We start from the raw sequence: 544,237 nt of genomic DNA, 5'->3' as shown, positions 1-544,237 counted from the left end.
CAGTGGTAGATAGAGACTGTAGCACTTTGTGTGTTCCACTGCTGCTGTACCAGAAATAACAGACTGAATTCCCAGGGTGATCCTTATACTAAAGCGACTGTGATCTCTGGGTGCTTTAACCGTGAAGCACCCAAGCAGTAAATGGGAAGTTAAACAGCGATTTGAATGCTCTCGGAAATGGTGGGGGGAAAGAAACTGAAAGGGGCTCAGAGAAGAGTCAGGGCCCGGCAGACTGACTGCCTTACAGTGATGGGCACTGGAGAACTTGGATTTTTTTGCTTTCCTCTTATCTGACCAAAGTTAAAACTGAAAATAGACCATTCATATTAACAGGGCTTTTCTTAACCTGTGACAATGACTTCTCCCTGGGACATCTCCACCAGCTGTAGTCATTGAATCAAGGCTGACAATCTTCTGGAAGATGCACTATAAATCCAACTATTTACATGGCTACAGCTATTTCAGTATCTTTTTCTGCCATTATTTGCAGGATGCTAGAATAAAGGATACTGACAACTTTCGCAAACCTGGAACTGTGTGTGCCAAATGGTCTTTTTCTCTTATTGGAGCTGTCATAAACCACTTCAAACTATGCTTTGCACTGAGTTTTCAAGTTGCATATAAAATCTTTCAAAGGGCAAGATAAATTTAATATACCAGATCATATTTGATTTGTGATATAAACAGTACCTGAAATTGGCAGTATGGTAGTTTCATGGTACCTATTGTTTATACTGCATTTTACTGTCCTATTTTGCTAAATGCTTTTAGTGAAAACTGGATAAGATTTACCTAGAGTATAAATCTATGCACATATTTGAAAAAAAAAAAGTTGTCCAAGCTTGCAAATCTGACCCAGAGCATGGCAAATATAAACAAAATAATGCTTGTAACCTTTAAAAGGTACTATTAATACAGAAGCACAGAATATGCTGAGTTGGAAGAGACCCACAAGGATTATCAAGTCCAACTCTTAGCACTCTTTGCCATGACTCCTTGATAACTGTTCAACAGATTTACAGAGGATTGTATCTCCTTTTTCCTTACAGGATACAGAATATATTTGGTTTAGAGACAGTCGAAATTCAGAGCAAAATAGAAAAAGAAATCAAATATGAAAAGTTGGGCTTCTTTAATGAAAATAAGTTTAGCATTCTGCAAAACACTGAAAATTGCAGTAGCTGAATAGGGTGAAGAATCCTGTTTTCCTGTGAAGTCTGACCACCCAGTCTCAACATGCCATTTCAGAAGGCTGCACATTAAAGGAGAAATGCCACATCCCTCCCTTCACACTGGCTGCTTGTTGGATCAGTCTTTGAAGGCATCTGGCGCTCTCTTCACTGGTAAAGTTCACTGCCAGTATTAACCAGTGGTATTTGCAGTAATTGAGGTGGCTGGCACCAAAGGTATTTGAGAGTGTCATGGGAATAAATGTTATTTCCTGGGCATTACCTTTTTTTTTTTCACTTATTCTTTCACTCTTTGTTGCTTATCATACTTAAATTTTTTAATGGACTAGAGTTTAATTAAAGCAACCTATACCACATGTTCGTGAGCTCTCTGCTTTCTATATCTGGAAGTGAAGCTCAGAGTATACTTCTGATGTACAACTATGAAATCCATTTCTGTTTATTAACTGGATTTTAATTCCTACTAAAAAACCTTTGAGATGCAAAGTATAATTAAAAGATTAAAAACATGCCAGGACATTTATATCCAAGCTCTTCATTAATGCTTTTTCCCTGTATTTCAACTTTGTTCACAGAAACAAAATCTAAAATAAAAGTTTGCTTTATTTCAGGTCTTACTTTTCAAAATAAAGTGATGGCCAATGAGATCTTTAAACACACAGATCTACCTTCATTAACTGGGTCACAGCTGGTTTCTTAGCACAGACAGGAGCTGGAGAGGGGAATAGTTCCTGCTGTTTGGAAGAAGGCAGTTTTGGTGGAAGTGCTAAACAGGCCCTTGGTACTGGGTGGAGGGGGTGTGGAGGGATCCTGATCTGCCGCCCTCAGGTACAGCAGGGCAGTCATGAGAGAACATCAGGTATTTTATGGGAAGAGGAAAACACTGGTAGTTTGGGCCTCACTATCAACATACAAGGTGAAGAGAAACAGCAAGAAGCCATTTTAGTTCCATTGAGTACAAGGTTTGTCAGTTACAGAGGTGAGGGTGGGATGATGAGACAGCCACTCAAGGGGTCTTAACAGGAAAAAGTATGTTCCATGTTGGTTGTATATGAAGGATGATGAAGAGAATGTGCATTCCAGTTTATCTTCCTGATGTTTTACCTGATCATATGAAACTGAATCACAAGAAATTACATGGGTACGAAGGTAAATCACTGCTAGGCAAGGTCCTGAAGGAAATCACGAATAAATTAGTTAATTGGTTGATGGCTTAAGCTGCATTCTCTCCAGGCCCAACTTCAGTAGTATTATACCTACTATATAAGGTTGTGTGCAACTCTTGCATGACTGAAGATGGAGGATTTGAGGATGCTGAAGCAGCCGAACAGGTTTCTTGGCACTAGGTTTGAGTCACTGATGTTGCCTGCTGGACATAGTGCTCTCTGGGACTTGCTCTCCTTCCAGATTCCTACAGGCATGGCTGTGATCCAGACTTACAACTAAAGAACAAGCGGATGCACTATTGGGATTAATAATCCAGACACATATAATTCCATTAAATGTGAAGAAATGACACTGACAGGTAAGATGTGCTAGTGAGCAGACAAGATGTTGTTGGGCTGGCTGAAGTCAGGGCTCACCATGGAAATTAATCTGAGTTATTTTTCTTAACATGTGATTTTAGTAGGCAAGATTATTTAGTAGGCAGTGAGAAAGGACACTGAGAGATGCTGATAATTGGGATGAGGTTCCCTATGGAGAGAAATGGAAAGTCACCCAACCAGTAGAAAAAAACAAGAAAGCACACCCAAAAAAAAAGAAAGAGGGAGGACTCTGCCTTTTAAATTAGTGTAACCTCAACAGCATTCAATATTTTTAGGGCACAAATTCTGAAAGTTTCTCTACTTGGCAACCAAGAGGTGCTGTAATTATGGCAGAGTTATAAGGATAGAAGGAAGGAAACCACACTAGAAACAAAGTAACGCCTCACAAAAGTGTGGTTAGATGAGCACCTGCTGTAAAAACATAACTCAAAGAAGGACGCAAAAAGACATTTTTCTTCATAGCAGCCTGGTAGGAACATTTTGCTGTTATGGCCAAACACAATTTCATCCCCCCGTGAGCCAGGGATTCAGGTGCTTGATCCTTTCCAGCAGCATTGCGCTAGTCAGTTGTTGATGCAAATAAGGTTCCTATTTTAGCACATAAAACAATTTATTGCAAGAGTTGAAGTATCCTCAGGACTAAAGGATGCCTGCACTGAACTGCTTGTGGTGATCCGCTCTCCTGACCCGGCAGCCTCTGTCCATCCTTTGTCCTTTTGGTGACAGTGGGTCATCAGTGACCAGAGGCAGGAGGTGCTGCCCAGAGGCTCCACAGCCCTGCTTGGCACAAGCCGTGGTGCTTCTTTGCCGAGGTCAGTGCGGGTGTGAGAAGCCGGATCTCAGGAATGCCATGGGCTTCAAGCTCCACCACTACATCTAAGAGGCAGAGCTGCAGTGACTGTGTGTTCCCATCGTCTTTGTTGTTGTGGCTCTGCCCCTCTCTCTCTCTTCTGAGACAGCAAGTTTTGTGCAACTGTTGAGCGTCCTGGACCAGTTAGTTTGCTTCTTGGACCAAAGCTTCTTTCATCCATGGGCTTCTGTGCATTTTGTGTGTGCCTGTTACGGTGGCTACAGACCTCTGGTTTCTGTAAGCCACCTTGAAGGGCTATACAGCCCTGCCTCAGCCCTGCTCATAGCTGCCTTGCTTATCCTGAGGAACTCCTTTTCAAAGGGCTTGTTGGACACAAATAAAATAAAATTAAAAATTTAAAAGTTCAAGTCTATTCCTTTAATTTTAGGATTATCGCTAATTCCAAAACCGGAAGGACAGACCTGTGGTAGTGCACTTGATGAATGGTGTAGAAAAACAGAGATTGTTCCCTTCATTTGAAGAATCCTGTCTGAATGGAGCACTGTATTTCACATCCTAATAACCACTTATTAGCACAGGATTTAAGGAAAGTTAGCTTTTCAGTTCTGCCTTTCTATTCATTGAGGATTCGTGAGGCTTCCAAGTGATTTTTCTACCACTGATTAATTCACAGCCACTCATTAATGAGCAAATGTTCCTCCTAAGCCTTAGCTCTCTCCTTGCACATGATGATTCACTGGAGGCACAGTGAATTTAACTTAAAACTGCACTGAATTAATTTTCCCATTCTACCACGTGCACAAGTCTTTGAATAACCCAATCTAAGCAGACCTGCTTCAACCAGATGTGCTCCAGATGCCCCTTCAGACCCAGAAGTTTCCATGATTGCAGCCAGGATTGCACCAGCTGCTCTTGGGAGCAGACTTTCAGAGGCACAGACCAGACCCCTTCAAAGCCTGAAATTTGCAACCACTAGTCAATGAGAACAGTACAGGCTTTTCATCATAATGTTTACACTATGGAAATGTCTGGGGGTGTGCTGAGTTATCCTTTATCAGTGAGCAGACTGTTCTTCCAAACATTTTTATTAAAGTTTATCTCTGTCTGACTGTCTGTGAGTGGTGTTTAGTTTAAGATATTCGGTGCTTCCATTATTATTGTAGTAACGGAGCTGTAGAGAAATGCAACTATAAGTCAACTGCTGACTTGGACAGAAAAAAACAGATCTGCCTGGAACTCCAGCAGGCAATGGAAGGAGCTGTTTCTGTAAGTTGAGCTTCCTCATACTTGACCTATGTCCTCATCTTGACTTGTTGGAGAGAATGTTAAGGATTAATCTTCATAGAAAAAATTAATATGAATAATAAAAAGCATTGATCCTCTCTCTAATGTTTTCTATTGTGCAAATATACAATGTAGCCTCTAGTAACCTTAAGAACTGCCATGTGCTTATTCAGAAGTAAAGAATTAACACTTAACTCCTGAATTTTTTCTCACACTCAAAAAATGCCATCTGCCTGTATATGGACGTAGGAATTCTCCTCAGCAGACAAGCATCTGAAGGGTGAGCACATGCTTTCCTAACAGTTCTGCCCCTCTTGGACAACTCCATTATTATGCTCTCACCTCTGCCTGTCTTTTCAGGCTGGTATTCAGATGATCAATTATTTTTTTCGTGGCTTGCATAGGGAACTGTTAGCATGACCTGAGTATCACCTGATGGTGTAGAGTCTCAACAAAGAGAATATTGATACGATTTACGCTTTTAAGCTTTTCTTACAGGCAGAAACATGACATCACTGAGTATGATAATCCACTAAAAAATTGGCCCCAAAAGAGTTTTTAAGATTCAAATGCTAATATGTATACCTGCAAAGCACTGCTGTGGCTACAATGCTTACCATTTTATGTAGAAATTACTGGATGACTTGTTTTAAGTAGGTGTATCTGTGCTGGTATAGCAATAAAACAGAGGGAGTGATGTTTTGGATTATTTTAAAATAACAGACATCCTATACTATATCATATGTTTAAATTAAGAGGTGTTAGAAGGGATCAAGGCCACAATCCCACTGATATTCATGCAGTTCCTAAGGCTTTTTGTGGAAGAAACTGGAATCTATTTCTTAAACCTGTAATAAATTACCCGATAGCTCGTTCTTTGATTTTCTTCTACAGCAGTACAGACGGCTCTTTGTCTCCTCCATCAGACAGGCAGCCTGCAAATAGCCATTCAAGAAATTCAAATTTTCTCTGATCTCAGCCTTTTACAACAACTTACAACTCACCCTAAAATATCAGTAATAGTGAACAAGATCTAAATGATGAACTCCACAATTAAAAGCACTGAGGATAGATCATCAGAGATCCCAAGTGCTGTGATGCTGAGCACTGCAGTGCTACCCCTGAGCTCTGCTACTTACCCTGGGGTGCGTACGTGCTCCCCAAAGCTATGCACAAATTGAGCTGCCAACCAAAGTCAAAATCCCCAGACACCACACTCTTATTGCACAAAGCAATAAGAGTTAAAAGCAGACAAAAGGTCCAGGTCTTGGCACTTACTTTACTGGGCCTCTTTTGGCTCAGGATCCTCAGCCTTAAACCTCAGGCAATATTTAGACCCCTAAGTCTGGTTTTCCTGGTTCCCAGCAGTTGTTTCACCCCGTGAAGACCAAGGACTGAATAACAATTATTTACTGGTTGAATTCCATCCAGTGCTCTAACAAACAGTATTCATAAACTGGAATAGTTTGCACAGGAAAAGCAGAGAGACCCAACAACCCAGTGGACAGTCCCTTGAATTTAAATATGTGAGGTGAATGGAAACATGTGTGCGTATGGGCACATCCTCCTCTCCAGACTTGTGTGTCTGGATTTTTGGGATGGTGAGAGGTTATGTGAAGGGGGAAACAGCTCAAGCTGCAATAGAGAGATTACACTCATGGCATCAGCCTTGTGGTGTAAACATCTGTTATGTGTGGTGCGCTGACAGAGCCATGGTGACCTTGTGTGAGCCTGCCTAGGCTGTGCAGGAGCAGATTGACCATCTGGGAGATTTTAGCAACATTTAAGTGGTAGAGGTAGCAACTCATAATCTTTTCTGATGTGTTTGTAAGGCCACATAAAATATAAAGTCTATATCGTATGGCAGTATGGGTAAGATGAAGGAATCACTAGTTGATGTAATATGGATTGTGGTCTGAGGATGCTCAGGCAAGTTTGTTACCACAGCTCCTTTTGTCTGGGAAATAGTTAAGGCGAAGTAGATCAATAGTTCTGATTCAATCTGAATAGCTCACCAGCATTCAGCAATGATTGGTGTCCTCAGAAGCATTTAAATATATCAAAAGCCCACAGAGCATAAACCTAGCAGATGGCAAGGCTTGCTTGGACTGAAGCAGGCTAAGGAGGATGTTGATATTTCTGTTTTCCAGATGGAAATACACGCTGTAAGTCAACTAGGAATTGCATAATGCTCTCACTGGAGCTCAAAGAAGATGTCCCACATTGTTTGCTAATACATTCTTTTACAGCACTCCTCAGTTTGCTTCCTCTGGCAAAGTCATTTTGATTTCAAAGCTTCTAACCCACACTTGAATTAATGGCTGAGCAAACCCAGGTGGGGAAATGCATGCGGATGCATGTGCAAATTTTTTTCTCTAAAATACTGAGCAACTGTCTTGCGAAGGTATGCAGTGCTGCTGTGCTGTGTGCTTCAGCTACTGCAGACTGCCTGAAGAAATTCATTCTGTAATGCATAGGTTTGGCAGCCTGTGAAGGTATATGCCTTAGCAACAGCCTGTGTTGATGCTGGGGATCCCCAGCCCTTCGTAACGATGCTTGTGTGAACACGCAGGTGCCACAGAAATCAAACATTACCACCTTCACAGTATTGCCACCAGCCCGGGCCAGAGGCAGGAGGGTTTGCTGGCAGCGACGCACGATTGCACAAGGAAGCCTCTGTGTGTGCGTGTTCATGGATGTCGACTGAGGCTGTCACTGAAGCAATTGTTGCAATTATGGATTTACACAATTTTATAAATTTTCCCAGCTGGTTTAGGGAACCATTACTATTTGCCAGCTGTTTTTTGAAGTCGGCTGGGTGTATTGTTTCCCATCTTCTCAAGAAAGGAGCACTCACCTCAGCAACGTGGCTGATGTCAGTCCCAGTTCTCAGGACACCATGTGACAGGGCTGATGACAGCAGTGTGACTGACCTGGGGTGCAAATCTCACTTCACTGCTATTGTTCCACCTGTATAGACAAGGAAAGGGAAGAAAGACAAGTAAGTGCAGAGCCACATGAAGGGGTTTAACGTACACAAAAATCTGGTTCTGTGTAGTCTATTGTGAATGACTCAACGTCTTGTGGCATTCTTTCCTGCAGGACAAATGTGTGGTTTCGTTAAATACTCCAGAAAAAAAAATATGTGTTGAAGCTTATCTCCCGCTTCTGGAAACTATACCTCTACAAATCCCACAGGGTTTGCAGCATACAGAAGCTACCCCTTAAATATATGTTATTTCTATTTTGAATGCTTGAGGTCATACAGCATTCTTTATTTTATAGTGCTTTCATTTCTGGTGTGATGAAAAGTAAAGTATAAATTTTAAATTAAAGCAAAATGAGATGGTTTACACTGAGTTGCCAAGAACTTTCCTCCTGTTATTAGATTGGCAATGTTCAGTCTGACAATACTAGGTTCTTCAATGAAGTCCAGAATCCGCTGCTGTTCAGAAGGATTTTGTGTCCTTACCTTGACTTCTGTTACAATGAAATTTGTGATCGATGCCCAGCTGCTGTTTTAACACCATTTCCCCTCACGTATATCAGGCTCTCGCTGCGGCGTTACGCGGTTTCTTACCGAAACAGCTCCTTCATCGGAACGGAGTTACCATCTGCCGAGCAAATCCCTGAAGACCTGGAATTGAGCTGCCTGGGGCTCCAGGAGAGCCGGGAGGGTCCCCGCATCCCTCCCGCCGCCTGGCGCGGAGGTCTTCAGCATCGCTCGGGGGCTCCAGCATCGCCCGGGGAAAGCTCGGCGGGGCCGGCCCGAGGGGGCGGGAGCCCCCGGCCCTGTGCCAATGGCTGCGAGGGGATGGCTCTGCCTGGCCGTCCCGCTCCGTTACAGGATGGAAATTCCCGGCCTCCCCGGGGAGGGAGCTCGGGCTGCGCGCGCTGAAAGGCTCATTTATCCCCGCGCTGCCGCCCAGAGCGGCGGACACGGGTTCCTGCCCCGCAGCCTCCCCCCGGCCCCGGTGCATCCCCGCCTCCCCTCCCACCCCGCGCCCCCCGCACGATGCCCCGCGCCCCGTTCGCCGCCGCCCCGCCGCTGCTGCTGCTGGCGCTGCTGCTGCTGCTGCTGCTGCTGGCGGCCCCGCCGCCCGCCGGCTCCGAGAGCCCCAAGGGGAAGCAGAAGGCGCTTCGCCAGCGGGAGGTGGTGGACGTGGTGAGAGCGGCGGCGCCGGGGGCTGGGAGCGGGGCCGGGAGCGGGGCCGGGATTTCGGCTGACGGAGGTGTTGGGGGCGCCGTGCGGATGGGGGGCGGCGGCCGGAGGATCCGCGCGGACGCTTTTGTTTGCTGCAAAGATGTGGGAAAAGAAGGGAAAAATCAGAGGGTTTCGAAAAATCTCGCCGCCGCTCCGGGCAGGGCAGCGCTGGTCCCGCGCCGCTGGACTTCTCTCTTGAGTTCTGTTAATTACGCCCTGGTTGTGCTGAATCAGGAAAATGCCGAGAAAGGATTAGACGGGCTTTGACAGAAACCACAGGTTTTCGGCGGCCGGGTGCGTGTCTTGGTGTTTTCTCCATCGGGCCAGGGTCGGGGGCTGCGGCTGGAGCCGGCGGAGCCCCCGCTCCCCGCCGTGCCCTGTGCCGGGGGGCATCGCGGCGGGACCCGAGGCAGCGCCGTGGTCTGGACCCTGCCCTCAGCCACTGCAGGGGAAACGTCGAAATCCTACAGCCCTTCCAACAGAAGCAGTAAATGCTGTTTAGTTCCTAAAGGGCTAGTGCATAAATAATAATGAGAGAAGTACAAAGCAAGACGAAAAAAAGTTCTGCTATTCAGCAGACACCCTGAAAACTGTATCTGCATGCTTCCCGAACCCACTTTTCCTTGGAGTTGCGTGAATGCATTACTCACTTTGGCTGTGGAGACTGCATGCGACTGTTTGAAATTCCACTGCAACTAGAAACCTGAATGCATTGGGACTATCCTATCTCAGGGATAGTTGAGAGGAGGGACATTTTCCAGTCCTTGGTATGTAGAAAGCAGATGTGAAGGTATTTCTGTGAACTGCTGGACTGCTGTTCACCTCCTATAGAAAATCAGTGGCATGGCCATTTTTTTCATGATCTTCAGAGAGATTCCCTAAAGTGATGTGCTGGAAACACCACTGATAGCAAAGCTCCTTCCCTTTCACACCACTTCATTGCCTTTTCACTTTCATTGTGGAAGTTGAATTGTATTGAGAATAAGGAGTCTGTACACATGGAGGAGCTTACATTTTTTGTTGGAGCAGTATTTGAGGGTCTCTCTCTTCTCTGGCATTGCTCCATGCTTTTGGGTGTAACAAAATGAGCAGCAAAAAGCAGGTAAATCAATGGCAGCTGACTCAGGCACCGCCCAGTTGTACAGACTGCTTCAGCTAAAACCGTGCCAGGACAGAGTGAAGGTATGCCCAAGAAGGGATCCTGCCTTCAGCAGACATTTTAAAATATGTTTTATGCATTTCCAGCTTACAAAAGCATGAAAAAGACTTTATTTGGTAAGACAGATGACTCTAATTGGAATGGAGCCCAAAGCCTGGATAATTCTTGTGCTCACATCAATTTTTTGGGGTGTGCAATGGCTGAGCTGCTTTCCGTGGAAGGCTGCTGTGCAGCTCTGGGCCGCCGCGGTGGCAGCCCCTCTGTCAGGGCAGCCCAGCCCCTTGTGGTGTCCCTGGGGATGGGAGGGATAACGGGCCTGAGCCTTGACCACTCCCCAGCTCTTGCCCATTTCCACATCCAGGACTTCTGTGGTGAGTAACCACATGCAAAAGAAGGAGCCAGTCACTGTTACAAATAGAGTCCAATGGGAAAGCAGCAGCAAAAGCAGATAACCAGTGCTGCATGAAATAGAAGTGCCGTTCCATCATTCTAATGGCCCCTGAGTCACTGTATGCTTTACCAACCAGTCTCCTCTTCAGCTAACTTTTTTAAAAAATGGCCTTCTTGATTAAAATATTCCACTGTTTCCACTGCTTTTAGCCAGCCAGCGTTCTTTGGTGAAGGTAGTAAGGGAAAGCCAGCAACCGTTAGTCCAGCTCTCGTCTTACTTCTTACTAGACCTCTCCATATAGTCACTGATTTATTTTTGCAGCTCCAGCCAAGCCTGTGATAGCTATACTGGTTTTTGCACCAAGGCCTGTAAAAAGGCACAACCTCAGAATAAGAAAGTTCACCAATATGACAAAGGAGAGAGGGCAGGGGCTGTAGTTTACAGCTCCTGCAGTGCAGACAGGGGCATGGCTGGCAGGAAGGGCAATAGTTGCAGCACTCTTTCTTTTTGAAACAGGTGAGGATTAGGTGGTTTAAAGAAAATGAAGATGAAAAAGTGTGAGAAAGTGGAAGAGTAGAGTACGGGTATCTGTGAAGATTTGGGATAAAGACTAGATCAAGCAGTCAGACACCAGATGGGAAAGAGCATTTGAAGTAGAAGCCACCACTAGATCCTGCAGGTTCCTGGTCAGCATTTCCGTGTCTGCTGACACCAGTGCTCCTCCCGCATCCCAGCACTCAGGCTGCTGGGGGAAGGAGCACAAACCTACTCTCTAAGAAGGGCAAACCCAAATTTCATAAAGTAGGAAGGCAACGTGTTAATGTGCAGTTCGGGAGAGCAACACTCGACCTTTCATAATATTGTGATGTTAGGAAGGATGTTAGTGTGCATTGTCCATCTTCCCATGTGTGCCTTCCCACTGTTATGGGGGAATCCTGACTTCAGGATTATTCCAGGGTGCAGCTTCCCACATCCCACATCTGATGTGTGTGCATTCTGGAGCCTGACTTGTGGGGCTTGACTATTGCGACGTGATTCTGTCCCAGAGGAGCAGCGACAGAGGAAAGAAAACCAGCGTTAACCTCTGCACTCTATGGAATGAAAAATTTTCTCTATTTTAAAAAAAAGGAAAAATAATAATGAAAATTTATTAGCAGAGACAATTATACAAGCAATGGTGGGTTAGGAGAAAGAATTAACATATGACTTTTTTTTTCTGTATTGAAATGTTTTGAATCTTCTGATGTGTTCCAACAGGTTATAATTCTTGGACTAGGTAAATTTTTAATTCTAGGATTTATGTATCTTTTCATAACAAAATGGTATCTTAATATAAAGCAAATTCTGCTGGTGGTGCTTATCTTTGAAAACTTATTTTTCTATTTTCCTCTTCTATGGAATCTTTTTCTTGCTGATGCAGAAGTAGCCCATTAACTTGTGGCACAGCAGGGATTTTGTGTTTTGTTGTTCATTTGCATTTTATTTGGTTTGCCCAGGGAGTCAAGGGATGGAAGCAGCAAGGTCTGTTCTGTGTTTCAGTATAATGGCATGTGCTTGCAAGGCCCCAGTGGCGTTCCTGGACGGGATGGAAACCCAGGAGCCAACGGGATCCCTGGGACACCTGGAATCCCAGGACGGGATGGGCTGAAAGGGGAGAAGGGCGAGTGCATGCGTGAGAGCATCGAGGAGTCCTGGACACCCAACTTCAAACAGTGTTCATGGAGTGCACTTAACTACGGCATCGACCTTGGGAAGATCGCGGTAAGTTCACTTTGCCCGGGATGCTGCACTGCATCAACCACAGCAGCCTGTAGGTCTGCCTCTGTGAGCTGGGCAGCACCAACCATATGGATTTCCTGTTGGAACCTTTTCCTGCATGTAAGGGTGAACTTCTCAAAGGTTTAGCTACTTCAGCTTCCTCTCAGCTGTGTTTCAATATGTGCCCGATTCATTTCTGCAATAGGATTTCAAAAGAATGATGTGGCTGGTGGAGGAGTACATTTAGAAGACCAGATATTTAACTCTAAGGCTGAAAGTCACACTACCAAAAAAGTGCCTCCAGCTTGCCCAGAACAGGGCAAGGTTTTTGCTATTTCCATCCTAAGGAAAGATGTACATCTTTAATCTGTTAATTGTACCTGTCTTTATAACTCCTGCTTCAAAATAGTTGTTCACTGAAACTCAGTTACAGGATGCTATTGCAAAGGATCAGCATTGTTCAGGAGCAGAATTGCTAATGTTACCCAGACTGACCCAAACAGTCTGTCCTCCACTGCAGCCCTGGGTGTAAAACTTTCAAACATAGTGGTTCAAGCCTAGAAGAAATCCCATCTCAATCCCAGCTATGAAGCAAAGCCCAGAGAGGTTGGAGTAATTTAACTGCTACTGCTGTGGCTAGAGGGAGAATCAACTTTTTTAGCAGACTCTTCTCACTGCCTTGTACTTTCAGAACTGTCCCTAGCTTTTTTTTTCCCCTCATGATATCCAGCACTTCGAAGACAGGATAACAACTATTTAAAAACCTGAAAATGTTTCTTTTTCAGTTGTGGAGTCTTTATCAGGGTTTAAGCCTCTCAGAAATTTTGTGATAATTGTTAAGGCCAGGATTTATGTTAGCAGAGATAGAAATTGTACTCTTCTCTCATGCAAGGATTTGGGGGTTGGACTAGGTCATCTTCAGAAGTCCCTTCCAACCCTATGATTCTGTGATTCTCTGACTTGACTGGAGCTTTCAGACAGCTCATACCCTTGACATAAACCCCAGAAGGTAACTAGGCTACCAACTTAACAGCAGGTGTTATCTAAATAAAGTTAAGAATTTCCATAATCTGCTTCGTCATTACCATCTAGGAGGTGCTGTTTCTGATTTTCATCTTTGCACTGTATGGCATTTGCCAGGCTCCAATTTTTTTTCTTATTTATTTTTTCCCCCAGAGGGGACTAAAGAGAAAAGCAAAAACATTTAGAAATAAATAGATTCCTAAATATATTTCCTAAATAAAAGCACATGGAAAATAAATAGATTCAAACCCAGAGGTTGCGACTGAAGCACTTTTGTCTCCTCTTAGGAATGTACATTTACCAAGATGCGCTCGAACAGCGCTCTCCGCGTGCTCTTCAGTGGGTCACTCCGGCTAAAGTGCAAAAACGCCTGTTGTCAGCGCTGGTACTTTACTTTTAATGGTGCAGAGTGTGCTGGGCCACTTCCTATTGAAGCCATAATATACTTAGATCAAGGAAGCCCAGAGCTGAATTCTACTATTAATATACACCGAACTTCTTCAGGTATGTATGCCGAGACCACGTGGGCAGAGATGAAGGAGAAGGCAGCAGCAGGTACCGGAGTGCTGCCTGCCTTAGGAAGTTAAGAGAACCGAAAGAAGAGGCAGAAGAGCAGCCAGTTAACACTCGGTACTTTTACTGTGCTGCCTCAGAATTGACTATCGATAGTAACAGTATTATAATTATTTATTAAGTAGTACTTTCTTGTTGTGGTATTTTTCACGGTACTTCTATCCTGAGATTTAGAAATGGAAGAGATTTCTATCCAGACAGTTCTACTGATTGCTGCCACAACATGAATACAGAGACATTCTGTGCTGTATTAGCCCATGGAGAAACAGCCTTACTGCCAAGTAGACTGTATCATCCTGGCTTACAATACTGATATTTGCAAATTATCTGTGCATAAAATGAGACTTATTCCTCCTGGAATTTCCACTCTTAATTTAAGGTGGGGCACAGAAGCAAAATATCTGTGGATATTATTCAATTGCTAAGCAAAAGGCAAATTAGTGAAGTCATTCAACATAAAAGGATGTAACACTGGGAAAAGTGAATGAAGAAGTCGGTGCTCTTTCTCCACTTTCCTCCCTGTACTGCATGACTGCAGGAAATCTAATGCCTAGAGCTATCATAGGATTTTTTCATCAAGGAATAGGACCTGTCTTCATGAACCCACCACCTAGTGGTGCTAGTGGGGCAAAAAAAAGGGCAACAGGAATGGAACTTTATACAGAAGCAGTAAATTAGGAGTGGCAAAGCTTGCAGAGTGGCAATCACCTTTACAGGGTTTAGCTGTGGAAGCCAGGTACAGCTGCACCCCCATCTCCCCTCCCCATCACTGTTAAAAAGATGGCTGGAAGGGTATGAAGCCATATTCCAGCTCCCATTTTGTAAATTTGGACGTTTAAAGCAGCAGGTGTACCTCTCATTTAGCCATCCCGTGGATTGTGATCTGCTTCAGGTACTGCAGGTACAGGTGTCAAGCAGCAGCATGCCTGTAACAGAATGCATGACTGTAACTGATGTTGCCACATCTCTACATAATAGTTTCTATTTCTAAAAATGCTGTTCAGGTTTAACTAAACAGCACAATCTTGCAATGAACTGCTGTTCTTAAGTACTTGTGTCCACTTTCAGTTGTGAAATACAAAGGAATTGTGCCTGCTGAGGTAACCTGAATTTTGTCTTTAACCAGTGGAAGGTCTGTGCGAAGGGATCAATGCCGGCTTGGTGGACATTGCCATCTGGGTTGGGACTTGCTCTGATTATCCACGGGGAGATGCTTCTACTGGATGGAATTCAGTCTCCCGAATCATCATTGAAGAACTGCCAAAATAACTTCCCCTCCCTTTTTATAATATCTCTTTCTAGTTTGTTTTTTTTTATTTTGTATTATTTTCTTCAGAATTTACTTCAGTAGACTTGGATGCAAGTACTGGACTGAAAGGCACCCAAGCCTTGCATCTGTAGCCTTTGTCTAGCCTTGTTTTGTCCATTGCAGAGGCTTTTTATAATAATCATTTTAGAATATAAATATCAAAACCAAGTTAACTTTTTAAATTCCTTGTTTGATGTAATACCACCACTGTTCTAAGAATTAACCGTAACTTTTTGTATCAAATAAATAAGACCTTTTACAAAAAAAAAAAAAAAATCCAGGCTATTTTATTGAACATTAATCTGCTTGAGGTATTTTACATGGTGTTATGGTACACAATTTTTTTAGAAGACTTTAAAGTTCTAAGAAAGTAAATTCAAGTCTTAGCTTTAGCCTTCAGAAAACACACATGACAACTATTTCTGTAAACCTGGCTGTAGAGTAACATGATCTGCTGTTACAGTCTTGTCTCAACAAACTCCTGGTGACGTAACTGTGACCTAGATGATGTGGTAAGCGTTAAATACCTTGTTCTGAATAACGAAGTAAAAATAGACCATCTAAGCTCTCCTTTCCTCTTTTGCTTCTTGATAGACCAGATTTCAGTATAAACATCTATGACTGGTCTCCATTATTAGGATGCAGACATTAAATAATTTTACAGTTATAAAACTTGATTTCATTGCTCCAGTAAAATAATTTTCCTGGATTTAGCCTTTCAGATACATAAAATCACTTCGGTATTAATTAAAAGCTAGATATACTAAATAGTATGGAAGATACAGAAAAAAGGCAGGTTGAAATGCCTTGGCCTTCAGAAAGTGTAGTGGTAAAGTGAAATGATGTCACAGCTGTTTACAAGTGAGTGACAACACCTATCATGCTGGCAGAGCATTAGCTGCAGTGTTTTAAGTATTTTCTTCCAAATTTTGCAAGTGATATACTCAAATATTTTTAAAAATTGTACACATTCTAAAGAGAAACAATAGTCATGTTTGTATTACAAAATCAATTTTACATTAATGAAATAAAAAAAACCAAAAAAGCATGTACAACATGCAGAAATCTACAGTCTTCCCAAAAATTAAAAGGAAAAAAAAATTAAATCTGAAATAATTATTTTATTTCAGCTATTTAGGATTAAATTCAAGCCTCTTTTCTGAAAAAGCTATAAGATATTCTCCAGGCATCTCTCAAATTGGTAGCTGTTGCCTGGATCTTTTGTTGGGGATGCCAGAGGAGCACACCTGCAGCAAGGGGAGCACTGGGCTTTCCCAACTGCAAGTTTATGTGTGGGATTTGCTGCAAGCCAGCAAGTTACAGAGCTGGTATTCTGCCTCTGAAGGGCTGTACTGTTTTCATTGGATTGGACGATGGGTTTTAAGGTACCTGAACACAAACAAGTTACTATGAGCTGAGCTATGGAGTGAATTTACAGAAAGTCAGTTAACATACAGTAACTGATTGTGCACATGCTTGCAGCCTGTGTTTGCAGGCATGAGTAAGCTGTTCTGGGCCTAGAGCACACTGATCCAGAGTAGTACGTCCATAGGTTTTAGTCTTTTCTTTATGATTTTTTTTCATGTCTTCACAATATTTTTTGGACCCTGGCTGGCAGAGTTAATTCAGCATTTCATTAAATTCATTCTGTGTACCAGAAAACACACAAACCCAAGTAAACACCCTCCAAAGGCAAAAGTTAGTAGCTGTTATGGATCTACATAGTAATTTGCACGGTAAACTTCCAGTAAATTTATGTTTAACTAAATACACATGGAACCTTCAGTAATAAAAACCAAATCCAGCCATAATGACCCCAAATGAGATTATTATTATTTCAGATGAGATTATCAACTGTATCAGTAGAGAGGACAGGAATGTGGAAGAGAAAGTGGAAATTATTAATAAAGTTAGTTAAACGAAAAATGTGGTATGTGGCAATAGTATCAACAGAAACAAGCAAGTGGATTGCTGAATTTAGATTTAAAATACTCAGTAGTTTCTGTAGTTTTCCAGATTTTAACTTAAAAATGAAACCAATTCCCTAATCTGTTAAATTTTTATTAAAAACCCTTCTTTCTGCTTTAAGTTAGTCGGGTAAACAGGAAACTTCTTTAATTGCCTATGCAGGATTATTCCGGTTGTTATGTAACTGATTAATTTCCCCCTACCTGTTGAATAATCTTTGCTAACTTGTTTCATAATTAAGTGATACTTTCTAGATACTTCTTAATATCTTCTTACTAACAACAGAAGGCAGATAATATGATCAGTAATGTATTTTCTTAAAGAACTACAAAAACCCCAAACCAGCAAACCCAGACTTCCAAAAAGTACATATCCTTGACATCAATTACTGGCAAGCAACCAACCATCATTATTATACAAATTTAATGAGATGTACTGTAATTTAACTTATGACTAAATTAGCAATCAATATATTCTTAACAGTCCTTTCCTTAAGCTAAATCAGAAGGCATTAAAAGATCATTCTGTTTTTTTAAAAGAAAGTCCTGTGCACCATGTTTTTTTAGACTAGTTACAGACTTTTTTTCCAGATAATATTACTGAAAGTAAGCATGGTCATATTTGTTATTTACAGTGGTTTGAACACTGCATCACTACGGATTACTAGAAAAAAATCCTCATTTTTAAAATGTAAGCCCACTTTCAAATACACATTTGCTTAGTAATATTTGGTCAGATGTATCAGTAATGGAGACAGACTCTGGTATAGAGAGACAGAGAGAGATGCAGAGAGAAGGGAAGAGAGAGAAAATGAATTAAGTAAGTGGTGAGCAATACACACAACATACATTTTGGTCTGGTGCTAAAACCAAGCCAAAACCCACAACGCAAGTCTGTCCTGGTATGAGACAAGAACTCGGTTGCATCAGATTGGCAATTATTCAAACCCAGGAATGGACAGCTGTCTTAAAAAACAATATTGCTTTCCAAACTGCACCCCACTGAGGCAGAATTTTTGTGTTGGATGAACAACAGAATCTGGAGCATTCCATATCCTAAAATCTGACAAACAACACAGAGGTGGATTCAGAAGACATTGCTCGTTCCTTCATGAGGCTCAGATTTTTAAGTTTTGACAGGCACCAGAGTTGCTTTTGTATGAAGTTTTCCACTTATGCAGGAGTAGAATCTGACCAACTGTTATCTCGAGACTTGTTGAAACAGCTTAGTCGGTTATTCCAGGCAGGCCAGGATGAACTGAGTTGCTGCACAGCTGCCTTCACCCAGTCAGTGTTATTTTTTCACAGTTGCAGACATCTGTTTCAAGCAGACACAGCTGATACAGAGAGGAAAGCAGCAACACAGGAACGTTCAACAGGAGAGATGCTGGCAGGGTTTTACTGTCTCTATATTCTTTCCTCAAAATACTAGATCAATTCAGTATCAAAAAAGACTGGTGAACTAAGTTTTTCCCAGATCATAAATATAAAAAATAAAGCATAGATTCCTTATGAACAGAAGTTTGTACTTTTAATTATTTTCTTTTCTAAAACCAAGTAAAAAGCCAGACACATTTTCGTAAACTACAAAGGTAATACAGCAGGCAGGAGTCACTCTGATCACATTGGGGATAATTCCTTTGTAAAATCCATGAATTCCTTCTTTCCTTTAAAGACAAAGAAAAACATTTGGTTTTAATTAATGTCTTTTAAGAGAAACCAGACATAAAACAAAGCCTGGCATTTTTCTTCTTGAACTCCCACTGAGAGAGGTACTTCAGGTTAGAAATAACAATTTCAGACAGTGTTAAAAGTTTATAAAATATTAACCCATCTTTTTTTTTTCTGAACATATTCTAGAGATCAGCTATCTAGCCTAGGACATGGGTGGTGTTTTGTGGGAGTTCTTTTGTATTATCTAAGTAGAAGGCAATTTACTATCTTTCTTCATGCCACAAGAACTGGTTAAAATAAGTTAAAATTTCTGCAGTCTGTTCCAAAACTCACTTACCTATTTAATCTCACTGAAACCAGCAGGGCTGAAAGGCTCGGTGGTTTTAGGTCATGTAAGAACAAGTGAGCTCAGAGTCAACACAACTAAGGAAAGACAGCATTTATTTTTTTAAAATTTAAGCACCTCCTTCAGAATTTTGATTCTACTGGCAAATAAACGAGAATCTAACTTGTCCCAATTTGAATCAGTGTTCATGTTAGGGCTGTAAGGAAGTTTCAAAGACATTTAATAATATTTTCAGGCTTCACAGAGGCCTAGGACACATGGAATGATGAGTACATTTAAGACAGATCCTGGAAAGTGCTTGGGTGTGGTTTACACTACCCTTCCTAGGGCTGTAGGTTGCATTTGTTTCATCATGAGTACAGTAGTGGCCCCAGAATGGCTGTATTACACTTTGTCAGAACTAATAAGCCTTTCTACAGACTGCAGCACTGCAGGGCACAGTGCTGAGACATCAGAGCTATTTTTGCTCTGAGCTGCCTTCAGTCGAAATGGTCGTATTGCCTCTGAGTCAGTGGTGCTCCTGAACAACACAGCCTCAGTCACTTGTTCAGCTGGCACTGCTTCATACCCCAGGACTTCATTCATATCTGTCCTGCAATATGCTGCAACCCAAAAGCATTGTCCAAAGCAAGATGGATATTGGTTGCACACTGCAGAGGTGGCCAACCTTAGTAACTATAGAAGTCTGTGTGAAAACTCTCACAGGCACTGTGGAGCTGATGGAAGGTTTGTGAGAAGATATGAATAGGTGTGAGGTCACAGTTCTCTAAAGGTCCTACAGGAAGCTGGGACAAACTACAAATGCAGTCAGCCCCCAGGGTAACCCAGGGACATCAGTATAAACAGCTCTGGCTAGCTCACTTCACCTTGCCAGGAATTTGGATTAGCCACAACTCCCATCCGCACAATGCTCCTGTCCTGTGTGATAAGCTAAAGCAGTTCAAGTGAGACTTCATTGTTTAAGAGCCCCAAATCAGCCAAGTCAATGTTATTTTTTAACCTGTAAGTGAAATTTGCTGGGGAAGAGAGAAGGGAGACAGGGTAAACAGAAACGTGCAGGCTGGCATAGACCCCCTCCTATCTCCTCCTTTGTCCTCAGCTTATAGCTATTAGTGACATACTGCACAAGATAACTTTGTACAACGTTTTGTGTGCTCTGAACTGCCCCAGTTTCACAAGTCACCACAGAAGCCAGTAAAGAACGTTCTGATTCTGTAAGACTCACTTTCCATGATATAAGCTTTTAATTCTGCATGCCTACCTCCATGTCCTGCGGATCACATCAAACACACCAGAATATGTGTTATGCTGATCTTGAAGACGAGCTCGCACAACTTGATAGGGGTATGTTGCTGACACAGCAAATATTTTGGATACAGCTGCCATCATTATGTATTCCACAGTGTTCTAGAAGCAAAAAAAATTACTGAGTTTGCCTTAAGCATGTTTTAAACTAGCTTAAATCAAATCTTATTTGATTTTAAAAAGTTGAACTAAACAGTACGCTAGATTTTTCCCCTTATAATACATATATTAAAAAAATGGCAATGTTTACTACATGCAGTGCTACAAGTAATTGATTGTAAAATGTGTTGTGCCCTCTCATTCCTATCAAAGGAAACACTTCTTCCAAAAGTAACTACCTTTGCCCAACTTGCACCTGACCAGTTTCCAGGGTTTAATACCACCATCTGTGGTTCCACAAAATAAGACAAAAAACATTCCTCCCTCTAAAATTCTCAAAACATTTGCCAAAATAAGAAGTTGATTTCCAAAAGTAGTGCTAACCAGTTGCTTGTTCCTGAAAAGTAAAAAGTATTACTTCCTTCTATATACTCTACATTCCAGTTACGTATCAATACTTTGCACATTTGGCTGCCCTATAACCTAGACAAATGGAATAAATTTCTATTTATGCACATGTTTCAACACATTTTTATTCTCAAGCATCATACCAATTTTGTATCTGATACTCTGTTTCTATACTTGTTGTATCTCTCTTTCAAATCCTCATATGCCATGAACTGAAGTGCTCCATGTGAAGTTCCAAATAGACCAGGCACAAATCCCTAAAATAGGAATAAAACAAGGTTAAAGGGTAAGGCACAAAAACTGTACAATTTGACAGAGCACAGCTTAACACACATCACATGTCCTCCCTTAATTTACAGACCGTGCCTGCATAACTGTTGCTGTGCAGTATGATCAGAGCTGACTCTGGGTTGGTATTCCTAATGGCAGGCATCACACAAACACATAAAATGTTACTTTTCTCCAAATGACATACAGGCTAAAGACACCTACTAAGTCACCAAGATAAAACAAGTGGTCCAGGGCCTCCACCTCACAGAGCACAAGCAGGTAACACGGATAAGGATTGCCAGAAGACAAATCAAGCTGCAGTCCTGCAAATGTGCTGCTCAGTGCCTGCCCCTTTTCCAGAAACTGGCACTAAGGGGTTTAATTCCCAGCTGAGACTGGTAAGGTAAGGAGAGATGCTGGCATTTCAGTGAGAAGGGTCACCAGGAGTAGAGGTACAAAAGAATTACTGTGATCAAGCCCTGGAAATAGATACGTATGTGTTTGCATGTACGTGTCTCTATATAAATATCTATCTATGATATATATACATTTCTATATTAAAAATGTGTGGGTCTATATAGAATCATAGAATCGTTTAGTTGGGAAAAAACCTTTAAGATTATCAAGTCCAAGCACAATCCTAACACTGCCATGTCCACCACTCACCCACGTCCCTGTGGGAGAAGAAAGAGAGTGAGCCACTCCAGCACTGTCTTTCTTACACACACAGACACATAAACACACACAGAGGAAAGCTGAAGGGCACAGATGAAAAGCTAACTTATACAAGGACTTATGGGTGACGTACATTAAAGAATTAAATCTAAGATTCAGATGAGTTTGACTGCATTCCTCACCCTGCTATGAACACATTTCAAGGAAGCCCAGCAGAGGTGCCCAAAGATGTGACAAAGTAGTCTGGGAAATGTTCCCCATTTCTAAGAGGCAGTACTGGATAGTAAGAGTGTAATATGGAAATATACATCAACCTTTTGTTTCAAAAAAAGTTGACATGAAGGGGGAAAACAGGTATTTTCTGAAGTGTCTCCACAAGAAAGAAAAGATAGGAGTTCCCTCAGGAACAGGACTACCTCCATTAAAATAAGCTGCCAGCTGCACGGGTTCTGAAAAGCACTAATTCTCTTTTTTAAGTGTTGGTCACTTACACTGAAAAAACACAAATAAACAGGAGATTAATCATCTTTGCCAGAAATGACTTAAGGGAGCCAAAAATTTCCTGAAAACTGTTACAAAGGGACAATTATAATGGAATTAGTGATGAAAATGTGGGTAAAAGAACTCAAAGAACCAAAGTTTCCAAAAAAAATATACTGATATTGAACAGTTTTATCTGATTTCCTATGATTCATTCAGGCAAGAAAAAGGAATTAAAAAAAAATGTGTCCAGACTCAAAACTGTGTGTTAGACTAAATGGCAAGTCCAGAATGTTGAATAAAGACAATATACTATTAAAAGCCTGAACAAGAAGAAAAACAGAAGAGAACCTGTTAGGAGTTCACTGAAATAGTGTTAACAAGACAAAATGATAAACTTCTAAATTGTAGAAAAAATCCAAAACAACTAAAACTACAACAGGCATAAAAATTGCACAGAGCTTCCATCACTTCAGAGATTAGCTCTCTGCACGCTATAGATTTCTTAAGTTTTTGATATTACAGCCATTCAGGAAGTGATTTTTTAGAATTTCTTTGACAATTGAGGATAAATTTCTTCTCAGAGCAGAAAATAATGGTCATGAACTCATCATCAGTGACCGTGAACTGATAAAACGCATTAAGGGCTTGTGAAAGTCCCTGAAAAACCACTTCCCCAAACATGGTAACAAGTGGAATTAAACCCTGTATCTGTATTTTGTCAACTGTGAGCATAACCATAGTATTTTGTGAAGCTTGAAACCAAAGGGCTGCAACAGAGGGAAATGGACAACTGTGGTTTTCACAAAACCTGATCAGAAATGAAAATAAACTAGTATTATAAAAACAGAAGGAGAAGAGAAAAAAACAAAATTATAAAAAGCACCAAAGAAAAAATTATCTAGGTCAGGAGAACAAGGAACAGAATGAAATTTATGGATAGTGACAGCAGGGAAAATCTTTGTAAATATTTATCTGTGATGAGACAATAAAACTGTTAAAAGACAGTGGAAGTAATTCCTCTCTACTTGGAAAAAATTAGAATGATGTTTTTATATCATAGGAGAATGAGATAATACTTTCCCCACCAACAAAGGAAGAATGTTAAACAATGTTTAAGAGTGCTAAACTCCAAAATCTAAGCCAGCAGATTTGGATAACTTGCTCCCAAGAGTCCTAAAGCATCTATTGATGATAAATGAGTCCCGGCACACTCTAAGTCTTGTGCTGACGAGGAAAGATTCCAAAGACTGAGGAACGTTTAATGTTGGGCCAATATTAAAAAATGCAAGAAGGGAGTGAGATAACTGTCAGCCAATGTGTCTCAGTAATAAGAGCTGACCTGGGCTTCTACTGATCATTCATAACAATGTGTTCTTATGGAAAAATGTTTGAAAGCAAAACTGTTTCTTCATGGTACTGAAATATCTTGGCTGAGGAAGTTTTCGAAACATATTCCTATTCTATTTTCTTATTCTCAGAATAATTTAATACAAAATTCTTTCTTGCCACAAAATGGATAGAATTGGGTATTTACTTTTCATCTATGTGAAGATCAATTTTAAAATAATTTCACTTTGTATTTTTTACTTTAATATTCAAAGGTATATCCTTAAAAGATTTTTGCCATGCGGGCTTGACAAGATCAATGGTTTCTCAAAGAAATCCTGTTTGAATTCTCTTTTGGGGGATTAGAACAACAGACAGAATTAAATATATAATTAGAAATTAAAATGGTAAAGCATATAATCCTGAACAGCAGACAGTGGGAATAAAAAAAGTATTTTAAAGTTGGCTTAAAGAGTTGTAAGTGCTGAAGATCCAGGACAGAAGGAAACTGTCCCATTGGTTAGTATTTCAAAGGTCATCTATCCCAATGAAAAGAAACATAGGCAAATGTATAAAGTGGAAAGCCTATGTTACTTAGTAAAGTAGGGAACAAGGTTCATTTGGTGATGTGGTACTCACATCACTGCCTGAAGTGTTTGAGAGCACTCAAGCCAAAGTAGCCCCTGCTGTAAAGCCATATGAGGAGGGGCTGAGGTCACTTGGTCTGTTCAGCCTGGGGAAGAGGAGACTGAGGGGAGACCTCATTGCAGTTACAGCTTCCTTGGGAGGGGAGAAGGAGGGGCAGGCACTGATCTCTGCTTTGTGGTGACAGTGACAGGACCTGAGGAATGGCCTGAAGTTGTGTCAGGGGAGGTTTAGGTTGGACATTAAAAAGAGGTTCTTCCCCCAGAGGGTGGTTGGGCACTGGAACAGGCTCTCCAGGGAAGCTGTCAAAGCACTAAGCCTGAAAGAGTTCAAGGAGTGTCTGGACGATACTCTCAGGCACATGGTGTGACTCTTGGGGATGGTCCTGTGCAGGGCCAGGAGTTGGACTTCATGATACTTGCAGGTCCCTTCCAACCTGGCGTATTCTGTGATTCAGAATGCAGCAAATTCCTTTTGTAATCCGCTTAGTGTTGTCTGCATTTGGGTTCTCAGTGTGCAAAAGACCTGCTCTAGCAACTTGTGTAGAAAGACACTGAAGTATGTCATTATCTTGGATCTTGATTCCTTCATGGTGAAAAATGATACCATCTTTTATATGAAAGTTACTTATGCTTATGTCTCTTTGTAGAACCTGTGACTAAATTTGAAGTCAAGATGGTCAAATCTCAATGAATTTTGCTGAGTACAATTAAAAGATGTAAAAAGTCACTTAGCCTACAAGCCTCATATTTGCAAGAAGAAGAAAAATAGTGTAAGCAAAGCATAGCAAAATAAAGAGAATTAAGTGCCTTAGACGTTAAAGGACTGGAAAAAGTACTTAATCTCAGAGCATAGAATCTTGCCTACCAAAGGTGAAATGACAACACAGAAGTGTCCAAATATATTGCACTTGGTAACAAGCACACATTACTGATAAGATTTTTTTGTTAATGCATACTGCATTAACATTCTCAGTCTTGATGATTCTGGATTTTACTTTAATATCCTTAAATTTTCTGCACTTTCTTTATATTTTACTGTTGTCTATTAAGCATTGCTCTATTTCCAGTTGCTGCTTCTACATCACTGCTAAAAGAGAATGACACTTAAAATACACATACAGAAGTACGGAGGCCAGGAAGAATTGTTAGTTGCATTCTTGATTGATGCTTTAGCAGTCAGTAGCTCTAGACTATACATCTAGCAGTTTCCCAAGAGCTCAGAGATACTTTATGTTTTCCTAAAAGTGCCAATTCCTTCCATCTTACAATTATTTTACAATGTTTGGTCTCTCCTGCCTTATGCTTGAAAAGAACAAGACAGCACTCATAACATGAAGATGGTTGCGTGACATTCAACTTCATGCCAAAGTAATTTTTAGAGCTCAGATGTCCAACAAATCCACAGATGTGTTCAAATTACATAACCCCAAACCGATTTTTAATTCAGCCTGATGGGCAGCACAGCAGCTCTGTCCCCAGTCACCTGGGGGATGGAGACCATAGGACAAAGCCTAATGGATAAAGGGTGTGGAAGATCACAGACTGGATCACTACTGGGATAATCAGTGAAGGAAAGACTTCTGCCTTTTCAAAACCAGGCCAAGTGCAAGAAAAACAGTTTACTGAGGAATGCAGATTCAGAAGACTATAGTTCAATGAATGACCAATACCCAGAAGAGCTATTACAGACAGCTTTGATCCCTGCTAAAAAGATTGATGTATCCTGACATTACTAGCCTTGTGCCTCAAACAACGGAAAGGATTTGCTCAGACCTGTGACAGCACCTGTCCAATAGAGAGCAAGATATGGAATTGCTCGTACAGAAATTCCATTCTTTAGAAGACTAATCTCCATCAGAAAGAAACCCCTTCCAGGTTTTATTTCCAACTTTCGTTGGTACTATCTAAGAACCCTTTATTTGCTATAATTTGCTGAAATTAGGATTATGAGAAAAAAGATGATGTGTGGGTACTACAGAAACTTCAGCTGTCCAATTTCAAATAGAGTAAGAAAGAGAAAAATAAAAACGTCCCCAAACACTGAAAATGGAGGAAGGCTAAAGTATGCACAAGCCAAAGAGCCACCTGAAGAAGTGCCTTTTCCCCCAGTATAGACAAGGTTCAGAGAGTCCTGACATCAAATGAAAGTTGCTCAGTGTGCACACTTATGTAGGTCAGTCAGGACCTATCTAGGTCACCTTCTTCACAGATTTAAGCAAGTAATTTGCTCTTTCAAAGGAAGTAGCTGGGTTAGTTCCTCATTTGCAGATTAACACTACAAAGAAGTGTCTAATGCCAAAGGCAACACATGTTACAAGCACGAATAATCTGAAAAGAAGGGTGGAAGGACATCTTAAAGCCTAACAGATTCAAGAAATTAGAACTTATCTACATGGAACAGAGCAGACATCCAGGCAGGCAAATCAGAAATCCTGACAATTTCAATTTAGGAATAAGTAGGGTGCCTTGTTCCTGGTGTCAGAATTTGGCATTTGTTGCCATGAAGCATATTAGTCTTTCAGCAGAGGAAAGATTATACTTTTTTCACTGAAAATAAAAGAACCTAGTGTTGTTTAATCAGGACAATTCCCAAGAGATAGTAGTCTTGTTCTGCATCCCTAGGAGTGTTAAAGGCCAGGCTTGATGGGCTCTGAGAAACCTGATCTAGTGAAAGGTGTCCCTGCCCATCACAGGGGGGTTGAAACTAGACCACCTTTAAGGTCCCTTCCAACCCAAGCCATTCTATGATTCTATGATTCTATAGCATTACTTGCAGGAGAAGAGCCAGATTGAACTAAAATAGGTTTCTTCACAACTTCCAGGCACTGATGAATGAATCTTGATGTCATGACCTGAAGGAAGGAGGAGGCAAAAAGTCCAAATCCAGTTGCCATCTGTTTCCCTACATTAAAGGGAACAAAAACCCCAGACATATGCAGACCATATTTAGAAGTCTGCAAATTTTATGCATCTAGAGATGACAGATTACAGATGTCAATAACTAGAGGGCAAATAAGCAGTTGTGAAACCATCCATTGTGGAAGAAAAAATTATCAAGTACTTTAGTCATATGTTATCTTCCACAAGATGTCAGAAAGACAGAGATAAGGGATGAAATGGAAGAAAGTACTAGCAGCAAGATAGATTACACTATTGCTGCCCTGCTTATCCACATTCTAATTATAGGAAAACTCAAAAAAAATTCAAAGCAGTTTACTCTCTATCACCCAATAGAAGATGGCTTAGTCATAAAGCTTACACTGTATTATTCAGGATTTCCTCTGTCCTCTATCTCAACAGTGTAATAGCTTTTCTTCTGATTAAGCTTTTTTGCTGCAGTTTTCCAGCGGGGATAACTCACAGAATAAAAGTAAGTGAGCTATGACAAAAAATTACTTCTCCCTCCCCTTTTTTTTTTGTGTCTCACCATGCTACTGAGTGGTGCCAGTCAATTTTGGAATTCTTCTTAAATTTTGTTACCTTATACAAGCCACGAATGCCCTCTGTCTTGTATATCTTTATAAGAGCATCAACCATTCCTCCGTATTGCCGCTTTGATGGATCAACGCCAGCGTTGTATTGCAGCACCAGTCGTGTCTTCGTTACCCATATTGGGTTTGTAATACAGAGAGTCATGGCTCCTGAGAACAGATGTAAGTCAGACTGATTGTTATGCCAGCTCCAAAGCTTGTCCCAGTTTGTTCAGTCCAATGTAACACAGGCTTCTACGATGACAAAACTACTTATCCTACAAGAGCACTCATATTACTTAAAACAAAGTTTATACTCTCCATTGTTCCCCCTCTCTGTCTTCAAAGCTCATAATAAAGTCCAACCTACTCCTGCTCGGGGTACTTCTGCAGAGCACACGGTGCATATTTCTAGTACACCCCGTTTTTTGCCTCACCTTTCCACAGTTAGTAGCATAATCATAGTAGATAGGAAATGTAAGCAATTCCTTAATGTAATCCTGATTATCAAAATTACTCTTCAGGTATACATTGCTCAAAATTTAATGGACATCTCAGTCATGAGAAATTTGCTTAATCATACTGACAGGTTAATACAAAAGCAACCCGTTATAGCATTATTGGTTGTAAAAGAACCCATTACTATTTTTCACATTAAACAATATGCCTTACATTTCAACATTAAATGAATGCTTCAACATCCTAACAGAGCCTTCTCAATTGACTAGATTAAATACAACACAGAAGCATGTGCAAGAACATATGTTAGAAAAAACATAGTAAAAGTCTTGCTGATAGAAGCAATTTTATTTCAGATCTTCAGTTTCCAAGAAGACTTGGACCTCAGAAAAAGATTTTAAAAGACCAATGACCAATTCACTTATTCTATTAACTTAATTGGGACCAGTGTTATTTAATATTTTAATTAATGACATCGACAAAGTGCACCCTCAGCAAATTTGCCAATGAGACCAAGCTGAGTGGTGCAGATGACACATCTGAAGGACGGGATGCAATTCAGAGGGACCTGGCGAAACTTGAAAAGTGGGCCCATGGGAATCTCATGAGGTTTAACAAGACCAAGTGCAAGGTGCTGCACCTGGGTCAGGGCAACCCCCACTACCAATACAGGCTGGGGCACGAACAGATCAAGAGCAGCCCTGACGAGAAGGACTTGGGGGTGTTGGTGGATGAGGGGCTGGACATGAGCCAACAATGTGCACTTGCAGCTCAGAAAGCCAAACATATCCTGGGCTGCACCAAAAGCAGTGTGGGCAGCAGGTTGAGGGAGGGGATTCTGCCCCTCTACTCAGCTCTGGTGAGACCACGCCTGGAGTGCTGTGTCCAGGTCTGGGGTCCTCAGCACAGACGGGACATTGACCTGTTGGAGCAAGTCCAGAGGAGGGCCATCAAGATGATTAGAGGGATGGAGTACCTCTCCTATGAGGAAAGGCTGAGAGAATTGGGATTGTTCAGACTGGTGAAAAGAAGGCTTCAGTGTGACCTAATTGTGGCCTTCCAGTACATGAAGGGAGCCTACACAAAAACTGGAGAGGGACTGGTAATGTTAAGGGCAGGTAATGTTAAGGCAGGGGTGGATGGCTTCAAACTGAGAGTTTAGATTAGATATTAGGTAGAAATTAGTCACTGTGAGTGTGGTGAGGCACTGGAACAGGTTGCTTATAGAAGTTAGGATGCTCTATCCATGATAGTGTTCAAGGTCAGGCTGGATGGGGCTTTGAGCAACCTGGTCTAGTGAAAGGTGTCCCTGTCAATGGCAGGTGGTTGGAACTAGATTATTTTCAAGTTACCTTCCAACTCAAACCATTCTATGAGTCTGTGATTCAAAAGGCCTTGTCTTTTTCAGGTCCAAGTGTTAAACATTTAACAAGTTAACAAGCTGATAGCAGTAGATCTATATAGTTACATTTTGGAACCCAGTATGACACTAAATATGGAAAATGCTTATGCACAATGAAAATGAGGACAAAAGATATTTTGACAACTCCTAATTCTGTGCAAAACTGAAGTGATCCAGTGATCCATCTTTTAATGTTAGACCTCACTATTTCATTTCAGACAATAAATGATTGCATTTGGGCTTGAACACTTACACTTGCCACCTGTAAGCTGCACTGACACAGAAAGGCAGATAGCAACATATGGAAAGGCTAGAGGTGAACATTAACCTTCTCTGAATTTAAACTCACCAGCCTCTGCAGCTGACACTAGGTGTTCCGTTGCACTGAGACTTTCCATCTTTCCTTCCTTCTTGTAAGCTTTGATGGCATTGTAACTGGAAAATGTAAAATATAATTTGGTAAAGGTGAAAACAGATCTACATCATAAAAAAAACAACCTCAAAAGAACAAAATGCTTCTCTCAAGATCATGGTGGCACACAGCCTTTGAAAAAAAGATACCTAAACTACTTTTGTTTAGTTGATCTCTGAGCACTTAGATCTTTAAAGTGAACTATGGTAATACATATTTAAATTGTATTATTAAACTGTCAGTATCAATGGGACTGCATCTTGAAACAGCTATCAGATCTCAAGAATTAACTTCTAAAAGAACCAATTAGATAGCCTCCTTTTTATTGAGAGCAACGCTGACAAGTAGCTATCTTCTAGCTCATAAATACACTGAGCTTTCTTCTCTTGTTCTAGTTTGTAGCCTTGTGGATTAAGAAATTGTCAACAGGAGCTGAACTGCCAACAGGAATCTATAGCAAAGCTTAAGGACTAAAGTACAAAAATAACAGAGTCTAGACAAATGACAAGTGATGTTTGCATAGCCATACCAGCTAACTATTCCCTAGTGTGCTTCAATTAATAAGGTTCAGCAGTAAATGAGGTCACAGTTACAGAGCTAATAAAGTAGAATATTAAAAAATGAGCTTTATAAGCAAATCCCATCAACTGACAAAAACAATGAAAGAACTGTCACTAAAATGATTAAAAAACAGTTAAACATTTAGTTTTAGTAGAAAATCTCATCATGTTCTCTAAGTCTTAACACATCATTTTAAGTTTTTGTTTTTCATGAGGTTTTAAACACAGTGCAGTGGCACTTTTAGAGAATTCTTCATGAATAATATCACCATTCCTTAAGTATTTTTACAGCATCGAGGTGATGCACTGTACCTGACAAAGGAACAAAGTCTCTTAAATCTGAAAACAGCAAACCATAAAAAAGGGTAACAGACCTGGACCAACTAAGAGAATCACAAGTTTGTAAGTCACTTAACACATTTTTACACCCCCCCAAAGAAGAAGCAGTGTATATCTGAACATTACATTGTGCAGGATATGACACATTTTACAGTTCTACTTACAAGAAAAAGTAAAGTCCCCAGGAAGCCCCTGCTCCCACCATGTTTGGAGTTACCCCCTGATATAAGCCTCGTAGTCCTTCATGCTTCCAGACAGTGGTCATGCAGTGGAGAATCCCATTGTATTTTGGCCTCAGCTCCAATCCATCACTTACTATGAAAAAAAGAAATTAAATTGGAAAATATTTCAGCAAACATTTTCAGCAAAATATTTCAGCTGTGTCAAAGCCACCAGAGAAGTCCACAGCCTCCAAAGCAAGCTGCAAATGAATATGACCTAACTGATCAACTGCATTTTAAAAGTTTTATTTCACAAGCAAGCAAGAGTTGGGGTTTACAGCTTCTTAAGTCTAGAGTTAAAGAACTTTAAAAAAAAATGAGGGAAAAATAAAATAAAAAAAAAAAAGAACTCTTTATCTATGTAAGAAGAAATTTCCCATCAATCTGCTCTGCTGTGTATTTACGGTGAGCAGCAGCTTCGACTTTAAGTTTCTTGTGTCTTCTTTTTAGCACCCCTCCAATTTTGTATTGTATTTCACATGATACAGGTGGAGTCCTTGACAACACATTTCTAAAAGGAGTCCCAAATAAAAATGCTTAAATTCAATCTTCCTCTTTAAAATGTTCTAAAAGGCAATGAGTCATGTCTTCCTGATGATTCCCAAGTCAGTTTTTATTAGAATACTCAGAGTTTACTTCCATCAAGAATTCCTGTGCTCTTCTATTCTCATTGAATGCATTTGCAGGGAAACAGTAGATGCATACACTTCTCCCACCTAATAACCTAACAACTGCTTGTCCAAATATTCAGAAAATATCACTACCAAAACCAGAAAAAACACACAAGTTTTTGTTTGACAGATTTCATGTAGAACACCGATGTCCACACAACTTACAGTGGTAACTACTATTGCTCCTACCATAACAGCAGGGGGGTAAGCTCCTTACTGGTGATATATGTGGTACGGTGCATGGTGAGATGACAAGAGGTAACAGACACAAGCTGTAATATAAGGAATTCTGACCAAAATTTTTTATCCAGCAGAGTGGCCAAATACTTGAACAAGTTGCCTGAAGAACATCTTTGGAGCCACTGAAAAACCCATTAATCTCAAAGTTTTACAGTCAATGTAGTTTTTGAGTCCCCATCAAGATTAAATCAGGTAAACAGTTTTCTGTTCAATGACACATTTGTTATTCATTTTCCTTGAATTTTGTTTACAGTCCGTATGTAGTGACAGACTTCATAAAATACTTTTTGAGCATATTGTGACAAGGCCTCAACACCTAGACAATCACGCAAAACTAGAAAAAAATTAAAAATCTCTTTTCTCCCCCCTGAATAAGCGCTGCTAAACCTTTCTCAAAGACATTTCTGAATTTTTTTTACCAGGTTTATAAACAAATTAAACAATGTGGAAAATCAGAGACATGAATGCAAGTCTGTCAGTCAACGATGCTACCAAGAATCTTCTCAACATTCATTTCTAATATCAGCTCTTATTCCCTGGTTGAAGATAAAACATAGGAGTTGTTATTTTCAACCCAAAAAAGCATGTGAAAGTAAGTGACCTCCAAAAGCCACCTAATCCAAACCCAACGCTCAAAACAGATCTAATTAGATCTGGTTACTTAGGGACACGACCAGTTGACTCCTAAATGTTTCCAAGGCTGAAGAGATTACAGTTTCTCTGGGTAACCTTTTCCAGTATCTGACCACTCTCACAGTAAAATAAATAAGTGTAATTTTCCACATTCATGCTTGCGCCCGTTCCTTCTTACCCTATTAACTATTCAGCTCCGAGAAGAATCTGGTTTTACCTTCTCTGAGTCCTCCAATCAGATTGTCATAGACTGCAACTATATCTCTCCTCAGCCTTTCCTGTTTGAGGCCAAACTGATCCTGTTCTCCTATGTCATGTGCTCCAGCCCCTTTATCAGTCTGGTAGTCTCCACTGGAATCACACCAGTAGGTCACTGTCTTCCTTCCTTGTACTGGTGAGCCCCAAACTGGACACAGTACTTCAAATGCAGTCTTACAAGTGGAAAATAGAGAGAAAAAAGCACCTCTGCTAGTTGCGCTTTTCGTAACACAGCCCAGGATGTGCCCACCGAGGATATGTAAGGAACTGTTTAAATCCAACTTTGTAAAAAGTCTGTTTGGAAATGTAATGCTGTAAATTTTGTAAAACCCCTCTGTGACAGTTCCCTGTTTGTTTCTGATATTCTAAAACACCTATGTGTCTAAGATAACAATCCAGAGATACAGTAAAATGTTTCAACCTCTCTAAAAGAGAATATGGTAAATGGGGGACGTGTTTGTCACATTAACAGAAAAATTAAGAGAAGCTGCCACGTTCCCCTGTGGAAAAAAAACCAAACTAGTTAAGAGTTTTCTGCAAAACAATGCCACTACTGTTAACAACCCAGGTTATTACACAACTACTGCTACACTTTGAGTGTTGAAAATCCTTGACATAGAGGTGAACTTCGAACGTGGGCTTAGGACAAATCCGCCTGTTACAAGCAGGCAGCGCTCCCGTGCCCTCTGGCACCGGTGATCACGAAAGGGAGGGAAGAGGCCGCCCAGCTCTCTGATCTGCCCGTGCTCGAGGCACACGGCACATTTTACAGCCCCTAGAACGACAGGAAGAGTGAGCTTTGGGATAGCGAGGAAGAGAACCGGAGACCGTTCCTTTCGGCTCCCGCCCAGTTCATCCCAAGCCGTGGGGCTGCCCTGCACAGGGGCTTTGGCAGCACAGCGTGGCGCGTCCCGGGCCGGGCACGGCGAGCCGGGGCACGTCCGTGCGCCTGTAGCAGGGGACGGCGGGGGGGCGGCCAGTCCGGCCTCACCTGCGAAGCGGATCTTGACGAGGTCGAGCGGGTGCAGCGCCAGGGTGGACAGGACGCCGCCGCTCATTCCCGCCGCCAGGTTCTCCAGCCGCACGTGCCGCAGCAGGGACGGCGCGCGCGGCTCCGGCGCGGGCGGCTCGCGCGCGGCGCACGCGGGACCCGGGGCGCCCATCGCCGGCGGCGCGCGGGCAGGGGGCGGGGCGGGGCTCGCGGCCTCGCGCGAGAGCGGCTCGCGCGCCGCGTCCGGTCACGTGCGCGCGAGCTTCCCGGTGGAGCCGGTTCGGGCTCGGGATCTGGGAGCGGGGGCCGAGATGCGCGTGAAGATACTGAGCCGTAACCCCGACGACTACGTGCGCGAGACCAAGTTGGACCTGCAGCGCGGTGAGCGGGACGCCCGGAGCGGGGCTCGGCTCATGTCGGTCCGGCCGGAAGGGCTGAGGCGGCGGCGGAGGGAGGGAGGGAGGGAGGGAAGGAGGAAGGACAGGAAGGATGGCAGGCGCTCGTGCGCCCGCCGGCCGCGATCCGCGCAGCCCCTGGCGGGCCGTGGGCTGCCCTCCCTCCTTCCGTCCCTCCCGTCGTAGGGAGTTTTTCTCCGCGGTGCCGGTCCCGGGCGGTGATTTCCGTGCGGTGCCCATCTGCGGAGAAGAACTTCCTTGGCCGTGCCCCGGGGCCGGGCAGCGGCCGAGTGGCATCTCGGGGTGTCGGAGCGTGGTCTGGGAACAGAGTCAGAGCCGGAGTGCGGAGTAGGGGTTTATTACCACTCTGGTACTCCGAGATTACATTCAGTATTACCGAAATTACTTTTAACAGTTTTTTGCACTCACTGCTGTTTCGGTCGCGTTGTGTTTTTTGCATATCCTTTATTAAAACTGACAAAAATCTTTAGATTTTACACACAGAATCACAGAGTCGCAACAGGCCCTGCTAAAGAGTCTCTCCCCAACTTTCTTGTAGGCCCCCTTTGAGTACTGAAAGGCCACCATAAGGTCTCCTTAGAGCCTTCTCTAGACTGAGCAGCCCCAGCTCTCACAGACTTTTCTCATAGGAGAGGTGCTTCATCCCTCTGATCATCTTTGTGTCCCTCCTCTGGACCTGCTCCAACATGAGTTTTTAATGTGTGTGTTCCTCTTCTTGCAGTTCCAAGGAACTATGACCCTGCATTGCATCCGTTTGAGGTTCCACGAGAATACACAAGAGCTCTGAATGCAACAAAGCTAGAGCGTGTGTTTGCAAAACCCTTTCTCAGCTCACTTGATGGCCACAGAGATGGAGTTAATTGCATGGCCAAACATCCAAAAAGTTTGTCTACAGTGCTGTCTGGAGCTTGTGATGGAGAGGTAAGCTTACAAACCACAACAAACAAGGTACCTTTCTTCCTTATTTTCTATTTTCTTTATCACTGGTGTTTTGTTTGGTGGGTTTTGTTCCACTTTACTCTTATGTCTTTGTTCAGCATAATTTACCTTCACTCAGGAGGTTCAAATTTCCCAGTCTGGGGCAGTGTTTCTCAAACTGCAGGTTGTAATCTTCCAGCACACCAAGGCAGAAGCTTTCAGCTGTGCATCTGTGAGCAGAGAGTGTGTCATTCAGTTCCTCAGGATGGAACAGTGAATGTTAGTTTATACATTCCATAGTGATTGCTTTTTGCTGCCCACATGATCCCCTTCCTTCCCTTGAAGAAGTTAAACTGCTGCAGATTAAGAGATTGCATGAAGTCAGATAAGCTAGGGGGAAGGGGCACACAACCAAAAACTTTTTTGAATAATATTTTATCATATTGCCTTAGAAAGATAACCTTATATTTGTTGGATTATTTTTCATAGCAAGAAAAAAAAACCCCAAGGACATTTTAGTTAGCGAAATCTGGAGTTGTAGAAAAAACTAACCTGTCTTCTCTGTCTTCTCTCACCCTTATGGTGTTCATTTGGTGGTGCTTGTATAATTTAAAGGTGTCTTCTGGGTCGCTGGTTTCTTCCTGCTTTTTATAGAAAATGCATATGTCATGCACTAGTGTAAGAGAGATTTACCTTTTTAAAGAGAAGGGGAACCAATTTATATGAAACTTTAGCCAGATTTGTTATCTCCTGATGGAGTGAATAAAGTACTGGGTGCTATAAATACATACAAATATTAAAACTGAGCTCAATTTCTTTTTCTTTTTTCTTTAATTAGCCCAAATACTTTGAAACCAAAACCTCTCTGAGAGGTGGACATCTGTATAGAATGTAGTACAGCAACTGGACTGAAAACATTCTGTTTGTTCCAAAGGCTATTTCCTTGTGCTTTTGTCTATAGAGTCTTTTTTCCCCCCTAAATTTATAATTGCTGCTTTTTTAGCAAGAATTCTAGTTCAAAAATAGGGGAATGCAAAATGCAGAAAGTATACAGCTTAGGTGGGGGAAAGGGGAAAGAAGGAGAGAACCTCACTTTTTTTTTTTTTTCCAAGAAGGGAATAATAAGTGGTTTTTTACATTATGAAGTTTGACCATTATTCAAGCCAGCTGTGTCATTTCATTACCTTGTATTTGAATTGTGAACTGCAGTGGTGAGCTGTAGAAAGCCTACAGAATATTTACCTCTCTGTTTTTAACAGGTTAAAATTTGGAACTTGACCAGGCGACAGTGCATTCGTACTATACAAGCCCATGAAGGCTTTGTTCGAGGCATGTGTGCCCGTTTCTGTGGTACATCATTCTTCACGGTAAGTACAATGTGTCTCCTTAGTACAGTGCAGCTGTACAGAGTGCCTGTTCACCATCTGTTTTCCACTGAGAAACTTGCTCCCTGCCATACAATCTTTAACTGTTGTATGAATACGCTTATTAAATTTGTCAGTGAACCCGACAGTTCTATTTATGATAAAATTGTTTCTGATGCTGTGATACGGATGTTATTCAAGACAATTGAAAGGAGAGAGATCAGAAAATAGCTAACAGATGGTTGTGTAATTAAAACTTGAATAAACTACTTCTCATTAAAGTAATAAATAGATTATGTTCATTGAAAGACATAGAAAAGTGTAAAAAAGTAACCATTTGCATGTACTATGATTAAAGATAATCTGATTGAGTCAAGATCATTCCATGTGAATTAAGCTTTATTAACTTCAATCAGTCACAACAGGTTCAGTTGGATGTAAACGGTCTGGAAATAGTATGTCCTCCTGTTTACATTAAAACAGTTCTAAGATGACACAATAAGAAGAACTGCTTTTAAAATCTAGAGTGCCTCGGGATTTTGTTTCTTTTGAACTGGGTATAGAAGAGCCATTTTCACTATATTTATCTTTTCTGAAGTGTATGCCGGGTCACAAGGATAGTAGTTAGGATATAGGGGATGTCATAGTAAAAAATTCTAAGTGGCACCAGATTAGAATCCCCTTTTGACAGTCCCTCTACCTGAAAATTGAGGGAGGGAGAGAAGAAACAGTAGTACTGCACTCAGGAAAGAAAGTTAAACTTGTAGACCTAACATTTTTTTAGGCCTTTTTGCATGATCCAGGTCACTGCACAGCCATGCAAAAGCTTGTGCTGGCATTAGTACAAGAGGTAGAATGGCATTCGAAACAGGCAGCTGAGCAACTGAGGTGGAAAGTGCCTTTTAACTGTTTACATGCTCATCAAAGTGACTTCAAGAAAGCGCTTTGCAGTTTAAGGTGCCAGTTGATTAAGAATCGTAAAATGTGTCTTTTGGAAAATAGTCACCACTCCAACTCACCTTTTGCCTATTCAACTCTGGAAATATCTGTTTTGGAAAAGCTTTGTGAATGAGGATAGACAGTTGAATAGGTGGTGGTGGGAAACAGAGACAAACTGGAAATCAGTCACCTGCTTTCACAAGCAGACAGATCCCCAGAAAATCTCTGAGCAGCAGCCACTGTGGAAGCCAGCCCCCACCTCCCCTTTCTGCTTCCACTGTCCCAGTTTTTATTGCTGAGCATGATGTTCTGTGGTGAGGAATACTCCTTTGGCCAATTCAGGACATCTGTCACACCTGTGTCCCCCCCAGTCTGTTGCCCACACTGAGCCTATTTGCTGGTGGGGGAGGCAGGGGTGATGACTGACCCAGTGAGAGCAGAGGGAAATGCTCTGTGCTGTGCAAACACTGTTCAGCAATAGCCAAGACTTTGGTGCTTTATCAGCACTGTTTTAGCCACACACCCAAACCACAGTGCCAGATGGGATACTATGAAGAATGTTAACTCCACTCCAGCCAGACCATGTACATGTTTCTAGCAAAATCTTATGACCAGGAGGGCTAATCTGCAGCTTGGAAGTATAAAACAGAACAGTGACAGGTAGGAGAAAGCACCTGTGTATATCATAGAACATTCTCTTTGAAAAGCTGCCTGTATTTAATTGCAAAGCACATCTAGCAAAATAAACAGAATATATTTACATAAAACTGTACATGCTTTCTCCAATATTTCCAGGTTGGTGATGACAAAACTGTGAAGCAGTGGAAAATGGAGAGCCCAGAATATGGAGAAGAAGAAGAACCTATTCATACAATTCTTGGAAAGGTAGTGAATCTGAGTTTTGGTTTTCCTACATCTCTTCTTTTGAATTAAGTTTGAACCAATTCTTATCTAGCTTTTGGAGGAGAGAGTTATAGTTTGATATTACCTGTTATCTTAAGAGTTGTAAGGTGATGGCATCAAATTTTTTTATTACATTTATTTTACATGTAACCAGAAAGGAATATCTCAAATGCCATCAGAGATGCTGAGCTCTGTCTCTGCTAATCATCCCTCTCCTGCAAACTGGTCAGATCTTTCTGTAGTCTCTTTCTCTTCAGAAGTGTATTGTCAGGGCTTAATCTGCATTAAATTTCTTTTCATGGCAGTACCTTGCAGCCATTCAATACAAAATACTAACTTTATGTCTTTCTTTTTGACAAAAGCAGATGAAAAATATATACTTTGGCACTTTCAATTTACAATCAGCTTATTTTAGAAAAAAATTAAATACTTTTTGTAAATAGATAGTTTGAAACTCTGTAGTTGTTGTAATGTCTATGAAATCCATTCAGGTCCCCATTGAAAATTCATAGTCGTACCCTTAACATTTCCATTTGCTTGAAAGTCAGCCAGGACTTTGTAAATGTGCTTTTAATGCCAACTCCATTGCAAATTAACAAGAAATGCATGCATGCACCTTAAATGAAAAAGAAAACTTGGCTACTGGTAGGGGCACATCTGATAAGACTTAGTTCCTTGTTTCATTGGTGGCTTGATTTTCAGTAATATAAAAGAATAAAAACATGGGAGACTTCATATGCAATGATTTGTTGATCTTTTTGGTAACAGAACATACTTGCGTATTTATACGTACAATTGGTTTTGTAAATTTTTGCTTTTTTGTTTTTTTTTCTTTAAAGACAGTGTATACAGGAATTGATCACCACTGGAAGGAACCTGTTTTTGCCACCTGTGGCCATCAAGTGGACATTTGGGATGAACAAAGGACAAGTCCCAAGTGTTCTTTGACTTGGGGTTTTGATAGCATTAGCAGTGTAAAATTTAATCCCATTGAGGTAATGTTTATGTTGTATATTGGAAATCAGTATTTTTCTTGAGCAGTATAAGATCTAAACTCTATTTACATCATCTTGATTTTTTTTTTTTCCAAATTTAGATTTTGATATATGTTTTAACAGAATATTTGTGGGGGGTATACATAGATTTTTATGGCTATACTGATTTGGAATGTAGTACTGTATGTTTTTATATTTTTGGTTTTTATCTCTCTTAGTTGGGGAGAGGAGAAACAAAAGCAGAGCAGTCTCCATTCTGCCCACAGCAATACAGATCTGGTACCTCAGTCATATAGTGTAGGAGTTAGGTGGCTGTGGAGCTGTCACCTGTTCCAGTATTGTACTACCTGTGACTGAGACTTCTCCCCCTCTCCTTGGCAAAACAATTGCATTTGATCTTTTACAGCACTTCCTGTACATCTCTTGACTGGACTGTGTTCGTAGCTTAAGTGTTTATGAGGAATTGCTTGTTAGTTCTAAAGTAGAGGGCACTGGGTGGATTCTGAACCTTACAGGGAAAGCTATTTAAAATGTTTGTGCTGGATAATCAGCTGCACAGAAAAAATAATGAATGTATTTCCTTGACTGAAAAAGAAACTGTTTGACTACCAACTATGTGAAATAGCTTAGGTATTTAATTTTAGCTGTTAACTACACTCTAGAAGCATTCAAAGACCATACACACTGGTTTTCTTTTTCTTTTTTTTTTTTTTTTAGACATACCTTTTGGGAAGCTGTGCTTCTGACAGAAATATTGTGCTATATGATATGAGAAAATCAACTCCGTTAAAGAAGGTAATATTTTTCTTTTTAAGAATAATTAATGGCACTAATGGTCATACTGGATATGTTAATAGCCTATAACTGTTGATGGCAATAGAGAAAAGGATGCTCTGAGCGGTGAGTTCATTGAGTTTTCATTGTCTGAGTCTTCTGAGTTTAAATTAATGTTGGGATTGAAACAACACAGAGTTAGAAGGGCCCTTTTCTGCACTCAGACAGGCTGTCATGCTCACTCTGTTGTAATTCTTGATCAAGTGCCTGACCTGACAGCAATTTCACAATAAGAACTTTATGTTCCTGTATTGCATTCTGTCTGTGTATGTGTGACTTTTTTAAAATTTTTTTTTCTCCTCCTTGCCAGAAGGAAGCAAGGTATCTTCTATGGCATTTCCTTTCCGCCACTGGAGAGCCTTGCTCTGCGTTTGAAAAGGTGTTTTTCCTTTGCAGGGAGATAAACTCTCCCCTATACACCTACCATAAATATTCAGAAATCCTTTGCAGTGTAATCAAAATAGTATTTATATGTGGAACATACTGATGACATGAAGATTCCTGTTTAACAGAATGTATGTATTTATTTTAAACAAGAAGCCAGTAAGTAATACACACATATTAAACCTCAATCAATTTCAGTATTATTGAGCCTCAGAACTGTTTTAACAATATTCTTCTTGAAATATGTTATTCTGGCTTGTGAATATACATTCAACATCCTTCTGTGCTGCATACTTTCTGAAATGACATTGATCACCAGAACACTGTAATGGTACTTAGTTATAAAATAGGAATATCGTTGTCATAACAGTATTTCTTTGTCTCCCTGTGCCCCAGCAATTTTTAATAAAGTATCATTTGGGTCACTGAGACAGTGTTTATAAAAACTTGTCAGTGATGCCAGTTGGAGACCTGAATGTTGACATGAACGCAGCCAATGCTGTAAAGCTGCAGTTACAAGCTCAGAGGATGCAGTTTGAGCCTTTGTGAACTAAGTTCTAATCTAACAGAATTTTACATATGTACATATGCTAAAGATATAAAACTCTACATACACATGCATAAGTGCACGTATGTATATGTGTATCTCATGTAAGCAGTGTGCTCGGGTGCATTTCCTGCTATGGGAGTAAAACACTGATGAGTACTTCTTTGCATCCATGGATACAGTAATGGGTTTTCTCCTGGAATAGAGATGATTCTCCTGTGGAGTGGAAGTGAAATGTCCATTTCTGCATTGAGAGCTAAGAGCTCTGTAACTCCTAAGAGAAGAGTGCTGCTTATTAGAGGTACCTTACTTATGTACAGGCACTTGTTTCCAGCACTGCTGTGTTCTTGGGGTTTGATCAGCAAAGCAATTGGGACTCAGTGGGAGTCCCTTCATTAATGGAAATAGGAATACAACTTCTCACATCATGAAGCAGTAGCTCTCTTGCCCATTTGTCCTGTCTATGGGTTTCAAAGCTTCAAAGAGGGAGGGATAAGATAGTGAGATGCTGCCTAAGTGCAAAGTACGAACTAGTCTAAAAAAGCTGGGAAAAGATGAAGGAAAACAATTCTGTTGAAAAACAAGAGGAAGATGTTTTACTAGGAGTTGGTACACTTTAAAAGTCATTCTTGTGCAAACTGTGGAAAGGAAAGCTTAGGATATTTTAAAGATGGACTTTTGCATTTAAACAGCTGACAGGAACTGTGCTTTCTCATGCTTGCTGTATTCTTAGCTGTTCATTTCAACCAAATACTTTGTAGGTAGTAAAAGAAGACAGATTATTTTTTTGGGTGAGCAGGTTTTGTGTTAAAGTAATCTTAACATCTCCAAGCTAATGCTCTTTGTGAGCAAGTGTTCATAGTTAAAATAAATAAACCAAGATAGCTAAATCTTCAGGGACTTCACAATTTTGACTTGTCTTAATAAGGACTTACACTTACTCATTTCATAAGAAGATCTATGGTAGATTAAAAATAGTGTCAGAAGATAGCTCCACTACAGGTTTAGATAGTTCTGAAATGCCATTATTAATGTATTTACAGCAACTTAAATCACTTCCAACCCAGGTTGCCTTACATAATCCTAGAGCTGTACAGAGAATCCGTTTCTTAGGCACTATTTTAATTCAAAAAGGCATTGCTGAAATGAACTGAACGCTTGTAAATGTCAGTGAAAAAATAGTGATGTGGAGCATGGACTGTGACCAACTTGACTCCTTTTGAAAGAACTGGATTTTTCAGCAATAGTGAAGTTATTTTGTGACATGATGAAAAATACTTACTATATATATAATGGGTTAACATTAATCGTGTGCTCATTTTGCAGTGGTTGATAAAGTTGTACAGGGAGGAATAAAGAACAATCCTTGATTAATAACTTCCCATATATGTGCAAGGTTTGTAACTAGAACAATATTGAAATCTTGAACAAATTCCAATGGTCATATTACTGTACACATGGGGCATTTCAGTGGCCACTTTTTAAACTAGACATCACTTTAGTCATCTGATGATTACATTCAGTTCTGAATGCACACAGTTTCTGAAAATGAGCAATGTTCTGCAGCACAGACTTTATAATGAACAGGGTAACGTCACCTAGGAAATGAGGACTTATGAAGAAGTGAGAATTACGAGAATATGCACACACTCATAAGCTCACAGTCTTTTGGAGGGATGTTTGGTAGAGTCATTACTGTAAGGGTTATAATTGTACAACTGTATTTTGAAATATGTATGTAAATGTATGGTGTTTGGTGTAGTAAGCCAAGAACAAAAATAAGTTTGGAGTACCATAGCATCAAACACCCAAATTTCAGGATCTTTAAGAAGGATTATAGCTGGCCTGGAGCACTGTAGAAAATCCTGTTTAGAGTTGTTCAGTGTGTTGGTAAGTTGCTCTGTAATTACACATCCACTTTGTGTCAGGCATACTGTATAGTTTTTATTTTTAAATATGGCCAAAGCTGCTGTGTATGGTGTGTCCAATGACCTCCTCCCTGCCTTCCCTTCTCCTACAGAGGCCCAGCTGTTACTGCCACAGCTGTACTCCAAGGTGGGGATGTCTGACATACAGCTTCTTAATGCCTCTTGTCTAGTCTTCTGTTAGCAAAGCAGAAGGGTCTTAGTCTGTTATTAGCTGCCCTCTTCCCACTTCAGGGCCAACTGGCCTCTTTGTGAGCCATATGCTTGCTAGCAGCAAGCAGATCTTATGAATGTGGAGCAAATGACTCAGTGCTGATACAGTGATAGTAGTGAGCAGATTTCAACACAGTAACTTCTGTATACACTGCTTGGCACTTCAACAAGAAATGGCAACTGTCCAGGAGAATTCATGAACTGCAATTTCAGAGATAAAATAAGGAAGGGATAGTAATAACTGGGAGAACATTAAAATGGTATAATTGCTTTGCAGATGCTGATTCACAACTTCAATTAATGATTACATCCCTTGAAATAACCATTTAATTAGGCATGTCTATAGATTACTTAACCAAAGGTTCCTGTAAATATGATAGAGAAGTGAAATTTTTCAGAAGTTCCAGGTTAACTTGTAGACCACTAGTGCGTTGCCATGTTCGTTGACCTCTTAGAAGAATTCTAAGGTGATTTATGAGGAAAATTTAATGTCTGTGTAGCCCAAAGCAGTGGGCATATGATGAGGGACAGGAGGTTCTTGAGTTTGGATTCTAACACTGCTGAGGCAACATTCTGGCATGTCACTGTTTCTCTGGCATGGTTGTGTATTTAGGAAGTGCTTGTCTCCAGTGGTGTATGGGAAGTTTTGAACTATAGTGAATATTTTACTGCTGTAACAAGGTAGCAATGTGTAAATATTTTTCAGGTTATCTTGAACATGAGGACAAATACACTGTGTTGGAACCCCATGGAAGCTTTCATTTTTACTGCAGCAAATGAAGATTACAAGTAAGTGTGACCTTGCTTTTCAATACTTCTGGACATGTTACATTTTTAATCTGTGTCTTGGTGATTTATGAGCATGCTAAAATGAATTTTTAAAAGACTGCTCTAAATTTGAGTCACTTAATAGCCTAGAGAATTACAGGCTTACTGATTGTAAGAAATATGAATTAATAGTAGACTATCTTTTTTTCTGCATTTCAGTACTTGAGGGATAAAAAGCAGTGTAACTTAGAAAAGTGTAGTTGAACCAATGCAAATGTAACTTGCAATGGGACCCAGAAAATAAGTACTATTGGTCCAGTCTGAGGCAATATACATGTTTATTGTCTTGCTGGCTCTTGCAAAGCTTGATATATTGTACTGATCAGCTATTTTGATAAAACCATTTCTTAAAAAAAGAATTTAATCTTCTCTGAAACAGGTCTGGAGACTGCAATATTTATCCTTTCAATGTCTCGAAGCAGTTTTTTACTTTTGAACAATACTATTCATGTGAACAGCTAATCTGATATTGAAAAAGCTGTCTCTTCAAAACTAGGCCATTGCAAATGTGCTCCATATCCTCTTTTCCAGGAAGTCGGTGATCTAACAATAGATCACTGTTTTCTTCTAGAACATAGGAATTTTATCACTTAAGGCTGTTTTTCAAAGAAAATGGAGTCTGGCTCAGACCTTGAAAGTGGGTTTTATATTCAATGTACTGTTTTTCTTGTGTTTGGGTTATGGTATGATAAAGCTACTAGGCTACCTAATCTGTTTGCAAGTTTAGAGTTTTGTTTATAAATTTGCTTTTTGGTTGGTTTTTTTTGTTTGTTTGTTTGGTTGGTTTTTTTGTTTGTTTTTTGTTTGGTTGTTTTGGGGTTTTTAAAATTTTTTTTGTCTTCCCCTTCCTAAACTGAAAACAATAGCTATTACTGTCAGGGGCAACTGTCCTCTTGCAGCCTAAAGCAGTTAATATGCAATGGCAAATGCATATATCAGCATCAACACTTGCACTTGCAAGTGTTTGCTGGTTATGTGTAACAGCAGTTTTGAATATGATGCTGCATACTTTCTCTTGAATTTAAAAGGAAAAGGCAACAGTTGCCGGTATACTATTCAGTAAGATACATTTAATTTCTGTTATGCATTCACTTGAATAAAGGAGGGTGAGAAACCTGCTGAGTTAAAAGTTGTTAATATAGTAATTCTACTGAATAGTATATCTTAAGCAGGTTTCATTAAATGCATTGTCTGTAAAGCACATATGCTTATTGGCACTAGGCAAATTAATGATCTACGCAGTGATTATGCCTTGCTGTGTATCACTGAGCTTGTTGATTCAAAGTGAGTAGAGGTGGACCTTATCTGAGCTTTGAAGTCCTTAAGAGCAAACCAGCTGTGGTCCAGCAGCTGGATGTTTATTTTTAATGTAATACTTTTCCACAGATAGTGTGCTCTGCTGAACTAGCATCTCCATGCATTGAAGGACCGGGCTTTCCTTGCAATCCTACATTGTCTGGCCTAAGATAATTAGGCAGTAGGAGAGGGTGCCAACCAAATGGAACTTTACAGTAGATTGAATTACAAGGAGTTCACAATATCAGAATATATAGAAACCTTTCAGAAGTTCCCTCTGCAATATGGATCTATCCTTAAGTGTGGTTTATGTAAAATGTTCTATTTACTTAAGGAGTTTTTATGGTATTAAGCTGTTGATGTATTTATTTTAAAGCTTATATACTTTTGATATGCGCTATCTTGAATCACCTGTGATGGTGCATATGGATCATGTGTCTGCTGTTCTTGATGTGGATTATTCACCCACTGGGAAAGAATTTGTGTCTGCCAGCTTTGACAAGTCTATCCGCATTTTTCCTGTAGACAAAGGTCACAGCAGGTGAGTGGTTTTACACCTTTCTGTCTTGCTGTCATTCATTTCAGTGACTTCCCTCCCAAGTCTTCCAAACTATTAATTCATTCACTAACATCTTCATTGGAGCGTTCGCTTCCTGTGAATGTTGAAATCTGACTCTTGATAGCTTGAAACTGACAGGCCTTGTAGTTGATCTGATTCTGGAGTCTGCATCAAAAGTAGAACCACTCCACAGGTAGCAGTACTTATGCAGTATGGAATTAAAATTACACTGGATTATTGTACTTGGATGTAGTCATTTGTATTTTACCAAGGTGAATCCCATTTTATTTCCCTCTGTGCGTCTTGAATGTTTTTAGATCACTTTGTACTCTGTCACCACTTAGGTTTGCAGTGTATTACAACATTGTAGCATTTGGTTTTCTAGGGATTGTCTTCATCCTATATGGATGATTACTAAAGACATTATGTAAATGTATTGCTGTATGAATTCCTGAGAATTAGTTTGGGATGCTTTTGTGATCTGTTTCAGTGCGCTTACTACCTTTTATTCACGTTTTGTTAACCAGGTTTTGATTCATATGGCAGTGCTTTGAATAGAATTCATTTTGATTTAGTTTTCATGTAAGATTTCATAAGGCAGTATATTAAGTATTTTGCTGAAGTTCAGATTGAATCTACTATGTCTCCATTATTTTTTATTTTTCTTTCAGCTTGATGAAAACTGAAGCAAGTTATCTGATCTGTGTGGTATCAAATGGTCTTCATAAACCTCCCTTCATTATTCTCTATTGTCAGTTCTTCCTCCTTTTTCTTTTTTCTTAACTTTATTTTACTTCTACTTATCTACCTCTCTCCAACCTCAGTGCCCCAAAAGGTTTTTACTAGGTCAGGTTCTGGGTAGTTTGAGGGTGGAAATATTGAAATATTGGTGAAGGAGTATATTTTTATTATTGATTGATGGAATTATGTATGCAATGTAACTGTGCTCCTATGCTGCATTAAAGAGAGGGGCTGTTTACATTCCCTCTATATCTAATCTACGGATAGTTTTCATCTTCTTTTTGTCTTGCAATAATATTTTAAATATAAATAGGTAGTGCAGTTCCTTTGTAGGTTTGGGTTTTTTCAAAATCTTGCATTTTTAAACAATATGGTTAGCAGCCCCTTTATATGGATTAATAATGTTCACAAAAGCTAAAGCACATCACTGAGGGGAAGTTTGCAGACCCCAGAGTGCAACAGTAAAAGGCTTTATTCCACGTTATAGCAGATTGTTACCAAGACCTGTGGAAGGAATTTTACTCTTTATCCCCACTTTTTTCCCCTTTTGTGTGGTGGCCATAAGTCTGTTGAGGAGAAGCCTTACAAATGAAGAACTTTGCCTTGTATAGGCTGACTAGAGTGTTCTGGGACACACGAAATTCCTTAGAAGATGGACTTTTTCAGAATTACACACTTGATATTAATCTCATGGAATGGAGAAAAGTCTCTAAATAGATGCGATCCTACTTGGAAAACTGAGAGGGCAGTTAAGAGTATCTGTAAATAAGGATCCTGATGGTATTCCTGTTATGACTTCTGATCTCCTGCCAATATGAAAACTCCTAACTTCAATTGCTTTCTATTTTATTTTTAAATGAAAATTTAAATAATTAAGTTCTTTAGCCCTAAGAAATAAGATTTATTATCAAGTTGATTAAATTTAATAAATGCTTGGTAAACAGAACTGTATTTCTGTGTGAACTTTTAAATGACAGATCCAGGTTATTTGGCCATGTTTTGTGTTCTCCCTGTCCCTGAAAATGATATTTAATAGCTTGTGATGACAGCAACAGGAGAGGCAAAGGTTGCAAATTCAGAGTAAGGAAGGGAAAAGTACTTAGTTCCCCAAACAGTGAAGAAAAGCTTTGTTATTGAGTCACACAGTAGAATGACAGTAAACATAGAAATGTTTGTGAAAGTGCAGATGTGCACACACACCGTTAAACTCAACATCAGTGAAAAGCTGATGTGTTGATGTTTTCTGAAGGTACTTGTGCTCAGTCTTCAACGTGGTTGTTCTTGTAGAGCATTGCTTGCTAGTGAATTACAAGAGGTGATTAAGCTTATTAAAGCTTGTTAAGCTGATATATTGATTACTTTTGTTTTTCTCACAACCTGTCCAGTTAAATTCCAGTCTAGTTTTCCCACAGCTCTTGAATAGGTGTTGTTTTCATGTTTCCTTTACAGTATTGCTTGGTTTTTCCTTATAAAAATAACTGAGTAGAAGAAAGAGAACGGTCTATAAGCTGTAGTGCGTGTCTGATGCCCTGAAGAAGTGGCTGTTGTTGGTCAATAAGTAGGCCTTATTTTTCTTCACTTTCAGAATGCTAAAAAATAGCTAAAATTACCAGAAAAGTGTACCTAGTCCTTTATTTTCATAGCAGAAATGAAAGAATAAATTTGTTTGATACATACTTAATGAAAATCAGATAAGAGTTTAATATGGGTTTAACTGTAGCATGCAGAAACATTTTTCAACAGGTGTTAGCACTTGTTGAGCAGGAGTCTGATTGGAAGAAATTAGAAAAGAAAGGAAGTCCATCTTCGGGCAAAGGAGGGAAATCACAATGAGGAGTAGCAAATCCATTGCCATATATCATAAATGGATAGGTGTTTATTTGCTGTTCTTTTTCTTATTCATAATGGTGGTGTCAGATTCTTTGGCACCTGTTTTTCTGCATTCCCATTCTGTAATATTCCCAATGCACATTAATCAAAATTATTTCAGGAACAGTATGGATATCATATTGTATACCTATGACATGTTTTGCAAAAAGAGTTATTTTTTAACTGTTGACTGTAGTTTCTATGAAAGCGTTTATTTAAAAAGCATCTTATCCGAGATGGTCCTTTATCAGTCTGTTACACTTTACTGGAATCTCTATGTATAGAGAGATGAGATCAGCACAGTGTTAAAAAAGTCAGATTTTTTTTAAAAACAACAGCAACAAAAAGTAAAAAATAAATTTGCCTTGCACAGAATGCTTTCTACTGTTTGAAAGCTAGTGTTGGTGGGAAGAGTGACAATAGCTCATTTTAAAATGTTTCTCTTTGCTTTAGGGAGGTATATCATACCAAACGAATGCAGCACGTCATCACTGTAAAATGGACTTCAGATAACAAATATATTCTGTGTGGCTCAGATGAGATGAATATTCGCCTGTGGAAAGCCAATGCTTCTGAAAAACTGGGAGTGGTAAGAGTTGCATTTTGCTTTTTGTTATCACAAGATGTTTGGGGTTTTTTGTTGTTCTTACAGCTGGTTAACCTGTTCAGCCTTAAAAATCTTATTTCTAAAGGGAAACAGTAAAATTGTAGTTTGACATTTGTGTTTAATTTGCAGACTGACATGCGCAGTACAGCTCATTGCATTTACTGTGGTCTGTAATAATAATAATAAAATTACATACCTGATTAAATAATAATAAAATTACATACCTCATTATTGTTACACAAGGTGACTTTTTTTGGTCTTATTTAACAGTAATCATCAGTTTGATCTAAACTATAGTTGAGTTTTTAACCTGTGTGCTAAAGGTTAGAATTCATCCCTTTGCATTAGAGAAAAGGCAATAAATTCTGCTTTGCCATACTTCAGTAATTCTGTTGAAGTTTTGGGTTACTACATTTAAAATTTTTGACTGGTATGTGATTGGTTCATATTTGTTCATGAAATTGGTTTGTTCAAATAAAAAAAAAGATAAAAATTTTAAAAAATCATACTGTGATAAGCCTGTGCATTGTAAAATAAACCATTGGCACTGATGCATAGGTGAGATTGTTGTTAGGTTGTATAACTCTCAGATACCAATTGGGCAAACTGGTGTGGTGTCTGAAGTCCACTGGATTCAATGTAAGTGTGTTTGGTTGAAGTGTCCCTAGTAGGAACAGACACCAGTCTAATTAAATAAGTCTTTTCAGTTACACTTGTTTAAATGTTTATGTATAGACAAAGCCAAAATATTCCTTTATGGTTCCCAACTGTATATATTCATCTGCACAGCTGGAAGTATTGAGTGACTGTGGAGAATGAATCTGACACTTTGCTGTGAGTGATCCCTTTATGTAGCTTCATATTGTTACAGTGTTTTGGAGGTGCTTACATTGCTTTTTCTGAGCCTATTGGCGCAGCTGTCAGATAATGCCTGTGGGAATTTCTACTTGATCTTGTGAAAGATTGCAGGGAGAGGAAAGGGAAGCTGTAATTCAGGGAAGAATGTTGTGCAGTTAAGGGGACATCTGTTGCATAGTTATGTCTAGGGCTGCTTGTGATTACCTGAAGCTCCATCAGCTTATAGTATCTGTAGGAGGGAAGTGGAGCAGAGCCGGGAGAGGTGGCAGGTGAATGGGAGTAGTAGAAGTACTTAGAGCTACTCTGTGCAATGGGACAGTTCATGGATTATTGTGCACTGTGAAGCACTGGATATGGAGTAGCACAGATAAAATAACATGTAAATCTTCAGCCATGACCCACCATAGGTTTTGGGAAGTCCTGTTATTCTCATTTTTGCTATAGAGCTGTAGGTAAAAAACCCACAGCTTTGTGTACTGTGCAGTAGTTGTGGTTACAAACTACTGTTTAAGTTTGTAAATATGAATTTTTTTAAACGTGATAACTTCTTCTTTTGAGGATGCTTTTTTTTTCCTCTTCTACGTTGATTCTTGGGATTTTCCCATGTGGTCAAACAGAAATATCAGTCCCATTGCTAATTCCAGGGGCTCCACAAAGCTCCTTAGAGACTTTACTTTTTGATTTAACTTTTTATGTTGAATTTGTTTAGACGGTGTGGGATTGGGCAGAAATTATTACCTCTTTTCCTTCTGTTGTATCCATATGCTCATGGCAACAACCTTTTCACCTGATTTTACAATATTAACTGAAACTTTCTCTGTTTATTCACTATATTCTTAGTGAGAGATCATGATCTCTAAGATGTTGTTCTGTAACAGAGTTGTCTGGTAATCTTGATGTGCATCTTTACTCTGTGCCCTCTGTGTGAAGGTCAAGTGGGTAAGAAAAATGTCAAAAATAACATTTTCATATAGAAGGGTTCCTGATATTTTCAGATGTGAACAAAAAAATCACTGTATTGACTACTAGATGGTAATGGCTCATTTTCTTATGAAAGACTGAGGATAATTGGCTCTGGGAAGTAATGAGCAAACCCACCTCCTTCTGCATTATAGAAATACTGTGTACCAAAAGGACAACTAAACTATTGTTTAAGTATTCAGAATGTAGACTGGTAAACAACATTCTGCTGTTTTCTGCAGTGTTTGCATCAGTGAAAACTGGCCGTGGATGTGGCTAAAAAAGACACTGCTAATTGTGACTATTGGCTGTTGGATGTGGTCTGCACATTAATACTTGTGTTCCTTGGCCTGACAGTGAATCCTACATAAAATAGCCTTTTTTGTTTTTCTGTAAGTTCAGTTTTGTTGCTTCATATGCCTCTTGGAAGCTGTTGCTACAATTTGGTTCTGCTCTTGTGGGATCAGACCAAACAAGCTTTTGTAACACTCTGTGTGTAAGGGTGTGTAAGCATTTCTGTCAAAGCGCTTTGGCTGTTGGCTCCCAAGAGAGCTAAATCAATATCTGTCTGTGACACAGGTGAAGTGGCATGTGCTTTATTATTTGATTTTTTTTTCCCCTCCTGTTTTTTGAGTTGGTTTTTTTGGGATTCTTTTTTTGTGGGTTTGTTTGGTTTTTTTTTAACTGTCAGAAGTGAAAGTCATCCCATCCTTTAGAATACAAAACTTGTTTAGGTATCTTAGAAAAAACACCCCACAACAACAAAAGACATCTTAAGAAAGCAAAATTATTTAGAAATACAGGAAGAACTTAAAAGGGACAATAGCGTATTATGTAGAAAAACTGCTCTCACTTCTCATGGAGAGCATCAATGAACTTGTAAAGAATAACATTATAATGAGAAGAGGTAATGTTTCAGATCCCCGAATCTTGTGTGGAAGTGTGTTCAAGCATGAGGTTGCTGAAGCCTTGAATTTAGCAAGACATGGAATTTGAATGTCTGAAGCTGCTATAGTTGTTAACATTTTTTCTTTAGAAGCACTAAGAAATTTTATTTTTCAAATATTTAGAGTAATTGTTGCTAATAGGACTCAGGAGTAGAATCCTCATGGCTTATCACAGTCTTGGATATACCTTGGAAGTGTCTGGGTTCAGGCAACTGTGCCGTTCCTTGTTTGATCCAGCCTGGTAGTTCCTGTGATTCTTATCATTGCAATTGTTAATGCTATTTAGCAGGTTCCACTACTTTTCTTCAGTACCTGCTTCTTCTTTTTTTATAGGATTGATGTTCTTATCTTCACAGGCATGTGCTTGCTCCTTTTATAAGTGTCCAGTTCTTCCACAGTCTGTGGCTATTTTTTGAATGTTTTGAATATTCAGAGCTGAGCATTCAGTAATTCTGTCAGAAGTGTCAGAATATGTCTTAAATGCTTAGTTGCTTGCTCTGCTGTTTTTCTTTGCTGAGAAGACTTGATTGAATGACTCATCCAAAGGTCACTGTATTTCTGATATAATGCTAAATCTTGCAATACATTGTATTTTAAGATGGATATTTTTGGGCTCAGGATGAGTGGAAACCAGCATCCTGAAAGAGAAAGAAAAATAGTAATCAAACCTTTTTTTTTCTTTGATGAGTACTTAGCCTTAGTTGTTTTTTAGTGTTGCTGGGTTCCAAGGAAGTTTTAGTGAACATACAGTACTCATGTTGTGGCTGGTGAACATTTATCCAGTTCAAAAGTTGTACTGTCTGAACCGTGGCTACCCAAGCACTCATCAGTTCTGACATGTATGTTGTCTTTTGGGTTTTAATTTATTTGGCACTGCACTCATTATTCAAAATCATTGAAACATGAAAGAAAGAATAAAAGTCTCTTGAGGAGCCAGAGGCATCTTGTGTCTCTACTCCACTGATGATTGAGCCTGCATGGGTTTTGCATAGGGGTAACAAACCCCAAATCTCTCTGTTGGAGATACTGCAGGAGTTGCTTTAAAATACTTTGCAATATTTAGTTTTTAATAAAAATTCATTAATTGACAAATATTATTAAGTTAATTGGCAAGTATTATTAAATGACTTAACAGGTGTTATTTTTAAAGCAGTAAACATCTATCTCTGCATGTCCAGAAGCAAAAGACTCAATTAAACAAGACTTTTGAGAAACTGCAGACTGTTCAAATACTGTACATAAAATATTGCTTGTTAAGTATGTTTGAGGCTTTTTTACCTGTGCTCTTGAAAAAGTTTGGGATTTCTGAAAGGTAAATGATTTAGACTTTTGATGAAAAGAGGAAAATAGAGCCTCAACTGAGTGAAAAGGCTGGAAAAGTAGCAGTAATAGAGTAGACTTCAGTTAATAGTGTACAATTAATGTAATTAATACAAAGAAAAAGATAAATTAGATAAAAGAGTAGATTAGAAAAGATATATTAGGGTTTTTTTTAATTATAGTGAAAACAATGAACCATCAGTAAAACTTTTAAAAGCTGTATTGCTCTTCAGTCTACTGACACACTAAAAAGAAATTATACCCACAGTTCTTAGCGTATAAATGCTTAGTAACGTTACTTCAGAGAGTTACAGCTGCAAAATTTGGCTGTGTTACAATTCTGAATTAAAACAGAGCGCTGGACAATTGAATAAGGTAATCTTCTGTTTGGTATTTCAGTAAAACTAGTGCTGAGCATAGTGTTAGTGGAGCGTAGGTTTGCTGCTTTCTTACAGAAATAACAGATTTGAGTAAAGTTCGAAAGAGAGGAGGAAGTGCAGTTACGAGTCTTGGTTTTGATCTAGCAAAGTGCATCAGCAGTAGCACATCAAAACTGTCTTAAGTAATTGTTTATCCTTTCGGTCTGATTCTAGTATTTCCATTTCCTGAGGTAATGCTAATAACAAGCAGTACCAGATACTGTGTGACATGGCATTCTTTTCATAGTGGTTTTGGGCTTGTGATTGATTCAGTGCACCTGTAACTTCAGCCCTTTAGCTATGATTTTGTGCTCTTAACATCCACATTGCCTTACATTACCTTTCTTTTTTATTTTTGTCATCCATTTAGATGTAAAGAAGCCAAAATTTTTTTGGTCCAGGAAACAGTGAATAATAAACTTAATGGCAGCAGATTTAGAAAGGTGTTTTCAGCAGGGCAATGGAAAAATAAATGAAGAGAAGCTATGGTTTAGAAAACTGCTGGGATATGTTTCGATTCTAAAAATATATTACATCAGTGTTCTTGCCTGCCCTAATCTAGAGGGGCAACCTGAAGAGGACTGATAAACATTAATTTCATATTCTTATGCTGAATTACGGAAGTCTAACAGCGTGGAGTTTTAAATACTGCACAGTACAAATACAGCTCTCTTGAAAAGGATAATTTTTTTTTTTAAAGGTGGTTTTAGCTCTTCAATCAGGGCTCTGGAAAAATGCTTACCTTCCATTTAGATGTGGAAAATAACCAGCCTCCATCATCAGGAGGGAGGAGAGAGACATGGGCAGTTTATTGGAGGAGGCATTTTCCTATTGCTGGCAACTTGGTTGCATTTAAAGATTTCTTTTTCTCCCTTTTTCACTCTAGGTATTCACTGTGAAGTGGCACAAATCAGCTCTCTTTCTGCCACATAATTTTTACTTTCCTCATGTAGGAAGGAAGTTGCACATTCACTTACGTATGTATGAAATTGAATGTATGGAAAAAAGAGTCATATGTCATCTTTGAGCATGTCTCATGATGTCATATAAATCCCAGTTTATTATATTATACAGTGTTCTAGTCCCTATAAACAAAATCTCTAATCCTGCTAAATCATGCTGTGCATCTTCTCCAGCCCAAAACAGAATGGGGAGTAATGCTGTTCTCTTCAGCTGTTCACGTTGACCTTTGTAAAATGACTTGCAAGAGAGAGGTTGGAATTCAGTGGATTATTGCAGTCTGCTTTCTTAGCTAGCTACTATCTCCCATAAACAGAAACTTGTCATTACTGCACAATTTTAATTTTCTTTTACCATCATGTAGATGAGGGTGCATTTAGCACAGCCTGGTGTTTTGTCCACTGGCTTTTGATAGTTGGATGGAAAGTCACCAACTGTGTTCCTTTTTGTATACCACACTGCACACAAAAATGGAGTCAGATTCAATGGAGTCAGTTCATCAATCTATATTAATTTTTAAATAAAATATCCTGGATTTATCTTTAATTTACAGATTCACCTCTTGTCTGTAGAATCATCAAGGTTATACTAAATCGGCAGCAATTTGCTCTTCTTAAATTAAAGGAAAATCATTGCATTTAATTAAAATAAAAGCTCTTTAATTTGGATTATGTTGGCAGTTTTCTGCAGAGTGGGAACACCTGGGATTTATTAAGAGTGAACCAGGTATTCAGGTTGGCTTGCTAGAAGGAATTTCAGTAGAAAGCAGAGGGTATAACTTTAGTGGGTTAGGATTGTAAAATTTACTCTGTTTCACTTAGGTCACAAATATATAAGTAAAGCAAAAAGATTTGGGTTTTCTGAACAAGAGGGTAGGGTGAAACAGAGGTTAAGAGCATTATGTATCTCTGATGCCTGAATAAGAATTTTTTGAGCAGTGAGCAACTCTGCATATGGTACCTGGTTTCTTTATTGTCCCAAATGAGAAACTCCTTTGCTATATGTTTTATCAATACTTGCTTTCAGACCATTTATGGTATTCCAAACCAAAATCTTCTGAGCATGATATTTATTTTTTCAGAATTCATTAAATATTTTAACAGAAGTCACTTGTAAAAGTGATCTCCAGAGTGGAGAATAAATAGCCAACTGCTGATTTCAAAGGAGAAACACACATTCCATTTATAATGTAGGTGGAATTTCCAAACTTTCTCTGTATAATAAAGTTGTTGGTTTTGTTACTGCTTTTTTTCTCTTAGCATCTAAAACTTGGGTTCTATCTTTTCTTGAAAATAAGAAATTAGTGAAGCTGAGTAATTTTCAAAGCTGAATAAATAAAAAGTTGTCTGAGTTTTTAGTATTTTAGGTGCAGATGGTAGTGTGTGAAATAAATGTCAGAGGGCAAAAGACTTGTTCCACAGCTAGTTTGAAAATGTGTCTGAAACACTGGAGCTATAGAGCGTATTTTGGGCAGGAGGGTAGGAAAAAAAGAGTGGGATTATCATCTGATAATATTTAATATTAACAGATTTTATGTTTATGTGAAAATTCACTAACCTGAAATGCAGCTGAAATTCCTAGAGATCTGAGCAAATCCGAAATACATAGAGGCTGATATTCCTCATGAAGCAGTGAATGCTTTAGGCAAATACACAGCATACACATATTTTTTTCCTTTCGATAAATAAGTATTAGGACCCAAGAAAAAATACCTAGTTAAAAAAAAAATAATATTCTGTAGGTTGGTTGTCAGGAGAAGGCGTTTTTTCACTTCCAGGGTTGTTAATGGTGGCTCAGACATAATTTTGAACATGGATAAAAGATTAGTCTTCTGTGGCAATACTGGCTCTCCTGAATTTCTTATGTTTGTGACACTAAGATTTTTTTAGCAGCTTGATGAAAGTGGGAACTCCCTGGTGTCATACAGTGAAGCTAATACTTGAAATATGATGTGTGCACCGTGCTTCCTAAGGGATCAAGGCGCTGGGTAAGATTTAGGCCGCCTAAAAAGATGTCGGTAAAGCTGTTCATTAAGGCAGTTCATTTACAGCATTTGTACTTGCACTGGCCAGTGATTAAAATGCCTGCAAATCTTTGTTTTACAGGTAAAGTTGATCATCTGAGGTTAGGAAAGACTGATCAATGAGCTTTTACTGTCAGCTATTTATTTTCCCTCCTGTTTTTCTACGGCACATTAAAATCTGATTTTCAGGAGTTAAATTTGGTTACTTCACTCAACTTCGAAACTGTGAATAAACTTTTGTGTTTGAGCATTGGGATATTGTTGGAATTTTAGGGTTTTTTAATATTTCCCTACCCTAACTCTGAAGATCCTGTGATTACAACCATTTGCTAGAAGGAAGCCACTTGAATTAAAAGTTAAAAAGATTGACAGTTAAATCCCTGTGTTGGTTTCGCTGTAGCTTGCACCGCGAGAGAAGGCAGCTATGAATTACAATCAGAAGCTGAAGGAGAAGTTCCAGTTTCACCCACAGATCAGGCGCATCGCTCAGCACCGTCACTTGCCCAAGAGCATATACTGCCAAATCAAGGAGCAGCGCATCATGAGAGAGGCTCGTCGGCGAAAGTATGTCATCCTCTTCTGGATTTGTTTTCATCTTAAAACGTGCATCACTGCAGTGCTGCTGTAGCAGCAGTGGATGGGAATGATAGAGATATGGCATGTGGGAGGAACAAGTATGAGCTACTTTTAACATCTGAGCGAGTGATCATGAACTACTGGATTGATTATAAGGAAAATGCTTTGTTTAGCATGACATGATGCCACATGGCAATGGAAACAGAATGGGCTGTGTTTGGTGTGGTGGGTTTTTTGGTTTTGTTTGGTTTTTTGTGGGTTTGTGTTGTTTTGGGTTTTTTATACAATGTGAGACTCCATGATGAATGTTTGCTGTCACCTAGATCATTGCCATATTGGAATTTCTAGGAACAGGAGGTGGCTGTAGCCAAAGCTAAGCTTAGAAGTGGGTTTTAGTCATCTCTATCTGATGAAAGACTCTACAGACTTGAGCAGCCAATCCTGTCACATGAAAATCAAACTGAGTTCCCAAGAAAAGGCTTGATTTGAAACTTTTCTAAATTAGCCAACTTTAAAGTTACTTTTAAAAGGAATATAGTATTTCTTCCTGAAATAGGAATATGTGGCTGCTGATTAATAAAAGAAGAGCAGTTCTTTTCTTTTTCACTTGTAGGATGTCTCCATTAATACCTTGAGGAGGAAGCTGTTATTTGTTTAACATTTGTGCTGACTACTGAATTTCATTTTTCTGTTTTTTTTTTTTTCTAGGGAACTGAATCGTCGCAAGCACAGCAAACCGGGATCTGTGCCATTTGTGTCAGAGAGGAAGAAACATATTGTGGCGGTAGTGAAATAATTGTTTTCTCATGTACAAAATGTCACAATGAAAGAAAAATGTCACTATTGAATGAATACACTGTACAAAACTTGATGGACATTGGTAAGACAGCATATGGCTCCAGGAACGTGGCTTTTCTTCAACTTTACACATCCTCTGACTTCTGAAGTCATCATCTGCTTTGGGTACTTATGAGAATTAGCACTGTAATCTTTCATTGCCATTTGTCTGTCTGACGTTACTGCCCCACCCCTGTGTATTGCAGTGGAGTTTGACCCTTTTGATACAAGCAGATAACTTGGTGGAGAATGTTTGTAGTTCCTGTCTTATTCCTTGGTCCTGTTACTACAAAAAAAGGATGAAATAGATTCTTATTTATCAAAGCAAAAAAAACCCTTGTTCCAAACAGAGTTATAAAATTGATTCTCCTTATGCTGTCTGGTTTTTAATTTTTATTCAAACAAATTTAATAAAGAAAACAAGTGACCTTAAGGCACTGGACTAGATCTTGATTATTCCAACTTAACAAATATCCTGCATTATACTTCTTACAAAAGGAATTTCACAGTTCCCAGTCCCAGGGAGTTCCCACTTTCATCAAGCTGCTAAAAAATTATGACATCTGTAAACATAATTTTGTTCTGTCTTCTTAACTATTGTTATATAACTTGACAAAACTTCAGACTGTTAAGTTCCTAAAATTGACAATGACGTAGTTGAATAATTTTTTCTCTTTAACTTACTTAAAATTTCTAAAATCTGGATGAAAGATAACATAAATTGTATAAACCACAGAAACTTCTTTAGATGAGATTTATCATAAACCTTCTATTTTAAGTTTATAGAAGAAAAACAGAAGTTTCATGCTTTCACCTGTAGCCCAAACTTCCTCTACTGTTTGTCTGGGAAATGTTCTGCTTCTCTTCCTGTGGGATAAACTTTACCTTTTACTGAAGATACTAAGGTGATCAGAAAATGATGCTGGAATTCAGCTAGGCTTTCTAGGATGAAAGCTTCTCTTTCAGACAGAGGAGATATGTAATAATAATTTTGCTTAACATCTTTTGTACAAAAGGATCTTCTTTAACCTTTGCACTGTGGTGCAGTCCGTAACAACGCTCTCCCCACCCTGAGTTTATGCACAAAAAATAATTAAAATTATAATAAACTTTATACTTTTAAACTTTTTTTTTTTTTTTTTAAGTCTGGAAATTGAGCACTTTGAGCACTTGCCTTCTCGTAGTATCCTGTTCAATGTATCTACTGACACTAATCCATATGCATTTCTCGTTCTTGCTCTTTCAGTTGTCTCTAGCAGTACTCTTTGGGCAAGATTCCTGAATCATCATAGCAAAATTACAGCTCTTTGGTGATAAGAGGCCATAATGTTTCTTTTACTCTCTGGACCACTTACCTTATGGGATGATGCAGGAAGAGAAGGAAATATGAAGAGCTATAAGTAGGATGATGAGAAGGAGTGGAACAGATCAGGGAATAGACTGATGCTGGCTGTGTGCCTGTTGTACTAATATAGTGCACTCTGTGCCAAATACAGTTTAGTTCCTTCCTAAAATACTGAAAAAATTGAGGGAGAATATGCGGTCCAAAGTATGGCTTGTGACACAGCTGTAGTCAAGTCTTGCACAATTTGCAAAACCAGACTAATCTTCTAAAATGTGATTAAAATTTTTCAGCCTTGTCAGTTTAGCTTGGGTTGAAGTAGTTGGTTCTTGATTTGTTGAGTCATGATACCTCTGGTTTGAGCAAGCCCTGTTGCTTGGAATTTATGAGCTTTGGTGCAGAACTCTGAATGTAACGAGAGCTTTCATTTCCAAAGTTTGGTTATGGTGTGATATTGGTGTGAGCAGTATGGCATGAGCTATGGCCAAAGGATCTCTTTATGCTCCAAGACCTTTTTGCACAGTTGCTTTCAGACAGGACCCAAGTGGTGCAACTCAGAGGAGCAGGGTTGGCTAAAAATTGCTGGAAAGGTTGTGACAGCATGCTGAAAAAAGGAATTTTAAAGTTAGGAGGGTACTTGGAGTCTGTGCATTTGGTTATGAATTCCTTTTCCAACTTCAGTGGGTGTAGTCATACATAGAGATCTGTCTTGGCATCAAGTGGGGTGCCCTCTTAGCATTCCAGGAAAAAGTCTGTTTTCCAAAATCAAATCTTGCTATGACTTCTAGAAACATACTAGTTGTAAAACCAATGTAGGTCTGGGTTGGGGCTTTCTAGTTGGAAATCAGTCATTTGGAATTTTGCAGGTGGCATTTGCAATCTGTCACTTCTGAGGATCTCTGGCCATGGATTTTTACACTGTTGGGCTGGCTGCAATTGCTTTATCCCTTTTGAAAACTCTTTCAGTTTGTCTCTGAAATAATCATTATATGTAAAAAGAATATGGGTACATGCATCTGCATGTGTGTGTACCCAAGTATATGCAGAATAAAATCCTTAGCATCACATAAGATACTGAAAATATAAGGAATAATTAAGGAAATAATAAAAAGGAAAAATACTAGTGTTTGCCTTCAGAATTTTGTTGTCATTTACTGAGGGGGGAAAAAAGGGAGATGATGGTTTATTTTCTAAATCAATGCAGTGTCTACAGACTTGCTGATTAAAAAAAAAGAATTTCTGTACGTATTCTTACTTTGTGAAGATACTCAAAGAGTATTTTGAAAGAGAAATAGCTTCTTTAATGCAGAAATACTTAAATCAATATTCACAGGATTAGTAAATTTTAGATGTTTTGTGATAGAGCAGCTATGGAGTCATCAGTGTTTTATTCCTGCTTTGTTGTAACCAAGCTATGTAATGAAACAGATAATTTCTTTGACCCTATGTATGTTCTAGATATTTAAAACAAGCTAAATGGCCTCTCAGGTATATGGAATATGTAAAAATTTTAGACCAACTAAAAAATTTGACAGGAGTTTTTTTTCCAGTGTTGGTGTGGGCATTCTTCACTGTGCTCATTGTAGAATTCTCTGACCTTTAGGACCAGGACCCAAGCCAAAGAACCCCAGGCTGTTGCGATTCTGTATCAGCAAGCCTGTAACAATACAAAACAATACCTGTGTGCACACCCACACACATTACAAACAACAAACACACAGCCAACCACAAATCCACAGGGGCAGAGTGCAGTGCCTGTACCTGCACCTGTGCAAACAGGGCTGTGCTCCGGTGTCGCTGCTGCGCCTTCTTCTCTCCAGCTGGCCAGGACTGAACCTCACCGTGTGCACGAATCTGCCTGTGGTACCTGTGGGGCTCTGGTACCTGCTGTGTGTGAGGCAGGAGTCAGGCAGTGGTTGCCAGTCCAGGCAGTGGTTGCCAGTCCAGGCAGTGGTTGCCAGTCCAGCCCGTGTCTCCCAGTTGCTGGCCCCTGGACCCTCAGGTCCCTCAGACATGTTGTTCTGCTCCAGTGGCTCATACTCCTATTGTCCTGCTCATGGGCTAGTCCCACTTGAAGTTTGCTAGCCTTGACAGGTACATGCACACAAGACCACTTAGAACTAGGGTGCAATGAGAATATGGGATGGACTGCAGCAGTGAAGTGCAAGACTCGTGCCATGAAGTGTAATTGGGAAGCTGTCCACATGGGACTGGCCCCCTTTATCCTCTGTCTTTGGGTTCTCCATGCCTGTTTCTCTTCAGTCTACCTTAGTCCTTCCCTTTACATACCTTTAGTTCCCTTAAACATCCCAGAGTAAATTTTGCACATTGCTGCAATACCCTAAAAAAATCTGTAATAAATTTTACATAGTCCCTAACTTCTCTCTGTTCTGTCCCAGAATTCTTATTCCCCTGTATTGTGTAAGAAGTCTTATAAGCCTTTAGGTAATCCCTCAGTCTGCTAGGGAGTTTCCTACACTTGTTTTGTGGGTTTTGCACCATGAGCAGTGATCTGGATCATTCCCCCTCCATGTTTTTAGGACTAGTGAGTCTGTGCACTCAGTTTTCACTAACTGTTCTTCTGATCCTTGCAATGGCTTTGTGTTTAACTGCTTAGCCTAGTCAGATAACATAACATGGTCTGTTATATGAAAATATCTCTGCAGTACCTTCTGATCCCAGTGAGTGGACCAAGAATGTGGTGGATGCAGTAGAATTCATCTTGCTTAACCTTAGATGTCTGCACTGCAGGCATGGTGAACAGCTTTGCACACCTGATCTATACTCGGTGGACATAAATAATTATTTCAGGAGATGTTTCTCCCATCCTTCAGACGTTTATATTATTATTTAAAACCTTGTTTTATTTTATAATTAATACCGTGATACAAAAGGTGGGTAGTTAACTTGTGAATATCTGCCAAGGCTTACACAGAATTGCACACAGAAGCAATTAGGTTTAAGACGGGCAAAACCAGTGAGAAATGAATACTTTCTGCACTTTCTGAAAGTTCTTGTCTGCTCTTCAGAACCACAAGTCTTAAAAATATTTGAAGGGAGATGAATGAGATTTTGTAACTGAGGACAAAGAAGTTTCTGGATAATGGTTTCGGGAAACAAGCTCAGTGTTGCACTAAGAGAAAGATGGAAAGGGGTTTGAAGAAGAGGGACCTTAATTAGAAAGAAAAGACTGTGATGTGCTCACCTAGGACTTCTGAGGCTTTACAAGGTATGTGAAGAATTCTAGGACAAAATCAAAGATCATAGTTCAAATACCACCAACTAAAAACTGCTGAAAGTGTCATTCCTTACTCTGTTAAATGAAAAAAATACATACTTCCTCTCAGTTGAAGATTGTGTTCTTTATATGCAGTTTGAAACAAATTTAAGGACTTATTTTCAAAGGTAATGGGTAATGACTGTTTTGTGACTTTAAGCAGAACTGCTGTTTTTCAGTGCCTTAAAAGTTTGATCTGGGATCTCTGAGGTTTTTAGAATATATAGTGGAAGATCTTGGATTTTGAAATTTTTCTTATGTTAATAAATGTTAGTATACTTAGTGATTTCATTTTATCCAAGGCTGGAGCAGTTTCAGCAGATGCAAACAATGTGTGTTCAGTGGGTAGATGGAAATGATCAGAAGTTTATAGCATGTTGCATCATGTTTTCTACTTTTAGAGCTTATGTGGGCAAAACCAAAGATCTTTCAGCAGACAAAAGAGCATTGCTGATTATTAAGAAGATAAATGGATGGAGATCATATTTTGACTGTCATTGTAAAAATGTGATTAAAAAACATAGTAGGATAGAAACCCACAGATTTAATATAGATGTAGCAGACATGTTGCACTCACGTATTTATTGCAAGACTGACATCTAAGGCTCTAACTCGTATTCAATCAGAGTGGAATTATTTGAAGATGTGGCTTTTTTCTGAGAACCTTATTGTAGAATATGACAATTTTTTTCCAGCAACTTGAGAAATGTCATTAATTTACAAAACAGTGTATGAAAACTGTCATTGCATAAGGTACAAGTGAATGGTGGGATGTAGCAAGGGATGGGGGACCTGTTGTATCTGCTAAGAGAGGCCATTGCATCAAACACCTGCATGGAACAAGTCCACTAGTTCATGACAGAGCCAAAGCTTATCAACAGCTGCAGAGTCCCAGTCTGAGTGCTCCTGCTTTTGCTCTCTAGGGCAAACATCCCTGGTTAACTAGGCAGCAGCATTTGGTCATTACTCATTTCCCTTTCACTTTGTCCTGCAAGAACAGCTGTTGGCTGTTTTTCTGCACTTTGAGATCTAGGAGAGATTGAACAGTACCTGAGGATGAAATCACTTCTTCCTATTTGTAAAACTGTTTTTATTAGAGGGTTACAGATTTTTCAGCATTATGGTTTTCATTCTCTTCTGGCTTTGTTCTCTTCACATCCCTGCTTCCCAAAATAGCTCCTTAAAAGTTCTTGCTTTCTCTATGGTCATCATTGACTCAGCTGTATCATTTAGCATTTGCTAATCAGAAAATGGAAGTACCTCTTTCTTGAGGTTATTTCTACCATATAATATCTACTGGAATATTACCCCGAATCCCTCCAAAAATGAGAATTGTTAAGCTCTTGAAGACCTACAGTTGCTTTAACCATTTGCAGATGCCTACGAACTTACGCTATGGTTTGCATAGCATTTGGGATGTATTAAGGGAAAGGAAACCTGGTCTCAAAAGTGCTTGGAGGATGAGAAGACAGGAGAACCAAAGAGGAAGGATTATTACCAGAATATAACAATGTTTTGCAAACTGGCCAAACAGGTGGAGTTTGGTGTGGCAGGAGCTGGGGGAGCTGCAAGGCACAGATGGAAAAGAAAGGAGGACGTGAACAGTTTTCTCACTCAGTTTGAGTGAAGATGATAGGGAAAATTCAATCTCTCTTATGCTATAAGAATGTAAGGTGAAATATCTAAAATGCCTATTTTTTTTCTCACAAGTGGGATAATCCAGCATTTAAGTCTGAAGGCGAAAGAATCATTGGCTCAGCTGGGTATCTAAAGGTATCATATTTATAGACCAGCTATTTCAGGAATAGAGCCTGTGGTTTTTTGCATCACTGAAGGCAAAATATAACCTTGGCAAACAAAACCACTGGCAATATTTGCAGTTGCGTCATTCTCAAGTGAGTATTTAACATCAGAAAATGTTAGGACATCCGTGATAAGCCGCTGTTTTTACATAATCCTATCAGTTATGGCTGTCCAGTGGCTGCGGTACAATATCTTGAACAGGAAATGTTTACTATCACAAGTTAAAGCAGCATGGGGTAGGTAACTGGATTATGATATTGATGTCAAACTGTGTAATAAACTTAATACAGTAATTGGGTGTCTAAATGTGGTTTGAAACTAAGGTTTAGTCAGAAGATGTTTTTTTTCCCTCCAGGAATAAAAGGAATAAAACCAGGAATCTGGCTCAGTGACAGTTCTCTAAATTATGGACAATGTGTAATAATTTGCTTCAAAAGACAAATACCTTTATGTGTTTTGTGCCTTATTCCGTGGAGGATCTTTTGTGTGAACAGCCCTAGACAGAGATTTTTGTCTGAGCTCTCTACATTGAAAAACTGTCATGGTGAATTTGGACTGAGCCAAAATTCAAATGTGTGGTCACACTAAGAGATGCAGTCATGGTAGCAGACATGGAAAAATGTGACAGAACAGATCAGAACTAAATGCTCAAAAAATCTATTAAAATAAGTTTTGTTAAAATGTTTAGTAACCAAATATTTTATTCACAAGACAGGAAAAGCTGAAATAGTGTGCAGTGGGTTGCTAAACTAACCAGTTAAGTATCAGCAAGAGATACCTGAAGGAAGAAACTACAAGTCGGTCAGGTTCTCATTTTATCTGTCTTAATTCAACCTACTTTTCCTATCACCGGAATAAGACTTCAGCCGTCTTGAAGCTGTACTATCAGAAGCCAATGTTGTCACAGTTTTCCAAATTTTCTTGCAAAACTGCTGCTTTAGTGGGTACTTTGCTGAAAATGTCTCTCTGGTTTTGTTGGCTTTGGGGATGCCAAAATTCAGGTGCCTTGGGCCACGATGTAAAGGCGTGTCCAGTCCAAGATCAGGGCCTGCTTTACTCTGTGCAGCTATGTCTCTGAGTAACCAAGGGGAATACTAATGCTGACAGGTATATGTTTAATGCATAGCTACAAAAGACTTCTAGCTTGTTATGTAGGGCGTTAGATTTCCCTGCTGGAGGCTGGCCATGGCAAAGCAAGGCTTTCCACTTGAGTCATTTACTCATAGTTGCAATCATGCGAAAGTTGCTGTTTTAGTAGGTTAGCTAATAACACTTCTCAAGACTTCCCTCACACTGGTTTTCACCACGTTTGTTTATTGACTTTCAGACTTCAGGACATTTTATTCAGTTCTGACAGTTCTTTAGCAGGACGTTTTTTATCAGTGTCTCCAGGAAGCAGATACCATCAGCAATGTCCAGACCTACATGAGCGTGACCTGACCACAGAATTTCACCGTCTTGAAGATCTGTTAACTCTAAAATACAGGAATTTCAGTATTAACTTCAAGCCAACTGGTTAGAGATCTTGGCCCCCCTAATGAAAACTGCAACATTTTCTGGGTATTGTACAGAATCTCAAAAAAATTTCGGAGATCCTCTTGAAAACTTTCTGAAAGACAACACAATCCAGACAACCACAATGTGTTTGGTATGTGTCATGTGTTGCTGCTGTGCATTGTTTGTTCAGTGACGGTGCACAGCCTGAAAATATGGTCAGCATAAGATCAGGCTGCCAGAAGTAATCTGTTCTTAAAGTACCTGAAGATGCAGTGATGTTGCAAATTCAATTCAGTGTAAGTATGTAGAAGAATTTTCTGTGGCGGGACTGTGATGCTTTGTCAGTCTTACAGTCACTAAAATTGTCTTTCAGGTCTTTTGGAGGTTTTTCTTCTATGTTCTTCTACAGTAGATTCACTCTTCTGTGCTCAGTTCAAGGTTTAGAGCATCATTTTGTGTTCCTTTTTGCTGCCTTATTTGAGCAGATCTGATCTGGTTTACCCTACTCTGTGCCTTCCAATTCTTAATTTTTAAGTTACTTTCAGCTTAATGCAAGATGATTTTCTCACAGTTATTGTCTTATTTGAATTAGCCAAATTGATTATTTTTCAGGTGATAGGACAGTTTCAGTATGAAGTGGAAGTCTCCTCTTTAATTTGGGATAGTTTGGGGGGTTTTTTGATGGTAATAGTATTTCCTCCTTTGTTTTTTATTTACATATTCTAGCTATGATTAAAATCCAGAGCCTCCTTTTTGCTGCCTGCCAATATGACTATCTTTTCTTCATAAAAATTTATTCCCTTTTTCCATATTAATGGCATTGTGTCCTGAGTGTTTGGGAGATTCTGCTTTGCTGGTCCCTCTCTCATACTTTCACTCCACAGCATTGCAGTGACCCAGCCCTCCTATTTCTAGCCATTGAAAAATACCAGGAAATTCTTAGTTCTGCTAACGTGTTTTGCTAAAGATACTCAAAATTTGTTTCTGTGAAACCTGAAAGTTATGCCTGTCAGTGGAAAAATTACTTTTTTAAGAATTGACATTTAAACCCCATACATTTGAGTGGTGATTTTCTTACTTGCTTCTTTTGCAAGTATTTGACTTAAATTTATTTTTTCCAAAGGCAGCATATATGTCATACTCATTGTTGGCACCTAAAACTTATATGCCCAAACATTCATTGAACAAACAAAAACTGTTGTGCCCATGTTTTATTACAACCGGTCTGATGTGATTTTGTGGGCAGAAGACCATGTTCTTGCCATCAAGGGATGACTTAATTAGCAAAGTTGGATAAGCTATGTGCTGCTGTGTGAACAAATTCCAGATATCCAAATCCTGTTTAGTCCATAATTAGTTCTCCCTACTTTCCCATTCATGCCCAGCCATGTCAATGAGGGCGTGCTGCTGCTAATAAGGTTCTGTAAGATGTTTTAGAAAGTGGTTTTGTATCATGGTAGCATTTGGAGGGTTTTCATCCTCACCTACTTGAACTGTGTACCTGCTGCTTTGCCACTAATTGGTTCCTCGTCTGTCTCACAGGGCTCTTTACATGGTGTCACTCACAATCACTGCAACTCTCTGTTTCCCTCCAGCTGGAGAACCTCAGTAGTTCATGATTTTATTATTGTTCTTCAATTTGATACAATCTGTTCCTGACCATCTGTACCCACTCACGCTGGGAATATCAATACTGTAATTTTCCATCTCCCTCATAACTTGAGCTGATTTTTCCTGCTTGCAGCATTGTATGTACATGCCAGAATCTTCTATATAAGATGGAGTGACTCTGGAGCAGCAGCTACTTCAAGGTTTGAGCTCCTTGCTGAGGCAGGATTGGACTGATGCTCCTTGCACATATTTGTTTGGGGCTATCCACTAATCCAAGGAACTGAGATGGAAATTGTCATGGAGACAAAGCAAAGGCTTAGCCAGTAATATTTCTAAAGAGGAAGGTGGTCAGCCTTGCATGCAGCTCCCACGCTTGAAGAATCAAGAGAGAAATTTCTGTCTTCCCTCTGTCTTTGAGGTACCCAGCCTTGATAGACCTGTCGCGAGTTTACATAATCCTGCTGACATAACTCTTTGGATCAGAGTCTCCTAAGCAACCCAACACAGCAAGGTACTAGGTTCTGTAATGGGGGGAAAGGTGGGTTTGCCTCTGTGTGGGATGTGTGTGTGTGCACGCGCATGTGTGTACTTTGCATAATTCTGGCAATTTGTATTCTACTGTACTTAGAAATAAGCAGGTTAATTTAGCTTTTCCTCTATTTGTTCATATCTGGTGCTTAGAGGATTTGGAAAATCCTATTCTCAGCCATCAGCTAATTTCATTTACATAGAAAATACTACAACTGTTATGTGTTGTCTGGTGGACTATTTTATTATTTTTTTTAATGTTTTTTTCTTCACATAATGTCTTGACGTAAAATGCTTCTAAATGTCATGTGATTAGAGATTTGATAAATTAAGTCCTTTCAGTATTGAAGTAATCCTTCAGGTCCTGCAGACTCCTATATTTGTGTGTATGTGAGAATATGAGGAAAAATAAAGACACATAATGGACTATAACAAGAGGTTCCAGTGATGTTATAAAGCACAAGAGTGAAGTTCAGACAATTTATGGTCCACAGAACAGAAACTCTCAATAGAATAATATTTCTATAAATCAAAATTCGTCCATTGCTTATTTTCTATATGTGATTCTGACTCACGAATCCATGCCCTGTAGAAATTTCTATTCCTTCTTGAGTCATGCAAATGTTGCCTCCTATCACCACAGATCTTCTTTCTCAAGTGATTAGCTCTGTTGCACCCTACTCTGTTGTCATGTATTTTTTACTTCATGTAGCATCACTATTTTGGGGGAAAAAAATATTGCGCTGATTTTCCTTCTTTTTCAAAAATAATGTAGAATTCATTGTACCAAAATTGGAGAAGCACAAGAGGCAATCAGTATATACATGATATAGAATCAAGTAGGAAAAAATATGTATACACAAACAGGGTAATTTCCGCTATTTTCTTCATGCTACCTTCACCCTGCTTCTGCGAAAGAAGGTCTGATGACAAGAAAATGTCATTTTAAGGACATGTGGACATCATCAGGTAGAGGTAATGTACTCCTTTCTATGACAGGGTTTATCTGGGGAGTGAACAGCTTTACTTTTCCCTCTTTTTAAGATGTTCTGTGAGAGAATAAAGCAAAGCTGAGGCATTTTTGCATGTCTTTCTCATCCTATGAACTGATAGAAAAGAAACATGACATAAAACAATGGAGTTAAAAGCTTGCTGGATCTGAAATCATGGACAGTAACAGTGTGGACTTCAGGGCAATAGCAGATTAATATATGAAAGCTAAAGATGCTACATCAGGTGGACGAAGTCACAGCAGGCAACTTTCTGATTCGAAATGAGAAGTAGTTCCTTGTGAGAGAAGCAAACAGCTGTATGTCCAGTACGTCCTCTTTGCTTTCAGAATATGAGTCAGCAGTGCTGTAACTGGCCTGTCATCCTCTGCTACTGCAGGTTAGGTGCTAGGCTAAAAGGCTTTAGTGAAGTCCAGGCAGACAACATCCACAGTCTTTCCCTCATCCACTAAATGGGTCACACCGCCACAGAAGGCGATCAGGTTGGTGAAGCAGGACCTGCCTTTCAAACCCATGCTGACGGGGCCTGATCCTGTCTTTATTCAAGACAGAAATATAGGAAAGAATGCACCCAGATAACTATAATTTATTTGGGTACTCACTGTTAACACATTGGTGAAAAGTAAACAAGATTATTAACCTAGCCACTGTTGTGGAGAGAAGTACAGTAATGAGACGAGCATTGTAAGGACAGGACTGCTTTACTGAAGCAACTGTAGACTTCTGAGTCTCAGTGCAGCTGGATACTTTCTTGCTATAGCTCATGCCACAGGTTTCTTGCTCGCAGTGTTAGCTCAGTGTTTTATACTTTCTTGGAGTAGTTATTGGTTCTGTTCTTTTCCTTTCCAATTCATAAACACTAGCTTTTGAAAGTTTCATCCACTAATCTTATAGTGGATGTAGTCCTTTTTATAGGAGACAAGGCAGGCTTTAACAGCTGTCTAAAGTATCGTCTCCCCAAGAGATTCCTTGCACACTGGGAAATAACTCCTTTTACATTCAAAGAAGGAATTTCACTACACTTTTGTATTATTTGATATAGTACTTTGAAATGCAAGATAAAATGTCAAAAATGAGCTCATATTTTATTACTTCTTCTTTTCCATCCCTTCCTGTGCAAGACAATTCTTTGTAGAGAGTTTTTTTCCCCCTTCCACTACAAAAACAGACAATGTATCCAAGCTGCTGCTTCTCATACCTCACTATCATCAGTAAAAGCTGGAAATAAAATTATAAAGTTATCATCCAGTAATGTTTTAAATATCTTTACTGTCTGACAGCAGTCCTAACATATTCCTTTGACATCAATTTGTAAGATACCGTAGCCTAGGGAAGATAATGGTTGTACTCAAAGGTTGCATATTTTCTTAGACTAGTATTGCTAATAAAAATAGCCAAGCTTTTGTGCATATGAATTCCTTCTCGGAATGTTTTGATTTCCTACTTACTAGGAACTAATTATGAATATAATTATATTAATGTAGCCAGTGAATTAATCTTGTTTTAATCATACTTTACTTTTAAGAATTCTGGTCTTCAGAGCAGAACACAAAGCAGCCATCATCATGTTACTGTGCATTTGCTGACTCTCATTTGGCCTAATGCAATTTCCCCCTCAGCCTAGTAAAATGCCAAAGTTGATTAATGTTGATTAAGACTGTTCATAAACTTTTTATGCTGCACAGTTTGATTTTATCTGAGATATGTCAACTGGCATCTCATGGGGAGCTTTTTAAGGGAAACAGTACTAGAAAGTGTCAAATAAGTGCTAATGATCTCTACACAATAAAGAATTTTTTTTCCGATCAGAATTCAGCTTTCGTCATTCTAGTGCCTTCTGTCTCTGAAGTATAAAAGGAACTTTCACAAAATACTAGCTCCTTTCTTCATGTACTGGAGCTAAAATTGTACTGAATGTTTACTTGAATTAAAAAAAAAAATTTAAAAAAATTGCCTGTACCCTTATGCTTTTGGGAAGAATTTTTGCAGTGCTACCACTTCTGCCTTTATGTATTATTTGAATTAACTGAATTTCCTGATCAATTTTCTGGTAATTTTGCAGATGTGAAACCTAGATAGGTAAACTTCTAGATAGAAAATAACATATACTAAACTTTAACTATCATCCCTTTCAGGTATGTTTTCATTATCAAAGCTGCTATATTCCAGGTCTGTGATAATCAACTGTGGTTGAAAATCCAAACACTTAAAGACCTACTGCCTTTGGATTTCGAGGAAAGCCAGTGCTTGCTTTCTCCTGCCAACAGATGTCAGAACTCAAATGCTTCCAGTAAAGGAAGGACCTTAGTAATGGGCTGGTTTCACATCGATGCATGTTACTTTGAGAACTTCCCACTTAAATGCTACTTTGGGAAAACCTTAAGCAGTTCTACTCCAACAATGATGCTCCACTTCCCAAACCACATCTCATTTTTCCTCAAAGATCAATTTAACACCATTTTACAATAATGTCCATGAAGAAATAGTCATCTTCCACTTCTCCACTTCTCTACCTTACTGCTGTCTTCTCATTTCAACCCACTGCATTTATCTGAGTTACCTGTGCATTGTGTTTTGTCTATGGCTCTCTGAGTTTTTGTGGCAACAGGCTGTTTTCTGTGCTATTTTTTTCTATCAATTTCTATGGCACCGGACTCTTCATATATGACTAGGCTTTCTAGGCATGACTGCAATAACATTGATAATGATGATGATGGTGATGATAATTCAGGATGTTATTACTACTTTTAATACTGAATTGGGATAGAAAATCCCATAGTACAGTCCATGGGGGAAAAAAAATAGGGCAAACAATAATTTCGATCTTGTGTAAAATCAAGAGTTGGGTCTTTGAAGATATCACTACAATAGGAATGAAATTCCTATTGTGAAGTTCCTGAGATCTGGAACAGGATATTCTGTACCGACTCTGAAGGACAGTCTTATGACTGAATGAAAAAAAACAAACCATTGCATATGACTTAAGAATGTTGGTTTTTCTTCTGAAGCAGCTTGAGTTTTGGAAATGTGGAAGGGGTCGGGAAAGAGAGATTACAAGGCAGCAAACAGGAAAGGTAATGCTGCAGCCATACCTTGCAGGAAAGTGTGATAGTGTTCGAAGCACCTACTGTGCTAATGTGAGCCTGTGCTTTATGTATTGAATAATGTCTATATACTCATTGTTTAAAACCCATACAGTATCTGACAACTCAGAACAATCAAAAAGAGACCAAAGTGCACAAGTTGTGGACAATTTTTAAAACCAGAGAGGGTATAAACACCAATGAATGGCCTATAAGTGACCAACAGGTTTTGGTAGGATTCCTGATTCTAGTATTGTTTTAGCTAAACAACTGCTACACTGTTGAAAACAAAACCCTTTACTTATTACTGTCAGGCCTGTTGGAATATAAGAATTAACTTGCTGCCCAGTTATTTAGAAACAGATACAGGTACAGGTCAAGAATCAGATAGAAATATATAACTGAAGAACTCTAAATACGCAGGAATTTTTAGCTTCTTTCAAAATTTCCTCTGAGTTTCAACCAACTAACTGAACAACAATTGAAACTGAACTGTTAAATTCAGACAGAAAATATTGAGTAAGTTTAAGATCCTGTAAAGACTTAAGCCTGCACCTTGAATTCAGCATGTTATATGTCACACTTATTTCAGACAGAGTATTTCAAACTGAGCATGTAAACAGAATTGCAGGAATGAGACATGATAAAGTTTTTAGCATTGATCATATTTACAAACTTATGAATTTTATGTCTGTGTATAACTGTTTTGGACAAAACATCCCAAGCTCTATAAACCATGTTTTTAGGTATCCCATTCATAGAATCATAGAATAGTTTGGGTCAGAAGGAACTTTTAAAGGTCATCTAGTCCACTACCTCTCTGAACAATATGTTCCAGTGTTTTACTACCCTCGTGATAAATAAAATGTCTTCCTTCTATTTAGTCTACCCTCCTTCAGCTTAAAACCATTAACCCTTGTCCTACTGCAACAGGACCTACTAAAACACCTATCCCCATCTTTCTTACAGATCCCCTTTTGGTACTGAAAGGTTATGGTAAGGTCTCCCAGAGCCTTCTCTTCTTCAGGCTGAATAAGCCCAACTCTCTCAGCCTTGAACAGGAAAACAATCTAACTGATCTGAGCTTTTCCTCAGTTTTCAGCTTACAGAAAACCTATGTGCCAGGGACTTTCCCATATTGTACTTTAAAATACAACCTGGATACCAGCTCCTTGGTCCACTGAAAGAAGGCAAATCAATCTCTTGCCACCCAAGCTGACTTAGGAATAAGGTTGAACATCCTCCATACCCTCAGCAGCTACCATGACACCCATGGTGAGCCCTCAGTCCTCTAATCCAAAAGGCTTTTGTTAATGGTACTCCCTGAGCCAGAAAAGGTTTTGGAAGTGGGTAAGGATTAAATTACACTCTTCAGCACAATTTAAGAATTTCCCCTTTCTTCTGACCATGTGAAGATACTGATCATATGCATGGAGAGGAGGAAAAAGTGGGGGCTCTAGCTGAGAGACCAATATTTTTCTGTCTACTCCAGACAGATAATTGACAGTGAAATTGGGAGAGGCTATTTCATTGAGTATAGCTGACATAGGATTATGGTCAATACTGTGTATACTACAGATAACCCTTTATTATGGGAAATGAGAATAACAAATGAAAACTAACCTCTACCGATAAATATCTAGCATTCTTCAAATCACTTGTGGGCAAGTATCCAACTAATAGAAATTTACTTGGAGCAGAAAAAAAAAAAGCATACATAGTAAGCAAAATCTTCATGAAAGAAACCAAATGGCAATGTAGGTGACATTATACAATATAATTCGCTTCCTCATGTTAGACAGGAGAAAGCTGGGACAGATCCAAGACTGCACCAGAAAACCAGTCCGTGATGGTTTGATGGCACATAGTATACGACCTGGGAATCACAAATTCCTACAGTGTAGTTTTGTCCTTCCTCAATGGCATTTTGAAGAGCTCCTTGCAAACTGCTCACAGGAAGTGTCCTACAGGATACATTTCTTGCTGGTTATACATCTGATTTGATTGAGAGTCTGAGTACTGGACATTTTCAACCAAAAATATGTCTTTAGTTTCCTCCACTCACTGGTCTATAATGGAATACTTTAAAGTTCCTTTCATGTCAGCTACATAAAGATGTTTTCCAAGTTTCAACTTGTGACAAAAATAACATAAATAATTAGTTACACTGGATTTCTCCCTTATACAAAATATAATAAAGCAGATGTTAGCATTTCCTTTTCAGGAAAGGATTATGCTTAAATTATGCTTGAATCTACCAACTCATTTGCTCTTGTAGTTGCTATGAGGAAGGAAATGGGAGTAAGTATAATGAGACCCTTAGTGAAAGACGTTTTGTGGTGATATATAAAACCAGGTTACAATGCCACTGTTTCCTTGGGAACCCCTCATGTCTAGCAGAACTGGAAAGGAGCAGATTGAAAAAAGTGTATCAGAAAACTTATATTATTAACTCTGCTGGTGTCAGTACATTTAGATGACTTAGAGAAGCCACCTAAATAAAGTATCATGTGCTTTTAATATACGACTGGAGTGAATTTTCATTTGCAGATTTTACAGCAAAGAACAATTTCAGCAGAAGACTGTAAAGCAGTTGTGGGAATCTGCTTTTTCAGAGTGTGGTAGTGAGTTCAGAATGAGAACTGAGATGAAGAGGAAGGGCAGGTACCTGCAGACATGAACATGAAGGTCAAAATTTACAGATGAGGTAATTGCAAATGAATGCTCCTTAAAAATCAGTTTTGTAAATGATCATACTACATGATAGTAAGTTTTATTGTTGGTTGATTGTAGATTATCACTGACACCATTACTCTGGAGTAGGTAGAGAAGTCTGTGCTTTGAGTATATTTTCATCAATATGTCACCTGGGTCATGTAAATAACAGTAACAACATGAGACAATTCAGTGCAGGCTGACAGGAACATGAGCAAATGATGTTTGATTTTATTTGCAGAAAAATGTGAGGAATGATAGGTGGAAATGACTGGGAGAAAGGAAGGTAGAAGCGCAGAAAGGTTGTGTTGAACCATTTTTTCATTGAGGATGTCATCTGCTCTGAATCTCTCCCTCTTTTCAAAGCCAATAGCTAAATAATATAGGGATTACAGTTCCTGTCCCTGGCTTTATTTGTTTATAATTATTCACTTACTGGTACAGGATTTAGCAGAAACAGAGCAAATACCAAGGAGAAAAGAAAGCTCTTGAAATTCTACAGTCATGCTGAGAGCAAGTATTTGTAATTTGTGGGTGAAAAATCATAGGCACAATGAAATTATTACAGAAGCAGTCACTGTAAATCCAGAAAGTTCAGAGGTAAATGTCCATCGGAAAAAAATTCAGCCTGAACTACAGCCTGAACACTGTTAGTTTTTATGGTTTAGGTGTGGCATGAAATATTTTTGAACCAACTGTGTAACTTGACAGAGTGGAGAGATTGCTTTCAAGTGGTCTGGTTATTTTTAATCATTCTTAGAAGTGATTGAGTGATTTCTCTTTTTCTCCACTTCCTCAGGATAAAATGTAGTTTCCCAAAGGGGTCAGTGCAGTTAATTCTTCCATTCAACATTCATAGATTGATAAGAACTGTACTATCTTTGGTAATCTGATGACACATGGTGCTACATTTCCTTCTCTTTTTGACTTCAATGCCAAATTTATCTAGTGCCTGGAAGAAACAAAGAATTCGGTGAGAGCCAGCTGGCTGGAATCCAGTCTGAAAGGTGAAGGTGATGTGGACCGAAAGAGCAGAATGCTTTCAGGACTGAATGAAAAATCATACAGTTTATTTTACAAGGACATCTGCATCTATATAATTTGCTCAATGTCTACACAATGGTATATGTATAATAACAAAGGATCTATTACACATATTTTTACATTAAGAAATGGAGCAGGCTCTTCAGCTAAGGATGCCAATGACATTTTTTAGACAAAATTAAATTTTGATGAATATATGTGCATGATAATAGGTATGGATTACTGTTAAGACTTGCTTTATCACAGCCAGTCTCTCATATCCTTCTGGCAATCTGTTACCCCAGAATTTGTTTCCCCAAAAGAATGGTTTTCAGCCCAATACTACACGTGGAACTTGTTAGCTAGTGGAGCTACATCCTAGAATTTATTCTCTGTGGAAATACAGCTAATGAGGACCATGATAGTTTCAGGAAGATGACTTTTTTCCCCAGGCCTTTGCACCTGGTTATAAGTTGATGTCATGATCCATTACAAATAGCACCAGCTGCAGTAATGTATGATTTTAAACTGTTCAAACTAAACCTTACAAAACCACTTTGTTATTGCTGCATATACTTAGATGTTAACCAACACTGATGTGAGTTACATCTTGTGAGAGAACAGCAAGAACTGTCACTTGTAGATTGACTTGTAGATTGAAAACCTACACATTTGGATTGAATTGTTTCTTCAGCATTCCTGGATAGGGTATTTTCCTTTTATTTGGGCTGGATGGCATTTTGGGTACTGTAGGATACTTTTTCCAAAAATAATTTCTTACCACCAAAATGACTGCTCAGGTGGGGGACTAGAAGTAGCAAAAGAGTTTTGAGAGCTTTCTTCCACCACTACCTGGTGTCCACATGAGAGGAGGGCTTGCTTCTACGGACTTCTCTCATGGGTGTCACAGTCTTGCTCTTCTGGGTAAAAGGAATCTGTCCAGACAGTTTCTGGGGCAGATTTCACACCGAAGGACACCCCAGCAGGGTGTTTGTGGGCGATGGTGGATCAGCTGCTCTGCTGGGCAGGACCCGCACGGCTGAACAGCGATGCCGCTCCCGGCTCGGGGGAGGGAGGCCGGCCCGGCGCCCATCCCGCCGCTCCCCTTGGCGTGCTCTCCCGTTCTCAGCCCGAAGTTCGGACTGCGCCGCCGGGCCTTCGAGCGGACGGGGCTATGGGGGCTCTGCTGCCCTACAGGGCCGCTTCCCCCTCGCCCTTCCCGATGCTTCCTCCTCCTCCTCGAGGGGGCCGGCGCTCCCCTCGCCAGCTCCTTCGCTCCGGTGCTGCTCTCGGGGCTGGGCTCCGCCGAGCGGGTGCCGCTCTGCCGGCGGCGGGAGCGGCGGCCGCGCAGTATCTCCCCGCCCTCCCCCTCGCCCCCCCGCCGCCGCCGCCGCCGAGCTCGGTCCTCCCAGCGCGTCGCCGGCACCTTGGCTCCTCCTTGTCCTTCCTCGCGTGATTTTTATCGCGTCCATTTTTCGTGCAGGGATAAATAAATAAATAAGGGCAGCTGCCGCCCGCCGCCCCCCGCCGCCAGCCCGCGCGGCGCCGCTAGGGGCGGCAGCCGGGCCCCGCATCGCCCCGCGCCGCTCGGCTCAGGCGGGGGAGGCGGCGGGGCGATGCGGAGCCCCCTTCCGTGACTCCGGCTCTCCGCCATGCCATGGGTTAGGCGGACTCCATCCCGCAGCCGAGAGGGCACCAGCCAAGCGAGGCGGCGGCAGGAAGCGGCGCGGCCCGGCCGAGGAGCGGCGGCGGGAGGCGGCGGCGGCGGGAGGCGGGCGCGGCGCCCCGCGGCCCCTTCCATGAACGGCGGCGAGGAATTATGAGCCGCGGCCGGCGGCCGGGACTGGCGCTCGCCCGCTGGGGCTTCCCCCGCTGCGCGCCCCGGGGCGCCGGGGCTCCGCTCCCGCACGGCACCCGCCTCGCCTCCCCCGGCAGCCGCTGCCCCCGTCTCCTGACCCCCCGCCGCTGGCTCCGTCCCCCCTGTCCCCGCCGGGCGCTCGGGGCTGCGATAATCTCGCTCGCACCCAAACCACAGCTCTCCCGCCGCTAATCCTGCCCTCTCCTCTCTCCCTCCCTACCCCGCCCCCGGCCCTTCCTCTCTCGGCGCTGCCCTTTCCCCTCCCCATTCCCCCTGCTCGCCCCCCGGGGCCCCTCCGTCCCCGTCCCCCCGCTGCCGCCGGCGGCCGGGCGGGTGGGTGCGAGGTCGGGGCTGACGGGCACCCCGCCCCTCCCCGGCGGGGCCGTCATTAGGCTGCCGGTTGATTACAGGGTATTGATTTGTATGTGCTTCTCCCGGCGCCGGCCGCTCCCGCTGGTGCTGCCGGAGTTCGGGCAGCGCTTCCCGTAGCGGCGGCAGCTCCCACCAAACATGTCGGCTCCCGCCGGGCCCCGGAGCGGCCCCGCCGCTCCTCAGCCGCCTCCGGCCCCGCAGCCCGAGATGCCGGACCTTAGCCACCTCACGGAGGAAGAGCGGAAGATCATCCTGGCCGTCATGGACCGCCAGAAGAAGGAAGAGGAGAAGGAGCAATCCGTGCTCAAGTAAGGGCGGGCGCATCCCTTCCTCGTCCTCCCGGGCCCGCGGCCGCGGAAGTCTCTGCCCCGGCCCCGGGGGGCCGCACGGCCGGGGTGGGAGAGAGGAGCCGGGCGGGCAGGGGCGGGCAGGGGTGCTCGGCTCCGGGCGAGTGTGGGGCACGGCGCGGGGGGGACCCGCGGGAGCGGCAGAGAGGGGGCCGGGCTCTCCGCCTGCCTCGGCCGCGCTCCGCGGGGCGGCTGCGGCTCCGCGCGTCCCGGCGCCGGCGGGGCCAGGCGCCCAACATGGCCGCACAGGTGCCGTCCTCACCCGGCGTGTGCCACCGGCAGGACAGGGGTGGGTCGGGGCGGCGGTCGGCGCTGCCGGAGGGGGCGGACCGGCGGCACCGAGCCCCGTCTCGGGGGCGCGGCGGGCTCCGCGCTGGCGGCGGCGGCCCTGGCGGGCGGAGCGGGGCCACCGGGGCCTGGGCTCCGGCCGCTTCGCTGGGTGGGTTTGCCACCGCCGCCATCTTCCCCCGACAACGTGTCTGCCGCCCGCCCCCGCCCCGCTGCTCTTTCCAAGCGTGAGCCACGGCGCTGGGGGAAGCGGGGCACGGCCGTGGGGGCGGCCCCGGCTCTGGCACCGGCCCCAGGAGCTGTCCACGGCCACTCGGCTCAGCACCGGGAGCTGTCCGCTGTCTCTCGTCTGGGCTCAGCACCGGGAGCTGTCCGCGGTCTCCCGGCTGGGCACGGGGCGGTGTTCGCGGAGCAGAGGGGCCGGGGACGCGCAGTCTCTCCCCGTGCGCGGTGCCCCAGCACTGGGCGGGCCGCCGGTCTCGGTGGAGCGCGGGGGTCCCGCTGCCGTGCGCGGCGTGGGTCGTGTCCTTCCCCAGCCGGGCTGGGAGGCACCGAGTAAAGTCGACAAAACTGTCCTCCCTCCGTGGCAGAGCAACCATGCTGACTTCTAATGGCTTAAAAATAAGCAAAACTACTGCTATCGTGGACGTGACTTTGATGAGTGTGAAAAAGCTGAACCACTAAGCGGTTTTTTATACCGAAATTAGTGTTGTGCCTTGGACATGTTAACTGCAGCTGGCCTTTCACACTCAGCACCTGGAAGCTGTCCTCTGGGCTTTAGTTGCTGACTTTGAAGTCTGTTTCCAAGATTCATTGCATTATTGTTAGCATCATACCAAAAACTTCAGATACCATTTATGTGACAGCTCCTAAATGTCGAGGTGATCTCCTAAAAACATTTCAAAGTCTGTTTAAAAAGGATTTTTTTGGGGTGAACATTTTGAAACATGTTCGTGTAATGTGAGCACTGGTAATAAAGAGCCATACCCTGTTTTGTCACCACCTCTTAACCTCTTGCTCTACAATTTATTTGCTATTGTAATACTTTTATTTTAAAACAATTTAGACTCATTTACATTACTAAATTGTGTGATATATCAAAATAAATTCAAATGTGTTTTCTAAAATTTCTGTACTCTTAAAAATCTTTAACAAAGAAGGAAATGGAAGTTCAAGTGCAAATTGCAGGTCTTCAAGGAATTCAAGTTGCAGTTTAAATATATATTAATAACATTACTGTTTTAAAGAAGGTTTCTGGTAACTTTTGTTGTGGACAGTAATATTTAGGATCAAATATAAAGTATGATTTCAACACGATACTTGAATCAGCTTGAACTGGTAAGCTTGCAAATGAAGAATAAACTGTTCTCAAGTAATGGCAAGGTAAAACCAACTTAAGAAATGAAACAGAACTGTTTTCATGTTTAGTTTTCAGAATCTCGGAAGCAGACAATGGACAAAAGAGAGGTCTTCAGCAACTCTAAAGATAAACTTTGTGTGGCATTCAGTTTCTCTTTATGTCTCACTAAAGTGTCCTCTTGAGTTCTGGGCAAGCTGTGGGGTAAATGGTATGGTGTAAAGTTTATACAAAAGGGATAGCCTAAAGCAACTCTCTTAGGAAAATGCTGTTGTCAGTAGAATTTGAATAGATAACCTACAATATTTTAGAGGATACTGAGGCATGGTCTGGTGTCAGATGAATAACTCACTAGTTTAATTTTTCTTAAAATGAAGTGTTTCTTTGAACCATCAGGTACATGTTTATTCTGAAAATATCTACAGATTTATTAAGAACAACTCTCCACCAAAGTAATATCAGAGATTGTTCTGCATCTTTAGGTAGATATTACTGAGTTTAATTCTCTTGATAGATGTTTTCCTTCTGTCAAGAGAAGAGAAAGAAGAAGAAAGAACCCCCCCATATTTATATGAATGAACTGCTGTTATTGCATAGAGATAAATATAGAGCTAAATCCTGCAGTCTTTGTTCAAGTGTAATTCTCCTCGAAGGCAAGCTCCTTTTGAAGTGGAAGGTATTTTTGTCTGTCTAAGCAATAAAATTGTGTCATTTAATTCCATGGAGAAATGTAGCAGGATAAAAAAAAATGCTGAAAACAAGAGTTGACATTTAGAGATATTAGCACAAGAACTGTTCAAATGTTGAAGAAAGCAACAAGCATGTCTTCTCTCTAATTTATTTTTTTTTATTTGTGGTGATTGAGTGTCAGTATGAATGGCTGGTCCCTGGGCTCTACTTCCTTTCTCAATTCTATTTCTATCTTGTGTCTTTCAAATTCTTATGCTGTGCCCATCACTGTGGTATTTGAGCATTTTCCAAAAGAGCATTAAGTAGTGTGACTCACATCTGTAATGTGGACTATTTATTCTTTTCCTTTCGCTCCCTGGGGTAAATATGTGTGGATTTAAAATAGATACATAGCTTCTCCTTATGTTTGTTTTACTGTTTTTGGGGAAAGGAAATGCAGATGGTATCGAGTTGTAGTCTGTAGCAACTAATGGTGATCAGGTCAGCATGAATTCTTGCCAGGATTTGCTGGAACATGATGGCATGGAAAGCAGAAGCTTTCCAGATTTGCTCTCTCCTTTGGCCTGGTTTGGTCTGTGAAATACGCTGAGCTACAGTTGTGCACTATGTTCCTGTGGTGGAGCTTCTGCTTTAAAAAGGATGAGTGGCAAACTCTGATGCTTTGACTATCTCTCTTCTGAAATTTTTGGGACACTTGGAGTGCATTTTGAATGTCATGTACTAAGAAGGTGTCTTTTTGACAAGGGTTTTGAATGTATAATTTGCATAATATTTGATATGCATAATGTGTGACAGAAAATTTATGTCTGTACTCTGGGTGTAAGTATTTCTCTGCTGTTTTAAGAATATTTACATATTTTCAACTTTTATCTTTGTGGGTTTTTTACTGTCTTGGATACCGCATAGAACTTTTGGTGATGACTCTTCCTTCACATTATGCACATCCTTCCTCTTATAAAATCTAGTTTTGTGTGTGTAAGCTTTGTAACAGATTTTAGACAGCACATTTCCTGCATATGGATTGATTTATGGGATCAGTCTTGTGCCTTTTTACTTTTCATTTATTCTTTGTTTCTATATCAAAGAACTGTATTGAGAGGATGCACAGAGAAAAAAAAATTAGGAGACGTTAGGATGCTGCCATTATTTATAAAGATTTCTGTTTCAGCCTGTGTGATGTGCATATACACTTTTCTACTAGCAGTATGATGAGTTTCCAGCTCCTTTGCCTAGCAATTCTAAAGATAAAATGCTCTCCTTCTAAAGTCAGACCACAGCTCTGAAAAGACATGCATTTCAACTTTTCATGGGCATGGGCAGTTTGACCCAGAAGACAAATTTTTCCAAGAGAAATTTCATTATGAAATCATCCAGCTTTTCATGTATTTGCAAAGCATCACAGGTTTACCATGATGTCTCTATAAAACACCTCTTTTAAATGTGTGTGTGGCATTGTCATCTGATTTACCCAAGGGGAGAAGACGTGTGGAAACATGGTGGGTGTGCTAGAGAATGGTGGCTCTCTGTTAGCCACCACTGTCAAGTCCAGAGTGAGTTTTAGGAAGGTACAACTGACTACAGGCCTGTGTGTGCTCAGTTGCTGTGTCACTGATTGCACAGGCATGGTAAAAATTGGGTAGCCACACTGACTGAAGCAAAATCTCTGACAAGGAAACCTTAAGGAAGCTGGGCTGTGTGTGCTCTGTATGGCACTCTGAGAAAGTGAGATGTGGGGCAGGAGACTTGCATGGGAAAGAGGAAGCAATAGATGGATGACCATGAGTCACAGCAGTGTAAATATCAGCCTCACAAAGCTATTGTGCTATTTTATAAATAATTATCCTGCTTTATAAATAATAAACTCAGATTAACACTGTTTTAAAAGTATTATATATTTAGGATTTGGATTTTAGGGCTGGAGGGATGAACTGATTTTGCTTTTTGAAAATAGATATACATATAGGAATTCCTAAGTTTATAGGGTCAGGGAAAAAGATTTGCTTTTGACTAAATAGTAAGCTAGGACTCCAGGTACTGTTAGTTATGCTTCCCTAATTTTGCACTGCCTTTTGTCTGAATTTGGAATGCTGATTAGAACAGTTTGTTGCTACACCACTCGTCATTTTGCTTTTGTTTCTATGCATTATAAAATAAAATATGTTCAAGGTGAGTTTAAAAGTAATAACTTTATGCAGTATAAAATAAATGATAGTGGAAGTTATATAAATATATACAGTCAAGGAAGATACCTACCCCTCACCCTGCCCTGGTCTGTCCTCTTCCCGTCCTACTACCTCATTCTCTGCTCCCTCCCGGTATTCTTCATCACCACTCCTTTCTTTTGTTTTAACAATTTGTACTGCTTTTGGGGCCTCTCTCAAAATTGTCATTATTCCTTGCTCTTCACTCTTATCACATGCTTAGACATTTTATAATGCAGATAATACTTGTCAGGTTGTCACACCTTGTACCATTTGCTCTTCAAGAAGACTCAGTGTTTACAACTGTTCTCTAAAGCATCTATCACTCTTTTAGGCACTGTCTACAAATGATAGCAGTAGTACTTCCTCTTAGTGACTAAGCAGAATGTATTTGGAGATTATACTGAGTGGCAGTTACACTAATTATTTGGCTTGCTAATGTTAAAGTTGAGTAAAATTTTGGAAGACGGCAATAGTGCTGATGTTCTCACATTCAAAAGGTACAATCAGGATGAGTTGGATGTAGAAAGGCTTGACATCATATGGGACTCAAAAATAGTAAAACAGACACAGGATTTAGTTAACAAAGAACCCCCAAAATGGATATTTAACACCAGGCAGTGTGTGCTTTCTGTAATCTTGTCACATAATGATTTTTCTGTGCTTCTTTGGGGAAAAAAAAAAAGAAGAAAATATTTAATTTTACATCTGAAAGAGAAGAGTGGGATCATAACTTAAGGCGCTGGGACCATATCCTAGAAAGCAGTGACTGGGTGAAATGCAGTGGTGTCTGGAGGTGAGGTTAGGGGACTGAATGGTCTGTTCTGGGTTTTGTTGGAGTGCATCTGTGAGCTGAGTAACATCTAAATAACTGAGAATGTCAAATAATTGATTTTTCCATTGAAACAACAGACTAATTAGTATATATATTGTAAATGTCAAAATACACAGAAGTGAGGCTACTGCAGAACTGGTGTAAAATGTGTTTTTACTCTGCCAATGAAGTTCTAAAATACTCGCAGGATATTGAAAGTTCCATAAAAGGGAGAAAAAAAGTAAAATAATAGTTTGAATTTTGAAATTTAATCCAGTGGAATGGGAATTTCCTTCAACTTAATGCCACTTTGCACATTTTTGCTTTAGTGGCTTTCTTAAAGTTTTACTGTCATATTCACAGTCAGAATGCTAGGGAAGTTTTGAAGACCCTTTTCCAAGAAGGAATTTTTTTGTGTGATACTATCTTTCTATTTCCCCAATATCTTCACTGATGGTGCTTTTTTTGACAGAAACTTGGGGACATAAAACACCAAGAACATGTGAAAGTGGTGAGTTACGATCTCATCTATATCTGACTGCAACAGACACGATACATTAGCAATGGGCTTTGAGGTGGGGATGATCTTTTGAGTTAAGTTTAGATGCTGTGGACTGTTAGCAAGAGTGGAACTGGTGTTTCAAGAAAGTGTTTCAAAGTTTCAAAAAAATTTAGAAAATTTGTATCTTGCTATATCACGGTTAATAGCTACAAGTTATCATAGATAACCTAATCTCTTTAAAAGAGGGTAAGAGTCTTTTAATTTAGACTCACAAGAGGGAAGAATCTCTTGGAATACTAATTGTTTAAAAATGGCATTCAAAAGCAGTTGTCTTTCAGACAAATTAATTTTATTATAAATATTAGATTCAAATCAGACCATATTGTTTTCAATGCTTACCGAGTTCAGATTTTGTCTCTTTTGCAGGACTATGTGGTGTAGCAGGAGGAACTGTTACATTCTTGAAATAACTATCTGTTGAGGGTATGTTATAGTTTATTAACCAGTTTACATCAAATCTGGTGGTGCATTTGTAAACTCAGTAAATTCCAGCAACTCAGTAAATTCCAGCAACTTGTCTCATGAGTTATTAAACTCCTGGTGACACAGTAACATTACAAAATCAGTACTGTGCTGAAAAGATGCTTCTGCATGATATTATGTTGTGACTGTGTCATGTTGTTTCTCCAAGATAGTCTTGAAACTGCAAAGGAGTCAATAAGGACTGAGACAGGAAGAGTTAATGTAACAGGACAAGATTGTATAGGGGAGTAGTGGTGCATTTAAGAAGTTAATACATGTAATTTTTTGGAGAGTAAGAGTTCAAAGCAGTTTCTACTGTTCTCTGATGTTTTCATTGAAGGTGGAAGGCAGTTCTTTTATAGTCTTGAATTTAAATATCAACTGTTATCACATTTCTCTGCCTAAACATGCTTGCAGAGTGATCTCAGTTGCATTTTGATAAAGAAATCAAATTTGTGCATTTTGATAGGGGAAGAGTAATGGTTATAACAGTTGGCTTTATGTATCTCTAGGAGTTTTGAAGGTTAGATGTGAGGCCCTAAAGAATGCCTTTGATTTAGACTTTGAACTCCTTTACTAAAAACATAGTGAGATATTCTGTTTGTTCTAACAGGAGTTAGCAAGAGTTGAACTTGTGTTTCAAGAAAGTGTTTCAAAGTTTCAAAAAAATTTGTAAGAAAGTCTTTAAACTTTTAATAAAACATAAAACCCATTATTTTTTTTTGTTTATTCTCTCTGTGGGGTTGGTTTTTCTTCTTAAATTTCATATGAAGTTGTTTAAATACTTCCTGATTACTTATTCTTTATTTGACATTAATATTTTTAAGGTGAATAGCTTCTTATAGCAAATATAATATTGTATTTGTACATAGAATATGTAACAGGTCATAGGTATTGCTAGGTATTCGATATTATGTGGCATTTTGGTTCTGTATGTTTGTCAGGGCAGACTTTCTTTAGAATGTGTACTGTCTTAAGCATATGAGGGACTTCAAATGTTTTGATCTTTAAATAAAATTGTAAGTTAGAATCAGCTGGCCTATTTTGGAAAATACTTTACAACCATCTTTCATATAACTTTTCAGAAATGGGTACTCCATTGTGTTAGCGAGAAATCTTTTTCCTTATAGTGTTTATCTAAATCTTCGTATGTTTATATATTTTTCTGTTTACAGAAAGGATGAATGAGAAGCAATGCTTTTAAAGCTGTTTAAAACCCAGAGAACACATAGAATAATAGAAAACAGGACAAGCTGGGACCTCAAGAGGTCTTCCAATTCATCCTTTGCCTCAAGGCATGACCAACTCTAAGTTTCTAATGCTTATTTGTCTAACCTAGTGGTTCCCAGTTGTGAGGGCCCACCTAAGCAGTGAAATAAATATGCTTCATGGCTGAGGCGAGGATACATAGCAGACAACACATTGAATTCAAGCTGATCATCTCTGCAAGAGCTGTACTGCCTATGTAGCAGAAGGTGAGAAGTGGGCCAAGCAGATCTCAGGGTAAAGCTCTTGGATTCAGTACGAAAATTTTGCATTTTTTCAAATGATGTTTTGCTACTGAAAGGTATGAGAACAATGACTCCAGCTACTGCCCAACCAGGGATGGAGACACCTTGAATTTGCTAGATAATTTGTCTCTGTTACTCAGTCATTATCCTTACCATTAGACTTCTCCCCCTACTGTTAAACCTAAATCTCTTTCCTGCCATTTGCTATTTACTCTGTCCTCAATGGATATGCAATGCAGTCTCTTATTTTTCTGTGTACAGCAACCTTTCATGTATTTCACAAATGTGATCATATCTCCTCCTATATATTCTCATCATCTCCTTTCCACAGACTCGACAAGTCATATTTTCTAGACTTCTGATCACTCTTGATGCTGATTTTTATATGCTTAGTAACTGATCTTTTTTGAAACAGTGTCCAAACCCAGACAGAGCATTCCAAATAAAAGTGTATAGGGAGACCATGAGGATAAGAATATGTGTCTTGCACAGAACACTTTCCTTGTACAGACAGTGTCATGGGTGTTTGATTTTCTTGTTGTAATTTAGCATTTACGGACTCATGGTCAGCTTGAGGTCTACTATACCTTCACCATGCTTTTCTGCAGAACTGTTGTTGAATCAATGGTTCTTCATTTTGTATTTTGAATTTTGTTACCTCAGCTAATGCACAGTGTTTGTCTTCTTCCCCATCGAGTTGTACTCTGTCTGTATCAGATGCCTCTTATGAATTTTGCATTGGAGTGCTTAAATAAAATGCACAAACAGCCCTTGGAGCAAGAATGAGGACTTGCCTCTAGAGGCAAATAACAGAGTTATTTAGACTTTCTCTTGCCTACCCATACAGTCACATTCCTGACTGCCCAGTTGTATGCCTTCACTGTTAGGATGCAGAATAAACTTTTCCAGTTTTGCACATAACTTGTTCATTAGGGCAGCAAGAGCTGATCTACAACACAGGTCTTGCATGTCCTTGGAAATACAGAAATCCTGCATTGTTTTAAGGGAAACAGTTGTGTCTGCTGCTATATTTATTCAGTTACTGGAAGCTTTGGTTGATACTTCAGTCTCATTAAACTGAGACAACTTAAAATTTGACAAAAATTTGAGGGCCCAAAGACACTTACTTACTAAGGGTTTAATGAAAGTGAGTAGATGGGTAGTGTAAGGGATTTTCCACACTCCTGGCTGTGAAAAAGTCTTCTTACACCATTCTACATACCAAAGAGTTCTTCTAGGGGAGAACCAACCTTAACATCAGAATAAATCAATCACAAGGTGTGAGTCCTCACAAAATCAGACTTCTTTAAGTTCAGCGCTCATAGAACTGCTTGGTTAATGAAAATTAATTGGTATTTTTTTCATTCCCATGCTACAACATTTAGAGCTTGGATTGTGCTATTGAGCCCAGAAAATCTTTGGGGTTCTTCTGACCAGATCTGAAAACCTACAGTGGAAGACATCCATGTTTGAAATCACTTAGATTCAATTTGAAGCAAATAGAAATGAAGGATGTGATCCATCTCATTTTAAATTAGACATGTCAAATAGGCCAGATGAATTACAGAGCCTATTTCTGGCTATGGACTTAAAAAGAAGATAGTATGAATATTTCAGATGTAGAAGTCTACCTTGCAGACATCTTGAGCTAGGTAAGTTGAGTCCGATCTGCAGAGTTCTGCCTTTGAGAATAACTCTTCAGTATTTGATCTTATAAGAATGCCATGGACACATTCCCTGCTGGCACTGATTTTTATGGTTCTCTAGATTACTTTAGAACCTTGTTTGTCAATCTGCATCTTTTGCTTATATGTGTATCAATGATTAATTAGGATATGCTCATTTATCCATAACTTTACTATTTGAGACTCACTGCTGGGAACCTGAGTATGTTTCCTTTCTAGTCCAAGGTTATTCTTAGGATTTGGTATATTTTTTATATTAAATTCAGAAAGCCTTTGAAGAATGAGATCTGAAAGAAGACCTTGGAATACAAAATCGTTCCAGCATGTGGGATTAAGCGTTCTTATCATCAAAAGTACATTGCAAAGAAAACCTTCCCTTGTCATTCATCAATAAGAATGATTAATGGATATTTTAAGTTTGAAGATAGAATCTCATAGATGAAGCTCGTCAGATTGCTAGATGGGGGGTTACAAACAGGATTTATCTACTACTTGTAAGCTTAAAACCATATAAGATTACAACCCAAAGAAAACTCTATAAGCTCACACACCCTCTGACTTTTACTATGTATTGTTTGAACAATATTTGTTTAGTTACTGTGTACTTACAAATTGATAGGTCACTTTTGATAGTAGTCTGTTAAAAACATACTGTTGACTTACTACGCATTCTGAATTCAGCACTTTCTTACTTTAAAAATCTGGATAAACAGGTATCTACGGAAGATATTGTGTGGTACCAATATCAAATATATTTTTGCTGAATCAGGCCCTAAGACAGTTTGGGAACATGGGTTTTGATTCAGCATGCTTCCATTAATTTGGTTAGTCATTGTGATTCTGATTCATTTCATTCTGTGTAACCAACTGCTGCACAGTAAGTGACAGCTGAACCTCGTATTTTCTAACAACTAGAAAAATAGCATCACTGTCACGTTTAGAAGGCTGAGGGTTACGCTTTTACTGAACACGTGTTTTGTACTAAAGTTAAAATGCTTCAGGAAATCTTACTTTTTTCAAAGTACTGGTATCATTACAAATATGAAATATCACAGTAAACAGTATGAACTATTTAAAAGGAACAACTTAATTTTAATTTATGAATGGAATGAAGATCCTTGTTCTGATTTTTAATAATGGCTTTTTGGGTTGGTTGTAAAATTATGTCTGTGGATGCTTTGCTGATAATCTGATTCACATATAAGTGGTAGGTTTGAGGAGATAAATTTAACTGAATGGGAAATATTTCTCAAGTATTGATATTACTTCCATGATAATTTATATCACATCAGAAGACATTTCAAGTGAAGCAGTAATTTTAATTTTTTTGCTGAACATTATCAAATAATTCCATCAGGTTGTAAAGTTAAGCAAAACTCCCATATGATTGAAAGAAAACTATTTTATCTAGTTTCCCTATTCCTTTTTAAGAACTGTATCTTCCATGTTTAAAAATATGTATCAAAAAATCAAAATATATCTTTTTCTGCCCTCTTTATGGTTTATTTGAGAAAATGCTGGAGAGGGTGCTGTGAAGGCACTGGGCCTAGAAAAGATACTTTCAAGGAAGAGTACTTGTTATTTGACACCTTGAATTCTTCTGTCTGCTTGATATCTGAACATGCAGGTGGCCAAAGCTGAATGAAGTTTGATGGGCTATAGCTGAGTACTGAATTACATTTATACATTTTGAATTTATCTACACATGGTTGGAAGATAAATGTTTTTAGCGGCTTTGTAGTGTTTACATGAACATGTCTTCTGCAGAATTTGCCAAGTGTTCTTGTCTAAAATTTTGTCTGAGTTATATACTCCAAAGCTCTTTATAACACAGATATTCTCATGTATAAATAAAGCTTTTATTTGGTGGAAGAAATTTAGTAAGATTTTTAACTGATAGTATGAATGGTCATTAGTCATATTTGTTCTGCACAAACAGGAGTGATAAAAGTTATGGAATTAGTCCATAATCACATAGACACTGGTGTCCTAACTTAACTTTCAGACATAAATAACTATTTCTTAACTCAGTGGGACATGTAAGATGTTAATTAATTGAAAGGAATATAGGTTAAAATAGTGCCTTTGTTTGATTTATAATTTTGTCTAATAACACTTTAAAATAATAATTAAAAAAATTCATTGAAACTGGAGTTCCACTATGGAAACTGAATCATAGTTCAATAGTTAATGATCACATGCTAATTATAGTAAGTAAAGGTATTGATATATATTTATTCTGGTTATTACTGAAATAATTGAAAAATATATGTCTTCTGTAAGAAAGAGCAGTTTAAAATTTGTAGCATTTTTTGTCACCCTTCATAGTGACAAGGTTTTCTTTGATAAGGGCTTAGGAGTGTTTTATTGTAGTAATCCACAAAAAATTTGTATTTCAAAGGGACTGCTGTTGCTTACATGAGTAAGACTAAGCAGTTCCTTAATAATGATGACCTATTTTAAAACAGCTCCAGCCTCCCATTGGCATTGCTGGATTTTCAGTAAAGCTGCCCACAAGAAAGATGTTGGCTTGTGTTAAAAGAGGGAAATTGCCATAAAAATCTTCTATCTTGAACATAAGTATCTTTGATTTGGTATTTATGAAGTTGCTGAATAGTAGTATTGTGATGTGGAAGGAGGTTTATACCAGAGCTCTACTGTGCCTTTCCATTGCTTAATATATTTGGTCATCATTAGTATCTTTTGTTGGGATGGTTTGAGCATTTGCATAATAGTTTTTGTAATTACATTACTGAAATGTATTCTAGCCTTAGTTTCAGTGTAATAAATTTTTTCTTCAAAAATTTCTCAGTGTGTACAGTAAAGAGTGGAAAGTAGTTATTGAACTCATGCCCATCAGCCCAATTATTCTTTGCCTTTTGAAGAAGGAGGGGGAGGAGGTGCTCCAGGCACCAGAGCAGAGATTGCCCTGCAGACCATGGTGCAGACCATGGTGAGGCAGGTTTTCCCTTGTAGCCCATGGAGGACCTCGTTCCAGAGCAGGTGGATGCACCCTGAAGGAAGCTGGGACCTCATGGAGGGCCCACACTGGAGCAGGCTCCTGGCAGGTACTGCAACCCATGGAGAGAGGAACCTGTGCTGGAGCAGGTTTTCTGGCGGGACTTGTGATTCCGCAGGGAACCGACACTGGACCAGCCTGTTCCTGAAGGACTGCACCCTGTGGAAGGGACCTATGGTGTAACAGTTCTTGAAGAACTGTAGGCTGTGAGAAGGACCCATTTTGGAGCAGTTCACTAAGGACTATGTCTCCTGAGAAAGAACCCCACACTGGAGCAGAGGACAAACATGATGAGGAGGGAGTCACAGAGATGAAGGGCTATCGACTGACCACAGTGTCCCCATCCCATCCACCTGCACTGCTCAGAGTGTGGAGGTAGAAGACTCATAAGTGAAGTTGAGCCTGGGAAGAAGGAATTGGGGAGGGAAGTTGCTTTTAGATTTGTTTTTATGTCCACTGTCCTACCCTGTTATTAAATGGCAATAATATGAATTAATCTTCCAAAAGTGGAGTCTGTTTAGCCTGTGACAGTAGCTAATGAGTGATCTCTCCCTGTCCTCATCCTGACCTATTAGATTTTCCATCTTATTCTCTGCCCTGACATGCTGAGTAAAGGGAATGATAGAGTGGTTTGGTGGGTGTCTGGTCAACCCACCACAGTATTCAGCAAGTACATTTACAAAGGCTGACTTGAGCCTAGTGACACCACTCTCTCTCCCTGCAGAATCAATACAGTGAGAAAAAGAGAGGCTTCTCCAGAAGGCAGATCTGAGAGGCTAAATTCAGCTCCAGAGTCCCAGGCAGTTCTATGCTGTAAGAGCAGCACAGGCAGCTCCACTGCCAGCCCAGCTGCTCCTTCGTTCCTCCATGATGCCATCATGGCCCCGGTGCAAGCGCCTGCTGAACTGTTTAGTGAAACTGTTTCCGGGAGGTTAAGCTAATGAAAAACATTTTCCTCCTTCATCACTTTGGCAGCGAATCTTTTTAAACTACAGAAAGGGACTGATTTGATTTACTGTACAGTCCCACAAAATGCTGAGCCAACAACACAGCTGAGGGGCTGAGAGAGATTAGCAACACTACTTTTGGAGTCTCTGGGAGCAACAGAAGTATTCCACAGTTATTTCTACAGTCTGCAAAGACTGGTCGTGTTGCAGTCATTGAAAAAGCCAGCAGTCAAACATGTACAAGCTAATCTCTTATTTTGAAGGTGGTGTTTGAGGTCAGTGCTGCCAAGATTAGTGTTCAGAGCTTTTTTGTGAAGAAAATGAAGAAAATGCTAACGAATTTTTTCTGTTGAATAACTGGAGTTGGAAAGCCATTACTGGTATTGCTTCATATAGAACCAGGTTTTGTGTCTCTGCATCAAACAGCAGGTTTTCTTGTTAAACACTTTTGAAACTGATTTTCAGACATGTTAGTTCAGCTCATAGGCTGAAGATAAAAGGGAGAGAGAGGAAGTACTTCAGATCACTGGTTAAGTGAATGGGCTCTGTAAAGCTGTCTTGATGCATTTTCCAATGTAATTTGGGATATGAATAATGAAAGTTGTGTAGCAAAGGTCCTAGTGGTAATTGCTGCACACACAAGCTCTTATATTTTTACAGGTGACTGGACACTCCTTTTGTTGTGTGAAATAACAGAAGAGCTGCTTTGCCCTTAGTATTTCAGGTTTTACATGGAGAGAAGATCTGATGGCTTACATTATGTGATGACTTTGGCTCTAAGCTTGTTTGTAATTTACTTGAAATGTAGGCTACATCAATATTTTAAAAAAGAGGATGCATAAATAATTTTGTTCTAATTTAATCTGTTACTAAGACATAATTTTAAATAGTGAATCTTGTAGATGACAAAAATTATGGTTGACTTTCAATATGCTGGGGACATGAATACATTAACTACTGAAAGTTTGTAAGATTACACAGAGGAATACAAAGTGTGAACTTACCATTGCTACTGTCTAATGCCAACACATAAAAAAAAGATAGACTTAGCATCAAAGCATTTAATTTTTTTTCTAATTGCAATAAAAGTAATTGATTCTGCTAAGTTACAGACTTGCAGACTTACTTGTGCATCTGATATGTAGCCTCATTGACTTAATTGAATTTAAAAAAAAAGTGACTCAGAAATATAGCAATTAAAAATATTGCCATGCTGGTACCAATTTTCTGAATGCCTACCTAGCAATCTTATTTTTAAGCAATGCTATATTTAGAGGGACATTTCATTCTTTCAGAAGAGAAATGAATCTATTAGGACTAGGACTATTATGTAGGAATATTAAATATTCACATATTTTGTACTACTTGGTTGCTAATATTAGCCCAGTATTCATTAGGAACTACATTCTACTATTGGTTAGAATTTTTTTTTTTGAATTGCAATAGCTGTCATCTTTGATCTGCATTGTATTGCAAAATAAAACAGCTGTCCCCGTTCTTATGCCTCCCCTCTAGAATCCTGGTAAAAATTGCTACAGAAGCAATATTTTAATATGTTAACGTGTGTTATACCCTCAAATGACTGTGATGGTCCTCCTTTCATAATCAAAGCCCACTCTTCTGGAAGGATTTGCTGCCCCCAAATCTGAATAAATTATACATTTTAAAAATGTCATATTCACTTGGAAGCCAGTGATTTTATTACAACTATCTTTGTTTTGAACAGTTTTTCTATAAATGTCAGACACTAATTTCTGGAGCTTTTACTTTTTCACAGGTTGATATTCAGACTTCTCAGTGGCTGGTTAGAAATGTCCAGTGTCTGACTGGGTTACAATGACTCTATTACTGCCTTGTACTGCTGTCTAGAATGCCTGTTTTAGTGTAAAACAAAATACTAAAAGGTCTCTCCTCCTATGTAAAGAAGAAACACTTATATTAGAGGTTCCTCTCTGTAGAAAATAGAGCTTCTACTGAGATCTATCTGAGATAATAATGGAATTATTCTGAAAAAAGAAAGATATTATGGAGGGCATGTTCATGTTAAACAAGACTTTTTTCATCCAAAAAGTTATATTTATTCCAGTGGTGCAAATATGTTTGAAATTATGTAAGTTCTAGTTTAACATTTTTAATTTTACTTGCATTTAGTTTATACAAGATAGGATTTTCCAATTTTTGTCATTTTAAATCCATTTTGTATATAAAAGTGTTCTGGGAGAAGATCATTTAAGTCTATAGATTTTAATACAAACTGATTTTAAGGTATTCACTTCCCCAACTCATTTTTTGTGGATGGAGCCTGTAAGAAAATGTATGGGTTAGACCATATCACAAGCAAATAAAACACTTTATGGCTTTTTGGTTTTGCTTTCTTAAAAATTTTGTTTCTGTAATGAAATAATTGAGCCAAATTTTGGTTTAACTTGCATTCTTTTATTCTGTTACAAGTCTGCTAATGTCATTAGATCACTTCTGATTTAATCTTATTGTGAAAGAAAAAAAATTACACCCATCGTTCCTCATCATTTATGTCGAAACTTATAAGGGCCATGTGGGAGTGAAAGACTGCAGACAGCCTCACTCCAGCCCTGTAGAATTTAAGCCAGGAATTTCTACTTCCTGAACTGTCACTGCTGCCTGCCTGTGGAAGGGTGGAGAGAGCAGCAATCTGAAGTGAAGTGTAGTGCTCCTCCTGGTGAAATCTTGAAACAAATAAAACCACATTCAGTTGCATCAGAACTGTATTCTTTGGTCTTGTCAGACTTTTTCTGTTCTCCCTTGATACAAAGGAGCCTTGTCATATTGCTATAATCACTGTACAGTCTTCCAAATTTTCTGTTAGCAGTAAATTAACATTTACTGTTACTACTACTACAGCAGGAGGTGCATGTAGTGAAAGAGTGGATTGTAGATTGACTGCTAATATTTTGCTGAAATCTTTTGTCTTTATTTTTCTTACACAGGTGTTTTCTAGTAATTTCTGTAAAGATTGATGGTGTTTTCTCTTCTAAGAAGTGGATAAACATTATAATATCTAGTGTTCCACTGGCTGTAGAAAAACAGATAAAATCTGTAAAATAAATGTTGAAAAGTGAGACATTTTGCCTGGAAATGTCCTAGCAAGGGAGTAAAATTAGTTATTTGTTGTAACTATTGAAGTTGATCCAGCTATTCATTGTACCTGTTAAAAGTGAAAAAGTCAGCAAGCCTTGTAGTGTCAGCACTTATGGTTTTCACTGTTGCTTCTAGAGTTTTTTAACCTTTTTTTTTTTAATCTTAATTACTTCATTAATCTCACAGATCTTTGGCTACTCTGCTACCTCCCAATATTTTTGTGTAACATCAGTTTGAGCAATACACAGAGTATAAAGGTGAACATTTTAATAAACGGTGAAATTAGTGTACAGTCCACAAACATGCCAAAGATTTGGGGTTAAAGTTCAAGAATAATCACATATGTAGGAAGTATTGTGCTCATAATAATAAAAAGTAAAGGAGTTGAAGGAAATTGCAAATTGATATTTTCGCTTATGACATCATCTTGTATATAGATACAGCTTTAGGTTTTTATTTGTTTGCAGTAGATAAAGGGGGACAATAGGGCTTTCAATGGTTCTTGTTCTCTCTTTACAGCTGTTAACTAGCCTTTAAGAGCATGCTCACTATTTGAGTTACTTGAATCAGTCTTTATATAACTTTTTCTGGAATCAGAAAATATTTGAAGAGTATTTCTGATTTAAAGCTAAAAGAAAGCTATTTAAATAATAAAATGCAAAGTAGAAATTATGCATGCATTTGCCTAATATTAAAAATCTGAAATGTCCTCTGTATGTGTGTTTATATGATCTTAATGGAAAATGGCAATTATTTTTGAAAAATAAGCAATAGCAAGTCAATATCCTTTGGGGTCTCATTAAGAAAATCTTTCTGATCCAAAGTTTTTTACTGTCTGTGCTATACTGTAAAACATTTTAGCACTCTTTTATCTGTAGTAGGCAACATGTAAATATAGTTGTCTTACTGTCTTGAATGATCTTTGTCCCTATGTCTTTCTTCTAGCTCTTTTTGGTGGCAAATTCCTGCATGTGCATTTCCAAAGGAATGGGTGCTAACAAAACTAACTCCAGTCCTGATAAATGTATCCAGTTTAGTCAAGTAATAATCAAAGTACAGAAATTTGAAAAGGGCATATTTAATTAATGTTATTTCTAACAATTGGCATGTGATAGCTGAAGCTTTTTTTTTGTGCTGTCAGCTGCACCATTTCAAACTGAAGTGCTGTTTTTAATTTGCTTGTGACAGACAGCCGTGCCAGTCAAAATGCGAGAGCCTGGTTCCTATCAGTTTCTGTTCATTTGCTTATTCACTTCCTTGCTTTGCTACAACCTACTTGTGCTCTCCCAATCTGTCAGACACACTTAAAGGAAGTTGTAGTCTACATTTCTACACTAGTTTTGTTTTCCCATGTTTCCTTATTTTAATAAGCTGTTTTATCCAATTTTAGTTAGAGCAGATTGATTTGCATTCTTCAGAAGATGGATAGATTGAGTCAAGGCGCTGTAAGAATGACACCAAAATGCTGAGGGTACAGTGAAATCACTCAACCCTGTTTCTGCCTGTGCTGAAGAGGGATACAAAGCCTTTTTCAGGGACAGGAAGGAGGCCTGCTACTTTCAGTCTCCAGCAGCTATGTGGGTGTTTCCTGGGCAGAGGTGGAGAGGGAGTTGACCTTAACATTTGTTAACAAGTTTTCAAATTGTCTGCACTCTCACAAAGAAGGAAGTGATTAGAAACAAGAACAAATCTGACTTAGATTATCCTTTTGCACTCCCAAAATACATTTTTACTGCCTTGAACAAATCTTGCCCCCGAAGCAGCACAAGTAGGTTTTGTTCCTTTCTCTGAGCTTTTGGTAAAAATAGAGCAAAAGCACATCATCCACGAGACTCATATCTTCGTGTGCTCATCTTTGTCTCTCTCTTTCTGCTTCTATATTTTCTGTCCTTGTGGAAGGATGTTATTGCAAAAAGTTTTCAGTGGCAAGTTTAGTAGTTGAAAATAAATACTTGACAAACTTGTGTTTCAAGTTGAGAATACAGTTCTCAATACTGAGAATCCAAGAGCTTCTCACATTTCGCAATATCTGCAGCATGGTACAGGTTGCAGTTCTCCAGATCCAGACATGCAACTCAACTTTGAGGTGTTACTCCGGAATAGCAAAAAATCTAAGTGTATATCAAGTCTCTCCAATTTCCTTGTGTCTTGGTTTCCACCAAAAGGAAGCATCACTATGAGAGTTATGGTATACTATAAAAAATAGCTGGTTTGGATGATAGAGAGCTGAGTTTATCTGGGTGCTGATGCACAACGGAAGATTTATTTAGGTTTATCCTAGGTCCCCTCCTAAACTCCATCACCTGCAGTGTGCATGGCATTATAGCATCTACGGTCCATGTAATACAGCAGTATCCACAGCAGCAAAGCCTGTAGCTTGCCCTGCAGTCATGCTTTTGACTGAAAACATGTGTGTAGTGAGGTGGGTTCTCCTAGGTTGTTCTTGTTTGTCATGTAGGTTGTTGAATTTTATACAAGTTATGTTTTCTCATCTTTGCTAGAAAAAGTTGAAGTATTCTGATTAGAAAATTATTAAAGCACAAATAAGAACAACAGTGTCCTCATTTGAAAAGAGAAAGTGTAGCCTCCTGGATACTTAAGATTTTAAAAACACTCTTTGCCATCAGTACAACTGTGCCTCCAGGAGAAACAAGGAATCCAGTATGACCCCATGACTGTGCACTTCATAATCATTTCACTCTTAATAATCTAATCCGTCCATTGTAATGAAGCAATTAGCTTGCTGTGCCCCTAGCTGTAGTCTAAGAGCGAATAATGGCATTTATTCTTATTTTAACAGTTCTTCTGGTGAATGCTAGTAGGTGAGGTTTACTTGACCTGTCCTTTCAGGTCTCGTACATACTAGGAAAAAAAATCTTTTAATAAATCAGGATATCTGTTGCAAGGACATTTATGATGGATGAATTTAGCCCCCTGCCATAAATTTCCTTGGGTCAGAAATAAAGGTAATATAACATTGGAGGTAAAAAAAGGGAAAAAAATATAAAGAAGAAAAGGGCAAGGGAAGGAGAAACCACAGTTGCTGTTAGTTCCTCAGGTTTCATTTGAAGTGATCAAAGAAGTGATCTGTGACAAAGTATTACTCATTCCTGATCTCTTCAGCGAGCCTCAGACTCCTCTCTGTATTTTTCAATTTTTTTTTAATGGTCTAACTCTCTATTTTAATATATATTATTTTTCTTGGTCTCTGTTTAAAATAGCAACAAAAATTCCTAGTATGTTTTTAAAACAGGATAAATGAGAGATTTTATTTGATATGTAATATTTAAGGATAAAGTATGTCTGTTTTGACTTTGCAAGAATTTGGTAGCACTTGTTTTCCTACTTACATCACTGTCTCTCTTTCTTTCAGACTTTTTTCACTTTCTCACTCTTTTCTTTTTTTCCTTTCCCGAGCAGTTCTCATTCCTTGTAAGAGCTTTGTATGATACAGGAAGGTTTTGTCTAGTCACAACTGTTACTCCACTCCTACAATGACTTTTTTCTTTGTAGGAATGGCATACAGCATCAGGTATGGCATTCAGGAGATGTGAGGAGAAGGAAGAAAGAAGGAAGAGTGTTTGGGTTTTGTTTGGTGTAACTGGTGAAAGGCAGATCCAGGAGGAATGTGGCATTAGGAAGTTCTTGAGAGGAGAAAGCACCTTTTATGTGTGTGCAACGTTTTCAAGGTTTTATTTAAGGTTTTATTTATTTTCAGACTCTACCAATTGAGTTTACTGCAGTGTATTATGCATATTCTTCTGGGCACCTTGAGATCTTTTCACATTCTCAGTAAGGTCTTGATGTACGTAAGGCTTTATTAGACCTTCTCAGCTTTTTTGGGGGATTTGCATGTTGACTGAGGTAATGAAAGATTATTTTCAATTTTTGCCAGGATTTTCTTTTTGACAGAACTTTTCATGTGATGCTAAAAGCCAGGCAAATTTTGATATCTGGATTCTGATGGAAGAAACTTGAATTACTGCCAGCTCTTCTCCCCAGCTCCTTGGCAGCCTCACTGGCAGGCTGGTGGAAAGCCATATTTTGCATCCTTTGAGTCGTTCAGTCTCTGGTTCTTCAGCAACAGAGACAGCTGGGGCTTCCAAGACCCTTAATTCTGGGCAGCATGTCAGGCTGCTTCTTGCAAAACCCAAACTCCCAATTAAACTGGGTCAAAAGAAGTAATTCCACTTTGTGGAAAAATTCTGAATTTTTGGTATTCATTCTTCCGTAAAACAGAATCACTGCTAGGTTTAAACCTTGTATCTTCCTTTCCATATGTGGATTTTGAATGTTCTCCTGTCTGGTTTTTTTTGATATCTCAAATGAATATAACTCTTTTCTCTCCTTTGCCTTTCTTCCATCAATTAGAGAACAATGTTTATGCCTTAAGAGTGTTTTCACGAATAACAATGAAATAATGAAATGTTAAGAATGTGTGATCTGACATGTTTCTCAGATAAGAAAAAAAAAGCGACCTAGGTAATCTGTACAGTGAGAGATTATTATTAACTTTGATTCTCTCTCTCTATACTGGGGAATGAAGTCTCCAAAATAACTACTGCAACTGCATAAACCAACCAGAATAGGTGTAAAATGTTACATTGATTTTGTTCTATTAATCTATTTGATTAAAACAACTTGTTGAACCAGTGCTTCATTATTATATTAATCTGACAGCATAGTGGGTTAAACCTCTGCTATGAAAACTTCAGTATCGTCTGTACTCCATAGTGTTTAAATATACTTTTCCGTGTATTTGACACATACAACAAAGAAAATATACTAATTATTGTTATCACTTAAAAAATAGCCTTCTGTTGTCTAATTGAGAACAAGAAACTTGTTTAACTCCTCAGGAAACTAAATTAGTCCCATGCTTACGGAATAATAGAGAACAAATTTAATTATCTACCTTTCCCTATTCTTCCTTTTCTAATTTATATTCTGAACATTTGAGGGCAGCTCACAGGAGTTTTTGTTGTTTTGGAAGTTCATGGCTACTGTGGATTATGCTAAAATTTGTGGCAACCATTTTACTTTCCTTAAGGATTTTTTTAAACATAACTGTGATAGACATTCCCCAAAGGAACTGCTCTTGAACAAACCTTTTGCTTGAGCTCATGCTGAAAATATTCAAGAGGCAAGAACAAACATTTGTAAGTGAAATAGGAGAATAGTAATAAACACTTAGAACTAGCACAGATTTTAGTCTTAAATTTCTTCGAAGGCTGCATCTTTGTTAATTATTTTCTTTAAATATTATTGGAGTAAATTACTCAGAAACATAGTGGAAATTTTTGTTTTTCCATTTATCATCAGATATTAATCAAAGAGATTAACATAAAAAGTAAGCAGAGTTTCACACTTTCATCTTTTTTTTTGGGTGGTTTCTTTTTTGTTCACTGTCACCATCAGAATTTGAAAAATTTTGGAACAGTTTTCTAAAAAAGGTTGGGGCCTGAGTGTAGCACTCTTCTGTTAACTGGTTTATAGCTTCCTCCACCATCTGAATTTCATGTTGGGCTATTCTCCCAAGACTCCTTTACTGGCTCACTTCCACAGACTCAGAGAGCTGCCCTCTTAGTCAGGGGTCAGTCTCTGAAAAAAGAATAGGTAGCTGCACAAGGAAAGCCAAGAGAATAAGGGGAAGCTCTCTGAGCTATTTACAGATAAACAGCTTGGAGAAAAATGCAATTTCTTCTATACTGTGTTTGGACTTTGTTCCAAATGATGAAGAGTGAGACTTCCAGTCAGAAAAAAACTTTGGAAGATGCTGAATTATACTAGCTGAGGTTGTGGTCTTACACCTTTTTTATGAGACTAAATTGCAGTCTACTTTCCGTTGAGGAAATTATCATGATATCCTAAGAAAAACTGAAAGATTTTATTTTCATAATTTTTTCCTGAGTTTGTTTAGCATTCCAAGTGAGAAAACTCGACTTGGGGGTGAAACAAATTGCTCATCTTCACTTGGAAGAGTATAACTACGTCCCTCTATTTTTCACCATTCTTGATTCAAGTCTGAATGACTCTATGGCATGTTCTTCTAGAATTGTCTTTATTCCCCATTTTAGGCTACATGTGCAAATCTGTGTGAAAGCATGAAGTGCTGTTGCACCATTAATAAAAAACAGCAAATAAAACCAAATTTGCCAGACTCTTACAGATAGACAGCCATTTTCTTGAAAGAAATTGTTGTTTTTTTATGAAGATCCTTGAAACTGAGGAGTAATTCTTTATTATCTTAGAGATAATTTGTGGAGTGGTGATCAGTTTTGATGTTCTGAAAATTTTTTGCTTTAGTTTCTGTGCCTGATATCCATAGCAGAGTGAAAACATTTAAAGAAATTTTGGATTAAACAGGGCTTTTCACCTTTTAGCATGATACTTAATTCCCATCTGGAACTCCTTGGTCATTCTAAATAAGACTTGGACTTTCTGGGGTGGGCTATGTGCCTGGATGGTGCCTGACCATCAGGAGCTCATTGTCCTCTAAGATGGCAAGTCTGTCAAGAAGATTTTCAGGGCTTCTTTCTGGAGTAGAATGTAGTGTTGGAACTGAAATCATGTTCTTTCTGTACTTCAGAAATTTGGATTGTCTAAATTTTTTTCTTTTCAGTTTCTGTTAGAAAATGGCAGGCCAACCAATTTAGTCTGATGGACTAAATGACAGAAGATTAGTCTGAACAAAGAGACATTTGGAGAATTTTGAATAAAGAAAACATTTGAAACTTCCTTGTGTTCTCATTTGTTGTGGTGAGGTGGGAGGTTGTTCCCCTCTTCTCCCAGGCAATGAGTGATAGGACAAGGTGAAATGGCCTCAGGTTGCACCAGGGAAGGTTCAGGTTGGATATTAGAAAAAAAATTTCCTCAGTGAAAGAGTGGTTAAGCGTTAAAACAGGCTCCCCAGGGAAGTGGTGGAGTCAACATCCCTGGGAGTGTTCAGAAAACAATTAGAAGTGGCACTTCACCGTAGGGTTTAGTGAGCATAGTGGTATTCAGACAGAGGTTGGACTGGATGATCCTGGAAGTCTTTTCCAACCTTAATGATTCTATGATTATGTGATTTTGAAAAGGAGGTCATTTTCGCTCCAGTAAAAATTAGAAGGTAAGAGAAGACCAGTGAGAAATCTCTGGCTTTTCACTAAAAAGCGTTGCATTTTTAGAGTCTAATCTCTGCCTATTTGTTCCAGGCAGAGCATGAAGAAATAGAGGATATCAGATCTTCATCAAATGTTAGCATAATAAAATTTTTAGAGACTTACTTTTTGAGAATGTCGATTGAAATCAGGATTTCTATTTAATTTTGTGTTCATCTGGTGTCTTCTATTTGGTCTACAGAACATTTAGAAAAGAGGCCGCTTAAATGGTTATATGACTACCCACCAGGAATATATTGTGCTGTGCTATGCATAATTGTTTTAAAGGACTTCTGAGCACTTTTTGAGAGAGTTTTAGAAAGGTTGGTTAGTTGTTTTTTTGGGGTTTGATTTGGTTTTTTTTTAAGTGATACAGATCAGAAAGTCTGTTGGTAACATGGCCGTGTAAAATCACCAAACGTTTTTTATATATATATATTTTATTATTTGCTATAGCTATGCCTATATTTAACCCTTGTTTCACCCTTTTCCTTTTCATTAAATTATTGATCCAAAGCTCAACACCTCTCAGGCCTTGGCAGATCATTGCCAGTCGTGTGTGAATGACTCGGTGAGTCTTTCCAAAATGCTATTCTGCCACTTCTGGGATCCCTGTGGACCTAGCTTCCCTTGTAAATTCCAGCCTTTACAGATGGGGTGCGCTGTTGTACCTCTGTCAGATTACAGAGCCAGGAAAGCCATTCTGTCTTTGCCAAATGCAAAATGTGGGATTTGGGATTACTTTTGTAGGCTTGCAATACCTGTAATAAACGAAGCTATTAATTTTTCCTCAAAAGCTAAAATAACTGTGGATTAAAAGTTTCCAATGCATGAGGCTCAAGTGTCTCAGGAACAGCAGGAATTTCAGTTTGTAATTTTTATAAGTAATCATTTTCCAAGCTAAGGGTATAAGAATAGAGAAAGCAGTTACATTTATTAGTATGCGTGCCTGAGACAACTGTCATAGCTGGGAATTTGATTAATATTGCTAGGACAGCGTTGAAGAAAATATATGAAAAGAGATAAAGCAGGATCCGAAACTGGAAAATCTAAATCTAGAGGCCTTTTTTTTGAGAAATATAACACCAAAGAAATGTTATGCCATCTCTCAAACTTTGCAGGATATGTCATGGTAAAGGCCATAGAAGAAGCTGGTGTGGATGGAACCCAAAAAATTAATAGGTAGAATAGTCACAGATGAGTAAATGCACACTGAGAAGAAGTTTTCTAATTTTAGACCACTATTTTCACTTCCTACAGGTAAATTTACAAGAAGGCTCTACAGCTAAAGGGTTTTCCTAAACCAAATATGTTTTATGCTTTGTAATACCTAACAATAGATCTGTTTACTGGGCATGAGTCATGTAGCTTGCAATAACATTTGGTATCAGGTGTGTAACATTAGGCCCTGTTGTTCCCCTAGTTGGTGAGGAATAGCATTAAAAATAATGTGAGACCTTTTGGGTGAAGCTAGGGATATAGATGTTGGATTTTTGAATTATTTTTAAAACACTTAATATCTGAATATTATTTGCTATGGAATGATATTTCATTCAAGAGAAATGTTATAGAATATAGCAGATGTATATGAGAAATTGGGGTTTTGTGAAGAATCAGATAAGACTTTGTTTTGATTTGGGGCTAAAGTGGGCTTTCACTAATTCAGTAAATGATACAATCATGTACCAAGATTGACAACCTTCAACATGTGAGTGCATCCTTAGACTTTTACTATTTTCATCACAAATTGTGGTAAAGAATAAGTAGTATTTTGTGGTTTCTAGAGGAATATGAGGTACTAAGTTTGCCATTCTCTTGAGAAAATTAAGGATGGGCATTAGTAAAATGAGGTTAAGACAGGTGTGATTTAGTATGTTGCTAAGCGTTTGCAGTTCTGTACTAATTATCGATTATTCATTGATAAATGTACTGGGAAAGAAATGTGGCACTGTGCCTTTCTCAGAGTCTTCTGATGTATAACTCGATGTACATATTGCAAAGGTCAGAGGCATCAGGAGTTGAAATAATAAGAGAAACCATAGTTTCCCTGATTTTTAATAACCTGACTTAGTAAGAACATACAGTGGAATTCAGGAACTAACCTATAAATACTAGAGGAGATGTGTCTTTCCACCTGTCTCTCCAGAGAACAGGAATAAAAATAATTTTCTTTTTCTGTGGTTTTCTAGATTTTCTGTAAGATTTGGAACAAAATCTCATCTGTTCTGTCTTGACAGTTAGTGAGGCTGATCTACACTGGTTTTACAGTCCATTGCAGAGTGGGGAGTGATGTGGATTACCTGGGCATTGCAAATCTCTTTTAATTTATTGAATAAATCCCTTGTTTTGTCTCAACTTCTCAATAATACAAAAGACAGGCAAAACAATTTTATTTGTGAATAGCAGACTAAGTGATTAAAATGTACAAACTACCAAATTGGACCCATATCTAGGCTGATATCTTTGACCGTGACCAGTCATGAATGTCTAAGAAAGAATGTCTCGACAGGCAGTTTTATAACCTGTTTTGCTGTGTATGAAAACATATATACCTTGACCACAATCATTGTGTTAAATAGAATTTTTTATATGCCTCCTCACCTGTTTGTTTTTACAGTTTAGGCATTTTCAGTTTATCTCAGTTGGATCTTGGGTTCTTAAAAGGACCATGCATAGATTTTCCAATATAGAAATCATTCCCATCACCATTACTGGTCTTCTTGTTAGTTTTTTTTAATAAATTTTCTTCTTTCTCTGGGGCAGTGTCTATAACCGAAAAGTTAAATACATGAGCATACCACATATTTATCAAGTGATATAGCAGTATATTGTCTTTCATAATAAACTCCAAAGTTATTGCTTTTGCTTTTTTGGATCACTACTATAAATTGATTTTTTATCCCTGAAACATAATAGCTAATTTGTTAAAGAGCTTTATATCTGTAGCTAGGGTTATTTTTGTCACATGCATTACTTTTTACATACACACAGTGAATATTATTTGACGTTTAGTTATAAGATTTCCGCAACTTTACACATTGGGGAATTTTGTCACCAAAGTTTATTTTTTCATATTTGCCTTGCATTTGGATGACAATATCCAAGCTTTGAGAACTGCCCTTTTAAATTGAGAATGCACTAGATAAAGGATTAAAGACATATATTTTAATTAAAACTTTCTAATGCTCCATATGAAGGTTTTCACAGATTTGTTTCATCCTAAGTACAGTATAGATGGGAAATTCCTGTAGTTTTCTAATTTTGTTAAATTGATAAGATCAGAAGTTGATTTGAATATAACTATTACTCACTTGCCTCTAATGCCCCAGTTATTGAACTTAAATCTTTTTGGACCTCAGAACTACAAGAGATATTCTTGTTTATTAGGTGTTAGACTGGAGTAGTTATGCATGCAAATGTAAGGGAAATTATGAAAAATGTGGTCTAAACATCAATATGGTTTTATGTAATAAAATTTGCTGCCTTTTTTGTTTATAATTTTTGTAAAGAATTTATTTTGCCTTAAAAGGAGTAAAGCCATAGTAACTGGAACATAGAGAATATAGACATACGTGTGTATGGTCATAGTACAAGATTTATTTACTTATCTGGAAATCTTGTTAAAATGATATATGTGACTATAATTTAGATAACAGAACAGATGGAGTGCTGTTCTTACCAGGTGTTAAGGGTTTAAATTTTATTTATTTAAACCTTTAATAGCCATTTCCATCTCTGAGTTTGTTTTATTTTTTTGGTTTGTTTTGGTAACATTTAGAAAATTTGGTGTTCAGTGTTTTCTGATAGCTTTGGGGAGCTTATAATGCACCTACTGCATTGCATTTGCATTGTGTTCTGTGAAACAGTGCTTGAAAAATGTACAAGGCTCCTAGAAGCCAGAAGATTCCACATAACACACAGAAATACTTATTGAAGACTGTTTCCTAAGTCTCACCAGTAGGTTTCAATATCCAAGGCACTTTATAGCTAACTCTTGAAAATGTAGATATTTTTATTTGTGGCACATGTGTACTTATAATTATATGGAAGTGTTTGAGGAAAAGGGGAGAAATGCCAAGTTTCAACTGGTATACACATATCTATACCAAATTAAAACTTCATTGATTCTTTTACCTTTAAGAGGAAAACTGATGATTATTCTTCATTCCTATTTTTTAGTATGTAGCTGAATAGAAGATGAGTCCTAGAAAGGATGAATGACTCTTAGGTCATCTAGTCCAAACTCTAGCTCTCAGACAAGCAGTCTTAATAATCTCTCACTTTTCTTCCTTGAAGGTGTGCTAGTATACTATTCTTTTTATAGCTGGAAGCAGTCTTCTAATTTCCTGCTTAAACCAGTCACCACCAGTTTATAACTTATCTTTAAAATTTTTCTTCTTTCTCTGATATTTGCCTGTACTTTTACTCCAAATTTTTATTTCTTATTTTACTACAATTTGGATGTCTCATCCTCTTTTATTCTGCAAATAATTCACCATTCCTAGTCATTCTGTGAATTTGGATGATTTTTGTCTATTGGCTTCTTAAATGAATGATCTTGTACTTGGCACAGCTGGCTGTAGCAGTCTTAGAAGGAACTGGGAGTGTGGAGACTCAATCAGCTTCTATACCAGCAGCACACTTAATCACAGATATATTTAACAATACCGAGTGAGGTGACCTAGGAGCAAAGCTCAGGGTCAGCATCACAGTTGCTTACATGGCCTTCTGTGAGGAGAGATCACAAAATCATAGAATGATTTGGGTTGGAAGGGACCTTAAAAATCGCCTCATTCCAACCCTCTTGCCATGAATAGGGTTGCTGCCCACTACATGAGGTTACCCCATCCAACCTGGCCTTGAACACTTCTAGGTGTGAAGCATCCACAACATCTCTGGGCAAGCTATTCCAGTGTCTGACCACCCTCACAGTAAAGAACTTCTTCCTAACATCTTATCTAAATATCTCTCCTTTCACTTTAAAACTGTTCCCCCTTGTCTTATCACTGTCTGCTTATGTAAAAAGTTGCTCTCCTTGCTTTACAAGCTCTCTTTAATACTGAAAGGCTGCAATTAGGTCTCCCTGGAGCCTTCTCTTCTCCAGGCCGAACAATCCAAACTCTCTCAGCCTGTCTTCATAGGAGAGGTGTTCCAGCCCTCAAATCATCTTTGTGGTCTGGATATGTTCCAGCATGTCTACGTCTTTCCTGTGCTGGGGACCCCAGAGCAGGACACAGTACTACAGGTGGGATCTCAAGAGAGGAGAGCAGAAGGGCAGAATCCCCTCCCTCAGCCTGCTGGCCACGCTGCTTTTGATGCAGCCCAGGATACGATTGGCTTTCTGGGCTGCAAGGGCAGATATTGGGTTGTGTCCAGCTTTTTGCCTCTGAGAACCTCCAAGTCCTTCTCCACAGAGCTGCTCTCAATGAGTTCATCTCCCAGTCTGTACTCATGTCTGGGGTTGCCTCAACCCAGGTTCAGCACCTTGTACTTGGACTTAAACCTCATAAGGTTCATGTGGGCCCACTTCTTGAACTTGTCCGGTTTCTCCTGGATGAAATCCCATCCTTCTTTTGTCAACTTTATGTTCAAGCGTCAACTCAGCTTCCTGCCGCCTGAAAACTTGCTGAGGGTGCTCTCGATCCCACTGTCCATGTCACTAATGAGTAATTCCAGAAGAAGTCAGGATGATGAGGACAGTCTGGATCCAGGGCTGCAGGGTGCCTACACCTCACCCCAGGGGCAGAGCTCTGGGAGTCTCCATTGTCCAGAGCCCTCAGTGCTTCCATTGCTACTGCTGCTGTTTCTGCCACCTACCCTGTCCCCATGCCCAGGGCTCCTCAGTGGTCCCTGGCCCTGTCCCTTTCAGGTGTGGGAGGCAGGCTGGTAGCAGCAGCACTGTGAGGCTGCATGTCCCCAGCTGCTCCCAGAGGAGTCACTGTTTCAGTGGTCCCAGGCCCATGTGGCACTGTCAGTCTGGCTCTCATCACTGTCTCTGTTGTGATTTTACCTCACGTCAGTGAATTTATCCTGCACAAAGTGTTGATCTGCCTTAGTCCTAGTGGTGTGCCTGCCTTGGCGGTGCCAGCAGGAGTGCGCATTGTGTTCTTACTGTTACAACATTAATGACAAATTTAAAAACAATAACTTCCAAGATTGATTATAGAGGAAATTTGCTATTTATCTTTCTTCAGATTAATGCTTCATGTTTCAGTAGGATACAATGACATATCTTCCGTCCAGTTCCAAAGAGGATTGATTCATTTCCCTGGGGCATAGCTGAAAATTTTGCTGAAATCTAGACAAATTTTGTTTTGTTTTGTCTCAAGAATCAAGTTTTTGAAGGAAAGGATTATTTTTGCTTACTTTTAAACTTTAATTAACCTGACTTTGTCTTACTGTTGCTAAACAGACTTAAGGCAGAGGTAGACACGAGGTAGGCTCGTCTGCTGAGTGCCTGGTAAACACGGAGTTGCTTTTCCAATCAGGAGAGGTAACTGCACAAAAGTCATCTGAGCATTTGGAAGCTCATATCACTGGGACATTTAGGTGAGATTTCTGATAGCATAATGTGGTGGTTTGACCATGGCTGGATGCCAGGTGCCCACCCATCTGCTCTATCACTTCCCTTCTCAGCCATAAAGGGGAGAGAGTAAGATGAAAACAACTCATGGGCTGGCATATAGCAGTTTATTAAGGCAAAATCAAAGAGAAAAATAACAAGATTTATTCTCTGTTTCCCATCATCAGCCATGTCTGGCCACTTTCCCGAGCAGCAGGGCTTCAGCACATGTAATGGTTTCTTAGCAGGCAGCCATTGGAGACAATGAATGCCCCCCTTCCTGCTTCTTTCCTTAGCTTTTATATCTGAGCTGACGTCATATGGCATGGTATATCCCTTTGTTTAGTTTGGGTCAGCTGGCCTACTTGTGTCCCATTCCAGAAGGAATGTTACAGTGCTGATGCTGTGCTCAGCAGTATCCAAAACACTGGTGTGTTATCAACACCCTTCTAGCTACCAATGCAAAGTGAGGGCTACTGTGGGGGAATGAACTCCATTTCAGCCAGATCCAATACACATAATTAGTGGCATGAAAGTATAATTGACAACTGACAAAACTGTGAACAGACACTCAAACTTTTTAAGCAGGATAGCATGTTTAGCAGAAAGGCCTATTTTCTTCAAGTATGCTTTTTCTTTTCTAAGAGTTTTTTATTTTTTCATGTTATTGCAGGGTCAAGTGATAGTAAAAAAGGGAAGAAGGTAGCAGTCTGCACAATTTTAGAAGCAAATAAAGGAGAAATAAAAAAAGGTATTCTTAATAAAAATATTTTGGGAATAAGAACTTATTAGTCTTTGGAGTAGTCTATTACAGGGATTACCAGAGCTCTTGTCACTTGATTCTTTTAAAACAAGTCTAAGCATTGTATCTGTAGGTATATGGTAAAGAACTATACTGATGACTGAGGAAATAGTTATTTCCTTTTAGTTTTTGATTGTGTAGTTGCTAAACCATACAAATCCATGAAGTTCAACAAGGCCGGGTGTAAGAGCCTGCACTTGGATCGGGGCAATCTGAAGCCAAGATGCAGGCTAGGCAGGGAATAGAGGAGACTTCGAAGTGTTGGTGGATGAAAAGCTTGACACAACCTGGCATTGTGCACTTGCAGCACAGAAAACCAATCATATCCTGGGCTGCATCAAAAGCAGTGTGTCCAGCAGCATGAGGGAGGTGATTATGCCCCTCTACTCCTTTCCAGTGAGACCCCACCTGGAGTGATTCAGCCAGCTCTGGAGGCCTCAGTATAACAAGGACATGGACGTGTTGGGGCAATTCCAGAGAAGGGCTGCAAAGATGATTAGAGGGCAGAAGCACCTCTCCTATGAAGACAGGCTGAGGGAGTTGGCGTAGTTCAAACTGGAGAAGAGAAGGCTCCGGGGACACCTTATAGAACCTTCAGTACCTAAAGAGAACGTACAAAAAAGAGGGAGAGGGACTTTTGCAAGGGCGTGTAGTGATAGGACAAGGGGTAATGGCTTTAAGCTGAAAAAGGGCAGCTTTAGATTGTATATTAAGAAGAAATTCTTTACTGAGAGGGTGGTGAGACACTAGAACAGGTTGCCCAGAAAAGTTGTGGATGCCCCATCCCTGAAAGTGTCCAAGGCCAGGCTGGATGGGGCTTTGAGCAACTTGCTCTAGTGGAAGGTGTCCCTGCCCGTGGGAGGAGGATTGGAACTACATGATCTCTAAAGTCCCTTCCAACCCAAATAATTCTGTGATTCTATGATTCTACTATTGACTGAGTGATTTTATAATGGTTTCAAGAACTTTGTTATCCTTAGTGATTTATGTGCAGCATACTCCTCTTCAGCCCTATACACGTTCCGCAGAAATGCAAATAAATGAGACGCATCCTGGATGCCATATGTTTAAGCTGGAACAGTTTCTCTTTGTTTTGATTGTCTTCTGTGGTTTATTTTTTTGTTTATATTGTTTGTTTCTGTATTTTCTTTCCTTACTTACATTTTATTTACTCTTTTTTCCTTTCCTGGCTGATCATATTAATCAGGAAAGTTAATTTCTTATAACATTTTCCTGGATCTTAGTTTATTTTCTTCACAAATCTGCTTCTTAAAAAATCCTCTGGCTTCAGGCCTTGCTTGGTATGCAGTTCAGCATCCTTCTGTCAGACAGCCATTCTTACCTTCTTGGATGTCTGTCTAGGAGAAGACATGTTTAGAAGAATTGCAGTGATTGCCAGACGTTTGAGCTCAGAAAGAGGAAGGAACTGCAAAAAAGTCTCAAAACTACTTGTCTGAGAGTTTCACTAGATATTTTCCAATCTGGCAGTTTAGGTCAATCTAATCAGAATGTCAGAGGGGCTTCTCTCTGGACTTATGCTTGAACAAGAAAGGAATTTTCAAACACATAGCGTGTTTCATCTGCAGAACTGGTCTTTATAACATAATTTTGACAATATTAACATGTTCCTTCCTATTGCACAGAGGGACTAGAGGACGATCTTCCTCTTCTGCTTTGGTGGCTTGACCCTGGCCAGCAGCTGAACACAGCTGCTCACTCCCTCCCCTCTCCTGTGGGATAGGGAGAAAAATAAAGGGAAGGTGAGAAGATTTGTGGATCAAGATAAAGACAGTTTAACAGGTGAAGCAAAAGCTACACTTGCAAGCAATGCAAAGGAATTTATTCCCTGCTTTCCGATGGCAGCCAGATATTTAACTAATTTCTAGTAAGCTTGGCCTCAGCACAAACATCATAACCATGACTTTCCCTGCTGCCATGTCCCTTTCTTGAGCTTTTATTGGTCAGCAAAAGATCATATGGTATGGAACATCCTTTTGATGGATGTGGATCAACTGTCCCAGCTGTGTGTCCTCCCAGTTTCTTGCCAGTGCCTGCCTACTTGTGGAGGGACAGACAGGAAAAAGCCTGTGCAAGCACTGTTCAGCAATAACCAGAACTCTGGTGTGTTATGAACACTGTTGGTCACAAATCCAAAAAAAACCCATCACCATACAGGCTGCTGTGAGGAAAATTGACTCCATCTCAGCCAAATGAGATACACCTGCAGAGATCCCATCTAAGAAACTCCGCAACAGAGATATGAGAAGAGGGGATTATTTGGAATCTAGTAATGTTGTGTAGGATGAAGTTGTGTCTTTCACTTGTGATACACAGCTATTCAGGTCATTGCGAGAGTGTAGCAGCATTCCTTTGTTCTACCTCCAGTTCCTCAAATGTTCTTTTTTCCCTATTGTACCCGGAGGTGACCTTTCTCTTCCATTCAGACATTAATAAATGACATCACTGATGGTGATGGCTGATTCATTTGGTGCCCATGTGCTCCACTGTGTTTTATTCTTTGGTTATAAAGTCATTTCTTCAACTCTGAACGAGCACATCTTTTTGTGTTGGCTGCCATTTTCGCCTAAAAAGTAGAAAGAGTCTTATGGATGATTCTCCCTAGATGTTTTTCTGAGTAAGATTTCTCTTAGAAAGGGATCCAAGATAAATTCTGAAGTGTTCTTCAAGTTAAGATAATTCTTCCCTTTTTTAAATTGTATATTGTTCCAGAACTGAAATGTTGCTTCACATCCTGGATATCACTTTCCATCCTGGTTGTATAAAATAATTTACATTTTATATATATTAAAAAAAATTATGTTGTCTTTCTGTCTCTGAATCAGAGGCAAACAAAGACTCTCACAGCAAAGGCTATAAAAATTGTTTCTTGAGTGGTATGAAATCACTAAGAAATAGCTGGGTACACTGGGGGAAAGGGAACAACTGCCCGAGGCAGTGAGGAGTGTCAGCTGCAAAGAGAACCTGCAGATCAAAAACCCTTGTTAAACATTATGTCTCAGTGACCTCCAGATGTGATGTAACATCTGCCAGACAAGTTCTGCCATAAAGCTGTGTGAAAGCAGCACGGGAAATAGTGGAATGCATGTGAACTCTCAAGCTAAAAAGCTTGAGTCTTTAAATGTGATTCTCACACTTTGTGGAAAACTGTCTGTGGATCGTATATCTTGCGAAAATTACTACTAGTGATAAATAACCCTTCTTTTTTAAAGGTTCAGATTATAGCAGCAAGAATAACTGAAAAGTCCATTGCAAATACTGAATTATGTGGTGAGAACAGGATTTGGAAAGTATACATTAAATTCAACTTGGAGTAAATGAGGAAACAAGAACACAAAATATTAAATATCTGCTACTTAGTTGAACTGTGCTGAGACATAAAATCTTTAGTAAAAACATGTGTGGTCATGTAATTATTGTAACACATGCATAGAATCCAAGTAGGCAACACAGAAATGACATTTTTCTAATTAATTTTCTAATTCTTCAGGTCATCATTTTTATCAACAGAAGTGATGATGTGCAAAGATAGCACATCGGGTTACCTTGCACTGATCCCTGTGAGGGTGGAACCTTTAGAATGACAACTTTTATCTCTATTACAGGAGCTAATAAAGTATTAGCAGTGACTGTTCCTTGATTTCTGCCTGAATGCATAGAGAAAGCATGATGGGATATGCTGCCAGTGACTGTCAGCAGTATTATCAGAGGAATGCTTGGTAGTTGTGGGTTCTGGTTTTAGCTGAGTTGGGAAATAAGTGTAATACATATTAGGATTTATAGAGGATTATAATGCCTTCCTGTAAGATGCCTGAACCCAGCAGGGAGCCCAGGAAAAAGAGCCTTTCTATTCTGATTTCAACTGTCTGGATCAAAACCTGATATGACTCACAGAAGCTCAGAGCTATCATTTTAGATATGGTTGTGTTCAGCCCAGGTTAGTAGATTCTCCTTGCAGATGAAATGTCTGGAGGATTTGGCTTCAAAAATATAGGAATTCTCTTTAGTATGTGTGATCTTAAGTTACCCTCAGAGTTGGGTTTTTTTTCTGGTTTCCATATGTCCAATGGCACATCCTTTGTCAAATATTAGGGCCTTCCTCCAAAGTGGCTCAATATGGTATCATCAGACTTTTTTAACCTTTTTTTTTGAAAATAAAGCAGTTTGTTCTCTTGCAGCTTTGTTTATGCAAATAGAGACCTATATAGAGATTTTTAAAGGAAAATAACATAAAACCTGTGATGTAGAATGTCAGGCCAAATGGTTGAAAAGTGACAAAGTTTTCTGAATTGAAAACAGTATTTTCTACTGGGAAGTGCATGATCATCCTTGTCTATTAATAAAAAAGAATATTCATTAACCTATAGCCACATGAATTCCTGTGTGCCTATATAACCTTTTTTCTTTTAAATTGTAGCATCTTAATTCATTTATTTTGATTTCTTACCATAGAAAAATATTTTATGACAAAGTACAGCACACATATTGCTAAAAATAAAATCCAAAATGTACTCTCAAAACTCAATAGGATTAACTTTACATTTGTTAGGATGTAGGAGATGATGCTCTGTGTATGAAATATTGTGTCTTTTGCATAGTAGATGAGAAAAGAAGAGGCTAAAGGCAATCCATCATGACGTTATGTTTGAAGAATGGCTAGGTGAAAATGACAGTATGGGCTTCCATGTAGGTCTGGTTGAATTTATTGCCTTTCAGAAAGCAGAAAAAAAGACAAAACAAACCCCCTGAATAAAGGTCTTGGTGCTTCATAGTTGCTAAACTTTAAATCCTGTGGAGTTTAAATTAAACTAATAGGTTTTCTTCAACTATGTTCTTCATCATATACAAATTCTTATATCAGGAAATTTCAGTAAATAATTCTCTTAAAAATGAATAGAAATTAAAAGTAACATAAAATATAGGACAGTGAAAAAATATTCAGTAAATTGAAATAAAATTTGTTTCATTCTCAGAAAAATGTTATTTTGGAGATATTAGTGGAGGTGAAAATTCATGAAAATATTAAAGCAGATATGTGACTTAAAAACACAGAGACATCATATTAGGACAGTAATTTTAACTTTTTAAAAAATTGTATATACTGTTAACAAAAATTTGCTCTTTTTATAGTCTCTGGCAGCACAGAGAGAACTCTAGAACAACTCTCAAGTGTAACAGAATATTTTTTTTCCACTGTAAATATATTTGTGGGAGAATCAGAAGGCTGTTTTCTGTGGATGTACACTTATACTACAAACATGCTATGCCTCACATATTACAAATGGATATGTAAAGTCATAAAAAGAGAATTTGAATTTGTTTTCAAGTGTGCATTGAAGACATGCTTTATTGAGAATAGGTAGGAAAGTTTCCTTAACTGTATTCAATACACAGATTGTTTATACTTTATATATATTTATATATTTATATATTTATATGTATTATTAAGGATTACAAAGCAGAGAAAAAGTGACAAATACAGTAGCAAGTTAATTATTTTTAAAATGCTAAGTGAATCAGGTATAATCAGATTTGAAGTTAAGAGAGCAACTAGCTTGATTGGTGTAAACATGTAATAAATAGTTGACTTGCTGACATATTATTTTTAGAACACATGTCAGTGTCATTCTCCACAACAGCCTGTGACTACAGAGGCTCTGTATTACTTGGCCTGTGCTTACATGCACGAGGTACTGTGGAGCTGCAATGTTCACTTCCCATTGATGGCTCCTGGTGAGGAGGGCAGTGCTGTATCTCAGCTGTGATTCACACAGCTGTTTAAAGCACAGAAATAACCTGTATTTCCCTCTATATGTATTTGTAGATTTTCTTAGATTCTAAATAATCCTAAGATTTTATTGAAAAGTATTTGCGGTATATGAAAGGATATTTTTTTCTGAGATGGAAACACTTATTTAAAAGACTTAACTTTCTGAAGTATACTTAATATTGATATAAAAATGAAATAATATTATGTATTTACTATTTACTCTGTCTTATATCAGTTTGAAAATAAATAATTTGAATACTATGTTAATATTGTAGTGGTTGGTAAAATGGAAGACTTAAATAGCTGCAGTTCATGGGCCTTTCTGTCTTTGCAGGAAACCAATAACTTTTCTTGATCACAATGTAATTGATAGGAGAAATAAATTTCAGTTCACTTATTTGTTCATTAAATGGTGTCAATTTTTCTCAAACATTATTATGAAACTAATAATTTTGCTGCTTGTTCTTGAGTTAGAAAGCTGTGCTACTGATCCCATCATGGTTACCCACCCTGTCTCTGTATGGTGTTACTAACTTGTATATTGGATTACTTTACCCTGTGTTTTTTTCTGTTTAGTGATTGAAAATTCTGATTCGGTGTAGGAGAGGTCATGCTGTCTTATACTTCATTTACACATACAACATTTAAGAATCAGGAGGCTGCCAGAGTGCAGATTAGTAGTAATAGACTGCCTGTGCTGTGATAGAGTAGTGATAATCTGTCAGTTTTGAGAGGATAAATGAGTTTAGCAAATAGTTTAACAGTACTGCTTTATATTGCTGGGCTGCTAAAAGAAATAAAAAGGTTTGAGAAGAGATACCTGGGCCAGTTTAACACTATGGAAAGGATGACCATTAAAAAATTTCTTAAAATCTCTTGTTTAAGTGACATGAAAAGAAGAAAGACAATGGAAACATTTTAAAAAGGTAAAATGCTAAATGTAATTTTTTTCTTAGCAGTACCACTGAATTTTTTCATGTTAACTAGGGAGCTTTTTAAAAAGAAAGCTCTTCTTCACAACATCTGACATTCTTTAGATGTTCCGTTAGGAAAAAGCAGAGAACTAGTCAAGATGGGCTTTACCTCTGTTAGTTTGATTCTTCTTTTACTGAAAAACACAGATTAGGGAAGGGAAAAGAAAGCAAGAAAAAGATGTAGGTTTGTGCTAATTTTTATTTACAACTCCCTGAAATGAAACAGAACAGACAGACTTTTTAGCCTGGACCATCAGTTCCTGTCGTGCTGAGCGCTGGCTCATGGGGGTGCTCCAGCCATGAGTCCCGGGCTGTGGGGGAAGTTTCTGATCTGGTGGCAGTGGGAGGTGAAACGAAAGAGGAAGTGAAAGGCGAAGAAGGGAAACACAGATTATGTGTCTTGCCTTCAAAGTTTTTTCTGTGATTTACAGGTGGCTACCTAAGATGCCTTTTATTAAAATTTTGGACTGTCTGGGATATTTCTTAGAATCAATCAAATGAATGCTTACCACTGTTGCTTTGGTTAATGGGTCACAGGAGATGAGGGGATGCAATTTGTCTAATGACTAAATAAATATTCCAACATAGCCCATTCTTCTGTTGGTATTTCCCCATCAGTTAAGGCTACTTTCTGACCTTCTGTTTGGTTTACCATGCATCACTGACACACTGTCCTTTGGGATAGAAATATTTTTTGAAATGAAAGTTTTTTTCAGCTGCTATCTCGCTTTATCTGCTTACTGTATCTTTTCCTGTCAAGATGAATTGTTCTAAGACTTTTGACATTTTTAGAGTCCTTGTAGTAATTCAACATGCAAGATTGCTGATTTATTGCAAAAGTAGGATTCCTTCTTGTTCAGCATCTTTGTGTCCTGAGTTCATTAGGAGTGAAACACAGTGACAGAAAAACTGAGACTTCAAGAAGCACATTTACACAGAAAAACTGAGACTTCAAGAAGCACATTTCCAATATAATAATCCAACTGCTTAGGTTGAAATTTAGGTCTTCGAATCTTGATTTGTTTGTAAACTAGTCTTACACCTAGAAAGTTGTAGTGTTTTTTTATTAACCCCACAGTTATCGTTGTGTCAGTTCAGATGTCACATTAACCTCCTGTTCAAGGCAGAGAAAACCACATGCTTGCATTGGTTCAAGATGACCTTTTTCAGCCTTCAGAATTCCTTCTTTTTACTTTTGTACAAATAAAGGAAGAATAAAAGAATGCATACGTTAATTATATATAGTGTAATAATTGCTTACAGAAAGTGGAGTTGTTCAGGTTTTTTTGCTGATTTCCATTTTCTTGCTATAAAAATTTTAAGGTAAAAATAAACACATTTTAGTGGAAGTAAAAACATTCGATAGAAATAAGATAATTCAACCAAATATTTAGAGGGAAATAATTGTGCTGATTTGTTTATTTATGATAACTAGTGAATATTACACTTACCAGTGTCCTTATTTCTAAGTAGTCTTCTGCATTAAATTCATAGTGAAAGATCAGTGTATTTGTATGTCATAACTAAATCATAATGAAAATTAAGAATCACTTACTATTTTAGGAGAGAATTGATTTTTTTAAATCTTATTTAAAAAAAATAATGCTGCTGAAATAGCTTCATTGTTTGACATAGTTAAAATCTTTTTTAATGTGACATTTTAGTCTCTCTCTTCAGAAAGAAACACAAAATTGCTGCTACTAGTCAGTTCTACTCAAAAAGTTTGAAACTGTCATAAACTTAATGCAGCATGGGTCATAATATTTCATAGTTAAAATGTTCAGTCATCGATTTTACAGCTATGAGAAGCTCCTCCTAAAGAGGTGTCATTATGACCATATGGTCTAACTTTTGTATAACAGATTGTAGAATTTTTGTAGTAGTCTGTGATAAAAACTTTGGCTAGGAGAACTAGTTAGAAATATATAGCTAGTCTTCTGTATCTTCCCCTTATTTTTGGATATTAAAATTTGTGGTTTGCGTACTAGCAGAATTTGTCTCCTTTTTTTGTAAAACTAAAAAGAAATACTGATAATAGCCAGTACTTCTGCTTTTATCAATACATGTCACAGGTTCTCCTGTCTTCCAAATATGTATTAGGGTATGCACACAGTTTTAGAAATTTTTGGCCAAGTGGAAAAGTCATGAAACATACCCTTTCATAAATTTTTCCCAGATGTCCTGAGCATGTTTCATTTGCCTATTTATTTTACTTCCCAGGTTTGAATGATTTTTCGTAGTGGGAGAGCTGTTGGAACTGTAAGTCTCTTGTTCTCTATTAGAAAGGAAGACATCTTTTATACATAAATTCATTGAAAGTCCTTAGATAACTTGTGTGAACTTCTGTGAACTGAAGAAGAGGAAATGCCTCTTTGATATCCATGAACCTCAGAATGATTAATTTATCCCTTTGTGCAGTATGCTTTGAATATAAAAATAATCAAAAAATGGTAGTAGCCAGTCCACTTGTTGCTGCTTCTGGTAAATCATTTGCAAAGCAAATATTAGGAATGTGGTTTAGTGGTGGACTTGACTTGTGGTTAATGCTTGGAGTGGATGATCTTAAAGGTCTTTTCCAACCTAAATGATTCTAGGAATGTTATGTTCACTTTGTTGCATAGTGACAGCTTGATGTCTATTAGACAAAGAGGGATGAATGGCATCTGTCAGAACCCACCTGTCATGTTGCTTGATAGAGTTACTTGTTAAATGTATTTTGTTTTAGGTGAGAACAATTAAATGAACTGTGTTTGCACATTTCACTACAAATATTTATTATCCTATTTAATTTTTTTACAGCTAGTACATTTTGTAATAAGTTTCAACAATCTCAAAAATGGAAAACAGGTAGATTTTGCTGTTTCAGCTTTTCAGATGACAAAGCTAAGGTGATATTTTGCCTCTTTCTTTTGGACTGTACTTACTTAAATGAAAATCATAATTAATTTTTTTACAGTAGTACTTATCTGTCATTTAGCCAAATGGCAAATCTTATCTGTCTAGAAGCTTCTTTGAATCCTCCTTCAAATGTCTGGTTTTGTAAACTGCACAGATGTGTCTTAACATGGGGAAACAGAAGACGCAGCTTGTCATAATAAAAGAAGAGTCAGAAAGTTCCTAAGCTCTGTCTGAGCATCATCAGACATACAGTAGGCTCACCTTATGAATACCTGTGGTGTTGAGTCTGTCATAAAACACATTTTTATAAGGAAATGAAAGAAGGTGGTCAGAATATAAGCCCAACAGAAGATCATTTCATATAACTTAGTGTCATAAGGTCGTGAAGGTTAAAAGGGGTCTCTTAAACTCATTTAGTGGTCCTGCTCAAAGCAAGATCAAGTAAGTGAAGTTGCTAAAGAACTTGTTGAATTCAGAACATCTCCAAGGGCTCGAGAATCTACATTCTGTCTGGGCAACCTCTTCTGGTATGTTATGCCCCCCAAAAATACAGTACACTTTATTTATGAGTAGTTGGAATTTTCCATGTTCCAAATTGTCTGCCACCTCTTGACCTATACCTGTACACCTCCAAGAACAGTCTGGTTCCATCTTGAGCTCCCCTTGGCCTTATTCTCGTTAAGCACTGCTTAGCCTGTCAGTGTCTTTTTGTACATCATGTGCTCCAGACCCGTGACCATCTTGGTGGCTCTCCGCTGCACTTACTTCAGTGTGTCAATGGTTCTCTTTCACTGGTAAGTGCCAAACTGGACACAGCACTCCAGATGTGGTTTCAAAAGTGCTGAGTAGAGGAGAAAAATCATTTCTGTCAACCTGCTGGCTAAATTACTAATATGGCTCAGGATATGGTTGGCACACTGAGGACTCCTGCTCATCTTCTTCCCTAGGGCTTCCAGGTCTTTTTTCAGCAAAGCTGCTTGCTAACTAGTTGGGCTGTGAGTTGCTTCCAAGTTGCTATACTTTCAATTTATCTTTTTTTGAAATTCATAATGTTCCTTTTAGCCATTTTTCTAGACCTTTGATATCTTCTGCATAGCAGCCCTGCCCTCCTTGACAGATATACTGACAGATTTCCCTTGATTTGGTATCATCCATAAATTATATGCTGCTGATGGACATCGTTCATGTTGTTAATAAACAGTGTTGACTTCAGGATTGATCCTGGGGAACATCACTAGTTCTGGACTACCAGTCAGACTTCAATGTCTATTCACTATGCCTTGAGCCTGGCAGTACAACCAGTTTTTCATCTGCTTGACCAGTCCATGTCTATCTAGTTTGTCTAGAAGGATGCCATGGGAGACCAGGTCATTAGTCTTTACATTTGCTTCTCCACACAACCGGTCATCTCACCAGGGGTGGCAATCAGGTAATTAAAACATGTTCACCTTTTCCTGGGCTTGGAAATAGCTTCCAGTAGGATATGTCCCATAATCTTCCTCCTAGGATGTTTGAGAGTCACACCTTCTACAAGAAGTGGGTGATGGGACATTCATTATCCCAGGTGTTGAACCTATGATGTTACACAGGCAATGAAGAAAACCTCAGAGGCTGACAGGAAAACAACCTGGAGAGCCTGGCTCTGTAGTCCTACAAGTACAAACTTCATCTGAGAGTGTAAAAAAATCTGGATTTCTACCCCATTACTTTAATTTCTAGCCAGACAAGTTATTATCTAAAAGATCAATACCATGTTTATAACATGAATGAATCTGTTCAGTTAGATATTGACTTCTCCAAGAATATTCTATGAAAAGGCAATTCATGGTAATATTGCATGTAATTTCAAACTTCAAACGTGTAGAGAGGCCTCAGCCACATGCCCAAATTCACGGAAGAGACTCAAGTTCGGAAGAGTAGTCTCCTTTTCCTTCTGTTGACTAGATCCATAACGTTTCATTGTCAGATTTTCAGGTGTCTGGATTCAGTTTTGGGGATAATTAACTTCATTAATTGTAATTAGTGCATAATTTACTTTTCTTGGGGTACTTTTTAGGCCTCATAGGAATGCAGTACAGTAGTTGCTAAATCTTGCCATTGGTCCTTGTCCATGCAGACACTTTTGTGAAGTTAGGCATGCTCATAAATATTTGCAGTCTTTGAGCATGATCTTCAAATAATTTGGAAACAGAACTCTCCAGCTCTCTCTGTAGCTATGGACTTTAACATAAAAGTGGAGGAAGGGATTTACCTGTGGCTTCTGTATGATATCATAATACAGAGAAATAATAATTCTTGCTGGAAATCTAACTCTTGTTTCCTGAAGACTGATTTAGCCTTGCCTTGTTTAAGACCTGTGTATTTGGTTGCCTGACATCCATGTCTATATTATGACCACAGCATATGGATATGTCCCTGATGTAGTAAAAAATCTCAGACATGTATAAGATAGTGCTGTTATTTTTAAATGAGAAACCTGGAAAATCTAAGGCTGTTGCAATAAGATTTTTGTCTCTGAATGCTAAAAAGCTCTAAGCTATCAATTGCATACAAGGCTAGGAATCCTGGGATATAATTCCTTCCAAGAATGATTATAGGGAATTTACCCTTCTTTCCTGGGGGATGAATGATAATGAATCTGTGTTTTGTTGGTTTTAAAAATGACTTACAGTATCCATAATCAATTGATTTATGTTTATAGATCTATACAAATTTTAAGTAGTCATTGACATTCCAACCAGAATATATTTTTGTAGAGTTATCATGGTGACAGTTTAAGATAAAATACATTAATTATAATGTGTCCTCACAGATGCTGCTGTTCTGCTCGATTTTATAGAACATACCTTACATTTCCTGTCTACTTGAAATTTTGTAACAGAAAAGGCTACACTGATATGTTTGATATCATACATTTTTTAAAAAAACTGTTAGTTGACCACCTGCTTTAGTAATTTTCTTAACTTCAAATAGTATTTAGGAGTATGGCTGGCATCTTCAAAATATTTTATTGATATTTAAACCCATTTAAAATTTAAGTGCTCTTTTTAGGGAAGTTTGTGTTGCACTCTGAGGTTTTTAAGTAACTGCCAATAAATACAATTATTGTACAAGTGTTTTAGATGTAGTTTTTAATATTTTTTTTAATTATAGCTTTTTTAAAAGCTAGTGTCAGTAATGCACAGAACAAATATCCTGTCTTGTTTAAGACAGTCTGAGTCCACAATAATTTTATTCCTTGCTGTAATAATATCTATAATTAATAATACAATGATTATAGGAATTTTTATAATCAGTAACTAGTTTATGTAATGTTTTTGATGAAGTCTCCCCATTTATGTCTTGAAACCATACACAGGAACAATACAAAACATCACAAAGAGTATTATTAGTGTCAGTAAGTTTGACCACAGTACTGTGGTGTGTGTGTCATCTGTGCCTTATTTAATGTTCATTTTGAATCATAGTCTTCTGGGGTTTTGACAGGCTTTACAGCAAATTAGAAGTCTGAGGCTTCTTTGTTGCTCATTCTATAGTTTTCAATTTAATTAAATGTGAAAAAGAATTGTCTTTGTTTTTATATTACATCATTCCCTCATTTTTAACAATAGATACTGAAGTGCTAATCCCATTCTTTTCTGCAGAGGTTCTTATGTTGTCATCATCAACATAGTATCTTTAGTCTTTCATTCATGCATTAATTGACATGGCTAACATCTGTTACATTTGGTTTGTTCTCTCACATTCTCTCCCTGGGGGAGGAATTTCACGTGCAGTTCGTGGAGTTTGTATTAACATGGAGGGTTTTTTTAAAAATCTGTATGTTTCTTAGTGTTCATATTAGAAGAGGTGAGACCAGTGCACCTTGCACCTGCAACAAAAGACAGGATGGTTTAGAAGTGTAGTGGAGGATTATTGTAGAAAAGTTGTGTCTCCATTCACGTAGATTAAAAACATTATTTTGTCTGAGGAGTGAAATTGTTGACCATGATCTTTGTCTTGGACATGTTGGACACAAGATGCTGAGCATTTTGAACATAAGAATTAAAAATCAGTACAGAGAATAGAAAACTAGGCTACAGTACTTACAGTGGAAAAATGTAGATGGGAATTTGATAATGGCTGATGACTTCTTCCTGACGACTTTTGCACTACTGTGGTTGAGATAGGTGATGGTAATGGCAGCTGATAAATACAGGCATCCATAAAGATGAAATGGAATCTCCTGACAAACTAGGAAAGGAGAAAACTGCTGTAGGTAGTGTATGGTAGACCATTGCCAGGAGGAATTCCAAGAGAACTTTTAAATATTTGACTGGTTTAACGGTTTGAGGATATATATGTTCGACAAAATAGACGTACAAACATTTTGAGTGGTCTCTTGTGCCCATTCACTTCTTGTTCAGCTTCCACCAGCTGTTCTTCATTCCTGAGGAGATCTTGCTCGAGTAGTGAAACCCTGTTATCGCTGTAAGTGATAAAAATCAGCACATCCAGATGCTAAGCTGGGCTGCGAAGCATTATAGAAAAATTAGGCAAGATTTCTAAAGCTGTGATCAGTGTAACTCTTGTGCTTATTTGCAAAGATATAAATACATTTTATTTATAGAATGCCTTTTTATTGAAATCAAAAGGGCTTGCTATTTTCTCCTGAGAACTGTGGAAGACAGCAGAGTACTTCTATCATTGCTTTCTGATCTAAGAGCATTTTGCAAGGCAGTGTTATTCTGCTGCATTGTGTTAGCAGTGAGAAGCATTATGTGTAATTAATTAGGTAGTAATTTTATGTGCTTTTTATAGGTCAGTCTAGAGTGCTTGTATTTTGTACAGAAAACAGGTGGCTTCCATACTTCCATTTTTTAAGTGTTTCTGTTCCAGGTATGGTCTCTTCTTTGAGCTGCATATAAGGCACTGTATACAAGTCCTCCAGAAAGTAAAATAATCCCTTTTCAAATAAGTTGGAAGAATCTCTTATTTTCTCCTTCTGAAGTCCAGTGATTTTGTATTTTTATGGTCTTACTGGCTTTTTTTTGCACAGTGCTACTCTTTCTTTTCAATGCAGTCAGTGAGATAATATTGCATTTTGGGGGGGGGGGAGGGGAATTGCTTGTATCACAGTTATTATCAGAGATGTTTAAACAAAGTAATTTTAGGCAAACTAAAAAACTGAATTCTATAGTTTTTAGCTATGCAAACTATAGAAATTTGTTTGATAATTCATGGACAAAATGAACACATAAAACCCCATATATTTTTAGATAATGTTATTAATTTTTACTTAAAAATCATCTATACAGCATACATTTGAAATAACTTTTTTGTGGTGGTACTGCATTAACTTAAAATATGGCTCATGCACAGAATGTAAGCTGTATTTTTTTCAGTGCATGTTGTTATTTATCTTTCTTAAAAAGCAAGTGTCTGTAAAAAGTACATTGTAATGGAATGTTACATAACAATTAACATAATGTTCATTTTAAATATATATCACTTTTCAGTTAGATGACTGTTAATAATCTATAATTAGGACACAGATGATGACATATTAGAGGGGGCGATCAATTGAAAAAGGCTGCATGTTTAGATTCACACAGAAGAAAATTTCTGAGTGCATAGTAAGAGAAGGGAAAAGTGGCTAAGTAGATTTTTAAATCAGAGGAGGGACCATTATGATCTGACTACCTCACATATGTAGTACAATCACATGGAGTAATTATTGCATCAAGCTCAAGAACATGAGATTGAAATAGAACATATTTAGAAACACATCCAATAGTAACCTAAAAGTTTTACTAGTATTATGAGTAAAGTGTTTCAATATTTAAAAAACCTCAACTTTTAAAATTTCTATTATCCTCCCCTCTACCTTCCAAACTTCTTTTCCTTGTTTTTCAGTTTATATCAATGCTATTCTTTTATATATGGTAGGAAACAAGTCCAAGCTTCCAAGCCATATGGAACTGGTATTCACTGTGCAGACCAATCTGTATTATCTTCTCATTCACAGCTGCTTTTTCTGCATCAAGATGACAGCTTGCTTCAGTCATAACAGGACTGGCTACAAACTAATATATCTACACTTTGGATGATCAAGGGGCTAGAGTGCCAAAGTGGAAGAGAAAATGAACCAATTCACAGTCAAAATGCCTTTTAAAGTGTCTAGGTCCTGTGCACGTAGAAATTGATAAGATGGAAATCAAAATATTGATTTTACCACTTTTCCAATAAGGTTAAAAAATCCTGAACTCAGCTCTCATATATCTCCAATAGTCATGTCCTTTTTTAATATCTTTTCTGAACTCTTTAATAGTGCTGGTCATTTTTCACCTCTCTTTTGCTGTACATTGTTTGGAAAGAAAGGTTTAAGTAAAGTTTTGAATTATTATATACACTTTTCATGAATTTTGGGATTCAGCTTAGCTACTTATATCCTTCTTACAACTGTTGTCTCTTAAAGGGCAAAAGAAGTGTATTATTTTCTATATGAAAAAATTGGGACTGTAAAGTAAGTCTCAGTTTCAAGATGTGTTGTTTCCACAGCTGTGACAAGCATGTCCATATCTCTGTGCATCTTCTGTTCTTCATCGGGCTCACTTCTTCAAGTAAGAATTCAGCTGGGACTAAGAACACTGAGATCTTGGGGGAATAGTTAAGTTAAAAAAAAAAGTAAAAAAAAAAAGTTAAGTAAGAAAGAATCTGGAATGTTTAATACAGGCAAGCAGTGCCACAGACAGGCCTCAAAGGGCTATGACAGATGAACCTTCTCTGTTTTTGGTGAGTAGGGATCATCTCTATTGGTAAAAAACCATTGTGCTTTCCAAGACTCTGTTGCCCAAAAGTATTAAACAGTTTTAAATTTTGTTTATTGGTTAATACAAATGTTTTTGGAAAGACCATTTGGTCTTACAGAAGACTATCGCACTTCTTTTTCAGAAATGGGAATAGAAAAATTTCAAAATTGATCACAGATAATGCTATACCTTATTTTGATCTAGAAGGTCAAGACTAGACTTTGTAATAATGGTTGTATTCAGACCAAATGATCTGAATAGACAGAGCTTTAGAAAGTAGTTTTCTGTTTCTATTGGCTGAAGTCTGATTTTAATTAACTGAGATTTTTTAAGATTGTCTGTAAAATTCTGACTTTAAGTGTATTTGTAAGTCACAAAGTAATAATAAAATTACTAATTAGTTAGGTCTCATGGATTTTATTCTAAGCTATTCTAAGAGTTCAGAAAATTTGATGGAATCTCTTTTGTGGATACACTCTTCTAGAACACTAGAAAAAAGCAAACACAGAATCTCCTTTTAAAAAGTGGGGGTGGCATGAGTGGAAGAGGAGCCAGAGTATTAGCAGTGAATCAGCCTACTCTAATTCCAAGAAAACAATGGAAGAAATAATCAAAATTCTTGCAGGTATCTAGAAGATAAAAAATGAATAGCAGTCAATGTGGATTTATCAAGAACAAATCATGCAAAAAAAAATCTAATTTAATTCTGCAATAGATATCAGCTTCTGTAGACAGAGAAGTGGCAATAGATAACATATCTTGACTTCAGGAAGGCTTTAATATCATCTTGAAAAACATATTCCTAAGCAAGCTGGGGCTCGTGATACAGAGAAAACTACTGTAGAATAGTAATGAGCCAGAAAGTTTTACTTATAATCTATGGATGGTTTTCTGTCTAAACAGAAAGATGTACCAAATGAAACTTTGCTGAAGTTGTCAAGCCCATTCATTCATGTTCAGAATGATTGAATAGAGTGCACTTACAAGCATGTTACAAGACAGTTTTAAATGATTTTGAGAAGTCAGAGATATGATCTAAAATTACTGAATGATATTCAACAAGAATGTTATTCAGTAAGTACTAAGCTTACATGTAATCATACATTTAAATTGAAATTACCTACTGACTGGGTAGCAAATCCCAAGTGCAGTATCTAGGCTCTAAACTGCTGAACGGGAACTTTAATTGCCCATTATGGAAAGAGTATTTGCCATCACAAGTTGCATAAACATTACAATGTCCTACAAAACTGTGAAGCAATTATTCAGTTCTAATGAACATCACTGAATGCCCATCTGGAAAGTATCTATTTTTGAAAATTGCAACTCAAAATAGCAGTGGATAAGTTGACAGTAGTCCAGGTGAGACCTCTAGAAAACATGCCATGAGAAGATGCTAAACACATTTGATGTGCTTTAGGACAGAATACCGGGAGGATGAGAGTGTTGGTCTTCGTGCCCCGAGTAGATGATGGGACAAGAATTATTGAGCTTAACTTCCAGTTTGGGAGATTCAGGCAAGATAGAAGTTCTAATTTATTAGACATTAAGCTATTTAATGCACTGTTGTCACATTTGCCTCTCACACAACTGAGTGTATTGAACTTGTGCTTGGGATAGACGACTAATGAGGATAACCATGACTGAAACATAGTAAACTCATCTTTCCATCATTAATTTCTGCAATTTTGAAAAGTCTACTCCTTGTGCTGATTTTGGGTAGATTTTTCATGCATGAAGTACATTTTTTTCTCTCAGTCTCTCTTTAAGCAAAAGTGCATATACCTCTTTCCTCAGAAGAAAGGTGTGAGTATATTCTTTACAAAAAAGCAGGATAAAAATTCACATTTATGAACTTGAGAATCACTTTTAAACTTGTTTTCTGTAGATTGCCTTTACCTCTCATTTATACTACTAGTGTAGGTATAAGAAAATACTGAATTTACAAAATTTTATTTTATACTCCCAATTAGAAATTGATACTGGTGTTGTAGCTCTACAAAATGTGTTAAGTAGTGAGTTTTTCAAAGATGTTTAGCATGTGCTACATTTTAAATCATAGGACTATTGTTTGAGCTGGTTTTGATGTCACTTTGTGTTTACTAATTATCATTTATATTTAGTGTCTTCATGAATGGCAGTTCAGTTCATTTTAAATGTGCCCTAATTACAAACAGACACGAATGAATGCTTGTAATTAGCTAGGAATGAGAACAATGAGTGTCTGCATTACAATAAAGACTTAGGAGTTAAATGATCATCCAAAGCTGCTATGCAGAATTTGTTATTAAACATTTAGAACTTCTGTTCAGAGAAGAGTTTGAATAACATATGTTTATGAAGAATGATGCTCACAAAGTAAGTGTTTCTATAGGTAGCATTCTATTTATGCCTCTAGTACAGGTGTAGTTGTGCTGAAGGAGGAATATGAGACCTGAGGGACCCGAAGTTTTTTTTTTCTATCTCTGTCTTCCCACACACTGCCGGTGTCTTTAACCTATTATGACCAATCCCAAACTTCTGGAATTCCAGACTGATCACTCTTACAAAGAAGTAGTGAGTGTTCCAGATAAAAAGCATCTCAGGGAGAGGGTTCTGGGTTCTTAATTGGTTCCTAAGTTTACTTCCGGGAAACAGAAAACAAAGGGGACAAACTTCAGATTCTACTTTTTAATGTCATTCAAGAGACACTGCATCCTTTCAGGAAGTTTAGGTATTGAATCAACATCAAAATGTTAATTGTTGAGAGATTACTATATTTTTAATTCAAGTATAATTTTTAATTGTACCCTTAAAATTTTCATTGTATTTGGTGAAAAGGTTTAGAGGTTACCAACCTAGACACTTGAGTTTGTGTCTGACTGTTGAAAGATTTTTTTTGCAGACTGACTAGGAAATTTAATATTAGTAAAACTATAGAAAAAAGTGAAGTTAGACAGAAAACTGTAAGATTGTTACAGTTTCAGTGATACTGTATTTGATTTTAGAAATCTATATTAAAAATAATCACACAATTGAAGTTTTCAGTCATTCTGGGAGAGCATTTTGATTTTTCAGAAATGTATGTAATACTTTCAGGAATGCCTATGATGTATTTTTGAACCAGAAGAAGGAGGAAAAAAATGTTTCAACAACTTCTATTGGTTTGTGATATAATTTATGTAAGATCTCAGGGCTTAGTTAGTTTGCTCAGAGGAATAGTTATAATTATGTGTGAGTAGTTGTCTTATGAAACCCAATAAAAGAAGTTTAAATGAACACAGAATTTATTAAAGAGCAGTACAGTTTTTGCTTGATTTTGCTCTCACATTTTTGGAGTCCAGAGTTCTTTCCTGAAGCCTATTTAGAGAGTAGATGTTTTACTTTCACTGAACAAAGGGGAAGAATAGTTACACAGATCAGATTTGTGTATAATTCTTAATTCTGGAGTGTTAAATTTAAGTCTTTTTTTCCACTGGTTATTAAACCAATTTGCTGAATAACCTGTAAAAAGACACTGAAGGAAACTAACACCCAAAGTGAAAATAAATGTATGATGTCGCTACAGTTTTGAAATTCAGTACAGCCTGATTCATCAGCCTGCATTGTACTCTGAAATGTCAAATCCAATGGACCCAAAACAACAAGATTTTTGTAGGCTCAGTAAAACCACAACTCTCTCGACCAGTAAATGTCTCAGATTCAGCCACTGGCCACTGGAGAGAATCATATGTGACAGGAGTTAATGAAAATTAATCAAAATTATTATTTTAGCTTAATGATTAATATAGTTTTAGCTTTTAAAACTATTGACATTTTCAGCCAAGACAAGATATTTTGGAGAGGCTAAGAAATTTTGATCAGAGTCCCTTACATCTTAGACTGAAAGAAATAATTTTAATTAATTATTATAGCAGATCATTGAAATGCTTTTAAGCTTCTGCTTAGTTGTGCACAAATTGTGCAATTTGTGATATGGAAACTATCTGAAAGAATTTTAATTCTGGACCAAAAAAAATAAAAAGTGTTAAAGATTAATTTCACCAACGTGTCCTGCAAAAGTGTTGTGGGTTTATGTTTTTTTTTTTTTTTTTTTTTTGTTATTTCTTTAGGTACTATTTTTTGAATATTAGTTTTAAAACCTTTAAAGCTGGAGTTTTTAAGTGTAGAGAGTGGAATGTATGCAAATTTGTCAGTAGTTTCAGATCTGGTTGTACTCATAGAATTGGATTATGTTTGTCTCTTGAGCCTAAAGCCTGCTCACCAGGGCAAGGACAACACTCCAGTTTGATTGGCATCTGCGATACAGCTCTCGAATCACTCTGGTCACTCTTTGGAAATACATCTGTACAACATAAGAAATAAAAATGTGCACAAAAAATATCAACTTAAATAAACTCCTCAAGCTAGGAGAGCCTTATTCAGGCAATGAGTACAAGGCAAGGGCATGCAGAAAAAGAATCAGAAAAAAAATCTAGAAAATATTGGTGAGTTCCAAGTATTATCTAACTTTAGTTCACTTCAAAATAAAGGTGAAAATAGCAAACAAACCTCAACGGAGTACTGATAAAAAGAGACATGTAGACAGAAATAGCAAAGCATCCTGGAAAAACGATACACTGAAATATTTTATTTCTTAGGGGAACATTGATTCAGGCTTATAAAACCAAGGGAAAAGAACATTTCTACTATTGTGAACTGTGTTACTATAGCTAGTCATGCAGACAGTTTATAATAATATTTTATAAATGGTTCTTGCTCTTCTATGCATCAAATGAATCGCGAGACAACATCTGTTTTTAGAGAAAACCACTTGTACTTTCTTTCAGTAGCATGTAAACTGAGCATTGTATTTACCTCAATTGTCCCATTTAATCAGAGATATTACATCACAAATAGATGAGATTATATCACAGCAATTTCCAGTGATTTTCAGATATAAACTAATAAATTCTGTAGAATATGTGGATAGAAATTCAAAGTGATCTAAAAGTATTCCCATTTAAACTTTTATTCAACAAAGTATATTCTCAGGAAAAAACACTATTTTATGTTTTATTCTCACAAAAGAGTTCTTATTAATAGTATAATACGATAATAATATATTATCTAATATTATATAATATATAATAAATAATATATAATAGTATAATATAGAAATTATTCCCTCAGAAAATACTAAATAAAATTTATTTAATAATATTAAACTCTCAAGATTTATGTGAACAGCAACAGGAAATCAGCAAAAATCAATGATTTCTTCATAAACTGACTATTTGAAAGCATTGTCACAAAATTTGTATGGAACAATAGACTCTTCATTACTGTTGTATTTCTCATTTATTTTTTTTTCCTGGTTTTTCATTTCCTGTTTAATTCTTAGATTCTAATCTTGTTTTTGTAGCAGAAGTTGTGTTCTTTTTTTTGTATTTTTCATGTGCTTTAGTAAGCCAGGCTGACAGAGGAAGTATTTGTATGCCAATACCCCTGTCTATTATACAATAATGATCCAGAGCTTCTTGTGTGAGGAGGTGCAGGACATAAGTCTTGCCCCAGAAAGGGGCTCTCTGTAAGGCTGCTTTTGAAGAGAACAAGAACTAATTTGTGATATTCGTGATATTTGTTGTTTGTGTTCCTGTTGTATGGTCTGTAAGTAGTCCTTCTCTTGGATTGCTGCAGTCTGGAAGAAATTTGAATTCATTTCATGCAAATAAATGTCTGAGAAAAACTAACTTATTGTCTGCTGTGTAGTTTTTAAGCACTTCACTATATATGTTTTTCACCTGGTGGATGACAATAATAGACAGATAATAATGTTATAAAATTGTTATTTAACAGGCAAAATAACATATCAAATCCAAAGTAATTACCAATGCATTTAAATTAATTACAGAGTTAAAATGAATTTTTATTTAATTCACCTGCTAGCAGATGAGCCTGAGGTTACATATTTCACTGTAGCAGCTGGTGACAGTACAAGCATCTGTGAAAGCACTTTCTGCAGGAGATGCTTGGAATGCCATCTACTGTTGGAGAAGTAAAAAACCAACCCAAAAGCAATGCAAAACCCTTAGGAAAAACTGCCTTTTTCAGTGATTTATTCTGAAATGACACTCTACTTACATTCTACATCTATACATTTATTACTTGTCAGGCCATCCTTTTTGCAGAATATTTGAAATATATTATGTAGAATTCAACTAATGTTCTGAAAAAGTCTTAATTGTGCTTGATTACAGTATCTGAGCTTTTGTATCAATTTTAAAATTAGGCTTTCTGCTTTGTTTTATTAATTCCCTGAAAATTTCAGTTTTCTGCAAAACAGTGTGAAGCATAAGTAAAAAATAAAGTCTCCTCTTTACAATACAGAATCAATATAAATTGCATTTAGTAAGGAAAGTCGTGATCCAGACAGTGAAATAAATATCCCTTAAAAATCCTTATTATTAAAATTTTCATTTAAAATATTTAAATCTTTCCCTGGAAAAAAAATTGCCTTTTTTGAATGCTTTTTAAGAAAAACAACTGTAGGACAACAACTAATATGGTATTTGATTATCTGTTACTGAAATTCATTTCGTTAAAATTGTGTTTGGAGGTTATAGATCTACTCAAGTTTGAGTAGTCTTGTACACCTGTATGTTACGTTGGGATATATTTAGGCATATGTTATTACTATAACAATGGTAAATGTTTGCATTTTGGTTATGAATAAGATGATATAATTCACAGTCATCTTGTTACAGTCATCCTCATTTCCAGAAGTAAATTATGGCTCACTGTAATGCAGCTCTTGTGGTATGTCTCACACATCCTTGTAGGCAAGACTGTAAAACCTTTTCTTTTTACACGAATGATACAAGATTACAGTGGCAGATCTAAGATCTATTTCAGCACTCCTGTGGAGAAACCTGACTTTTTAAAAAATAACATGAGCTGTAAGACTATTTTTCTTAATGATTGTATTGGAGGAAAATTTTCTTTCCAGTTGACTGTTTGTTAAACTGTTCTTAAAAGTATAGGAAAATGCACAAGCAAACCCAAGATCTGGCTAACTTTAAACTAACAACAATAAGACAGCAAAAAAATTATTGGAATGTTCTTCAGTTTTGTTTAAAAATAGATACATTCAAATGAATTCTAGCTGTCAAAAATTAATCTTTGTTAGGAGTTTGGGTTGTAGTAGTATCTGTAACTTAAACATTTTCCAACCAAATCTCACCTCAGATTTGCTATAAGGCCCCCATAATTACACAGAATTGCATTTAGTAAGAAATGTTATGCGACAATTTGACAATTTTGCCTCTGTTCCTTCTTGGAAAATGAAAGTCCAGTATTTCTTTTCTGATTTGATGCCTGCTATCTCAGATTGATTTTTTTTTTTAATTCTTCATCTGCCTGAAATGTCCACATATCTACAGGATTTGGGAGAGTAACACTTATTAAATTGGAGAGAAAAAATTAAATCCAAGTAAAACTGTTTTGTGCCCCCCCATAAACTGAAATATGCATGTGCTTAAAACTCAACCAGCTAAAATATCCTGAGTGAAGGCAGTTGCTGATTATCTGGGGGCCTTGAAGAAGTGTCAGGGTCCCATGTGAGGCTTTTCAGCCTGTGTATAGTATATATAGTATATGGTGTATATAATTTTTGTGTTTCCAAATTTTTGTACATGCCTCATTCCCTCAGCAGACACAAGTGGGAAGCAGCTGGCATATTCCACATGGCAACAAATTATAAGGTTGTTGGCTTACAAATTCTGGCTTAGAAATTCCCACTTACTCTGTGATAACCAAAATAATCTTATGTTTGCTAATTATAGAAAAAAGCTACAGTAGCCCATTTTAAACTATGTGGTAGATTTGGACAAACACTATATTTTTAATATTGAACTTTTAATATCACCTCCCTGGTCTAGACCTCCTGCTTGCAATTTTGGATAACCTTCAAAACAGAGCATTGATCCATGAGTTAATGATTGGAACTGTATGTAATATAATGGCCACCTTTCAGTGTAGTACTTATTTATTATTACAGTTGTACTGCAGTAATTTTCTCATGTGCTGATTTGTGAGTTTGACACTCATTTTTATGGTTTTACTATCAACACCATAACAAACACTAAGGAAAAAGTCTGGCCAAGTTAGGAAACGTGTGAGAAGTGAGGGAGCTTTCATTTGTAGAACACAGTATCCCTATCTCTTACTGTAGAAACAAATGATAGGAAACATTTTTACCCTGAAGAGTTCATATCCTAAGATAAGCAGTGTCTGATTTTTTTTCTGGATTTGAATTAATCAAAACATGCTGTCAATGTATTCAGTTTTAGAGTTGAAAGTACAGGGCTGTTGAGCACTATGTTCTTGGTTGCAGCGAACCACATTTTAGTATATATTTTATAGAAATATCGGTGTCAAAATTTTACTCTGAGAGCTGTTTGTCTGAAACATTAGATAAAACTATCCCACTTCTAATTATCATCTAAACGTTGGAGTAGTCTTAATCTTACAGAATTTGTTATGTTTGTGGGTGATGTTTATCTGAGGTTCATTCAGGGACCTCATTCAGCCTAGATTATTATACAGAATATATGTGCTTGTCTATGACATGTATACGGTGCTTTCTTGTTGTTTGTCTTGTATCTCTAAGATAACTTCAGTTTGGACTTCAGGGATGTTTAACCTCTTCAACTTGGAGTTAGATAGGTTTTAAATTTATTCTGTGTAACAGGTATTGTTTCTAGCCCAGGTAGCCAACTTCACTTTCTTGTTCACTAATATCAAATGTTCAATAGCGTCTCTGCTGCCGATCTTGGAGATGTTTTTGTGGAAACTGCTGGTACTTTTGTTACAAACAGAACAAAATTAGTCAGGAAAATCACTTGCATACATCTTCAGGAAAATATTCCTTTGGAAAGACATTACTTTATTGTCCAAAATATGATCATTCTCAATTCAAATACCTATACTCTCTGAATTAATGCAAAACTTGGAGCAGTCATATAAAATAAAGACTTTAATTTTGATCAAAAATAGCTAAGCTACATGTTCTAAGGTATATGTTCTTATAGCCTTGATAGGGTAATCTATGCAGAGAATCAATTCAGTTAATATGTAAATATTTTAGTCGTGCAATTGACATGGATTTATGTTTGACCTTATCTCTCTTTTCTTGGAGTTAAACATACTTACATAATTTAACTTAATTAATCTCATAGAGTTGCACTCTTTCAAGAAAATAGTTGATTGTACATGTATTGACTATATCTGTTAACTCGACTGTTTTGTCAAGAGTGGGTGCAGGCAAAGTTATATATTGTACATGTGTCACGTCTTGACTTCCAACGTGGGATTGTAGTCACTGCAGTCACTGCAACTAATCCTTTTTTTTTTTTGGCATTTGGTGCAGGGCGCATAATTGAAATACTGTTACAAAGATTTAGAAAAAGAAAAGTAAAAATCTAGGAAAATGAATCAATGGACCTTTAATTCTAAGACAGAGTGGTGGAAACCTTAGAATGTGGCTGGAGCTGATGATCTTATCCCTTTTTCAGTTCAGTCCCTCGTTTGACGAAGGGAATAGGCAACCCCACAAGGGTTTGAATATAGTTATGCACTGAATGTCATTTTTTGGTGAGAAAGAATGGGAGCCACAGTGAAGGGAGAGGGAAGGGAGGTTAGAGTTTTATCATTGTTTCTTTAAGTCCTATTTTATTTTCAGTGCCATTTTCCAGGGTGTAAGTTCAAGGGAAGGAAGTTATTCTGTGTTAAGAAATACTGGTGATGGGAAATACTTTTAGAGATTATGATGTTTGTATACTTTGAGAATGGGAATATATAAATTGCAGAGAAAGCCAGTTACATACATTCATTAAAATCTTTTCACTAGTTTTCCATTAAGAAGACAGTTGTGAATTACCAAAAGATTTTTGAATAGTTCATATCTACTTATAACTTTTTATTCCTGCATATCAGATCTCCATGTCCATGTAGGTCCATGGATGGCAAAATTGTGAATCTTGAGAGTATTGTTGCATTAGATACAGATATTAAGACGTTTATGCTTGCCAAGGATGGCTGATTCCGAAATTTGGATTTCCCCAAACTTCATTTGAGAAGAGCTAGATACCTGTTTTATTTCAGATACCCAGGAGGTGTAGAGTGTGTTTTAAGGGTCATTTTCATGGACTGAGGCACCTGAATTCTGCCCCCATGTTTTTGTGGCTGTACATCCAAGTATGTAAAAGTACACATGAGCTCTGGTAACAGAGTGCTTGTTAATTTACCTGTGTGGAACACATCTTTTGGAAAGAATGTTTTATGGTTTTGACATAGTATATTTTAGAGAGAAGCTTTTATTGATTTGAGTAGATTGAAAAATAGAAAAGTATTAGGAGTTTAATGGAATAAGAATAATTTTTTTGTTGATGTTTTCATTACTTTGTCTCCTGCTTCCATTTTTCTTGTTCTCCTCCCTCTTCTTTCTGTTCTCTTCTTCTATTCATTCTCTCTGCTGGTGGGAATAGCCTTAATCTTTGAGGAAATTTTTAGTACGTGGAGAAGATCTAACATCAAAAAATGTTCATGAGACTTGAAATCTAACTTAATGATTCTAGCTACTGGAAAAGATCAAAGGGATCTGGCACTGGCACTGCGTAGGCTTACAGCGGAACACAGGACTAATGGCGCTATGTATGTTTTGAGGGCAGAGATTCCTGATAACAAAGTGCAAGGTGTAAAAATTCCTGTTGGCAAGTAGAAAAATACTGGCTTGTTTTCAAGTGAAAGAGTGGTGTATGCAGTTATGATCTGTGCAAACAAAAAAACTGTGACAAAAGCTTCAGACTCCTCTAACATTTTAGAATAAGTGGTAAAATATTTAATATTCTGCACTGTTAGAATGCATTGTCTGTCACTGTTGATCTGACACGTTGTCTGCAGCCTCTTGTTGGTTTTAGTAAACAGATATCGATCAGAGTTTGTTTTTAGTGAATGACAAGAACTGGCATTGTTCTTGGCAGAGTTTTGAGCCAATAGAGTTGAAAAGACATAAGAAGGTAAAATGAAGACAGGTAGTCTGGAAGAAGCAGAATGTAGTCATACTACTTGGGGTCTTTCAGTTGGTCTGTTGAGAAAATGGAGGTTTGGGATTTTTCCGACCCGGCAATACATTTCTTTTAAGCAATTATTAGTTTCTGATCTTTGAAAGGAGGGGAGAAATCATTGCATAAATATGGGACTACACAGTCCAGTGAAACACAAAGTGGTTCTTGTAACCAAAGGAAATAAGCTGTATGTGTATATGTAGACAGGGTTCAAGTATCTGGAGTCTTTTCAGTCCTTTTCTGTCTGGAAAAAATATTTAAACCACAGCAGTGTTAAAAATACACTCTCTGTGTTTTATCTAATAAATCATTATTTCTATCAGTTACTACAACTTCTGATTTTATCTGAATGAAGAGTCTTTTGGAAAGAAAGCAGAAGAAATTAGTCTGTGGTTTTCTGATTTAGATTCAGAATCTCTCTCCATTCTCTGACCTTGAAAGATAAATACCTGAGCTGTACACCTGAAAGGTTCAGGCTTGTTGATCCACAAGGTCAATATTTGTTTAATTTCATATGGTAGAATCTATTAAATAGATTTTTTTGTAATTTCTTTTCAAACTGTAATTTGCCTTCCATGCTTGTTATAAAGTCAAGGAAGATCATTGCCTGATCCAGGGACTGAAGGATGTATGGAGAGTGCTCAAGGAATGCGTCACTGTTATATAATAATGGAAGCTCTTGTCCTCACGTAACTGCAGTGTTGGAAAGTGTATAGTGAATGAGACAGAGAATTGTGGGAGGAGAAAAGATTAATTTGTAAGAGAGATATTTTGAATTGTGGGGTCAAATTATATCCTGGCTTAAAACAGCATGTTCCTATAAAATGCTGAGAAAATAATTTTAAATGCAGGTTTTCAAAGTGTCTGCTTACGGACAATGTGTTTTATTTAATGGTGCAAAACTAAAAACTGATTGTAAGATTTTCAAAAATGCCAAGGGTTTGCAGCTGCATTTGAAATCATCAGATATATACTATTATGTAAAGATTCTAGATCCTGTTGGAAAAAAATACCAAAATTTCAAACTACACACTTAGAATTAGTGTAATACTACTAGTGTGTAGTATTACAATTTTGATTTTACACTATTCTGATCTCAGTTCTATGTGTGAAAAAATATTAACCATGATCAGTACCCAAAGGAAAGATGTTGGTTGTAATCTGATCATGTGAAGGGCTCAGATTTCCTTTGTTTACTTCAACAGAAAAATTCACAATGAAGAAATAACTTAAAAGTGTGCGATTAGTTTGTTTGGAAGTCATGTAGAGAGAGGAATATAAGGACTAGTGGTATATTCAGTCTTTGTCCACTTGTCAGAAAGATCAAATTTACGGTGTTTAGTTCTATGTATGTGACTTAGGAGCTTTGAATTATTGTCTGTGAGTGTTTCCTTCCCACAGCTGACCATATAGAGCTTTAAGGCTATAATTTTGGGGGATTTAAATTAAAAGTCCTGGCCTACGTAGTGGAAAAGTATGAAAATGCTTTGATTTCCTGCCCTTCCCACTCCTCCAGCTTTGAATTTCTATGTTGGAAAACTAGTATTCTCTTGGTTAAAGACAATATTATGATTAAAATGCATGGTAAAGTGGAATTGCAACTGCATGAGAAATTTTTATTTTCACATTTTTTTTTATTTCTTTGGAATATACCTGCTTGTTTTTGTGGGATTGTTTGTTTACTTATTTGTTTGCTTTGTTTTGGTACTGGAACATTTCTGTGTATAAAATTTCTAACATGCTGAAGAGGCAAAACCATGCTTGAAGACATTTTACTGTGTGTTGAATGTTCAGTTTTCCTTTTGTATAGGAAAAGTTTTGGAAAGATTTTAGTGTTTCTTATCATCCATTTATTTAGTTCTTGTTTAGTCACTGAATCCTGTTTATAGAGATATTCCCTGTGATATCATATAGTGAAGGAGATGTGGAGCTATTTTGATGAGCTTTAATTTTCTGTGCAACCCTAAGCATCCACCTAAATTACAAACCTGCACTTCCTGTTTAGTTAGGTGAGAGTATTGTCTATAGAGACATTCAGAATATCTATTTTGGAACATTTTTGGTTTTTTTTAACACACAGAGAAAGTAGATCCTAACTTAATATTTAAGACCAATACCTGCAATTAGAGGATATAAATATTTCTGTGAGTATATGTCTCTATTCTTGGGTTTGGTTTAGAACATCACCTTGATCACTCAAGTCAAAGCATGTATTTCAGATGGAATGTTTTCCTAAATGCAGTGGACAAATATTAATCAATACTGAACAGGCCTACTGTATGTATTATCTACTTATTTCTTTAAGCAAGTCCTAGTAAAGTTCAAGAGTAAAATTCCCTAGCTTTCCTTCCTTAGTTTTTAGAGTTTCATTGTCTGCAGGTCTTGATATCACTGTAGTTTAATAAATGTAGTGCAGATTTTCCTTTAATCTATTAGTTTAGGATATTTTGTTTTAAATGGCATGTTACACGTTACAAATTCACCTTGAACTATGATAGGCAGTTCAGTTGTAAATAAAAATAAAAAAATAGATCGTAGTTTACATAATCAAAGCACCTTCCTTTGCATTTATAATTGAATGTATTCCTGGAAATGTTTTAACATGATATTATGTGCAAAGAATTGAAAGTCAGTTTTAGAACATTACCAATTTAATTTTGCAACTATAAGTTTCCTATACTTGGCATTCCCAAGTTTCCTATACTTGGCATTCCCAGTTTTTAATCCTAAATGGAAACAAGTCCAGAGTACAATTTAATGTAAACATACAACAAATATTAAAGAAAATCCTTTTAACTCAAAGTGGGAACTTTCCCCAGCCCATTTAATACAGATTTTAGAACTTTAGGGTCATTGTTTTACAACATGTTGCACTCAGTTGTGCAAACTTATCTTTTTAGGGTCAAAGAAGAGCAAAAACCACAGTCGACACAGTAAGTAAAATATCTGAAAGATGCAATAGGCTTGACTTTTCTACCTTTGCCGTGTCCTGCTCTCTGCACCTTTGATGGTATTAGCTTTCACTGATACCTGATAGGCTTGCAGGTAGTTTGTCATCTGCTTCCTGACTGGCTTGTAAGAGAGCTGCCTGCAGCTTCTTACTCCATCCACATGTTAGCTGGATGTAGGTTCTTGCTGCCTGCTTGTGAACTGGTGAATTGTAAAACTTTACTTCCCTTACATCCTTAGTGGCTGACTTAGTTCTGCAGCTAACATTCCCATTGGCTCTAGCTTTTCCGCCTGTGTATTTCTAATAATGTTGGATAAGAAAACATTTAAACTAGTGTGGTTTTGTTGGTTATTCAGTCACATTATTTGCTTGTTTAAACAGGTGGTTTCCCTTTAGTGGGATCACTGAGCTGGTAAATAACGTTCTCCAACCACAGCAAAAACAGCAAAATGAAAAGGAGCCCCAGACGTAAGTAAGCTGCTCTCTGTAGACTAAGTAATGTCTGTATAGCATTAGAACATACTGGAGAGTATGTTTGAAGTAAGTGCCATTTAGAACACTCAGCTGAGGGCATTTTATAAGGTGAACACCATTTGCTTTCCAACCCTCATTTGCAAAGGGAAAACCGAAAATCAGGTTTTACTCTCCTTATCAGTAACATAAGAGATTACATTAGAGTACAATTGAAGGAATTACTGCTGCTTTGTTTGTCTTTTTTTCTGCAAATGTTCCATATATGAAACTCCCAGTGAAGTGATGTGTTTGCTGTGCATGAAGAGCTGGAATGATAAGACGTAGTATTATGTATAGCATGTCTATGCACATGCATGGTATTTGTGATATTGTTTATGCATAGAATGCTATATGAATATACATAATATGTATGAAGAAGTTTCCAAGGACCAGGAAAACGTCCTTTCATTTTTTTCATGCTTTTAAAATATCTGTAAAGTTTCAGAACTTTAGCAGATATAAGGTGAAATCTTGGGTCAGTTAAGAGGCCAGTATTTCATCCACAGACTTTTTGTGTTGTTAAGTCATTACTTTTTTTGCTATTTGAAAATTTTAAGATTTAACAGAAACTGGCAAAGCTAGGATATTCAGTCTTAGAGTAGAACTTTAAAGCACTGAGCTGAAAATATTCCTTTCATAAAGACAACCCGAAAAATATTTATTATTCTAAATTTTCAAATTCTTAAAATGTTACTTCTGATATTATTTAAGCTTTAAACAGTTAAGTTGCTGTTTTTCCTTTCTTCTAAAGGTGAATACCTTGTAAGTTCACATGATAAATGTTTGCTTTTGAACTTGTGCACAATCGGTTTAAAGCTTCCATAAAACTTGTTAATTATTTTCCAAGGAGAATCAGTTTTAGTTTGTTTTTTAATATGTATATTTAAGTGGACCTTCATACTTGTGGGTCATGAAAGCTATGATAGTGTTGTGGGTTAAAAAGGGTTTTCCCCTGGAGTTGGAAAGTGGTAAATTGGAAATTGGATTTTTGGGGCTCCCAAACCATGACAGATATGTTTTTTGAATACACAGTAAGAAATTGTCAAAAATTAAAATGGAAAAATAGGACTCAAAATTGATATTCTGTAAAACAGTGTATTATTCTGAGCTCTGTTTCTGATATTCTCATTTAAGTTATTATGAAATTGTATATAATATAGATAGTGAATATTTTCTGTATTGGTTATTGTTAGATACTGGCAATATTACATTTTGTTCACAACACCTCAGTGCCTCCTTTGTATTCCCAGTTTCCTTAACTCATCAAAGTTTGTTCTACTTGTACATATGAAGCATATGGCTTTCAAGAAACCAAAAATACTGTAAAGGCAGTGTAAACAGTTGAGTTACAGATGACAAAAACTATTTATAAATGATTACTGTTATTATGGAAGAATTTTTTTTGAACAGTGATCTCTTTGGGAACTGGCTTTTTTATTATAAAAACTGGTGTTTTTATTATGTAATTAACAAATTAACTAATTTGTGTACTCAATGAATTTGCATATAGCATAAGACTGGGAGAAGAGTAACATCTAATGGCAGGACTATATTAAAAATTATCCTTAAAAACCCGAGCTATGGTTATGATGTGATGATGCCATTCAAAAGCATAAATGCAAAGTGGTGTAGTTATGTAGGGGTGGTTTATGTGGTTGACATAGGATTAAGGAAAATGGTGTGGGGAGATGTTCTTTGGCAGAGAATCAGGGAGCCACTATAGTATGTAAGTTGAGCTGTAGCCAGTATTGTTAAAGAGATTAATGCCATACAGGAATGTGCAGACAGTAGCCAGGAAGCACCATGCAGAAGTTACCACACTGCTAAGCTTTGCTAAGATGTCACCTGGAATGGCATGCCCTTCTTTGGACAACATTCTTCAAAAATTATGTGGAGAAGATGAAATTCGGTGGAGAGTAATAAGAATGAATAATTAAATGTCTATAAACATATGTATTAGGAAAGAATCAAACACATGAGGTGATTGAGCCTCCTGAAGAGGAAATCCCAGGGGATGAAGGAGATGGACAAATCTTTAATTACGCAGAATGTTGCTGAAACATGAAAGGAAATAATCTCTTCTCCATGCCTCTGGTGGTGCAGGAGAAAGGAGTAGGCTGAAGTTGCCTTAGGGAGAATTCAGCTTGATAGGGAAAACCTTTCATGAAAAGAAAACTTAAAATGCTTGCTTAAAAAGTTTGTCTAGGACTTGTCTGGAAGCCGTGAAAATCTTAAGGAACACGTTTGGCAAATCTGCTAGAAAAGGCAAAAGTGTATCTGGTCCTATGCTAGGACAAGAGAATGGACTAAGTGACTTTTGAACGTATCTTAGAAAGACACTTTTGAAAGACAGTTTTGAAAGTGTCTTCCAGCATTGCTTATTTGTGATAATTTCATTAATTTATTAATGATCAGGATTTATTTTTGTGATTATTGTAAACTTGCAGGGAGAAAATTGAACAGAAATACTAATGGTGTAACTTTTCAATTTTATTTCTTTTTTCTGACTTTAATGACTTGCAGAGAACTGTTGTACCTGGGAACATTGTGGGACACTGGGTAGGAGAACAGATGTCTGAAGAAATTTTTATCACTATCCATACGTATCGGGGCATTTTCCACTTGAAATCACTGTCAGTATCTGAGTCTGTAATGGATTTCGAGATGTGTCTGACTGTCCACTTTTGCTGATGAAAATACTTGTCTACCGTGATTCTGGGGAGGACAAAATGTGGTGGGAGGAGGCAGAAAAGGAATCAGTAGTGTCTGAAAACATAAGGTTAAAATTTCAGTTTTGCTCTGGAGAACTTATTTTTGAAAAACCATTGACCAAGTATCCTTATGGGCAGGGGCAGGGTTAGTCTGACACTTTTGGACATGAATTCTATACCATAAAATCACAGGATAATTGAGGTTGGAAAAGACCTCTGGAGGTCATCCTGTCCAACCCACCTTCTCAGGCTGGGTCACCTAGGGCCGGTTGTTTAGATGCATTTTGAATATCTCCAGGGATGGGGACTCTTGAATCTCTGTGGGCAAGAGATACATGTGCTAGTGCTAGAGTGAAAAGTGTTTCCTTCTGTTAAGAGGGAATCTCCTGTGCTTCAGTTTGTGTCTATTGCCTCTGATCCTGTCACTGGACACTGCTGAAAAGAGCCTGATTCCATTCTCTTTGCACCCTTGCTCCAGGTATTTGTATTTACTAATATGATCCCCTCCCTGAACTTTTTCTTCTCTAGGCTAAACAGATCAAGCTCTCTGTCCTCATGTGAGAGATACTTCAGTCTCTTCACCATCTTTTTGGCCTTTTGCTGGACTGTCTCTAGTATGTCCACGTCTCTCTCAAACTGGGGAGCCCAGAAGTGGACACAGAATTCTAGGTTTGACCTCATCAGTGCTGAATAAAGGGAAGGATCTCATTGTTAGGATTTGGTGGTCTTGTGTCTAAGGATTTGACTTGGAGTTTATATTTTTTTTTTGCATGAATTTTGGAACATTATGTAATGGTGTATTAGGCTCCAATCAAAAGAAAGGGATTCCCATGCTAGGAGGCACTAAAGATTCAGCTAGTGTAATATTGTGTATTGGCAGTGCCCAGCAATGAATATCTGAGAACACACATAAGGAGAGGGTTATGCACAGACTAATTCCGATACAGGTGGCTTCCTGAGGCAATGTCTGCATGCATGTTGCTGCATTTATTTCATGGCCACTAGGAATCTAATTGCCATCACTATTTTCAGTCCCATTTTAAACCTATTTATATTTTTGGCTTCAGAACTTGGTGAAAATGAATTCTACAATTTAATTATCTGCTATATCGAGGAATTGTCACCCTTTGTTTGCTTTAAACCTACTCCCTGATATTTTCATTGGGAAGTGCTAGTCTTGTGTTATGTAATTCCTTATATACTTTGTCTATACTATGTATAATGTTTGCACATTTCTATTACATTCCGTGCAGTCTATTATATTTCATTCATTTATCCCTTCAAGCTGCAGAGTCAGCTTCTGTGAAAGCCACTCTGTGCTTTTGGTCATCCTTATTGCCTTATCTCCTTCTAAAAGCCCTAATAGATCTTTCTGAATTGAGGGTGATCAGTGTTCCTCACAGTACTAGATATGAGAGTTCTGTGAATTTATACAGTGGTTTAGGAAAGAAAGTTTCTAGAGTTTACTGCTTAAAGATATCCAACTATTGAAAAGATGGTGGTTTTTTCCCCTTTTCCCATGAACATTTTTGTTCATTTTCAGGCTGGAAGTTCAGTTACTTGTTGAAAACTGTAAGAGGTTGATCATTGACGTTGACAGCAGAAATTGAGCCTCTTTTCTTGTTTTGATAGTTATGAGCACATTATTAATAAACAGTAGAATGTTTATATCAATAGAATAGTAGAATGTCAATATCAAAAGTCATTAAGCATAATGCTTTTTGTATCTAAACTATTTCAAAATAAATAGAACAAAATATTTCATCACCTTTTTTGTTCTTTCACTAGACTAATTCTAGGAGAGATCAAAAAATGCATTGCTTAGCACAACATTGGGATTTTTGCTGCTAAAAATGTCTTTTCAATAAATAAATACTTACATGTTTTTCTGGAAGTTATGTTGTCACTACAAGGAAATGAAGATCAAAAATTATTGTAAAATGATACCAAGTAAAACCTTTTTCTGCATATTTTTTGTAAACTACATTAATTTTTCTACTGGTAGCCCACACCTGCAAAACAGTAAAATTTTCAATAGAATACCTTTTCTTCTTGAAGAGACAGATTTTTAAAGAAATTGAATTCCATAAGCAACTGTAAATAAAAGGAATCATCTTTCAAAAATGCTTGATTTTTACATTTTTACTCCTTTGCTATTTGGAATGTCAAGTAATACCAAGTTTTCACAATAGTCTCTGTGATCACACACATAGTTTTGTTAACATGCTCTGTTCTGTTGATATAAAATCACTGTAGACATAATGAAAGTTTTCAGTATTTAAATGTGTGTACTGTAAAGAACAGAGACTGTATTTACAGAGAAGACAGTGTCATTATCCCAAATCTCCTTTGAGACATTGGTGCATAAAGTTGCACAAAAGTCCAGAATAAATTTCAAAATGCGATACATACAATATTTTTTTTAATGTATGATGCAAATTCAGTCTTACTAGTCCCCAAATTCAGCATTTGATAAGTAGACTTTCTTTGGTTAGATATGTTATTTTCTTCATGAAATTAGACTTGTCTGATAAGGAAATGTTACTGGATACTTTAGTCAGTGTCTGAATTAAAGCAATCTTTGAAATAAATTGCTCCAATCTCTAATGAATTCTTGTTAAAATAGATTGCCATTTCTCAAATAGTTAACATAAATCAATGGTTTATTGTTTTTGTATTCTAAATTTACTACATAAAGAATACCTCTGCCAACCACTAGGTAGTTTTCAATGTCTTCAGATTATCTACCCCACATGTGAAGCAAGCCCACATCAACAATTATTTAATACAGTTTACACTATATATAGTCAGTGGATTTATTTGCAGTCTGTGCAATTCCTGTTCGGAATGTTTTTTAACAGAACCTGTTGAAAATAGCACACTCCACTTGAAGGTATACTTTTCTGAAAAAGAAAATAGGTCTCTGCAGCCAATAGACTTGTGAAATTGGAGTAATGAGAAGATTAACACTCTAGAGTGTTTATTTTCTTGGGCAGCAAGATAGAAAGAAATCAGAGAGTAAATGAGCTAAAAATGAAATTATAATTTGCAGTATAAAAAAAATGCAAGGAGATTGTAACTATTTTGAAGTAAAATGTAGATCCAAAAATACCTCTTAACAGTAAAACTGTTTTTGTCTCCAAGGTACCAAAACAACATCTGTTGCTTCATTCTGATGACTTATTAGGACTCTTACTGTTACCATTTGCAATATGATATTGTGGTTGTATGGTGGCTGGCCCTGGACCTTTTTCAGACATTTTCCTCAAAATATTTAATACAAGAAAACCTTATTTGTGTTGGTTGAATTGTTCACAATGTTAGTGATGTTAACACAGTAGTAATTTCTTCACTGGAAGGGTGATTAAGCATTGGAATGAGCTGCCCAGGGAAGTGATGGACTCACCATCCCTGGAAGTGTTCAAGAAACGACTGGACATGGCACATGGTGCTGTGATTCAGTTGACATGGTGGTGTTTGGTCAAAGGTTGGACTCAATGATCTTGGAGGTAATTTCCAACCTTATTGATTCTATGAATATGGCGGAGCTCGGTTCTATCAGAAGGCAAAGATAAACATTTTGGGAGCAGGTAAATATAAAGGTCATAAGAAATATACTTTTATATTTAAATTGGAATCCAACAGGTCTGTTTTAATTGTAAAACATACATGGAGTTGTAATTTGACAGAGGAACCCACAGAATATGATAGTTCAAAGATAATAGATTTCTCATTTTTGATAAATGAAGAAAGTTTATTAATAAGGAATTGAAAAAAATGTCAGGGACAGTGTGAGAAACATTGTCTCTTTGTGAAAGGAAAAAGTGAACTTTGAACCAATAATAAAGTAGTATGATACAATGAAGAATTTCTTGAGAATTTGGGGTTAAAAAGCAGACTTTCATACAGAAAGAAGAATACAACCAAAAATACTTAGCTGGCCAGCAGTTAGAATTATGGACAAGCAGAAAGTGGAAAAAAGTTCCCCTAACTGAGATAATCTATGTTTACGTATTTTACTCAAATAAGAAATTGGATAAAATAGTAATAAAGAGAAATAGTTCCACTTATTTATATGGTAGGGCTGAATTGGAGCTGTATCTGAACAATTTTGTGTACTAAATTCTCTAGATGTTTTGTTTGATGCAACATAATAAGAAGTAAAAACATGATATGACTGAAGGATGGAATGTTTCCATATGTATTTACATATAGGTGTAAATGAACCCAATGCTGTATAGAAAATACAGACAGCAATATGTTGTAATGTACAGCAGCTCCTAAAAGCTTTGTGGGAGAGTATTTTCTCTCTAATTTTTGCAATTTCTCAGAATTTGTGAATGTCACAGGCTGTGGCGCTACTAATATGCTGACAACATCCTGGTTTGAACTGCTTTCCAAAAGAAATAGACAGTACCCCTAGAGGGATGACAGGTTGTCTGAATGAGATAAGCAAATAGATTTAGAAAATGCTGGCTTAAGCTTAACTTAAACAAGACAGAAGTGATACTCTTATGAAAAGAGGAAAGCATGTTAAGCACGCAGCTGAATCGATGACCCGAGTTTCCAATGGAACCTGCCTTCAGGACAGTGACAAGAGGGGTTCTTGCAAAATATAGAGGCTATACATTCATTTTGGCATTACCTGTAACCATAATGAATGTGTTAATTTTTATGTTCTGAAGAATTGTGCATTTCATTTTGTGAAGAACTGATGATAAAGATCATGCAGTAAGTTCAATTTATATGAAGTTTATCAAATCTTGTCTTAGGAAGGTCAAAACTTCCAGAGAGGATCAAATCACAGCAGCTCCACTTTACTAGCTCTGCGTTATTCATGATGATGTAAAGTCTTTCTCCTTAAAATGACAGGGCATATTATATTTTGTGAGCAAAAGTGAGGTGAACCTTATTTTACTTGCAGTATCACTAGTTCCAAAAGTTTTATTATCAGAAATTATTCCAATTATTCCAAAAAGTGGCATAACATGGTTTTGACTTGTCGAATGAAAGTTAAACCTTGCTTTCCCTAGTGTTTGTGATCATTTTAGGCTGCAAATGATCATTTACCCTTGTAATAACATGTGGCTGTTTGAAATAGTTCCTTTCCCACCTCTGGTGCTAAGTGAGCACTTTCTCTCAAACTCCAGTTTGAAGGGTGTGAGTATCCATGCACTCCTTCAAAATGCTTCTACTTTCCCACGCAATTTTCAGTCCATTACAGATACCTCTTTGGTTTTTTGTTTGTTTGTTTTTGTTTGGTTGGTTGGTTTTGTATCTGTCAGGGACTAGGCTTGCAAAGAATGGCTCTTTTTGCTTAGGCATTCTGATGAAACTATGCTGAAAATATGAAAAAAATAAATGTAAGTAATTATTAATTGTTTCAAATACAGATGTACATTATAGAGACATCTATTTTTTTATTTTAAAGTGACTATTCAGTGCACCCAAAACTGCTGTTATGTATAGAGCTTTTTTTTCATGCATTGTGTATAAATTTTTAGCCATTCAAGGTGTAGAACCTTTTTTATCAATGTCAAGTTGAGGGAAATCCAAGTTTGCAGAAGTCACTTTTTAATAACTGTTGGATTTTTTTAACCAATGAAATATTGTCATATGCAACATATTCTTAGGTTTCTTATAGGCTTTCTATTTTGTTGAAATAATCTCTTAGTGACATTCATGAAGATGACTTGGCAAAGACTAAGAATAAGAAAAGAAAAAGATAATATCTTCTGGTACTTTTGACTTGTTTGCAGGTCGATAGAAACTATTATCAGTTTTTTAATACATTTGCCATACTCTTCAGGCAGGGAACATTTATCTTTTGATATTTGGATAAAAAATAAAGAATACAGAAGTGTTATTACACCGATCAGTACTGGCCAGGTTCATGATTCTCATTGTGAACATTACAAATACCAAAATCTGAATTTTCATGGGATTTATATTATCTGAGTCACTTTTCATAGCATGCTTGAAGTAATTTATTTGCCCTCTGCTAAATTTTTGTTATTGATTCAATATTCCCATTGGGAATATAGACCAAGCACAAAAGCTTTATCCTATGGAAATACAGTTAGGATACTTGAAACTGAAGGGAAGTTTGGGAGCTCAGCAGTTCTGCAGCCTTCCTGTATAGACAGAATCCTAGTCTGAAACCTAAAGGAGAAAACCAGATGGTACAGCCAGGCTGTGCTTGGTCTATTTTATTCTGGGCTCCAGTTAGCTGAGACAATTCCTTATAATAACACAAAAAATATTTTCATAGACCATCTTTTTCAAACTCAAGATTTCCCTTTTTCTAGTTCAAAGATTTCTGTGTCCAACTCTCTCTGGCAAGCTTTATCTCCCAATATTTTTTTTTTTTCTCTCTGGGCTTTTCCACTCTATTATCTGGGCTTTTATCCCCCACACGTTATTTTTTGTCAGTATTTTCTGTAATTCTAAACATTTTACATTTCAGTTAATACTAGTGGATTTGAAAAATAGCTCAACATATTATAGTGCTGTCTGCATTATCTAGTTTAAAAATAAGTCAAATAGATTCTTATAGGGTAGCGTTCTTGTTTTGGTTGAGTTTTCCAAGACAAAATAATGAGCTTAGCAGTCAGATTCATAAAATCAAAGGACATTGGAACTAGTTAGTGACCTCAGTGGATCTGATCTCTCTTCCCTAAAGCCATGCTTCTGCCAGTCATGCAGCTACCCTACTAGTACTGTAAATGTAAGGAGTATATTCAGGGTACACTCACACAAGACAGCAGAGTTATGAGTGTCTGTTTTCATCACTTGGGAAATATGTTTAAGGCACAGTTAATTTGGGCTTGATTTGGCACTACAGCTTCTGTTGCCACATGAAAACTGAGTTGAGCTCTCTGTTGCGTTCAACACTTGTAAGTAGGCTCTCCTGGTATTATAGGATAAGAGCTAATTTCTCCAAGGAAAGGTCTCTCTAGACCTTTTATATGAGGCTGTAGTTCAAAATAGTCCTTCAGTACTTCTCCTCAATTTTTTTCTCCTTATCACTTTCTTTCAATCTCTTTCATCCTCTCGACATTTCACATGGAAAAAGAGAATGACTTTAAGCAAAGTGGAATACCCCCCCAAAATATTGTGAATCACATGTGAGTAAGGGTAGGACTAAGGTAGGGGTGGTAACTTGTTTGGTTTTTGGACATCAGTAGCTTTCTCACACAGTAATCCCTGGTTTATTTTGGTTTTTTTCCATATAAACTGGTAGTAAGAAAGCATGAACAAAAGATACTTTCATAACTTCCTCTGTACATGTGAGTGATTGAAAAGTTTCCAAAAATAACTAGGAGATATTTTTTAATTAATGGATGAAATGGGAAGACAGCTGATGAAAAATTTGAAGTCAGAAATGTACAAAAGATTATTTAGTAGTAAAAATAATATTTCCTGAAACAATCAAACTGAGTTTACGGATGATTTTTAATTATTTATATCAAATACATTGAAATTCTTAAATCAGTAATGATTGGTATAGTAAAAAAGGTCTTCAAAGGGTAGTTTTAATGACTGGTAATTTGCTATAAAAAATTTTAAATATTTTTATTTTGAACCACAGTTAGAGATTTTAAGACAAGAAAAGAACATAATGAAAAATGTTGAATAAATATTCAAGAAAGAGGAGAGACTTAGTGATCGTGGTTGAATCAATTGTAAAACTGCAAATGCATAACTACCCTCAGGAAGTTGGATCAAATTCTTAGAAAATTAAAAATTAGGTTAATGAACCAATATGCATTTTCAGAACCAGGAAGTATGTTCTAAACCTGTTAATGCCAGTAGCTCTAGAAGTACTGGTGGATACCTTTTACCTCTACTGACTTTCTTTGGTACAGAAAGATGTTTGGAACTTCACAAAGGCTACCTGTGTGGTTTAAGCCCTACATCTTAATGTTTGCTATTGAATGCAAGTACTGAGAGTAGTTTGTACTTCTGAATTGACTTCTAGAAATGACCCAGTTGTGGGTAGTGCTGAATGTTAATATGAGATATTGAGCACTTCCAGCTGCTAATGATACCAGTGGAGACAGTGGTTGCTTTTCATGCTAAGTTTCACATAGCAGTGGGTATTTTTGCTTACTTGCAGGTTGGAAGCAGAACCGCACCTGTCAGTCACCAATATCTGGGGAATTCCTGTCCCCTGGAGTCAGGAAACACAATTAGGCTTGCTGGAAATACAATTAAGCTTCCCAGCTGCAGAGCTTTTCAGATGAAAGTTCAGTAATGCTGGTTACATGCTTTTAAAGTCCCAACTCCTTCCTATAACATTTCTGCTTAATTGATAGCTATGAGTCAGTGTTAGGTTTGTCTTTGGGAGGGTTTATTCTCTCAGCTGTATGCTTTTATTTTGAAGTATTTGCAGCGGTTGATTGTAATACAAGTTTGAATGAGTGAGGGTGAGTAAAGTGTTCTTTTCACTGTTGTCTTGTTTTATCTCTTTGATAAGGAGTAGTTGGAGCATTTTGTAAATTAGTTGGATAAAATAAAATTAAATATTCATACCTTAATTGAGAAGGTGTGGAGAGGCAACAAGGCTAGAGGAAAGAAATGTCTACTTATTCTCCCTTATTTAAGGCAGGAAAGGACTAGACTGATTTAGAAAGGCTGACTACAGGATGTGGAACTCTGCCATGTTTACCTAGGGAGGACATACTATATGAGACAATTGGCCTTTATCACCTGGAGCAAATTTTTGTGATGTGCTGGCAGTCTTCACTTTAGTTCTGGTTTTAGAGATTTGAGGATGACTGAACAGATAGTCCAAACATTCAGGTATGTTCCAAAAGGAGCATGGTCCTTAATGTATTTATATCATAAAACCCTCCATTAGCTCTTCTGTTTTACAGATGAATGTGTCTTTTTATTTTTTCAACATCATCCTTCCCATTTGCTTTTACTTGCACCCTCCTGGGTAGCTTTCTGTGATCATGGTAGAAGTAATATTGATCATACAGAAGAAGGAAATTCTCTTATCTCTTCCGAAAGATGTTTTCCAGATTATGGTCTGTATAGAGAGAAAGTTGAAGTAAATTCATAGTGATGTGTTTCCTGGAGTATCTTGGACTGAGAACAAACATAGACAGATGGTGCCAGGGTGAGTTGATCAGAAGCCTGGGGTGAGGAGGAATACTACTGGGTACAAAGTCTCATCTATGAATAATACTAACAGACGGTGAAGATTGTCACAGAGCAAAAAAAAAAGGCACTGTCACAGAAACAAAAATCCGTTTTTTATCGGGGCCTGTTGGAATTCCTATTGGAATTTGGATCTGTCACAAACGTTATTCAATGACTCCAAAATTTGAAAGCTGGTCAGTAATTTTAGTTATGCATTCTACATGTCACCTTTTTCTCATCCTTTAGGAAGCTTTGCCCCCATTTGTTTATTCCCTCGTTCCACAGCTGATTACTAGAGGTAGGTTTTTTTTAGGACATGGATTTTCTTGTTTTAGTGCAAGAATATTAAGAAGAGAGAACCTGGGTTTTGTCAGCAGGAGCACAGTCAGACTTCTCATCTCAAGTGTACTTTGTCCATGCATGCAGACTGTGTCAGAAAACAGTTTTGGAACAGTTGTGAACACCCCTATCTCCCAGTTATGTACCTAAGAGCAAAACATGTTTTATTGTTCCTAGTGCAGTGTTCACCAACAGGGTGAAACCCACTAACATTTGTATGAAAAGGATCTGATTAACAGGTAACTTCAGAAACAGCAGAATGTTGTCTGTTTCAAAATTAAATGTGAATTTAATGTAGCAAATTCACTCTAACCTTATTTCATCGTATCTAGTGATGATGCTGCATTCTCCTCTTTACAGTATCTATATTGAATCTCTTAAGAAAATATTATGCTTTCTGTTCTTTTGGACACTGTTATTTAAAAGATTTGTTGTTGGATTTGTAACTCTATTGTGTATATTTCCTAGCTATTACAATATGAATTACTTATGTACACTAAATGAATATTTTTTCTTTCCTTAGACATGCAACATTGATGAGTTGTGATAATCCTAGGATCACAACTTTATCTCCTCTGGTGATTTGTTTAAGTACTGGCTGTTATAGCCCAGCCAATGCCTTTACCTCTTTTTTGACTCTTCCTTTAGAGACCAGGGAAAGAGAGAAGTGAGATTTATATATAATAAGCTTATTTTTGGGTGTCTATATTTAAAGAAAGCTCTTGTTCCAATGTTGGAAACCTACTGTTACAAAGATCCAATTGGAACAGCTTAGTTACAAAAGCAGAAAGAATTGGAAATACATCAGTATTGATATCGTGTCTTCTTTGAATAGTGATGTCTAGTCAGTCCTAGATACAAAAGACATGTAAAATAAGAATGGCAATTGATTTTGGACATGATTTCTTTTCTATAGGTGGAATTGACCAAGTTCTGCAGTAGGAATGATAATAAAGATTTTTTTCCCCTCCAAATTGTATTCCACAATATCTATAATTAGGATAGTAAATCTGTTTATATATATTATTTTTCTAAACAGACGTACTCCAGGAGAAGGCTTTAATAAACCAATATAAGAATCTTGGCAGAGAAAAGTATTCAAGCTCTATAGGAAAACAGATATTCGCAGTGCTGTCTCTGGGATAGCTCCTGTCCTTTGAGTGACAGTGTCCTCACTCCCTCTGCTTGTTCACGGGGCCTGCTGTTACTGCATCCTTCCACTCTGCGGGGTTATGGGCAGCAGGCCCACTGGTGGCCTGACTTCATTCTCTTACAACCCTCATTTATACCCAGTAACTCTGAGCTCTTAATGGTTAACTAATAAGATTTAATTAAGAGGTTAAAGGATTTACATATAGGATTAAATTCTGATCTTCTCTCTGATACTGATTCTTTGGCATGGTTTTGTACAACTCCAATTATTAGGAAAATTCGAGCATTATCTCTCAGAAATAGTATTAGATTAACTATTAGTTATGCATTTCTGAGGCACAAATCTCTTAATTTTTCCATCATTCTCAAATATATTTTATCTTAAATGGAGAAATACTACTGCAACCTAATTCAACATTATATTTTATTTCTGAGAAGCAAAGTTTAAGTTCAGTGCACTTTTTCACTAAAGGGGAGGTACGGAGGCATGGATTTAGATATAATTAGTATGGGGAAGATTGTTACACACCTAGTTCAGACACTTACAAAACCACAGTCCTACAGCTGAGAACGTCTCCATTTGTGACTTCCTTCCTCATGAGAAAAAAAAAGAAAAATTACATTAGCACCATGAAAATAATTTGTGTTTTGGCCCTACTTCCTATTACTTTAAAAATATGAACACAGTGGAAAATTACAGGCTTCTGAGAACTGGCAAACTGTTTCAAAAGGCTCTCCCCCTATAGTGCTGCTGGCAATGTGGCTGCACTGGTACTACTTTTACAGTCAAAATACTGGCACAGTCAAAACCAAAATGCACCACAAATAGTTGCAAACACCACTTCTGGTGATTTTTCAGCATCAAACATGTTGGTGTAGTTTGCTTAGATGAAGCTGAGACAACTATGGTGAGCACAACTGAGACTTGCTTAACGCTCACTTTCCTAGCATTGCTCAAATTTATTTCCTGTTTGTTAAAAAAGGAAAATCGTCAAGATAGGAACACTCCTGTCACAGAAGTAAAAAGATAGGGGCTACTTAATAATTGAAAGTGCTCATGAATGTTGTAAACAATGTGGAATGAACTCGTTCTAATCATGATACTGTAATGTCAGGAGGTGTTACATTTCGGAGCCTAGACACTGTGACCTATTATTTAACATGTATTTATTTTGGCTGTGCGTGTAATTGTCTAACGAAAAAGTAGTTTTGGCTTTCATAGTAAGGATAAAAAAGTTTATCGCAGTAGCTTATTTATTTTTGGCATTTCTAAAACTACAGGTGTGCAGTGAATGGCTTCCTATTGTAAGTGAACCAATGATGCAAAAAAGTAACCCGAGTGACTGTGAGAAATACTATCTCTGCTGGAGATGCCCTTTATAACTGTAATAATGTTGCAATGTGCTTAATTGGCAGAACTGAATTAGCCTACCTGTAAAATGAAATTTAGAATAACATAATTAAAAGTATGATTTATGAAACAAGCCAGATATAAGATAAACTGTGAAACTTCCTATGAGTGAATAATTTGGACAGAACAGTAATTTGTATACTTTTAATAATGAAGCTGTTTAAAAAATAAAGGTCTAGTAATTAAAAGTATATAGGTGTGCCTCAGATTTCTTAAAACCGATATTTATTAGAATTCCTAACATAAACAGTGTCAGAAAAAATGCAGAAATAGTCAACATGTAGCTATATTTCTAATGTTTTCACATTAATGTAGCATTTGTGCCTCAAAACATAGCATAAAGCTCATAAAGTAATGTTATGCTGCAATGTGTTTGCTGCAATAGCTGCAAAATAATCCTAATTCTAGTTTATAGAGTGGTTTTCTGTTACCAAAAAAAAGTCATGAGATGTTATTTCCCTTCTGTTTAGCAAGGAGCTCTGACTATTCTCCCTACCTCTTTACCTGGAGATCTTTTGTGGTTGATTGGCTTACAGGTCTAAAGAAATTTATGTTTTTGTTTGGAATTTTATAATACTACTGCATGTGATGGTAGCTAAGAGTGTCATGATTCTACATGTGTACAATACTATGTCTGATGTGCCTGTTTTACAGTAATATCCAGGCTACAGATTTTTCCTGTCCTTTGTGCCTTCTCTCATAGAAATTAAAGACAGATACTGGTTATCATCAATATCATCTTCCTGAATTCAGGAAGACTTCTTGTTCCTATGACTGTTTCTGAAAACTTCATTTCCACTTGTCTAAAGTGCTTAACAGCAGCAATATGTCATGATATTATGGTATCAGTACAACTGAAGAATCAAATAGTATCATGTATTTTAAGGTGTCTCATATCCTTTCTAATATTCGGTAATCTTGAGCTCATGTTGCATCATTGCCCTTAGATGCGACAGTTCCAGAAGTTTCTTTCTGTCACTATGACTGTTTTTCCAAACTTGAAATGCAACTGTTCTTTCCTACCAGAATTTTCAGAAATTGTTTAAGTGAAGTTGAAGGTATCTGGATGTGTAAAGCACGCAGAGTGACTGCTTACATCTTATTTTGTAATGAAGTAGTTAAAAAAAATTGACCATAATTATCTGTAATTTTTAATCTATAATCCTGCCATTTCTTTACATACTATATCTAGGATGAAGTATAAATGAAATGACCCAACTTCAAAGATCCTCTTTTTGTGCTTTCTCACATACACTTCCTGGTAGCCTACTTTACTGTAAATTCAACTGCTTGGTCCTGTTCTTCATTGCCAGCTGAGGTTTAGTTCTTACAGCTTCAGCAATTTATCAAAGCAGCTCCTTTGGGATAGTGTGGAATGCAAATGCAGGGACAAGGCCCATGGAAGTGGAGGATAAAATATTTTAACTGCATGAATGCAGTTGTGGAATGAACTTGGAAATTTTCCTTGGAGAGTCAGGCACTTTTTCAGTTACAACTGGCATGGTTAATCTTACTTTAAATGAGATCTAAAATTACCTGGGAAGTGTTGGCCTTGTCACAAGGGTAAAGAGCAGAAGGAAAACTACCACTGTCTTGTATAATAGTATGGATTTAATTTACCCACTTGACGCTTAAACATTAAAAACAAAGTCCTACTGATACTTCCAGTATAGGTAGAGAAGGTACAGAAGTAGGTGACAAAATTTATTAGAAGAAAAATGAAGAATTTTTATGGAGAAAGAATTAAAAATGTAGCTAAGAAAGTTTATTTTAAAATCAAATAAGAACAACATGGTAGGAATAGACAGACTCATAATGGTTTCAGAAGTGATTTTCTAATTCTTTTTCTAGTGCATGAGGGGCTAATGAGAATGAGATAAAATTACCCCAGTGTAATCACCAAAATAAATGAAAGTTGTGGAAACTTCTGTTGTGAGATAGGGCTTTAAATAAGAGTCAGAAAAGGATAACTGAAGCCTTCTTGATTACACTGAAATAGAACACAGAGTGGTGTGAAGATATTCAAAGGTGTAAAGTAATTTCCATATGGAATTATGAAGGAACCTTCCTTAGTTACAGGAGGTTACTCTCATAACTGTCAGCTATGGAGAGATTAGGGAGCTTTGTCTGAATGATTTGGCCATTGTTAAATTCTTGGAGGAATGTGGTATTCTCTTTAATATTAAATGTCCATATTACTTATTATAGCCAAAAAAGTTTTGGAAAAGATCTAGATAAATTGGATGTTTTAGCTGTATTCTGCCTGTTTAAAACTTAGTCGTGACTTTCTAGCTTTTTGTATATTATATACTGTAAAAGTACAATAAAATATTCAGTAAGAGATTAATTTTAACAAACGAAGAACAGTTACAAAGATACTACTTCTGAATTTAATCTTGCAGTTAGTTTGAACTGTTGAGGAAAAGGTAGAAGCAAGTATCTGTTATTCTGAGGAAAACTGGAAGTAACAGGTCCAGGCAGGAGTTACCTACTTCTTTTTTCCTTGATATGCATCTTGACTAACTTTATCTTGATATCATTGAAGCTACACAGAAATATGATAACATTAATTGACTCAGCCCTTTATAGTCCATATGTTCATCTTCTCAATGTTCACTTTTTCTAGTAGCCATGCACAGGACTATTGTACTTAGCTATTGTTCGTTGCTCCCTTGTCAACAAAGAGCAGCCTTTCTGCTGCTAATAAGCAAAGTTAATAAACAAGGCTGCAGTTTTATTCAATACTGAGCATTATAACAGAAAAAAAAAAGGTAAAGTAATCCTGTCAGTCCCAGATAAGCTTTTTGTCTAGCTGGTGTGTATCTGTTGGTTCATTCACAGAGTCACATCATGCTTGTTTGTTAAATGGAGCGGCTTTTTTCCACATCCTTTCTTATATTTTTTTACTGGGTTTCTGAATGTGTTAAAATAAACTAGATTCAGTGACATGACTTTATCTGTAGTTACAAATTTATTTAGGGTCATACTAAATAAATTAATTCATTATGACATCAGGAAGAGTGCAATGGGAGAATATTTTCTATTTTGTGAGAGAGGTCAAATAAACTGAGAAAAAAATGTGGTAAAATGTGACCTGGAAGCCTCTGTGGAAAGCAAGTGGAGAAAAGAGAAAATGGAGCCAGGGCAACTTGAAGACATCATCTTGGCCATGTATTTTACTTGTTAGAATGGCTAGTATGAGGTTCCCACCAGCAGAGAATATTTGGGTTCATTTCCAAGCATGAGGCAAATGATGTTAAGGTATGACAGACATCTTTACCCTGCTCACTTGCATGGCAAAAAGAGACTGAAACCAGATCTGGATAGTTTTGGATGCCATTATCTCTGCTGTAGTTGGCTTTTCCCACTTGAGTTACAAGTGAGCAGCAGCACGGTATAAACCAAGGGCATGATCATTTAACAACCACACTCCTTTCTTCCCATTCTCTTAGCTCTTTTTCTTCTCTTCAGCATTTCAGGCACAGTCAGGTCTACCTCACTTAGATATAGAGTGTATATATTCACTTAGAATATAAATTCATGTCTTTTACAATATTCTTTCAACGAAATTATCCAAAGACATAAAGTTTGTATATGTGTGAACTTATTTTAACTGTGTCTGTGCCTTTTAACACACCTTTGGCCACATTTTTTTTTATTATTCAGTAAGAGTATTATATTGATAAGAAATACTTCTGTAATTGAGGTGCACATACTATTTTTCTTAGTGTGAACAAGATTATTTCTTTTGTATGTAAGAAAATCTTTCACTATGTTTAGGGCCTCCTTATTCTGTGACTACACAATTTCATAGGCTCTTTAAAGATGTTCTGCACATAAAATTGCATCACTTTTCCTCTGTTCTTATTTCATGTTAATGAATATCACAGAATAATTAAAGTACATATTCCTTAATAGTTTAGAGGTTGGTAAACATGAAAATCAGGATTTTTTCTAGTCAGCCCCACCTGTAAACCAACTCAAACTGTAATAGGTGAAAAAGCTAAAAATATCAGAGATTTGTTTCTACTGACAATTACAGGAGAGTCACTCTAGAAAAAAAAAATTACAGTGAAATATCTCACTATTTGACACTGCTGAACATGGCTGTCATTGTCACTGTATGGCTTATATTTAACCTTCTTGTTCTAAACAAAATACTTAAAATGCTAGGAAAAATCTCTATTTATTAATTTTTAAAGTGGGAAAAATGCATTTCCCATCTGAAAAAAATAGGGTGGAGCTCATTTTCTGTTAGATTCTTCACTTGAACAGATAAAAAAGTTTTGGGTTATTTATACAAAGTGCAACTCTCATAGTAGAGACTATGCACAGTCTTGAGATAAGCTTGTGAGTTACTGTATCTGCATAGATTTCTTGGTTTCAGGGCAAGTAGAAATTCAAATCTAGGTCTCTGCATTTCAAGGCAAACACCCAAATGAATTGGGTTTTATGGTATCTTCTATTTTCTGCATATTATATCTGAGATATAAAAGAAATTGTTAGTGAAAGTTTAGCTAAAACTGGTAACCTCTAGCAGGAAATAAAAGTGTCTCTGACTAGCTCTTTCAATATCTTAGATTTCTCCTAGGTTTTGCAAATTCCAGGCATAGATTGAAAAGTAGTATTTTACTCTACAGTCGTGTTTTTTAAGCCCTTTCAATCTGCATTCTCTGAATATATTTGGTATCTATATATTTTAATCTAAAGTCTAAGCTTAGACATTTCGCTTAGAGAGATGATTCTGAAATTAAACCTAAGAGTAGAAACTAGTTAATTTTTGAGGAAAGCAGACAGAAATAGTATGTCAATTCCAATGACACAGTAGAGATTTTACCAGCAATAAAGTTAAAGTGCTGTGAATTGAGTGAATGTTCACAGAGATCTCTGCTGACATCTACTTCCTGCTAATATTTCATTTTCACTGATATGAAAGTTGAAAACTCCATATGAATGTGAGTTCACTCTTGTGAATGGCTTCAGGACTGTAGTTGTGTTATTTGACTGGGTATGATAATCCATTAAACAGAACTGGATATGAGGTTCTTGTTTGAAGTTAGATGTGAGTCTTTAATTGCTTAGTAAGTTTTCCTTATCTGGTAGACTTAGAAGCAGAGTCATGGTCTTCTGAAGAGAAATTTGTGTGATACCCCTTCTCATTTCAGTGGAATACCGGCAAAACCATCATTTTGCAATTAAGAAAAGTTCTATTTTGCAATGCTGAACTTGGTTTGTTTTGTCTTTTTTTTTTTTTTTAAATTTTTGTTTTATAGACCACACATCCATATGAAAACATATACTCAAAATTTTGCTGCCCATTGCATTACATGAGGTTGAAAGTAAATATCAGTTCATTGATCAAACTTTGAGAAGAGTTAACTATTCTCACACTAGTTTGTAAAAAGCATGAAAAGGTTCTTTTCTTTCTGTTGGTAAAAGTGGTCACTTTTTTTTTTCAAGCACTGCTGAACCAAGTAACTGTTGTTGAATAATTTTCCTTATGATTCTACTTGACTTTATACTTCATATTTCTTGTCTGATTCCATAAAGTCATTGCCATTATATAATAATAGAAATGTTCTTTGAAAGGATCTCTGAACTGACCTCCTACTCAATGCATTGTTTTGTGAATACTAGGTTAGGGCAATTGGTGCTTTTTCTAGGTGGGTTTTGAAAACCTCCAAGAATAGCGATCCCACAGCCTCTTGGGGCAACCTGTTCCAGTGGTGCACTGCCTACCTAATGAACATGCTTCTCCTAATGCCACCCTGAACCTCCTCTTTATGTGCCATAATAGTGCCTTTTGCCCTTTTATTGGATTTTGACTACCGGAAGAATTTGGCTCTGTGATTTTTCCAGGTAATTTTTAGATTAGATAGCTATTTTCGGGCCGGTGTTAGATCACTCCTTAGTCCCTTCCTCTTCACTGGATTGAACAAACCCAGCTTCTGTATTCCCATCTTGCAGATTACATGCTCTAGGAACATGACCATTTTCTTTTTTTGTTGACAAACTGGACATCCCTCATGAACTGGCAGAGTGCAGTCTGGACACTATATTCCAGGTGCAGCCTTGCCACTGCCCATTAAAGGGAGTAAATTCCTTCCTGCTGCTTATACTCTTGCTAATTTGACCCCATGTGTAATTTGTCCAATTTGTAATGCGAGCACACACACCACTGGCTCATTGTGTGGTTTCCACCCTGTTTTCCAGAGTTTCTTATCAGCAGAGCTGCTGTTCAGCCTGTTGTTTCCCAGCCTCTACCAAAACATGAAGTTACATATGTTATATATATATATATGTAAGAATAGTATTCATTCAGAAGAGAAGTAGGTGTACTAGGTGACAGCTGGCACGATGATAAAAGCAGAAACTTTAAATGTCCTGTACAGGGAGAATGTCATATGCTACTAGATAGTCACTGCCACCAGGCAAAAAATCTTTAAAGAATGGACTTGGCAGAACCGAAAGCGCACAAACTCTTTTTGAAGCCTGGATTCCAGCCACATCCGTGCTCTCTGCCTGGGAATAGGAAATGAGGCACGGGCTACATTAGTAATAAAACTTAGAAGTGTAGCCAGGAAATAAGCAGTGGCTGTTAGACTTACAGCTGGCCTAAACATCCTGGACACTTACTGAACAGTCACTCTTCTAATGGTAGATTTTAAGCAGCTTTGGAAATTTCAGGCATATTTATGTGAACTTTTGGAAGGCAGGAATAGTTTCAGAACTTCTTGTCAATAATATTTTTTTTTGTTTTGGTAAAATGCTGGAAGTTTTATGGACATTTCTGGAGGATGGGAAAAAATAAAAACTTCTGTACAATAATAAGAAACATCAGACTGCTAAACTTGCTTTTCTTACTTGCCTTTGGCATGGATTATGAGAGTCTCACAGTTTGCTGCTTTTTGACCGATACGGAATTTCTCATTTCTGGAAAGATGTGGGGAAGCAAGAATAAGGAGAATTAAATTAACTCCCCTCCAGAAAAAAGCAAGTATTCAAATAGAAACTATTTCTTGACCTTGACAGAGCAATCCAAGCTCTGTCAAACAGTTGCCTTTGACATTGAGAAATCCTCTATGAAGCAGTCTTGGATATGATGTTTTACAGTACAAAGAAAATCTTGACTAGTCATATAAATCTCATGAACTTCACCACTGTAACTTCCAGCAGATACAAGTTCAGGGAACTTCATCAAGAGATGAAAATGAGCAGAACTTAATTAGCAATTTTTCAGCCTTACTTTTCATTATCAGTCGGTGTTTTCATAAATTCATACCACGTTCTATTTTTCCTCTAAAATTTATAACCATTATTAAAGTACATGTATTTTTGAAACAAATGTAATAAAGGAGAGAGACTTTGCATCATACAGCTAGATGGCATGCACTATTGAGGCCATTGTCAAAATACACATATATAAGGGTTATAGATATGTATGCATTGCTGAGTTTTCTACTTAAATGATTTCTTACTGTGTGGTTTGATATAGTTATCTGGGTTTACAACCAAAACAATTTCCCTATCATGCATAAGAATAAGATTTTTCATTACGGATAAGCATTTTGGCCTAAAATGCAAGTCCTGTATGGAACCCCTTTTTTTCACTGCAAGAGAGATATTGAGGTGCTGGAGTGTGTCCAGAGAAGGACAATGAAGTTGGTGAAAAATCTGGAGCACAAGTCTGATGAGGAATGGCTGAGAGAGCTGGGGATCTTTAGCCTGGAGCAAAGGAGGCTGAAGGGGAGACCTTATCACTCTCTTCAACTACCTGCAAGGAGGTTGTAGGAGGGGGTCGGCCTCTTCTCCCAGGTAACAAGGAACAGGGCAAGAGAAAATGGCCTCTAGTTGCACCAAGGGAGGTTTACATTGTATAGTAAGAAAAATTTCTTCACAGAAAGGGTTTTCAAGCATTGGAACAGGCTGTCCAGGGAAGTATTTTAGTCACCATCCCTGGAGGTATTTAGAAGACATATGGATGTGGCACCTGGGGACATGGTTTAGTAGTGGAATTGGCAGTTCTAAGTTAACAGTTGGACTTAATGATCTTAAAGGTCTATTCCAACCTAAACTATTCTATGAATCATGGATGGGTCTTGACCACTTGCATTAACAGACTAACTCACTGGATATAAAGACTGGAAATTTTAGTCTTTGGATACCCTAGTTCAGTTCCAGGCTCTGAAGTTTGCCTTGGTACTGGTTTCTTTCTTTCCCTGGTAACTGAACTCCCGAGCCCTTTCAGGCAGCAATGTTCAGAGTTAAAACATGAGTGCAGACAGCTTGAACAAAATGGAGTTTTATTTGCATTATGTTTTCTGAAAAGTATATGATAAACATTTTTTACTAAATGTGTTTCAGATACCATTCTATTCTAAACACCTAATTATTACTTCATGTTATTAGCTTAATTTCTGGCTTAAACTTGTGCAGGCTGGATAAGCAAAAAAATGATTTATCTACAAAATAAACAATTTTTTATGAACTTCCTAAAATTAATATTTGTATTTTGTTTCAAGTATGCATATTCATCTCAAGTGGTTCTGTTTAGTAAGTAGAACACATATTGTGTGTAAATGAATGTTTCATAGATTCTTCTGTGTTTAATTTCTTCTGATAGCTATCAATACATGTAATATTTTTCTTGGAACAGAAAAAGGTGTAGTAAAGAACTACTTTGGCAGATGATAAATTGTTTCCTGCTAGAACAAGGATTTTAGAAAACTACTCTGTACAACCTTGAAAAGTTTATACTTTGAGGGAAAAGTTGTGACCTTTACATAGATACTTGTGCTCAAGAGGAAACAAAAGTGAAATTATTTCAGTACATGAGGCTTAAGATTTGGCAAAAGGCTTGTGCTTTTTATGCATCAGTGAGACTGGTAAGCAAATAATCATACAAACAAAGGCTGTAGATTATAAGGAAGCCACAAAACTGAATGGAGCCTAAAAATAAACTTGGAGTTCAGCATAGTTAATATGCTTTAAATGAAGAATGCAATGTTAAGCAAAATTAAAAGGCAAGCAAGGTCTCAGAGCTTTCATGTGTTATTGATGGAAACAGGCCAGACTACCAACTACCAGTTATATACTGTTGTCAGTGTAAAACGCTGAAATGTGCGAGGTTTCCAGATTTCTAAATGTTATTTTAACTTCATTCAGCTCTTGCTTATTAGTAACTTGTGTCCTTCCCCATTCAACACTCAATAGTGAGCTCTGTTGAACCAGTGAGGAGGCAGACTGACTCCCCCAATGGCTTTTAGGACAATGACATCCCTCACATCCTTCCCGTGGATGCCTCAGACAAGACTCCTGTCCCTGGTCTGCTGCAGGTCAGGAGGCTTGGGAAGGTGGGAAGGGCTGAAAGTGAGAGGAAAAGCATGCCACTGTTATTCTGAGTCCATGCTGCTGTGCCCTGAGGCCAGCCTGTGCATTCAGAATTGATCTCAAAGTGACAGAAGCAGGTACATTAGATAAATGACACAAAAGCAAGACAAAGCAACCCTGCTTTCCCTCTGTCTGGGAAAGGGTCGGTGGCAGTTGAGAGCTCGAGGCAGCAGTTTGGGACACAGAGGAAGAGGAAAGCCTCCAGCCTCCTGTCTTACCTGATGGAGAGAGGGAGCTGCCTATTTGTTCCTACAATTCCTCTGTAGAGTAATGTGAAGTATGTTCTTAGGGGAGTTTTCCTGAAAAACAAAGCAAATCCCAAAAATTTTTGCCATATGTGTGAATATCTGTGGTCAATAACTGCTTAAGTTAATCTTTAAGTGACTCTGTGTAATATTTGTTTTCATAGGAACCTCTAACAGTTCTGATGAAATAGTTTTTCATCACTAATTTATATCTGATCTATATAAAGGATATATTTATGCTTAAGGAAGTTGGTCTTCTGTATTTAATTTTTTTTCTAGGAGGTTATTTTTTGTTCTATCCTATGCTTCATGTGTGTTTTTTAATGACCTAAACTCAAGAATCTCTAGAAGGATAATTCTAAGGGAAAATAAATGTCTTTTGCAATTTTAGTATCTTTTTTTAGGTTACGGTTTTAATGTTTCATAGAAAGTGCTTCATTCTTGGGGTTTTACTTGATCTTATCCAAGGAACTAATAATCTGCTTAAATTAGATTAATAACTTTTAATTTGCTAAAATGTGCAGACTCTATTAGCAAAATTAGTGAGTTGAATTCTGTGCTATGAATTTAAATATCACTATTCAGAGCCCTTTGAATGACAAGGATAAAAGAGAAGACAAAGTTCTTTTTGCTTTCTCTTTGTATTTGAATCTCTTATAAATTGCTATGTCACATTTTGCATCTTTTTCAGAATCTGGGAGACCTAAAAAATTATGACATTTTACAAGGAAAATTAAATTTCCCATAACATCATTTACCTTCAGAAACAGGGGTTCTGAGAAAAAGCTGCCATTATAGATCATGAAATAAATCTGTAAGTTTGGTCATAGTGAGACACGCCTAATTATCATATATGGAGATTTCATAATTGCAGACTCAGAAATATGAATGACGTAGCATGACTGAAAGATTCATTGCAATTCTGTACACACATGGCCACTGACTATGCATGTGTTTCCTGTTCTACAAATGGAAGGTAAATGTGTGTGTGTGTCTTAAACTACTATTCCTGGATTTTACACCTAAGGTAGTCTTCTACCTTACGTTTTACATAAAATGATAGTTCCTATCTAATGATATGAATGGCTTAAATGATTTATAATCACTTCTTAAGATGAGGTAACTTATTATGGGCTTGAACCTGGTGATCGAAAAGTCATTGAAAAAGCATTTTAGAATCATTATTCTATGCAGTATTGTTAGATAAATGAAGATAAGCTATATCAAGAGAAGATATCTGCATCTGTCTGGTGGAATTAGGTAAAAGAACACTTGGAAGAATAAATTTGATTTTTTTTCCCTGCTATTAACCAGTTTATTGTCTAGTGCTATGGGCTCTTTGATCACTCAACCTGTTTCTTACTGTTGTATTTTCAGCAAACAGCTGGTCACATCCTAAATCAAAGTTACTTCCCTTTGTAACAGCTGGACTGAGAGCTGAATGCTATCAGTGCTGAGCTTCCTCCTAGATTTTAGTTATAATGAAAAAGAAGTAATTCTTGAATGTAACACTTCTAGAGCATCGTAAATTAAATGTATTTGCTTTACTACAGTATTTCACTCTGATTTGTATTTTATTTGTATTTGTATGTTCTTTTCTGCAGAAAATTACATCAGCAGTTTGAAATGTATAAGGAACAAGTGAAGAAGATGGGTGAAGAATCACAGCAGCAGCAGGAGCAGAAGGGTGATGCCCCAACCTGTGGCATCTGCCACAAAACAAAATTTGCTGATGGCTGTGGCCATAACTGTTCATATTGCCAAACTAAATTCTGTGCGCGCTGTGGAGGAAGAGTGTCTTTACGGTCAAATAAGGTATGGAGTTATGAGAGTTTAACAAGCTTCTCCTAAACTCAGTATCTCTTATTCATTGCTTATGCATACAAATCACATAACTACTGAAACAGATTTCCTTTAAGGAGGTAATGAAATCTACTTCAGGGGCTTTTAAGACATCTGTCCTCATTTCATGTAATTTCCAGTTGCAGATGGATTTGTGATTACAACTTTTAAGTTAATATGTATAATTTTTCGACTAACAAGCTCATGAAAGGATAGTTCTTTGATTGGAGTGTGAGTCTCTATTTAAGACAGGGAAGTATATCTAGTGACCTACTGAGACATTGATTATTACAGGGTAGAGCAAGGCTTTGTTTCCCTCTTGCTTGCCCAGGTGCTTCTGCACAAGATTATGGTAAAATTAGTGTTAGAATATTATATATAATATACTATTGTGCTTTTAAGCCTTTCTTATCTATTATACACATGCACATATGTTATGCATATTTATTCTATACATGCACGTGCAAATGTCAAACTGTTTTTAGAAAAAAATTAAATGCATTAACATATATTGTTACAACTAGTATATACTGGTGTTTATTGTATAACAATTGGCAAAACGCATTCTGAGTTTTTTAAAAAGTTGAATGATAGAGTAAAAAATTCAGCACAACTGAAGTAATCACAGAAAACTCTTGAAATCAATTTATTCAGCATTTCAGATATAATGTTCAGATCTGATACACAGAATCTTTCTCAGATTCTGACAAATACTTGTAGAAGATTTATGACAATACTCCAGCTGTATTATGCTAGTCTTTTGTGGAAACACAATTTTTTAAAGCAATACAAGAATGCAATATTTTAATATTTATTATTAAAATATTTTTATATGATTTATTTCCATAAATCCATTTTTTTCCTGTAATATGTTCTTTGGAAATACCATGCAATCAGTAAATATAATCTTTTGGAAGCTAGGAGACAATGGTATGCCTGGTATGTATTTCTTTGTCTAATATTGAAAGGTAGGTTTAAATAATGGACTGAAGTTTTTGATTGACAAAGTATATAATAATAAAAAATATAAAAATATACAAAAAGTATAATAATATTTCCTGATTATTAATGTAAATAAGATTATATGTAAGTGTCTCAAATTGCCTTGGATTTCATTAAGATAATTTAACAATTTTGTCTTCAGTAAGTTCACATATTTTTATTTGTTTTTTATAACTAACTAAATTGTTGCCAGTAATAAGAGAGATAATAATTTCTGAAGTAATTTCATCTGATTATGAATGCCAGTGAGGACAGATATTTGAGTCATTATGCCTACATACTTGCAAACATAGAAAAAGTGCATTAGGGAGGCTGCTTCATTTGCTAATACACCTTTTAGACTTTCCTTGGGATGGAGCATGTGAACCCGGCAGATATTTGTCTGAAGTCTCTTGACAGATTTGCAATGAGATTCTTCCATGACCTCTTTGGTAATTTGCTCCACTGCTTCACAATGCTCACCGCAGAAAGATTTCTTTACCATCTAACCTAAATCTGTCTTTCTGTAAGCTGGCTTCTCTATTCAGTCTATTATGAGTCTGTTCTGAAACTCTTCTCAACTGGCATTTTTTTCTACTACTGTTGCTAATTTAGTGTGAGGCTTTTCTGTGTCTCATTCATTTTTATCCTAGATGATTTATGAATATGCTGAACAGAGTGTCTCTGGACTGATCCCTTGTGAGGCTTCACTGGTTATACCTTTCCCTCAAAAAAAGCCTGACCATTTAGTCCTGTCTTTTTCTTCTTGTCTTTTCTTTAATTGAGTTTTCTCACAGATGAATTTATTCCTATTCCATGGCAGCTGAGATTCTTTAAAAGTCTGTAATTCCAACTCAGCAGCAGGAATAAATCCCCTTTTCTCACTTTCTCTGTGACTCCTTGGAAGAATTCTAATACATGTAACAGACACAAATTCCCTCTACTAAAGCCATTCTTACTTTTCTGTATTTTGGTTTCTAGAAATCTGTCTGATGTGTCAGACTCATTTGTCTATTTTTCAGTTGATATAATGCTGAAACTACTTAAAAATTAATAAATTGGCATTTTTGCCACCTTTTATACTTCTTGTCAATGAAAGACTGTATTGCAGTTAACAATTATTTTAGACTTGAGATGTTTTACACTGAATATCATCTCACTTAAAAAATTTTTTACTGTTTTTTTTTTTGTTGATTCACTATTTACCTTCTCTTTCTGAATTATCAGTTAAAAGTATATATTCCAGTTCATTCTGCATAAAATAATATTCTAGAGTAAATATTTTTCTAATCACCATGAATATGAACATGAGAGATCTAATTCAGAAAGGCTGCAGCAGTCTCCTCTTTATGTTCTCTTTTGTGCCTATACTCAATATTCCATTAAAATTATTTAGGTCTACCAGAATTTACCAGGATTCATTCTTCTCTATTTTCCTTCATGGATACAACTTCAACGTCTTGAAAAATTGCTTCTAATAACTTTCTGTTTTAACTTTGCTGTCTTTAGTGTTTGTATACATCTTTGACAGGTTATATATATGTCTGCTTTGGACATCCTTACATAAGGAGATTCCTACATGGTCTGAAATGTTCTTTCATGGATCTGTTTCATCTGTTTGTGATCTTCATAATATCAATTTTCATCCAAACTCATGCCTTTTACACCAGATTCAGCTACTAAATAGTTTAGTACAGACCAGTATTAGCAGCATGCACCTCAGATGATGGAGTATTGGTAAGAACACTTCTCTTTCAAAGGTCAAAACGCTGACTACTGCTTACAAAGGTTCATGGTCATGAGCAGGAGCCAGCCATGGAAATGTTTTGAATGTTGTCAGAGCATTAGATTAGGATTCTCAGAATGTTTAGATAATTTATTCCTTTTTCAGTTTAGTTACAGTGCCTGAAATATATAGGCATTAGCATTCAGTTCAAGCTGTAGAAAAATTATCATCATGTGGGAGTTTCTTCTAGTTCAAACAAATAAAACTGATAATGGTGGCACTTTTGCTTCTGTACAGCTTATTAAGTTAATGAATGGACTATTCAGCCAGAATGGGGGCTGAAATTTCAAGGGAGTAAGGAACCTTGAACTGTCATGTTTTATGTTTATGAACAATTTCAGACTGATTAAAACTGAAATAATAAATCACATGGCAGCAAGAAGCAATTTTTCTTAGTGAAAAGAGTACCACTGATATATAAAATATACTACTGTTGTTTTTCTTTGTTTTGTGCTGATTTATGTAGGGAAATGCACATTGAGTGAGGCAGCTGACAGCAGAATGAGGTTTATACAGGTTAGAAATTTAAATGCTAAAATATTGGAAAAATGCAGCTTCCAGATAGATACAACACTGAATCTAAACTTCAGTAGCTCAGAATTCCAGTTCAGTAAACCAACATTTCACTTGTACAGAAAGAAAAAAAATACTTGTCTGAAGACTTAATTAAATGCATGCTGAAAACCTTCTTTCAGGGTGTTTGACAACCTGCTATCACTTGCAGCCACTGAAACATCCTTCTTTTTTTGTCTTTGAAGAACGAAAGTAAGAGATTTTCAGTTGTTTTATAGAATTCAGCAACATCATGGGAAACACATTAGGTATAAGTAGGGAACTTCTCTCAGCTCCCTCTGGTTCAGTGGAAGCTTTGCATTTTGATTATTTCTCTGGGGCTATGTTTGATTTACAGCAAAACATGAAGTTCTCTTCTAATTGCAGGACTTGTGATATGACCATCTGTCTGGAGTCACAACACAGAATTATAGCGTGCCTGTGCTAATGCATAATCCATTTCATTCTGCTGAGAATTGTCAAGCACCAAAGAATTAGTCTGTCACAATCAGGTTGTTAAAGTCACCAGGATTTGAGAAAAACTCAATGATTTGCTTACAAATAAGTTGGTCCTTAAAAGACGTGGTTTGATTCTGCATTTCTCTACAAGAGACAGGTGACATTACAAACTTGAGGAAAGGATTTCTCTAACCACGTGTGGGTTTTTTTTTCTATTCAGTTTAGTCCATGTAACGCTTCTAAAATCTGATAACCTACAACTATATTTGTCTTTCTGGAGTGTCTCAGAACAAGTATCTCTGAAAAAAAGGAAAGTCAGCTGCTAAATTATTCCAAAGACAATCTCTCATTCAGAAGTTGTAAATTCACAATTGGAGGGTGTAAAAGTTATCCCTACCCTTAGGATTAGTTTCCCATCTCAGTCTCCCCATGAATAGAATAGAGTTTGTATTATATTGAAGACTTCCAATCTGAAATTTGGTTCTGATTATATTGGAGCAATGTTAATGTAGTAGTGAATGTCTATGACTGTTAAGACATCTCTAAACAGCGATCAGCTCCATTTTATTTGAGGTGATCAATCTCTTTATTCTTTTGAAAGTTATACCCAAACTTATCAGGACCACAGTTCAGCTGGTATACCTCATGGTCCTTAGTAGCTTTCCTCACTCATTTCCTAATGGTGTTTGACTTCTCTGATGTGGTGCAGCTGTAACCTGGGGTCAGCCTTGCGGAAAGAGCTGCGTGAGGATGGTCTGCAATAAGCCCTCTTGGGAGCTCCAATCCCTTGCCTTAGAGCTGCTCAGGCACTGAGCCTTGGTCCCTGCCCGAGCCGTGCTGCTGGCCTGTCTGATTCCCCTTCTGAGCCAAAGCTGTAGGCTTGGCTTCCCGAATTGCCTCACTGGCTTCCTGAATTGCCTCAGTTCTCCCTCATCACCATGGACCTGTTGGGGACCTGGATTCTTTGCTGGCCTTAGTTACACTTGTGAGCTCTATCCTGTTTCCCTTGGATGCATTGTGTGGGACACAACCCTACAGGTTGGGAGCATGGTCTGCCTCACACCACCCTTTGTGCTCTGCTCCTGGCCCTGACCAAGCTGCTGACTCTGCTTCTGCCAAGACAGTAAAGAAGTAGTACACTGTCCCGGTATAATACTTCAGTTAAAAACTTCAAATTTAATAATAGGACAAAAAATCTTGCCACAACTACCATTTTCAGCCACGACATGTTGCTCCTTTCCAGTCTGTAAACTTTGCTTGCCAGCTGATACCTAGCAGAACTGATATTCAGAATCTGCATTTCTGTACTGATACCTCGGATTCTCTTGATTGCTCAAAAAAACCCCTGTGATTTTAATACAAACTATGTGGATACCATAATTCCCTTCAAATGACAACTGCACAAACTATTTCTGTTATTAATTTTATTTACTTGAAACTATTTACATTTGATAGCTCTTCTGAATCTCATTAAACAGCAGATGATTGTCTCAATTTCAGCAGAGGTTACGTGTGTTTTAACTCTTCACTACTTCAAAGCTTTCATAAGCCTTAGAGGTTATTATGATACTGAAACAATGAAGAACTCATAATTTCACCAAGAGTCATGATTTTAGGCACTTAAGTTGAGGAAAATACTGTCTTAAAGAGTGGCTTTGACTCATGCAGTCAGATGCCAGATTGACCTTCTAAAAGATGTTTTTTAAAAAGGATAAGTTATAGATATTGACTCATTCTAGATTTATTTTGAGTATAGAATGGAATTCCAGTAATTTTGCTAATATTTGTGTGTCTGAATACTTGTGGAGATAAGGCCTTTCTCCATAAAACCACTATTAAAATATGCTTCCACTTTCATGTGGAACAGGACAAATACCACTGAAATCTGACTGATTTGTTGCTTTTGCAGCATCAGTTCTTTGAGAACAGAATTGAATAATTTCTCTAATGTCTTTGCTATTGAAATGACTGGCTAGATTGTCTTTCATATAGTCAGATATGTCATTGTTTGGCTGGGGCTTGCTCTCACGCGGGGTCGGAGGGCATGTTGTGTGCCGGAGAGGTACAGGGGCTGGGGGGGCCGGGCTTTGGGGCTGGGGCTTGCTCTCACGGGGGGTGGGTGGGCTTGTTGTGTGCCGGAGTGGTACTGGGGCGGGGGGGGCCGGGCTTTGGGGCTGGGGCTTGCTCTCACGCGGGGTCGGAGGGCATGTTGTGTGCCGGAGAGGTACAGGGGCTGGGGGGGCCGGGCTTTGGGGCTGGGGCTTGCTCTCACGCGGGGTCGGAGGGCATGTTGTGTGCCGGAGAGGTACAGGGGCTGGGGGGGGCCGGGCTTTGGGGCTGGGGCTTGCTCTCACGCGGGGTCGGAGGGCATGTTATGTGCCGGAGAGGTACAGGGGCTGGGGGGGCCGGGCTTTGGGGCTGGGGCTTGCTCTCACGCGGGGTCGGAGGGCATGTTGTGTGCCGGAGAGGTACAGGGGCTGGGGGGGCCGGGCTTTGGGGCTGGGGGCTTGCTCTCACGCGGGGTCGGAGGGCATGTTGTGTGCCGGAGAGGTACAGGGGCTGGGGGGGCCGGGCTTTGGGGCTGGGGCTTGCTCTCACGCGGGGTCGGAGGGCATGTTGTGTGCCGGAGAGGTACAGGGGCTGGGGGGGCCGGGCTTTGGGCTGGGGCTTGCTCTCACGCGGGGTCGGAGGGCATGTTGTGTGCCGGAGAGGTACAGGGGCTGGGGGGGCCGGGCTTTGGGGCTGGGGCTTGCTCTCACGCGGGGTCGGAGGGCATGTTGTGTGCCGGAGAGGGACAGGGCCGGGGGGGCCGGGCTTTGGGGCTGGGGCTTGCTCTCACGCGGGGTCGGAGGGCATGTTGTGTGCCGGAGAGGTACAGGGGCTGGGGGGGCCGGGCTTTGGGGCTGGGGCTTGCTCTCACGCGGGGTCGGAGGGCATGTTGTGTGCCGGAGAGGTACAGGGGCTGGGGGGGGCCGGGCTTTGGGGCTGGGGCTTGCTCTCACGCGGGGTCGGAGGGCATGTTGTGTGCCGCGCGCGCTCCGCGCGCGCGGTTTAGTCTCAAGGTGCAGTCTCAACAGGAGAGGGGAGAGAGAAAGTGGGGGAGCCTTGCCAGCACTTGCTACACACCTATGGAGGAGGACAGAGCAGCCTCGGAGCACACAGAGGTTTGCCGTTTCAGGTCTGGGGGGAAGGGGGAGGGGGGGTTCCGGGGAAGGGAGTGGGGAAGAGAGGGGAGGGGTATCGAGCAGGCCATGGGGGGCTTCTAATTGACGGGGGGGGAAGCAGGGCACTCCTGTATGAAATGTAACAGATGTGCAGTGCACCTGCAAATACCTGGTAACACAGTGGAGGAAGGACATGGTCAGGGAGAATAGTGGGGTTCCTTCAGAGTGATGGGGGTCCCAGCCAAGCTGGGAACTTGAAAAGCACCTCAGACTTGGATGGGTACAAGGGCCAAAACACCTGGTCAGTTTGTTTTTCTGTTTGTTTTTGGCTCATCTGCTGCGACTGCCCAGGTTCAGCATGTTCCAGATAAGTTTGCTCTGCTCTGTTACGTCCTGTAAAGGGTGGGCAGGACAAAGGGCTGTTCCTGGGTATCTCCTTATGACTGTATATAAATAGGTGATAGTAAAACAGAAAATCAAAAACCTGCCCAAACCATTCTAACAGGAACATAGCCTGTATGTCCCTGTGTGGTTTTGGGCTATGCTGGCGATGGTACATGCCTTCGGTAGGGCCGCCCATGCCAGACAGGTCAAAACAGCAGGGCCAAATACAATAAATCTACGGGCAGGATGAGCTCGTTAGCCTCCTGGCAGTCATCCTAGGAGAAGGACAACTCTAATCTCAAACCCGGGCAGATGGAGCTCGCTTAGCCCTGTAAGGCCATCCATCTAAGAGAAGGTCACTCTAACCAAACCTACGTCCTGAGGATTTCGCTGCCACCGTCCAAGCTCGCTCGGCCCTGGTAGATGAACCTCAGGATTAAAGGGTGGGTTCAGTTCCGCGCATACTGCATCTCACCTAAAAAATCCATTGCGCAGGCTTGAAGGCTTTACCCACATGCAAAAAGTCCTGTAGCGACGGACGAGGGTCGAAACGGCAGGTGAAAGATGCACTGGGAGCCGCAGACTCAACTCCGCATGCAGGCGGTTCAGGATATTGGTCATTTGAGACTGACCGGAGATGACAGTCTCTTGGGGCAGCACCCTGAACGACCAAGCAGCCTTTTCAAGGACAGCACTGCTTGCTCCACTCGGAGAGGGGCCTAGAAAAGGTGGCCTAAACAAAGCTCATCTCCACTTTCACCCGGTTGGTTAACCGCAGACCAACGGGCATCTTCCTCAAATGCGGTCGCACAAAGAGTAAAAGACAAAGGCATGCACCTGCCTCCAAAGGTGTACCTAAATTAACTATAGCATGTTGGAACATCAGAACCATGCTTGATTCTACGGATAGTGGACGTCCTGAGCGGCGTTCTGCCCTAATTGCCCATGAGCTGGCTCGTCTCAACATCGACATAGCTGCCCTCAGTGAAGTTCGCCTTCACGAGGAAGGAAGCCTCAGAGAACATGGTGCTGGTTACACACTCTTCTGGTCAGGTAAGCCCAGAACCGAAAAACATCTCTCAGGTGTCGGCTTCATGATCAAAAACTCTATTCTTCCCAAACTCGAAAATCTGCCAACAGGTCACTCTGACCGCATTATCTCCCTACGCCTTCCACTCCACAACAACCAACACGTCGTCCTCTTTAGTATATATGCCCCAACTCTCCAAGCTGACCCTGCCGAAAAGGACAAATTTTATGCTGACCTGCGCCACCTTACCCAAAAAGTGCCCGCAGATGATAAGATCATTATCCTTGGTGATTTCAACGCCAGAGTAGGTAAGAATTTTGATGCCTGGAAAGGAATATTAGGCAAACATGGTGTTGGTAACTGCAACGATAATGGTCGACTCCTGCTAGAATTCTGTGCAGAGCAACAGCTCACCATCACTAATACTATCTTTCAGCAGAAAGATAGTCTGAAGACAACCTGGATGCACCCCAGATCTAAGCATTGGCATCTCATCGATTATGTCCTGGTGCGACGGAGAGATGTTCGCGATGTCCTCCATACCCGCGTGATGCCCAGTGCAGAATGCCAGACAGACCATCGGCTTGTGCGCTGCAAACTCAGCTTCAATCTTAAATTCAAACCCAAAATGGGCAACATCACAAGGAGAAAACTCCAAGTTAACAATCTCCAATCAGCCACAGTAAGAGAGAGATTCCAGGCAAACCTTCAAACTAGGCTTGAAGACCGTTCCACAGTTTCTGCAGATTCCTCTCCTGAAACTACCTGGCAGCATATTAAAAACAGCATTCTGCAATCCTCCGAAGAATCCTTAGGGTTCTCCCTCAAGAAGAACAAGGACTGGTTTGACGAAAACAATCAAGAAATCCAGGACTTGTTGAGGAAGAAGAGAACCGCCCACCAAGCACACCTTGCACTGCCATCCTGTCACGCAAGAAAAACAGCCTTTCGTCTCGCATGCAGCAAGCTCCAACAGAAACTCCGTGACATCCAGAACAAGTGGTGGATCGATCTAGCTGAAAAAACTCAATTATGCGCAGATATGGGTGATCACAAAGGTTTCTATGAAGCCTTGAAGACAGCATACGGGCCTACATACCAGGTTCAAAGCCCTCTACTCAGTGCTGATGGCCAAACGCTTCTAACAGATAAAACCTCCATTCTGAATCGATGGTCTGAACACTTTCAAACTCTTTTCAGTACCAACCGTGTGGTCCAAGACTCAGCAATTCAGTCCATCACACAACAACCAGTAAAGTATGAATTGGATACAGCCCCCACTTTAGAAGAAACCCTCAAGGCCATACAGCAGGTAAAAATCGGCAAGGCAGCTGGGGTTGATGGAATTCCACCTGAAGTCTGGAAACATGGGGGCCTTGCACTCCACACCAAATTTCACGAGTTTGTGGTGCGCTGCTGGGAGCTCGGTGAACTACCATCAGACCTTCGTGATGCTGTCATCATCACTTTGTATAAGAAGAAAGGTATTAAATCTGACTGCTCAAACTACCGTGGTATTACTCTGCTCTCCATTGCTGGCAAAATCCTGGCAAGAATACTCTTGAACAGACTAATACCCACTATAGCTGAAGGGATCCTACCTGAAAGTCAGTGTGGTTTCAGAGCCAACAGAAGCACCACAGACATGGTATTTGTTCTCAGACAACTGCAAGAGAAATGTAGGGAACAGAACAAAGGTCTTTATGTAACCTTTGTCGACCTCACCAAGGCTTTTGATACTGTGAGCAGAAAAGGTCTATGGCAGATTTTGGAACGTTTAGGTTGTCCCCCCAAGTTCCTTAAAATGATCATCTCACTTCATGAGGATCAGCACGGCCAAGTCAGGTATGGCAACACACTTTCTGAGCCCTTTTTAATTAAGAATGGTGTGAAACAAGGCTGCGTTCTCGCTCCTACCTTATTCACAATCTTTTTTAGCATGATGCTCCAAAGGGCCACAGCAGACCTCGACGATCAGGACGGTATCTACATTCGATATCGTACTGATGGAAGCCTGTTCAATCTAAGGCGTCTGAAGGCCCACACCAAGACCCTAAACCATCTTGTCCGGGAGCTGCTTTATGCTGATGATGCCGCCCTTGTTGCCCACACAGAAGCAGCTCTGCAACATTTAACATCCTGCTTTGCAGATGCTGCTGAGCTCTTTGGGCTGGAAGTCAGCCTAAAGAAGACAGAAGTTCTCCATCAACCTGCACCTCAGGAAGTCTTCCATCATCCCCATATCACCATTGGCGAATCAGAGCTCAAATCAGTCCAACAGTTTAATTACCTAGGTAGCCTCATCTCCTCGGATGGCAAGATTGACGGGGAGATAGACAACAGGTTGGCAAAGGCATACAGTGCTTTCGGAAAACTCCACAAAAGAGTATGGCGTAATAAACACTTGAAGAAAAGCACCAAGATCAGTGTTTACAAAGCCATAGTGCTGTCTACTCTCTTGTATGGTTCCGAATCATGGGTCATCTACCGCCACCACCTGCGTCTCCTAGAACGCTTCCATCAGCGCTGCCTCCGTACAATCTTAAACATCCACTGGTCAGATTATGTGACCAATACATCTGTTCTTGAGCAAGCAGCAGTCACAAGTGTAGAGGCCATGCTGATGAGAACACAGCTGCGTTGGGCAGGGCACGTCTCAAGGATGAAGGACCACCGCCTCCCTAAGATCTTGCTCTATGGTGAACTTGCCACTGGCTGCCGCAAGAGAGGAGCCCCGAAGAAAAGATACAAGGACTCCCTGAAACAACATCTCAGCCTTGGCCATATTGATCACCATAATTGGTCCACTCTGGCCTCAAATCGGGAGGCTTGGAGACACAGCATCTATAACGCAGCGGAAGCCTTTGAGAACACACGCAGGATCTCTCTCGAGGAGAAAAGGCAACGCAGGAAGAACCGTGTCTTGCTGAATACTTCATCTAAGGAGTCTTTCTGTTGTGCCTTTTGCAACCGGATATGTCTGTCACGTATTGGCCTCATAAGTCACCAACGTGCCTGTAACAAATGTGGATAAAGCCTTCCCAAATCTTCGTTCGCGAAGCCCAGCCATGATGATATGTCATTGTTTGCAGTGTATTGCTATGAACTCAAGAGTGTTTGACAATGTGTGGGGAGGAAGATGAGAGGCTGAAGGCGTTCTTAGATGTTTGGTAAAGTGTGATGGCTTGTCTTGAACTTCACATATCTTTATATTTTGTAGCTTGTTTCTCTAAAAAGATTCTTCATCCTGGAGGTTATTCAACGTAGGTTGGTTGTGTGAACCAAGTCTTGGTTACTGTTATGATCAAAGTGTGAATGACAGGATTATAATCCTCTTGGATAGTGGAGTATATCTCTTCAGAGGTGAGGATGAGAAACTGTGGCACTAGATGTTTCCGTGTAAAATATCTCTGAGCATTACTGCCACTCTTATTGCCCTGGGACAGGAAGTCCTGCTAGGAAAGTATTAGAGCACCTGGTGCTGAGCAGATAAATGTGTTTCTGCACACAGAGTGATAACAGGCAGTCTGTGATTTAGTTTCCAATGATATTTACTATATCATTGTAGATGATATAGTATTGTATACCTGAGAATACCATTAAACCCCATAGCTTCTTTGAAAATACTTTAATCTTTTGCCACTGTCCATAGGATGACAGAATAAATTGGGTCAGATGGGATTTATGGAGGTTACCTAGACCAATCTCCTGCTCCACACAGATTTTAAGGACTTTGTTCAACTGAATTGTAAAACCTTTCTATGATGGAGAATGTCTAACCTCTTCGGGCAACTTATTTCAGTGATTAATGACTCTTGTGATTTTCTTTTTTTTTTATGTTCAATCCAATGCCTTGATTGTTGTATTTTGTCTGTTAACTGTGCATCTTCAAGAAGATTGTCTTTGTGTTCCCTATAGCTAACCTTTAAGTAGTTAAGGAATGCAAGTAGTTCCCCTCTTCCCAAACCCTTCCCTACCCCAGCCTTCTTTAGGCTGAACAATCCTGTCTCCCTCAGCTTCTCCTTGTATACTGTATGTTTTATTGCCTGACCGTCTTGTTTGGCCTCTGTTGTATTCTCTCCTGTTTCTTTGTAACTCTAGGATTGGAGGGAACCTAAACCTTCTATAAGAATTACGTTATAAAGTTACATATCATACAGGTATCTAAACAACAAAGCTATAAAATAAGTTCTCACCCTTTCTTGGTGTATTTCCAGCAAAACCAATGCTTAATTCCATGCCCAGATTTAGTCTCTGTATTGGCATGTGAAATTAAGGTACCAGATAAAAATCACCATTACTCATTCACAAAAATGAAGTTTAGTTTTGACTGAAAACATTTTGAATATTTTTATTTTCTAAAGTATTATTTAATTTACAATTTTAGGCAGCTAAAAAGACAATTCCTTCAAGGAAAATAACTATTAGGAATGTTTTTGTTTAATATTGATGAGTATGAAAAAGAAAGTATAAATATTATAGATCTGACAGCACATGCAGTGGACACTTGTGACAAATTCTGTCTCTTTGTGCTTTAGAACTCCAGGACTTTAAAGATCTGTTGAGTGGCTAACATGCAGTTATGCCATTATGCACACCCTCTATCTGTCTGTAATAAACAAACATTTTTAATTTTGCTGAACTCTTTGCAAGGGCAAAGTGTTGATGAATGCTAATTATTTACCATACTGGGGTCCAAGGAATGTAGGGCAAAATGCTGCATCCTTTTGATTAGATGACCCACCTGTTTTATTAAGATAATTCTGATATGAATCCCAAAACTTTTTTTGTATAAATATTTTTTATATATAAGATTGTCTCAATTTCACCCATGAAAAGATTATGAAAATTATTAAAATTACTTATTTTTCACTAGATCTACTTCACCAGTGGGGAAAATAAGAAAGATATATATTAATTCTTTTGCTATTTATTTGTTTATTTTACTAATAAATACTACTGCTGGCTTTCGAAATGAAAGTGACTCTTTCCTTCTTTGTGTTTTTTTTCTTTTTTTTTTTTTTTCTGTCCTTTCTTTCTTGCTTTCGTGGATGTGAACTCCAGGAGGACAAAGTGGTTAGAGCCTTTTTTCTGTTTAAAGTTCTTTTCTTTTATGGTAGACATTTCCTGGCCTACATTTGCTTTCATTTACACAGGTGTAATTCTTACTGAAGGCAAGGGGGAATTACTGTCATTAAAATGAAAGCAATGTGTGGCATTAAAGGCTTACCTGTTTTTCAAATAGCTTACTCATAATCTGTGAGTTGTTGTGAACAGTATGCATGATATTCCTCTCTGTTTGCAGCTTTTGTGAGCATGCCTCTACTTTTCCTTTGCTTTTGCAATATGATATGTGCACAGTTTAAAAAAACTAAATGAGCATTTGTGTAATAGATGTTTTTGTGATAAAATTAATTTGTATTTTTGTAGAAGTGGCATAAAGTAATCATAATAATTTTTGCACTCTGTATCATTGATTTGTATGCACTCAACATTTTAGCCGATAATATTTTGACATGGTAGTTCAGTTCTGATTTTCAGTGACAATACAGTCATATACCAGTAAATATTAAGAAAATATGTTTCTTCTAAACATTTAGAAATATGCAAGCAACACCAGTTATCCACTGACTTAAATTATTTTCTAAACTGGTTTGTAGGCTTTCCTAAAATGTAGTGCACATATTGTGTTGAGCATAACGTTGAAATAATGTTAGATGTTATGCATGTCACTGACATTCTGTTTGTCTTGATAATATTACACCTACAGTAAATATTTTAATCTGATTTTATTTTAGCAATGTTTAGAAAAAGGTAGTATAAATCTGAATTTAAGAATAAGCCTGGATATGTTTCAATATTTTACTAAATTGTGTGATTTTTTTTAAACAACAGAACTGAGAAAACTACATAAGCTAGTGTAAATCTGTTCTTCCATGAAAATCTCTACTGTATTCTAAAGAATTGAAATTGCAAAAGCAATTTGCCCTGTAGCGTTTGGCAAATAAGTTCCTGTATTAGATGAAGTAAAGGAATTCTTTAGCATTCATATACATACATGTATACAGAGAAAGCCTTTTGCTATAATAAACGTAATTTTTTCTTGCTGATAGCAGCGTCAAGGTTCACATTTAACTTGCACGTGTGGTTCAGAAATACTTTACTTCACACAGAAGTTGTAAGCCACTTGCTGCTGTTACCATTTAGGATGTATCCTTGGTAGTGGGCAAGTGGCATTTGAGGTGGGCCACATATGGCCCAGTATGTTAGAGGGTTACATAGTTTTCTTTTGGGCTGGGCCATCAGAGTTTTTCACAATTAAAAGGCTGTGAAGCAGTGAAGTAACACCAGTTTGTAGAATACAGAGGTAGCTGAAGAGTACAAAAAGAAGATGAACAAAAGGAACAATTTTCTCCTTGAAGAATTTGTCCTTTCAGTATAATCTTGGAAGTAATTGATGTATACCAACAGTATTCCCCCAGTCAATCCAACAACTGATGTCTGCGTGGTACTCATCTATATTGGAGCAGTGTCAAATCCTAAATTCACTTGGAAAATAATAAATAAAAAAGAAAAGTGTGAAGGTCACAGTAATAAGGTTATATTATTATCTAGTTTTACCATGTATGTATGTTAAGGAGGAAAGGGACAGGAATTTCCCTACTTAGTTGACTAGATAGGTTTTTTCCATAAGTAACAACAGTGGCTCAAGTTGCTTTACATAATATCTGTTTCTGCTGATTTTGAATTAGATGTTTTAGAAGTTATGAAGGCAGAAAAAACAATAAGTATTCTAGGTCAACTTTTTCTCAACTATAAATATTATGAAGAAGGGATAGTAGTGGTATTATTCTTGATATTTTAGTGCTAACTGTAAGGTTAAAAGCCCTGGTGTATTGAATGCAGATGCCATCAAAACAGGTACTTCAATATAATCAGTATTTTTTTAATTTGGTGGGATATAGCATTTACCCTTAGATTAACTCACTTAGAGAGTCCTTAATATTACTGTTTATCCTTAATTTTCCACTGTTAGTGTAGAAGGTGTGGATTCCAGTGTTTCTTAAGGGACCTATTACATATTTTGTAACCATAGAACAGCAAGTTCAATAGAAAATGCTCCTGGATAAAGCTGTGGATCCTTTGGTGACTGTTGGTAGTATGTTGATCCAAATAAAAAACATGGATTTGGAAAATGAGATGTATTCAAAGAATCAGTTCTGTGAAGAGTTAGAAACATATTTTTGTGTGTTCCCTGTAGAAATCTTGCTACATCTTTTGATAAAGATTAAGACTGTAGGAAAAAGCTGGGACTGCACATGTGTTGAATGATTGGAACTATCATACTGGTCTACTGTTGCTATTTATGGTGGTGGGGAATGGAGTTAGAACATGAATCCTGACTATGTTGTATGTTGTAGTTGTGCTGTTAAACATGCACAGAAGGGAATTTATATTACATGTCCTTCTGCTACACTATATTTTGGAGTGCTGCATCCAGCTCTGGGGTCCTCAGCGCAAGAAGGACATGGACCTGTTGGAGCATGTCCTGAGGAGGGCCACCAAGATGATCAGAGGACTGGAGCGAGTATCTTATGAGGAAAGGCTAACAGAGTTGGGCCTGTTCAGCCTGGAGAAGAGAAGATTCTGGGGACACCTTAGGGTAGCTTTTCAGTACCTAAACGGGGCCTATAAGAAAGACGAGGACAAACATTTTAGCAGGGCCTGCTGCAATAGGACGAAGAATAATGGTTTTCAACTGAACGAGAGTTGATTTATGTTACATATAAGGGAGAAGGTTTTTACAATGAGGGAGGTAAAACACCGGAACAGGCTGCCCAGAGAGGTGATGGGCTGGGGCTCTGAGCAACAAGATCTAGTTGAAGATGTCCCTCCCCATGGCAGGGGATTGGACTAGATGAGTTTTAAAGGTCCATTCCAACCCAAACCATTCTATGATTCTTTGACACTAATACCACTTCAGGGTATACAGCTCACGGTGCCTTTTCCCACACAAAACATGGTAATGACTCATAAATATCTCACACCTTCATTAGTCAGGTATCACAGTATATAAATAAGTACTTTTGCAAAATGGAGACCCCCAATGTGCCAGAAAGGAATAATTTATGTTAAGATTAAAAGAGTAAGATCATCTCTGAGAAGGAAACAGTTGATTTTTTTTTAATTGAAATTGTTTCAATCTTCTGGAATTTTTTTTCTTTCAGAAACAAATGTACATTTTAAAGCATTTCCTGCAATTCTCTTACTATTATTCAGTCAAAATATGCCTGTGAGGTAGAGGTTTCATTGAGAAACCAGAGTCAATTAAGGCTGATAGAAATGAAGATGATTTCAAAAAATGAAGATACACAGGATCATCTTCCTTTTACTTACATTTTGACAATTAAATAAATAATCAAATGACTTTATTAAAATGAGCAACACCATTAGCTAGAGTAGTGAAATTGTATGAACATATAATTGAAAATCATGGATGGTGTGATTAGACAGATGAGGAACTAGGAAGTGTGATATAGTTTTTGCAAAAGTATATCTTCATTGCAAATAGTAGGAAATAAAAAAGTAGTAGAATATTTTAATTTTGACTGAATTTTATCCCAAATTTAAATGAGATTTAAATGAAATTATATACTTTGTACCTTTGCTTGGAGGCCATGACTTTAAAGTAACCACTGATATTCTGGAGAAAACACATAAATAAGCAACCTAGGAAGTTTTTGAAACAGGTGAGGGGAGAGAACCTGGTTCCTTCACTTACCAGTCATTGTCTTTATTGTTCAAACTGATAAAATTCCTGTACAGTGTTTTCTTATGGACATTTGAGATTTAGATACACCATTTCATGTTTTTTAATTGTTTGTTTTCAAGTGACAAGTTTTGAAATGACACGAATGCAGCAGTGGCCTGACCGTCAGAGGTTCTGATACTTTCTGTGTGCATCTCTTTTAGTGGATTCAGGAACTTGTTTTTAGCTAATCTGCTTTAAACTGCTACAGGTCAAAGCCTTCACCAGGATGGTTTATAATTCTATAAAGGATAAACCTGAGGAGCAATGCTAGGGAACTTCTTTTTTGTTCTGCCTTTATTTCTTGTGCAAGTAAATAACACATTTGACACTTTCCTTGAAGTAAGTATTCTACCTTTCTAGTGTTATGCATTTTGAAATACTTTAGATAAGGACAAATAGCTTTTTAAAAATCAATTCTCCAATCTTCACCAATTCTAAGGACTTCCAGAATATTTTGTTTTAATAAAGCCATCTCAAAAACTCCTTTAAGCAAATTCAAAATTGAATGTCCTTGCTGAATATCTTTCTAGGTTAATTTCTCTAATAAATTGACTGACTTTGGGAATTTTATTTTAATTTTAATCATTGAATCAAAGTTTAATAATTTTGGATATTCCATGACGGAGTTCAGAAAATGGCAGTTGTTTTTAGCAAATTGTCTCATAAAACAATTCTATATAAAATTACAGTAGAAGAGATAAAAAGCAATTATTCGCCATCCTTTTATCTTACTGCAGTTAAAACTTCCTATTCCCCATTTTTCCTTCACGATGTTCCAAAGTAATCAATATTATTATTCCAGTCAGGAAACACCTAGGTGTTGATGATAACGTTTCTGTCATTTTTGTGGAAAATTCACTGTTAAAAAAGAGAGAAATTTTTTCTCGTTTTTCTTTTGCCATTCTGAACAGGTCCTGGGCCCTACCAAGAGCCTTATTGTTTCTAAGCCATCTGTGTGGTAGGTCTGTACCTCCACAGTGTCTGACAGCTTTCTCACCTGAATTTTAACAAATGTGACAAGGATTTGTAGAAGCCATAGGTTACTTCTCCTACCCCTGCCTTCTTACTGTTGGAAAATGTCTCTAGACTCTTACCCTGTTCTTGAAACTTGACTCAAGCTGATTTTGTGTCTTATGAAGAAACACACTCTGAGTCTCATCAAGATTGTCATGTGCTTTACATGCTCTAAAGGATATGTGTTTTTTATTTAACAAAGAAATATGTTAATTTCCATATCACTGAAATTTGGAAAAAACCCTTTTTTATAAAAAGAGTTACAAAAACAATAGAATATTTCCTATACTTAGAATACCTCTGACAAAAGCTTCCTGTACCAGCTATTGTACAGGATTGTTTTCTGAGACATCTCTTCTCTTAGGGAAGCTTAATGATTTTCCTCAGCTCTTGAGTATTGTCTTTCAGATTGGGATCTCTAAAAGTCATTTGGAGAGTTGGCAACTTAGACCTTCCTGTCTTGGGCCACTTGTCCGAGTCTGTTCTCTGATCCTGTTTCTCATGTATCCATTTGTCTAAGCTGCTCTCCATTATCTTACTGTGTTCAAACCTCACTCTTATTTCCTTCATCACTAACAGAATGCACCTCCAGTTGCAGAAAGTGAACGAATATCTTGGTTAGAATTGGATTGCCAAACATATTTAAATACTAAGTTTCTTCTTTTCTCCTGTCAAAATTACCCTATAATCAAATCACATCCCCTACTCAAAAATGTGTTGCCTAGCTTTATTTTCAGTATTTTCAAGACTGTCATGATGTAACATAATAGAAAGTAGTCAATATATATAGGTCTTTAAATCTGTAAATAGCAGATTTAAACTTACCTGAAACCCTGATGAAGACCATACACAGTGATGGTTAAATTAGCATACAAATGTTTTCCCTAGATTGACCCCATGTACTGTTAACTTTTATGGCCTTGCTCTCATACTAAGATAACTTTGTGTTGGCCATCACAGTCAGAGAACAGGGAGGTTGCACTACGTTGTAGTCCAATTTCATATTAACTTCTGTGAGGTGTTGGAGATGTTGGAAGACAGAGAGAAGGAAGGAGAATTCATCTTACTTTCCTTTTTTTTTTTTTCTTCACCACAATGCCCATTGGCCCATTTTCTCATGCACAGATCAATGACTTACTCTCCACAGTGTTCAAGGAAAGGGGAATGTGGTCCTAGGAACTGCCAATTTCCTTTTCCAGCTTCTCTTTGAAAGTTAATTGGAAAATAAAAATCATCAACTTCTTGATATGATGTAGCTTCAGAATGGTCTTAGCTAGTTAAATCTAATGACTACATGGGGATTTTGCTTTTGATGACTACATGGGGACTTTGCTTTTGTTAGCTATGCTCCATGCTTGAAGAACACACTCAGATACATTTCTTTGTTAAGAAAGAACAGAAAACTGACTAGAAGAGTGAGTCTGAAAACCTTTTTACAATCATATATGTACTTCTGTATTAGATGAGCAAGGGTTTATATGCCCAAAAGCTTGTATTGTATTTTTTACCCATAACAGTCCATGTAAAAGACACGAGTTCCTCCTATAAACCTTGTCCTTTACCTGTACACTATGGTGTTGCAATTTTACAGTACAGAAATTAGAAGTAGTTGGTTTCATTTTAGATAGTACTGAATTTCTGAAAAGCATTAAAATTGATTTAGAGAGAGTCTGGTGGAATTAGAGGGACTAATTTTCATTTTGCTAGCTATTTTTCCTATGTCGATAGCACTAGAAATTTATATTTTAATTTCAAATTGTACAAGATAGATCCATTTTCCATTGAAATTCTTCTTCAAGCTATCCTAAAATAATCTTATCTTAAAATGTGTATGAAAACAGTGCAATAGCTACACAATAGCTACATCAATAAACTTTCCCTTTTTTTCAAATTAATAGAGCAATAGCAATTGCAAATAGCAATTCTGGAACCAGAAGATGAAACAGTTCTTGAGCAGTAAGTTATATTTGCCACCTGTTGCAATATTCAGAAACATATCATGTGCTATTAAGTTCCAGGTGTAGACCTTTATCAAAGGTAGCTAAGCAAATTCCTTATTTCAGTCCCAGGTGTGTAACAGCACACCTAGGACTCTTTGGACACAGTTAGACATTGTGGCACAGCAGGGGATGGTATAAATGTTTAATTATCTAGATTGAGCTTCAGTGGCTGGAAACCAGTGCCTATATATATAAATAATGAAGACATTGCTAGTAATAGAGTAAAGTGGCAAACCTCCCAAAGCGGTTTTTTTTTCCTCAACTGTTTACTTAGAGCTTTATTTAGCTGGGTCTTCAAGGAACAGTTTAGTAATAGATTGAGGAATTAAATGAAAAAGACCTAGCATTTGGGTTAATATCTGTTTACTGTTTAGATCTGCTGTGTGAAAAAAGGAATTTATATGGCCAGCTTCTGTTGATATCTAAAATATTGTATGCACAGACAAGACAGTTTTTCAGCATAGCAAGAGTGAATTTATATAGACAGTTGCAGCAGGTGTTGAACTTCAGTGCATTCATGGAGAAATTTAAATAAATGTGAAAAATCCTATGTTTAAACAAGATGTCACCTATGAAGTCTAAGTAGGGTATTTGAAAATTAAAACTTCCTTGGTTTGAATTATTATAAAGATGCCTTCATTCAGCATCAAGAAGATCTACGGAAAAGCCTGGATTTCAGGTAGCTAATTCAATTTTAGTCAATTCATGTGTGTTAATGTTTGTGGCTTTTTGAGAATTAGTTTCATGTAGTTCACAAGCCCTTTTTAGCATTTTAGGTCTGTAAGTAATAAAATACTGATGCTTTGTAAACCAAATACATAAATAAATTAACAGGATTTCTGTTTTATGTTGGGGATAATATGCTTTCACAAAATAAATCCCTACAGTGTTTTAATACTGATAGGATCATAGATGTACCTTTATTAATTGAAGTTGAAATCTGAGTCATTTAGTTTACTATGTATACATGTACCTCCCATTTATCTTTAAATGTTTAAACTTGGTCAGTGTTAATCACTAGTGTTCATTTAACCTGTTCATCTTTCAGTTTCAGTGTAATTGCTACATAACTTCAGAGTCATGACCTGTTTAATTAAGGTGTTCTTGCTCTCAGATACTTGGTCATGTGATTATGAAAGATGATATTGCTGTAACGATTTGGATTTCTTACAGTTCTAGGTAGGCAATATATGGTATCTTTCTAAGAGATTAGAATAGTTTTACCTCTACATTGAAGATAGGTTTCAAATGCCTATTTCTCCCAATGTGTACAATTGTCTAGTGTCTCTTTGCATTCAGTATTAGCTAATTTTTAGATTATATCACTGTTATGATTATATATTTTTTAACAAATTGTTTTTTCTCGGTACACGTGAAGCAAATTCCTCTTAATTCACTTCAAATTATTTTTTAGTTTCATCTAATCCTTGTTTGGCTTCTTTTTGTCATGGACATCATTGTGAGTGGCCAAAACTTTCACTATAGTGGATGTCTGGCCTCAGTAATTTTGGAGGACCATAATTGCTTAAATTGTTCTTAACGTTGCTGTGTAGCAAAAAGTGAACATTGGTTCAAAATTTAACCTATAGATTCAGGCAACAATCTCAAGTGCTCATTAAAAATGTCTAAAATATCTTCTATTCAAGATAAAATGCTTTATTGTTATGGACCATGTTGCAAAGAGATTTTTTTTTCCATAATCTGTGCTTCCAGAGTCCTTCTAGATTAATATTGTTTTTGTTTTATATCTTATTCATGTATTTATCTTAACTATTTATAAAAGATTTTGAAATAAAATAGCTGTGATGCTAGAACATTAGAGTTCTGTAATTTTATTGTACCAAAGCAATAAATTGCCATAGATATACTTAGTATTATGGACAGGATTCTGATACTTCTATTGTAGTTGTGTTATTTAGTAATATTTTCTCCTCATGTTTAGTACAACACTACCAGCAAAGATTATCTGTGTATTACATAAGGAAAAGGTTGTGTAAATGAAGCATGTTTTTAGTGATTTTTAGAGAGATACACTTTTATTTACTGGTTACCATTCAGATCAGCATGAGATCTGCTAATTGAAGCCTCCTAAAGAGCATAGGGGACATGATGAACAAAGAAGGCTGTAGATTAACTGGCTCCTTTAATGTTGAAGAACAGGCTTTAATCAGATATTATCTCCTGCAATATATTTTAAATCAGTCACTGTTTCAGGTATTTTGATACCTTTGTCAGAAATGCTTCTAAATAAATAAATAAATAAATGATCTAACTAGAGAAGTATGCATTTGATTTCAAAGCATACAGTGTCTAACCAACTCAGAATAACAGCACCATAAATCTGGATGTACTCTGCAGTGATGAAATTGGTAAGCATAGGAAACACAACACTAATTCCTTCAAACATGTGGAGACATGACAAGTCCAAAGCTGCTTCCCCAGTGTGCTGTCTTGATCCTGTTGCTGTGATAATGCTCTCAGTTGGTGAGCTGCCGTGTTGATTTACTTTTCTCAAGGCTGTAATAAGCCTGGAAAAGTTTTCTTCACATCTGGTGACGTGGAAAAACAGATGGATGACCTGCACATATTGTAAATGTGTAATTTACATTGTAGATGTAAAGAACGTGCAGGCTCTTGCCTGTTCTCTCGAGTGAGCAGCAGTTCTCACAGCTGAAGCTGAATTGAAAAGTGTGTCTGTAGGCCAGAAGTAGTGTTCTATGTAAATCTGTGAGTTTCCTCTTACTGACGCCCCCCCAAACCGATATTTCTCACCTCATGAAGAGCAATCCCGTTCAGTGGTTGTTTACAGAAATGCCAGAACACTTCAAAGGTTTTATTACAGCTTTCTGAAACCCTTTGCTGTTAGTGCGTTTTGGTGGTGTTGCTAACCTGGAACACAGGAAAGCCCACTAGAGGGGGTCAGAAATGTTTTGTTATCTTGCCAAGTCAGTATTTCAAATTATTTTTGTTACTACTTTTTGTCCAACTCTAGGAAAGTGTAATATAATGCCATGGCCTTTATGGCGTGTTCTAATCTGCATGCCATATAGTTGTCATAGGTAAGGGTTTATTCATGCCCCAAATCCACAGAATAAGCTGCCTGCTGTGTAAGGCAATTATTTGAGGGAGAGCATGCCACCAGTTACAAGCTTACACTTAACAGCTAGGGAAAAAAGGGATGGCTTTATCAGGGAGAAACAATCCATTTTCATTTTCCATGGAGTTAAATGTGGGTTATGTGAGGTCCAGAACTGGGAATTAAAACATATATAACTTTACTTTCTGGGAAGAATATAAATTCTTTCATGAAGAAACCATCATGTCAGGATTTAATCTCAACTGTTTAATCCCTTTTCTTTCTGAAGCCCCAGACATTTAACCTAGCCCATTTATAAAGGCTGCATGTGGTGTCTTATAGAGCTGACTCACTTCCCTAAACATTGTCCATAGTGTATACTGAAAAAATGAAGGGAGAAGCAGAAGCCATGGAGATGACAATAGTAAGATTCAGTGGCTATCAAGGAAAACTAATAAGAGCTTCCAGGGGTGAGTTGGAATGTAATAACTGCACAGCCTATTTAAAAAGAATTTCTAACAAGCCACATGGTCTTTGTTAGGCAAACTCTGTGTCCTTTCTAAGGCACAAACATAGTTTCCAGTACGTACTTCTAGAAAGCCTTTTATTCTGATGAGAGCTTCAAATATTGATGCCAAGTTTTTCAGGACAAAATTGTGTTGATAATTCAGTAATATTCTTTGAAAAGTCCACTAGTTAGTTGTTATCTGCAAACTGCAATTATAGTGTGGGCACTTTCTGAAGAGTGATTCAGTTATTGATGTTTCTCAAGTCACTTAGTCCATGATTTGTTTGCTGTTCTTACTTCATTTGGATTAACATATTAAGAATTTGGAAGGAAATGAAGGACTTACTAAGGTATGAGTGCTTTGTACTGTCAATTCCCATACACAAAATATGTATGTAAAGAGCTTTACCACATTATATTTCTCTTTCCCTGCAACAGGGAATGATGCAACAGAACGATAAAACAGCAAGTGATCGTTAAATTGTAGATACAATTATCTCAGTGAATGGGAAATATAACTAGTTTTAGAGAAGGCAGTAATCCTTATAACATTTTCAAAGCCTGCTAATTTAAACTAGCAGAGAAGGGGAAGCATTCACCTAGTAGCAGAAGGACTTTACATATGTGGAATCTGTAGATATTTTAAAGTAAGTAATAATTATGAAAGTATAGAAAAGTAGGCATTTAGCCAGATGGGCTTCCTAACAAAGGGGATTATTTGACACTGATTTATAAAAAAAACCCAACAACAAACCCCCCTTTATTTCATTGTGCATAACTTCTTTTTTTTCTTTTGTTAAATATGATTGTTCTCTTCAGCATATTGATAAGTAATATATACCTGACCTCTGCTAGGTGTCACTAAATCTGTTACTTTTCTACCCTTAGTCTCCTATTTTTTTTTTTAATTTATTAAACAGGCATACTGACCTACATATAGAATATTTTTTTAGTCTTAGATTTTCTTACTGTTCTGTCAGGGTTAACTGTGGCTGCAGCTCGTGCAGTCCTAGGATGTGTAGCTGTTGTAGTATGCAAGGCAGCGTAGGTTTCCTGGATAGCACAGCACTGCGAGCTGGTGGGAGGGGAGTGTCCCACTGTGCACTGTGCTGCTGCGGCCTCACCTCAAAGGCTCTGTGGGATGGGGGCACCACAATGTACAAAGGACATCAGACTGTTAGAGTGAGTCCAGAGGAGGGAGACAGAACTGAAGAAAGCTCTCAAGGGTAAGACTTATGAGAAGTGGCTGAGGTCACTTGCCTTGTCCCGGTTGGAGAAGAGAAGGCAGAGGGGTGACTTCATTGCAGTCTACGGCTTCCTCATGGGGACACGGCGGTGGGGTGGAGAGCTTCAGGTTGGATATTAGGAAAAGGTTCTTTCTGCAGAGAGTTGTTAGCCTGTGGAACAGACTCCCCAGGAAAGTGGTCATGGCATCGCAACTGTTCTGGGAGCATCTGGATGATTCTCATAGTCATATGGTTTAGTTTTAGGCAGTCCTACAAAGAGCAGGGAGTTGGACTTGATGCTCCTTATTGATCCTTTCCAACTTGAGGTAGTCTGTGATTCTGAATGTATTATATTTTGTCTGATCTTTGCAGCTTGCACTGAGAGCTGTGCTGCTGTGAGTGCATTGTTGGAGTCTAGGCAGCAAGTTCATGTAAAGTTGACGAATGTTTATGTGGGATTCAATACAGCAGTAACTGCGTGATAAGCATCTCAATTTTTCTATTACCATTCTCTTACATTTCATTAGAGTTGGATCTTTCATTTTTCTCAGACAATTTCAGTAATGAATGATGACACAGATGATGTAAATGGTGTAATATTATTGATTTCAATTTAATGCCATCTGCATAGAGACCCCAGGCTTATTGTGGTCCTGTCACATTTTCTCCCTTTTTGGTCTCTTGTTGGTGTTGATATTATGTCTTATATTTCTAAATAGCCTGTGAACACTTAGTACCATTCATCTTCAGACAGTTTACAAGCGTTAACTAATGAATATGCTCAGAACCTCTGAGCTGTAGATAATTTGTTAGTTTTATTAGCTGGTCCCTTAATGAGGCTATGACACTAGTACAGATTTTTAAACACAAAGAGGCCTAGATATTGAGACTTTCAGGTGACCAAAGTCTCAAAATGAAATCATTGTAAGATATTTGAATATTATTTAACAATGCCTTTGAGACTAAAAGTCTTGGTAAAATAAAACAACTTGGAAATGTCATTTGGAGGATTTCTTCTATCTTCCAAATTAATAGTTATTAAAATACCTACAAAAATAAGAAAATATTGGAATAATATTTTATTGAAAAACCTTAATATTTTCAGACATCCTCTATTTGTAGTAGAAACTGTTAACATCAATCACTTTTCTAGAAAGCTTTTGAAAATAAGTAACTCTAATTTCTATTTGTATTACCTTACTCCAGCCATAACTGCTTATTTGTATTTTTTACCAAAAATATAACTACCTTTCCTCCATCACAAATTTCTAATCCATCAGTAAAGCTGCTCTAACAACAATCTTTACAGAGAGAATTATTTTTTTAGGAATTAGGAGAACAAATAGGCAAAACCAGTTGGAATGATGAGTTCAAGGAACTCATTTTTGTGCAGAGATGGCTAAGAATTGGAGTGTAAAAATTAACTCTAACTTCTTTTTTAGAAGCTTAAATGATGCTAGACAACATAGACATTACTGGTTAAACTGAAACAGTGAGGACTAATTTAATAATGAAATGGAGGGGAAAGCTGTAAGCAACTTCCTAGCTGAGTTCCTCAAGCATTAGTACTGGGGAAGATCTTTAATATTTTCACTAGTGGCCTTGGCATAGGGAACAAGGATGCTGTAATTAAATACATCAGTAACACAAAGTTGGATACTTATCAGTACAGGAGAACAATGGGATACTGTACAATAGAGAGCCAAATGACCTTGTGAACTCCAGTAGTAAAAAAAAGAGTGAGATAAAATAGAACTAAATGTAAAATCAGGAATTTAAGAACTAATAAGAATTTCTACCCTGACCTACAGGTCAGGGACTCTTTTGGGGCTCAGTCCCGATCAACAATCCTGAATTCTGCTTTCCATAGCAGGGTAACCATGTCCAAGCTGCTTATTAGGACTAGTTCTTGCTCTGTCACTGTGTGTTGGCTTTTCTCCTTCACTGTGTGTTGGCATTGTCTGGGAGATGCTGGTTAGCAAAGGCCTGATGGTGCCAGGAAGCGTAAGAATTAGCAGGCAGTCCTGGGCCAGCACCTGGCCCTGTGACAGGGCTATGTCTTGCTAGTATAGGCATAGTCTAAAAGAGCAAAAACTATTTGTTCTTGAAAAATAAAAGCAGAGAGGGTAAGCAATTGGGTACTTTAAAAACATCAAGCAGCAACTCTGAGGAGAGAAAGGAGCTATTTAAACTTAATGACAACAGCAGCAGTACAAGAGTAAATAGCAATAAACTAGTCTGGAATATATGAGCACTGGAAATTGAAAATCACTCCTTCCATGGTAGCTGTAGGACTTGGAAAAGCATTTTTACAGATTTTGGGCTCATTATTTATAATTAATTTTAAGATAAAAGTTTATTAAATTATGAAGTTTTTTTAAAAATTATTTTCTCTGAAGCAGCAGGCAACTGTAATCAATGCATGAGGTCTTTTTCTATCTAGTATTATTATTTAGTGAGCTTTAGTTTTCTAAAAAAAGCGTAGGAGATGTATGCTCAGTTCTCTTGCTTTCCTAAGACTACTACAAATCTGGAAATTTAGTAAAGGTTTAGCTAAATTTAGTAAAGGTATATTCTATTTACTTACAGCTGGTTTACTTCATGCCAAACTCACTGTACTTAATAACCCTCATGGCCCTGTGGAGTACTTTGAAGGCTTACAAATTCCCTTATGGAAGCAATGCAGCTGTATCTGAAAACACTGACCGGTTTGTACTATGTGCAGATCACACCCAATGTCACATTAACCATTTTATCACTGGAATTCTGTCTACCATTCTAGTTCTTCATGAAATCACAAAAACTGATGAAGAAGCTGAATATGGTCAATATGGCACTGTGCAGGAATTATGAACTCTCTTCACTGGCATATGGAGTTGTACCTGTGCTGTAATGAAAAAGAGCAAATTATCACCTTCACAGATCTTAAAGAATATCAGTTTCTTGTGAAAGCATGTGAACTGCTTCTTTTTATACAGCATACTTTAGGAAGGATGTGCTCTGGCTTATATTAACCCACATTGCATAGTGTTCCAACTAACAGTTTCTAGTCCTACTGTGCACGTGGAGGCCTTTTTTCACATTTTTGGAACATAAATAATCTGTTTTCCTAGTCAAATATCTTACTTGTTAGTTGTACTCTAGGATGGAAAAAATGTATGAACAAAATTACTAGTATATGCCTTATGGATAATAAAAAAGTGATACAAGAGAGTTACTGTCTCCATTAGGAACATGAGTACAGCATTAGTACAAAAGAGTTGAGTATACCTTTCAAAAATTGTAGTCACACATATTTCTCTTATACTTGAAAGATAGAACCATGTAAACATACACTGTATACTGCAACTGCATGCACAGGAAGTGATATACTTATTTTATGCTGACTTGGTTGTTTATGGCCATTATAACTTTTCATACATAATATATTCATTCACTACAAACTCAAGAGCAAATGTGTAGTATGGTCACTCTCTCAGTGCAAAGAATTTTTCTGTGCAAATACACGTATCCCCTAAAATATATGTGGAGATGTTGGTCTCATAGCAGTATTGTAGGCTTTTCCATTTTTATGAACTGGTATTGGAATTCCTGTGGTATTTAATACAATTTTGGGGGATAGGTATCCATTTATCATTACTGACATAAGGCAAATAAACATTATAGTGGTTTTGGCATTCAGTCAAACTGATTATAACTTTATTACTTGTATGAAAGTGAAAGTCAGTACCATAGCACAGACTAGTGGCATAGCAAAATATTGAAAAAACAGGTAATCTTTATCAACTCTTATAGCAGTCACAAATTCAGGAATTATCTTTGTTCCTGTAATATACTTCCTTGAATAAATGCATCAATTTAACTGAAGGAAATTGAAAGGGGAAGGTATCCCACAGGTACAATTCAATAAATAGAGTTTAGTGGATAAATACTAAGATAAAACCTTTGTTTGCTATGGTGTAATATCAGAATGGAATGGAATGGAATGAAATGGAATGGAATGGAATAGAATAGAATATTTCAGTTGGCAAGGACTTACAATGATCATCTAGTCCAACTACCTGACCAGTCCAGGGCTTACCAAAATTTAAAGCAAGTTGTCAAGGGAATTGTCCAAATACCCCTTAAACACAGACAGGCTTGGGGCATCCATGACCTCTCTAGGAAACCTGTTCCAGGATTTGACCACCCTCTCTGTAAAGAAATGCTTCCTAATGTCCAATCTAATCCTTCACGACCTACAGTCTTCTGATTATAGATGAAGCTACCATGCAATGGTATCAAATAAAAACCTAAACTCTTTAAGGAGAATTTCACACTGCTGTAACCACTGCAAGTGTTTGTTCTCAGGTACTATCAAATAAATCCATAGTTGTTCTGTTGACAGTTATTTGGGATTTATTTTTATGTAGAAAAATAGTTACCAATGCGCAGTTACAAATGATCATAGAATCATTCAGTTTGGAAGGGAGCTGGCGTTTATCTAGTCCAACCTCCTGCTCAAAGTAGGATTGACACCACAGAAGAAAAAAACCCAAACTTCTGGGCAAGTCCTCTTGTTAACATGATGATATCTTGTCTATACAATCAGAGCAGTAAAATGATTTGGAAAAGTTTCTGTTTCATTAAAAATATAACCAGATTCTGCTGTTTACAATGTATGAGCATAAAGTAGATATGATTTATTCTATTCACTCCAAAATAATGATCTTTAAAATAGATCTTAGCAGCTACAAATAATGCATCAGTATTCTGGACCCGAACCTCTAGAATGATGTCTCTAAAGATAAATCCTACAGCCAGTGTAAAAGCCTCTGTGTTTTCCAAAAATATGAATGTTGGCTATTGATAGCAAATGCTATATTTAAGTCTTCCACAGTTATAGACAGTTGCTTTCATTAGAAAGGAATATCAAAACTAACATTTTTAAAGGAGGAACCTCATGGAAAGCAATACAAATTTTCCCTCATCAGTAGTGGAAATCAGTACTTTTAGCTGTAAGAGACAACATAGACTTCAGATGGCGGGAGCAAAATGGAATTATTGTTTTTTTAGGACAAACATGAGCCATGTTTTGGTGGCAATATAACCAAATAGATAAAATTTTATGTTTTAGCTAACTTCAAGCAGTTTCTATTCTAATTCAAGGAGCTTTGAATTCTAAATATTAAGGAGAGTACTAAAAAGTTTAACTTGTGACAGGGAAAACTAAGTGCTATTGCTATTTTGCTGGAAAACTTTGGCAGATTTTAATGTATTCTGAAACAAACCAATAACCAGAAAAGCAGTTCCATCTCATTTTCTGGGGAGATAATGTTCAAAGTGAATCTCACAGTCTCAGAACCAAGACACCAACTTATTAAATTTATAGTTCTTTGGAAACACCGTTATATTTCAAATAGGCAAAATGGGGAAAGATCAGCAGAAATTGGGACTAGAGGTAAGGAATATATACCATTGGCCCCCACTGATACTAGGGCTATATTAGCTAAAGATGCATAGATTTGCTATATAATCCTAATTTCTGTGACTGCACAGAGGAAGCTGACTCATGGTCCTGGGTGCCAGTGCTGGTTCTGCAGTGTCTATTCCACAGCAACATAGTGACTAATGGAGAGATGTCCTCCAGCCTTGAAGAAATTTCGTTGGTACAGCACGACTTCAAACAATGCTCCATGACCTAATAGAGTTGTTTTGCACCTGGAACAGACTGGAAAAAAAAAATAACCCAAAACAGGACTAGGAGCAGTGTGTTAGTAATCTTTATTATTTGCCCTGATACTGAACCCAAGCAAAGGGTTTTCCTACTCTTCCATGTGTCTCGTCTTTCCTTGCAATGTTGCATTCTTGTTACCTTGTATAATGCTTAAGGACGTGTATCCTGCATAAAATACAAGAACCAAAAAAACCCACAAAAAGATATATATATTTAAACCATGTGAAATTTGGTTAAGAATACTACCAGCAAGCACAACAGTTAATATAATGCTAATATATTAGATGTTGTTGGCAAGCAGGTGAACTCTAATAGATTTGGTAAAACAACAATACTATAGAAGCCTTCTAGTGTAATTTTTCATCTCAGCACACCTGAGTAGTATTCTGAAGGCTAATGAGAATTTGGTGTAATTATTCCTTAGGTTGTAGTGTCTAAACTAACAAACTCAAACTGATGTGTAATCAAATATATCAGATATACTGTGCCTTTTAATCTAATCTTAAATAAAGCAATATTTCCATTCTATTATTAGAAGTTAGTGATAGGCCATCTATCACTCTACTTAGGGGAACAGTGAATGGTGTTTTGTAAGGGAGCTGCCTTTTCACATTATCTAAAATGATTGTCGTATTATATTTTTATTAATTTTTTTTTCTTGAAATATCTGCAGATGTAATTTCTTGATGAATATATTTTCCATTTTATTGAATTTAAAGTGGTGTATGAAACGTGTTTTGAAAAATTTTATCTAATAGCAAAAAATTATAATGTCTTTTTAGGACAAGGCAAGGAAGAGATTATTTTGTGCATTAATTATTTCTGATGCATAGATGTGAAATGACTGATTATTGTAGGTTTTGCAGAATTTGTTTTATGGACCTATGTAAAAAAAGTGTTAATATTATGTGATAAAGCTATTAGCAGAAGTGGGAGCATAGTATGAGTAATCTTGTAAAAAATAGTGAAGAAATAAAAAATGAGATAGAATTTGTTTGTTCCTTGTATGGAGCTAACCTTTGTGAATGGAAAGCAGAAGGAAGGTTTAAAGTAAACTGTCTAATCCAAATTTGGAATACTTCTTTACAGTGTTGTATAAAAGAAAAGAAATTTGTCTTTTAAAAAAATGGATATAAGCGTTGATGGGAAAATGTCAGGCTGGATATATTTAGTGCGGCTATTTTCACACTTGAGAAGTTGATTTGAACAGAACTTCAGCAATGCCTATTACAGGCACTAGATGGTGTTTCAGCCTTTCCTACGGAAATGCACATCCCGCTCCGGTGCCACTAGCACTTGAGATTCTAGTTTTGAACTAGTACTTAGCGTTGGAGAGCAGAATTTTGTCCATATTTTCCTTTTCAACTTGGGAGTGTCCCCATGTGAAGAACTGACACCCGCAAATTGCAACAGTGATGTTTATGTACAAAATGTGTTCACAAGTGCTGAAGTCCTTAGGGTGGTGCTCAGGAGAGTTGCAAACGGGTGTAGTAGGTACTGTGCCTGCTCTGGAGTGCAGATTTCTGATGTAAGGGATTAACTCTTTTAATTACTGTTTTAGAAGGGAAAATTCTGTGGTTCTTCACAGGTTTGTAAAACGGCGTGTATTGAGCATGCAGTCCACTGGGGTAGTCTCCTCTCTGCTTCTCTGCTGTGCTGCCCTCACAGTCCCATGAAATGCTCTGTCCTGTGGGGACTTGGCAGGGACAGACCTGCTCTGCATGTGTGACCTGCTGAGTGCTCTGTTGCAGGCACCTGGGAGCAGGAGAAATCCTGTCCAGGAATATGCCACCTTCCCATCTGTGCTCTTATAATGCTACCTTACAAGCGTGTCTCATTTAATTGAGGGGTCCGCACTAAAAATTACCGGTATTTTTTAAATTGCAAGAATGTTTCCATTGCAGCAATAAGATGGAGAAGCAATTTAGCTCAGTACTATTTGAGGGCTTGTAATTTTTGCGCTCACTGAAAGCACATACATTTGTGTCTGTGTGACAGGTGCCATTCTTCTCATTGTGTGTGATTATTTGAATCACATTATGACTGTTAGGGTCAACACTATGAAATCATGCATATTGAAAGTACATTGAAAATAAGGCTTTATCAGAAATGTTAGCTGCAATTATCATTAGACAGTCTTAGAAAAGCAGAAAAGATCTGCAAAATACATAAATATATGCACTTTTCATGCAATGTGTTTGAATTTTTTTCAACCTGAAATACTCTAAGTAAATTTTTCAGGAGTCAGGTTATGTCAGGAGTACTCTTCCTGATTCTACTTTTAGATGAGGAGATATGAAATCATATTCATTCACAAGGATCTCTTATTCTGTTGAGTACAAGAGAATAATACTAATCATTCTGGAGTGCACTGTCTGGGGACAAAATATGGCTGTCAGCCAAGGACATATTGCCCAGGTGTTTTGACTATAATATCTAGTTTTGTGATATTATGACATCTACTAATAGAAATAGCACATGAAAAAATGTTGGGCATTTTATCTCATTGTCATTAAAGTTGTTACATATTTGTATACTTCAACAGTTGTTTTAGATCCGGTCTTTTTATTGTACTGACACATATGTGGAAAGTTTAGAACTTCTTTCAGCTGTGTACAAACCAAGTAGAAATACTGAAGCCTTTTAATTGCTATTAATAAAAGAGGGCAAAAATACTTTTGTCTTGGGTGCTGAACTTTCATGTTGGCGTTTTCATGTACTTTCTAACTTAACTAGTAACGGTAAAACAGGCCTGTTCTTCAGTTTGTATTTTAATGGTGGCCAGGCCTGAAGAATACACAGTTTTGACCTTTGAATGTCATCTAAGGATATCTAACCTACCTCAGGGAGCAAACCACTACTTAGAGAGTCATTCTCTTTTTTACCCTCAGTGCTTTAATGATTTATTCTGTCTTGTTGATGTAAGCAGACATGAGTTCTCATAGATGGTATCAGCCCTATACAAAATATTAGGCAGTGTACCAGGATGGGGCATATCACCACCATTAAATGGGTAAGGGATACCTGCTTTTCCTGCCCCAGCCTGACAGTTTGTGAATGAAGGAGTCAGTGAGTTTAACTTGAGTATGAATCTTGCATCCAGGTAGCCCTCTACATGAAGCTTTCATCGAAACATTTGTTGTAAAGTTTGACTAGAGAGCATGGCTGAAATTTTCTACTAGAAAACAGCCTGGAGAATAAGACACAGATTGATGCTTCTGAAACCTTTTCTGGTGGACTGAGCTAGATGTATTAGGGAGGTAGAAACTACATCTTCCATATTATTCAACCATGGAGCCAGCTACATTTAAAAGAATAATGAAGAACATTAATGTAAACCTTTGAATTTCCTGAACTGTACAACCTTGAAAAAGAAGCATCTTAGTGTAGGATTAGAGACATTATAACTACATTGAAGGTTGAGCATAGACATTCAAGGAACATGTAGTAAAAATGGTACCATTTTGTCTATGAACTTAGACAAAGATATTTAAGGAGCAGAAAAAGAAGAATAAAAATAAAAGAAAAAAAAAAGCCAAGCTAAGGCTGAAGAAAAGTGAAGATTAAGGAGTGAAGGATTAAAGTTGCAGTGAAATAATGCTATCTACAACCAAAATTTTAAGATAACACAATAATCAGTTTGAATGTACCATTGTGTTCATGACTGGTGTGTTGTATTTGATTCACTACATCCTGATTTATTCTCATATAACATAATAACTGAATATGAAATTGACTTACAGATAATTGGTGCTGTCAGTTTGCTGCACTGGTGTGTGACTAAGGTGATCAGATAAAAAAGCTTTGCAAGCAAGTAGATTTTAGATTATTAAAAAACCTCATTACTATATACAGGATCTCACAACTGGGAAGGTGTAATACTTTTAATAATTTAGTAAGCATACAATGAAAGGTAAATCTTGGCTATGAAGTAGGGAGATGCACCATCTTATACATTGCGCTACTTTATTTACAAAATGACTTTAATTTAAAATTGGTCTGAAAATTAAGTCACTTCTTGAAGTCAGCTTCTTCATATAAACATAAAAGATGCAGACCACTGTGGAAGTAAATCAGTGAGCATTTTGGAGAATTATAAAATTACTTGTTTGCAATAGCAGAGGATCTATTCCAAAGTTCCTTACTCAGTGAGAGAATGGATTAAAAGCTTAATGATTTCTTAATTCATTTTTTCTATCATCCTCAAACTATAGTCTTAATTTTTTAGAACTTACATATATTGCCATTGGAATGTCAAGATGTAGAACCTTTTCATTTATATTGCTTCTATCTGTGGTTTTTCCTTGTGTTTCAAATAATGAAACAAGAAAAGACTAAAATTATTTTTGCTTCTAATTTTTCTAAAACAATTTCCTCCAAGGTTGTACAGAGATATTTTATAATGTTGTAGCTAAGCTATTGTAATTTTAATAGAAAGAATTAAAACTGTATTCTTTCTACCTTTGGAAATGGCAACAATCAGTTGATGTGTACTTGATGAAGACGTTGTATACAGTGTTTACAAGCTAACAGATTTTACATTTAAATGTCTGAACAGGTAATGTGGGTATGTAACTTGTGCCGAAAACAACAAGAAATCCTCACAAAATCAGGAGCCTGGTTCTATAACAGTGGATCACATGCACCACAGCAGCCTGACCAAGAAGGAATTAGAGCTCTGCGGAACGAGGAAGCACCTCAAGAGAAAAAAGCAAAGCTGCAGGAGCATCCTCAATACCAAGGACCACCAGGTGACATATCCACACAAGCTTTGGACAAAAACAGATCTCAAGGGCTCACAAGACAAGACTCAATTAAGAATGGTTCAGGAGTAAAGCATCAAGTAACAAGTGACACAACATCAGACAGGTAAGAAAGTATTTAATGCTTATCCTTATAAGATCTCCTGAATTTATGCTACAAATTTTATTTTGTCTTTTAAACTTTTATCTTATTTTTATTCTGTAGCCTCTAAAATACATACTGGGCATTTTGAAGCAACAGTTGAGGAGTCTTTTGTTGGTTTCAGATGGTCATAGCCAATGTGTGGTATTCATTCCTTCTTATTGAAAAAAAACATGGAACATGGCAGTTGCAGCGTGACAGAGCTTGTCCAGGTGCTTGCAACTTTGTCAAATCATAGTCATTGTGCTATGTTAGCATATTTCTTTTGTGGTCACTAACTTTATAGCAAAAAACCTGTAATAATCCAAAATAGAACTCAAAAAGGCAGGTTAGTGGAAGATGGTGTCCGTTCAGACTACTGAATTAAAATATCTGGTCGTACTTGCAGTAAACAGTATTGAAGATGGTGAAATCTTTGTGTAATGACCTGAGCCTCTTCCTGGTTTTTTTAGTCCCTTGCTTTTAGTTACTGTCATTAGTATGAAAGTTTTTTTCTTCACTTGTTTGTGTTAATGCTACTTGGCATTGTTTGAAACTGTGACTCTATTGGCACTAATGTAGTAAGATCTGCTTTAACCAGAGGCTGGAGGTGGAATTCCCTCCCTTTTTCTTGAGGTGATTGTACCAAAAGGCACCAGAAGGCTCTCAACCTCTGCAGCTACATTTTACTGGAACATAAAAGTAAAAATTGTTTCATTGAATAAATTTAGTTTCTTCCTAAACAGGACCGTAATAGATCTTTAAATATGGTGAGAAGCAAAAGAAGAGAGCAAGCTTGCTCATGTGTTTCCATACAAATGATACCCTCACATGCACATGAGAGAGAGAGACCTCCAGCTGCCTTGGAATTTGGCCTCCAGAGCAGTGTAATCTGGCAGCATTCCTCTGCTGCCCAGCTATGACCTCATTACAGTATTTATTCTGTGAACTTGAAATAAGTTAGACAGATATAATATCTTTTACAGCTAATATAATTAAAATAGTTTTCCTTTTTCCTCACCTCTTGTATTCCACCATATTTTATTTCCTGCTTTTGGTCTTATATGGGAACAAGTTGAATGTAATTAGTCTAACCTTTTTTGTTTAACTTTTTCTGCTTGCTGCCCTTTGCTCTGGTTTCAGCTGATGGGTTCAGTACGTAGTGGCTCTGAGTGCTCCTCAGTTATATGTGTAGTCTCTGAGAAGTACAGCTGGCACCCTAACTTGATGCTAAGGAGCAGGAGGGAGAGACAGATTCTCTTGTGTTAATAATGTGATGATAAAAACCTCTTGCTCTTGATCTCAGCAACAATTTAACTCTAAAAATGTTTTTATATTATGCATGCAGAATTACAGAGTGAGACAGGGATATATGAGTAAAAAATTCATATATGCAAGATGCATTTACCCGAAGTAGAGTTTTATGATAAACAGGACAGTATAAAGTAATAATTGCCAAGAGGAAGAATGTGGACTTTATGCCTGAAATCAGAACTATTCTGCTAATTGTGATCACTTCTACTCAACACATTGTTTAAGTCCAGATCGTTTTTTCAGTCATTATCCTTTTCCTGTTTTATTTGTATAATAATACTGATGTTCCCTAATTAACATATTCAAGTGTGCTTAGAATCTGATATATATTACATGCTACTGAAGGATAGAGGGTCTGCTGAATATTTTTTTCCCTAATGCTCCTCACATAAACTCTTTTTTTTTTTTTTCTGGAGATAATGAAAAAGATTCCTCCATGATGCCTAATGAACATCTTTGAAATACTGGTCAAATGGGTTTTTAGAAGAGAACATCAATGTCTCTGAGAGAGACTATCCCAGAATTCAAAGATGGGGATAGGCCTTAAGTTTGGATCTCTGTATGCTGTTCTCAATAATACTGGAAAGACTTACTATTTGTGCTGATTTTTGGCTGGGGTAGAGTTAATTTTCTTCACAGTGGCCGGTATGGGGCTGTGTTTTGGATTTGTGCTGAACACAGGGTTGATGATATAGAGATGTTTTTGTTATTGCTGAGCAGGGCTTACAGAGCTAAGGCCTTCTCTGCTTTTTGTACTGCCACACTGGCAGTTGGAAATTGGGGTGCATGTGAGGCTGGGAGGAGACACATCTGGGACAGGTGACCCAAACTGACCAAAGGAATTTTCCATAAACATCATATTCAGTAAAGAAAATGGAGGGAATAAGAAGGAAGGGAGGATGTTTGTAGTGATGATGTTTGTCTTCCCAAGTAACCATTGCATGTGATGGGGCCCTGCTCTCCTGGGAGTGGCTGAACACCTGGCTGCCCATGGGAAGCAGCAAATTAATTCCTTGTTTTTCTTTGCTTCTGTGTGTGGCTTTTGCTTTACCTGTTAAACTGTCTTTATCTCACTCCATGAGTTTTCTACCTTCTATCCTTCCAGTTCTCTCCTCCATCCCACTGGGAGGGAGTGAGCAAGTGGCTGCATGGGGCTAAGACTTAAACCATGGCACAATTTTATTACATACAGCTGCTTGTAAGAGCAGAAGATAATATATTATTCTCTTTATACCGAAGTAATGCACAGAATATATATATCATAATTTGATATAATTTCAGTATTAAAATTTATAAACCCGTATATGTGCAGCATATTATTGTTTCAACCATTAGGCTAGTATTCTGTTCCCTTGATGTATGCAACAGTCCCATTTGCAATTGATAGATCCCAAACTGTTTAGACAGAGAGATAGGTAATTGATTATGGATTTTCTTTGAGTGATCTGAAATTTATTGCCTTAAAGAAGTCTGGGATGATTTTGGATTGCACATTCTTCAAGGACATTTTTCTCATATTGGATCCATTACAGAAATAAATAAAATGTAATTAAATGTCCAGAAGCAAGTTGTACTTAAAATCAGCAGTTTATAGAATAGAATCATAGAATGTCTTGCATTGAAAGGGGCATTAAAGGTTGTATAGATCCACCCCACCTGCTATGGACAGGGGCACCTTTCACTAGACCAGGTTGCCCATAACCCCATCTGTATCGGGGCGAAGTTGGGATGTTATTTTGCTTTTGGTCTGTGTTTGTCCCTAGCCACCTGCGAAAGTTTATGTTTTTCTCCTGCCAAGTCCGCTGATAGAGCAGTGAACTTGGCCTTGGAGAGAGAGTTTCTGTGTAAACTATTTTAATTGGTCTGTTGTGATTGGCTCATTGCTCTCCAAGGGCAGTTGGAGGACAAAGTGATGATGATGGTGCTGAAGGTCATCCCCCAGACTCAATTGATAAGACCCCCCCCCAATTCACTGCGCCTGCGTCAGGGGATTCCCAAGGTGCTCACGCATGCGCAGGAGGGGAGCACTTACATAACTGAAGGGGTGGGATTGAGAGCCCCTGACAGGGCGGTGCTGGCCACACCTCCCCGGGGCAGGTGCTCTCAGTAAACTTTAAAAGGGCAGACTGGTGTCTGGTTGGGGGTTGTTGGCTCTTCACGATGGATCAAGAGGCTTTTAGCGGGGACGCCTGCTGGACGTGGGAGCCTGCCACCCCTCCGGACCACGCAGCTGCCTTAGAGAGACTTCATTACTGGTTAGGATGGGTAAGATTATCTTATAGGTGACACATGGGTGAGTATAGGGTGTCGAGTTATCTTACTGGGGTTTTTGTGCACTTTGTCCTCCTTGGCCCTAATTCTTTTCCCTCAGGTGCCCGTTTTTATTCACCTTTTCCCTGTTTGCCACCTTTTTTCCTAATAAATAGCTATTGTTTTGCCAACTAGCAACGGTGTTTGGTTTATTCACGTACCAGGATCCCTCGAACCTGTTTTTCCCTTTGGTGTTCCACCCTTCCCTGTTACACCATCCAACCTGGCCTTGACCACTTCCAAGGATGGGGCATCCACACCTTCTATTGGCAACCTGTTCTGGTGCCTCACCACCCTCACAGTAAAGATTTTCTGCCTTATATCTAGCCTAAGTCTACCATCTTTCAGTTTAAAGTCTTTACTGTAATATTTACAGTCTGTGCTACAGCGCTTTTGCTGCTTTGTTCGTAGTGAACCCATGGATAAAGGCAGAGGCAGCAGGCACACCTTAGGACATTCCCCGAAAACTACCAAATGATGTGAATCAAAGAAATGCAAAATATTATTCTAAATAATCCATAGACTCATAAGGCCCATTCTGAGGTCTGCTTTGCACAGATGCTAGATTTATGGCTGCAGTTCTTTGATTTGTAGTATTCAATTTCACGTTAATTCTGGATTTTGCAAAAAGGTCTCATTTTATTTTATTTTCATCCAAAAATTTCATGTAGTCTATTGTTCCCAAGACCTACACTACTCGTCATTCAATACATTGTGTTTTCTCTCCAGCAGCAAAATTATTTGAGCAGATATAATCTTTTTTTCAGTCATTTTGCAGCAGGCAATCAGCTTGTGAAATGGTTGGTTTCTTCATTCCAAAGCCCAAGCCAAAGCAAATGTTTACGACATCCTATTAAAATGTGTACAATATCCTAGTAATAAAATCTGGGAATCAGGGAACCTTAATGCTGATACAAAGCTTTTTTACATGTCATTCTATTTGCCTGAATTATTAGATCTTTAGGTAGTGTTGCCATGCTTGACTCGTTAAATAATTATTTCTCTTGCTTTTAGCAGGATTCATTGTAAATCCATTTTAGTAGTTTTCCACATATGAATTCAGTGTTTTAAATTGTAAATATTTTTTGACATTCTTCCAGAAGTGTTGCTTCACAAACCTTTTTTCTATATATTAGCTATCTTAAAGTAGGAAACGACTCATGCATCTTCCGAAAGTAAGATTATAACTGAAATGATGTAATGTAGTTCAGGAAGATAAGAATTATTATTATTTTTTTTTAAATTATTATTATTTTCCCTAGTTGTATTGTATGAATCCAAAATGTTTTTCAAAATTTGAAAATGATAACTTCAGTTTTACGAATATATATTTGTCATGCATTATATTAGTGTAAGAAAAACTTTCCCAAGGATATATTTAATGAGATTCAATGAAAAAAAAGAAAGTCAACTTATTCTTGCTGCATGTATCGGAGGGTAAGCCATGTCACAAGAAGAGAATTGGTTTTTGGTATCTGTAAAGATCATGATCTGTAAGATCATGATTTGAAGCAAGACTAATGAATAAAGCTGCCTGAACCCTTTTCAGATTAACTGCAAGGATATGAGATTAAATCATAAAAACCAGAATGAAAACAACAAATTGAGAGTGAGCAGCTGCAGAGTTGCACAACAGCAGTATTTATTTTCCAGGCCAGCAGATACGGATAAAATATGTCCTCCTTCCCTCTTCCTGGGCTTCTCCTTTCAAAGCTACATTATTTTGTGGTTTATTTTCTATCAACCCTCTTATCTCAGAATAAAAAGAGGATTTCTGTGGTGGTTTCCATATGCTATAGTAGGCTTGGAGAATGCATTTTGTTCTGAGTAAGAAATGTAAACAAGAATGTTGAGGCTAGTTGGGTCTGAAGACGTAGAATTTCTGCATGTATTCCTTATGAAATATATAAATGTGCTTCCCACATATAAAGGCTTTATTCTGTTGTGTTACCAATGGCAGTAGCATTAAAGTGGTTCCCTGTGTCCCTTTGCTTCTGTTCTTGGAAGGAGTGCCAGTATGAGTTGGCAGTGTAGGGTCTGTCTTTTGGGGGCTGCAGTTTGTGATGTCAGGGATTGAACAGAGAGAAAAAAGACTGAAATATGAGAGAAGAGGAGGAGAGAGGAAAAAGCAGGCATAAGCTAGACTAGAAACATCAAAGAGCAGTATGAATTAAATAAATGAAAATTTGCGTCCATCTGTTTCATGTTATATCTTTTTCGAACGTCTCTTCTTTAATTGCTTCATCATGAACAACTGGTACTGAGGACAGCACTGATGGTAGTTTATTGCAATTTAAAATATGACAATGTAACATTAAAGAGTCAGTCAATTACATTTCTTCCTGAAAAGCTGAAAACTGGCCATTTCTCCAGATTATTGTTATTTTTCTTCTGCAACACTTGTGACACAACACTGTAGTGCAGCCTCTGATTTTGAATGGATTTTTTTTTTTTGGACAACCTAAGTTGATAGAATTTTAGGCCAGATGTGTTAAAACCCCTTTATTTGGACCTATGGAAAGTAAGCATATTTGAAAGCAATCTCAAGTAAAAGAGAGGCATTTTAACTTTTTAACCTTTTTTTTTACCTGCTGACATATTTAAAGAGAGTGAGAAATATTAAAATAATTGTATGGAGACAGTGTTTAAAATAAGGGTGTTGGTATCCAAGAGTCAGACTGATAAAGCTGTGCACAGATGGGTTCATGTCTGGAAGTATCCATTTAGGACAACAGGGTCTATAAACTTTTTCTTTATGTATGACACAAAAAATAACGTAATTTTTTTTTTTAACGTTGTTGACCACCAAAGCAGAAAACCCCCCCACAATTGTTGTGAAAGCATAATTATATTCTTTCACTTCATGAATAAATCTAATACTTCAGGCTGAGTTTAAAATTGAATCAGCATTCTTTTCCATACACAACTGCAAAGAGCTCACACTGACTTTCCATGGTGCTAGAAGAGGATGCAAAGGGCTTTAGAGTGACCCTACAGTATTTTTTAACATATTAACTAAAGATTTACGTTTTATGAGTTTTGAACTGCAACTGAATAAGCTTTTATATTCATCTTCCTACTCCTATTCTATCATTTTTTATCACTTTGGTAGTCAGCCCTTGGAGCTATAAGGTAGAACCAATGTCAATCTGAAAACTAGTCTCAGTGGTTTTGCTTTTGTTTCTTGTGCTGTCTGTCTTCCATTTCAGTTATGCTTTGTACAATTCTTGAGGTAATAGCTTAAAACAAATAAATTAGTCTGTTCTTCACAGAGCTGCTCTTTTAATTGTTTAATCTATCTACATATAGGTTTAAGGGTGTGGATCAACATTTCTTGGCTCTTCCAGTTTTCAGGTAGAAACTGAAGTTATGTTATCTACTGTCTCAATCTCGAATGACATAAAAAGCCATAACTATGGCTGGAAGAAGCAATAGAAATTTATGGGAAGGGAGCCAGAGAAATTACAGTATTTAATTATTGAAAAGAAATACCTTGGGCACAGAAAAATCAGAAATCCTTCAGTGCAGAAATTTTAATGAAATAATTAGACACTTATGACAAGGATTAAGCTACATCTGCTTATGAAGATGAGTAAGGAGTTTGATACCATCTGTAATGCAGGGTCTCTGTAAGGAGTTCCTGAATGATATTTACCTTGTCTATTAACAGTCCAGACTACCTACAGTGTGCATACTGTGTTTCTACCTGTTATTAGTAGGTTACAGTGGATTGTAGCATATCCATTCTGTTCAGATTTCTGGAAAAGAGGTGAAGCTTTTTTCCTCCATTACCTTTTGCAGAATTGTCTGTCTTCTGGGAGACAAAACTGCTTGGATAGTTCTGTTTGTTCCTTAATGTTGGTTTTATGGATCTTTTCCTCACATTAATAGTGACCACACTAACACAACGTTCAGAACGTGGAATCACATTGTGACTTCAGCGTGGTTTTTCTGAGATGTGCGTTGCTTCCCTCCCTCTACTTTTATTTTCCCTAACTGATAATGTTTTGTTAAAAGAAATACCTTTAATTAGTATTTCCAGTTGAGTCTTTATCTAGCTGTAGAACCTGTACCAAGTAGCATTGGGCCTCTGACCAATGGTAGCTACTATTTGGGATCATTTTTTTACAGAAAGCTAATCAGTTTGGAGAAGAGAGAAAGAGAAGAGGAACATTCTGTAATTGCAGCAGAACTAACCTACCTTAATAAATAGTCTAAAATATCTGTGTTCCTTTTCAAACACTGAAATATTTTAATTAAGCAAAAAACAAAGAGATTTAATTCCAGCTTTAAGTGACAGTCTGAACTCAGCTGCAATCATTCTCTGCAGTGAGCTAATCTCACATTGATTTTAAGGAATTTAATTTTCACAGTTTACTGTAGAGTGCTTTTTCAAAAATAGTTCCTTTGCAACGTGATGTTTGCATTTTGCTTACTGTTACTGATTACTTGATTTTTTTCTCAGTTATTCATATCTGTTGAATGCTGCTTACTGAAAACTATAATTTACTATTTGACTTTTCTCAGTCTTAGGCAGAATGAGCTCAGTCAGGGAAGTCTTGATATTCAGTGCTGATGTTTGGTATATTTACAGTCGAGTCTGGCTTTTCATGGTAGTGTTAGGTTTCTGTATAGCACAGCTATACACTTACCTATGCTGAAAAACAGGAAAGCAAATCTGTAAGCAAAGATATCAGCTGTATCTGAATATTGAATATTTTTTATTAAGTACTGACTGCAGCTAACATTTACGGAATTAAATGTGGTTTTGCTTTTAACTAAATTGACCCTGTAAGAAAGCAATATGAGAAAAAAACCTGAGGGTGGTAGCATTTTTAAATTATTTTTTAAGATTAATGAGGCCAATACCTTTCTGAGTTGAGCATGTCTTCTTGAAGTACAGTTTTGTTGACCTTGCACAAACATTAATGTTAGAGCTTACTCTGTGTTTATAATCCTTAGATGTGCTGTGCTGTATTTTTTGGAGGCTAAATTCTCTTCAGAAGTATAAATAACAGATTTTGTTTAAATTTCATATTTGTCAAAAAATGGTTTGTAAAGGTGAATTAGATACATCTGTGGAGTGCAGCTGAGGGAAATGTCTAACATTTAGTAAAGTCAAATTTGTTGTTTCTGGCAACAAGATGAATCTTGAATTTGCAGTTCGGTGACCAGCCTTTTATTTTCATACTTTTTACTGTAGCTGTATAGACTGAATTATAAAAAGAAAAAAAAAAAGGAGAACGCGTAGTCGTTACTGGTACAAATTCTTTCTTTCGCTCTTTGTGCTTCTAGAAGTCACAAATGATAAAGAAATTACTTCTGTAGTACAATTAAGTTGTCATTTATTTTTTACATGGCAAGATTAAAAATTTTAGTAGTTGTCAATCTATTTTATTAAGTCAGATCTGAGGAAAAAGTGTAACTAAAAATGAATGTAATAGAACCAAGGTGACCATATTTTCATAATTAAAATTTACGTTATTAAGCGATACCATTTTGTTTTCTACCTTGTTTTTAGCATGATTATTCTGTTTCTTTTTCTGCCCCTTCTTCAAACCAAATTCTTGTTTGTCCCTTTGCCTACTCTGGAATGTCCTTATGCGGTTACTTATTTATTTGTTCAATTTATTAGTTCATTTTCTTTTGTGTATCACCGTCTCTTACTCACTGGTGTGAGTTCTTACCAAACTCTGTCTAGACATTGGAAGTGCTTTCAAAGATATCCCCATGGTGTTCTTTCTCTTTAAGATAGGCATTCTTTTCTTCTCTAACCCAGTTCTTTTTCTTTCTCCCTGATGTAGCTCACCTCTTTTCCTCACTTTACAACAATCCTGCAACCATTCATAAGTGCTCTTTCAGTTTTGTGGTGGAGTAATTGGACACTTCTCTCCAAAGCTTTGAGAAATCCTAATTTTGTGCTTTTCAGTGAAAACAGACCCCTCTGCATTCTTTACTAACCAGAAGGAAGACAGTCACAGACATTTTAAGGGAATAGTTACTTGTTCCAGCAAAGTAGTGCAGATGTCATTTCAATTTAAGCAGAAAATATAGGTGACCTGAAGTCAGTAACTCTTAAAGCAGAGTTTTGAAATCCGAGGTAATACTTATATATGCAACTTGTTCTGACTTCCTGCACTGTGCAGAGCTGTGCCCTGAGATCACGCCCTGGTGTTTTTAGAAAATGACATCACGAAGTGCCCAGTTCTCCAGCCCTGATCTTCCTGGAAATGTTGTCAGGGACCTCAGTAACTGTATCATCTTCATAGAATAAATAACTAGAGGTTAAGTTGCTCCAAACACAGTTTTCCCAGTTTCTGGTCCAGTGTTTTGCCAGCTGATAATATCTGCTTGAATTGGCTCCTAGATGTAGTTTATCTGCCAAAGTAAGTTTTTATTATGCAGCGTGTAACAGAACGAGCCATGAACTTTGCTGCAGAAAACCCATTTTCTTTGGTAAAAAGAAAACACCAAGAACAGGAGTTCTTATGGTAATATCATTATAGAAAATAATGTATTTTAGCTACAAGAGATTTTATTTGTAATGGCTTTGTGATAATGCCAGACTTTAAATGATAGACTTTCTTGATGATCACTTAAAAAAAATTAAAAAATACCCGTCAAGGCAGAGGAGATTAAAACAAAAATTATCTGATTTGCTCTGTAATTCCAAATAAACTGGGAAGCTTCAGAGAGTCATTGCATTCTAAAGTTCCAAATCAGTGCACAAAACCAATTTTTTTTTTCCAGAGGTAGATTAATTTTAATTGAATTTTGTTGACTCTGGCATGAGGTGCTGGGCTGGCAAAAATTGACCTGCTTCAGTTGTATCTTTATGCTCCAGTTAGAACTGTAAAAAATGTTCAAGCTAGAAGAGGAATCAGGATTGGTTCAACAATCCCAACTCCTGAATATAAAATTTGACAACTTAACAGTTAGTTCAGCAATTCCACCTCCTCATGATGCTGAGATAATTGCATTTTACTCCTAAAATGGACATGTAATGATTAATCTTTCTGTACCATTCATTAACAGGGTCTAGAACAAAAAGGTATCCTTGAAAGAAACCAAATTTATCTTAGATATGCATTTCTGATATAACAACGTATATTTTGGATGCTCCTCATGTCTCATAGCTCAAGTAAATACAATGACTGAAGAATTTACTTTCATTTAGAAAACATGTATCAATATTAAAAGCAAGAAATTTGATCTTCTAAGTAAAATTGAAATAAAAATAATGTAATTTCTACTCAGCAGATTCTTTTTTTAATGCAGAGATTCTTTCCAAAATTGTAATATCAGTTATAAAGACCCTGAAAACCAGGGTGAAAAGGAAAAGCAGAAGATATGTCACTTAAGCAATGGAAAAGAGAAAAAAATTCTGTAGATAGGACTCACTCAGAACAAACTCTGAAGCTTTGGATATTAAGGGCCGTACTTATAGGGTGTCAGCCTCTCAACAAACTTGTTTTGGATGATCACAGACCATGGTGCAGTAATGACTGATGCACTGGCATAGATCTGGACTGTTCATTCTTACCCACTTTACTTCTTTGCTCCTCCTTCAAGTAATTAAGGGCACTTATAAAAGTGTTTGTGTTCTTTTGATAGATATTCCCAAAAGCTGTCAGTTGGTTTTGGAGTTAAGCCTGGTGAAGGTAACCAAACCGGGAGATGTTGCTCAAGACAAGGATTTTAAATTTCATTCTCTATGTGGCTTATGGGTATTTCTTTCAGAAGCATTTTTTTCCTCTGAAAATGAGATTTATTTAGAAATGTATTCTGTGGTATGCCACTGAATATCATGAAGCCTTGCAGTTACAACAATCAGTTATGAAATTAACCCTAACTCCCTTCCCAAATGGCCAACACTGCCTTTACTCCACTAAAATAGAACTCCTGTGTTCAATGCAAATCCAGGCTTCATGGCACTGTCAAAGGAAATGAATTCCAGAGGTGTGGGATCATCAGGAAAATATTCTTCTGGAATTCCAATCAGCTGAATATAGAAGCAAACCAGGAGACCATAAATCTTATAATGACATGAAAGGAAGATAAATTAGTCTCTTTGAATTCATCCCCAAGATATGGAAAGCTCAAAATTTTATCCAGTATACTGAACAGCAGAAATTAATAAACAGTCCAATGCATAGATATGTTAACCTAACTTCTGCTTCACAAAATGAAAAGACTGATCTTAACCTTATTGTTATTTGGAGAGTGATCTTTTAGTTTACATATATATTAGTCTTTCTTTCCATTGCAGATCACCTGGACATATTGAAACCCAACACAAGTTTGGAGGCCCTTTAAGGTCCAAATCAATCATCTGGAAGTGGAGACATGGCAATAAATCTCTTAAGATATTTTTCAAGTGACTAAAAGAAATTTCTAAAATTAATTAAACTCCCAAATTCACTGTGAATGAGAGCCAATTTCTGCAATGTATAACCATCATAGATTTCAAGATCAATGTAACTTCTTTACATAACAAGGAGCTTTATTATCAGCCTGCTCCCCCAAAAAGCATTTATGTAAAGGATCTCATTTAAAGAGGATAACTGTGTATTTCATTAAGAAAACATTCTCTATCTGAGTGTGTATATTGAAATCATTACTGTGGTAGCTGCATTTACATTGTTGGTAGTCATCGGTGGACTGTTGTAGAATTTTACATTTTGCTGAAAATTTTGGGCTAACCGTGTCCTTTCTTAAATTTCTATAACTTGGAGAATAAGAGATCTAAGTAGAAACTGTCAGTGAACGCTGAGGAAATCAACTTGCACCTTGAATATGTCATCCTGAGGATGAGAGGAACGACTGATACCTGAAAACTGTTAGTGCATGGATTTTCAGCTTCTGCTTTTAGTATTTTACATTATTAATCATGCATAATACTTTAGGATTTTAAATCACCTTTTGGTTTTTTTGAAAGGTGACAAACGATCACTTTTGATCAAAGTGAAGAACAGAAATCTCTTTTGTAGTAGATGAAGTTTTCAGTGCATTGTTTCAAAAATCAATCCAACCTCTGTTCTAGGCCAGCAGTTCTTGACTAGTGAGACACATCTCATTGGTGAACCATCCAGAACTGCAAATGAGGCATAAAGCAGGATTCATGTACTGTAATGAGGTGCAAAGAATATCAATTGATTGTAAGTCAGCTGGAGGTAAAATTGGTTGAAATATACTCCTCTAAAGCACGTGTTCTGCAGGGTGCAGCACCTACTGCATAGTGAGCCTTTTGTATCTGTTACACAGACTCCTTTGCTTTAACCAGTGTATAGCAGCTTTCTGTTGTTGGATAATGCAGCTATTCCTTTAGTGAGGGCAATGAATTCTCAGGGGTTTTTTTCTAACTCTGATTGCCTGATTCTTCCACCTCAGTAGTATTCCTTTAATACTTCCAGGAATATTTTTATATATTATATAGCCCATGTACGAATGTGGACAAATGTATATATTCATACTAAAATTTTAGGATGCCTAGCCATTTCAGTAAACTATCAGACACTGAGGAAAATGGAGAACTGATTATGGGATCGTCACTTGACCCAGAATATCCAGCCATTTTTTTGTGGAGAAAAACAGATTTATTTTTCCTGTAGGAAGCTGACCAGTCCCACAGACATGAAACAAAATTAGTAGCATGTATGAATTATTTTAGTACAAAATAGAATCATGCTTTTGCAGGTTGAAGAAGTAATTTGTACATTTAGTAGACAAATAGGTTGGCTTTTGGTTTGCCAAATGCAATTTCTGCCCCAGTACCTCTTCATGTAAATTATGCCTTAGATCAGGGTAGTGTTTTAAAAAATTAATATCCCTAGATTTTAGGGCTTCTTTTCTATATGTGATATCTACCATCTACAGAAATTTTGCTAGAAACCATGCAGATCCATAAAATACCTGTGTTATATGTGGGGAAAATGCATGAGTAAGAAAAAGGGAGAGAATGAGCACACCTGGATTTTTTTCTGATATGGTGTCAGAACACAACCAAGACAGGAACTGGAAAGTGTTCTCAGATCCAACAATAGAAATGCAACCACAGAGTTATATTTCTACGTACTAAATAAGGAACTTTGACAAGCATAAAACCACTTCATTAAACCTATTTTTGGGCACTCATGCAATTTTGGGTCACATGACTTTTTTCCCCCACATGTTCCTCTTTCTCTCTGTTAACTATACAGGAAGAAAAAGGGGGCTAGCCTTTTAAACTACACTCCTTAGTCATCTGTATTTAGGTGGGATGAATCTGAGAGTCTTTGTTATTAAGTTTAAACAATCGAAGTTCAACTTCTAAATTTGCCTAACATCAATAATGCCTTTATTTTTAAGCATAGACTTCCCTAAGCAAGGAATAGTTAGAAATACCCAGATCTGGCAAGTAAGGCAGAACTAGGCACTGGAGCTTTATTGCAGACCAAGCAAGTTGTACATATTGTGTAATATTCAGAAGCATGAGAAGGACAGAGATAAGAGAAACAATTAAAATTAAATATTTCATGTAATTATTTTCAACTGTTCTATGTCTTGTGATATTTAAATAAAATTTCCCATATTGCCTTTCAGCTAATATGTTAAAGAGAATTCCGCAGAGAGGTTTGAGAAGCCATATCTATATTGAGCTAAGGAAATTAACCAATAAGTCAAAGTTATTCATGTTAAAGATAGCTTAAAAATAATTATACTGGGAGGTGTACCCCATTCTGAGGCACACTTACTGATTCATTTTGAGAATTAGTGCTATTGTGGTATAGTCTATCATAATTAATAACAAAAGGTTTTTATGTTATATTTTTCCTATTTCCCTTGTCCAATTTATTTGTTTTTTCCTCTGTCTTACTCATCCCGAAATGCGCAATTTGTGTGGTCAGTGCCAGTTTCCATATGTGTTCACACCAGGCCTGACAGTAGGATTTCCCAAGTGAACATATGGCACATTTCATATTATCTGCGTAAGGAACAAAATCAGACCTACCATTGTGTTATCTGACTTTTTTATCACTAAAATTATTTATAGTAAGTCATCTGCCATTTAAATTTCACAAGTCTTCATTGTTTCCTTTCATAGATTTAGAATTTAATTAAGCAGTAACTGGTCAAAAAAAGATAAAATCTCAGTTTCCAAGTATTTAATTTGTAAAATGTATTCTTTGCAAACTAGTAAGTTTGCTGGTAAAATCTCATGTTTAACTTCCTTACCACATTTTAGAAAGTTTTAAAGCCATATTGATCCATGGGTCATGATTGTTTCTTAAATTTTCTTACACCATGATGAGATGCAGTGAAATGAGTTGTTTTGTGTCCCCACAGAACTTCAGCAGACCTAATTTAGGACAGTTGGCACTTTTCTGCTTAGAAATTCCAAAGCTGATCTGGAATTTCCCACCAAGGCTTGGCCTTTTGGGCTGATGTGCTCTGGACTCCTTGACTTTCTTGGGAATCTATACCTGTCAAGCTTAATTTTGTCTTTCATTAAAAAGTAGGCAGTTGCTTCCCTTTTCTCCCCTCTGTATTGATGACACTGCGAATTTTCAGAGAGGAGAATATCCAGATTCTAAGGTGCCAAAGGTATACTCACAGCTTATCTTTATATTTTATGTAAAGGTATACTCATAGCTTATCTTTGTATTTTATTCTCAATGTAAGTAGATTAATCAGAGCATCCTCAACCTTTTTGAGTGTTGTTGCACTTGCTGGGTGTCTTCGTGACTGAGGAATGGTGCACAGACTGCTTCCACTGGCACCAGAGCAGTTCCAGTATTTGGAAACGTGCTAGAGGCACAGTGTTGAACTGCGCTTTTGGGCCTTGATCCAGGGACTGTTGGCATGCAGTGTTATCCCTGGTTTCACTGGAATTAGGCTCCTAAACAGTTGATGCTACAAGGAATGTAGCTCAACAGACTTAGGAATGGCAAAACTCTAGCATCCTAAACACAGCAAGTAAGAGAAGGCCTTGGGGTTCACACTTCTTGTGGGGACCACTGACATTATTTTTACCTGCAACCTGAACCAGATCACTTAAGTTTCATTTCCTAAAATATTTAAGAGATAATATACCTACAAGTTTGGTGATGATTATCTGTTTTTTTGAAGCTCATTCTAAGATAAATTCTTATTATTTCATCGCTTTGTATTACTGCTGGTGGAACAGGAGATAAACTTTTGTGAGTCCTTTGTGTGTGGGATACCACTAACAGCAAGTCTAATGGAAACTGAAGAATGAGGGAGTTAAATACAACAGGGAGGTAGTTCCATGAGCTCTAGAATCAATAATGGTGTCTCATGTTTTTCTGTCCTATATCTTCTGTGATGTGGTGGTGGATCACAATAAGTTAAACACCTTTTCCTATCACTTTTGATAGTTTTGTCAAACTTTAGATGGCAATGGTGTGGCTATTTAGTGACCATATTCTGACTGTCTTTCTACTGTGAAAGTTAATGGGTAATGGCTCAGTTCTACCTCTTCTTCCTCTATGTGCACTGACTTGGGTCTTTCTTCATCTATGATGATGCTGATTTTCACACAGCTTGCTGGTATTCAACTATTTAAATATTTATGCCCTATGGAATTAACCAGTCTCATCAAGAATATTAGTCATGGTGATAGATGGTAATATGGAACAAAAAATGGATAAACAGACTGTCCAGGTTTCTAAGTCTCATATCGTTGGCTTAAAATGTGTAACTTAGGCTAAAAGGAGAGAAAGATTACTATTAAATGGCTATATGGGAGAAAAATGAAGGAGGACACTGAAAAGATTTATATGAATATGGATTGAATTCCTCAAAAATTAAAGCAAAGAAACAAAGACATTATGGAGGATACTCAGAATAAAACACAAGAAAGAAAAAACAGTATTTGATGGTCGAACTTGTGAATGAACTTTCTTTTATGTTACTATAATTTGGTAGTGGGTATTATCTGTAACAAGGTTTGGTCTCTTAGGTGGAATTTCTGTATCTTCCATTGTAGATCTGTGACCTGACTACCAGGGAATAAAATCAGTATCACTTTCCCATTCTCAATTAATATTTAACTCAGTGAATTAAATAGTTCTCTCTATATTTAATATTTTACGGGAGGGAGAACAGCATCAACAGCAAAGACAAAATCCCTTTGGAATAACCAAGAAGGTATTGATGAGGATATGCTTCATGGTCATATTTTAGGAAGCTAGAAGAGAATCTTGGGACTCAGTTTTGCATGTTCCCTGACACTGTTCTACCTGCCAAACTACCTGTAATAGAAAGAACAATGCATTTTGAATGATGCTCAGGCACCAGCTCAAGGAGAGAATTCATTATTCCAATTCTTAGACAGAGACTGATGCTTACCTGTAGCCCGGATCTAGGTATTTTTATCTTTTTTGGGTAGGGACTTTATGCCTCTCTTTATTATTTCCTATATTATATATTCAGAATGTGGGCTTCTATGTATGCTATGATTCTTATGTGATTAAATTTACAATTGTAGATTTTGCCTTAGTTGCTAAACTTCTTTTGTGAACCTAAACCTTTGAACATTGATGTAAGGAAATACAAATGAGTGTGTACTTTACTTCTAAAGAAAGTCTCGTTGCATTTCACTTGCAGTAGTGAAGTGAAATGTCCATCTTTCAGTGTAATTTGTGTTAGTCCCTTAAAATCATGTCCCACCTTGGAGCATCAGTTTGCTAATCTGAGCCAAAATGAGTAGGTCTGTAAACTGTAATAATATAACATCATCCAATGTGTGAGACCACTGTTGTTTACTTACCTGTCTGGAAATCATTTGTTCAGATGTTTTTTTCTTTTCATAATGAATATACTTCAACAGTCAAAATTTTTTCATCATCAATATTGAGCTAAATGCTTTGATGAGGGCATATTGAAGAGCAGTGGTGCTGCATTACAGGTACTTATGTGCTATTAATCACCCAATTTTATTTAATATCTCGATGAAAAAAACATAGAGGTTTGGCTTTCTGTACATTTAAAAAAATCCCACTATTATCCCCAAACTTCAAGTGACTCATCTCTACCATTTTCTTTTGCTTTTCCATCAGGCTATACTTACATACTAACCAGTAGATTAGAATGGAATTGAATCCAAGATTGTTCTTCTTTTGATTGTCAGTTCCATCCTCGTTTTGAAAAGAGGGATACTTCAGTGGGCAGAGCCTACTCTGCTCGTGCTCCTTCATTCCGTGTGCTCCAGCCTCTTTCTGTTAGGTCTCTTTACTTCCTTGATTCTTCTCAGCCAAACAATTATATTTTGGAAAAGGTGGAAATACCTAAAAAGAGGTCTTGGTAAGAAGCCTACATTAAATACAGGAAGGAATTTTCTATTGGCTAAAGGGTCTCTTGGAGAGTGTTAGAAGGGTCAGGAAAGAATGGCAATTTACTTTTTTCTGTACCATTCATTTCTTGAAATAATAATAAAAACCAGCTTTTCTGGTCAAGTCTTGATGAACATTCCAGATGTCAAAAAAAATGTGTATTTGCACCCCACCCCCCGCCATTATAGTTGAATTTTCTGCTAGTAGCAACTATGGAGTATTTGCCCTTGAATTTATTATTTTATTTTTATTTTTTTCCCTATGAAAGGTTTTATATGCATGAATATCTGCACAGTATTCTTCATTTCTTAGTCCAAAATTAAATAAAAAATTAAAAGTTTTGAATATATATCCCATTTTGTCAGTAGTTTTAGAACAATTTTACAAAAAAAAAAGAAGATTGTATGCCCCAATTTCCATTTTAAATATCTGAAAATGAAGACACAGAAGGGTGAATGTCAAATTTTCAGAACTTGGCTGCAACTACAGGAGCATTTAGGCTGTGATGACCATTTGTAAGACACAACAAAATGGTGATGCACTTGAAATCTGTGATCAAATATTGGTCTTGTATGTACTCCCATGGTCAACACTGTCTCTGAGCTGTTAAGTGTTGCATATTATACTGATTGGAATGACTTGAATCCTTTGTGACAAAATGATTCTGTTTCTTGGAGCAGATACAAAAAATTTGTCTTTTTTGATGGAATAAATGAAAAGGCAAATTTTTTTTGTATCACAAACATGAATTCTCCATAACATAAGTAATGTGTTTTCCAAGTATTATTTTTTTCATTTTATTATAGCAAGATAACCATAAATACTGATCAGTTCCTACTCCAGGATCTCAACAGTTACCAGCTTTGACATACATATAGCCTAGTACTTTTTACTGCAAATTGTAATACATTACTCAAAAACAAATGCTTCCATAATGCACAGTATGCTATAGACATAAAAACAGGTATTAAAAACTGTTTTGTTTAGTAATTTTTAGGGTTTCATGTGAGTTTTGCAAACAGCTTTATTAGTGATATTTTCACAATTAAAAAAAAAATTAAAATAGGTGTGAGTCCTATATGTCTCTTTTAGAGGGGCCTGGAGATTAATTTGCTCCTATTTCTTTTTTTTTTTTTTGAAAATAGTTGCCATCCTTCTGGCCAAAGAAACCTGGATGGCTTCTCCCTTCTGAGCACATAAATACAACACTTTAATTAGCTGAAAGGTTGCTTATTCCCACATCATCTGGGATTAAAATTGCTTTCAGTGGAAGAGCTTTAATAATGGCCCTCTTTTATGTTGGTTTATTTGGAGATTTTGTAATTAGTGCTAGATGTTAAAAGCTGTGGATAGAAAATGAGATATTATAAAGAAAACCTTTTTAATTGTTATTTTTCAATTTGACAGTGATAGAATATATTCTGTACTGTTATATAATGTCATCCTCTGGCACAAGCATTGAAAGAAAAAGAAAGGAAAAATGTTTTGTAGTCAGAGCTACTTATTTTCTGTACATTTAATGGTATTCACAGTGCATATTATGTTGCAAAATCTCTGTGTTCCATTAGATGACTGATTCTGCTTCTTGCTCTTTGACATCCTATACTTTATGTGTACTGGTACACAGGCTCCTAAGATAGTGGGTTTTCCTGGAAGTAGGCAGGTTTGGAACATCCTAAGAAGTGATCGATTTTTCTCGGTTCTATCATGGCTGATTCAGGGCAATAAACTTTTAAAAGACACTGAAGACTTCTCATTTTGAAATGCAGTGCATATGTATAATGCAGCCACTCCTTTTAGTAACGGTTCAAATTTGTGTAATAAATCATTGCCTTGATGCTGTATGTACAGCACCTGACAGAGTGGTTATGTATAGAATATATACTGTTTGCTTCAGTCATGAATTCATATTACCTTTAAATGTTTGCAGTGAAAAACCTGTTATCTCATGGGAGGTATAGTATAGCTTTTCAGATACGAGACAAAAGATCTGTTGTTACAGTCTCAGTGCTACATGTTGTTTATTATATGAATAATATTTTTAGAGTGGTCTTTCTGCCCTTTAGAGCTGCCTTTATATATAAAAAAATAAAGTAAAAATTCTACATACATGGTTACGGATATTACTCATTTTTCCAGGGGAGGGAAGGAGGAGGGGAAGATGCAGAAATCCTCCTCCTCTTAGACAGTAGTAACAGTGTGAGGATGCCTTGTCCTCATTTTTTTTTACTTCTGAGATTTTATTGCTGGCAGCCAGATGTGCTGAAACTCCTGACGACAGCATCTATTCACTGCGTGTTTTTAATAGGCTTAGAGAAATATGAGTAGAGTACATGAAAGCAGCTCAGCTTCACACTTCAGCTGGGAATGCCCAAAAAGCTTACTGCTGTTTAGAATTCTTGCTACAGTCGGGAGAAAGCCGCACGGGTGCTAAATCTTCTACGACTGAATTAGAAGAATAATGACTGTACAATTAACTATCAGCCCCTGCTCATTTAGGCACAGTTTTTACAGAGATCAGGAGAAATATGGAACTTGATTGGCATGTTTGTATTTGATGGTGTGTACAAAATAGATGACTTTTAAGACAGGTGGTGAAGAAAAATAGAAGAGAAAGAAAGAGAGAAAATGCAATTTGAGACACTGCGCCAGGTCTGCAATTCTGTTTTATCTCATTTTCATGGGGTTTTCTCATCCCCTCCAAATATTTTACAAAATGATCTTTTTGGACAAACGTTGAACAACACTAGGTGAGTAGAAATGAAACATTTTTGCTTTATCATTTCTATTCTTATGCTGATGGTAATCTATTTGCATGCTTTTCTATGGGGTACTTTTATAATTGCACTCCTAGATATTAACATTTTTATGGTAGCACTGAGTCTGTTAGTGATTTTGTGTTTTATGTAAGGATTTACATGAGAACTCAGTCTGCAGAAATAAAACCAGCAAAGATAGAATAAAATATTTAAGATGGTTATGTATCTTCCAAGTACATTAGCTGCCATTAGAAGCTAGCATTATTAGCTGTAATCCTTAAAGCATATTAAATATTCATAAACAAATTTGTCAGAGAAAATGATTTCTATGTGGATATGGCAGTGAAAAGATTAAATGCTCAGAGATGTCTGTTTAACCATACATAATTTATTGGAAGATGCAAATTAGTAGTTCTGCATACCTTTTGCAAAATAGGCAGAAAGCAGTTCCTTATTTTTAGAAGATTTAGATTCTGCTTCTGATGCTTTTCAATAATCTTTTTAACTAGTCAAATTATAGTTGATCAGTGGGCGCTTTGCAGCAGGTCAGTCAGCTCTGTAGGCTATCCTTTTGTGAATAGCTGTTGTTTTGTGGGAATTTGAAATGATAGGGCAAAGTAGTTGTTTATCCGTGTGAGACAGTTATTGAACTGGTTTCTTAGGATTTTTGAGGGGGTAAACTGAATTAATAATACCTCATTTCTGTGGCATTATTCAGTAAACATATATGGTACTGATGTTTAGAACTTTTTCATACTTCTGTTAAATATTAACAGTAAAAATTATTAATAATTTCATCTGAAAGAGTGGGAGTGCAGGTCAGGGAGAATAAGAATCCTGTAGTTTTTTGTAAAGATAGTGCACTGATGGAAACATTCTGGAAAAACAGTGGAAGTAATATTGCAGTGACTATATACAGCATTTTAATCATCTTCTCTGTATCTGTGGGAGAAATCCCTTTTAAATGGGATATTATTTCTTAAATACAGTGATATTTGCACTTAATACTTCAGAAAACTGTTATAATTTTATTTCCCAGATTTTTGTTGTAAGGATTCCCTCCCTTACTGCTGATGTTTCCTTTAAAAATATTTTAAGATTTATTTAATATTACTGTTTTCAAGTTTTGTTATCTTGTTTATGAATTTCTAATTAGGCATGCAAAATTATGGAGGTAGCAATCATAGTTACTGATATGAATTAAGATATTTTTAGATATATATGAAATCTGTATTCAAGGAGATTTTTCTTATATCCCTTTGCTGTACTGTGAAATCTTTGAAGCTCTACAAAATGGAGCAATAATTTATGTATTATCAGCTCTGATTGTAAAACTGTGCATATTTCCAAGTGCATAGTTTCAGGCCTGCAGCAACCAACAAAGCCCTTAGCAACTGTTCTAATCAGCTCCCATCCCAGTCCTGATTCTCTGCTTCTCTGGATCTGCATTTGCAGATCAAAGTGCATGCTTTTTGTAGATCAAGGTGCATGTTTTTTGTTAATTATTTTACAGATAGATGTGCATCGTGCTTTTCGGTGTGTATTTTGCTTGTAGACTCGGGTAAAAGCTGCAGCTTCAAATCAAAAGACATTAGAGAACTGTTTTATTGCATTTGATGTGCCTGAGATTAGAAGTATATTTATCCTAGGAGACTGGCAAACAAGAAAGGATTGTTAGGAAATCGAGCCTCCTACTTAGTGTGGGCTGTCTTATTTAGGATGAGAATAGTTCTGTTGTTATAAGGAGCAATATAGTGTTTTTCTAGGTATCAATGCTTTCAGCCTCAAAAAAACTGTGCAATTTTTAACAATATGCAGCAGTAATTGGGAAAGACTAAGACATGCTTTCTCTGTCTTCTGACACTAAAGTTAGGTGAAAGTTTTTTAAGTTATTGAGTAAAAAGATTCCCTCTTCTGAATAAGTAACAGTATTTTAAATTTGAGCTTGATAAAAGGATTTTGAAGGAGTCATCTATTAAGTAGTCACTAAAAAGTCTCGCTTGCATTTATTTCAGAAGCTAGTCTTTTTATTGTCTTACTGATTTAAAAAAAATCTGTTCTATTTTTGTAATTAAATCAATGTCCTGTATATTATAGTTAGATTTTTCACTTAAAGTTTTGCACAATTAATCTAATGCACTTGCTAAAAACTAATTGTTCATGCATTAAGAGTTGATGTTTCAGAACTGTGGTAAGGAAAACATAAATACCTACAGCATGGAAGAGATTCTGCTTCAATGAGGTATAATGCAGTCTGTCTCTTTGGTCTTCAGAGTTCTATATTTTGTCAGACTAAAAAGACATTATTATTTTTTTTAAGGGTTTTTTTTTCTGTTTTTTTATCTAAAAGGTACAAGTCATAGTCCAGAAAGATAACGGCTGACATTACACATGGAATGATTAACTGCTGCTTACACAAAGTAATAATGTGAAGAAAACAGGTTAATGGATACAAATAGTACAGTAATAATGGAATGTAAAACACAAACTCATAGGAAATGAGGAAGTATACATATAACTGTAACTGAATATACATTCCTCCTAATTTTCACATCGTCTGTTCTTGGAGTTCTTGTTCTTCAGTTCTTCTAAAAGTTTTAGATATGCTGAGATTCTGTTGCAGGAAAAACAGATATGTTGGGCTTCACTTTCTGATATTATACCAAACATTGTCAGGAATTAAACTGTTTTTCATAATTTCCCATAGAAACCATATATAAGTCGGATTCTTATTTGCATAGTTTTTTCATTGCAGTAGCTGATGTGGGAGGATCCAAATAATATTAAGCTCCTTGTGAATTAGATTGATTTTACCATTTAAATGGGTTTAGTTATCCTCTCCAAACAGCTTCTGTTGGAGGAATATTGCACTTGAGTTCTTTTGCCAGGTATAGGGCAGCACTGTCCTGCACGATAGTGTTGAGAGTGTAAAGGAGAGAACTGCTTTACTGGGCCTCCCTCCTGTTCTTACACAGTTCTTTCTGACATTACAGCTCCAGCCAGCTGAAGCAGTAAAAGCTATGATTTTACCTCAACATTGTATTTCACCTGTGTTGGGGACTGTGTTGCTATTTCCTGTGTCATAAGTTACTTTCTATTGAAAAATGCTTAGAATTACCTCATGTTGAGAAGCCATAAGGACTGTTTTTCATTCTTAGCAATTGGCAAATAGCTAGTTAGTGGAATAAATTTTTCATGTGTCTGGGAAAAGAAATCAGGAGACCTTTTCTGAAAACACAGTATATGCTTACATTATATCCGAGTTTCAAAGCAACATTTAAAGCAGCTTCAGGTTTTTGAAGTCTAAAATTGTCTGATAATTTTCAGTGACATACTTTTCTTTCAAATAACAAAAGACGATGAAATATAGTTTACAAAATGTTTTAAAAGCCTTTAGTAATGAAATAAGCTGGAATTTCTGATTGCCATTCTTCATTTAGTGTTTAGTGTACAAATACTTGCTGTCAGATGCTCTATTTGTAGCAGCATGCTTTGAGAAGTCACAATTGCTTTGGGCAATATTCAGATTAACACATCACTGCATAATGGCAAGTATCTTTTGTAACTAAAATTGATAAAACTGTACAGAGGAGTATCAGTCCAATTTTGCCATTGCATTATATATTAAAAGCTTTTCTCAGAGAATGGAAAACAGTGGATTTACCTAAACTTGGTTTCTCACATAACGTGTTGCTACTTTTTTTTGTTACAGCTATGTGAAAGAGAGTTTGTTGTTTAGGTTGGCCACACAGGGGCATAAGATAACTGATATATTCAGCCCAAAAACAGTACAAAGGTTCTTCAAGAATTCTATGTATAACAGAGACTCAGGAATTGTCCACGTTTTGAAATTAGACACACTTAGTTAAAAAAACCCAAATTGTACTTTCATTAAATTAAACCCCAGTATTTTTAAAGTCTCTTAAGAATTTTTATGTTTTTAATTCCTTGGTAAGCGTCTTGTATATAAATACACTGATTTTCAGCAGGTTACTAAAATACCGAGAGCCTGTTTGTGAAACCAGATATATACACTGAAAATATCATTTTAGCAGAAACATATGATTTATTTTAATCATTTAATTTTCTGCTTTCTTTTCTAAATATACCTAGTAGCTATTTACTAATGCTCCATTTTATAATGAAGCCATCACATGATATCAAGAATTACTGGCACAGGCAATTGTTTTTCGTGGTGCAAGTAATGATTACTTTGACATTGAAGGAAAAAGAAAATATTCTGTTCTTTGTTGGCAAAAAATTTTGTCAAGATATTTCTGTAGAATATATTTGAGAGGGTTTTTTTTCTGACTCTGTATTGGTTCAACAAAGCAAGAGATTTGCTAATATTCTAAGAGAATGTTTCATTTTCAAATATTACTAGCCTAGTAGCCAAGGAGAAAACACCATAATGATGTTAGAACTGGGAGTATATTGTCCATATTCTGTCATGCAAAACTGAATAATAACTGAAACTGCCTTTCCTCAGTTTCAAAAAATAGCTCATTTATAGCTACCTTTAAAAATTAGGTTTGTTGGGATTTTCATGCCTGCTCCTTTTTACCTCCATACTAGTTTCATAGTATCCCGCTTTAGTGAGTGTCTCGCTTTCTCATTAAAAACCATGCAATATTGGTAAAAAAATCCAGAAATTTTGTTTGTGTTCCTACTTTGTATTTTTCCCTTAATGACTTAAAGGCATAGCAAAGCTATTTCCTCCCCTTCTTCTTAACTGTTTGTGTCTTGCCTCAGACCCAATCAGAATTTCAAAGCTAAGCTAATTCCAGTCCTAGATCTCTATATTACTTCAGAGAGGTTGTACATGTCAGATGATCCTCTATGTTTTTTTCTTCCTAAAATTAGAGGCATAAGTCATATTCAGGTGAATCCCTATGTGGACACACATACATACATATATATATATATATATATATATATATATATAAAAACTTCCATAAAAACAAGGGGAAGATTGGCAGCTGGGACAGCAAGTTGTGTATAATGGGCAAAGGGAACTCAGACAGCTGTGCATTTGGTCTGTACACCTTTGGTATACGTCCCTCATGGAGCACTCTATGTGCTCTTCAGGCCTCACGTAAGTGCATCTAACTCTTACTTCTCTGCAGACTTGTTTCTGTGGGACAAAGTGGGACTAATAGCATGATTTTCCAAATCTTCTCATGTTTCTATTTCCATTGGAGGAAGCAACTGAACATACTAACTTGCCCCAAAGCTATTTCTTTCTGAGAAGTTCTGTATTCCATCCTGTCTTGGCAGCTCTTGGGTTTTGGGTTTGTTTTTTAAGTCCCTATTTCTAGGAAAAACCATTCCTGTAACATTCTGTTATAGATATTTTCAGAGACAGAAAAGTAGGAGATTTCCTTACAGAACCATTTCTCTTCCCATCTCTTCCAGCTCTGGAGAGAGATACCTTCTGTTACTTCCACCTCAGTTGCTACAGATTTAATAAGGTGACATATGCTTCCTCCATGAATCTCACAGAGCTGTGGATATTTGCAGCCATAACAGGTTTCTCTCTATTCTCATTGTGCATGAGCTGCTGTTATCCAATGATGGCAATAAAATCCTAGCTGGCATATGATCTTAACCTCCCACCAGGAAGAGAAAAGAGGATGGATCAGAGATGGATAATTTATCTCAATTCAGCTAGTATGTTAAATTCACAAATTTAAATAATCCTAAATTTGGAAATGATTAAACATACCTTAAAACTTGATTTTTTTTTTTCCCTCACCTGGGTGAGAGCAACAGAAATCTAAGCTATACTTGAGTACCAAGTACAACATTTTCTATCAGAACATGTAAAAATAATCTCTTTTCTGTCTTGAATAAATCAGATAATTCCTGTCATTCCACATATCATTCACATAAGGTGTGGATATTATCTTCTTTTTCTGAATAAGAAGGAAGAGGCCATGATATTAAAAATGTCTATGATTTTGTGTACTCGAAGTATTTAAGAGATTTATTGAATGAGGAGAACTCAGTATTTTATGAAACCGCATGTTCCAACATCCAGAAATCAAGGTTGCTCGTCTCAACCCTTGACTAGGTAATAGGTATATTTGAGGATAGATTGAGCTGTGGTGACTGGAATAATAACTAGCCCCAGATATCCATTTTACTCTTCTTCAGGGTGCTGTCACTCCAGTAAAACTGACATGAGTGCTAAGCAAGCCTGCTCCATACTGCCTCCACTAAGAGTTTGGTATATTGGTGTTCAACAAGTCAATACTCCAGACTGTTCACTGGAGCTGGTCAGACTCATATTCAGAAAATATTTCATTTTTCCCACCTGTGTGGTCAAAAGTTCCTGGTAAGAGTCTTCACCAGTCCTGCTTCACTCATTACCAAGGATGTGAAAAAATCATGGAATCACTGAATATTTTGAGTTAGAAGGGACCCACAAGGATCATTAAAGTCCAGCTCCTGGCCCTGCCTTAGACAGCCCCAAGAGTCACACCATGTGCCTGAGAACATTGTTCAAACACTTCTTGAACTCAGGACAGGCTTGGTGCTCTGACCACCTTCCCTGGTGAGCCTGTTCCAGTGCCAAACCAGCCCCCTGGGTGAAGAACCTTTTCCTCATATCTTACTTCAATCTACCCTGACACAACTTCATGCCATTGCCTGTCACTGGTCACCACAAGAGATCAGTGCCTGCTCATCCTCTCCCCTCACAAGGAAGTTGTAACTGCAATGAGGTCTCCCCTCAGTCTCCTCTTCTCCAGGATGAACAGATGAAGTGACCTCAGCTGCTCCTCATAGGGCTTCCCCTCCAGGCCCTTCACCATCTTCATTGCTCTTCTTAGACGCTCTCTAAGAGCTTAATATCTTCTTACATTGTGGGGCCCAAAACTGCACAGAGTAGTGGTTAACAGCACTCAGGTGGCCCTCACCTTCTTTACACTCCCTTATCTTTTAGCTCTTTGTCTTTTGGGTCAGTAATCCCATTTATGGCACAATGTGCCTACTAATGACACTATTCATTTACCAGTTCAGGAACAGTAATTAGACTGCATTGTAGAAACATGGGGCTTTGAAAAGCAGAACCTTCCTTATCAGAATCAAGATATATCTTTGCTTTGTTCCTTGATAAGAGAAGTTTTGCTGTTGTCCCTACCACAGATACTGATTCAGTGAAGCAGGGAATGGAGGAAGACCACTTCTGTTGGTGTGTTTCTTGATTATTTTGTTCCCTTTTTGATCTTTTGGGCATAGTGTAATTCTGAGTAGGAAGACTGAAAGGGAAAACAATCTTTTTAAAACCTCTACTATCACATCTACAGATGGACAGAATAACACAAATAACATTGGGATATTTGGCTGTGTAGGTCATGTTAAGTTGGGGAGATTGGAAGGAAGGAGTGTTGCAGTTACCCAGCTCCTTTCCTTTTGAGTGTGATGGGGGTGCCCTACCAATCGCTAACTGTGAACCCAGCCTCCCTTAGACTTCTCAGGAATATACTCTTGATTTTGCACTATAAAGGCAGAATGAATGTTTAGTCATAGAAAACACTATGTTTTGAAATGGTTCAAGAAAGATTGTTATCTGGGCCTCAGGGTGATTTACAGAGTTCTGTAAAAGGAATTAAAAATATAATATTGGCCTCTGAAAACTGGGAAATTCAAGATGAGTTTTGGAGGTAACAGCTTCATTTTAGCTTTATCCTGAGATAAAAGGTTTGAAGCAGAATTGGAAGTATTTCAAGTCCTTGGCTTCACTTCAGCATGTGCTTTGCAATAGGAAGGAAAAGACAGCTTTCTGAAAGTTGTTTTTTGGGTTCCCCCCCTTTTTTTTTTTAACCTTACAAGGAATAGTTATGAGATAGACAAATGAAATAAAAAGTTTTGTATTGGAAAAATTTGTCTCAAAGCTATCTAAGTTGACAGGGATTACAGATTGAAATGCTGAAACATTAATTGTATTTGTTTAATAATAAGAAATGAGTTAGATATCTTGTAATTCAGAGTGAATTTGTATGGTGTCTTTATTTAAAAGAATGAAATATATCTTGATTAATAGACTTTATGCTCCCTGCAATTTTTGAGTTATCTTTCTGATTAAGATATACTTCCAAATCCTCATCTTCTCGTATTCAAGACAATTTTTTATTATGAAACTTCACCAATATTTCGAATAAATAAGTTTTTAGCCCTTGTCTCTTAGATAGTAATAGCCACATATATCATAACAGGAGCAGTAACCTGTAATTGTTAAAAGGTGTATAAAACTAAGTTGACAAGCAAGGTAATGCAATTACAATTGCTTTAAGATAGTCTCCTTATTAACCTATAAAATGGTATATAAAGTCACAGAGAAATGGCCTAAACCACAAAATTTTGTATGTGGTTTAACTATTGTGCACCAAAGATGAGACATTTGACATGTATTATGTATGTGTATGTATTATGTACATGTATAATACATGTATTAGGTATTATTGTCAGTAAATACAACACATTTCAATATTAAATAAGCAGAAGAATAATAAATTAGAATATTTCTTGCAAATTTTAGTATTTTTTTCTCTGTGTAAGACATTCAAAATATTTTTAAAGTGATTTAAGGAGATGAAAAATAAAACATTACTAAAAGATGGAACCTCAGAATTTCAGGAAGACTTGACACTCCAAATTCAGTATTGATTTATTGTTTGGTCCAACAAAATATGTTTTCAAGTATAAATATACGCACATAACTAAAATAATATTAAAACTTTTGGCTGAAACAGGAAGTTTAAAATCTCTCCTCCCCGCTTACCCTCTCCACTTCTATACACCTCTGTTTCTCTTTACATTTTTTGATTTTCCTAGTGTTATATTTTAAGCTGTTGCTCCTGTGTCTTCAGACTGCACTCAGAACAAATGCATTTTGCATGGATGTGAGGACCTCGGGGTAGTCAATGTTTCATTCACTTAAGGACTTAATTTTTTTCACTGCTAATAGTAACATTGTTCTGCTGTAAAATTACAAGAACAATGAGTGTTTTAGAGAAGATTCAATTTTTGTAGTTCTTCTGTATCACAGTGACTCTAATATTGTTTGATCATTATTCAAATAACCTACAGTAAAAGCTTGTAAGTGCCCTGTTCTCAAGAACTCTTCCAGTAGGACGTGCTTCATCTAACTGTCATACTTTTGGAAGTTTTTGAAAAGTGTCAGGGAGGACAGAAAAGATTTCAAAACACAGAGAATTACGATAATTAAAACCAGAGCAATTCAAATAATTTATGTGCACAAAAACTTGCTTGTGCTTAACACATATCTTTAATGTTAAAGTTGCTCCTTTGTAGGGCACAGAATAATCAGGGTGTATAAGGACTACCTGCAACAGTAATTCAATCTCTTATTTTAGAATAAAGCATGAGAAGAAAGTACAGTATTGTTCAGTCAAAGAAGTGAGTGGGTACAGAGATCTGAATTCTACACCTGCCACTGTCAACATCTCTGTAGTGCCAGGAAAATCATGTAAACTTCACAGCTGGAGTTTTATGGGACATATGTCACATTTAATACCTCATGGGAGTTTAGGAATTTTAATTTATAAATGTTTGCAAAGGCCTTCATTATCTTGGGTTGTAAGTATACATAGGTTAAAGTACAAATTAAATTTTCATTCTATCTTTTGGGAATTTAAGTTTCATCTCTAGATATTAGGACATGTGTCAGAGTAACTTAAATATCTTAGAGATACACAAGATTTTGTGCCTGTCCTTACTTGCACCCTTTGTCATACCAGCTGCAAATTGCTTCATATTACTAACTGGATTGTTTCCTTACATACTGCCAGCCACACAGTTGATGTGTCCTCTCTACAGTTCTTTCAGAAGTTTTTATTCTTAATATAAGTACTGACATAATTTCTCAATTATGTATTCTATACAAATAAAGCTAATGTGTTTGTATTTGCAAAGAAATTCTTAACAAGTGTGAGGATGTGCAGTAAGCATGTTTGATAGTTGTAGACTCATAGAACGGTTTAGGTTGGAAAGACCTTTAAGATCATCAAGTGCAACTGTTAATCCAGCACTGCCTAGTCCAACACTAAACCATGTCCCTAATAGACAATGATAATAGGATAAAATTTAATAAATTACATATATTCACATATATTAATATACTAAAATATTATCTAATTATACTGTATATATAATTATACAGTAATTTATAAAAAAAAATTCGTAGCCACACAAGACTCAGACTATCTCACGAGATTGCAGTAGTGTACAGAAATACCCGTTTTCCTGTCAAGCACAAGACAAAAAACTCTGTTAAGTCTGCAGGGGGTGTTGTGTGGCCTTCTGGTAGTAAAAATGGAGAAAAAACTACAGATCTGCATTTTTGTGGATTTTATTGTTGTAGTACTTCTATGCAACTAATGCGAAGGGATTTTTACTGGATTTTGGTCTGTTGACGTAATCACTATGAATAAGTTTGTATTTTGGAGTTAAAGGATGAATATAGGCATAAACCCATTTCCTACTTACCTTTAGTTGGGGAATTTTTAAAATAAACACTGGTGTCTAAATGCTGTCTCAATAATTAATTTTTTTAATGGAAACCATGCAAGATACATTAGTCTGTATTTCATTTTGATCATATATGGGTGATATCTGAACTGTACTTGTGTCATAAAGAGAAAAGTCTGTTGTCTAATAGTCACCTTTGATTGGAGCAAGTCAATATTGAAACAAGAGTTTAGATCAGACTGAGAACTAATCTTGAATCTACTGCTGCTTCAGCTGAAGTGAGATGAGTTAACTAAAGAGAAGAGAAAGAAAAATATATCTTTCAATAGGTCTTTTGCAATACATCAGCCTTACTTGAACTCTGGGAATTTCATTATAACAATTCCAATTTGGAGTGATGTGTTATTGAGTGATATGGTTTTGTCTCCAGAAAATATGTTAACTCATATGAAAATGTGTGAAGAAGTCCACTGTAATCTAAGGAGTGCAACAGCCTGTGGTAAGATAAGAATGGAGTTTACCATATAGACCGATTCACTGAGTTGAAGTTATTTCTGCCTCTTGCTTATCTTTACTATTTCCCTTCTCCAGCTTAAGAGAAAAAATGCTGCAAATAATAGAATATTTTAGTAACTCATATGTCATGTATCCCCCATGCAATGCAAAATTAAACTATGGCAATAGAGTGGAATATTTCATTATATCCATGTACCTAAATAAGACATTGCAGAACTATTTCCTTCCTTGTTACTTTATATGGGTGAATCTCAATCTGTTGCATAAAACGCATCTTTTCTTGCTCTTATCACTAGCTAAAACCAAATAACTTATCTTTGTTTCAGATTTCCAAATGATTTGCACTGATGGCCATGGTGTTTTTTTTTTTTTTTAATTTTCAGAGGAGAATGCACTACTTTAAGTTACGTAATCAAACCCAAGAGAAAGTAACATGTTCTCAGACCAATAAAATAATTTCAGATTTTTTATCAGCACTGTACTGAATTAGTCTATGTACTGAGCAGATCTAGAAAGAAAATTTATTTTATTTGGATAGACTTGTACTTAATTACTTCTATGCAGTGTATTTTTAGAGCATGCTTTAGCAAAGACTGAACTGGCTGTGCTGAATAAATGCTACAATAGCTAATTTGGATGCCCTTTATAATGATTGCAAATTGAGTAAGGCCAGTATGAAAACTGATTTTATGTTTAATATACCTATATATGTCTATATAAAAAAGAAACAGTCATAGTAGGGACCTTTGCATATAGACCTGGACTCTGTACTCAAAACATTTCAGGAAACCCAATTTAGAAGCATTACTGAACTGGAAAAGAGGTTTCTGAGAGCTGCTGTGCTGGAGGATATTGTCAGTACAGCAGAAGTCTGTATCAATTCTGCAGTGAAAGCATAGGCTCCATTTCACATGATTATATTTTCTGTCTGTGATATACTTTGTGCTGATTAGCTGTACTTTCTGCTGCTGGGCTGCTGCATTTATTTGTGGTATATAATCATGTATAATAAATAAGACAGTTTGAATATTTAACCAGTAGTCATAGTACATTTATTCACTATCCATATATTAACATGGGTTAATTATGGTTCTATAATTACTGTAATTTTTTTTCTTTTGAGGGAGAAAATTTAACTTTGTTGCTTGTATTAAGGAAAACAATCTCAAGTATTCCTAACATTCTCTTGAGAAAGTTAGATTTGTCTATCCTGAAGGATATCTAATTCTATAAAATTATCTTTTGAATATATACATATTGGGTCTCATTTTTTTTAAACTCTGTACAAACAGTACAAGGAATAATGTACTGGTATAACTTTTCCAGTGTCTCTGTAGATATATGATCTATATAGCTATATATGATCTAACTTAAAAGACTACAACTGGCTAACATTGTTTTCCATTAATCGTTAGGGATCTTGATTAGTCAATTGAGTTTTTTACTCTGATGGTTTAATTATTTTAGTTATGTATTCAGAAATAATTTATTTGTTAAAAGAGGATTCAATACCTATTGTTATACAGTGATAGAATGGCTTGGGTTGGAAGGGACCTTAAAGATCACCTTGTTCCAACCCCCCCTGCCACAGGCAGGGGCACCTGCCACTAGACCAGTTTACTCAGTGCCCCATCCAACATGGCCTAAATGTTGCTGTCCTCAGTAAATGTAATACATTAAATAGGTATACCTTTTGCCACAAAATCCCTCCGTATTTCTCCCAAGCATCCATATATTCTTCTGTAAACCATCTTTCTATATGTTGATAAGAATTTTGGCTTCTATTGAACTAGCTGGAAAAAGGAGCTTTATATTTGAACTCTTAGTGATTAAAATGTGTTTATTGTATATCACTGAGAAACTGAGCTTGAGATAAAATAGATTTTTAGAAAATAGCAATGAACTTTAGATAAACATCATTTGTAGCATGGAAACTTAATATTTTCCACATAAAGCCCACAGGTGCCTGTTGGGGCTGAGCATGACTGGGGGATTATCAGCTAGATAAAAAGTTTTGAAGACTGTCTTAGGTTTTGTGCAGTATTTCTAACTGTTAAATACAAGAGGGAACATGCTGCACATCTCTGAGGTGTTGATCCTTGGATCACTGTGCATAATTCTGGACATACATTTTTAGCAAATCTGGAAATATGTCCGGCTTGGTTAGCTAGCATTGAAAGGAGACAGATTAGCAGCATATATATGTACTGATTACTTAAACAGCAAGAAGAAAAATTTAGGAGATTTAAAAAAAAAAAACAAACAACTATGAAGTGTGGTTTAATGAGTGCAAGACTCCAACTGAATGCCAGTGCAAATTTCTAACCTACCACATTATAAAACTAATCCCATAGGAAATGGTATAAGGCTTTAAAAACAAAAAAATTCTGAAATTAGATTGACAAAACTTTAGAAATGTACTATGGGGAAAGATCCTTCATTGTCATGGAAACTAGATAATCTAATGTTTTCCATCTCCAGCTGTGTTCTATTTCTGCCATTCACTTTCAGTGAATTTAGAAAAGGGAGGCATTTTTGATTATTTCACTGTCTGGCACTATGTATAGTGTACTAACAGCTGAGATTTAAGTACTATCTCGCAAAGTTTATATTTCATTAAGATCAACTACGAATTATTTTTTACAATACATGAATGCCTAATTAAAACTCCGTGGACTAAATCACATTATTAATAGAGAAAATACTGCTACTACTATTTCTGTTGTTTTCTGCATCATGTGAGCATCACTTCTATTATGTTTTGCTAGTTCTTCTGTCTGTCAGTCTAGTGCAACGCAAGTCAAAGAACTGACAGTAAATGAATTAATTTCATTTATATGTTATCTAAATTATCCCTTTGACAAGAAGACCTTGTTTTCAGAAAACGTGTAGGTTGTGTTTGTATATCACCTTTACATAAGATCTTATAGAGTAAATTATTTGATTGGAGGATTCTTTAAGGAATAATATTGGGGATGAAATACGTGTTTCTTCCCATGAGGTTAAAAATTATTTGACCTAGCACTGATCTAATATCCTTTCTTTCAAAGAGGCAACTGTCACCTGATATGAGAAGTTTGTAGTTAAAACATCATCGGAAGTTTCGTTTGCTTAAATCCAATTATATATTAGTCTTTCTTTACACAACTTAATTCAGAAATCAAATATCTATATAAGAATAGGAAAAAAATCCAGGGACAGAGTGTATAGGTTCTAGAGCATTCTTAATGCTTGATGCACTTACCTGCAGTTTCTAAGTTTTCAGCAGAATGGTCTTACCCTTTGCATTGCTAAAATAATTGCAGTTATGTAAACTTTATGAGTCAGACAGTGTATTTACTAACACATGAAATGGAGCTTCTATTGAAAGTTCAAATTCTAGAAGGAATATTTCGAGAGCTAACACTGCACTTAAGGATCTGGTATCAGACACAAGAAGGAAATGAGACTTTTGTCTCACCTGACTTCACATGCTGATTGGAGGCATTATAGACCTCCTGTGAAATCAGTGGAGAGACATCAATATTTTAGAGCAGAACCACCTGATGTGTTTTAGGTAGCTACATTAATTTAAGTGTATTGCTGACCAGAAGAGCTGAGGTAGTAGTAGCTTCATTGTTTTGGGGAGCTAGCGTTTACAGAGGGATGTGAGTGCAAGGGAGCAATTGCTATTCCCTGAAAATTTCCTTGTTGCCTAGATCCCTGCTTCATGCTCCTGGCTCACATTGCTGCCTAGCATTTTACATGCTGAAGATAATTACCAGTTAATGGTAATTATAATGAAACTAAGAGTATTCTGAGAAAAGCAGTGTGAGACAAATATTAATTACCTCATGTGAATAGGATTATTAGATGCACCAAGATTTTGAATCAGTTGTCTAATGAGGTTGGTGTATCCTTGTTGCAGGGATTCGAGTGGTTATTTTGGCACTATAATGTATAGAAATATTAATGATGATAAAAATTCTAAAGAAAGAGAAGTTGCTAAAGAATAAATAATTTTTTGTAACATTAATATTTCTTTATTTTTCCTTAGGCAAAGGCAGTTCCTTCTACTTAGATTCTAAGATTCATATACAGAAAAGAAATCATGTCTCAAATAGTGTGTTAGAGAAATCCTATCCTTTTCTTTTCCTTAGTAGTTGATATGTAATGTCTATTAAAAAAATATTATTCTTTAATCTAGCTACTATGGTTGTTGATAGGAGCAGCAGTGCTTCTTACAGAATAACATAAAATTTTTTTAAACGAAAGTTAAATTAAATACGTAATATAAGATTAATGAATTCATATCACCACAGCCTGAGTCTGCAAAAGTAAAATGCTGATTGAGGCTACTTAATAAATCTATTGAAATACAAAAAAATTTCTTTGAACCCTCTATTAATGGGGGGTCCAAGCCTGCAGTGACGTTTGCTTATCCTTGTGTGCTTTGACAGCAGTGGAATTTTTCAGAAAGCAAATTTGTCAGATGATTCACTGCAAAATATTTAATGTGGTTTGCAAAAAATGTGCTCCGTACTGTATCATTTGCCATAGAAGCAGCTTATTTCCAACCATACTGCATATCAATATACTGCTCTCAGAGTTATTTTTTCAAACACCTTCAGTGTTTAACACCATTCAAGTTCCTGCACTTTGCAGAGATTGAAAACTTTAAATATAATCTTACACAAAAAATTCTCAGAAAATATTGCAGACTCATAAAAAATCATCATATTCCCAAAGAGGGTGCCTTTAAAAATAATCTATTTCAGCTTGTTGAATTTCACTTAAATGTGTTTTACATCCATGACAGCCTAATGATAGCTACAGTACTGCCTACCTTTGCTTCCCTTATAGCTCTCAACAGCAGCTGTTGCAACCAAACCACTGAGACGAAAAAGAATCAGCACAAAACATAGTCACGTTTTCCAGAATATTAATTTAATGTGTGCACTGAAAGAAAAAAATAATACTAATTCATTAAAGTAATAAGCAATGCTTGTCAGATTTATTTGTCTAATAAGATGATTGCATTGATTCTGATTGTGTTTAAAGAATAGCCACAGGAGAAAAATGTAATATAAGCGTTTAAAATTAAAATTAGATTTATCATTATCTGTTTATTTCTGTTTTAACTTCATTTCTTGTGCTACAGTCTCCAGAAATTTCTTTTTTTTTTTTTTTTGTAAAGTAGAAGCCACATAAAATTTAATTGAATAGCTCTGAAATACTGTACAGAGACAATCACAATTAATTCACTCAAGTAAAAAGCATACTTCAACAAATGCTTTCAGGACAAATATCAACTGCAGTGTCAGACTGTCTGGTTCCGGATAAGTTTTCTGTTCAGTCATCCAGAGATGCAATGTTAGACTATAATTATTGTAAAAACATCAAGGATATTTTTCAGAGTATACATACACACACAGAGAGATATATTTAAAACATATTTAATAATTAACACAAATTTATGACTATCCTAAAGAAGAATTGCCTTTTTATATTTGGCTTACATTTTGAAAAATAAATCCATGTGCATCTTGTAAATTAAACAGGTCATGGAAATCTGTGGATAAGTACGTAGGTAGCTGATAAATCACGGACACCTACATTTTATGACTCAATTTGCATACTGCTTGCACTTCTCAGAATTCCTGCTAGTTCTGGAACGTCTTATCACCTAAAAAACATGTAGAACTGTATGAGATCCCTGGCGTGAGGAACTCTGGTGCAGTCGGTGTGCTCAGAGGCAGAGGACACTCAGAGAGACCCGAAGCCAGCACAAGGCACACTGACCAAAGACATGCTCACTCAGAAATACTTATAAAACACTCCTAAACAGCTTAGTTATGAGAATACACAGCTGCAGCCTGTATCAACAAAAGGGATCTTTTGTTCCTCTGTTAGTAAAAGCATAAGAACATCCTGGAAGCTGATCACAGTCAAAGGCTCAAAGCTGATCACAGAGACACCAAGCAGAGCACTCCAGGTAGTGGCCACTACTTCCTGGAGGCACCTGGGAGGTGGGGGATGCCCCAGTCAGAGATGCCATTGAATCAGTGGAAGCAGGAGATGATGGTAATGAGAATGCATACCAAAAATGCCAAAACCTCCAAGGAATTTCTCTACTGGTTGATGGGCCAGGAATTTGGTGCAGTCTCAGAGGAGGACCATCTGTTTGTTGTCTTAGGTATCCCCTATACTTCTCAGAAACATAGTGAGTCGAATTCTCAGATTGCTAAATCTTCTAATTTGCTGTATAAGAATGGTTAATTATTAACTTTGTATTTTATATCCCACGGCATGAACTACTTACTTAGGAAGCAATTGTCCTTGTTCCCATACTCAAGTTCTCACAAGGAAGCAAGTTTATCTTGTGTTCTCATCTTTGACTTTTCACCCTTAGCATAGTCAGCTACTATTTTCTGATTTTATGGTATTGTTTATTAGAGGGTGAGACAGACAGTTGCACCTTGTTTTTATTCCTTTCACTTAAAAGAATCGATGTTCTCTATTTTCACTTAGATGCTTAGTTTCTAGATTAGAAAGAAACTATATCTTGATATATTATTTAAAACACTCTGAGAACATTTAATTGTAAACATAAGTAAAGTGAAAAATTTCCATGCTACTCTCTATTTGAATAAAAGTATTTTAATGATCATAATAATAATATGTAAAACATTTTATTATTGCTTTGTCATCCACAAATAGATTACTAATTACTTAAAAATTAGTAGATTATTGTAGTATAAGCTTACCAAGCTACTGTATTTATTGTACTCTTGTACAGTACTGTAGCTGTAAGATGCTTAAATCCTGAGAGAAATAATCACTTACAGGTTTTAGAGGAGAGTAATAAAGCAGACTTTCTTCCAATACAATATACTGTGGAATTGGTTTAATGGTGTCCAGCTGGCTTCAGAACAGTTCAGTCAGTATAGTCAACATGATGTAATGAAAGGGGGTAAAAGAGGCAGGGAAGAATCAGTTGGCTCTTTCTCATGGTTTTGGTTTAGGAAGAAGCCTCTCTGTGGATAAGTGAAGTGGAAAAAATCTGTCACCTTCTCAGCAGAGTGTGACTTATTATCATCATTATGGTTATTGTGTTAAGTTATTATGGTTATTGTAATTAAATCTTATATGTGAGAAAAGAGAAAGAACTGAGAAGACTCAAGCAGGACTGGAGGTGAGGTATACTTTGGAGCAAGAACATGAGTATCTCAAAACTTGAAAGGATTACTTACATTTCAGGAACTGCTCATGGGAGTGTTGCAATTCACTCACGATAGGAATAAAATTCTAGGACAATTAGTTGAGTATAAGACTACAAAAGGAACAATAAGTTTCAAATTGCTGAGTTTGACAATAGGTAATGGCTTGACAAGACAGTAACTTTCTTGTTTTTGTTGACTTTAGGCTTGTGTTTCATGCCTTTTTTTCCATTTAGACAAAATTCTCTCTTTCAGAGAGATGTGAACATAAATCAGGTATGACCTATGTGGGAGATAAGTGTGAAAAATATTAGTAAGATCATTAACTGTAGCCAATTTTAGGTTCAGGTCTTCCAAAGTGATTTTCTCTCCTGGGAAGAACTTAAGAAAGCTTTACAGAGGAGTTCAAAGTCTAGAAAACCTGCCTTAAAGTTTAAGATGCGGCACATTTAAATAAGCTGAAATGTTCTCTTGATAATGGTTGATAGGTGCCTGCTCCCTGGCAAGTTTTCTTAGGTGCAACAAAATCCATTAGCTGCGAGGAAAACATCATCTCAGACTAGAATAGGGTGGAAGTTTTATTCTAGGATTGGGTGACTTGAAATCAAAATACTCTACAATTGAATTGAATACAATTGAATGTTTCTCAGAGGATTATTTTTCAACTCAAAAGCAATTTATGGTCTCGATGTAAGAAATCTTCTGGTCTTTGTAATCTGAGAGAGCAGATGTGTTGATAAGAATAATTCCTTTACAATTTAATTTATGAACTAACTAAAGGCAAAATGGAGCATATAAATATACAAAAAAATCTGTACCCTCAGAGATTTGTGACAAAGGGAGATAAAGAAGGTGCTAAACATAAGAAAGTAAGTGTCTGAGCAGAGACAAAATTATGTTATTTAGGAGGAGAGTATAAGTCAACATAGCAGTAATACAATGTGCTTATAGACACACAGCAGGTCAACGCTGTGAATATGTCAGTCAGCAGGGTCATTTTATAGATATTTTCCCCTCCAGATATTCTCATGTGAAATGGTTTTTAAGTTTATGTCTTGTGAATTATATTCAGAATATTGCTGTTTATCAACAGAACATGAAAAAAGCAGCAACATTAATTGTGCACAAGTAGGTGAACATTATTTCAGTTTTGAAGTAAACTTTCTGAATTAGTTTCAACAATTCATCTTGCTAATAAAATATGATACACAATGATGTTATTTAATTTTTTCCTCAGACATTTGTTTTGTATGACACTCATTTTTTTCCCAATGAACCAGATTACTGGATTTTAGAAAATTTGATTTTTTTGACATCCATTAGTAATGTCTTTTGTAGCTGCAAATGATCAAGAATAAATATTTTAATTCAAGAAAATTTTCCATAGCAAGCATTTCAAGTTTTATTGATTTTATCATTAATTTTGCTTTAAAACAAGCCTTGAAGGCTTAGCTATCTTACCTGAGCATGTAATTTTAAATCTTGTGCATGACTTAAATATGTACTACTGTATATTTGTATTGTATGCATTACATGCCTTATGTTCAATTTTAGTAGTAGGTATGGTTTCTGTGCATTTTGAGAAGCTCACTCAGGTGGTTTGTGTTGCTGTTTCACCACTCCAGCCACAGGTAGCTTTTTTCTATGGCCCTCACCAAAATATTTATAAAGATTCTCATCAGTTTGTCTGTATGGTTATCAGTTCATCTCATAAATGATAAGGCAAAATGGACTCATGGATTTAATATTATAGGACTTGCCTGTTTTGCCTAGCTGTTAAGATTTGCTGTTAAGCTGTACTGCAACATGATTTTTGAAGTTCTTCCTCCCTTTAGTCGTTCAGTTAGTGTCATCCTGACAAGTTCATGCTTACTTGGGAGATATGTAAATGTCATGTGTAAATAACCATTGGCACAAACCTCCAATGCTTCAGGGTCTAGAAGATCACTGTTAACACATCACCTTGCTCTTGGTGTAGCCCTTTTGAAGCTAACTGGATATAAACTTATAAACTCTGTATTATATAAAAATGTAAGCCAGTTATTACGAACATTAGAGATTTCCTTGGCTACTGATGGAATGGGATATATGTTAGAATGTTAGAATTCCTGTGCTCTTAATATACTTGCGAAATACCTCACAAATTTTTCTTCTAATCTCATCTAAGAAGTGATTTTCCTTATATGTTTCTGGTTTCATGGCTAGATTTTGTTAACTTCTAGCTTTACGTTAGTTATTCTCAGCTTCTCCTTCCCCCTTTTCCACTTGTTATATTTGTGTAGCTACATGCACTTAACACTCAAGTAAAGGATAGCTGCTAAAATGTTCTGAAGAATACTTGAGCAGAATTTCCACTTTTCAATCCACATTTTTTCCTCTCATTAGTTTTGGCTCCTGATTAGGAGTTGTTTTCAGCTTTGAGACACAGATTACTTTAAAACTCTCATATATACATTATAGGCTTGCACTTAACTGTCATTCATATAACATATACAAAGTAATTGTGATCATTTGTACCTAGAATGTTACTCAGATTTATTCCAGTTCTTCATCATCCTCGCAGGATGATATCTGTCTGTTGATGAAATATTTTTTTTTCTCACTATTGACAGTTTTTTAAAAAAATCTAGGGACATTTTGACATTAGTAGCTTGACATGTCCAGTAGGTATGGCATATATGCTTATTCTAATGTTTCCTAATGATTAAAAAGGTTTAATTTGGTTGCTCTATAGGTGATAGTCTCAATGAATTTGGTCATTTACTTAGCTAGTGTGACTGGATGCTTTGTAGATAGGCTGAAGCTCAACAACCAACCCTGAAAGTGGTACAGCTGATTGATGTCCTGTATATGACACAAAGAATGTGTATGATGATGCTCCTGGGTGACTTGGAAATTATAGCAAGCTTGTTGTCTGTCTTTTGGTTTTTTATATTAAACATTTGAGATAATTTCACTGGAAGTTCTTCTGAAAACAGAAGATAGGTAAAGGGAACTAAAGGGAAAGTCATTTAGTAAAGTGAATTGTCTGACCTCCATTAAGCGACATGAATGTATGAAGAAATGAGTCTTTTTAGATCCATACCTAGGCAAATGCTCACTTCCAAAATGTGATCAATAATGTCTTCAAAATTATTCATTAGTTCTTAGTGTTCTGTAATCGTATGTAACCTGCAAAGGGGTTGTATGAAAGTGTCATTAATTCTGATAGATGTCATTACCAATAGTAGAAGCCCATCAGGCAATAACTATAGCTTGTATCTTGACTTTAGAAGGCAGTATGGCATCCAGTAGTGTATCTATTTCTCATAGATTTTTTTTTTTAAAGTTTTAATTATATTCTATCAACAGAGATCATCAGAGACCGTATCGATCTCTTATTTATTGCTCTCCTTATGGACATGTTTGTTTATCTTGCTCTTTGGGCTGGGTGACCATTAAAACAAATATGTGAATAGATGTGGTTACATTCTTTGACAGTTTTCTTTGCTGACAGTTTGGACAACCATGTCTGACAGTTTAGAGACTTTCAAAATACCTTGCCTAAACTTTTCTACTAGTGAGAAAACCAGCTCCTTATTTGAAATTAAACTCAGTGGATTAAACTGCAAAGGCGAGCACCATTTTTTTCTCCAAAACTTAGTTGCTTTGCACAATTATTGCTTAAAGCTACCTTCTTATAGGTATAATAATATTTGGCAGATATTTTGCAGACTGAAGCTGCTAGCGTTTACTACTCGCTACAGGATATATAGATGAAGTGTCCCTTAGGTCACTTTTACTTCCCTACTATTTGCACACTTTCAAGTCAAAGAGCCTATTTTTCTTTCTGTCCTTTTCCTTTAGGCTGCTGTCTACTCAGGAAAAAAGCCAACAAAGCAACAAATCACCAACCTTTGCATGCCCTTAATGTGAAAAAGAATCCTTTTTTGAGCGAGAGAGAGAAGAAAGACCTTTATAAACCAAAATGAAATGTTTATGCCCTGTGGGGAAAAGTGCAAAGGTGATTCCATTTAAAGTTTTCCAAATGAATGAGATCATGTAATAAAACTTAGTAGAACACATAAATTCTTACCATATAAAAAGTTCAGTCAAGTAGGGCTATGGTCACATTTATTTGAGACACATTCGATGTTGCAGAGTATAGAAGAATTCTTTGTAGCTGAATTCACCCATTTACTAAATATGCATACTCTGACTTAATATTACAGTCTTTGTTTGGATGAAAACCCTTTGACTCTTCTTAGCTGGGTTGTGCTGCTAAATAGTGTCTTACATTCAGAAATGTAAAAAAATTCTCTAAGGAGATTATATATCCTCAAATAGAGCATAGGTTGAAAGGTACTGCAATTGAGTCCAATCCCTACATTGCTGTAAAGGATGCAACTGATACTATTCAAAAGTTTACAAAATATTGTGTGCTACAAAGTGCTGTGGTTTTGTCTGTTTGTTTGTGGTTTCTTTTCTTCTTACACTCAAAAAAATGAGATCCATAGTGTGAGACTTCAGGGAAAGAGAAGAAATTACCAAGAACTTGACCAATATCACGTATTTTAAAAAACACTCATAGGTAAGAATGACAAATGACCTTAAAAAGTAGACCAGACTTTATACTCTAGAGAAAGAGAAGATAAATCCTTGACAGTCTGACATACCTAAAATTCATTCTTGACCTCAATTACATCAGTTAGGCTATCCATGAAAGGGTAAGTAAGATACAACAATAAGACAGCTGAGATTTTTTTCATACCATCTGGAGCATGCTTGTCCTCCTCTCAAAAATCTGTTGCTAGATAGAGCCAAATTCTCACACATCAGTGAAAACTAAAGTCTAGCAAACCTAAAATCAAATCATGCTTCTGGAAAAACAAGAATGTACATGTGATCACTGAAAGTCACAAAGCACAGGACTGGTTAAATAAGATGGTAGGGCAAGCAGGATCCAGGCCTTGTTTTTCAACATTTCCTTATGTGTGTTAATCAAACAGACTTCTGTGTGCTCGTGTCTTAAATATTTATTTCTATATCTTGGTCAGATGACACCTTGTTTAAAAGTACTTTTTCTGTTGTAAACAATGCAGGTTTCATGCTTCTGCTACCATGTGGAATGCAATCATAGAAAAGTACTTCATAGATGATTAGGTAACATTTCAGTTTTCAGTCTTAGTTTATTCATGACTTATTTGTATCTATTTCATGTTGTTACAGCATTATCCTGTAGTTTAAGTTGTTCCTTTTTCTCTGTATTTATCCCTAATTACATAGAGTCCTAATATTCCCTCCTGACTTTCATTTTGCATAGCTAGAGAAGCCCAACCTTTTAATAGCCATACTTTTTAATGAAAATCTCCATTTTCTTAGTCCATTCCAGTAGGTTTTCCTTATGTTTACTTTTCTTTGAAGATAAGTTACCAAAAGTATACAAGGTATTCTAAAGGAAGTCTTACAGTGCCTCATATAATGTTACTAATATTTCTTTCTGTTGCCAAAAGTAACTTTTTTATTAGTCCTAGAACCACGATTGTCTTTTTCACTATATCACACCTTTCTATTATAGTACAGTCATGCTGTGATTGGCCACTGCATGTATCCTGAATTTGATTTAGAAATGTCTCCTTACCTCCTCTAACAGCTTCAGCCAAGGACCACATATTTTGTAGCAAAAGGGTTTGCATTTAGTAAGATTACATTTTTAATATTAAAATTTTCTGTTTCTGTTATTGTGTTTGATTTTTAATGCCTAGAAACCCTCAAATTCAGCTGATAAACATGAATGGTTCTGGACTGCACATTTCTGTGTTTAGTTCTGCTTTACACTATATAACTTTATAAAACAGCGCTTGTGCAGCCAACTTTTATGAGTAAGACAAACAAAAACTGAAGTTCAAAAGTGCAGTTCAGGCTGGTTGTAAAATCATAGGTTTGGATTTTTTTTTCTTCTGTTCCCAAGGATGGATGTTACAGATGTTCATTTTAGATTCTTTACTATTCAGCATTCTCTGTAACCAAGAGGACTAGAAACTTATTAAAAATTTTCTTTTTAAAGGAGAGAGTTGAGATTTCTTTTTTTCTGCTAAGTATGTAGATCATCTAAGTAATACTTAATTTGCATATATGTTTGTAAGAAGAAATGAATCTATCAGTGAAAAGAGGGTAAAACATGGTCAACTACATCTGACACTTTAGTGAACAAAAAATTAAAATAGATATCCTGCTGGAAAGCAAACATATTTGAAGAAAACAGAACAACTCTTTTGGCTGTATAGTTCCACTTATAACAGTGCACCTAGTCTAATGGTATAGGACTATGATGCATAATGATAAGGAAAAAGTCTGGTTCCTTCTTTGTATTTTCTTTTCTCACTCTACTGACTTTTTCATTATGTAAGTGAGGCCATACAAATCAGAGATTTGAGTACTTCAGTGTCCTGTCTCTGACAGTGATGAGCAACAGAGGTTTAGGGAGGAATATGAACAGCAATAAAAGTGTAGAACAGTTTAGCTGCCAAGAAGGATATTCAGGGAGTTTTGGAGGCAGATGGCTTGTCTCTGGTATACCTGTTCTCCCATTTTTAAGTAAATTCCTTGATTCTTTAGTGGTTTAGCATGCACAAGCTACTACTGCAACATGTGAATTATGTCCTTCATGGAAAAAAGTGTTTCCTTTTTGCTTGTTTTAAAATCTGTAATTTGACAGCCTCATCCGTATATTCAGTTTTTTGAGATGCTATGTTTCCTCTTTATCTTTTCCTTTTAATGCATGATTTTATGAACTAACATCATCATCAACATTTCAAAGCACTCATCTATGCTTTTGACCACTATTGACCACTAACTGATATTTCGGAAAAGTAACCATGATGTCTCCAGCTTTTGAGTAGAAAATAGCTTATTTATGGCCTTTTATAAGTTGTGTGCTAAGGCTTTTTTTCCCTTTTATGTTTTTTAACATATCAACCAGCTATTATCCAAGCATTACTGTAAGATCTCTGTAGCAATTCTTAGTGGTCAGTTTTCATTGTATTCTAATAACCATGAAAACTGTCATGGCAGTATTTAAGTCTGTTTAGAAGTCATCTGTAATATACTGAATATTTCAGCACACGATTGTGCTCAAGATGGAGAAATAGGAAACTTGGAACTCAGTATGTATTTCTACAATTCTACAGCCATTATTACCCATCCAAACTTCCCAGGTCACATTGTAGATTAATTTGTCATAAGGTAACTGATGCACGGTTTGATCAAAAAGCGCAATCTTTCTCTGATTCTGCTTACTTGCCTTTTCTATTACTTTAAGGACCCTTTTTCTTGAGTATTGAGTCTATCTGGTACCCTTCTCCCTACCCTACAAACACTGGCTTTAAGGATGGTATAAAACCCATGTGCATGTGATGGAAGGAGAGAGAAAGGTAGAGAAGCGCAGAGTTTTCCTGTTTTTAAAAAGGTTTTCTTCTTCCTTCAAATGTGATCCCCAGATATTAGTCCCTGGTAACATAAGTGCTGCTTGGAGGTCCATAACATTTACAATTCTATTTACTTAACTGCCTTTATGTACTTGATATCCTAATTTAACTTTTACTGACACCACAAGAAAGTCTCACACTGGCTTCACTGGGAGATCAGACCCTGTTAATTCTCTTATAAACTGTTGCCTTTCTCAACTTTATTCACTAGTTTGGCAATTTCAAATATCCAGAAGTATTCCAGCCTAATTTGCCTAGTTTCCACACCTTGGATTTGCACAGCTTTAAAAAGTTGATAAAAAACATGTAGATAAATGAGCTAGGATATGTAGTATGACTCTTCAAAACTCTGGCTTATAAACCTGACAAATTCCACCTCCTACATCCAGCTTCAATTGCTGGTGAAATAATAAAAAGATTAAGGAAGAAGTAAATCTATGTAGGGCCCTACTATGCTCTGCAGAAAAGTTCAGTGCAATCTCTTAAATTGCCGTGCTTCATTTCCCATCATCTGGGCATTAGTATAATTGCATTTATTGAAAAGAGATGGAATGACATCACACAATAGCTTAGGATAAATGGTTATGTTCAGATTTGGAGACAAATGAATAACACATGGATCTGTGTAATCTGATAATATACTATACTTTTGTTAAAGTATCTAGAATTTATATTATGTGAATTAAATACTCTAATGGTGCTAACTGAGAGTAGTTGCTAACACTTGTGTTGAAAAAAAAGGGGTAAAATATGATGAGTCCTAGAAAAATATCATCTATAATGAACGTGATGAAATAGAGCTTTAAAAATGCAAGCGACTATCTATGTGCAGGGAGACGAGGAAGTGCGTGCCTAACTTTCAATATGTGAGTCATCAATTAGTCTGCTCAGAATACAGTTTAGATGACACGTTGTCTTTAACAGCTGAAGAATTTTTTGGTCCATTCTCATCTGTCCCATATCCTGTCTCACACATTCCCACCTCTAAAGACACAATTTACCATCCCTTTGGGTAGATGTGCTGCAAGTGCTCAATCATAGCTCCTTCAGTTCAGGCAGTGCATCCTTGAGAAGCATGTTGGATTTTTAGATACTTAATAAATAAACAGTAGTTGACTCAAAGTGAAAGCATAGATCCTGGAGACCCTGTACTTTGTATTTTCTGTGCTCTCAGTAAGGGTTCTGCTGGGCCATAGCTTTCAATTCTATTATTTGTTATTGGTATTGGATCATCGTAAATGGAATATCTGAAATACATTCCTTAAGAAAGGTTACAGATAATGTGTTAGTCTGCTTATACATGACTGGACTTCAATTTATTGCAGTGAAATCGTGTTATAAACAGGATTGGTTTTACTCTGTTCTTCCTTCCTTCCATCTTAACTGTATAGTGCTTGGGAATAATTTGTTAATTATGCATCTGTACACTATGTATAATTACATATGGACAATATGTAGGAGTTTTTTTACCTTTAAAATAGTTTGGATTAGAGATACTTTACTAGTCGTTCAGATTTCTATTTTTACCCTCAATGCCCTTAAACACCTACACCAACTGTCTTTGAAGCCTGTGTAATTAGCTCCCATAGGCAGCTTGAGCTTTTGTTTGAAGCTTCATTTAGGAGAAAATCCCTTGTGAACCATTGTATTTTTTTTACTTCATTTGCCAGGCTGAATCACAAACTGCTATACATATAATGCTTACACAGCTAAAATAAGTATCTCTTACCTTTGCCTGTTACTTGTCTTCTTTTTTTTTTTTCTTTGACTAATGACAGGCTCCTCATACTTATACCTCTTAGGTAAATGTGGCAAAAGACCTTACTTGCTGAAGCATTATTTTTGGGAAGTAAATTTTTAAATGAAATCATATTGTAAATTAATTAGTTCATCATGTTTTCTGCTTGGTAAGGTATTCATGTAGCCTCTGGCTTGAATGTGGATGTTCCTACATATGAAAATATGGCTTAAAAAGAAATTTATAATTATATCTTTTCTCTTATATTTGTTAGTTTTTCCCTTGGCAAGTTCTGTTATGAAGGGCAAAAGATATTAAGCATATTATTTAAGACATTTTATTTTCCTCACATTATTTTTGAATAGCTGAATGGTTGAATAGGCTTTCTATGTGAGGCGCAAGTATGTTAAACTAAAATATTCATGTGACAGAATATAGAATGTAGTAAAGCCTAATATAGCCTAATGGTATATATTCCATTACCAAAAAGGCAGAGTTTATTCCTTAATGGTAGAAAAAGAGGAATTTTAATCAAATTTTTACTGTTTGGTTTTTTTTTTCTTCTGTAAATTGCTTTACACCAAATTAACACACTTAGCAACTTGAAAGAACAAAATGTAAATGCTAAAATTTTAGCTGAAGCTGATGTTATTTTGAGATGAATAGCTGACTAAGGTTGCAGTGAGCTGTGAAAGCACAACCGAGAATGTTGAGAATGATCAGAATGCAAATATTTTGGATTTCATTGTACTGTAACTACAAGGTTTTCATAATTTGGAGTGCCTGGATTATTTGACCAGCTAATCTGGATATACTATTTAAATTGGACTGTACTTTACTGAAACATCATTTTCCCTCTGAACAAAATTGAATTGTATTACCGGCATGTTCATGTAATATATTTGAAATTTGAAATCATGTCCCTCTTCCCAATAAATGACTTATGGACCACTGTACATTGTGCAAGTGTTACTAGGAATTGAGCCTTCATTTGCCTTTAAGGAAATAATATGCTCTTAAAACATTATTATTCCTTATTAGTGTTATCATAAAAGCCTTTTCTTTCCAACACTTGGATTTCATTTTGACACAAGGTGGTTTTTTTCCTCTCTTTCTTTTTTTTTTTTTTTAGTGGGCTTTAAATGTATATTATTCTAGATTCCACAGCTTTTTATGACAAAGGTTAAAATTGCATTTCTCTATTCTGATTTTAGCATTAAAAAAGAACTATTATGGAGTTTTAATTTTTGTTTTGGCTTTAGTTCCCATAAAACTGTGAATTACCTTTGATGCATAATATTTTTTTTTTTAAAAGTCTACAACAAATAATATTGGGCAATATTTTGACTGAGGATGAGGAAAGGAATGTTTATGTAAGCTGTTTCCCAGGTTTATGAATATTTGCTCTTCTGATCCTTGTACCTGGTGTGTGTAAAATTAGTTGCTTACATAACTTCCCATTTTCTCTTTAAAAATCTAAATAAATATTTAAATTTGGATTCTGAGGACTTGTAAGAATGCAAGTTTCAATGAAGTCCTTTTGGAACTAGAGTAGTACTGTAATTTCCTAGCTTGACAGCATGTTGAAACCAGGAAAGAAGGTGCTGCAATTTGATTGAGGGGTGAAAAGTATGTGGAAGTTTAAAAATTTTAAAACTTTGATCTAAATGATTTGTCTTGACATACATCAGGTGATAATAAAATTGGTTTTTCCTCTTAGCTGCATGACACACAGGAAGTTTGCAAATGAGTGGCATTGTTTTTCCTTAGTAAATTTTCAAGATATCTCCTCTTACTAAATAACTTGAATAAAGAAAAAAAGGTGACTGAAGATGCTTATTAAGGAGGAGATATAGCAAATTAGATAAGGGAAAATAGCTAATCTTTGATACAGCTGTGAGTCTTATCGGGTGTAATCTCGGTAAACAAAAATTACATGTGGTAATATGAAAATGGTTCCTTAATAACCATGTGTGACTTTCAAGTGTATATTTAAGCACTGCTTATTTAGGAAACATGTTTTTCTTGACTCACCAGCTGAGAATCTGTTAGGAAGTGCAGAAAGCAGTACAGCAATACAGATTCTATTGAAATGAAATTAACTCAAACAAGAATCCCTTTTTCTCTCCTGCCCTCTGTAACTATGTGTATTTAACATAACCCTGCATTTTGACCTTGTGAACATGAGCCAGTTGGTCTGTCAGCTCACATTAATGCCTAAACTCTGTAAAATATCTTAATGAAGGCATCCAAGTTCAGACCCTGTTAGGGAATGGGGTTTTCAAGATCAACTGTAAAAGATGCCTACTCAAGTCAGTGGGTAATGAGCAGTGCCTGAATGTCTCTTAGAAAAATAATAATTTATATTTCACTAGCACTTAAGAAAGTTGTTATGCTTGCCAGCATTTACCATTTTGTAAATTGGCTGGATCTGTTCTGTTGGACTGGCTATTGTGTTTGGGATAATAATATAGTACTTCAGCAAACTATTTCAAACACATATTGGCAGGAAAATCTCACATAAAACCCATTAATTTTAAAGTTTATTTCTCTGTTTTGCTTTGGCATGTCAGTTTAAGAAAACAGGGTGCAGAAGTGTTTAACAAAAATCTAGAATTTCCCATAAAATTTGTTGTAATGGGCTTAATTGTATCTAAATTAGTATCAATAAATTGTCACAGTAATCTGGATTATTTCATGAGGCACCTATACACCTTAGAAATATGTATTTGTAGTATTTGAGGCAATGTATGCTCACAGCCCAGAAAGCCAGTCCTGTTCTGGGCTGCATCACAAGGAGTGTGGTCAAGGGAGGTTTTCATGCTCTTCTGCTCTGCTCTCATGAGACCCCACGTGCAGTACTGTGTCCAGCTCTGGGGTCCTCAGTACAAAAACACACAGACCTGCTCAAGGGGAGGGCCAGAAAGAGGATCAGTGCACTGCAGCTGGTCCCTTCTGGGGACAGGCTGAGAGAGTTTGTGTTATTTAGCTTAGGAAAGAGAAGGCTCCAGGGAGAACTTATAGCACCTTCCAGTACTTAAAGGGGAGACTACAAGAAAGTTGGAGAGGAACTCTTTACGAGGGAGCGTAGTAATAGTGAGGGGCAGTAGTTCTAAACTGAAAGAGGGTAGATTAGGATAAGATAAAATGAAAAGAAAAATTATCTTGAGGGTGGTGAGGCACTGGCATAGGTTGTGCCGAGAATTTGTGGATGCTTCATCCCTGAAGGTGTTCAAGGTCAGGCTGGATGGGGCTTTGAGCAACCAGGGCTAGTGGAAGGTGTCTCTGTCCATTGTGAAGGAGTTGAAAGTAGATGGTCTTTAAGGTCTCTTCCAACCCAACTATTCTATGATTCTATGATTCACTTTCTATGTCATTTAAGGCTCTATAACATATCCAGAATGCTAATTGTGACTCAGTTAAAATAACAGTCAAATGGAATCTTTCTTATATTTGTAGGCAGAGCCTTGAGATACTCATAATTCAGGGTAGAAACTGAAAATTGAGTGAATAATGCAAAATAAATTTAATAAAATCAATTCAAAAATCAGAAACCTCCAGGAACATTTAATCATCTACGTTTTCTTTCCAGTTTACAAAATATCTTTAGGCTTAGGGCCATTTTCCAGTCAAATTTTATGAATATTTGATAAAAAAATATAAAAGATTATTTACCTACTCAGAAGTCATAAAGTCTTGTTAATATGTACTAAAAAGATATTTTTAAATTTAAAAACTTTTACTCAAGATACATCAATCCTGTAACAACTGTTTATTAGTCCTTCAGTGTTTCCTGACATTTAAATTATTCCATGAAGCCACTAATTAAAATTGATTCAAAGCTCTCTGAGTTATTTTGCAAAAATTCTTTGATACTCTTTTGGAAAATAAGCCAAAACCAGCCGAGGCATTATTAAGGAAAAAGGCCTTGCTTTCAGACCATGCTTTAAACTTGTTGATCTCTGAGTCAATCCTCTTTTTGTCTCAAAGTTCATATTGGACATTTGGAGGGCAATGTCATCATCCTGGCTCTCAGTTTTGCAGAAAGAGAAAGAACATTCATGCCAGATGGTCTCATCCTTTTTATCAGATATGTAATGGTGATAGACAGCATGTGAGTCAGGCAGCAAGAAGAGAATGAGACAGAGGCAAGGAATATAGGTGTCAAACATATCCTTTAAGTCTTCATTTTTTGCAGAATAATGGAATAGATACCAATGCAGAACAGGTACCCTTTGCATCTCAGAAAGCAATGTGTGTTAGTTCTAGGCTTTACAGCAGACAAAGGCGCAACATGAGGTGATGTAAAAATACACTATATTTCTCAACTTTAATTCTTGTTCTACAAGAGATTTTATGATTTTCTAAGACTCTAATTAATCCTGAAGGATTTCAGAGAAATATCAAAGAATGAAGAAGAGAAGCTCCAGGGAGACCTGATTGTGGCCTCCAGTGTATAAATGGGCTTATAGAAAGATGGACAAAGACTTTTTTTTCAGGGCCTATAGTGACAAGACAAAGGCAATGTTTTTAAACTGAGAGTAGATTTAGATTGGACAAAAGAAAAAAAAAAAGTGAGTGTGGTGAGGCACTGGCACAGGTTGCCCAGAGAAATTATGGATGCCCCAGCCCTGGAAGTGTTCAAGGCCAGGCTGGTTGGAGTTCTTAGCAACCTGCTCTGGTGGAAGATGTCCCTGTTCATGGTAGTACAGTTGGAATGAAATAATCTTTAATCACTTCCAACCTGAACCTTCCCATGTCTCTATGAAATGCTCTCTACCCTAGTAGTAAATAAGTTGCTTGTGCAATTCTTGTTACTTAGTGAAAACACCATCAAAAGTAGACCAAGATGCACAGGGGGCCTATTAAAAAAAATTATTTTAATATTGTTTAGTATATTTTAACTTTTCATGTTTACAAGTTGCGTAATCACTGGCAGAGTCTTAGAAATAGACATACTCTTAAACAACATCCAGATCAGGTATGATGACAGGTAGTATTACTTGTTTAGTTTTAGATCAATATACCATTGGTCTCAATTCATGATGCAGAAGCTGCATCACACATACCCCACCATAGTATGTATAATACACCATAGTATACCATAATAGTCCTGAAATTATGGACAAGTTGCTTTTTTAATCTTGTACTCTGATCCTAATAAAACTTTCTTTTCTGTCACTTATTTTACAGCTTGGACCATGGCTTTCCTATTCCTATTCCCTATTTTCCTACATGATTGGTTTGCCTTTGCCTTTGTTTCTTTGGGATTTTCTTTTTTCTTTTCCTTTTTTTTTTTTTTTTTTTTTTTTTTTTTGGGATAGTGCTTTTGGCTTTGTTTTGGGATAGTGCTTTTGGCTTCATTTTGGCTTCATTGGATTCATTTCATTTGACTTTAAAAGTGTAGAAGTTTGTATCTTAGCTGTCTAGTCTTCCTTAAGAGGGAAAGGAGAGAAATAAAGCAGTGTTAGTGAAAAAAATTAATCTCTTTCCAGGAGAGACATCTAAAATTTCTTAGATTCTCTAAGTGCCATTTCTTTATGGTTAGTTTAGGGGACTGAATGATGACTTAGGGAGCTTGCTCTCGAGTACCTAAAGTACTGGTTTTTTTAAAGGAGGTGAGATCACCCAGTCCCTTGAGTTTGTGGTTTGTTATTCCATTTGTTTTAATGAAAATGTAATATTTTTTAATGTAAAAAAGGTAGCTATTCTATTGATAAACACATTGATAATGTTTTTAGGCTGCTTTTCTCCTGGCTTTGTAATTGAATCTTAATGATGATGATGATGATTGTTAGTTTGGATATCTTAACATGTAATGTTCAGCATCAGGCAAAGTTTTGATTTCATTTAGTATTTTTGGAAACTGCCTATGTAAATGAATGATTCTTCTATTTTTTTTCACAAAGCATTGTCCAAAAGACATGTAGATGCCAGTACTTAGCCATGAGGATATGATAGTTTATTCACACTTTACACAATGCAACAAGTTCAAAAATTTTAACTTTAGTTTGAAGCTCACCTCCCTTGGCTCTGTTCATAGTCAATGGAGAGAGATGGGTTCTCTAGGCAATGATCCAGAGAACCTAAACTTAGTTTTCTGTACTGAATTGCCCACTAGAATCTTCTGCCTCTTTCCACTGACTGTAGAGTTAACCTTGGGGAGAGCTCATTCTCCGATCTGACTTACAGAGTGTTTGAATATCGCCATGTAAGTACACAGCAAATCGAAGGCTCTGGAAACACCCGTAATTCAGTGTGCACCCATTAAGGTATATGTCAAAAATGATGGTTCTTGTCCCATATTGTACAGAGGTAGTACACAATTTATTTTCTTTGCAAAGCAGCATCTTTAAAAGCAGATCACAGTGTAGCATGTTAGATCGAGTAAAATCTGTTAATTCTCGGATAAAATATGCTAATTTAATTTTTTTTATTTTAAGGTACAGAATGATGTGGTTTTGGGTACCTGTGTTATTTAGTTTTCTAGTTCTGATTTTTTCTATATATGTTGAGTTTCAGATGGGAGATTTCAAATACACATACACTCATTATGTTACAGATCAGATTTCATTGCTACTGAACACAGTAAAAATTTATTTAGTCATGAATTTTGTCCTGCTATTAATTTTATCTTTATGTACTCTTGATAATGTTAGATATAGTATTTATTCAGTTTTTGGTAGGTAAACATGATTTACTTAAATCCATTTAAATACCATTATATAGGTACCTCAGAATAAAAGAAAAAATATAATCCCTGTGTATTTCTGATGTAATTTGGCAGTAAAATAGAAATTAAATTATTTTAAACATATGGGGATAACAGGATTAATGCAATTTAAGGCTCAGTAAGAAAAATGGTATAGAAAAGCATTCTTTCTTTGCTAGCAAGACTGAAATTCAATGTCCCTTTGACAGAATTACTTTTATGTTCAAATTTACTTTTGTAGTGAATTTGAGAAGAAAGCAGGTTTGTTTGTGATGAGTCCTTTCATCACGTTTATGATGAAGGTTTATGATAGCCTAAGTTATAAGCTTGAGTCCTCACTTTCAGGACTGGATTTAGGTTTTCTTAAAAAGTCCTCTCTGGGGGTTAATAGGAACATTTGGAATATTATTCCTTTATAAGGCTTATAGGTATGCTGCTCATTTTGGCAGAATTGTATGAGTCATTTTTAGATGGACTTGGAGCATCTAGATTCTGCATATCAGGTTACTGTTTGTGAGTCAGCAAAAATGAGTTGCTGATGACCTGTCATTTGGAAAAGAAAGCGGATGTCAATACCTGTGGTTCTTTGAGGCATCCTGTCCGTGTGGAGGAATGAGACTTCCTCCGTCCTCCCCACTCAGGGATCCTGATCCTGCAGTGGCAAGAGAGCTGCAGGACCTCCCATCACCCTTTTCAAGCCTGGTAGGGAGTAGGGTATGAACAGTTAGGTACAGCCCCAACAAATATTGATGGCCTTAAGATTACATGTTGAGTGCCCGAGGTGTCTGTGCACCAAAGCGATACATCTCACACAACTCCAATTACTGTAAGGTAAGTAATTATTCTCTCTTTTTTTTTTCTCTTCTCATGATTATTCCTGCAAAAAGGCAAACTGATTAAGTCTCTATATATGAGTAGAAGGATTTATATGAGAAAGTGATGACTGCAAAAGCTACCTGTAAAGACAAATTTTGAATTTCTTTTTTTTTTTTAGCCTTTGCTCTTAAAAATAAAATACCAGAACTCTATCTGCCTCTACCTGTGAAATTTTTATGTATCTCCCTGATCTGCAGTAGCTAAACAATAAGTAGATAAATGAAATGTTTATTACATATGTAGGTGGAAGAAATAAGTATGTTTTCATATCTCCAGACTATTGCATAATATCTGGTGGGTCATAGAATAGTAAAGATAATAGTTTTCAAAAGGTTTCAGTCTCCTTTTGAGGATTTAAATTCTGTGGTCTTCCTAAATGTTCTTGGAATTTAATGCTTCTGAATAAGTGTACCAGTACCTTAATTTTGTAGACATTTCTTCTCCTTTGGTGTCTGCAGTTTAGAAAGTAAACAAAAACAGGCTACTTATGTATTACTGTATATTATCACTGGCTTTTCCTAAGAATTCTGCTGAAACCCTCAGTGCAGGGCACTGAATTCTCTGAGAAATCCATCTCTGATTAGATTCTTCTGTTGTTTCTTCACCAGTTAATTACATTTCTTGAGCATGGCCACAAAATGTAGACTGAGACATATCATTTTATTTTTTTTCAGTAGACTGCGTTGCATATTTTGAATCAGTTAGCCATGTCCTATTATTAAAAGATGCTGCAAAGGAGCATGTCTTTGTGATACTAGCGTGCAGTTATATTTGTATATTCAGTGACCCACTATTTTGTAGCATTTCATATGAGCCATAAGAGAAATGAACAAAGACTAAATGCATGAGTCATTATTTGCTGAAAGGATCTTTGTATCACATTGTTATTGTGTCCCTCAGAGTGAACATGTATGGTTTTTGTTTTGCAGGGATTGAAAGCTTTTTCTAGTGAATATCAGAATAAATGTGCAGTTGTCTTCTTTTGCTGTTCTTTCAACTGGAAAGTCAATGCAGCCCCCAGCTTGTACTCTCCAGTATGAAAGTATGAAGTTTTAGAGAATATTAACTAAATACTTCTGTTATTTTTAAAAAAACTGTCCCTTTTTGAGAAAAACCCCAACCCTTTAAATGTTCGAATAAAAATATGCATTAGTAGAATATAAACTACTTTGGGCACTAAAACTGGGTACTTTATATATTATTTCATTATATATTAATATTTGGGGAAAGAAGGTAAAATAGTTAACTACTCTATGCTAGAAGGCTGGAAATTTTAATAAAATAATTATTTATTGTAAAATAATTTTTTCTGAATGCTAGAAAAATACAATTTTATTGTATCTTGGTATAATTTTCTATTCTAAGCTGATAATAATTGGTGGTCCAACCTCATAGGTTTAGAAGTAAGGGATGCTATGGATTTAGAAATATGTGATGTGTAGAAAACTCAAATTAACGAACTCACTGAAGTATGATTTTAAGAGAGAATATATATGTAAAAATTTCCAAGGCTTTCTAAGCCTGAGGATCATACTCAGAGGCATACTGAATTTGATAATTGAGAAATTTCCATATAAATGTCTTTGGAAATGTGACAAATGGAGGTGCAGTATTCCAAACTAGATAAGGGAGCATCTTTTCTTCTCTGCCTCTCAGGTTTTTGATCCAGCAGTCATTTTATGCCCTGCTCAATGTCCTCATTAAATGCTGAGAAGAAAAACAGTTGCACTTTTTAACTACAATAGCATAACATGTTTAATTCTACCTTCATTTATTTCAAAAGTGTTTTACAAACACTGGTAAATTGTTTTCTATTTCAGAAGTAATGTAATCTGGGATTTAGGAAAAGAGATTTGAATTCTAAAGGCATTTACTTGCCATGCTTGGTTTTATGTTCATTATGAAAACATAACAGAAATATCTGTCTTACTGATCAGAATGTGGTAAAACAGCAATATTATGATTTATATAAGGGTATAAATCTTGATCTATATAAAGTGGGCCAGACAGTTCATAAACCTGCACTTATTGAGCATTTTGATGTTAGCTGTTTAAGCCCAAAAAACTGGCTTACAGAGAAACTGTCTCATGGAATTGTCAACACTCTACTGGTTAAAAGATTTGAAACTTTATTAAACTTATGGCATGATTGCCTGTTGTCTCAGCCAGCTTTCATCTCGCTGACGGATCTCTGGATGTCTTTTAAAAATTGGCGATATCTGTGGTCATACCTGGAATTGCAATTAAATTGTAATGTTTGGACATCTTGGTCCATCTAAAAATCAGGCTTCCCACCAATACTTAACTTTAACCACATAAAGTGAAGTCTGCAGTTATCCATATAGTCACTTTTTTCCCTGACATTCTGCTTTTCATTAGAAAATCTACTGTGACATTTAGCAATAAGATCTTTCTTTTTTTTTGATGAATTATTTCTTTAGATTTAAGGGTCTGGATTTCTTTAGAGGATACCACAGTGTTGTTCAGTGATATCAGGAGGAGATGACCACAGATAATAAATGTCAGATTAAGCTTTGTTATAAATGCATCATTTTGCATTTGGCCCAATACTTTTAATTTGTTTTCTTATTTTTATCATAGCAACAGCAAAGAGCAAATGAAAAGTTTTAGTAAAGTCAACTACAATGAAAAAAATCCGGTGATAGACGGAATAATTATTTCCTGTTGTCAGCTCTCCTTTTGTAAAAATCACAGTCTTAAATCTCATTGAACTCTCTTGAATTCTCTGAATATGACCGAGTATGTGGACTTGATTGCCTGATTTTCATTTTTAAAACTTACTGGCTCCTGACTGGATAACTTTGTGTTATTAACCACCACTACAAAACATGTGACAGGAACATCAGCTTTCAAGGAATGGGTGACTAGTTCTTCAAACATGAGGCAATGCATGCTCTGCAGTCACACTACAGAAAATAACTAGTATTATTAAAATAGTTTTTACTCTTTAGCATGATAAAGTCTTACAAAGAATTTTTGTTAAGGCCAAATTTTTGTTTCAACTGTTCACTTTTTGATTACATTTTCTATACTGAATATCCGAAAATAATGTTCAGACTTATTAGTGTTTTTCCATATTACAATTACGCAGAAAAAAAAGATCATACTATAGTCAGGACTTATTATTTTAAGAAATATTTATTTTAAACAGTTTTCACATAGATTTATGAAGTTCAGAGACCTCTTTGCTGGGTGTTAAGGAAAAGTTATAAAGCGGCTTTAAATCCCCTACAGCAGCATTTCTACAGAGATAAAAATAATAAGAGGAAAATAGTTTTTTCTGGTGAAGATTATCTGTCTTAAAGTAATGGTTTTGGGAAAGCCATGAAATATGGACTGAGATGTTAGACATTTTTGAGAATCTCAGACGCCTTCCTGGAGTAAATTTATTGATATCAGAACCACTAAATAGGCCTCCTAATGTAATGAAGTGAACCTCATTTACAGTAGGTGCAAATTAAGCTGCACGTGCTCTTTTGCTTCTCTTCCCATTTCTTTTCCCACAACCTTTTCTTTGAAGTTCCACAGATGTATCCTTCCCTCTTTTTCTGTCTCTCCATTCCACCTTATGCTGAAGGCATAGAGGAATAATCTGAAGGTGGTCACGTTCTGAACGCTCAGTAGCCCATCCATTGCATAACTACTTGTCTGAAATTTTCTTGAAGACTGAGTCATAAATCCCTCTCCTTCTTTGCATTATCAATCTGAATTTCAAATAAAGGTTTTATCTTTGCCATGGACTTCTTTTTCAAATTCAGAAGAATGAAGTGTTATTTCTGATCAGAGTACATACGCATTGCTCTTATATTCATCGTGAATTCCATACAAGAGAACATGAGCGATCAGCATTGGAACTTCCTCATATAGTTGCAGCACTGGAGGCTTTGCTTACGTGTTGTGATTTCACCTGAGCTTGTGTTCAAGGCTAGGCATTTTCCACTCTGCAATCTGCAACATAATATTGCATAAGAATGGTGAAGATAGCATGTTAAATCATTTTAACTGTCAAAGTAATTGTTAATAATTGTAAGTGTAATTGTACCACTATTCCTCAGTGTATTACTGACTGTAAGAAAATTGTGTGGGTCACCTCAAACCAAGAATTCTGGGAGTTTTCTAATTTTAATTGGTGTTTTCAATCTTGCTATTTACTTATCATCCAATTCTGATATCAGTATGCTTCAATTTTATCTCCCATGCTGATCTTGAATCATTACGTGAGAAAAGCCTTTGTTAAGTCTGGTTCATATGAAGAGATACTGTTCAATCCAATGCCTGTTTTTTTCGTTGCCTATCCTCGGAAGGTGTCATAAAAGATGACCCAGAAAGATAGTATAATCTCTCAGGAAAAGGCTCTGAAGATAAATTCTTTAAAAATATGCTTTATTGTAACTTCTGATGCAGATTCTCTAATGGAAGAGATCTGATTTGCAGTTGGACACAATCACAGCACTGCATCTGAAACCCTCTTGTTAAAAAGTGGTACAGGAATATAGATGGATCCCTGGTGTTGATAATGTTGTGATTTTGCCATGATCACAAGATGCTTTTGATGGCAAAGAACAGGAATATGTGTGAATTCAGGAACACTAACTAACATATGAGAAGCATTTCTATATAAGGTACATTTCTATTTATTTGCTCTTTTGCTACCTGGTATTATTGCCCTCAGTATGCCAGTCAACTATTGAACATATAAAGAATTGGAAAGTTTAAAAAATGCATAAACAGAAAAAAGGTTTTGCAATAAAATTGGTGTGCAGGTTGTGTTACTGGAAGAAATCTATGTTTGGTTTTTGGACACCAGAACAAATGAACCCTCTGTATTAGAATATTTGGAGTATTTATGTTTTACTGTGCTACTGAAACTAGTGTAATTATTGTTAGACAGCAGGTAGCTTGACAATAGAGTGGATCAGGAAAGGAAATCAAGCCTGTGTTGAAGCTCCCTTTAATAGTCAGTGAGCTTAAGAAAGAAGTCCAGAGGATTAATTGTCTCTTGATCTTTGGAAGTAATATATATTGAAAACCCCCTCTTAAGCTGGTGCTTGATCTTGGTCATGGAATCAGGCTATAAAACTGCTTTTCACATGTCCCCATTAAAACTGCTTGTGATTATTCACTTCTGCAAGCTGTTCATATGAGCATTTTTGTAGGGATTCCTAGCACTAATGTACTGACCCTAACTTTACTCGGGCTGTCGTTCCCATTTTTTGTAAGATAATCATCTCAGAGGCATTTTCAGGCACCTTCAAGCTTACCATAAACAATGAAAGATGGAGACTTGTATTGTTACTTGTTAAACTCTTTTAAGGAGACTTACTGAAAATGAAAGAATTTTGCAGTATATTTGGTAAGGTCCTTGTGATCTTGAATTCCTAATCTTGGCCACCCAATTGTTTTTTGAGAGCAAAAGTGCATTTTTTTTGGTACTTTTTTTGTGGGGTTTGTTTGTTTGTTTAGGTTTTTTTCTTTCATTTCTTTTAAGGTGAGGAGTAAATTATTATTGTCTTGTTGCTAGTCTAAGGTTGATTAGAACACAAGTTTCTCAGTTAACCCTCTCCTTTCCTTTGAGTTCATAGACAAGGAGGTATCAAGCACCCCAGGCAAGAAATGTTGTCCCATTCCAGAACGGAAGACTCTTTGGGGCAATATCCACTCTAAGAAGGAAGAATAAGGGGCAAGTTCCTAATCATATAAAGCCAGAAGAAAGTTTATGAATAAACTAACAAAATTATATTTAAAAATTTGGGAGGGTGAATGATGAGAAATATCTTGAAAGTGGGAATATTTCTGAGCACGTGTTTAGGCAACTAATAAACTGGAGTATCACAGTTTGTTTCTACCTGTATTTACATCCAGTAAATTACAGCTCCTGTACTATGTACAATACTCCCTTCTTATTTCCCACAAGCATTGTTATTATAGAAAATGTATTGACAGAAACTTAGATTAGAAATATCCTGGTTTGTATTTTATTTTCTGCCTATATATCCTAGCACTGATTTTTTTTTGTTTGATTTCTTTAGGCAGTATTTGTAAAATCAATTTACAGTTCTATTTTTTCAAATTGTTAATAAGCAAAATGTCATTATCTTTTGAGTACAAGTCCTTTAGACTCAGAATTTATCATATTGTCATTCCTTGATGAACTTCTTTGCCCAGCATATCTGCTAGTGATCAATACTGATTGCAAGACCTACAACTTCCATATAAAATAATTAACGAAAGCATTTCAGTCCACTTCACTGAATGTATATGTCTGTGTTTGCTTGCAGCTCCCCTGGATTTTAAGATTATATTAGAATAGTCCCCAACGAGTTCCCAGTCCAGGTTCTTGCAGCATTTATAAGCTCCTGTGGTAGTCTCTCTGATTATACATAATTTACTTAAAATGCCAATCATCTCACTGTCTCTATTACAATCTTTAATCATTTCATTTTATGTGATGAATAGATTCCTTATCCTTGATAATCTGGAACTGAATTGTGAGTCCGGATTGTTGTATGCCTGAAAGACTCTTTTTTAAATCCAGAATTTTGTAACTAAAAAGTACCATTTGCAGACAGTGAGATAACATGGACCTACCAGTGTTAGGTTGTCCTGACCTGAAAATGTTGAGAAAGAGAGAAAACAGAATTTTGTAGTAAGTCGAATTAGGATGAGTTGCATATTTCCGCCCCTTGCCAGCCTTGCAAAGTCCTCAAGTATTTTGCTGGACCAGCCTTTTCCTGTGAGTCTGTGTCTTTGATGATTCTTGACAAAGAGTTTTCAGAATGTCTGGCAAAATGTTGAATCTCTTGGCTATGAACATGTTTTCCATGTAAAGTTTGCTGTTTGCAGAAATGTGTGCTATTCCTAATGACTTTAGAAGTTTGACTTTTTTCTCATATTTATTCCAGTAGTGTAAAAATTTTCCACTTGACATTTCCTTTATGTCAAAGCAGAGTAGGTGAACGTAGGTTGGCACTTGTCTCTAGAGGTCTCTAGGGATTTTGCACTGGGAGGAACTATCCTCTCACAATTAGTGCTGGTGCAGTGTAACTTTCCTGTAGGTAGTTAAATGGTGTAGTGGAACAGAGCTATCACAAGGCTCAAGAGCAGACCTAGTGCAGAATAAACAATCAGGAAGCTAAGGCAGTAATACAGCATGAAGCATAAATTTGGAAAGCTGCCTGTTGAGCCTCTTTCTAGTGCATACATCTCTAAGAGATGATCAGAGACACAGTAACGGGAAGTTTTTCAGATAGTGTATCTGAAAACCCAGACAGCACAGACATGGTGGACATCCCTATCTTCTGTCTGGGATCTTAACTGAAGGAGTTCTGTCTAGGCAGCCATAACTGTTCTATCCTGCATATTTGGGCTCACCTAATGACTGCGAGTTGTGAGCTGACTGCTTAAACTACTGTGAAGAAAGTTCTTTGGCTTGGAAAACATTGTAGAATCATGTCTTACCAATACATAATATAGGATCTATAGCTTTTATAGAAATGCAGATAATTTATTCATGTGGTCTGCTTCTCTGTTGGATAGACCTGTGCTGCTTTAAAATACACACATTTAATTCTTTACCACCCGCATGTTGAGAATGACAGTTGAATAGGAAATTTAATTTTATGTACTGTGGTAATTTCCAAGAGTTATTGAATGCACCTGTCTCATTGCATAGTGGTCCAGCTGATGCTCCCTGGCATGAACATGTTTAGCCTGACAGTTTTGTCTTGGAGAAGCTGCTGCAGACAGCCTATCATTTATTGATGAGCCACCACTGATTTAATTCACAAGATTTAATAATGGGCCTCTACCTCCCATTACTGAAGAAACCGGACGCTTTCACAGCGGTTATTTTCTGCTTGCTCTTTTGTGGAGGCATCAAAACAGCTTAGTATGATCTATTTAATCTCTTCTAGACTGAAATATGAATCACAGAGATATTTTAAAACTAAAGTTCATTGTATGATATCACATATATATTGTAATTGTGGGCACAATGAAGAGGGAAGAACCGCAGAAAAGATACACTGACTCATGTTCATTAGCAAAGTTCCAGTTTTAGGAATTCAGTAGTTCAAAACACCTCCAGAGATGTTAATAGGCAAAATAATTTTCAAATGACAGTTCATGTTGCTGATATTTTCTTAGTTTGTTCATTATTGAAGTAGCTATATTTTTTATGTATTTTAGTAATAATGGAGTATTTCTTGGAAAGAAAATTCTCCTCTTCATCAGACTTATATATTTCCTTTTAAGAACTGGGATACTTTCATCTGCTGATGAAAGCGCCTACTAAACAATCCCTGCAGTAAGAAACTCATACACTTAAAAAATATTAGATTCAAAATTACATGAAATGATGAATACATGAAGTGCATTATGATATATTCTGTGTAATGGCTGAAGGAAAAAACTTTGGTGTCAGAATGCCTTTTCTAGGAGTCTGAAATCACTGTTATTGAGGTAGAGAAAATCTAGATTGCTGCAAAGTCTGTATTTTTCCCATGTCATGCTACCTTATCATGGCTTAAATTTATTACAGTGAAGTTTGGTTTGTGTATGGTGCTTTATATTAAACATTATTTGTAAGCTCGTTTGAAAAGATAGAAGATGCTGTGGAAAACTGGAAAAATGTGTTTTTAATTTATTTAATGCAAATGAGGCTTCTACACATTTGCTTTCTATTATTTTCACATTCTCACGGACATATTTCAAATATCTGTTCTGGAAATTATTACTCTATTGATTTTCACTCCATTTTTTCTTTAAAATGGTATGTAAGGAAAGGTATTTTCAATTTTACTGGATGTTCAGCACATCAGGCTGTAGTAGATGCCACAGCTATTTTAGCCTAATAGTTGAAAATTATGTCAAAATTTGACTTCTTACAAACTAAAAATAATAGATATTACATAACTTAATTTAAGACCTAGAACACAAAGCAAATGCTGGAACTAGTACCACAAAACATGAAATACTGTAACTGCACAATTTTAAAAATAGTTTAAATGAAATGCCCTGACCAGCATGTACATTTGTAGGCAATAGTACTGTAGCAAGGCACTAATCAGCTAAGTACCATAATCCTCCTTATAGGGTAAATTCTTACTTGACCTCCAGCTATATACAGCACATGGTAACAGCATTAAACTATAACACTCCTCTCATGCTCTCAATAGCTTCCCATTGGGTCAGCTCTCTGACTTGAATTGCTGTTGTTTCATATATTAGACTTTATTTTTTTCCTAGATGCCTTATATTTTGTAATTGCATTTTGAGGGAAGGGAAAAGATTGTAAAATATATCTAAAAAATTTTGGCTCAAAATTAAGAGACTGTTCATATGATTTCATCAAACCTAGAGGATTAAATGAAAGCACTAGCGAGAACAGAAATTGAGGTATTCTCATGAACCCGAGGCTTCCAACTTCCCAGATGTGCAGTGGCTGATCAAAAGGTAAAGCAGGGAAGAAAGATGCTGAATGTGTTGTGTGAAAACAATGTCTAACACTCAGCATTTTTTGTTCTTTTGGGGGATGATTAGGAAGATATTTTTTACTTTTAGCAAAAAAGGTCAATGAAAGTACTGAAAAACTTTTTCTTGTGCATCAGATATATGAGAATATTATCATTAACAAAGTCTTCTTTTAATTAAGTTTCTTAAATTGTATTCTATTTTCTGTGACAGAAATTTCTTGAAAAGTTGTATTTCTTTCAATAGAAATAGTATATTTTGAATTTTGAAATGTCCTTGTATTTTATATTATTTGTCCTTTTTAGTAACAGTTCAGTATTGTATTTACTCTTTCTTATGTTTTAATGTTTCTGTGACCTACTATTCTTTTAACACCATGGGTTTTAAACTAATTTGAATCCTGCTGTATGACAGCTGTTAATTGATTCCATCCTTCTGCAAATTATTTCTATGGTGTCAGTACTGATACAGATAATGAGAATGCACATTCTGACCAATTATGCTTGAATACAATTTAATCCATTTGCTATTGTTTTTATGACTAACTGCTTTTTTAACATGAAATTTTATTGAAATAGGTAAGATATTTCTTGTTTATCTGTAAGTGGAAACAATTAACAAAATAATTTTGAAAATGTTCAAAAGTAGAAATGAAGAAAAATCTCAGAAGTTTAACCTATTTGTAATACATCTGAATGAACACTCAGATTAGAAGATAGCTATTTTATTTACCTGTTTGCAGTTCTCTAAAATCAGATTATATGATGTAAGGGTCAGTGAATACTGAGTCAAAGTAAGAGAGGACAAAGTAATTTCTACCATTAGTCCAATTCTCCTATCTGATTTAATGAAATATCTGATTGATTTAATAAAAAAAAAGTGAAAAAAACTTATTGCCTAAATATTTGTAGAGTAGAAAGTGATACTTAAAATCACTAGTTTTGTTCATCAGTTACTTGTTTTTTTCATGTTATAACTCTTTTCCTCACACAAATGGAAATTAGCCCTGCTGCAATGTTGAATATTTGCTGAATTGCTTGTATAGAAAAGTATTGTTTTATATGTCTGTGCAATCATGTCGAGTTCAAAGCAAATTGTTGTCAGTGGTGAATTTAGTTATGTTAATATTTTGTTACTACAGGTTTCCTTTCATTCCATTGATACAAGTATTCAATGAATTAATATTTTCAGATAAAATCTAATAGAGATCAACGTCTGCACTATCAGTCTCATGCTTCAGTAAATTTTCTAATCATCATTGTAAACTTAATTCATTATTCTTTGGAGATATTTAGCTGAAAGATATTTTAAAGGCTCAAAGTATGATTGCTATAAAAAATTACAAGATATGGCTGAAATGGGGAATGAAATATTGTCTCATATGAGCTTTATGAAATGAATTGCTTAGATATCTGAGTTGTAGGTGTACTTCAGGGCAATTTGTTTAAAACTGTATTGGCCAAGAAATGCAATAAGCACCTTTTTTTTTTATCAGAGTAGGCTGTTTAAATTAATTAACTTGTGAATTGTACGTTGCTTGCTTACATTATTAATCTTATTTTGAGGGGGTGAGAAACTAAGGAGAGTGAACAGACAGATCAGAAGATTAATCTAGTATAAAACTAGACAGCATACCAAGAACTGTAAAAAGAGATCTTGGTAGGAACTGGAACTGCCCAGAAGTCAGAAAAAGCTTTTTTTCAAAGAGCTGGAGCCATAGCTGCTTCAGGGAGCAAAATGAATTCTCATGCACAATGTGACTCAGCAAAAGCAAAGCTATAAGCAGAGAATGAGAAAAGGAGTTAAATCAGTACCAGACAGATTCTTAAAAACACTGCCAAAAATAGGTAAACATTTTGCCGATTCTTCAGTATGGCAATGGAAATCTGTGGAAGTGCTTTTATAAGTGAGAGGGTAGAACCCTCCCTGGAAAAGGCAGCCAGACCTTAATTTTGCACAGCAAGTTTTCTGGGTTCATTGTAATCGTGGGAGTTTTGGTTACAAGGTCCAGAGTGTGTGCAGCTCACATTCTGGCAGCCTAGAAACCTCTTTGCAAGGCCTCATCATGGTGTTTATCTGCTCCCTGTCACTCTTGCTTTAAACCAAGTGCCTGACTGTCTGTTGAATACAACACGTAGAAATATAAAAATTTTGAATGGTAGAAGAACTATTCCTAAATAATCACTCAGGAACCAACAAATGCTGTTTCCATGACAGGAGCCCTATAGTAATGGAGAGACAAAGCTGAGCTCAGTGTATTTGATGAGATCTCTAACAGGAAGCCCTGTCTCTTGCATGGTTTTTGTGACAGAGTTCTAGTGAAAAATGCGAATTTTTTCCTTCTATGAATTATTATTTTATGTACTGAAAGATCACATTTTGAAATTGCAATATATGCAGGAGAAATGTTGTCAGTTTTAATTTTTCAGTCAATTTTATTTCTTGCTAATTTATAGGAAACAGAAAACAAAATATCAAAGTATTGTCTAGTAAATTACGATTAGGTCTTACAAGTAGATGACCAATACTCATTTTTCAAGTAGTAGATGGTGGATCAGGCCCACTATTTTTTAATTGACTCAAAGTTTCTGATTTATAGAAATTTTCAAGTTAAACACAGATTAATTCAGGTACCCATATGTTTAAACGTATCTTTAGAATGATATTTTTGTGAAAGTTTTCTCCGGTTCAAATGTGTCTTCTATTAGTCTGAGAATAGGTTAGTAGCAGGAAGGCCTGATTTCTAGTTTTGACAGTGATATAGATACTTTCCATACTACAATATTTTTGAATATCTGTGACATCTGAAATGTGATAGAAACTCAATTTTTAAAGTTTCCATTTCTACAGTACACTTGGGTTAATTTTTAAAAAATCTAAATCAAAGGAGAAGAGAATTTTCTCTTTAAGGAAGAATACAAATGAATTTTAAAGACTTTCAAGCTATTTAGTTCCATTATGGAAATCGCAACCATCAAAGCCGAATAACTGTCTTATATTCCTCTATGTCATATTTTAAGCACTTAATTCTATTGTAGTGTGGGGGAGTTGAATATTTTAACTTTATGAGCAGGAGGTCAGGTTACAGTCAAGCTATTTGCTTTTTCGTAATATTAGTGATGTCTGCAGTGCACTGTAAATAAGATTTCCATCAGTGTAAGCTTATGGGTTGTTTGTTAAAAGACCAAATGTCATGTATTGATAAATTACAGTAAAAATAAATATACAGTAATAATTAGGAAAAATTAAGTTTCAGATTCTACATCTGAAAAAATAGTATTTATAACCCGTGCCTGACAAAGAGATTTATGCGGGTTCTAGAGTTTTTTAACCATAACAGAGATTTTATTTTATGGTTGTTTCAAACAAGCAGTAATCACAATGGCCTGGAGGATTTTTCAGTGGTGTGGTAACCTTTTCAGGAAGGGTGGTAATCCTTCTGACAAGAGATACATAGTGCTTAGTTGAGCTGGCAGCTGGAGGGTGTGTGTCACACCCTTAAAGTTCTCTTAACTTTTAAAGTTCCAGGAAAGTCCTGGAAAGGCAGGAGTAGTCATTTTCCATGAGGTATCCAGCTGGGGGTACATGATGAAAGGCTTTTATTAAGGTATCTTTAGGTAGTTAATGGTGAGAAATGGTTTAGACAGAGGCTCATGAAGGTGAGTGAGAATTAGCTAGTGATCTAAAAATAACAGCAGATTTTTAATAGTAGTGACTGGCCATAAGTTTTCAAAAATACTGTTCCTCCTGCCATGATGTCATAACTGGTTTAAAATATATAGTGTACATTGTACAACTATATTTATGGCAGGTATTGTTAAAATTAAAAAATTGTTGAATGTTAAAGGGGAGCTAGTTGTGCTATGATGACCAGTAAAGAGAATGACAGGCTTGAACACTAAGTGGTGTGGTGACTGCAGGGCAGGATGAGCCCTCTCCTGACAGGAAGGTTTCTGGCTGATCAGGTGGACAGATACAGTTAATATATTTCTGATGGGCAGGATTAACTTCTGGCATTTGATCCCAGTAGTCAAAGTTGGATGCTTCAACAGGAATGAAATTAATTAGAAAGGGAGTTTGATAGTGCCAGTCAACATAGACCAGGAATTAAATGAGTTGCTTTTATCTGTCAGGCTGCTTTCTCTGAAGAAAAGCACTCCATTTTCAGGTAGGTCCTTCTTCTTGCATGTGGCCTAGCAGTTGCCACGTGTAGGGTACCTGTACAAAGCTTTTCCCTTTATGAAAGGCTGGAATAGATTGAGGATCCAGATGCTCTTTGCATTACTGTTAGCCATGGATGGTGTTCCTGTATTCGTGTCTTAGCAATAAAATGGAGGATGGAAAATGACTGTTTATGGTAAATGTAAGCACACAAGATTGGAAAATGTTTGTGTGAGTGGTGTGAAAATATAATGCTAAATTGGCACATCCTACTCTCATTAACCTAGTTCATGCTAGACAAAAAGGTGGATTTTTTGTAGATCCTGTACCAGTTCATCAGATGTTTTCCTGATAGAAATACATTTTCTTCAGCAGTACTGTTTTTACTCATACAGAAATCTCTCTCTTTAATCCTCTCAGCCTTCCCTCCATGAAATTATAGCAGTAATGTTTCCAGAAGTCATTTGTCTATTTTCTATGCATCCATATGAGGACACTGTGACATGTAGTCATATATATATATACAAAAGTATGTGGGGAGTGTGTGTGTATTTTTATAATCTATTTGTAGCTAAAACAAATCTCCTGTTGTTTTTATTACAGTCAACACAAATATGTAGATATTTAATACTGAAGCATGTGTACGCTCAGACTACTCCAAGGCACGTGTGAGATTTGTCAAACTAGATTCTGTACAGTTTTGTGTGTTACACAGTACATCGTGGAGTTGATATTATAAACAATACTTATTAGAGTGTTTTAACGATTTGGAGGATTAAATCTATGCAAAAACCTTTGGTTGTGGATGCAACTTGATCTATAGGTAATATAGACTGAGTATACGGTAGTGTATTAACTGCGTAGTATGTCAGCATTTCATGTACATGTGTATTGGTCTCAATCTTTCAATGAGATCCACATGAATGAATGCTGTATCTGCTGAGTGACATTTATTTCAACTGGGCTTGACTGGAGATGAAAAGATTTTGCCTATACACAACTGGGGAGGGGAAGTTATGCAAATTTTTATTATAGGCATGGCAGAAATTATCAGGGATTAGATAATTTATTATTGGAACAATTTATTTTGGGATGTGTCATATTTTTCATCAACTGAAGTATTTAAGTGAAAAATATTTATCTTCCTTAGAGCATTTCTGAACCTAATCTCTGTCGTCTCAATGAAAACTCCAATGTCTTTGCAAACTGTTTGCATTCTGGTAGTTCTGTTGTCCTAATTGTCCATTCCCGTTGGCCATTATGGTTTTAGACTTATGAAACTCTGTTCATGTCACGTTAGAGCGATTCAATGTGAGTCTCCAGTAGCAGAATCTGTAGAGACTTTGTTAAACTTACAGAGGTTATGATGTGTGCTGGTACTAACATAACGCTGTAATAAGACAGATAAGACATCTTAGCTTCACCATATATGCAAATAGGCATCTGCAAGATGCTTGTACTACTTATCATGCTTTGCAGGAAGAGTTTCATTTTTGTAAGATTGAGTCGGTTTTCTAATTTGTAGATGCCATTGTAAAGCTAAATTACTTTAATATTTACTAGGCAAAACTGGCCTTTCAAGCACAGTTTAATGATTCTCTGTGGTACCTAAGACAGTGCAGAATGCCAGTTTGCCAATCACCACCGCCATGCACACTCTGCTCAGACAGTTGTGGTTTTCCCTTACTGAGAAAAGACTGCATTTCCTTTCTGGCTGTGAACATTTTTTCTCCTATCAGCTAAACACAGAGCCCTTTATACTTTCTTGGACACTAAGGGAGAAGCTGTTTCTCTTTCTCCCCTTCACTAAATTAAAGGGTTTCCTTTTTTCTTCTAGGACCATTGTGGCAACAAGAAGACTGTATTTGCTCACTTTTTTTCCCATCCTTGTAAACACTGGGCAGGATCTCCTTGTTGCTGCCTGCAAGGCTGCCCATCAGGATCACTGGCCATTTTGTGAGGGTAGAAAACATTTTAAATGAGATCTTAATTATAAAAACAGAACTAAATAAATCTGTATTATTCCAGAGAAGTCCCAGCTCTCAGTGTCTTTTATCCACATCTGGGGTCTTTGCTTCAGTTTCCTGCAGGTAACTTCTTCAGACCCATCAAGGGTAAAAAACCAAGCATGAATCAGAACATATCTGGAAGTATCATTTTAAATGCTCATTACCCTGTAAGGATTGTTTTTTCCCTGTGAAGAACTACTCCTTATTTAACTGATTCTTTCTAATCACATGGCAAACAATGTTGTATCAAAAAACCAGAACACATAACATTCATGACATTTTCCAGAAACTAAAATAGTATTCCTTTACTAAAATAATACATACGAAAGAATCAAATGCTTCAATCTATCATTTGTCAGTGTCAGGAAAGAATATCTTGATAATTCTTTTTCCAACTTCCTCAGAAGCCTCAGGTGTTGTCTGTGGCCACCTGGTGCCTATGACAAAGAGTCTCTGCTTTATGTGGTACAGGAACTCCATTCTAGTATTTTGATGTGTCTTGCTCAAATCCTTGGACTAATACTGTTACCATCCCTGTAGAGATGGGAAGGATTCTTTTGTCAACTCAGAAAGCACTTTGAAGTGCTTTCTCTTCTATACAGCACAAAAAAAATGTTTTGTTTTCTGAGTTCAGGACTTCTGAGTTCATCTGATTTAGGCACATGTGGCCATTGGATCTTTGTTTGTTTTCTGCCTTTGGCACACATTATAGTTTTGTGGGAATGGAAATGTGTGGTGGTTTCAATAATGGCTGCTAAAAGAGCAAACTAACTGAATGACCCTTCTAACCTTAATTTCTATGGTGATTATAAAGCCCTATGAAATAGAAGGATATGGTCAAGTTATATCGCTGTAAAATGATTATAAAGGATTAATAAAGTGTTGGTACTTGTAAAGCTGTTATGACTACAAAGTAACATAAGTATTTGTATTCTATATTTTATAATGTTGTATTAGCATTTTTCCTTCAAAGCTGTTTTTTAGTTAAGCTGTGCACCCAGAAGCAGATTTGTAGCCTGACATGCTTTCTTTAATTTAGTACAGAAAGTGTGAGAGCACAAAGAAATGCAATGAAATCATTCTATCATTTAATTAGCATTAACTGTATATTTGTGCTGCATAAAATATTGACAGAATTCTCTTTCTACTTTCTCGTCATGATTATTTAGGAAAAGAAGCCCATCGATATCAAGAGAACAGAACAGAAGATACGACCAAAGGGACGAGCGAGACGAATATTCACAGTATGCTACATCAGACAGTGCGATGCCCAGGTCACCATCAGATTATTCAGATAGACGGTCACAGCGTGGGCCTCAGTTATATGAAGAACCTGAACTGGGTGATTATAGGGATTCCAACCGAAGGAGCCACAGACGTTCCAAGGAGTATCCGGTAGAAGAAGAAGATGCACAAAACAGGGAAGAATATGAAAGGCAGCGGAGAGAAGAGGAATACCAGGCACGATACCGAAGTGACCCTAATTTGGCTCGTTACCCAGTCAAGCCACAACCATATGAGGAACAAATGCGTATCCATGCTGAGGTGTCCCGAGCACGTCATGAACGGAGACATAGTGATGTCTCATTGGCAAATACTGAGTTGGAAGATTCTCGGATGTCTATGCTCAGGATGGAACGGCCATCAAGGCAAAGATCGGTGTCTGAGCGCAGGGCTGCCATGGAAAATCAACGTTCATACTCTATGGAAAGAACTCGAGAGGCTCAGGGGCCAAGTCCCAATCGTCAGAGGACCACAAATCATAGCCCTCCTACACCTAGGAGGAGTCCAATTCCTCTGGAAAGACCAGACATGAGGCGCTCTGATTCATTAAGGAAACAGCACCATTTGGATCCCAATTCTGCTGTACGGAAAACAAAACGTGAAAAAATGGAGACCATGTTACGGAATGATTCGCTTAGCTCAGACCAGTCTGAATCTATCAGACCTCCCCCACCAAAGCCCCATAAAACAAAAAAGGGAGGTAAAATGCGCCAGGTTTCATTAAGTAGCTCAGAAGAAGAATTGGCCTCCACTCCAGAATATACAAGTTGTGATGATGTAGAGATTGAAAGTGAAAGTGTTAGTGAAAAAGGTAAGATTTCTAATTTTTGATTTTTTCAGTATCTAGATGTGATTTAGATTTCGTTACATTGTATATTTATTTTACCTATTTAAATTAATTGCCACCACTTATATACAGCCCTTCACAGGTGACTCAAATCTTGTTGTGATGAGAGTCGGGCTTTTTTCTGATTTTATGTTTCATTTACTTAGATCTAAAGTCAATGATTTACGCGGAAAAGAACATCACAGCTACTAGAAGTATTAGGTTATTTTAAAGGAAAAAGCATATCTGTTGAAAAACCTGTCAATGAAATCTTCAAAGTAGCTAGAGCTGGTCTGTCACATAAGGCCATGGTTTCATGTCCGTTAATACCAGATTTGTGTGCTCCTGGATCACAATGAGTGCATATTTGATCTGGATCAAGCGTGGGCCCATGACCGCATTTTTATTGAATTAACTAGAGCACATGATACAGACCTTGTACCGGTTTCATGCTTGCTGCTGCAGGTTGAAGAGTATCTGATGTGCAATAAGACCTGTGTGTATAATGTTAAGCCATTCAAGTTTTGAAACAAATTTGAAATGACTGATGTGGTTTATACCAATGGAGGTTTGTTTTTCTTCTGGTACTGTGGTGCTTTTTGGCTTAGTACTTTTTAGGATTAATGTTGGAGTTACTCCATTGTCAGAAAGAAAAGCTAAGATTGATTGAAATGAATCCCAACCTATACAAAGGTAATCTATGATTTAAATATGAAAGTATTGGGGACAATCGGTTTAAACTCAATCAAATTAATATTACTAGTTTGCTTACTTTCGTGTATGTTGTTGGTCTAAAGTACATTAGTTTTAACCTTTTTTTGAGTTACAAGTCTTATGGTAGTGAACTGTTACTACTCCTCCCGAGTGGTCTTCTGCTGTTGTGGATTGGGAATAGAAGATTTGTTACTATATATTATTAATATGGCTATCAAATTGGTTCTGAAGCAAGTAATTAATTAGAGTTAGTAAAATAAGTCTGAGTTTTCACATGTCGATATCAGCAACCGTGTTCTGGTAAGTAAGGAGCAGGCTTGTGTAGAATGGAAGGAAATTTCACCCAGGTCAAAGTAGTAGACAGTTGCATGCACAAACAACTGTGCTGAAACCTTGACCTCCTTAGGCTTCCTGATGAGTAGAAAAATCTTCTACCAACTTTATGGTGTTCATGATTTTGTTCTTGGAAGCAACCTTGAGGAAAATAGGACCAATGAATATATGGGAATATATTCATTGGGAATATATGGGAAGTAGTAAAAAAGTGTTTATTTATGGCAATCCAGCATAGGAAACATAATATAAGAATAATTTACAAATTATTTTTTTTTTGTACATGTAACATACAAAACATACACATTTAGGATTACAAAGGCATGGAATTGTTTAGGTTGGAAAAGATCTGTAAGATTATTGAGTTCAACTGTTAATTTAGCACTTCCATGGTTTCTAACACATCAATAACCCTTGTGTCTTTGCTGCTGCATGGATCTCCATCCCCTACAGCAGACTGAAGGACCTCACTAGCACAATGTCCCTCAGACACTGGCGTGTTGCCCCCAGGCTTACCTGTAGCAAGCCTAGTTTTATGCCTTTTCCCCTTCAGACCTAGTTTAAAGTTCTCTTAATAAGCTCTGCTAAGGCCTGCCTAAAGATCCTTTTCCCCTTTTGAGACAGGCACTTCCCCCATTTGTTGTCAGCAGGACTGGTGTCATGTGAACTGTAAACATGATCAAAAAACCTGAAAATTCTGCTGGTGGTGCCAGGCTCAGAGTCAGGTACTGATCTGAAAGGAATCTTCCTTTCTTTCTTCATCATTCCCTAGAATTAGGATAGAGAAGATCATTTGTGCTCCTGATCCCTTAAAGAGTCATCCAAAGGCCCTGAAGACTCTCCTTAATTGCCCTTGGACTTCTTGCTGACACTTCTTCTCTTCCCACCTGAAAAATCCATAAAAGCTGAGTGCCATTCTGGGATAGGAAGTTTTCCCTTTACATCTTTGACTGTGGTCCCAGAGCTGCACCAGACTTCGCCAAGAAATGGGTCCAGTCTGCATACTGGACCTTCTGCTCCCTTCAGACAGTAGTTTAAAACATGCTATATGATGCTAGATTCTCTGTCATAATAATGATCTTAAAAAACTTATAGCTTTCACTTAATAATTTTGTGTTTTAAGTGTCAAAGAAAACACTTTTATATATAACAATAGTTAATGACAATGCTATGTCTGTGCTGATTTCTGAGGCAGTGAATGAATCTCACTAGCTGGATCCAGACTTCCCAGCTGCTATAGGTAGACACAGAAAGTCCTACCTCATTCTTTTTGTTTTCATGAATCACTCTTACTGTGTTAACCAGCCTACATTCAGAGTCCCTATAAGCAAGTGATTTATTTGTGAATACCACCCAAAGGAATCCAGCACATAAACCACCATCAGTCTTCCTTGTATGGCAGTACATTGTTTCCTTAATTAATAAAATACGATTAATTATTTTAAATACATGATATAAAAATTAGTTTCTCCTCCTCCCAGATTAGTTGCTTTCTGGCCTTTAAAAATGCCCCAGATGTGAGGATTTCTGAGATGTCCTTTTGAGTCACATACAAAGTCTGTTTGGCCGAAGATAAAATGCTAAATATAAAACATTTGGCTTTGGAGTGATGAAGGGTGGCAATGTTAGCTTGAGAATTTGGATGCAGTAATAATGAGCTCTCCAAAAAGAGCAGAATAATGTTTTCTCCATCTCTTTCTTACCCATATTTTTTCATAGACTGTGCAAATAAGTATTAACAACTGCTCTGCTGTGTAGAGCAGTCTGGGCCTGAGCTGCAGGAACAGGTGTTCAGTGATTTGCATCTGAGATTTTAGAAGGTCCTAATGCTGGTTTTAAGAAACTAGTCTGAAAATTGTGTATTTTCCAAAAATATAGGAAAAAAATATAGTCATATGCTCCTAAAAGGATGGAAAGCTTTCCTTTTAACCTTATCTTCAAAAGGAAAAGGGTCAATACATACATAGGTTGGAACATATATATGCACACAAAATGAAGACAGATATTTTGTTCTGTGAGTTCAATGGAGACAGGTACCAGCTGCTGGATTAAGAGCTCTGGGAAGAGGATCAATTATTGTTGAATGCCTGTGACTTTCAGTATTTGGGTCTGATCTCATTTCAATAGCTGTCTGCCTCAAGGTAATGTTTCCTTGATTTTTAAAAATGTAATCTAATTGTTTTCAGGGAAGGGACAAGGCAAAATTATTTTTCTGCATGTTTCTGGTGATGGCCAGAGAAACCATTGCCTTGGAATGCTCCTGCCTCCTCTGTGGGGGACAAGGGAAACTATGAGCAGAGAAAGCTGATGAATACTCTGACAGGACTTGGGTACCCCATAGACAGTCATGTGAAATACCAGCAGGTTCAACTGCAGAAAAGAAGAGCTAGATTCTTAAGATACTGGGTAGTTTTTGTAATGCAAATATATTTGGACCAGGAAATTTGGGTCATATGCCAGACTGAGAACTGGCATATTGAAATGGGAATCAGGAAGCTTCAGAAGCAGATAAGAGAAGGAAGTTTAGGAATGGCAAAACAAAAGTCATTGGTTGTCTGGAAACTGGTGGATTGATATGGAAAGTAAGGCTGTAGGAGAAGAGGGAAGAGCAAAGCTGGTAGATCTAGTAGACAAAACCTGTGACCTGTAGTTTGGGAAGAGCAGATAAAGTGAAGGAAATCAGGCTGATAGAGAAAACTGGTGAGGTGAGAACAGGAACTTCCTGAAGGGTAGGTTAGAGGATTCTGAGAAGCAGAATCAGCATTTTGGGAGAGATGGTGAGTGGCTGGGAAAAGGGCATTCAGAGAGAAGGGCAGGAGGGCTAAACTTGGCTTGGGATTTTTTGTAAAGAGGGACTGGAATGTGGACCTGGCAGCATTGACCTGAAGTGCTAGAGGGTGTTTGGTGAGATGAGAAGTGTAAGACTGTGGTGAGGAGAAAACATTGTGACAGAGCAGTTCATTCTTTAAAAGCTTAGGAAATATGTATGGCAACTGTGTTAAATGGACATAGCTGAGATTACAAATGTGTTTACCTGAAACTTAGGTTGTGTTAGAATTAGACATATTTTGCAGGCTGAATTTTGTGCAGCTCTTCATACAGTTTGAAACTGTCCCTAGTGACACAACTGAATACCAATTTACCAGCTGGCCTCTGCCTTTTTCTGTGCAGGATGAACATTTCTTGCTTATTATGCTATTCAGATTATTCTGAAGCTTCCAACATTTTTTCAACATTATCTAAGGGACCCTTCTTTACTCTTGCTGTGAATACCAGGCTTCTGAAGCTGCAAATACAGTGTCTTCATTTGTAACACTTGTTGGCAGTTCTGGTGATCAGTGTATCAGACAGTTCAACGCTGCACATCCACTGCAGGATAACCTGCCTGTCTTAAGAAATACACTTTGGAAAGAAAAAAAAACCCAGAAGGTTTGGACCAAAAACATATGTTTCAGACCAAAATATTAGGTATATTGCTATGTCCCCTACCACTGAAAGATCAAAATTGCTTAAAATGTTAGAGAAAAGCAATTCTTGAAATGCCAGTACTTTTAAGAAATTGTAAATTTTAAATAGCAGTAAAATCGATCCTCCATCAATAAACCCAGAGATCATAATGATATATTTATAAATATTCTAGACTGTTCAAGTTACTTATTCTTTCTCAAAACCATCTCAGTTTACATAGTTCAGTTCCAAGGCTCTAAGAAACATGGTTTATACAGCGAGAACAGTTGTGGTGTTAATTGCAGTAAAGTGAACATTGAGCTATGTCACCTACAGAACTCCAAAGAAAGCCGGGTTTTGTGCTGTGCGAGTTAGGCCAAGCTTTCTACAGTGCTTGTCCAATTTAAGTGTCTTCTATTGCGAGGAAACGTTAGAGTATTTTTTGTTTGTATTTTCAGTTAGATGTTTGCCAGTGCAATTGTAAGGAATAGGCCCCAGGGGAGATTTGAAAGGGCTGCTATAATTTGTCAGCCAACATGAAGCAGATGTTAAGCAGAGTGCTACAGGCTTGTTCTCTGTGTCCACAGGCTTTATAGGTAGATTTAGAAAATCAAACAGTACCACTGCCCATGTGTTCCTTGTGGCAATACTGTCACACCTGCAGTCCACCAAAGGACCAATCTGAAGAGACTTACCACAGCCTCTCAGGAAAGCTAGTGGTTCCTGGGGTTGTCATAGCCCCACTCAGCACAGGCACCAAAGAGGTGACCTGCACTGGAGCTGGGTTCCTTCTGCACCTTTCCCAAATATTTGAGGGTCTTAGATGTCCTAGAGTTCAATATAAATCTCTCAAACTCTAGGATTCTAGCAAGAGACAATCTCTACACGAGAAAAGAGAATTCATTAAAGGAAATCCAGGTGCATGATAGCTCTAAATACTGCTATAATTTGTTCTAAATATAAAGTAGGACATAGTAGATTTTCAAATGGTGGTAAACAGTTCAGGCATACACATGTACCATGCTTCCAGCCACCTTTCAGAACACCCTGTGAGCGATATCTCTTTGCACAAATGGTGGCTGACATCTGATGTGGGTGGAATCTGTGGTGGGAAAGGCAAATGTGTTTATGTTTTGTCAGAGATGCAGTTCTTAAGTTCAGTGTTTTCTTTCACTCTTCTTTTATTAAAACATGATAGCTAGATGGATGCCCATTTTTATTATCAAGGAAACTCATGTATAGAAACATAGAAACATGCAGATTGGCAAAGATCTTTGAGATAACATCCAACCATTAACTTAGCAGTGACACATTCATCACTAAACCATATCCCTTAAGTGTCACATCCACATGTCTTTCAAATATTTTCGGGAACAGTGACTCAACTAGTTCCCTGGGCAGCCTGTTCCACTGTTTGACAACCCTTTCAATCAAGATTTTTTGGATATTTTCCAAATATCCAAATTTTGGATATTTCCCTAATATCCAATCTAAACTGCCCCTGTCACAACATGAGAACATTTCCTCTCATCCTATTGCTTGTTACTTGGGAGAATAGATTGACCTTCACCTAGCAACAGCATCCTCTCAGGGAGCTGTAGAGAGCAATAAGGCCACCCCTGAGCCTCCTTTTCTCCATTCTAAACACCCTCAGCTCCCTCAGCCACTCCTCATCAGACTTGTGCTCCACACCCTTCACCAGTTTTTGGTGCCCTTCTCTGGACACGGTCCAGCACCTTAATATCTTTCTAGTAGTGATGGGCCTAAAACGAACACAGTAGTCGAAGTGCGACCTCACCAGTGCCGAGTTCAGGGGGGGACAATCACTGCTCTGGTCTTGCTGGCCACACTTTTTCTGATACCAGCCAGGATGTGACTGGCATTTTTAGTCACCTGGGCATGCTGCCAGCTCATATTCAGGCAGCTGTTGACCAACACTCCCAACACAACATATGGATAGATAGGCTCCAGTGATCTTAAAATCTTCAGCATCCTTGTGTTGTTGACTGAAAGCTGCAGAGCACAGGCTGTGTGAGCAGAAATGTGTGTATGCAGAACCAGGTGTTAATAAGTGTCACTAAGTGCACTGAAAACATAGCTATATAACCTTCCACTGGCTGTGTTATGGTCATTTACAAACATTTGCACTTTTTCACTATAGAAATTAAAATATCCTCATGTTTGGAGCAGGTTGCAGGACCCACTTGTTTATTGCAGTACAGAAACCAATCTGGTAGAGATACAGTTTGGGTTTTGACAGAGAATAAAGTCTATTTGGAAACAATATATTTGTCACAAGTTAAAAAAGTATGGTAGCTCATGGTGTGAGGAACAGGAATCACATTTCCTGAGTGCTACTGCAAGAACAGTGCATGTCTGACATGAGCAGAGATGCCAAGTGAGTGGGATTCCGTCACAGTGCTCTCACTTTTAAATTCAGAGAGATGGGAGACCTGATTTCAATCTTACTTGTGCCAGTTTCATACATCTTCAACAACTTTGGCTTCAAAGTTACACTGAGCTAAATTAGATCAGAATGAGGTCATTGTTTCTAAAATTTGCTTCATTCAGGTTAGAGAGTTCCTGAAAGTCTGACTTCTCTGGAACAAATTATACTAGAAGGCAAAAATTCAGGACTGAGCTGTAGTACTTGAACAAAAAGGCTTTGAAATTGCACACAGTTTCAGTATAGAAATACCTTAGAATTCAAATAAAATTTTGAATGGTCATAAGAAGAATAATTGATTATTTAAAATACTGAAAGGTTTGACATGTTTTATTAAAAGCCAGATTTGAATGAGTGACAAAATTTCTTTTTATTATTTCACTTAATATTGGAGTGTAGGAGACTTCCTTTTCTATTTAGAATTAAATCTTTTTTTAATGGAGATCTCTACAACTTACGTAGGACAAATGCAGCTTTAATGTATAAAGAGTTTGATTAAAAATTCAGAATTCTAATATTCTATTTTCTCCTATGAACTCCCTCCATTTTAAGTGCAAATATAAGAAATACTGAGAGATTAGAAATATTGCATTTTTGTCCTTTGTGTTAAAGCAATAGACATCACTGCTTCTGAAGTACTTACAACATTGAATGAGAAGTATCTTTAAAATATTAGTATTGGTTGTGATATCTTTTCTACAAAAATATTTTTCACGGGTGCATAGATGAGAACAGAACTAGAATGTTTCAAGTTGCAGAGAATGGTTTTTTTAATTTTTGCCAAACCTTCTTCTATCTAGATACTTCTATATTTCTTCGAATATAAATGAAAGGGGTGTGATTTTCTCCAGCATTTAGAGGAATCTACTGTATAATATTTTAAATTTGCAGTAATTTAAACTTAACACAAGACAATAATATCTGTCATAGAAAAAGCCCTGCTTTTTCCCAGTTCTTGGCTGCATATTCACATCCTTATTATCACTGCACCTGGCAGAAGCATTTGGGCAGGTACAGATTGCATCAAGCCAGGAAACTTTTGTGAGGTAGTTCTAATTAGGCAAAAGATGGTAAAATATTAACATTTGAAGCTGCTTAATAAAATTGTAATGATTGTCCTCTAAGATATGATAATTCATGCTGAAAAGATGGTGTGTAACTGATTATGCCTTATCAGAATCTGTGGATAGACAGGGATTTGCTGAAGTAAGAAAGAAGAAATATTTTTATATGATAATCAGAAAGACAGAATATTTTATCATAAGTAAATGAACATGAATAATTTCATAGTACTTTGATTCAACCAAAAAAGTCTAATATACAATTTTATTGGTTAAAACCTTTACTAAATTACAGTCTGAACCTTCTGTATACAAATGTACACAAATAATTAAAACTGTAATTCTTTAATCATGTTTCCTTTTACTCTGGGATTTTACTGGAACTATGACTATAGCAGAAATGTTGTCTGGGCACAAGATTAATTATCTCCTGATATACTGCAACAGAAGAACAATGAGTTATTATTAAAGTATTTTAGTGCAATTGTTGTAGTTATCTATGATTCCAGATGAGATTAAGTTTATTGTTAATAAGAAGACATGATTTTTAATACTTTTAACTTGGAGAAAATTTTTATCATTGAAATCTGTCTTCAGTTTATATTTCTAACTCTAACTACAAGATTTATTTTGCCTTGAAAATTGTGAAAATTTTCTATTCTGAAGGCAAAGATTTTTTTTTCCATCTAAGATATAAACCGTTGAATTATCTGGGTGACCAATCTTAAATATCATAAAAAGTATTATTGCTTTCTCTGCAAACTTTTTTTTAAAATCTTTTCCAAATTTAAATAGAAAACAAAAGAAACTCATCGTTTCAAGATAATTTCCCATTATCCTTTCATATCTTGGCAGGTGAAATATTTGCTGTATAAAATCAATAAATATTCATTAGCCTTTTAATAACAGTGAAAGAAATTCCTGTACAAACATGGCTGGAAAGGGCTTCATCCTGAGAAATGCAAGGCTTGCTATGTAGGTAATTCCTATCTTGTCCAAACTGTCCCACTTATTTCAAATTACTCTTTCAGTTTAACTAAGTTAGAAATTTGGACTTGTCAACCAAGTCTTGCATCAGGGATAAGTGCTATTAATCATGTAGGTTTGGCACAGACAGAACAAAATGAAGACCTGATGGATTCTGTGTAAAACATTTCAGTTCTTTACAATGCCATGATAGAACAAAAACCATCATGGACTTTTTCTTTGAACTTTTCAGGGTATTTATATAAATACTGCTCTACAATATATGTACTTTTCAAATTATAATTTTCTTCATACTTTGATTCTTCTAGTAATAAAAACCACTCAAACTTATCAGTCACAGATTAGACTGTCATTTTAAATTATGTTAGTGCATATTTAAATTGATTTGGCAGGTAGTTTTGTTACCCCTTCAGTTAACTATCAAAACCTGAATGAACCATTGTAAAATAATTTTATTTAATTAATTAAAAATAATTATTTAGTTGGGAGTATTCTATCAAATATATGTGGGGGTTTTTTTTGTGGTTGGGTTTTTTTTTTTTTTTTACATTTTCTTTAAAAATGTGTCTTGTTCTGTTGTTATTTTATATCTATTTCATTAAGGATAGGATAATCAGCATAGAAGAAATAGAGAAACCAAAGTGAAGGGGGAGTTAGCAGAATGGGCTGTACATATGTCATTCACCTGAAAATTGAGTTCCTGTCCTTTAGTTGAGTTCCTGTCCTTTAGCCCTGTTGTTCCAATCTCCCCTAAATGTGCCATTCAAGACTTTGAGCTAGTCACAGAAGCTACTTTACATTAAGCTGAATATTGTCAAAGGTGAGAGCTGGAAGCATATGTCAGAGCAAAACATATCTTTTTCATCTTTTCACAGTTCTCACTCCATCCAAACCTCATCCATTACAATTCACAATCTAGTCACTAAAAGAAATATTTGCCATGAATAGTCTAGGTAAAGTGGCACCAGTTCCGATGTCCTTCTGTGTCTGGCTGTAATTTCAGCTACAGCTGTTCAGGAGCTGCTATATAACATTGGAGCTGGTCCTCTGGTGAAGGCAACAGCACAAGTGTGAGTGGTGAACCTGACAGCTTAGGGCAGTCACAGCTACAGCCCTGCAGAAATCTGTCCCCACTCCCCAGTCAGAGCCCTGAGCAGATGCTGAATGATGAGTGCCTTGAAAACCAGGCCACCTGCCTAGGAGTCATATTATTGATTTAGGAACCTGATTTCACCCTATTTGTGAAACTTCTAGCTAACTTTTTTCAACAGTAATATTTTCCTGAAAGTATATTTAAAACCCTATAAATGTGTTTTTGGTGTCTTTCATTAATTTCAAAGGACGGTTAATAGATTTCTCCTCTGATGGTCCACTGTTTTGATACTAAAATCCTAATTTATGTATAACCCATCAAAGGCTTTACATTACTCAGTGGTTCTTTTTCCCTGTACTGAATTTTTAAGTTTCTCTTACAGTTTTTCTCCCTTTTCTCTTTTTTGAAGCTATGTGGCTTAGGCAATGACTTGATTGATCATGCTGCAGCACTTAACAGTCTTTCAGACTTGAAGATAACTTTTAGAACAGTTTATTTCAGTTAATATTTAACTTGCTGAATTGTCAATGTCACGTATATCTGATTACACTATTTCACCTTGTTGATTAAGTAACTTGTTGCCAAGGAAAGTTTGAGTAGTATTTATGAGGATGCAGAAGTAGATTGTGAATGAAGTGTGTGGTAATGGAGCTTCTGGTTTATATGTCATCTGCTTCAATAGAAAAGTGAACTTCGTAGCCTGTATTCATGCAACATTAGTTTCTAGTTTAAGATATTAATTTGAGATGTGTGAAAATAGATTAACTGAATAAACATGTACATAAAAAATACCTGTGTCACGCATTGAAGTTTAGACTAGATTGAAAAAAAACCACCCCAAACAAAAAACTCAGCAATTCTTATGGAAATGTACTCAGATCGATGGTATTCTAGGGAAATATTCTATAAGAAATAGTTCCAGTGTTTATACTTTCTGCTTTTCTGAACATTTAGATTGTGAATAACTTTTAGTTTCATAGTTATATAATCTGTTTACTTGGAAAATGGAAATATATGGACATTAGTTATATAATCTAAATATAATCAAATAAAAGTTTTCGTCACAAACTTCCATGACTATTTACTGTTTTGCGTATTTTTATATATGTCTATAACAACAAGGAAAGGCTTGGCTTGTGACACAGTATGTGAGATATCTAGATACTACGATATGATAATTTAGCTAAGAAGTGACTGCATGCAGTATTTTTCATTGGATTTCATAATTTCTAATAACTTTACAATTTCTTCTGCATATTATAGTTTGGATTTAATTTTTTTCTAAGCTGAGTTCTGAAAATCTGATCATACTGAGAGTTTCTAAAAGCTGACTTCCTTTGAAAAATCTTCATGTACTTTTTTCACCTTGCAATTTTAATACACTTTAAAAATAAAAATGATAACAAAAAGCATATTTTAAAGCTAGCATATTGTTGAATTGAAGGAACTGAATTTGTTCTTGAAAGCTTTTCACTGGTGAAGGCCACCAGAACTAGGTTTGAACTTTGGACTAATCTGCCAAGTACAATTTAATGGGTTGCTTTTGTCTCTTCAGTGTAGAAAGGCTGAATGTATGAGGCTGAAAGCTGCTGGGTTTTAGATGTATGTAATCCATTGTCTCAAGTGAATCACTGTAATCCTTTATAAAAGACAGGACTGGTCAGTAGTTGAAATCTTCATAGATGTAATTCAGTATAACTAAAGGTAACTGGAGCAAGTTTTCTGATATTTGCTTTGTGTGTAGTGTTGCAAAAAAAAAGATTAATCCCCTAAAAACCAGGAATTTCCTTGTAAAAGTATGAAATTATCATGGAAACTCAGGCCAATAGAGTGGCTGAACCAATTTAAAGACCTCATTAAAAGCAGAGAAGTCACCAAGTACTAGTGTCTCATTTCAAGACACTGAGAGCACAAGGTTTTGTCTTGAAGTGTGACTCAGTAAGGTGAGCTGTGGTGAGCCGGTAGCTCATTGTTATCTGAAATGAAAGCCCTATTCACGATCCTCTCATGATTGTTGATCTGGACCAAACCATTATTTACCTGACTGTTAGTGAATCCGTTTAGGTCACTACACTGGATTGAAACTCAACCACTGCAGCAAATGAACATTTTCCTTTCACCTTAGCAAGCTGTAGAATTTCTATGGCATGTTGCACCTTTACCAGAGCTGGCATAAAAGAGCACAGTCACACTGCTGGGAGCAGCATGGAGAAGAAGAATGAGACAGCCACGTCCAGTGACAAAGCTGTTAGATACTCAGCTGCCTAATGGGTCATGTTTGCACAAAGCAGTAAATAATAGTATGACTTTCAAGCAACACTGGCAACATCACAGGCAAAATTGCAAATTGTAAAGGGTGATGCATGTGACTGCTTGAGAGGTGACAGACTACGTGAGAGCCTCTTGGTACTCCTATTTTCCTAAAATTGAAACCACATATCTTATCTAAAGATAGGGCTGCATTGCAGTCCAAAGCACGATTGCAGCTCATCTTGACAGATGAGAACTGGTTTTGAGGGCAATAGTTAAAGTGCTGATAGCACTGGAGCTGCAGAGTGCTAACTGCTGAGACCCTGGGTAAATATTCACGTGATGAGTCTGTGCTGAGCTGCTATGCCTGTGTCCTTGTTACCACGGAGGCTGTACTGGTGCACAGATACTCTGTGAGATAAGCAGCTTTTCAACCCTGGCCTCTGGAAGAAGATGACTTCTCTAAGCAGTAAGCTTGTGCAAATAAGAATCCTTTATGGCACCTGTGTAAGATGAGAAAAAGCATGTATGAAATGGCAATACTTTGTGTTATTGCTGTAATTTAAGTTCACAGAATGTATGGTTGTGGAAAACTTAGTACCAGAAAAATGTATTATATGCTCAGTGCTATTGCTGTTTCCTCTAATAGTTTTGTATAAGAAAGGAAAAGTGCAGCAACAATAGATATACAAGGAGGCATCTTGACATGCTTCTCATTCGACATTCTCTGAACCTGATTTTCTGTTGTTCCCTTCTCCTTTTATCTGTACAAAGTAACTAAAACGTGGGTGTAAAACATTCCCATTCTGATTTGCTAACATTAACACTAACACCTTCCTCCTATTCACTCCATAGTAGATCAGATGACTAGACAACATGCATCGCAGGGGAAGATAAAAGCTTTACTTTTCAGAAGTGCTAAAACTCCGTGTGCCTATGAAATTTAATGAGAGTACAGAATGCTTAGTCAACAGCTTTGTTCTTTTTAAATATCTGGGAAGAGACAGTGCCCTACCTCTTTGAGCCATTTACATCTGTGTAGTGTGAGTGTGAAATCCCACCACCCTGTGAAGGCAATGACCTGCAGTGAGTCTGCACAGATACGGGTCGCTGAGCATTGTACAGAGCCGAGTGAAACTGAACTTGGCTTTTTATTGGAAAACGGTAAAAATGTGCTGTAAGAAGTACTATGAAAGTACATTGTAATTATATAATTTAGTTGCTAATTATAGATAACAGTTGCAGGTCGTAGTACTGTCTCAGACTTCCTACTTCATCTGTAGTTTCTATCTCAGTGAAAACTGGCTGTTTGTGCTGCAGTTTTCCTTGCTGGATTTGTGCTGCAGACTGAGGTGTTTTTTTTTTTTTTAAAAAAACCCTAATAACAATTCAGAAAATGTAATTCAATCATTTTGAAGGGTGAGTTCACAGGCAAATGTCTTGTTTTGTCTACGTTAAAACACTTAGGACACTAATTTGAAATGATGCATCACCTTCATTCTACAGGTGTGCATTTAATGTCACTATGAAAACTGGCACAAAGTTTATTAAAAACCTCTGAACAAAAATCACAGTTCACATGGGCTTAGGAGAGAATTGTCAGTGTTGGGTTGCTAATTTCCATGGCTCTTCTGAACTTCTTGAGGCTCCTGTGTATAACTGCAATATATAGGGACATTTCCTAAGGAATTATTAACTTGTTTTGTCCTGTGTACTCATAGCCACAAGAGTTAACTAGTCTGAACCAAGGCAGTACAGAATTGCAAAAGAAAGACTATATTTTATATTCTTGTTATATCTTCCACATCCTGCTGACCCCAGGACTCCTTATGTTGTTTGGTGAAAATTATGTTAAATAGTTTCAGATAGTACTTTCTGAAATTCAATTAAATTCATTATCATAAGTTATTTTGATTTTCAGATATATTTTTCCTTAAGTAAATTCTTACAGTCCAGACCTCTGATACATATGCACTAAAATACATTATTAAGTGATTTCTATGGCAATAACAAGCCATAGAAACTGTCTCTCCTATTCACTATGACATGGTTCTTGTTAGATTATAACAATGGGATAAACAAGCTCACAAAGCAGAACTTCAGAAACTGCATTTTGTGAAACAAACTTAAATAACTTTTTAGTTTTTAATATATTTCATCATTCTTTTAGCTGCTCTATACAGTTTTCTGAGTATTTGCTGTTGTTTAGATCTTTCTAGCTGGACGTTTTTTTCTCCAACTTCCTTTTGAAAACTCTGCTGCTGTAAGAGTAGAAGTAATTAAAGATTTATCTTTGTATGAAAACAGCTAGTACAGTTGCCAAATCTCTTCTAATCATATTTGTCAAGAGGGATTGTAAATAATTTTCAAATGGATTGTCTAATAGTAAATGACAAAAGGGAATTCAACTCAATTGTAAAAGACTGATGGATTTGAGTTTTTCCCTACATTTTAGACTTTGGATCTGTATTCATTTGTAGATCTTACCTCATCATGTTTGTTTATTTTATATGTAATTGAAGTAATATATACAACAACTCCCTAAAGCTACACTGTTCTTGGGTGACAGAGTGAATAGGGTCTCAGTGTGACTTATGGTGGACACCATAAGGTTGCAGTCTAATGTGACACGACTGTGATTGTCCTGGTGTCTGCTGGAAATGTAGACATATGCTTTGCTTCTCCGATTTATTCTTTATTAGGTAAGGGTTGCTGGGGTGTAGAAATATTTTGGTTTCACAAGTATATGCCAAATAGCTGGCATTTTCATTTCTATGCTACCCCCAAACTTTCTCACATTGCCCAGTTCATCAGATGGCTATCTAAGCTCACTGCAATGGCTTAGGAGTGCAGAGTAGGTCTTTTTCAAGGCCAGGGATCTGCCCTGTCTATTAGAGGTTTAAGTTCGGTATTATGTAGCATAATCCACCAAATGCTTTGGCTATTATATTCTCTTTAAAAATAAAGCAGATTTTGCTGAACTAGACAGCCCCATTGGATCATGTATTTGTGAACTATTTATGATAAAAACATAAACATAAAATTGTGTCTTCATTTCTATATTACAGGCTGAGGAATACTCAAGAGGGCCCTAATCCTTGACTGCTGCTTTTAGGTGCTATTGCAATAGAACCAATATATTGCTGTCTAGAGCCTAACTTGGTCAACAGACAATGTTTTATTGAGCATGAAAGCTCTGCTTTAGGGCTTGCAGAATATTTCTGCTGTTTCTTCTGAACTGTTTTTATAGCTTCACAGAATTTAGAATGAATAATTACCATTACAACATCTAATACAGCCTGCTATTTATCACAGTCCATTTGGTGACATGCTGCTAATTTGTTATTGAACTCAGTAACTTGTATGACTGAAGAACATTTCGTGTTTGATCAAAGGGCATTTCTTGAAAGGCATCCAGAATTTGTGTGAAGGAGAGGTGAGAATCTATGATGTCTTTTAATGGTTCATTTCAATAGATGTTTCTGTTGTCATTTAAGGTGAGGATTTACATTTGAAACATTCACTAGCCTTGCATGTGTTTTAAACCTTCATCTTGAAATATACAGTCTTAATTTTATGCATTCTAAATCATCCTGGTAAAGTCAGGGATATTAATCATAAAGTACAAGTTTCTGCATTTGCCTAAGACTGTGTGGGAAAAGAAACAGAGAGCTACACTCATACCTGTATGTAATCTGGGCTTCTAGGGTTGCTGCAAATGGTAAAACTTCATCTTATTAAAATTGGATGCATCTTCATAAGTAATTATGAGGACTCAGCCTAACTAAAAAAGATAAAATAGTCTTAGTTCAATCCCTAAACAGATCTCCTAACTGCTCTTCTCTGGAGCTCAGTTAGATGTCTTTTCCAACTTTTAATATGAGAAATTTTGAATTTAAAAGATGTGAAGAAATAAGCAGAGAAAATTATATTGTGTTTTAATTATAGAATTATATTTATGTTTGAGCATATGCTTTGCTGTGTGCTACATATGAACTGGCTTGTCAACCAAGCCATCTAGATGTTGTGAGCTAGCAAACATGTCAATGGATTAATACTACTTAAAGAAAGATATTAAAATTAAATAAAAATTATTGGAAGAAAATTTCAAAACCCATTGCATCTAGGTTAAGTACTTTCCTGCTTAAAAGGAGGATCCAAGAAATCAGACAATAATGGTTCTGTCCATCATTACCATTCCAGTAATAAGGGAATAAGTTATATGACATAATAATTTAACTATTAATTTTATTAGAAAAATGTACTTGGTGAATTTAAAATCAATGATGGGACGCATTTCTAAAATTATATGAGGAGAAAATAGAGATTCATAAATTAGACTCAAATTATTCATTAACTATTTGTTATATACTTGAAAATTAGAAATTTACTTGGAATTATTTAATTTATGACCGTTGAATTTCAATGCAATATTTTACTGCATCAAATATAAAAACTATAATAGTTTGATGTAACATGTTCAGGTAATATTTAAAACTGAAAAAATATTGTTTGGTATGGGGCACCCTTTTGGTCACACTGGGGCCAGCTATTTCCCCTCCCAACTTCTGGCATACCCCCAGCGTGTCCTCGCCAGTGGGATGGGGTGACAAGTGGAAAAACGGTCTCTTGCCAGCCTTTATGTGGCAAACACTGAGCTCTTGGTGGCTGAGGGGATCCTGTTGCAGACTGATACCAGGGAGGGTTTGTGCTGAATCCACATACCTTCCTGAAAGTGTGAGCAGGTAACACCAGACTGAAGGAGAACAGGTTGAAATGCTCTGTGAAGATACCCTCTATCCTAAAGTACTTGAAGTGAACCAAAGTAAAAATCACAAGTAAACTGTGACTGCCAATAAACTTGGCATCATATGCTCTGCAAGACCTTTTCATGTAGAAGTATAATATTGAGACTGTTAAATAAATGAATTATTTCATATTGGCTAAAAGGAACTAAATTTTCTTTGTCTCTAAGATTGATGTATTCTGTTACCTGGATTGTCCTGAATTTCTAACAAGGTGCAAATAGGTGAAATTAGCACTTGAATGTATCCTCAAAGCTAAGTGCCAGCCCCTTCTGTTCTCTGAACCAGAGCAGCATTTGCCAGCGGCTGTTTCTACATGTTAGTGTGTGACTGATAATAAGCTCAATACGGTGGCTGGGGTTACTAGCATGATCACAGTTTGCATAAATATAATTATGCCCTTTCCAATTGAGAGCTTGTTTGTGCATCTTTGGCAGAACTGATAGAAGAAGTAAGCATGTTGGACTTTGCAGCTGGTTGTGTAGATAGTGTCTTGGATGGGTTTCAGGACTAATCTAAGTAGGCAGCAGCTCAGAATAATTAGGGTTGGTGAAGTTGCCCAGCTGATTATTTGGCATGCTGAGCTTGCTGTTGCTGCTGCAAGAGAGGTTAGAGTTTGGTGCAGTGGTTGCTGCTGGAGACAGGGAGAGGGTAAGCTGAGCAATTGCCTCAAGCTGCAGTGGCCTGAAGGAAGCAGGAACAACAAACCTGGCCCTGAATGTACTCTCACCCTCACTTTTAGCTCCATCTCTTCTGCCTCTTTAACCCATACTATGGGACATCATCAGCCCTCAATGCAGAAAAAATTCAGTTTTCTCTGCAAAACTGAGAAAATTCACTTTGGCTCTGCACACGTCTACTAAAGGGACTGGCCTCCTGCAGAATAGATTGGATTAAAGTGCGAGTAGATGTCTCTCTAATGAAGTTTATCAGATCATAATCTAAACCAGCATGTTGACCTTGCTCTCTTTGTCTCTATAGATGATACCTAATATAGATGGAAATAATATATGTAAAGCTACCACTTTACTTTCACTGTTGCAGCAACAAAACAGCTCATTATGGTCTGTGGGACTTTGATTAAGGGTTTTCTTTCACTGAAAAATAATTTTTTAAGTTATTGCTATTGACATCTATAACACCTACAGTCAAAACCAGAAAGAGTTAAATAATTAGAATATGAACATGAAATAATGAACAACTCTTTTGTATTCTATAACATCCTCAGACAGAACCCCCCCACACACCTGTTAAAGAGACTCTCACTGGTGCTAATTGTCACTCCCGGGGAAAAGGAGAGGCAATAAAATGAGGGGTTTTGGCTAATTTGTATTTGCTAATGTTATTTCTTCAATTTAGGATCATGATACTCATAAAAAAAAGGGAAAAAAGAAATAGGGAAACTTTTTCTATTGGTGATTACTTTGTTTGGTACAATATGTACAGGAATATGTAACATATTGTTTGAGAATAGGTAGGCTTAAATCTCCAGAAATTTGTTTGGGACTATACTAGTTGTTTTGCTTTTCCCCTCCTTTTGCTTTTTTATGAGTGGACAATATTGCTTACTATGTCTGAGTTTCTCATCAAGTTATGATGATGATGATAGCATTAAGTCAATTAAAAAACTGGGCAGTTTTGGAACTGGTTATGTAAAAGTCAAGAAGATGACAGAAAAGAAAATTGAATGCGGTGAAGGGAGAAAATGTAATAATGATTGTGACCATATCCCTGAAGGCTGTTTCAGATTCACCCAGCCAACCACCTCACAGGGTTCTGGTCTGACCCATATAGATAATCAGCAAGAAGAGCTGTGCCATGGGTAGAGGTGATTAAAGCAGTCTGAAAGTAAAGGTTTTGTCACCAGGATGACAAGGTGAGAGTTGCAGATCCCTGATGGCCAGCAGTATCTCCAAATTGCTCTGCAATAGAGAAATCTAGGCTCCTCTGCAGTCAGTTGGAGTTTTGCTCCTGTCTTAGGTTTCAGTATAAATGCTGAGAGAGGCATTATCATTGATTATAAAACCATCAAAGTGTCTGATTCAAGTGTGTTTCCAACATTTTATTTTTAAATAAATTTATATTTTTAAATTTATATTTGAAGAGTTTGCTTAAAAATCTATACATTGAGATTATTTTTGGTTGAGTTCATCTGGTCAGAATATTTTTGGCTTCCCTGAATTTATTAGGAACTTTCTCATATGTATCAGTTAGAGTGAGGATCTATGTTTTAATTGCAAAAAATGAATCTTAGTTAATCTAAGCACCTTCAAGGTAACCTATTTTAACAAATGCAAAAGCTCAGACACTTTCTTGTAAAGATTAATGCTTGCAGAGTAGGTTTTTCTGTTAGATGACCCTGACGGTTTGTCTAAGTTTTAAGTGGTCATTTGACTCAGATTTCTTAAGAAATATTCTTCTCAAGTAAAACAACATAAAATTGAAGCTGTCAGAAAATTTTAATATCAGGCACAAGCATGAGTGAAAAAAGATTGTTAAGTAATAAAGAAATATTTAAATATCTGAACAGCAAGTCCACATTTATGTGGAAGATCTGTAAAATACCTGGGACTTCTTCTGCTTGGTATATCAAATACTAGAGAAATAAAGAAGAAAATATTCTGCTTGATTGTGCACTTTCAATAACAGTATATATTTTTTCTAACTTTTATTTTGAAAAAGTCTTGAAAATCAAACCTGTTTTTTCAGGGAGCCATAATGTTGAATTAAATATTTGTTGCTTTTAAGAAAACTCTAGTTATTTCCTTTAAAAGGAAAACCAAAATCTGATTAATTAATAGTAGCATAAATCTTTTTTAATCAAATGATAACAAATTGCCATACCAGATAAAGTCTGTTCCCAAATGCCTGTACAGGTGTGGCTAAGTAAAGCATTTATATATCTGCTGTGAAAGTCATCTGCACATAATTATTAATTGCGTCTGTGCCCAGACTGCAGTGTTTTTTAAAAGCTATGCCTCATCATTGAATTTATTTTCTTCTTTTCAAATACATGGATACCGTTTGCAAGAGGAAGTGTTTGAATTCCATCTATACAAGTACTCTGATATGAGGGCTGGTGAGTTATCCTTAGGATTTTTTGGACAGTTTCTTTTTGTGAGAATATTTAGAAAACAGTATCTTCATAAATGTAGCTTCAGCAGCACAAAAGAGAAGTATACTGGTGGAAGAGTATTATTTGGGCCAGGGAAATTCAAACTGATAGTGGATAGCAGATGGACTTTTGAAGTCTGGGGTTAAAATAACTCTCTGATAAGAAGGTTGTAAGGATTACATCTTTTTATAGCATCACACATATGACTAAGCAGTAAAAACGACGACATCTACATTCTTTTTTCTAAGCTATGTTATGGAAGAAAACTTGATTTATGTCATGATGGGATACAGTTGACAGTTGTGCATATGACATGTTCTGCTTTCATGATGTGCATTCCTCATGGAACAAAAGGCTCACAGTCTGAATAAATTATATAAAAAAAATATAAGTCATGTTTTGTTTTTAGCCAGACACTTCAACTAGAAAATAATAAAAAAAATGTTTTGGCACAACAAATTCTTATGTATGATAAAGGTGAGATAATGTGATTGTAGATTTTAAAGTTTTAATTCTATGTTCAGTTAAAGTGTCAATAACATACTGAGTTTAATCTAAATTAATCTCCCAGTTTGCTGTCCCAGAATTTATTTATACTCACAAGGACTTTTATTTTTCCTAATTAGTTTCGTGATTCAACCTATTAGTAAACAACCTACACATTCTTATCTTTTCTTTGACGTTACTCACATTTACAGAAAGAGTTCATTTGGGATGGGATGCTCTCCTAAGACAGTGAGGAGAATAACACAACACATTATTTGTTAAGAATGGAAAGGATGAGAGAATACAAGCATTATAATATAGTGCTCGTGTACCAAGGTGAACTTAGAAGGGCACCTTGTTAGTTGTGATCTTCTTTCTGTGCTATAATTTCCCTGAGTGTTAATGATTTTCTTGATGAATGCAACTTGTGGAGATTTGCCACACAGGACAGTTGCAGTGCAACAGTTATAAACTACGGAAAAGAGTTGGGGGATATAACTGAAAAATGAGAAATAAAACTCCTTAGTACATTTGCAAAGTCTGTAGGCAAAACAGAGTTTGTGGAGTGGTTTTGAAGACTGCCTTTATTACTAGGTGTATCTAGGATGTGGAAATCTGTAGTCAGTGAAAAATTATTCATTTTTCTCCTCTGTTTGCTGTGACATCAATAAACAAACATCTGCCCTATGGGAGCCCCATAATCCTCTAACTCAAGTCTTTGGGATTAACCACCTTTTATCTGAATGTATTTCTGTGTCTAATCTTTAGTCTTTTCCATGTTCTGTTTTTTTTTTTTTCCTGCTAGTCTTGGTTTAAGCATTGCCCTTAAGAAAAATGATTTTAATGTAACAGCTGTGTTGTGAGACCTAAGTACCACTATTAAGAATATTTTATTTTTTCTTCTATGAGTATTTATACTTCTCAGCAAACAGAGAAACTAGAGCTTTTGTTTGTTGGTTTGAGGGGAGAAAAAAGGCTATTTGTGACAATTAAATTTCAAAAAATCATTCTGACATAGGATAAGATTGGATCAAACAAAGGACTCATGTTCACACAAGACATTACATTAGGAAATTAATAACTTGGAATCTTTATTTTAAGGACAAAAAATTATGTTGGTTTGCTCACAGTTTGTTCACAATGGATTCATTCCCATGGTATTTTGGCAGTAAAACACTTAGCAAGTTATTTCCAAATGATGATGCTAGCATGGTGTGAAATTATATGAAATGATATGAAAAAAATTAATAGTGAGATAGTCAGAAAGTGTCTGACAACCTGGGGAGTCAGAGTTATACAGCAGAATCAGTCTTTGCTTTTTATGGCACCCTAGTAAAGAAAGGGGGATAAAACATTTGGAAGAGAGAACAGAGAGAAGAAAAAACTAATAGTGGTAGCAAGGAAAAGGAAGAAAAATAGAACTGTGTGCACCTGGGAAGAGGCATTTGCAACACAGAGAAATGGGACACAGGGCTGATCTAGGTCTGCGTAGTAGGATAGGAGGGCAGTAAATCCGGGCTAACACCCGAGATTTGAACGTAAGGCTACAGAGTTGCAATGCAGCAAACAGAGCGATCGTGAAGTTAATGCCTGTCATTGACATAAGTCCGGCTGCTAAAATGGCTAAAAGCAGTGCTGATACAAATCCTCCAAGTTCTCTCATGGCTGCTCACTGAGTGGCCAGTATAAAAGAAAAATTCAAGTGGTCTAATTCTGAAACTTTGAATCTTTTTTTGCAATTTCAGCTTCTTAAATACTGTTCCATTTTCCTGAAGCCCAGGGACAGTTTGCTCAACAAATAGGATAGGATGACATATATTTTTGAAGAGAAAATGAATCGTAGTGAGGGTGAGGCGTATTTTCTACTCTGAATATTTATCCTTTTGCTTCTGTGTATCAGATCAAAATAATCCCATCGCCAGCTCAGTGATTAAAATAGAGATAAAAATAAGCAGTTCTGCGTACAAAGAAAGTAAACGCATACTTCACTTCCTTCCTTCTTTCTTTTTAACATTTGAATGATCAAGTTTTGAGAGAATTTAGGAAGCAAAATTTGCAGTTTATTTCCCTCAAGACTGTTAGATTCTATACTCTTAAATAAATCTATACAAATTCCCAGTATTATGTTCTTCCTTACTTAATTATTCTCATTTGAAATATTTTGTGAATGATGTGTGGGATCGAGTGCACCCTCAGCAAGTTTGCAGATGGCATGAAACTGTGTGTTGTGGCTGACATGCCTGAGGGCCAGGATGCTATGCAGAGGGATTTGGACGAGCTTGAGAAGTGGGCTCCTGGGAATCTCATGAAGTTTACAAGACCAAGTGCAAGACTCTGCACCGGGTTTGAGGCAACCCCCGGCATCAATCCAGGCTGGGGCATGAACAGGTCGAGAGCAGCCCTGCTGAGACGGTCTCGGGGGTGCTGGTGGATGAGAGGCTGGACATGAGCCAACAATGTGCACTTGCAGCCCAGAAAACCAAACATATTCTGGGCTGCATCAAAAGTAGCGTGGCCAGCAGTCCAGGAAGTGATTCTGCCTCTCCGCTCTGCTCTTGTGAGACCCTACCTTGGAGTACTGCATCCAGCTCTGAGGCCCCCAAAGTAAGAAGGTTTGGGAGCCTGTTAGAAAAAGTCCAGAGGAGGGCCACAAAGATGATAAGAGGGCTGGGGCACCTTTCCTGTGAAGGTAGGCTGAGAGAATTGGGGCTGTTCAGCCTGGAGAAGAGAAGGTTCTGGGGAGACCTTAGAGCAACCTTCCAGTACCTAAAGGAGCCTACAAGAGAGCTAGAGGGGGACTTTTTACAAGGGCATGTAGTGAGAGGAGAAGGCAAAATGGTTTTAAAGTAGAAGGGGATGGATTTAGACTAGATCTAAGGAAGATAGTTTTTACAATAAGTGTGGTAAAACGCTGGCACGGGTTGCCCAGAGAGGTAGTAGATGCCCCATCCCTGGAAACTTTCAAGATGAGGTGTGCTGGGGCTCTGAGCAACCTGATCTAGTTGAAGATATTCCTGTCCAGAAGATATCCTAAAAATATCCCTGTGGGGGGGTTGGACTAGATGAGTTTTAAAGGTCCCTTCCAACCCCAATTATTCTGTGTTGTAATATGTTTGTATTTTTAAACTATTCTGAGATATAAGGGTGAAATTTGCTGTATTGGTGTTAGATGAAGAAAATAGGCAGGTATATAACAGTGGCGCTGATGAATCTGTAAATCCATGTTGAATGCTACCAATATTTCAAAACAATTTTTTTATATATGAAATTAGTCCATTATACCAGAGAGATTTTATCTGTTAAAGCCCTCATTGCAAACTTTGAAATTGCAATACAAATAATTTTTTTATTATTTCAGAAGGAAAAATGTAGTAAGATCAGTAAAGAACAACCAGAAAAATCCAAAGTTTTACAAATATGATAAAAACTGCTTTTTCCATTTCCTAAGCAGTCAAGTCACTAGAAAAAAGCAGATTGTATACTATGCAATAATCTAAGCTTGCTAAACACTTTGCCTAAGTGTTTTTGCTTACATCTCTACAGTCTTAGACAGAATTCACAAGCAAAGAAATAGAAAGTAGACAAGTCAGAGAACTTGACACCAACAAAGCATTTCCCATTTCTTAGTACTTTGTTTTGTGACCTTCATGATTTATAACAAAATTGTTTTCATATATAACTCATTATGTTCTGTTAGTGGTAACTACTATTATTATTTGATTTATATGTCACATAAGTAAATTAGAATATGGAGAACAGATAAACTCTGAAGTTACTTTCTCATTCAATGTAGAAATTCAGAAAAGAAGCAAAGTGTTCATAAAGCTTATGCGATTGTATTCTTAACACAATATTTTCATTTAATATCAGTTGTTTTATATCTTCTTTGGCTACAGCTGAAAGTGGTTTTTTTTTCCCTCTGAAAAATAACTTTAAAACTGGCATCTTAGTGAAAACACCTGCCATGCCTGTCAAATCTTTTTTTACTGTGCTTCTTGTAAACACCCCAGAGAACTGGGAGAAGGAAATGGTTTATTTCTCAATCCCAAATACCAGCAAAGTTCTATTTGCAGAGCAAGTTACAGTTGGAGCTGTACAAGTTTGAAGAGGCTCTTGAGGAACAAGTTGATTTTCCTGTGAAAACAGTGACAAGAACTGCCTTTTAAAATTGCAGTGTGGGCAGATTTCATCCAGAAATCACTGAGCGTTCAGTGTGGAGCACCACATTTTATAGTCCCCTTCAGCTGAGCAGTGACTGGAAATCTTAGTTCTATTTGTGATGTTCATTGGCAACGTTTGCTTTTTGTCTGGGACAGTCACCTTTGCCTTTTTTTGAGCAAAGGTGACATTCTGAAGATCTTGTTTTGGGAGTATAAGTTATATGAGTTTCTACTTATGCCAACTCCTAAGAAATTAGACGCTAGATGTCTTTTACCCAGCATCCTATTCAGGCATTTACAATACTGCAAAGAAAATGGCTGAAAAATACTACTATTGAAAGTGGAAATCCAGCATGGGAATTGAATGTGATACCTAATGCTGGCTTATTGAAAGCTCTTCATTAAAATATGGAACTTGCTTTAGGGAAAAATACTTTTTACATGTAGTTGAAAATATTTCCACTCATAGAAAAGGATACAAAAATTGAATTTGCTTTTCAACTTGAAATGTTAATGTGTACTGATATCCATTATCCTGAGTCATAATGAACAAGGCAGAGCAAAGAACAGAATATGCAAGTCACGAATTCAGAAGTCAACTGAGAATTCCTCTATTTCCTCTGGAGGCATTTGTATGGATTATGGTTATCTTTTCAACTAAGTGTAATGTTGATGTATAGTCAAAGCTAGAACTTTAGTGAACCTTTTTATACCTATAATTTACTCCATATTCTTCCAGTAGCTAACAATGTGAAATTATATGGTGACATGAAATAATAAGAAATACATTCCTGAAAATAAGAATTGAAACTGTGTGACGATATTTTAAAATGCTGACTGTTGATAGTAATGATGAAGCAGACTGATAATACTATCATTTTTCTTTATCAACTACATTGTGTTCTCCGTAGGGTGCATAAAATCATGGAGATTTTTCAGAAAGTTTTAGTGGTAAACAGGCTGGGGATTTATGTGCGTTGTGTGCAGAAGAGCTAAATAATAACATACTCGATGTAGAACTGATTAACAAAGCAGTATTCAATATCTGAAAAATATGTATTGTTTTAAAGTAAGCAGATCTTTTGCATGAAGAAGTTCTGGAACAATTCCACTAAATACAGCATTATGTGCTTACAGAAAAACCAAGAGGTTTGTGAATTTTAACATAAGGCTTTTGTAACAGTGCTACTTTGCACACTCCAGCTTAGTATAACTCGTGACACTAGTCACCAAAGGCAAATTGTTTCAAGCTACAAAAATAATTAATCTTGATAGGTGAAAGTGACATATTCTAATTTTTATTTTATTTTATGAATTAAAAAATGAGAAATTTGTATATGAAGAAACACCTTTGCCATTTCAATTCTGAAAAAAAGAATAAAGTGTTCAGTGTATTTAATGGATATACTTCTATTTGAATCATCATTATTTCTGTGATGTTAGCAGAAGACAAAACAAAAAAATCCCTGTCATATTTATTTAAAAGGACTATATCTGTATAAAACAAAGCCAAGTACTTTCCTAAGCCAGAAGAAATAAACCACTCCATAAATACAATGTGAGAAATGCTGACCAGATTTTTGCTTACATCTGTAGTTGCAATGCAATCTGACGACATTCTGGCTGATGTCAAATATGGACATGATGTTGTTAAATAGAACACAATACCTGCTAAGGTATAATGAAGCTTTTTTAATATTGAAATTATTAATATCAAAATTGAGTAAAAAAGTATGTATGTATACCCCCAAACATCATAGCTGAGTTTATTTATTTTTTATTTTATTTATACATAGGCTGAGTAATTTAATTTGCATTAATTTTATGTGAAATACCTGACCTAGGCAAACTTTTAATGTAATTTCTTTCTATTTCCCTACTTATCCTACTAAAATGTGATTTAACTCAAAAGCAAGCAAGAACTGTAAATAGGAACTGTGTAAAAAAATTGCTGGTGTGAAAAATTATGGTTAGTCTTGAAAACTAAATTCACAGTGTAACAAAATAAGATTCTGCATATCAGCCTGATGAATCTGAACCCTGAGCATTTACCTCTGAGAAGGCATTTGGTCCTTTGTGCACAGAATCAGAGCCCATCTCTCATTACTTCTTCCCTTGAACTGGAATCTGGATGCAACATTGTTGGGTTTCAGAATCATGTATAAATTTAAAAATTTAAGTAACCAGATTGCATGGTCAGATATACTTTTGCTTCCTGAAATATTTGCTTTGTACCAGTATCTTTCAGATGATTATCCCAAGGTCCTTTTTCAGCATCTGCCTTTTTCGTTGTAGGGAATGGATATTATCTGGAGAAATGAGACATATTTATTCTTATTAAAGGAGCCTGGATTGTTTTAACTGTCCAATTTTTTAATGGTCTTTTGCAGAACACTCATCACAGTAGTATTTGAATTGCTTACATTCCTTCCTTTATCTCTGTAAGTGGAAGAAATCTCTATTATACTGATTTTATGGACTGGAAATCAATGGATCACTGTCAGAACAAAGCTCAGCACTCAGATCCCTTACATTTTAAATTCTTTACTCATTTCTTTTTTGGGAAGAACTGAAGATCCACATTTCAGTTAACCTTTATAATTTTTAGATTTCAGTTGGGGGTCACTTGCCAAAATTTCAGTTCTATTCAGACACAAAGCATTTAAACAAAACAAGAGATCTAATTTTTTTTCTGCATTCAGTTAACTTTCCTCTAACTGCCGGGCTTGTTCTTTGACTTCTCAGTATGATAACCTTCTACCTTTTTCTGGGTCTTGTAAAATTTTGCAAAAATTAAAATCTTCTAAATTCTCAAACTGTGATACCCATTTCATTCTTTTCTATTAGCAGTTTTTCATTCCTGTACATTGACTGTATAACCCTTTTTCTATGTTCAAAGCTTTTCTAAATTTCATCTTTTTATGATTAATCTCTTCTGGCAGACTAAGTAACTGAGGCATTGTACAAGACCAGGGCTGGGAACAGGGCCTGAAGTCTCCAGTGTGGAATGTCTGCCTTTGTTATACAGTATTTGAGGAAGACCAATCCATACCAGTACTTTCTTGTGCCATCTGCCTGCTGGTTCTCCTGATGGGTGGGTGCCTTTAAACCGGGGAAAGGACTTTAGTCATGACATCCACCATACCCAGTTTGCTGGTTACACAACAGTTCTGAAGTGTTTATTGCTGGAACAGACAGCTTCCACAGAAGCAAAATAGTGCATGAAACTTGCAGAGTCAAATATTTTATTATGACTGTCATAGATGAGATAGCTCCTGTTCCTCAGTGTACCCAAGCTGCTAAAACGCGGTCAGTGGTCACTTTGATCTTCTGCTACACTGTGGTTGGTAACTCATAACCTATGGATTATTGTGAGATGTTGCCTGGAATGCTTCCTTGTCTTGTTCAGAGACACAAAGAATTAAGCATGAAAGCTGCATCTGGCAGTGAGAGGACTATGGCATTGCACTACCTCGGGAACTTTTCCCATGGTTTGATACAAGTCAGGACAACTGTTGTAGCTGAGTAAGATCGTATCCGGAGTTGTCTTTCTCTAGATTGCATCACCTATTCATTAGCTCCCATATCTGAATACACAATGTTGATTGCATGGGGCAGAGTTTTTAGAGACAAGTAAAAAAGGTTCCAAAGGACACTTAAGTTAAAGGCTTTGAAGGATCCTATTGAACTTTTCCTATTTTCCCCAGAAACAGGCGAACTCCTACCAAATTCTTGGTGTGTGCAATATCTGAAATTAAAGAAAAAGTGCAGTGAATTTTTTACTTTTCCGACATTGGAACAATCTTATACTTGGAAATACATGAAGGTCAGGGAGTAGAAGACTTTTTGTTACCAATGTTTGTTGCTTCTGACTTTACTTCAAGAAATAACAAATTCCTTATTATGCTTTGCTTATAAAAGAATGGATGTCGCAAAAACAAGCAAAGAAGAATTTTACAAGAAACTAATCTTAAGAACACAGTCATTTATGAAATTGGGGGTTGGAACTATATGATTTTTAAAGTCCTCTTCAATCCAAACCATTCTAGGATTCTATGAAATGTAGAAGCCATTTTCTTTTGCATAAGACCTCATTTGAAATCAAAAGGAAAAAGAAAAGTTGCTGAATTGTGGCAGAGAAGCAGTTAAAATCTATAACTGTTTTTGTTGAGATGTCTAGTTTGCCAAAGTTGTTATTCCCAAAGCGTATCATACTTGCCAGTTCTTTATCGGATTTGACAGAGGATGATCTAAAAAAAAATAGGCAGGAACAGCAATGTCACCCTAAAAAGTCATTAACTGCTTGTGTTGTTTACAGTGTGTAGCTGTGAGTACAACCAATTCCACATTTGCTAAATCCTGTGATATCTCTTTATTTCAACAAATTCATCTCTATGTTTGCAAAAACCTGTGTATTTCTTTATTTTAACAAATTCTAGAATGAAAATTACAAAATCACAGTCCATTACAAAATGTATAGTAATAAATGTTAATAGTATCATTATTTGTATTTTCAATATTACTAATCAAAGTTTCATTTAAAACTAATTTTATTTTCTTGAGATAGACACAAATAGTTCAAATTTACTTGCCTAATAGTAAGCAGCAACAGAAAAATACTGAGCTTAAAATTATTTCTAATCACAGTAAAATGTATAAAATATTATCACAGACTTTTTTTTAAAAAAAGGCAGATCCAGGCAATACAATATTCTAATCATAATACATTTATTATAGCTTATTTATGCTTTACTTTTTTATAAAATCTTCACTCTGACAAGGACTGCAATTCTTACAGTACAGCAAAGATGTTGTATGGTATTTTATCTGTGCTGAGCAGACACGGGCAGAAAAGAATGTTTTGGGGAGTCTAAGAAAAATATGCTGAGCAAAGTTCCGAGGGACTAATGGGTGCACTTCCAAGCATTCACTGCCAGATTTAAATCAGGAGAATGATCCATCTGTTGTTTACAAGTTCAGCTGGCCATATCTTTTAAGGTCATTGTGTTGACACCTGTGCCAGCTGGATCCCACACCTATTTTTTTTGCATCTGAGTCGTGTACGTAGATATCAAGAATGTGTGATGAGAAGATGCTGCCTCTTCGTTTTACTTTAAAATTAAAATCAAAACCAACCAACCAAACCTCAAAACACAATCAAACAAAAAGAAAATTATTTATATATAATTTTCCTATTTCTTGCTGTGTTTCCCCATCAAGGACTTTCAGTTTCAAACTGCACAGAGATGAATAAATAGTTCATGACTGAAGTGCATAAGTTTCTGGACAGGTGATGGAGATAACACGATGTATTTCATTTGCTGCTCGTCTTCTTTAGGTAGAGCAGGTTAGTACAATAGCAATTTATCTGAAGATGAAATTGAAGTGGAGAGTCACATGGCAAATGTAAAAAACCCTTTCTTTTGAAGGGTTGTGGTAATCTGGATAAAGTATATTGTCAGGGAAGGTGCACACCTAAGGAAATGAGAAAGGGAGAAAGTGAGAAGAGGATGGTGTAAAAATGGCTGCACCACAAGTGTCTTACACAATTCTATCTGAAGTCACTTGGTGGATTTTGAAGCGTTTTACTTTGTTATCCTCGATACATTTGTAACAAGAATAAGTTACTGGACTCACTTGGAGTGGTGTAGTCTCTGTGTTTACATTACAAATGTTCAGCTTCTATTCTATGAATGTAGCTCTTCTACCTGGAGAAGAGTGGTCCAGGCTCTGCTACACAGTTTGTTTGCTTCTGAAAATTTCTTTTGATATGAGCCACACAAGTTACACTGGCTGAAGGACTCCTTTTTACAATGAGAACCTTCATAATTTAGGACCTGATCCAATTTATGGGGTGGAATTCTCTGCTGATTTTGCAGGCATTAAGTATTATGACTTTTTTTCTCCTCTCACCACAACTTCCCAGAAATTTAAAGATGAGCAAGTATAAGATGTGAGGGAATTTTTTTTGAAAAGTAGTGGAAAACACTGACCTTTTGCTTAAACTCATTCTGGAAATATTTAGCCTCAGGAGATATATTTTTGGGCAATTGTGATCATATAAAAACAGGACGCTAAGATTAAATCCCTTATGTAACTTTTATTGCAGCTTCAACTACCATGAAGGCTATAATTATGAATGTAGTTCTTGTTGATTGTGAAAAGGTCCCTGAGCAACGTGCTTCTTTATGTATTCAGCGAAATGAAATAATTACAGAGCTAACATCAACTATTTTTCTGTGGAGCCTCTTCCATTGTTCCATATTCTTTTGAAATAATGAAGACACTGAAAATTGCAGTTAAGAAATCTGCTTTTTATCATTAGGATTCAAAATTAATTTTTGAATGTTAATTGTATATCTCTCTCTATATATATTACTTTAACAATCTTACTCTTATATCTCCACAACATTTTATTAACCATATTGGTTCATTTTGAAGAACATCCTTAGACAATTTTTGTTCAAAGGAAGTTTCCATCCAGCTTGTATACGCAGACATGAGCAGTCCTAGATGGATGTTGGGAAGATGATTTTTTGGTTTGCTTGCTTTGCTTTAATCATATAATAAAATTTAATGTTTATTTGATGAGTAGATTTTTATGAATTCCTGTCATTTACTTAGAATGAGTATAACAGAGCTAGGAAAAGGCAGAACTACAATGCAAGAAGTTATTAAAGAAAAATCAAGTCTTGTATTTCTAAAGTTTGGCGCTGAAAATTGTAACATTTCACAGTGTTTGATGCTATGTCTGTATGTCAGCAGCTCATTTTAAGAGGGTAATTATAGCATTTCCTTAATTTCATTATGCGGACAGTCCAAAAAGAACAATTCCTTGAATTTAACCCTGACTTCTGCAGAACATCTTCAGAGCACCAGAGAAATATTCTAAGGAGACAAATAATTTTGCATTTAGATCTGCATTTAGACTTTCTTCAGTAACTAATGAAAGAGGTCATTAACTAAAGAAACAAAGATATTGATTAGTTACTTATTTAATCTTTTTTTCCATGCATAGAAGATGATTGTGGAGATCGGGGGCTTTACCATCATATTATGAAAGATTACACATTCATACATTTGTATAGGGACTAAATGAATGCTTCATGGTAAGCTTAGTCTCAATCATCCTTACCTTTTAGTATTTAATTTTGCATTCTAACCTTCCTCTTAATGTAACATGTATGGGAATTTTCCTGCATGTACATTTAAACACATACATGAGCAGAATAACCTTGATGGTGTTAAGGTGTCTTAAAAAACAACCATGGTCATTGGTATTTTGGTTTTGCACATCTGTTCTTTAAACTGTTAACCAGGTGTAACAGGTCATTGCTCTGAACTAATTTGATTATATAGTATCATACTGTCAAGCCTGTGCATAGAAGATATGAAACCAAATTAGACAGTTAATTATGATTGTTACTTCTGCAATCCACTGGAATTCTATTTGCAGGTTTTCTGTTCCTCTTTAAAGAGGTATTTCCTTCAAAGAAGATGGTTTGACAAAAATGACATGTAACCAAACTCAAAACAACAGGTGTTCTTACATATGCCAAATTGCTGTCTTCATCGTGACTACTAAAGGGGAGATCAGTAATTAATGATCCAATTACTAGTTTACAAAGGCTTTTATTGCAGTGTCAAGGTGATGAAAACCCCTCTTGCACTGGTTTTTTTGCTGCCACTACAGCTTACTGAATCAGCAGATGCACAGCATGTTTTTAGACCGTTCATGGCATGTGTACTGCCAGGGACAGATGATACTTTGGATTTACTGCTGTGATTAAACTCTTGCTTCTTAAAACAAATCATATCATTTTAACAGTGAAATGAACGTATGTTGTGTTTCCTGCAGTTTAGTTTTGAGAAGGTAGCAGGTTAGAAATTACACTTGTTTAGATAATCAGAAAGTTATTCGTATTCCACATGTGAAATGTTAGATCAGGTTAGATATTGTTTTGACTATTTTACAAGATTTTTTCACTTGAAAATTTAATTTTTTTAAAATTTATTATTATCGTTTTTGTTGAACTATTCAATTAGAAAAACAGACACATTTTTTATGTATTGGTTATTTCATACTGAAAGATCACAAGATTAGTACTTGTTAATATCACTTTTTGGTAGCAAGATGTCAGTGATACTGAGTGGAATTAGTGGAGAGAAAAGAAAAAGATGCGATCAATTGAACAGCTGACCGATCCTCAGTCATAATATGGGGATGGCTGTTGGGCTGATGATGGAAATTGATTCTAGATAATGGTGTGTCTCTGATAGGAGACATCTCTATGTTAGTAATGTCTCCTTTTGTTAGGATTAGGTCTACATGACTTTGGGAATAAAATATAGAAAACTATTATGAATAAATATGTTTCTTTAAAACTAAGCTAAGAAGATTTTCTTTCCTGACATGTTCACTATTTCAGCTTTACTTATGATTGATTGTTCTCTTGATGAAATTAAGACAACTCTGTCATGAGTACAGCTGACATGTTGAGTTTATGTCCTCGTTTGTGAATTTGACATCATGCCTCATGAAGAATCCCTTCCTTTGCTGTATTTCATGGATTCCCATTGTCTTCACTTTGAATTAGTATATCTTAATTACTAAGTAAGCCTCAAATTTGCAAAGTAGCTTAGGGTTATTTTCTGTAATAATTAGTGTTGACATCAAAACAGTAAAGCTTGAAAGTAAATAAGTACACAATATAAGGTTTTTTTCAGGCGTTTTTTGTTGATTTATTTTTTCTGTTGCTAATAAATATTAGAAGGAACTATGCATGTAGAAAGCATTACTATAGACTCCCTGTCAGCAAATGTTAATTTCTAAAAGGAGTTAAAATGCACCTGCTTAAACACTGCCCCTCAAAGGCAAAGGGCTCATATGTCCGTCCAAATAGAAATATGTTCACATTCAGAATTCAGCATGTGTCCATTAAATCCTTTGGCCCTGAGACTTCCAGTTGCCAGCCTTGTTGCAGATACTCTGACAGTCATTTTACCAAAGTCACAACTTCAGGATGTAAAAAAAGTATATCTCTGTGCAAAAGCTGAGTATAGAATAAGCCAGCACAAAGTGAACTGCATAATCAAATATGTCTACTAAAGCTAAATAGAGTTGCCCTGAAGCTACTTATTTCTTCACTTTAACCAAGCCTCCTTGGGCGAGTGTGTATAAAATGGTAATGAAAAGAAAAGTCTGATGGTAATAGGTACCATGAGCACACAAGACCCAAACCTGTTTTCTAAACCGTGAGCTATTTCTCACAAATTTCCATAGTGCTCCAGTTAGGAGCCGTGTTCACTTCCAGGAGGCTATAAGGCTCGTTTCCAACTGATTTGTCAGGTTTTACTGTTACCTTGCTGTTGGCAGCAAGACAGTTGAATTTGCCTGGACTATTTTCAAAGTTTGAGAAAGGAATTCATTTTGCACATGCAGATTGGTTCCCAGTTGTGCAACAGCTCCAACACATCATAGATGCACTGGATCTTCTGTACTTCCTTAGCAGTGGTTTTCCAAGGTGACTCATTTTTCTGAGTCAGTGATTGTGGAAACGTAGGGTTTTTTCTCATCTTCCAGACACCAATTAATTCCTGTATTCATTAGATCCAAGAACTCATTAACTTTCGGTAGATTAATCTGTGAAAAGAGGTGTGTTCATTGAGCACTACCTGGGCTATCTGGTTTTAATTGACGAGAATATCATCTCAGTGTTACATAAAACGGAGCTGTTGAAACAAGGGCCAGATATGGGATTCTTTAATGAGATTAACAGGTTTTATTCTCCCCTGCATTACTAGTAGTGCTTGTTGTCTCTTTAATGGGTTCCTCATTCACATGTAGACAATCTGGTATTGCTGATGCTGGTTCCAAGCCTGAGATGGTAAAGAACTTGCATGAGGCTGTTGGTTGCAACCCTAAGGTGAAGGGATGTATGGTTATAACAGATAAACAGGGAAGGTATGTGAGGTCAGCCCACGAGCGTATATATCGTCTTTGCAGATGTGAATAAGGAAGAAAAAGAAAAGAAAAAGGCATATTGTAAAAATAATAATAAAAGAGTAGTAAATTGCTTTTGATTACTTACTACTGGGCATGATCCAGAAATACTGTCTTATCTAAGATTTCCAGTATTGTTTTCTTTTGTATTCTCCTGAAAGAATTTCCTTTTTCAGGCATAGGCTCAAAAGTTCCTACTGAAAGAAGGAAGTAAAAAAGTGAAAATGCTACAAGTAAGGTCAAAAGTAATTTGGAGTCAACATCTTCCGAAGGCAAAATCTTAAAGACAGTCACAAAAGAGAGAAATCCATAGGATATCACACTTAGTTTGTTCCAGATTTTCCTGATCTTACTAGAAATAGAGTAGCAGGGAATAAATGACAAACGTGTACAAATCTGAAAAACTTGAATAAGATAACAATTGGGACGCCAGTATAAAATTTCTGGCCATTTACCATCAATTCTTAATAGTACCAGTCCATTTTCTTGGTGGTTGAGTGTGAGTTTTTGTACTGGATCATGATAGAGGCTGTGTTGTGACATACAGGGTCATATGATACTCCAGGTATCATATGAGAGACGTGGTTGTAAGTGTATAAGGTCGTTTATTTTGTGTGCTATGCAGTGACTGGAAGCATCCCTTCCAGTGGGAGTCTGGTGAGTGTTGACTTCCATTAAGAAATTACTCCAATAGCTTTCTACAGGAAGTGGACAATTTATCATACAAATGTATTTGCCATATTGATATACTTTCTTTCAATTTATTCCAAGGAAAGACATTTATCAAAATATATTTGACTAACAGACTGAGCCTAATTTTGTTTTAGAAAATGTAATTTTGAAGAAAGTCTTTCCTGCAATTTAAATCCTTCCAGCAAAACATACTTCAAAATACTTCCAGTACATATTCTTCTATTAATAGTGATCCTAAGTCTCAGACCCAGAAAGAGAACCAGAAAGAACTAGACAAGCTGCATCCCTGTCCCCCTTTACATTAGATTAGCCTTTCTGTTAAGAATAATGTTTTCTCTTAAGCAGTACCTGTAGTAGTTGAAAGCAAGGTTATACGCTTTTTGATGGTAAACCAGGATCTTCAATTTTAGTAACGTTTTCCTCTAAACAATATCACTTATAAAAAAAAAAATTCAAGATATTTTAAAATTCTTATTGAATAACCCATGTGGACCAGAGATGTTTCTTTGGTAGCAATATCTCTGTTCAATGCCAGCATGCTCCCAATGTCATCATTCTTTCCACATGGGTATGCATTGTTTTGTGCTCCTGCCTCCCCCAGTCTATTCTCTCACGTGCCTTGTGGGATGCAGCACTCTCCTATTCACAATATTCTTCCAAGTCTGTAGATTCTTTTTTATTTTTTTCTTTCTTGGCCATTAGAAATTCAAGTGTTTATGGATGTTCACCATTAACAAGGGCAGTTATGCAAAATCACAAAAAATCACTCTTAGACCCTTTATCATGTGTAGTGGTCCTGTAAATCTGCAGATTCATATATGAGAGCTGGGATTCCATCTGATTAAATATAAACACCGACAAACTCGTGATCTACACCCAAGCTAATAATGTTGACTTATTTTACAGTCATTGAATGTGCTTCTTGAATACACTTCTTGAATTCATGTCAGGCCTAAAGTGGATATATAAAGTAGGCCTGATGAATGGAGACAAGAGTAACTGGTTTAGATATAGAAATCTAAAACTACCTGAGGTGATTGTGGGTGTCTCTATTTTTCAGGTGAGGGACACTGTCCTACTTATTGCAACAATCTGCTAGTATTCTAAGCTCCACATCAGAAGTCTCTGTTGAACTGTACATAGTGATTTTCTTAGTGCTTATGGCTGTCAAGATCCTGAGTAGAAGCATGGTTGCACTACTTCATCTTTGACTTCTTTTAAACACTGCAGCACTGAATCTCACAAGCAGGTCATAGTCTGCTTTCTCGGAGATCTGACAAAAGACCTCCCAAATCTTTTGCATTTAATTATTTGGTTGCCCTGAGACTTCCCTGCCCCTTGTAGTAAGGCTATGCAGGCCTTTACATACAGCTCCTAGCATAGTTGCTACTGATTTACATAGTCGGGGCTAAGTACAAGCATCAGAGAATGCTCTACAGTTTCCTTATCACTAGTGAAGATTGATATATTTTCCTCCTAATTGCTGCATTCCTCTGTATTGCACATATTAAAAGTCAAGACTGTATTTCATATCCTTTACATAAAGAACAGCTTCTCTTTTTTTTATTTTGGTAGGACCAGATCCTTCAGATATTTTCTTACACTGTTCCATGTTGAAAGTTGACAAATTCAGAGGAAGAATTATTTCCCAACAAGAAATGTTGAAACACATGATAGGAATTTTCAAAGCCTTCTATAAGACCTGCAAGAAGATGCTTCTTTTTTTTATCAGTGCTCAAACTGCATTAGTGACTGTGTTGAAAAATATTTCCGTACTTAACATGCACCAGACAACTTTGCATTTGTTCCTGCACCAAAAGCTAGCATGTCCCTGAAGTGTCCAGAGCTGACAAAGCAATTGTTTAAGCTCTCACATAATCACCTCCAGGCAATTCTGACTGTGTAGCTCCTCTTTGGAGTCACCCACTGTGTGGCAGTCTAGATGGATAGTACTGCAAACACAAAAAGTAACCTGCTTAAATGAAAGTTCTTTAATAGCTGTACTCCACTTTTTACTTCTCTCCAGAGCCCTTCTGGTACAGGGCTGCACTGGGAGCCTTTCAGTTAAGAGGAGGATGAAGAGGCAGTAATGTGCTCAGCTCACTCTAGTCTTATGCTGAAAATTATCTTTTGAGGGGAAATGTATTAAGTCATTTGCAAGGTTAAATTGTTTGTAGTTTTGAGTAATGATATGTGTTTACCATCATTGGCTCAACTACCCAGTATGTAGTATGTGTTCAGTATACATTATGCAGTCAGGTAAGACTTCTCAGGTTGAAGAATTTAAAGTTATATATGCCCTGTATATAGTTATATAGACCTGTATATTGGCGGTGAGATTTGAACTTGAGAAAAGGTTTTTGGTTTATTTGGTTCAAAGCAAGATGATGTTTTCAGTTTACTAAGGGAAACACTTTTCAGTTTAGATGGGTCCTGGGTTAGTTAGAAAGGGCTTGGGTCATTCTTATATCCTATGTGAAGATTTTGAGAACCCTAGAGCATCAAAATTACTCTGTATGTGTAGAATAGCCAATTAAATTGAGTGATTCATGCCTAACCTATTTGGAAAATGGGTTTGAACTTGATCATGAACTTAGACAACACTCAAAGAGTAGACACATACCATATAGATTACATACAGATTCCTTAATGTCTTATGAAAGATACTCAATTACCATATTTCTGTGTGGGAAAGTCATTCTAGGAAGGAAAAAAAAAACCAACCCAAAACATTAAAATATAGGGGAAACAGAAACTGACTGAAATTCTTTTAAAATATACACTGACATTTTAAGTTTTTGTTGCTATAGGAAGGTCCCATTGCTGTGGGTTCGTGGATATAGAAGAAGAAAACATTTTCCTCTACCTGTTTGGTTTTGTCTAAAGAAAATAAGTAAAACAAACCAAACATCAGTAAGCTTACAAAGGTTTCAGTTTAACACCATTTATACAGAACAGCTAGGCTGCTGATGTGATTTTTCTCCCAATCTGATTCGTTCATGCAAACTTTCCACATACAAATAGAGCTCATTGACATTAATAAGAGTAGATCTCACATATGTCCTTCCTTATATCCAACTGCACTCCTGGACTCATGAAGCATCTGAATGCTCATATAATGACATTGTCTCAGATTGTATCTTGCTTAGTAATATATTAGTTCCTTTTTTGTGAAAGATGGCTTTGATATTATAACATATAGTTTATCAGCGAGGTGGTATTTTTTTCCAGAGTGATTACTGCTTCATAACCTAAATGTACATATTCTTAATAATAAGGCATCTTCTATTGTGGAAGAGAAATATCTATGAGAGCAGCAAGTGCATTCTCTGGTACTCACAATTAGAACTACTATGTCTTTGTTACAGAAAGATTATGGTTTAACAATTTTTCTCGTAGGCAAAAAAGAAGAACAGGATTTCAAAAATCACTTACCTAGACAAGATTTAATATTTGTCAGACTTGTACTGAAAAATTTATGTCCAGGGATTTTATCAAGCCATTCATTGTAACTCAAAAGGTGTGGTTATACTAAGCGATACATACCTCTCATAGAAATGTATTAAGCTACAGGGCTTCCAGACAGCCATCCTTTATTAACTTCTGTACTATTTAGGCCTGTCATTTAGATCACTTCATGCAGTGTTAAGGGCAAAATCCGTAAGATCTACAAGGGCTTTGTAATTTTCTAGGACAATTTTTTTGAAACATGTGAACTACATATTTTAATAGAGAAAATAATACAGATAAACCCAAAAGTCTTTGGATAGAGTTGTTACTTATTTTCATTTAATTTTCATTTTATAGATACCAAATAATTAGTATTTACTCACACTAAATGAGACACAACTAAAATAAAAACAAAGTCAGCTTTCTGCATATTGATTGAAAAAGAGAAAGGAAAATGTTAGAGCAAGAAGTGGGAGTGCTTTGATCAGGCAACAGGTTCAACTTTGCGAGTGTTCCTCTGTGCAGGTTTAGGTTAGGGCTTATCATCTGATGAAGAGTAAATGTTTTTGCAAAATAACTGAATTTTTAAAAATTTAAGTAATCTCTATATGTTAATGCCTTGGGTATGCTGGGCTAAATGTGTCCAATCTTTAACACATATAGTATGTGGATGGACCATACATTAATACCCATGTGACAGGACTCTTGGCATAAGCAGAGATCAGTTACATCAGAAGATGAGCCTGGGACTAATGTTTAAAGGCCCCAGGTAATATGTAAAATAGGTAATACATAGACTGGAACTCTTGCTATCGTCTGGTTATCTCTAAATGTATATTTATGAGGAAGAGCTAGATCTTCATAAACTCACTGATGATTTCACTCAGTACCCCTGAAGCAATGTCTGGAGGCAGAGGTAAGACTGGAAATTCCACGGAAGAAGTACATTTAGCAAAATGTCATTAGCTTTCAGAAGAATATTTCTTTCCCCTTTAGCAGGATAGCCATGCTTTTATCTGTAATACAGTCAAGATGTTAACATGCATGGCAAAGAAGTTTTTCTATGAATTTCCCATTTTTAAATTCCTTTAAAATTCCTTTCAAGAATCAAGAAGCATAGTTAATGGATTTACAGCAGACCTAAGTATTACGTAGAAAATATAAATGAATTAGGGCTTCAAAATAATTTTATGAGGTCACTTTAATACTGTTTTTATGACAGAAAAGGCTATTTTATACACTAGAATATTTCTGCAATGCGTAATAGACAAAATGTTCAAAGTGTCTTTTTGAAAATAAAGCCTTTGTATTCTGAATATTTCCTTCTTTAAAATGAAAATGAGACTTGATTTTTTTCTTTTCATATAGCATATGCAAGTCTATATATTAGGAGAAAACAAGTGAAAAAAGATTATATTTTTTTATGGTACATATATCCCTCCAAGGGGCTATATTTTACTTTTCTAAAGACTTGTTCATTACATTTCACCACCTCACTGGTGTAGTTCCAAAGGAATAGGTTGAGTAATGTCAAAGTAGGATCTTAAGTAATGGAAATAAAAAAATATTGTTTGTGGTCTGTACTAAAAGAGCAGAGCTACTTTGCTCTAGTGTTCTTTTCCTTACAAAATTTGATAGAAAACTAAACATTTGTTTCCTGCATACAGTATTATAAAAATATTATGTAGCATATAGTAACAAAATATTTTTCATGAAACCTGTAGTAACAATGGTGAGAAAAAAAGAGAGAAGTTTAATAATGCAGAATGTGTGGGCATAATTTACAGTTGTAAGTACCTACATGAAAGAGAATGTTTTATTAAAATACATGAGTCATTCCCCAATTCTACAGACAGCAGCATTAATTTAGGCCTTTTATTTAAAACTGTTTTTCAAACTCTTCTTTCTACCATGTATCTGCCATGTAGGTTAAATTCTGATTCTATAAAATATTTATTTATTTTGTCAAAACCCTACACATTCCCAATAATAGAATTCTTCCTGATATTTAACCAGTAGACAAAGCAAAATTAATATGCTTTTTATTCTAAATATATTTTTTAGATTTATTTTTCATTTAACCTTGCTTAAAACGTCATCTACTGTACAGCGAATGCAGAGTGCCATTGCTTTAAATATTTTATTGCAGTGATTAGAATAAATACTAATTTGTGTTAGAAAAGTAAAGAAATACGTTCCTTAAGACAGAATGGTTCCTTTGATTATAATGAAAATTCATTCCATATTAAAATGCTTTCCCTTATGAATATCCCGTTAGAAATACAATACAATTTGCCTTTTCATTTAATTTACTGTAAGTAACTTTGTAGGGATAGTTAAAAACTCTGAATCAATGATGCTTTACACTGTACATAATTTTGTGCTCACATAGACACACACAAACTTGTCTCCTTCCTCAGTGTTTTTCATATTCCATGTACTCTCTTGTTGGAGCCTTAACTTTTTCTGGGAAGCCCTTTGCAAGTCCAGCTGGAAGAGTTTATGAATCAGATAGGATTATCAGAAATCTTTACAGTTTTACTGTGTCTTTGTCTGTCCTTTCTTTCACCTTTCCTTTACTGCACTATCTTGTCTGTCTGATTCTCACAGGGGACATGGATTACAACTGGTTGGACCATACGTCTTGGCATAGCAGTGAGGCCTCCCCAATGTCTTTGGTGAGACATGTGGAGCCTTACCATTTAGTTTCCTTTATCATTTCACATTGCCTTAGTTTTATTTACACCTTTGCATGTTTTCTTTTTTGTATCCTTTTTTTATCCCGCACCTATAGGGGACAGTCAAAAGGGAAAAAGAAAAACTAGTGAGCAGGCAGTTTTGTTGGATTCTAACACCTTATCCGAGAGGCAAAAGAAAATGGTGTGCTTTGGTGGCCACTCTTTGGAAGAGGACTTGGAATGGTCTGAGCCTCAGATAAAAGACTCTGGGGTAGATACGTGTAGTAGCACAACTCTAAACGAGGAACATAGCCATAGTGAGAAGGTACTGAGATTTTGGAGCCTGCATTTTAACCTGCTCATTTGGTCTTTGTTTGCTCTCTGTCACTCATTAAAATAGTGCATAAAGTAAAAGATAGGGTGTTTCTGGAGATATTATAGCATTTCTTAAGGTGCAGAAAAGAAAAACAAATGAAAAGTCTTTGCATGCTTGCAGCTTTTACTGTTTGGCAGCCTAAGAAAAAAAATTGAGAGGCATAAAGGAATGTTGTTCTTATCATTGCAAAATAGCATATCATGGTATTACCTTAAAGCATAAAGTAATTAACAATAAGGATTCTACCAATTGGCTTATTTGATTTATTATGTTCAAACTCCTGAGGCTGAAATTAAATTAATAGTTTAAAGCCCAGGTGAAAAAGGGAGAAAATTGGGTCTCTCTGCACAGAAAAGTTGTTTTTCTTTTTTCCCTTTCACTGTCATGGTTGTTCATTTGTTTTGTTGCCATGCGATTTTTGTGCAGTATTGTGCAGAATTAAAAGCTTTGCCATCTGCTTTGGTATATTTTATTTTTGCTTTCTGTTTGGTGGAGATTATGATAAATCTTTTTAGAGTTATTAGTTGTAATGGGAGCAGATTTATCTGTGCCTGCTAATTTTGCATGAAATAGAGCATGAAATAGTGTTTTTCTGTGAAAAAGTACTATGATTACACAGAAGAAAATCTTAAAAAATTATTAATTATGCCAATATACAAGTATAACTGTGCCCATATGTAGTAATGGAATAATAATGTTCACTGTAACTGTGCTTCACATGTGAAGTAATTATTCCAAGAAAGAAACAGAATGTTTAAATGAAGTAATGACTGTGCCTTTTAGTATATGTTGTAAATTTTTAAAATACGACTACTGAGAATGTAAAACACTAAATAAGTTTGTCGGTCAGATAAAAATTGACACGTTTGTAATAGTGGAAAATGAAGAAATTTTTACATCAAATTTTTGGTTTGAGTTAAACTTCTTTTCCAATATTACTCTTATACTAGACTTATACAGTTGTTTTTCTCAGACCTCAGGTGTGATTGTCACTGTGTGTAGATAACTATGTATAGTTATATCTGTCAAATCAAGATGCAAAGATCATTCTAGATATTCACAAATTGGATTTAGTAAAATAGATAATGTTATTAAATATTAGACATACATTGTAATGAACTATATGTCCAAATAAATATTTTGCAGCACAGTTTTCTCTCATCCGATTAGATTCAATATTGTTGTAATCATAATACTTTCATGGCATTTTAAAAATATATCAGGAAATGAAAAGTATTACTGAAATATTTTTCATTAAAATCCTATTCACTGTATTTTCCATTAACACCATATGATAGCATCCAGTAACTTGGCAACCATCCAAAGATGGAGATCGTCTCATTGGTCGGATTTTGTTAAATAAGCGACTAAAAGATGGAAGTGTGCCTAGAGATTCAGGAGCAATGCTTGGATTGAAGGTTGGTGATGAATAACTTTGGAACTAACTACTCTCTCGGTTAAACTAACTACCTTTGTAATAAAAATAATCTCATATTATATAGCATATGCATGAAAATAGCAATAATGTCTTGTCATTCTCAACATTTAAAGATAGACATTTTATATTTAATTACCTAGAGCAGTTTTACTGGGTCCTTGGCAGGCTCAAAAAATTGTATTTTTCTGAAAGACTAGACGTGTTTTCGCAAGTATTCTGAAAATGTGTTCTTAGCAAAGTACTAATTGCATCCTTGCTAGGCAAGCCAAGTCCTGTCTTTGCTCTTCAGTATTGAGCATTGCACCATTGTACAATGTCTATTCCCCAAAAGAGAGGAGAAAAGTGAAAAATAAATTATCACTCTTGAAGACCAGGGGGACATCTGCAAATTAATGACATTTCAATACAGATCAGAGTCTGCCAATGTAACGGCCTCTTTCTGGATTTTTCTCTCTTCTGATTGTTTGATTTGCCACATTTTAAAAACGCAAACCAGAAAGTTATTTAGTATTTATTGATTTTTATCATGAAATAATGTATTCACCTCTTTTTCCTATATTCACCTCTTTTTCATGATGCAGTGCTCTTTAAACGTTATGAAGTTATTTCTAGCACACATTTTGATCTCAGTTTTGTGTGATACTAGTATTTGCAGTTCCAGAAATACTAGTACAAGAATGAGAATGAATTATACAGAGTGAAAGAAACAAATATGTATTTATTTTGATTCCACATCCCTGTTGTGGGAAATTATTAAGAAGTTTTAATTTTCCGTTCTCTGTTTAGCACAACTCTTACTTCACTTTGGATATACAGATTAGGCTATAGTCATACCCTAATAATAGGGGTTAAATCAGTCTAGTTACTTATAACATATACTAACATGCTTTGGAAATATTTGAATTTTTTATTTAATTGACAGATATTTTTATTTGAAGTCAGTGGACAAGCCAGTTGGACATCAAATTTTGTGTTTATTTTTGTCTTAATATCAGAAAATGCAATAGAAGTGACTAACAGTGCCATTAAGAAACACTTTTTGTTTAAACATTTATATTAAAATTTCTAAAGTCTTGTATTATTAAGATGAACTCTTCACTGAGATTCATTAATAGTTCAGATTTAAGAGTACACTGCTTTTTAATCTCAATAAACATCTGAAAAGAGTGATCAGCAGTTATTCCTGACCTCTATTTTCAAATATTTACATATTGAAAGTAAACTAAACTGAATTTAATATTACAAATTTTAAATCACAATGTGAACTGTTAAGAAACTTTAAGAATTTGAAAATTATGCAGTTATGACCGATTCTGAAGTGAATCTCCTGATTCTAAGATAAAAAGGTTAAACCTCCTGAAGTTTCCCATAGAGAAATATTCAGAATGACAAGTATTTTCATCTGACTTGCCCAACCAAAGGGAATTTTAATTATTGAGACGTTTGATGCTTAGTGTGAACATTGTGAGTTCTGTTATATTAATATAACTTTTTCCAGTTAAAAAAATATTGAAGTAAGCAGTCTATTGACCAATAGCTTACAATGTTTTGGGTGGCAGTTTGTAATACAATGAAATACTATGCATGTATTTGCTAAAATTTAACAGCTTTAGCATTCTGTATTTGCATTGTTTTTAAATTGTACTAATCTCCAAATTAGCTATAAAAATAGGTTGTTGTAGCCAAAATTCTGTTGTTTTTTCTAAGTGCATCTGCCTTATCTAAGCTACATAAAACGTAAGGAAAAACTGAATTATTTTTTCTGTTGTCAGAACATTTAAGTAATTTAAAGTAATTTTCATTCTATGAAAATATTTCCTCTTTGAAACAGGTAGTAGGAGGAAAGATGACTGAATCAGGTCGACTCTGCGCATTTATCACCAAAGTTAAAAAAGGAAGCTTAGCTGATACAGTGGGGCATCTTAGACCAGGTATGTATCTACTACAGATCCATACTGCTGATTTGCTTTTCTGAAGGTGATAATAAGTGAGCAAGTTTAATTAGGTATGAAATTATGTTAAATAGGTCTGATGAAATACTGCAGAATTCAACCTGACATTCAATTACTAGACCATTGCTTTGGTGAAATATATATATATATATTGTCATGTTATTTAAAAACTATTTTAAAAATTTTGCTCATGATAATATTCCATTGATATCCTGCCCAGTCAGTGTGTGGTGTATATTTTATTTAGAGCAAACCAAGCTATTACAAATGTCTGAGCAGAACCAGCTTGGCTAGGAAGCTGCTTCTGTCCCAACATGCAAACCATAGATTGCTAGATTGGAGAATGCTCAAGAAATATTAACTATTATCATAAAAACTATTTGAAGCTTAATCTTGTAGAAGTAAATGGATCTTTAAAACAGTAAGTTGATGAGATATGCTGTTCTAAAGATGTGAATTTTCTGAAGAGCCACAGCTGTCAAAGTGAGTCCGAGCTGTATCTTACTCAAAAGGGGTCCTACTGACAATATTATTGTTTCACCAAACTTTACATATATAAAGCATAAACCTTTAATACCCAGGATTTTCCTGCATGAAGGAGTTCAAACTTGTTCTACAATATAGGTTTCCCAATCCAGAAAACTGTCAGTAGAATGGCTTAAATTGTCATTGTAAATGCATTCCATAGCAAACTTCCTAAGCACAGTGTTATTACTGAAATTTCAGGTGATGAAGTGTTAGAATGGAATGGAAGGCTACTACAAGGAGCCACTTTTGAGGAGGTATATAACATCATTTTAGAATCCAAACCTGAGCCACAAGTGGAGCTTGTAGTTTCAAGACCAATAGGGTAAGTAATGTCATGATTTTTTGGTGTTAACATGATGAAAGTACTGCTAAACTTCCCTTTTAGGGCAGAGATATCAAACATTCATAAACACTGTAAACAGTAAAACGTTTAGGCAGAATTCAGTAAACCAAGAGCACAGCTAGAATGATAGATCATATCAGTGAGTAAAAAGAGCTGGTGTGAAATCCTGTATTCTCTGAGAGAGTCCCAGACATTATCTGCTATGTTCCCTTCTGTGGCTGTTCAGGTGGTGATCCAGCCTATACGGGCTCTTTAACTGTGGTTATACTTGTTGTTGTAATTCTTGACTGTTCATTCTTATTTTTCTATTTCCATTTTTTATAATATATATATATATATAATTTTAGGATCATATTTGGTCTGTGGACTGATTATGAACTCTATTTATTGGGAGTCAGCAATGTAGAATTTTCCACAAAATACAGTATGCTAGTGGCATAATCCATATGCCTCAGAAAGTCCTATATCCAAATTTGCATCATCTTCATCTATGGAATCTATTAAATTATTTCTTGTTATCTACTACAGAACATATCTGAATGAATAGCTAAGACTGTGTGGGACTTTTTCTTTGGTGCTTTACACTGACTATTTTTCTTATCCTTCAAACCTATCTCTCAATGTCTAAACTTAATTTTTTCTTGCATAGCAATAGTGGCTTTGTTGTATTAGACTGTGAATATTTTCCCTTCTTCATCTGTTCTTTTTCTTCCAAGTTCCTACACGCTAAGGTCATATCCATCACTTTTTTACTCCATTGGAAATTCTATATCTGATCACACCAGGGCTGTGAAGAGGGGAATGTTTATCAGTGAATTTGAAGATACTTACAGTTGTTAAGAGTTTTCTTTTTTCCCCCTCAATATTTATTGTGATGTACATGACACAACTGGACAGGGTGCTAGGTAATCTCACCTAGGCTCCCTTTTCCATGTGAGGTTGGACTAGATGATCTTTCAAGATCACTTCCACCCTGGGCTGGAAGGATTCTATAATTATATTTTAATAAATATATTTATCCCTTTATTTGTACACAATGCACACAATTATCATACCTTTATATTTGAAAGCATGGGTAACATAACAACTAAAAACTGAGAAGTACTAAAAAATCTAGAACCCTATAATATGAGAATGGAATTTCAGTGAGGATAATTTGTTATTGTTTCAGCTATAGTAGGAATTTAATATGTTTGACACATCAGGAACTTAACATGTAGGGACTTAATTTGGCATGACAATTTTAAACAAACTTGATAATAACAATAACTGTTTTATCTTGTCAATGATATGAGAGATTATTTCCCACAAACATATGGAATTGCAACCCCTTTAGGGTAAAGCCTGTATCGTCTGTCCTATCCTTAAAAACCTTTGCATAATTTGGGAGTTGTAGGTATAATAGTAATGCTGAGGGACAGACTACATTACTAGAAGAATATTGTTACAGAAAAAGAGATCTCAAATTCATAGAGGTGTAAATCTTTCATAATATCTCTCAAACAGAAGACAGTAGGAAAATTTCAAGGAACCTTTCACTCATGTCTTGAAAATACTCAATTTCTTTAGCTTTCTGCATTCTCTTCATTGTGTGAAACCTCCTGCATTCTTTCCTGTGCTTTTGTATTTGCTGTCTGTTGTTTACCTTCCTTATCATCATGTCTTCTCTTATGTTACCATGTACTCCACTTGCTATCACTAGACCAGCTCCTCTGTAATTCCTTACACAAAGTGATGTGGGCTCTCAAGATGCCTTCTTCCACACTAATGGCTTTGCCTCATAATCTGAAGAACTGAGAGATCAGTGATCAAGCAGTTGTTCAGGGTATTTGATTCCCAGTGTCTTTTTGCAGTAGGTGTAAAAGAGTCTCAGTGATGAATTCTTTGCACAAATTGGTAAGGTTTTAGAATCTGGTTAGGTGTGTGTAACTATTTGGAGTCTGATATTGACAACTTCAGAAATGTCTTTCATGAGGTTTGAGCTGGTGAACTGGAAAGACCATATTCACATCTCAGTTTAGATGATTTCAGTTCATAATTGAATGGACAGTAGAAATTAATACCCTGTGCTTGCCCCATGAAACATAACATCATATGTTTGTGTTCTGCCTGAGGAAATAAAGTTTCAATGTATTTAAAATCATTAAAAGTTCATATTGCCAGGTGTCAGAAGCGATATTTATTTCAATTAGAATAATTACTACCTGATTGAAGGATTTCATTTTGCATTGAGATATATCCTATTACTTACAGAGTCTGTTGATGGTCTCATGGCAACACACTAAATCATGCCAGAAGTCTTCAGCTGCTGGCAATTAACCTAGCTGAGAACCTGTTGTCACATCCTGATATTCTGAACACAAAAAAAATTCCAGTAAACGCAATTCTTAGTTCTCTTTATTATAGGCTGAGTGCTATGAAAACTGAAAATGACAAGATAAACTGATAAAGGCAGATAAAATAGAAAGCTGTTTTACAAAAACGCAACAGCACAAAACATTCCATTTTGCCATGCAATTGACCCCTTTTTTCCATCTTAAATTGATGGCCAAGTTGCTATTGGTGTCAGCCGGCTGTTCCTTATACACAAGAACTTACATATTTTTTGCTTTCTAATTCTCAGAAATCATTAATTTGAAGTGCATGTTGTTTTCATGGTTTCTACTATTTTTAATTTGGTAGAAATGGTGCACTGTGTTTTAATAATTATGCTATACAATCTGCTTGCAGTGAAATGTATCTTGAAATGCAAGATGTCTAAAACTACTTCTGCTTCTCCTACATCTGTTTATCTCAGTGAGAGTTCCTTGTAAGAAATACCATTCACCCTATCATGAAATATTGGGATCCGTATGCTTTAGAAACAGTGTTCAAAGCTTTCAAGCTTATTGTTTCAGCTATCTATAGAAAACTCATATTCAGTCTGTTCACAACAATATTTATATGTTTTCATGGTTTCATATGATAGAAATACTTTTTTGAAATTACAAGTTAAGCTAAGGAGTGTGTTTCTGATTAAAGTAATAGGTGAGTATTGGATCCCTTTATAAATTCTACACATATCAAATACGCAAAATTAAATCTTTGCTTCTCCAATAGCCCTTGTGAGTTCTGACAAATTTTGTTTACTAAAAACAGAGGTTTATCCTTGTCTGCAGTGGGCACTTAGAGAAGTTGCCTGCCTTCTGATTTGCTTGAATTATTGGATACTGTGCATCAGCTCACTCAATCTGCTTAGTAAAGGTGTTTTTCTAGTGAGTCTGGAAAAATGTTTGGAAAAGGAAATAAAGGTATACTGGAAAAGCTATACTAAAGGAAGCAGATAAGTTTTATTTATATATCATACAGACTCTTTTTTCCATTGTATGAGACAGTAGATAGAGATCACTGCAAGCATTTTTCATTGACCTTTGTGGGGAGTTGATCTTGACTGAGCACCAAATACTCACTCTCTCCTTTCCCCTCCACAGAAGGACTCCTCAAAGGGAGGAAATAAGGTGGAAAAGAATAGGACAGTGAGAAATAAAACCAAAACTGAACCCACCTTACCCTTACCTCCCTTCTTCCCAGGCTCAAATTCACTCCTTTGTTCCTGTTTTTTCTGTCTCCTCCTCCACCCAGCAGTGCAGAGGATGGGGAATGGGAGTTGCGGCCCAGTCCTCCTCCCCCTCCTTCTTCCTTGACCTTGGTGTCTGCAGGGATGTTTCTTTCAGGCTTTTTTTCTCACTGTTTTCTCTCCCAGCTGCCACACAGCTGTTTTGCTCTTTCTTAAATATGTTGTCACAGAGGCACAGCCACCGTGGCCAAGGAGCCACTGGGGCTGGCTGTGCCTGGCACCAGCACCCAGCGCAGCCAGGAAAACCAGCTGTGCTAAAACACACCACCTGATTTTAAATATTGCTGCTGCTGAAACTCTTCATCTTGCTTGGTTTTGCTCAAGTACCTCTGAAATTATTTATTAATCATATTGATAGTTTTTATTAGCATACAGTAACATTTGCCCCTCAGAGGAAGAATATGTTCCTTGGCAGGGTTTGGGTGTGGTTGGGTGCTCATTCATTGCCACCAAATGCTTTAAAATTACATAGCTGTGCACACAATTTAATACAGGTGTTGCGACACGTCCTGTATATGCAAGTAAGCAATTCTGCCAAATGAACTTGTACATTTTATTTAGTAATGGAAAAAGTAAGATAACTCAAATTTGGGGTTCAAGGACAGTAAAAAAGGTACTAGGAAAGCCATTACTGGCAGTTGAGTATATTTGAGTGAGGGTCCAGTAATTTTCATGAATGTGTAATGTCATCATAAGATTTACTACTCACAGTTTTACTCTGTCATTAACTCTGAGATTGTTCTTTCATTTACTGAATTATTTTGTCTGTGACTGTGCAGCCTCTCTCCTGTGTTCACCAAACCAGTTGTTCTGTGGAATTTAATTTAACACTGAAATTATTTATACTGGGATAAGACATGAATCATCCCAGTGGCTGAAGACAGCCACCAGATCATACACCTTTCCTGAGGCATTCCATGTTGAATTGAGAAGTGTTATAGTGTAACTGAAATTTGAATATGCTTGTTAGATAAAGGATCAGCCTGTCTTAATTTTCCTGATTTCAGGGACATTCCCAGAATACCCGACAGCACACATGCACAGCTGGAGTCCAGTAAGTTTCAATTGTGGGGTAGGAAAATCTCTCTCTTTTATGTAAGCACAAATAGGTTGAAAAATGTCATCTGCAGTCAGTATAGTTCTTGTCTCTTTGTCTGTATTTGTCTCAATATGTCATCTTATTGTATTATCTATCTACCGTTGTTTAATAATAAGCTATCAAAAGTCAGGATATTTTGATTTAGGTTTGACAATTGGTTATAAGTTTACACTGGCTTTGATTGAACCAAAAGCATAATTCTAAGTAATATATAAGAACATTAGTAGCAATTTGTAATTTCCTGTTTTGTTGTTTTGCATTTCAAATGAATCTTATAAATTAAAAATGTGAAAGAAGTATTTCACGTAGGGAAAAATAACTTGTTCTTTGGCTTAAAACTAAGAATATGGATTTCAGCCTGAAGTTATTTTTTATCATTGGTTTAGAACTCTATTATAATAAAAACCATGGATAAATGAAGTGGCATAATCTTGATTGTAATAATATGAAAAACTCATCCAATGACTTTTTACTCATCAGCCAACTATTAAAATTCATTTTATGTTTTGTGAGATGTGGATTGTCTTTTGTATTTATAAAAATACTTTACTTTTGCTCTGTGTTTTATATGTCAAAACTTGTCCTCTGACTCTTTGCAGATCTTGTAGATTTGAAGCAAAATGCACATGAAACATTACATACATCTTAATATTTTTGTAAAAATCTAATTCAAATTCAGTCTGATTATATAAGATAATAAGTCAGAAGACTGACTTCCTTTGACCACAGTAAAGTGTTTATTATTTAGGAATTTTGGGTCTTCAACTTACTGACATAATTAGAGTCAGAAATATCTGAATAAACTATTTTCCATTCTACGAATAAAAGCTTTTGATTGCATTTGAGTACTGAAAGACTGAGTATCATTATTTGGTAATTTTAAATAGATTTTAAAAAAGTGATATTTATGTTTGGTTATATTTCTAAAATTTTTATTTAAAGAATGTTGTGAAAAATGCATAACTGCTACTATTTATAAAATATTTTTGTTTATAATTACAGGTTCAAGTTCATTCGAATCTCAAAAAATGGACCGACCTTCTATTTCAGTGACTTCTCCTATGAGTCCTGGCATGTTAAGGGATGTTCCACAGTTCTTGTCTGGACAACTTTCAGTATGTAAATATTTAATTGATATTAATGTACTTATTGCAGCATATACAACTCTAACTGTAGTGCAGACTACCTCTAACAGAAATTTTTTGTTAAACTAGCTAAATTTTTTTGTTTAATGCTATATATCTCAGTGTAGGTAGGACCATAATGCCATAAGTGTATTCCATTTTATTAGCTTTTGGAAATTTTATATAAGTTGAATTGGGTATATACATGTATAATTGTCTGGTAAGCTAGACTGGTAGAGTCAAGTTTTCAGAAAGGTCTAATTTTGGCCTCTAGTTATATTTGTACTGTTGAGCGTAAACATTTTTTCAACTACCACAGTTACATGTAGATTCAGTAGATTTTATTACCTGTGTGCTTGGACATTGATATTGCTTATTTCTTATGCACTAACTTTCATATATGCCTTCCCCAAGTAACCCTTTGATATTTTACTAATGTTGTATTCTTTGTACCAGTGTTACTCACTTTTATTCTACACTCTCATTGACAACAAAGTTCATTACATGAATGTTTCCTTTTAAAGGGTAATTTTTTGTTCTATACTGAAGAAGTTGGGTTTTGTACACCTTTCCATGTTATTTACAATTACAAAGTGTGATTTTTCAAAAGTGCTCAGTTGTGGTGCAGCTTACATTGAAAAGGAAAGTTAAATGGAATGGAAGCAGTGCAAAACTGGTGTTAAACAAGTTTGGAAATTCCACATTCATTTTACTTCCAAGTCGTATATGTTGAGTGTGCCATAAAAATATGCATAAAATCTAAGCAGACTGTTTATAGGCCTCACAGAAATATTTTTCTGTCTCTTCAGTGACCTGTGTTGGCTCCATTTTGCAGTGCATGAGACATTATTTGTTTGCTCATCAGAACAACCAATACATAATTTTTAATTTTCTGTAACTGTTGTACTTAACTACTTTGAAAAATTCAATCCTTTGGTGGAAAACTAGAAATCTTGACTGTAGAGTGCAGAATGCGTTGCACAAAACACAATGACAAGGGAACACAAACATGAACACTGAAAATAAACAGACCAAGGTTTCTAAAAACCCTTTAAGCTTTAGAAGACAGCAAAACTTTTTGGTAGTGGAGACAGGGAGGAAAGAAATTTCTTTTGTCTAAACTTTGTAAAAGATTATGCTGTCAAAAGGTTTTGGTGCCTAGTTCCCACCAAGAAATTCAAGGTCCATAGTTAGCTGCTCAGATGACCAATGCGCACACACTGTGGAACGATGGTCCAAATCTGAACCACACAGAACTGACTTTCTCACTTTCTTGGTTTCAGATAAAATCTTCATGAGTTTAAGATTAGGATTTACTAGTAAAATCAGTAAGTCTGTTGATTTAGTGGTTTGATAGGACAGTGCAGTATTGGGAAATTTGGAGGTATGTTCTGGTTTACTGAGAATAACAGAAATCCCAAGGTTTCATTTCGCAGAATGGCATATAAATTCAGTGTTTAACTCAAGAAGGCACAATTCCTGCTTCTATTTATTTTTGTTTGTTTCAATATAAAAATATCTTTACTAATAAGTTTAATTCCATCTAAGGAAACCAAATAATGTTAAGAGACATTCAAAGATCTTTCTTACATTTGTCCTCTTTGGTACTTCCTTATGAACTGTTTGCCATTACATACAATGCTTCCTACTACATATTGTCTGTGTTTCCCTCAGAGAGCAGCTGATAACTGAGAACCCACAGATCTAGCTGACTGATGCTGAAGTTAGAAATGCTCTGTAACTCTAATGTTGCAATTTAGACATCTAAGATTAGTAGACATCGACAAAACAGACATTCTTCAGTATTTTGGTTTTCTCGATTTTAATCAGTTGTTTTCTAACAGAACAATTGATGGATCACATATTCATTCCAAATAGCCGATTAAGACAGAAATGAAAGGAAATACTAAATTCCAAATGCAATTGTGAATGTGCTCTTTATGGTGAGTGCCTAGGCAGGAGAATAACTACAGAACCCTGTCAGTAAAGGGGGACAGGATGCTGTTCTTTGTGGAAGAGGCAGGTCAGTGACATTCTGGGTGATGGTGGCTGAATTCAGACAGATGTAATGAATCTGAGGGATAAGATTTTAGAAGTGTTTTCTGTATTTTCTGTTCTTTTGGACAATAGCATGTAGTCCTGAAGGGCTGTTGTTAGGGCAGCTGTGGTTAATAGGTTGCAAAATACAAGAGTTGTGGGCAGAATTGGAGATACTACAGTTCAGATGGAGATCTGAAGTAATAGAGTATTTGGATATACGCTTTCTTATTCAGACAGTGCTATAGATCCTTAAAAGATTTTTATATATTAATGGTATTTTGGAATGTGTTTCTTTATGTTCAGAATGGTTTTAGCGAGTTTAGCTGCAGTGATGCCTCTAGTATTCAAGGATGTCTTTGTCAATTCAATCTTCCATATTTTCCTCTGTATTGGCATTGGTCTGTGTACCTGTTTTCTTCTGTTGAGGTTACAGTGACGCTTACTAATAGGATTGTCAACAAAGTAAGCCATCTCACCTAGATAGGAAATTTTCTTTACATTAATAATTATTCTGCTCAAATACATATTTAATTGAACAAACAATGTGCAACTTCAGTAAACTATTGTGTGTTATAACTTACTAAGGTATAGAAATAATTTATCCATATTCTCTTCATTTTATGGCACTTTTTATCCACATTGTTCTTTCAGGGGAGTATCTGACTGTTATTGCAATTATAGTTTTATTATTATTTGCTTTGTCTGCTTCCTGTTCCTGTGTTTTTTCACTGACTTGTTTTTCCTTTAATATAATTTTGAAAAAGTCAAAAGTATTCTTTGTGTGTTGGTGCTCTTAGCTTCATTTCTGCATTTTGGCTACTTTTTCATTACTGCATGAAAAGTATAACTTGGAATGCTTTTGCAATAATGAATAATAACATAACTAGAAGACCATGTAAATTGAACCAAGTATAAAATCACAGTACTTAATTTCTGTGCTGGCAAAGATTCTAACAGAAAAAGGATGTTATTTATGAGATCAATCAAGTTTTTTGTACACCTGAACCATAGGACCACTTCAATAGATTTTCCATATATATTCAGTTTATAAAGCAATAAAAATACAGTTATAGAAATAATAGTTATAATATCTGTAGTATATTGGAAAGTGTTTATTGTACATTGTGAAGGGCATATATGTCAGCACATTGAGCGGATGAGACTAGTATGAGACAGGCTTCCCTTACTCCTTTCAACTTTTCCTCTTTCACCTTTTTTTTCCCCTCCCCTTTCTACCTCTATGCAATTAAATTGCTGTTGCTCTAACATCAAAAAGTTCTAGGTAGTGCACACAAGATGCTTATTGCTCTCCATTTCCAAGGCAGAATATGACAGCTGAGGACCCTTGATGTGTGGTGGGAGATATGTCATAAGAGATGTCCCTCTTAGGATTGCATAATTCTGGAATATCTGTTTTTCCCTTGTAAAATGGAGCAGAAGCAAGCTGAAGATCTACTTTTATTGTATGTGAGTAGGTCACATTCTAGCACCTGGACACCCGGCTCTGCAGTCCTGCCCATGCATCGTGGGGGGCACCTCACAGAGCACAGGGAGCACAGCAGACAAAACCTGTGATCCAGACTGTCAAGTTTTCTTATCTATCCTCTTACTTTGGTATAAGAACAGATTACTTCACACATTTTATGGAACAGATTTCTCCAGCATCTGTGCATGCCAAATAAGCAAGGAGGGTGGCAGAAGCATCATCACGCTGCCTGTCTCCATGCTTTGGGTACATTTCTTATGGAAGCGAATATTGAATAGTAGCTTCTTTGTGTCATTTTGAGTTAGATCAATAATCTCAGGAAAACTGAGCAGGGAGATAAAGAGATTCCAATCTGTCAGATGCTGTCCGTGCTCCTGGTCTCCCACTTGCTGGCCCTCTGAGGTATCAACGTGTGCTCTGGTTCGTGTTTACACCTCATACTTTGTACCAATTCTGTGCCACTCCATTACCTGTTGCTCTAAACAAAGGATGGAGAGCGGTTGCTTGGAATTATTATTTTGGAGTGTTTCCTGTGCTAATGTAGTCTTGAGGTAGCCACTGGAAGCCACAAGGTCGTATGTGGTCTGAATAGTTACATCACAGAAATAAGAGTTATAAATGTGTCTATCTATGCAGTTTGCTAAATGCTCTAGATGCCATTTCATGCAAGGGTTTTCTGTGTATACCATATGTCATTTCTGTCATGATTGCTAGAGAATTCAAATACATAGATTGTACCTTCCCCCAGGTAATGCTAGTACCAGAGAGCACTAACTTTCTTTTAATAGTTCTAAAATTATTTAGGAGGCTTTTTTTACAGAGATGCCTTTTAATGTTGCAGAGAAGAGAAAACTTTTTACTTTACTTGCTTTACTTTACAAAGCAACCAAAGCTATCAGTGCATGTACTGTGCTTGTTTCTCTCTGAATATGCATCTACAATCTTTCTGAAAGATGTGATTAAGCTTAAATTATGTTTCCAACCCCACTTTTAAATCACACTTTGCTGACCTGTTCTTTTTGTTACATGTTATTTCTAAATCTATTGTAAATGTGAAAAGAAATCCTTGCTCCTGGGGAATCAGTGGTAAAATTCCTGCTGACTTCCCTAAGGCAAGAATTTCCAATACAGGGTTTTGATATGATTTGGTAACAGATTTGCAGATTTAATTTATGCATTGCACTAAAATACTTTGTGTTAGATAAATATGTTGTTGGTGTAAAGCTGTGTTTAAAGTAATAGTTGTGTGTCTTTGTTTTTACTTTTGGTCTTTTAGTTTCCAGCGTGTTGTCCTTTTTGGTTTTGTTTTATTGCTTTTTCTTTAATTTTGCTTACCAGAGCCAAAGCCTTAGTAGAAGAACAACGCCTTTTGTTCCTAGGGTTCAGGTAAAGACTTCGTCTGCCTGACAGAGACTAAAGTTGTGGGTTTTTCTTTTGTTTGTTATGGAAAATGCATAGCAGGAAAACGTTACATTATAGTCCGTTTTCCCATATTTTGAGTGTGTTTCTTTAAATCATATTAACAACTTTCATGTCATCTTGTGAGCAGCCTGTAAAATTCTGCATGGGAGTGAAAATATTAAGTTAAAATTTAAAGAGACAACTAGTTTTTGTTTGATTTCTGCCCAATATTGATCTCATACAGGTTTCAATAGCGATGATGGCTATGCATCCCACATATAAAATCTGTGTACTGTTTAAGCAATAAATAATTTTGTGCTTGAGGTCATTATATAAAGATGAATGTCTCTTTAAATCATTCATTACTTAACATATACATTTTGCATTTTCCAAATAATAGTAGTGCCTCAAGTAGAAGATGGGCAAAAAATTTGTACCTTGTTTTAAGAAACAAATTTCTTGTATATGAAACTTGGTTCTTGCATTTTAAAGTACATCAAAATAAGCAAAACCTTACTTGAATAAAGAATGAATTCTCTCACTGTGCTGTTGAATTTATTTTGGTTCCATATTCTGTTTAGGTACAAGTTGTTTGCCTTTTTCGTTAGGAAGCTCCTAAGGTACTATAGATTAATGCAAAAGTAGGTTTTACTAATATATTACAATGCTTATCTTGCTTTGCTGCATGTTTTTTTGTAAATAGTATATTATCTGCTTTTCTTACAAAATATCTTTATGGAGATGTTAATCTTTTGTGTGGGAGATGTATAAATGCTTCTCTGGTTTGATCAGTTGCTCAAGGATAGATGTAAAGGATGACCTAAGCGATCAGAATGAGATGACCAAATTTCTTATTGAAATGGAAAATACATACATTTATAAAGGGATTGTAAATAAGAATCTAAATAAGATATCAAATATGAATCATATTTGGTAAAGTTCATCTTTTTTCAGAACAGTAATCCTTACAACTGCTTAAATATAAATTCAAAATAAAAAAATCTAAGGGGAAAAAAGAGATTAAAATGTAATGTCTTGATAGTATTGTTTAAGGTTAATATATTACTATATGCTATTGCCATAAACTCTCTTTGTATGAAAAATTAAAAATATCCTCTAGCATGATTAAGAAAGTTAGATTCTGCTCATGACAGTGAAATCAGAGGGGTACAATCACAAGCTGTTAAGTAGTTCATAGAGGTAAATATTGTATATGACATAAGTAGTCTTTTAATATTTATTTTCTTTTTAGATATGTGCTAAATAAATTAGGAAATGATATGACAGTTGATTGTTCAATTTAAAAAGGAAACATCTTCCTGAAACCTGCATGTTCATGAAATACTATAATGTAGAAATAACATGTAGTAGTGCCTTATTTTAATCATATTATATAAAATAAATACACATAAAAATTGTCCATTCTACTTAGACTAATGTCCTCTAATGAAAAAAAAATTACCTTGTTCAGGTGATTATGGTAGTCATTTGAGAAAATAGAAGAAATGTAATGTTTGATGGAGAATATCCAACAAGAACTGACAGTGTATGAGGCTTACTATCTCACCTCTGGTTGGATTATTTTGATATTGTAGATAAGAATTGTCTTTAGCCCCAATTTTGCTTCTACACAATGCCTGTGGAGTCCTTGTGGACCTCTCTATTTTTTTATTTTTTTTTTCAGAGCTCAGTAACAGTCAAAACTAAACATAATGTTTTTGACAAGAGTTCCTGAAAAACTCAAACTTATGACCTTGGCAATATCTTTACAACTAGATTAAAACAAAAAGTCATCCATTTGTCCACTTTTAGTAGGGATGGTAGGTAGCCTAAAAAGGATTAATGTAAGATATATTTATCATGCAGACTGCAGAGAAGAACAGGAATTCTCCAGTGGTCTTTAAACAAGCAGTCCAGCAGCAGTGCAGAATTCTGGTTACTTTTTGGCATGACAAATTCACTTACTCAGAGCTCTGAGCTGCTGTTTACAGTTGTCAGGAAGTATACATTTCATTGTGGGCTGTGGTATAGCTGTGTCTGTAGAATTGCTTACAAGAATGAGGATCTCCAAACTTTCTGTTTATACCTATTTGTTTCATCTCTCTGAACAGGATATGCACATCTTTATTCTTGCTTGTATCTTCCTTACTTGATAGTCTAAAACCGATCCTTTCTGGCAAAAGTTCCTCTCTCACATTTATCTCTGTAATTCCATTAGTTTTCTAGCTCTTGTGTAACTGGATGATTTCATAGAATCATCATTTTTTTATTGGGAAGAAAAACACTCAAATCCTTTTTTTTCCCTATCATACACCCTCCTCGTCTTTTACTAATTTCACAGTACTTGGAAAAGTGAGTATTTATTTCCTGAACATCTAGATTCAGTTTAGCGTACCAGCAATTTTCGAACTTGCAAAGTGATGCTTTGTGACATCTTTGCAGGGAACAATCTGTTCTTACATTTGTGTTGTCTATGCAGTATCTCTTGTTTACTTTTTGAGCCAGAGTTGCCATGAGACCACTGTTTTTTTTCTAACTTGAAAAATTTCAGACATCCTTTTTGCTTTAATACAGAACATCATACAAGTTTTTCCATTTGACAGCCTTTTCTTGTACTTTTTCCATCATATCAGATGGCAGCTAAAGCAGATAACAATAATAGTTTGATTTAGCAACCCTCAGTAGTCAGAATTTGTTAGAGGTATGCTTAACAACATCCAGAGCCTATCTCAGCTATGCTGTTTCCAATCTACATAAGCTTAAGTCCAGTAAAATTATTACTGTATGCATTTTTAAAAATAAACTGAGATTTCTTTTTTTTTCAACAACATGTCCTGCTGGTATATCTCATTTCAGAATAATGTGAGAAAGAAATGTAGTATCTCAGTTTCAAAATATTATACTAATAAACAACTATGTAGGTTACATGTACAATTATAATGAGCAACAGAACAAAAATATCTGGCCAGATCTCTCTCAAACTCAGTGGTGTTTGAGCAGGCTGTGGTGGTAAAAATCAAGCTGCAGGGCAGACTGTCTAATAAACTGAATTTATGTCCTTAATTTATGTAGCTTATACTAGCTTCAAATAAGTCTGAGGTGCCTTAAGGAGGATCTTTGACTTGTACAGTTAAAGAGAGGAACTAAGTACCTCAATGCCTCCATGAGTGATCAACCCAAATAAAAGGCAACTAACCCCATTAATGCTATTTGAAACTTAGGCTACTCCAGAGGGTGAGTTGATTCTCCAGAAGGAGGCATTTTCTGAGGCTACAGAGGACCAACCTTTCCTATTATGTGATTCTGTGAAAAAGGAATACTATATATACTAGATAACTGCATCCTCACTTCTCAGAATGCAATGCCAGCAGTCAGCTTTTGTATACTGTTGTATGTGTAGTAAGCTCATTCCAGAGACACAACATCTGCTGTTTAAATACTGTTTAGGCAAGAGATTGAACCTGGCTCTCAGAAGAGTGCCTTTATCATCAAGCTATTTCACATCCCTTTCTTCTCTGGAGTGTGAAGTCTCATCTGAAGCTGAGATAGTTTGGTTAGGAATATAAGTTTGTGTTGTTATCAAAGCAAGCTTAATTTTAGCATAGCGAGTTCCAGATCTGCTACCCATAATTGAGTATTGCTCTTGTATTAGACCACTATGAGTTAAGAAATGGAAAGAATCATATGAAGCTGAGACCAGACCCTCAGCTCCATTTCCCCCAATCATCTGACTGCAGAAAAGTTATTTCCTGCCTTCTGTGTGGCAGTTATTACCTGGAAGCCTGTCTCAAGGAGTGCAGCAGATGCACTGCTCTGTGAATAACAGACCATCTCACTATTTCGGAATGCACTGAATTTAGATGCCTGTTTGCCTGAATGTAGGTTACAGCAGAAGCTTTAGTGAAGCATTAAGTGCATGTCTGGCTGGCAAAGGAGCCTAGGGGAGGAAAGTATATGAGCATGTGAGTAGCAAATAAGTTTCCAGGATCTCACTGCTAAGTGGAAAGATCTTCAGAAAGCATTCAGGTTGGATCACTTTCAAAGTGCATTTTAGCTACCTACATCCTAAATAATCTAGATAGATGATGTCCTATTCAAGAAGAATTTTTACAGGTGTTAACCTCCAGATTAGCATTAGCCAGCACAATTTTTTCTGTGGCACATTTTATGTGTTGTAAGTTTAGCTTTCCCTTTCCTTCATTTAGATAAGGATTGCTTTGCTTCAGTTTCTTAGATGTTCTAAGCTTCTGAAAGTATGTATGTAAAAAATTGCTGAATTAAGGTTATGTAGATTCTGTGCTGTTGGTCAGCTACTTAAGTCTTTCACTGCTGACCATCACACCTGTACATTTTTGTGGGACTTTATGTTCTTTACTTTTTGGTGTCAGGCATCTTTTCTAGAACTTAACAAATCTATAAAACAAACAAACAAAAAAACTCTTCATCAACTTTTCTGTTATATGTATGCTATCTTGTGTTTATTTCACAATGTGAAACATTTATAGTGTACTATGAGATGTATTAGGATTGTCCTGTGTTTATAGATTAGGAATTGAGAAAATATGATCAGAGTCTGAGACAACCAGGTTCTGTCCAAACATTAGAAGCACCTCAAACTTCAATTCCAATGCTTTACTTAGCACACAAATCAGGGTCCAGGATTTCATACCAGGCTTCTAGACCCCAAAGAACATGCAATTATAAATGCTTTCCAAAATATCTTAAAGGGATGCATCCTTTGATACACAAGAGCTCTGGGAAAGTGGAAGGGATGGAATCCAGTCCTCTTGGACTGCACATGGCTGTCATAAATGGCTGTCCTTTCTCTATGAGTAGAAAGAAGAAGTTCTTGTAGGATAATACCATACCATCCAAATATTGTCATAATGTTTATACACAGGAGAGTCAGAATTAGATCAGTCATATTAAACTCATCTATCATGTTCAGTATGCTAATCTAACTCCTTACTTCTCATTTTCCTTTCCAATTTCCTGCCTTGACTTGTCAGATTTTCCTTCATCCCAGTCTCTCTTTCAATGTATTTTGTGCCAGTTACAGCATGGCTGGTTCTTTTGTCACCTCATACCATTTCTCTCTTTCAGTCTATTTTTGCCCCTCTGTTCTTCTCTGGTCCCTGACATTAATGGCTCCATTCTTCCTGTGTTTCATCAAGAAGTATTCTGTATATTTTACTTTCTCAGTAATTCTAAAGCAGTTTTTGATTTGTCCCTTCTTCCTTCTTCTAACTCTGTGAGAATGCAATCCCATCCTCCCCTCTATGGGGTTCTTTGACCACTGTCTTACAGTTTCTTCCTTTCTTCTCCTTGCACCCTAGTCAAATGACTGTTTGAGTTACAAGTGCCTGTAATGTGCATTGGAGTGCTAGAAGTGTGAATAGAGGAGAGAAAGCCTCTGGTCATAATTCTGACTCCTGACCTTTCCTGTAACAAGCCAAATTAAAGGGAAATTCAGGGAAAATTTGTCCATTATGTACAAGTGTTTCCCATTTTTTTCTTCTGAACGTGAAGAGAAAAGTAGAAGGTATAAGTCAATGCAAATTTTGAGCTCTTGTTCCAAAATACAATTTTGAGAAGATCTCAGAAAAATGGTGTGAGTTGATTTCAGTTTCTGCGTAGAGTAATTCTCTAAATATTTTGACTGAAGTTTTCATGCAAAAATTCAGTCAGAAACAAATATAGTGAAGAAATATTTGGCTTGAATATGAACACACAATTTTGGTTGTATTTTTGGCACCTATGTCTAGATTATTTCACATCCCTCAGTCACAGTTTGTGATAGTGTCTGTATCACAAATATATTGCATTCTACTTAAGCAAGCATAATTTTTCCCAAAAAAGCAAATGAAGATTATCTTCACTGCTATTCCCCTTGGGATGTGGGACTAGCCACGTCTGTCTTTTGCCTGAGGACTCCCAAGGAAAGCCTGTGGGTGGATACATTTAGTGTCAGAGAACATTTAAGTTGACTTGCACTTCAGAGGTCATTAAAGCTTTGCTTTGGATTTATACTGTTGATATGAAGCTTTCTGCTTGTAATCTGTAGTTGGGTGGAGACACCTAGATGTCCAGATAATTCACAGTTTAGAAAAAATACTGTCAAAGCCCCTTGCTTTGCAGGAATGTAGGAACAGCGTCTAAAAGTCTCTTAAATCTGACATGTTAAGGATAATTTCTCACAAAGGTTTTTGCTCTAGTAGCCACAGAACCCTTTAACTGTTGGTACCAGAAACCTATAAAGTCTGTAGTAGGGCCAATGACATGATAATAGATGACAGGTGTCCCCCTCTTTTTTAATATCCGTACAAATACTTTTGGTTGATGACTACAGGAATTACAAGATCTGAAGGAGTGGGGAGGGAAGACGTACACTCCTACCAATGATTGAGTTGGCGTGTATTAGTGTAATCTCACTTAGTGAAGTATTAGGAATGGCAGAAAGCCTAAATCAGCCCCTTCTTTGTGGGTTAGAAATCTTGAGAATTATATCAAGACCTTTCCTTAAGAGACTGAAATGCTGAAGATGAGGAGCTATGACAGCAGATGGAAATCCTGTCTCTGAGTGCACCTTCCCCTGGTTATGTCTATCTTAGCTAGGGTATATTCTTTCCCTGAAGGTGTATTGCTTGGTTAGGTGTGCAGTTGGGCATTATCTTCTTTGATTCCCTTAAGTTCAGGCAGGGTCTGTGTTTTCTTTAAACGTCCTAGTTTGTCCCCTGTCTCAGGCAAAGTCCACATGAAGAGAGCCTCCTCTGTAAGGTGTAGTTAATGACTGCAGTGCTACCACCATGTCATGGCTTCCTGGCTATTTGGAAGGCTTTGTTTTGTTCTAACTGCACCATTTCCCCCTTCTGCAGTGACTGCTCTAAAGTACGTATATTCTTTCCTTGACAGATGTATTTACAGCCATAGAATTCAAACTAAGATAGCTAAATAGCAGCTTCTAATGACTGTAGTGAAAAAGAATAGCAGATCAAGCCTAAGACTGGTTAATAGTAATTTCTACAGATGAGTAATAGTAGTTTTTACCATGTTGCTTAGTTGGACTATTAAGAGGGTTGGACTCCCTCTCTTACAATTTCTGGAGGGCTTATATGATGTCAGCATAAATCTATGCATCTTGAAAAGCATTTCGTGATATGAAATATTTTTGGTGGTATCCCATAGTCTTTTTAGCACAACAGGATGTGAAAAATTAATTCATTCATTGTGCATAAGCTCCTCAGAAATATATATATATGCATATTATACATTAGTAACGTAATACAATACAAGAGAGAATAATCCTAACCAGAGCACCATGTGAAAAACAATTAGTGTGAAATAATGCACTTATTGTACAGGGGTTTAAAAAAAAGAGTAGCTCCAGGTACATACTGAAGCTCTTATAGTATTAGCTTATTTTTATTTTTTGTTATGAATACAAAGTAGAACATAATATTTTCTGTTAAAGTAACCAACATAAATAGAAGCTTAGGAGCAAATTTATTTATAAGGACTAATATACTACTTCATTGTAGAAATGAGTTCACTAATTAATATTTTCTCCTTACAGATAAAACTGTGGTATGACAAGGTTGGTCATCAGTTAATAGTGACAATACTGGGAGCAAAGGATCTTCCTTCAAGGGAAGATGGGAGGCCAAGGAATCCTTATGTTAAAATTTACTTTCTTCCAGACAGAAGGTAGGGTGAAAACAAAGACAAGGAACATTTGAATAAGAGTTAGTCTGATACTGAGGTGGCATGCACAGCTGAGTTTATTGGCCATACATGGAAAAAATGTACAGTTTGGAGTTCCTGTATTGAACATGCTATGTAACAGCAAGATATCTTTGAACACTATACACAAACTTGCTTTCCCTGGCTATATTGTAAAATACTGAGTAGAAGAGGAAAGATAAACATATGTCTTTGAATGAGGATGTGTTATTTGCAGAGAATGTTGTTAGTATTTTATAATGCCCTTATTTCCTATGAGTGCTATTCCTGTTTAGTGCAAAGAAAATGCAAAGTTCACAGATTTCTGGACCGATGGGTCTGGCAGTTGATTTGTCTCACCTTTATACAACGAAGCAGAAACAGATTTGGCATCTGAAACCCACAGGTTTCTTATCATAGTATTAGTGATGAATGATAGGGCTGAAGGGGACTCAGTTGAGATTGCCCATGTGCACCTTGGAAACTTCCCCTAAAGCAAGGGTAAACAAATCTTAATTATAATATAAATAATTTTATTAATTTTTTTTTAACAGTGTGTCTAAAAATATTATTTCTCAGTTAATATTTTGATCCAGATTCTAAGTAACAGTTCAAAATTACAATGATTATATTACAGTTGTAAGTATTAAAAAACAGACTGTGTCTGCATTACTTATTAAAAAATCCTTTTAAATTAGTATGGCAGCTGCATTATGCAGCAATCAGCAGGTTTAAAATTAGGAATTGTTATGAGAACTTTTGTCAATATTCTCAGTAGAAGGAATGCGGGTGTTCTCCAGCAAAATTTGTTTCCATCAGAAAATATTAATTATTTCAAGTAGAAATATTCTGCAAAAGACTGCTTTCAACAACACCCTGGAGCCAGAGCCAGGACTGCCGTGGTGGCCTGCATGGAGACCTCACCTTGTAGCGGAGGTCCACCTTCGGTGTGGGTGGTTCCTTGCAGTCATCAGAAGATTTTGGGAGCTGTTTTGCGAACACTGTTCCTTGCAGTGTTGCTGTAAAAGAATATGTAACTCATTTTCAGGGCTTCTGGTTTCCCAGCTGTGTAGCTGGAGTCTTTAGTCAGGAAACCCTGCAGAGAAGGCCATGCACTGCCTCAAGCTCCCTGACCATTCCTTCGTGTGGGCCAGCTGCTCCTTCCTGCTCTGCAGTTGGAGTCAGCTGCTGTAGGACTGGAAGCTTGAGTGAACCAGCCGGCTCATTTTTCTGAAATGCAGATTTTTGCTGTGCCTGATACTGTCAGCATATATGTTCTGCTATCAGACTGTGCCTTGTGAAAATCCCCTTTACAGAAGTACATTTTGCTTTATAGAATACTGTTTTGAAAAAAAGCCACCAAAACCCAACAAAAATATTAAAACATTTCTGGTTTTCAGGGAGCTTCTTAAAATTTGAGTTGGCACATGAACTCGAAATCACCTAATCTTAGTTTTTAATAGGAAATTATGAATTATCCTCAATATACGCACTGAACTTTACAATAAAGGAAAATTCCTAATGTAGATTATAGTACCCATGATCCTACAAACTGAACTGCTGATTTAAGTATTCCTATTTTCCATGATATACTTATTACAGTATAATGGTATTTTGAACATATTTAATATTTAACTTTTTTTTTCAGTGATAAAAATAAAAGAAGAACAAAAACAGTGAAGAAAACATTGGAACCAAAGTGGAATCAGACATTTATTTATTCTCCAGTTCATCGGAGAGAGTTTAGAGAACGAATGTTAGAAATCACTCTTTGGGACCAAGCACGAGTTCGAGAGGAAGAAAGTGAATTTTTAGGAGAGGTATACAAGTATTGGTATTTACTATAGAAATACAGTTGCTCACATACTCATGTATAGATACAGTATTTTTGAAAAAGTTACTGACTATGCAAAGCAAAACTGTTTTATTGTTATATTTTTCTTTCTTTCACTTAGTAGTAAACAAATAGTGATCTTGCACTTTTCACATACTACTGATATGACATTCTTTTTGTGTTTGTTCTGTTTTAGTAACAGCATGAACATGGTTTCTCAATTCTAGTTGTTCATTAAAATCCATATTAGCCATAATTGTATTTTACCAAAATTTTGGTATGTCGCTCACTAACTTGCTACAAGATATCTGAATGCTGTAAAGGCTGTCATAAGGTAATAAAGGTTTTGTGAAAGATTTTTGTTGTATTTGATGTTGTAAAAGGCACAGGAGCTTCTTTCATATTAAATGCAAGACTTTTATATGACTTCAGACAAAGTCCTTAACAGTAAGATAATAATAGAATAACATTTATGAATATACCTACTTTAAAATATTCCATCATGTAATGCTTTCCTACTTTTAACTATTCTTTCTTTTTTAGATTCTTATTGAGTTAGAAACAGCATTACTAGATGATGAACCTCACTGGTACAAACTCCAAACACATGATGTCTCTTCATTGCCACTTCCCCATCCCTCACCATATTTGCCACGCAGACAACTCCATGGCGAGAGCCCCACACGGAGGTTACAAAGTAGGTTTTTAGTTTTACACTGTGTATAGTTAATTTGAATCAATGTGTAATGAAGTATATTAAATTCTTGCAGATGGAGAAGTGACAGAATTTTTATGTTAATTTATAACTTTTATGAATTAGGTGATATATGATTACTAATGAAAGTGTGACATGTTACAAATGGTAGTACTGACCACTGTGCAATACACCATTTTTTTCTTATGAGACAACACAGTTCAGATCCTCAGCTTGAGTAAATTATCTTGGTCTTTTGCAATGTGCTCTTTTTATCATGAAGTCCTATCTTCTATATTATAGTCATCATTTCATTGTTTAACCTAAAGTGAATGTTCAGGACCTCTCTCTTTACCTCATACTTTTTAAAATAACCTGTATATAACATCATATGTAGCTAAATTAATATCATGCATTGCTTTGAAGCTATTTTATGTTCACAAATAGAAATTCTTTTAAAATTCTATTTCGTAGATTTTGTTATACTTGATCCACAGTAGTTTGAAAGTATCAGTAGATATTTTGAAAATAGAGTATATACAATATGCTATTTAAAATAGATACATAAGAATAAGACAGTTAACGGTAAAAATCTGTTTCTTTAATATTTAATTTTTTCTCTAGTTTGACTGTTCAGTACTGTCAGTGATTTAAAACTGTTCTTCACTGAATTGACTTTATAAAATACCAGTTAGCAGTTATATAAAAAAACCCCAAGAAGCCAAATCAACCAACCAACCAAAAAAAGACCGAAACAGCAAACCAGAACAAAAAAACACACCACCATCACCAAAAAAAACCCCAAAAAACCAACACAAAACTCAACTCCCTTAAAAAAACCCCCAATCATAGAAGAATGTCAACTAACCAAAAACAGTTCCTAAGAATTGTTTGGGGTTTCTTTGAGTCATTGTATGTGAGTTTGTGTGCACTTTTCACACAAACTCACAGAAGCACATGCCTGTGCAGTCACTTAAACAAGGTTGGATATTTCGTATGTTCCATACGGGGTCTTCATTAAATAATCCATTATATATAAGTTTTTCAAGCAGTTGATCTGTTTTGCTTCTGTGCACTGGATGATGAGAAGGATTAAAATGCTCCATATCGTAATATTCTGAGATAGACACATTATCAGAGACTTACACTGCATAGCCTTGAAGTTGTAAGATTATACTTGTCCACAAAAGGAGGAAAGAAGTGATAGTTAAAAGGTAAGGAGCTCTATTGAAATTCAGTTCTCTTCAGTCTTCTTGTACACCATGACTGTTTCAGCAAAGTTTTAAAATTTTTTTACGTGGTTTCTGCCATCTTTTAAGACATTTTAGGAAGTTAAATTTTCCATGTAAAATGATTTTTACAGACCAGCTGGACATTTCTGTTTGTATGTGAAGTTAGTGAAATTCTGGTTTTCATGAAATATTCAACCCTGCAAACAAACCCTGTTTGTCTGTCATGCTTCATGTGTGCAATAAATAACTGCCATCAAGAATGAATAAAACAGTAACTGCTTTATTTTTGAACATATTTTAGTACTGCTTGACTAAAGATCTGTTCAATGATATTGATTCAAAATTTGAAAGTCACTCAGTTTTTTTTTTAAAAGTAATACTAATATATACTAATGCTAATAAATATTAATACTAATAATGTGCTCAACTGAACAATCTTATATGCCTGTCTGGAAATGCAGATGAAAGGAATTAACAAAACTTCTGGTTTGGTGAAACACTAAGGTTTGGTATAGATGTCCTGCTTTTCCATGAAGATGATTTAACCTGACTGTTTCCAGGGCACTAGTTCGACAACCTGGGGTTCTAAAAACTTCAGCCGAATATGCAATTTCAGATGTTCACTGTGATTGCTGGGGAATTTGCATTCTCTCACACTAAATTATTCTATGACCATTTGTACTGACATTGAGATTCGATAAAGGATTTTCTCTAGTGGTCTGGGAATATCATCATCATCATGGCCAGGCTTTGCAAACGAAGATTTAGGAAGGCTCTATCCACATTTGTTACAGGCGCGCTGGTGACTTATGAGGCCAATATGAAATAGACATATCCAATTGCAAAAGGCACAGCAGAAAGACTCCTTAGGTGGTGTATTCAGCAGGATATGATTCTTTCTGCATTGTCTTTTCTCCTCAAGAGTGATCCTGTGTGCATTCTCAAAGGAAACAGCAGTGTTATAGATGGTGTGTCTCCAGGCCTCCCGGTTTGCGGCCAGAGTAGACCAGTTATGATGATCAATGTGGCCGAGGCTGAGATGTTGTTTCAGGGAGTCCTTGTATCTTTTCTTCGGGGCTCCTCTCTTGCGGCAGCCAGTGGCAAGTTCACCATAGAGCAGGATCTTAGGGAGGCGGTGGTCCTTCATCCTTGAGACGTGTCCTGCCCATCGCAGCTGTGTTCTCAGCAACATGACCTCAATGCTTGTGACTGCTGCTTGTTCTAGAACAGATGTATTGGTCACATAATCTGACCAGTGGATGTTTAGGATTGTACGGAGACAGCGTTGATGGAAGCATTCTAGGAGTCACAGGTGGTGGTCTGGGAATATATTCATGTCTTAAATCCTTGTGTGTCATAAATAATTTTCAGTTTAAACAGATAGTTTTAAATGTACAAAACATGGTCTTCTGGAATTAAAATTTCTTCCTTCTGGGGACTGGAAAGACACACAATAGGAAATTTAGCATCTGGTCTGAGTTCTGCAATAGCAACAGAATCCATTTAGCAATTAAAAATACAATTTTATTTTGCTTTTTTTTATTGCTATCACACCTCTGAAATGGAAATAAAATTACTTCTTGGTGTTCAAAGAGATGGTGGAACATCCTACTGGAGAGATCCAGTGCTAAATTAGACAAGGTTCTAAGCAATTTAATGTAAGTTAGCCAAGCCTGAAACAGGCATTGCACCAGATGGCCTCCAAAAGGCTCTTCCCAATCTAAATGTCATCACCGGGGGACTGGTGAAGGGCAGACAGCATATCTTATGACTGTTTGCCTTCACTATGTAAAATATTTATACTATATTAATTACACATAGAAGTCTCATTTTTTTACTTTTTTGGGGAGGGGTTCAAAAGAGTATTAAGTTAAACAATATATTAGTTCCTCATGTCTGTAGATGTTTTTGTATCTTTAAATAACACTCTTGTATATGAGGAAACAGAAAATGTTATCCAGTGGTACATTATGACAATGCGAAAAAAATTTCCAGAATGAAGACGAGGCTTGGCTAGCATGTTTGTTTATGTTTTTCAATGCACATCTTAGAAAACATACTGGGCTGTTAATACAGTAGGCTAATTTCAATTTCTCGAGCCACAAAATCTGAGCAGTTCAGTCCTCCTACCTTTTGTTCATTTCTGTGATGCCTCTATATGTAGAATTAGTGAGTACAATATGAAGTACTTTATTGAATGCCCCCCAAAATTGTTAGTGTGAGAAATGACGAGAGATATTTTGAATTACAAGGTTGTTTGTTGTTAGTATAAATGCACATCTGAACATCTAAGGTTTCTTATCTTCATGATTGCCAAGTAGCGATAAACACATATGTTTGAAGACAATACTTAAATGTTATTCTCTAAAGGTAGTTTAAAAGAACCACCTACACTTACCGCTTACTTCTATTCTCTTTTTAATATCACTAAATTGTAGTGTTTCTGAAGAAGAGCAGACTGTCAGCCCTGAAGAGTGAAGTCCTCTTTACAGATTGCCAGTAGCAAAGTGCAAGCTTCCCACACAGCCCCATATGCCATTTTTTTTGGAACCAGCTTCTAGAGACAGTAGCTTAGTTTCTACATATATTTATCTCTCAATATCTTTGAGTGGGCAGTGTGTTGTACAGACTGATAGTCAGCCGTCCACCTTCTCTTGCTCAGTCCTCTGATCCATACGGTCCGTTAACTTCCTAGTGATGAAGGTTCATTACCGTACCTTTTCCTTTGTGTTTTTTAAGACATCTACTTAGAAACTGGAACTAATATAGAACATAGGATTATGATTTACTAGGTCTTTCAGCTAATTATATTTCAGATTTTCATAAGCTGACGATGTTTATCCAATGAGTATATTTTAAGCTTTTTCTTACATGAAATGTGCTGGACTTTTGAACTGAATTTTTAAAATTACTTCATTTTCTCTAACATTTAGTATAAAATCAGATATACATTAAGAATTCTGGACAACATTAACTAGAGTTACAAAAAAAGTGAAGTTCTTTTTATATTGCTTCTGAAAAAAGATTGTAAACAGCAAATCAAAAATAATTTTAAAGAATATTTAGGAATTCCCGTTGTTAGTAGGTTACTTTTCCATCTTACATTAGGTAAGAATCTTAATACAGACTACATGGAAAATTGAATGTGGTTTCAAAGTTATGTTCATAGTTGTTAGGATCACTGGGATAGAAGTTATTTTTAGTATTTCTATTTATTGAGAACTGATACAGAAATCAAACAGGGATTATACTATGAGTTTGCAAATTAAAAATTGCTTCCTCTCAAAGTAGCCCAGTATATAAAGTTATACATCAAATTGTATCTGAGACATTTTTATTCAGCTACGTCCATGTAATGTGAGCATTTGTGCACCATGAGCTGGTATCGAGTTATTGTCGCATACAGAGTTATTGTGTATCTTGAAGAACAACTGTTGATTTTATTTTTACATTGACTCTGAATTAGTTTTGGAAGTAGATTTCCTTTTACTTCAGTGCTTTAAGAATTTCCCAGTTACTTAGGTTTGAAAAGTAATTGCTGCTAGTTTTCTAAGTCAGATTTTGCAGCTTTAAAACCAAGCTGTCTGAATTATTGATCTGCAGACCACAGCAAGTGGGTGTGCAGTGTAGGTAACAGCTAAATGCACCAGGAGAAGAAATGTGCATATAGCAGTAAATCCAGACATTTTCAGATCTCTTGTTGCAGCGTAGGTATGTGCAGCAGTTGAAGGAGAGCTTTGAATTACAGTGAGAAGGCAAAGTATGGTTTGAAAAAGAAAAGTGAAGTTTTATATTTTGAGCATCCTCAGTAAGGGAAAAGTAATAAAACTATGGGAGATGAACTGCTGAAAACAAGATCTAAGAAATTTTAGAAATTATATATTTGGAAATCAACATATAGAAGTCCAAAATGGTGGATCAAATTTCAAGAACTGAAACCCAGCCAAATCAATCAGAATTAAAATTATGTAAATAAACAGATTGCAGAGTAGCTTTATTTTAAAGGGAATTTGACTTCCGTTACTTTTAGAATGAAATTCATCAATGATTCCATTCACTGAATTTCATGATTCTTCAGGCACATAAAATAATCTGGAGGAAGAGAAATTACAGTAATGAGTATTTAATCTCTGGGGAAAAAAAAATAAGTATATTATGTTCTACAAAAAACCTGCATACGGTGTGCAAAGTAACTATATACAACATTTATTTTCGAAATTTTATTTATTTTTTCAGATGGGAATAAAAAGAATTCTATAATGCAGAAACAAAGTGTTTTGAATCACATGGAAAATTTTGTCGTCTTCTTTCAGCTTTGTACATTCTCCCCAGTGAGATTGCAGTTTCTGGGGCAATGTTGAGACTTTAACATGATAAAAATATTACATCTAACTAGAATAAAAGCAAACTGATAGACTGAATTCACAAATAAAGAACCTCATAGCTTATTAATTTTTGAAAAACATTTTTAGATTGACCTGTCATTGCTAATGCTGAGGTGGTTTTTTAATGTTCTGTGGCTGTACCACCAAACCAAAGAGGAGTTGAGTGTTATAACTTAATTCAAGCCATCTTCCATTATTTAAATGGTAAAATTGCCAAGTCTATATTATAGAACATCAAGGTATACACTTAGTAGTACCAAAATCATGGAAGTTTAGCAATAACTAATTCCAAATATATCTGAAACATTATCCTGAGAAACCTGAGACCCTGTGAAATGATGCCCAATCTTCTTCAATGAAAGCTATTTACTTCCTTGGAGGTCTGTGGAGTCTCATTTTACTGTAGAATTGTGATTTTGCTGTCTCAGCAATTTCCTTTTAGGTTGTTGTGAGTTTGGTAAGTCAGTGTGATAATTTTCAATGTCACTGAATGTTACTTGAGGAAATTATAATTATGCTGTTTACTAGTAGGTAAGTGAATTGTACTTAATGGAAACATGCATCAGTGACTTTTTTCAAATTATAATATGGAGCATTTTATGGTCGGTGGCACAGACTATGAATGATTAATTTATTATAAGACTTTTACCCTAGAGAGCAAGAATAACACTTATTTTTCTCTTTCATGCTTCTTCTTTAAAATTTCTCTTTCTTTTATAGAGCACAGGCCTTGGGCACGTTGTCTTTGTTTGCATGCATTGATATTTTTTTGTTAACAGAATATGGATATATATATACCAGTGTTGTATTTATTTATTTATTTATTGTACCTCTATGGTTTATTAAATACTTTAATTAAAAGGTATTTAACATGATACAGGGGTGTCTAAAAAGACCTTAAACAATAAAAAATTTTTCTTTTTCTAATAAAAGAAACTCAAAGTGTTAATTTATTAAATTGTAATTAAACTGCAAAAATACTTAAAAACCTGTTTTGAAGAAGTTTAAGGGAATTTGATTATTACAATATTGCACTGATTACTTGATAGAATCGTGTTATTAAACTACTCTTCTGTCATGTAATGATGACAGAAAAATGATGTTCTTTCAACAAAGAACTCAGTCCATAAAGTAACCTTGCTAAGCAGTTAATAAATAGCAAGTTAATAATAATAATAATAATAATAATAAATAGCAAGTTAATGACCTAGTTTCCTTTTTTAGGCTAAAGGTAATTTGTATATTTTTTTATTATGAAAACATTATAAGCTATCATATAAAAATGTGATAGTTTTAATGACGTTTTCAAATGGTTTTGATGCTATTCCTACTTTTTTCTTTCTGTGCTGTAATTATATAGAAACAAACATGGCTTCCTTGGCCCTCAATCCCATTAAAACCTCAGTATTTTTGTGCTCTTCCAGAAGCTCTACCTTTTACAGAACTTTCAAGCAGTTAAATTGAGAAAGTCCATAATTTTTAACTCTGCAAATAATTTCTAGACTGTGTTAATGGATTTTTTTTGGGGTGAGTGTGGCACACTTGAAGCTTTGGTGACTTTCTAATGTTGTTGGGATAAACTAGGAAAATTCCCTAACTCCATTTTTCATCATTTTGTAGCCAAATAAGAGTCAGTTTTTAATTAAATTCATAACTGGCAGAGGTTAGTACCAAGGGATACAAATATTAAGAGAAGTTACAAGATAAAGATCACATCTAAAATTTAGATGATGCTGAAAAAACCTCCTATCATTCACTTCGAAATTATATTGCTGAATGGAATACTGGATCTGGGACATAAAAATTTATTACATTTATCAAGAAAAAAATTTGATAATACAAGAGTTAGAAATTGTAAGTAGTAGACGATTTAGTGATGTGATCCACATATTAAAATAGTTAGTACCTAGATGTCAGAAAAAGTGTGACTTACCAGAAGGTACTTAGTCATCCAGTGAATCCTTTAACAGCACCAGCTGGCAAGAAATTGAAATTTTCATTTTTCCCCAAACACTGTCATGTCTTATCATCTGAGGTGCATTATTTACTCACAGACTGTCACTCTTTTCTATTTAAGATGATGTCTGTGAGCTGTTCAACTACAAGGAATAAAAATATTCATAATGTCTTGCTAATGACAAGCTGCTATTAATGTTATTCTGACTTCCCAGCTTCTTCATATTACGTGATGAAAATCATATTTACAAAATCTGCAAATGCAAAGTAACAATTCACATTTCCATAATTGTTCAGATATTCAAATACTAGTGTTCTGTCCAGTTTAGAAAAACTGGTATGATTGTATGGAAAGCTAAAATACATAAACAGTCAGACTTAAGAAACGCAAACAATAAATCAGATGGTGCAAGTATTTAATCATTGAGAACACATCAGGACTCTTAAATTCAATGGTAACAATGGTATGTAGATAAGGTTTTTATGTATGTACATATTTACCAAATCAAGACCTAGCTGGAGAGAAAAGATTGACTTGAACAGCACTTCTGAGTCTGTTAAATTTAAAGTAGGATTCATAACTACATCTTGGGGAATTTTTGCTAATGCTGTGATGACAACAGAAGTGTGCAATAACTTTAAGGGTAGCAACTCATATTGTATGCCTAGGTAAATATACATTTTGCCCTTAAAAAGTTAAATGCTTAGAGTAAAAATGTGCAGTTGTATTTCAGAATTGGAACTTACTGAAATAGCTCTGCTAGTCCTCTGTGACTACTGAGTACAATCGGTGATCCAGAAGTGATTGACATTTTTGTGGTTTAATTTCTCTTGTATACTTGAGTTTTGTTATTTTGAAGGAATGTGGCCTAAATATCAAAATTTTCAGCATCTGGCAGCAATTATAATGAAATTTAAGGTTCTAATCATCCCTGTTACATGTATTGATTCATGCATTTTTTCCTGACGCTACTTCATTTCAATATTTGTTTTCCAGATAAAGGCTTATATTCATATAATTCAGGTAAATTTTAAGCATGCCAGAAATGCTTATTGCTTCCATATGTGTGCAAATTATGATTTGATATTTTGTTGGTGTGCTTTTGCTACCTTTTGTGCACATGCTAAATTGCTTAAAAGTTCCTTGGCTTTTCTTGTCTGCTTTTCAGTAATAGGTCTTTTGTTGGCTTTCTTTCTCTATTCTTAACATCTCAGTATTGATACTGGAGCAGTATTGTAACACCATACTTGCTTTGCTTGCCTTTGTTTTAGGTACAGCTATGGTAGGAAAACTGTAGTGAGATTTATTAACTATACTAGGAATTTTGCTATTTTGCTTAAGCTATATTAAAAGGAACACTGTTATATTACAGCTGCTTGAGAACTAGTGTAAGTATTTTTAGAATGCAGACATGGGGTAAGTTAAGAACTGGCAAAATCAGTCTTTACACAGATACAAATTTCTACACTTTCATAGTGTTTTAAATTCCCCATTACAAATCCAGCTGAGAAGTTTGCCTTAATTAAATATAATTAATAATGTGCAGTTTTCACAAACTTAAATTTTGTAGTGCATTTCATGTGGGACTTTTTGCAGATCCTGAAGTTTTAATTATTAGAATCTCTTTGAGAATTGGTTCAAGTAATTATCTTTTAGTTACGTTTAAAAAACGAAACACACATTGTTATGAAAATAGATTCATAATATGGTGGAAAGAAACAAAACCCCCACAGAGCAATGCTTTCTTGAGAACAGTAGTAATAAAATCTGGTTTCCAGTACATCTAACGTCAATCTCCCGTATTTCTTCCATTCCATTCTCTCCTGAAATTATCCCACGTTCTTCTCATTTTTTTACAATATCTTCACATGGGAAGAGACCAAGTTTGCTGTGGCATCTGTTTACTTGTGGATTAGAAACAAATTTTGGCTTGATAATATTTCTTTTTAATTAGGGAGTTCTGATTTGTATCTGTCTCTTCTATCCAGCAACCATTTTCAAAGACCTGTAGGAACTTAATAGAATTTGGTATTTAAACTCCTCTGTCAATGTAGATGAAATTGATAAAAAAAGTCCAAAACCCACTATTATGTGCAGGAGAATAAAGTGACATATTCACGTGGAGACAGCAGGACTGCATTAGAAATTAGCTGACACTAAGAACCCTCGGGCACAGGCTGGATGAATATCAGAGAGCAAATCCTTAAGACAGTTGTGAGACTGACTTTTGGGTTGCTTGTATGTCAGCTTTGTACACAGAACAATTACAGGCAATGCTAAGGGACTTTAAGTGGTTGTGAAGGCCTTCTGTGAGCTTCAGGGAAGGAACTATAAGCATGCTTCACTAGCCTTTGTTCTCCCAAGGAGTTTACACAACCTTGAAAAAAAGCTTCCTGCATTGTAAGGGACCGGATCTCCAGCTTGGGAGCTCAGTCTGCTTTCTTCTTCCTTTTAGTTTTATTTTTTTTTCCTCCACAAGGAAAAATAGAGAATTCCTGAGCCATAAATAACTGGCACTTCCTTCTGTATTTACTGACTCACCTTAATTTTATTTCTCATTCTATCCTCTGTCCTAGTCCATTCCATATTGGTTGGTCCTATGGTTTTAGCAGAGTTTTGAACCTTATGCACTGGTCTTCTCTTGAGGCCTATAACAGAAATATCAATGGACAATATATGAAGTACAGAAGGTATTATATCTTGAATTATTACCTCTGTATATTAATAATAGAATGAAGCAAAACTCTGTGCCAACTTTAGTTGTCATGTAGAAGGCACAGGGTATTTTGAAAGCCTTCACAGATTTTGGTTGCTTTGCAAGAAAATATTTGTTTGAATATTGCTTCATTCATCTGGGAGAGTTCCAGCTGTTTAGAATGTTGTTATGGATATAAATGTGACTCTGAGGAAATAGAATAGAATATTTCCTTTGGCAGGGGCCTACAATGATCATCTAGTTCAACTGCCTGACCACTCCAGTGCTGACCATATGTTAAAGCATGACATTAGATGCATTGTTTAAATTTCTGTTAGCTTTCATGGTCACCAACACTGCAGTGAAAAGTTAACACAAAAAAAATATATTTAATTCATAAAATTGAAAGAAACACCTCGTTATTTTTTTTATATTATTGCTAGCCATGAAGATGAAAAATGGAAATGTTTTTATACTAAGAAACTACTGTATTATAAATCCTTTTTCTGCCTAGAAAGTAAAAATATAAGTGGTAAAATAGTAAAAACAGAAAGTACTTGCTAAATGGAAACTGAAAATAATGGTCCTAATGGGTTTTTAGGTGGTGGGGTTTTTCCCCAGTTGTGCAATGGAAGCTACAGTGAAAGTGCTGTAAGCTTCCAGTCCTACTGTGTTCATGTTCTTGTGGAGTTGTGCTGGTGGGGATGGTGGCATGAGCAGCATTGTAGGGAAGGAGTAGGTAGGTGTGGATGGGCAGGGGGATCCTGAGCGTTTTCAAGGTCTGATGAGTCAGTTTTCCATTGCCCCTGGAAAAATTTTATTGATAGTTTAACACTATTAAACCAAAACCTCCTAAAGTGAATAAGAATATATCTTTTGATTTCACTGGGCCTGGGTTTATGCTGAATTAAGGCATTTTTATGAGGGTTACAGTAGCTAATCATACAGCATGGGGTCTATTGCCTTCAGTCTGTAACTGTAATAACTGTTAATCCTGGTGGAAGGAGTTCAGAAGTCCGTATTTACCATCTGTTACTGCCCAGCTATCAGACAAAAGGGTAATAATACCTCCAATACAGTTTCATTAATAAGCTAAATACCAGTAGAATGGCAGTGAGACTTAATTAATGCCATTTCTCATGTTTAAAATCCATCAAAGAAAAAGTTAATTATATGCAAACCATTGGCACCCATCCATTTATTTGATGCATCCAGTTTCCTGAGTGTTACATGCTTAAGATATACACTAAAATGTTAAATAAGAATTTCATTCTCTATATTAATTTGGATTAATTGTAAGATGCTTCATTGTCACATTTCCCAGAAAAAATATGAATTGCTCTTTCTCATTTTTATGATCAGTGATTCAAATTACTTAGATAAAAAAGTAGTATTTTGAAAAGACATGGCTAAGGTGGGACTGATGCCTAGATCTTCAAATTTACATTGTCAATATGTTAAAAAGAAAATTACCTTCTAAAATTAATATACAGCAGATGAAATCACTTTTGCAAAAATTATAAGAAATATTAAACTAAGCTGCCAGCAATTATATTGACATTTCAAATACTGCGTTCAATAAAAGATTCTGACCTCTGCCCATTCCTAGTTTGTTCCATTTCTGAAGTTAATGGAAGATGTTTTAAATAAATATAATTTGATTCCTTTGCAGAGCTTATATATTCCAGACAGTAGTTCTTGACATCACATATTTAATTGACATGCTTTCCTTCCTCTGTCCTTCCTAAAAACATTGATTTCCAATGATAAAACCAAGTAATTAATTCTGCTTTGAATTTTTTCTGACTTCTTTACTATCATTTAAATTTACATTTGTAAATAAATGGGAAATATTCCTTAAACATGATTATCATTTTTCGGTCGGTTTATCTGTTAGTAGTTAGAGTTGGATAAAGTAGCTTGGGGAGATAGAAGAGATGGTGTGAACGAGCTTCATATGTCATCTTACAGATAAAGTTTTCATATTTAAGCAGTGTCAGCTGTTACAAGAGACTCTCCTCTTTGCAGCAAAAAATACAATTTGGGAAAGCACTGAAATTTGATTCTTCCCTTGTTTTTATTCTTCCTCTACTCCCATCCTTTGGCACATCTCAGTCCTGGGCCATTCACTTTCCCCATGCCCCAGTTCTTCCTGAAGCTTGGATGGGACTAAAGATAGAAGTGTGTACTTAAAAAGAGAAAAGGGTCTCTATATCCTGGAAGATTATTTAGATCTGAGTATTAGGAGATTCTAGAGCAGATGGATCTCACTTGGGGAGATGTAGAGATAGAGAGAGAATGAGAGAGAGAGAGAAAGAAAGCCCTGTTTCTTAATCTCTCTTTTCTGCCAGATGTATCCTGTGACTACAACAACATAATTTTAGCTACACAGCTGGGAAGTCTATAGCCCACTGTGACAACAGCTTGCTATTTTCATCCTCAAAGATGCAAATTTTTCCTTCAGAATACAGAATATTCTAAAAATATGTTTAAGCAGATGTGCTTAGCTGTAAATATAAACATAAATAAAAAGCAACCTCAGTTGTAATTAATTAGATTCATTCATAAGAATGAAATAGATGATGAGTAAATGATATCCATTGAAATCACAGTTGATTCAGCCTTTTTACATCTTTCACGATGCAAACCTTTCCAAGCATCCACGTGATGAGCATCAGCAAACTGTTCAGTTTTCCTCAGCTTCAGGTTCCACAGTCTTCTCTCTGATAGAGCCTGAGTGTTGTTATTGGCATCTCTGCCCAGCAGCCACAGACCCACTGCCAGAGCAGTGTCAGGGGTTCCAGAGGATAAAATCACACTGCTTAGCACTCACTTTGGGGGCTTCTGCCCCCAAAGGCAGAAGCCTTTCAGACCCCAGCCAAACCCCTGCCAGCTAGTATGGCTCTTTTGCTTAGTGTTTGGTCACAAATATTGTCCTTTAATGACCTGGTTTTGAATCAGTGGCAAAGGAAAATGGAGACCAATCCTGCTTGCTCACTGGCATGTATATCAGCACACAAGTAGAAGGCTTTGCCGAAAATGGCAGCAGGAACAGCATCACAGGTGGAATGGATGCTTTCTTTGGGAAGAAAGAAGGATTTTTATTGGGCCTCTGTAATACTATAATTAAGAAAATAATCAGAGGAGGTGAAAATCTTTTCCTTCACTCCTGCTCTCATCTTCTGGGTTTTCTTGAGGGTTAATGGTCATCACTTTCTTGTTATTTTTTTACAGAAAGACTTCCTGTTATTTCTTAACTCAAAGACACCTGTCCCCCACCCATTGTAGCATGGCTATTTCTAAAATTTTTTAATAAATTGATATAATAATTCTACCATATGAGAATTGCATGACTTTCCCTGTACTTATTTTAATTTCCTATTTGTGAGGAAAGCACCAACCTTTACTGCAACTGAATAACCACAATTTACTGAAATTGCATAGTGTACTAGCAGACAAGATTGTTCTCTAAGAATTAGCACATATCACACTCATACCATTTTTTAGTTGAATAATTTTTAAACGGAGAAATTTTTCTCCCAAAGAGATAGTCTGCAATCTAGTTTATAAATTCATACACCCACATCTGAATTGCTGAAATCACTTCCTACTTCTCATAAGGGACACAGAGGAACTAGAAAACATACAAACAAATACAGCAGGAACAATCAGAAATATGGAATGGTTTGCATATTCAAAGGAACAAAACAATGTTATTTCAACTCAAAAAAAAAAAGAGATGACTATAGGAAAATACAGAATGCTGATTCAAGTTTTCAGAATACAAAGGCTTAGAGGGCATTGTCTGAAATAACCTAATGGAAATAAAATATAGGAAAGTTGATTTCACACAATGCATAATTGAACTGCAGAATTTATTGATATGACATATTACAGGGCCGATAAAATACTGTGACTCAAAAAGAAATTATATGAATTTGTGGAGAACTAGTAGATTACTTACTTATGGTAAAAAGCTTAGGAGAAGTCTCAGTTGCCAGGTTCCCTGCCTGCTAAAAGCTAGAAGGGTGCAACACAGAAATCTTTTTTCATACAGTTCTTGTAAGCACGTTCTTTCCGCTGAAGAAGGACCTTCCACTATCCCCTGGTGGGTAGACAAATGTTAGACAGTCTTACAAACAACAGCAGTTCTCCTAATTCAAATAATTTCTAACATTTCCTTAAATTGAAAACTTTTTATTTTTGTCAAAAATCCTCTTAGAGCTTGCTCTTCCAGTTTTTCATTGGGAAAAAGAGACTACAGATCCTTCTGTGCCAGTTACCCAGATAAAGCATTAGTGCTGCTTTGTCCTGGGCTTCTTCAGGTTTATTCCCAGTTTTTACTTGTATTTGTGTGTGTGTGTTTCAGAATAAATTGTGCTGTGCCAGGAATAAAAAAAATCTTGCACATGATTGAAATTGTGATGATAATTAAAGTTTCTAGCTTCTAGTCTAACCTTCGAGTTACCTATTTTTAGATGGCCAGAAAATTAGAAAGACGCACCATCTTGGTGAAGAACGGGGGTTTTTCACGTTTAAAACAAGTAAATGAATAATTAGAATTAGAATAATTAGAATTAGAATAATTAGAATTAGAATTCACATGCCAGTGCTTAATTCTAATCTCAGCAATCAAATGCTGTTTAAAAGATGCCACAGAAGACTGAAGTAAAATTAAGGTAAACACAAACTGATGTATATACTCATCCTGCATTTTGGCTCTAATTGTGGTTGTGCAACCTACTTTCTCCAACTAAGCTCTAGTTATTTTGGCAGGTGTACTTTTACAGTACACCTGTAAGCATTTAATAGTTTGCTTGTTTTTAATGGCACACTATATGCGTGAAGTTGTCTGTTCTCCTGATAATCCTTGCTAAGACCTCAAAGAAAATCCTACATCTATTAAATATTATTGCTATTATTAATTTTTCTGTTATTCAAAGACTCTAGGGAGTGATGGTGCCATTATATGAAAACTTGAAAGATGAACAGTGTGAATCCAGTGTTTATATGGAATTAATACATATAGATATGAAGTACATGAAAATATTTCATAAAAACAATGTTGTGGAGGTGTATTTCAGCATTTCATTTTATATTGCATTAAAGATTTAGCTGAGAATAGTTGGTACAAACTAACACATTTGCAATAATGTAACATGAATAATTAACCTTATATGCTGATGTTAATGGTTCATTGTCTGGGATGAAATCTGTACATATTTATGTGTTATTGTCTGAGGATAGTTTTAACTTACAGGAAGACAAATGATACATTTCTTTTTTTTTTCCCCAGGATCCAAAAGAATCAGCGACAGTGAAGTCTCTGATTATGACTGTGATGATGGAATTGGTGTTGTTTCAGGTATTACTGTCTAAATTTACCTGTCTATGTTCAGTAGAAATATAATTTATTTATAATTTATTATGAATTTTATGTTTTTCTAGTGAATAATAAGTGGGACCTAAATGTATATTTTTTCAAGAGACAAAAATAAGTATTATGGGTAATATATATTAACCTCAAAAATTGCTAACAGAGGGGAAAAAATCAGTGTGAATTTCCTTGTTGCTTTTATAAAATGAAAAAATAGCATAAAAGTACTGTTTTTAATAAATGCCTAGAAATGTTCATTTGATTAATAGGCACTAAGGCTTCCAGATTGCCTGTTCTCCCAAAAATAAGGGCTCCCATATTGCTGTTGATGAATTAAATTAGAAATGTATCAACTTAACTTTGGAGCATAATAATAGTGGTAGGGAAAAAAGGGGATTGATGGATATATTTCTAGAGTGCCTACTATGGCATCATTTTAAAGCTGTTATCTTTTTCTTGTCCTGGAAAAAGGTACTGAGTTTTGCCAGGTGCTTGAACATCAGAGAGATTCTTTTGAAACATCTAGATTTAAAATTCTATGATTTGGTAAACTCATATTTTGACAACTTGTAAAATTATGGTCTTTACAGTTCAGTGAATAAGTCTACTTCCCTTACCTGAGTTTCTGATGTACCTTTAGGATCTTTTAGCTTTTGAATTTTTGCTGACAATTCTACACCTTAGTTGCACTTTAATTCAGCCTGTCCATGTGGTAGGAAAGTTTGATGATCTTTTTGGTTTTGAAATATTAATTTACTGCCTTTCTTTTTTTTGTGCTGCTGTCTCTGTGTTTGCAAGTCTTTTGGTTCATCCTTGTCTTATCGTCCACTCTCCTTATCATCCCTCTCTCATTTGCAAACTCATCACAATCTTAGTTTAAATATATGCCTTCTTTGCATGAAGCCATTTGTCTCTCTTCGTTTTCTGTCTTTCTTATTTACCCCAGTTCTTTCATTTTGTATTTTCAAGTCTTATTTAACATGACACTTCACTTTGCTCTTTTTCTGTCTACCATATAAATACTGTATTACATGAAGTATGTTTGCTAAGATCTGTTGAGTACTCTCAGTGATCCTTTCTGTAAAACATATTCCAAGTATTGCACCCATGAACTAAACTCTAGAAACCTTAAAGAAGAACAGGAATTCTGTTTTGGCTCCTCTTTAATTTACTTTTATTCATAATGGTTGACTAGATGTCCTTTAAAGTTCCCTTCCAATTCAAACCATTTTAATATTTAATCATCTCTTTGAAAAATTATTCGCAGAAACCGTCCCTTCTTGTGGCTTGGATCAACCTGCTGAGAAAAATGAAATAAATATCAGCCTCTTATTTCTGTCAACAGGAAAGGCTTTTAAGAAAACATTGATAAATAGATTGAAAAACTTCTGTGTCTTTTTTTCTGGCTGCATGTGTATTCTACACCAGCAACTGTAACAAAGGGTTATAAGATATTACATATTTAAAAAGAAATTTTTAGAAGAATTTAAAATAACTCTCTTCAAATATAATGTACATTCATCATAGGATCAGAAACATTAGAACAGATCTATTATATTTCATCTTTGCTGGATTTAATCAGCACAGGATAGCAGAAGGAGCAGCATTAACAGTTCTGTGTTTGTCTTTAGATTGCTTATGCATAGCCCTCAAACCATTTAAAGCATTAGTTTTGGTGTCCTGAATAATAAACTTTGGCCCTCAAAGTTGTCTGTCACCAACAGCTCTATGTGGATGTACAACAGCATTTCCACATGCCCTATAGGATGCTCTTACGAGCTTACTGATAAAAGCAATACAATATTTTTATACTGATTTTTGAAAAATTCCGGAGCACTTAACAAAACATTATTTAGGTTACAACACTAAATACAATTCAGAAAAAAAGAGGGTGGCTTTTTGTTATTTTTTTTTTCTTTCTAGTGTCCAAAATTGAACATTGGGCATTATAGTTAACAAGTTCAACGAATATGGACTATAATTTCTAAATAGTTTTCTTGCCAGATACTTCATAGTTTTATGTTGAACCTGCTGTAACCTACTGTGTACAAGAAGCCCACTGAGTCTGACTTTATGAACAGAGACATGTATTGTCGAGACCATTTAATCATAAAATTCTCATCATTCTTGTAAGACTAAAATATTGAGATATTATTGTTTAAAATTCAGTTCTACAGCAATATCTCATCAGCATTACAGTGTATTATGAAATGCTATTAATCTGAGATGTTTCAACAGATGAATTGTGGGAGAATGTAAGGCAGTGAATTCTGTATAAACTGCATTGCAAGTCTCTGTAGAGAAGAACTTTACCAAGTAAAAGAATGCAGTCCACAGCCTTGAGATGAAATACATTTATAGCGATAAGTTTTTATCATTATGCAAAAGATAGCAGTATGTTTCAGGAGGAAATAAGAATACAAATAAGATATTTATTCAGAGGATAGTTAGAACCAAGTAAATTAGAAAAAACCCAGTAACAATCAGTAAAGAAATTATTATTTCTGTGTTTGAAGAAGAATGAAAAGCAATTATCCATTTTTGCTTCACTTCTCAAAACACCTGAGGAGTCCTTTTTTTCAAAAGAATTCTTTCACTGTCAAATTGCAGCCCTCCCTGCAGAGGAAACAAAAATCCTTTTCTTTACTTGCTAGTAGTGTGAGCTGAATTTTTATACTTGAATCTTGTTGATAATTGCTTCTCAAAGCAGATACAGAACACACAAACACTTTGGTTATAGCTTGAAATCAACTGCCTATACAAAGACACAGCATTAGCACATAGAGTGTGTGATTTCTATCCTTACTAAAATATGGATTTCATTGTAGATCACTAGCTAGCCTTAAATGAGAGCCTGCAGTGACCCAAAAGCCCAGTAACTACAGACATAAACACTCACAACCTTCTTCTTTTATTATATGTTGATACCCAATGTCCTGCTCTAAAATCTTTTCTTTCCAGGTTCTCCCTTGAGTTAAAAACAATAGTTTATGTGTCTCAAAAATCCCCCCCAAATTGGAAGGAAATTCAAGCTATCATAAATGGCTGACGCTTTAAGTCAATAGATCTTTAATCATTTTCCTTACTTTTAAATAAATTATGTATACGTTACTTTTATGCTTAGAGTTCTTTACACATTTTTATAATTACGACCTGTAGTTTTAATTTTATCTGTTTTAAGAGAGAATATTAATATATTTGACTTAAAGTATTTATCTACACAGTATGGATTTACTATGCAAATATTATGCTATGAAGGGTACATGTTCAAGCTTCTCCTTGCATTTTTGGTTTCATTTCTTAATGTGTACTTTTTATTTTTACGTGTTTGTTCTCTTACTCTTTGAATTTTTAACTTAGCATTTTTACTGCTAAAAAAAAATCTTTAGTATCATTTCCTCAGCTGTCATCTTCCTCTTCAAACAACTAAATTCTCTCAATGTTTTTTTAAAAACTAGTTAAAACTAGTTTTAAATGATTTTTAAATATGAGCTATATCACTCCACTATGAAAGTAAAAATGTAATTTAATCAAAGTTTTATTTTCAGATTATTAGTAATTATCAGTAGCATTCTTTTGGAGTGAAGTTAAGCAAGTATGAGCTCAGCATGTTAGTTTTTATTCTATCAGAGTCCTAATGCCTACAGAGCGACAAAGGCACATAAAAGGCAACAGAGATGTGCAATGAAGCTGCATTCCTATCAGAGATGCTCTTGATGGATACTTCTCACAGAAGGGCAAGCCTAGCTGGGGTGAATTATAATCGTGGTGATGAGCACTTCTAAGAAGGAAATGCTACATGAAAAGACTGATAAATTCTAATCAACAGTGTGAGAAGGGGGCTAATTTGACTTGCGGGACACATGAAAATATACACAGATGAGTACTTAACATCTGTGTAGTAACTGGTAGTTTGGTTCCTTTTGGTTCCTTTTGGTTCCTTTTCCCCCCCAGACTTTGCAAGTCTTACTGGGTATAGGGACAGGACTGAAAACGCAGTAAGCTCTGGTTTATTACTGTGTAGGAATGCTCTTCCATACACCTTGATGATCAAAAGAATTGTCTCAAGTGTGATGGGCCCATAAATACCATCAATGCTGTAGAGCTAAAAGTACCTCTAAGGAACTGAGTTACTACACAGGAAGTAACCAGTTGCTCCTACTGTAATATTGCTCCTTTAACTACACATTCATTCTTCCCACATTTGTAGAATAATATTATGATGCAAAAAAATTCCCCAAAGCCATGAACAATGTATCTTCAACTTATAGACTACTCAGATATTAATAATTCAATTTATTTTATCAGTTACTGTCAGCACTTGTTTTAGAGGACATCCAAATTCTTCATTTAGATGTTCAAATCACCATAGAAGCTGAGTACATTCGTATAAAAGAACTGAACTCTCTCCAAAGTGCCCATGTGTGAAATCTTGGTGTGTTAAGCATTTCTGGTAATATGATTATATAATTGCTTTTAATTAGTGCTTGTTCTAAGCACAACCGCAGTGAGTGTTAAAAAGTTAAATATCTGATATAGAGAAAGCTTGATGCCTCAATCAAGTACAGATGCTAAAGTGCAGAAAACACCACTTAGCATCAGTGTCAGAAACAAGTCAATTGTGTTGCCTGTGACAAACAAAAATTCTAGTATTGTCTTTCTAGAACAATTTTCATACAAGGAGTTTCTTTCAAGTCAAAAAAGCAACAAGGCATCTGAATTAAAATCTTCATTATTACACTTCAGGGAATTTTTTTTAGGGTTATTTTAGGGCTATTGATATGAACTTCATACTTGGAAGTTTGTAATTTTCTTCAATTTTGTGCCTGAGAGCTGCAGAATTTGGTAAGAATTCATTAATATGAGTATTTACGGAACATGTACCCTTAGTAGCATAATATTTGCGTAGTAAAGCCATGCTGTGTGGGTAAATAATTTAAGTCAAATATATTAATAGCCTCCCCTAAAACAAATAAAATTAAAACTTCAGGTCCGAATAAGCTGTATGTAGTGTGCCTCGTAATATCCCTTTTTTGATGTGAATTGGTTTTTAATGAGAACTTCCCATGAAAAGAAAAAGATGGAGGCATTGAGGATATCTTTGCCATGTGCCCATCTTTAGGTGTCTGCAGCTCAAGTTGTTTATCGCTGATTATACTGATTATCAGGTTCTGTGTGCTATGTTGATTTAAGAGGCTTGCCGTAGTTATAAAGCCTTTGATTCTATGGTAATGACTCAATATTTAGAGCTGCAAGCAGATTCCAATGTTTATCCTGTTTTTACTACTGCTATAAATAATTATCTGCTTTGCTCAATAGCAACTCGTTGGTCAAGCTGCATTTATGACCTGTTTTCTATCTATAATTTCCTTCCACAAGAATATATTTTTACCTACTTTCACTAACCTTGTTTCCAGGACATGGAATATTTTTGAAATTGAAGTTAAATCACACCTACAGTACAGGCAGTTAAATCAGCTGCATTAACTCTGGAAAACCAAAAGATGACTTTGGAATTATCTTATGTTAGTGACTTGCCCTACTGAAACTGCTACTCTTGAATGTGTGACCTGTTGCCTAAAAAGAAGTTTATAAATACAGTAATTTTTGTTTTGAGTAAATGAGTCATGAATTTTAAAGTTTATTTTCTGGCAACAAAGCATAGAAAATAATCTGTTTCTTTGAACACAGTTAAACAGGTCTAGTTTTGTTGATGCAAAATTACTGGGAATGCTGATAGTTTCTACCTTTTGATATGTCATAAGGAAGCAGAACCAGTGATAGTTACCAGAAAGAAATGCCTATCTGTTTCCAGTTTAATGTAAACCCCAGTTTTGATCAAGATTAGACTTAGCAGTTAATTACATAATCATAAACTTTTTTTTGCAACAATACTGTGCAAGTGGTCAACTACAATAACAAGTTAGAGCTGGAGGAGGCTTTTTTTCTCAAAGGAATTAATTTGTTTCTATATACTGATTTGCTTCTCTATATAGATTTAATAAATACAATAATTTTGATTTACTAGTTCTCACTTCTAGGAATTTTTCAGACAAAGAAGGTTTTTGTGTTTTGTTAACTGATTACCTTGCCTTTCATTATGTTTATTCGGGTAGAATAGTTATGCTATTGCTCATTCCCCTTGTACTTCTATGTCTGTACATGCCAAATATTACATAAACTGTTGATTTTTTTTCTAAAGGATTTTCTTATTTCTTCAGATTACTGCTCTTCATTGTTTTCAATCTCCAAATGCAACAAATTCTCCCTTTGTATCCAGAATACAAAAAACCATCTCTGCTTTTTTTATATCAATAGATACGTGTTATTAGGATAATAAGACAATATTTCTGTCTGTGTACTTGTACTGTAAATCATGTTTTTTATTTCAGTATACAGTAGTTCTTAATAACTTGCTTCTCACTTACGTGTGTGGTGGATTGACCCTGACTAGACTCCAGGTGCTCACCAAAGCCACTCCATCACTCCCCTCCTGAATGAAAAGTGTAACAGACTTGTGGGTTGAGATAAGGACAGGGAGAGATCCATCACCAGTTACTGTCATGGGCAAAACAGACAACTTCAGGAAATTAATCTAGTTTATTACCAATCAAATCAGAGTAGGATAATGAGAAAATACCACCTCCCCCCTTAAATTTTAAAACACTTTTCTCCCACCCCTTCCTTCTCTCTGGGCTCAACTTTACTCCTGATTCTCTACCTCTTCTCCCAGCAACACAGGAGGATGGGGAATGGGGGCTGCAGTCAGTCAAATCACACATCCTCCTCAGGGGGAGGACCCCTCACTCAATTCCTCTGCTCCAGTGGGGTGTTCCTATCATGGGAGACAGTTCTCAACGAAATTCTGATGTGAATCCTTCCCATGGGCTGCAGTTCTTCACGAATTGCTCCAGTGTGGGTCCCTCACATGGGATGCAGTCCTTCAGGAATGAACTGCTCCAGCATGGGTCACAAGTCCTGCCAGCAGACCTGCTCCAATGTGGGCTTCTCTTTCCACATCTTCACATGTCCTGCCAGGAGCCTGCTGCAGCGTGGGCTCTCCAGTACTGTTACTTTAGCTATTTTTCCTTTGGTTAAAGAATTACGGAATTGCAGAGTCTCTTGATTTCCAGACTGATTTGCAAAAACTTTATTTGTTTGTCTTCTCTGCTTTACTGGTGAGTGAATAATCTCAAACAGAGATAAAATTTCCCCTGTCTCTCCTTTGGTGATTTCACCCAGAACTATGTTGCGCTGTCCCTTATATGTTTTGTCAGTGCATATGCTAAGAAATGAACTTCATACAGATAAAAATCTGTAGTTCATTACTGACTCTCAACTGAGGCTACGCAGAACATCATTTAATTGCTGTGTAGTGAGGAGAGACTATCTGATCCTCAACATCATTATCTTAATGTACTGTAATGGTGATGTGCTTTTTTTTCCCCCTGGTACACACATGCCAGATACACATAAAGCAGTTTACACCTTAACATAGGAGGAAAAAGTTATTTATGAATTAGAGTGGTTCATATACATCCTTGGTCCTAAGGCCATGCAATAAATATGAATACTCAGTTGAAAGTATTGAACATTGGACTGAATTAATGAGGTTTTGCTTTGGACCTTATTGAACGTTTACCAGGAAGAAAAATAACAAGTTATGGAGTAGAAGACCAAATACTTTTGTAGTCTCAGAAGATTCTCATGGTAAAAGAATAACAGTGTTATGAGCCAGCATTTTTCCAGTGTCAGGTGGATCTTTCTAAATATTCTTTACTTGGTTACTCTCTTTAGAATAAAAGAAGACAGTTATATCAGTTGTCATAGCCACCAGGAACTCTCTGAAGACTTATTTCTGCAAAACATTGTAATCAGGTTAAGAATTGCCAACCTTCAATTCCCTATCATCGTTTTAATTTGATCTTCAAAAAATTTGTGGAAACTTATTTGAAATTGCTGTATATCTGGCATCTTTTTTCCAGAGACTGTGGCACCCTGGGACACTGAATTGAACTTTTTTGAATTAAATGCAGTCACTTTAATAAATCCAGCTTTTAAAAGAATTCTTCTTAAAAGCCTGTGTAAAATGTCCATCTGGTAGCCTTTGGAAGACTTTTGCTGAGACCATTTATGCCTTCTGTTATCCTAATTCAAGATTAGGTCCAGGATGCTTGTATATTTGTGAAGGAAATATTGTGTTTTAATTCAGAATCATGAGTGAAATCTGATATCATCGAGTTCTTGTTACTTTAATCATTTCAGATATGCAAATCTTTCTTAAACTCAAACTCTTTTTTTAACTCCATAGTAGTTTCCTACTACAAATTTTTAAACTGAACTTTAGATTAATTTTTAATTGTGGACATTTTTGTTTGAAATACATTACACACAGTGGTTGCAATATAATTTTAATTAAAAAAGTAATAATTTTGTTATACAAAGGAAAAAATCAGTTTTATTAGTTTTGTTATTAATGCATCGTATCAATCACAAAAAAATTTAAATTTGGGTATTTTTATTGTTATAAATCCCCATTTTGATGCATATGTAATTAATTTCTGTATTCTTAAAGTATAACCATAGGAACTGTATCAGTACTACAGTAAATTGTAACAACAAGAGTCAACTTTAGGTATGTATGTTTTATTATAGAACACAAGAAGACATGATAACATTCTTGATCAAATTCCATCTTTTACTGTGTTTCTCACTACTACAGTTACAGTAGGGAAATTAAAAAGTGCAACTTCAGATTCACTGAACATTTGCATTTCTTTTTAGATTATCGACATAATGGGAGAGATCTTCAAAGCTCAACATTATCAGTGCCAGAACAAGTTATGTCATCTAATCATTGTTCTCGATCAGGGTCCCCTCACCGTGGAGATAGTATAGGACGGACTAGATCGTGGTCTCCCAGTGTCCCTCCCCCACAAAGGTAAACTGTTGTTTAACTATGCAGTTATATACATTTTGGTGGTATTGATCCTGTACCAATGCTGGAAAGAATCTCCAGACTTTCAAAATGGCAAGGAACTGGTTAGATCTTAAAAAATTATATGAAGCCAATAATGTTTGTTCTTATGTTATACTGATGTGCCTAATTTATACCTAATTTTATCTTGTTTATAGTCTTTATTATTATTTTATTTTTATCATATGATTATATAATTCTATATTTTTATATATAAATATATACGATTATATAATTACTTATGCCCATTTTTGCCTAATTTTTCATCAAAAATCAGTGCAGTTCAGTCTAAGGAAAGCAAAATATTCTCCATATTTTCATTTTCTAGAGCTATTTAGAAGGTTCCATATTTTATAGTATGTGATGATTTGACATTCCCTTAACATTCATTTGACAACGGATGTTTTCAACCCTTTCAACCCTTCCCAGAGTCAAGGTTCTGGGAGAGCTGCACTTCCTGCCTGCAGTAGCTTGCTTTCTGCTAGTTTTTTCATACTTTTATCAAGCATCAAGAATAAGCTGACACACATAAAATTTTATATTGAAAAATGTCAACTCCTGGTCTTAGAAGGTCTCTAATAACTGTTTATCTTGTGAAACAAAGATCAGGAAATTTCTTCCGAAAGCTGTCCCTTTTGGGTAATGACCTCTACTTGACTGAATATACTGTTTAAGCAAGAATTAAGAAAACTCCTGCAAAATAAACTTTCTTTAGAGGAAGCAGAAGGATAGATGTAAACGGGAATGAAGCCTGTTTTCCAGCACTTTTGTTGCTATGTATGGATAGGTTTCCAAATGGTTTAATTCAGTTGGAATGAAAGGGGAAGTTATTTCTTTTGCCCATAATGTTCACAATTTCCTTTTAAGTGTTCAGATCTGGTATCCAATATTTCCTACCAGGTAAACATGTCTATCCCTTTCTGCTGCAGCCATTCTGATTCTCTTGTGCTCTGCTTCCCCTTCTGTTATCTTTGTTCTTTTTGTTAACTTTAAATTCTCTTGACTTCCTACTTTTTAATTTCATTTTTACCTCCCATTTCCTCTAACAAATGTAGACTATATGATATCCTTTTGCATTAGTGAGGTATTAGGGTCCCAAAGTATCCCATATCATCTCATACAGCTAACAGGGAGAAACTGTGTGTTTCTACTTGAAATCTACACCCATATAAAACCACACAGTCTGACTCGAAATGAGACATAAACAGTAGATACAAAGGGACCCATTCTGATTTTTACTATACTGATTTCAGCCTAAGTAATTGCCTATGCTAAATCTCCAGGGTTTATTTGTCTTGGATAAAAACGGAAATGTGAGCAAAATCTCTTTGTATGTGTATGTTTGTGTTTTCATGTGTACATGCATACTGTATGCATTTTGGGCAGAACTTTTACCCAAGTTAGTAATTAACACTTGTTTAACACCACTGAAAACACTTTTCATTTTTTTGTAGTTTTGTATTTCTCTAAGGGTTCATAATGTTTCTTGCTTTTGAATTTCCTAAAGCTAAATATTTAAATATAGTTTTGAATTTGTTGCAGCTGTTTCCTACAGTGTCAGAATCAAATGCATTATTTATGTAATATTTCCCTGCCAACACACCAAGTCTTTGAGGACTTGTTGAGCTCAAAGAATTGGGATACCAGAACTTGAGCATTTGTAGAAAAGGGGCATAATCCATGGGTTGCAGGAATGTCTTTTTAAAATCTACTGAAAATGCAGGGGTACTCAGGAAAGCTATGAGCATTATCAATCACATATGCACCCTCTTTAACTGAGTTCATTATACACATGCTGCTATACAGATGTCCTAATTGCTGTAAGCGTGCTGCACACCCAGAGATTTCTCAATTAGTGACTGACACCTCTGCAGGCAGGAGCTCTTGGGCCATAGAAGTTATATCTTAGAAGCCATTTTTCAGTCCTCAGTCCTACTGAATTTTTTTAATAAACTCCACCGAAGGCCCATTGCATAGTAGCTGACAAGAAATTGATACTGGTCTTGTAGTGTTTTCAGCTGGCACATTTAATGAACTCTTATTCTCTCTGTAGATCAGAATGGAGTTTAGACTGTGGGAGGCATGGAACAACATTGAGTTAAGCTTTTTCTAAACCTATGCATTTGAAAAAGCAAGATGAAGGTGACTATAGAAAGTAGTTATACAGAAATGGTGTGATAAATCCAGGATGTTTATTATTCTCTACCATCATCGCCTGCAATTACAACTTTTCACCTGCGTACTTGTTTTCGAGTTGCTCCCTACGTGTTCTCTCAACTGCAAGAAAGTTCCAAAGGAGTTTCACATGTTATGAAAGAAACTTTTCTTATAAAACAAGGCTCATTAGAGGAAGTATGTCACTTTCTGTTAAACAGTAAATCTGGCTGACAAAGATATCCTCAGCAGAGAGAAACAGGATTGAAATAGTATTAACACTTTGAAATAGAAGAAATACAGTACTGTAAGATGTTAAAAATCAGCATGAAGTCAGAATCTGATATAATACAGAAATTTCAAGAAAAAAATTTATTTAGAGACATAAACTCCTAACATAATCTTATGGAAAGTGATTTTAGCAGAGAGGATGGTATTCAGTTTTCAGGACTAAGTCTTATAGTCAGAGTTTTGGCAGGAGTTTTGATTCACTGGCCAGAGAGCCCAGATCTTTGGGAAGTTTTACAAAGAAATGATAGTTTGGGAAAACTTAAATATTAAGTCAAAAGAAGACATAAGTAAGATAAAATAGTTTTTTTGAAACCTGAAACAAAAGAGAGACCCTGGGGAAAAGGGTTGGACAGAAAGTAGAGTACAGAAAGGAGGAATGAGAAGCTAGTTGTTGGGAAAATAAGAGTTAACAAAAGACAGCAGAAGAACCTTGTCCATGTCCATTGTAAAGTACAAATACACATGAAAGTATTCAATGGCAGGTAAAGGCTATACTGGATTTTCTATCTTTTCAGTATAAATGGAAGGGTTAAAAGACACAGAAAAGTTCTTGAAAGAAAGAGTTTTAGACCAGAAGGTAGAAGAATTGTACTCTTAATATGGCAAATATAAAGTTCATTAACCAGAGTAAACTTTATATTTGGTTTCATGAATGCCAGAGTGGAGAAATGCTTTATAACAAATGAGGTGGAGCTGAAGGCAAAAGTTTATGTGTACTGCAACATCTTCATAGCACTTATATGCAGAAATAAACAACAGCATGGCAGCAGCAGTGAAGGATACATATACAGGTTAACACTAATCAGGAATTGGTAAATGACAAAGGATAAGGATGATGGTACCAAAAGGGCAGAGAAAGTGACAAGAAAGGACACAGGATCTGAGTGATAAAAATCAACAGCAACAAAAACCAAATCAGAGGCTTACATTAGTGCAGATAGCAGTAAAAGACAGGAGACAGAAGAATTTATTGGTCTAAAACTTGAATTGGTGTGGAGGGAAGCATGCAATCTGACATTTTCAAATCTATACAAAACACTGATGTTTTAATTATCTAATAATTATTACAATTAACTTGTCTTCTATCCTCCTATTCTTGTGGATTTTTTTTACAGAGCACAAAAAAGTGAAGTTAGTGTGTATCAGTAGGTATCAATAGTTGAACTGAGTAAAGCAATCGATAGGCAAAGCTTTGGTCTCAAATAGTACAAAACTGCAAAGGTTATTGGTGCTATTTAACAAAGCCTGCACTATGGGCACCACTTACTCTAATTAAAACAGTTCTGTCTCTTTCAGATTCTCTATGAGATTATAGAATAAATTTTTCCAGGACAAAACAAGCAACTATTTTTAATTCAGATGACGATGATTTCAACAGATTGCACTGCACCGTAACAGCCTGAAGTCCCCATTGTAACTCACTACGTTTTACATCTTTATAGTATAGCCAAATTCAAGAGCTCATGAAAAATTTTTTGCAGTGCATGTTTCAGCTAGAAGGAAATTCTCCTTGAAGGTACTAGTCTGGAAAGACTAATGAAATTTTGTCTGAAATTAACCTTTCTAATTAAAAAGAAAAGTTTTCCTCTCATTTCCAAAACAAACAAATATTGAAACAAAGGAAGAAAACTCTATCCCTATCATGGACTTGGCACCTTTTTCTAAATGAGCAAATTTTGTTGAGTTCTAAAATTATTTCAGAGTAAATTTATGCAAAAGCTATGTCAGCTAGATCTCATTGCAAACATGTTTGCTAATACTTGTCTGTACAATCCAGTGAGGGTATACAGTGCAGGCACACTCAGAACTCAGAATCTGTTGTCTTTTATCCTCAGTCGGAATGTGGATCAGGGACCACGAGGGACTCGATCTACTGCTGCGCATTACAACACCCTGAACCGAATGGACAGACACCGAGTCATAGATGACCACTACTCCCCAGACAGAGAGAGGTAAATATTGGCCTGGAATTAGGAACATGTGAGTTACTCCAGCATGGTAGCTTGATAAAGGAAATAGCAAATTTACCCAGAGATTAGCATTTCCCTATTCATTTATCCACTGGTTACATGACATACATTAAAAGATATAAAGTGCACGTAAGGCTGACAACACCGTCAAGTGAGTCTACCTTTGCCAGGAGGGAATTTGAAAAAAATATATGAGAAAATGTACAATCTAAAAGACAAATAGTTATTTGTCCTTTTTTGTAAAAATGTTTTTACGTATTAACAAATTCTTTGTGCTGAATATCTTTTTAAGAGATCGAGCGGTAGGCTTGATGATTTTTGCTGCTGAATAAAGAGGTATAAAACCAGACAATTTTAGCTCCATATTAATATAATACTCCTATTGGATGCAGTGCAGTTCACAGGTGTAACAAAAGTATATTCTAGTAGTGTTCTGTGTTTACCTTTGCTCAAACTTCTGAGCAACTTTATTAAAAAAAAAAAAGCTTAGGGCAACATGTATGAAGTCAGGGTCTTTGTGTTTAGAGGCACCTCTGACTGTGACTAACGTTACTAATGTTTTGCCTGATGGAACTTTCCAAAGAGTGAGCAGAGCTTTCTCAAGCTCTATGAATTTTAATGCTGTAAAAAAAAGCATTTCACCAATAATTGAATAATGTATTTAATTTTGCTGAATTTATTGTGGCAATGACTTTGTGACATTAAAAAAATTATTGATCTTTTCCACCTCATTGTCTTCAGGTCAGAAAATCAAAACAGAAAGCATTTATTACATTTAATTTTTAAAATCTTCCAGCTTCTTATGCACCAAGTTGAAAACCTGCATTTTATAATGAGAGAAATGATTGCCAGATATTGTCTCATTTCACAGTTGTATATAGCAAGGAGTAATATAAATATATTTTGTAATCTCAAGTGATATATGACTAATATTTGGAGTTAATACTTTTACAGATTCACATTAGAAGTTATTCCTCAGGTGACATCAAAGCACATAGTTGGGGTACCTAACTGTAATACAAAGAATTTCAGTGCCTTTTAGTGAGCTATATTGAACAGAAAAGGTTAATATTTCTTAAAAGAACAGTGATGTGGTGGACAATGATTATATGGAATGCAAGACAATATTCTTCAGAAGATTATAATAATTTTCTTATTTCAGAAGAAAAAAAATAATTATTTCTATTTTGATAAGTTTAAAAAAAAGAGTACCAGAAGGAATTAAAAAAATAAATCTATTTCAGTGATTTTTGATTTTATTTATCCAAAAAAAAAGTCAAATGAGCAAAAAATAAATATATTGAAAAAACAGTCAAGTATTTACAATCCAGGATACTGACTGTATTCCTTACAAGTATGGTAGATCGTAAATGAACCTCTTTTTTACAATATATTATTTAATATTTCTATTTAACTTATGGAAAGTACAACCTATTTAGTTGACTCATGAGACTGTCTGATTTTCACACAGAAGGCAATAAATAACTTGAAGATTCTGAGCTGTTTCCTTAAAAGAAAATTACAGAATGCATTTGGGATATAATATTATGTTGATTTTTAGAGCACTCATCCTTGAAATAGTATCTAAACTTGTCCTCAGAGCCTGCATATGTCTTATGAAATGCTGCTGGGTTTGTTCACTGTGCCAGTTCTCTTGCTGCCTCACAGATGAGTGCATAGCAGTGAAAGTTTGCTTTAAGTACAGTACCACAATATTTCCCCATCATTTCAATCAAATCATCCCTATTGGACTGACCTGATTTAGAGAAAAAGAATTTGTTTTTCTAGAATATGTTAGAAAAACAGCGTCAGAAATTTGCTGGTGATGAGATTATTGAATTTTCACATGACCATTCTAGATTAATAGGTATTTGCTTGTTAGGTGTGCTCTGAATCTCTGAACAAGTTTATATGTTGTCTGTGTTTTCCAAAACACACAGAGAAGTTCTCCTCTTCATACATGGTGAGTTGTTGCCTGTGTAATCAAATTGCTGACCAGTTATGACTCTATTGCAACATACAGTCTCTGAAATGTATTGGTTTTAGGCAACGCTGAGGAGAACAGGAAGACTGTTCCCAAACTTTATCATGCTTTATATTAGTTAGTTTGACACTGGTTTTATGAATGGAAAAATTATTAGACTTCAAATTTTGTTAGAGAATATTTGTGATACTGACTCTGTTACATAATAAAAACCCAGTGGTGTCCCAAAAGTAGCTCTTTAATGGTGCTGATCCTGAAAATTCCTGGGACTGCAAGCAGTTTGGAGAATTGGAAAAACTGAACTTTTGTATAGGTTTGTAATCTCTCTACATGTCATCCACATTTGGCTCTGAAAACAAATCACATTTTGCTTTCCCACAGCTCTGATGGTTTTCCTCTTTCCGTGGTCCATTAGGCCCCTGAAGCTGTTTGCAAAAAGGGGATTTTGAAAAAGTCCCTTCCTATAGATATGCTCAGTTGCTTACTTAAAGTATGACTGAGAATATGAGTAGGAAAATTCTTCTCTTCCTTTTCTACATAATTCAACATAGAGTTCTCTAAGGTATATGGCACTAAGGAGTTAGTTGAAACCACATACAAAATGCTTAATGACCTCAAGAATAATAAATGTCAATATTCCTTCAAAATTGAATGCGTAGTTAGAACAGAAAATAAAATAAAAATAACAGAAATTAAAAGCTCTGAAAGACATAATTTTTAAAATTTATGTGGAGACAATTTCAATTTCAGACACAAACCTTTAAATATGTCAAATGTGGCTATTAAATCATATACTTATTTTTGTTGGCAAGGTAATTTTAAAATTCAAATTTGTATCTGTTGCTGTATCATCAAAAATGTCAGAATTGTACTGTGTATACTGCTAACTCAAAGTGAGAAATCATGTTCATTTGTTCCCTGGATATTTAGTATAGACCTTCTAGTTAATTTTTGTCAAAATTTAAGGTTTTTTGCAGGTACCCACACTCCTATGAGATACCCTAAATTTTTAATGTAAAGAAATATGAATACTTATGACCTAATACAGACCCTAGTTCCTTAAGATCTTTTATCTGTAGTGGGATAACCTTGCAAACTTCAGTTTGACATTTTAATAAATTCTCAAAAACTGATTTTATGTCACTTGAAAAACTGAAACTAATCAAACTATAGAGAAAATTTTGGAAGCAGCCAGATTTAACCCGAGTTTAATATTTAAACTATCAGTACTAGCCTAGTTAGAGGAAAAATGTGAGAATCTTAACATAGTTCCAAAAAAATAATAAAAAAAAAGAAGCAACATCAGTCAAAACTTTATCTGTGTATTTCTTTCTGAAAGTTCTTTCAGCAGTTAACAACAAACATCAAGAATGTAAGGAAATTGTACTTAGGCTCTAACAAGCTTAGATACTATTTAGCAACTATTAATTTAGATATATTCTTTATCCTAAATGGGCTCTCCTAGAGGCATGGAATTGCTAATAGTGAATTCAGCATACATATAGTAAACATTCAGAGAATGACTAAAGCATAAAGGTTTTTCTACTGGACACTTAGGAGAAAACGAGACAAAATGCAAGTTAAATTGAGTCCACTATCTCTTCATGAAAGCTGTTGCACACTTTCCATTTTAAATCACAAAAGTTATTATCTGTCATTTTAGAGTAATGGGGTAACCATAGGCATGATTATTTAAAGAAATATTCTCCATTATCTTTAAATGCTTTCAAAGATGTTATCTGGGTGTGCTGGGACTAACACGACTTTCTCGCCACTATTACTGAGAGGAGATTTCATTCCCAAATTTGAACACACACTTTGTTTGTTTCATGCTGTTGAAAGGGGGTGCTTTTTTTAAACATAAAGTAGATGTCAAAATATACGCCAAAAAAATCTGTTTACTATATTTAAGCTGGTGAGTCTGCTACATGTTAGCTAAAACGCTATTTAATTACCTGCATCTATTATTTAACACAAAATTGAATGTGGGTAAAAGCAATATAAATTCTACATTTCTGTAGAATGTGTGTAATTAAATGTCATCTTACACTGTGCAGTTGCTTTATCTATGAGTAGCAGGCTCCTAATCCAATATTGTTATTACGTAGGTGCTGGATTAGGTCAAACTGGGAAAAGAGTTTTTGAGATGTTGCACCATAAAATCTGAAAAGAACAGATTATATTTTTTTTCACAGTCTTTATTAAATGCACATCTGAATAATATGTAATTAAGTAGTCATTTGTTTATTATTTACTTAATATTTTAGTGTAAAATCATTTAAGTGTACACTACGGGTACAAAGATATTGCAAAGTATAAAGGGTACCTGATGTTTTTTGTAGAAGTTCTGGGATAATGTTTTCAGGTTTTGATTCTGTGTGTCATGTGGGTACATACCCACATGTGGCTATGCAATGTCATTGCTTTGCTTCTTCAAACACCCAGTAAAGTATAAGAAATACATGGCTGAAAATTTAGTTGTAGCTATGTTATAAAACGTTTACATCAACTGGAATCTCAATAATTGGAGTGTTTAAGTTTTTCTTCTCCTTTCAAATCACTGTTAAGTTGCAGAGTTAGCTGCACCACCCACCAGCCTGGTGCCTCTACGAGTGCTGAAGAATGATTGTCTCCTACAGAAGGATGTGCAGTGGGAAGGTGGCAAGAGATGTGCAGTGTTTCAAATGTAGTTACATCTGTAAGGACTCATGATTCAGAACCTTTGTGCCAAATTAAACAAAACAACAACAACAACAAAAAGTCATAGACTCATTGCTCAGAATGAAATACACAAACAAAATTCCCCTGTTAAATATAATGCAGTTCTGATAAAAGACTTCAGTGTTACTGAAGATAAAAGACTTTAGTTGCTCCCTTTGGAGCAAGGGCTTAAAATATAATATGGGGAGCACTGTGATAATGTGATTCTGACTTATTGAAAGTCATCTTGACTGAATATGTGTCAGCTTACAAATTCTCTGCTGATAATTGTTATTGGTTCACAGATTAAGTCTTCAAACTGCCAGTTGCAATCCATTGGAATTTTTCTAGGATTTTATCTATCCAAAAGATTAGCAGGAAATTCTATACAATTGATGTAACAAAAAGCATTCATACCATTGTTGATGAAAAAATTTTTCATGTCTATAAGTAAGGGAAACTTGTTTTTTTTTCTTTTAAAACCCCAAACTATTAAATAAAAATATTCTGTTAATCTTGAAATGTACTGGGGGAAATTACATAGCCAGTGCTTTATTCTTGAATGGCATTTACTGTTTTCTAAAGGTTAGGAGCTTGACTTCACATTTTATTTACGTACTTTTTAGGTGTGATTTGCCAGGTGTTTATAAAGCAACATGGGAAGTATTGTACCACAGGGCACATTAACTCCTGCTTTATTTAGATGAGAATATAAACTTTTGGGAGAATATCACTGGACTCAATTCTTCAGAAAGAGTAACTAGTTGTAATAGTTGCTTTCCATTCTTGAAATGAGGAAGCTGCTAATAGGAAATATAGTACACCTTTTACCTGAAGCCACATCATTTTATTAGTTCTAGGCTCTTCTTCCCTTGAGCAATTCTGTGCTCAACCTCACAGCTAATTTGATCCCAGGCACAGTTTTTTACTTCATTCCTTCCCACAGCACTTTCCCTAAATTTCATGTGTCACCCCTCTCTCTTTTCCCTTCTACCACTTTCAATGGCTTTTTTCTCCCTAAATTTCCAATTAATCCAAAGAACTACCTGCAGTCTGATTAAGCTAATTCCCATTTTATTACACTGTTAGTTTTTCAGAAAATTGCACCTTGAGAAGTTTGGGAGTGTTTGATTAAAGGCAAATTCGTACCAGTAAAAAATTATATTAATTTTTTAACAATTTCAGCAGTTTTATACTTGTCATTCATTTAATTTGTTATTTCAGTCGAAAAAGTGTAAAAGAGTCTTACTAAAAATAGAGGATAATACTGTTGCCAATGATACAATATATTACTTTAATTACAATAAGATAATACACTGGAAAAAGCTGACTATTGGAATAAACAATAATAAGATGAGAGAAACTTCTTGTGTCAACTGAGTTTCATTCATGCAGGCTTTAACAGTGGAACAGAAAGTTGGGTTTTTTCATTCAGAATTATTTATGGATATTCCAATAAACACAAGACTGTCAGGAAGTAATAGTACTCCAGTACTTCATCCTTTCCACAGAAACACCTGGGAGGCAAGTTCCCCACTCTAGCAGGGAAGCTGGAATGTCAATCAAATGGTCACAGAGAATGAAAATTGAAAGGGATAGATTATCTTCTAAATGCTTCATCTTTACTATTGAATAAAATATCCAAAGCAGTAGAGAACAGGTTAAACTTCCCTTGTATACTAAGAACAGAAAGGTATTTATTCCATCAGGCTCAAGTGAGGCACCCTGTATGTGTGTGTGTGTGTGTGTTTTCAAGTGTGTTCCTCAAGACTGTTCTGATATGTCAAGTCTGTTCCTGAATACTAAGTGATTCCAATTAGGCAATCTAATCTGTTAGTGTATCTCTGATTTCTGTTTTCTTACCCTCATGGTTCATTGAATTCTAATGAATCTGTAAAGAAATGGACAAATAGGTGAGCAATATCAGAAAAATTTAATTAATTTTTTGTTCACTTTAAAAAATGGAAAGTTACTCTACCTATATATCTGGAATCTTGTCAGAACAGTGGAAATCTGTTTTCACCTCACACAGGGGTGTGGCAGGGGACTCTGTGTGTGTGTGTGTACAGTAATGATCCTATTGCAAGCCTATTGTGCTGCCTTATTAGACCAAATTCATTATTTTAATATAAATGGAATGAGTTGTTGCTGCAAATTTTCTGTCTATGCTATCTGTAACAAAATAGGTGATGTTTCACAAATCTGTGAGGATGCAGGCTAGCATGTTCATTTTACCATACTGTCATTTGACATATTTCTGCTATTGATTACTGTCATGTAGCAAGTCAGGAATGTGTGATAAGAGGCTAGAAATCTAAATCAAGGGTACCAAAAAAGAAAAAATATCTTGGAGTTCTTCTCTTACATTAAAAATCTGACATATCTAAAATTTGTCTCTACGGTCTTCTGAATATTCCCATCTACATGAGCATAGGAGATCATGATTTTTATTAACAACTTAAAAGAGATGTTGATTTTAGATGCAGATCTGGAACATTATTGAAGTTCTATTGCACATAGGTGTTGTGAAGCTTAATGTTTTTACTACATTATGATACATTTACTTTATGGTTTTAAGTATTTTACACTGGGTATTAGCCAAATGGAAGTGGTGTATGTTGCAGTGTAGGACATTAAGAATTAGATAAGTCATAGGCATTTTTTGTGTTGCTAACATATCTGTAAAAGAAAAAAGAATTTATTTTAACCTAAATACATAAAGTATTAATAATAAAGAAACAATTAGTTTAATATTGGCTAGATGCTCAGAAGAAAGATGGCATTTAAGCATCTTACTCTGCATGTTGAAATACATAAAGCTCAGGAAAATACACTGTCTCATACTGTGCATACTATCATGTTTTGACCTATGTCATGTCAGTCAGTCTGTCTTTCACACAGGGAAATATGCGTATTTTATGGAAAATATTACTGTATTTCAGTAGAAACAATTTTCAGACAGATACACATGCTTACATGAATAATATCTCTATACTTATAATGTTTTATTTTTAGAGATTATATGGAAATGCAAAAATGTTGTTAAACTATTTATTCTTGATTTATGATGAATGCCTTGTACGCTGGTGACTGTGTTAATTCATGTACAGAACTGCTTGTTTCTTCTTAATCAAGTCAGACAGACATAATCTTTTTATTTTTTATGCTGCGCTTGTAAGAATATTTTATAGTAAGTTTATTATCTACAACTACCTGATAGGAGGTTTGGGTGAGGTGGGGGTTGGCAATGCCAGGCAACTAGTAAGAGGACAAGGGGAAATGGTCTCAAGCTGCACTGAGGAGGTTTGGGTTGGATATTAGGAAAAAGTTCTTCACTGAAAGAGTGGTTAGGCATTGCAACAGGTTCCCCAGAGAAGTGGTGGAGTCACCATCCCTGGACGTGTCCAGAAAATTAGTAGACATGGCACTTTGCAATATAGTTTAGTGGGCATGGTGCTATTTGGTCAAAGGTTGGACTTGATCTTGTTGGTCTTTTCCAACCTTAATGATTCTATTATTTTATTAAAACTTAGCATGGTTAACATGGGCTCTGAAAAATAGGGAAAGGTATGAATAGCCAGTAATGCCAGAGAATCAGGTCAAGCATAAGCTAAAGCTTACCTCACTCCTCTGTATAGACAAGCAGAGTTCTGAGGAGGAAGAATATTTTAAACCTGTTAAAAATCATTACATATTAAACTGTATAAGTGATTATCTCCAAATGCTGGCATACTCTGATTCTGTAAACCTGATTGAATTTTAAAAAAAAAAAAAAGGAAAAGTTGAACTGCCTGTCTCAAAACCAAAAGTCTCATAACTTGATAAGAACACTGAGTTTCTAAAACTATTAGAACAAAACTCGATACCAGATCTTGGGCAATTAACATAGTTTGGTGGCAATATGAAAAGTAGTTAGGACTGAAATCCTGAGCAATATTAATTGATGGTGTTTCATTCACATATGTGAAGAGAACAGTCTGGGGTTTTCCTTCTTACTGACAGTGAATAATCTTCTTGCAAATACCAATTGCATTCCCATGAGATTCATGTTCTGCAACATATGTTCTGCTTGAAGTCCTAGTTTTACTTAAAGCTTTGCTTTGTAAAAAATGGTTGAATATATTGTATTTATTGATGTCTTATATTTTTTAAAGACTACCAAGTAAACTTACTATTGGAAACATAAAAGTGAAAGTGAATTGTTAAAATGTTATCTACTGTCTGGAAATGCTTAATTGTTTATTAATACTAATTTAATATTTACTAAATTATTGTGGTGTTAATTCCAGGGTTGCATCTGAATCACTTTAAGGCATATTCATATGGATGTAGCCTGGGAACGTCACCATGTAGTGGAAAGAATAAGCTGGTATTCAGTTGTTCACCACCATCTTATATATCACAGCTGCTGTGGGATAGACTCCTACATTTTTACATTGTTCTTCCTGTGGGTGTGCATATATTCTTAAGAACATTTTAAGAACATGGTGGAATTTTTTTTCATGTTTCTTGGCAACATGCTGACTGCCAGGCTGTTATAGGTAGACTGCTTTTGGTACTTAGGTTTGTGCATTAGTTTAAAAACACTAAAAGCTTTTTGCAGCCTGCAGTGTAAGCTCTATGATTATTTTCTTAATTGTTAGTCCTTCTTCAAATTTTCAGTGTACCATGTCAAATTTGGCCCTGCTGAATTGCGTACGGCTCCTCACTCGTGTAATAAACTGCAAAGTTTAAATTGCATAAAGAGGGATTAGAGTAAGAAGTTTTTTATAGTGGTGACTCTGCTTTTGCATTTATTTGACAAGAAGCGAACACAAAGATCTACTGTACTATATATAATTCACCTAATATGCTTATAAGGAAAATTTACATGTGACTGATGGTATATTTTATCCTCATGCAAAAGAAGCCAATATAATAAGTGTAGGTAATATAGCTACCTGTAACAATGGGATTACTAGAAAAATGTGATTACGAGAAAAATCATTCTATGCAACTTAAGGTATGAGAAATAAAAATGGAGGATAAACATGACGTTTTCCATGTTTCTTGTGAAATCAGTTTACACTCCCAGTGTGGACTCTCGTGATTAGACATTCCTTTGAAATATCCCAACTTCGGTGGAACTGTAGACCAGCAATTTTGCATTCCAATAATTCCTTCCTAGTGGTAAACCCTGCTATTTTCCACCCCCTTTCCCCCTGTATATATTAAAAGAGAAATAACAATCTTCTATTTTTGGTAATTAGAAAATACTGAATGTTCTAACAAATATATTTAAAATATATAAATTTAGTCATATTTTCAAAATAGAACCAAAATATAAATACCTTTGGTTTATTATTTTGCAATGCGTGTATTTGGGTTTTTTGGCATATTCTGTTACTGGTGTTATATCTCTTCATTAGTTATTTAAATAATGAAAGACTTTAATCTAAATTCACTTTTTATCACAGTCAATCAGTATTAGGAGAACTTACTCCTAGAAATGGGAAAGCTCTAGAGCTAGCTGTGTGGAGATAGATTTCCCAATGGTGATAGCCTTTCAGACAGACCAGATAAATGTCTTCATACTAAAGATAAACTTCATACTAAAGTTATAACTACCTTCAAAGAAGGGAACAGGCAATTTGACTTCATGAGTGGCTTTCAGAGAAAGATTTTTGCATCTTTTCTTCCTGACTGAAATACTGTAGAAAATCCCAAATTTTAGCTGTCTGCTTGATCCATGGTCTCCCACTGGCTTCTCAGAATAAATGTGTGAATCATCTAGATAATTTTATCTTTAGAACTGTATATCATATTATTTTGTTAATAAGTTCAGTGCTCTTTAACAATACTTTTGTAGCTCCTGTATTCTCAGATTTTAATGTTTTTAGTTTTGTGATGTGTATCATTCCTTCTCCATCTCATTGTCTCATATCTGTGTTTTTCTTTCTGCCATCAACTCAGTCATTATGTTACTTTACCTCGTTCCCGGTACACCCAGTCCACAGATCACCATTACAGAGATGTCAGGTATATGTTTTCCTCTGTGTGACTATGTGTGGATAATGCATGTACTTCTACATACCTACATGTCCACTTCTGGTTTTATTAGTCTGTGTATAATGGTAGAAAACTTAGAAGTGTAGAGTTGGTGTCAACATTAGCTTTCTTAGTACAGTGTGTACACAAACACTGGGTCATTCTTCATGTGTTTCACTTGAATATTTTTTCACTGCCAATAGTCTATAATTGGTAGTCCATGAAGACAATGCTTTATTTACATCACTCTAATGTCTTTTACAAAGTAAATAAAGGAAATTATTGAAATCAACAAACACTAATACCTGCTAATTCTGTGATTTTAATATACAGAATTTCATACACATATGTCTCTGTTAAACGTTATGATAAAACTGAAGTGTGATACCTTTCTCATAGTCTTTTAGCTCTTATAGCTATGAGCCAATACACTTTAATTTTCAAAAGTACTTTTGCAAAATTTACCAAAGTTCCAGCTGTGTTTTTTTCCAGTGTTTTGTTCTGCTGCTGACATTGCTTGCTTTTCATGTTGTTTTGTCCTCATTTCATCTTTTGGTAGCTTTTCATTGTGTTCACCCATTATGTTTTGGCAGCCAGGATCACACAATGTATCCTCTATTTTGTGAAGATGCAATCAGATTACTCCGCTCCCGTAAGATGTGCCGTACCTACTCTGAGGGTGCTTACTATGATCTTGAGAGGTACAATTGATGTGGAGTATATTGTTAGCTCTGCCACATTGACAGTACCATGTTTGATTCCAAACTGAGAATATGATCTGTGTTTTAAGTGCTAAACACATACTGTGAAGATGTTTTAATACTCTGAGTATGTATGCATGTAAAACTGACTACTCAGGGCTATGGGTAAATCCCAAGAGATGGTGAATAGCTTTATAGAAGCCAGTTTCATAAATTAGGTTATATGGATATTATATGCCTGTGTCTTTTAAAACTCTTATTTCTGCTGGAGTTTTCCAGAGTGCTCATTGCATTTATTATTCTCTTTGAAATAGTAAGGAAAAGCCTATCTACTTTAAAGTACACGGAAATAGTGTCTTCCTGAAATCTCATACTTTGCTTAAGTGAAAAATAGAGTGAAAAATAAAAGTTTATGCTTATGTAACTTTATGTTGTATGTATTTGTATACTACATATTCTGTAATTTAGGAGTACTTGTATACATTCACAATACTCGTGTGTGATTGCAGATCATAGTTCCAGTTTATACAGGAAATATATGACAGAGAGAAGTCGAGCCCATAACAATTTCTGTGAAACAATTATCCACTTGAAATATAGTGGCTTTTAAAAGGTGCTCATGTAGTCCTGTGATTAAGATATTTTCAGAAATATTGCAAACCAGGAAAAGGTCTACATAGTTGTCAGTGAATAGAAATAAAGATACCAATCAGATAAACTATGAGCCAATAAAAAGGAAGTGATGGCTTCAGATCAGATATAAAGGTTGATATGAGTATTGCTTTACAAGAGGGACCATGTAAAAATTTCCAAAGCAAAGAACTCTCTATATTAACTTCATGGCTGCCCTCTGGGTATGAGTTCCTCTGAGAAGTTCGTTAAGGTTTACTCTGGATTCAGATCATATATAACCATATTTTTAGCAAATGTAAAATTACTTTTGGATATAGAAACAAAAAAAGGATCCAAAAATTCCTTCCAAAGAAATACTGCTTTTTAAAAATTCTCCCGAAGGTATAGTATATTAGACATTATATTGTTTAGAACTCAGTTAAATATTTGTTTTGAAATTATGTTGTTTTACATGAAACCTAATATATAGAAAGTGTGTAAATAGTTCAGTCCACATGTAGAAACTTTGATAAAGGGAGGGATTTTGTGTTTGTTTTCTGAAAATATGTGATGAAATGTGTTCATATGTATACTATTTCAATAATTAATTATTTTTATATACATGTTTTGCCTTAGATATATACTCATATTTGCACTAATTTATCTGGACCTGTTTCAAATTATTGCTTATGTCTGTGACTCTTCAGATATTAGTGAAACTTGGAGCTATTCTCAAATTGTCTTACTTTGAGAATCTTGACTTGTAAATTTTAATCATTCTTTTCTACAGAAATTAATCTCTCAAACATATAGTAAAGTCAATGAAAATAAAGGGCAAAAATTACAGTACTGCATATATATGAAAAAACTGGGATTTAAGCAGAGAGATGGAGTAAATCTTTTCTGGGGCTTTATTGAACAGAAGGTTATTAAGGCTAATTCCTCCTGAGGTCAGAAAGGAAAATCCAACATGAAGTGGAATATTTCTAGCTCATTGTTAAAACAGTATCGTGAGATTCCTTGGGCCCAGGAACTGATCCTGGATTCCATGATCCTGTTGAATCCAGGCTGCCTGGGGTAATATTAGTGTCCAAGTTACTTGAGTCATCTTACCAGGTATGAACTCCTCTGAGCACCTCACAACCACAATCACATTTCCTGGTTTTTCATGCTTTTTTCTTTTCATATTCTGACAGTGATTTAAGGACTATTTATAGCATAACCTTTATCCAGTTTCCCCTTATACATTGAAACCCACTATTTTCCTCTTCCTTATTTTTATTGGAAATATAGGAAAATTTACCTTTTGTATAATATTTCCTCATTTATCTTTACATTTTCCCCCAGTTCAATGCTTACTCAAAAATATGTTATTTTGTAGGTCTAGGGAATCACTCTTTTCTTATTAATTCCATCTACTTAGTCAATGCCTTATTGATATCAAGCAACAACCTCTCTTCCTATGTTTCACTTTATTAAGCACATGAAATAACTTTCCAGTTTCCGCTATTCATTAAAATAGTGAACATTGTCTGTACAGTCCAGCATTCAGGGAAGAATCACTCATCTAGGACAGAGATTTTTATCTTATGCCACTGTGAATCCACCAGTGTGGGTGTCCTGCAGGCAAATATATAGATACATTAGTTAAAATTACTTGCCTTCTTTGTTACTCATGGCTCTTTTCATTGCTTATCTTGTATTCATTCACAACCAGCCCATTAAGGCTTGTGATTGCTTCTAGAATTTTTCTTCTTTTTTTTCCCCCCTCCACAGAGCAACTACTTGATTCTCTTTCATCTTTTCTCTACTGAAATGTGTTTCAGTTACTGTTTATCAGATATGACAGATCATTAGTTCTAGGCCACATTTAAATTATCAAACCCCTTAATTTCTGAGGTCATTCTTAGGCTGTGGCATTCATCATTTTGTCTTTCTGATAGTTCTCCCTTTTGAAGAAGTCCACCTCTTTCCCTCCCAAAAGGAATGGAGGCAGCACTGACAAGATACTTATTTCAGCGTATGCCTAAGGAAGACAACAGGCACACGAGCATCTTCAGTGACTTCACTGTCCTTTGGACTTGGGGTTTTCTCAAGAACATCCTGCTGCTCAGTACTCTGTTCCAAATTTCCTTGACTCTAATGTGATAGCACAGTGGCACTACCTGTATCAGTTCACATTGCTGCAGATACTCAGGTTGAACATACGCAAGACATCATGGCTGGACGTACTGAGCTTTATTTATGCTTTTATTTATACACCCAAATTTAGAATCCTCTAGACTTACACAGGCAGAATTTCTGTTGTTTCACTTAAGGAAATGAGATTTTGCTTCAATTTTTTTTACCCTGACATTTTATCAGTCAGAAATTTTCTGACATGTATATCCTATTTCTGGTGATTTTTCTCAGTTGCTCAAGTACTAGTGTCCTGTCAATGTAACTTTTTACTCCTATGAAATATGTGTGCATTGATCAGGTGTTCTTAATGTGTTGTTAATAATTTCTGAATATAATTTGAAAGTAGAAGGATGAAATTAACACATATATACGAAAATGTATGTTCAGAATATACTGCTGAACTGTAGATCAAAGTGCACTATCTTCATCACATCTTAATAATACAGTAAGGGAAAACATAATGAAAGAAGCACCCTTTAAATTGTCTGAAATATCTGTGCTGTTTATTCCATACTCAGGAGGACTAGACAGGAAAGAAGAGTGCCTATTTCATATTATGATGACACAGCCTATACTCCTGAAAGGTATTTTAATTTATATAGTAAAAATAGGTAAAGCTGAGTAATACATTTTTTATGAAGTGTAGCCTAAAATTTCTAATTGGCCCAGACTAATGATATCTAAATTTACAGTGCATTTTATGCCATATTTCTCTAAATACAGAACAGCTAATTTCCATAGTTTTAAGTACCTCATTTTCTTTTAGGCCCCTATTAATACGACTTTGGATTTTTTTAAGCATAATTCTTCACTTGAAAAATTTTTTATTCATTAGATGTGGGAGGAAAACTGAATAGTACAGAGGAGCTTAGGTACAACTGAAGGTTTTTTCTCCACCTAACTGCACCATAATTCTAATGGCTAACCTTTTCAGTCACTAGGAATGATTATAGGACAATTTAGAATCCTTAATTTTATTCTTTTAATAACCTGAGTCGCTTAAGAAGGTGCTCAGCTTTTAACATGTTACTGCTCATTTTGACTTAAAAAAGGACTAACCAAATGCCTTCAAATTGATTTTGGGTGTTTACTGTGCTAGGACCCAAAGTAATATTAGTCTTCCTTAATTTTGATATACATGATACAACTAAAATCTGACATGTAATCTGTAACATTTTGAAGTGTCTCTGGAAATAGTTATTTGATCATGCCTTTCATGTTTAAAGGGCTAGGCAAAGTCCAAAAAGAAGAAAATCTGAAAAACTGAGCGGATTGGTATTCCTCTCCCTTTGTACAATTAGATATTTTATATTTCTCTGTCCATTTTTAAGTCAATGTCTCATTTTTATCTACAGTATGAAAAAAGGCAAAGCAGAGATTATTTCCTAATAGCAAGAAATTTTGTTTTTGTTTGATTACTATGAATAAATACAGTCATATTTAAAGAAAAACAAAGTGCACTACAATTTTGAAATCATATTTATGTGTTTTTGGTGTCTGCAATAAAGTACTTTTACGAAAAAATCTTACTTTAAATACTGGCTAATTGGAGAGACTGGTTTTCATTTTGAGGATATGGATGATCAGGGAAAGTGTAAAGATATATCTGTCGTTCTCCAGCTGTGCTCCAATTTAGACTGAACTAAATCTAAATCTAGTCTAAAACTAAATTAGATTAAACTGAAGTGAATTTTGTCCAGTCATTGACCTGGCTACAAACCATGCAAAAAAACCCCCCAAAACATAAAAAGCCATTCCCCTTACCATCCAATTTGACATGGAAGAACCTAGGGCAGCTGATTGACACTCGCATATACTGCACCCCATACGTTCTTCCCTCAACATAATGACCAGGAGATGTGGTGTTATTAAGTTTGTAAACATATTGCAAAACCTCAGATTCTGAATATGAGAAGTTTTTTAAAAAATGGAGTAATGCAAAAATTACTGCTGTGATTCCCAGGAATAGATTCATGAAAACTTTTGGATCAGTGTATTAAAGCCATAAAAAGTTCATCCTGCAGCCTTTGGCTAGGATTTTCAGTACATACAAAGGAATATTTTTGTCCAAATTTATAATAGAGTTCCCTTGATATTTTCTGATAATCCCCAGGCTTTAACCAAACAAGATCCTGAAAGTACAGAACTCCAGTGATCCAGTTGAAACTCCTTAACCAAATGCTGGATGATTTGTATCTATTTTTAATGTACTGGAGTAGTGGCATGTAAACAATTTATCACCTGATTTCTTAAAGCAGCTTTTTTTTTGTCCCATTATTTTCTTTCTCAATGGCTCTGGTTAAGATAAAATACTACTACATGTATTTTACATTGTCTTCAACTAATTTGCTGAAATGATGCTGCAAATGTTTCAGTAGTCCATGTTCAGTAGCTGGAAGAATAATACGAGAATAAAATTTAATTAGTTATCATTGGTTGATCTGATTGAAGTGAGTTTTCTTCTACTTCTTAAGTAACTATAAAAAACCCCCTACTATATAAAAAAAAATTGAAAAATTCGTATATTTGAAGTTGAAAGCAATATTTTAAACTACTGATGCATGTAATGTTATTTTTGGTAGTGTTATATCTCCACAAATTCTTTTAATTATTCCACAAATTCAATAACCATTGAAAACATGGCGACTTTTATGTAAGAAAAGATGAGGGATCAATTAGGATTTATGGAACTGAAATTCATGGCTAAACTACTGAAAAATCTAGAAGCTAAATATAAGAGTTATATCAGGAAAAAAGCCCATAATTTTAATAGTGTTTAGCTTTGAAAAAGATTTTCTTGATACCTGAGAGAAAATATGAAATGTACAAAATTATTTGGAAATACTTGGAAATTTTCCCATTTTGTTGAGAAATGGTCATGTCATATAAATTAGAGTGCTATTAATAATACATTTGCTTCTTTATAACATTTCTTTATTTTAACTGCATTGTAAAGGTGGTACAATGGTGCAAGTTCATGGGCAGATCATGTAGTCAATGGTTCAGCTGAAAAATATGGGTAAGTAAAGAGTGTAGTGTTACAGATAAAGCTAAAATATATTTTAAATCTTTATAGTAAGAGTTCATTTGTAATTGTACCAGTTATTCCTAATAAATGTATTTTTCTTGATGTCTTTCTTGACTCAGAACTAAGGCACTTATGTTCTAGTCTTTTTTTCCAAGATTAAACTATTTTATTCAGTTACAAATAGAAAAAGAACATTGCGTTTGAACTATTTTTAAAACTTGTTCTCACTGTTCTGGGCTGCTTTAGTGAAAAAGTGGTTTTTAATGATAATACCTGCCTACATTCACAGTGTTGGGGAATATGTCTCTGAGACCTAATACTTTTTACTTTTAGAAATAATCCCAGTTCAAGCTGTCTAACCTATCTTCCTGTGTGATTGATGCATAACCCATGCAAAGTGCTGTGTGCCCTATAATCTTTAGTTCTTCCTAGTTGTAGCTGGCTGATCAAGACAGCACACAAATTTTCCTTGCTATTAGTTCTTTTACTTTACTGCTCCCCCCTCATTTTCTTCTTGCACTTGCAAGGATTTTCTTTTTTCTTCCTTACTTCCTTTGTGAATGCGAACAGGGGAGAACATAATGACTGACAACTTGAAAATGAAAAAAATCTGATAAACCCCAGAATTAATTCTTCAAGATTTTAATGCAAGTTTCTCTGTTCTCTAGAAAGGAGAGGGTTTTGAGGGTCTTTTGACTCAACATTAGTGCAGTTGCAGAGACTTACTTGAGACCATATTTCTTCCCTAGCTTTTTCAACCAGAGTGCCACTGTTTGCTGGCTCTTCAATTTTAAGTGTACACCAAGGGCCATGCTTATTAGTTCTCCCTGGAAAGTGCACAAGCATGTTGAAAATGAACAGCATTTAAAGCAGGCTGAAAAGTGTTTTGTGTAAATAAAACTTTTGTATTTGCTTTCGATAGTCATATGAGATAGTTCTAGTTACTAGTCTAGATACTTCTCTTGTCTTATAATTAGTACTGAATAGGTGCTAATGTAGGTAAATATTAGATTACTATTTAACATAGTAAATATCTAAAAATAGATTTCTAATTTTAAAAGAAATATATTTTTTACTACTCTATCTTCCCATTTAAATTTAGCTCCAAAACGATTTGGAAAAAGAAATAAAAGATAAAATCATTTGTTGTGAACCAATATGACTTTTAGGTAAACCATAAGGCATAAAACATATGTTAATAGAATAAAGACTACTGAAATGGATCAGAATCTGTTAAGATCAATGGATTTAGAGAATGCCTTTAACAGAAACTGAATGCTATTTTGCTCATTCGTAATTTGAGAGCTTAAAAGATAATAAAGTCTTACATATCTGCTTCTCTTGGAATGATCTGATTGAAATCCTAGGCTCATCAAATGACAGAACTCTTGTTGACTTCAGAGAGGTGAGAATTACAGGGCTGTTGCCAAAAGTTAAGAAGGTGGATAAACAGACAGCTGTAGTATTTATATACAGTAAACTGTATCATTGTAGCCCTGGTTGTGATTAAATATCTGCCATATTATTGATGCTTAAAAAGTGTCACTGGAGAAAAAAAGGCCAACTATGTATGTGTGCCATCTAGAAATAAAGTTATATTTAAGATCTGGGGAAAAAAAATCCCACAAAAGCCATCAAGAACCAAGTACTTTTCAGATTTTTCATTTAGTACTACACTGTACAAAAGGATATTTAAGTTCATGCTTAGTTTTAGGCCTACAACTAATTCATCTTATTAGTCTATAATCTAAATTCTCTGCTGAACTGTATTTGAAGTTCAAGCTCTACTAGGAAATTCTTGTTTCTCATTGCTTCTCTATTCATTGTTTTATATACCACTATACTTCAGTCATGAAATACATGTTCATTAAAACTCTTGAATGTTCCTGTCATTGCTCATACATTATGATATAACATTCAAGTTCAGTGGATAAAATATTGTGTTTTGAAATGGGAAAATATGTGGAATAAATTTATAATATAGAGCTGAAACTATTATATTTTGGAATATTTCCAATACTTTTATGGAAGTTTAGATTATTATCTTGAGAGAACCGCTGCAGTATATTCAGTTATAAAACTGACCTGAGGCAAAGAAGAGGAGAGGATTTCAGCTCTCATCTTTGAGAATTTCTTATTCCCAGCTTTTGAATCCTAATCAACTTTATCATGATCTTCAGTGAATCATCTATGGACATAGAGATATGTATTCGTGTAGTGTGATCCTTTAATATGTGTCAATTGATGGTCTGTGTAAAAGATGTCAAAAGTTAGAATAGTAGGCAAAATACAAGATACTATATAAAGTAACTGGCTATATAAGTGAAAATGTACATTACAAGTACCAGAAACAATAATGTAAAAAACACCTAACATTTGACATTATAGCAAAAATCTAATTTTCTCAGACTTTTAAATTATTAGTGAAAGAATGCCTACAAGTATTTTATGTTGTAGACACAGAATAAAAAAATGAATAAATGTTAATTTGTTAAAGTTCGTGCAAGCTAAATAAATTGGTAAGACATAGGGCAACATATGTGTTCCTTGCAGCCATTGGTTCACTTCTGTGTAAGGAAATCGTAGTCTGCAAGGTTCATATGTTTTTAGAAATTACTTTTGAGTAAAATACTGGAAACTGATTCTTAAGCTAGTTAAAATTAACTAGTTAAGTGAAATTAGTATTATTATTATTAGTTCGTTTGTTGTTTTTGCTCTCATTTGAATGTGGTTGCAAATAGTGTCACCTGGAAGTTAAAAAGCCTCTTTATCAAAAGGGTTCAACACTTTGTTTAATATTGAGATTTTCTGTGAAGAAGAAATTACACATTTTACTGTTTTCCTTTCAAATGTTCAAGTTGTTTTTGAATTCCTCAAAAATACACAAAATTAGTTAGGTCTGATTTTACAGATAAAGAGGATCTGAAATATTTCAGCACATCATTTTGGTCTTAGTTGTTCCAGAATTTGCATTACTTGTTGGTTTTACTGATATTTGATTGTAATAGCTAGTAGAAACCTCTGACTGCATCCATAGAATGATAAACTACTTCAGGTTGGAAAAAACATTGAAAAACCTGTGTGCTCTAACTCCCTATTTAAAGCAGGGCTTGACTATTTCTCAGTAAACATATCAACGATGAAACATATTTGGGAGAGTAAATCTTTATAGGTGTAGATTTCTGTGCTTTCTGTCAGCATTTTTATAATTGTGCAATGCCACCGTGTGTTAGCAGGACTAGATATGTCTACAACAGTCACCAAAGTGACTGCAATGCCATGTGCAGATGCTTAAGCAAGCTGTAAGCCCCTGACTTTCTGTAGATGTAGCAGTGTGCACACAGTAGTGTGGAGCACAGCGTGCCTGGAATTGCAGCAGAGTTCTCTGCTTTGTCTGCTTAGCTGAGTCAGCTGGTAGAAAACTAGTTCAAACACTGGTGTATTACAGTTTAGTCGTGCCTGTCAATGGCACGTAGAGATACTTGTAGCTATAACCAGGGTAATGTGCATGTGAATAGATCATGAGTGTATGCATGTATGTGTATATATTACATATATATATAAATCATGATAGAATATTACTGCAACACAAAAGTCTTTAAATATCTTTCTTTCCTTGTTGTTTTTTTTTTCCTTAACCAGAGTACCTAAAAGCATTACGTTCCTGGCTTTTAAAAACTATAGCAGCACATAATTTTATATTAAGTTTCCCTAGAGGTATAGATGAGTGATTTGGTGAGTTATCCGATCACCAGTTTGTGTAGACATTTGACAGTGTACTGCTCCTTCCCATTTTCCACTGCAATATTTATGACTCAAATTTAAGTTTGCTTGGTACTAGAAATCTCAGTTGTTTGTAGACATGCTTATCTATGTTATGCTAACAGAGGATCTTGTGTCTGTGACTAAACAGCAAAGTTCCTATAGCTAGTAGAAGAATAACATGTCCAAGGATTGAAATCCAGCAACCATCCACAGACACTGACAGGTATTGCCTTGTATATTAGCTGGAGATTGAAATTATAATAATTAGAAAGTGTATTGTTGTATTTTTCTTGTTCTGTGCTCAGTGCTTCTAGATGAAAAAAGATGAAGTAGGAGCTGGATTTTAGTGTACTGTATTCCTACAGCTATTCTATTTTTATTTCTTCAGTTTTTTGTTACAAGAAAAACCTAATTACTAAAATTGTGATTGGCATGGTCTCATAGCTTGTACACAGTAAAAAAAAATTAACATGGGCTTTCAAATAAATTGTGTTTTCAGTCATTCTGGGGGAAAAAATAACTTCTATTTATTCTGTAAACTGTTACAATTGCTTACTGTTGGAAAATGTTCAGCTTTTATAAAGCTTCCTCTTTAGATAAGTTTAGATCAATGAGTAAAATCATTTTTTGAAAATTCTTTTTATTTGTTAAGAAAGTAACAAATCTGAAAAATTAAAAATTAGAAATGGTTATTTTCTGCATTGGGAAAAGAGTTAGTGTTTGAAATTTCCAGACTATGAATATAGAACAATGCAGATAAATCAGTAGATCAAATAAAGTGTGGTAGCACCTTTGGTTAGATACTGTACTGTAGTAACTAGAGTTTACAGTGGTACCTAAATACTATGAGATTCTAATTTTAATATTTGATGAGTTTGGAATATAAAGTTAGATTGTGAAAACTCATAAGACTTTCCATGTATTAGTGACTTACAGGGAGCTCAGTCTCACAGGGATAGGTGGGCTTGGCTTAGAAGCAAACACTGCTATACTCTTTCTTCTGTGGAGGGGAGAGTCAGCTTACAAGACCTGCATACTTTGACAAGGGAATAGACCATCTCACATGCATGTTTTCCTTAGCAAAGGTAGAAGGATGCTACCATAGGCAATACTAAATGAAGGAGGTCATTATTTGACATTTCATTAACTGTATTTTCATAATGAAAGGTCTGTTAGCAAAGATAAACAGTGTACATTAAAATATTATATGGATGTTGAATAGTTTAACTAAGACTATCGTATTTACCTCTTTAAAAATTAGGAATTTGTATGATATGATTTATAATGAGAAAAGAGGAGAGTTTCATCTAGATAATTTTTGAAAATGTCTTGGAATGATATCTGAAAAGTTAGGGAATTCTGTTTCCAATTTAACTTGCTCTCCATGCTTATGTCTGGATTGTGATATTAATGCATAATTGTATTCAGTGGTAAGGGAGGACCTTCACTAGCCAAGCATCTTGTTGGAATGATAGTTTTTCTTTAAAAGGGATAGTTTTTTTCTGAAGACTAGGATCATATATTACATGTGTTTACTGCTAAAAGAACAAAAGAATAAGTGAGGATGAAGAATAGACACTAAAATTATCTGTTGAATTGTTCTTTATATGTGTATGGTGTAAAAAAACAAAGTAAAACTTTCAAGTGGAAGAAAGTCCACTTGAAATAGCCCTTCATTTGCTGTGGTGCTTTTGAAGAGGATTGCAGCATGTAGCCTGGAACTTGAGAGTGACAACTCAGGTTCATCTCAGGATTTAACTTAGTCTTCAAATCCTGCAGTCTACAAAACAACAGCAGTGCCAAAGCTTCAAAGCAGAATGTTCACTGCCAAAATTCACACTCTTCTTCACTTCTGGAACCCCTGATTGTTTTTCCACTTAAAGTAAATGCCAACTGCAGATTGTAGCAAACCGAATATTTATATTAGCTGTTGAATACAAAATTTATGAGGCCTATATCTGGTAGCATAGTGATTAGCTACACTGGCTCCATGATGATCCGCAGAATATGAAACCTGCACACTAAGCCATTAGTATTAATTCTAGTGGTAAAAATACCTCCCTGCCTTCTAATACAGGGAATGGGTTAGATCCCAAACATCCTAAAAATATTTTTTTATACCTAAAGAGCTTTTTATACCTAACGAGGCCTTAAGAGTAACAAGTGAGAGTCTTAACTTCTCATGAAGTGTTTATGAGAATCATGTGGTTGCTACTCACCTGTTCCTCTCTACGTCTCCTACTGGATGTTGAAAGAAGAGAGAAACAGAAAATTAAATAATACCTCTCACATATTGCCCAGTCTCTGCTGGTGTGGCCTGGCAGTCCTCCACTCACTGACAAGATAAAGAGCATTCTAGCTATGTGTGTGTAGCAGACCCAAAGAAGAAAGTTTCTGTGGGCTCACTAATTTTCTTAAATATGTGGGTAAATAAGATAGGGATGGGTTTTCTGGACCTTGACCATATTCTCTTTTGTAACTTTGTTGAATTTAGGAATATTTTTTCTTGAAATTTGCTTCCATAGTTAAAGAATTTATTCCATGGTCATTTTTTTAACCATCATGAGGTGGCTGACACTTTTCTCACCTTCCATAGCACTGAAAGCTCTCTTAAACAGTTACATAAACTAAAAAGCATTCATATTAAAGCTAAGGTTGTGTTTCTTTGTCTATCAACAATGTAAAAGAAGCGAGACAGTGGATGTTTTTGCTGATGAAGCTTCCCATTCAGAAACAGAGCTGATAGAAGAAGAAGTGAGGTAATTTTGTCATGGTTTTGTGCCAGGCTCATTGTACTTTCCCTCCAATCTTTAGTGCCTCAGCTTATAATTACCATTATGTGTCTCACTGTGGTGTGTTCGCTTGTTAGGAGCTTATAGATATAGGTTCATGGTGTGTGGTATTATTCTGAATCTGTCTGTGGCAATTCCTTCGTTTGCTCTGGGAGTCCAATTATGACCTCATGGAAGGCCTGAAGAGACATTGCTTGTAATGGCTGTTTTATAAACCCATGCAGCAAAGTTAGCCACTATATTGTTTTTCAATGTTCTTTAGAAATAAATGCTGTTACTAACATAAAACTCTTCATAATGAGGCTGTGGTATGTCTCTCTCTTTCTTGATACCAATTAAAATTTGACTTCTTTTTACACTTAATCACCATCCAGCCACTCATTGTATTAACTGACGCCATTGTAAAAGGCATGACTTAGCTAAAGGAAAAGTCCTGAAGGGTACACATTCCCCATTTGTATTCTGTAGCCATTCAGTTACTCAAGGAGAGCTGGGAGGACTGTGAATTTAAGAAATAGCTCCATTAGGGTATGGATTTTACTTTTAAAATGCCTTGATATAATTTATTTTTGGATGTTGCTAGTAAACATTACTCCTTTCAAACAGACCAATTACATTGTGAAAAAAGGTGGAGCTTGATTATTTTCTGAAATGAATGGTTTGATTAATTGCCTAATAGTAAAAGACCAGACTGCTCGATCAAGAAATTCTTTTTTACTCAGTCTAGTTTCTCCCCATTGCATCTCTAATGATAACTTTTTCCATTGCTGTTTTAGTACAGTTCCATAGACTGTGGCTTAGGAGATTTTTTTTTACTTACAAACCAAACTTTTTCTAGTTGTTGGAACCTTTGCAAGTACTAATGATGCAGGTTTTCATTGGATTACAGTCTGAGCACCACATATGAATCCATCACTATTGCCCAGTCTATATTTTGACAGACGTTCCAAGTTTAGTAATAATTAATAGTGCTACATAATAATTATAACATCTCAAATGTGGAGTTTCCTACAAACAAGAGTGCTACCTTTAGAGATAATGCAATCTAAAAAAACCCCCTACTAATATGAGGGATAATGCAAAATTAAACTGCACAATTAAAATTAAACTGCACAATTAAATGAGTCCTAAACTTTAGTGAGACTTAATATTATATCATCTAGTCTTTTCTTCCCAGGTTGATGTATTGATTGACACAAACCAACATTTTAATGTCAGGAAACAGACTATTGCATGGATAGTCATTACCAAGACATTGGAAACATTTCAGCCCATTTATCAAGAGCAAGTTATATGGAGCAAGTCAAATCATACATGTATAAAAAACCTGTATGTTATCAAGAAGTTCTATCAGAAAATTTACTCCCCCCAAAAATATACATAACAAAATGATTTGCTCCAAACCAGTATCATGCAGCATATTTTATAATTAATAGAAAAGTTCATCTGAGCTGCTTTTTGACTAACATTACAGGAATTGTGAAGCAGCAGATAGACAGCCATATCAAAGATCCAGATCAACAGAGCAACGTCCTATGCTAGAGCGGACCAACTCCCGCTCCCGATCCACAGAGCGTCCTGACTCAAACCTCATCAGGTCGATGCCTTCATTAATGACTGGAAGATCTGCCCCTCCTTCACCTGCCTTACCGAGGTGAAACAGACAAATCAATCAGACTAATCCCCTCCTGCCCCACCAGCTCACCATTTTATTTTCCCAGTAGCTAATTGGTATCGCCTCATCCTTAGCTGATCACTAGTAGCAATAGATACTAACCCTTTCAGTGCCAACACACTATTTATATTCAACTCTGGATATAATGGTGTGGCAGCCATTGCAAATCATTTGCTAGCTGTATTTAACTACATTTGTTTATGATTTCTCATTTATCAGGAATCCTGGATGGTTTCCCACATAAAGCACTTCATAACTATCATATTCTTCTCTTACAGAATGAGAAATTATTTGTGTTCATCAGACATCGCTTATGGAACAGCCATCATAACATCAAATGAAACTATTTTTTTTTTTAAAAAAAGTTTCTTTAGATGGACTGTACTAACTTTGTCTATTAATTATCATTTTAACCACCATTTTCTCTGACTACATTTTACTGTGCCATAGTCTGTATTGTTCCTGTTTGAGTACCCCTGATTGATATTTTGAGGATTGCTATGCATTATTCTTAGCTTAAATAAACCTAATACAGTAAAAAGATGAGTGCATTTTGCTCTAGTTGATGTTTAGTAAAGCCTCTCCTTATTTTAGAACCGCAGAATACATTATTTGTTTTCTGAAAGTTACAGTTATTAACATCAAATCCCCAGTGAGAGTTAGAGTCAAATATCAGTGTCTTTTCTCAGTTTATTACTTTGTTTAGACAAATCCATGTAATCTCATTGCCACTTAAATGTAATTTAAGCAAATACATGCTGAGTAAAGATCATTGAATTTGACTTGTGGATAAATTTATGTGTATGTGGGTATTATATTCATATGTCCATGAATATGCACACAACACATTTTCTGGCTTGACTGTACGAACAAGTATCTTATGGATGTTCAGACCTAGTTTGGCTTCTTTTTCATGGAGAGATTTCTGTTTTTAATCAGGTCTTTTTCTGAAATGAGATAATAGTTTCACTCTGGGACTGCAAGGGCCCCAAGTGATGTAAAGCCTACTTAGTCATGTTATCAGTTCTTGATGATATTTAAGGATGAATTTGTCATTTAAAGGCTGTGGTTTGTTTTGATATGTGTCTCATAGGTCACATCCTCGATCTGGGTCTGTTCAGACAAGTCCATCAAGTACTCCGGTAGTAGGGCGAAGGGGCAGGCAGTTACCGCAGCTCCCACCCAAGGGGACGTTGGAGAGAAGTAAGTGTGTGGTTTTATCCAAATTACTCGTGAAGGTTGGTTATATTTATTATTTTTCTTTTGCCATTAGAGTTGAAATCTATTGAATTTTTGTGTACAGAATTAGGATTTGACAGTAGTATTGTATTTTGTACTGTGTTTTCTTCTATTATGTTTTAATATCTACAATACTCTTGGCTGAAATGAATCACCAGCAATACACATGAACCAAGGTGGACTATTAGCATGATCCTGTTCCTTCTGAACTCAATAGGTGTTTTGTCATTGACTTCAACAGGCACAGGAACTGATCTTCTGTATGTTGTTTAGTAATAAAATTCTGGCTCTTTTAGGAGTCGGGAACATAGCTGATCACTTGTGGGTTCACGTGTAGTGTATTAAAGAACACTGATATAAAACATCTGCTTCTTGAAACAGGAAGAGCAAGAAGAGAGGTAACAATCTTTAAAATGGAAAAGGTCAGAAAGATATTTCATGATTCATGTTTTACTGGCACTCTGATTGAGCTTATCTTTAATGCCTGTTAAAAGCACTGGTTGATCGAGACATTTTCCAAAATGTTTAGAAACAGGGGTATACAAACACATTTTTGATAGCAAATATATATTCACCTTCATCTTCTAATAATTAGATGTGCTGTGCAAAATCAGTCTAAATGGCCATATACACTCCTTTTTTTAATCCTTCTTAACATGTATATTGTATCTTTTATAAAACTTCTGTTGTTTTTAACCCCTGTGCTTTGGTTCCTTTTTTTTTTTGTTTGTTTGTTTTGTTTTTGTGACTTTCCCTAGACAATGGAGACAAGGAGATAGAATCTTATGAAGGTCTGTACATAAAGAAGGGCTTGTTTTTCACCTGAAAGCCTTTTTCAGAGGCTATATAGGGAAAAATAAACCCAACTGCAATTGATGTTACTTGATTACACAGATACAGTCAGAATTATTGTCATAAATATTTAGTCTTTATTTTTAGACCTGTAGCTCATAAATTGTACAGGGTTCTACATGAAAAAGGCATAAATAATACTATCTGAATATGATTGTCATTAGAAAAGTACCTAAACATGTACCCTTTTTAAAGACCAAGAATTTATGCTGCAGCAAATAAGGGCATTTCAGCTAACCTGTGTATGTATGTACCTTTCCAGGATTAGCAGATATTCAGGCACATGTTTAAATATAGGCATTTGAAGCTATTTGACATGTAATGTTAGCCATGAATTTGATCAAAACAATGCTTTTATTGCAAACATATAGTGTGATACATTTGCTAAATTACAGGGTAATTTTCAAATAATATAGGGAAAAAATTAATTGAATTAATTATACCTTTCGAAAAGGTATAATATTTTTGCTAAAAATTAAATCCCCTTATATTTTGTAACATTAAAACCATTTAAGTTACTTAATAGCAAGCCACAAGATATCAATTGCAGTCCTTGGTTATTCCACTGAGGGTCTTTATGTAGTATTACTGAATCTGTCTCATCAGACTTTTTAATTTAATATTTACAATGTTTACAGTATTTATTTCCATTTTGGAAACAAAAACTCCATGAAAAGAAAACTCTTGTTTTCTCAGATCACCACCCTAGTATATTCATTTCTTTGTCGTCTTATGTGTTGTGAATTGCTTATATGAAATACAGTCTAGATATGCCAGGAAATAATCACATCTAATCACATGATGTTTGTTGTCATTGCTGTATATGCTTTTATGTTTTACCATTCTTCCCTGCTCTTTGCTTAGTATATCTATTTAGACTGTGAGCTCCTTAGAGCAGAAATTGTGAAGTACTGCATATTTCTACTGTGTTTGATTAGAGAGGGTAGCAGTCTTATTTATTATTTACTTCATAGGTTCTGTAGAGAGAAATATAATAAATACAATAAAATAATTATTTTTTATAGGAGTACTAGAATTGTTTGCTCTGGTAAGTACTACTGGGACTTGAGGAACTCTGTTTTTACTTGAAGACTGAGTAATATTTTCCTTTAAGTCTGTTTTTTGAAAAAAAGTAGTCTTTTGGAAAATCTGGGTTATGGAAAATTGCCAAATCCAGAGATGTTGAAGTTTTAATGTACAATAAAAACATCATCAGTGACTCAAGATACAGTAAATAGATAGATTTCATTTTGAATTTACATATATAAAGATGGTAAAACCTGTTAAAAATATGTTCCATAGATACAGTTTTCATACGGTATTCTATACAATTTTCTGTCATGAATTAAGATCTTATATTCTAATACCAATGAAATTCTCCTTTGAGGCTTTTTCTCCCCTTCTATAGGATTTTCTAATCATTTTCTTTAAGGAGAGTAATAATTTTCTTTAAAAATAATAGTGCTCTGCAAGAACAGCAGATTACCTAACTTCTGTCAGTGACAAAACGTAATTAAGATTAATGGCAGTCTTTTTACTGTGGAGAATTGAATTTTACAGAAAGTTATTTTAAGCAAATGAAGTACCAGTTATAAAAACTTAAATGTAATAGAATTGGAAACACTGACTATCATAGAAGGAGTTTATGTCATTATTTAACAAATAAAGCATCACGTAAACCTGAAAGCTTTGTAGGCATTTGAGCAGATTTTAATGTGTTTTTATATGCCCTTGGGTTAATCAAAACAGTTGTCTATTGTTGGGAAAGCCTAATGACCATACCAGAAAATGTCGTTGTCACAGAACAGACCTTTCTGCTCTTATAGAAGCAGAGGCATTTCTATATTGCTTGGAAACAGGGTGCGAAGGTTAACCTTTTTGTATTTTGAAATCAATGATTTTATTATTGACCAGATTAAGTTAAAATCATACTGAAGAAAAGAGTTAATAAAAGATACATTATAGACAAAGAGGAATTTGAAGTCATCTCATTTTTTAAAAAGAGAAAAAGAAAAAAGTAAAAACTTATCTGTTGTTAACTTTTACAGTAGACTCATTTAGTTTGCATAGATTTGAATAATCTGTATTTGTTACAGGGTTGAAACTGCATACCTTTTCTTAAAATGTAGTAGAAGAAAAGCCAGAACTCAAGTAAAAATAAGGGAGTAATTTGCTGTTGGAGATATTTTTTTGCTATAGTGCAGTACTCAGTAGAATGTGGAATATGGTGTGATTATGGCTGTGTGACTAGAAATGGAAGGGAAGGAATCTATAGGGGAAAAAAAATACCCCTCTGGGTAATGGCTTTCCTAATTAGCATTAGAATTAAAATACCTTGATTTGAGTTAGATTTAGTTCCATGAACTGTGTTATGTAGTTGCAAGATTTTGCTCCAGGGCATGTAGGTATCCCCAGAATACTTTATTTCAAAATTCTGAAATAGCCAGAGAGCTTTGTTCATAAGAAATCTAGCTGTGAGTAGCTGCGATGGACCATTGCTATCTGTAGTGTGTTGTCTCATACATACTCTCCCACATACTCTCTAGGAGAACATACTTATCTGTATTGCATTTACAGTCTTTTATCATCATGGTATTTTGGCTAATTCCTTAATTTCTCTCTGCTGTGTTTGCTTCCAGTGTCAGATTTACCTGTTCAAAAGAAAGACTGAGTATTTATGAAATGCATGTAATTATCTTATTTACCCAAGGTATACCATAGCATCTAGGCAGTTTGGGTTTTGCTTTAGCCTTTGTTAGTTTAGTATATTTTCATGTTAGGTGGTTGGAAAGTAGTTCTGAAAAGATGTCTGGGACCACTTAAGTTTTTATCGACTTTTCACTACTGAATCACCAGAACACTTTTTTTTTCCAGCTGAACATTTACTTGTATATCTTTAAATTGTGCTAGTCATAGAGCTCTCTCATTTAAATGAACATTTGTAGGAAAACAGTATTATTAAATTGAAATTGTTTTTAGTATGTGAAATGTTTATTTACTCTTAAGTGTCCTCTATTATTAGCACTACAGACAATAAGTGAATACTGCAATATTTATAGTTCTTAAGGGTTAATGTGATTTTTTGCATTTATATGTGGCTATAGTGTATTTCTTTATTCTTACTTGCCTTGGTAGAAGGATGAAATCAATCATTGCTTGTTGCTAATTAAAATGGAACACCATAAAGTGCTCTTGAAAGTATTCAGTATTCACCCTTTCAGTTTGTTGTTAATTACTAATCAGAGAGAATTTTTTCCTAATATAGATTTTTCCTTTTCCTCTTTAAAATAAACATAGCCCTTTCTTTCTTCACTCCCACAAAAAAATCCCCCAACTCTCCATCCAATCACAAAAACTAGAAAATGATGTTAGGTAAAGAAATGTAATAAAACCTTAAAATATGAAAATAAAGTGCTCAGAAATTTAGCAAACAGTAGAGCTCAGTGAGGATTTGCCCTTCTATTTATACTTTATGGAACAGACTTTAATTACACGATCTCATAATAATCTTGTGTCTTGGGAAAGTTATTTCAGAGGCTGTTAAAGCCTGACATTAATGCTGATTAACTGTCCTCTCTTAACTTCAGGTATGGGTGATCTTGTTCCAGAATAAAATTAGCTATGAATGGAATTAACAGGAATACTTGATTAGGTTTAATCAGGGATAGCTAACAACCGTAAGTCCAGTTTTTATATCTCTCTAAATACAATTTCAAATCTGTAAAAAGAACAATGTCAGGGTACTGTTGTAGCTGATGCAGCATGGAGCGTGAGTTACTGAGGCAGTCCAATAATTAGGAAACACAGATACCCCTGACAGAAACGCTGTTTATTTTAAGGGGTTTTATCTTATTAAGAACATTATTTCTTTGTTAAATGAGACATAGTTTTGCAAAATGAAAAGGAATTTTGTTGTGCGTTTTCCAATGCCCTACAGTTTGATGGGAGACAGAGAAAGACTATTGTAATGCAATTGCACAGGACCTGTATTAACACTGGTCATAATTCTGTCATCCTCTAAAAGCTGTGATTTCGCGTGTTTTTAAGACTATATGATATATAGGTACTTTATTTTATAAAAGGTGATTGATCACATGTATATAATATAAGACAGGAGTTTGGATTACCTTCAGCTTGGCTATGAACTTGATGACTTAGTCAAACACAGCAGTCTAAAAAATGAAGGCACATAGCTTTGCACCCACCCATTTGTTTGTGTGGACTCTTCTGTGGTACTGGCTGTATGATGTTAGACATCTTTGTGCTTGCACAGCATAACTTTCATCGTGTGTGCTTGACAGGAAAGTAAAGAGAATAGCTTAGTTAACATCAGTAACAAGGGTTCCTTAGGATACTGCCTGAATCTACCTTGGGTTTTTGACTTCAACAAAGAATTTGCAACAATACAAAAAAGCCCTTTGGGTTTTACTTGAGGATGCTTAGTTCACTCTCCTGAGAGGCAGTAGAGACCTCAGCCCCTGAAGAATATTAAAACATTTTATTTGCATTGGTATGATTTCGACAGAAAAACTTGAACAAATTTTACCAAAATGAAGAGCTCAAGGTCTGACCTTTCAAGGGAGGTCATAGTTTATCATTTTCTCTTGGATTGGCAAAAGGAGGAATTAAACAGCTTTATGAAATTTGAAGATCTTACTATCTAGGTCTGAGACTACAAAGGGCATAAAGAAAAATGACTGAGGAGTCATTTATGAGCTGTGCTCATAACATCTATTTTTTGTTTATGTTTCAGGGTACCAACATGCCAAAACCACTTTAATTCAATTCTACTGAAATCAGTTTTTTTAAAGTCTTAGGCACATCTTCTATACATTTGAGTATATAGATGATATCCCTGCTGAATATTTTAATTGGAATTTTCAATGTCATGATTTTAATTGGAATTTAAATGCCATGATTTTATCACAGAATTATAGAGCAGAAATCCATGCAGAGGTTAGTTTCCATTGCATTGGCTTTGATTATAGCCTAAATTTCACTCTATTAACAATAACCTACTAGAACAAGTAGTTTTTTACTGAAAAGAATTCTGGGAACAGCGAACACAAAAATCAATAAGCATTCAAAATCTGAACCTTGAAAAACTACAATGTACTGCATCATGTCAAAACTGTTTAATGAATAACTGACATTTAAATTAAAGCAGGCATATGGTACACTGGTTGCTCATCTCGACGCTCTTCAGTATCATTAGTGTTGTTACCTTCTTGAGCTTTGTCACAAAAGAAAGTTTGGTTCTTTATTAATGACATAAAAAACATATTCGTGTCTCTTATAGTTAATGGTATTTTTACTGTTATTTCCAACTATTTCAATGTTCTCTAGTATTTAGATATGCTCTAGGCAACTGTAGATACTGGTGGAAAAGTATCTTCCTTTATGCATTTTAACTACTATGAAATTCAGGTAAAAAGCATGTTATTATCTGGGAAATTGAGGATATTTTTCCAAGCTGGAAAAGCATTTGCATTGTTTCTTCTGCACTTACTAAGGTACCAAGTGTGTCCACTTGTTTATGATTTATACACAATTTAAAATGTGCTGTTTGAGAATGGAGGCTGAGTCTTTTATTCCTAGAAAAACTAAAGCAAAGCCAAGCAGAAGATACTTTTAAACCAATTATCTACAATATATGTCTGTTTTCTCTGCTTTGGTACTTACTGTCTGCTTTCCAGTGCTTCAAAATTTAATAAGAATTTGCAACAAGGGACACTAAGGGCTGCATACGAGCATCGTTACTTGCAGAAGGATCTCATTGGAGTAAACTAGAGATATTAATGAGAAATAGCACAAAGATTTATTTAATCTTTGATTCACTAAAAAAATAATATCTGCCACAGACTGAGGGTTTGTATGTTATTGCGGATGTCTTTTGTTTGATGTTTATCTTTTATTTGAACAGCTTGTAACAAGGCATGCATGTTTTTGTCTTGCTTTTTTCCCCCTGTCATACCTTGCTTATACAAATGCAGCAGGAGATGAAGAAAACAAGCGTACTGGAGTTCAGGAGTCAGAGGTCGAGGCAGGTCTGTCTGACCACAAGTGCCTATCTCCTCTAGATATGATTTCCCCTGAGCACATAGGGAAGCTTTACCAGCCAGCTTGTCAATATATTGAGGAAAAAAACAGTGAAAATTTATACCACTTTATGAAAAAACAACACAAGCAAGTTCATTGTAGCATAGTTTATTTACCAGTTGTGAATGCTTAAAATAATACAATCTGAAAAAAGAGTCACCTAAGTTTTTAACTTTTTTTATCCTTCTCTATGAAAGTACTCCGTCGTAATATACTTAGCAAATCTGGGTGGACATTTTTTAGATGTGGTGCTCTCTAGTTTGCATTTATTATTTTTACAAACAGGGAAGTAAATGCTATTGTATCATGACATGTTTTTTTTTTCTTCGCTTGTGTAGGCAAACAGATTATGATAAAAATAGTAGGAAACTGCATTACATGGACATCCTTAGACTATTTTGTATAATGTCCCTCATCCTGCTTGGAAGACAGTTCAGTTGGTAGTGGGATGAAAACTGATAATTCTCAACTCAAATACCATGTGATTAAAACAGAAAATTTTGACTTCTAATTTCAGAAAACATCCCATACACATTCAAATATATGCAGAGATCTAAAGATTTTTTCAATCATTTTTCTGTTCTTAAGTTTCTTTCTCAAAGGAAGATTCATAAATGCATAAATTTAACTTTTACATGCATTGTTAATAGGTTACATTCTGTTATCCATGTCAATAAATGTCAAAAGTGTTGGAAGCATGGCGTGAAAAATGATGAGCTGAGCAAGAATCACATTTAGTACTAGCTGGTAGGAAAAATTACTAGCATACATATGTATGCCTAAAATGCTAAATGCTGCTTAAAAGTGTAAGTGCCTGAATCTCGTGCCCTGAACCCCACTCCCATTGTTATTTAAGAGAAGAAAATACAGATTACTATTTTCTTCTACAAAACAAAGTCAGGACTAATTACTGTGAAGGACTCATTATTTGTTCAAAAATCTGGATGCTAGAGTAATTTCAAGATTTGGGAAGTGAAAAGAAGGTTTATTTTTTTTTTTAATTGTAGTTCTCACTTAAGCATCCAAAGTGTCCTTTAAGATCTTTGCCTTCCCATTTTTCATTATAGTACAATTTACTTTTTTCTTGCTTTTGTTATGGTTTTGTCACTGTGGTGTTCTGTGGTGTGTGTACTGTGCATTCTTCATTCTGTGTGCTTTGTGATAACTCAAGCATAGTGCATGGAGTTGTGCTCACTTAGCTTACAAAACATTTGTGTGTGCTTATAGTTACGCTGTTTGTCATAGTAGCCGTTCCAGTTGTTAATCATCATTGTCTATTTTTAATGTTGTAAAGATGAGGAAAAACATCAAACCCCACCTGTTAATGGGCGAAAAGGCAAGTTGATTATGATATTGCTTGTGAATTGTGGGTGCTTTAGAAATTTTACTTATTTTTTGCTGCATGTGTGTGTGTTGCTTCGTTCTACTAGCTCAAATTAATAAGTTCACGTACGTTCAATTTGTTTTACTTCCTCTATATAATTATTTTCAACTGTGATTTAAAAATATTTCTTGGAATCACAACCTCCAGATTTTTATATTTTTACAGCTAACTGCATTGCTGAAGTTATAGTATACACTACATGTGATCATGTTAGCTATTTAAAACTAGGGGGATAGTTTCTGTATTTCTTCTCATTTTGGAATTTGCGGTCTGCCTTGCCCTAAGAGGCCAAGTAGTTTGTAGACATCTGCAAAATTGTCTGCATTGTCTTCCACTTTTTACCAGGTCTATATTCTTTTACATCCTTTGTGTATATATTTTACAAGTTTGGCATGTTTTAATCTGACTAGCAAAAATGGACCATTTTAATTATCATATGCTGACAGAGAAAGACTTAAGTTATTAGCAATCATTTCTATTGTCTAGTTTGTATTATGTTTGATATCTTCTTCTTTTTGAAATGCTGTAGATATAAGCGTAATTCAAAGCACTGAAATGTTAACATGGAGATTTAGTTTTCTTATCTAAAAAATAGAACAAGAAAATTGCAATGAACAGCTTACTTTGAAGTTTTATGTGAGTTCGTGCTTCTAAGTTGCTTTGATTGTTTTGAAGAAATATGTTACTATTTTTCCATGTACTTCTAAAAGCATATTACATTTAGACTTTGTCTCATCAATATCTTCTTCCACTGAACAATGCATAATCTGGACAGTGACTTGGATTTATTAGCATTTGGATATTCATTCTTACACTTCCATCTGTACCAGAAGCCCACATGGGGTACAGACCCAGCTGCACTATTTTGGACTATTCCTAGCTCCCTACTCCCTAGAACAATTAATTTAGCAGAGAGAATACAGAGCTCAGGAAAGCAGGGATTGAGTTTTGCCTCTGCTACTTCATTCTGTGGGAGGGAAAACAATTTTAACATGCCCCTTATTATCAGGTGTAGACAAGACAGAATGAGGTGCCTTTGCAGAGAGGGTGCCCTGTCATGAGCCCATCACAGCAATGCATGGGGTCACCTCGCTTACTCTGGTGGCTGTGCCAGCATAGTCCTGAATGAGTTAAAATGCTGGGAATCTGCTGCTGTAATTGTAATGCATGGCAAATTACCAGATAGTTCAGTGTCACACTTTTAAGATCTAAATTCCAGTCATAGTAAAGTTGTAGACTTTCGCCACTCATTTGACAAGGCTGACAAACCAATAAACTGTGATTTAGTCAGGCTAAAGCTGGTTTTGTTCTCAGTTTATCTTCTACTCCTTCAACAAAAACAATATTTTATATAATTAACTATAGAGCCTGAAAGATGTCCATTGCACAATAAAACAAATTGTACTAACCTGTATTTAAGATAGTTTCTTTTCATATTTTTATTAATTTCTCTAAGGTGTCCATTTCATGCTTTAGGAATTTCTTCTGCAGAGCTCTTTTCTCCAAGAGAATAATCAGTGCCTAATATTTGATTTCTTACCAAAACCACTATTCCTTTCCAATTTTCCTCAGGTCTTTTGCATTTCTCTTGCATGTATTTCGTATGATATCTTTTGATTATTTGAGTTCGTGAGTGTGGTGGTTTTACCCCCACAAAAATCCAATCTCCGAGCTTCTCCCCAGCTTCCCACAATTTACCTCAACACCGAAGAGAAATTTTCAGGCAGGCCCACCTCTGTATTGGGGAAGGGAAATATATACATTTATTCCTATACAAATAAATACTGTACAAACTAAAAGCAACTATATATATATACAATATTAACACACTTCTATCATCCCTTGAGCCCCTCCCTCAATCTGTTCAGGAGAAAACCCTCAGGCTGATAGGTAAACAGTCTTTCTGTCATTGGGGTATCAGGGAGAAGGGTTGCGCTGATCACCCCCCACCAACCTCCAGCTCTTTACTGAGGTCTTTTCTTCCTCACAAAGTCCAAGAAGATAGCTCTGAGTCCGTCCTCCTTGGTTCCGTGCCAATCTCTGCTGTGTGACTCTCCTTCCATTCCGTAGCTGCTGCAGTTCAACTCGGCTTGTCACGTGCATGTGTCCCGGGAATCATTCCTCCTCCGTCAGTTTTCGGCTGCCCCCAGCCAAATTTCTGCAGGGCACCCTCCGACCCTCTCTCTGGCCTGTCTCCAATTTCGCCTGGAGTTTTTTCTCCTGGCACCAAGCTGCCTTCTCAGCCTGTCCTCTTTGGCTCAGCTTCAAAATACTAAAGCCTTACATCCACTCCCACCTACAGTGAGGGGGAAAAGCCCCCACTCAGATTTCGCTACAGGTGTTCAGTCCAGTTATAACTGTCCCGAGCTGCCCACAGCCTCGCTGCAAAGGGGGGGAGAGGGCTTGGCTGAAGGCCTGCCTTTCTCCCTCTTACCTCAGCGGCTGTGAGTCTCTTCCCTCACAACACATACACACTCCAATGCTGCCTCCAGCCCTGGCTTGGCCAGAGCTGTGGGGCCCAGCGCCCCTCTTCCCGGGGGGAAAGGAAGGGGGCCCTACCACCCCTGGGCCCTCACTCACACACACACTCAGACACAACAGCAGATTGACTGCCAACTCTGCCAACTCTGCCAACAGTTTAAGGTTGTTGTGTATATCTAATTTTCCAGGAGCGAACACGAAGAGCTGTGATTGGTTCTTCAGGGGGAGCTCTCCTGGGACCTCTAGGCCTCTAGGCCCCCCCCCCCCCCCCCTCCTGGGGGGGCAACTCAAGCTAAGACAGTGGGGAAAGGATCCAGGCAATTCTGTCCTTTACTGTCTTAATTTAGGGTGCATAGAAGATGAGGTAGCTATCAAAGCAAAATTTTAAGCCCTTCAAGTTATCAGTTCCCTCACTCTCTAGAATATTTTATGGGATTACATTACAGCTTTGTCTCTATTATGGGAATCAGAAATGCCTTCTAGTTCTCATCTCCCAGACAGAGAAGCGTCTGGAGCCTATTTGTGTCTTAAGTCTGTAGCAAGACTAGACCCAAGTCACTGAGTCCTCCCCCTTTTATGCACTCTGGTTTCCACATACATGGGAGCCCTACCACTCTGTGAGCAGTCTGAATGCATGGAGGAGTAGAACTGAAAGTGTGCTGTATTCCAAACTTGTTGAACTGTTTAGACACAATCTAAAGAATTTATGTGACTGAAGCCAAATTAGGCAGAATAAAGGGGCCCAGTCAAAGAAGTGATGACAGATCAACCTGCTTAACTGACTTGCAGAAGTAGTGTTCGAATACACTTTTTTGAAAAACAAGCATGTAGCTGTCATGCCAGAGGGCACTCTCATCCTGGTGACTGACCTGAGCATCTTCTTCCATCTAAGACCATTTGGATTCCTGAAAATGGGGCCTACATTTTGCCTGAACTACTAAATATGACTGCCATGAGTCTCTTTTGTGCTTTCTATTCCTCTGGCCGCCTGACTCTAGGCTTCACTAAGAGACCACAACAGCTTCTAAATTTTGCATGAGAAATGATACTGAATGTATTTTATGCGTGCTGTGAGAATACTTAACATATTCATATTTGTTATGAGCACCTAGAGAAATACTACATTTTAATTAAATCCTAGTTCAAGCAAAATAAGGTTTAAATAAGGTATAAATCTGTTCAGACTGTGGTAGTTGTAGACAGGCATATAACTGCAATCCGCAGGCTGGGAAAATACTGAAATTAAAAAACCCACAACACAACACCACAAAACAGTAGAAGTAAAGTACCCATAAGATGTTCCAGGTAGAAGAACCTACATTCTCTTGAAATTTGTTATATCAGCAGCTATTTTACAAATTTAGCTCTAAAACTATCTGGGAAATATGACAGATGATAATGAGTCTAACTAATAACTTGTCAATAAATACCTTCAAATTTGACGTATTTATAAAAATGTGAGGTTGCATCTTTCAAAACTACATCACAATATTAAGTAGCATTTCTAAAACATGGCAATGGGATGTCATTTTGTCTCCTTGTTAAACACAGTTTGGTTACTAATTTAACATTTTAATAAGTAATGTGGAAAAATAAAGCAGGTATTTTGGTGCAGAGAATATTTGCATGTAAAGATGCATGTAAAATTTGCATGTAAATTTGCATGTAAATTTGAGCAATAAGAAAACTTATATGTTATTAATTATTAGTAATTGATGTTCAGAAGAACCTAGAACTTTCTGAAGAAACAAATCTATATTTTTCATCTTTGTGTAAGCCATTTATTATATTTTCTTTATTGGTTGGTATTAATGCTTAAAACTGCTGGCTTAGTTTCAGAATAATTTTTTGAACTAAATATTTTCTTGACATTTTAGAATTATGCCATGAGCTTCAGTCTTAACTGCACTGAAAAAGGGTAGAACACCTGTGATTGCTTGCAGAGCTTTTTTTTTTAATGTGTGCGTGTGTGTGTGTATGAGAGAGAAGCAAGATTATACAGTAAAAAATTATCTTTCTGCATTGAAAATGCTTGAAGGCTAGCTATAAGATTGCACCTTTTTCAGTAAATATAAAAATAACATAGAAAAAAGACCTCAAACCCTATACCAAGCTAAACCTTCTGCATTCTGCAGAGTGCATTTGTAGGCTGTTCACATTTTCTTGCGTGCACAGAGTACTTGCTGACACCCAAGGAATGGTAATGCAAACTGAGGAGAGATTATGGAAGAGAGGTGTAGAGGAGAAGCTTGTATTTTACTCCACATTTAGTTTGGTCATTCCTTGTAATTTTCCTTGTTTGAATTCATTATTCATTAAATTCTGGAGATATTTTGGCTTCCTTGTGTTTACCTTTTGCAGCAGTATGAGGATAACCATACCAACACTTACTAAAAATCCGTCTAGCCCAGTGTCTGGTCTTCAGCAGACCAGGTGTGGATACTGGGGGAAAGGGATATAAGTAGGACAAGTAGAGCTGCTCTTCTGGGATGTTCCAAATACTCCTGTTGATAAAAGGGGTCAGCTGTATCGCATCCGTGTCTAACGTGTTTCAGGCATATAACCAGAAGAGGGAGCAAAACTGCCATATTTTAAAAACATGGCAAAAGATATGAAACAAACAAAGAAACCCTCCCCATGCCCCAAATGATCCTGGGAAAAAAGCCTTGATAGTGGCTTAAAAATAATATCTTTGTGTTATTTAAATATACGTTACTAAATATTAATGTACTCGTTTAATGTACCATTAACTGGCAGTATTTTTTCTTCTGTGTAACCTGGAGTATTAATGTTTTTCTGGTGTTTCTTCGTGTTTTACAACTCTATTATATTTATAAAACTCTGATTTTTAGCTAAAGGTAGGCTATGACCTCAATGAGTGCTATTGCAACAAGTGTTCTGTGGGATCTTGCTTGAGCATATCTACAATTTTTATTAAAAATAAGCATAGAAGATTCAAATCAATTTATTCCCCATATAGAGGAATCCACTAGTAAAACATTTTAAATATAAATTTAGAACAGAATTGACTAGATTTGCAGTAGGGAATATGATGAGAAGAGACTGCTATGGGACTAGGCTTAAGTGATTTATAGCTACAAATAATTCATGTAGCCATAAGGTCAATTTGAAGAAAGCATTTCTGTACTAAAGAGTAACCTACAGTGCACTTTCATCTTCTTTATACTAATAACAATAATATGAAATGTTGCAGTACCTTTTATTGCTTACCTGATGACTTCCAAAGGGCTTTTAATGTATTCCAGCTGCAGTCCCAGGAAATGAAGCTCAAGGTTTAGAGTTTTTTTATTTTTTGTTTGCTTCAGTTTTTTTTGCAGAATGTGTAGTTCTGTAAGGATGATGAAATTGAAACAATAAATAGTTAAGATATGTCAGAAATTTTATTGGAATGCTGTATTCATTAAAACAATGATACAAGTGATGCTTAGATAGCCATTTATGAGCAACAATTTATTTAAGACGTTATAACATTTCCTGGCATTCATTTGTTGATTCTGTATATTATTTTCATGTGAAGGGGGTGTGTGTGTGTGTATGTGTGCACATGAACATACGTGCAAGGTGCTGTCTGTGCCTTTATATTGTCCATGCTTTGCCAGCATTCAGGACAATCTTCTAAGAAGCATTTCAGTTTTTGAAGGAAAGACGGATCATCATGTCTCAGATAAATGCCTTGTCCTCTAATGTACAGGATTATTCTGTAAAATATTCTTCTATTGTATGGAGAAAAAAATGTAGATGAACTGTTAATGTGCCAAAAAAGGAAGCTAAAAGATTATGTCCTCAGGTTGGCTGTGGAATGTTACTTGGAGGTCTTGGTCTGTGTTAGTCAGAAAAAGACTATGTGTGTTGTTACTTTTTTTCAGATATTGGATGAATCTAGTTTCTGTTACATTGGGGTAGGGGAGTATCAGCACTGTTTTACTGAGGCACCTGAAGGTTTTCCTGATGTAGGAATGACATCAGTTTGGCATAAAGTCTTTGTTGCTGACTTTGTGTCATTTGGAGTTGGCCTTGGTCCCATTAGCAGCATGCTGGTGGTGCAAGGTGGGACTGGATTCATTCCAGATATAATTTAGTACATCTGAGATGATTCACATACCATGATTTGAAGCCATTTTCTTTCACCTAGTAGAGGTTTGACACAGCTGAGGGTATTTCTCTCTGTGCGAACTCTAGAGATTGATGGCTCTTTTTAATTTTCTTAGGGACTTTGTTTTGTAAAATAAAACTTCTATGCAGTGAGTTTAGCCTTAACTAATTATTATTCTTCTATTCTTAATGCATGAGTTAAAGATCTTGAGTATCTGATTCAAAACAGTTTCTCAGCTTTTGACAGATTATCCCACAGTTTTAATGACTTCTTATTGGGCTGCTTTGTGTTTAAGAAGCACTAACCAAATCCACTTTTGATTTATTTTTATGGTAGTTGTCACCATACATTACTAATAACACAATTTCCTTCTGAGCATTCATTGCATAAAATTAAAAATAGAAAGAAGTTCTGAGGACTTTTCATTTGCAGTAAAAGATGACTAAATTAAGTATGTCCTAATGAAAAAGTGAAGACTTTATGATAACCTAATTAAAAGTCTAAAATGAGATATGCACTGATAAAAATTGGTTCACAGAAATTTTAGGTGCTGAAAAGGAGATAAAAGCTGGGGGGATTTAATGAAAAAAAAAAGACAAATTCCAGTAAAAGAGGAAATATATATAAATGTTTCAAGTAAAGGGTAGATATGAAAAGGGCTATTACTATTTGTAGTATAGAGAAAACAAGGGAGGAGGGAAGCATTTGCATAAGAAAACTTGTAATCATTAGCATCTGGTGTTTTGCTGCATCATCCTGTACTTCTGCATATTGCTGCATCATTCCAGTTCAAACCCCGAGCAAACTACAGTTTCTAGGTTCTGAACTGAATCAGGAGTTCTGAAAAGAACTCTGACTGAGAGTCAGAAAGAGGGAAAATCTGCATAAAGCTGGCGTGGAAATCACTGGGCTTCCTGATATTCTTCAGTATTTAGATTATTTGTTATATATCCTGAAAAAATCCTGTGTTGTAGAATACTGTTTGCCTACTTTTTGTGTTATTCCAAGCATCATCTCCACTATTTGACCTAAATTATAGCCTAATGGTACTTTTTTCCTGGAAGTGACTACTCCTTAAATGCTAAGGTAGTTTTACAGAAATCATTGAATTTTTTTAAGAAGACACTTCTGGACTCATTCAAGAAAAGGGAAGAATAAATGACATCAGTAGATATTTTATTGCTAATCATGTATTTTCATAGAGATAAAAGGAAGAATCACATTTTTTCTAGGAAGAATCATAATAAGATTTTATTTCCACAGTTTTGTAACAGAATGTTCCCTTTGAAATTTCTCATTTAGTACTTACTGCACATGGTACTTCAAAGGTGATAGTTTCTGTTTCAGTGTGCATATCTGTGGAGTCATGAAATCATTATAGTGACAATTTTATTGATGCATTACTTAAAGCCTACATCTCCATCCCTTTAAAAAATCAAAGCAGCCTTTTATAGGACAGCAGCCTTTTCTAGGACACAGCCTGTCATGGGCCAGCAACAGCCACAGATAAGAAGGCTGCAGGATGCCTACAGATAACAATTTTACGTGCTTATATTTTGAATGCTAGATATCCATAAGTCTCCTTTAAAAAGTAAAATAGTAAAAAGAGTCGTAGGCTAATGTGTCAATTTATTTTTGGATGTGTAAGATAAAAACTGTTTTCCATATCTATCATATTAGTCTCCACCACTACCTATTTATGTGACTATAAAAGTGATAACATCTGTGGGCACTGGTTGTGAGGTACTTCACATTGTGGGATCAGCAAAATAAGCAGATTCTTAACAGCCCAAAGCAAAAATGAAGTTTAGGGTATTGAATCTGTCCTGTTAATTGGTCTAGATTTGGTTTTGGCAAGAGATACCAAAACATTTAAAACTGATAATATTTTGTTAACTATCCAGTTGGTTAGAAGATAGAGAATTAAAGTGTAGGAAAAAATGTTTGGCAACCTCAGAAAAACTAACATCTTGCAACTTGAGAGAATGTAGTCTTTCTGGAGCAGTGGACACGCATCTATCCATAGCTTTTTCCCTGAGTGTTTAGATCAGAAATGCTAATTTCAGTTAGAGGATCCGTAATTAGAAAGACAGTTTTTATTGAGTAATTTTATCTGCCTAAATTAAAGAGTGAATTTAAATCAAATTCCAGATTTAGAAAGCAAGTCCAACTTGGTTTTATCTTAAAAATTAATTGTTAAACATACTTTGTCAACTTTAAGTAAATATGCATTACTGCTCTTTCAGGTTTGGGGTTTTTTTTTGTTTGTTTGGGTTTTTTCATGTTTTGGTTGGTTGGTTGGTGTCTTTTTTAATTATACCTTTGTAAAGATGTTTTTACCAAAATAGTTCTAACTTCCTTTATAATTTACAGAAACACAAAGATAATGCAAGAAGCTATAGAATGTAGAGTAATAACTTCTAAAAATGGACCAAAATATTTTGTAAACAAGCCTCTGTTTTTTATACCAATTGTTAAATATCAAAGAGAGCAGAATATTTGACAGGTTACATAGATACTAACTTTCATATAAGATGTTCTGTTCCAGAATGTTTAAGATGTGTACTAATTCTATTCACCACAGGCCTCTAAGAATGAATCTGAATTTTTGCCATGTTAATGATAATACATTTATTTAGATCAAGTTATCCCAAATGATATTAGATGTCTTATAATGTAAGTTACATAATATTTCTGATTTTTTTTTTGGTTTGTGCTAGAAGTAACATGGGAGGACCAGCAGAAAAAGGTGAATGGTACAATAACTGATGACAAACCATTGCCGAAAAAGAAACACCATTCTGAGACAGGTTTGTCAGGGTTTGGAAAACCACATGAAAGCATGAGACTATAAAAACACATTTCATGCTTTTGTAATGCGTGTGTGCTTGATGTACCTATTTTTTTCACTTTGGTGTGAAATTTTTAGTATGTAGAGACCATTTAGATTACATAGTTCTGTTTTAGAATAGCCAAAATAGATCTGCTTTTGTAAAAAATTGTGTTAGAATGCACATGCATTAGAAAAGAAGTGTTCTGGCACAATATTAGACTAAGCCTGCTTTTTAGTTTCAAATTTTATTATGACTTATGTGTTTGTAAAAGTCTCAGGGATCCAAGTATGATTTATGCTGATTCTTATTTAGTTGACCAAACCAAGGTATCTACTGCATGTATGGTGGAAAAATCGTCTTCTAAAGACTTGAATCTGAAACTTTATTGCACTATCAGACATGGCAGAAATAATGTTGTGATATAATTTTTTATACAGACTGCATTTGATATCTACATACAGCTGGAGTTCTTAAATCTAAAAGAACTCTTCGTTCCTCCATTTTGAAACTGTCACAAACTTTTTTCACCCCAAACATCAAGTTCAATTATTCAACTATCTTTGTTCCTACAAATGCATAGCAATAAAATTAAACCTAGTAATAGCAATGATGATGATAATAGTATTGTTCTGTCTTCTGCTTCAGATAATGAAAGGTCCTAATCACATTAATTTATGCACTTGTGAAAGGCAAGCACACTGTAAGGTGTAAAGAAAGAAGAGAGAGGAGAGCAGGGAAAGGAAAAGGAAAAGGGAAAGGGATGTTTATATAGCAGGTTTCATCCTATATTTAAAGGTTGATCCACATTTATTTGAGTGAATGGGAATTTTTGAGTTCCAAGAATACCTATATTTGATTCTGGGGTGCAAATATCTCTCTATTGGGCATATTAGTTGTCTCATTCTAATAACAACATTTTTACCAATCACAGAATTTAAAGTTTACAAGATTGGCCAACTGTGTCACCTCCTAAATTAATGCTGTAGTCTCAGTTTTAGGCTCACCCTACATACGGATAATTTCCAAGATTTTTGTTGAAGCTCAACTACTGTACAGCTGAAAGTGCAAGAGTCAGAACTGAAGAGCAGCAAAATCTGGCTTGACTCTAACCTGGGAATTAGGAAACCTAGCTAAAAGGCCAGACATGCACTTGCATTTCCTGTTCCCTGACTTTTTGAGGCATCAGAGGAAGTTACAGGATAAACCAAGAACTACTCAAAAGAGTCAGGATCAGAATGTGATGTATCTTCTTTTCCAGCTGTTTTAACTATTGCATGACAGATTCAAAGTACAATGCCTACATATCTTCACTGTTGCCTTTCCAGGTAGAGTTTTGCAGAATAATGCCTCTGCCCAGACTTTTCCCTTACATAATAGCTAAGTAAGAACAATATCTCCATCTCCCAGCTGAGGTGGGCTTAAAACTATGATCTAGGCAGATACATATTCATAGCTATCAGCAAAAGCTGTTTGGAGTCACCTTTCCATTTTTTAGAAACAGGAGACATATTTTCTTAGGTGTCTGCTCTTGAGGCATTCTAGATTTCTGAACACGAGTGAAATCTTATAATCATATGACAGAAAAAAAACAGGCAGAAGAATAGAAATCAGGAATCAATTATGGACATTAAAAAGATTTCACTTTAGAAGTGTTTTGTATATTAAAATATTTATCTGATTTGTACCTATTTTTCCCCTCTGTAACAGTACCACTGATCTCCAGTGCTGCAGGGCATACACAGAATTGGTTTGGAAAGCCACAGTCGCAATGTAAAATTCTGGAATGGATACAAAGTTGAGAAAAAAATTGTGTCTTGCATTCTACAGTCCTAGGTCTTTCTTTGATGCTCTTTGACAAGAGCATAAATTCTGCTCTGATTTATGTTATTAGTAATGTCTTCCATGGTATGTTTGCATGAGTCAATGATACATGAGGCAGAAGCATCTGAGGTGGTTCTGAACACTCTGCAGTGGGCACCAAATAGCACATACCTCTATTCCTCAGGTGCTTTTCCAAACTGACTCCCTGTTTGTCAAAAAGCCCTATGTATGCAAGTGGTAGGAGTGGAGGAGTACCAGTGTAACTAATCAATGCAACTTCCAGGACAGGCATTATCTGCTATTTGTGGCACGCTACTGTTCCCTATAGACTTCCCTATTACAATCAGTAATTTTAAAGGAATGGTAGTCAGGACATCTAGAAGGAGGTACCATAATGCTCTATTCACATCTGGATGTTGAGATATATTGTATCTATGACCATGATCTAACAGTGATGCAGCTTGACAGAATCTACCTAAGGAAGCTTCAAATTCCTTGAACCTTTCCAATATGGGATTTAACCTCTGAACAGGACTGCATTTTCTTTCATCTGAGAATGCTTTAAATATTCTGTTAGCGCAGAAAACAGCACAGTGAATACTAATACAAGTCTCTGGATGCAGTTGGCAGTGTGCAGAGAGAAGCAAGCAGGAATAGGGCCACTTCATATTTCTGTTGCCATGTTTTGGTTTCCTTTCCACACAGTGTTTTTTCTGCTGTAACCTGTTATGAAAACTCATCCTGTCTTCAAGTACAGCTTGTTAAGAAATTAACCTAACCAGTCACATGGAAATAGCCATAGCACAATTATAACTAAGAAAATCTGTGAGAAAAAATAGATATTGATTACATAAATACCATGAATGAAGAACTGAGAACTGTGAATAAATTCTAGACAAAAACATAAATAGATAATAAAAATGATTTCAAAAACCAGAAAAAAACCCCAGTAATACCCTATCAGGTGAAGCATTAATATTCAAGAAATATGGATGACAAGAAATGAGATGAGCAAACTTGTTGGCAGATAATTTAAGGACATTAAATAAAGTAGCAAAATGGTTCTTAATGTTTCAGACTTTTTAATGGAAGATGATGATAAAATTCTTCTTCCTGAGTATCAGAAATCAACATGTTTTCTTAACAGTGCCTGTAATCTCCAAGTTCTGATGGAATTTGCAGAACTAGTGTTCTGCATATTTCAAAGATTCACTTATATTTATGCAAAGATTTTGAAGGATTGGAAAAGTAAAACTGCAGAATCATAGGTAAGCAGAGCATAAAAATTCAAGCTGTATTTTGAATGTATGTGCTGTTCCTTTAGCCAATGCCAGCACTGTCAGAGCATATTGCATTCTCAGGACACCCCTGTGGAATAGTTATTTGTTCATATCTAAGGTTATTAAGCATTTTTACTTTGAGCACCCACCTCTGCCTCTGAGCTGGCATATGAAAGAAAGTGAATAAAGCTCTAGTCCTTTAATCACATTTCCTTTGTCAGTGAAAAGAAAAAAAATAGTAAAACCCCAGCATGCAAACATTTTTACATGATTTTGCATTTTTATGTGTAAGGTGTGAAGAGAAGTTGAAAAAGAAGCAGGGTATGTGTAGAGAATGTGTCCTGTACTGATAGAGATAAGGCTAGGCAGGATACTGTTTTTCTTAAAAAGCAATTCTTTTCATCTAGTGTCATCACTAGTCTCTCTTGAACATGTCAAGGTAATTTAAAAGGGAAAAACACAGGGTTTAGTGTATCATGGCAGCGATACCTATTTCTGTTACCTGTCAATTGTTTCTGAAGTGTTCAGTTGGTCTCACTATCCAAAGTTTTGGAAGCTGAATGCAGTCTATCAAACTGTGTCTTCATCCAGAGATAACAAAGGTAATGCAGAAACTGCCTTCATAAGTAGCAATGAAAATGCTATTGGTTTTCCCCTGTTTTTCCTACACAGAGACAGTAGGTTTGATGGTTATTATCTGGAAACCATTCTGTAATGCTTGCATTATCACTGGCTGTTGAAAAGATTGTAGTGTCATCAAATATCCAACTTTGTCACAGACACTTCGGATTTCTAAGGAGCAGTTGAAGAACAGAACCATGGTAAAGTGCTGACATATTTTAGTAAGACTAAACAAAAGGAGACAGAATAGTTGAAATGGTTTTATACATCTCAGAATGGAATGAGGTAAAAATGGACCATACTTATTTGGAGGGAAAGATATATTTTTGTAATATGGAAGTAAATTAAAGTTTTAAAGGAATCACAGCAATGGTAGCTTAAACACAAGAGAAAATACCAAGTTAATGTGTGCTTACAAATAGTAAGTCTTTAGATGGGTAGACTTGGCTTTCAGTTTAAAGGGAATCATGCCTATTTTTATCTCTGGAACATTTACATCTCTCTCCTGGGTGGAAGTATTGCTTGACTGTACATAGAAAGAATCTTTCAAAAGTAACTGTAATGTGACTAAAACTTTTAATTTATCTATTACAAGGAAGTCAAGTTTTAGTATTAAAACAGTAGTCAAAGATAATTCAAAATGAAGTGGTGTTTATTTTAAAAGAAGTTTGTAGGCAGAATTGAAAGAATGATAGATTGAAAATTATGAAAAGGGATATATGGTTAGAAATGTGAAATAAGTGAGGATGGAAAAGATATGTAATTGTAGGACAGAGAGAGATATATAATTTTCTTTTCAGGACTCATAATATTTCCAATCTAATATGTAACTGTAGTTCATTAAGATTTTGAAATATTACTATTTTATTTTTTCTTTCCTTATAAAATTAAAATGTAAACTTTTTTCAGAGAAACAAAATCATAAAAACTCTCTCTCTGAATTCTTCATTTAGCTTATCTCTTGAGACTTATGAAAAAATAATGCAGTCTACGTGGTTTCATTTGATTTAGAGAGTTCATTCTTCTGAGAATATTTACAATTTCTTCTTGTATGTTATTTTCTACCTTCTTCTCTACTATCCTTATCTTTGGGTAGGAATAACACATTTTCCATACTTACTATTTTTATTTATTTTATTTTTTATATAACTTATATTACATATGTCCTATATTACGTAATTGCATAATTAAATGTATTGCTTTAGTCTTCTTGTATTTTCTTTATTCTCTGACTATATTTTTGAGCAAAAATGTCAGCATACATTCAGTATACAACTGTGATTTTGTGTATACAGATATATTCTTTAAGATAAAGAACTAATTTAACTAGTAGGGAATTACCTCATTAAAAAAATTTAGAAATGTGGGACAGGCTCTGTATCTGTTGTGGCTTAATGTTATTAAAGAGTATTATATATTACATATACTGATTTTATTCACATCTCAATGTAGTAAAATAGTCTTTCACTCTAAATCCTATTTTAATCAATACTTGTGCTCTTAGCTATACTGCTATCTATTCTATTTGTATCCTCAACATTGCAGAGTTTGAATGGTGTCAGGGAACATCTTTCATGACAGTTAAACGCATTATGTCATTCTTCACATCTAATCACATCCAGACTAATGGAATATATTTAAGAAACATGCAGACTCCATGGAGCATGTCTATCTTAGAGGCTCCTCCATGTTTTAAGATAACGTCTATTTGACCGTGCTATTGCACATCTCATTTTGTGAAGAGGCCAGAAATGAGGCTTTTCGAATCTGAGACTATATCTGCAGTGAAAGATCTTTGCTTTTTAGGATAAGATAAAACTGAAATTAAGAAAACCCTTGAGGGAAAAACAAGAGTAATTAACTTACATCTCTTTGTCTTATGCTGCTTTAAGAATTTTAAATGGATGCATTTGCCATGTGAAGTTTTTTTGAACACTGAATTCCTAAATGCATCTCTTCAATGAGTGACATTACTTACAATGAACAGTTCTGTATCAAAGCATGATAAAAAGATGGTACTGCGGGTTTTTCAGACTTACAGTGCAATACCTGTTTTTTATTTACTTTATAAGTTTATTTATTGAGAGTTTCATTTGTGTCTAAATCTGCATATAATACCCTTGTAGGTACTAGTCTCATACATCAAGGTGAACAATTGATCCAAAAAATTCTAATTCCACAGCAAACCAATGACTATTCAAAGGAAGACTGCCTATTGATATGATTTAAACCTAATAGAATTTCTGTCATTGTTTTATTTCTGCATTAAATGTATTTCTATCAACAAAGATCTATTTAGTAGATTAAAAACTACAGAGATAGAATTTTCTACCTACTATTTGGGATTTATGGCATGGCTTCTTAATTGGGAGAAAATGGATTAAAATAAGTGCTATTGTGTCTAAATTAATTACTCTATTAGTACGTCCTTCTTATAATTGTTAATTAAAAAAAGGTGGTGCATTACCATACCAAAACTTCTACTTATTCATTAATATTTCTATCAATTAATGCAAAAAGGTTATAATCCATTTATCTCAAGATGTGTTATCAGCTCATCAGGTATCTACAGTGAGAAGATATCTATTATCTTATTTTTTTTTCCTCTGGCTCCTATTAGAATTATTCTTCTAAAATGTTTGATGAGTAAAAACCTAAAACTGAAAAGTCTTTGTTACTAAGAATGATTTTTTTGCCAATTTGATGTGTAAATACTTTTTCCATAACAAATACTTTGCATAAAGGCTTTTAAAAATACAATTTTAAAAAAGTGTAGGTATATGTGACTGATTTTTATGCAAATACTGGTCATTTGATTCTAAAATATTCAAAGGGAACTTCCCTGCTATTCAGTCGTGTCCCACTGACATTGGTAGAAAACCTGCATATTCCAAATTTGGAAATAATGGGATTCCAAACTTGCTTTGAAAATCTATACAGAAGGATTTATGTTAATGCCCTGCTATGTCTCAAAGCTGCTCATTCCTATGGATACTGAAAAAAAATAAACAGTAGAAGGGGGTCGTGATAGAGACTTCCTAATAACAGGCTTGCTATAGTAGGAGTGCCACTTCAGGGCTATAGATATGTAATAAAACACATTTTCAGAACATTTTAAGTACTTTTAGCCGTGTTTTGGTGATGCTAATGATGATTTTTTTTTTTATTTGACAGTTTCAGTAATTATAGTGAGACAACATTAATATGAGCTGTAACAGACCATGGAGAAGTATATCTTTGTATTTGCTTATTTGTATTTCATACAATGGATTAATTATAGTTGCCCAGAAAAAAAGATACTTATATGCCTTTTTTTTTTTAACTTGCAAAGATGTAGCAACCTTAGTCAAAACTGACAGCTGCTATGCTTTCATATTACATATCTCATATATAGCACTTAAGTGTGTTCGTCCTGTAAGAAAATTTAATTGCCTAAAAATGCATTCTAATTATGTATGTTTCAACCTTGTTTTTGCAACAAAGTTTTGGTACAATCCTGGCATTTAAAAGTAGATGAAAACATAAGCTACCAGCTATAGTATAAAATTGTTTAAGTATAGAACATAATGGTTATCAGATGAAATTTAGTGTTGTCTTTAGCTCTGTTGATTTATATTGATTATTCTAATTTTGCATTTTGTCAATGTTATCTCGATGTTGACTGTAAAATGCATACGCAATTATAGCTATTTTTTGTGGTGTATGAACTTACCTAGTATCTGCAGTGTTAATGAATTGTGAGCAGTGTTTGTGACTCATTAACAAACTGCATGCTGAAATTAGATCGAGTTTATAGATTTTTTTTCTTCTATTTCTGATGATTTTTGGAAGAAAGCATTTGTTCTCCTGGCAAGAGTAGATTCACAGTTCTTTGTAATTATTCTTACTTTTCAAAATGAATTCCTCCCATTCTTTTGCTGCAAATAGATTTTCAGTACAGAGCATGACACTGTCCCTCAGATGTTCTCCATGTCTGAAATAGCAGTGTGTTTTTGAATGTGAAGTAATAAAGTAAGTAATGAGACAGTTGCTTCGGCATTTGACTTGCATGCATTTGCAGTAATTTAGATGTCTGTGAGATGAGAGTAACATTTGGTTCTGAAAAAGTGTCCTGAATTGACCATGAGAGTTAATAGCTACACAGTCTCTTTTCCCACATTCTGTATTTTGGGCTTGATAATTTTGCCTTTGGCAAAGTGTTACAATAATGCAGTCCTTTCCAGAGTGTGTTATGTGGATTCTGAAATTTCTGAGCTTGTACATACTTTTTGAAAAAAAAAAAAAAAATGTCTTTTGCTTTGTATACTTTCAGCATAAATTATGATAATTTAATAATTGAAAAATCTAGTAATAGACGTCCCATTGGTGACATTAAACTGAGTGCTCAATACTTGAAAAAGAAAAATAATACTTGCATTAAAATAGATAATATTCAAAAAAGGTGAACAGTCATGAACAAAAGTATTTATTCTAGTTAATATACCTTTTACTATCCAGCTTTTTCTTCAGCTTCATTGCAAGGATTGACTTTGCTGTCAGTTATAACTTTTATTATTTCCTCAGCTCCTCTACTAACTCTGTCTTTACTGTTCTTTTCCAACAACAGTAGTTTAACCACTTCTTCCTCAGCTTTCTTTTTTTCTTCTAGTGTCTGTTATTTTTTTCCCCACTTACTAACTCTGCTCTGCAGACTTCTCTCTAAAACAATCTTTGGCCCTTTCCCTCAGTGTCAGTTTTAACCTTCTGAATACATCCTCTCACGCCCATCTCCTTTGTCTATGTCTGTACATTACACGATGTGATCACAGAAGAAGCGGAATCATCAAGGAGAAGAAACTCAGGTCTGTCTCTTCTACTGCTTTTCTCTGTGTTATTTTTTTCATTTTACCTTTTCTATAGATTTTATCACAGCTCACCTCACATACTTTTCCCTCTCTTCCCCCTCAATAAATTGGCAAAATATTGGCAAGCTGTAAGAACTTAAGGTTAAGATACTTATGTAATTTTTATCACCTATAAACTATGTACTCTATAAAAAGTGATAAAAGGTAACTGATGACGCATATGCCATACCTTAAGACTTTAAACTGATTTGATTTCTATCATATCAGTTCTTATTCCTGTCTCAATTATCTATAAATTAGCCTTTAAGCTTCCAACTAGCACATGAAAATAATCTATAATTTGTTTTATCTTTGCATTTGCATCTGCCACAAAAACTGCAGAAACTCTTATATAACTAGTTATTTTTGACCCTGGGGAGGATATAATTTCAAAACTGAATAATTTTAGTAAGTTAAATTCCAGGCACTGAAATTTCAAACTTAGTTTGAAATTAGTTTCTTTGAATAAAAACTATTTCTGTTTTTATGTAAAACATAAGGTTATGATAACGTGAGAGCAAGAAGACCCTAAATACATTGAAGGACTTCTAATTTAGCTGTATGAGGATTTTATTTCATATTGTGCATTATTTATGATTTCTTCTTTCATATAAAATTTTCATCTGCCATTTTATTGAATTTTCTATGTACTTTATACTACTGACAGAGAACAAACATCCAGCAAAGCATCCTAGCTTTTAAAATGCAATAGTTGTTCACATTTCCCTGCTTGTTCAGTTGGGGTATGTAGAACAACAATGAAATTCCCCATATTTAAGTTAATTAAGTTCATCTATAAAATTTCAGTCTTACAGTTATTGTGTCAAAGCTTTAATTAATTTCTTGTGCCTCTGCTATTATCCCAACAAATTAGAGAAACCACTTAAATGCAATTTAGGTTCAAAAATCTGTGGAAGTGTTGGGGTACATTGACTGGTCCATTAAACTTAGGTGACATTTAGTCAAACACTTTTGTCTTTTCTCTACTGTGGCTGGCTCCTTCAGAACTCACTTTTACTTTTCATACTAATCTTGTCCTAATCAGAGCCAGAGATTATCTTTACAGAATCTTTCAGATGTTATTTGCTGTGGTTTTCTTATTAAATAAATCTCAAGATAGAAATTGCTTAAATTACAGGGTAAAAAATATTAAGTATGGATAGAAAAGACAAACAGAAGTGTGTTCTGGATTTTCTCTTTTGTAAACCACTGCTATTAGGAATTAATAAATTATGCTGTAGAAAGACTGTGTTTACTTATCTTGTGCTTATGATCCTTTCTCAGTCCCTGTGCAGTGACTGCAAGTCTCTTTTATTACAAAAATGAAATCAGATGATTGGGTGACCCATTTCATATCTGTTCATAATAAAAGAAAGGAAAGTTGTTGACCTTCTCATTCAAGAACCTGCCTCTGAGTTATTGATTGAATCAATATATTGAATCAAAACATGGAATCAACCCATATCTTTCTTGGTGTTGGAAGAAATCAGACCTTATAATAGTATCTAAATAGTATCAGAAAAAAACCACGTATTTTCAGCACCTATGTTTCTTGAACATGTGTGAGTGGACAATACCTGTGTATGATTAACTTCTTTTGACATTGAAATTCAGATACTCTTCTGCAAAACACTATTTATTTCACAGTGTTAAGTAAATGTATGAGGCACTGATGAATTTAATTGTCTAGCACACAAATGCAAAAGCATGATCAGCACTGCAGTTGCAAAAGTTGTTATTACTGCCCTTAAACTCAGGAGAAAATTGTTTTGTGTATAGTAACATACTTTCAAATGTGCATTTGATATGGGCACTCTTACAGGTTTTACCTCAGAAACAAAGTAGCTTACACATTTCAGTACAAGGCACTTTGAGCACAGCTAAAAAGACAGGGTGACATTTCAAAGGCATACCTTTAGAACCAGGTGTTTTCCCATTGCTTTAGAATTTGCTTTAAGAAGTGTTGAACTAGAATTACCCATTTACAGGTTTCATTAGGAAATTCATCACGGCTGGGCTTTGCGAACGAAGATTTGGGAAGGGCTCTACCCACGTTTGTTGCAAGCACGTTGGTGGCTAAAAAGGCCAATACAAGATAGGCATGTCCGGTTGCAAAAGGCATTAGGAAATTAGTTTCACCTTATTTATCATACTACCAAACATTCATGTGAATGAAAAGATTAGCTGTTGATTTAAGGTGTTATTACACCAAGTGATGTTGAGAAGGTTAAATATCTGAATATGTGCCAATTGTATTGAAAAAAAAAATAAATTTGCCATTTCCTCTCTGTGGATATTATAATCTCTAATTGCAAAAATGAGAAAATTTTATTTCTTCAAAAATGTCTAGGTTCTTACTGAAAAGTTTTATGAAAGCACATGCAAAGCTTATGCTGCGTATTTCAAGAACAAAAGCAAGTTCAGAAGGCTAACAAGCAAAATATTTTATGATAAATTTTGTTATCTGACAGCAGTAGAGCTTGATATCATCCTTAAAGACAAACCCCCGTTTTTCTTGGGTGAACGAGGAGCTTTGCAAAGCAGGGGGTTTTTTAGATTTCTTTTTTAAATCATATGTTGGAAATTATTATGTTTCATAGGTTTAGATATTGTGACATTTACATATAGTGAAAAGTGTTGGGGAGATGTCTACCTGTTCACCTCCCCATGTATTCAGTATGAGAAATGGAATTAAGGCCCTGCCTGAAGAAGACATCTTTATTCTCATCAGTAAGATGGTTCAGACCAACCAGTTATCATTGTGCCAAAAATTACTTGTAATTGCGAGTAATACTGTGTTCTTCAAACATAGGAAATACAGAAAACATTCTTTACCCTTGCAAAATTAATCTAGGCCTAGATGTGAGTTGACTCAGACATGAGTAAACTGCCCAAAATTTGATCACCAAAACTATGGAAAGGCTGATCCATGACAGTTTAAAGTAGTCAGTGTACATGCAGGAGAAATAGTGCTGGGTAATTAATTCTAGGTTTATCCCAGGATGAAAAGGGGTGAAGTAGTGATGCCCAGTCATTGCTGCTTTCTAAGGTGCATAGGAGTTAGAAGATAAAGTAGTGGGGACAGTTCCACTTCTAAAGGGCCATGAAAGTCAGGGAAATAGATATTAATGTTCTTTTCTGCAACATCTGGAGCCAAACTGTCATGTTCGGAGCACACAAATAATTGATTAGAGTTTTTGTTAGCTTTCAGAAGGAAATTCAAATAGACAAGGACTTTGAAGTATTGGGGCTTTTCTGCGCTTTGTTATGAAGTTTTTTTGTAATAACATGATTGCTAGAAATGAAGCCTACAAAACCTAACAAAACCTACTGAAGATGAGTAACCTAATTGGAAGAGCTTATAGACCGGAACAGTGGAGGGCCAAACAATGGAGAGGTCTGGTAAATAAACTGTTGGAGAAAGCAAAGACAAAAAAAAAGAGATCAACTTCAATAGAAAACAAGGAGCACAATTATATGAATTCATTCTTATCTTACAGTACCACAAGAGGCTTTTCAAGCCTTCCAAGAGCGAGTCTACTGTGGTATCCTTCACAAACAGAATATGACACCCCTCTGCTTTTGAGTTATTGTTATAATCAGTATTCAGTGACACACTTTCCTTTAAAGAACAGGATGGTGCTCTGTTTTTTTTGTTCTGTTTTCATCTTCCTTATGTTGAAAAAACATTTCTGGGTGGAATTTGTAACATTTTAGCACAAATATGATTAAATTACTTGTGCATCTCTGAACATGTCTACGATATTTAGTTTGACAGACATGTTTAAAATCTGATGCCTTAGACTCTGAAAGAGACATTTAAAGCACCTAAATCTGTATTTGGACAACAAAACCCAAAGGGTAAACTCCAAATTCAGTTTGATTTGGTAAACTCCAAATTCAGTTTAAAGGTATTTAGCATGGTAATAGAGGTATCATACTGGATGGTGGGGAGGTTCTTTGTACTTCTTTTTAATTTTGTTTAAAATTAAAACCAGAAACCAAGGGCCTCCAAATCCAACCCTCAAAGTAGCCATCTGTACTAAAACAAATAAATAAAGTCTGATCTCCAGTCTTCTGAAGATAAAATAATAAAAATATCAGATTATGTAATTTAAAATGACAACGTAATTGTGCAAAAGACAGAGTAGCACTACATATATATTTTTTCATCGGTAAAATTTTGGTAGTTTAATTTGTCATTCTCCTGAGTCCTAAATGCAGGTGCACACACCACTGTTGGTTTCATGTTTTTTGGTTAAAGCTTTGACCATCTTTCTAGTTACTAAGGTGCTGATGAAGATGTCTTGCATTCTTAGGATGGCTGAGGGATCTCTATGAATACCTGTTTGCTTTTCTGAAAGCAGAGGCATAGTTATCATCAAGAGTTTATTCCTATGTTTTTCAGTGGCTGTATCACAATGTGAAATATTCTCTGGTTATGTGGAATATACCAGTGGTGGGAACTCTGAGGAGCTTGCATGCTTGGCAAACAGGATGTTGGAAAGCTTAACAATAAGACTCTGCTCAGGCTTTCCTGAAGAGTGCAACATTTATAGTGTGGCCAATCTGAATGGATTTTTATGAGTACAGGATGTAAGCCTGTACTCATAAATGGCCTACTGACCACTCAGATATTTTTCTTTTACACTTTCAAAATCCTATCATTCATATAGGGAGGATGTACCAGAATTCTGGGGAAAAGGAAAAGGAAGGGGTTTTTAGCTAATATTTGACTTATTGCTTCTTCCTTCTTTTTTCCATGTCGGGCTCAGTATTTTACAAAGGCCACCAAAATGTATGTACACATTTGTATGAGGCAACATGGAAAAACATCACAGGCTACCCTCCAAAAATCACTTTGGAAAAGGATCTATGCACCATAGAAGAGACCTACTCATAGTTAATCATTAGTGTAAAAAACCATGCAAAATAGAACTTCCTGGTTTTCTTCAAATGATCTTTGTCGTTTACCATTTGCACTGATCTATCCTTAGTGATGAAGATCTGAGCTGACCCTGTCAATTCATGAACCCATGATTCTAGAGATTCTTTAACTTCCCAGCTTAGATCACCACACCATCTTATTCAATTCTTTTACTAAACAGTGCCATGTGTTCTGCAAATAATCCAAAGTAACATTCTTAACATGCTTTGACCAGTGTGATAAAAATTTGTTTAAGTGGTGAGAAATGTCCCCCCGGGTTTCAGTCTTTGTTTAGTGTGTCAAGCTTGAAACCAACAAGAAAAAAAGCCAAAACAAAAAAAGCCATCAAGTTATTCTCAAATGGAAAACATGAATGTGAAGGCATGCTCCCCACTGGGAAGCTGACTAACTGAAATGATCTTCCTTTGAGCATGCCCTTTTAAGGACACTAATTGACACTTCAGTCAGATTTAAACAATAATACAAAAACACTTCAACAACCTTTAATTATTTTTTTCTTGGTCCATGTTTCTGTGGGTGTCAATCATATTCTTTTCATTCACACTGTGATGTGGATCACAGACTTGGAAAGGCCTTGCTTGCTGCAACAGTAACTTTTTTCTGTTTGCCATACATTGGGCATAAAGCCCTGGAGTGAAGTTCAATAACTGTTTGTATCGCACACATCACCTAATATTATGCCTAACCTAGCAGTTAGGCAGTTCCATTTTTCATGATGTTGACAGCCAGAATGACCAAATTTAGAGCTAATTCCTTAGAGGTAGAATTGGAATTGAATAGCTCATGAAACAGGAGGAAATGTAATCCTTTAAGTACAAGACTTTTAACTAGCAAGTTTTGATGTTCAAAGCAAAAACTTTCACACTTTTTACATTTTACTTTTAGGAGGCAATCTTCTTTCCTTTGCCTGATTTGATAATGGGGCTACAAAGATGGTGAAGGGACTAGAGGGGAAGCCATAGAAGGAACGACTGAGGTCACTTGATCTGTTCAGCCTGAAGGAGACTGAGGGGAGACCTCATTGTAGTTACAAATTCCTTGTGAATGGAAAAGGAGAGGCAGGCACTGATCTCTTCTCTGTGATGACCAGTGACAGAACGCGAGGGAATGGCCTGAAATTGTGTCGAGGAGGTTTAGGTTGGACATTAAAAGAACGTTCTTCCCTAGAAGATGTTTGGGTGCTGGAACAGGCTCCCCAGGGAAGTGGTCACGGCACCAAGCCTGACAGAAAAGTTTGAGCAGTGCTCTCAGGCACGTGGTGTGACTCTTGGGGCTGTCCTGGGCAGGGCCAGGAGTTGGGTTTTGATGATCCTTGTGTGTCCCCTCCAGCTCAGAATATTCTGTGATATTGTTGTAGGGATTTTTTTTTTTTTAGTATAAAATTAATTTTCCTGTATTCTCATGAATAATATTTCAAGAAAAATCTCTAGTGAGAAATTTGATGAGCATTTTTAAAAGCATTTACCGGAAGTTGGGGTCCTATGTGTATATTTGATTTTTAAAATAATATTTGATTTAACAATTTCCACCACCCTGAAAAATTAGACTCACTTTTCAACAAAACACTTAAGAAGCTAATTTATCCACTCTATAAATATACTTCCTAGTCATATTGCTGATTTTAAGTTTTTGCAAGTATGAAAAATAGAAAGATGTAACCATTTAAGTCATTATCTTATCTTCTGCATAAACTCAGAAGCAAATCTGACTGTTGTAATGAGATGCACATCTTCTGGTGCTGGAGGCTGCAATTTCTTTCATTCAAAGCAAGGAAGTCAATCTATATTTTAGGCCTCAGTTCAACTGATGCAAATCTCATTCATCTGGATCCCAGGTGAGAGAAGAGGGACAGTTCAGGAGAGAACCAAGCTCTAAGTTTGGGGCAGTCAACTGTGAGAGAAGGAAGAAATTCTGGGAGGAAGACTGTAAAGCTCAGCACCTTCCAGCTGTAACCTTAGGGCTGCAGAGTCAGACTCCTCCTTATCCTCACCAAGAAGTCAGCAATTTTTGAGAAATTGCTCAATGCTGCCATTTTCTATCCTGCTTCTTCTGTGGAACTGTTACTCTATTTGGTCATGTACAGAAATGGGCATGCTCTGTTCCAAGGCACTTGGAGTCCCTGCATTGTGAGAGTTCCTGGAGAGAAGTGAATGAAGTCTGATGATCAAAACATCAGAGCTAATTAAGGCATTTCCAAGAAAATATAGCTTATCGAAGACATTTTAGATCAAGTTTAGTTCTTGCTAAGTCAGCTCTTGAATGAGGTTCTTGATTAGAGAGAGTTCTTTCTATTCATTAAATCTTCCAGATATGTGTTAGATTGTTAGATATCTATCAGATATATTAGGACCAGTTAGAAAGAATAGACCATTTCAAGGGCATGGGAACTTGCCTGTCCCTACTATTTTATAAAATGTCAGTGGTCATTATAATAGCAATGTCTACTGTGATGGTGGAAGAAGGTTTTGAGAGAGGATCTTTCAGCATTTTGATCTCTCTATCTCTAGAGTTCATCTCTATATTTCATCAATATACTTAAATTTATCTGTATTCTGATTAAACTGAAAAAATATAGTTATTTCTGTGATGTACAGAAATGTCTCCTTCATGAAACCATTGATTTTTTTTCTCCAAATTGTTTAACTCTGAAAAACTTTAGTTCTTAAATTGAGATCATTACACCACAGGATACAGTATATGCTCTTCATTTTGTAAACCAAGGTTAAATTAAGTAATGTAGAAAAATATTGACTAATGTGATGATACTGAAGGCATCATTAGATGAAAACAGATCACGATTTTTTAGAAATGACTGGTGACTTTGATATTATTCAGTTTGACACATTTTAAAATAAACTCATAATGATTTATTGGTTTTCAGCAGTTACAAGACATTAAGGCTGTTTAGAGCTTTTTTTGTTTTGAACACATAATAACCAAAAGCATTTGGATCAGCATCCTGAACCTGCTCTGAATTCTTTTAAGAAGTGATGACTAGGTCCATAGCTGCAGTGATCTTTGCTGTTGAGAAGTTAGTATTTTACTTGGTCAATAGACAAAACAGATATTGTTCAGTTCTGCTGCTTCCTATCCAAGTGAGGTCCTTCTCAATTCAATCTTCTTTCTAGTACTTCTTCAGACAACTCTTAACAATACAACTGAAACCTCACTTTGGAGAGTAGGATCCACTATGCTGACCTCTCTAGTAAAAATTTAAAGAATTTATTTATTGTAGAGATTTGTCACATCACTTCAATTACTTTTAAAATTCAAGCATCTAATAAAATGTTATGTTTGCTAGTACTATGATATTCATTTCTACAATTCCATTTGGAAGTATTTTTCTATATACTTTTTAAACACAGAGTAATAATGACTGAAATTTGGACACGTTTCAGCCTTCTTTATTTTAACAATGCATTTATTAAAAGACTCATGTTTGAAAGACATTCAGACATAAGGATGAATGGCTTTTTAGGCATCTTAAAAATAATTATCCTATATAGTATAAGATTTCTGTATTAAGATAATATTTAGGCAAAATAAAGATTTCACTATGCATATGGAATAACTTATCATTCTCTCTGAGCTCAAGGGTTTTTTAATGACTTACTTCACTTTCATCTATTGTGAATTGTGTTGGATCAATGGTGTTGCTATGAAATTGCTTTCTCTTTAGAAAGTAATGAGGCAGTAGAAGGTGTATTTGTGGATTTTATATTAATGAGAGAAACTAAAAAAAATGTTTAAAAATTGAATGGTTGAAAAACAAACAAAAGTATTACTCTCTTTCTGCTGTTTTCCTAGCATTTTCCACAATTCACATAGGGTAGTATCGGCACTGATTTCCGAAAGTGTAGGTTCCTGACTTCCCATATCTCTTTCCCATTATTTTTTCTAATAGTTCCACTAGAAATTGCCAGCAGAACAATAACCTTGATCCCATGCATAATGGGAAGCAAGCTCCTATCAAAGTGTGGCCCATTAATTATCCTCTCTGCAGGAGCACATTTTTCTTTCTTATGTTTCTACCTTACTCTGATATGATTTCTCTCTGAGGATGACTTCATCCTCTGCTTCAATACTCATTTACAAAATGGTATTTCCTTAAAATATAACACCTATTTCCCTCTTCCGTCTGTGTGCTGTAAATTAGATCATAATTTTGTCAGTTATCTTCAATGACCAGTAATTCTGGAAAAAGTTCTAATAATGCATGGTGTTTTTGGTGTGTAGCTTGGAGGTTGTTGCTCCATATTTATGGGTTTGTTTTAATTGAATTTAATATAATTTTGAAAAAAACACCAGAGTCTATCTAAAAGTTAATGTATTTCTAAATAAAGTAAATTTCATTTGGCTTAAAATTCTTTTGCATTAATTACCAAACTTGGATTTCAGATTATTTATGAGCTGCCAAATTATTTGATAGGGATCCAATGTATTTTCATTTCTTTGTGACAGAGGAATGCCCTGAGCAATTTACAACCTTTGATATGCATTCAGAGTATTTGTTGGCATCAGTCAGCTGAATTTAAGTGCATGAACTGGGTTCTGAGAATTGATGTTAGTGTCTTTTGGTCTTCATAATTTTTAGCTCTAAGACAAGCTGTGGTAATGTCATTATTAAACCTTTTAACCTGTAGAGGCTATGAAAATTGATTAAACCAATGAAGCTTTAAATAATTACTGAAAGCCATTCTGATACATTCAATTTTTATGCCTGAAGCATTAGACTGTATCTCGTGCGTGCACTGTATAAAACATACAGCACAAGCAAATTTTCTATGTCTATTTTTGTGTCATCCCAATCAAGGAAACTGTAAAGTAGCTATATCTAACACCTTCCTAGCTCCCTCATTGTTGAGTGTGTTAATGATTCTGGAAGTGCACAAAATATCCATGGGTTCCCTTCAGTAAATGTTCAATAAGAGTGCACAAATGTATACACTAGCATGCAGTGAATATGCCTCTGGATGTAGAGCACCATACTTGGTTGGTTGACTAAACTCATTAAGTTAAATTAATTTGATGGGTTTTATTATTTTTCTTTTTTAATGCATGATTTATATTACTTTTATTATTATTTCTGCATTTTCTCTCTCCCCCTCTTTTTGTTTTACATATTGCTTTCATTTGTTTATAGAAGAAAAGAAAGCAGATCCAGAGAATGGGGATACAGGTAGGGTGACTTATTGAAAATATTTTTTGTGGTTTTGCCCTTAAGTTCTTTGATCTATTGTGTTTAAACAAATGTGTAGAATAGAGTTGGATCACAATTTTGATATATTTTGGGGATTTCAAAATAGACAAATTTTGAAATTTTCCCAAATTTTCCCAAATGTATTTCCTTTGCTTTTTTAGTGGAGTCAAATTAGGGTGAGAAATGGGAGGAAGAAACCAGAACCAGCTAAAGAAGGCTGTCATACACTTTAAGACTTCTGTTCTGTTCTTCCCTCTCCAGACACGGTGTGCTCAGCTCACACCTCCTTTTTCTTCTCTGTTACAGGTTTCTGATTTACAAAATCTCAGTGTTTATTTTGTCCCTTCTTCGCTAGTTTTTTCTCATGCCTGAGTGGCTATGCCTCCCAAATTTTGTATCCCTTTTGTCTATATGTCTCCAAAACTCAATCTATCCTAATGCACTCCACTTCCATACGCTAGTTTCCCTTTTACCCTCTGTGCCCCAGAAGCCTTGCTGTACAGCAAACTCCTCCAAACACATCACTATCATCATCATCTATAGGAACCAGAATGCTTTAATAACTCCCACCAGAAGGCAACAAAAGAAAGAATGGAAGAACAGAGGTCCCAGCTGTTTTCATTTTTATTTTTTAAATACATAGGTTTGCCTTCAGCTAAGCTGGGGGATAAGGCCAGTTTGTTGTCCCTTTTGTCTCTGCTATGGATCACAGGCTATCAACTGAAGGGTCTTATCTACCCTAGAGAGTAGCCAATATCTTACCTGAAGAGCAAATAACAGTCTTTAGCTCCAGGCTGAATTGAGAGATTGCTTATCTCCTTGTAAAACTGTGATCCCTGAGCAGTTGAGGTCAGAAAAAGTTAGGTATGAACCAAATCACTGATTATAGCCCTTTAAAATTTTTAGCATGAAATAAATATTCAGTTTTCAGTTATGAGGAAACTTTAATGGTGAAGTAGCTGAATATTATCTTATTTTCAATCTAAAGCATGAAAATAATGGCTTTTATTTGAAGCTGGAGCAGTGATTCCAGTACCTGCCCTGAGTCCTGTTGTAGGAGTGGAATTATACAGCCACCACCTAGACCATGGCAGGAATTATGTCGATGTCACCTCAGTAGGGCTTGTCCCTAGGTTCCACTTCAATAAAAGAATGAGAGTTCCTTCTTCTATGTTTAACAGGTGACAGTAGTTATAGGATATCCTGTAGCTAAAGTTGTAATTATAATCCTTTGTCTACTGATTACATTTCCATAGATAAAAACAAAGGTCAAAGTACAATTCATATGGCCCAAGGTTTAATTTACAGTGGTCACTAGAGCTAAGCTCTGGCACAACTTAGTCTCTAACTATAGTTCTTGTGGATCTGAGGGCAGGTTACAGGGCTGCTGTGTACAATATTTGGGTGTCTTACTCTGGCATTTCAAGACTGTCTTTACACTGTAGTTATGCTGCTTTCCCTCAGCACACTCTTTTCTGAAAAGATGGAGAATGGCTAATAATGAATCAGCAGCTGGCTCTGTCAGCCAGGAATTTCCCTGTGCCCATGAAAACTCCACTGAACTTCAGGCCATGGCTCTCTAATGTTGGAGTTATTCAAAATAAGCAAAACTCCAACGTATTGCCTACAGTGCAATTATCCCAGTTATGTTTGGTGAGCAACACCAGGCTTTTTTCTTCCATTCAGTCTTTTTTATTTTTTGTGGTCCTATGGCTGACATTTGAATGTCTCATTGGATAGTTCTGTTGGAGGGACAGCTACTGTTTAGAAGCAAAATTCCAGAAGGAAGTTAAGGTAGAAATGTACAAATGAACTCATTTTGCCTGGCCAAAATTTATACTTTGGCAGTAGATCAATATATCAAAAGTAGCTTTACTTTTTCTAGTGTCAGACACTGTAGTCCTGAAAATGTTGTGCTGGGCTCTAGCTAAGGATCTGAATAACACGAGGGCTCAGTCAGCCCTCGTGTTATTCAGACATGTGAAAACTTATGCTCCTACATTTTTGCCACTGTGGATACCTAATGGTTAGATTCAGGCTAGTTCTGGTTTATCTACACATGCTCTATAAACAGCTCCTGATTACAGTGAAGTCCTTAGGATAGGACTGATGTTCAGTCTTAGTTACTAAACTCATGTTAAAAGCTGAATGTACACAGGGAGTTACTGAACTCTAGAAGAATTTTCTGATTCTGCTAGACGCCCTCACATAGGTTTCAGCAGGTATAGATTTGCCCGCAGAAGTGATGATGACAGCCCTGCATTTGCACCATTTAGTGCAACATGGACCACGTGAATGGGAAGTGCCGTGACATTCTCTCAACCTTACCTACTGCCATCTGGCTTAAGTTATGGTGAGATCAGCCTGTGGCAGCCAGGAACCCTGCACACTCTCTGCATGTCAGATCCTTGTACAGCAGAACCAGAGCTGATCTTCTGCATTATGAACTTTCCACTGCCCTCAGGTTTTCCTCTTTTCTGCATATAACTGAATCCACTCACTTGTTAAAGACAGTTTCAAAAATGCAAAGCAAGTTAGATTTTCCTTTAATAAGATTTTATGGGAACAGAACAATGTTTTTTCAAAATTCTTCTGTCTTGTTTTTCTCCTGAGACAAAAATAAGCCACAAATTTTGCTTGTTTTGCTGCAGAGGTCTCGCCAAGGTCTTACGTGTTATGTCCTCTTTTGAATGGTATATTTCAGAGTGCTGGGTTTTGCATATTGTAGGCAATTGGATTTCTGAAAATCTAGCTTTCACTTTACCAGCTGAACATAGATAAGAATGGATATTTTCTCAAATAATTGTGAAATTTCTAATTTACAATCAAGAAGTGCTATTTCCTGAAATTTAGCAGGATGTTCGGCAAAAAAGAATGCATGCAATGATTTCATAAGAAAACATAAGAAAAATTGACAATATTTCCGTTTTGCAAAAAAATCTCCTTTCTTTACATTACTGAAAAATGCCAAGTGGATTTGCAGAATGTTATGACAAAATAACAAAAAAAGCAAAAGATGACTTCTTTCTTTGAGCAGACGTAACACCTTATATGCTACTTCTGTCATTGAAAAAAGAAAATATCATTTTCCAATGTAAATTTTTTTTTTTCAAGAGAAAAAAGCATATCTTTAGAGCTTTTAAAACTCCATACTAAAAAAGTCACTTCGTCTTAACAATAAATTGACAAATACTGCTATGGGGCATATAATAGTTGAGGAAAATTGTGATAGGAAAAACTAGATGTATTTTATTTGAGGAATTTTCATTTGCTGCTCTCTTTTATATTTTATTTCTCCCTATAAAATACCATTTCTTCTTTCTAATTAATTTTTCTTTATTTTAATTTCTCTTAGAATCTTTTCATTCATGTTGTTTTGGGGAATAAGGATGGGGAGTTAGAATACAAAAATCAGAAGCCAGCGGGTTTATAGGGAACAGTACAATTTAGTCATTTTGCATTCCCACTTTCTTTCACCTTCTCTCCTTTCAGATTTCCTATGAAGTGCCCCAACATTTACCTGGCAGATCTCATAGTATTTGCTACTACCTTTACTGTTCTCAAGAAAGACAACACAAAGCTCAGAGGCCCTGCGTAGGTCCTATGCAGAGCCCCACTTTACTATTAGATTGTGACTTGCAACTGAGGCTTAGAGTTTAAATCAGTTTATTTAGTACACTGGAATCTAATATTCCCATCTCAGTTCCATATATACAGTCCAGATTGTTCAATGCATATGATATACAGAAACTTCCATTTATGACTAGTGGGATTCTAAAATTTTAATCCTAAAAAAGTTTTGTGTTAAAATTATGAAAAGTTTAAGGCAATGTCAGTCAAAATTAGTACGTTTTAGCATTCAGTGCATAACGAACTATTCTTGACTTATACTATGTTAAAGTGGAAAAGAATCAAACCTGTGTGTGTATAGTTGCTACCTATATTTTGTTTGAAAATCTTTTCTGAGTGGTTGTCTTCCTCTTTTTTTTCTGCTTCTCAGTTTTCCACCTCAGCTTTGGCACCTCCTTATTATTTTACAAAGTAAATCATGGTGTTACAGTACCAGTTGGTTGAAACCAGCTGCTGCCTGAGTCATGTAGTAAGAACCCATCTCTGACTGAAACTAGTCACATATTTGATCCAAGAATGAATCCTGAAATCATTCTTGAAATTGTGTGTCATTAGAATACAATACAGTGATGCCACTGGGTGGCTCTTTAAGATTCTTTTAGACATCTTTAAATAGTTTTGAGCATACCAAGAATATGCTCCAATAGTAAGCAGAAGGTCTGCTAATCTGTGGTTGTCACTTGACTAGTAATTTGGTATGTCACATTATAGTAAATGCAGAACCAGGATCTGCACCCAAATAAGCAAGTTGTCTTTGCATTCCTTTTTATTAAATGAAAGACTCAAGTTCTCTTAATTATTTTTGAAATAATAAAGTTATATTCTGTGGAAGCATTGTGTTCCATTTATATTTAGTTTTCCACAAAGTTGTTTTCATTTGAATTGTGTAGATAATACAACATTTATTAAGACTCTGTTGAAATACTTATCTGATATTTTCCTCCTGTTACAACTTTTTAGTTTTCTGCAACATTGTACTTCAGAAATTAAAATTATATACACAGAATTTACGTAAATAAAATTTCATCTCTTTTTGTTAAAACTTCCATAAATATAATTTTAACCTTGGAATTGAGGACTGCTTGTGTATTTATTTTCTTTTTTTTTTTTTTTTAACTTAACAGGTGCAATGGATGTAGAAGAAAGGAATCGCCAAATGAAAATGAGCAAGTACAAACAGGTAGCAGGATCAGATTCCAGGCTGGAACAAGATTATCATTCTAAGGCAAGGGAGTTTTGTTTTGAAAAGCGACAAAATATACTAAACTGAAATATCCAACATCCTTTTAGAAAGTAATAGATGAGTGGCAGGTTTTTTCTTCAGTAAAAGTTTCTTGTGTGTCTATAATAAAATTTTTGGAAATGTGCAGCAAAACAATACACAGCGTTCTTGATTATTAAAATTTAAGAAGACTAAGTTAAAGCAAATGAAATAGGCAGTGTAATTATCCTTTGAAAGGAACAATAGTTCCATGATTTAAAAACTCAAAGAGAAGTAAAAAAGATGTTTATTGAGTGACAGATGGAATGAGCGCTATTGAAACTCATTCATGGCTTTCACATAGTTGAACAGAGAGTTTTCTTGATCTATTGAAAACTGGAAGATGCAGCGTTACTTAGTTACTTGTTACAATTAGCACTTGGAAAGGTATTTTATACACCAACAAAAGCTTTCACCCCAGCTGTGGCAGTTTTCCAAGAAGCTGAATCTCTGTGTAGTAATATAACCTTAAATATACTGTCCAAAATTTCTTGCTATCTGGAACAGGGTCATGTCATATAGACTGTGTTAATTAAAATAATCAAGATATTTTCAATTTAAACTTCTATTATGCAAAAATAATTTAGTGTCCTATGAAAGACTTCATTAATTGAGGTCAGATCGTAAGTGGAAAACACGAGACTTCTGACCTATAAAAGCGAGTTGAGGAAGAGAAGTCTATTTTAGACTTTTATTTCCAGGATATAGTTCCTTGCTCCCAGTATTGACAAAGCTGCTGTAAAATGAGATATTTAATATTTGAAGGCAAAGAAATTGTCAAATTTAATAAATATTATTAGTTTTGAAGAAAATGTGACTAATCCCCTTGTTATAATTACTTTTTAGAACATACATTTCAGTGTGGGAAAATAGAGAAAGAACTTTAGCAAAGCCCATTTCAAAATGAAAAACCCTGTTAATGAAAATAGAATTGACAAGAAACCCCCAAACCTGTGAAAATGGCTTAAAATACTTTAAAACTCTTTAGATGTGCTGCATGATTATTTGGGTTTTTACATTTGTAGTTTTTACTATGCAAGGCACAGGAATGTTTATTAACGCATGGGAGGGACTTGGTATAATGTCATGTTTAGATGTTTTTTTGACACCTATAGCAAAATTATTTTCATGTGTTTCTATATTGTGGGCTTTGAAAGGTGTTACCTTTTAGAGATGAGAATAACACTGTGAGCAGATCTTATCATAAGTGTTGTGATTGTATGTACCACAAAAATATGACTTTATGTATTGTATGTATAACCAGATTTTAATTTAATCTCCTGATTTTCCTGCTCCCTCTATGCTTGACTGAAATATGAGTCAGAAATAGGACTGGTGTGGAGAAAATGGGTTCTCATGTGAAGGAACTGGATAGAATATAACTACCTAATACTATCTTTGTTTTTCCATTTCACGTACACCATATTATTGGGCCTCACTCTACATCTTTTATATTTTTAATTAAAATTTTAACTTCAGTATTATTGGAATGTATTAAAGAGGAAAATTATAAATGGAATTATTTTATGAATATGGTGATTTATTTATTGCACACATCAAACAAAATGTCTCCAGAAATAAACAGTTAATTTACTCTTCTGCCAAAGTGTAGTTTCAGTACTTGAAAATGAGTTATTTATTCTATCAATGAACTTGTGGAACTAGACACTGAGTATTTGTACATATGTATTAAATCAAAATGCATTCTTAAAATTGTGTAGTTTTAAAGTCATATGAGAACCATAACTCTCTTAAGCATATGAGTCTTCACTCTTTTACTACCACTGCTTCAATTCCCCTTAATTAAGTTCTTATATTATCTAGAGAGAGAAAAATGAGTAAGTACAATTTATCTATCTGGCTTCTACAAAAATTCTTCTGGAATCATGAACTGAAACACATATGTCAAATGCTGACTGAAATCTCATGTTTTGTGCAGTATATAGTGACTTTGATTTTTTAAACCTGTCAACTGGCACAAGCAGGCAATGAAGCATGCCACACCTGAGAAAAATGTGATTAAGTAGACATTAAGCCACATTCAGGAGAGCTAGCACATGGAATTTTCTTTTACTTTTCTGTGCTATAATTTTTTCTTTAAATGGAAATCAGCAGCAACTATATGTCCCTCATGATTACTTTAAGAAAAAAATATCCTTCATTGCTGAAAAAGCAAAGGCTATAAAAGCAGAAGTTGTATTAAATATTAAAATATTAAAGAAGACATCCTGTATTATACCTCTCTAACTTTGTTCTACCTCTAGAAGTCAATACTAGAGGCTTTAGAGGAAGTTACATACCCTTCTGTGGTGTGTAGTTATACAATAAGAAGCTTGTGGGAAAAGTTTACTTCCAGACCCTGGTGTTCTTAGAAGCTGCTGAAATAGGAAATTGATTTTCCCCTCATATTTTTTTCCTCATGATTCATAAAATTGCAGGTCGTATTTTTATTATTCTTATACATGCCTCATTGTATTTGGAACAATGTTATTCTGCTTTCATAATATTTTGTATACATTAGCTTGGCAGGTAATACAGTGTGTAAAAGAGTTATTTCCTTAAATAACATCTTTCAGAAGCTGCTGAAGTATGATTTTAGGGCAGACATAGGGAAAGCAGGCAATATATTTATTTTTATATAATGTTTACAACTAAGCAGACATGAGAGGAAAAACATTGTGGGCACTAAGGATTAGGTATTGGAACAACTATTTCTGCTTATTGAGTACCAGGAGACTTGTACTAAATAGGATATATACTAAAGTCTGAATTGTGGTGCTGGTAGAAGCTGACACAGAAGTAAACCTGAATTCTGGAAATACAGAAAAAATCGCAGTAGCACAAGAGTATTCCACCAGAGACAAAATTAACCATTTACCATGCTGATTTGTGTAATTTTCCTCAAAGATCTTTCAATGTCTGGTTTATTGTTTTGCATAAAAACTAAGCTTCCCAATTCTAAAGTGTTTAATCAAGATGCACTGTGAAGAGGAAAGGGCCCAGATGCTAGATTCACATTTTTCACATTTGGTTGAACTGACTTTTGAAGTCAGTTCTCAAACTACCTCATCAAACCTCTCTGAGCCTCTCTGCCTTGCTGAGCCCTGATAGTGCTATGTTTGGTGGTAATGCCTTCCCCTGGCCATTCCCACTGCTGCTCAGATTCAGGAAACCTTGCTGACAAATGAAGGATGAAGGGTGTGAGAAATCATGCCGCTCCTCTCTCCTTGCCCCATGACTAGGACTTGGCCAGTGGATCATCTGAGGAGAGTTGAAATGCTTTACTGCTACTGAGAAAAATGAGAGAGGATACTTCTTGTGTATGTGGAGTCCTAGAAGTGTTTGCAAACAGTGTGAAGTTTGCAGTCAAATGTAGAATCACGAGAGAATTCCATCAAATCAGCCTGTATTAGCTACTTCAAAAAATCTGAGTCACTACAAGCATAAAATGTCAAACGAAAGGATTTATGTAAGAGTTGAAATAGTGAAAAACCATGACTTTCTTTAGGAATAAAGGTAAAACAGAGACTGGCAACTAGCTGACACACATTTAAACTTCAAAGTATCTTGGGATGCATTTTATTTGTTTTATTAGGAGAAAATAATGACCTTCAAAAAGGCAGAGAAATCCAATTACTTAATATAGCAATTAGTAATAGTCAGTAATGTAGTAATTAGGAACATGGTATGTTAGAGCAACAAGGAATAAAGTAGGGATAAAAGAGGTAAAAGACCAGATAAAACCTGAAATTTTTGCTGAACAAGCTTATTTAGACTTATAAGGAGTACATCAAATACACAATTATACAGAACATCAAAGAGGATTTCTCAACTCCACCTCTAATGATTCATATTGATGATAAGACTGAAACTTCCTGCATCATCAGATGCATATAAAGCTGCAGTTCCCGATAATCAATAATCACAATACAAGTTTAATATAGAAGCGTAATTCTCTGTGTTTGGTGCACGAAACTAGTACTATTAGGCATACTAGAATACTGCTTTATGATCTTCTAAACTGATAACAAGACCAAGACAAATTAAACTGTGGAAAAGAAGAGTCAACATGTGCTCAGTTCATTGGAGTAGTGTAGATGCAGCTGAAATGCTCTTGGAGCGTGCAGACACTGAACAGCTGCAGTTCTTCAGACTGAGACACTTTGATTCAGCAATGAATCAAGTAACACCTTGTGGGTTACCTGTGTGAGAGAATGTGCAAAAGGTAAGAGCTGTAACACTGGAGGTGGAAGAGGCTGAATTTGAATACCTCAGAAGCAGATCTCAATTCTCATTCTTGCAAAATGCAAAAGTCTCCAAGAGCTGCCTTTTCCCTCTGAAACCTGCAGTAAATAGTTGAGTCATTGTTACAGCTACATCTGGTATCCTCTGATTGGTGCCGTTGATTGAAACCTTTGATTTGATGATGTTTTGGGAATGCCCTTGTTTTCTCCTTAAAGATCAAAGCAGAGCAGCGAAGACTGCTAGCAGAAGCACTTGTCACTTTTCTTCTTGAAACTCTTGTGAGGTTGAACAAACATCCAAGCTAAAGAGATGTTGACATCATTGATAATTTACTGCGCATAAACTGTATTTGATTTATGCTGGGTTTATATTAGCAATTGTTTTAGAGTTTGGGAGTTCTGGGAAGATCATGATATGCCCAGTAATAATTTGATAATTTATAGTAATTATGAATATACATCTTTAATCCTATAATTGTTTCTTATAACTTCTGTTGTTAAGGATGTAAATAGAAATATTCAAAATATTGAGTACAAAATGGAGGCTTTGTTAGATATCCATATTCCCTCAAAACAGTACATAAATTGTTTTGTATACATTTCTATTTAACATACCAGTTAAATTTTAAAAATTTAAAGATCTGGATAAAACTTGGAAAGACAAAATAATTAGAATGGACCTTTGCTGAAGAATAATTAAGAAGGAAAAGCTCACATGGATAAGACCACATACAAATATTCAGTGCAATAAATTTCTAGAGAATACCTGTTCTAGGACCTAACTAGTAGAATTTGATAAATTTACAAATGGGAGTATCTGTGTGTAGCTTTATGGGTTCCCTTCATCCTCCCCTTGCCCACTTCCGCTCAAATAAGCTCTTTGCTTCAGGAAAGAAACCAAACACCAATTAGACTAACAAAGAATTTCCCAGGTGAGGAAACTTCTGTTATTGACTGTTCCATGTCTTTTGTACTTTCCTATGGAGTAATCAGTATTTGTACTTTTGGGCTGGAAACTTGATGGCTCAACCATCTCTCTGGTCTGGAATGACATGTTGTGTCACTCCCAACAGCCTTTGAGTGCTCAGGTTACACAATCAGTCATGCTCATGTGTGATATGTAAGGAATTTTAATTCTCAATGCAGAGAGTCTCTCTGCCCCATAGTCCTGATAACATTTATATTTCCAATCAAGTATTTTATTGTATTTTTAATATAAAAAGCTTGTGGAATGAATTGCTGAAGTTAAAGTTCTGGTTGTTATAAGTACAGGATTTAAAGTTCAGTTATAAGACAAAAATATAGCTAGATGAAATAAATTCAGAATTTTAGAACTGAGCTCTATACACAGGGTAATGCAGAAAGCATATTTTCTTTAATTTCTGTTTTATCAGACTGTATTTTGCTGATGTGTTAAAAGTCGTTTAGTGACTTTGAATATAGGTGTGGATTGCTGTGTTTTCTAGTACTTCCTTCTTTAGTCAAAGATGTGCAAATTCTCAGAAAATATTTCTGCTGCTGTCATTTTTCTTTTTCATTTAACTCAAGCTCTCTTTAATGTATCTTGGCTTTGATAATCTTCTAATTTATTTTTTTTTAATCTTGAGTATCCATGTCTCTATTAGAAATTTAGTGTATTTTAAATGTAACAGTGTGGTTAACAAAAATAATGCAGTTAACAAAAATACTGCATTCGTATATGATATTTGTGACTGAAATATAAACATCTGAAAGACTGATACTGACTGTCTTTATCTGTCAAGAGGTACTTTCTGTTGTCACCCATTTTCTTAGTTTTTGTGTAAGCTTCTATTGCTAATCATATATTTAGAAAGCAGAGGTTAAATACATTACAGAATGTTCTTAAAGTACCTTATAATTTTAAAACAAATCTGAAAGAGAAAAAATGACTCCTGAAAGTAAAAAAATAAACCCATCAGTCTATTTTGGCTCTGAATTTTCATTTGTTATTGGAGTCTATTGAAAAAAAAAAAGGCCTTTCCAATGGCAGAAAATTATCTTTTTCCATTAAAAAGAAAACACAAAAAAACCTAAGTGTAACACAAGTCTTGTGTTATACTCTTACAGCAATGAGTTAAATATTCTTTTGCAAAAAGTAAGTATTTTTAAGAAAAAAATTGCTTTATCAAACACATATATATCAAATATACAGCAAGACATATACAAAAACATTTCTGCCAAAGAAAGATTTGATTGAGTATTGTAACCATTCCATTAACAATCACATTTTAAAATCACTTCTATGATATTTTGATCAACTTCTAGCGAGAACAATCACTGCAATTTATTTAAAATCCTTTTATCCTTTTTGTAATAGAAGATATTTTCCTTTCAGAACTTCTTTGTGTAGACAAGTGAATTGCTAAACTGTTGGTCTTTTGGTTCAGAGTGGCTGTTTTTTCATATTAAACTCAATATTTCTGTTTACAGTTTTTATCTGCATTTAAGCTGTAAAATTCCAAGATGCTACTGAATTGAGTAACAATTAGTGAGTAACAAATACTGTGGCTGTGCTTGAATTAACTATCTAAGTTGTTCTGAAACTGATGTTATGCTGATAATAAATGAGACAATCTACAAAAAAACAAGACAAAAATTAACTGGGAAATATGTGCTAAATATCTGGGTGCCAAAGTGTGACATTCAAAAATAGAGAATATATAAAGTTAATTGAATTGCTGCAACAGTCAGGGAGCTCTAAGAAATGAGAATAGTAATCTGTGATAACATATATCACACCAAACTGCAGCTTGTGCTACTTAATTCTGTGCCAGGCAGAACAGATGCAAAAAGAATATTATTCACTTTTGAAATATAACAAGGGTAGAGCAATGGCTCCATGATAGAAACATGTTTTTTAGTTCAATTTGCTTGGCTATTGACCTTGAAACATCAAAGAAAACATGACACGCACTTAGGATGGACCTGAAGTCTCAGTGCAGCGTCTGTATGGATCCTGCTTAAATGTGTAGGATTCTAAATGAATCATAGAATCATAGAACCATAGAATGGTTTGGGTTGGAAGGGTTGTTAAAGATCATCTACTCCCAACCTCCCTATCATGGGGGTCGACTAGGTCAGGTTGCTCCAAGCCCTATCAAGCCTGACTTTGAACACTTCCAGGGATGGGGCATCCACAACTGTTTCAGTGCTTCACCACCCTCACAGTAAATAATTTCTTCCTTATATCTAAATGTACAACCTTTTGGGGAAAAGCCATTACTCCTTGTCCTATCACTACATGCCCTTGTAAAAAAATCCCTCTCCAGCTTTCTTGTAGGCCTGCTTTAGGCACTGAGTGCTGCTAAGAAGGTCTCCCTGGAGCCTTCTTTTCTCCAGGCTGAAGAAGCAGAACCTTTGTCTGTCTGCTTCACAGGGGATGGTTCAGAAGACATCAGGCACTACCAGATTTAGAAGCAGGAGAACTGGCTGGCCCCTCACCTCACACACCCTCTGCCCTGCCCAGCTCTCCTGCCCTGCAGCAGCTTGAGGAGGTGCTCCTGGGACGGCCACTGGCGTTGCTCCCCGTGGTTCAGCTGGGCATGCCTTAGATGAAGGATTTGCTCAGAGTTTACTGTTGTTATTTGTAATTCTTACTATAGTGTTGAGGCCAGTAAAGTGGTTTTAGCAGTGTGGATGTTTTCTTCACCTCTGGGGGTGCATCTCTTTGTTCAATGGGTTGATTTTCTTTGATAGCACCCCCAAAATTATCAGTACAAATTTTACAAGCTGTCATGAAATAAAGTTATGTGTGTCTATTATATTTTCTTGAGGCATTGTGGGGTTTTGATTTTTTTAAAGTATCTTAATTAAATAATATCTTACAGTTAATTTTCATGAATATAATAGTGACTTTAAGCATCTGTTCTGGAAATATTTCATATGAAGGATTTGGGGAGAGGTAGCACACCACCATTATTCTGAAAAAGGTGGTTGTGCACAATGGAGCTAATCTAAGAAGGTTCAGTACCTCGGAGTCTCAGCATAGGGAGGTTTTTTGTAAAGCCTTAATGTCTTCAGCAACACTTCTAGAGAGAATGTAACAAAAACATGAAGCTACCTCTGTGTCCTTTCTAACCTCTGGTATTTCTGACTGTCATTTCTGGGAAGTAGACTCTTTGCTTAGAAGAACTAATATTGTTTAGTCTTGGGTAATAGAATATTTTCTTTAGTCATATGTCAGAAGGAATACTATCCTCCTTCTGCAGAGAGAAATCATTATTTTACAAGAGATTTCACTGACTGTCTGGAATTAGTGAATAATAACAGGAAATAACAAGAAAAAAAAAGCAGTTAAAAAATTTAATCCTTCCTTCTGAACAGAATAATGATGTATCCAAACCGTGTTCATTTTTGTTATGCAAAGAGTAATTATTACATCAAACTTATTCAATATTATTATTTCTAGAGTAGAAAATGTAATTTTAATGAAATTTTAAACAATTTAAATAAACAAAATATCTTTTTTTTTTAATTTCACTAAAAGAACATCTTGTCCTAAATATTTACCTTGAAAAAAAATATATAAACACACATCTCTCTCTGTCTCTCTCTCTCTCTATGTATATATATTTCATCTAACAACCTCAACTATCATGATGAAAAGATTGGAAATTGTGTTTCTTCCAGAGTCAGATATGCTGAGAGGAAAAATTAATCTATCATACAGGCAAACATATGCAATTTTGTCCTGAAGTTCAGCTTGTCTTATCACAGTAAAATTTATCTGATATATCCTTTTTCTTCAAACTATGTAAAATCTCTAAAGGATGTTATGTTTGTTGCATTATATAGAACATCTTAGATATGTTAATTTCTGAGAAGTAGGATGCGTAATTCTGTTTCTGTTCTCTCTTGAGTGGCACATGCAGTCACATAAAGAACAATTCTGATAATTTGTGTACTTCTGCAGTTTAATCTGAAACAACTAGCTAATTAGTAATATCTACAGTTTAGTCAGAATATGATTTCTGAAAACAAAATTCAAAACACTATGACATAGTGTTCTGTATCTAAGAGGTGAAATGTAAATTCAATTTTGACTTTCAGTTTCAAGAATTGTGAAAAAGCAACAAACTGTGTTTCCTTTCCCTCACCTAGTTTCTAGTCACATTAGTTTGGGAAATGCAATGCTAATGCTATGCTAAGGAAACATCTGTAAATGAAAATAACTTTAAGGACTTCAATTATTCTAAAAATTCATAAACATTAAAGATCTTCAAAAATGTTTACAGAAGTTTTTGATCCCAGAATAGTACCTGATATATGCACCTGTCTTGCAAAATGATCTAAATTTCTTATACAGTTTCAACTGAATTTTTTGGTTTGTTTCTTTTCCACAAATGTTACATATTACTATCTTAGTGGTTAAAGTGGTTTACATGGTAAAGATGAAGTTGTAAGTAATGTTAACAGGTATTGCATATTTTCTGTAAAATTGAATTCAAATTAACCTTACAAGTAAGCAAAGAGATAAATCATTATAGTATTTATAATGAGATATGAGAGACTTAAGTAATACATGTTTTCTAATTACTCCCTCTTTGAGAACCAAAACTCAATGACTGAAGAGAAAAACAGAGTTCAGTTTTTCTGATCTGTAGAAGCAGTTTGCATGCTCAGGATCTCCCTGCAGTCTTTTTTCTGCTAGTTGCAATATAATGAGGGTAAAGTTGCTGAGAACATACATTTTAGAGAAAATAATGTCTTCTGAGCAGTTTAAATTGCCTATGAGGGATGAGGCAATGCTGGTATCTATATCTTGCAGATTTATTTTTCCTTTAGCTAGATGTAGATCATCAGAGAATTTACAGAAAAGTTATCAGCTGAGCTGATATATTTTTTATTGTACAGGGATCTTCCAAGATATATCCTAATAATCAATGAAAACAAGACATTAAGAAAAAACTTATGTGACATCCCCTCAAATCATGCTTGATTTTGGAGGCTATCCTTTCATATCTATGTATTTAAGGACTTAAAACTGGAATCATAAATATATAAAGATATATTTATAACCTATTCTTGAGCAATTGTGTCCTTAGGCACTTCTGCTTACAGAACTCACCAGATGGTCATGTATCAATCCAGCTGTTCTCTTCAGCATGAATTCCTTTGAAGGTGCCGTGTACCAGGACAAATTTGGTGAAAGGCATATTTAAATGTTACATAGCAAAAGTAGGATTAAGGGGAAAGTTCATATCTCTGTTCTCAAGCCATCAGGTATGTTGAAATACTTAACAGGCTTTTGGGGTAAACCAAAATGTAATGAAACAGAAATTCTGTGATAAGAAAAGATGGTTGCCTTATTATTTTTTTTCACTTGTTTTTGTTTTCATGAGACCAAAGGTCTGAAAACAAATTATGGAAATGCAATTTTAAATCCAGGTTGATGCATAAAAAATATGCATAAAATGCATATTGTTTGATTTCCTATTTTGCATTTGCAAAGTAACGTCTCAAAGAAACCCAAACAGGGTAGAACAATCAGAGACACTAGATGATTTTTTAAAACAGAAATCCTGCCTTGTTACTCTCTTTGAAAAATAAGCTGTTGACTGGATGGCAGGACTGTATGAAGTGCAAGAGATTTTGAGAGCAGCGGTAACAGAAATGGCATGTGAATCACTTAAAGAACATAAATACAGGAAGCATGCTTTGATTCAGTTTGTCCAATGTAAGTAGGGTGTACTAGAGTTGGAAGACCAAAAAGGGGCAGACAAAGAAGAGTTATCACTGAAATTGAACCCACTGAACAAGTGAGTTAACTGTAGGCTCACCAATTAGTCTGACAAACATGAGGAAGTTCACCAGGAAATAAAGCACTGGAGATACCGTTAAATGCAATTGCACAGTAAATTGTGAAGCCCTGGACACCTGTGTTTTTGTAACCACCCTGACTTGAACAGCTCATACTTTTGGCATGAACAGTGTCCATGATGCATCTTCAGGAGATTTGACATAGTGTTCTGGATTACTAAAGGATAGCTGATCTCTATTTTAAATACGTTTTCTTCTTTCTATATAAGACTGCCAAGAAGTTATGTATGGCAATCAAAAAGATGATGGGGAGTTTGTGAGGTAGATGTAAGTTTACCTCACATAGCCAGACTGTGGACCCATTTCACTGAAGTGAAACTTGGTGACTGACTTTGCCCTGTTTTAAATAGCAGTTAAAATTCAGGAGGAGATCAGCAGTATCAGGAGTATCAGCAGGAGATCAGAAAGGGAACTTGGATGGCAAATGTTTCAAATAAACCTTAGAAAGAGCTTTGTTTTACTTTCCATTTTGTATACTTTCCTAAATTAATATCAGAAAAGAAGGACTTTTTATTGGATAACCTTCTACTCTTAATTCTCATTAAAGAGTTCTTCTTTTGAAGCTCTTCTTTATTTGCCTTCCTTATGTAGACTCATATTTCTTTAAGATCATTGCCTTTTTCAGACACTTTTGGGAATATTCTGGCTACAGGAAAGCATTCACCTATATTCACCTATAACTTGTTCAGGCATGTTGGAATCATCAGATCTTGTTGTAAGGTGAAGTCTATCCACAGGACACATAAGATTTTCTATTCCTTCCAATTTATATAGTCAATTATAGCTGTTTTGCCCTAGCTGTATGCTATACCTGGATCTTGCTTTTGCCTGTCAGAATCAACTAGGACCATGGAAAAGATTGTCTTACTTTACTATTCGAGCTGTGAAAACTCTTCTTAAAAATCTCAGTTACTTACCTTGATAAATAATAGAAAGTAGTTATCTTCACTTTTAAAGATGTCCAGTTATGTCGTACATGAGGCATACCACCAAAGGACTCAGTGGTGTAGCCTCTTGGTACTATGAAATGTCATGTCCTGGTGTCCTGTTTCAATTATTTGATGTAGAAGCTCTCTCTATAAGTAGTGACTTTAAGGTAACTTTTGATGAGAAATTATGAGACACCTGCTTGGTCAGTATAAACTGTATATTTTCACTCAATGTGTAACATATCTTGGATTGCCCTTTAAGAATTTTTGAGGTGATGCTTATAACTATTCCTCTGTTGGTTTACTTATCTTCTTAAACAAGAGGTTTTCACCCACTGTGTTTTTAATAGAGGAGGTGGGATTTTAAACAAAGTCAATGTGATTTTGAATAGTCTTTAGAATAATGTGGTAACTCTATATTGCAGCAGAAAGTTTGCCATTCTCTCTTCTTTCAAAATTTTTAAAATTTGGTCCTGAGGTAAAGTAAGATTAAATAATAATACTTAGTTCCCTAGACTTAATAAAACTATCTTTGTGAATTAATTCTGCATTAATAACAGCTTGATTTCAGTGCAGATGCTAGTGCAGTTGAAATTAGAGGTTGCCTTATATTCCAAAAGTCATATTGTATGAAAAAGAACATCAGAGTAAAAGACTATCTAGTGACATATGACAGTTTTGAAACCGACTGCAGGAACATATTTGTTTTGTAAGAAGAGAAATTTTTTGACAAGCTAATTCTCAAGCTCACTAAATGACCCAAATGCCCAAGACCTGCCTTACTGCTTCCTAATTTACCAAAGATTTACGGGTTCTGTAAATTCTCTTGATGTAATGTCAGAATATTTTCTAGTGCTGTCCTATATTTATTTAATATGTGCACATTAGGAGTCCTTAAAAAAATGTCACCATATGCCAGCATATGTGAAGCGCATGATTTTTTGTCTTTTGATTTGACTTGCCTCCAGACTACTTCCCTAGATTTCCAGTTGTCATGATACATAGACATGATACATTGGTGGCTTCTGCATTACTGCTGCACTTGCAGTTTCTTCTTCAGCTCCTGGATCACCCTGACCCATGGCATGACAGACTAATTTGGGTTGGAGGGCACCTCAGGAACTGTTTCTTGCAAGCCCTAGCAAGCCCTAGCAGGGGTCAGAAGTAAGGTCAGCTGTGAGATCAGTACAAGTTTCTCAGGGCTTTACCCAGTAAGGTCTTGAAAACATTCAAGGAAACTGCACAACTTCTCTGGGCAACTTGATCTGTTGCTTCACTGTACCTGTTGTAAAAATGTGCCTACTTACACTGGTCAGAGCTGCTTGTGAATGGCTCTGTCTTTTTTACATCCTCTCCTGTATGATCTGATAAACTGCTGTTAGATACTCCTATAGCCATCACTTCTCCAGGCAGAACAAGCCCAACTCCCTCAGCCATCTTAGTGGCCTTCCAATAAACTCAATCTAGTTTATTGATGTCATTGTTGTACTTTGGGCCTCAAAACTGGTTTACAATATTGTAGATGTGAGCTAATGACTGTCGAGTAATCACTCTTGATCTACTCGTTATATTCAAGTCTGTATAACCAAGGCTGCCCCTCTTTGCTGTCAAGGCCCACTGCTGACTCAATCTATTTCATTGTTCAGTTTTCCTTCATTAATTTAGCAGTAGGATGCTGTTTGCAACATGGCTTAATCCCATAGTGAAATCAAGTTTTAGGAACTCCTGTGTAAGACTGCATATGTGAGCACTTGTTAGTGAAATGGATAAAATAGATGGCACATAACCACAAAGATGTGAGAACTTTTGAAGTAGGCTCTTTTCACATGTTCAGTAAAAATATGGATACTCATTTTTGCTGATACATCAATTGGTGGCCTAACTTTTCTGTAAATTATGATGGTTTAGAAGGTGGGTTTTGCAAATCGGGTTTTGCAAATCAGGTTTGGCAAAACAGTCAGTTCTTTTTATCCAAGGTAGAAGTGGATTGGAATGTTCTGACTAATGAGGAAAAAAATTATGTATGATAAGGAATGGCAGTGAGGAATGGATATATAGAGAGTCACTGTACATCCAGCTAGGTTTACTGGTCCAGGCACTGTACTGCTCCTAATTAAAAACTTCGTATGTAGCTCTCTCTTTTATGTTAATGCAAGACAAGAATGCCAAGAGTGCAATAGAACCAGGCTCAGATCAAAGGGTGTTTAATACAAAGCAAGAACTGGCTGAGAGTTGGAACAGTTCTGGAGAACAGAGTTGCAACATTGCAAATAGGACTCATCAGAAGCAAAATATAGAGTTAAAGAAGCATGACCCAAGATTTAGAAATAAAAAGAAGGAAGATGGGATAGGATACAGGACTACAAAGCAGAAGCCAGGATCAGCAGTCAAGAATGAGTCTAAGGTAGAACTGACTGTAACTCCATGTTGAATAGCTCAAGGCAATTGTGGAGCTCATTATATGCCTCACATAAGAGCAGTTCAAGAATTAATCTCTTCAGGGACAGTCCTTATATCTCCCAGGGGACACCTGTATGGCATGTGATAGCTAAAGTAGGGCTGGCAGAGGCAGACCTGGCTAGCTGTATCTCAAGTGCCTTGATGGATCTTGACAAGAGTGACAAATGTAAGCACAGATTATTGAGTTAGCTAAGGATTAATTACATGCAAGAGCATCATAGCCTTCATCTTGGTTTGTGTGTATGCAAACTGCAAATGAACATATATTCTCTCTATGTATTCATTTGTATACGGTATTTTGTAAAAATGTCTCTGAATGTTTTGCTTTATGTAAACATAATGTTATCGTTGCAATTATTACTAAGTATTTGGTTTTCCTTTTAATGGCAGACTTCATTAGGCAGCCATTAACAAAGGTTTTAGAAAGAATCAAACAATCAAATAACATTCATTGAAATGATGTGTGGTAACTAAAATTTGCAATGCCTTTAGAGGCTGGGAACTTGCACCAAAAGCTACATTTGAAATTATAGAACATTTCATACAATTGCTGTGCTCTGGCTGCTCAAGAGCTTTTGTCAGTGAGGCAAAGAACTATTGAAATAGTCCATAATGCTTTTTTAATATTTTGGTAGCAGCACAATGGACAATTGTCTGAAACATCTTCCCAACATTTTGATCAGTAAAAACATTGACCAGATTTGCATGTCCCTATGTAAATGCTAGCAAATACAAACTTATGAGTAGACTATAAAAAAAAAAAAAAAAGAAAAATGATGATAAGATAGAAAGATGGTTAGAAATCACTGACAATTTCAATTGCCTGGACAACTGCATGAGTATATAGTCCAAGACGGAAGACTGGTAACAATAGATTAAAGCAACATGAAACACTTTAAAACTCCCTTTGAATTAGAAGTTCCAAAACAGTTTCTTTGCAGAAATAAGAGCATCAGTGTCAGAGGAGCTGTTGCTCTATGTGGCTTTTCAGCCACATAGACATATTGATAGTTCACCAAGAGGTAAAAATGTTTGCGAGGGTTGTTGTATAAGGAAGCAGAGCAGGTATTTGCTTTTCAGCTTTAATAAGTACGAATTCATCACTACAGGACAGTAACCTCTTGCAGTGAAAAGACACAGGCACTAACACCTAACTATCCTTTTGTTAAGGTCTCCAGCTGATTATTTTACTAATGCAGAGGAAAATGATCTTGGAAACTTTAGAACTTGTTTGATAGAATCCATAATAATGCAATTTTTCTCATTCTTCAACATGGCAAAATAGGACAAAATCATCTTACTATTAAAAATACAAAAGCATCTTTTAATCAAGCCCTCTGCTTGCAGCAGACTTCCTATTGTTGAAACAGCTTCAAGACTCTGATCATTGTTACTGCTTTATGGGTCATAAAGTCCAGAATGCTGCCTATATTGTATGAGTCTTGATTGGGTTGGAAATGAAAATTTAACCTTATTCCAGCAAAAGAGGCATATATTTCCAGCACGAGGAAAGTCAGGAGACAATTTTCCTACTGCTGTGGCTGGTATTTAAAAAACAAAGAAATGTGAAAGAAACTTTTTAATTAACCTGCGTGATGGGCAGGTTCATGTCAACACAGCCTTGGCCTCCTGATTGTCCATACCAGGGGAGCTATGGAGCTTCCTTATTGTCCATGTTTTCTCCTGAGGGAAATGGGAGCACACAGGACAGCTGCTGGAGCTGATGATCTAAATCTGTGGCCATGCTGCAGCCTGAATCCAGCCATGGAGGCTGCAGTTCCCTGGCTGTGTGCATTCAGATGGCACAAACCCTACATCACAGAATGTAGGGATGGCAGTGGAGAGGGATAGTATTAGTGTTTCAGATATAATTGGTGGATGGCACTTGGTTAAAAATTATATTTTCAATCCAGTAGTTGATCTTCTCATACAGTTGGTGACATTTAGAAAAAAAAAAATGAAATTTGCAAAAAGAAAGAAAGGAAGTATGTGACTTATATGAAGATGTGATGCCTTGGGGCAACTTTAGCCACACAAATACTGAAAAAGCAATAGCACAAAACTGAATAAATTGTTACATTTTACAGTCAGAGTATACGACATGAAAGAACTGAATACTTTTTAAAAATCAATTTTTGCACAATTGAAATGCCATTTTACTTTTGAGGCAGGCAGCAAAAGAGCACTTCAGAAACGTCTGTATATAGAATTGCAATTTAAGAAACAGATGCAAAAGTGAAATGCCAGCATGGCTTCTGTCAGAGAAGCAGTATGATTCCCTTAGTCTTCTGTGCTGCAGTTATTGAAACACTAATATGCAATACACTACTGTAATCCATTTCCTAAACAAAATTAAGTCAGATACAAGGTCAAAAGTAGACCTTATCAGCAGAATAAAGAGCAATTTGGAGCAGAACTAATGAATGAATATGAGATATCTGAGCTTCGTCCAGCAAGAAAGACAATTTAATTTCACTTTACTACATGTTACTGTGGTAGGCAGCTAGCAGATGCCAAGACTGTAACTCAGACAATGGATAAATAAAATCTTAAAAAAAATTTTGTATATTCAGATATTCAGATTTAATGAAAGGTTCAATTATACTTCCTAATCTTCAACCTAACATATCCTGAAGCTGTAAAGGTCACATAATATTTCTGTACCATCTGACCCAATTAAAAACATTTGATGGGAAGTACCTCTACATACAACTGAGAAAAAAAGAGACAAGGTAATGATTTGATGATCTTTTTTCACATTATATTTCTTAAATTATTTACCTTTAAGTGTTTTTCTTGCCAAAGCAATTTTCAATCTTCACTATATATTACTAGATTATTACTATTACATTGGCTTTAAAAAAAAACCAAACAAACAAACAAACCATGATACGTTTGTTCTATTTATGGAAAAGTTTGATTTGTTATATACAGCACATTGCTATGAAAAGTATATTTTAAGAACTGACATTCCCCAGGTGTGGAAATGAAACAGAGAAAATCAAAACCATAGGTTTTTGAAACTTTATGTACTGCAGAGTGACTCTGTAGAATAACTTTGTGGAATGCTGATACAGTTTGCCACTTCATGTTACTTGCATTTATTTCATTCAGAAGGGCTCATTTCCATAGACTGCTGGGCAAGATCAGTGTGGGATCTGCAGGCTGAGGTCTGTTATTCTATGAATCATCACAAGTAATTATCTATCCCCTAATTGCAACAATTCCATCAATGATTTACATCTGACACTGTGGCCCATCTTACTTCCCCAAAGCAGAGCCACGCTATGCCTGCCGTGCTGGCGATGTCCCTGGCCCGGGGTCAGTAACCACTGTCAGTACGACAGATGTTCATACAGGCATTTACATCTCGGCTGTACATGAGCTTGGTGTATCCTTGTCAGCAAAGGGCTTGGGATGGCAATTACATCTGCCTGGGAGCCTTGGCCAGCGCTGGAGGCCTGAGGGCAGCTCTGTGTTGCCTTTCCATAGTGTGTGGTGGTAGCCCAGTAAGCCAGGCTGTACTTCCCAGTCTTAGTAGCTTTAGACTAAATCAACGTAAACTGCATTCACAACTTTGTCTTCAACGCAAAATGATCACAGGGAAGGTTAGGTGGGGGGAATGGAATAGCTACAATCAGTATATACACATTTAACTTGGCATGATTAGTTTTTTCTTCTCTGAAGGGCTATGTAGCTCTTTTAAAAGGACTTCCTGAAAAAGAACACTGCTTTTATTCTGGTATAATGTTCAGCTATCTCTGATGATCGGGATAGCTGCTTAATCATTGCTTTTATGTTCCCAAATGAATATATCAGTTATAATATGTACTGTATCCTTTATCAAGTAAATGGAATCAATAAAACCAGTCAGTAAATATTAAAACTTTTGAACGTTATAATCACAAAGATACTCTGTGAATTTATGAGTGGCTAAGTGCACTTTCACACATAAAGGTTGGGGAGGACTTGAGTGTTTGCTGATGAACACAAATACCATAAATTAGTACAGATCAGGAAAACAACTGCAGAATGTAAAACTGCTTTCCTAAGTGTGGAGTTCAGGCTGTGCTTGGTCACTTTCTGCAGCAGGGGTACATTTTTTCTTGTTTTTATTTAATTTCCCTGTCTTGAAATTAGCAAAATAATTTACTAGTTCTAAGCGTAAAAATAATTTATGATGAATAGGCACTGAAATGTTATTTTGAAATGCAATTTAGATACTGCACAATCTTTCAGAATATTTCCCAGTTTAACATTCCTTGTAAGAGAATAGAAACAAATTTTCTGTGTACTTCATGAAAGACAGTTCTAAAACTATAAAAAAGCACCAAATTTCATAGCCAAACCTTGTCTTCTGCAGTACTACACAGATCTTCCACTTTTATTTTCTCCAGATGGCTGAATGATGTTGCTACCCCAAAATTTCAACAAGCCACTGATGTATGAGGCACATTATTTTCTCCCTTGTTTTCTATCAGTCCTGTCTGTTCTGCTTTTCATATATTTCCACACTGTCTTATTTCTAAACAATTACCTTGTGTTCATTGACAATTCATGTTGCAGTACTATTTTTCTGAAAAGATTATCAGTAGTAGCCCATCAGATTCCTGTATACACAGAAATGTCTATATATGAAGAGGAGAGGGAAAAATATCTTTCTGCCTTTTATTATATTTGTATATAGTGCAGTGCAGAGTGGCTGAGCTGTAGCCATTAATCTTAGGTCATCATGGCTAGGCTTCGTGAACAAAGATTTGGGAAGGGCTCTACCCAACGTTTGTTGCAAGCAGAGTGGCACAGACTTAATTTAGAGCTAATGTGTAAGAAGGACAAATAGCCATCATATTTTGTTCAGATCTAATCTGAATACCACTGCACAATACTGTATGTTGTATGGGCTTACTGCTAATCACCAGTCACCTGACAGTTCCATGTTTGGTATTTACTGTTAATAAGCTCAAATACCTTTGTAATCCTTTAGTTTCTGAGGCACATGTACATTTTCCCTACAAATTATCTCTAGTCCTGTCCCATCCTTTCAGGTTTCCCAGCACAGCAGTTCAGTTTGCACAGCTACATCATCACTTTGTCTTTTGATTTGATATTCTCATCTACCTATTTACTTGGAAAAAAAAAAAAATAACATTTGTCAATTAGAAGTTCTTGTAAACAGGCTAGGCCCCAAAAGAGACACATACTCTATAGATAGCATGCAGCACATTCTGTCTTGTGTTTAATCTTTCATGAACTCAGTAATCACAGGCAAGTCACTAATCTCTCTACTTTCCTTTCTGCACTGGTGAAACAGTTGTTGTAAGAATATTCAATGATGGTTTAGATGTCTTTGCTAAGCTTTGTGAAACTTTTGAATGTACTGGAAGTTTTGTACAAGTCACTCTATGGTTGAACCTGAGGAGCTAATAACTTGAATGGGATAGCAAAGCAGAGTAAAATTAATAGAAACCAAGACATAACTTATATTCCGTATCAGTTAAAAACGTCAATATAAAAGGTCAGGCAATGTAGTGACTAAGGCAGTTTAGATAGGGACCAGCTCCACAGCTGATTTGTGGTAGCGTGTCACTGACAACATCTGTATCTTTGTCCCTTCCCTCTTGCAGTATCGGTCAGGGCGGGATCCTCATCGAGGCTCAGACAATGTTTCCAATAAGTCTTCTGACAGCGATGTCAGCGATGTCTCCGCTGTGTCACGGACAAGCAGCGCTTCACGTTTCAGCAGCACAAGCTACATGTCCGTCCAGTCAGAGCGGCCAAGAGGAAACAAGAAAATAAGGTGAGCACAATGAGCTGTAGTGCCAGCTACAGCTGTGTAATTTGTGTAACTGAACACTTATTGATATGTGTATTTGAAATTAATATTTTACCTAGAATGAAATTTGCAGGGAATTTCCAAAATACTGGTTTAAACTTCTTTTGCGTTTTATGTTTTTTGAAGTTCTTCATGGAATTTGTTTTTAGCCAAGTTTATCATCTTGGATTATGTAACATACACTAAAATAACAAACATATGCTGTCAGCAAGCATTAGACACACTTAGATTTGCACTTTCTGAAAACCATTTTGTAAAATAATATGGCTGAAAACACAGTTTAACTGGAAAATTTGTGCCAGCAGAGGTATCTTGTTTTCCTTTTAAATAGAGCTGCTGAACTTTTATAGACCTGTTCAATTTATTTAATACTTACACTAATCCAATTTAGGTGTACACTGTAAGTGTACAACCATCGAACTGCTCTTCGACAAGACATACATTGTGTATCTGTGACCAAACCACAGTATTTTCTTTGCCTGCACCTTGTGTGCACTCATAGGAGCTTTGGCTTTCACTTGGTGCACAAGTGAAAGATAATTTTTCTCGAAAGTGCAACCCACCTCCATCACCTATATTAATTCTCAGAAAATTGTCCTCTTGTGAGAAATAGTGTGTTTGAAAAAATTGTTTAAGCGTCTGCTTATATGAGCATTGCTAGGACCATATTGTTTCTTTCACACAGTTCTGTATACATTTCTAAATGTTTTGTGTTACCATGCTTATTTGTGTTGCTTATTTGAAGAAGGACTTACTTTCTCCTAGGAAAATGTTCCTAGAGCCTAGAAGGATCTCTAGTTTAGGCTGGACCCTTAGCCAGCATGATTTACCTTATGACTGTTTCCATCCTTTAGTTTTTATTTCATTTCTTTTGCATTTCCTTTTTTCATGCATGCTCTTCCTCATGACCTTAACTTTAATTTATTGTTTTCTTTTTTTTCTTTTTGCATGCCTTTTTCAATTTTTGTTGACCTCAGAAGGACAAGGGATATAGAGGGAAAAAAAGAGGGAGGGCTGGAAGGGGATGAACAAGATGAAGTATTTCCTGAGGAGGAAGAAAAAGTGGAGGAGGAGGAGGAGGCAAAAGCAAAGGAGCAAGAAATTAATGAAAAAGGGGAAGGGCAAGAGGTGACAGAAAACTGTGATAAGGAGGAGATCAAAGAATCAGGGCATGATGAAAAAGCTCAAGAAGACCAAGCTGAGGAAGGGAAAGAGGATGACAGGTAAAATATACTTCTGTTTCTATAGACCTATTTTCCTGCCTCCAAGACCCTATTTGTCCTTCCTTTTTATTCCTTTTGCTTGCTTATTGCCTATGCTCTCTGCAGCTTTTTTTTTGTTTTGTTTTGCTTTCTGTCATAATGCTTTCATATTTAATCAAGTTTCACTCTCAACTTCAGTGAGCTTGTTATGCATACGAAATGATGCAGCACATCAACTTGACTCATTAATATGCATGCAACTACAGCATACTATTTTTTAAATTGGTTTAGACCACAGTTTGGGTTTGACTATAATAAACAGTAGGAATTGTAGAATTCCTTATTGTATTTCATGCTTAATTATCATTTCAGGGAAAATCTTTTGTTGAGTGATATCTCATCAATATCAAAATTACTTTCATTTATGGCCATACTAAAGAAGACAATATAGATTTTTAATTTTTTTTACTAATCCTCTTTGGATAGGTTGATAAACTGTGCATAGTGATTGACAATCAGTGTCAAAGCAGAGTCTTCCTATTTTCTTTCATTTGTTCACTCTGAATAACAGTCAAGCATTGGTGTATGGTGGAGTGGTCATGCACCTCTGCTGCTGTACTGTATCCAGAAACATTTCAGCACAACTGGCTCTGGTTTTATCAGATAATATTCTAGAATTATACATTTTACAATGAGTCCTTAAAACCATATAAATTTATGACATTTTGTATTGCAAAATCCATGTAAATTGCATTGAGAGAAATACAATATTCCTTCTTTATTCATTAGCAAAAAATGAGTTTCAGATTTGATGAATATTCTTGAAACCCTTCTCACACAAGAATGGCAGAAAATCTCAGAAAAATATACTTTCTTTTATCTTGCCAATTCTAAACTACCTCTAAATAACTTATGCCTGTAAAACTCTGCTCATATACATTAGGGTAAGCACAGAGCACTCTATGGAAATCCACTCTCTTTCTTTGCTACCAGTTTACATGTGTGCATGCGGGGGCTGCTCATAATCACTTTATCATCAAAAATTACCTTGTTAAGGATAATTCATACCTCTTGACATTACTGTTCTTATATACTTTATGAGTAATGGTAATAGTCACACTAAGGTCTTCAGTCTGCTGAGATCATAGCTGGGTTCAATGTAACTTAAATGACCATGAAGACAGATACCCATCACAATTCATCCCATGACTATTTTAAAGAGTACCTCAGCACAGTAAACTGCATTAGCTTTTGGAGCACTGGAGCACATTAAATCAATTCATCTTTTTTGGCAAAAGTAGCTGCAGCATCAGATTTTTCTTCATTAAACCTTGTAAAACTAAACCTTGGCATATGGTTGACCTATAGGGAAATCATAATTGCATTCCTTCTTGGCAACACATGTTAGTAAACAGAAAGCATCACTCAAGCTTTGCTGTTGAGTATTCAGTATTCACAGTTTCCTGACATGATTTCTTATTCCAACTCCCTGATGATATCAGGGACAAAAAATAATAATTAACAATTTTTACTGCAGGTAATCTGTTTAAGACTTCCCTAAATCTTAACCTCCATTTTTTTAAATATCAATCCTAAGCATTAATTCTGATACTCACAGTAGTTTTATCATGTGAGTACACAGCGATTATAACCACAGAGCACAATTTCACTGTTGAAATACTGTAGAAAAACACAATCTCTGTTCCAAACACATAGAGTCTATATCATGAAATAACATATGAGTTCAAAAGGGGAAGCACAGAAGAACTAAGAGATGTTCCACATGACAGAAGATAGTTACAACACTGGGTTAGGGACATCTTGACAATAGAGAATGCTAAGGGGAGATTGGACCAAAGAAAACAAGATGGCTTTGTGAATGTTTCTAGAGAGGTCTTTTCATGCATTCCAGGCAATGAGGAGAAAACATGAGGTGCTTACTAAAAATATATCAAGTGGATGATGGGGCAAGTCTGATGAGCAGCAGGAGCTGATCTTTCAGTCTTGAATGAGAGAAAATAAATATGACAAGAAACAAATGCTAAAATACTGGGAAAAAAAGATGAATTATGTAGAACTGGATAAAAGAGAGTATAACTTTTTACTGATGTATGGAGAAAGATGGCACAGCCAAATAGGAAGGTTATGAAACTTAATCTTTCTACCAGTATCCTAGAAGGGGTTATTGGATAAATTGTCAGGGCTGGAGAAAAGAACTGCAGTAGATGTCATTTGAAATGGTGAGAATGGACAAAGCAATTATCTGTGTGGGTGGGTAGAAAGGGTAGAGATGTGAAATGCAAAGCATGTGCAAGTCACAAAGTTTTGCTGTGTATTGGAAGGAACCAGTAACACCCCATGTGAAGAAAGGAAGTGAATGCTAAAGGACAGTAGAAGGACTACAGCTGATTAAGTAGGAAGATGATACAATCAAGAAAGGAGAATTTGTAGTGGAATAAGTCATCTGGGATGTAATTTTGCAGAGTCACTTAAAGATTCAAGAAACAGAGTGCAGGATATAGTTTTAACTAATGTATTTCTTCAGACACAAACCCTTCCTAATGCATCATGCCCTTTGTTCCCCTTCCATTGTTAGGTATAAAGATTAATTTCAAATCCACTTTTTATTTCTTTTTTTGTATCATTCAATTAAAAAAAATTTTAAAAAATTAATTTGTAGGTTTTAAAACTGATTCCTGGTGCATATTTCTTCCTTAGTTTTTCATTAAAATTTAATTTTAGTATTGCAGATTTTATGGGCCTTCCACTGTGATTGCAGCTATTAACTGTTAAATGCAGTGTTTTGTAAAGCTGGAAGAAAAAGCATGTCAATTCAATTTGGGCAAGCTCCTTCACAGGGGTGGAAGCAATATTCTGATAAAAATAACAAAAAACTGTGCAAAAGACAACATCAAGAATCCATTTTCAACATGTATGTGCTCTTTGGTTTCTTAAAGCTGTTTCAGAATGATTCCAATTATTGATTTAACTATACTACTGCATGAAAAAAGTTAATTGTGCCTAACCTTTCTAGCAAAAAAGGCTGTATGTTTGAAGAGAAAACTGCAGCCTGAGACCCTTTCCCCACTGCATAATCCGTCTTTTAGGAAAATTGCAGTACAGGTAATCTGTGCTCCCAATAGCTATAGATAAAAATATAGGTAAATAGATAAATACATAAAGTTCACACACTGTCATTTCTGCCATGGAGGGGGAGAGAATTTGGGCCCAGTTATGTCAATGTTCTTGTAATTTTTCAGGGAAAACAGACCAGCATGCAGTGTCCTGCATCTCTCAACCAAATGTGTTGGTCTAACAATTTTTTCATCATCACAACAAAGTGACCTTGTCATTCCTGGGATGAGAATGGCAGGTTGGAGTGCAATGCTTTTCAGCTGCAAAACATTTCAATATTCAGGCAGTTTGGGGTGGATATCACACGCTGGGTCCTTGAACAAAACCCAGCAACTTTATCTCTCTAACATAACTCTTCTGCATACTTATGACTAGATTGCCAGTCTGTGTATCTAAAATCAAAGGACCTAAAATAAAGATTTTTTTCAATAAGATTTTGTTAGTATTATTGGGCTGGGTTGAGTCTGTTAAGAGTTTATGACAAATTCTTACCCCATTTGAAGCATAGATTCAAAGCCACTACTTTTTTATTCAAGCTTTTTAACTTTAGTATTCTACAGCAAGGCAAATCCTCAAAAGCTATAAATTCATATAGCTAGTGAGTCTCTACCAATATGGTCAATAATTTGACCATTTTTTTTTTTACATTTTCATAGATGACATGCAGAAGAAAATTAACTATAATTTCTGGAGAAATATTATGGAAAAGTATGCAAAAGATCAATGGTTAAGAAAGGAATTATATGAATTCATATATTTGTTGTGAAATCTTTACAGAGAATTGAATACAAATAATTTAAGAAATCTAGCAAAGTCAGCTGTTTCTCAGTGATTTGTCACCATCTATCAAGCCCTTGGAGACCTTTTTTTCTGCTAACTTTGGAATAAGTACAAAACATATATAGGTTTCTTTGCAGCTAGTAAACTCATTTTAATTCACTGGGAAATAATAAAGTGATGAATTTGGAAGTACACATTATTAACAGGTGAATATTAAAAATAGCTCATTTGAAACAGTCTGCAGCTTTGATATATGGTGTCCAACAGGGAACTCAGACATTTTTTCTTTGACAGAAATGCAATATCATTGAGACTGCTTGCCTCTCCTTGAAATGCAGCCTGCGCTTTAACTCTGTTGAACCAGCTCTGACCTGTGATCCCTAAAACACTGATGCACTCCTGTTTCTGAAGGTTTTTTAAAAACAGTGCATCTGTAGTCAAAAATACCCCAATACAAACCCAACAAAAACCCAAGAGACGCAGAGGAAGACAAGCATTCATTTTCTGAAAATATTTAAAACTAGATTAAACAATAAGTTCTTCAATAAACAGATTGTTTAATCTTTATTTGTATGGAATTAAGCACAACAGGTCTGTGGACAAGAATGGCAACAGCAACAATAAAAGTGAGGTAGAAACAAAAAAACAAGGAATTGATGTTGAAGATCATGAGGTTTTTGTTTCTTTGCTATGTCTTAGTGATGTATGTTTTCAATCTTTTAAACTGAGCATTATTTTAATAGAAAAGTGACAAAAATCTGTAAAATATTCTTTTAAATGTACTTTAATAAAATAATTAATAAGCTTATCACTTAGCTTTCTAAGAAACAAACATAAACTTCTTCATGTTACTTCATTGAAGTATTTCTAAAATGTAGTCAGTGGTTTTGTGCCATTGCCTTTGAAAGACATTGCCAGACCCATCAGGCAAGTATTGTATTTGAAATAAGGATAAGAGTCCCAGTGGTGTTCTTACTATTGTGTACTTGCTAGCCATGGTAAGATGATACTCCAGTGGTTTACCATTGCCCATATATTTGATTTTAATGTTATTTGACCAAGCATCTGAACATTCTCAGTAATAACGCTGTATCTGTGTGGTGTTCATACTCCTGTTAAAGTCCATAAGGTGCTACCTAAGCAAGCTGAGAGATCTGTGATCAGGTGACCCCTAGTAGGAAATAAAATTTTCTTACAAATACCACTGGGAGACATAACATGAACACAATTCCTATGGAGGTCCAAGGTAAACAAGAGGCAAGTTGCTCCAAACTGGCACACTTTGCAAAGTACACATTGCCTCAGCAGGGAGATCTGGTCATAGACCTCTCTTCCCCAGCTCAGAAAAACTGACTCTTGTTCAGAAAGATGTAAGACACCTTTCCTCACAATGTTTTTTTTTTTATGATGGTCTTAAGTTTTCTGTATGCTTTTATAATTTCCCCCAGAGACCAAAAGTGACTCAAAGTCATTTTATCAAACTAACAGAAGTCAGACAGGCAAGATCATGATGTCCCAGATAATGTCTCTTTGGTTGAGGTAATTATGGCTTCAGAGCTCTTGCTCATGTCTCTTTAGTTCTTAGTCCCAGAAGATCAATTCAGAGATATGCTACGGGTTTGGGAGATGTTAGCAGTGCCTATGCTGACCCTGATTTTTCAGAGTCCTCAAGCAACCTGAATGTACGAGGAATGAAGGAAATGTCAGAGTTATTTTGTTCTTTAGACAGCCACTAGCACACATATGCACATAAGCATTAAAACAAGCATGAGCATATTCACTTTGTGCAGTACTAATCAAAGCAATACAGTCTCTCATGAGTGAAGTATGGATGCAGCTGTAGTGAAATCCATACTGCTTAAAGCAATTTATTTAAATAAAACCCTTTCAGGACATCTGGCTCTTCCCTGTGTATCATGTGATTTTTTTTTTGCTTGTTTGTAATCACACAACACTTATGGGATGGACAAGGGGTCAAACCCAGCCAGCATAGGTTTAGGAAAGGCAGGCCCTGTCTGATGAACCTGATCTCCTTTTATGATCAGATGACCTACCTGGTGGATGAGGGGAAGGCTGTGGATGTTTCTACCTGGACTTCAGCAAAGCCTTTGACACCGTCTCCCACAGCATACTCCTGAGAAAGCTGGCAGGCCATGGCTTGGACAGGGGCACTCTCTGATGGGTTAGGAACTGGATGAAGGGCCAGGCCCAGAGAGTGGTGGTGAACGGTGCTGCATCCAGTTGGCGGCCGATCGCTAGTGGTGTCCCCCAGGGATCAGTGTTGGGCCCAGTTCTGTTTAATATCTTTATTGATGATCTGGATGAGGGGACTGAGTGCACCATTACCAAATTTGCAAATGACACCAAGTTGCAGGGCAGTGTCGATCAGCTGGAAGGCAGGAGGGCTCTGCAGAGGGACCTGGACAGGCTGGAGAGTTGGGCTGATTCCAGTGGGATGAGGTTCAACAAGGCCAAGTGCCGGGTCCTGCACTTTGATCACAACAACCCCCTGCAGTGCTACAGGCTGGGCACAGAGCGGCTGGAGAGCAGTCAGGCAGAAAGAGACCTGGGAGTTTGGATTGACAGGAAGCTGAACATGAGCCAGCAGTGTGCCCAGGTGGCCAAGAAGGCCAATGGCATCCTGGCCTGGATCAGGAACAGTGTGGCCAACAGGTCCAGGGAAGTGATTCTGCCCCTGTACTCAGCGCTGGTGAGGCCACACCTGGAGTACTGTGTCCAGTTCTGGGCCCCTCAGTTCAGGAAGGATATTGAGGTGCTGGAGCAGGTCCAGAGAAGAGCAATGAGGCTGGTGAAGGGACTGGAGCACAAGTCATATGAGGAGAGGCTGAGGGAGCTGGGGTTGTTCAACCTGGAGAAGAGGAGGCTCAGGGGAGACCTCATCACTCTCTAGAACTGCCTGAAAGGAGGTTGTAGCCAGGTGGGTACCGGTTTCTTCTCCCAGGCAACCAGCAGTAGGACAAGAGGGTATGATCTTAAGCTCTGCCAGGGAAGGTTTAGGTTAGATATTAGGAAGAAATTTTTTACAGAGGGAGTAATCAGACATTGGAATGGGCTGCCCAGGGAAGTGGTGGATTCACCGTCCCTGGAGGTTTTTAAGATGAGACTGGATGTAGCATTTAGTGCCATGGTCTAGTAATTACAGCAAGGGTTGGACTTGATGACCTCAAAGGTCTTCTCCAACCCGATTGATTCTATGATTCTATAATTCTCCTTAATGTAATCTCAGAAGCAAATCCTGTCCAGTTCCTGCATGTCTATCTTCCAAAGTTTTCTGTCAATGGGTTTTCTAAATAAGAAAATATCCCACATAGTTCATTTCAGTTTAGCAAGATGATAAATTATGGTACTTCTTATCCTGAGACAATACATGATGTCTCTTACTTCTGTATATTTTTGAGCATTTCAGCCTTCAAGTCTGTAATTTTTCTCACTTTCCCAACTTGATTTTTCATTATTTCTCTGGTGATTTTTTGGTCTGGGACACATAGTGGATTTAAAGTCTGGTCTATCAATTCACTGCTTGCTAGTCAGCCCTTCAAGAAAAAAATCTGAGCAGCATTAAGCAAGTTTGCAGTATAGCTTATGACTTAGCAGTATTAATACAGAAACCTTTCTTCCATCTCTGCTGGAAGACTGTATGTTCCAACAGTATGTTGGAACAAGCACTCAACATCTGACTTTCAGATTAAGTACATGCAAGGTGCATTTCTGTAAGACACTGTCAATTAAATCAGGTTGCTCATGATCAGTTTTAATTTGACAAGCTAGTTGTTATTGGGCTTTTACAAACACAACTGCTGCTTTGCCAGGCTGGGTTAAAGAATATACTTTCTAAAAACTCAGAGAATTTGGATGTTATTCAAAACTCATTCTGTCCTTGATGGCAATGTGTTTTCTTTATTGCCAAGCCTTTAGAGCTCATATGGACTGCTTTAGTTTGAAATTTGTTCCTGTTTCAAAAAAAAACATGCTAGAGATGATATGTAAAAAGTTATACATTTATTTTTTATAATAATAAAACTGTGTGTAGAACTTTATATCTAACAGGGAGAGAAGGATACAGTTCAAGTCAACCTATGTACTGTAGCAGGTGAGGTATTTGTATGAAAGAGACTTTTGAAAAAGAAACTTTATTTAAAGCTATTGTTACTCTTATTTTGTGATGTGGCCACAAGTTTTCTTTCAATAATAATATAGGTAATGAATTTATTTTTTCCAACCAACTTTCTTGTTATAATTTTAATAAAATAAACCTAATAATTAAGTCAGTCTGGTGCCTATTAGAGATTTATACCAACAATAAGTTAATAGAATAATTTTGACCAAGTGGATCTCCAGAGACTAAGTCATTATAATTTTGAACCTGCAGTGTCTCTCTTTGATGTGAATTGGCAGATGAGTATGTGCACTGGCTGGAAGCACTGTTCCCATGGAAATGTTTTTTCCTACATCACAGCTGTCCCCATAATGCTGTTTTTGTTAAATTTCTTCAGTAAATTAATGAAATGAGAGCCTCTCTGATTGAGTTAAAAGGTCTATTAAGAATGACATTAAATTCAACTCCTGCTTGTCAAAAGCTGTAAACAAAGTTTTTTGTGGATCTTCCAGTCTCACAAGAGATATGTATTAGAAAATATCTATTACAACAATTGAAAAAAATTGTTAAAATCCTTTCTCTAGGACATCACAGCACATAGCTGTACTACGCACTTAGCAAAGTGGAGTTTTGCTATTGCAATGCCTTATTTTTGCTAGGGATCATTACCAGAGAATGAAGCTGGAAAGTAGTAATATTGACTTTTCTGTGGGAAATAAAGAAACCTGCAAGGTCCACCAAATGACTTAAGACTAATTCTGATTCTCTGATATACATTTTTGTTAGAGAAATGAGATTAGAAGTTTTAATTTCCAATACTGCTGTAAAGACAACTGCAAAAATACAAACAGAATCCTCAAAAATCCTACCAATATTATACAGTACAATGGATTGTATTGATATTTTTCCTTCACATTTAAAAGTATTAATAATATTGTAGATTGGAAAAATGTGTGTGCTTCATAATACTGTTTTTAGTAAAGTGTATTCATTGATAAGTGAAAAAAATAAAACAAGTTTTTCATAATAATTTTTCTCTACGAGTCATTGAAACAGATAAAATAACATTTGCTTATTCTTTTTAGAATAAGTGATGTTCTTTGTAATTTGTTATGATTGTGAAGTCACTGGGTGTAAGGATTCTGTACTGCTCCCTGTGCTGCTTTCTGCCATAGACTGCTATGGTTCAGTGCCAGAGCCTGATTTAGAAGTCAGTTTTATGTGGCTTAAGCAGTACATTACTACGCAAGAACTTACTAGGGGGAAGAGGAAACTAAGCTTCAGGGCTGGGGTTCCTGTCATTGGGACTTATTTTGAGCTGGCAGATGGATTGTGACATTATTTATCAAGTGGGGGAAAGACAGGTGTTCACCTTGCAAGTGTCTAATTATCGTTTTGATAAGGAGAGAAAAATGAGATGGTGGCTAAGGCTGTCTGAAGGGGTATGATCTGTGTTTTTTGAATGACCATGGTGTCCTAAAATTTAGATTTGTTCCTCTTTGTGGTTTGTATTTCTTGCCTACAGAAGAAGACTGTCAGTGTACTTTCTTGGTTTAGCCTTTCTCATTCCTGCCTGTTGGTTTGCTTCATGTGCAGAAGAATGGGCTGTACTGCTCTGTGCAACAACATAGGATGCCTGCAAAAATCTTAATGAGGTTCTTTAACCTGTGGGACTTCATAATTGCTTTTTATAGCAGTAAGAGCTTCCAGGGGAGTCATTGTCTTTAGTCCCTTCATTTCCCTTCTGGTTAGTTTGCCACATATTGTAAATCTCAAAAGGCATGATAAAGCATAAGGACTGCCAGGTACCAGTGTGTTCTTTTTAGTTTGTGTTGTTTTGGGTTTTATCTTTGTTTTTCTGGCCTAAACAAAAGATTTCTGAGGAAATTTGGCACTTACTGTACTAATCAGCCACTTTCTATAAAAGATTTCTGTTTCTGTAGACAAGAATCTGACCAAGATGCCTTCCAACTTCGCAACTAATTCAAAAACTGCAGCCAAAGACTGCAGGTTTTTAACTACGGCAACAGGATGAGACTTTCCATTTGGTACATATGAAACAATGAGGATTTATTGTGTCTGCATCTGCTTCATGGAAAATATAACAGCCAACAATATTATCAATTAGTTCTAAAATTAGAATTTTCTTTTAAGATTATGAAGCACTTTCAAGTCCATCAGAAACTGTGAGAGTGGATGAAGTTTCTGACTTGTTCTTTAATACCTAACATCAAAAAATGTTGACTAAAACAAGTTTTCATCTGGAATCTATTTATCTATGATGTGAAGCATTTGCTCACAGTGCAGTCCATCTTACAAGATTTAAAATCATATACTGTTACATATAAAGTGTCTTCAAATCAGTTTTTCTGCCTTTAGGGCAGGATCCTTTTGCACTGTGAAATCTTCTCTCTCCTTAACCCAAACCTCACAAACCATTCCTGTCCTTCTTAGTCAGATATAAAGAAAATGGTCTGCCTAAAGCAGAAGATACCAAAACTAAATTGAAGACAAAGGTCTTCTTGTGAAACCTTCTCCTCTGCTTCTCTTCTATGATGATTTCCCCAGGCACTTTTTTGTAATCTTTTTGTAATTCAATACAAATATTAACAAACTGGGGAGAAAAATATGATAGTTTCTGATTATCTGCTGTAGTAGGAGTCTGGAAAACTTTGAAACCCCTTTTTTTCCATAGAGTAATTACACTCTCTGGTTTGAAAACAGGTGAGTCTCTGCAAAGAGATCTTGAAGATTAATGCCTTAAGAAATCCAGAAACTTAACATTGCATTTCCAGAAGGCCATGTATAAATAGCAGTTTTGTAGTTGCTTACTGTTTTTCTTTAAAATCATTCAGAAAAAGCCTGTTGAAAATCAGAATTTGAAAATAATCTGATTTGTAGTATCATCAAGGAATTTAAGATTAAGTTAAGGTTAAGTCTATACCAGTGAGCTATACAGGGCCAGGACACATTGTTTAAACAGCTTGTGTTCTCTTTGGCATGGCTTTGTGCTGGACATACTGATAAGGTGCCTCTGATTCAGTTCAGGGACAATTCAAGAGATAGAATGGCTCAGGGTCAGTTTCCTCTTGTCAGGATGCCTGAGAAAACACTGTTTGGCGAAGAATGCAAGCTAGCTGTGTGCACACAGGCTGTCAAGGTTAGACAACAGGCCTAAGCCATTTTATTAACTGCTATAGTTGTGGCACAGGAATCTTCAACGACTGCAAGGACCATGTTAAATTTCACAGAATCAGAGAATTTCCTGAGTTTGAAGGGACTTACAAGGATCATCAAAGTCCAACTCCTGGCCCTGCCCAGGACAGCCCAAAGAGTCACACCATGTGCTTGAGAGCATTGTCCAGTTGCTTCTTGAATGCTGGCAGGTTTGATGATGTGACCACTTCCCTGGGGAGCCTGTTCCAGTGCTCAATTACCCTCTGGGTGAAGAACCTTTTCCTAATATCCAACCTAAACCTCCCCTGATATAACTTCATGCCATTCCCTTGGGCCCCATCACTGGTCATCACAGAGAAGAAATCAATGCCTGCCCCTCCACTTCCCCTCATGATGAAGCTGTACACCACTATGATGTCTCCCCACAGTCTCCTCCAGGCTGAACAAGCCAACTGACCTCAGCCACCCCTTGTATGACTTCCCCTCTAGATCTTTTACCATCTTTGTATCCCTCCTTTGGATGCTTTCTAATAACTTTATATCTGTTTTATGTTGTGGTGCCCCAAACTGCACATAGGACTTGAAGTGAGGCCTCCTCAGTGCAGAGCAGAGCAGGACAATCTCCTCCCTCCACTGGCTGGTGACGCTTTACCTGATGCCCCCCTGGACATAATTGGCCCTCCTGGCTGCCAGGGCACTGCTGATTCATATTCAACCTGCCAAAAAGACCCTCAGGTCCCTTTCTACAGCACTGCTCTCCAGCCTCTTGTTCCCCAGTCTGTACCTACATCCTCCGTCCCAGGTGCAGAATCAGGCACTTGTCTTTTTTAAACTTCATATGGTTGGTGATTGTCCAGCCCTCTAATTTATTGAGATCCCTCTGCAGGGCCTTTCTGCCTCTGAGGGAGTCAATGGCTCCTCCCAATTTAGTATCATCAGCAAACTTACTGAGAATACCTTTAATGTCATAGGTATCCACCAGTCTGACTCCCCTCAGTTGTCTGGTATATATTTTTAAGAATATTATCTAGTGGTTAGGGCTGTCATACTCCACTGTTGGCTTTAAATTACAAATTTATATAGATGTCTTACTGTAATTTGTTTTCTAATGTCTTGTTTTTCTCTAGTTTGTTTTTTTTTAAAGAACTTTATGCTTTAGCTTTGAGAATGTATTCCTCTAAAATTTATCCATAGTGTAGGTGACCATAAACAGTTAAAGTTAAGAAAATGTACTGTAAAATACATAGAAAGATGAAATGCCCAACTGAACACTGACTATCTGGAATAATTGTCACTTGGGAAAATATAAAAATACTTAATATCTGTCTTAAGTTTGCTTCAAGTAGACTATTTTAATTGATGATCAGATTTCAGGGTTTGTATTACACTTGTTAGCCCATCACCCCTCCCTTGTTCATTGGTTGGTCAAACCAAAGTCAATAGTCTGGCTGCCATCTTCACTCTGCTATTGCTATAGGCTGTGAGCTGCCACACAACTGGGGTTGTGTGATGATTTTGTTTTTGGTTTGGTTCTAATAATGGTATTATTATGCCACTATGTGCATGTTATTCGGACTGGGATGGTTAATTATTTTATTCCCCCCTCCCTCCCATCTGGCTGCATGTTCTCTTTGATGAGGATATTTTTAAGATTAATATCTTATAAGGCACCTTGAGAACCCTGTTTTTAGTGCACATCTATTCATTGACTCATACAATCTCATAAATTTCTTTTATTTAATATCAGTTTTAAAATATTGTTGAACTGGATATGTGTCTGATTGTTTCTATATATGTACATATAAAGAAAACTTCCAGTAATTTCTGTTTCCTGTTAAGAGAAAAGGTTGTATGATTTACTCTCTAAATTTTACTCTGAAGTCCAACTTTCTGTTACCTCAGAAAGGAACCAAACCTGACATACAACACCCAGTTTTTCTGAAAATTATCCGTTTCTGGCACTGTCAAAAAGCAGCCTGGGTAGAATGATGGCTTCTACTGGTGAGAATATCAAGCATCTACCAAAAATAATTAGTGAATTAGGGTTTAGATGGCCAGAAAGGGTTCACAGTGTTGATGAAGGAAGTGCTCATGACCACTGTAGGTTTATTATGAGGAACTATAAACCACTCAGAACTCTCCTTGTGCTTATTTCTCAAAGCTTTTTTGTTGCAAGAGGGATTGAGAAAAAACTAAGCCACTGCTATGTGATGGCTTTTTCTGGGAATTGTTTACTAGTTGGGACTGTAACAAAGACGTCTTCTCTGCTTCTTTTAAAGTAGGGGGAAAAAACCCCAAATCTTTAAATATAGCAAATAGTTTTAGAACTCTACTGGGGGGGGGAAATAGAAGTTTGTGAATGAACTTTCAGTATTAGCCATTTATGCTAGTATTTGGCATTTTCACATAAATCCCTTTTTTCTCACTTGAATTCCCTTTCCTACTTTTCTCAGTTGGTTGAGAGAAGGTGTCTGAATGAAGTCTACATCATTGCTGGCAGGTGTGCACAGCAAAACTTCATTTTGTGATACATAAGCCTTTAGCAGTGAAGGAGCAAATTTTTGAAATTCACAGTACTTTCATAGCTAACTGCATAGTGAGATTATAGCAACTTTGCATGTCAACCACTTTAAATATATTGATTTCTCTAATAAGGGTAATTATTGTAATCCATTCCACTTAAATAGAATTACACATCTTGGAAACGGCACACAAAGCACCTCAAAGGCACATTAGACTCAGGAAATGGTAAATTCCTCCTCAGTGTAACTTTTGTATGAGTCAGCAGAATATTTTTTTCCTTTGCTATAAGACATTTCTTGAATGTTAATATCACTTACAAAAGAATGCATTAATGACTATTTTCCATATGGAAGGAACCCACTGATTTTCTGGGTATTATTTTTGAAAATTGGATCATAGAAATAGGTTGTTCTGCAAGCAGTAAAAAATTATTTCCTTCATCAGCCTGTGCATGTGAATGAGGTGCTACATAAAATAACAGAGATTCAATAATGACTTATACTCCAGTCTTTCCCCAAAGAGGTATTTATAAGATCTCTTTCCAGGAGTCTGTTTTCAAAACAGTTTTAGAAACTAAACAGCTTCAGTTTTCTACTGCTCTGTCTAATTTAAAAGGATTTTAAAAAATATTGAAAAGAGAGAGACCTGATTAAAAATGCAGTCATGTTAATCATATTTCCTTTGAGAACTTGGGTTAAAAAAGGCATTACTGGATAAGGCGCTCTAATTTTCTGATTCTTATTAGAATTTTGCTCAAGATAAAGTTGAAGATACTAGCTCTTCCCAGGTTTCTAAACCTCTAGTATTTTTTATATGCAAGGTAGTGTTAAAACTGAGAACTAGTTTCTGTGTCATCTCTCTTCTGTGAATCAATCCCTAAGGTTTTATTTAATAAAAAGTACAGCATGTGATGTCAGCATGTGATGTTACCATCTGAGAAGTAAGTTATCGTAGTATTGAAAAGACACAGAAATACAATTCCTCTTCTATTGCCTTCCTTGCCTTCTTCTTTACCCACATCCTATCACACTCCTTCCTTGGTGATAAATATGCCAATGAGAGTCAGTGTGTACTAAAATAACAACAAAGAGAGCTAAAAAAGGGTAAGAAAAATGGTTTCAGGTTACCACTGTGTTCCAGTCTTTTGTTATTGTCTATCCAGGCAAGACCACTATGGCTCTCTCGCAGCTTTGTTTTGTGCTTCTCTATCTGTTGATCCAAACTCTCATTCATATTTTCCCTTGTAACTTCCCTGAGAAGGACACTATTTTTTTCACTTGATGACAGAGGTCTACTTTTCTACGAACTAGCTCTTAGCTTGTGGCTAAACTACAAGCATTTTGTGCCTTCATGCATATGCAGCTGTCAACCAAAGAGCAGAGGAGCACTGTCTGGGTACCTCTCAGATATATTAAAGAGTTGCCTCATCCCAAATTCCCTTGAATCTGTGGGAAGAGACGCAGTGACTCTTTTGCTTTCGAAGGCACTGCATTAATTCCATAGATAAGTTATTGACAGAATATATGTTGCAAAAACTTCATAAAGAAGCAATAAAACCTTCAGTTTTTGAAATAGATTCAGACCATTACAGGTAAGGAAAAAGGAGTGAGGCTATACCCACTAAAATTTACTCTGCAGCCACTTTCTGAGCAGTAAAACTCTAAGAACAGCCTCTGCATGTATTTGAAAATCTGTTTAAAGAGCAAAAATATTTTTTTTTAGCCTTTACATACTGGTGATTTAATTTCCCCTAGTTTCCAAAAGTACTCCACTGTTTTGTGGATTGTTTAAAACTGCATCTCATGGGGACTTTTTAGTGAAATGCACTCTCTGTGGAGAGAGAATGGCCTATTCTCAGGCCCACATGTACTCCAGAGTTTCCAGTTCTGGATATTTGTCCAGACACCTACCAGTTAGATGTCAGGGCAAAATGTGGATAAATACTGCTGTCATCAGTGTAGATTGCCACTTCTGTGGAAGGGAAAAGTCCCTTAGCCTGGTCCACTAGTAGATCAGATCCCTGTGGGACTTGTGAAATGCTACAGCAGATAATTTTGATGCAGCCACATAGAGCACGTAAAAACAGTCTGTAAATGAGTACAAAAGGTATATTAGAATTAAATTCTATTTTATCAGTAGTAGTGATCTATGTCACATAGCAGCCAAGTGTTGTATGAAATACATATCTAAGAACTGTGTTTGTTGATGAAGAGAGGGAGCAAAAAACCTATTAGTGTTCATTACTGTATGATGACTGAGATAAACCAGATTACTAAAAACTTACTGAAAACAGCCTTGAAATGTCTGCATGTTTGGAAACCAAAACTAGCCTTCAGACTGATATCCTTTTCCACTCAGTAATGAATCAAGTGTCTGTTTCCCAGAGGTCATTTTTGTACATATATGTGAGAAGAAGAGAGGCAGAGCACTGACTGCAGACCTTGAATTTCCCAAACAAAAAATGGTTATATGACATACGGATACATTAATTCTTTGATATACTTTTGCTGGTAATATATTTTAAGTTATCAGTAAATAAGAGCTTGTTATTTAAAACACAATTTTGATGAGTCAAGTATTTTTACAGTAGACCAAACAAGAACCTAGAATTAAAGTCGCTCCTTTTTACCTCTCAAAACCAAACCCTACCTGTGTGATTAGCTGCTTTTACCCTCTAGTCTCCCAAAACCTTCCATCTGAAACCTGTCCTTTTCTGTCTTCCCCTTTTTACTCTTCTTTGTCTGCACTGTTTATCCGTCTACTGGCTGACAGTGTCTTTACATCCAAAATGCAAAGCAGACAGATGGGCGTCTCAGGAAAGAACATGACTAAGAGCACCAGCATCAGCGGGGACATGTACACGCTGGAGAAGAACGATGGCAGCCAGTCTGACACAGCAGTGGGCACTGTTGGTGGCGGCAGCAAAAAGAGACGGTCCAGCATCGGTGCGAAGATGGTCGCCATAGTGGGTCTCTCAAGAAAAAGTCGCAGCACATCACAGCTCAGCCAAACTGGTAGGAACTAGATTGATTTTCTCTCTCAAATTACCATTTAAATGTACATAATATTTGTGTATTACAGTTTAATCATTTGGAGATCCTGTTGAAGTTGCCTAATCAACTGTGTTCTACGGAATGAAGAAAATGGTTGAACATCTTTTTTTCTGGGCATTTACTAAACATTAATTTTTTTTAGCAAACATCCTTTTCAGGTTGGACTGAAGTTTTTATTTTCTGTTTGCTGGAACCGACTAATGCACTAATTCCTTGCTTCTCAGGAACCAACATGAGCTGTACTTCTGTTTGGGGAAGTCCTTACAGCAGTTTGTCAAGGATCACTGAAATGTTGCAAAATGCCTTTGCTTTTGTCACACATAATGTTTGCATATTTCAACAGGAGTTTTTTTCATATTTGAACATGTAATCTTTTTTTTAAACAAAACAATTTTTCTGAACAAAAAGATATGTTTTATTACTTTAGTAAAACTGTTTTATTGCTTTTTAATTCATTTCTTTTCAGCTTAGAAGTGTTTTCACTATCAGTATAAATTTTCCTCATTTCTGTTTATCTCAGTTCAAATTTGACATAGAAATATTCTACCTAGGAAAATGGAGAGTTTTTCTGCTTTGATGCCTAAAGCATTTAAAATCTTACACATTTTTCTATTTCTTCCTATTTTGAGGAAAATCCATATAATACACTCTGAAATGCTCTCATTGTCAATTAAGGAAGCGGTATAGGACAAATGTATTTTACATGGAAAAAAGTTACTTTTATTTGAATAACGTGTATAAAAAGTGTTAAAGCAACTTATATAGTTATGCATATATATTATATATTTCAAAGTATATACATAAGATATATTCTATGTTCACTATTTAAGTAAAGCTGTTGCAATTTTATCATATGGTTCAACATAACTTTACAGTGTCCAGCTGTGTGAGGTCCCATCTAAGATCTCCATTGTGCTAACCACCACTCAAACATGGATAAGAGATTTTTCAGTTCTCCTCCAAGTTTGCAGTTTGTATCATGAAACCAAAGTGATGAGAGTTTTAATGTACAACTAAATAGAGTGAAACAGTGATTTGTACTGTCAGAAATTGTGTTAAATTTTTAACGTAAATTTTTGTAGGAGTGGGATTTAAAGTACCTGGAAAGAGTAGAACTTAAAAAGAAAGGAAAAGAAAGGGGTAACAAACAGTGCAGAAGAGGGAAGAGTACCAGAAGAGAGCAGGGAGCTTGAGTGTGTGACTTGAATGCGATATGAGACAAAGGAATGAAAAAGAGGGGAAAGAACGTCTCTGAATATCATGCAGACACTGATGGCTCCATCAGTAGGCAAGTCTTTGCAGCAGTCTTGTGTTTTACCAGCTCACTTGCCGATTATGGAAATGGCAGTTTCATGTACATTTCTATTTTCGCTGAGTTTGAATGAATGACAGACAAAAGATGAAGTCACCTTTAGACAAATCTGGGAAGTGTCTAGTTGGGCAAGAAAAAAAATTAACCACTTGCTTACCTAGAAATCTAAATTTTACTCTTGTTTTAGTATAGAGCTATGTAATTGTATTGATATATTTAATTATAAAGTCCAATACAATGCACTACATTACTGATCTAATCTGGTCTCTCATAATATAAGAACTATTAAATGAAGGATGGCAGCTCTTTGTACAATGTTCAAGGATGTCTCAGCACTGGAGGGAATCTATATTGTGTGGCTGGCCTAGATTTGATTTAAATATCATGCTGTCTTAGTTATTTGGTAGTTTCAATCTGAAGTTTTTCTCTCTGTTATATCTAATCAGTTGCCCAACAACTGATTAGATGCTCGTCAGGGAAAAATGTAAAATATAATTTTTTCAAAAGTACTCAAGGTCTTTTGACCCATTGACTGTGAATAGGGTGTTCTGAAAAACTGTAGAACAAGGAGGTGTATTTTAGTGCTATCGGAAAAGCAGCAGAAACCAGGGAAGCCTGCATGGTTCTGGTGGGTGTCTCTGCTCCCTCAGCTGCTCCATGGGAGAGGTCTGTGCTCAGGGCTGACCTGTGCCTGACCCCCAGTGAGAGCAGCCAGTGCACCTCCTGCTGCTGTCTTCTGAAAAGACCCCTCGTATGTTGGTTGGATGTGGGGATATGGGTTGTTCTGTAGAGCTGTTACTGCACACCAGCTCCTGCTTCCCTATTTGACAGCACCCCTTAGGGACCTTTTTTGGTGACCACATGTGGCTGGACCTAACAGGACAGGCACATGCATCGTTTAAACAGCTGGATCATGCAAGCTCACTGATCATATGGTAAGCAAGCTTGTGGCCACGTCAGCCCCTGGATGAGGTGTATGTATAGTACTGTGGCTCTCGTGACACAAGGTGATGGCCTTTTGGGTGGGTGAGGGCGAGGTCCTGCCAGGAAGAAATGTCTTGCATGTCTTAAGCTTCCTTCACAATGAGAATGGTGAGACACCGGAACAGGCTTCCCAGAGAAGTTGTGGATACTCCGTCCCTGGAAGTGTTACAGGTCAACTGGGATGGGTTTTTGAGCAACCTGATCTAGTGGAAGGTGTCCCTGCCCACAGCAGGGCAGTTGGAACTAAATGGTCATTAAGGTCCCTTCCAACCCAAACCATTCTGTTTCTATCCATTGGTACGTCTTAAAGAAAATGTTGGACACAAGTGCTGTACACTAATGCCAGAAGACTAAAACCTGCACTTTTTTTAAAGTATTTAGTGAATTTATAAATTTCTCTGGTTTGCCTCGTCATGTTCCTGTTTTCGGATGGTAAGTGACTGCACAAGGAATCATGTATTGGTACAAGTCGGGATGAAAACACTCATGTTCTGTGGATGTCCTGTAAGTACAGTTTTCTGGAACTGAGAGGCAGGGGATACTCAGGTGGCAGTGGTCCCATCTAGAAATGGGATCTAAGTAATTTCTTAGGGTTTTAGATATTTTCTGAAGAAATTACATCATTTAATAGATCAGCTAAGTATCTCCTTACATATCAGGTTTGAAAAAGCATACCGATACCAGAAGATAATACTACTTCTATAGAAAGTTGTGATCATATTTATAGCAATTAGGCTTTTATAAACTCTGTGCTCATATGGAAGTCAGTGAAGAAATGCCTATCTGTATCTCTGACACTTTTTTTAAGTGTTTTGTAAAGTATAATTTAATTTCGGTGCTTTTCTTCATTCATATTTTATAACTAAAGCTATACCAGAAGTTTTTTTGAAAGTAGGTCACCATAACTGTTTTCAGGACTGTGTATCAGACTTACAGTACATGCCTTAAAAGGTCCATTTTTAATGTCCTTTCAAATTATTTTAATCTAATATCTTGTTATTTGTCATAGTATTAAGAAATTGACACTCAAAATGCATACAACAAAGTATTTTTTATTCTGGTCTGAAATTCTTTTAGTATATTCAGGTAGGAACAGTTGTTTTATGGGTAAAGGGTATGTTGATTTCTTGTTATAGGTGGCAGCAAAATGAGTAATTGTAAAATCATTATAATCACAGAATCATCATTGTAATATTTGTTACCTAACAACAGGGTTTATATTTCATTCAACTATGGCTAGTGTATGTTCTGCAGAACATATATAGTGTATATTCTATCCATAGAGAGAACATGAAATATGACAAAAATCTGAATAAGCAATGCTCTTTTCTCCTCAGACATTTACAGTCTCAAATGCCTAGAAATTGCTACTATGGTAACTCTGCTGACCAAGCCCATCAAGGGTAATGGAGATTAAAAAAAAAAAAAATTTAAAAAATTATATTAAAATTACAATTCAAAAAGTTGAAAAGATCTGATCTCCACAGGGGCATTAGGAACTGATCTTTTCAAATTGTCATAGCAAGGAAATCCAAGTGTGCTTTCATATCCATTACATGAGAAGACCTTCAGTGGTGCTCTTTGGATCATAACTGTCATGGGATAAGAAGGAGCAGAAAGTATGTCAGTCTTAAGAGCATTGGAATGCAGAAAACTTGAATAAAAATAGATGGAGACTCATTCTCTGGTATCCATTTGGGCTTGAAAGAGAGTTGCAGTTTATTTTTTCAGAAGTTCATACTTTGTTTAAGGATGTGTGTCAGTGCTGTAATATTTTGCTCATATTATTTGATTTAATGAAAATTTTAAGTGTGAGAATATACAGGTATTTTGTGAACTGACTTGGCTTATTTCAAAGCAATTTAAAAAAGAGAGCACAGAAATTCTTTAATCAATCAAACTAATGGTTGGATGACACAAAAGTAGTTTTACTTAAGGTAGCTTTTACTTAAGACTTCAGTAAAAGACAAGACACTGCAGAATAGAGTAGCAAGACAAACTAGAATTTATTTTACTTCTGTTTCTTGTACCTTTTCAATGTCACAAAAAGAATACTCCCTGCTCTTGAGTCAAGCAGTCATTCCTAGAAACTAACATTTGGTGGTTTAGAAGTTGTGTTATAACCTTCAGGTCCTGATTCCACAGACATTCTTTCTAGTGGAAAAGATGGCTTTCTTTGCAGAGGAAAATAGAATACAATATGCAAATCTTAATGGTGTTGGCTTAGCTATTCATACCTGGAATGCAATCATTTTCCTTCTGGACAGTCCTGAGGAAACTGATGATTGGGCTTCCACAGAGGTGCAGATCTGTAATTCTCAGTTATATTTCATTAATGAGTAAAATCCTTTCCCTCTTCTGATTATACAGTCTTAGACGTCCCTTTCAACTTCCATGCGCTGTCTCTGGCAGGCAGATACCTGGGTGTCTTGACTTCTGTTATTTAGCTGACATTTCTCCTTTAGCTGGGAAAATGTTTTGTATTTTCTTTAGTTATTCAAGACCTATTATGTTTGTAGACTGATTATATCCAAAAGCCTAAACACTTTAATTTATGTTTTCAGAATCTGGAGCATTCCACGGATCACACATGCTAAAACACTTCCTGGGTGTACACATATTTGGTCACAGGTACAGGGTCCAGTGTACTCTTGGAGACTGAGTCCCATGATGTCTTTGGGTATATGATCACAATAGATGAAATCTCTTAAAAGAAATGACAAAAAAAGCATGTAACAGCATGACTTGAGAGTGATCAGTGCAGTAATGCCTGCAGAGGGGTGTAACCACGTGTTTGTTCAGAATTAAATGCCTTTGTGTGTCTCTAGAGTGTTGCTCCAAGGTGCTGTGTTCCAGAGGACCCTGCACATGCACATGTAGCAGACAGTGCTAGGGGGCAACTGAAGCTACCTGAACTGGGGTTTCTCTGTGGCAACATGTTGCTCTCTGTAAGCTAAGTCCTCTTTTTAAGATGCCATATGTGGCATGAAATTATAGGGCTGTAAAAGTGGAATTTTGAGCCAGTGTTACAAGCTTTCTTGACATCCTGTATAATTTTGCTGGGGTTAAGCTACAACATTTATTCTTGAAGTTACAGTTCTCTGTAGAAAAATGTACAAAAATCAGTTGATTCAGTGCCAACAAAATGATGATTGGCCTTGAGATAATTTAATAGTGTTCACTAAAAAGAGGCACTTTCATTTTAACAAATTTTGCAGAGGTCCAAAGGGTGACCCCAGTGAAACAAGGTTAAAGTATTTTGAAATCTTGATATTTCATGGGTACATCTTTTCTTAGAAAAAATGTAAGAGAATTAGGTCTCTCAGAGCAAAAACCTTGAGATTTTGTTTTCTTTCTGTGTTAAAAGCCAGATTTTGGATTCTATATGGTTTGTAGGGTATTGAAACTGCTGTCTAAAGTGCTCTATTCGTAACAGTCTCAGTTATATCTGTCATGAACCAACAATGTAGCCTATAGAGCAATTTCCTCAATTTATGGAATGATTGAAGGGAATCTATTGGGAACATTGGACTTGGTCTGGTATGGAATTTCACACTTCTCAATTCAAAATGTGATTTATATAAAACCAGTCTTCTACCACACATACAGTTAATATGGTTCCAATTAAAAAGAGGATGATTAGTCACTTTAAATGGTGGTAATTAAAGGAGAAACTACAATTAATGTCTTTTATTGTCTAAAATGAGACAGAATATAGTAAGCAAACAATTTACTGAACTAAAAGTGTATTTGTTTAAATAATAGACATTGCTGTTTCCTATTCCTAGAATTAATTTATATGGAAAAATAGCAACTGAAATTATCATTCACTACTTTTAATTTGGCCTGTATTTTATTTTTTTTTAAAATCATATATATAATTCAGGTGATTGGAAGCAAGCCTTTTGTTTGTGGTTTTATCTCCTCTCCTATACCAGAGACAGACTGCTACTGTTAATAGGTTGCTTTAATGTGTAGTATTATACTTGTGTCAGTATTCTTGATGTGTAATCTGATTTATTTTCAAAATCAACACATATTACATTGATAGAAATATAGGATTAGCAGTTGACAAGAGATTAAGGCAAATTTCTCCTACTCATCAGTTGAGAATTGTGATCTGAATACTTTACCAAGGACAAAGTACCATTATAATGAATACATTACCAAGAGCATTAATCAGCTTTTACTAAATAAACTCTGGAGAGTGTGCTAATAAATAAATAGACTCTAATTACAGACTGAAAAGATCGACTACACAGTCTTTTAAATATACTTACGTTCTGTTTTTAAATTTTTTTACTCCACATGTAGGAAAAGACTAGGGAAGAAGGCAGTACCAAATCTGTGCAGTTCTCCTCAACAGATTTTCTGTAGAGGAAGTAGGTATATATTTGAGTCCTCACACGTTCATAAAGATTTTATGAGAGATGGATGTAGTGAAAAGAAACATATACCTGAGACACCAGAACTGAACTCCAGACAGTGATCTTATAGAAATCTGCTGGAAGACATTTCTCACACACAAAGTGTAGGTGACACCTTACGCCATACATAAGGGGAAATTCCAGGCAGATGAGAAAGAAGTCCTGTGGTGAGAATAGAGAGTAAGAATAAAAGGCTTAATTTTGGGACAAAATATGCAGATCATGTACACCAACCGAGCAATACTGCCCCAGTCACAAATTACTCATCAGATTTCCTCTCTGTAATACAGTTATCATCTCAGTGAGGTATACGTCTGTAAGATTTCCATCTGCCTGTGGTAGAAGTAAAACTAAATCCCCTGGCTGTAAGCATTTATAATGTTAAAAATCTTTACTTATGTTTCAAAAAAATTATTTTCTCTCCTTAAAAAGAAAGTTTCTTATATTACTACTTGATCCCACTAATAAGGGGAAAAAAGGAGAAAGCTCAAAGTGAGATCAGAACATTTAGCTTGACCTTCCACAAGACTTTTTTTCTTTCCATAATTAGAGGTAAAAATAGAGAGAGAAATGTAGGGTGATCTTTCTTGATAAGAATGCTGCTAAGCTATCTTTCTTATTGAGAGCAGAAGAATTCTCATAAGATCCCGCTAAAAATTAAAAAAATATATATCTCTTAAAAAAAAACTTTAAAGCTGTTTTATTTCTGTTTTCACAGTAAACATGATTTCTTTTTTCTGTTGTTACATAAGGAAAAATTTAGGCTTTCCTTAAAAAAGTTTCCATTTGAAAACTCCTTTTGGGATTTTATAATCCTTCAGTTAACACGTGATATAATATATGTGAATTTCTTGTTGATTGTTCTGTGAAAAAGGGCTCTGATTTTATACTACTGAAACTTGAGAGTGAAAAGAAGAACTTTATAGGCCAATCTCATGCTGTCACTCTGGCAATTATTCAGTTTAATTTGCCTGAAATATCTGCGGTTCTTACCCATAGTTACAGTTCTGTGTATCTTTGTAGTTAATAATTTAAGGAAGAAAGTTCAGTTGGGGTTTTTTTCCAGTTTAAATATTTTTTCTAGTGTTGTCAATTTCTTACATAGCCACCTCAGTGATTACTGTTTGTATTGTCCAGAAGGATAATATTCATCTACCCATTGCTCTGTGAACCACCATCACTGAATAACAATTTGCTGTGAAGGGATATTTACTTCAGGTCTCCAAAGTCCAGCAGGAAGAGGGTTGTAGTACTTTGCTGTTGGACAGTTATCAGAGGAATGATTTTAGCACCAAAAAGTAAATAAATATTACATTGATATTTACAGATTCATTAAGGCTACGTCTTTTCTTTAATTTAACATTTTATAGACAGGCTTTCTTTCCTGTCTGTTTCTTTACTTAGATGGAATGCAATATTAAACATCTTTTAGCAAGTCATATCTCAATATTGAATTTATGTCTTTACGCATGCTATCAGTAATACCAATAATAATCCTTTGATAAATTAAATTCTCTTTCTAAGGGTAGAAGGGAATTTATAAAGTAATTGCCTGAAAGTAAAAAAATCATTAAAATAGCCCCAAAAGAGAAGGTGGTAATAGAGGCATGCTGGCAGATTAATTCAGAACAGCTCTCTGGCCTTGACTGGTGTGCAACTTACACGGATGTTGTGGTGTTAAAAATTCAGTTTTAGTGCACTCTCTTGTTGCCCATTTCACCGGCTGCTGTGTGTCTGTATTACAAACATGAGCAATCTGTGCTCTCTGTAGGACAAAATGGGGAGGTAAAAGTTACAGAACTTCTGCTTTTAAACACTGCACAGGGCATACAGCTTGTGGGAAATCATGCAGATACTGAGAACACAGTTGTGGGAGCTCTTGATACTTTCAGACATTTTGTGATGATGTCCGCTTATAATGAACTGGGCTATGACTCCCAGTGCATCTCCAGACCACTTAGACTGCTTTTGTCTTCTATGGAGTAAGTGTGATGATGCCATCAGCCAAAACTTATATGTGCCACTAACAGAAAACTCTAACAGAAACTCTTACAGGAGAAATTATATTAACAGAGTAATTTAAAGTTAGGTAAGTGTACCACTGATGATTCCCGGAAGATACACAAGTAACCATTGGATCAGTAAGCTGAACCCTCTGCTCACAATCAAATTACCCTAACCAATAACCTGCAGTCAAGGCTCTTTTATCAGTGCTTTATTTGTCCTGCTGGGTCTTCTTTTTTCTTTTTTTGGGTGCTAGCTATAACTTGCAAAATAGTGCATGTCAGGTATATGCCAGATGGTGTGTGCCAGGTACTCCCCAAGAAAGTGGGAAATAATTTTTTCTCTTCAGCAAAGGAGGAGCTCTGAACCCAGGTCTCCCTCCGTCGTGGATACATATTCTTGGTTGGTTGCAGTGCGACAAAGACATTTGGTTCCTGCTTCTCTAGAGACATAATTAAAGAAAGCAGTAGCCAAAATTACATTTCTTAAGCTGAGTTCTGCAGCTGCAGTTTGTAAAGCTTACCAGCTTTGTCCCTGAGGCAGAATGTGCAGACCAGTGGTTTTTGAATGCTGATGTGTAGGATAGGTCCCTGCCATCTCCCTTTTGGCAAGTCAGTTTCTTCTCAACACGCACAGAATCAAAATTAGAGGGAAAATTAGGGTAGAAATGCTGAATTTGAGGAATTTAGGCACCACTGGGGCTATGAGCAGGATTTTTCAGATTTATTACTTTGGAATGAGATGCCAAATTCCTGTGCATTTTAGGCACTTGTATCCAATTTTAAACCATTTTCTATTTCTATGTGACCTTTGTGGTCTGTATAAGTGAGACAAACACATGGCAGGATAAGTGAAGAACAGAAAAGAGAATTTACCTGAGACCAGCAGAAGTCAATGAAGAGCCAGAATATAAGCCTAAAACTTGGCAAGACCATATTTTCTGCTTTAGCACAAAGAAAATATATTTATGGGATTATTTTTTCTGTCTTTCTGGATGTACACTGTGCTGTTGAAGAACTACAGGTTAAATTTTTATTATTTTTTTTAATGCTATAAAGGAAAACACATCCTTATATTTTTCAGTTACCAAATGCTTTGGCAATGGATAGTGAGGCAATTGATTGAAGACATCACAAGTGCATCTAAATTAAGTGGAAACATGAGAATCTAGCTCAAGGAGTGCAGTGGTGAACTGTGTATTTTTGCTACTGTATTTTATATTTTAGTAGTTTACGGCTGAGGAGTTCCTCCAAGATTTTCTTAAATGTCAGCACAGGTTTTGTTATTGCCTTTTGAGTATTGCTTGAACATAATGATAGGATTTTCTCTAATACTGTTAGGCATATGTAAGTTCACTCTCCTCCTGCTTAGGGAGTTTATTAAAAAGCAAGAAAATTTAATTGAGAACATGTTACAGAAAGAAGGAAATATTCAAGTTGTTGTTCTCAACTGTTTGTAATGGTGTGTTTCTAGGAAAAGGTGAATTATCCTGTAACAAAAGCAAAAAATATTTTTTTCCTATCACTGAAGTAATTTGCATGTGGTTCTTTATATATCTGTATAAGATAAACATTTTCTATTTTTAGCAGTCCCGCTTTTTTTTTTTTGTAAAGCAGTCGAAACATAGTCTCCTTAACATTTATATCTACTTCTAGGAGTTTTTCCTATACTTGCAAGTGCTTGTGTAAGTGACATTGAGTCTTTTTACTGTCATGATCATTTCATTACAATATGAAATGTTAAGCTATATATGTTATCTTATACTAATCAAATCTCTACTCCAAAAGTTACAATCAGATCATATTCAGTTTTGTAACTATAGTACTCTAATATTTTGGGTTTGCCCTTGTCTGGTTTGATTTTGGTGCCAGCAGAAATTATTTTTAGTGTGGTCTATGAAATCACGTTGAGACTTAATTGAAAATATTCAGAGTAATAAGTACTGTTCTTGTTACTATTTCCTGCAGTAAGACCTGTCAAGAACAAATTTGTAATGTGAAGGAAAAATTGCTTTCCTGTGATTAACTAAATTAATTAATAGTTATCAAGATTACTTATTCTTTATAAGGTGAATACCTAAAATATTTTTGAAAAATTAAAATTAATGCAGTATTTTTTGTATTACCTGTAGTGTTAAGGCAGTGTAATATTTAACAACTATATTAAGTAGAAAAGATAACACAGTAAAATCTCATAAAATAAAACTGATTTCTATGGAAACTCAGTATCATAGATGTTCTAAAATCTACTAATTATGTGTTTTAGCAAGGTTTTTTAAAAACAGCATAGATTCTATGATACAATAATATCAAAAATATACCACTGAATTTGAAGGCCCAGTAAAAGCCTTGTCTGTGTTTCACCAAAATGTGCTTTTTCTTGAATAGGACAAAGAACCTCTTCTCGCTGCTACCAGATATTTCCTTTTTCTGTCACTCTTTCTCAGTTGATTTGTCCTCTTTGTTTCACTGGTACACAAGAACTAGAGAAACCCTTCATCTGTGTCACTGGTACCACTGCTATGCTTTGTATTTTAACTTCACTATCTTATCAAGAGCCAAAGTCATGTCTTCATCAGCAAAAGGACAGAAATGCCAGAAAGCTTGGAAAATGGCTTGCAGTTAAATATGTGAAATACATAAAAGTCTGGAGAGAACTGTTCACTGTGCTGTTCTTATCAGCTCCCCAGTGGCTGAAGACCACAGTGCCGTAGGGGTTACCCCTAAAAGCACCACTTCTCAGCTAGTGGGCAGGCTAAGAGACTCCTCATGTTCTCTTAATGTACTCACAAAGCAGGTACCCATCAGAGTCAGGCTGCATGGAAATACCAGGATCAATCAAGTTTAGCAACTTCCTTATGGAGAGCTCTGTAAGTGCTCAGTGCTCAGTAGAAGTCATTAACTTGCATGCCTTTTGCTATTCCATTTAAACAAGTGCTTTCATGCAGTGTGTTGGCAGATTATAGGAATTGTTGAACAGAACCCCACTGGGAAAAAGATTCTTTGCAATTTTGAAATTATATTTTTCAGATGGTCCAAGCTGGATCTTGGCTTTTACAACCATGCTTGTCTCCTCTCAGTGGGGACATGAATCTAAACATGTGCCAGTTTTGTCCAGTTTGCATATTCTCAGCTCTTCAGAACTGAGAAAGAAAATTTTTGTCATTTGATTTGACCCTAGTGCCATCCCATACTCATCTGGCATTTGAAGATGTGCAGTATATATGGAAAGGAATCTGAAGGTCTCCTTCTGGAAAGACCTCTAAAGCTCTCAATTTTACAATCACTTCAGGTTATATTTCTAGAGAGAAATAAAAAACCCCATAATCTCTGTTACTTTAGTGCTATAAATATAACCTGAGAAAATTAGTTTCATGCGGTCACCCCTCCATGATGGAGGATTTATTTGTCTGTGTGCACTGTCCATAACTCCTTGCTGGTTTATAATGCCTTGGATAATTTTATCTACATTTGAATGAGTAGATCACAAAGATAAGTAAATTCAGGAGGATATGGTATATAGCAGAGTAATGTGCTCATAATACTTAACCTGCATGTAAATCCTACTGCAGCCTCTATCTCCACAATTGTTATTCTGAGTTTTATAGCTTCATGTTTCCTAATTATTTTGTTTTACATATTGTGGCAGTTTGAGCCACATTAGAAAACCAAAATCCAATTTTCAGGCTTCCCCCCACCCCTTCCCACAATTTATCCTAACACCGGAGAGAAACTTTCAGACCAGAGTATGTGTATATCTGTGTATACACATAAGTATATATAACTGTAAACATATATACAAATATTTATAAAATATATAAATATAAATAAATATAAATATGTGGAGAGGATAGAAGTGGCTGGAATCACAGTCAGTGATTACACAGGTAAAACTCATAAAAATCCTTGGACTTATTTTCCACTTAAATTTTTGGCATATCACCAAGAATTCTGTTCTCAAATGAAAATACTTTGTAGGCTGCTAATTAGCCTTTTTTAGCTAATTTGAGTTCCTTCCCTTTAGTGGAGATAACCGTGTTTTCCAGTTCCACCTTAAGCCCATCAGTTCCTGCTTTTTCTCCACCTCTCATCCTGAGTTATGGTACGTCTCTCCAGTGAGAGACATAAATACCAGAGACGTGAAGACATTTGGTTGCTATTTTTGTTTTTGGCACAGAGAGAGTTTGGATCTCACCAAAATTAAGTATCCTTGACATGCACGGAAACATGAAACCAGTGACTTCCTAGGAATTTTCTAGATTCTAGGAAAACAAAAGACTTGATAATTAAAAATGTTAAGAAGAAACTGTTCTACCAACTGTTCTGTGAAAACAGAGTTCTGCAAGACATGGGTCTTAAATTAGTCTGAAAGGAAGGTACTAATATCATAGGATAATATTGGTATCAAAGGAAGGTAACAAGGTATATCCAGCTAGTAAAAGTGTACAGATCCAGGCTGAGAGCTCAGTGTCTGTGGCTGGTTACAGGCAACCTGCTGAGAAGACTTTCAACAAAGATGAACCACAGCCTGAAAGCAGAAGTGATTGGTGAGGATGAACCACAGCAGGAAGCAGCAAGGCAGACTTTAATGTGAGAGAAAGAGCCAAGAGGTGAGGGAAGGGGAGTATGGAGAAATTCAACAATTATATCAGTGAAAGAAGGAGAAGTAGGCACACACAGGAGGGGACTAAATGACAACATGAGTCTGGCTGCATATTAGAATGTGGGAATCAGGAACAAGGAATTTAGAGGAGGACTAGCAGCTGGGGAAGATTATAGCAAAAGAGAAAAGCTTTTGTGAAGGAGAACTGTATTGGACTGCTTGGAGTGAGTCGGGCAATCCTTCTGAGAAAACACACTACATGAGCAACTCTTCTGTGTCATGCTTTCTTCTTCCCTATTACTCTGCTACTGTAGAGTAATTACTTATTATTAGTGTATTACCAGTTTGTTTTAATATTAATTATTAAAAATTAATATTAAAATAAATTTAATATTTTAAAAGTGTTGTGGTTTCTAACAAACAAAAATAATAATGTAAAATCACTGCTTTCTTGGGGACAGGAAATGAGATTATAGTTTCACAGAAGAAAGTAAGAAAAAAAAAAGCCATCTGTGTTAAATTCTCTTTTTATTTTGAGTTAAAAGTTCATTTGGATTTTTCTGTTCCCTTAAGATGCATCTTAAGATGCCTTTCTGAAGTATCTCTTTTAATCTTGCAATGAAAGATAGAGAGAAAATGTGGTGATTCTTTGAAAAAAATTTAGATTCATTAGTCTCAAATTAAGCAAGCATTACTTAGATATGTATTTGAGAAGTATCCACATCTGTCGAAGATATATGATTATAATATCATGGCTGGGCTTCACAAACAAAGATTTGGGAAGGGCTCTACCCACGTTTGTTACAAGCGTGTTGGTGGCTAAAAAGGCCAATATGAGACAGACACGTCTGGTTGCAAAAGGCACAGCAGAAAGACTCCTTAGGTGGTAAATTCTGCAAGGCACGATTCTTTCTGTGTTGTCTTTTCTCCTTGAGAGTGATCCTGCGTGCTTTCTCAAAAGAAGCAGCAGTGTTATAGATGGTGTGACTCCAGGTCTCCCGATTGGAGGCCAGAGTAGACCAGTTATGTTGATCAATATGGCCAAGGCTGAGATGTTGTTTCAGGGAGTCCTTGTATCTTCTCTTTGGGGCTCCTCTCATGAGGCAGCCAGTGGCAATTTCACCATAAAGCAAGATCTTAGGGAGGCAGTGGTCCTTCATCCTTGAGACGTGTCCTGCCCAGCACAGCTGTGTTCTCAGCAACATGGCCTCAATACTTGTGATTGCTGCTTGTTCTAGAACAGATATATTGGTCACATAATCTGACCAGTGGATGTTTAGGATTGTACAGAGGCAGCGTTGATGGAAGCGTTCTAGGAGACGCAGGTGGTGGCGGTAGATGACCCATGATTCGGAACCATATAAGACGGTAGACAGCACAGTGGCTCTATAACCACTGATCTTTGTACTTTTCTTCAAGTGTTTAGTTTGCCAAATTCTTTTATGGAGCTTTCCGAAGGCACTATATGCCTTTGCTAACCTGTTGTCTATCTCTCCATCAATCTTACCATCTGAGGAGATGAGGCTACCTAGGTAATTAAACTGCTGGACTGATTTGAGCTCTGATTGGCCAATGGTGATATGGGGATGATGGAAGACTTCCTGAGGTGCTGGTTGATAGAGAACTTCTGTCTTCTTTAGACTGACTTCCAGCCCAAAGAGCTCAGCAGCGTCTGCAAAGCAGGATGTTAAACGCTGCAGAGATGCTTCTGTGTGGGCCACAAGGGCGGCGTCATCAGCATAGAGCAGCTCCCGGACAAGATGGTTTAAGGTCTTGGTGTGGGCCTTCAGTCGCCTTAGGTTGAATAGGCTTCCATCAGTACAGTACTGAATGTAGATACCGTCCTGATCATCGAGGTCTGTCGTGGTCCTTTGGAGCATCATGCTGAAAAAGACTGTGAATAGGGTTGGTGTGAGAACGCAGCCTTGTTTCACACCATTAGATATTAGAAAGGGCTCAGAAAGTGCATTGCCATATCTGACTGGTCTGTGCTGATCCTCATGGAGTGATATGATCATTTTAAGGAACTTCAGGGGACAACCTAAACGTTCCAAAATCTGCCAGAGACCTTTTCTGCTCACAGTATCGAAAGCCTTGGTGAGGTTTCGATAAGGTTACATGGAGACCTTTGTTCTGTTCCCTACACTTCTCTTGCAATTGTCTGAGAACAAATACCATGCCTGTGGTGCTCCTGTTGGCTCTGAAACCACATTGGCTTTCAGGTAGAATTCCTTCTGCTATAGCAGGTATTAGTCTGTTCAAGAGTATTCTTGCCAGGATTTTGTCAGCAATGGAGAGCAGAGTAATACCACGGTAATTTGAACAGTCTGATTTAATTCCTTTCTTCTTATACAAAGTGATGATGACTGCATCACGAAGGTCTGATGGTAGTTCGCCTAGTTCCCAACAGCGCACCACAAACTCATGAAATTTAGCATGGAGTGCAAGGCCCCCATGTTTCCAGACTTTGGGTGGAATTCCATCAACCCCAGCTGCTTTGCCAATTTTCACCTGCTGAATGGCCTTGAGGGTTTCTCCTAAAGTGGGGGCAGTATCCAATTCATACTTCCCCGATTGTTGTGTGATGGACTGAATTGCTGAGTCTTGGACTACACGGTTGGTACTGAAAAGAGTCTGAAAGTGTTCAGACCATTGATTCAGAATGGAGGTTTTCTCTGTCAGAAGCGTTTGACCATTAGCGCTGAGTAGAGGGCTTTGGACCTCTATAGGTATATATGCTGTTTTCAAGGCCTCATAGAATCCTTTGTGATCACCCGTATCTGCGCATAATTGAGTTTTTTCAGCTAGATCAATCCACCACTTGTTCTGGATGTCACGGAGTTTCTGTTGGAGCTTGCTGCATGCAAGACAAAAGGCTGTTTTTCTTGCGTAACAGGATGGTAGTGCAAGGTGTGCTTGGTGTGTGGTTCTCTTCTTCCTCAACAATTCCTGGATCTCTTGATTGTTTTCATCAAACCAGTCCTTGTTCTTCTTGAAGGAGAACCCTAAGGATTCTTCAGAGGATTGCAGGATATTGTTTTTAATATGGTGCCAAATTGTTTCAGGAGAGGCATCTGTAGAATCTATGGAAAGGTTTTTGAGCCTAGTTTGAAGGTTTGCTTGGAATCTGTCTCTCACTGTGGCTGATTGGAGATTGTTAACTTGGAGTCTTCTCCTTGGGATACTGCCCCTTTTAGGTTTGAATTTGAGATTGAAGTTGAGTTTACAGCGCACAAGCCGATGGTCTGTTTGGCATTCTGCACTGGGCATCACGCGGGTATGGAGGACATCGCGGACATCCCTCTGTCGCACCAAGACATAATCAATGAGGTGCCAATGCTTAGATCTGGGGTGCATCCAGGTTGTCTTCAGACTATTTTTCTGCTGAAAGATGGTGTTAGTGACGGTGAGCTGTTGCTCCGCACAGAATTCTAGCAGAAGTCGACCATTATCGTTGCAGTTTCCAACACCATGCTTGCCTAATATTCCTTTCCAGGCTTCAAAATTCTTACCTACTCTGACGTTGAAATCACCAAGGATAATGATCTTATCATCTGTGCACCCTCCTTTGTCTTATAATACCAAAAAAAACCCCCTTTTTAGTTGTATCCTAAGCAAAACAGTGATGTTTTGATACTTTTCTGAACATCATTGTATTTTACTTCATCTGGTCATATTAAATGCTCAAAATTAACATGTTATGTGTCCAGTAATTACCTAATATGATCTTAATAATGTAGATCAGGACTACTCTGTTTTCTTCTATTTTGTGAAACAATACTCTATTTGTTCATAGAAGTGACAACTTGCAGTAATAGAAATACAATACAGACATACTGCTGGAAAATTATATCAGCATAAAAGCAGGCATAAGCAGAATGGAGCCATTTCACAACACAAGTATTTATGCCAGTGAATGCCATGTGTTCCTTTTAAAACATTTTAATACAATGCCAAAACTGTTAGCATAAAAAGATAATTACAATGTTACTTCTGTTTGTTCTGAAAATAAATTACCAGTACAGAGAGAGAACCATAAAAGGAACAGGAATGCAGCTTCATTCCACTCTGAGATTTATCATTTAGAAGGTCAGAGCACGTACATTATCTTTTGATTTTGCAGAAGTATTTAATACAATGTTAAATAATAAATGCATAGTCTTGAGAGTGCAGCTTTTTAAAGAAAGGATCACTAAAAGTATTTCAGTCAGGAGGAAGAACAGGTACGTTCCTTGTTACTGAATTCCAAAGGTTTTTAGAAATCGGTTAACCTGATTTTCTATGACTATTTAGCCAGATCATCATATTCAGCACTTATGATGATAATATTATTTTGCATCCACATCATTATTTCTTACCCCAATTAATCTGCATTTAACTGTTTGCTCCCACCACTGAAGATGGTTGATGACTGAAGAAATTGTTTTGCGGTTGGATCCATACATTCTCATTACAGGACTGTGGCAAAGAAACAGATCCTGAGGCTTAATGCGCCTTTGTCACTTCTGTAGAAGTACAAGAAAGTAGGGCAGGTGACACAAAACATCTAATACATCTTGATGAGAGACTGAAAAATAAAGATTTTAGTATGGTCACCTGCAAATGCTAAGTCTTTTCAAATTTTATGGACTCCAAAGTCCTGCAGCAAGGGACCTGCAGCCTCAATGACCCAAGAAGACCCTTCCAGCCATATGTTCTGGACTGACAACCCCTCCACTGCCCAACCAAGGTACTCAGTCAGATTTTTTATTTAAACTGAACATGATATAAACTGAGGCTAAAGAATGCTCTTTAATGAAACAGTTGCTGTATAAATACAAAATCTCTCAGACCAAACTTTATTTAGTACTACGATCCTCAACATATTTCTTTCATTTTCTTAAAGTATTCTTTTGATATAGTGCTATTTTTAAAAATTAAATCATAAGGAAGAAGAAAAGGTTCACAGACTACCCTAAAAGTCAGTGATTTCTAATCTCTAAGCAGACTACATCTGAAAGTGAAGGATCCTTTTCTAAAACTATCCTGTTCTTACATCTTTTCTGTTTGATAGCTTAGGTACAGCTGACATTCACTAGTGGGGTAACTACAAAAGGAAGTTGTAGTTGAGGGTAGTTGAGGTAGCCATGACACAGAATGCCGAATTCTTCCTAATTTCGAAGTGTTTAGGTAGCTTTCGTGTGAAAATGTCTGTTTGAGTTTAAACTGTGGATCAAAGATATGATGCCCTCATAAAATGGCCTTCCTGTGTATATAAAATTACCTTCTAGCAGTAACCTTGGATGTCAAGATGTAGGATCATAGTGAGAAAGCACAAGCAAAGAAAAGAAAATATTAGTTTGATTAATAGAAAATTATAAAATCATATAATGATGGAATATTTTGGGTTGGAAGGGACATTAAAGATCATCTAGTTCCAACACCCCTGCCATGGGCAGAGATATCTGCTAAATCTCAGACCTGCTAAATCTTAGATGCTGAGCAAAAATCCCTCTTTTGTGGCCTTTGACTCCCTCACAGTGGCTAGAGGTCATGCTTTGCAGTGTAGTTGTTGGGTCTCTGTCCCACGACTACACTTCAGCTGGAAGAACCTGCTGCCTGCACCTCAGAGAGCATACAGGGACTCAGGGCAGTAGGAAAAGCAATAACCACATTACTTGATGCTTTAGTCAGTTGAAAACAAAGTCAAATTTCCTATAATGTCAGTTATGTGTGTTGTCTGGGTGTCTGGTCAGGAGCCCAGAATGTAACCAAAGCCTCTATGGTCTCTGAAATAAAAATAGATACATTTCTCTGTTAGTTACACCCAACCCAAAAGGATAAATTCAGTCTGGTCTGAACTCAACAGTGGCTCTTCAAATCTCACTAGATAATCCTCCCTGCACAATCTCCTGCAGCTGCCCCAGACTGTGTCCTTAGTCAACTTTCCTCTGTCTGTTGCAAATTTCCTCATGTTCACAGTTTTCATATGATCGCTGAAGTTCCCTTTCACAGCTAACTTTTCTGTTTTAAGTTGTCTCTCTTCTATAAGAAATCCCCTCCTTGGTCATACTGAATTCAAAAGGAAAACTACTGGATGAATTATTTGATTTCCAACTGTCCCAATCACGTACTTGCCTATGTCAAAAATCACAGAATCACAGAGCGTGCTGAGTTGGAAGGGACATACAAGGATCATTGAGTCTAACTCTTAACCCTGCACAGGTCAAAACATGTGCCTGAGAGTGTCTTCCAAATGCTTCTTGAACTCAGACAGGCTTGGTGTTGTGACCACTTCCCTGGGGAGCCTGTTCCAGTGCCCAACCTCCCTCTGGGTGAAGAACCTTTTTCTAATATCCAATCTAAACCTCCCCTGACACAACTTCAGGCCATTCCCTCAGATCCTGTCACTGGTCACCACAGAGTGGAACAGTGCCTGCCATTCCTCTTCTCCTCACAGGGAAGTTGTAACAGCAATGAGGTCTCCCCTCAGTCTCCTCTTCTCCAGGCTGAACAAAGTGACATCAGCCGCTCCTCATATGACTTCCCCTCTATCTTTTTCCTGGGGTGTAGATCCAGCAAATGTCAGTTCAGGAGGCCCTATGTCCCTGCAGACTTTCATTAGCATCACCAAGACTCTGCAGGCTTTAGAGTTTGTGTCTACAGCTTCCTTTATGTAACTTGGGCCAAAGATTTTATGGTTACAGTCATTCTTTTAGTTCAGGCTAGCTGAACTGCTAGCCTGAACTGCATGAATGGGAGGTTTGTTCTGTTCCAGCTGAAATTTGGCAGTGGTAATCAGTGATTTCTCCTAGTTTAATATAAAAATTAGTTGCACAATTTGCATCAAACCCCAGATTGAGGTGTTTTCTGGTGTCTTCTGGTCTTTGACTCTGTCATTTGTTGGGTGTGCCCTAAGAAGCAATTGATCTTATCATTTATTTGTATATCATCTTCACCTCCTAATATTTAAGTTCTCTCTCTATTTAAGTTCTCTCTTCCTCTGACAGATCTCATCACCTGTTTGCCAACACCTTGGTCACTAATTTTCCTTAATCCTGTCACACAATTTTACCTATATTCAAAGACTTTCCTAGTTAGGAAGGCAAAAAGAGTTTCCCATTTCTCTCTGTAGTTACATTTTGTGAAATGGACCAAGTTTATAATTTTCAATTATAAACTGTCAATTAAACAGGAACTTGAAATGGGATTATCTGGTACACTTCAGTCCTCCTGGATTTAGCACAAAGCAAGCATAGGACCTGAGTCAAGATCTGTATACAGATCTGCATAAATCCCTGAGTTCAAGCAGTGAGAGCTGGTCACTGTCTGAACACAAATTTTTCTGTGTTGAGGCTTTCCAAAAGAGAAGAGAAATATTTTCATCACTCTTTACAACTGAGAAGTTGTTCAAAAAATAAGAAAGTTTATTTCTTATTAAGTCATCTTAAACTGAAGATGTGGTTTAATGTTTTCTCCCCTCTGTTTTGACTCCACACTCAAATTCCTATGTTTATTTTTTTCAACAAAATATGAAACTATAATTGTTAAGAAAATAATATAACAAAGCAACACAGAAAATATAATTATTTGGTTGTATGCATCTCTGGTAGCCCCACAGCCTCAGAAAGGACACAGAGCTAGATAAAGTAGGAAGAGATGCAACCAGGGTGATAAAAAATATGGAATAGAATTTTTTCAGTTCAGGAAAAAAAAAAGACTGAATGAGATGATTAAGGGCTGTAAAGTCAGGGATACTGTGAAAGAAGTGACTACAGAATAATTTATTCATTGTTTTCACAATGGAAGAACCAGGGCATTGCAGACAATTACCAGGCAAACAAGCAAGAAGTATCTCTTCACAGTACAAATTTGAGGAACCTGTTCTATAGGATACTGAATGGACCTGATGTATATACTGGCTCAAAGAAAGATTTAAACCAAATGAGTTGAGTTTGACCTAGCAATGGCAATTAAACACAAAAGCCTCCAACTCACACATCCTCTAAACCAGAAGTCAGTGAAACAGCAGTGTTCTTTCCTATATATTTTTTTTTCTTATATTTCTTAGCCACTGGTATTAGCCATGCTGACAGAGAGGATACTGAATACTTGGATATTTGCTTTTTCCCAATACGGCCATTTTTATTTTCTTATGTTTTGTTCATATTTATCTCTGGTCTGGGAGTTGAAAAAAGCCATCTGATAATTAGACTACACGGTTGCTGGAAACCAGAAGTTTGTGTGATTTATCCAGCATGGCAGATTCAGACCTTTAAAGTAACATTTCTTTTCTCCTCACTCTGAAGACTGCATCTATTGTAAGTTTTGGTTGTCTTTTGGCAAAAGTCTGAGTAGCTCATATCAAAGCTCAATTTCATTATCCCAATTAAACAGCTTAACATTTTTTAAGCTTTTTTCTTTAATCCTGATTAAGAATACTTATCTTTCTCCTAAGAACAATATTCTAGCCATGATCTTAGCTTAATTATAAAAGATTTTAAATGAAATAAGTGCATAATTCAACTGATTCCTGTGCTTACCTGACATACTCCTATGAAACCTCAAATTTAATGATTAATCTAGAGATGTTCATGGAGTAACTACATATTTGCACAGGTATAAGCAAAGACAGGATGTGGCCCCACGTCTTTAGTAGACATTGGCACCAATAGATTAACTGCACAGTCTGTACCTTTCTACTATATATCACATTTTACAGAGTAAAATAAGGTTTAAATTAAAATTTAAAACATTCTCAAAATATTTATGGGTAAAAAATGTTCTGATTTACTCATTTGTCACATTCATTCTTAGAGAACATTTTTCCTCTCTTTTTATGTGTACAGAACTGAACTCATCTGTGTATTAAATGACCCTGAATCTAAAGATATTCTACAAACTAAACATGAAGATATTAAGATTATTATACATGGTGGGACTGAATAAGGGTAGCATATAGAGAAAATTAGAAGTTTATTAACTAACTAACATTAACTTTATTAACATTTACTAAAGGCCCACATCATAAAATTTAGAAAAGAATCAACTATCTTTGATGCACGACATAATAAGCAGATGTTAAAAAAATGTATTCAAATAACTCATTTGCTCAACTTAGTGGGTTGCTTCTATTCTAATTGAATTTTGTAGAGCTCTCTAAACAAGAATGCTGGTGCAGAATCCTGGTGAAAGTCTGACATTTGTTAAATCCACAAAGGATTATTTTAGAAAGTAACAATAGCTAGTATTCATACACACAGAAAAAAAAGAAAAAGAAAATGGAAAAAAAAGGAATTTTAATTAACAAAATGTGTATCTGTTTTGTTTCTGAAACAAAAGAAGCTGTAAGAAATAAGCAAAGAATTCTTGGCTTGACTTTTAGGGTTCTGAGAACCCAGAGTTCCTGAAAGATCCCTCCAAATGAAGTGGGAGGAAAAGTTTCTCAGGTCCTCTACAAAATAGCTTATGTGCTATTTAGATGAAATTTATGGAGAAAGACTTAACAAGCATACATTTTTTTAATAAAAAGTTGTGTTGATTATTTGGGGGTTATTTTTAACATATCATTTCTATATAAAAATATTTCAAATTAAATATATATTGTCTGTGAGATATGTCAAACACATGGGCTGTTGCCCTGACGGCTTTTATCAGTCCATCATCAACTCCTACACTTTTCCAGTATAAAATATGATATAGGCACAAGTGGGTGTGAATAAACAGAATATAGCATTTTTGTAGGTATGAATATAAATATGCATGTGCATGTAGACAGACACACAAGTGTGTACTGCAAAAGAGCAGTCACAACATGGCTGGGCATCTCTGTCTGAACTGGGGGCTGGGAGGTGACCTGCCCACTTGATCTATTTGTAAATTGGCCTGTGGGCTTCTGCATGGGTGAGTCAGAACAGCCTGTATGTTGTACCACTGTCCACTTTGCTGAGTTCAAAACTTGATGTACCTTTACTAGTCCAAAAAGGTATGAGAACCTCTTTTACATAGCTGACAGTCACCAGCAGTATCAGTCTTTGGGATTCTGTCATCTAGGTTTGGTTCTACCATTTTTGTGGCTGTAGGTAGTTTGTAGTGGAGTCCATAGGTTTTCTATTTTCAGTTCACGTTGGCTGTTAAATCCTCTGGGACTGAAAATTCATGCATTTGCCATAGTTGGTACTCTGGCACTGCAATCATATTGTTTTAAATTTTTGTCCATTGAGTACAGAGGGAGCCTAGGAAGCTGGTTTAAGCTAGACTCCTAATTTTAATATGCAGAAGTGAAATGAGATTACTCTTGGTGCATTTCACTGTCACACAGCATAGCAGGGTCTCAAATACCTGAGCTGACTCCAAGCAAACAATTGACATAATCTGCAAAACTATTTAGCCTGGCCAAATCCGGCACTGATTTAGTTTCCAGTACCCAAGCTGGGACTAAAGTACCAACTCCATTGTGCTGCATAAGTAAACACATCATGTCACACAGCATGAACCATTTAGATATTTTTTTCCTTTCTTTTTAGTTGAGAGTCTTTTCTTCTCTAACCCAGAGAAACACCTTTGCACTTAGATGAGTCACTCACTACCCACTAGCAATGGGGACTTCTGTGACCCTTGAAAAAGAATACAATTGCTGGCTTTTACACTGTTAGATGGACTGGTCTTTATTAGAATCATACTGGTGCTGCTTTTTATTTAAAATACAAGCCGATGAAGAAAGAGGTTCACATTTCACTTTCTCTGCAACTGAAGGAATCAGAATCCTCACTTGAGTGAGCCAGCCTGAATTCACACCAGTGAAAAGGAAACTGATAGAAACTATCTCATAATATATACATGTAGGCAAAGAGTGGTAGGATGTTATTTGCTAATACATTTGAAATATTGTATGCTGATGGAGATTATCCAGATGGCAGGAAGTTTTTGCTGCTGACTTACTGGGGATAATGTAAATTTGGTGCCATTTCTTTCTATTCTGCAGCCTGAGATTTTTATCTGCTGTGCTGCTCGGATTGCAACTCTTTTGAGCAAAAAGTTTAAACTATGAGTTCATACAGCATTTTCTATAATCAGGTCCAAGCTTACTTGCCCTTTAGCATTATCATTGTGCAAATATTGACTAAATATGACAACAAAAAGTAGCCAGTTGAAGCTAAAGGACAAACCTTTTGAAACACAAATATCAAATATAACCCTAGGAAAACTGATCAAAATTGTGAACATTATTGACAGACCTATGCTCATAGGTGGTTCTGCAGATGAACAAAATTATCTTGAGGCTGACATCAATGATATATCTCTCACCCTTTGATTTCCAGTCATTTACACTTTAGGTGACAGGCTAAGTTATACCTGAAAGATACTGAACCACATATCTGAGGGATCTTTGAAAAGTATTTAGATAATCTTGGATGGGACACCTTACTAGCTAGAGAGGTAAAATTTATTTCTTAAAGATCAATGGAGGCAAAGAAGCTAAAGTTGTTCAGCATTTTGGAGGATCCAACACATGCATGGGGCCAAATTTCTATCAGCATATCTTGTCTGTAATCTATATTAGCTAGTGCTACTAGTGATAGTGACAACAGTAATAGTAGTAGTAGAATACTAGTCAGTGGAATTTTACTGCTCTCTGTTATTCTCAGTCCTTAAATACTAAATTTTGAAATGATGTCCAGTGTGGCTTTACATGTAGTCCTATGTGAGTGAAAGGTTTCTAAGAGTTCCAGGTTATACACACCCATTAAAGCTTCAGATATAGTGTTTCAAATCACATTTGAACTCATTAATATAGTGATAGTGTGGCTAACTGGCTTTCAAACAGCTAACTTATGAAATGTTATTTGCAGCATAATGACTCTGAAGCCAAATAAGTTGTTTGTAAGGTAACTTCATATTTTATACCTGCACTCCATATCCTGCCTGGCAGTTTTATATCTGTAGTAGTGTCATATCTGAGATAAGGTTCTGCCGTATTACAGCATTAAATCACACAGGGTTGTTCTCTGGCACTGAGTTCAGTTGACACAGTTACCCAAATCCATACTGTGATACTCTCTCAGACATCCAAAATGGCTTTTGGATGTGATTCCTGGTGTATTTGAACTCCTGAAAGACAACATCATTGGAGGTACTCTAGAACTTTAAGCTGATACTGTGCTAGAGACTCTTTCAAAAATGTACCAGTAAAATGATCCCTACAGCAGCCTTCCAGTACCTGAAGTGGGCCCACAAAACAGCTGGAGAGGGTCTTTTGACAAGGGCATGTAGTGATAGGACAAGGGAGATTGGCTTTACACTGAAAGAGGGTTATGTTTAGGTTAGATATTAGAAAGAAATTCTTTATTCAGAGGGTGGTGAGGCCCTGGCACAGGTTGTCCAAAGAGTTGTGGATGCCCCATCCCTGGAAGTGTTCAAAGACAGGCTGGATAGGGCTTGGAGCAACCTGCTCTAGTGGAAGGTGTTAGGGAGGTTGGAACTAGATGAACTTCAAGTCCCTTCCAACCCAAACCATTTTACAGTTTCTATGCATCAGAATGCGTCTTGGCATTTTATGAGCTCATGTAGACATAGCTGTGGATCACCAAAATATAAACAAATGAAAGTGAAAAATGAAATTGTTTTTCATCAGCAGTGACATTTTGGGATTCATTGATTGTGTGATCATGGCTGAAGAGACTGCTATGACTCAAACACCATGGAAATGAGAGCAGTGTAATGACAACAGCACACATCCCTCTGCCAGAAAAACAAAGACAGTGAAAACTTACAAAATAAAACTGAAATTTGTGATTTTGTCAGATAAACATGACATCAGTAGATAAAAACATATTTAAACTTTGCTTGAGAGTATTTTTATTGTTATTTCTGGATGGATCCCAGTGCCCACCAATTGACTCAGATTCTAGTCAGTGAGTTTAGTGCTGACCATTAAAATTAAGGTGTTTCATTAGTGAATCGGTTTCTCTAAATATGGTGCCCTTGTAAAATCCTCATTAAGACTTAAAGTATTCACACCCCATACATTTGCACCCATAAAAAGGGAAATTTATGCCCTTGTTAAAATGTCATGGCTTCCATTGACATTCTGGCACTTTCAAGCATACAGAGATGCCAACCTACCAGCTAGCAGTAGCCATAAGGATGTAAGTGGAAGGCTGGCTGGCTGATAGGTGGAGCTGATTACATAGTGCAGGCAGTTTGAAAGAGCATGATTTTGCATAGCACAAAAAACCAAACCTGCTTGGTTGTTCTGCACTAATGAAATAATCTGAAATAATGTGCAAGACTGTGGCATATAGTGTTTTCAGTGAATGTAGTCTCTGGTCTCAAGAAAAAAAAATAACCTAATAGGCACAGAACTTTGTAAAGTTGCACCAGCTTAACATATATTAACCTTCTACAGGTTATTTCAAAATTACCTTACTTACTTGTAAGACAAATGTCTCTTCACAAAGCTGACATTTGGACTCACCAAAGCTCTTGCCACTTGATGATAACATATTGCTCTTAAAAGGCAAACATATTGAACCAGACCTGCATTGTAATGCAATGTCCCCAGCAAACTGTGTACTCTTTAGGCATTAGAGTCCTTGAGGACAGAGAACAATGTGTGACAGGTACACACCTTGTTTTTCATCCTATTATTTACATTTATCATTTTCACATGTTGTTCGCAAAACATATTTATCTCAGCAGGATTTTTTTTGTACTTTTTTTTGTCTGGAAAAATACAAGCATAGAGATCATAGGGTGCTTTTCTGCAGTATGTCTTCTTAAGTAACATCAGCAGACTGCTGCATCAACAGAGGGGCAGGACCGTGTGCACCACAGGCCGCTCAAGTGCCAATAGTTCTGTACTGGTTTTGTCCCATCTCTACTGAAGATGGAATTATAAAGGAAATAAATCATGTTTCATGAAGTTACAGTTTCAGAAACTAATTACATTGTCCTCATCTAAGACATTTTGAAAACCTTCACTGGAGTACACAGGCAGCTGCAGTAATAAGATTTGAGTGTATACATGAATAACTGCAGCTTGTTTCTAAGCTGATGGGTCTGATGAATTATAAAGGTTACTCTCAGAGACAAAAGAGGTGGATTAGGATCTAAAGAGAGAAAGCAGGTAGCCTCCATGTATGAATTTATAACAAAAGACCCAAACTGAAACAAACAAAAACCCTACCACTTGGTTTGGGGTTTTTTTACAGCTTGATATTTTTTCCTGTGGGTTTCTTTCTCAAAAACTTTTTTCCTTAAAAGAGCATGCACCTTTTTTTTTCTGTGCTCTTGGTTTCTCACCCTTATGAAGCATTATGAAGCAATATATTTCACCAAGGCCTAAGACACCTTGTGGTTTGCAAATTGCCTTGTGATCATGAAAATGTGAAATTATTTTAATAAAAATAGCAATAGTCAGCAACGTAGAGGTTCTCTGCTCCAATTCTGACCTCTTAGTTACTTGTGAGTTATCTACACTGCATTGTTTCATGCTAGCCCCCTAGCAGCTCCTTCTGTTATTTAGAAAAATGATGACTTTATTTTGGTTTTGTGATTTTATGGTAAACATTGGAGAGGAAAGTTAAATATATTTTATTTAAATAAGAATAGACAGTTTTCACATGTGACTAATATTAGCATTAAAGCAAAAGAGACAGTTACCTTTACAGATTTCCTTTATGTTCATTAAAGAAGGCTTGATACATAAGAGAAAGCCAACTGTAGGACAAGCAATCCTACCATGTCGTTTAAGAAACTAAAATTGGTATCTCTATGCGTCTGAAAGCATTCTATGTTTCCAAGAAGAAAAACATTTCCATTCCTACCTTTTAAAATGATTTTATGTTAAAATTTCCCAATTTAATTTTCAGAAATTTAAATCTGTTGGGTTTTTTTGAAATATATATAAAGAAAGCAGCTTCAAATCTGTATCCTCTGAAAATGTGTAAAACTTTGAAATTATCTTCACAAGGGTTGAATTGCTTACAGGTAGAGTCCCACTGGCAGAGACTGTTAAGACGATGAGAACAGTGGAACCATTTTCCCGTGTAGGAATACTGGAATAGTGTACCAGCAAATGAATCTTAATGCAGGCATGCCAAACAAGCAGTTCTAGGAGAATCCTGCTTTGCTGATATAACCGCACTTGCACTAACAACTAGGGAATTCTCCCAGAACAGATATGTCAGTCAGCAAAGCTATTTTGGTAGAAATCTCTACTGTGTACCTAGCTTGATGTTTGGGGTGGAGTTGACCTTACAGTAGAAAATGCCAAAAGAATTGGGAGAATGGAAAAATTTACTGTTACCATGTAAACAGACAGAAAAGTGTAGCTGCATTCTCTGTGACTGCTTAGTAGGGGATGCTCGGAAAATCCAAAATGCGTGATCTAAATAAAGTAGAATTTGGAAAACTTATATCCCATTGTTGGACATAGAAATTACTTAGGAATGATTTTTATGTCATAAAACTTCGAGAAGAGTGGGAGACCACTGAAGCTCAGTGCTACATGGACTGGGAGCTATTGTCCTGGGATGGAGCTCATGATTGTGGCAAAGTTCATGACAAGTCAGGGACCAACTGTTTAGCAGGGCCTGTTGTGACAGAACAAGGGGTGATAGTTTTAAATTGAAAGAGGGCAGTTTAGATGATATATAAGGAAAATTTTTTTTATATCAAGGTTGGTAAAACTCTGGAATGGGTTGCCCGGAGAGGTGATAGATGACCCATCCCTGGAAACATTCATGGTGGGGCTGGATGGAGCTCTGAGCAACCTGATCTAGTGGAAGGTGTCCTTGCTCATCACAGGAGCATTGGGCTAGAGGACCTTTAACAGTCCTTTCCAACCCAAGCCATTCTGATTCTTTGCTCATGTTAGTGAGGTAAAAATAGTGAATTTTTATATGATGGGAATCACTAAAAACAGCCTTTGTTAAGGACCTTGCAGCTTTCTGGAAATCTGCCCTTTCCAAGTGCTTGGCTAGAAATGGCACATACTCCTCTGTAGGCATTAAGGACAGCCAGCATAGTCCTAACATTTAGCAAATTACAAGAAACAACAGTTACTATTATGTGTTACAAATTTTCATACACAAACCCCATTTTAAACTGAATGGTCCACGCTTTTAATGATCTTTTCAGTGTATTGGTTTAGCCTTACAAAAAGGAAAAAAAGTTTACTTCAGTAATAATAGTAGTCATATACCCCAGTGATACTTAATCTGGACAAATTACTGGAAACTGCTTGAGTAATAACTCAGAGAATAACATTTTCTCCAACCAATACTGCCATTTATTTTTTCTATCTTCTTAGAATTAGATAAATGCTGAGGTTTCAAACTGGTTTATTTTTTGGAGGGGGGAGACAATTCAGTCCACTCTTTTTCCCTTGTGTTGGTTGTCTCTGCTTAGTGCAGGCTGAGAGTATGAAAGAAGGCCAAAACTCAGTGAAATAGAATGCAGTGTGTATTGGCACCTCGGTGGGAGGTGTGGGGGACTGTCCTTCATGTTGTAAGAGGAAGCAATTTGCCCTTCTTGTTGTGACACATTGGACAAAGATTTCTTATAAGTGAGAAGTCATTAAGAGTTTGAATTATACTTGTAATAAGTCATGTCTAATAATAATGGTGCAAGCTAATTAACCTGTGTAAAAAGCTCAGCAGCTGAATTGTCTTTTCTGAAGACAACCATCAACAAAAAAAATCCCTTCTGTAGCAAACAAAATAAATCTGTGGGCAATACTTGACAGAAGACTAGAAAAGGTGACAAAGAAAAGGGCAATAACTCCTTTCCAGTCCCATTCCTAGAATAGTTTCTTTAACTGCAGGTTTAAAAAAGGATGTTCAGAAACTTTAGATCAGCTTTCCAAAATGTGCATAAGGTCTTAAGAGCTCTTCTATGGCAATGCATGCTTTTATCTGGTGTTCAGAAGCTGGAGCGGGCTTTAGGAATTAATCCATAGGCAATAATAAAAAAAAAACAACTCCATAGATAGTTTTCCCTTCAGTCCAAAGAATTATGACCTCAGGGTTCAGCACACAGAATTACAATTAGAAAGTAAAGAAATTTCTTTTTCCCTTTTTTTTCCCTCTTTCTTGAAAGAATAATCAGATCATTATTTTTCCAAATTATACCCATTTAAATTCAAATAATTTGTGTTTACTTGAAGCATGCTTGCTGAAATATACTCATTTAAAGCCTAAGCATGGAAAAACATGAGAAATATGTTAATTTCCGTATTATTTTTTTAAATTGCCACACATTTTAGATCTATATAAAAAGATAAAGATAAATTTATTAAATTCAGAATCCTATTATTGTCTGGCTGTATATAGAGTAGGTTGACACCAAAGATCCAGTGCTACAAATTCATGCTACATGACATCTTTTCGTAATTTTCAGGGAATACAACTAGTAAGCAATTGCTTTCCTAGTTTGTTAGATGAGCCACCAAACTATTTTATAATACATCCAACCCTACAAATAGAATTTCCTCAGGACATTTGTAGCAGATGTTTGACCTTGTTCTGTTTGACCTGGATTCCTACAACACACTGTTCTTTCAGCAAACTATCAGAAAATGTTAAAGAAATATGATACCTGAGAATCTCTTGCTTTGTCTTAGTATTTAGCATTGAGATGGGAGTTTGAATGAAGCTCCTTTAATAGGAATTTGATTCATTTCCAACTGGTGACACAAATCAAAGTGTATCAATTAAAATTTAAAAAATCAGCAAAACAACTGGGGAATATTGTTAATGTCAAGGTAGCAAACTTGTTTTCTGCAGTCCAGGCGTGTATCTAGATTGCCATCAATTAGATCATTTGTATGATACAATCATTAGAAACTGAGGACAGCTACCCCAAATCCCAGAATCCTGAGAATTGATGTCTTTCTTATCTCAGTTCTTTGTGTCTGTTTTCATTTTTCCATTTAAACCTTTATCTTAAAGAAAGAAAATTAGGATGGAAGCGTGTTCAGGAAGCTTGGATGGGATCACGATTCTGTGTTTTGTCACAGATTTTCTGAGTAGGTGCCTAATATCGCAATATCTTGGGGTAATTTGGAATTGACTACAGATTATGACTGTGAAGGTTTTAAAGTGATTTTCTTGGTAAAGGTTGATTTTATGAAGTAAAATGAAGGTTTTTTTATGTACTATGAAATATTAGCAGGAACATCAACTCGTCACATCAGCTGTGACTGCCAGGTCTTGTTCAGTGCTGAGGGGCTGAGAGATGTGGGGGCTCTGGCATTGTGGGACAGCCATACCTGTGGGTGCAGCCAAATTCTCACTGGGCTGCACATCACTAGTGAAGTGCCCCACTAATGTCTTATTCGTCTGGCATGCCAACCACCCCTGTCATGGACATATCCCAGTAGGACGTCAGACCCCTGTGTCCCGTTTCTGCTGAGGTCAGAGCTTAGGGGGAGGCAGCAATGGGGCTTATTCTCTTATTTGGGAAGGAAAACAAGAGCAGACTGCTTGAAAGCTTCCCAGCTCCTAAGCAGATATTATTTCTTCTGCATGGGATACTTCTAAAGGTAATACTTACACAAGGAGTATTTATGAGTGAAAGTAGATGAAACAATGTTATAAATCAGTTGTTCTTCTTTGAATATGTATTCTACAGTTTGTCTATAGTCTTGTAAAGATCTCCAAGTTGCCAACTGTTGTTTTGCCTTTCTCTGCATCTTCAATGCCTTTTTCAGTGTTATTCAGCTGTTTTCATGAAAGTCATCAGTAGTTCATCTGAAATGTAGTAAACATTATCTTTTTTTAATCCAACTTTTCAAATGCAATCATGAATTATTATTTAATCAAGCCATGGATATTTACTTTTCTGCCGTATTTTACACTGATAAAAATGTTGAAGGAAGTTATTTTGTCTGCTTTAGTGTTTATAGATAGTTTATAGTCACTAAGTGTTTTAAAGATATCTTTAGCAATTACTTCAACATGTTTTATTGGAGTTTGCCAATTACATGATTTTGCATGTGATATTTATTAATATTACCATAATTACAATTTATTTTAGAGTTGTTTATAGTATTTTTGTACTGTCTTTCTAGAGTAAACTGTAAACAGAAGTAGTTAATTCTGCAACTTGAATATACTTTAATAGGATGTAATGCTGGTACAAACACAAAGGGTGATTTTAAAGGAAGTGCTGGAGGGACTGCAGGCTAACCAGTACCTCCACCTCAGCAGGTCTCTGCCATCAAGCCTGCCCATGGGTCTGCCTGTGGCATACAAGAGAGATGTCTGTCTGTCTTGGCAGCTAACCTTCTTGTTAATCAGTGAAAAGTCACAGATATGTTGGAAGTTCACAAACTTTGGCATGTGGTGAGAGAAACATGAACTTTTATAGAATGACCAACTAAACATACACTTTGGAGTATGACCTGAATGCGACATCTGAAAGATATCAGAGCCTAGAGAAGTTGCCCTGGGCATGATTTATAGCTAATGCAGAGGAAAAGAGGATTTACGTTGTTCTAAAGTAAGCTTCTATGGTGTCAAATGAAACATGCTTTATTATAGTTATCTAGAAATGAAATTATTGTGCACATTGTAAAAATAGGTGTCAAAGCTCACTATTTTCCTGTAGATCAAGTGATGATAGGTTCCATCCCTCAGTGCTAAATTTCTGACTAGTTTTCATTCCTCAGCAAAGTATGTCAGTAAGAGCTGGCTGTTTGCAATTTCTTTTTATTATCTGGGCACAAATATTTCTTTCCAAGCATCAGCTCAATGAAATACACTTAATGGGTGTGACTTACACACTTTCTTCTGAAGAGTTTTGGTTGGCTTCAAACCAGCGTTCTGTCTGCAAAGTTGGTTAGGTCAAACCCTAAATATCATTTAACATTATTTTGTGATACATTTTTTTAATTTTTTTTAAGGAAAACTGAAAAAAACCCTCCACTTTTACCATCATGACTATTTAAAGGGGCAGTAAGAAAACAACAACCATGTGCAAAGTTTGATACCGCTTTTGCACTGTGGTAAAACTATAGTAAAATAAATTACTGATGCTGAAAGAGACTGTTACAGTAGCTGGTACCTCTTTTCAATCACATCCAGCGCTTTAGTTGGATATTGGGGGGGATATTAGCATATTGGGGGGAAGGTTGCCAATTGCCATACACTCAATTAATATAACGTACCGGATAAAAGAAAAGAAAGGTAACATTAAACAGTGGTGAGGAAGATATGGAAGGAAGATTGGATAAAACTCCCAAAATTATGTGTTGTAGCTATAAGCAAATCCTGTGAATTCAGAATAGATATACTCATATTTGCCAAGGAGGTAGGTATGCTTTGTCCTGGCTTGCAGGACAAATTCCTCACCATATGCTGGGCCACTGACAGAAGCAGGAGCAATGGGCAGAAGCTCATACAAAGGAGGCCCGCTCTGAACACCAGGAAACATTTTTTCACTGTGAGGGTGAGTGAGCATTGGCGACTGAGGTTGCCCAGAGAGTCTGTGGAGTCTCCATCCTTGAAAGATACTCAAAGCCGTAAGCTGGCTCTAGGTGACCGTGCTAGGTGGCCCTTCCCACCACAGCCTTTCTGTGGTTCAGCGTTTCGTTCCCTTTTCATACAAACACCACCTGAGATCAGACAGTTGCCCATTGTGTCCCGCCGGCCAGGAGTGCGGGCAGCGGTCCCCAGCTCCAGCTCATCTTCAGTCCTTACCGAATCGCGGGGCCGCCCCTCCTATGGCCTCTTTCCGCCTTCAGCATCCCCACGAGCCCCCGGCCAGACCCGGTGCTCCCCTCCCGCCTCCTGCCGCGCAAGGGCCGCCCGTCGGTCCGTCGGGGGCCGGGCGGGGAGAACAAAGTGTGCGGGCGGTGCCTGCGGGCCGTCCCGCCGCTCCCGGCCGGCGCCGTTCCCTATCCTGCCTGCGGCACGGCCGGTATTTACAGCGGCCGGGCCATCCCGTCCCGTCCCGTCCCATCGGCGGGGCTCGCACCACGGCGCCGTCCCCTCCGCCCGCCCCGGTGACTTGCGCCGCCGGCTGACGGCTCGCCCTGCTGGTAGGCGGCTCCGTGCTGGCTGCGGCGGCCCGCCCCGCCAGGAGCAGCGGCGGAGACAGCGGGACAGAGCCGGGCACAGCGGGGCAGAGCCGGGCACAGCGGGGCAGAGCCGGGCACAGCGGAGCTCCGCGGAGCGCAGCCCGCCCAGCGCTCCCCGCCGCCCTCCGCCGCTGCCGCCGCTCCCGCTCCGCCGCCAAGACGCCGCGCTTCTTGTACCGCGCCAAAGGCGGGTGCCGCTCGGCCAAGATGGGCCGGCAGACGGCGGCCGGCGGGCGCACCATGCAGCGCTCGCAGAGCCGGAGCAGCCTCTCCGCCTCCTTCGAGGCACTGGCGGTCTACTTTCCCTGCATGAACTCCCTGGAGGAGGAGGACGGAGGTGAGGGGCCGGAGCCGGTGTCAGGGTCGGGAGGAGGGCAGCAGGTGTGCGCGGGACCGCGGGCGCTCCGGGGTGCTCCCGGGATGGGGCGGACTCGGAGGTGGCCGGGAAGGACCGGGGGTCGGTGCCGAACGAGGAGCTGGATGGGAGGACGCGAGTGACGGAGAGTGACTTGGGCTGAGAGAGAAGTTGGTAGCACCGTGCTTATAGCTGGAGAGTGAGGTGTCATTTAACAGATAATTTTTATCATCACACTGTGAATGAAGTTATAAGCTGAGCTTTTGTAATGTTGGAAAAAGAAACTCAAAAAAAGGGATAGAGGACGTCTCCGTTTTCTGCTCACTCATAAGAAAAACGAACCATGCTTCCTTGCGGGTGGCTTTCTGACACTGCGTGGGCTTCCTCAGGTATCCCTTGTCTGTTATGGTAACATTATTCACACAGAACAGTAGAGTTGAGCAATGAAATACTGGCTCTGTGTAACTTTTTCTTGGGGGCAGCAGTATAGGTAGAAGGCTGTGTGTACAGGTAGACCTTGCAGGTCTCATTCACAGTTAATCTCTACTTATAAAAGTAAATCCAACCAGTAAAGCATGTGTGTAATTTTCATATATTTATTGCAGGACCAGAACTTTACATGACAAGAGAAATGCAATGGATTTTCTCTATAGCCATGCCCCCCAAAAAGGGTGCTATTTGGAATGTGTGTAACAAATGTATAGTTAAGCATGGCACAAAACTCTACCCAGGATAGAACTTATGTTTCATGAGTTTGTTTTGAGTATACTGGTTTCATAAAGAAAATAGTCTGGTGTGTTTAAATATGTTTATATACAGAATGAACTGATGGGCTTCGCCTTGTTAATCAGAACTAATTCAAGATTTTTAATTTCATTAGGATTCATGGAGTAATTGCACCTTCAATAGATTTGAGCAATATAAAACAGAGATACCAATGTCCAGTGCTGCTACACAAACGTGTATCAGCTGTGTGTGTACACCATTCATGATCTGTATTTAAAATATCTGTATGTGCATGTATCACCTTCCACATCTCAGGCTGAAATTTCAGTGGCAAATACGTGTCCCCAATTTTCACACATCTTGATTTATCTTTTCATGTGCAACAGTCCCTGAAGTCTCTTCTCCAAAGCACATTTTGTTTCTGATGTGAATGCTGAGGTGTGGTCCCCCACCTTTCCCCCGCTCCTACTCTGGGGCTGACCAGGTTGCCCCTTTTCGTGGAAAAGAGGGAGTTGCCCCCTGGAACAAACTGTGAGGTGCTTCAGAACTCTCATTTGCTCCCTTCCTTTAACAACAAAGTGAACTGCAAAATATTCCCAGTAGACTTCAGGGTATGCTCCAGAGGGCATTTTTAATCTTTTGATGTGTTAATAAAATTATGGCTGAAAACACACACTGAAAATAACATAAGTTAGGCTACACATGCTTAGGTATTCTTTAAGGATTATTTTTCTTTATCGTTCCAGAATAGTTTTCTTTTCAGTCCTGATTTTTAGCTACAATAATTGAATTAATCTGGTGTGAAATCAGAGTATTGATTTATTTTGTTCTAGTTTGTTTTCTTTACTTCTCTAGGAAACACTTAACTTCTTCCTCGGTTGAATCTGTATATGTTTAAAACTGTTCACTGGTTCAAAGAAACATGAAATACATGGAAGGCAGTAGAGGAATATCTGTAAATTTAAGTGTAATTGTAATGATTTATTTAGTTTGTGCTGGCAAGTTATTTAAACAGAAGTGTTAAAAGAATGTATACTGATTCACTTTGTGTTGCTTTATGTTATCTGATCCTATTTAGATGTAGTCTACACTTGAAAATGCATTAAATGTAATTCCCATGAAAAAATAGAGATGTAATTGCTATGCAGTTTTTATGCATCTGAGTTTCTGCTACCTGAGATTTTAGACATACCAGGTTACAGAGAAAGTGACAGGCATGACAGTTAAGTTCTTTTCCCAAGAGCTCTCACTGGGATTAGAAAGAAAAAAATTGTGATGTCTTTTTTTTTCATCTCAAGTCACCTCTGCACTCAAATTGGAATTTGTTGTCTTCTGAGTGCTTTCTGCAATTATATTAATGTACCACCACTGCCCTTAAGTAGGTGTGGTACATGCACTCCCATGTTCACGCAGATAATGCCTGAAAAAAGAAGTTAAACCCATTTCATAAGTTAACTACCCTCAAGGTGTAGTTATTCCTATGTATGAATAGGTTAAAAAAAGATATCCTTCTACAAGAGTGCCTTATTTTTATTTTTTTACATTTCGCACTCAATCACATTTTTAATACAAGTAGGAAATCTGACCTGTTGAGGCATTTTTTTTGTGATACTCTCTTGAAGACTTTATTCATTAACTGCTGAAATCAATAGACTGGTCCAGAGGTATATCTTTCAGAATGAAGGAATATGAGTACTGTCAAGTTCAGAAGTAAGTGAATAGTAAGTATCTCAATACAACTGAATAGTAACTCAATACAACGTATTAGTAAGGATAATTTCAGAAACTATTTTGAATGTGATGATTGAGAAGATCCATTTACATGTCAACTGATTAAAGAATGAGACTTCTTAAGCCCTGGCATCCAAGCTCTGATGTACTGAAGAAGCGGGCTTCCATTTTCCAGTTGGTAGACATGAACTTGAATCATAGAATCATCAGGGTTGGAAGAGACTTTCAGGAACATCTAATCCAACTGTCCACCCAGCACTACCACTGTAACCCCTAAACCACTAAATCACCCAGCACCAGATCCAGAGGCCTCTTGAACACCTCCAGAGATGGTGACTCCACCACCTCCCCGGGAAACCTATTCCAATGCCTGACCACCCTAACTAACAGTGGAAAACTTTTCTCTACTATCTAATCTGAATCTCCCATCTCAGATTAAGGCTGTTCCTCTAGTCCACTCACTGCAGGCATAGTAGAAGAGACCAACCCCCAACTCACTACAACTTCCTCTCAGGTAGTTGTAAAGAGCGATGAGTTCCCCCCTGAGCCTCCTCTTCTGAAAACTAAACAAACCCAGCTCCCTCAGCCACTCCTTATAAGATATGTTTTTTAGAGCCTTTTTAGAGCCTTCTCTTGACACACTGCAGCATCTCAATGTCCTTGAAGTGAGAGATCCAGAACTGAACACACTGCTCAAGGTGCAGCCTCACCAATGCAGAGTACAGGGGGAACTTGCCATGGCTAGGCCTGAACTTGCCGTGGTTGTCCAGGTTTGCAGCACAGGGAACTGCTATTCACACTAGCATTTCCTACGTGCTGATTAGTTGAGTCCTTCAAGTTTACGCACTTTGATTATTTTTAAAGGAGTTTATTATTCTTAGCCATGTCTAGTAAAAGGTGTTAAAAAATAGTTCTTTTTATCATCAGTTTTTTTCTGGCATGTGTGCACATGCACACACAGAACTAACATGTCATTTGGTACCAGAACAAATTATGTATGTTATCAAAGTATCAAGGATTTTAAAAAGCATCTGTTGCATTTTTTGTTAGATTCATTGGGGATAAAATGTATAGTCTGCATAGTGAAGTGAGAATTGGTGTCAAATAATGCTTGGAACAGACTTAAATTACATGGAAATTGTTGAAGAGGCATCAGACAGAAGACAAATCAGTACCTGTATGAATGCTCTTGAAACATCCAAAGCCTCACATTTTTTCTTAAATCCTGGCCTTGTTGAAATTAAGGGAAATTTTATCATTTTCAAAAGATGAGGGAATTTCCAATGTAAATGCATGGGACATCCTTTTAAATGTCTGTGTAGTCATAATGCAAAAATCTTATGCACATGATATATTTACAAGTAGTGCATATGAATATAATAATCTTTTCTGTGAACAACTGGAATAGGTGCTAGAGCAGATTACTGAAGAAGGTTACTGGAGCAGGTTACTGGAGAAGAACTGGAGTTATCCAACATCCAGAGAAAGGAAGAGAGATTCAGACCACATGTAGTCACTAGAAAGCCTACATCTGTTTTTATAAGTGGAACTGGTAACTTGGTGTTTCCTCAAACTCCAGTGTGTGTATTGTTTGCTGTAATAAATTTCCACTACAGTTTCCTTTTTATACTCTGTTTACATTCACTTCTGATTTGCATTTGCACTGAGGTGTTGGCATAAACTGTTAAATAGTAGGTTGCCAGGAGTGCAGCTATGGAACTGCTGGTCATGGCAAGATCTGTGTGCAGAATTATGCCTGCCAAAAGGGAGTGTACTTCAGTTTAATATCTTCTTTTGCAAAGCTTTTTGGGTGGTAGTGAAGCTATGAGATTGAAGGGGAAAGCCAAATGCTTTGCAGGTGCTCAAGACAATTCAAGAGATAATTTATGATAATGTAAGTCATAAATTAATTCAGAAAGAACTGGAAAGCATCTTGGTCTCCCAATATGTTAGAAAAACAAAAGGCAATTAAAAAAAAAAAGCCACAGAATGTTCTTCAGTCCAAGACAATCATGCCAAAAATAGCAAAAATTAGTTGCATTAGCTAAGAAAAAATTATGTTACAGTTTTGCATATTGATGTGTACTGAAAGAAGTATCTGAGTGTTGCTGCAAGAGTTCAGCAGGAATAGAAGCACATTATACGCTCCTGTCACCTGGCTGATAACTAGCTGGGAAACTTGCTGGAGGGGTTGTTCAATCCCACATAGGTATCAGCAGGAGTGCTGCCAGTGAGTGAAGGGTTGGGACTTATTTAAATGTAGGCTGAGCTGCTCAGTTGAGCGCTGTAGCTGGCTTCAGTGGCATTTCTCACTGATTAATCATTGCTCATTGGTAGAGCTGGAATAAAGCTTGGCAGTTCCTGGATTCTGTTCCTGTGGTTAGACCGCCAGATCACACTGTCCCTCTGGAGGTCCCAGTAGACAATAACAAGCAGACAATAATTTGACCAGAAATAGAAAATGGAGGAAGTAGTAACAATCAATTCATTAGCAAGTAATTATTAAAGTGAAGAGAATTCTGCACATGAAGTAGTTATGCTTTAAAATTATCATCTTAAAAAGAATAAAGTTATATAGGAGTATCAGGCAATGAAGAAAATGAGAATAACTACATCTTCTTAGGGGAACTGGCCTACTTTTTGGCCTTGGTGGTAAAGATGACCTTGTTTATGTGGAATGTTCATAGGCAGAGGCAAGGAGGAATATGAAAGAAGGGTATAATACCCTGTGACAGGTTATCTACTATAAAAGATGAGGCTTTAAAGATCTTGGTTTGATTGGTGCTAACACACCAGAGGTCATCTACTGCACATCTCATGCAACAGTGGGGTGGCTCATCTTTTAGATGATAAAATGCACTCTGAATGTGCAATAGTAATCGTTCCATACAGAATCTGCATGACATTTAAGTTTACAGTTGATAATTTTTTCTGTTTGCTGTTAGGGCAAGGCTCAGGGGCTGAGCTGAGTCAACCTTTCTGTCAGGGTGGTGAGGCTGGGTCTCTCCCACTTCTACAGCTCCACAGGCTGAGTTCCAGGGTGGAGGCAGTACAGCAGGCATTTCTAGCAATTTGCATCTTCCCTTCCAGTTGCAAATGTTTTTACCAGTTTTTACACTGAGGTACTATACTAATGAAGTAGCTGTAGATGCCAAGATGGGGTGAGACCTTTTGAAAAATAAGCATAGAAAAAAACTATACTGTTGCTGGCAAAGTAAAGACTGTGACAAAAAAAAATCACGTGTGTTCTGAGAAACCTCTGGGAAAGTTAACAGAAAAGTAGAAGAAACTGCAGAAGGATTAGCATTCAAAGTACAACATACTTCAACCTGCCTTATGATAGAAAAGCCCAGTGGAGTTTTAAAGCTGTATTTCTCTTATAGTTGTATTACTGTTCTGAGCTTCTAGTTACACTGTACGTACATGTATCTGAATAGCTTACAGATAACTCAAGTATGGCTATAACAGCAGCAGTGAAGCCACCAGTTGCATCTCTGGTGGTACCTACATGAAAGTGAAGAAACCTGTCTCATTTATATCTACACACTGTAATTGTCATTTTTCAATGTCGAGGTCGAGTGTAGTCAGAGCAGCAACATGCTGTATTGTCGTTGGAGAGGTAAATGTCTAACAGCAGTAGTTTGAAAATGGGTCATTATGGTGTGAAATTTGCTCAGTTTTTTGTGAACTGTGGTTATCTAAATAATTATATTTGCATAGGATCATTACTCATGTTAGACAAAGCAAAGGAAGAAGAGCTGTTTCTAATTTGTGTAATCTCAGTAGCCATCCAACTCCTTGGCACCATCTATCTCATTAAGCCCTAATAGAGGCTGTTGAATTGTTTCAATACACTTGCTACATCATTCAACAATGCTGCACAGATTTGTCTGATAGCATATGTAATGACCCTTGCTATACTAAAAAGAATCAAGGTTGGATTGAAGAATAGTGTTACTGTCATTATTACATATTTAGAAAGTATCTCTCACTTCATATATAATACAAAAATAAAAAAGCAGTTCTAAACTCCTCAATATATATACTGTTTGCTGTTTAAGCAGTTTTAATCTGCTCTTGGCACTGCATGGAGTAATGGTTATTAATAAATGCATAAGAATGGAATACATCCTGAAAACTGAATGTACACATAAACATAAAAACATTAGCTCTCAAAACCGCAGCAATGGTTTCTATTTACTTAATATGATCATCCTTTGTCATTGGCAAAATCAAAGACTGGATGCAAAGATTTCTTGTGACGAAGATGTGCACCTATTTAGTTATTCCTTATATAAATGGTATACAAAATTAGAATGTAACTCCACAAAATTGCTTGCTCTATTTTTCAGGACTTTAATAGCTTTGGGATGAGACTGATTTCCCACTGCTTTGCACTTTTTGTAGCTATAGAGGTTGTTGAACAGGATGTACAAAGTAGATATAAAATGCTACCATTCTGTATTGACACATGCACGAAGTATTCATAGAGTCAGACCTGTTATATTTGAATGATAAGAACATTTATCTGCATGGAGATCGGAGCTGCTCTAAATGAGGGTTCCCGAAGAACTGTTCATTCAGGTCACTTGCCTCATGGGACATACAGCTGTGGGCTGCAAAGCCATGTGCTTCTTCATTGTTGTATCTCTGTGTTCAGTTCTACAGCAGTTGTGCAAGGCTTTTGTAGGGTGCATCCTCTGACCACACCTCAAAAACTGATGGCCTTCTCAGTAACAGAAACAGAGACTTCTGCAGTAGTGCTGGAAAGGCCTGAGTGGCTTCTATTGCTGATCTGTATCTCACTGTCAGGTGTTGTGCATTTCTGAATAGAAGTCATCGGGATAGCATATTCATTCTGCGTTTGATGTCTGCTGATTTTGTATTGCATCAGAACTAAACATTTTTTATGATCTCATATTTGAGACATTTAATGTGGAACAGTATTTTTTCCAAGTTAGATTCAAACCTTTGTGGATCTCTAGTTGGACTGTCTAGTCCAAGGGTAGTTTATTAACTCAGTAAATCTCAGTATACAGTTGACTTGCCAATCAATGTATCTTACACAAACTTGAAGAAAATGTTCCTTCTTCACTCTGCAGTCATACATTTGAAAAAATAGCATAAACGTAATAGAGATGTCCTGATCTCTCTTGGGCCAAATAGGTGACTAAAATTATAAAAAACAGTTTATTTTCTTAGTGTGTACTATAAGCAAGATCTATAATCAGCATCTCTAAAACAAAGGATCCAAGCAGACCTGCATAGCCTGTTTGTTGTTAGATAGTCAGAGCCAGGTAATGAAACAAGAAGTGGAAATCACAGCAGGACTAACACCTCTCTTCCTTACAGCTGCGGTTATTTAGTTTTGATTCCCTGGGATGGCTGCCAGTCCATTGTTTTGTCTGTTATCATGGGTAAATTCTTTGTCAAGGGAATGGTCAAGCACCAAGCCTCCGTGCCTTGGTGCTGTATATACTTAATTGGGGTTTCCAGGAGTGTTACCTAGCACAGATATTGAAAACAAGCCCTAGGATATCCAAGATGGCTACTTGTCCTTTTTATATGTACCATGTGATTCTGAATAATAACACCAGGGATACTAGAGTTTAAGGACCATTAAGTAAGTAGTTATTGTGTATGTAGAAATACAGCTCTTTGTTAACACTTCAGTCTTGTAAAAATGTTTCAAAAACCTTTTGGGGACTGTAAGTCTTGAAGAGCTTAAACTGATGGATGCCCCATGCAGGCAAAAGAAGTTTCTGTTGTCTGATGCTTTTAACAATTTTGTGAAGGATCAGTTAAGACTGGAGAATGGACATCAGAACAGGAGTGAAATTAAAGTGGCAGGATAGAGCTTTAAACACATCAAGAGGTGGGAGAGAATAAGGAGCAGGTGCCTTCCTTAAACCACAGCATTGCTTGGAAGCTGTGTGTGGTAAACTGACTTTAAATCACATGACCACAGCGAGCCATGGGGATCTTTTTCAGACTAAACATATGACCAGCCTTGCCATGACAGGGAAATGGAATGCAGGCAAAGGATGCTGTAACCTGGCCAGGAAAAACTGAGATTGGTGATGTCTGCCTCTTGGGTCCTGTCTATGGAAATTCATCAATAATGGGATGCCAAAGCTTCTATACCAGCCTTTGACCAGAAGTTCAAGCAACGGTTTTGCGCTTGATTATTTCATTCAGTTCTCTCTTTCTTTTATTTAGGTGCTATCTTAATTAACCTTTATCTTAATTAACCATGCTTCCATTATGTCCAGAGGAAAGAACAGCACGAGAGTGAAGAAGGGTTTCTTGATTGAAAATGAAAAACTAGTGAGGCCTCCCAAGAAATTTAAAAGTGCAAACTGAGGCTGTAAGCCCAGACTCACACTTTCCAAACCTGGCTGCTCCCTTACTGAAGGCAACTCTGCTTTGGGCCTAATCCAGGCAGACCACTTCATCCTAGTCACAATTTTTCAGTATTTTATCTTCAGGTATTCATGGAAGCAGGAACTGGAACATAGGTCTTCCCTTCTTCCTTACAAGTAAGGGAAAGCCCCTGGTTACAGTTTCTTCCTGTCCCCACAAATGCTCTTTGGGCTTCATAAATGCTGACAGCATGCACTGTGAAAACCTTTGTTGGAGGGACTGTAGCACAACACTTCAGAAGCTGGTTGTTAGCATTGGCCTCTGAGGTGTGCTCAAACTCAAGTGACAATGGAATCTGGGTTTCCCAAATCCTGCTTAAATTAGTAGATCCTAATCCATGTCTTCTGCTTGCGGTCTGTGGGTGACACAAAGAAAGAAACAACGTGGTTGTGGTTCCTAGTATTTCAAAAGAAGCTAAATGCCTTGTTCAATGCAGCCAAAACGTGGGCTGTTTCGGATACAGAATGAGGAGCTGCAAGGGAATTTAGACCTACTTGGTCCACCTTTTCTTTAGTAGGTTCAATTGTTGGTAGACTGTCTCTGATGATTTTATCTAGCCTGGTGTTAATATGCCCAGAGCAGATAACAAGATATGTAACGAGTTTGACTCTTGAAAAATGGTCACTTTAAGGCAACTTGTTCTTTTTGTGTATCTAACTCCTGAGTTCAAATGAAGATACTGAAGCAGTTTTTATGCAGCCTTTTTGTTGAGGTGGGGAGAGCAGACAAGAGCCACCTCAAGCACTTCAGTGTGTTTCTGAAGCCACAGCTGCTCTGTGCTCTGTACTCATTACAAATCCTACCAAGAGATCGCGTACAACCTGGGGACTGGCATAGCCTGCCTGCCTCTGCCTGTGCCAGCCACGTTCTCTCTCAGGGCTCTGTGCCTGCTGGGGAGCAGTTGTAGGAAGTTCTTGCTGAGAGCAAGCTGAGAGCTCCCACCCTCCCCACGAGAGGCAGATTTCATCTGGCTAGATCCCAGATGATGGAAGATGATGTGTTGCATTCACTGCATTTTTTGACTCGTCCTCATCTGCTATTGAAGATCATATCAGTAGTTTTGCATCCCTAATTTGCAAGTGATTTGCACTCCAAGTTGTGGGAACAAATAATTCTGCATGTAATTTAGAAAATGTGGCCTGCAGAGTCTATTTGCAGTAACCATATTAGTTAAATTACCAGTATGATTAACCATAAGAATGAATGTGCTTTCATAAATACCAAAGCAATTATTTCTGGTAATTTATTCCACTCCTTACAATATGGCTGCAAGAATCTGAACTAGTGTTTTGAGGATAATGTATTCCATATTTTGTGATGGAGACTTGAGAGAAATTTCATCTTGCTAGGGCAATTAGCTTATACTAATTTGGAGAACATTTTCAATGTTCTTTATTAGAGTTTAGGAAATTGTGAGTAAAATGATTTTCAGTGTAGGTGGTCAGCAACATATTTAACAAAAAAGTACACTTCTAAACCCTCTTGTTTCCGTGTTCTTTTATTTGGTAAGATTAAAACAGCATGCATAACATGAGTGTATATGTATATATACTTTAGGATTATAAACCCCCCACTTTTACAGTGACACCAGTTACATGTTTATTTCTGCGTTTGTGTCAGATGCATTCCCAAATTATTCATCTAGCTAGAGATTAGCATTACTTCAGTTGGGTTCATTCAACTGTATACTTGTTTTCACAATTTTTTTTTTAAATTATCTGTCTTAAAAGAAAAAGGACAACTTTAATTCATGTTGTTGGTTTGTTCCTTTTGATCTGGGTCCAGTACAGAATGCAGCCACATGAGTAGTTGAGTAAACACAAGAGAGGTTTCAACTTCCAGGCAGGAATGAGGGAAACCAGTTTGGATTTACTGGAGTGATAATATCTTCAACTAGATGTTCTACCAGCTACAGCCTGGAAGTATGGCACTGAAGGCTATTTCTTTGAGTTGAGTAAATACTTTACATTTTCATTGCTACTTGCTACATTTTAAGTATTTGAATGCTGAATGTATGAAACAAATTATGGATGATACAAATACTGTCTTTGATTTTAAATTGTTTGAGGAATTGTAAGATTATTTTTGATTTATTAACATTTTTCCAGGTATAAACGTATTGCTAGTATTGTGGGCAATCAAGTGGGAGTATTTTTCATGTGTATTATTACATATTAGTTTAGCCAAGGTTCATCTGAAAGAATATTCCTCTCTCAAGCAGTGGCTCAGGAGTCATGCCTGTGATCTGAGTCTTCTTCTATACCTCTCTTCCAAGTTGCCATTTTGCTGTTGAAATCTTCAATTCTTATTTCAAGAAGCATCAAAATCATGATTAGGAGCCTTATTGATCAAAGGTCAGATCTTTGGAGACCATCAGGGAGCACTGACTGTTTCCGTTGAAAGCTGGGAAATAGTTATTCATGTTATTATAGTTATTCCTTTTGGCCCTCCTTAAATTCACTGTTAAGGTCAAAATGACTACTATTTACCACTCACACTTATACAAAAGTTGGATATATTACACGTGCCTAACTTCATGCTGTATCAGAGTTGTATCTTATCAGCTGTGTGCCTGTTGTCATGTGAACCAGAGCACTTACTTCAATTAAAATCAATGTGGGAAAGTAAAACTACTTAAAAATAAGTTTTAGAGGGATGCTGTGAGCAGCTACACATGTGCCTCCATGAAGACTTGAATGGCAGTTGCACTGGTTCTGCCTTGATTTCTCAGTAAATTGATGTGCAATGAACATGTTGATTTTTTTATTCTATGAATTTTCTTTTAGAGTGAAGGCATACAGACTTATAATTCTAATTCAGAACAAAAAAATCTGCCTTACAAATTAATAAAAGTTACTATATACTCCTTCGTGTATCACATAATCAAACATATATAGCACTCAAACCCCAAAATCTTTGAAAGATATGATATGAAGATATTAAAGAATCATGCAAGATGTAGATATTCTGTTAAATTTGCATAAAAATGAATATTTACAGATCAAAAGAACTCTTGGAATGGGAGAGTAATATCCTGTAACAATACAATAACAAGCATGGGGCTTCAGGAGTTGTGTGCCTTTCCTGTATAGCTATGATACAGGACTATAGCACAATATTTTTCTGGCAGTTTTGTGGGAATATTTCTTTGAAATGAGTGCTTGTATTTTAGAACAACTCTGGGCCAATGTTGGAAGTCAGCTGCCAGCTTTCATCAGTTGAGTATAAATAATAAAACAGCAGGTGCTTGGAACAGTACAACCCAATAGAAATGAAATTGTTGATTTCTGCCCTTCATTTTTCATATTTCATGTTAGCTTGGTATCTTTTTTATTTGTGTTTTTTGCATCAGGTATTGATGGGCATTTTGAGAAATAGTTTTGATTAGTAGCAAATTTTTTTTCATTCTATTGGGTACTACATTCATGTGGGCAGCTGAAGTTCTAGAGGAGAATTACTACTTCTGTTATATTTACGTACTGATTAAAAGTTATGGTCTTAAGGAATATGTAGAAGGCTTGTAATAACCAACATGATTTGAACGACTCATGATACTGCTATAGAAATGTCTCACTGCTGTTAAATATTGCAGAGTTATTAATCTTTCTTGACAAGGAGCTGGTGGTTTTCAAGGTATTTTTGGTGTCTAGTTCCCACTTCATTTAATTTCCCATGTTCTTTATCTGACCTAATATTCCTCCTGACTTGAGGGGCCTGGGAGACTTCATCCCATGCTGTAGCCTGTAGGACAGTGACACTGAATGCATGTGTTGAAACAGATATCTCTATTCCATTCCCTGAGGGTGCAGGTCCTCTTACTCTTAAGTCAGTCCCTGTGCTCACATGTTCTCCATGGGGTGTGAGAGTCCTGGTCCCAGGACGATCTCCTCCCTTTGCTCATTTCCATTTTCAAATCCCTAGAGATTCACCAACCACACAGGTCCAGAAATTCTTCTGATCTCTGGTACATGATGAGCCAGCAAAGGTGTAAAGGGTAGCAGATGCTACAAACAACTGCAGAAGGAAGTTGAGTCCCTAGATATCCGAGGATATTGGATATTACTCTACCCTCGTTGTATCAATATTTAAGAATTCTGTTATTATTTGGTGTAGCTTACATTTAGAGTTCTTGCTCTTTTATTATCTTTATATTATCTGTATATCACACATCACTGTGCTGAACTCAGAGGTGTATAGGACAGATAAAAGAAATTGGTATGCAAAATTACTTGCTCCATTGCAGGGAACAGCATTTAAAATCAGAAATGACATGGAGTGACTGTCTTATTCATGAAAGAAAAACTGAAACTTCATTCCTACTAATTTCTTTTTTTTTTTAATGTGTGTGTTGTGTTCAGTATATCTTCCAGATGAGGTTTTGATCAAAATTCCTAAATGTTACTAAAATACTACTATATTGTTTGAGTATTTTTTCCTGTGTCTGATACTCAGATGACTGTTATGTTGCTGTTTTTACAACTAAAATTAAACTATGCAAGCATAGAAAAATCGTTATTCTTGGAGGTGGTGATAAAATTTCATATTGTGCATAAAAGCCAATACTGCATATTTTAAATATAAATTTAAGGTAGCTAGTGAATAGAGAAGAAAGCATGGGAAGGGTTCTTGATTTGTGGTTTACGATCCTTACTAATGGATATCTGTAACTTGATTTAGCAGATAATGACCAAACGTTTTAAAATAAAATAATTCATCTGCAGGTTTTGACATCAAGGTAACATTTTAATTGAATTCCTAAGAGGGATTTATTCACCCAAAGAAAATATATTTTAAACATGCTAGACAATGGATTGTTTAAATCTGATTACCTCCATGAGCAGACTTGCTTTGTGTACATGCTGTCTGACCTTGAAAAGCAGGCAGTGACAGAGCTAAGGTCCTGTAAAAGAGATTTATGATGCTGCTCGACTATTATTAAAAACTTGTTAATTTTTAAATGGAAATTTTGATACAGGTCATTAATTTCTGTCTCTGAGTGTTCTTGCCACATGGAGTGGTGGGACAGCACGGTGTGATGGGGGCTTCTCTTTTGTTTCCACAGAAGCAGGGGGCAAGAAGCTGCGGAGCACCGTCCAGAGGAGCACTGAGACAGGGCTGGCCGTAGAGATGAGGAACTGGATGACTCGTCAGGCTAGCCGGGAATCGACAGATGGGAGCATGAACAGCTACAGTTCTGAGGGAAAGTAAGTGGTAGTTATAACTCTGGTTTCCTGACATTTCTGCACGAAACTGGTAGTTAGAGAGAAGCACAGTGAACGCTGTAGGTCCTGTGCAGTCAGAATTCCCTTCACAAGCTAGTGTCATTGATGGACCAAGCCCAAGTCTTCCGCTATGACAGAAAGTCTCCCATTGTTGGTGCAGTAAGGATGAGGCTCATTTCTGTTGTGCCATAAGAAAGGCTTCTGGAAGGTCAGAACATCAACATGAGGTGTGTCAGGAGGGGGAAACAGGTGCAGAATGCCAGGTAAAACACAGATAAGGACAAATTCTCTTCCAAAAACTCCTTGCATATATCAGTGTTTTGCAGAGCAAAGCATTTCCAGAACGTTTCTAGGTGTCATTCACTGGGCTCTAGAGTTTTTCGAAGATTCTGCTACTTTAATCCTAAAGAAATTATCTGGGCAGAAGTATGAGTCTGTCACATATCACGCTTTTCATAAGAGCCCAAGTTAAAGACTTATGAGCGGTATACCCAAGACATTGCCCAGAAAAGTCTTATTGTGGGTTGATTTATTAGTGGTATTCACAGCACTGGTGATATATCTGTGCTGCACAGTATATCTTACATGTCCAGGTTGATGCACTATATGCACTTGAGATGGACGTTTCTTTATCGTTGGTCATTACAAATCTCATTAGTTCTTGTTGCTTTGTAATGGGTCACAGATAATTTATGGCAAGAATTTGAATTTTAAGTTACTTTGGTCATTTGCCAGAATGGATTTCAGTTCCATTATTGAATAGATGGCATTCTCAAGGACATTTTTAACAAAATGTATAGAATGAATGCTGATTTTAAAAAGTGATTTTAAAAATAGCAATCAGTATTCAGTCTAATGTCATCATTTCACTGTGTGCACTTGATATTCAGCCATTGAGTTTCACAGTGACTGAGAAACGTGAGCAGTTTTACCTTCATGTAACTAAATAAGTGGTAAGGATGTGCATTAATATCTTACTGAACTGGTCTCATATGAATACTACAACAGTTAACAGTGGTCTTTAATATATTGGAAAAAGAGAGCATGATGGAAAAATACTAATGGGGAAAGTATTGAGGATTAGTGCTTTTGTTACTTGTTTGTTTATATACTGGAGGCTGAATTGCTGTTTGTTGAACACTGAAATTTTGAAAATTACAGTAATTGTTTTGCAAGTTCCTTGTGAGCAGGAACACTAAGTGCAAAACATCTAGAAAACAAAAACCAAAAAACAAACAAACAAAATTTCAATTTTTATTATTTTTTTTTTAATTTTATTTCTAGTTTGATTTTCCCTGGTGTGAGGTTGGCTGCAGATAGCCAGTTCAGTGATTTTCTGGATGGACTTGGTCCCGCCCAGCTTGTAGGACGACAGACTTTGGCAACACCATCAATGGGTAAGAGTTTATGTCCTATAGATATGATATATTCTATTTGGTCTGGTAATTAGAACATAGAATTTATCTAGATTCCCTTTAAATATGGATTTCCCATGTGGTTTTGAACAACTCAGTTAAGACCAAAGCTATAACTGCAGCCAAAGTAATCATGGATGCTTAATAAGACATTCTAAAGTAGTAAGGTGCTTTGAAAAAAATCAGTCTTTTATGTCTTCTTCATCAGTTTTCCATCCTTAAAATGGGACTAATAAGACCAGTCTTTTCTCTGAATCCCTTTGATAATGTCATATAAAAATGGTAATTTAGGTGCAAAGTATTTGTTATTATTGTGCTTACAGACTTTTTTAATATTCACAGGTTATCTTTTCATATGTGTCTTAAACTAAAGGCAGGGTGAAAAGATTTCAAGCATCTTTACAGAGCTGCTTTGTACTAATTCCCTTGATGCCTTTTTTGAATATGAAATTCTTAAGACAAGAAAGGGAAATTAATTTGAAGTAATAGGAACATGGGAAGTGGGAGTCAAGATCTTATTGCAGGGTTTTTAAATAGTTTACTAACATAAACAGCAGTGAAGAGGGTAAGTATTAAATTATCTAGTAGTGTTAAAATCCAGATCATACTTACTGAAGGAAAGCAGATGATACAAGTTACTACATGTTCATCCTAGAAATTCTCATGACATTTCATATATTTAAGTATTTCTGAATTACAATGCCAGGATTTCTTTTTGTTACCTAGGAGATATTCAGGTGGGAATGATGGACAAGAAAGGACAACTGGAAGTAGAAATAATCCGAGCTCGTGGCCTTGTTGTAAAACCAGGTTCAAAGACACTGCCAGGTGAGGAAGAAAAATCTTAGCAACGATCTTAGTGCAGGGCCAGGAGTTGGACTTGTTGATCTTGATGGGTCCCTTCCAACTCAGTACATTCTATGATTCTAAGAATAGAGTTCTACCAAAAAAAATCCATGTTTTTTCTGTTCGGGATGGTAAACTCTTATCAAATTTACCTCTCAGTAAATCACAATGTTGTACACTCAAATGCATAACATATTGAAATGATATAAAAAAATCAACCCTACTTCAGGAGGAAATTAAAAATCAGGCTACCAGAAGACACAAAAATATTTCAGCAGTAGCAAATGCATCCTTTATTATGGGGTAGAAAGAAAGGTATATACTGAAGATTTTGTGTAGGAATCTTAGGAATGAAGAGGGAATCAAGAGACATGGAATAGGTACCTACTCAAAAAGTAGACCAGTATTTGATACTTATTTTATAATCTAACGTCCTATAACACTATATGAAAAGGACAATATAATGATATTTTTAGCAAGCTCTTCTGCCAAAATAGAAATTGTGTCAGAGTCTTTTCTTCACTGATTTTCACCTTGTAGATAATTTTAAATTATTAACAATTTGGAGCATTGATTCAAATCTCACCAAAGTCATTGCAAGTCATTCATTTACTTAATAGGCCTATTTTGCATTTTGTACAGTAAAGAGACACTATATATAGGAATACCTGATTTTTTCAGGTCAAAATCTGAATTGTTTCATGGCAAAAGAGACATATAAAAAGAAGTCAAGAAAAAATATACCAGGGAGAAGAGTAAAGAAAATGCATAGATGCTTCGTGTGGGAATAATTATTAATATTGCTTGTGGAGATTTGTTCATATAAGTTATATATCCATTAAAAGGCAGATTTTTATATAGTAATAGAAAGTGCATCTGTTATGCAAAAAATCTGGACTTCTTCTTTACTTACTGTTCTTTATGTTCTTTCTTAAAAGCACCATATGTAAAGGTGTATCTATTAGAAAATGGAGTCTGCATAGCCAAAAAGAAGACAAAGGTAGCAAGAAAAACTCTGGAACCACTTTATCAGCAACTTCTATCTTTTGAAGAAAGTCCCCAAGGGAAAGTTTTACAGGTAATTTGCATCAGCGTTCATCTGAACCTGAAAATGTCACCTGTACAGTTTTCACTGAATGAGTTTCAAACTTCCTTTCATGCTTCATTTGGCAATAAATTCTGATATTTAAAATACCTGTTAAGCAGATAAATACAACAGTAATAACTGTTTTTGCAAGTAGAAAGTACTGAGCAAAAGTTAGCTGCAGATTATTTTGCTTCTACTATGTATATGGGCTCCTCTCACTCAGTTTTCTCTGGTATCCTGGATAACTGGTCTGTTACTGCCCAGATCATTTCTGTGTCTCCATCATGAATTAGTATGCAAGGAACGGAACTATGTCAACAGTCAAATATTTCATTCCTTACTGCAATTAAATAAGCAGAGACATTTGACAAAACAGATTGAAGCTTTCATAATTTTTGCTGAAATCTTTCTATTTTCTTGTTTCTTTTCCCAACAGATAATTGTTTGGGGAGACTATGGACGTATGGATCACAAATCCTTTATGGGAGTGGCACAGATACTTTTAGATGAACTGGACCTGTCCAACATGGTGATTGGGTGGTTCAAACTTTTTCCTCCTTCTTCCCTAGTAGACCCAACTTTAGCTCCTCTCACTAGAAGAGCTTCCCAATCATCTCTTGAAAGTTCAACAGGACCTTCATATTCTCGCTCATAGCAGCTGTGAAACTGTTGTCATAGCAACCAGCGTTACAAAAAAATAAAATTACAGGTCGCAAACCCTGGTAACACTGCATGCTTAATGTTGTGTCTTCTGAGCCTGTTTCTAGGGCTGCAACGCGATCCTGTGTTCTCAAGGAAGTTGCACACATTGTGCCCTACAGAAGGCCCTCAGGTGATGGAATGAAATCATGAAGAACTGATAGGTTTGGAGTTCAGGGACTCAGTTTTGGTCCAATCTGAAGCCATGGACTAAACTAAAAAAATCAATCTGTTTCATGCAACAAAAGTCCTTTTCAATAGCATATCTGTTTTGTTGCTCCCGTTGGTTTATTTATCTGCCCTCTACTCCTAAAGCTTGGTTATGCCACAGAAATGGAGTTACCCTCCCACGAAGCCACGTTACAAGTCAGTGGAATAGCAGACCGTGGAAGAAAAGAAGAATGTAAGGATGCTGGAAAAGTCAACTGGCACTTGCAGCAGTTGCTTGAGGTCTGAAAAATCTTCATATTGAAAAGGTTCAAGACTTAAAGTGGCGGGCTTCATACCTCCAGCTATTCACACAGTGAAACCCCAGACATGATGGACTCTCTGAAAAATAAAATTCTGTGGATATACTGTACTGTATGAAATTAAGAAACTTTTTTGCATGGACACAGATTTAGCTGAACACTTAAATTATTTTCTTGGGGCTGCAACTTGCAAAAAAAGAAAAAAGAATAAATCAGCCATTTTCAACAGTTTATATTATTTTTAAAAATAAATTTCACTAGTGCATGGTTTTAAAGGAAAGAGAATGCAACAGGGTGATTCAAAGACACACCACGTTTATCATTCTTTAAACCAATCATGGTCTGTATTTTTGCAGACTTATATTAAAAATAAAAAATAATTTCTAGCAAATATTTAAAATTCTGTTTATGTGACAAGAAATAAGTGTAATATATTAAATTTATTTAAATGTAAAAGGTACAAGCCTTGTAAAGTTCAACATAATGTGCAAATTGTACACTTCTTTTACCACCTCCTTTCTCTATCTCTCCTTCCAGTCTCCCTTCTTCCTTTTGCTCTTTTTCCCCTCTACCTCCCAGGATGATCAGAATATTCTAAAATGGCTACCTTTTGACTTATTACTCTCTTATGCCCCATATTTGGTTCAGGGTTGCAGATTGTTCTGCATTTCTGAATTATTTGAGAAAAATACTGATTAAGAACTTACTTTTTTTCAAGCATGTTGAAAAGGATTTTGCAACATGGCTTGGGAGTACATTAATGTAATTCAGCATGTATTTGATAAAGAAGATATTTGAACTTTTTGCAATTTATTGTACAGTGCATGGTAACTTATTTTCATTTTTTTCTCACCTTCAAATTGAATTCTACAGCAAAATACTGGAATCATGTGGCCATTGTACGATGTCTTCAATAAATTTGTTTTCAGCACCAGCATCTTTCATTCAAAGACTGAGCTATCATTTCTTGAAGGTTTTTGGAAAGAGAAAAAATTAAGTACCTGGTTGATTTTTAGGAAATAAATTTAAGCACTTTTATTTGCACTAAACCAAATTGATTGCTACGTTTTTGAGATTACAAAAGCAACACAGGTTACTAATCCAGACAGTTCTTCTGCTGTAAAGTTCAATTTTCATAAATTACATTTGCATTGCAAAAGACATAATTAGGTAATATCAGTCTGGAAAATAACAGTCTTTGGTTTGTAAAATAGCCTTAAAGAAAGCTTATCAGTACCACTCTGACAGCTATTTGACACCATTATCAGAACCTCACTGCAGTTAATGCATCTTCAAAAACCTGGTTTTTGTAGCATACAGTAACTACCATTGGGTGGTGCTGCAAGTTCAAGCTTCTCATTAAATTATGTTGTTTAAAGGGAATGTAACTGGCTAACATTTAATAACAAATATCCTTTTTTTCTGGGTCTTTGTATGCCTTTAATACCTACTTAAGGTTTATTATTGAAACCTTGCAATAATTTTTGAAGTATACATTACATTTACCTTTAAGGCCACACAGAATTATTCTGATTTTATTGAAAAATCTACTGAAGTTTCCCATTAACAAATTGTAAATGCCTCGTAAGAGGGCAAAAGTAATAACAGTATCACTTATAATGCCTTTTACTTTGTGCAATATCATAGAAATCGAGATTGTGTCTTGTCTGCAGAGTTTATATAATGGATTATTGTTAATAGACAGACTGGTAAAATTATATTTATTGAAATAATTTAGACACCTGTCTACCAGCAGCAAATAAATACTACTAACATACAGTCTACAATATCCCCTAGGATATAAACAAAAATACATAACCATTTTCCTGACACTGTGAGATGTGCTCACACATTCTTGTATGCATAGTCCTATATAAATTATTTCAAATTTTAAAATCATGGAGATGACACATGGAAGGTTTGTACATACTTGTTGTTATGCAGTATTTATTTTAAAAAAATTAATGTATTTTTTTTAATTTTCACACGTCTGCAACTCTACTTATGGTTTAGTCGTGTAAATAGCACTATTCCAGTGATCACTGCTGTCTTGTACATAGTACGTTTTAAAAAGCTAAAAGGAATTACAGTTGGGGAAAAAAAAAAGGGCAGATTAGGCCTGTCATGAACACCAACTAATGTAAATCAAACTCATTCTGGTGATGGTATTTAACACTTTAAATAAAACATTTTCTTTACAGAATTTGTGTGCAGCGCTTTTTTGCTTTTCTCCAAGGTGGGCAGCATCCTTCAGTGGAGCTGGTGACAAGCAACTCATGCAGCTGAAGAACAAGCAGGCTTTTCTTCTCTCAATGGGGCTGCAGATGAAATGCCATTTTTAAGATGCCACAATCACTGCCAGGCTTGGGGAGCAGTGGGAGGCCGGGTCTGCCTGCCCCCCAGCCAGGCATCAGGCTCTGTGCTCCGGCCACCCTCCAACTCTCACATGCCAAAAGACAGCACAGCTCCCAGGATGGAGCTGGCCCCAAGCTGCCAATCCTGGCTGTGAGGACATGCTCCAACTCCGATATAACCAACATACTAAATGTGCTGAGAATCTGAAGTGCTCCCACCATCTGCTGTGGAGTGGCTGCACCATCCAGTTAAGACTTCCAGCATATCTGTTTGCAGGCTTCCACCCTGTCCCTAGATAACCACCTAATACTAGCTGCCTTTTTTTGTGAGCGGGGTACAAATGAGGACAGAGTGCCCATCTGACAGTGATGGCTGCAGGGGCTCATGCAGCCTCCGCATCAGGGAGCAGGCAGTGGTCCAACACCTCTGCAGCTGTGTCAGGGGTGGGTGGTGATGGGGGGGAGTGGAGACTTTTATTTCTACCTGACCCCTCAGAGGCAGCATCAGCACAGGCAGCGGTGACTGGGCAAAACAGGAGCACTTCATTAAGTCAAATACCTGTGCCTTGGAAATTCACTGAAGAGTGAGAGGCTGCCTAGCAGTTTGTACAGCAAAGTGTGTGTATTTGATTACAGATATGAGGAAAAAGAAGCACTGCAGTACTGTCATGAGACAAAACCACCAAAAAAGCAAGCAAGTGCATTTTGGGCAGAGCACTGGTGGGAACCGTGAAGGTGGGAACTCCATTTGTTGTACTACATCTGAAAGTGGGGTGCTGGGGGAACAGACCCAGGTTTCTAGTTTGTTTATCCCAGCAGGTCCCTCTTCTCTTCTGCTGACACTGACATTGCTCTTGCAAGGGTGCCAGGGCAGGCAGGTACCCATGTAGGAGCTGGGCTGCAAGGTCAGGTGAGGCTGCCCTGTGCCCTGGAGTGCATCACCTCCAGCCCTGTGGTGGGGTGGGCGGCAGGGCAGCAAACCCACATCCTCCCACAGCTGAACATGAGACCTCGTTTGCCTTTGCCACTCTTAAGAAATATACACAATTACACTCAGAGAATACTTGAAAAGGCATGCTGATACAGCTGTTCAGGCCAAAAAAAGCCACAACATACTAATTTTGTAAAGGCTCCTGTTCTTCTTTGAGGGAGTTTCTTAAGACTGCTTGCTGTTTCCCCTCATCAATTTCTTCTTGTCTACCTCCACTTAATTTCAAACCAAACAAGTTTAGTTCATTTTAATATTAACAGTACTGCTTTACTCTTGACTACTAAACATTGGCTCAGAAGACTGATTCATGCTGTTATTCTGGGAAGTTTTTGTGCCAATAAAAAATGCAGTAAAACACCATGTCATCCTAATTGTGGGGCTTTTCTGCTCTCATGCCTTTACTTCAGGTCTTTAAGGCTTAAATAGCAGGATGCTCCTGCCATGATGAGAGTGAGCGTGGGGCCAACACATCCTAACCAGCATGCCATTGCATTCTCATATTTTCTCATTACTATCAAATAGCTGTTCACAATTGTGTAATTAACTAAAATATAACAATTTTTATATAGAAGTTTAATATGGCATAAAAGTTAACAAAGCAATAGATTTCACAGCTTCCTCACAAAGTTAGGTAATGCTGTGAGGGAGTCTAGAGCAGTTCGTACTTATTTCCTTAGCTCATACCTTTGCGCAATTCTCACCTCCCTAACACCCAAGCAGCAAAGAGCAGACACCAGAGCTGTAGATCTCATAACCATCTTCCAATTGTGACTACCCTCTCTGTCCCTTCCTTGATAAGTATTTACAGCAACCCTTTACCAGGAGAAAGCAGCAAGAAGATGCACATTTGCCCAGCAAAGAATGGTTCACCTTTAGGACAGGTTTATGGCAGCTAGCTTTATGTGGCAAAATGCTCAAAAACAAAACCAAAAAAACAACTATATGCTACTAATACCAAAGATAAATTAACTTCTGAGATTATTGGCTTAATATCTGCTTATTTTAGATTCTTGTTTAGGATGGGATGAGCCATGCCGGGGAGATCAGATTTTCTCCCTCTCTCTCTCTCTTGGCCACAAAAGCAGAAAGTGATGACTGGGTTGTGTTGGATATTCCGACTTCATGGTAGCTGTGCTTAGGAGAAGTGGATCCAGCCTTAGGAGTCAGAAATAAGAACAAGGATGGTCCTTCAGTAGCAAGACCTATCTGAACTGCCTGTATAATTACCTGGTCTGAGGGCAGCAGTTGGCTGATGACTGATGAAGGAAGAAATAGCTGGGAATTAATTTCCCAGATCTGACACACTGCCATGTCAGGTCACTTCTCAGCCCAGTCCCAGGGAGAAAGAGAAGCAGCCATACTAATTAAACCACAGGGCATTGATGACCCAAAACATATTTGACATGAGGTCGCATGAAAAGGAAAGAGCATCCTAGATCTTCAGAGAGTGCAGAGCACAGGACTAAGGAAAAGTTTGTCAGAATTGCCTTCCTCTGTGACTGTTCCTGCAACCAAGTACAGTTTATTAACAGCCATCCAAAATGTGCATATTACTGAGCTGGAGTTTGCATGCAGATGGAATGGGTGAGTGGCACTGGATGCATTAACTTTATGGCCATGGCAGTTTAGGATACCTCAATGAAGTGGGAGCAAGTTTGGCACTGGTAGACTGCTTCAAGATCAAGACTCACAAGCAGTGGCTGAGATCACTTGGCTTATTCAGCTTGGAGAAGAGAAGGATGAGGCGTGATACCATCACAGTCTAAAGCTTCCTCACAGGGGCCAGGGGAGGGGGTGGTGCTGATCTCCTTTTTGATGACCAGTGATAGGACATGAGAAAATGGAATGGAGCTACACTGGTGGAAGTTCAGATTGGACATTAGGGAAAGGCTTTTCATCCAGAGGGTGGTCAGTCACTGGAACAGGCTCCCCAGGGAAGCAGTCATGGCACCAAACCTGTCAGAGTTCAAGGAGTGTCTGGATGATGGTCACATGGTTTAGGTTTAGATAGTCCTACGAGAAGCAGGGAGTTGGACTTGATGCTCCTTATGGATCCCTTCCAACCTGAGATATTCTATAATTTCTCCGGACCACTGTTAGCAGGGCTAGCGTAAGAGTTGTTAGACAAAGTCCTTCTGTCTGGCTACAGTTTTGGTAGAGGAATGGTCAGTGTTTTGCAAATTATATTTATATTACAGAATATTCTGAGTTCTAAGGCACCCTCAAGGACCATCAAGTGCAACTCTTTAGGTGGTACCACTCAATGAAATGAAAACAAAGCAAAACACCAACACTTGCTAGTACAAAATTCAACCAGTAGGTCCTGCTCTGCTGATAATGCATCTAATGCATGAAGAAAAGGCCAGTACTTGCCAGTTCATTTCAACCTAGTTTGAATGCCAGTAGTGGTCAAAATTATTATCTCCTTGATGAAAATTAAAAGAAATTTGGGGAAGATTAAGGGATAAAGTAGTAACGTGAAATTATCCAAGTAACAGATATTTTATTGATATTCATTTTGATCCCCGTTTTTGTTTCTGGTTAATTAGTACTTTAACAGCAACGTTCCTGAATACTGGCAGACAGATCCCTGAAGATGAGGAATAGTCATTTATATCATGTACCACCTCTCAGGGACTAGGACACCGAGAGTTTTGCTTCATGAGAAGAAACTCAGTTAAGGAGCTCGAGGACATTTGAAATGCCTTCTTACAGTCTACCACAAACTGGAAATGACACAAAGTTTTTCCTTACCTAGGAGTTTCTCAGCCCATATCCTGATTCCATACCAAATTCCAAGCTGTGATTTTGTGTTTTGTAGTTTGTACTCGAGAACTGCTTACTCTCAGATCTGCTAACCTGGACTTTCAGAAGCCTTAGTTATCATCTGCCAAATGCCTGAAGCATCAGTGCAATTACACAACCTCGTGCACGAACAAATGAATCCTGTCCTTCACCGTGTTTTGGCTGTACAAACACTGTGTTTTGGCCCAACTGTCTAGAAGCCAGCAACTCTAGCTCTCTAGGAACAGCCCTGGAGTAATATGGCACTTCACCAATAGACAACTTTATTCCTCACTGACAAAGATACAAGTTGGAGAATTGACATTTTTTTAAATATTCTGATACACTTTGGCCATTGAAATAAAGTGAGAGCTACGAAAAGTAGATCTCAGAGTGAACCAAGAAGTGTTTGGGTCACATGAAGGGAAGCAGGCCACCAAATCAGACAAAACCCCACTGCATCTCTAATCTGTCCCCTAAACACCTGAGCCAGATGCTAGATAAGGAAATGTTGAGTAGAGATACAGAGGTAACATGTTCCTTAAGATGTCAGCACCTTAAAGAATCTTAAACAAAACAAAACAAAACCTGTTGGCACAGCTCTCAACTCTTAAAGTTTCATTATGAGGAAAAAAAAAAGAAAATAAGAATCCCCATTTTGGATTGCTCTGAACTCTGCTGATTTCTAATCCAGGATTTCTTGTTTTCAATTAGCATGTTGAGGTATCAGTAAAGATCTGTACATCTGTAGGGCTAATTTTATTTAGTTCCACATAGGTAACTAAGAACATATTTTTATACAGCAATTGTTTTCTTTACCTATTTAGGCACAATTTTTATTTCTTTGTTTTCTTTAAGAATTATCTGGAACCAAGCTACTTCCCTGTGACTTTTCCACATCTAATGTGTGTCTGGTTGATACTTAAAATGTGAACAGATGCCTTAGGCAAGCAATTCAGAATAATCCAGCATGTAGTTTTCTCTCACCCTCAGCAACTTTGCTTTCCTAACCAGTGTTGAATTACAAACTTAATTGTGACATCTGAGTGTCAATATTGCTCATCAAACCACAGTTACAGTCCAAGACGGATACTCAGGCTATGCTCAGAACTCTGCTCAGGCTTCAAATTTAGGTGAAACTCAGAAGGCCAAATTTAAAAGTGTATTTAATTGCATTCAGTGGAAAGAGACAGGAGGCCCTCCATGATAATTTTAATTTAGGATCCTCTGGAAAGCCATTTTGAACAACTTTCATTATCAGCTACATTGGAGTCTAAGGCCATTCAGCTTCCAAGGTAGGCCATGCAAATAGCTCCCAGAATAAGGATGCCACCCTCTGGATAAGACACAGAGGAATAACAGGTGCTTATTTGTTCCCACAAAACATCTGGGAAAATCTTCCTCCTGAGACCCAAATGACAATGAACTTGAATATTGTGAAGTCAAAAATGTAGGGAAGGGTAAAATGGACCACTGAAACTTCTCCACCTTCTCATGCAAACCTCAGAACTTCAGACTAACACCATGGATGACCTTGGCCTCAGTGACAGGCCATGATATGAGGATTGGTTTGTAATAGCACAGTGAGCATGGTACAAGCCAGGGCTTTAAGGCATGGCTTGTCCCTGGTTACTGATGCAGCCTGGCCACCTTTACATGTGGGGAGGCAGAGACAGATGGGAATTCAAGTGGATGAGCAAAGGGTAGATTAGTCCTTTTCAAACTGGAAACACAGCACTTCTCTTACCAGATTTGAAGGCTGTTCCTTTGCTCCATGTTGTGATGGATGAAAAGACAGAATGGGAGAGATATGTTGCCTGGAGAAGCATTAATGGGATCTAAATGGACTTTTTACTTACTGGACAATCCACCCAGCAGACTGACAGTTTTTACCCCAGTTTATTGTTGTGTACTTACGAATTCTTGTGCACCCTGGTTTATTGTCAAAATTTATGAATTCTGCTGTACCTCCATATTGTCCCCATTTCTCCCTCAGATTTTCCCTTCGAAAGTTGTCTCTTTGTTCTCCCCTGTTTTCCTGCTCCTCTGCCACTGATTGGTTGTAAGTTACCACAGTGCAGGGAGAGCTACCACTGGCCAGTTCCCTCAGAGACCTGGGATTTCCACCCACCTTTCCCCTGTCCCCCTATCACATTTCTCCCTGAGCTGTCAATCTCTTGTGCCTCCCCGGTTTGGAATCCGCCCCTCAAACCTCGTTTATTTAAACCCTTGTACCCCCTGGATAAACCGGCATTGCTGCACATCCTCCAACTGTGCCAAGAACCCTTTTTGCAGTGCCCGGTCCCATCCCCCTTACCACGCGGACCGTGGCACCATGTGGTCTTAAATAAATCTGTATATGAATACAAATCTGTTAAGTGAGAAAAACTGAAGTCAACAAGAATTTTGAAATTAAAAGTTATTGTAAGATGGCCAGGCTCCTAGGCCTGAGAGTAAGATTGGAAGTTTTGGTCCCAAGCAGACAAAGAGCTACGAGAGAGAGGGTCCAGTGGAGGCTACAGCAGTGATGAGGGGTCTGGAGCATCTCTCTTATGAGGACAAACTGTGGGAGCTGGGCCTGTTTAGTCTAGAGAAGAGAAGACTAAGAGACAATCTCATCAACACATACAAATATCTCAAAGGCCAGTGTCAAGAGGATTATGTCAGATTCTTTTCAGTGGTGCCCAGCAACAGAACAAGGAGTAATTAAAACACAAGAAGTGCCACCTCAACCAGAGGAAGAATTTTGTTACATTGAGGGTGACAGAGCACTGGAACAGGTTGCCCATGGAGTCCCCCTCTCTGAGGGTTGTTCAAAACCCACCTGGACATATTCCTGTGTAACCCGCTCTCTGTGACCCTGCCTTGGCAGGGGGTTTGGACTGGATGATCTCCAGAGGTCCTTTCCAACCCTCACAATTCTGTGATTCTGTGAAACATCTGAGTGGTGTTTAAGGACTACAGTGTGCTGCTGTGACCAGAGGAGAGATGGGAGGTGCGGGAGCTGGAGGAGGTATCAAAAGCACAGCAGCACACACCCTGCTCCCCATCAGCAGAAGGGCAAGAGCCAACAAACTTGCTGAGGAGCTGCTTCAGCAAAAGTAAGAATCCACAATTCCAGAAATCTGCTCTTCTTGTCAAATATTTACTGTGAAGGAGCAAGAGTCAGGATGGGAGTGGTTCCAGGTATGGAGAAAGACATACAGCAATTGACAGGACGTTATTATATGGACTTTACCGTTATTATGTGGTTTCAGATATGTGTACTGCATTGTATCCACACTAAACAGTGCACAGCCTGGGCGTGCCTGGGCTTGCCATGAGTTTGCCTGCTCCCTGCTTCCCCGCTCCTCCCTCTGATTAGCTGAGAAAGCTGCAAAGAGGAGACAGTTACCATTTGCCCTTTCCTTCCCCGGTTCCTGCCACGTTCCTCCCCCTTTGCCTGTGTCCGTACCCCGATTTGTTCCCCTGTTTGTCTGTCTCATGCTCCGCCCCATGTTCTAGCCCTTTCTCCGTCTGAACTCATAAAACCCTGGCACACCTCAGTAAAATATTCCATTTGCACCTCTACCTTGACTCCGGACCTGTCCGTGCTGTGTCATGGCCCCGCTCCCATTCCCCCCCCCTCGGACCATGGCAATTTACCTTGCTCAAGTTGATCCTACTTGCACAAGTTTGCAAAAGGAGAACAGATTCTTGGCCAGCCAATTAATCATAATCAATAAGGATAACATGAATGAATCAAGCAAAGTAGTTAAAGCCTGAGAAAAGGGGAAAAAAACCCAAAACACCTACTAAGCAATTTAATTATTTCAGCTCCATGCCTTGGCTGCAACCAGGGTGTTGTCTTGTCTAGTCCAGCACTTGTGATACTGTCCCATTATTGTTTCAAGAGGTAAAATAAACCAACCATCATGCAGGTGTATTTTCTGATAAAGAGACATCATTAATCTCAATACCACAATCACTCCTAACAAATTTCTGGAAGGGATACAGTTACTTGGGTTTCAGGCTGAAGCTGGTCTCCAAGCACGAGAGAGAAGGAAAAGTTCTTTTAGTGGGTCAGATTATCCTGCTTCTATCCAAAGAATATAATGTAGTTTCTTGTGAAGCATTTAGCTGGGATACTTGTCAAACCAAAGTGAAACAAGAGGCTGGGATCCAGGATGGTGATTCCCAAAGTCTTTCAAAGTCAGCCTTAATTTTGCTGCTGATCTGTCTTTAAGGATGCCAAATAACATTGAAATGAGATGGCACAAAGATGACATGACTTGTTTATCAGTCTCCAATTGACACCTTCTTTTTTTCTCAAGTTTCCTTACACTCAAATGTGATTTTGTTTTTTATTTTACTATCCTATTGTTTACTGACCACATGTATCTAGGTCATAACTGTTAATATGGTTTGAGTTGTTCAAGACAAATTCTTCTCAGAAAAAAAAAAAGTGTTTTCTTAAGTAGGGGTCAAGAAGAAAATGGCAAATTGGATGGAAACAGCTCACAATTCATGCAGAAAAGGAAAGTTAAGGAATAAGTGCCTGCTTTGCAGGGCTTCACAATGGGCCATTGTCAAATAATGCCAAATCATATACATCATCTCCCCTGGAAATGAACAAAAATGAATTTTTTTAAAGAAGATCTATTACCCAAAGCTCCACAGGGGGAGAATAAGCTGGAAGAAACTGTGATGCAGTCATCTCCCACTGAGCTTTCTCTGGAACTTTCCTTTGTTGGTAGGGGAGCTCAAGCCAGCCTCAGAGGAACCACTCACTGGGATTGTGAAACCACACAGATCCCTTGAGATCTTCAGGGATGATGGGCATGGCTGAGTTAGATGGTGATCAGCATATAGCTGTGAGACAGGGCCTGCCCTCTAATTACTGCTCCAGTCAGCACTGAATTATGTTATACCCAGCAAACCCTTTTAGTGCATGGTTTGAGAAGTGCCCTCTGCCAAGTGCTCCACCACTCTAGAAGATTGGGACTTCTTATAGCAGGTAAATAAATTACACATTGGTATCTGCATAAAGGAGGCACATTATCTCCCCCTGATAGGTGTCTCTTTGAGAAAAGACTCTTCAAGCTTTTGCATCTAATGGCACTGGACAGATTTTGTGGTGGTGGATCCCTGTTAGAGATCAGGCTCTCCTGCGCTGGCACCAGGCTCTATTGCCTGCTGCATGAGTTTCATAAATGTCTGGTCTGGGGTTATGCATGGTCCATGTGTTACAACACTAACTGTGTCACCACTTACCCTGTGTTTTTCAGCGCCTTCACTGAAGCTAGAGGGTGCTCTGCTGTCTGGCAAGCCTCTAGGAATAGGACTCATCTCAACTAATTTCAGAGGTTAGTCAGGTTGACATTGTGTATTCTGTTCTCTCTATAGACAGTGGAAGCTGTTCTTCTAAAACATATTTTAGGCATCTCCTTTAAGAAGAAAATGAGTCATAGCTTAACTGTACCTATTCTCGTCACTGACTATAAAGGGAATAGCTCAGCTGTACATCTAGTCCACTGAAACCCATTAATTGAGTCTTGCTATCAACTCAAATGGACTTTTGACTGAAGCCTCGTACATGGCTCTAGCACAGAAGAGGCACCACTGTGGAATCCACTCTGAGGCCACCAGAGATATATGTTG

General features: G+C 36.5%; 4 protein-coding genes across 53 annotated transcripts; 3 read left to right on the top strand and 1 right to left on the bottom strand.

The window, feature by feature from the left end:
- Positions 1-8,136: 8,136 nt before the first annotated feature.
- CTHRC1 (collagen triple helix repeat containing 1) lies at positions 8,137-15,389 on the top strand. Its single transcript, XM_032711808.1, is given in 11 exon segments — positions 8,137-8,148; positions 8,221-8,372; positions 8,374-8,542; positions 8,545-8,604; positions 8,606-8,663; positions 8,666-8,718; positions 8,720-8,831; positions 8,873-8,997; positions 12,126-12,347; positions 13,655-13,871; positions 15,067-15,389. Coding segments are annotated over 11 exon segments (1,323 nt in total). The 3' UTR covers positions 15,210-15,389.
- Positions 15,390-15,517: 128 nt separating this feature from the next.
- Positions 15,518-34,277, bottom strand: SLC25A32 (solute carrier family 25 member 32). The gene is made up of 7 exons (XM_032676481.1): positions 34,106-34,277; positions 31,256-31,406; positions 30,130-30,215; positions 27,930-28,090; positions 21,192-21,305; positions 20,498-20,643; positions 15,518-18,883 (listed from the first exon to the last, which is right to left on the bottom strand). Exons 1-7 carry the CDS (start codon positions 34,275-34,277, stop codon positions 18,748-18,750), a joined length of 966 nt encoding a protein of 321 aa, XP_032532372.1. The 3' UTR covers positions 15,518-18,747.
- A 50-nt stretch (positions 34,278-34,327) lies between these two features.
- On the top strand, positions 34,328-59,459 carry DCAF13 (DDB1 and CUL4 associated factor 13). Its single transcript, XM_032705678.1, has 11 exons — positions 34,328-34,486; positions 35,243-35,442; positions 36,699-36,806; positions 38,538-38,627; positions 39,485-39,640; positions 40,358-40,435; positions 44,250-44,332; positions 46,044-46,208; positions 49,290-49,425; positions 57,331-57,494; positions 58,215-59,459. Exons 1-11 carry the CDS (start codon positions 34,417-34,419, stop codon positions 58,300-58,302), a joined length of 1,338 nt encoding a protein of 445 aa, XP_032561569.1. The 5' UTR covers positions 34,328-34,416; the 3' UTR covers positions 58,303-59,459.
- Positions 59,460-77,773: 18,314 nt separating this feature from the next.
- RIMS2 (regulating synaptic membrane exocytosis 2) lies at positions 77,774-534,671 on the top strand. Of its 50 annotated transcripts, none has more exons than XM_032680634.1 (37): positions 77,775-78,770; positions 140,404-140,436; positions 140,835-140,921; positions 166,969-167,179; positions 180,627-180,638; positions 202,473-202,783; positions 275,347-276,272; positions 317,941-318,008; positions 319,683-319,802; positions 321,654-321,753; positions 322,501-322,624; positions 327,269-327,315; positions 328,363-328,475; positions 333,349-333,396; positions 340,985-341,115; positions 342,779-342,950; positions 343,508-343,661; positions 352,229-352,255; positions 359,224-359,292; positions 368,176-368,245; positions 372,562-372,678; positions 387,420-387,485; positions 389,858-389,920; positions 397,961-398,140; positions 399,255-399,364; positions 400,159-400,191; positions 425,695-425,727; positions 435,861-435,896; positions 440,672-440,772; positions 460,906-461,078; positions 462,092-462,337; positions 478,845-479,062; positions 527,792-527,933; positions 529,236-529,348; positions 530,093-530,194; positions 531,151-531,290; positions 531,736-534,671. In XM_032680634.1, exons 1-37 carry the CDS (start codon positions 78,601-78,603, stop codon positions 531,952-531,954), a joined length of 5,085 nt encoding a protein of 1,694 aa, XP_032536525.1. In that variant the 5' UTR covers positions 77,775-78,600; the 3' UTR covers positions 531,955-534,671. The 50 variants fall into 50 exon arrangements, with proteins under 50 accessions (XP_032536716.1, XP_032536525.1, XP_032536488.1 ...); XM_032680597.1 differs by having other exon boundaries at positions 368,089-368,245; positions 440,672-440,727; XM_032680569.1 differs by having other exon boundaries at positions 368,089-368,245.
- Positions 534,672-544,237: the final 9,566 nt, after the last annotated feature.

This window comes from Chiroxiphia lanceolata, chromosome 1, assembly GCF_009829145.1.
Source record: "Chiroxiphia lanceolata isolate bChiLan1 chromosome 1, bChiLan1.pri, whole genome shotgun sequence".
Taxonomy (NCBI): domain Eukaryota; kingdom Metazoa; phylum Chordata; class Aves; order Passeriformes; family Pipridae; genus Chiroxiphia; species Chiroxiphia lanceolata.
This window is presented reverse-complemented; position numbering and strand designations above follow the sequence as displayed.

Excerpts from the sequence above, each read along its gene's own strand:
- SLC25A32 (XM_032676481.1), bottom strand. The coding sequence starts at position 34,277 with ATGGGCGCCCCGGGTCCCGCGTGCGCCGCGCGCGAGCCGCCCGCGCCG. Across the intron at positions 30,216-31,255 it reads TGGGGACTTTACTTTTTCTT|TTACAATGCCATCAAAGCTT; the intron begins GTAAGTAGAACT and ends TACATTTTCCAG. Across the intron at positions 18,884-20,497 it reads GTGATCCGCAGGACATGGAG|GAAAGAAGGAATTCATGGAT; the intron begins GTAGGCATGCAG and ends TTGTCTTTAAAG.
- DCAF13 (XM_032705678.1), top strand. The coding sequence starts at position 34,417 with ATGCGCGTGAAGATACTGAGCCGTAACCCCGACGACTACGTGCGCGAG. Across the intron at positions 35,443-36,698 it reads CTGGAGCTTGTGATGGAGAG|GTTAAAATTTGGAACTTGAC; the intron begins GTAAGCTTACAA and ends TGTTTTTAACAG. Across the intron at positions 40,436-44,249 it reads AATCAACTCCGTTAAAGAAG|GTTATCTTGAACATGAGGAC; the intron begins GTAATATTTTTC and ends AATATTTTTCAG.
- RIMS2 (XM_032680569.1), top strand. The coding sequence starts at position 78,601 with ATGTCGGCTCCCGCCGGGCCCCGGAGCGGCCCCGCCGCTCCTCAGCCG. Across the intron at positions 333,397-340,984 it reads CTTTTGTTCCTAGGGTTCAG|ATAAAACTGTGGTATGACAA; the intron begins GTAAAGACTTCG and ends TTCTCCTTACAG. Across the intron at positions 368,246-372,561 it reads AGTGTCCCTCCCCCACAAAG|TCGGAATGTGGATCAGGGAC; the intron begins GTAAACTGTTGT and ends TTTTATCCTCAG.